This window comes from Callithrix jacchus, chromosome 1 (assembly GCF_049354715.1).
Source record: "Callithrix jacchus isolate 240 chromosome 1, calJac240_pri, whole genome shotgun sequence".
Lineage (NCBI taxonomy): Eukaryota > Metazoa > Chordata > Mammalia > Primates > Cebidae > Callithrix > Callithrix jacchus.
The window spans coordinates 145,408,463-145,896,431 of NC_133502.1; the positions used below are offsets into that span (position 1 = coordinate 145,408,463).

The window sequence follows — 487,969 nt, forward strand, 5'->3', positions numbered from 1 at the left end:
GGTGGAAAGCTAGCGGGTCCTCCCACATGGTTGAAATTTAGTTCTGAGCTTGTCTCCAGCCTCTTCTCCCTGCAAACAGCTGCCTTGTTTCCAAGATAATCTGGAAGCCAGTGGTCCTAGTTTATTGCCTGTAATAATTTTTACAGCTAACCAAAGGGGCCATGGCTGCTGGGCAAAGCTCTGACAGTTCAGGGGAATGGTGTCCACAGCAGGGGCTTGAAAGGGCCAGCAAGAGCCCAGGAGAAAGGAAACAGGAGCATGACTCCTGAATTTGCAGCACGAGAAGGGGAGGAAGAGCTGAGCGGTCAGCAGTGTTCTGGAATGAGGAAGTGGGCTGTCTGCTTGCTTTCATTTCTTAGGTAAATATTTGTGGGAAGTTTGCCTATTCTCTGAGTTTTTCAGTGCTGTGACAAGAACTGGGCAGAGCATCAGCTCATCAGAAGCAGTGGCGTCCAAGAGCCCGAAGGAACCCAGAGAACAATTGCGAGAAGCCTCCTCTGCCAGCGGGTTGCCCACCGCGGCTGCACGAGGTACCTCCCCTCCAAGATGCTTCCCAAAACCACCAGGTGAGCTTTAAGGGGCAGATCTGAGGCAAGCCATGCTGGATAGCTGTGTGTTCCCAGCAACTGTCTTCTTTGATGCTGGTGATTAATGAAAACTGGGAGAAAGGCACGTTTTAGCTAATTCGCGGACAGCCTGGCACCGAGGAAATAACATAGATCGGTTACTTAGTCAGTGAATAGATTTTTGTTCATCTTCAGTTCAGAGACAGAGTGGAGTGGGCAGAGCCCAGGTGTGTTGTTAGGGGGCCTGGGTTCAAATCGTGATTTCCTCATTTCTGAATCAGGTGTGATACCTTCGCCTTCCCTAAACCACAGCTTTGTGAAGATCCTGGGAGAACAAGAATGTGAAAGGATTAGAGATTTGTAAAGTCCTGGCCCTGAAGGCAGGAATTAAGAATTCTTATTCTAACCTTCAGACGTTTTAGATCCAAGAACTGAAAGCCTACTCCAAAATATAACACAAAATCAACCATCAGCTTCTGGTTTCACAGTATCTGTTTAGAACTGTGGAGGACCAAAGAGGGAAATGAGCCATGAAAACACCAACGGGAATAACAGGAGTTACTTGGAAAAGGAGACACCTGGAATCCCACCCACGGGAAGAGGGAGGGAGCCTGAGCGCAGTGGATGGAAAAGACCAGAAACAGGGAATAAACCAGAGGGATGCCTTGTAGGACCAGTGGACAGGGAGCACTGGGGGCAGCCGGAGGTGGGCAAGGCCTGGAACTGGAAGGTCTGAGAGCATTATTCCTTTCCCCTTTCTCCAGCTGGCCCCTTGGGCTGGGAGAAGAGAAGGGCCAGGAGGAGGATTTTTAGGAAGATCCCTCTGGTAACAGGGTAGAAAATGGGTGAGAGGGAAGAGCCCGGGCAGGAGGCTACTGAGAGAGTCCAGATAAAGAGGACAGTGGCCTCGACAGAGGTGGTGGCTGTGGGGGTGGAGAGACATGTCTCAATTTGGCGGGGATTGGAAAGGAAGGAGTGGAGGATGACTCTGGGTCCCTGACTTGTATGAATGGGTTGGGGGTGGTGCCACTCCTGAGATGAGGATGCCAGGGGAGGAACAGGAAGGTGGGATGTTCAGATGGGACATGTGAGACTGGGGTAACCATGGGACCTCCAGAGATGGATAACCAGGAGGCTGACAATTGGCCCTGTGGTCTGGAATTAGACGGACAGTCCAGCATGGACTCAGAGAACTTGGCGTACCCTTTGGTGCCAGCTGTGTCCCATGGATCCTTGACTTTCTTTTGAAGTCAGCACCATGCCCTTGAGAGCCTCTATCCATCCCTCCCAGGGCCTTCTCTCCATTATGGTCCTCTTCCTGGGTATGGTTTAGCTGGTCAGGGTCCTTCTCACAGGGCAGGGTTCAGTCTAAGCATGTAGTTCAGATTTGTTTACCAGTGAGGGGTTGGGGAGGGGTGTCACTGTCCCCTCCAAGGACCCCAGACGTGAACCCTTTATCAATGTCTTAATGTCATTGTAGTGGCTGAATATGTTTCTCATTTGGAAAATATAAGAAGGGTTCAAACTCCAGCTCTGCTACCCTCTAGCTAAGTCACTTTGGGTTTTTACTTAACCTCTCGAAAGCCTCTGTTTTCTCATTCATGAAATGGGAATACTAGTATATGTTACACAGGACATTAAGGGTTAAGTGAGACAATAACTATAAGAACCATAGCCAAATGCCCAGCACATGGCACACATTCAATAAGCAATGACCATTATTATTGTTGTTATTTTTATTAAGTGAAAAGAAATGAAAATGAGTGTGGCTTCATTGGACAGTTAAAAGAGGAAGGGGGTAGAAAAGAAAAGATTTTGTCTTCTTCAACTAACTTTTTTTCATGGGAGTTCATTTTTGAAAAGAATTCTGCTTTCTCCATGGAATTCTTAAAGTGTACAAGTGATCTGGCACAGAAGTTGGTTCTCAAAGCTTCACTCGCCTCTGCTATTCTCTCGTCTTGATTCTGAGAGAGCCCAGACTGCCCTGACCCTAGGAGCTGAAAATTACATTGAAATCAGAATTTGGCAGGCAGAGAGTTCTTTTACGATCATCCAGATTGTTAGAGTTCAATGTCTGGCTCACCCACTTGCTAGCTGTGTAAATTTGGACAACATTCTGGATCTTTTGCTGTCTCAATTTTCTCAGCTGTGAAATGGAGTGATAATATGCCTTTCCCATAAGGCTATTGTGAGGATGAACTGAAGTAGTAAATATACTAAATGTTTAAAACATAGCCTGGCACATAGTAGACCCTTGAGGGATGTTAAACTTTCCATCTACCCATTTAGGAAACATCAGTGAGTGCCAACTGTTGGGCAGAGGTATGGGCAGGAGCTGGTACAAGGAGTTGAATGAGAAGGGCCTCTGCCCTCGAGGAGCTGCCCATCCAGTGGCAGAGACAGACCTATGAAAAATTAGTTCCAAACAGTGGACTGGTGGCTGTGACACTGGGCCATGTTCCAAGCAGTCCATCCTGTCAATTCAGAAGTGAGCAAACTGAGACCCATGGGTCCCCTGAGCCTAAGGAGCCACAGTGCTTAGCAGCAGAGCTGGGATGGACTCAAAGCAGATTTTCCTGGCTGGGCCTCTTCACATGAGGGCTTCAAAGGAGGCCGGTGGCTCAGGAGGGCACCTGGGCCATGCTGGGCAAAGGTGCTGGCCTCTGGGTTAATCTTCCTGCAGTAGGGAAGGGTAAGACTGGTCATGGGGCCAGGCGTGGGCAGCTGCTCTGGCTACTGGTTAACCAGGTGGCAGATACTCTGGGGACAGAGGAGAAGACAGGTTCCAGGCTCTGAAGAGGTAGAAATGCAACCAGTGACAACCCCTTTCAGTTCTGCAAAAGGGAAAATACCTTTCTTTTGTCAGAGCTGTCCAAAAGCAGGGAAAAAATTGAGAAAAGAAGCACTACTCTTTGGGCATGAGGCTGGGCCGGGCACTCGACTCTCATTGTATCCCATCCACACTGTCCCCTGGAAGGCAGACGTTGGATCCATTTTCAGGACAGGAAGAGTAAGACCCAGAGAGGGGTGCAGCTTGCCCACAGTCACACAGCCTGAGCATGGTGGAGCTGGGGCTCACTCTCATGGTCTTCCTGGCTCCAAAGCCCACGCATTTTCACAGAGCCTGGCTGACTCAGCAGGATAGCAGAGTCAGCCTGGGAGGTACAGTGTTCCCACCCTTGAAAGTGCCCAAATGGAGCTTCAGGGCTGCCCTGTGGTGACAACAAGGTTAAATATTATCTTGTGGGAGAGTGGCGGAGAGTTCAGACGCATTCACACTTTGCATGGGTGAATTCCAGTCTGTGATTCCATGGATGAGGGGCCAGGAAATAGCTTAGCCACATGCAGGCCAAGTACATACAGTGCAGTGTGTGTGTCTCCCTGGCTCCCTCCCTCCCTCACTTCCTCTTTCCTTCCTTCCTTCCTTCCTTCCTTCCTTCCTTCCTTCCTTCCTTCCTGGGCTCTCTATTCTGTGCCATTGTTCTGTGAGTCTGTTTTTATGCCAACACCAGGCTGTTTTGGTTACTATAGCTTTGTATTAATAGCATATTTGAAAGTCAAATAGTGTGATGCCTCCAGGTTTACTCAAGATAGCTTTGGCTATTGGGAAATTTCTGTGATCCCATATACATTTTAGAACTGTTTTTTATATTTTGGTGAAGAATATTATTGGTGTTTTGATAGGGATTGCGTTAAATCTGTAGATTGCCTTGGGTATTTTATGAATATTTTAACAATACTAATTCTTCCAATCTCTGAACATGGAACATTTTTGTATTTATTTGTGTCCTCTTTAATTTCTTTTATCAATGTTTTATAGTTTCCAGTGTAGAGATCTTATACCTCCTTGGTTTGGTTTATTCCAATGTTTGTTTGTTCGTTTTTCTCTCTCTGTCTCTTTTTTTCATTTTCCCTCCCCTCCCCTCCCTTTCCCTCCCTTCCCTTCCTTTCTTGTATAGCAATGATATTTATTTTTGTATTTGGATTTTTCATCCTGCTACTTTATTGAATTCATTTATTGGTTCTAATAGTTTTTTTTGTGAGGTCCTTGAGATTTTCTAGATATAAGATTATGTCATCTGCAAATAGGAGCAGTTTGACTTCCTCCTTTCCAATATGAATGCCTTTTATTTTTCCTCTTGCTTAATTGTCTGGTCAGGACTTCCAGTACTGTGTTGAATAGAAGTGGTGAAAGTGGGCACCCTTGTCTTATTCCTGATCTTAGAGGAAAAGCTTTCAGCTTTTCCCCATTCAGCAGGTTAGCTCTGGGCTTGTCATACATGGCCTTTGTTGAATTGAGGTACATATATTCTATGCCTAATTTGTTGAGAGTTTCTATTTTGAAGGGATATTGAATTTTGTCAAATGCTTTTTCAGCATTTAATTAAGTGATCGTATGGTTTTTGTCTTTCTTTCTGTTAATGTGATGTTTCACATGTATTGAAATGCATTTGTTGAACCATCTTTGCATGCCTGGGATAAATCTCACTTGATCATAATGAATGATATTTTTAATGTGCTGTTGTATTTGGTTTTCTAGTACCTTGTTAAGAATTTTTACATCTATGTTGGGATATTGGCCGATAGTTTTGTCTTTTTGTGTGCCCTGGAATCACTATAATGCTGGCCTTGTAAAATACATTTAGAACTATTCCCCTTCCCTCAATTTTCTGGAATAATTTGGGAAGAATTGATATTAGCTTTTCTTTAAATATCTGATAGAATTTAACAGTGAAGCCATTGGGTCAAGGGCCTTTCTGTGATACAAGACTTTTTATTACTGATTCAATTTTCTCACTTGCTTTTCCTCTGTTCAGGTTTTCTGTTTCTTCATAATTTAACCTTGGGGTGTTATATGTGTCCATTTATCCTTTTCTTTCATGTTTTCAAATTTGTTGGCGTATAGCTGTTATTCATGAGGCTGTTACGATCCTTTGTGTTTCTGTAGTATCAGTTGTAATATCCCCCTTTTCATCTCTGACTTTATTTGCATCTTCTCTCTTTATTGTTAGTCTAGCTAAAGATATGTTTATTTTATCTTTTCAGAAAAAAAGATTTTTGCTAATTTTTAAAATTTGCTTTTGTTTTTGTTTTTGTTTTTTGGCTGGGCTCACACCTGCAATATCATCACTTTGGGAAGCTGAGGAGGGTGGGTCACCAGATCAGGAGTTCGAGACCAGCCTGGGCAACATGGTGAAACTCCATCTCTACCAAAAATATGAAATTTAGCTGGGCATGGTGGTGGAAACCTGTAATTCCAGCTACTGGGGAGGCTGAGGCATGAGGATTGCTTGAACCCAGGAGATGGAGGTTGCAGTGAGCTGAGATCATGTCACTGCACTCCAGCCTGGGTGACAGAGCAAGACTCCATCTCAAATAAAAGATTTTTAAAAATTAAAAATTGCTTTACTTGGCCTTGTTTCATTTATTTCTGCCCTCAACTTTATTCCTTATTTCCACCAATTTGGGATTTGGTTTGTCAATGCTTTTCTAGTTTTTTGAAGTATGTCATTAGGTTATTAGAAATCTTTCTTCCTTTTGGATGTAGGTATTTACAGCTGTCCACTTCCCCTTAGAGCTGCTTTTGCTGTGTCCCATTGGCTTTGGTACAGTGTGTTTCCACTCTTATTTTTCCTTAGTAAATTAAAAAATTGCCTCTTTAATTTCTTCACTGACCTAGTAGTTATTTGGGAACATGGTGTTTAATTTCCATAAATTTGTACTTCTGTTACAGTGTTCCTTCTGTTATTGATTTCTAGTTTTTATATCATTGTGGTCAAGAAAAAAATACTTGAAATGATTTCAATCATCTTTCATTTGTTAAGACTTTTTTTGTGGCCTAATACATGATCTATCCTGGAGAATGTTCCATGTGCAGTTTAGAAGAATGTGTATTCTGAAGTGTTGCATGGAATGTTCTGTACATGTCTGTTAAGTCCATTTGGTCTATGTGCAGTTTAAGCCTGATGTTTCTTGTTTCTTGTTTTTTTCTTTGTTTGTTGTTGTTTTTTGTTTGTTTCTTTGTTTTATAGAGACAGGTCTCTCTCTGTTGTCCAGGCTGAAGTATAATGATATGATCATAGGTCACTGTAACCCGAAGCTCCTGGGCACAAGTGATCTTCCTGCCTCAGCTTCCTGAGTAGCTGAAACTGTAAGCATGTGCCACCAAGTTCAGCTAATAATTTTTGTAGAGAAGGTGTCTTTCAGTGCTTCCCAGATTTATCTTGAACTCCTGGCCTCAAATGATCCTCCTGCCTGGGACTACCAAAGCACTGGGATTACAGGCATAAGTCTCCATGCCTGGCCTAAGTCTAATATTTCTTTCTTGATTTTCTGTCTAGATGTCTGTCTTTTGTTGAAAGGGGGATGCTGAAGTACCCTACTGTTACTGTATTACAATCTGTCTCTCCTTTTAGATCTAACAATATTCATTTATATTATATTAGGGTGATTCATGATATATAATTCATAATATAATATAATCATCATATATTAGGATGCTTCAGTGTTGAGTGTATATTTACAGTTGTTAGTCTACTTGTTGGACTGATTTCTTTATTGTTAGGTAATGATCTCCTTTGTTACTTTTTGTAGTTTTTAACTTAAAGTCTATTTATCTGATAAAATAGATAAAATATGTATCTCCTTTATCCTTTATCAGGAGTATGAGTACTCCTGCTCACTTTCGGTATCTGTTTGCATGAAATATCTTTTTCCATTCCTTTACTTTCAGTCTGTGCTTGTCTATCAGTGAGGCTAGTCTCTTGTAGGCAGCATCTAGTGGGTCTTGTTTTTAAATACATTCAGGAGCTTACTTTAAATTGGATAATTTAATCCATTTATATTCACAATTATTATTGATAAGTGAGGATGTACTCCTGCCATTTGGTTGTTTTCTGGCTGTTTTGTAGATTCTTTTTTCCTCTCTTACTGTTTACCTTTGGTTCAGTGGTTTTCTGTGGTATTATGCTCTATTTATTCTCTTTTTCTTGTTGGTGTCTCTGTTGTAATTTCTTTTTCTCCCCATAGTTACTGTGGGCTAACACAGAGTCTTGCAGTTATAACAGACTGTTTTAAGCAGATAATAATTTAAAGTTTGGTTGCATAAAAATGCACCATACTATTTCTCTCCCTCCGCAATTTATATTTTCATTGCTTTAATTTACATCTTTATCTATTGCATGTTCCTTAGCCACTAATTGTAGCTCTTATTGACCGTTTTGACTTTTACTTTTCATACTAAAGAAATGAAAGATTTACATAGCACCATTACAACACTGGGGTAGTATCAGTTTGATTACGAATATACCTCTACTGGTTATTTATTTTTTAGCTTCCAGTTGTAGCAATCCTTTAAGAATTTCTTGTAAGACTGGTCTAGTGGTAATAGATTCTCCCAGTTTTTGCTTATCTGGAAAGGTCTTTATTTCTCTTTCATTTCTGAAGAATGATATTCTTGCTAGATATAGTAATCTTGGGTAACAGGGTTTTTGTTTTTGTTTTCAGCAATTTGACTATGTCATTCTCTTCTCTCCTTGCTTGCAGGGTTTCTGTTGAGAAATCTGCAGAGACTCTAATGGAGATTCCCTTTCATGTGACTTGATGCTTTTGTCTTATAGCTTTTTTCTCTCTTCGTCTTTGATTTTTGACCATTTCATTACAATGTATCCCAGAGAGAATGTTTTTGGGTTGAATCTAATTGGGGATCTTTGTGCTTCCTGTATCTAGATGTCTGTCTCTCCCAAAACTTGTAAACTTTTCAGCTATTAATTTGTCAAATAGGTTTTCTGTGCCTTTGTTTATCTCTGATCCCTCTGGCATTTCTATAGTACATATATTTGATTGTTTAATGATGTCCCTTAAGTCTCATAGACTTTCTTCATTCCTTTTTTTGAGGTTCATAAATTTATACATTTTTTACTTACAAATGTTCATCTGACCAAAATTCGGCATAACCTTTATGGAACACTTAATGATTGTTTTGTATTTAAAATAACATTTCATTCAAACTGTATATAATTCAGTAAAATTTGTATGCAGCAAGCAATGCTTAAAACCTGGAAAATCTGTAGAAAAGAGATTTAGACACAAAATAAGAAAAGAAAAGTCTGAGATATCTCTCACACACACGTACATGTACACACACACACACACACACACACACCCCTCTATGTGTTCACACAGACATACTCATTTTCACACACAAAGTGGCTACAGCATAGACAAAAGATTGTAGGTCCAAAGGAAAATGATTGATTGTTCTAATAAAGAGTCCATGTAGCTCAAAAAGTAATCTTCTGAGGAAATTACTGCCTCAAAAAATGTTCTTATGGTAAATTTGAGATCTAAGCCTACAAAATTACTTTTGCAAAATAGCTCCTGCAGTCCAACATGACTTGTGCAAATAGAAGGGATCAGATAAAGCTACTTTCTGTACTTTCTTAAACAAGGATGCAGGATACTTGCTAGTGCCTAAGGGCACTCCCATCATGGCAGGTACTGCTGCAGTGCCATCTTTGCCTTGTCACAAAGGTTTGAATCTCGTGGCTAACTCAGTTTGTGTAGAGTATCTATGATGCCTATGTCTCATAATTTATCCTGACATTCTTGTGAACATTCTTCTTCATTCCATATGAGGTTTGATATACAAAACATAGCTGGAAGCTTCAGTTTGATATGTGACTGGTCCATGTAATATTTGATTTTTTGAAGGATATCATCATTGGTCATAATCAGTTCTTTTGCTGTTGTCTCATCTGCTGTGTTGACTAAGATGCACAGTATCTACTCTTTGACCTTAAAGTTATGTTCCCCTTCCAGAACAAGGTGACAGCTTGCCTAGTTTACTTTCCATGAGTACTCATTACTTTATCTGGATGAGGCCAGGTCAAGAGGAGATTTTTAGGAAGTCCCAGTGTCTTCATCAGCACATTCAATTCTGAATCTGATAACATCCAGAATATCTGTTCAGTATTCAAGCTTTGTAAAATGTTTGCTTTTACTTTTTGTTCAACATGAAATGCCATATTCATTAAAGTCCAAATTCAATTCACTTGTAAAGCAGGACTTTTACTCTGGGTTAATCCACAAAGTAGCTCTACAACTCCTGATTTTAAAATTGGCTCTTCTTGGAGAAAATTCAAGAAGATTACATATTGTGGACAATGCTACCACTAAGATTTCATCTGGTGCATTTTGTAAAACCTTCATTAAATGTTTTCAGACAATGTGATCCTAGAAACTGTTTTGAACCTGCTGCACAGATCTCGATAAAGGGTGCAAACATCTGTCAGCAGCTAACCGCACCTTGACACTAGACTCAGACAAGCCAGCCACAATTCAGCCCATCATATTTTTCAGTCTCAATGCTCTTCTTCTGAATGTCTTCATCATTTGCTCCAAGAGAGTCATAGAGCTTGAATGCAGCCTGGTAGATTCCATGCTCATGTTTTAAATCATGATCAAGCCTTTTAATATCAGTGATGGCACTCAGTGTGTTGGGATACTGGAAATAGTCAGCAAACATGGCAATGAGGTGAGCAGTTATGCTGACAATTCTCTGTAGTTCAATATCTGGTTCAGTCAGAAAGGCAAGTGTCTCAGCTTCTTTAGCTCTCTCCTCTAGTAATCTCTTCTTACTGCACAAACAAGGCAATGTCTTTAATACAGTTGTTATCTGTCTGAATTGTTCCAGCTGTATGCATGTAAGTTAAACATTTTGCTGATGTAAGCTGTATCTCAATATACTTAGCCCTCTGTAACATCTTAACAAAAATCTGTGATAACAATTCTGCATCAACCAAAACATTTACCAGGATGTAGGATGCTGCTGGTAAAACTGAGAAACAGTTCAGTGCTTGCATTTGAACTTTGTAGAACAGTGAGGTTAGTAGCTGAGCAGTGTTCTGAACTACGCCATGGCTAAATAAAATCGTTTGATGATCTGGCCCTTTACAGAAGTGTGAGACAATCCAACAGATGTACTCCTGGGTATAGTGGAACCTGCTAAGCAGTGCCATGAGGTGCAGTGTCACTGTGGCATCTGTATACAGTAGCTCCTTTGGAGTGACAAGTCTGGAGAAAATGGTATGCAGGCATTGGAGATAAGCTTCAGTGAACTTCAGGTCTGGGGACAGTAGTTCTTGCAGTAAGGCTGGGATTATACGAGTCACTAGAGACTTGACATTGTTTTCAGTACCCAGAGCAAGACTTCCCAGCACCACTGCACATTCAGTTTTCAGCTCTGCGCTTGAGGTTTCTTGCTGAAGTAAATACAACAATCTTGGAACAGCTCTGAAAACAGTGAGACTGTTTTCTGCTTGCTTCAAATTACAGAATTTTTTATGTCTCATTTTAGAGTCAGGCACCTCAAATTTATTGCAAAACCCATCAAAGTTATCTTCCAGAAACTTTCATTCATGGTCCAAAAGGAAGCTAATACGGATTGGGGTCTCCAACAAGCACACAATCTCGAGCCTTCCCACCTGGCTGCTCTCATTCTTTTTTATTCTCATTTTCTTTTCTGCCTAGGTTATTTCAAAAGATCTGTCTTAAAGTTCCAGAATTCTTTTTCATCCTTCCTCTTATTCTTATTCTTCTTCTCTTCCTCTTCCTCCTTCTCTTTCAACTTCTTCTTCTTGACAAGGTCTCACTCTGTCACCAAGGCTGGAGTGCAGTGGTATAATCATAACTTACTGCAGTTTGAACTCCTGGGCTCAAACAATCCTCCTGCCTCAGCTTGTAAATAGCTAGAACTACAGGCATAAGCCACCATGCCTGGTGAGACAATGTCTTAAGCACTATGGATAGATAAGCAGCTGTTAAGCAGTACATCTTTATATAAAGAAAAAGAAAATAGAATGCCTCTAATTCTACCACCCAGAGATGACCACTTTTAACAACTCAGGATTATGTTGATTCATAGTCTCAGTGTAGAAACTGGCTGATCAGTGAGGGTGGGAGGACACTTGAACAGGGACGTCCTGCTTTATTGCCCTCTCTATGACACCACAATTCATCACCCTGTGGTCCACTGCCAGCCTATTCTGTTTCCATTTCTTGTACTGTGGGTATTGAGCACATCCTGAGTGCTTCTACAGCCTGTGGCCATGTTGGCTGTTGCCTTTACTCTGATTTAGTCCCAGTTGCTCTCCATCTTTCGAGGTCTTCTCGTAGTTTCCATGTCCCTGATATAGCCCCTTCTTGTTTTCTAGTATGGTTATTCATTTTTTTTCTCTCTCTCTTTCCTCCCTTCCTTCCTTCCATCCACCCATCCATCCATCCATCCACCAGTTTAAGGGTTTTCTATGGGTTGGGGAGACTGGTTTATATGCTCTGTTTACCTTCCTAAAAGTTTACAGTTATATCACATATCTGACAGCTTGAGTCTCACTCACCCCCACCCCATCACTTATCAGTGAGATAAGTGAGACTCGCTTATCAGATATTTCAGATCCATGGTTAGACATAACTGTGGAGCACTGGCATTTTAAAGACTTACTGGGTAATATGCCATGCTTATGGAATCCCCAGAGGAGTCCTCTTTTCTGAGATTTCTGAGAGAACAGTAGTGCTGGCTAGGGAAGGAAGGTCAGCAGATGGCTGGAGGATGCTGCTGGAGTTGGGAAGAGCATGACAAAAGATGTGGACATATATGATAGAATGTGCTGTGGTGGCCTTGTGGAAATCAGAGCAGAAAGAACAGAGTGTTGTGGGAGTCCCAGAAAGGAGGCATCTCTTTGAAGAGAAGCCATAACACTGCTGCCATGTGCTTTAGCCATGAGACAGTGCTAGTCCTGTCCCACAGATGGTGGGGGCTGGAGAGAACAGTGTCTGCAGCCTGTAGTCCAGGAGTCTCTCTCTTGCGCCAACAGCCCAGCATTGGCTCAGGAGTGAGCTGATGCTTCTTGACCTTGACAATGCTAATTTCTTGTGAAGTGAAGGATTAGTCTCAGGGTCCCCCACTCACACAGGACCCTTCCAAGGCTCTGGGAGAGTGGGAAGAACCCTGATAAAGTGTCTATATGGTTATATGTCTCCCTTAAATTATGAAAAAGTAAGATATTTTGTAGTATTACTTTAAAAGGATGTCCTAATTATATAAGCTTTGAGCCCCATAGAACTGGTTTCTGCCCCTAAATGAAGGACTTAATTCCAGTTAGCAGAGACATTGGATAAATAATCAAGCTGGAGAAAAAAATATGAAAGACTATTCCACTTAGGGAAGACACACTACAGGTAAGCATCCTTGGCTCTGAGAAAGTGAAGTTTAGAAAGATCAGATGATCTTAGTGGGCTACAAGACAAACGTCTTGACACTGATGTTCAAGGCTAAAGGGTGAGTGATGACAGCAATGCCTGATGATATGAATGTGATTTTTTTTTTTTGGCCATTTTGCAGGACCGGGCAGTTAAATGGCACCTGCACCAGCTCAGTGGACATGGAGCTCTTCCTCCATTACTCCCTCATCCCATCAGTAAGTAAAGGCAGGGGAAGGGTGAGGAGGGCAGGAAAGGGCAGCTGGGCCACTACCAAACACAGACTCCCAAACAGACCTGAAAAGGTCAGGGGAGAGAGATCAGCTGAGTTTCCTTCCAAAATTTCTTACATTATATACCAAAAATATGGCAGTAGAAGGCTTTTAAGGGCCCAAGAATCAAGCATATGGGCTTTTAGGGAAGTCAAACAGGCTTTTCTAATGAAGTAATGACAGTGCTAAGGTCAGTTGGAAGATGTAGTTAAGTATATTGCAGATAGGGGAGAGCTCATGCAAAGGCTCTGTGGAGGGAGGGAGAAGACAGAGTGGGAAGAGCTGAGAAGTTTAGCCATGGCCGGACTGGAGAATTGAAGTGGAGAGGTCTGGGGAGGTGGGCAGGGCAGGGCAGGTAGAGCCCTATGGGGCTCTGTGTTAAGTTTTGCCTTCATTCTAAGTACAACGGGAAGTAATGGAAGTGTTTCCATGAAGATGATATGATCAGATTTATGCTTTTAAACGATCTCTCTGGTTACAATGTGGTGATTGAGTTGGAAGTGGGCAAGACGAGGCAGGAAGACCAATTGAGAGACTGTTGCAGGGATCCAGATGAGACATGGTTTTATCTCATCCTAGAACATGATGTCAACTCCAGAAGTTCAGGAGATAAGAACAACAGGACTTGCAATGGACTGGGTAGGAAGGTTAGGGAGAGGAGGAGGTTGAAGATGACTTGGGTTTCTAACTTATACAACTGAAAAGATGATGGCAGCTGCCATTCACTCATTAAGGAAAAATTAGAAGAGATCTAGGTTTGAAGTATATATAAGACAGCTCATGCCTGTAATCCTAGCACTTTGGGAGGTCAAAGCAGGCAGATCACTTGTATCCAGGAGTTTGAGAACAGGATGGGGAACATGACAAAACCTCATCTCTACCAAAAATACAAAAATTATCTGGGGGCGGTGGCCCAGCCACTCAGGAGGCTGAGGTAGGAGGATCAGCTGAGCATGGGAGTTTGAGGCTGCAGTCAGCCATAATTGTGGTATTGCACTCTAGCCTGGGTGACAGAGTGAGACACTGTCTCAAAACAAGAGACATATTGAAGTTTTTGATAAAAGCTTTGAGCTTTCAATACATTAAAAAGAAGTATCAACTGTGTAGTTGGTTATGTAGTTTTGGAGTTCATGTACAAGGTCAGGGCTGGAGATTCATATTTAAGTCTTCTGTGTATTGATGGTCATTAAAACATGGAGGTGAGGCTAGGCACAATGGCTCACACCTCTAATCCTAGTGCTTTGGGAGGCCAGGGTGGGAGGATCACTTGAGGCCAGGACTTTTGAGACCAGCCTGGGCAACATAAATGAGATCATTAAGGAAGAGAAGATCAGGTAAGAAGATGAGTAGCCCTTGGACTGAGCTATAAGGAACTCTGCATCTAGGGCTGGGGTAAAGAACTATCCAGCAGAGGATACTGAGGAATAATGGGGAAAAATCAGGAAAGCATGTTTGATGAAGGCCTAGGGAAGAGAGTACTCAAAGAGGAGGGAATGGTCAACACTCTAGAATGCTGCTGAGAGATCATGCTAGATTTGGCCTTCAAGTATACATGGGACCAAGCCACAAAACAATCAAGTGACTTTAGCCATAGCTTTCTCAGCAGAGTGATGGGGGTAGAAGCCAGGTCAGGGGATTCAGGAGCCAGTGAGAGGTAAAGGAATGGAGACACAAATGTAGAAAATTCTCAAGAAATTTCTGATAAAGGCAGGAGAGAGAGAGAGCATCAAGTTTGTGAGACATGACTGAATCCATAGGAAAGCGGCAGAGAAGGCTTTGCAACCTGGCAGTTAGTACTGCCTTTTGACAGATGAGGAAACCGAGGTACAGGAAAGTTAAATCTCCCTCTCAACCAGGATGTGAAAGAGACCAGATTTGAACCTACACCTTTTCAGGGCAAGAGAAGGGAACGCTTAGTACAGAACATTCTGATAGCTCAAGGGTGCATGCAGTCAGCCCTCTGACTCTGGAGTTTGAGGTGTCACTAACGTTCTGTGCACTCTGCTGACCGACACATTTGCTTTCAGGGAGGGCTTAGAGGCCACACTGAGGATGAACATGCCCACTAACTCTCTCATCTTCTCTTCTTACAGCTCTTCATCATTTTGATCTTGTCCTTCCTCCAAAGACGAGAGCATCGTAGACAGAGAGATGATACCTCTTACCTTCTGGGGAACCGCTTTGGAATCATCATGTGAGTTGAGTCAACCCCTGCAGCTTGGGGTACCTTGTGGTGGAGCCAATACCAATTATGAGGTCAGGTAGCTCTTAGGACTCTTCCTCCACCTCTACTTCCCTCTGCACAGCGCTGCCCCTCCGTGCCCCAACCCAACCAAAGCTCTTACAGTTTAGAATTGGTTTCCAAGCCATTGTGGCTCTCAGTACCCAGGGCTGCTCAAATATGCTTAAAATGTCTCACGGAGACCCAGCTCACTATAGAAAAGATCTTCCCACACTTGAGACTACAGCTGCCTCAGGAGGCAGGAGGGAGAGAGCTCCGTGACTGGAGACAGCAAAGCTTCCTGTTAGGATGGCACCATGGGTCATCCACGAGAGCTTTTAGAGCTTTTCTAGCTCTGCCACTTTGAGTCTCTGCAGCTTGTGTCACATTTTTGCTTGAGTTCTGATTGCTCCTATCTCTGTTTCATCACTTCTTACCATCTTCATCATCATGCAGTTAACATTATTGCATACTATCTGTAACCCAAGCACTGAACCATTTGCTTTGCCTACGTTATTTTGACGAATCCTCTTGACAATCTAGCATGGTAGAAGTTGTTATCCTTGTGCAATGGATGAGAAAACTCATGCTCAGAGAGGTTAAATGACCAGTCCACAGCAACATAGCTAACAAGTAACAAGAGCTTTAGCCCAGATCAGCTTTATATTCTCTCGAATCCCCCAGTGTTATAACCTCAACAGGCTCAAGCTATGGACCTGCTGAGGTCTCAGCCAAGGACTCTAGAGAAGAGAGAGAAACACAGATGTCAGAACTGAGGCAAGGGGGGACCTAAGCTGCAGGTGAGAGACGCATTCTGGATACCACTCACTGGGCCAGTCCGTACTTTTCAAGCTGCCAGGCCTGAGACCCATTGATTGAGTCACAGAAAAAAAACTGAAGCTGGTGGATAAAGACGTTCAGTTCTGTCCTGGGCGTTTAGCATGTAGGGGCTGGCACAGGACTTTATAAGAAGTAGGAGGTCCGTAGCAATTACATTCAACTGCTTTGAATTACATTGATAATGACACAATTGACTTGCTCCCTGGCTACTTTCCCACCTAAACCGCTGCTTATCTGATAATTTTGGCCCACCATCTTTTCCAAGCAATGACCCCTCACACGTGTGGCACTCTGCAGCTGATAAAGCAGTTCATCATTTGCTGTCCACAATGACTGTGATACGGATAGAGTAGGGGATTCTATCTCAGTTTTAAAGATGAGGAAACTGTCTCACACAGCTCTTAAGTACTACAGATGGAATCTTGATAAGAATTCAATTCAATTCAATAAAATGTATGTCCACAAACCTGCACTAAGTACCTACTCTTTCCAAGGTCCTGTGCTCGGTCCCCACCCAGAGGAGTTTATAGTTTACTAAACAAGCGGAGAGCTAAGGTTATAGGGAAGCAGAGATTCTAAGTCAGAGAGGAAATGATATGACAGAGCTAGACCCTATCTCAAAAGGGTCTCATGTGGTGGCGCCTACCTGTAGTTCCAGGTACTCAAGAGACTAAGGTGGGAGGATCACTTGAGCTCAGGAGGTTGAGGGTGCAGTGAGCCAAAATTACACCATTATACTCCAGCCTGGGTGACAGAGGTGTGCTGAACAGGGACATGAACTTAATGTTGAGGGGACACAGACAGGGCAGCCTCACTGGAGGTGGGTGATCAGGGAGGCTTCCTAGAAGGCGTGCTCCTGCTGAGCCTTAAAGGTGAAGATGAGTGAACCAATGAGACTTCTGCCTGCCATCCCTGGCTCTCCCTTCCCTCCTGAGTTTTCATTAAGACCCACTTTAAATGGCCCTTTTCATTCAAAGAGCCTTTTTTCTTCTCCCAAATGCAACTGCTTCCTCTGACCTATACAAGCTGTCTTGGTTAGAAGAAACAGGTATTCACACAAGCTTGTTTACATTAAAGGAAGAAAAAAAATTTTTTTTGAGAGAGTCTGGCACTGTCACCCAGTCTGGAGCATAATGATACAGTTTTGGCTCACTGCAGCCTCAACCTTCTGGGCTCAAGTGATCCTCCCAGCTTAGCCTCCCAAGTATCTGGGACTACAGGTGGGTGCCACCACACCTGGCTAATTTTTGTGTGTTTGTAGAAACATGGTTTCATCAAGTTGCCCAGGCTGGTCTCCAGCTCCTGGGTTCAAGCTGTTCACTTGCCTTGGCTTCCCAAAGTGCTAGCCACTGCATCTGGCAAGAAAGGATTTTTTTTTTTTTAAACAAATTTAGAGGTCTCACATAAACCTACAGAACAGGCCTCATGGAAACTGGATCTCTTGAGATGGGAATCTGTGGGAGATTGATTGTCTTCTCTCTCTCTCTGCTCCTCTGTGTCACTGGTGCCTCCTCAGCACCGTTCTGCCATTTTCCTCGCTGACTTAGAATCTCTGCTTCCCTATAGCCTTGGCTCTCCTCTGGCGTTGACTCTGATGCCAACTTCTTAGGACTTTCCAGACAAGGACTTTAACAGCTAACTCATTCCTGTCCTTAGGGTCACAGATTCAAAAGGTAACACCAGACATCTGATCAGCCCATCCAAAGACAGGCCCATAGTCCAGCCAGCCGCGGCTAGGAAGGCATGATTATTTAGGGGAGGCAAAAGTTTATCTCTACCTTCTTAGTTTTTTCAGCTGGGCCTGAGAATTGTAATGTAAGTTTTATGTGATCCAGGAGCCCTTATAAGGAAATGAAGACCCAAATACACAGTTAGAGTTGAATATGTACACATGGAATTGGACAAAGAATAGTTAAGTTGTAAAAAAGTAACTAAATTGTGCAGGGAGACTAGAAGACAAGAGTTATTTAAATAAGGTCTGTGCCAAATTCTCTTGGTCTCAACTTCCTGTCCCTGATGATAAGAATGTTATTTTCCTTCTGTAAAGGGAGAGCATTTTTTTACATAGAAATTTCATCTCCTGTTTTTAAGAAATAGCATGAAGGTCGGAGTGATCTTCTTGTACCTGCTGTTTTTTAAGTGTGTTTAACTGAGAACAGTCGATATGCCAGAGTGGCATATTTTAGGGTGGCCTATTACTTCTTCAAGCATAGACATAGCAAATGACACCTGTACCTAGACCCTCATCAGGGATATTGAAAGGACGAATTCTCATAGAATATGGCTGGAAGAGGGCAGGCTTCCCCTAATCTGTCTCGGACACATACTCCTTGTTTTGGTCCTTGAGTCATTCTGTCTGTGTCTCTTATAGATGAAACTTGTCCCATTTTGCCTTCATGGCTTCTGGTGTCCTTGCTTGTATCCCCTGCTAGTCCTGGAGCTCCTCCAGAGCAAGAGTTTTGTCCTCCTCACTTCAGTACCCTGAATCCATGCTTAGCCCTAGGTCTGGCACAGAGGGCCCTGTGAAATGTCAGTTGCAATGAGCAGCTATTCAATAATCCCTCCTCAGGGTGGGATCTATTCAATAATCCCTCCTCAGGGTGGGATCGCTACTTTGGTGATGATTTGTGGGAATGTTCTCAGAGCCACCTTCTGGCCTCACACACTGTTTCTGTTGTTTGCAGGCCTCTGGACTTTGTGGGCACTTTCAGTAACCGATGGTCCTATGGAATCGCCTTTGGGGCCACAGCTAATAAGGTCATGTTTTTGTTCTCAGAAGGCTACCAGCCCCTGCAGATCCCACAGTGGGCCCAAGGTACTAGAACTGCCTCATACCTGCTAGAAACTGCATCATGGGAATTCTTGCTCTCAGAGACCACGTGGCCTGTGCTCTCTGGGATCAGGGCATAAACTCATAAACGATCATGTTCTTGCCAGCCTGTCACTTGCCCAAGGTCAATGCCTAGCCCACAAATCTTCAAAGCTTCTTTGTGGGGATCTGCCCAGTTAGATTCAGAGGTCCTTTAGACATGATGTACCAAGTCTCACGAAGCAGGTTCTTCCTCACCTACTTGCCAAAAGCTCTCCTGTGTCATAGCCATGGCAGCCTACTTGATATTGATTAGCCCTATTCCTCCTCAAAGATCAATGCTTATGTTTTTGGCCATTAGTCTGAGGCCTCATCCTTTCCTGTGCCTCATGCTTCATCTGAAGGAGTAACTCTAAGCTATACGTTCACTTTTCCCTTATACAATCATTCTAAAACCTCTCTGATCAATATAGTTCCCTCTCATGGGCTCCAAGCCTAAATCAAATGCCTACTAACAGGTCATTAGTCTTTAAGAAGATGCAAATTAAAACCAAAATGATGTATCATTACACACCTCTTAGAAGTACACAATTTGAGAAGTTTTGCAAATGTTTACATTAATGAAACCATTACCATCAGGTTAAGGAATCCCAGAGATTTCCTTGTTCCCCTTTGTAATCTCCTCTTTCCTCCCCTCTTCTGTCACTGCCCTCATTTACAAGCAACAAGTAATCTACTAAGTTTGCATTTTCCAGAATTTTATATAAATGGAATCATGCAGAATGTACTTTTTTTGGAGTCTAGCTTCTTTCAGTCAGCATAGCTATTTTGAGATTCATACATATGTAACATGTGTTACTAGCTTATCCTTTTCCTTGCTGAGTAGTATTCCACTATATAGATCAACTACAGTTTGTTTATCCCTTCACCTCTTGAGTAATATCTGATTTATTTCTACTTTTGGCCATTGTAAATAAAACTGCTGTGAACGTTTGTGTACAAGTCTTTTCATGTACCCACGCTTCAATTTTCCTTGGGTAAATACCTATGAGTAGAATGGCTGGATTACACAGATCAGATAGTAGATCATACTTTTAAAGACACCGTCAAACTGCTTTTTAAAGTGATTGTACCACTTTAGATTATCCCCATCAGTATGAGAGTTCCAGTTTCTCCAACACTGGTACAGTCCATTTTTTAAATTTTGGTGGTTCTAAGAAGTGTGTTGTGGTTTCTTATGGTGGTTTTAATTTGGATTTTTATAATGACTAATGCTGTTGAGCATATTTTCATGTGCATATTTGCTATTCCTGTACCTGCTTTGATGAAACATCTATTCAAATCATTTGTCTATTGTCAAAAATTGGGATTTTTTGCTTGCTTTTTAGTGAGTTTTCAGAGTTTTAAAAATATATTTTGGTTTTAAGACCATTACTGTACACATGTATGAATTGCAAATATTTTCTCCTAATCTGTAGCTCAAATTTTCATCCTCCTAGCAAACTGTTTTGAGGAGCTGACATTAATTTTGATGAAATCCAATTGACTCTTCTTTTTTCTTTTATGGATCATGCTTATGGTGTCATATAAGAATCTTTTCCTAAAATAAGGTCATGTAGATTTTTCTCCTCTGTTTTTTTCCCCCAGAGTTTTATAGCCTCAAATTTTGCTTTGAGGCCTGCAATATATTTTGAGCTTTTTTTTTTTTTTTTTTTTTTGCATATAGTATATAGTAGGAGGTGTGGATTCTTTTATGCCTTTGGACTGCTGAATAAAAAGTATTCTAGCACTGTTTGCTGTAAAATCCCATCCTTTGTCCATTGACATGCCTTTGTACCTTTGTTGAAAAGCAATTGACCACATATGTGTGGGTCTATTCTAAGACCCTCTATTTTCTCCTATTTATCTATTTGTCTATCTTTGCACCAATTTCATACTGTCTTGATTATTTTAGATTTATGATAAATATTGAAATCAGGTGGTATTAGTCCTTCAGATTTGTTTTTTTCAAAGTTGTTTTTGCTATTCTAGGTTCTTTGCATTTCTACATGAATTTTAGAATAAATTTGTCAATATATACAAATAATGCTGAAATTGAGATCATCTCATTTGTACATTTTTAGATCCATTTTAGGAAAATGGTCATTTTAATGATAGTCTTCTGACCCATAAACACAATATATCTCTCCTTTTATTTAGAGTTTATTAATTTCTTTCAGCAATGTTTTGTGTTTTCAGTGAATAGACCTTTTGTCAGATTTATGTTTTATATTTTTTATTGTTTCTTACTAATAAATAGAAATACCATTGATTTTTGTATGTTGATTTTATATCCTGCAGACTTGCTAAACTCACTTATTAGTTCCAGTAGCTTTTTCTATAGATTGTATAGTATTTTCTACATACTACATCATATCATCTATGAATAAAGGCAGTAGTTTTATTTTTTCTTTTCCAATCTAGAGGTCTCTTATTTTATTGTTATTGTTTTTCCTAATTGCAGAGGGTAAAACTTCCAAATAATGCCCAGTACAAGTAATCAGACCAAGCATCCTTCTCTTGCTCTTCATATTAGGGGAAAATCTTGTTTTTTTAAAGCACTGATTTTGAAGAATTATATTATGATGTGTCTAATTTTCTTGATGTTTCTCATGCTTGGGGTTTGTTGATCTCTGCATTAAGATTTTCCTCAAATTTAGAAAAGTTTTGGGCATGGTGAGGTGGCTCACGCCTATAATCCCAGCACTTTGGGAGGCTGAGGCAGGAGGATTCTTGGGCCCAGGAGTTTAAGACCAGCCTGGGCAACATAGTAAGACCCCACCTCTACAAAAATAAAAATAAAATTAGCTGGGCATGGTGTCATAGGCCTGTATTCCCAGCTACTTGGAAAGCTAAGGCAGGAGGATCACCTGAGCCTGGGTGGTTGAAGCTACAGTGAACCATGACTGTGCCACGCATTCCAGCCTGGGCCACATAGCAAGACCCTGTCTGTCACAAAAAAAAAAAGGAAGGAAGAAAGGCCAGGCACAGTGGCTCAAGCTTGTAATCCCAGCACTTTGGGAGGCTGAGGTAGGTGGATCACTTGGGGTCAGGAGTTTGAGACCAGCCTGGCCAACATGGTGAAATGCCATCTCTACCAAAAATAGAAAAAATTAGCAAGCTGTGGTGGCATGTACCTGTAGTTCTAGCTTCTCGGAAGGCTGAAGAGGAGAATCACTTGAACCCAGTTGCAGTCAGCCCAGCCCATGCTACTGGTGACAAAGCAAGACTCTGTCTCAAAAAAAAAAAAAAAAAAATAAGGAAGGGAGGAAGGGAGGCTGGGACGGAGGGAGGGAGAGACGGAAAAAAGAGTAATTTTGGCCATTAATTCTTTTTTTTCTCTTTTTTTTATTGTCCTTTAAGTTCTGGGGTACATGTGCAGATCTTGCAGAATTGTTAAATATAGGTATACACGTGCCATGGTCATTTGCTGCCTCCATCCCTCTGTTACCTACGCTAGGTATTTCTCCTAATGTTATCCTTCCCCAACCTCCCCACCCCTTGTTATCCCTCCGCTAGTCTCCCATCCCCCAATAGACCCCAGTGTGTGATGTTCCCCTCCCTATGTCCATGTGTGCTCATTGTTCAACACTCACTTAAGAGTGAGAATATGTGGTGTTTGGTTTTCTGTTCTTGTGTCAGTTTGCTGAGAATGATGGTTTCTAGATTCATCCAGGTCCCTGCAAAGGACATGAACTCATCCTTTTTTATGGCTGCATAGTATTTCATGGTGTATATGTGCCACATTTTCTTTATCCAGTCTATCATTGATGGGCATTTCGGTTGGTTCAAAGTATTTGGTATTGTAAACAGTGCCACAATGAACATGCATGTGCATGTGTCTTTATAATAGAATGATTTATAATCCTTTGGGTATATACCCAGTAATGGGATTGCTGGGTCAAATGGTATTTCTGTTTCTAGATACTTGAGGAATCACCATACTGTCTTCCACAATGGTTGAACTAATTTACACTCCCACCAACAGTGTAAAAGTGTTCATATTTCTCCACATCCTCTCCAGCATTGGTTGTCTCCAGATTTTTTAATGATCGCCATTCCAACTGGCATGAGATGGTATCTCAATGTGGTTTGGATTTGCACTTCTCTAATGACCAGTGATGATGAATACTTTTTTCTATGTTTGTTGGCCACATAAATGTCTTCTTTTGAAAAGTGCCTGTTCATATCCTTCACCCACTTTTTGATGGGGTTTGTTTTTTTATTGTAAATTTGTTTTAGTTCTTTGTAGATTCTGGATATTAGCCCTTTGTCAGATGGGTAGCTTGCAAAAATTTTTTCCCATTCTGTTGGTTGCCGGTTCACTCTAATGATTGTTTCTTTGCTGTACAGAAACTCCTAAGTTTAATTAGATCCCATTTGTCTATTTTGGCTTTTCTTGCCATTGCTTTTGGTGTTTTAGTCATGAAGTCCTTGCCTATGCCTGTGTCCTGAATGGTATTGCCTAAGTTTTCTTCTAGGGTTTTTATGGTGTTAGGTCTTGTGTTTAAATTTTTAATCCATCTGGAGTTAATTTTGATATAAGGTATAAAGAATGGGTCCAGTTTCAGCTTTCTGCACATGGTCAGCCAGTCTTCCTAACACCATTTATTAAACAGGGAATCCTTTCATTGCTTGTTTTTGTCAGGTTTGTCAAAGACGAGATGGTTGTAGGTGTGTGGCATTACTTCCGAGGCCTCTGTTCTGTTCCATTGGTCTATATCTCTGTTTTGGTACCAGTATCATGCTGTTTTGATTACTGTAGACTTATAGTATAGTTTGAAGTCAGGTAATGTGATGCCTCCAGCTTTGTTCTTTTTGCTTAGGATTGTCGTGGCTATGCAGTCTCTTTTTTCGTTCCATATGAAGTTTAAGGTGGTTTTTTTCCAGTTCTGTGAAGAAAGTCAGTGGTAGCTTGATAGGTATAGCATTGAATCTATAAATTACTTTGGGCAGTATGGCCATTTTCACAATATTGATTCTCCCTAACCATGAGCATGGAATGGTTTCCATCTGTTAGTGTCCTCTTGCTTGAGCAGTGGTTTGTAGTTCTCCTTGAAGAGGTCCTTCATGTCCTTTGTTAGTTGTATTCCTAGTTATTTATTCTCTTTGTAGCAATTGTGAATGGGAGTTCACTCATGATTTGGCTCTCTGTTTTTCTGTTATTGGTGTATAGGAATGCTTGTGATTTTTGCACATTGATTTTATATCCTGAGACTTTACTGAAGTTGCTTATCATCTTAAGGAGATTTTGGGCTGAGACGATGGGGTCTTCTAAATATACAATCATGTCATCTGCAAATAGAGACAATTTGACTTCTTTTCCTAATTGAATATGCTTTATTTCTTTTTTCTTGCCTGACTGCTCTGGCTAGAACTTCCAATACTATGTTGAATAGGAGTGGTGAGAGAGGGCACCCTTGTCTAGTGCCAGATTTCAAAGGGAATGCTTCCAGTTTTTGCCCATTCAGTATGATTTGACTGTGGGTTTGTCATAGATAGCTTTTATTCTTTTGAGATATGTTCCATCAATACCTAGTTTATTGAGAGTTTTTAGCATAAATGGCTGTTGAATTTTATCAAAGGCCTTCTCTGCATCTATTGCGATAGTCATGTGGCTTTTGTCTTTGGTTCTGTTTATGTGATGGATTACGTTTATAGATTTGTGTATGTTGAACCAGTCTTGCATCCCTGGGATGAAGCCTACTTGATCGTGATGGATAATCTTTTTGATGTGCTGTTGCATTTGGTTTGCGAATATTTTATTCAAGATTTTTGCATCGATGTTCATCATGGATATTGGCCTGAATTTTTTTTTTTTTTTTTAGTTGTGTCTCTGCCAGGTTTTGGTGTCAGGATGATATTGGTCTCATAAAATGAATTAGGGAGTATTCCTTCTTTTTGAATTGTTTGGAATAGTTTCAAAAGGAGTGGTACCAGCTCCTCTTTGTACAGCTGGTAGAATTCGGCTATGAACCATCTAGACCTGGGCTTCTTGTGGTTGGTAGGCTATTAATTGCTGCCTCAACTTCAGACCTTGTTATTAGTCTATTCAGAGATTCAACTTCTTCCTGGTTTAGTCTTGGGAGGGTGCATGTGTCCAGGGATTTATCTATTTCTTCTAAATTTACTGGTTTATATGCATGGAGTTGTTTGTAGTAATCGCTGATGGTAGTTTGTATTTCTGTGGAATCAGTGGTGATATCCCCTTTATCATTTTTTATTGCATCTATTTGATTCTTCTCTCTTTTCTTTTTTATTAGTCTGGCTATTTTTATTGGTCTATCTATTTTGTTGATCTTTTCAAAACACCAGCTCCTTGATTTACTGATATTTGAAGGGCTTTTTGTGTCTCTGTCTCCTTCAGTTCTACTCTGATCTTAGTTATTTCTTGTCTTCTGCTAGCTTTTGAATTTGTTTGGTCTTACTCCTCTAGTTCTTTTAATTTTGATGATAGGGTGTTGATTTTCAATCTTTCCTCACTTCTCATGTGGGCATTTATTGCTGTAAATTTCCCTCTAGACACTGCTTTAAATGTGTCCCAGAGATTCTGGTATGTTGTGTCTTCATTCTCATTGGTTTTGAAGAACATTCTCTCTCTCTCTCTCTCTCTCTCTCTCTCTCTCTCTCTCTATCTCTCTCTCTCTCTCTCTCTCTCTCTGTGTGTGTGTGTGTGTGTTGATTATAACCATCCTAATAGGTGTGTAGTAGTATCTCATTGTTGTCTTGACTTGCATTTCCCTAATGACTAGTGATGTTGAGCATCTTTTTATGTGCTTATTGGTCATTTGTATATCTTGTTTGGGGACTTGTCTATTCAAGTCCCGGCCATCTTTTTACTGAGTTGTTTGTCTTTTTGATGTTGAGTTGTAGGACTTCTTTATATATTCTGTATATTACATCCTTATCTGATATATGATTTGCAAATGCTTTCTCTTATTCTGTAGGTTTTCTTTTCACTTTCTTAATAATGTCCTTTCATACATTAAAGTTTTAAATTTCGAGGAAGTCCAAATTTGCTTGTGCTTTTGATGTCATGAAGTTTTTCAGTCTGGCTGGTGAGAATAGGCACTATCCTGGACCTATGTGAGTTGTAGTCATGGTTACCTTTGGTCTTTTCAAGTGGTTCTGTCATACACAACTGTGCTGGTCAGCACTCAGCTGAAGAGTCAGAGGAACCCTTCGCAGATCTCTGTTTCCCAGAACTCTCTCTTTGTGCAGCTCCCTCCTCTCCAGTACTATCTCCTGTAAATTCTAGCTGTCTGTCTTCCCAGAGTCTCAGCTCTATCTCCTCAACTCAGGGAACCTGCAGGGCTCTGCCTGGGTTTCCCCTGCCTATACTGCTTTCTACATTAAGGTAGGGAAATTGTGAGGCTCACCTTGTTTGTTTACTGTCCTTCAGTGATTATTGTCCCCTACTGCCTGAAGCCGAGTGTCTTGAAACCAGTTGTTTTACACATTTTGTCTGATTTTCATTTGTTTCAGGGAGAAGTGTAAATATAGTGTGTTCTTTATTTTCAGATGCTCTTTGTATATTTAGGATATCAGTTTTCTGTTTGTTTTACTTTGGTCTTCATTTCTGAAATGATTTTTTCTTGTATTCCTAATTTTTTCCTGAGTTATCTAACATGTCATCAAATCTTTCTTTTTTTTATAACTTCATTTTTTAGTTTTTCAAATTCTGATTTATAGATTCTTTGTTCATAGATGCTATCATTTTCTTAATTTCTTTTAGCTTATATTGAAATATTAGATTTTTGTTTCCATCTGTCTTACAGGCCTCTTTCTGGAGTGATTTTGTGATCTGTAGTGATATTTTTCTGCTCCTTATTCTTTTTTTTTCTTATAACTTAAAATTTTTTTTTCTTGAGATGGAGTCTCACTCTGTTGTCCAGGCTGGAGTGCAGTGGCATGATCTCGGCTCACGCAACCTCTGCCTCCCAAGTTCAAGTGATTTTTCTGCCTCAGCCCCCAAGTAGCTGGGACTACAGACTCACATCTGTGGCTCATTTTTAAGTGAAATAAGTTTTCTTATAAATTCAAGTAGGAAGGATGGGTCAGATATTATTTTTTGCTTTATGGCTCTAGAGTTCCCTTTTTAGTTTTTACAGTGTGACTATATCTCTGTCTCATCTATCTATCTTTTATCAATCTATCTCATTATTATTATTTATCTATAATCTACCTAATATCTGTCTATCATCCATCCATCTACTATCATCTGTTCACTATCTGCCTACCTATCTATCTATCCATCTCTCCATCCATCCATCCATCTCCTCATACTTTCTGAGTCTGCCTCTCTTTTCCACCCTTGTCCTGACACATTATTTCCCAGCTACTCCTCATTTTGGATTCTACTGCCAGCAACTGATGCTCAGTAGGGGGCTTTGTCCTGGGAAGAACCTTAGATTATTAGTATAGTAACTTCCTGGGGCTTAGACAACTCCAGCATCTTCAGATCCTACTAAGGTCTGCTTATACTCAGCTTTGAATCATGGCCTTCAGCTGCATTTTCTAGTTAGTATCTGCTGGAAATTTTGAGTTCATCAGTTCTTGGGCCTTCAGACGCCCTCTCACCTTTCTTCTGCTTCCTCTTACTCAGACATTGACATCAAACAGGTCTTGTCACCTAGATTTGTGGCAGATGTTATCTGTGAGTCTTTAGTTGTCTTTCTAGCTGCTCTATTTCTATGGGAGGAATTCAGAGAGATTAGAATGTTTTACTGCTGCAGCTGCTATCCTCACTGCAATTATTGTTTTTGTATTGATCTTTCCCACCAGCCCTCCACCACTCACATTCACACGTATACTGACCAGCTAATTATCTCCCATCCTTTGGTGTTCTTCCTTCCCTACTTCTCTCCATCATACAATCTCCTGCTTATGTTGTATTGCCTCCAGGAAGCCTTCCCTGATACCCCAAGTGAGATCAGTAGCTTCATCTTTTGTGTCCTCACAGCAGGCTGAACGTCCCTGTCTTACAGGTCATTTCATGCCACTTACTTTCCCACCTGTCTTTCCTGTTGGATGGCCAGCATCTCAAAGCAAGAACCTTGTCCATTCCTCCTGTCCTGAGTGCCTGGCCCAGGACCCAGCTCAGAGTAGACACTTTGTTTTTGAGACAAAGTCTTGCACTGTCTCCCAGGCTGAAGTGCAGTGGCACGATCTCAGCTCACTGCAACCTCTGCCTCCCAGGTAGAGTAGACACTTTGAAAAGATCATCATGCATGATTAGATTATACTGGATGCTGTTAGTTCACCTCAGAGCTAGTTAGTGGCAGGATTAACATGGCTGTTCCCTTATGTGTAAAGTGCACTGTAGTTGACAAGCAGCTTTGCACATACTACAGCCCCTCTCTCTGAGTCTGGTGCACTTGCAATACTTGACCCTCAGTCACTATTTTTGCATGTTCATTTGTCTGTCTGTTTATCTAGTGTATCTCCATCCATCACACTGTGAGCTCACCAAGTACAAGAACCAAGTCTACTTCATGTCAATAGTAAGCCCAGTGCCTGGCACTGAATAGGGACCAGGAAGTGTCTATTGCATGAATGAATGAAAGGCATTCCTGAATTCCTGCTGGCCCTAGGCTGGGGCTGTTCCATTCTTTTCACTGGGTCCTGAGCTCCCTGACTAGAGGTCAGCATGAGGTGCCACAACTTCCCTGGGACTCCCCAAATCCAGTGGTAAGAGAAGCTCACAGCATCTCTGGCCCTGTCTCCCCAGCCTTTGAGCTTCTGATTGGAGGCCTTGAAGTTGGCCTGTCTCACTTCCCCTTCTTTGCGTGCCTCTCGTCGGAGTTCCAGCTGGTCAGCTCCACCCTGGGCTTCTGCTACTCTCTTATCTGGTAAGATGGTCTCTGCCTGCCCCCACTCCCTCGACTCCTTATGCATGACTGAACTCTGGGCGCAGGGCTGGAGGTGACCTGGGAGCTCTCCCTGGGGGACACCTTTGCCCAGAACTGAGGCCCAGGGAGGACAAGAGTGACTTATCCACGGTCCCATTGTGGGGACTGCATTGGAGGCTTCAGAAGGCCAGGCTGGCATTCTGTCTGCTTCACACAAGGCTGCTTGTGATTAGAATGTTCCCAGAAGTCAAGGATTGAGGAAAACTCATTTCTTTTTTTTTTTTCCAAATAAATTATAATCTTATTTTATTTATTTCTAGTTCAATAGCTTTTGATGTATAAGTGGTTTTGGATTATAAGGATGAATTGTATCGTGGTAAGTCTGAGATTTTCTCGCATCCGTCAGCCTAGTAGTGGACACTATGCCTGATCTGAAGCTTTTTCTCCTCCCTGCTCCCACCCTTCCCCCTTCTGAGTCTCCAGAGTCCATGATACCACTCTGTATGCTTTTGCACACCCACAGCTTAGCTCCTACTTAGAAGTAAGAATACAGTATTTGATTTTCCATTCCTGAGGAAAACTCATTTCTGTAAGCTGCTGAGGACCGCACTGGAAGACAAAGGAGCCCCTGGCTACTCATCAAAGCTGCCCTGGCTTTTCTCAGGAGCCTTGGAGAAAGTTCCCCTGCCTTAGCTGGGCATTCAGGGCCATCACAGTTTAGCCTCTCCCTCTCCCTCCTTCCCCCAACAGTGTCTAGCACATACCTCCAGACACACAAGACTCCTACATTCCTTCATCCATCTACTTATTCATTCAACAACCATTACATCCCTACTACAAGACAGGAAATAACCCTGGTGAACAAGACAGACTTGCGTGGACCAGGTGTTCTGGCCTCTGTCTGTTTTTCCCCATTCCCTCTGTGGGTCATGTCTAGGGATAAGTATACACTCCTGCTTCGAGGACAGTCACTTCCACCAGATGCAAGCTTCTCGACCTTCATGTTGAGCTCTGAGACCTCAGACTTGGCACAGAACTGGCACCAGACTTGGCATAGAACTGACACCAGAGAACAGTTGTTGACTGAAAACCCCTCCAATCATTCTACTCTCCAGCCTCTGAGACTCATTTCTTTGTTTCTAACTCCTTTGCTGGCTCTTTCCCCCATCCAGCATTTTCTATGGGGCTGGGATTCTCAGGCCCCACTTAGTCAGAGATGACGGGCAGAGGGCCCACAAGCAACTGACACACTAGTGGCTATAATTGTAAAGTTTGTGAGTGGCTTGCTTTTTAAAATTTTTAATGGAAGGTATCCAGGGTTAGATGTGGCATAGTATCATCTCATCAGCCTGTGACAGACATCTGCCCAGAAGATAACAGGGTGGTGGGAATTGCTCAGCACCTTGGGCACCATGGGAGTATGGCCCAAGCTGGAACAGGACCAGGAGTGCATGTTTGGGCGGGCGTGGGGTAAAGCATCGAGGCTCATCACTTCTGAGCAGACTTTACAAACAGGTTACATAGAGGCAAGAAGAGCCCAGGCTACAGAGTCAGGAGACCTGGGTCTTCCCATTCCCATGTGTGACTTGGATAAATCCCTTACCAACTCTGGACTTCCAGCTCCCATCTGAATGATGATGGGAGGGAGAATGAGCTCTCTAAGGGCCTCCTGCTCTGCCATCACGGATTCCGACACCGTGTCCTCCATGAGGGCAGGTGAATGAATGAATTTAGTGTGCGCCTACTTTGGCATGAGCAGGGTGGCTGATCAGGGAGAGATGTCCATGGGGGCCTGGGAATCAGCCTTCCTGAGGGGGACAGGTAGGTGTGGGTGGGTGCAATCTGAGCCATTTTTACAAGGGCTGCTCCTGGGGCTGTGCTGGGAGAAAACCCCAGGGCCCCAAACTCTGTTTCTGTTCCTGCAGGTTTGCTGTCACCATTCTTCAAGTTTCACAGTGTCCCCATAAGCAGGTGAGTTTCTGTTGGCCTTTTGGGGTTTTCAGTCCTATCACTGTGGTCAGCTTGCTGTGTGATCTTGAACAAGCCTCTGTCACTTCTGGGGCCCCACTTCCTCATGTGTGTGAAAAGGTCGTTGTTGTCATTCACAGTGCTTCCATTTGTATAGCACCCATGTTCATCAAGGTGTGCATTCACAGACAGGCTTTTTCTTATTTACTCCTCTCAGCAGCCCTGCAAGAGTGGGAAGTTCATCAAACCTAGTTCACATGTGAGGAACTAGTATAGTAAGTGAGGCTCAAGTACCTTAAGTAACTCATAGGAAGCAGCAGAATTGGGAATTCAGGCCAGCTCTGGCTGACTCCAGAGTCAATTTCTTTTCACTGTATGTAGCTCCAATCTCTTTTTCTATAAAATGGAAGACTTGGACCAGATGACCCCCTTCCAGTTTTGCCATGCATTGCCCTCAGAGTTGGTGGGAACTGGTTCATCTCTTTAGCCCTGGACCCCAGTAAAGAAGAATGTAACAGTGCACCTAGAAATGCTACCAGGCAGCTTGCAGGGAGCCCACAAAAGCCACCTGGGCCAGGAGTGCATATGTTCAGACCTTTATGTTTGGTACAACCTCAATTATAGAGCATTCAGATACAGAGATGAAAGCCACAGAAATGTTGGCAGTGGTTATATCTAGCCATAAGCATATGTTGGAGAGGAGGATCAGGGGAAGACATGAGCCCTGCATCTCAGCGTATCTCCATCCTGCACCTGAACGTCACAACGTCAAATCCCGATTTCCCATGGGAGGTAATGACTCTGGAAATGTAAAAAATGTGAAACCAACCAGTAAAGTGTAAAAGATAAGTCACACTATTATTTGCTTTGAGACAGTGAAAAACAATCATTTTCATCAAAATAAAACTAAAAGCACAGAAAATCTATGAGTACCTTCTTGAGAGAACTGTAACTCTTCCCTCAGCTTGTGTTGGTCCCAGACTTATGGCAATTATGGGTTTTTCCTTCCTCTGTACCTCCCTCCTTCTATTTCTCCCTCTCTCTTTGTTTCTCCTTCTCCCTCTCAGTCTCTCTCCCTCTTTACCTCCTCTTCCCATCTACCTACCCACCTCTGGCTCTCTTACTCATATATTTTCCCAAAGAAGCATTTATTAATAGCTCCTAATAAGGACAAAATACCTTGAAACTAGTTTTGTTTTGAGACAGGGTCTTGCTCTGTGACCCATACTAGAAAGCTAGCTTTATAAAATAAAATGGGGATGCCAAGACTTGAATCCAGGGTTGCTGTGCTCCAAGTTCACTGCCCATTCTGATGATGGGGGTTTGGGAAATGGGGGATTGGCCACTGACTGTCAAGCCTGAGAGAGGGGACCTTGCTTGAGCAAGCTGGGGCAGGCAGAGTCCTGCAGCTTCAGCAGGTGGCTCAGCCCCACCTGCCTGGAGCCATGTTGTGGTATGCTTCTGCTGCAGTTCGTGGGGAAGTACGAGACCCTTGTGTTCTACTGGCCCTCACTGCTGTGCCTCGCCTTCCTGCTGGGCCGCTTCCTGTATATGTTTGTCAAGGCTCTGAGGGTACACCTTGGCTGGGAGCTCCAGGTGGTGAGTACTAAGTATGAGCACTGCATGGATTGATGGGTTTCATCCCTACAACAGCCAGGGAGGTAAGTACTGTTACTACACCTCACATTCTGAATTCAGAAACTTGGATGCACAGAGGTGAGTTGAGTTGCCTGAGGTTTCTAGCTGGGAACCATGAAAATCTGAGACAGGTCTCAGTTAATTTAGAATGTTTATTTTGCCAAAGTTGAGGACACACACCCATGACACAGCTTCATGAGGTCCTGAGAGAATGTGTCCCATGTGGTCAGAACACAGTTAGGTTTTATACATTTTAGGGAGACATGAGACATCCATCAACAGTTGTAAGATGAACATTGGTTCTGTCTGAAAAGGTGGGACAACTAGAAGGGGCTTCAGGGCATAGGTAGATGAGACAAATGATTATATTCTTTTGAGTTTCTGATTAGCCTCTCTAAAGGAGGCAATCAGATATGCATTTATCTCAGTGAGTAGAGGGGTGACTTTGAATAGCATGGAAGACAGACTTGCCCTAAGCAGTTCCCAGCTTGACTTTTCCCTGTAGCATAGTGATTTGGGGGGCCCAAAATATTTTCCTTTCACATAGCTAACCTGTAGCATATCCAGGAATGGAACCCAGACAGTTCAGTTATGGAGCCTCTTCCTTAACCACTGACAAACATAGCCTCTTTGGCATGAGGCAAATTCAGCAGTGGGGTGTGGGGGAGAGGAAAAGACCTATCTTGACCACAGCATGGCTAAATCCAAAAGAGCAACTCCTACCCAAAATCCTGCCCTCTGTGGCCATTGCCCCACCTAATGAGATCAAAAGCCTAACAAGAATTTATGAGCCAAAGTGTAAGCTTGTCTGCTGTCTCATAGGAAGAAAAGCCTGTCCTGGAAGCGCACCAGGCAGAGCACGTCAAGCAGCTCCTGAGGACACCCCACTCACAGTAAGCCACAGTTCTGTTAATTCACCTGCAGGTTTGCATCCACTCTGATGAACTGTGATGATGTGACAGAGTCTGGGATGACCAGAAAGGCACCGTAGTGATCATGACCCTTGTTTGCTAAAAACAGAAACCCAACTCAAACTGGATTGAAGGAAGAAAGGAAACTTACGGGCTCCCATCACTAAAAAGTCTAGAGGTAGTCAGTTTCAGGCAAGCTGGATCCACAGGCTTAATTGTTATGATCAAAACCAGGTCTCTCTCCCCCCATCTCCCCTCAGCCCTGCTTTAATGTGTCGGCCTCCCATTTAAGTGGGATTCCTCCACATGGTGGCATCCAGACTCTCTATGTTTATACACTCCTGGTTTAAGTCCAGAAGACAGACGAATGCTGCTTTCCAGTTATTCAAACAAAAGTCCCATGAACATGTTTCACTGGATCAAATTGGATCACACACCTCCCTGGAACCAGTTACTGTGGCAGGGATTGGAGTGCACTGATTGGCTAAGCCTGAGTCACATGTCCCTCCATTTCCTCCAGAGCTAGGAAGTGGGATCAGCATCTCTTACCCAGGGACAGGGAGTGGTGGTTCCCCAAATAGAAACTAAGGTGTTAGGCTGGGTGTGGCGGCTCATGCCTGTAATCCCAGTATTTTTGGGAGGCTGAAGTGGGAGAATCGCTTGAGCTCAGGAGTTCAAGACCAGCCTGGGCAACAAGGTGAGACCCCCATCTCTACAAAAAATGAACTATTTAGCCAGGTGTGGTGCACGTCTGTGGTCCCAGCTACTTGGGAGACTGAAGTGAGAGGATCACTTGAGTCAGGAGGTCAAGGCTGCAGTAAGTGGTGACCACACTACTGCACTCAGCAGTGACCATATTACTCCAGCCTGGGCAACAGAGCAAGACCCTGTATCAAAAAAAAAACAAAACAAAACTGAGGTGCTCTTACCAGTAGAGGAGGATATTCATGTTGCCAGGCAAAAGCACCAGATCTCAGAATCATACAAGCCACCACCACATCTGCCCTTTTCACTATGCATGTGGGCATATGCCCCAGAGAAGGGATGTGTCTGGTCCATGGTCATACAGTGGTAAAGCTAGTACTTTGGTTAGGATTCCGTTTGGCTACATGTAGTAGAAAACCCAAAATAATAGTGGTACAACCGAGAGAGATTTATTACTTTCTCTTATAAAATAACTCTAAAGGTGAGCAATCTATCCTGTCCCTGTACTGCCTACCATGACAGTTCACCAATCACCTGTCTTTCTGCTCTAGCATCATGTATGTGCTTTCCATCCTCAATGCGTCTCATGGTCCAATGTGGCTGCTGGAGCTCTAGCTTGGACCACCCACCACATCTGCATTTCAGACAGCAGGCAAGGCAAGGCAAAGAAGCTTTCCCAGCTGTGTTAGTTCCATCTGTGGCCACATTTCGTTGGCCTGGATTTAGTCTGGTCACTCTGAGCTGCAAGACAGGTTGGGAACTTTAATCTTTTAGTTTGGTGAATTTCTACACAAAATAAAATCCAGTTTTTGTCCTTAAGAATAAGGGGGAAATGAAAACCATGGAAGCTAACAGTGATCTCTTTTTAAAATATACTCTAAGATAAAAAGAAGTTGGGGCTATTTTCAGATGAATCGGGCATTTGTTTTCCTACCAGCCTCTCATCTTTTGATATTTATTTCTCATCCACAGAGAAGAAAAAAAGTCTTGGTTCCAAACCAGGATATATGAGTGGGATCCCTGCTTTCAATTCCCAAGCAGAATGATTGGAACCATTGTATTGGCTTTCATCTGCCTGTACCTTGTAAGTAGCTCTAAGAAAAGCTTTTTATATTTTATGAATGGGGCAGGGTTGGGGCTAGGATTATGGAGTATTTGAGGCAAGCAGCATGTTCCTAAAGAGTTGGGTCAAAATTGAATCTTGGTAAATCAAAGAAGTACAACACTTCAATCCCACTATTTTGATTCCAAGGACACTTTTACCCACAGGGTGAATATGACCAGTAAAAATAATCCACAAAAAATAAAATTCATGATGGTTAAAGTGCCACATGGTAAAATTTGGTATCAACTAAAACCTGGTGAAAAAAATATATATTTAAGAACGTTTTGATATGCAAAATTTGACCCAGGAAAGTGTGCTTGGTAGAACTAATGATCCCTAAAGAAAACTCTGAATAGTAGAATCTGTGATTAATAAATTCTTCTGTGAGCAAAAATCAAATCACTTAAATGTAAAATAATTGATTCTGAGAAAAATAATTTCAGTTATTTTTCAATAATCAAATTTAAAATTATTGAATTTATTATAAATTAATAATTGAATTTATTTTCATTGAACTAAAAATAAAAGCAGATAACTAGAGTTGGTTTACCATACTGTATTTTTAAGCAGATTAAACATTCTTTTTTAAGTTTGCTTTCTCAACAAGAAATTTTAAGTACTGGCATAATTCTGACTTCAATGTTTTATTAAGCATAGAATCAAAACATTTTGTGTGGTCAAAGTTATCTGAGATAAAATGGCTGAGTTAAAAGTAGGGTCAAAATGGATGCATGAAAATGGCAAGGCTAAATTGTCTTCTGTTCCTTTTAAATGTACCAGAAAAATACCTGTTTAAGTAAATCCTGTGATTACGTTTTTAGGTGAGTGTATTTGTTAGGTTATGTGAAGTACCAGATAACCTCCTAAATTCCTGTAGCTTAACAGTATATATTTTTTATCTACACAACAGTGATTAGTTAGGTGTTTAGGTAGGGGAAGATGTACTCATTCAAGAACCCAGAATTCTTCCATCATGTGCCTTCACCATCCTGGAGAACCTCATCACCATCTGCACATAGTCAAGAAGGGGGCAAAGCAAGGAGAGATGTATGTGAAGGGTTTCCGTGGACTAGGTGTGGAAGTATCACATATTCCTTCCACTCTTCTTCCATTGGCAAGAACCTAGTCATGTGGCCATACCCAATATAAGGGAGACTGGGCAATGTAGTCTATCTCCATGCCCAAAGAAGGGAGAATGGATTTTAAGGGACAACAATAACTTTCAAGTTCTCTGCAACAATGAATAACACATTTAGAATGACATTGTTTCTTAAGTATTTATGGAATATCTACTCTGTGCCAGCACTATGCTAAGAGTTGGAAGAGGGCAAAGAGCTGATTCACCTCAGTCCTGGGCTAGGAGAACCTCATGGTCTATGAGAAGGAGATAAGACATGGTATGAGGTATCTGCTATCTTAAGAGAGAAAAAGGATGAGGTGAAATGCTCTAGAAGTTTAGCAAATCATTCAATATCTAGCAACTACTTGAACATGATAGTGTATGAGCTCCACTTTCAGAGATAAACACAATTGGGTTGTTGGAGTGAAATGACAGCAGGAACTATAGAAGCAGTGGCATAACAACAGGATGTTAAGATGTTGGGCAACCATGACATTTGTACAAGAAACAGTACTTTCTCCAATGTGCCAAGATCAGTGAAGGGAATCAGTGGGACATAGGGCTGGAATTGTCCCCCAGATCACCCCTTATTCAAAGTTAGTCATTCTTTTTTACTGGTTCTATGAATGTTTGTAGAGTTTCTTGAGCCCTTGTGGGCCCTTGTCTTGTTTGCTAGAGAGTAAAGAATAGATCATTAAGTGATTTCTATCTCCTAATAACTCAAAATCCCATTCATTTTAGAATAGCCAGGGTCTAGAATCATTTTCAGAACAGTTTTGAATCCCTGGAAGACCCTGGCCTCAACCTCAAAGAAAAATCCACTTGTTATTCCCATGATGAGATGGACTTAAGTAAGACCTGCAAACTTTGCTCTCTGTCCCCAGTTCATTGTCATCGAGTTCTGCATGTTTGTGTACGTGAGAGATGAGCTGGACATGTTTGAAAACAAGCTGGAGAGCTACATCACCTCCGTGAACCATTCAGGGATCCTGACCCCAGGTATCCTGCAGGTGAAAGAGCTGATCAGCGTTACCAAAGGTAAAATCATAAGCCACCTGTTTCCACACCTGTGTCAGAAACTGAGTGAGGGGTTTGTAACTGATGGCAGGTGCACATGTATAGTATTTGTGGCTGCTAGTATTGGTATACCTGGCTGAGATGACCACACTTGGAGAAAATGTGTTAGAGCTGATTTATCTCCCTGGGTTGACTAGAAAGACAAAGGGGTCAAGACACAGCCGTTTCTTTAATGAAACTAGAGCTGAAATGAACATGCCCTAAAAATTTTCGTATCTTAAATTGCCCATTTTGCCTCAATGCCAGTGGAAAATACTAAAATGATTCTATATTTTCTATTTTGAAAAAATGAAACACCAAGCCTTGATCTTTCTTTATGAAATGTTCATTTATGTCTTTCAAATTTTACTTGAAGTTCACTTAAAAATAGATCTCTTTAACTTAGTCTCTTGTCTAACTGAAATTTTGTATCCTTTGACCCATATCTTCCCAGTTAGACCCCTCACACTCCTGCTTGACCCTGGTAAACACCATTCTACTCTGCTTTCGTGAGTTCACCCCTTTTAGATTCCACATATAAGTGAGATCATGCAGTATTTGTCTTTCTGTGCCTAACTTATTTCACTTAATGTAATGTTCTCCAGGTTCATCCATGTTGTCACATATGGCAAGATTCCTTTTTAAAGGCTCAGTAGTATTCCATTGTATACAATGTATGACATATTTTCTCTATTCATTCATCTGTTGTTGGACACTTAGGTTGATTCCATATGTTGGCTATGGTGAACAGTGCTGCACTGAAAATAGGAGTGCAAATATCTCTTCAATATACTGATTTCATTTCCTTTAGATATGTACCGAGTAGTAAGATTGGTGGATCATATGGTAATTGCTTTTTTACTTTTTTGAGGAAAGATTGTACTAATTTACATTCACACTAACAGTATACTAGAATTCCTTTTTCTCCACATCCTTGCCAATACTTATCTCTTGTCCTCTTTATAATAACCATTCTCACAAGTGTAAGGTGATATTTCATTGTGGTTTTGATTTGTATTTCCCTGATAATTAGCGATGATGAACTTTTTTTTATATGCTGGTTGGCCATTGGTATGTCTTCTTTTGAGAAATGTCTATTCAGGTCCTTTGCCCTAGACAATAAGAAAGGAACTTTGTCTTAAAATGGAAATGACATGTTCCAGTGTTGTATCTATGGATATACAAGTTTTTGGTATATAATTTTATATATTTTCGGTATATATCTAGGAGTGGAATAGCTGATTAAACATATGACAACTCTATCTTTAATCTTTTGTTGAACTACTAGACTGTTTTCAAAAGTAGCTGCATCACTATTTATTCTAACCAGCATTGTGGGAATTCCAATTTCTCTGCATCGTCATCAGCACTTATTACTCTCCATCTTTTTATTTATAGCCATCTAGTGGAGATGCAGTGGAATCTCACTGTTGCTTTTATTTTCATTTCTTTAGTGGCAATAATGTTTAGTATCTTTACATGTACTTTTACATGTACTGGCTATTTGTATATATTATTTTGAGAAATGTCTATTCAGATTATTTGATCATTTAAAAATTATATTATTTGTCTGTTTATCTATTGAGCTATAAGTGTGCTTACATGGTTCGTATACAAATCCCTTATGAAATACATGATTTGAAAATATTTTCTCTACTTTTCAGGTTGCTTTTTCACTTTTTTTTGATGGTGTCGTTTGAAACACAAATGGTTCCAATTTTGATGAAGCCAGAAATATCTGTTTTTTCTTAAATCACTTGTACTTTTGGTGTCTTATCTAAGAATCCATTGCCTAACCCTATGTCACAAGGATTTTTCTCATATTTTCTTCTAAGACTTTTTAAGTTTTAGCTCTTATATTTAGACCCTTGATCCATTTTGAGCTCATTTTTATGCATGGTGTGAGGTAGGAATCCAACTTCATTGTTTTGCATGTGAATATCAAGTTGTTCCAGCACCATTTTTCAAAAAACACATTTTTGCTCCATTGAATTGTCTGTGTTGATAATAAATTGACCATAAGTATGAGGGTTTAATTTGGAGTCTCAATTTTATTCCATTGATCTATTTGTGTGTCCTTATGTCTGTATCACAGTGCCTTCATTGCTGTAGCTTTGTAGTAAGTTTGAAATTAGGAACAGTAAGTCCTGTAATTTTCTTTCTCTTTTTCAGGATTTTATTGCCTATTCTAGGTCCCTTCGTTTTTATATGAATATTAGCATTAGCTTGTCAATTAATACTAAGATGGAACTGGAATTCTGATAGGAATTGAGTTGAATCTATAGATCCATTTGGGTAGTATTGCTGTGTTAACAATGAATATCCTATATGTGAACATGGGAAGTCTTTCCTGTAATTTAGGTCTTTAATTTTTTTCAAAATCTTTTGTGATTTTCAGTGTACAAGTAGTACATTCCTTTGCTAAATTTATTATTTTGATACTATTGTAAATGTAATCATTTTCTTATTTCATTTTCAGATAGCTTGTTTATAGAAATACAATTGACTTTTATATATTTCTCTTATGTCCTGTAAACCTTTCTGTACTCATTTGTTAGTTCTAATAGTTTTGTGTGTATTTCCTGGTTTTTCTATATATGAGATCATAGAGAGTTTTATTTTTTCCTTTCCAATCTGGATGCATTTTATTTCTTTTTCTTGCCTAATTGCATTGGCCCAAACCTCTAGTACAATGTTGACTAGAATTGATGAGAGTAGATAAGGTGTTTTGAGGTTAGGGGGAAAGCATTCAGTCTTTTACCATTAAGTATGATGTTAGCTGTGGGTTTTTAGCAGATGCTCTTTATCAGGCTAAGGAAGTTATTTTGTATTCCTAATATGTTGAGTAGTGTTGTTTTGTTTTCTTTTTAATTGACACATAAACACTGTACATACTTATTAGATACAATGTGATGTTTAGATACATATATACATTGACTGATGATTAAAGTAGTAGACCCATCTGCTTAAACATTTATCATTTATTTGTGGTAAGAACATTCAAAATCCTGTCTTCTAGCTATTTTGAAATATACAACACATTATTGTTAACTATAGCTACTGTACTGTGCAACAGAACACCAGATGTTGGATGTTTTTAATTGTAAAGAGATTCTGGATTTTGTCAAATGCTTTTTCTGCACCTATTGATAATCAACTTCTACAGAAGTTTTTAAACCAACAAATTGTCTTCCTTCCCTGTTTCTACATCCCTCTCTCATGAACTCACACAATCTCTGTAAAAGTACATTAGATTCTCAATATCAAAACTTGCTGAAGGGTGAATGAGTAAATAGTCAAGACATCTTGATCCCAGTTACCTTTGTACCCAGTTGAGGTATAACCAACACTCCTCCCAAAAAGTGGCAATTAGAGGTCAAATATGTTTTTTATGGATAGAGGCTATGTATGATGTATGGAAAATACTCCATAACTTCTTTTCCTTTATTCACTTTAGAGTGAAAATGTTAGCACAAAATGAGAAGATTATGCAGGATATATACTAAGGGCATATGCAGCTAAAATAAAACAGAAAATGAGCAAAAGTTTACTTACACAAGAAATGTGTTAAAGTCTACTTCATTTGCTTAGTACTTTGTGGTGCAGTATTCTGCATTTTGAAAATTCTGTTTCATGTTAATTTGGGGGGCTTCTCATATCACTTTTCATATTTCAGGAGTCTGGGTGGCGACCATTTTACCTGCCTCACTCACGTGTGTGAGCTATCTGTTCCACATTTTGGTCTGTTACAGGTAAGATCACTTTCAGAATCATCTGTGCACCTTTGACCAGGAATATGTTTGACATCATAGAAAAATAAAAAAATATATAAATAAAAATAGGCCAGGTACAGTGGCCCACACCTGTAATTCTAGCACATTGGGAGGCCTAGGCAGGAGGATGGCTTGAGTCTAGGAATTTGAGACCAGCCTGGGCAATATAGTGAGACCCTGTTTCTACAAAAATAAAATAATTAGCTAGGCATGGTGGCATGCGCCTATAGTCCCAACTACTTGGGATGCTGAAGTGGGAGGATTGCCTGAACCCAGGAGGCAGAGGTTGCAGTGAGCTGAGATGGGAAGGAAAGAGAGAGAGAGAGAGAGAGAGAGAGAGAGAGAGAGAGAGAGAGAGAGAGAGAGAGAGGGAGAGAAAGGGAAGGGAGAAGGAAGGGAAGGGAAGGGAAGAAGAAAGGAGGGAGAGAGGGAGGGAGGGAAAGAAAGAAAGAGAGAGGGAGGGGCAGGAAGGAAGGGAAAGAGAAAGAAAGAAAGTCTCTGGGGTCAGAAAAACTTGATCATCTGCTAATTGCTTGGTCAAGTTATTTAATTTTGTTGATTTTCAGCTTTCTCAACTGTAGAAATAGGAAAGAAAGAAAGAAGGAAGGAAGGAAAGGAGGAAAAGAAAAGGAAAGAAAGAAAAAGAAAGGAAAAAAGGAAGGCAGGTAGGCCACACATAATCTCATCTATCAGATTCAGTCACTATTATGACTCAATAAATACATATTATTTTTACAAGATGTAATCTAGACTGAAGTTCGAGACTTTTAAGGCAACTTGGAGATCCTTGGTGAGCTGCAGTCGGCACAGGGAGGCTAGGCTGCCCACCATCAGCCCCGCAGGCCTTCCTGTGCTATCTTTGGGACTCTAATTACTCACAAAGAACTGTCAGTTATAGGCACTACTTGATGTCCCATGTCTTTTCCAGAAAGCACATAAAGAGGCTCTGGGCAGGAGATAAACACTTTCTGCCTTTGAGGTTCCATAACCCGGCCTCGTCGGAGAGCGTGGTGAGTCTGCCGAGGTCTCTCTCTGATCTATACTAAGCCCTATGCCAAAACCTGAGGGTGAGCACAACACCCGCCTCACTGGGTTTATGGGTGAACTTCCAATGAGAAAGGGATACTGGGCACATGTGGCAGAGGTAATAAAGTTTTCCTCCTGCTCTGAGACCGCTTTTTCCTTTTAAACCTCAGGTGGCCATTGCAAGGTACTCTGGCTGGCAAATAGCCTATATTCTATGGGGTAAGTGCCATTAGGTGACCCATTCAATTCATCACATCCCCTCATCACCTGGGGAGTCCTGGCTGTGAGTAGAGAGGAGAGAGGTGGTCAGAAGCAGCCCTAGCCTCTTCCCTTGAGGGACTTTCAGGACAGAAGGAGAAACATAGTCTCGAGGTCCTCCTCACCACCATCCTGAACCCAGGGAGTATGTATGCTAAGGGTGGTGGTGACCCAGAGGAGACTGTGACTGTTCAGCTCCAGGGCAGGTTTTAGATGCCTTCTAGGGGAGTTAACACTCAAACTGCACGTGACAGGTGGAGTAGGAAGTGAACGGGAAGGAAGGTGAGGCCTTACCAGGCAGAAGAAACAGAAACAGATAAGCAAGCGTGCCAGGGTGTCTGGCGGGAGGAGGCTAGAGGGTGGCCTGCAGGGAGGGGTATGGTGGTGGCTCACAAAGGACCTTGAGTTACCAGCAGCTCCCCTTCACTCCCAGGCTACCTCATCATTCACGTGGTGCAGAGCCTATGTGGCATGGCAATCATGTACGGTCTGGTGCTGCCCATCGTCCACAAACAGGGCCTAGAGATGCTGCGAGGGCTGGGCATCGGGATGTAAGTACTGGGCGGGTGTCCTGTCATTGCCATGTTCTGAGAGCTGGGGTGCAGTTCGAGCTGCTATGTGGACACATGTTCTTCGCCCTGACCTAAAGATGGGCTGTCATAGCAACTCACGGGGAGGGGAAACAGCGTTCACAAAAGGCCATGTCTCACCATTCTATTATGCCCTCACAACCATGTGTATGTGTGGGATACATGTATGTCCATTTTCCAGCTGGGAAAATTGAGGTTTAGGAAGGTAAAATGGGAGGCAAGGCAGTATGATGGAAGGAGGCAGGTTATCCTGGCAAAGCTTTTGGATCTGCTGTGTGACCTGGGGTAAGTTACTCCACTTCTCTGGGCCTCAGTTTACACATTTGGAAGACAAAGTGAATGTTGGCTTCATTGAGCATTTAGTATGCCCCTTTTCTCATAACAGCCTATGAATTTGGTACTTATGTTACCTTCCATTTTGCAGACCAGGGAACAGAGGCACAGAGAGACTAAGCATTTCCCCCAAGCAGGGGCAAGACTCAGGATTGGGAGCTGGGCAATCTGACACCAATGCCTCCTTTTAGCCACTATCTCTCATTGCCACTCAGGGCATGTCAACACGGCTCGCAGTGCTCTCTGGGGACCCTCCCTGTTCTAAGCTTCTTGATTCCATACTTGCCTCAAGCCACCTGTGAGTTGGGAACAGAGCCTGTCCTCTCCACTGTCTTGTGGTCTTCTCAGGAACTTCCGAAAACCCCATTCCATTCTTTAGTTCCCAACCTGTTAAACCACTCACCCAGTTGCCACCCCTGGAGAAAGGGACATCAGTGAAATCTTGGAGTAATGGTCTGTGATCTGGAGCCACAAGACCTGATGTGTGGTCTTGGGAAGGTCACCTCCCCTTTGTGAGCCTCGTTTATCTCCTCTGCACAGTGAGCATGGGAATCCTTTGTAAGCAAAAAGCATGGGGCTCACATTACCATTGTTCTGCTGGGTGATCAGCCTCTCTCCTCTCTCTCACTGGGCATTAGAGAAGGGCCTGGCAGAGGGGAAAAGGCCACTTCAAGATGGCCCCACCCTGTATTTCAGCCTCACCATATCCATTGTTGTGGGTCTCATGATCCTGCAGATGTGGATCGCCGCCAGCTTCTTCCTACAGCCAAAGCTGGGCACAGCTGACAAGCAGAAGCCCCTGGCTCTCAACAACAGGTGATGGTGAAGGAGAGAATGAGGGAATTGTGGGCCTTTGCCTTTGGCTGTCTCTAAGTCCCTTCCTGTCCCCCATGGCAGGTTCCTGGGCAGGCCCCACACTCTCTTCGAGGGCCAGGTACAGTAGGTCAGTGGTTGGCTCTGGAGCTAGACTGCTGGGGTCCAGAACCTGGCTCTACCCCTTAGGAGCCATGTGACATGTGGGAGCTTACTATGAACCTCAGTTTCCCCATTGACAAATAATTGTGTAGATCTCAAAGAGGCCTTGTGAGGATGAAATGTGTTAAAATACGAACTTAGAACAATAGTGCTCGGCACGTGGAAATCCTTTCTAATTCGTTCATTCAAAGCCATCCATTCATTGGGGGAACAACATGAGCATGAGGGTATAGATAATCCCAACACAATCTGCCTGTGAGAAGCTCGGTCCACTGGAACAGACAACAGGCACATAAACAACAAGGATAAGAGAATGCCAGGGAGTGCAAAAGGAATACAAGAGAAACCGGAGGAGGAGAGGCAGGGGTGGTTAACGTCACTGCAGATGGGACTCTGGAGATGAGGTCAGCAGGACGGTAGGATTTCTACAGGCAGAGAAGAGGAGAGCGTATGGCCAGCAGCCAACACCACAAGGACAAAGGCAGGAAACCACAAAAGGGCAGGATGTATTAGGAGAAGAGTGAGAATCCTAAATGGTTGCCATGCAATGGCCTTAATGAGTGACAGGAAGGGGACACAAAGAAACAAGACCAGAAAACCCCTGGGGGCAGTGAGGGGGCTGAAACTCAGGATGTAAAGTTTGAGCTTTATTCCAGAGGCAACAGGAAACCACATGATCAGGTGGTCATTTGGGAAATTTCCTTTGGAAGACGTTGGAACAGCTGCAGCTGGGAATAGGTCCCTGGTGCAACAGACATGGAGAAGCCCCACTTCTGCCATAATCACTGACCCAGCTGCAGCCCCGTGCAATTTCTTATCATGTAGAAAGCCTCAGACCCCAAGGATTGCATGAAACAATGGCTGTCCCCACTGACATTCGTTCTTCACTGAGCTTAGTGGCCCCCACACTACCAGAGCCATTCCTTACACCAGTGCTGTGAGGTGAGGGCAGTCAGCTCCCGTTGATGGCACGAGGTCACAAAGCTTTGAGCCTGGACCTGCAGGATCTGACCCTGGGTCTGGGGGACTCCAGAGTCCCTCAGCCCAGCAACCTTGCTCTGTTGAAAGGTGGTGCCTTAGGCCAGCTTCTGTTTTTAGGAAAGCATTCCACAACTTCAACTACTTCCTGTTCTTCTACAATGTGCTGCTGGGCCTGGGGGCCTGCCTCTCCAGGCTGTTCATCAGTTGCCTCCTGGGCACGTGGCTGATTGCCCGCATTGACAGGACCATCATGCAGAGTGGCTATGAGGGAGCAGACATGGGTAAGTGATCAGCACCCACCGGGCCACATCCTCTGGAGAGGGCTGGTCTTTCACCTTTGTGGCAATTGCCTGGGAAGACAAGTATCAGAAGCCCAGAGTTCATGCCTTTTATTTATGCTCAGAGTTTATTTTCCAGCAGAGGCTTTAAGGCTGAGTGATAAAGACACATGCAGCCTGCTGGTCAAAAGGGAGTTCAAGGCTATTAAATTCCTGTCCATTTGGCAGACCTTTGAGGTATAAAGGAAGAGGAGTCACATTCTGTCTGAACACTTAGAAACTAATTTATGAACGCACAGCTCTGAAAATTTTTAGAAAGAACATATCTCAGAATTATTAGTGTTGTAGTTGGAAACAGTGCAGAAGATGTTCTGTTCGGTTGAAATGCTCCAAATTCAAAGCCATTTCTGAGGAAGCAAAAGTAGTTTTTGTTCTATTCTGATCCCACAGTCATTCATTCACTCATCTATTTAATAAATGTACTGATGCATGCTTGGAATTAGCCTCAGCAGCTCCTAAACCTTTGAGCTTTGAGCTCCCCATAAAATGGGCAGATTAGAATATGATCTATAAGAGTACTGCAGATCTTTATACCTCATTTTCTAGATTCTCAGAAAAAACTCAGACACCATTGGAGAGCAAACTGGCTGTGCAGTTATATCATGAACAGCACAAATCGGCCATGTCAGGAGGTACTGCCTGGCCTGACCTGTCTCTGGATTTCAGGGTTCAGTGCATGGATCGGCATGCTCTACGTGGACCATTATCACACCAACCCTGTGCTCGTCAGCTTTTGCCACATTCTGATCACAGATCACAGGGAGAGGAAGCTACAGCAGACCACCAAATACTGGTGCCTAAATCAATTGGCAGGTAACAGCTCCTGTTTGGACCTACGCTGGATTCAGACAACAGGAAATAAATACCCTCAGACTCCCTGGGATCCCTGAGGTACCCCACAGTCTACTCTTCCTGCTCCTTTTCTCCATATTCCAGGCCCTGGATCTCTTTGAACTAGGAATCCCAGGAGGCTTAGCTCCCAGTCATCCTGACTATGGGACCCACTCAGGCCTTGTGTCCTTGTCCTGTTAACTGGCCTCCTGCCTTGTTCCTTTAAGTGAACTCTAGTTCTGCTAGTGGAGTGCCCCATTTGTTTGAGTCTCCAACCCATATCCCAGGCTACATGGCAGATGCCCTCCAAGATGAAGCTACATTTTGATGATTCTGTCCTGTTGCTTACCACAAGATCTCTGAGGCTCTCTGCCCCTCTAGGGCTCAGACTCTCTAGGGCTCAGATTAATAATGTTCATTGCTATTTCCAACACTGTAGATACTCAATTCTGAGGGACAATTTACATCCCTCCAACCTCCCTCATGTCCCCAGGAGTCCCAGTCTAGCTCCTTCTACCACATCTTACACATTCCAGGCAGCTCTTTCAAATGCTTTGGAGAAAGAGTTCCCCTCCCTGAGACCCCTCCTTTCTTCAGTCTGTCTGCTCTGATTCTATCCTAGGTCCCCGTGTCTCAGCTAGGTCCAGAACAAGGTGGCTCCTATTGCAGACCCTAATCAACAACCCAAGACTCGTCATGCTCAGAAAATCAAAATTAGGGCACAGTTCCCAGGAGTCCCAAATTCTGATGACATGCTCGGAGAGCTGATGCTGGCCCCCATCATCTGCTCCAAGGCCAGGCTAGGACATCTGCCACCAAGAGACGGCTCAGTCTAACCAGCAGCTGTCTCCTGCAACGAAATGAGATGGCACAGGCACCATCCATGCAGATGGTAGACAACATTGGCTACTCACGGGATGGCCACCTGGGCTGAGGGATGAAGCCTCAGGACTATTTCACTCCCTTGGCAAAAAAGATTAAAAAACTAAAGAAAAGTCTGTTGAACAAACTTTGCCCATTAATGATTTCCACTATCCATTGTGGGTGGGCAGCCTTGGAGAGTTACCTGGTAAAAAGCACTTAGTTTACCTACAGGGCAGAATTTTATGTCACTGGAGAAGGTAGTAAAATATGTATATCAGGAGAGTTTAACCATCAGTTCCCATTTTTCTCTGGAACAGAATGTGGATTTCAATCTGACAGCATCCCCATTGCCTCCGTCTTGCCAGGCTTTATCACAGATGGGAAAGAAGGAACTCCATGATCCTGGCCCCCAATTTTGTTGGACCTTTGCAGGCACACACCAGGCTTTCTCTCACATCACCAATGGTATGGGAGGGGAATGGATCAGAGCTAACCTGGGCCTTAGTCATATAGCAGATGCACAGATTGTCTCTGAGAAGGGTAAGATTACTTGGAAAAGCCACCCGTCTGAAGATACAAAGACAGGCTGGGCAGGTATTCTACTGGGGGATCACAAGAGTAAAGTTGTATGAGCTAGAAAGCCCCAAGCATGTTTGAGGAGGGTGAGCCATGTGACACGTCAGGTTACAGAGCTCTAGGGGCTGGCCAAGACCATCCCAAGAAGGGCCAAATGTCATGCCAGGAGGCTTGGACGTTTGTCCTGTGCAGAGCCCAGCACTTAACCACACTTCATGTTGAAGCACAAAAACCTGGCCCAGGACCTGTCCAAAATCTGTCCATTCAAAATTCCTTCTGAAGCTTCTGCAGTTATTATGAGGATCCCACCAACAGGGCAAAGGGGAATCCCCATTCCCCTCATGAGTCCCAGATCCATTGTAATTCAGTTGCCATTGTTAAGCACCTAATATAAACCTAGTCCTGTTGCTAGGTATTTGCCAGAGTTGTCTCTTTTAGTTTAATCTCTGTAACTAAGCTTTATCATCCTGCTTTTTAGAAACTGAGAAAAGAAAGACTCAAAGTGTTGGGATTCCCAGGCCATCACTTTGTAGGTATGTAACAGTAGCCCAATTATTTTGCCTTTCTCTATTCACTTTTCTTATCTATAAAAAGAGAGTAATATCCCCTAATAACCTAAAATTGTTTTGAGGAAAAAAATGAATAAATACTCTTAACATAGTGCCTCACACATCCTAAACCCTCAATAGATATTAGCTATTGTTAATTGTCATATAACATTTTGTGATGATCTGATTAATATCCACTCACCCCCTCACTAAGATATCAGCTCCATGAAGAAAGAGGCCTTCTCAGGTTTTGCTCGCTATCACCAAGCACACACTTATAACATAATAAGATCTTGGAATGAATAAAATAATGAGATCAAGATGAACAAATCTTTTTTGACTATGAATTCACTTACCAAAATCAATCCTGGCATCATGGTTTGAATGAATAGTGAGTGAATACCAATGGGGAGCCTTGTAGTGAATTGAGGAGGCTAATATGTAACAGCTGTCTGTGATCCAACCCACTACATTTAATAACATGGGCTTGTACAAAGTTCTGTGGAGACTTGGAAAAAAAACTACTAATTCTGCCTGAGTAAAGTTAGTGAAGACTTCCCAGAGGGAACAGCATGGGAACTGGAATATATCAGGTATGACATAGGGCATTTCTTATTTGTTTTGGGGAAAAGGCAAGGCACACTTTCCAGTTTTGAAGTTTCCTGGGAGTTTGGAGATCATGCTAGAGGAAGACACTCAACATGAAGAAACTTTATTTTGGGACTACTAGGCCTCACTGATTTCTAGGAATCAGATGAGGTAGACATAGAATGTATTAAGAGAAGCATAATATTTAAAAGAATGCAGTGTCAATCTTAGGTAGTAGAGCTTCAGGAATACCTGCTATACTGCATTCTATTCCCATGCCACTCTCAGGCAGGCTCAGACAGGACACCAAGGGGTGTCTGAAGACACTGGATAGCCTTCCAGGTCACAGGCATGAACACAATCTGAGGGACTTGTGGGACATATCAAAAGAACCAACATACACATTATAAGAGTTCCAGTAAAGGAAGAAAGAGAAAACTGAGAAGAAATATATTTGAAAAAATTGATGGCTGAAAACTTTCCAAATCAGACGAAAGACATGAATCTACACATCCAAGAAGCTTAATGAAGGTGGATAAACTCAGTGAGATATACACTGAAACACATTATAGATAAGTTGTTGAAAATTAAGATGCAAAAGAGAAAAGACTCATCACAAGTGATCCTCAATAAATCAACAGTGCATATCTTGTCAAAAACCATGAAGGGCAGAAGGCAGTGTGATGATATATTTTAACTGATGAAAGAAAAACTGTCAATCAAAAATTCTATATCTGGAAAATCTTTTCCTTTGGGAGAAGAAGAAACAGATATTTCCAAATAAACAAAAGTCAAGGTAGTTTTTCACTAATAGACCTGCCATAAAAATTCTTTTAAGTGAGTTCTTCATGCAGAAGTAAAAGTATATAGTACCTCAAAGCCATGTGAAGAAATAAAGATCGCTGATAAAGGCAACTTCATCAATAAATTGAAAACCCAGTATTATTGTAAATTTAGAGTACCTTTATTTCCTCTGTGATTAAAAAAGCAAAAGCATAAATCACTTATGATAAATCTATGTTATTGGGCCCACAACGTATAAAGACGCAATCTATAACAGTAACTATATAAAGGGGAAGGGATGAAGATGTATGGGAGCAGAGTTTGTTTATAACTGAAACTAAGTTGGTGTCAGTCAAACTAGGTTGTCATAAGTTTAAGATGTTAATTTTAATACCAAAGGCAATGACTAGGAAAATAACTAAAAACATGCAGAAATGGGAAATAAAGATAATCAAAACAGTACACTACAAAAAATCAACTAAACACCAAAATGCTAAAATAAATGAAGAATAACATATGAGACATACAAAAAACAAATAGATAAATAACAGAAGTGTATCCTTCCTTCTCAGTAATTACTTTAAATTTAAATATATTAGAATCCTCCAGTTATAAGGCAGGGGTTGGCAGAGAAGATAAATAACATGATCCATCTGTATGCTGTCTACCAGACTTATTCTAGATCTATAGACAAAAAAGAGCCAGAGTGACTATATATTATCAGAACAAAAAGATTTTAAGAAAAAATGGGTTAAGGAGCTAAAGAAGAGCATTATATATTGGTAAAGGGTTTAACCCACTGGGAATATATAATAATTATAAACATGCATATGTATTAGACTCCAAAACATATGAAGCAAAATTGACAAAATTGAAGGGAGAAATAGACAGTTTTACAATAATAGAGACTTCAGTACTTCATTTTATTTTATTTTATTTTATTTTTGAGACTGGATCGGACTTCATTGCCCAGGCTGGAGTACAGTGGCGTGATCTCAGCTCACTGCAACTTCCATCTCCTGGGCTCAAGCAATCTTCCTACCTCAGCCTCTTGAGTAGCTGGGACTACAGGCATATGCCACTGTGCCTGGCTAATTTTTTTTTTTTTTTTTTTGTATATTTGTAAAGACAAAGTTTCACCATGTTTCCAGACTGGTCTCAAACTCCTGGTCTCAAGTGATTGACCCACCTTGACCTCCCAAAGTGCTATGATTACAGGCATGAGTCACTGTGACCAGCCAATACCTTATTTTCAATGGCTATAACATAACAACCAGACAGAAGATCCATAAGGAAATGGAGGACTTGAACACCACCATAAATCAATTAGTTCTACCAATACATACAAAACACTCTATACAATAACAAAAGAACATGTATTTTTCTCAAGTTTATATGGAACCTTTTCCAGGTTAAACCATATGTTAGGCCCTGAAAAAGTCTAAGTAAATTTTAAGACTGAAATAATACAGTCATCAAGAAGTACAAGAGAACTGCTCTGAAACAAAGCTCATTGGTTGCAGGATTGGTGTTAGTTCACTGGGAGAAGACAGCTGTTGCTAGACAAATGTCCTGGCCCAAGTGTCTTACCTGAAATACTGCAGGTCAGAGAAAAATTCTGTGATAAGTTCTATTCTGGTATTCTGTTAACAAGGTATAAAGGAGATATGCAGGCGTTTCAGAATGCAAGCATGAGGGTTTCTTCTTTATGGCTCCACCCCGACACCATTTTGGTTAGGGTTTTGACATAAGTAACTCCACTTTGTATTGTTTACTTCCCATGAGGCCACAGGTACATGCTGGGAGAGAGAAGGCACTGTAACAAGAGTAGGAACCACAGGCATTTGGACCACTTCTTCTTGTGACTGACTTGAGTCTTCAGGTTCTGTTCAGGCTCAATCACTATATTGTAATGCCTCCAAAATCCAAATAGCCCCACCAGGCATTGTGCCTCTTTCTGGTTGTAGGAGGAGCTAGATGCAGCATCTTCCCCTTCACTTTAGAAGGGATAGGTTGACATGCCCCACACCACCCAAACCCTAAAAATTTTGCTGAGGTAGAAGTCTTATGAATTATAAATTTATTTCCCTTTCTGACACACAAATGTCTCACCAATAAGTCTAGGGTAGTTGCTAATTCTCATTCATTAGATCCAATCAGTCTAATGTCATTAATGTAATAGACTAGTGTGATATCTTATGGAAAGAAAGGGTGATCAAGATATCACAAAGATATTTTGGTACTTCCGGAATCAATGTCAGTTCAGAACCAGTGTCCAGTAGTTCATGAAAAGTCTGATTATTTCCTTTTCCTCAATGCACAGTTACCTTGGTAAAGAGCTGTCTGTCCCTTGTGGAAGGCTGAGAGAGAGATTAACAGTACTGTCTAAATTTTCATTGTGTCCTTCCTTGAGGGGGCCCAACTTCCCCTTCATTCAAAGAGTGTATAAACAGACTCAAAACTGAGAATTGATTGAGGAGCCATGATTATTTGTTTTTAGCTTCAAATTAGACTTTTGGTGACTTGACCTGGAATTTTTCTGCTTATATGGATCATATAAAAATTTAGTAGACTTACTATCTATTTCACTTCTAAGAACATTGTAATTAACTAGTATAACAAAATGCTTTGGTCAAGCAAAAGAACCCAGAAAGGTAGTGATATCATTCGATCTGAATCTGAAGACCTGAAAACCTGGGAAGCCGCTGGTGTGAATGAGTAGCCAACATAGGTCTGGGTGCAAGTCAGATAATTCTGATTGTTTCTTTGACCCAGCTATTTATTATGTGGTAATATAATATGGGCTGTTGGGCCTCCACTTGACCCCTGCCAGTTCAAAATTCAATTACTCCCATTTCATTTAGGTTTTCCAATTGAGTGACTGCTATTTCCACTGTAAGGTCTGGCCTATAGAGAAGAGAGATTGCAGAGCTCTTTAAGGATACTGGAACTCCTCTTACAAATTTATTTCTCAAAGTATTGGAGAAAAGCATGTCTTCTAGACCTTTCAGTGTGGGTGATTAGGTTTTAAATGACAAATTCAATTTAACATTCTACTATCCCTGAGCCTTTAAGTCCCTTCTTCTACTTTAAACCAAGAAAGAGCATTCATTTCCAATTTGCTCGTCTTTTGATCCGTGACTCAGCAAACTAACCAAACAAATTGTTAGAGCTCTTTCTAACTCCTCAAGCTGAAAATCTCTGCTTAGTGATCCCATTTAATAAATTCAGTCTGGTTCAGCTTTATGCTCCTTCATCATTATCCCACACCTTTAATATCCATTCTCACACATGTTCTCTGGATTCCTACCTATATAAATTAGTAAACTCAAACAGATCTTCTGGAGTGTAGTGTACCTCCTCATGGGTCACACTTTGTACCTAACCTTAGGTATCTGCTGGGACTTGAGTCTAGTTAGAGGTCTGGAGACGGGTGGTACAGGTAGATCTTGAGGAGAATCATCATTATCCTCTTTCATGGTAACTATCTCATATAAGGCCATTATTTCTTCAGGCAATGGAGGGTTGATGCCCTCAGATAGAGGGCATCTGTTGGGGGTGGGAAAGCCACTTTTTCTGGGAATGGGGATACCTCTTCCATTGGCAAAGAAGACATCAAAATTTAGCAGCTCAGTGTCTCCAGCTTCATCAACATTTTTCTCACACATCTCCATCCCAATCTTATTTCCTAATGAAGGCCTGAACTTAGTGGATGCCTGTGAGGCTTGGAGTTTGGCTTGCTTTGTAATTCATCCAATTACTGGGATAAGATCCTGTGTCTGATTTTCAGTAATTTCAATCCTCCATCTTCAGGAGATAAGGGCACACATAGCCTCTCTTAATTAAGTCATTTATGTGGCTCTTAAGCTTGGAATTCAAATATCTGACTCAAATAGCTTTTCTTTCACTGCTTTATCCAGTAGTGGAAGCAATCAACCAACATTATTATATTTCTTAGTTTTCAAAAAATGTTTGGAAGTATCATACACAGACTTACTTAGCTCTTTCCTTCTTATAAGTGGTTAATTGGAAATACCCAATTCAGATATTTTGCACATCTCTATAAATAGTTCACTACATGGACTGTCAGTGCTCTACTACTGGAAATAAAGTCATTAGCATCTTTATATCTAAACAGATTAGAGAGCCATTTTCAGAAACCCCAAAACCAGTTCAGAAAACTAATCCTTAAAATTCTTTTCCTCTATTCTTAGTGCCAAAATCTGTATTAATGTTCTCCAGAGAAACAGAACCAATAGGATAAGTAGAGAGATAGATATAGATATATAAATATAGATAGCCAAGAGAAGATGTATTATGGGAGTTGGCTAATGTGATTACAGAGGCTGTGAAGTCCTACAATATGTTAGAGTCAAGCAAAAGAATCAGGAAAGGTAGTGATGTAATTCAGTCTGAGTCTGAAGACCTGGGAACCTGGAGAGCTGCTGGTGTAAATTCCACAGTTAGAAGGCATGAAAACTAGGATCTCTAATGTCCAAAGGCAGGAGAAGAAGGATGTCCCAGTTCAGAGGGAGAAAGAGAGAGAGAGAAAATTCGCCCTTCTTTCACCTTTTTGTTATACTTGGGCCTTTAAAGGATTGAATGTTGCCCACTCATATTGGTAAGGTCATATATATATATGTATATATATATTTTTTACTCAGCCTACTGATTCACATGCTAATCTCTTCTGAAAGTAGCCTCACAGATACATCCAGAAATAATGTTTTCCTAGCTATCTGGTCATCCCTTAGCCTAGTAAAGTTTACAGAGAAAGACTTCTGGTCTTTCTGGTCACAGCAAAAAAAATGTCACCTCCATGAGAACCTGTCTGAACCCCCTACCAATGGCTTTCCAGTCCCACTCTCAGCACCCTACTATGAAGTGGAGGACTTACAGTACCAGATATTGAGACTCAGTTTAAAGTTACAGTAGTGAAGGCTGTGTGTTCTACTAGTGCAAGGATAGAAATTAAGAGAAATAGAATAGAAAGCCCAACTCAGACCCACACATTTAGACATTTTATATATGATGAAAGAGGTGTGCAGAGCAGTGGAGAGAAGATAGTCTTTTCAGTAAATGGCCCAGGTCAGCTGATTCTCCATATGGGAAAGAAATGAATCTTGACTCCTAACTCACTGTAAACAAAAACCCATTCCAGGTAGATTGTAAATTTAAATGTGAAAGTTTAAAATAATATTTACAGTAGATAATATCAGAGAATATTTTCGTGACCTTGAGGCAGGCAAAGATTTCTTAGGTAGGATACAAAGTGTACTGGCCATAAAGACAAAAATTGATAAATTGGGACCTACTAAAATTGTGAACATCATTTCATTGAAAGATACCTTTGAGAGAGTAAAAAGGCAAGAACAGAATGGGAATACATATTTGCCAGATATATGTGAAAAAGCCTCATATTTATGATATGGAATGGATTCCCATGAATTCATAAGAAAAAAGACATCCAAATGGCCAACGAGTATATGAAATGTGTCCACATTGTTACTAACCAGGAAAATGCAAATTAAAACCATAATGTGATACTACCATGTAGTGGCTAAAATAAAAACAGGAGACAATATCAAGTGTTGGTAAGGATGTAGAGCAACTGAACTCTTATACACTGCTGTGTGGTAAACTGATACAACCACTTTAAAAAATTCTTTGGTCTTATCTCTTAAAGATGAACATACACATACTCTATGACTCAGCAATTTTTCTCTTAAGTATACACCCAATAAAAACGCTTACAGATGTTCACCATGCAAAAGAATGGTCAGAGCAGCATTATTATCGGCAGTCTCCAAATTGAAAAAATCCAAATGTGTGTCAGTAGTAGAAAGGATAAATAAAATGGGGTATATATTTCTCAATAATGGGATATATACAGAAGTAAACTCTAGACACATTCAAAAATACGGATGAGTTTGGCCCGGTGGCTCATGTCTATAATCCCAGCACTTCAGGAGCTAGAAGCAGGAGGATTACTTGAACCTAGGAGTTCAAGGCTAGACTGGGCTACATAGTAAGACTCCGTCTCAACAAAAAATAAATAAAAATTAGCAATTATTTTATTTAATAAATAAATTTTATTTTTATAAATAAATTTATTTTATTTTTATAAATAAAAATTTATTTTCTTTATAAAATAATAAATAAATTTATATATAAAAATAAATTTTAAAATGCCTGTAGTTCTAGCTACTTAGGAGGCTGAAGTGGGAGGATTGCTTGAGCCCAAGAGTTTGAGGTTACAGTGTGAGCTATGACTGTGCCACTGCACTCAAGCTTGGGTAACAGAGTGAGACCCTGTCTCAAAAAAAAAGAGTATAAAACTTACAAACATAATGAAATAAGCCCAAAAGAGTCCATTCTGTATGGTTCCACTTAAATAAAAATTTTAAAGAAGCAAAATTAATTCAGAAGTTAGAATATTTGTTCTCCTGGGGGGAGAGAGGGCAATAATTTGGGACGGGCACACAAAAGGGGCTTCTAGAGAGTTAGTAATGCTCTATTTCTTATGGGTACTGGGCACGTTTCTTTCAGATAATCCATTGAGCTATATACATGATTTTCATACTTTTAGATATGTTTGCTATGCTTCAATATGCACATCCAATCAGTTGGTTAAATAACTTTTTTTCTGGTTAGTCACAGGTCAGATGGTTCAAGACTCGAATTACAGGGTCTAGATTCATATCCTAGGTCTTCCTAGGATCCTTGGAGATCTTGGCCAAGTTACTGACTCTGAACTTCAGTTTCTTAATCTGTAAAATGGGTAAATTAAGGTACCCCTCTTATGATTATTGCAGGTATTAAATCTTCTCTTTAAATATTTGCTCTTATGGTGGTCCTCGTTTTCTTTTTCCAGCTAACATGAATCCAATAATTGTTATAGTACTTCCCCTTGTTAATAAAACCAGGACCAAATAATGAGAATGAAAGGGTTTTATACTCACCATTTCTTAATTTCTGATTCTAGTCTGGACAGAACAATCACTGATTCTAGAAAATTGGCATAGGGAGCATTTGGTAGCAATTGTAACATATCACTGCCAAAGGGAGGGATTCTCTGAGAAGGCGCGGGTGTCTCATATATATGGGAAACCCTAAGCCATGTCTAGTGCCAACCACAAGCATTTTCATCTCTGGCCAGGCAAGCCTTGATCCCTGAATTCTGAGCTCTCAACCTCTTTTAAACTGAGAAAGAGATGGTCTCTTCCAGAGTCTTTCAGCTTCTTACTTACAGGCAAACACTACCGTATGCCGTCTCCCAGCAGAGATTGGTTTTAACCAAGGCAAATAAGATACGATGGACTTTGTGGACCATGATGGCTCAATGCTACATCTCATATATCCTACCACCTTTCAGAACATTTAATTGTGCCGCTCCTGGCAGCCCTGGAGTTGGAGTCCTTGTAGAGAGGAGAAACTGGCATTGAAGGAAGTAGTTGAGTTTCACTACTCTGTATGGGGCGCTCCCATTGCTAAGGGCAACCTCCCTTCCCTGGGAAGAAAAGCGTGGGCGGGGCCGGCGCAGTCCCTCCGCTCCGCGTTGCTTTGGAGACCATGGCGTCCAGCCGCAGTTGCTGGATCGGCCCTGACTGCCTTGAGAGGTGCTTTCTGCAGGTGAAGATGTGGCCAAGACAGGCGCAAGACCTCCCTCCAATCTGCCGGGCTCAGGGGAACGTCCAGGGGCTGCTTAGTCTACTTGAGGAGCTAAGGAGGAGGATGGGAGGGGCTGGCTGAGTCTTCTAAACATACAATAGGTGCCTAATTAGCATAAATCAGGCCACTCTCCCTCCACTTCGCCCTTCCAGTGTCCCATGGAGGGTGGGTTAGGGTCCCGGATGCAAGTTCAGCGCTGCCCTGGGGTTCCAGGCCTAACTGACACCTTGAGCGCTGTTGACTTTTCCCAGAAGAGCATGGCAGAGTGAGGCACAAACAATAATCCTGTATTATTCACGTTCCCAAAGTCCCTTCGGATTTGCGCCCTGCACAGCGGGGAGAACCGGACTCCTCCTCGAGTTCGGGGCTCATCTGAGGTTAGTTTCATTGTTTTGTTGAAAGTTAAAACCCTGAGTTGCCTGCCCCACGCCCTCAACCCCCAGCAGAGGGTCCCTCCCCGGGAGTCCTGCCCTGGGGTGCCCCCTCGAGGCCAGACGTTGTCCCGCCTGGACCTGAACCTGAGCTTGGGTCAGGCGGTTTCCCAACCTCAGAAGTTGGAGTTGAGACGCCAGACGCGTTTCCTGGACGACGGCTTCCCAGCAAGGACATCCAGCCAGCAGCCAAGATGTCATCAGTGGGGAAGGTGACCCAGGTTCCGAATGGGAAAGCCTACCAGCAGATCTTCCAGGCAGAGGTAGGGCCCGCCCTCTGTCCCCCTGTCTCCATCCCCCTTCCCTTGCTTTCTCCCAAACTTCCCTCCCTCCAAGGACTTCCCTACTAGAAATTGAATGAAGCAAGGGCTTTGAGATTACTCTGATTTTTAAAATAATTCTTACTGGTTCTTAAATTGTACCAATACAAAATTAGAATGTCATTTCTTGAAAATCAGAAAACCTTAATTACAATTTTAAATGTAAATTACTCAGAAATAGCCCGGATGGAACCACTGGGTGACCTCTGTCTTTTTCCCATGCATAAAAGCATGTCTAATTTTTGTATGTAAAAAATAGGTTTTATTCTGTATTAGTATTTTGAAATCTGCTTTTTCTCTGCAGCAGTATCTCACAGATCCTTTTCCACACCCGTGGGCACCCATGTATTTCACCGTGCTGAGTGGCTGCCTGCTCGTTGATCTAGGACTCCCATAAATGTATTAAAGTAAAGCCCTCTTGACAACAGTGCAGGTTGTTAAAACTGCTGTGTTCTTTCTAAAGCACTGTATAGGCAAAGCAAGATCTTAAAAGAAACACACAGACCTGAATCCTTCCTTTGAAGTCTGTACTGCTTATTTAAAAGGGATTTGCACTCCTAATTTGAGCCCTAATTATCTGTAGAACCTGCAAATTATAAAAATATAAAAAAAACAAAAAACAGTTACATCACTCACACGATCCTGCTGTCTCTAAGGCCATTCTTAACACTTGGCATACTTCATCCAGGGCCTTTTTCTATGCGTTTTAAATTTTGAGATCATACTGTATAATTTTGGTTATAATTTTTAATGTATGCTTTTAAGTGATATGTTTAACCATATATCATCTCCTAAGCATTTCCTCAGGTCATAAAAAAGTCTTCGTGTGTCTCATCTTTAATGAATGCCTAACGTTCCATCAAAGGGACATGTGTTTACTCGGCCAATCCCTACTATTAGTCAGTTCTGTTTTTCCAATTTCTTGTGATTATAAAAAAGGTTGAGATGTTCATCTCAGTCTTTGTTTAAGTTTCTTAAAAACAGGCCTTTGTTGAAGTGGCTGAGTAACTGTGACAGGGAGGAGCACTTTCCTGTAGGGAAGGGCCCTGGGGTTGAAGGCCTTCCTGAAGAGTGCCTTCCTGGGGAAGCCCTCCAGATGTCTTTCTAGACAGCCACCATCAGCCTGAGAGTGCTGGGAGTCAGCAGCTCTGACCACTTCCCCATCCCTGGTCTTCCCTGGATTCAGGTGCAGCTGGTCCACTCCCTGGCAGCCACTAGGAAGCGGGCTGCAGAGCATGCTGTGACCCTGAAGAGTGGCAGGACACCCATGATGAAGAAGGTGGAGGCTCCTGAAGGGGAGGTGATGTCTCCTCGACAGCAGAGGTGGATGCATGGCCTCCCCAATGACTGGATTATGGAAAACCCTGTTCTCTACAGGTAGGTTCTGCTGTCCATGCCTTGCTCTCATGCATTAGGGTACCCTGAGCCTTCAAAAACTCAGAAAGGGCTGCCACAAGATGAGTAGCCTGTAGAAAGAAAGTCTCTAGTACCACCCCTAAAGCAGGGAGGTTAATACCTACTTTGCAGGATGGTTTGCTTCTCTCACCCGTTCCCTCACTCCCACAATCATTATTGATTAAGTGCCTAGGGCCAGGCACTGGGTATGGGGATCCCGCCCCTAAGAAACTTGAGACCTCAAAAGTAAATAAATAAGCACATCCCCCCAATGGCAGAAAGGCTCTGACTAAGGAGACAGGGGCTATGGGACAGGGGTCAGGACTGTATGGGACTGTTCCCAACAGTATTCTCTGAGGAAGGGCCACAGCTGAAACCAGAGGGTGCAGTATGGGGACAAGGCTCTGAGAAAGGTGGTCTTGGTTCACTCCAGAAGGCTGAAGGTGAGGGACCTTGAGAGGGCAGATGAGGCTGGGAGCAGCCTTTCAGGCCGCGGTCAGTATTTTGAACTTTACTGCTGTGAGCAGCTGATTTGCATTTTTGAAGTCCGTCAGGCAGCTCTGTGCAGAATGTAGGGGGCTTCAGGAAGAGGCAAAAAGCCAGGGAACAAGACACTGCAGTTGTCCTTGTAACCTTGCAGGTGGCTGTGAGAGGGAAAGTAGGGGTAGGCCTTCGGTGTCTCTTGGAGGCAAAACTCATGAGACCTAGTGATGGATTGGAGAAGGATGAAAAGGGGAGGAGAGGGTTCCTGAGAGCCCTTGGTCTCTGCCCTGAGTGCTGGGCGAACAGTGGAAATGAAGTTCCCTGAGATGAGAGCAGGTAGGGTCAGGTTTGGAGATCAGGAGTTTCTGGTGAACTTCCAAGTTCAGAAGTTCCTAAGCATGCAATTTTAGTTTGCTGAGCTCTGACAAAAGGAAGAAACAGGTTCTTGAGAGAATGGAGCAGGAGCAGAACTTCCCTTAGGCACTTTGAGTTCTACACAAGCCATAAGCCCTTGCTGGGCCTGGGACTCTGAGACAGAAAACAGGCCTCCTCTGCCTGTCTTGGTTGTTCCTTTCACCCTCTTTGGAGCAGGGACAGACCCATTGCTGAGTACAGTTCTCTGCCCTGACCTGGCCTTGGAATTTTCCCAGGGAAGCCACCCCCAAAGCTTCTGACCCTCATGTCCTTAATTCCTGACAGATGGAAAAATCCACTGGCCACCCAAGCCCAGACTTGAGGTCAGCGTTCTGTAGCCCATCTCACCCTGCCTGATGTCCCCCAGATGGGGGTCCAGGGTTACAGGCAGCCTGATGCCCCAGGTGGGAATCTAGAGGAACTATCCATCAGGGCCAGCTCCCTCTAGACACTTTGCAGGGCTAAGCAGAGGCAAGACTGGGCTGAACACATGAGTAGCAGACCCAGGGCACCCTGTCTTCCTCAGGCATCAAAGCAAAAGGTGCAGGTACTTAAAGATTAAGTCAGCCAAAGCTAGTCTACCTATGTGCGCAGACCCCTGGGTGGGTGAAGACCAGCCCAGGCCAGGGAGTAAAACTACCGGTATAAACCAAGCCCCAAGTCCCTGGGGCAAGTGACCAAGAAGCCAGAGTTGACAGCAGGTGTCATCATCTCCATTCCTGTAGGGCTGCCTTGGTCCAGGGGCATTTAGAATGTCAAGGCCTGAAAGACCTGTCTCTAGAACATTGGCTTGGGCCCCATCAGCTGCAGCCCAGGCCCAGTAACCCTCCCTGCTAGGTCTGCACTGAAGACTAAATGAGAAGTTGGCTGGAAAGTATTGGACTTGTGGGGGGCCCAAGAAATAGCAGCAGTCACTGAGAACTGCGGGATTTCTGTGGTGCTTGCCCCATGGACAGGGCATTGACAGATGCCAATTCCAAAGGGGATGTCACATCCACTTGCCAGTCCTCCCTGTTGAAATAGTTCCTCCTGGGACCCTAGCTCTCTCCTCCCTCACCCAAATTCCATGGGCCTTGGTGTCACAAGGATTGATCTTGGAGTCTCTGCTCTGCTACACTCTGTGGTTCCTCTAAGCCCCTTCCCCCTTTCTAGAAAATGGGGTTACCCCAAGTCCCTCATAGGATGGGTTGCTGAAGGAGCAAATGAAGAGGGATGCCAAGAGCTAGCATGATCTGGCTTCACTGGGCTGCTCATACCCCTTCTGATCCTCAGTTTCCTCAGGTGGCAAGTGGCTTAGGCTCATCATCCACACTTGGCTTACCACCAGAGCTAGAGCAAGCTCCCTGAAGGCAGGGACCTGAGCTCTCACCTAGGCATCCATGGTGTGTGCTGGCAGGGGACCCCAGGTGGTGTTTGTTGGGAGCCTGGGTACTGCCTCAGGGCTCTCTGGAATTGGGGTGTGCCTAGTCCATTGCTGCTGCCCACAGTCCCTCTTGAGAACCACCTCCTGGTGCCCTCATGTGCCGGAGCTGCCATGAATGGCATCAGGAGTTGGCACTTCACTCATCTCTGCTTCTGTCTCAGGGAAAAGGAAAGAGCCAAGAGGGAAAAAGCCCAGGAGAATGAGAGCACCATCGCTGCCCAAGAAGTGCGGGGTCTCATGGATACTATAGGTGAGCCTCCATTCACCCTCGAGGCAAGCCCATCCTGGGCCAGGGAGAGCCCTGGGTGGGAGGTGGGGAGGTCTCCCGGCAACTCCTCTGAGGAGGGCACTGAGGCTCCCACTGTGTTCCTCAGCCCAGCCACCCAGAGTGCATTCTTCCTGAGCATCTCACCCGAGAGTCCACCCCTGTGCAGGGAGCTGGGGGAGGACAGGGGCTGCCTGCAGGAAGGGCAGTTACTGATGAAAAACGCGTGGCTAAAGGATGCCACTGGCTTTCTCACAGGTTCCCAACAGTATTTCTCATCTGCATTTTCTCCCTTCCTTCTGCATTGTCCTAGTTTGACTTTATCCTAATATAGAAGCCTTTTTTCTTTATGATTAAAAATGTAATACATGTTCTCTGTAGAAAAAGAAAGGAGAGAAAAAGTAAAACCTTCCCCTTCACCATGACACCTCTTCTCTCCAAAGAGAGTCACCAGCCCCTACCCAACCCACCCCCATTAACCCATGTGGCATCTGGCGTCCCACGTGGATAAAGGGGACAGAAGAGCATTCGGCAAGAGCATTGTCCTGGAAGCAAGTACCCAGATCCCTGCTCAGCTGCTGGCCAACTTGGTTCTTCAACCCCCATGACTGAGTCACTTGTAAAATGAGGCTGGGAATGGAAGCCGCCTCTTGGCCTCAGCATGAAGACTAGCTGAGTTTGAACAATACCTACTACACAGGAAGTGCTGTGGAAGTGCTGACAATTATCACTTCTATATGTATTTGCTTCCATAGAAAATTTTTAAAAGACGTTCTATGCACACTAATTTGGAGCTTTTTTCAGCTTTTAACTGTGTATGTGAGGCCTCAGTCCCTTTAGCACTCATGGCTCACCATCATCTTTTTTCTTTTTCCTTAGGCCTCTGCCACCCTGGCCTGGCTCTGGAGTCCCCCTTCTGAGCCAGGCCTTGGTGTGCAGGGCTGTCTGCCTGTGCTGCCTTTTCCTGAGAGCTCTAAGGGCAGCCTCATCACCTCTGTTGTTGCTCCACAGTTCCTGAGAAGATAAGCACCAGCACCCTTCAAGGGCGAGAAGAACGCAAGAGGAGGAGCTATGAAAGCGCTCTGGCCAGCTTTCAGGAGGAGATCGCGCAGGTCGGAAAGGTGAGAATCCTCCCTCTCCCTCCTTTTCCCTTCCTGTGCCATTCCGAAGGTGGGTGTGTCATTGCTCCCAGCCTCCCTTCCGCTTGCCAGCTGAGGGGACCTCAGTGGCTCACAGAGCCGTAGACAGCTGGAACCCTAGGGGCCATGCCTGAGTGGCTCATTATGAATGTGAGCACAGTTCTTGGAAAAAGTTCTTGGAAAAGCCCTACAAGTCATGTGCCATTATTACCATATTTTGCGGTGGGGCCCAGAGAGTCTCACCCAACATGGCACATAAAGGCCCGAGTCAGAACTGCCCTCCAGGTCCAGGTCTGATACCAAAGCCTAGCCTTTGGCCTCCCTGCTCAGTCTGGCTGATGAAGAGCAGAATGGCACATCCCTCGCGACTGCCCAGCACTGCCCCCCATTCAGCTCTCATTCCTCTCCAGAGACCTCATCTCTAGACACACTGGTGTCTGGAATGTTCCCTAAACAAGACCAGCCTTTGTCCTTCTGGATTGCCCCAAGCCCTGGATTTCCATTTGTCCCCTTCTCCCTGAGTCTTCTCTCACCTTTGTTGCCCCCACTCTGGATTCCCGGAGCTGGCTCTGTGCCCGAAGCATCAAGAACAGGCTCCCAGCCATGTTTCTTCATACATCCCAACTAGGTGCCAGGTCTGCTTTCACCCTTGAGCTCTGTGGCTTTGGTTAAGCCATCTACCTGAGCCCCAGTTTTTTCATCTGAAGTAAACTTGCCATTCTTTCATTTGGCCACTTCTTTAATGAATATTTATTGAGCACCAGCCGTAGGTTAGGCCCAATGTCAGCAGCCAATTCAAAGAGTGAGATGAGGATCAAATGAGCCAAGAAGAAAGGCTCAGTGCAGAGCATGTGGCGTGGTTGTAAGCTGACTAGTGAGCCTTAACTCCTTAGGTATAGGCAATGATCATGATTTTTGAGATGGGACCATTCGTGGCACTTCCCCCATGACAGGGAGGGGTCCCTCCTTCCCCGGGATGCTGATGTCGTGGCCATCATCCCCCTGGCCTGTTGCAGGAAATGGAACCTCTTATCGTGGACACTGGGGGACTTTTTTTGAAGAAGCTGACTGAATCTGATGAAGATATTAATCATCTCCTCCTAAAGGTGGAAAACGACACCAACCTTGAGGACTACACCATCCAAGTAGGGGTCCCTTTGTGGCTGGGCCTGCCCCACCCGGGTCCTGCTTCTTCCCTCCCTCCCACCGGCTCCTAGCCAGACCCCAACTTCTCTGCATAGGCCCTGCTGGAGCTGTGGGATAAGGTGGCCAGGATGTTCCTGCTCCAGAAGCAGGAGATTAAGGAGCTGGATGAGGCTCTGCACTCCCTGGAGTTCTCCCGAGCCAAGAAAGTGAGTTGGCTGCAGATGGGCTCCGTAGTGATTTTCACTTGCCGGGGTTATTAGGCATCCTTCTGTTTCCTTTTAATTCTCCAGGAAATGAGCCACTAAGTTTGATGCCTTGTCATTTCTAGCTAAAAAACGTGTTGAAGAAATATGTGGAAATCATAGAGAAAACTTCCTACCTCATGCGGCCTGATGTGTACAGGCTGATAAATAAAGAAGCCATGGTGAGTGGTTTTCCTGTGCAGGGATCAGCCCATGGGGGAAGGAGCAGGACCAGGAACCTGGGAAACCCGGGGCATCCCGAGCCTGATGTCTGGTGTCTCAGGAATGGTAGGTTTCTCATCTATTACATTTCTAAGGGCCTCAGGTGGGCCTCTTAGGTAGAGAAGCAGAGTCCGTGCTATTGTAAGCATCTTCAGCAGAGATCTTTCTACAGTGCATTTCATATTTCCTTGCCATCTTCAACCAGGCATACCTAATATAGTGCTATTATCTGGAGTGCTGGTAACATTACTGAGCACCTACTAGGCCATGTCTCAGCTGCTGTGTGCAGTGCAATAGGTGCCACACTATGGAGTCATCATCTTGGGGCTACCGTTGTCTCAGGGCAGTTTCCACATTCATGAGTGACCTGCTCTGCCTGCTATGCCTAGTTTTCTGCCTGTTCTTGCCTCTCTTCCTACCAGTGGTCGGTACCCATTGCTGAGCCTGCCTCTTGGCTCTCTCCCCACTGCTTTCCCCTGTACATGCCCCCAGCCTCCCCCTGCTTCTTTCCTTGGGGTGGAAAACACAAAATTCAAGGTTGTTTATGATGTCTCCAAAGTCAGAGCAAAACCCAACTCCTCTGCTGTGAGAGAGGACTCCTCTTTTGGCCAAAGGCACATTTTGCTTTTGTGCATTTCCTGGTCTTGTGCAATGAGCTAAGCTTGCTGGATAAGGGGCCTCCTGGCAGCACAGCAGGCTGAAAAGAGGACAGTGTTCAGAATCACAGATGGGTCTAGGCCACATCCACACCATGGTGACCCAGATAAAGCACAGGCAAGGAGTGAGCACGGACCTTCTCCACTGCCCAGATGTGGAAGCTTCCAAAGTGGCTCAGCCAGACCCTGGAGCTTACTGTGTCCATAAAATGAAGATGATACAGATGTTCCTCCATTTATGATAGGGTCACTTCCCAATATGCTCATCATCAGTAGAAAATACTGTCAGTCAGAAATGCACTTAACACCTCCATAAACCCATGATGAAGTTGAAAAATCATGTCAAGTCATCGTTAGTTGAGGACTGCCTGTAATACCTGTCAGGACTTGTTGGGAGGATAATTAAACAGAGTTCAGCTGTGGTAGCTGTCTTCTGAGATCAGGGAGGGCTCCTAAGTTGAACATGTTTTATCCATTGGGGGAGTCACGGATTTCAGTGTCCCGGGTACATTTCATTGCTTCACTTCCCTATGCTTCTACTCATTATTACACCTTGCATTTGCTACCTGCTCTACCTGCATTTTTCTCATTTATTTTCACAAAATCCCTATGCTATAAATAGCATTAACCCCATCTTAGGGCTGTGGATCTGTAGGTTGAGGAAATACTTGCCAGTGCCCCCCAGCTAGGAAGTACGGCTAATATCAAGCCTCAGGCTCCACTGAAAAGCATTACTGGAATTCTAGCCTCTGAGCTTGGCAGGGTTCTCAGTCACTGCCCCAGCATACTGCCACCTCCCCAGAGGGCTTTGGGAAAGGCGAGGAGGCATTTGGAGCTGGGGAGGATGGGAAAGTTACTCTCATCTAAGCAGGGGCAAGGATGCTAAAGGGCAAAACAGTGCCATGCAGTGAAGGATCATCCCCACTCCCATGCCAAGGGTGCCCAGATGAGAACCCATGGGAGGACTGCTGACGAATATTCTAGCTCTGGCCTTATTTTCCCACTGGGTCTCGGTTCTCCTAACAACCTTATGTGGCTCATATCTGATGGCACACACACTCTGTTTTGGGAAGAAATTTATAAAAAAGAGTAAACACGTAGAGCTTACTGAGTGCCTAGCTCCTTTCACCTTCTTTAACAAACCATCCAAAGTGACCTTGGAGCTGGGCTGAAGCTCATGCAGTCAGAGTCTGTATATTGTCCATGGCTACTCAGCTCCAGGCAGCTTCTTCAAGTGCCCACTGACCTCTCAGTCCCCCTCAGGCCCTGCACCCACCCCACTCACAGCCCTCAGCCTACACACACCTCCTCCAGCCTCCCACTGCCCCTCTCTAACTTAACCTTGCCCTGACCTGAGAGAGACCCTACCCTGTCTAGAACCCTGTCCACCTGTGACCACAGGTCATGAACTATGCCCTGCTGGGCAACCGGAAGGCCATCACCCAGCTGTTTGTCAACCTGATGGAGTCCACCCTGCAACAGGAGCTGGACAGCCGCCACCGCTGGCAAGGCCTGGTGGACACCTGGAAGGCTCTCAAGAAGGAGGCTCTGTTGCAGAATTTCAGGTCAGTGTTGCCCACACCACACACAGCTCCTTCTCCAGCCCGTCGGGCTGGCAGAGGCCGGGGTGGCATTTTCCCTCCCTTTTCACATTACCTAAAGATGCCGCTGTTTCTCTGTGTTCTTTTTAAAGTTAGAAATAGATAAAGGTATAAAGAATAAATTAAAAATCACCACTAATCTCTTCTCACAGTGAGAAATGTAGCAAGTATTTTGGTATATTTTCTTCCAGGCTCTTCTGGATCCATACACTATATGCAGTTTCATATTTTTATTCATGGACCTTGTCTCATGACCATTCTCTGATGTCCCTACAAATAGCTGGAAAGCATTCATCCAATTATCTATATAATTTCCACTGTTTATTATCACTCATAACCCTGTGGACGCTGGGCCCAAACGAATGGACATCTTTCAGGCAAACACTTCCCGCCCTTGTGGAGAGTGTTTCCTCCCTCCCATGGGAGGGAGGGTGAAGACAGGTCCTTTCTCCATGCCTCTTCCACCAAGTGGCACTTTTGCTGTGGAGGAAGGAAAAATGTACCAGGGCCTAGCTCCACCTTGCCTTTCCATGTGACCTTGACCAAGCCCTTGAATATTCGAAGTCTATCTCTTCCTACACAAAGCAGGCATCCTAATGGACCTGTGACGGAACTTCAGTCATCCAGCGAGATACTGCATGGAAAGCGCGTGTCTGGACTTGGAACTGGGACGCTGTTATAAATGCCAAACATCGTCAACAGTGACAGCAACAGCTGCCGTTTACTGGGCATTTCCCACGAGCCAAGCACAGTGCTAGGAGCCTTGCTTCCATCATTTTACTGAGTGCTTGCAAGTGCCAATGAGAAAGGCATGATCATGCATTCCATTTTACAGAAGAAGAAACAGAGGCTCAGAGTAGGAGAAGGACTTGACCAAAGTTACAGAGCAGGCAGGCAGCAGTCAGGACCCCACCACGTCTGAGCCTGCTGGTCTCATGCTGTTGGTTCCAGAGCTCCACTGACCTGACGATCCCTCCAGTCTTTCCTCCACTTCTCCCTCCTCTGTTTCTCCCACTCTCCCTATCTATCTCCTTTCTTTAGGGTCCTGGAGGAGAAGCAGGGGCTGGGGTGGTGTTAGGGAAGGGGTGCTGGGGCTCTGAATGTTCTCACCATGGTTCTCTTCCCTGCTCTCACACCTGCCCTGCTCCTTCTCTCCCCTTTATGGTGTCAACGTGTCTGGCCACCCAGTGAATTCATGGCCAATGAGAGTATCCATACTCCCCCAGCTGTGAAGAAGGAGCTAGAGGTCATGCTGAAGACCCAGAACATCCTGCAGCAAAGGCGACTAAAGCACCTCTGCACCATCTGGTACGGGTGGGAGGGGTCACCCAGGAGGGGTGCTTTTGGGGGTCCAGTGTGGGAGGTGGGTGTGGCCTGCACCCTGTCCCTAAGCCATTCTTCAGACTAGGCAGGCCAACTCCCAGCTCTCTGGTCCTGGGCTGGCCACCTGGGTCCATGTTCTGGAGCATTCCAGCCCCACTCACAAGAAAGGGCATGGCCCATTTGCTGCAGAAAGAAGCTTCTTGTAACTGGCAAACAGCTTGAAAGAAGCAATGAACAGGAGTGAGGGAGGAGGAGGCACAGAGCAAAGCACACAGGGCCTGTGGCCAGGTGGAGGGGTTTGGAGGGCATTGAGGGGCAGAGTGGCTCCAAGAGCTTTGCAGTTTAGAGGTGTGGGTCAGAGGCATCTGACATTGGAGGCTGGGGGCACCTGTCAGAGGCTGTGGATGCTCTCCTCAGATGTGGGTCCACCCAGCTCTGATTTCATAAGAAAGCTCTTAAGTGGGGTACCCACTGATTGTTCTAGATCTTGGAATCCACTATCCAGGGAGTTTGTAGCCTTCATTTCTGAGCAGCAGGATGGAGCTTGCATGGTACTGCAAAGTGGAGGGTACTACTGTGTGTTGGGGAAATGCTCCCTGGAACCTTGGGACACAGATTCTTCTCATCTTCCCTCCCCTAGGTCCTAAGTTCTCCTAGGATATAAATAACTATTAAGGCTCCACATTGAGCTAGAGTGGCTGCCCCTAGGTAGGAACCTCCTATTTCCATGGGCAGTAACTTTTTTTTTTTTTTTTTTTGAGACAGGGTCTTGCTTTGTCACCTAGGCTGGAGTGCAGTGGTATGCTCTTGGCTCACTATAACCTCTGCCTTCCGGGCTCAAGTGATCCTCCCATCTCAGCCTCTGGAGTAGCTGGGACTATAGGCATGAGCCACCTTGCCTGGCTAATTTTCATATTTTTAGTAGACATGGGGTTTCTTCATGTTGGCCAGGGTGGCTTTGAACCCCTGAGCTTGAGCAATTCACCCAGTTCGGTCTCCCAAAGTGCTGGGATTACAGGCATGTGCTACCATGCCCAGCCAGTTTTCCTCCTTGCATTTGACGTTGTGGACATCTTGGATCGAGCTGTAAAATTAACAAGGTAGATACACATCTCAGGACAGGAAGAGTCCTTGTGTAGTTTTCTGTAATTCAATTTATTTCCAATGTTGAGCCCCTGTTCTTTAAGTTGGACAGAACTTGGTCTTTCTAGGGATCCTATCCCTCGAGGTGAAAGTTCTAGAATCTCATGCGATGCCAGGGCTGCTGTTGGGATGTCTGGTTCTCAGTGATAGTTCACCCTAATGCCAATGGGCTCCTGCTACCTCCAGACAAGTGGACATAGGAACCTCCTCAAGAGGCTGCTCTGAGCCCCTGAGTCTTCACACCTAGGTAGTGTCTCCCTCCAGGTCTGTGGGTCTTGCAGATACTTCCATAGTGCCACCAGGAAGCAGAATCCAGGCTGCCACACTCAGGCACCTGCCGGTCTTGCTCTGTTTGCATTTCTCCCCAACCGCTTTGTATAGGGTTGGGGAAATACCTGGTCTCCAGGGCTCTCAGCCTGGTACCACAAACACCTTCTCACCAATGCACTAGGCTCTCCCAAGAAGTTAGGCTCTTGAAAATGAAAGCCAGGACAAGATGTATAACCCAGTATGGTCTTGGGCAAACAGGGATTCAGGTAACCCTACTCATAACTGGACAGTGACTTCTCATAGTGACTTTTTTCACTGTCAAAAATGTCTTAGTTTAGACAATAAATCATATGATCCCTCTAGCAATATACCTCTTCCACACCATTCAACAGCACCCCAAATTTAGTGTCTTTAAACAACAGTCATATCTAGTCTCTCATAGTTCTGTAAGTCAGCTGGGTGGTTCCCCCAGTGTGGGCTGGCTTGGCAAGGGCTGGAAGGTCTAGGATGGCCTCACCCATGTGTCTGGAGTCTGTTGGGTCAGTTGGGTCCTCTCTCCATATACTTTCTTAGCTTCCAGGAGGCCAACCTGAAGGTCACTGAAGCAGGAGAGGGCAAACCCATGCACAGCCCTTCCCAAGCCTCTGCTAGCTGTGTTTGCTAATGTCCCATTGGCTAAGACCAGTGGGACTACATAGCCATGCCCAGATTCCAGGGGTGGAGAAATAGACTCCACTTCCCCCATGGGAGGGAGCTGACCATTTTTCAATCTACCACACTGTTTTTTTTAATTAGGTGTCTAATTGTATAAAGAAAATGTGGTACATATATACCATGAAATACAATGCAGCCATAAAAAAATGAGATCATGTCCCTTGCAGGGTCATGGTTGGAGCCAGAAGCCATTATCCTCAGCAAACTAATGCAGGAGCAGAAAACCAAACATTGCATGTCCTTACTCATAAGTGGGAGCTGAACGATGAGAACACATGGACACAGGGAAGGGAACAACACACACTGGGGCCTGTTGGGGCTGATATAGGGGGGAGGAGAGCATTAGGAAAAATAGCTAATGCATGCTGGGCTTAATATCTGGGTGATTGGTTAATAGGTGCAGCAAATCACCATAGCACATGTTTGCCTATGTAACAAACTGCATATCCTGCACAAGCACCCTGGAACTTAAGATAAAAATAAACATTTAAAAGAGAATTAGGTGTCCTTTTTTTAACTTTTATTTTTGATTCGGGGTATATGTGCAGATTTGCTATGCAGGTAAATCGCATGTTGTGGGGTTTTGGTGTACAGATTATTCTGTCACCCAGGTAATAAGCATAATACAAGGTAGGCAGTGTCTCCATCTTCTCCTTCCTTCCACCCTCCACCCTCAAGTAGGCGCCAGTGCTTGTATTCTTCTTTATGCCCATATGTATTCGAAGTTGAGCTCCCACTTACAAGTGAGAAGCTTCGGTATCTGGTTTTCTGTTCCTGTGTTAGTTAATGTAGGATAATGGCCTCTAGCTCCATCCATGCTACAAAGCCATGATCTCATTCTTTTTTGTGACACCATTTCTAATGACTTCAGGAGAGATTTCGCTGTACCTTATTTAGACAGTTTTCTATTGTTGATGTGAAGGTTTTTAAATCATCATGAGAGTTTATGAACAGGATTGTTAAGTGAACATCTTAATACATAAAGTTTCTGTGCATTTTATAATGCCATCTCAGATTAATTTCCAGAAGTAGCCTTCCTTGGTCAAGGAATATGAACAGTTTGTTTTTTCCACTGGAAAAATTCTGTTTTGTTTTCTAGTCTAAGTAACAAACTGATTACTTAGAAGTTGTTAATTAAAAGACCTTTCAGCCAGGTCGTGTTTTGGCACCAGGAAATCCCCAGCAGTTCCCTTTGTTCTTCAGTATTTATATCTGTGATTTTCTGGAGCCGTGTTCCTTGAAGATGCTATCTATTTTGGTGAGTAAATGTTTTGTTCCTGTGTGGCTGACTTGCCATATCTTCCTTCCTCAGTGACCTCCTGCCCCCCAATTACAACAAAACTCAGCTGACTGAGTGGCATTCTTCTCTCAATGCCCTGAACAAGGAACTAGGTGAGTGACGTTTGCTGGACTCCACCTGCGTCTCTCCAGAACTCTATTCAAGCAGATGCTTTGTCGAAGCTCAGCCAAGTTGGTGGGGCAGCAATCACGATGGGGGTGTGGAGGGAAGAGTGAGTTCTGAGGGCTCAAAAGGCCCCTCCTCCCTTACCAGGGCCTCCTCTCCTCACTGCCCAGCCTGCAGCTACACAAGGCACACCCTCTGACCCCTGACCCCTGACGCAAGCATGGAGACAGAGAGATGGCGCTGATGCTCTCTTTGAGGAAGGCTCAGGGGCATATCCTGAGAGTGTGAGGTGGAGCACATGGTCTTGACGCCCAACTCTGCTCCTCCCAGAGGAGTGTGTGACCTTGGAAAAATCAAGGCCTTTGGTGGCCTCAGTGTCCTCCTCTGTAAAATAGTGATGGCAAAAGGAGTAATAGTCCCTGCTTGTGGGGTGGATGCCCAGTGGTAGTCCAGTGCCTTGCTTACACAGAGTCCTCAATCATAAATGGCGATATTTCAGAATGCTCTATAATGAGGGCAGTCAGGCTACAGCCCATGCTGGCTGCTGGTTTCGTCAGTAAGTGTTGTTAGACTCTAGCTGCCTCATCTGCTGACATATTGCTCTGGCTGCTTTTTTTTTTAAATTGCATTTTAGGTTTTGGGGTACATGTGTAGAACATGCAATACAGTTGCATAGGTACACCCATGACAGTATGTTTTGCTGCCTTCCTCCCCTTCACCCACATTTGGCATTTCTCCCCAGGCTATCCCTCCCCAGCTCCCCCACAACCGCTGTCCCTCCCCTATTCCTCCCAATAGACCCCAGTGTTTAGTACTCCCTTCCCTGTGTCCATGTGTTCTCATTTTTCATCACCTGCCTATGAGTGAGAATATGCGGTATTTCATTTTCTGTTCTTGTGTCAGTTTGCTGAGAATGATGTTCTCCAGATTCATCCATGTCCCTACAAATGACACGAACTCATCATTTTTGATTGCTGCATAATATTCCATGGTGTATATGTGCCACATTTTCCCAATCCAGTCTATCATCGATGGGCATTTGGGTTGGTTCCAGGTCTTTGCTATTGTAAACAGTGCTGCAGTGAACATTCATGTGCATGTGTCCTTATAGTAGAACGATTTATAGTCCTTTGGATATATACCCAGTAATGGGATTGCTGGGTCAAATGGAATTTCTATTTCTAAGGCCTTGAGGAATCGCCACACTGTCTTCCACAATGGTTGAACTAATTTACACTCCCACCAACAGTGTAAAAGTGTTCCTGTTTCTCCACATCTTCTCCAGAATCTGTTGTCTCCTGATTTTTTAATGATCGCCATTCTAACTGGCATGAGATGATATCTCAATGTGGTTTTGATTTGCATCTCTCTGATGACCAGTGATGATGAGCATTTTTTCATATGTTTGTTGGCCTCATGTATGTCTTCTTTTGTAAAGTGTCTGTCATATCCTTTGCCCATTTTTGAATGGGCTTGTTTGTTTTTCTCCTGTAGATCTGTTTGAGTTCTTTGTAAATTCTGGATATCAACCCTTTGTCAGATGGGCAAACTGCAAAAATTTTTGCCCATTCTGTTGGTTGCCAATTCACTCTAGTGACTGTTTCTTTTGCCATGCAGAAGCTGTGGAGTTTGATTAGGTCCCATTTGTCTATTTTGGCTTTTGTTGCCAATGCTTTTGGCATTTTGGTCATGAAGTCCTTGCCTACTCCTATGTCCTGAATGGTTTAGCCTAGATTTTCTTCTAGGGTTTTTATGGTGCCAGGTCTTATGTTTAAGTCTTTAATCCATCTGGAGTTAATTTTAGTGTAAGGTGTCAGGAAGGGGTCCAGTTTCTGCTTTCTGCACATGGCTAGTCAGTTTTCCCAACACCATTTATTAAACAGGGAATCCTTTCCCCATTGCTTGTTTTTGTCAGGTTTATCAAAGATTGTATGGTTGTAGATATGTTGTGTTGCCTCCGATGCCTCTGTTTTGTTCCATTGGTCTATATCTCTGTTTTGGTACCAGTACCATGCTGTTTTGATTACTGTAGCCTTGTAGTATAGTTTGAAATCCGGTAGTGTGATGCCCCCCACTGTGTTCTTTTTGCTTAGAATTGACTTGGCTATGCGGGCTCTCTTTTGGTTCCATATGAAGTTCATGGTGGTTTTTCCAGTTCTTTGAAGAAAGTCAATGGTAGCTTGATAGGGATAGCATTGATTCTGTAAATTACTTTGGGCAGTATAGCCATTTTCACGATATTAATTATTCCTAACTATGAGCATAGAATGTTTCTCCATCTGTTTGTGTCCTCTCGTATTTCCCTGAGCAGTGGTTTGTAGTTCTCCTTGAAGAGGTTCTTTACATCCTTTGTTAGTTGTATTTCTAGGTATTTTATTCTCTTCGTAGCAATTGTGAATGGCAGTTTGTTCTTGATTTGGCTCTCTTTAAGTCTGTTATTGGTGTATAGAAATGCTTGTGATTTTTGCACATTGATTTTATATCCTGAGACTTTGCTGAAGTTGCTTATCAGTTTCAGGAGTTTTTGGGCTGAGGCAATGGGGTCTTCTAGGTATACTATCATGTTGTCTGCAAATAGAGACAATTTGGCTTCCACCTTTCCTATTTGAATACCCTTTATTTCTTTTTCTTGCCTGATTGCTGTGGCTAGAACTCCCAGTACTATATTGAATAGGAGTGGTGAAAGAGGGCCTCCTTGTCTAGTGCCGGATTTCAAAGGGAATGCTTCCAGTTTTTGCCCATTCAGTATGATATTGGCTGTTGGTTTGTTGTAAATTGCTTTTATTTGAGATAAATTCCATCGATACCGAGTTTATTGAGGGTTTTTAGCATAAAGGGCTGTTGAATTTTGTTGAATGCCTTCTCTGTGTCAATTGAGATAATCATGTGGTTTTTGTTTTTGGTTCTGTTTATGTGGTGAATTACGTTTATAGACTTGCATATGTTGAACCAGCCTTGCATCCCCGGGATGAATCCTACTTGATCATGATGGATAAGTTTTTTGATTTGCTATTGCAGTTGGCTTGCCAGTATGTTATTGAAGATTTTTGCATCTATGTTCATCATGGATATTGGCCTGAAGTTTTCTTTTCTTGTTGGGTCTCTGCTGGGTTTTGGTAACAGGATGATGTTGGTCTCATAAAATGATTTGGGAAGGATTCCCTCTTTTTGGATTCTTTGGAATAGTTTCAGAAGGAATGGTACCAGCTCCTCTTTGTGTGTCTGGTAGAATTCGGCTGTGAACCCATCTGGACCTGGGCTTTTTTTGTGTGGTAGGCTCTTAATTGCTGCCTCACTTCAGACCTTGTTATTGGTCTATTCATAGTTTCGGCTTCCTCCTGGTTTAGGCTTGGGAGGACACAGGTGTCCAGGAATGTATCCATTTCTTCCAGGTTTACTAGTTTATGTGCATAGAGTTGTTTGTAATATTCTCTGATGATGGTTTGAATTTCTGTGGAATCTGTGGTGATTTCCCCTTTATCGTTTTTTATTGCATCTATTTGGTTGTTCTCTCTTTTCTTTTTTATCAGTCTGGCTAGTGGTCTGTCTATTTTGTTGATCTTTTCAAAAAACCAGCTCTTGGATTTATTGATTTTTTGAAGGGTTTTTCGTGTCTCTATCTCCTTCAGTTCAGCTCTGATCTTAGTTATTTCTTGTCTTCTGCTAGATTTTGAGTTTTTTTGATCTTGCTCCTCTAGCTCTTTCAATTTTGATGATAGGGTATCCATTTTGGATCTCTCCATTCTCCTCATATGGGCACTTACTGCTATATATTTTCCTCTAGAGACTGCTTTACATGTGTCCCAGAGATTCTGGCATGTTGTGTCTTCGTTCTCGTTGGTTTCGAAGAACTTCTTTATTTCTGCCTTCATTTCATTGTTTATCCAGTCAACATTCAAGAGCCAGTTGTTCAGTTTCCATGAAGCTGTGCGGTTCTGGGTTAGTTTCTGAATTCTGAGCTCTAACTTGATTGCACTATGGTCTGAGAGACTGTTTGTTATGATTTCAGTAGTTTTGCATTTGCTGAGGAGTGCTTTACTTCCAATTATGTGGTCAATTTTAGAGTAGGTGTGATGTGGTGCTGAGAAGAATGTATATTCTGTGGATTTGGGATGGAGAGTTCTGTAAATGTCTATCAGGTTTGCTTGTTCCAGGTCTGAGTTCAAGCCCTGGATATCCTTGTTAATTTTCTGTCTGGTTGATCTGTCTAATATTGACAGTGGAGTGTTAAAGTCTCCCACTATTATTGTGTGGGAGTCTAAGTCTCTTTGTAAGTCATTAAGAACTTGCCTTATGTATCTGGGTGCTCCTGTATTGGGTCCACATATATTTAGGATCGTTAGCTCTTCTTATTGTATCGATCCTTTTACCATTATATAATGACCTTCTTTGTCTCTTTTGATCTTTTTTGCTTTAAAGTCTATTTTATCAGAGATGAGAATTGCAACTCCAGCTTTTTTTTTTTTTTGCTCTCCATTTGCTTGGTAAATCTTCCTCCATCCCTTTATTTTGAGCCTTTGTGTATCCTTGCATGTGAGATGGGTTTCCTGGATACAGCACACTGATGGGTTTTGGTTTTTTATCCAATTTGCCAGTCTGTGTCTTTTGATTGGTGCATTTAGCCCATTTACATTTAGGGTTAATACTGTTATATGTGAATTTGATACTGCCATTTTGATGCTAGCTGGCTGTTTTGCCTGTTAGTTGTTGTAGATTCTTCATTATGTTGATGCTCTTTAGCATTTAGTGTGATTTTGGAATGGCTGGTACTGGTTGTTCCTTTCTATGTGTAGTGCCTCTTTCAGGAGCTCTTGTAAAGCAGGCCTGGTGGTGACAAAATCTCTGAGTACTGGCTTGTTCACAAAGGATTTTATTTTTCCTTCACTTATGAAGCTCAGTTTGGCTGGATATGAAATTCTGGGTTGAAAGTTCTTTTCTTTAAGGATGTTGAACATTGGCCCCCACTCTCTTCTGGCTTGTAGAGTTTCTGCCGAGAGATCTGCTGTGAGTCTGATGGGCTTCCCTTTGTGGGTGACCCGACCTTTCTCTCTGGCGGCCCTTAGTATTTTCTCCTTCATTTCAACCCTGGTGAAACTGATGATTATGTGCCTTGGGGTTGCTCTTCTTTCAGAATATCTTTGTGGTGTTCTCTGTATTTCCTGGATTTGAGTGTTGGCCTGCCTTGCTAGGTGGGGGAAATTTTCCTGGATAATATCCTGAAGAGTATTTTCCAGCTTGGATTCGTTCTCTTCGTCACATTCTGGTACACCTATCAAACGTAGGTTAGGTCTCTTCACATAGTCCCACATTTCTTGGAGACTTTGTTCATTCCTTTTTGCATTTTTTTCTCTAATCTTGGTTTCTCGTTTTATTTCATTGAGTTGATCTTCAACTCCTGATATCCTTTCTTCTGCTTGGTCAATTCGGCGGTTGAAACTTGTGCATGCTTCACGAAGTTCTCGTGTTGTGTTTTTCAGCTCCTTCAATTTATTCATATTCCTCTGTAAGTTATCCATTCTTGTTGTCATTTCCTCGAATCTTTTTTCAAGGTTTTTAGTTTCTTTGCATTGATTTAAAACATGTTCTTTTAGCTCACAGAAGTTTCTCATTACGCACCTTCTGAAGTCTAATTCTGTCATTTTGTCACAGTCATTCTCCGTCCAGCTTTGTTCCCTTGCTGGTGAGGAGTTTTGGTCCTTTGTAGGAGGCAAGGTGTTCTGGTTTTGGGTGTTTTCCTCCTTTTTGCACTGTTTTCTTCCCATCTTTGTGGATTTATCCACCTGTCGTCTGAGTAGTTGCTGACTTTTCGATTGGGTCTCTGAGTGGACACCCAGATTGTTGATGATGAAGTATTTCTGTTACTTGGTTTTCCTTCTACCAGTCTAGCCCCTCGACTGTATGACTGCTGAAGTCCACTCCAGGCCCTGCTTGTCTGGGGTGCACTTATAGCAGCTGTGGAACAGTGAGGGATGCTACCAGTTTCTTCTTCTGCTATCTTTGTCCCAGAATGATGCCCGCCAAATGTCAGTCTGATCACTCCTTTTCGTGGTGACTGTTTGGATATACAGGGGTCAGGGAGCTGCTTGAGGAGACGGTCTGTACTTTATAGGAGCTCAAGTGCTGAGCTGTGAGCTCCGTTGTTCATTCAGGGCTGTTAGGCTGTTTGTTATGTTTAAGTCTGCTGCAGCAGAACTCATAAAACCCCTTTTTTTCCTGAGATGCTCTGTCTCGGGGAAGTTGGGGCTTTCTTTGTGAGTGTCCATTGCACTGTCCTGCCCAGCTAGGAGGCAGTCTAGTCACTATTTGCCTGCCAAGGCTCCGCCCTGCTGGCATGGGGTCCACCCTGTTGCTGCGGGCTCTGCCCTGCTGACGCGGTCTCTGCCCTGCTGCCACGGGCTCCGCCATGCGGTGGAGTCTCTCTGTTATGGAGGGTTGCCTTGGCCATGGCAGGCTGTGTCAGCAATGGGAGTGTACCTCAGTAGGGGCGGATTGCCTCGGTAATGGCGGACGCCCCTCCCCCACCGAGCAGCACCGTCCTGGGTTCAGCTGTGCCTGCAGTGAAACTCTCCACCTGGAGTGTTTCGAATCGCCGTTTGGTTTGTCCCTGTGGGGGTGAAACCCACCAAGCCTGCTCACCTGACTCCCTGCCTCAGAGAGCCTTTTTTTTTCTTTCAAGTTGAATGGTTGACTCTCTCCCAGGTGTTTCAGTCGCCTGCTGTTAGGGCACCGGGATCTGTGTGATTTCCCGTGCAGCGACCCACTGCACTGGCTCAAACGCTGCTTCCCAGGAATCTCCTGGTCTGGCTCACTGTCCAAGTCCCGTTTAATCAGATGGATATGCTAATCTGCCCTCCCAAGTCTCAGATTGCTGGTTTAACAGGGCACCCAGACCAGTGAGTTTTGTGCAGAGTGTTGCGGAGTGCTGCTGCACTGCAGCACCAGCCAAAGCAGCTGCACCAGCCAAAACAGCTACGCTGGCATCCCATGTCTCTCCTACACCTGGGAATTTCCCTGTTCTGTGGGCAACAAAGATCTGTCTGGAAATGCGGCTTTGGCTCACCCTCTGTGCGTTCACTGAGAGCTGCAATCCTGGGTTGTTCTTACCATGCCATCTTCTTTTTCCTTCAGGCTGCTTTTGCTCTAAATGGCAGAGGTAAATGCAGATGGCTCCTAACTTACAATTGGTCAACTTAGGACTTTGTGACTTTACAGTAGTGTGAAAGTGATACACATTCAGCAAAAACTATACTTCAGATTTTGAATTTTGCTCTTTTCCTGGGCTATGGTGCCTGGATCCGTGGCGTGATACTCCCTGGCAATGCTGGGCAATGGTGACAAGCTGCAGCTCCCAGTCAGCCCCGTGGTCGTGAGGGTAAACAGGTGGACTCTGTTGCCCGATGATTTCACCAAACTGTAGACGAATGTATGTTTTCTGAGCACATTTAAGGTAGACTAGGCTAAGCTATGATGTTCGGGAGGTTAGGCATATTAAAGGCATTTTCAACTGAAGATATTTTCAACTGAAGATATTTTCAACTTATGGTGAGTTTATTGGGACATAACCCCATTGTAAATCAGGGAACATCTCTAGTTACAACAGAGACTATATGGCCACAAAGCAAAAACAATTTACTCTCTAGCCTTGTATAGAAAAGGTTTGCCACGACTTGCTCTAGAAGATATGGAATAAGTTTTTTGTCTCCTTAGAGGATCACAGCAACCTAGTGAGGTCAGTGGTATCATTGTCCTCTTGTAGCAAGAGAAGGGTTTAGTGGGACAGAGAGGTAAAGTATCCTGCCCAAGGTCACACAGCCAATGAAGTGTCACAGCTGGACTTAGCTTGAGTACTTCGGCTAGTAGTACCCGCCACTGTTTCTAGGGCCCTCAGGTTTATAATACTAACAGTGTTTCTGTATGAGCCCTGAGACCCTAAATTAATACCAATGGCTGCCATTCATTTAGTGCCTCCTAGGGACAGGCATTGTGCTGGGCCTTGGCATTCAGTAGCTGGCTCTGCCTTCGGGCACTTCCAGTCCAGAGCAGAAGTCAGAGCAAGCAGGGAATGGACAGGTCCTCAGCCCTGGGAGCCATCATCAGGGACACAGCTGGTTGAGAACTGGAAGGGAGGTAAGAGTCAGCCAGGCCAAGAGGGAGGAGGCATTCCAAGCAAGGATATAGTGCAGGGGGCCCCCAAGCCAAGACAAGGCGGGGGCCTTTGGAAGCAGGGAGGGGAGGCTAGAAGATACAAAGCAGCTGGACTCTGCTGGCGACATGGGCTGCATGGGAAAGTCTGGGCTTTGTCCTGATGGCAGTGGTAACCCAGGGGAAGGTTATGAGCTGAAGGTGATGACATCAGAGGGTGCAAATGGCCCATAGGGGTGCAGGAGTGGAAGCAAGGGGACCTGGGAGAGCCCCTCACAGTAGCCTCACAGAAGGATATGGACACCTTGGCCTGGGAACTAGCTCTGGGGACAGGAGGGAGCAGATTGACAGCTTCTTCTCATCAGTTCTGGCATCTGTCAACCCTCCCAGGTATCCTAAATCTACAGCCAGCTGCCATCACCCTGCCCTCCTCCGTAGCCCTGGACAAAGAATAGCCAGGTCTTTCAGTTTCTAGAAATTGCCAGCAGCACTAACCCAGAGTTGCTTATCTTAAACATCAGAGTCACACTGAATTTATTATAAGCTGGGAAACTGAAGGGAGTAGAAATAGAGAAAATAAATAAATAAGCAAGCTTCTGGGCATTCTGCTAGTACATTCACTCTTTCAGGGATGAACCACAGATGGGATTAGTAGATGCTCATTGATCTCCACTCTCACTACTGGTTTACAACTTGGTGCAGGTGCCCAAAAGGAATTTCACCAGCCCTGAAACTGAGTCAAGAGTCAGGGCCAGAATGGATTCAGAACAGATAAAGACAAGCTCTTCATTTGAGATCCTTATCTTGGGGTGTCAGGAACTTGTAAGGGGACGCCAGCCCCTGGTCTGAATCAGGATCACTGATCTTCACCTAAATAAGTATTGCTATGGACAACCTTTGCTCCTTTGCAAAGGGGACACTCCACTTTCTCATCCCTTCTTCCTTCTGGACTGATATGCTTTGTTTTCCGCCCTTGGAGACACCTACCACCTGGACTGTGTGATGCGGATCCGACTGCTGTATGAGAAGACGTGGCAGGAGTGCCTGATGCATCTGCAGAATTGTAAGGTGGGCACCCTTCCTGGGGGCCCAATAAGAGGAGCGCCTGGCCAGGACCTGCAGTGCCCTCCCCGGCCCCATCCCCAATGCCTTCCCCTCCGCAGCTATGTCCCCACCTCATTCTCACACACCCTTTAGCCTCCATCCAGGCTTTTCTTCCTCATGGGCTCTGGGCATTCTGAAGCTGTTCCTTCTACCCACATCCCCTCCCAGCTATCCCTGCCATCTCTCCTGTTTTAGCCCATCGCTCCCCCAGGAAGCCCATGTCAGATGGTGTGTACACTCTCGGATCACTGCAGACTTCACCCTTGACTCTGTGTCATACACAGCATTGTTTATGAATGGAGGTCACGTCCTGAGGTTATTGTGATGCACCCCCTTCGTAGATAGGCCTGGCCCCACTTTCCTCTCCACCCTGCCCACTGCGTAACAGAGTGAGACAGTAAACTTGCTCCCAAACCCCAGCACAGCTGTGACCAGTTCTCTGGGGTAGGAGAACTATTGAGTCAGAATATCCCCTTCTGCTTCCTTGGTAAGACTGTAAGTGACCCCCACTCCTCTCCACAAAGCTTAACCCGTTTTGAAGCATGTTTGAGCTGAGGGCCCCACTTGGGGAGCCCCCAGGGAGCTCCTGCATGCCTCTCCAGCCAGCTTGTGCCCGGCCTCCCAGACCCTAAGGGGAACAGAATTGATAGGGTGCAGGGCCCTTCACCTGGAGCCCAGGCCTGACTTGAGCAATGCTGAGGCTCACAGGATGTGGTTAATACCTGTGGGGACCGCAGCCCTAATCCAGGCTCTGCGTTGTCCCACACACCCCAGAAGCAGCTGCTGGACTGGGAAGCCTTCACTGAAGAGGAGACAGAGACCCTGGTGAACCAGTTCTTATTCCAGATGGTGGGAGCGCTCCAGGGCAAGGTGGAGGAGGACCTGGAGCTCTTGGATGTGCGTGCTGGGGACTGTTCTGCTGGGGAGCTGAGGTGGGGTTGTGGGTTCCCGGGGGTCTTGGGTTGTAAGGAGAGTCCAGGAGCTCCAACTGGCATGTTCCTAGTGTGTCCACTCGCCCTTGTCAGCCCCTCTCAGAGCAGCTCCCTTATGCTGGCCACTCCAGGCTCACCCAGCTGACTCCTCCCAGCCACCCACTGACATGGGTGCTGCGCAGAACTCCAGGCCATGAACACTCCCAGCCATTGTTGACCCTGGGCACTGAAGGGCTGCATAAGCACAATAAGCCCCCAGCCCAAGATGTGTGTTGTCTTGAGCCGGAGTTGGCTCATGTTTTCTGCTAAGGGCCAGATCGTGACTATTTTAGGGTCTGTGGGCCATCACGTCTCTGACTCACCTTGTCAGCTCTACGAGCGCCATACAAAAGCAGCCCTAGGCAATGCAGAAACAAATGGCATGGCTGTTTTAAATACTGTTCCAATAGCTTTGTTGATGGACACTGAAATTTGAATTTTATATAATATTTATCTCATTAAATATCTTCTTTTGATTATTTTCCAGCCATTTTAAAACTGGAATATCTGTGTGTAGCTCTCAGGACCAAACAAAAACAGGTGGAGGGTCAAATTTAGTCTACAGGTGGCAGCTTGCCTACCTCTGGCCCAGATGAGGGCATAGGATATGTATTTTTTTTTTTTTATGAGATAGAGTTTTGCTCTTGTTGCCCAGGCTAGAGTGCAATGGTATGATCTTGGCTCACCACAACTTCCACTGTTCAGGTTCAAGTGATTCTCCTCCCTCAGTCTTCCAAATAGCTTGGATTACAGGCATGCACCACCATGCCCAGCTAATTTTGTATTTTTAGTAGAGATGGGGTTTCTCCATATTGGTCAGGCTTGTCTCAAACTCCCAACTTCAGGTGATCCACCTGCCTCAGCCTCCCAAAGTGCTGAGATTATAGGTATGAGTCACCACGCCCGGCCAACATGTATATTTTTTTCAAAGGTGCGTGGTGTGTGAGGATTTCACAGCAGGTGTGGTGTTTGGCCCTGATACCATGAGTGAGGGAACTCCAGAGAAGGAAAGAGACCCAGGCCAGCATTGCTGTGGCCTCCTGAGTGCCCAGCCTGGTTTTTAGGAATGGACCTTCTTTCTTCTAGGCCCAGACTCCATCTTCTGGTCAGAGACTTTTGTGGGGTATAGGTCATGTCTAGAGATGGGACTTGAGGATCAGCAAGACCAAGGGCATGGCCTTGGGCAGACCTGAAATGCTGCCCCAGGGAGGGAGGACCAGGAGCCCAGGTGTGGCCTGGACATTGACCTTGAGGGTTGGTGTCTGGACAATGCTGTTCGGTCGTTAGAGATGGGGGTCCCACAGGTGGGCCCTCTTCCTGGCCCTGGGACCGTCAACTCTCAAGGTCCCTTCTCTGGGCTCTGCCACTGTAGAAATCCTTCGAAACCCTGGCAGACCAGACAGAGTGGCAGAGTTTGAACCTCTTCAAGTACTTCCAGGAGGTGGTGCAACTGTGGGAGGTACACCAGAGTGAGCTGTTGGTGCAGGAGCTGGAGCTGGAGAAGAGGATGGAGCAGCACCGGCACAAGCACAGCCTGGAGAGCCAGGTATGCCCCCACCCAGGGCTCCATGTTTCACATGACAAACACCAGTGAACTCAAACAGATCCTTGACCCAAATGGAAAACCTTAAGCTGTGAAATTAGTGCAGATGGGGACACTGAGGCTCACGTTGGTCATAGGATCAGATGGAGATAGTGGAAATCTCCTGGAACCAAAGGTGTCTATAAGAACGTGCATGAAAGACAGACAGATGGTTCAAATAAGGAGACGATTAAAGGATAGGATCACGAATAACAATTCTCTTTGCCATTCAAAGAGAATTTTTCTGTAGGTTCACAATGCTTAAAGAGGGGGAAAATAATATGAACAAACCTCAAAGGGATTGGTCCACAGGGCATAGACAAGGTACTTCAAGCCTGTTGTGAGTTGCAAAGCTATTAAAGTCTAGTTGCTCAATTAGGATGGAAGCAGGCTTCCTTAGGAAGTAAAGTCTAATAAAAGCTCCAGGTATGGTTTCTTTCCACATGTGGTTTCTCAGGAGAAACTGGCTTGCAAGTCAACACAGTGGACATCAGTGATGGCACATAGGTCCCTGGAAGCCAGAGGGTAGTACTGGTGCTGGTGGCTTGGCTTCATAGCCTCAATCCTGTCACAGCCTGAGCTCTCTCTCATTCAAAGGAGCCACTCAGAGTGAAACGTGCCTCAGCCTAAGCTCTCAAAGTGTCAAACTCTTGAGTTTTTTGAGGTCCAGTAGTTAAGGTCAGTAACTCACATATGGGGGGCTGATAAGGGTGACATAACATTTCCAAGGTGAGGGGGAATAGCTCCAAGTTCTCATATATGGGGTCTGATAAGACATCACATTCTGAAAGAAAAGGGGGAAGACACTCCAAGTTCTTACGGTCAAACGTGTCATTCATATAGCAAACTGTGCACGTGTTGGGAATCATTTCAAAACTCCACAACTGGGGCCATCTCCTGCCTGCACAGGAGGTCAGCTGGCCCCCGCCCTGCCTGCTCTCACACAGTTCAGGAGGTGGGGGGAACAAACTCAGCATCTGATTTCAAGCACAACTGGTGAGGAGAGCAAGAAGCAGGGGTAGTGCAGCCCTGACCAGGCGGGTGGGAGGGCCATGTCCCCAAGGGGTCCCATCTTACCTGGTTCCCTGGGGGTATTATGTGGGCAGAGAAGAACATTGCAGGCAGAGAAGTGTCTGGGGGCTTTCAGTGGAGAGAGAGGGTGGTGGCAGGTTAGGTGCCCCATTTGTAGAAAGGAAGTCCTAGATCTGCCGCGCACCTGGGCCTCAGTTCCAGTGGTAGGGTCCATGCAGGTCACTCACTCTGTGATCACTGCAGGTCATGTCTGCTCTTGTTTTGGGGGTGGCTGCAGGCCCAGGAAGCCCACCTCGACAGGCTCTTGGACCAACTGAGGCAGCAGAGCCGCAAAGAAACACTGGCATTTCACCTGGAAAAGGTCAAAGATTATCTGAAGAACATGAAATACAGGTAGGCCAAACAGTCCCTAAAAGGCAGGAGGGGATGGTCAGGAATTCATCTTCAAGGTCGAGGGCAGCCTGCACAAGAGTCCTTAAAACGAAAATTGTGCCTCTCACTTTAGAAAGCACTGTGGCCCTCTGCAGCCCTGCTCTCAGCCAACAAAGAAGCTTCTAGGGAGAATGTTGAAAAGTTTGTGGAGGAAGGTTTCAAAGAAATGTGGCTCAAGTTCAAGAACATGAGGCCTCCTTTTCAAAATTTAAAGATATGGGTGGATCACCTGAGAACAGGAGTTCAAGACCAGCCCGGCCAACATGGTGAAACCCCATCTCTACTAAAAATACAAAAATTAGCCAGGCATGGTGGTAGACACCTATAATCCCAGCTACTTGAGAGGCTGAGGCAGGAGAATCACTTTAACCCTGGAGACAGAGGTTGTATTAAGCCAAGATCATGCCATTGCACCTCAGCCTGAGGGACAGAGCAAGACTCTGTCTCAAAAAAAAAAAAAAAAATTAAACATGTGCATTATTTGTCAAAGCAGGAAAAATAAGTTAACCACTGCAAACATACACATATATAGTGTTTTTAAAATAAAGATTGTATGGGCCGGGCACGGTGGCTCACACCTATAATCCCAGCACTTTGGGAGGCCAAGGCAGGCAGATCACAAAGTCAGGAGTTCGAGACCAGCCTGGCCAAAGTAGTGAAACCCCATCTCTACTAAAAATACAAAAAATTAGCCAGGCGTTGGTGGTGGTTGCCTGTAATCCCAGCTGCTTAGGAGGCTGAGGCAGGAGAATTGCTTGAATCCAGGAGGCAGAGGTTGCAGTGAGCCAAGATTGCCCCATTGCATTCTAGCCCAGCAACAGTGTGAGACTCCATCTCAAAAAAGGTTGGATTATACTATGCAAATTATTCCATAACTGCAGCTATATTTCCATTTTTAAATACCATATAGCATTATGAAGTAAATATAGATACTTTATAATGGTTTAGCAATCCCCCAATTGATTAGCTGATTCTATTTGTTCTAACTCCTCAGTATGACAAAATTCTCTGTGAATTTTCTTTGATCTTTGTGACTTTGTACAACTGATTCCATAAGGACTGTTCACAGAAATGGAATTACACTGCCAATTGATTGCAATTCTGATTACTTTAGGCAAGGAAGTAACCCCATGAGCCTTGGTCTCCTTATCTGAGAAACAGAAGTCTGGACCTTGGGGGATTTGGGGGATTGATGGAATAATGTAGGTACCGTAAAGTTCAAGGACAGCATTAAGACCAAGGGCAGGGTTAGGACCCTGGACAGGGAAAGGAAGCTAATGTTACAAGCAGAAAACTCTCTGGGTGTGTTTTCCAAACTTTCTACAAAAAGTATGTATTTCTCATATGATCAGAAAAATAGCAAAACAAACAAAGGACTGCTGCAATAAAAGCAGCCACACAGCAGCTCTACACAGAGCTAAGTGCTAGATTTCAGCCCATCTCCTTGGGGTCAGGGGTGTGGTTCCTGGCTGGGGTCCCCTGTCTCACCTACCTACCTCCCAGGTATGAATCCTTTCACACCCTCATGACAAAGGAAGTGATGGAGTACCCAGCGTTCGTACTGAAAGAACTCAACTCCTACAGCTCCACCCTCAGCCAATACTTCTTTGTGCGTGAAATCTTTGAACAGGTATGGAGAGGGAAATGATACACCCAGCTCCTCATAAAGAAGCTAAGAGAGAGGCTGACGTCTTGTTATGATCTGTCTAGACTTTGAAAGCCATTCCTAACCCTGCAGAGTTCAAATCAATGTAAAGAGAAAGAAGCTGAAAGTGTCTCTAAAGAGACCACCTCTTTCTCAGTTTAAAAGAGACTGAGGGGCTCAGAATTCAGGGCTCAAGCCTGAATGGACTTATAATGAAAAGGTTAATTTATAGGGCTCTTGAAATTCCATTTATCATACCTACCATTGCCACATAATTCTCCTAAAATATAGCTTTCACCCACCTACTCTCCTGCTGAAAAATCCCTCATCAACTCTGCAGCCCCCACCAAATCCAACTTACAGTCCCTAGATAAACATAAAGGTCCCACACTCTCTGCTTCCTGCCTTGACTCTTCCCCATCCAGGAGACTCATCCCTCTTCCTGTATGTGTCCCCTGCCTGATGCCCTTCCTCATCCTGCTCCTTCTGCTGGGGCCACTCTGTCTCTACACATCCCAAACCCACCCATACCCCCAGTTCACTACCAAGGGAAAGGCTCCCACTCATTCAGCCTGACCCCTCACCTTGCTCAGCCCCTGTCACCTCTCTGGGCTCTGAACATTTTGTGCTTGGTTGCTGTCAAATACAGGAGTCTGGAGCACCCAACTATAATGTATTTCTTAAAGGGCATGTATGCCTTATTAATTTTTATTCAACTTTGATTGCTGTTAGCACAGGGTCTTACACATAATTCAGACATGATAAATGTTCTCTGGGTAAATGCATGGAAACCTGGGATTCCCTGGTTTGAATCCCCCAGAGTTTGGCTCTTTTCCCACACACTAGCCAGAGTCCTGCCTGGCCAGAATGGAAATGCTTGTGGTTGGCACCAAACTTGGCCAAAGGTTTCCCACATATACAGGACACCTGGCTCCTTCCCCGAGAATCTCTCCTCCCAGAAGAGAATTCTGTTTAGATTGCTAATAGATGCTCCCTGTGCCACCTAGATTGAGGGTGAGCTCATTGCCTGCCCTTTGAGATGATTCGGGTCATCTGGGTTAAAGGTATAGGCACTATTAAAAAATCTTCATTTCATGGAGGATAACACTAAGCCCCATAGGGTTTAAAGGACTTGCCCAAGATTACTTAACTTATAAGGATCTGGGAGTCAAATCCAGACCTGTACACTCTATAGTTTGCACTGTTATTCATAACACAGTGTATCCAAAACTTCAACCAGAGCCTGTGAAACAGGTTTACAGGGTTTACAAGGGGGCTCACAGGATCATGTAAATCACGTCCATTCTGTCTGTTCCATCTAGCACAGAATGCAGCGGATTTCTGCCCCTTTGTTTGCATCCCTCAGTTTATACTTTTCTTGCCCTTTGCTCCAGATCACTGCCAAAAAATATGTCATAAGGAGCTTTTAGTCTGTAACTACCTATTGTGTGCTATAAGGGTTTACTAGCCTTCTTGGAATTGGTTCCAAGAAAAATTGGTTCCCCAGATTGGGAACACCCCAATTACCACAATTGAACTGAGTTGGTCAAAGCCTGCATCAGATATTAAAGGGGAGGGTTGGGTCCTTCTACTTAAAAGAGATGCACTTAGAAGTGGCACTCTGAAGAAATGTCCTTTAGTGACTCGTGGTTTTTCCTTGTAGAACTTGGCTGGAGAAGTCATTTTCAAATTCAGGAAACCAGGTAACACTTTTTCAATTCAAGTCTGATTCTCCCAGACTTCACTCATGCATTTGTGGGTTGGGAGGCCCAATCCAGGCAGCATCAGTAAATTGTCTGTCATCAACAGAAGCACGTGAAAAACGCTTCCAGAAGAGAATGAGAAAACTGAGGAAGAAGCAAGGATCTAAAGAGGACATGAGCAGAGGTGAGGAAAGCATAAGTAGTGGGACAAGTGCTGCCAGGTCAGTAGAAGAGACGGAAGAAGAAAACACTCAAGAAATGGAGTCCTTCATAACTGAAGAGGAGCTGGACCAGCGGAAAAAATCTCCTCTGCATGCTGAGATGGATGAGTCCAAAGAAGGCTCTATTCAGGAATTGGAAGAAATGCAGGTTGAAAGAGAGAGTTCCTTAAACCCATCCCTGAACCAGGAAAATGTGACGGGTCAAGGAGAAAAGGAGGAGTCAGACCATGAGAAGGAGGAAGAGGAGGAGGAGGAGCTGGAGGAAGAGAAAGACGAGAAGGAGGCACAGGAAGAGCAAGAGAGTTTATCTGTGGGTGAGGTAGGCCAGCAATGGATTCATTCTTGGGCATTGAGAAAGTTTGCTATGCTCATTCTGTGTGTATCCCTAGTGTAAGCTGGGGTCCTCAGTGGCCCAGTATTCATAGAGGTGTAGAAAGAGAATTACAAAAATATTCATACTTAAAAAAATGTTAACTAGGTTCAGGGGTACATATGCAGGTTTGTTATTGTTCAGGGGTACATGTGCAGGTAAATTGCTTGTCATGGGCATTTGATATCCAGATAATTTTGTCAGCAGGGTAATAAGCATAGTACCCGATGGGATTTGGTTTTTCTTTTTCTAATCCTCTCCCCCCTCCCACCCTTCACCCTCGAATAGGCCCCAGTGTCTGTTGTTTCCCTCCTAGTATCCATATGTTCTTTGTTTAACTCCCACTTAAAAGTGAGAGCATACAGTATTTAATTTTTTCTGTTCCTTTGTTAGTTTGCTTAGGAAAATGGCCTCCAGTTCCATCCATGTTGCGGCAAAGGACATAGTCTCATTCTTTTGGTGGTTGCATAGTATCCTTTGGTTTATATGTACCACATTTTATTTATCCAGTCTACTGTCAATGGGCTTTAGGTTGACTCCATGTCTTTGCTATTGTGAATAATACTGCAATGAATATATGGGCATGCATGTGTCTTTATGGTAGAATGTTTTACATTCCTTTGGGTATATACCTAATAATGGGACTGTGGAGTCAAAAGGTAGTTAGTTCCATTTTAAGTTCTTTGAGAAATTGCCACACTGGAATACACTCCCATTAGCAGTAAATAAACATACCCTTTTCTCTCCAATCTTGTCAGCATCTGTTGTTTTTTGACTTTTAAATATTCATTCTGGCTGTTATGAGATGGCATCTCATTGTGGTTTTGATTTGTATTTCTCTAATGATAAGTGATGTAGAGCATCTTTTCATATACTAGTTGGCCACATATATGTCTACTTTTGAAAAGTGTCTGTTTTTGTCCTTTGCCCACTTTTGAATGGGGTTGTTTTTTGCTTGTTAATTTAAATTTCTTATACATTCTGGATATTACACCTTTGTCAGAAGCATAGTTTGCAATTATTTTCTTTCACTCTTTAGGTTCTCTGTTTGTTGATAGTTTTTGTTTGTTTTGCTATATAGAAGCTCTTTAATTAGGTCCATTTGCCAATTTTTGGTTTTGTTACAATTACTTTTGGTGTCTTCATCATGAAATCGTTGCCAAGTCCCCAGAATGTTTTTTTTTATTTTATCTTCCAGGATTTTTATATTTTAGGCCTTACATTTAAATCTTTAATCTATCTTGAGTTGATTTTTGCACGTGGTATAACGTAGGGGTCCAGTTTCAATCTTCTGCTTATGGCTACCCAGTTATCCCAGCACCATTTATTGAATGAGTAGTCCTCTCCTCATTCCTTGTTTTTGTCAGCTTTGTTGAAGATCAGATGTTTAGGTGTGAGGCATTTTATTCCATTGGTTTGTGTGTCTGTTCTTGTACCTTTAACATGCTGTTTTCATTTCTGTAGACCTGTCAGGTAACATGATACCTCCAGCTGTGCTCTTTTTACCTAGGATTGCCTTCGGTATTCAGGCTTTTTTTTTTGTTGTGTATAAATTTTAAAATATGTTTTCTGATCCTCTAAGAATGTAGTTCTTCATTGGTAGTTTGATAGGAATAGCATTGAATCTGTAAATTGCTTTGAGCAAAATGGCCATTTTAAAGATATTGATTCTTCCTATCCATGAACATGGGATGTTTATGCTTTTCTATTTGTTTTGTCATCTCTGATTTTTTTGAGCAGTGGTTTGTAATTCTCATTGTAGAGACTTTTCACCTTCCTGATTAGCTGTATTACTAGATATTTTATTCTTTTTGTGGTGATTGTGAGTGGGATTGCATTCCTGTTTGGCTCTTGGCTTAGATGTTGTTGGTATGTAGGAATGCTACTGATTTTTGTATGTTGCTTTTGTACTCTGAAACTTTGTTGATGTTGTGTATCAGATCAAGGAGCTTTTGGGCAGAGACTATGGGGTTTTCTAGATATAGAATCATGTCATCGGCAAACAGGATAGTTTGACTTTCTCTCTTCCTATTTCTTTCTCCTGCCTGATTGCTGTAGCCAGGGCTTCTAATACTAGTTGAATAGGAATGGTGCAAGGTGGCCTCCTTGTCTTGTGCTGATTTTCAAGAGGAAGGCTTCCAGCTTTTGCCTAGTCAGTATGATGTTTATTATAGATGGCTCTTACTATTTTGAAGTATTTTCCTTCATTGCCTAGTTTGTTGAGGGTTTTTAACTTGAAGGGGTGTTAAATTTTATCAAAAGCCTCTTCTGCATCTATTGAGATAATCATGTGGTTTTTATTTTTAGTTCTGTTTATGTGATAAATCACATTATTTGACTTCTATATGTTGAACTAACGTTGCATCCCAGGGATAAAGCCTACAGGATCATGGTGAATGCTTTTTGATGTACTGTTGGATTCAATTTGCTAGTATTTTGTTGAGAATTTTTTGCATTAATGTTAATTGAGGATATCGGCCTTATGTTTTCTTTGTTTGTTGTGTTTCTGCCAGGTTTTGGCATCAGGATGATTCTGGCTCCGTAGAATGAGTTGGGGAGGAGCCTGTACTCTTCAATTTTTTTGTAATAGTTTCACCATTTCTGGTGAAACCAGAAATGGTGCCAGCTATTTGTACATGTGGTAGAATTTGTCTGTGAATCAATTCGTTCCTGAGTTTGGGGTTTTGTTTTTTGGTCTTGGCTTTGGTTTTGGTTGGTAGGCTATCAATTATTGATTCAATTTTGGAGCTCATTATTAATCTGCTCAGGGATTCAGTTTCTTCCTGTTTCAGTCTTGGAAGGGTGTATGTGTTCATGAATTTATCCATTTCTTCTATATTTTCTAGTTTGTGTGCAAGGAGATGTTCATAGTATTCTGATGGATGTTGGAAGTTTTTAAATATTTCTGTGGGGTCAGTGATAATGTATTAATACTTTGTTTTTGCCAACATTGATCTAACTCTTTAAGGAATGTTTTTTATTTTTAAAACATTTTTTATTTTTTTGTTGTTGTTGTTGAGATGGAGTCTCACTCTGTCAGGCAGGCTAGAGTGCAGTGGTGTGATCTCGGCTCCTACCACCTCCCAGGTTCAAGCTATTCTCCTGCCTCAGCCTCCCAAGTAGCTGGGATTACAGGTGCCTGCCACCACACCCAGCTAATTTTTGTATTTTTAGTAGAGACAGGGTTTCACCTGTTGAACTCATGATCTCAAATGATCCACTTCCTTAGCCTCCCAAAGTGCTGGGATTACTGGTGCAAGCCACTGCACCCAGCCACAGCAGTGCTTTCTAAAATTCACTTTCCTCTCCTCATGTCCCTGCAACCTACTCTAAAGTTACTCTTCATGACTTCGTATGGCTTTCCTTAACCCTCCCTGGTTCTTTCTCCTTCTGAATTCCTCTTTATTGAATAGATCAACTTAGATTCTCTTGCTTCACCTTGGCCTATTTATTTCTTCTCTCTTTCTGTTTTCAAAAGCTCCATATCCAAGCTGGCAGACAGAGCTCTCCTTTGAGTGCAGGGAAGTAACTCTCATAAAATAAATCTTGTCCTCAAAACACATTCAAAATCACAGAACAATAACTTGAATTTTGTAATCATAGAATTGCAGAAGAATAATTTCCTGTATTTCAAGTTAACTTTAGTCTTGTTGCCTGCTTAGGATGAATACAAGGAAGAAAGTCTGGAGGAGATATACTATGAGGACATGGAGTCCTTCACAACCTCCAGTGGAAACACTTATTTTGTCTTCATACCCCTGGAAGAAGAAGAGCATTGCAGGAAGTCTCATTCCACCTTCTCAGCCATGTTCATCGGTGATACTTCCAGTGCCAAGTTCATAGAACAAGTGACAATTCCATCAAGACTAATTTTAGAAATTAAGAAACAGTGAGTAGAAAACTTTTATTCTCATCCTGTTGTTCTGAGTTTTGTTAGCAAGGTGAAATATTGTGAAAAAAAAGTCCCAGTTGGATAAAGAAAAAATTGTAGGTAACTGAAGGAAGGTAGGGGTGAGAAACACAATAAAAAATAGCAAAATCCAGGAATTATTTTCAGTTCCAGATATCTTCTGAAAGAGTGATCCCCTGCACCCACCTCAGGAGGCTCTCTGCTGGCTTGGGCCTTGGACATGAGATACAGTATTTTCTCTGCCACATACTTCTGGGTTCTAGTTCCTGGAACATCTCTAATCTTAAGGTTTCTTTTCTTTTTTTATTTTAACTCTATAGCTATACACCATACATATAAATATATCACATATTGCATTTTGTACTCAATACGTGCAAAACATAAGAATGGCACTCTTCACTCATTGAGTGTGTTCATGTCCATCGCTAGATACTACCAAAGAGTTTCATTGCAGAAAATACAAGAATAATGAAAAATAGAGAAATGACCCATAATCCTACCACGGATAATTTACTTCTCCTAACTCCCAAGTTTTTGGGCCTTTGTGTTTGAGTTTGGATCAAATGTGTATATCTGTGTTTGCCTTTTAAATGACATTCTCCTTGTCCTCCTGCCTCTACAGTGTCATAGGAGGACTCATCAGCTAGAGACCTCCTGGTTCATTTACCTCCCATATGTATACATGGGCAGGAGGGCAGAGATAAGGAATGAAAGGAGTGCAGTCAGGCCTCTGGGCTTTTTCTCCTACACCTCAGCAGCATCTCACCTTGGAAATGTCTCTTGACTCAAATGTCATCCCTCTCCTTCCTCTACCACATGGAGAGGCCATCATCTGCCTTCTTCATAGCAGATAGGACAAAGATCAGCAAAGACTACCACAGGAGCTATTATTTACTGAATGTATTTAAATCCCCTTAATAACTGTGAGAGAGGTGCCATAACTAACTCCATTTACAGATGAGGAAACTGAGGCTCAGAGAGTTAGTCATTTGGCCTAGATCTCCAGGACAGAAAGCAGTTTGATCCAAGATATGAGTCCAGACAGACCCTGTAACTCCAGAATCTTGCACCAGCCACTATGCCATCTGGGCTTATGACTAACCAGAAAACAATTTATCTGTCCAACTAATTAGGTTTGCATACTGAGGAATAATATGCATTCATAAAAGTATGAAAGTCACAAGTGTATAGCCCAATGAATTGCCCAAATAGGACACAGTAGATACCCTAAGCCCACAAGAAATAGAACCATTACCAACCCTCCAGGAACCCACTTAGTGTACCCATCCCAAGTCACCACTATCTCTTCCCCAAAGATAACAAATATTATAACTTCTGAGTTCATTTTGCTTATTTTTGAATTTTACCTATGTTAAGTCATACAGAACTCACTCTTTATTATGTTTATGAGATATATATATTCTTGAATGTAGCTAGAGATCAGTTTTTATTTCTGTATGGTATCTCATTATAAAAAAAAATATAATCTATTTTATTTATCCACTTTACCGATACACATTTGGTCTTTCCAATTTGGCGATATACCAATAATGTTGCTCCGAACATTCTTGTACAAGTCTTCTGGTGACTATATGTATACATTTCTGTGACATATGCAACTAAGAGTGGAACTGTTGACTTATAGGATGTGTGTCCATATCCATCTTTAGGTGATATGGCCAAAAGATACTACCGAGGAGTTTTCAAAAGTGGTTTTAACAGTTTTAGAGTTTACAACAGCATATGAGAACTTCAGTTGCTCCACAACCTCAGTGGTATTATCAGTGGTTTTTATTTTAGCTGTTCTGGTGTAATTATAGTGGTGTTTCATTGGGGTTTTAATATGTATTCTCCTGATGAGTAATGTGATTAGATACCTTTTAAAATACGCATTGGGCCATTTGGTTATCTTTTTGTGAAATGCCTAGCAAAATCTTTTGCCTATTATTTTTCTGGTCAATTGTCTGCCCTTTTTCTTATTAATTTATGGGAATTAATTCTATAGCCAGGCGTGGTGCATGCCTGTAATCCCAGCTATTCAGGAGGCTAAGGCAGGAGAATTGCCTGAACCCAGGAGGCAGAGGTTACAGTGAACCAAGATAGTGCTGCTGCACTGCAGACTGGGAGACAGAGTGAGACTTCATCTCAAACAAACAAAAATTGAGTTATATATTCTGTATGAGGCTTTGTCAGGTAAATAAATGGTAAATATTCATCTTCTCTCTGTGCTTACCTTTTTTACTCTCTTTCAAGATATATCTTTTGATGAACATAAGTTCTTATTTCTAATAAGGTCCAATTCATCAATTTTTCTATTAGGGTTAATTTGCTTTGTGCCTTATCTAAGAAATTTTTGCCTGACCACAAGGACATGGAGATGTTCTCCAATGTTATATATTTAAAATGTTATTGTTTTCAACTTCCATAGTGACATCTACAATCCACCTGGTATTGATTTTTGTTTATCACGTGAAATAGGGGTCAAGATCCATTTCTTTCCCATATAGATAACCAGTTGATCCTGGGTCACTTAATGAGGAGTCTCTCCTCTCCCCCACTTCTCTGCCATATGTCTTTTCCAGTTTTCTATGTGTCTATCCAATGACCTCACGCTGCTTGATCACTACAGCTTTACACTAAGTCTTAATATCTGATAGTGTAAGTCCCCAGCTTTAGTCTTCTCCCTCCATTATTCTTGGCATAAAATGTATTTCTACATACATTTTAAAATTAGCTCAAGTTTCCATAAGAGGATGTCTGCTGCTATGTTGTTTCTTGTTATTACATTGAATCTATAGATCAGTTTTTGGAAACTGACATCCTTAACAATACATGGCCAAAAAAGCACCACAAATTTTTAAAAAGAAGAGGGAATAATTTCTTTCTTCCAAATAATTTCTGCTGAGGAACAATATTTGCAACTTACATCAAAGTCAATGAGCATCATGTCCCCAGTATATGAAGAGCTCCTAGAAACTGATTTGTAAAAAAAAAAACAGCTATTCACAACAGAGAAATGGGCAAGACATTCAGGGACAGTACACAGAAAGAGAAATTAAATACTCTTGGTTTTTGTTTTGAGGCAGGGCCTCACTCTGTTACCTAGGCTGGAGTTCAGTGGTGTGACTCACTGCAGCCTTGACCTTCTGAGTAGATGGGACCTTGGGTACATGTCACCATGCCCAGCTAATTTTTTAAGTATTTTGTAGAGATGGGTTCTCACCATGTTGTCCAGGCTGGTCTCGAACTCCTAGGTTCAAGCAATCCTCCTGCTTCAGTCTCCCAAAGTGCTGGGATTGTAGGCATGAGCCACAGCACCCAGACTGAATAATCTTAAACACATGAAAATATGCTCAGTCTTAATCATAATATGACAAAATTGTCAAATTTGGAAGTCTGACAATACACTCTGAGACTGTGGAGAAACAGGAACTATTATTCATTGCTGATGGGAATACAACTTGCTTTCCAGTGGAAACAGTTTGGCCATATCTGCCAAAACCACAAATGTATTTTAATCTTTGATTCAGCAATTCCAGTTCAAGGTCATTTATCCAAAGAAACACTTCTACATTTGGCATACATAATGTTCTCCAGCAGTAGTATGGTTAAACGAGCAATGGTCCATTTACATGATGAAATGCAATGTAGTCGGGAAATGAAATGAGGAAGGAGCAAAAGGGGGAAGCACTTTGGGTCTCCACATGTAAAGACCTCTCATGGGTCATGACTGCTGGTAGGGCTGACCCTGGCTGGTCTCTCCCTCAGACTTCGAGCTGGCTTCTTCGAGCACCTTGAGAAGTGGTTTGACCAGTGTTCCCTCAACACCCGGGTCATCGTGGCCACCAAGATTGATGAGCTGGATTCAGAACTGGAACTGTGTCTACACCTGCACCAGCCAAGAGCCCAGCAGATTGAAGAGGATATCCACAATGTCAGGGCAGGTACAGATGCTGCCTGGGAAGGTCTGCCCTGCCCCCAGCCCCTCCTTCAGTGCCTGCTCCACCGAGGCTCCGTGTTCATTAGTTGCCCCAGTTTGTACCATGCAATGTTTAGCATATTCTCATCACACCATGGAACGTGTGCATGAGAGTTCTCACCTCCTGGGCTTACAGAGAAAGGTAGTACTCAGAATCCTCCTGTGAGATATTTTTTTTTCATTTCCATTTTTTTTTCAAGAGAGTGTTAGAGTTGGAAATGAAGAGTGTTGTACTGTTTTAGCTCTAGGACCTCAGATATGCTCATACACCTGTCAGATATACACCTGCATGGTGGATGTTCTAGAGGCAAGCTCATAGCTCACAGATTAGAGCTCTCAGTCTCATCTCCTGTGACTGTGTGACCCTGTACAGGTTACCTGACCTCTCTGACCCCTCTCTCTCCTGCAGAAGGGGTTGATGGAGGTGTTAAGGAGGTGGTAATAACCCCTCTTTAAATGGTATAGTAAGGAATCATGAGCACCTGGTACAAGATACAGCCTCCAAAAGTGGTAGCCATTACTTCTACTTTATCATTTATCATACTTAAAAAGGCATGCATTGCACACCTACATGGTGAGCTCTGTTAATGGAGGGGGGCATGTTTTCAATAGGATCCTTCAATGACTTCTGTTGGTTTTTCACCCAAATTATACTCCAACTCCTTCAAAGCCCTTTATCAGAGAGCCCTGTCATGAACCCGTGCAGACTTCTATTCCTGGAGCAGGGAAAGAGTTGTGCAAGTTGACAGCTGGCCTTGAATCCCAGTGCTTGTGGGCTCAGGCAACTCGTGTGGCATTTGGAACCTCATCGTTCTCATCTGGAAAATGTGTGTGCTAAATGTACTGAGGAATAAAGACGATTCTACATGCACTGAGTAGAAGCTCCCTGAAGTCTGGCTCCCTTTCCTTCCCAGGCCCCCGGCCCCATATACAGCGAGGAAAACAAGGCCAGAGAAGTGAAGTCCCAGCTTCACACCATTCATTTTTGGCAGCCCTGGGACCACAGCACTTCTCCCACTTCAGATGATAGTGGGGTCAGATGGGGGACAGGGTGGGGTCTAGGGACTCTCTGCTCATCTAAAGGCCTGTGTTGGAGCCCTGGAAGCCCAGTCCTTGTTCTTTCCAGTCCACCTTGGAAGACAGTTGGAATTCAGGCTCACTGGACATTAGTATCCACTGATATAATGAAGCAAACCCAGACCGCTCAGTACTGTACTTGCTGTTATCCTCCCCGCTCCCAGACCCTCTCATGTAGATCTCAGCCCTCCCCAGTACCCCCTGTGCAAGCTGCCTGCTGCTCAGCTACTCCCCAGACTCTCCATCTCCCTGGCTTTGTTCCCTCTGCTCTGGGCAGGGTGTCTCCACCAACAGGAGCTCCCTGCTCATGGCCAGGTCTCCTCTATAGCCCAAGCCCTGACGAGGGCAACAGGGGCAGGACAAGGGGCCTTGACCTAAATCATTCCTGTTCTTCAGCTGGCCTGGGAGAGGCAGCAGGCGGGCCTTGTTCCAGAAAGAAATGTGTTGAGGTGAGTCGGGTCCCAGGGGCCCCAGCTCTCCTAATCCTTTTTCAGCCGAGCTCTTGCTTCATCAAGAGCGGTTGGACAGCCACTGTGCTGGGGTGACCGAGACGCTGAAGAAGGAGTGGCTGATGTTCTGCCAGTTCCAAGAAGAGCAAAACATGAGGAGCAAAAACTTCTGCCTCAGGATTTATGACATGGAGCACATCTTCTTGAATGCTACCAGGAGCCAAAAGTAAGGGGTCCTGGGAGTCTCCATCCCAGCTATGTGGCTCTGGAATCCCAGCTAGGCTGATGTTTTCAAAGGAGCCACCCTCCCTGCAGACACAGGAGCATAAGGCACCTCCAGAGCCTTCTTTGAGTTAAACTCTTAAGAGAGTCAAGTCAAACTCTATATGGAATATTGCTTGGGAAGACAGGGAATGAGCAGCCAGAGAGCAAAGAATACATGCAGTCACCATGCAAGGGTGCAAACCATGTGCTATGAAATATCAGTGACGGGGAAGATCATGTCCCCTCAGGGAAAATCAGGGAGGGCTTCCTGAAGGAGACAGCATTGAAGGTGAATTCAGAGGAGCCCTGAATGGAGAAAGATGGGAGAAGGTTGAGTTCCGCAATCAGGGAAAGAGCACTGGACCAGCTCAGTGCAGGAGTGTGCTCAGGCCAGAGCACACTCAGCAAGGAGCTCTAGAGAGGCCATTTGGGATATAAGATGGAAGCCTCAGGCAGGTCACAGGGAGGAGGCTGGCAAGTGTCTACACAGCCATCAGGTACATGAGGAACAGCTGGTTCTGGTGGACTTGGATATAAAAAGGACACACACATGGCAATCTTTTGGGGGAGCCACCTTGCTGGGGGTCAGACACAGCCCACTGGAGCAGGGTTCTGGAATTCTTTCACTAATTTGATGGCAAGGGTCAGAGAGAGAAGGATCCTCTCTGATCCAGCACACCCAGAGTGTGTCCTGCAGACACTGGAATTCTGAACTTCCTTCTACTGCCCCCTTTGCTACCCAGAGGAGCTGGGCAGCTGGGTACAGCTTATGGAGCCCAAATAGACTCCCAGGATGTCCTCTTTCCAGGCCCAGGTCACTACCCTGCCCTCTCATGCCCCCCAGGAAGGTCACCTATCACCACCTGCCCCTCCCATGTCCCCAGGCTGGTCACCATCCCCACCTGTCCCTCCTGTGTCCCCAGGCTCATTATTATCATGACCTGCCCCTCCCTTGTCACCCAAGGTGGTCACCATCACCACCTGTCCCTCCTGTGTCCCCCAGGCTGGTCACCATCCTCACCTGCCCCTCCCACATCCCCCAGGCTGGTCACCATCCTCACTTGCCCCTCCCACATCCCCCAGGCTGGTCACCATCCTCACCTGCCCCTCCCACATCCCCCAGGCTGGTCACCATCACCACCTGCTCCTCCCACATCCCCCAGGCTGGTCACCATCCTCACCTGCCCCTCCTACATCCCCCAGGCTGGTCACCATCCCACCTACCCCTCCCCCATCCCCCAGGTTTGTCCCCCATCACTGTCCTCTTCCTCCTTTGTCTCCCACAGGCTGGTCATTCTCAGCAACACACTGCACCGGGAGTTGCTTAGCTATGTCGATGTTACCCAGGTGTCCTTGCGTAGCTTCCGGCAGTACTTGGAGGAGAGTCTGGGCAAACTCCGCACCTCAAATACTGAGTTCATCAAACACTGCAGGTGGGAGCCATTGTCCAGGACCTCCTCAGGCCACCTGAGTTTCTCCGTTGGGATGTGGGCTTGTTTCTCCCTTAATTTTTAATTTTGACAAAACATACATAACCTCAAACTTACTGTCTTAACCATTTTTAGGTGCACGAATCAGTGGCATTAAGGATATCCTGGTTGTTGTGCTACCGTCACCACCATTGGTCACCAGAACTTTTTCATCTTCCCAAACTGAATCTCTGTATTAAATAAGAACTCCTCATTCCTCCCTCTCCACAGTCCCTGGCAACCACCATCCTGCTCTGTGTTTCTGTGAATTTGAAACCTCTAGGTACCTCATATAAGTGGAATCATATATTTGTCCTTTTCTTGTCTGGCTTATTTCATTTATCATAGTGTCTTCAAGGTTCATCTGTGTTGTATCATGTATCACAAAATTATACCTTTCTAAGGCTGAATAATGTTCCATTGTATGCATATATCACATTTTGTTTACCCATTCATCCATTGATGGGCATTTGGGTTGTTTCCACCTTTTGACTATTGTGAATAATGGTGATAGGAACATTGGTGTACAAATACCTGTTCAAGGTCCTGGTTTTAGTTATTTTGGGTATTGCTGAATTAAATGGTACTTCTACGTTTAGTTTTTAGAGAAACCATGGTACTGTTTCTACAGCAGCTGCACCAGATTGATTCTCACCAGCAGTGCACAAGGGTTTCAGTTTTCCTACATTATCACCAATGCTGTTACTTTCTGGCATTTTTTGTTTTTTATGATAGACCTCTTAATGGGCGTGAAGTGGTACTATGTTGTGGTTTTGATTTGCATTTCCTTGATGATTAATGATGTTAACCTTTATGTATGTTTATTGGCCACTCTTTCCCCTTATTTTTACTCCTGCAACCTTTATCCTGGATGACAGTAATCCTGGATTTAGTCTTTGACATTTATGAAGGCTATATTTATTTTTTAAGGCTTATGCTATTTTAAAATCACAAATCTTCTAATCACTGTAGCATAATCAAACACAGTTTTTATATAAAGTACAAAGTGGAAGCCCTCCAAAAATGTATTTTCTTTGTGCCCGTACTCATGTATACATGAGCAAAAAATTGATAGTATTGTACAGAAATGGAACCCTAGTACACATGCTGAACCACAGTCCCCACTACCACCATCACCAAACCAAGGTGATTTAGGGACTAAAGGAATTTCCTTTCCATCCCTGAAGTTTCAATAATTTGAGCCAATAAAACAAGGTCAGATGTGGTGGCTTATGCCTGTAATCCCAGCACTTTGGGAGTCCGAGGCCAGCAGATCACCTGAGATCAGGAGTTAGACCAGCCTGGCCAACATGGAGAAACCCCATCTCTACTAAAAATACAAAAATTAGCTCAGAGTGGTGGCGGGAACCTGTAATCCCAGCTACTTGGGAGGTTGAGGTAGGAGAATCACTTGAACCTGGGAGGTAGAGGTTTCCATGAGCTGAGATCACACCACTGCACTCCAGCCTGGGAGACAGAGCAAGACTCCATCTCTTCCAAAAAAAAATAAATAAATAAAGGCAATAAACAGATTAATGGGAAAAAGGCACACCAATTTATTAACATGCAAGTGTTTAGGAGTCACACAAAGTTTGAAACTCAAACAAAGGCCAGATGGTAGAAGCTTAAATATCCTCTTCAGAAGGGAGTGAGGAATGGGAGATACAGAAAATTTTAGAGGAAGAGAAAATGATGTTTAGGGGAGATTAATGGACCCAAAGAACAGACAATAGCCTGGGACCAATTCTGTCCGGGCTCTGGGCACGGTATCAACTCCAGTCTTCCTTCCTGCAACTATGCATCAGTTTCTCCGGTGGATAAGCTCTCTGGGGAAGGGGTTCACAACAGTTGAGTATCTTCTGGAGGATCCAGCCTTAGGTTGATAGGCAAACTTTAGAGAAATCTCTTCCCTGCATTTGCTGCTCCCCAGGCACTCTCTGTTTGAAGTTTAAAGCAGCACATTTTTGTGTATCATTTTCTGAGCCCTAACCGTGGGCACCTTCCATGTCAGTATCTGCAAAGCTTACATTTGTTTTAAATATTATTAAGATTTTTCTGATTATATAGATTTTTTAAAGAAAATTTGGAAAGTAGCAGAAACTAGAACTATAATTTGACATGTTAATCATCTCTATCTTGCCTGTCTCTACATCAGCCTTGCATATTTTAGCTTCATTCTAGCTAATTTCTTTATAATCTTCTTGCTAGTCACTGATTCACTCTATAACTGTGTTGAACCCCCTGCAAATCTATTCACTGAGTTTTCAATTTTAATGATTATAGTTTCCATTTGTATATACACACATGTATATATGTGTATATACATACAAAAATACATATACATATAAAAAATTTTTTGAGACATTCTTGCTCTCTCAACCAGGCTGGAGTGCAGTGGCGTGATCTCGGCTCACTGTAACCTCCATCTCCTGGGCTCAAGCTATTCTCCTGCCTCAGCATCCCGAGTAGTTGGGACTACAGGCATGCGCCACTATGCCCAGGTAATTTTTGTATTTTTAGTAGAGACAGGGCTTCACCATATTGGCCAAGCTGGTCTTGAACTCCTGACTTCAAGTCATCCACCTGTCTCGGCCTCCCAAAGTGCTGGGATTATAGGTGTGAGCTACCACCCTCGGTCCATTTGTAGTTATATTTGATACTTTTTCAAAACTGCCTGTTCCTTCCTCATATTTCGAAGCTTTTTATTTCTCTAAACATCTTAAGCCTAGTTATTTTGTAGTTTATATCTGATATTTCTAATCTGAGGGTTTTGTGGGAGATCCGTCTCTGTTCTCTATTGTTTTACTCGTTCTCATGTATGGTATCTTGTATCTTGTTTCCTTATCAATTTTTCAAACTACGAGTCACTCATTTTCTTTGGGACTTCATCTGTGGCATTCTTTGAGGCCTGGACTGGACATTGCATTCCTTCAGAGAGAATCCCTATTTGTTTCTGCTGGGTAGCCAAGGGGGCACTACCTATCCAGGACCAATTAGAATTCTCTGAGTTTTTTTGGGTTACTCCAGAGAATATGAATTCAGTTTGTAAATGTATGTGAAGTCTAGTTTGTGTGATGAATTTTCAGGGAAGAGATATCTTTTCTTTCCTCCTTGCCCTCGGATCTAGACAGGAGAGAGTCCTGGAATCTGGTGAGGCTCGTTTCTTCCTCTGTCTCATAATGCAATGGTTGTCCTCTGCATCCAGCTCCAGGCTATCCCTTCACCTGTGCAGTCATCAAGACTGAACTCCAAGTCTCTGGTGCAAAGTTTTGGCTTCTGGTGCCACCCACATTCCAAGGTCCCTTCTAGTTTCACTTCATCTGGAATTCTTTTTTTTTTTTTTTAAGAGTCTTCCTCTGTCACCCAGGGTAGAGTGCAGTGGTGCAGTCTCAGCTCACTACAACCACTGCCTCCTGGGCTCCAGAAGTCCTCCCATCTTCACCAAGTAGCTGGGATCACAGGTGCACACCACCACACCTGGCTAATTTTTTTACTTTTTATAGAGACAGGGTTATGCTATGTTGCCCAGGCTAATCTTGAACTCCTGGCCTCAAGTGATTCGCCTGCCTCAGCCTCCCAAACTGCTGGGATTACAGGCATGAGCCACTGCGCCCAGCCAGTTCATGAAGAATTCTTACCTTTACATAGCTTCAAAAAAACTATTTTTATTTTGAATTTTGTTTCAGTTGGGTCTATTAAGGCCTCCAACCTGACAAACTGACAAAAACAGAGATTCTGCACTGTTGATGAATCCTACTCCTGTCCTTAAGCCATCTGCACTCATTTTCCCATCATCTCAGACTCTAACCTGAAGCCTAGATTAAAAGTATATGTTAGCCATAGTATTTGGGAGAGATGGGAACTCTCAGGTCTGATCTGTGGCTTTTATTTCTCACTGATTATTTTCAGATTGTTTTCAGAGGGAGGCAACTTTTCTCCTAAAGAAATCAATTCACTGTGTCGTCGACTGGAGAAGGAAACCACCCGGATAGAGTTAGTTGAAAGTATAATCATGGTCAACATGGAGAAGATGGAGAATGAGTACCTGGACCAGGTGAGGCCCCCAGCCAGGCCCCAGGCCAACCCCTTCTGCAGTATCCCTTGCTCAGCTCCCTCTAAAGGGAGGGCCAAGCAGTCATCCAACCATTCACTGGGCCTGTCCCCTTCCTCTTTCAGAGTCCAAAAGGTCCAGATTAAGCCCCTGTCCTTTACCCTTTATCTCTCTGTACAGGCCAATGATGTCATCAACAAGTTCGAAAGCAAATTCCATAACCTGTCCGTGGACCTTATTTTCATAGAGAAAATCCAGCGGTTGCTGACGAATCTGCAAGTGAACATCAAGTGCCAGGTAGGATAGATTCATTCTTCATCAAGGATCTTTATCACACACACCTGCACACTAGGCACTGTCCCAAGTTCTGGGAGGCCATGTGGTCTCTGTCATGTGTGTGGGACTTGCTCTCAAGCCAGGAAGACAGACACAATTTTTTTTTGAGACAGGGTCTCACTCTGACCCAGGCTGGAGTGCAGTGGTGTGAACACAGCTCACTGCAGCCTCTACTCCCAGGGTTCAAGCGATCCTCCAACCTCAGCCCCACAAGTAGCTGGTAGTTCCAGCCAGCAGTCACATACCACCACGCCCAGCTAATTTTTTCTATTTTTTGTAGAGATGGGGTCTCCCTATGTTGCCCAGGCTGGTCTTGGATACCTGAGCTCAAGCGATCCTCCCACCTCAACTTCCCAAAGTGCTGGGAATACAGACGTGAGCCACTGCGCCTGGTCAAAAATGAAATCTTAATAACTGCAAATATTTACTAGTTATTGAGCACCATGCATCCTGCTACCCAACTTATTTCTATTAGCTGTCTTAGTCCTCATAAGAACTATGGGAGGCAAGTACTGTTTTTATCCCCATTTTAGAGATAAACTGAGGAGCATTTTAGTGACTTAGGTAGGAATACAGAGCTCTTCTTGAAGGGTAAAGTCAAAACAAGAACCCAGGTCTGACCGACACCAGAGCTTATGGCCATAACCACAAACAGACCATCTGTGCAACAGAAGGAGAAGGTGGCTCCGTGAGGATGAAGGGGCTCGGAGGCAAAGACTTAAACCACGGACTAAGGTCCCAGCCTCCTGCCCCCTTTTGCCCCAGGAAGTGTTTAATTCATCCATCTGTGAAATGGGACTCATAAAAGCAATTCCTAATATCATGACACCAATAAATGAGCTGATACGTGCCAAACTCATAACATAGTCCCTGGAGCATAGTGAATCCTCAGTGAAGGCAGGCTCTGGTAGAGGCCTCAGAAGAACCTCTCAGTCATTCCAGAAGTAGCAGGAGGCAGCAGCAAGGAGCAGAGCCCACAGCTCCAGGGCATGTAACTGCACTCTTGTTTGAGGAGCATATTCCTAATGAGCCTCCAGCTGGTGCTGGCACTGATTCTTTTTTCTGAGCTGCTATTTGGGAACTGTTCACAGGGTACAGGGTTTGCATTTCAAAATATCTAACACCCATGATAAACAAAATACATTTCCATCATGGACAATATTGGAAATATATACCAAATACATAACAGAGAGTAATCTATAATTCTACCACATAGCATAACCCCTGTTTAAGATTATGATTTATTTGTTAAGCTTCTTTTCTATACATGAAAAGATGGTGATATACTAAAATTGGCTGCTTGCTATTTATACCAGTTTTATAAGCTGTATAATCTTTAAATATTCTGCAAAGACACTATTTTGATGGCTTCTCTGTCATGGATGTGTTGACATTTTTACTTAAGCATTCCTTTCTGGAGGAAAACTTGGTGAATTTTGCTTCTTGTTATGAAAGGTGGTACTGTGAGAAGTGCCCTTGCCAGGACAATCTGACCACATCCTTAGGACGCCTCCTGGAAGCCACAGTCCTGGGTCGGAGCATGACTTTCCACAGTTCTCTAAGCCCTCCAGGGAGTTTTTACAGCCTTGGCCCTGCACTGCTGGAGCAGAGCATGGTCTCCCAACTCTCTCAGCACACTCTGGGGTGCCAATTTTGCTTGAACCTTACTTATTTGAGAGGGGGGAAAATTGTTTCAATGCAATAAAACCGCATATCTTCCCCTGATTTCATTTTTCTCAGGGTTTAATCAGTTTCTCAGATGGTATGTTTCACTGAACATTTCCCAGATCACAATATGTATTCTAGAAACAAAATCTCGGAACCTCTGGTTTTCTAGGTGGCAAAATCCAATTCGCAAACAAATGGATTAAATTTTTCTCTGCAACAGCTTCAGAGCAAGATAAAAACGTGTCAAGAGTCCAGGGGAGAGAAAACCGTAAGTGTTCAATAGATCCTGCATGTGAATAATAAAGATATATCATGCTAGAATCATAAACTTGAAATAAACTTACCTGTATGTACAGGATTTCTCCAGCACAATGTTGGTGGGGTGGGGCAGGGACATCTCCGAGCCTTCCTACTTAACCCCTGTTTCATGGAATGAAGAAAGGAACAGAAGAGAAAGCAGTCACTGTTTTCCACCCCCAGCCCCTCCCAGGTAGGCATGGAGCAGCAGCATCTCCCCAGTGATGGGGAGGCCTGAGTCTGGCTTCCTCTGACCTCACTCCATTGGGATGTCACTAGGTATCCCTTGCTATAAGGAGAACTCAGTTCTGGATGCATGACAGAAGCAGGGCCCTGCCCCATGAACAACTGCTTTTTGTCTGACTTTACACTTGCTATTTTTTTTTTTTTGAGACTGAGTTTCGCTCTGTTATCCAGGCTGGAGTGCAGTGTGCAGTGGCACAATCTCAGCTCACTGCAACCTCCAGCTCCAGGATTCAAGTGATTCTACTCAGCCTCCTGAGTAGCTGGGGCTACAGGCACCTGCCACCACGCTGGCTAATTTTTGTATTTTTAGTAGAGACAGGATTTCACCACGTTGGTCATGCTGGTCTCAAACTCCTGACTTCAAGTGATCTGCCCGAGCTGGCCTTCCAAAGTGCTAGGATTACAGGTGTGAGCCACCACACTCGGCCCTACTTGCTTCCTTTGGTCATAGCACAGAAACTGGTTTTCTCTGTTTAAAGTGTGGAAAGTCAGAATTGGAGCAGAGTTTTCAGGGAGCATGATTCCAAGTGTCTACCAGGCCCTGATCCTCAGAGCAGGGTTCTGGGTGTCTAGTGCTTATTTTTCTGCCATGAGTGCACGACTCTATCCCCCAGTCTGCACAGTGAAGGACAGCACACCCTTCACTGATGGGAACCTCAGGAGTTCTCTTCCTGGATCTATAGCTTCAACTCTGGGCAAATGACTTAAACTTGCTCCATTCGGTCTTCCCTGGCCTGTCACCCAGACCACTCCAGGGAACCTTTCCTCAGCAGCCCAGCCAGGTGCCCCCCCGAACCAGACACCCCAGCCTGAAGGTTCAGGAGTGGGAAGCTTCCTCCTCACCATTCCCTGTCTTTTCTCTACCATTTCAGTGACTCTGAGTTGCAGTTCTATTGTTAGCACTGAGAGCACATCTATTTTTCTGTCTTTATTGCTTTTTCTTACATAGTATATTGCATGACTCTTGAAAAAAGTGTAAACACTCACAAAGCATAGTTTGCAGAATAAATGTCCCTCTCACTATTCTCATTTTCCACAGAGACCCTCTAAACCTGCTTATGTATATGCATGCACATGTTTCTACACATCCACTCAGATTACTTGCCCTGCAGTGCAGATGTGCAGAGGAAAGGTAGTCCCTATATTTTGTCCGTGACTTACCTGGTCTCCCTTGTGAGCCTCCTAAATGGGGAGCAGGGGGAAAATGCGTTTAATCAGCTGTGACTTTTCAACAGGCTCTTTAAGGCAGAAGCGTCCAGTCTCTCACATCCCCGCCTCCCAACCCCTGCTCTGTCCTCTCCTGTTAGGGGGTTGGGTGGGTGCCAGGGGCCACCCAACCTCCCAGCCAAGTGAGGAGCATGTGAGTATGGGTGTGCAGGCATTCCTATGTTGATGGAGGAGGCTGACTGGACAGTCTGCAAAGCAGTGATCAGGGGACAAGAGTGATGCCTGGAATATGTGGCGAGAGGGAAGATCCTTGTAGTCGCATTCCTACACACCTGTGGGGTGCTGCTCTGAGGGGGTGCGTGTTAGATGTTGCCATGGAGATGGCTAGATCACTCTACTACACACTCCCGCACACCCTTGCCACCTGGGTCAAATGTTTCCTTCTTTTTTTTTTTTTTTTAATGAATTGGAGGTTTCAGTGGGACAGGAGAATCACAAGGAATCAGGTGTTCAGAGGAATGTATTGAGTAGAGGTGAGGAACTAGGATGTTGAAAAGTAAAAAAAGGAGAGAAGGAGAGGAAGAAAGAGGAAGAAAAAGAGGGAGAGAGAACAGGAATATTGCTTCATTCTAAAAATGGGTATTAATAATGGCCGATCAATATTTTGTGTATTTAAAATTGAGAACTCTATAAATATTTATTGAGTTTACTTGTTCCAATATTCAACATACTTAAAGAACAGAACTTTCAGCCTAGAATCTCATATCCCGCCAAACTAAGCTTCACAATTGAAGGAAAAATAAAATCTTTTATGAACAAGCAAGTACTCAGAGATTTTATTACCACCAAGCCTGCTTTACAAGAACTTCTGAAAGAAGCATTATACATAGAAAGGAACAACCAGTATGAGCCTTTCTAAAAATATACCAAAAAGTAAAGAGCATCAACATAAAGAAGAATTTACATCAATGAATGGATAAAATAGCCAGTTAACATCAAATGGCAATAACCCTAAATTTAAATCTACTAAATCCCCCAATCAAGAGATACAGCCAAAACCTAACGGTATATCCAAAGATACACAAAGACTCAAAACAAAGGGTTGGAGAAAAATTTACCAACCAAATGGAGAGCAAAAATAAATAAATAAACAAAAAGCAGGAGTTGCAATTCTCACATTTGATAAAATAGATTTCAAAGCAACAAAGATATAGCGGTAAAAGGATCAATGAAACAATAAGAGATCTTAATACCCAGATACATAAGACCCATAATGAGATTTAGACTCAACGAGACAGAAAATTAATAAGGATATCCAGGACTTCAACTCAGATCCAGAACAAGTGTTTCCTTCTAAACATAGAATGTTAGAGCCAGAGAAGATCCTAAGGAATATTTTGTGTCAGCATCTTACAGATGGGGAGACCAAGTTGAGCAAGTGTAAGTCATCTGCCCAGCATTGAACCCGTAGATCTAGGAAGAGAACAACCGATGTCCCCATCAGTGAAGGATGCACTGTCCTTCACTGTGAAGTAAAGACCACCAGCAGAGCCAGCCCAGCCTTCCCCACTCCCCAGGGCCCTCCCTGCACATGAGGAGCCTCCATCAAACCAACAGGCATCCTCACCAGCCCAGCCCCTGTTCCTGCAGTTCCCACAGAATCTGCCCATCCTCCTGCAGACTGCTTCCCTGGGGCTTTCTTCCTCCCTGTTCTCACTAGATGGTGACCACAGAAGAACTCCTCGGCTTCATCCAAACTTGGAAAGAAAGACTCAGCCAGAGGATTCAGTACCTCAACTGCAGCCTGGACAGGTTGTCCATGACTGAACTGGTCTTCACTGTAAGGAACGGGATGGGATGGCAGGAAAGGGTGGGTGAGCTGTTGTCCAGGCTCCCAGGAGACCCGCAGGGCTCAGCAGAGCCAAAGGGAAGAGGGGACTTCCAGGCTTCTGCTGGACATCAGGTCTACTGAGATGCCATGGAAAGATCACAAGCTGTGAAATCAGAGCTGGATTCTAATCCCCAGTGGGCCACTTCCCTTGCATTCGTCTCAGAGGAGACCCCTCAGCTCCTGGCACTACCTCCCCTGCTCCATCAGGACCCTCACCCACCATATCCACAGGCTCTCAGGCCAGCCCCACCTCTCAGCCTCTTCCTTCCCACCTGCACCCAGGAGCAGCCCGGGCTTCTCCCCATGCCATCCCCAACACCTCATCCAGACCCCCTGCCTCTTGCCTGCCTAGTGCCCACATCCTCTCACGTCTCCCATGGTACATTCCCCGAACATGGTTGGAAGAGGCTGGTCTGACCATGTCACTCTCCTACCCTTGGGGAAAAGTCCACACCCCTTCACTGGACACACAGCAGCCTCCATGGTTTGTCCTCCATGCCTCTTCATCCCTCTCACTCTGCCTGTGATGTCACTCCCCACTTAGACTCCTCTCACCCGTTGGACTAGTTTGGGGTCTCCTGACCTGTAGTCCAGCCTCACTTCCCTGTCAGCCTACAGACCACATGGTGGGGGTCTCCATTTTGTAGGCTGTCTGCCCTGAGACCGCAAGCCTCTATGGGCAGAGCCTGCATCACCTCCACACCTGCACACTCCTCACACTGGGCTGAGATGCTCAGTGAACTTCTGGAAGGCCCCAGGAGCTGATGGCTGCGGAGTAGAGCACTGCTAGGCCCTGCTCTCACCACCAAGCCTTGACTGGCCTGCCTTCTGTGAGGAGGCCCTTCCCACCATGCAGCCAGCATGAGGCATCCATCTACCTCTGGTGGGGTGTCCAGCAGCATGGGGCTCCAAGGGTCCAGCCTAGGACCTTCGCTCAAGGGATTGACAGGCCATCACTAAGATGAGACTCAGAATGAAACAGGGAACAGCCTAGGCACTGTGGGCACCAATTCCACCCTTTCTCTAAGAGCCTGCTCAAGGGGAGTTGGCCACTCACTCAGCCCAGCATTCATTCCCCTGATCCTTTGGTCAAAAACACTGACCAGGCACATCTGCAGGTCTCATTTCAATCTCATAGAAGATGCTGGAACTTTTCTTTCACAGTACTGGTTCCAGTTTTAGAGAAGCATTTATTGGTATGAGTGCAAGTTAAATGTCTTTCTCTTCTGACTAAACCACAAGCTCTGAGAGGGCAGGGGTCATATATGGCCTCTTGGCCCCTGTGTTCCTAGAACATGGGCAGAGACTTGTGAAGAGCAGGCTCAGGGAAACATTTCTAAAGTCCTAAATAATCGGATGAATGAATGAATGAATGGCTCTGTAAGAGAGATCACTTTACAGAGGAGAAAACAGTAGCTCAATGAGGTCAACCAGCTTTCCTGCAGCCATTCCACTGAGGCTGGGTGAGAAAGAATGTGAATTCGGCTTTTTGCCTTGCTGGCACCTGGGCCGGTCCTCACATACTCAGGCCCTTCTCTCTGGTCTGCAGAACACCATCCTGAAGGACCCGGAGGAGAAGAGTGATATCCTGACATCTTCAGAAGCCCTCGAAGAGGAGGCCAGGCTGGACCTGGTCACCTCGGAGTCCTTCGCCCAGCTGACCCGCATGGGGAAGCCCCTGATTGAGGACCCAGCTGTTGATGTGATCAGGAAGATCCTGCAGTGAGTGGCCCCCTGGGGTGCACCTGAGGCCCTGCTGGCCCGGGCCCTGGCCCTGGCCCTGGCCCTTCAGGGACCAGCTTTGGGGCCCCACACACTGGGGTTCCATGTGGTTCACCCCTGAGAGCCTGCAACCTCAGGCAACGGGCTTCCCACCAAGAGCCCCAGTTCCTCATCTGAAACGGGGCTCATGACAGGACTGACTGACATGGTGTTGAGGACTAACTGGGATGTTGCTCAGATCCCGGCCTGAGCTGTCCTCATAGTCATCATGGAAGAGCTCACACCCTTTCCTTTGGTTTCAGACTTCCCAACACAAAATGGCCAACCCACCGTTGTGACAAAGATCGGTCCCAGACAGGTAGAGGCACACAGACTTGTGGGTCTCGGGGCAGCAGTCGGGGTGAGGCTGGTGGTGCCATGTGGCCCATCCTCACCTCCTGTCCTCTGCTCTTGTCCCGGGGCCTCGTCACCCAAAGCCTTCAAGCGACATCAGTGTCGGCCAGAAAACTCTGGGAAGAAGCTCCTGTCCAGTGCCAGTGCCACCTCTGCAGGCAGGTAGGACACATGGTGGCCAGAATTGCTCCTTCCCAGTCTGTCTCTCCACACAAAGGCAGGAGATGACCCATGGCTTTCCCAGGCTTTTCCTCAGAAGGCACCACAGAGCTCATGGCTCTGGGACTTGATGGGGCACAGTGAGGAGTTAGCTCTGACGCCGGCTTTAGTCAGGCACCATCCTTGGTTCACTGGTTGTCCATGGTGCTGGTGGATCTCAGCCCTGCCACCTCCCACACACGGTCATGGTTAGAAAGACAGGGCCGATCGCTTTCCTGGAGGGACATCACAGAGCTGCACAAGAGTTCTGGGCCTTGGCACCCCGCCCACCAAGCCTCAGCAAGGTCATTAAACTCGAAGCTTACCTCACATGCAGATTTTATGGAAGGGGCATATCAGAAGTCCCATGGCTGAGCACACTTGCTAGCTCTTTGTGTCAACCTGGTTGACACGGGTTCATTCCTGGTTTTGCGAAGGTGAAGGGAATCCCTGTTTTGCCTTTCCCTCCAGAAGGTCTCGTTGAGCATGTGTGCTGCATGCAATGTGGAAGGAAACAAAGACCAGCCAGCAGGAGAAGAGCAAAGGCTGTTGACTCAGGGCTGACCGCAGCAGGGAATCAGCCACCATCCAGGGCGTGTCTGCAGAGCTCCCAGGGCAGGAGAGGAGTGGGAAGTGTTGCCCTCCTCTCCAGCTGTGCCCTAGTTGGGGGTTGTGGCATGGGGAAGCTGGAGGCTGCCCACTGAAAGCAGGGCATCCCAGGTGATTGGTGAGGGGACATGTTTGACTTTCTCTGGTTGGTCTGAAGTTAGAAATGAGGACGAAAACTAGGAAAGCTGTCATTTACTAATCAAGCCCTGCCTGTGGGGCCCATTGTCATCGCCTATAACAGTAGGCCCCAAACAGGCAGGGCTTGATTAATGATGATACAGACTGTCCCCAGAGATAGTCTGACTTCCTGCAAGTGTGACTTAGGGCAGGCTGACTTCCTGGGTGGCTTCTTGTAGATAAGGGAGTGATCTCCTGGGTAGGTTGCTGTACATCGTGGGTCGGACCTCTATTTTTGTATGATCCAGCCATGAGCAGTTTCCATGTTCAGACTCCAAGGTTACAAAAGGAAGTCCATGTCACTAGGGCTGCCAGATAAAAGAGAGGGCACCCATCTACACTGGAATTTCAGATCAACACCACCTAATTTTTTTTTAGCATAAATATATCCTAAATACTGCACGTGATATACTAATGCTGAAAATCACTCTGTTAATAGGAAATGCAGGTTTAAATGGGTACACTGTATTGTTATGGCCAAATCTGGCAACCCTGCCTGTGGCTCAATGTTTTCTTCTTTGGGTCCTCATCACGGGGAGGCAAGAATGCAAATTTCTGGACCAGAGCACCTCTGCCCCTCGTCCTTTCCCAGCAGCCATGGTTGGGTTTTAGCAGTTAAGGTGATTAAGGTTTCATCCCGCGATGAGGTAGAGACTCACAGCTGTTGAGAAGGGACAGGTCTCAAAGGGCTGGACCCTGGAAATGGGAGTTGGGTTGCCCACGGGCAGGTCCCACAACTCCAGCAACTTAGGCAGGGATCCTGCAGGCTCAGACCTGCGTTGTGTCTGTCCACAGCCTCCAGACCACCCACCCCCCTTTGTCCCACAGTCTCACGCGGCACTCCAAGCCCAACAAAACGGAGAGAAAGTACCAAGTGCTCGGGGACAAGCCTCCTCCTCCTGCCGAGTGAGTGACAATGCCTTTCCTTTTGACTGTATTCAGCGTGTTTTGGGTTGGGGAGCAGCAAATGTGACTCAGCTGAGGGGAAAAATCAGAAAAGGGAAAGGGAAGTTCAAGCAGGGGACAGGCGAGAAGGGACAGTAAAGGTCAAAGTCAGTTTGTTTTGGCCCATTTCACCTAAATTTGTTGAGAAACATTTTCATCAAAATTTCACATTCTCCAGGCTAACAAGCATTTCCAGGTGGTAGGGCAGCAGATCCCCTTTCAGATCTGAGCTTTTTTTTTGTAATGTTTTTCAGTGCTTTCCCCCATTTCTCTTTTCCTTTATTGTAACTCTAGTGATTAAAACAAAAGCTGTTAAACTTAGTATAGCTTCATTGCAAGCAAACAAGCGAAATTCCAAGTTCAGAAAATGAAAAGCCTTCAAAGAAAGTGAAGCTCCACAAAGGAGCTCCCCCTCCCCCTATATCAGAGATCACCCCCATATAGTGGCCTCTCTCATCAGCCCTTTCACCCTGGGGACCTCATCTCTGGGGGTCATGAACTTTGCAAAGAAGTGTGGCTGTGACATCAGGCAGCCCAGGTGTAGCCTCCAGCTGGCAGGTAGACAGTTTCCTCGTCCCACACCCAGGGACACTCCTGCACCATGAATACTTTGGCTTTCTGTTCTTTATAGCTTGATGCAGGAGGATGTTTGGTCCTACATGAAATCCTGTTCATTTGAACTATTTATGAGTAATCATTCTTTCAGCTAATCAAGGCATTGCCAGCTGCAGGCACTGCAGTGGGGCTGGGGATTCCATGGTGAACAAGTACAGACAGGGCCATGTCCTGTGTCAATAGATAAAGTCAGGCACATTAAGATGTTGGTGAGTTTATTTGAGCAATCAGCTATTCATGCATTGGGCATTGCCAGACCCCAAGCGGTGCAGGGATCCACCAAGGGGACACCAGGGGAAACCTTTTATAAGGTGTTCACAGAAGCAAGGCAAAGAAAATATTTGCTTAAAGTGAGACGCTTCTAGCTGATGATTTCTGATTAAGCTTACATTTCATTTTCCTAGACTTTGACCGTTCATTCTGAGTTGGATTTGTTTTCTAGGTAGGAACTCCAGGCACTGGAGTCATTTCAGCTTGATAGCCTCCCATTTATGATCTTAAACCCTGGTTGCCTTCACGGAGCAGACTGCTGGGAGAGATGGTGGTTAATCAGTTAGCCCAAATCCACCTGATTAGCATGTCATAGGGCTGAGGGGGCATTCATCAAAGAGCATTAAAACCAGGTGGTCGGAAATTGCTGCTGTCATGGAGAGGAATCAGTGTGTGCAGAGGTCCCGGGGCAGCAGTGAGTAATTTCAAGAAGTGACCTTGAAACAGAGCACTTGGAGAGTTCTGCTCATTTGGTTTTGTCCATGTTGATTTGTCTAGACCAGGCCCCTCAGAGATCTGTCTTGTGTGTGTTGCAGGGATTTCAAGGGGATCATCTTGACCCTCCTCTGGGAGAGCAATGAGATCCTGCTAACGGTCGCAGAGGTGAGGACCACCACCCATGACCTGTGCCTGGCCTGGAAGCCACCCGTTACTTCTGCAGTCTACTGATCAGGCCACTTGGGGGAAAATGAGGAAGAGAGGATTCTACCCCCACCATGACCACAGCATCCCAGCTTCTGTTACCTCCTATGACTTTTTTTCTTCTAGAAACTAAACCTCATTCATTCATCTAATTGATCACCAAACATTACTTAGACACCACTCACATGTCAGGTACTGTGTGTGCCAAGAGGAACAAGCCCAGCCTCTGTCCCCAAGGCACCCAGGCCCAGTGGGAAGCTGACAGACATGGCAGGGGCACAGAAAGAGGTGGGGCAGTGGGAGCAGGCACCAGGCAAGCTGCCCAGTGCCCTGTTCCCACACACCCTGCACTCACACATCCTGCACCATGGTGTGGGTGCATTCTCCTGTCTGCCTCCCATCGGGCTTCTGCCTCCTTCAGGGTAGGGTCCCTGGCTCGTCCATCTTTGTGGCCTGCAGCCTATACCCAGCTTGGTACTTCCTTGTAAGCTCCTAACCTGGTCACCAATCTGAGATTCCATTTATTTGGGTCTTGAAGAATAAATAGGATTCTCGCCAGTCACTCACTCAACAAATAACAAGGGCTGGCCACGGCCCCAGTCACTCTAGGTGGGCCCTTGAGAAATAATGAGGGCTGGCCACGGCCCCAGTCACTCTAGGTGGGCCCAGGGAGGTGACATGGGCAGACAGGGAAGGAGGAGTGTCTGCCTGTGTCACTTCCACAAGGGAAGGCATGAGCAAAGGCTGGGGAGTGTGGAGGCGTGGGCAGGCTGGTGGATCCCAGGAGCAAGGGCCAGAGTCCCATGGCATCCTCACCCACACATGGTCAACCCTCTCCGGCAGGAGTTCTACCATAAAGAAAAACGCCCAGTCACCAGGCCTGACTGCATGTATGACACCTTCGACCAGTGCGCTGAGAACATTGGCAAAAAGATCCTGGAGTACCAGAGCCAGGCAGATGAGTACCACAACTCCTGCCTCATAGGTGGGTATGGGTAGCAGGTTGGCACAGGGAGTGGGGCATGGTGAGAAGCCAGTGGTGGAGCTCAGCCTTGGCCTCATGGCCTGGATCCTCTCATCTGGGGGAGGCAGGGGAGCTTCCCTGTGAAAAGCTGACCTCTTACAATTAGGTAAAAACAACTATCAGATTTTACTGGGGAAAAGCGACAACACAAAAAAAAAGTTCACTTTTCTTGAGAAATACAGTGATTTGTACCTCTAAAAATATTTTGCTTCTTCCACAGGTATTTTTGACAGCTTTATTGAGATACTTGCGTACCATAAAATTTACCCATGAAGTGTACTCTGCAGTTTTTAGCTTATTTACAGAGTTATGCAATCACCACCACAGTCAATTTTAGAGACCCCATCCACCAACCCTCCCCAGCATACAGCAACCACCAATCTACTTTCTGTCTGTATACACTTCCTTATTCTTTACTTTCACGAGAATAGAATCGTATCGTATATAGTCTTTGGTGACTGTCTTATTTCATTTTGCATAAATTTTCAAGGTTTATGGATGTTGTAGATGGTAATAATACTTCATTCCTTTTTATCAATGAATACTACTCTATTGTAAGAACCTGCCACACTTTGCTGTGGTCTACTGTGCTGTGTCAGAGGCCTCCTAGGTAGAAGGAGGAGAGTTTAGGGTATAGCCAGACCTGGGCCAGGACCCAGCACTGCCACTTTCCAGCTATATGAACTTGGCCAAATGATTTCATCTCTCTGATTTTTTTTTTTTTTTTCGAGATGAGGTCTCACTCTGTTGCCCAGGCTAGAGTGCAGTGACACAATCCGCAATCTCGGCTCACTGCAATCTCCATCTCCTGGGTTTAAGAGACTCTCCTGCCCCCAGCCTCCTGAGTAGCTGGGACTACAGGCACATGCCACCATGCCCAGCAAATTTTTGTATTTTTAGTAGAGACAGAGTTTCACCATATTGGCTAGGCTGATTTCAAACTCCTGACCTCTGATGGTCTGCCCACCTTGGCCTCTCAAAGTGCTAGGATTACAGACATGAGCCACTGCGCCCAGCCAGTGCCTCGGTTTTCTTGTCTGTGGACTGCAGATATTACTAACACCTACTACAGAAGGCCTTCTTGAGGTTTAAGTCCTTCCCTCACACAGACGTGGCCTGTACAGGGAATTAAGCAGCTACAGTACTCATAGCTGTGTCTGTTGAATGACCGGACTTGAAACTACAGGCATTGTTTTGTTTCTCTAGCTCAGAATTTCCCCCATGTAAACTCTGTGGGATCCCATCCTACATGATTGTCCTCAAAACAAAGGTTCCATGGTCAAATGCACTTGGAAAATGCTGCCAGACTGCATCCCTCTCTGGGAAACTCACAACTCACATTAAGTGAAGACTTCTATTTCCTGCAGCTTGGCAGGCTAATGGAGGATCCACTCTCCCACTAAAAACATGTAAAATGCTACATAAAATATTTTCATAATAAAATCTTTTACATGCGTTAGAGACCTATTTGTAAACTGAAAAACACACAAAAGCAAAAAATTAAGTAAAAATGAAACTCTGAGGATAAATTGAGTAGGAGCCCTGGTTATTACCCTAGGGGCATTTGCTGACTCCCAGGTAAACTTGAGCCTCTATTTTCATGGCCTCCAGAGTATTAAAAACAAGAGACAAATCCACAGACCTCCAAGGTGGAAAGTCTAAAAGGAGCAAGCTACTTAAAGGTGGAACCCAACAGGGCTTCCAGAGTAAGGCAAATGAGACAGAAACCAAGCTCTTCCCTTTCTCCTTCCAGCAACGAGAAGGAAACTGTCTTATCAAAAACCGTGGTACTGGGTGAAGAAAAAAAACTCCAAAAAGAAATCCAGAACTATATGCCAGCCCTTGTGTGGTTTCTAAATTTATGTTGAGAAAATTTACACTTATCTAAACATGAATTCAGTTTTGCTTTTGTGGATCATCCAAAAGACCTCAAGCTAATACCTGAGCTTAAAATGATCTTGAGTTGGTGGTGTTCAGAAACTTGCTTATTAGCAATATAACAAATTCTCTCTAGGAAAACCTACCTTCAGTTCAGGCTTAAAGGATTCCCACAGATAAAATGCCCAGGATAATAACTCGCGGTAATAAACAGAGAGCAACAAAATTCCCATAAACACAAGGAAACAAATTGCCTTGAGCAAAAGGCAGCAGAAGGAGACCAGCAAAGATTTCAGATGTTAAAGTATTGGACACAGAATATAAAATAATAAACTTCCAGTTAAATAAAAGAGGGAGTTGGAAACATGAATAAGAAGGAAGAGACTTATGAAAATGACCAAGTAGCTATTAAAGAGAATAAATTAGAACTTCTATGAAGGAAAAATTAAGAATTGAAAATTTAAAACTATGCATGACTTTATTATCAGATTACATACAGCTGAAAATAGAATTGGTGAACTAGAAGGCAAATCCAAAGAAAATAATCAGAATATAACACAGAAAGATAAAGAGATGAAAATATGGGAGAGAGATAAAGAGATATGAATGAAAGAGCAGGTCTAACATATGGCAATTTGGAGATACAGAGAAAGAGGGAGACCTAGAATCAAAGCAATAGTTGAAATAGTAGATGAGAACTTGCCAAAAATGCTGAGACATACAATGCATTTTAAATGAGATGAGAAGTCTGAAGAGTATATAGGACCCTTTGAATTTATTTAAGCCACTATTTTATTTTATTTTAGAGACAGGGTTTCACTCTGTGGCCCAGGCTAGAGTGCCGTGCAATTATAGTTTACCACAGCCTGAAACTCCTGGGCTCAAACAATCCTCCTACTTCAGCCTCCTGAGTAGCTGGCATGTACCACTATGCCTGGCTAATGTTTAAATTTTTTTTTTTAATTTTTTATTGCATTTTAGGTTTTGGGGCACATGAGCAGAACATGCAAGACAGTTGCGTAGGTACACACATGGCAGTGTGTTTTGCTTCCTTTCTCCCCTTCACCCACATTTAAATATTTTTTTAGAGACAGGGTCTTGCTATGTTGCCAAATTGGTCTTGAACTCCTGGCCTCAAGTAATACTCCCTCCCAAAGTACTGGGCTTACAGGTGTAAGCCACTGTACCTGGCTATCATATTTTCTGTACTAGTTTGACCTCAGGACCCTTTTTTGATGGACTAGCTGTTACCACATTGAAACCAAGATTTTCTCTTTGGGAAGCTGCTTTGGGCCTTTGTTGAAGAGATGGCCTCCATAACTTGATTCTACTCTGTTCCCTCCCTTGACCTCCTACCTGCAATTCTGGCAGAATTACGAATCCAGATGAGAAGATTTGAGGAGCTGCTGCCCCAAGTGTGTTGGTTAGTGATGGAAAATTTGAAGGAGCACCACTGGAACAAGTTTTGCATCTCCATGAAGGAGATCCGAGAGCAATTGGAGGAACGCCACAAGCAGCTAGAGAAAAGAAAGGTGAGGGCCCCTGAACCAGCCCTTCCACTCCAGGACCAGGGGAACTGGGAGTTCAGAAATGGTGGCAGGTGGTGGGCAGGGCCACGTCCAAGGGAAGAAGGTAAGCTGGGCTTGGGATTTTTGGATGGGGGATGAGGGACAGGAGCCACTGGAAAAATAAGACCTGAGCCAACAGCTTTGATATAGAAGGTGTTCAATAAACTTCTTGTTGGCTATAATGGGTGTGCTGGGTTCCATGGGACTGTAGTCATTGAGATAACAATAATTGTCCAAGGTGGTCCTTGGAGCTGTGGAATATAGGTGCTGCTGATTTCACTGGACTAAAGCTCTGATTGTGCTGGGCAGATGTTCAGCCTTTTCTCTTCCAAACCCCCTGAGTCAGCTCCAACCATGCCCCCCTCTTAACCCCTCTGCCACTATTCTGCCCACCCATTGCCCCCACACATCCAGGTCAGAGGACACACGAGTCTGGCCATAATCATAATTGACAGAAGACACAGGCCAGTGACTTTTGGTGGGTCAACATCACTGCTGAATTCTGGATTGTTTGATTAAAGGACAAAAATGCCCAGAAGCTCCATCTAAATCTTGGACACCCCATACATTTCCAAGAAAAGGAGTCTCTACAGTTAAATGAAGACAAAAGGCAGGAGGAGCTGGACAACATGATTAGGATGAACAGGGAGAAGCTGCAGGTCAGTGATACCATTGATTCCCCAGTCCAGGCACGCTCCAAAAATGGCCCAATGGACAGCCACTGATGGCGCTGGGGGCAGCCCTTTTTGGTGTCTTCGCCAAAGAAGGCATGAGAGTAGGTGGTTTTTGTAGGTAAAAATGGCCATTTTGGCTGTTGTAACTTGTATCGTTTTTGACTTCTAAATTAATCAATTACAAAATTACTGATGATAAGTTTTGTTTCATGATCCATGTCTAGTTTTATTGCCTCTTCTGTGAATTGTCTGTGTGTGTCCCTTGGCCATTTCTGAATCATTTCTTCTCTTTAAACCAGACCATGTCTTGGGAGAGGCCTCCTGGCTGAGGGCCAGATGCTGGTTACTTGGACACAGCGGATATAATGGCTTGGGTCCCCAGATCTCCCTGCAGAGTCCACCCAGTCCCTCTTCAGCTGGCCTCCTCTCCCAGCAGCACTGTGCTCACCATGTTTTTTCCAGGAATGTACCAGAAAGAATGGCCAGGTTTTCATAACCAACTTGGCCGCCTTCACCGAGAAGCTCCTACTGCAGCTGGATGAGGTGGTCACCATTGACGATGTCCAAGTTGCAAGTAAGAGAGACCGTCAGCCTTGTGCGATGGCCCGGGGCATGGTGAGGGCTAGGTCACGCAGGGCTCTGCTTTCCCCTGCTCCATCACAGTGAAAACAGGTTATCCATTGAGGGAACTGATTAATTTTTGTTTTCATTAAAAATAATTTTTTGATTAAAAAGCAAATGCCAGATGGCTAGACATTTATCTATTAAAAAATGAAACCCTATTAAGTAAACATTTCCATACTTTCGGGGTTAGGGACACCTTTTCTAGGTCTGACAGGAGAGCCAGGAGCTGTAGAGGGAGCGGCTGACCCTTCTCTGTAGCCAAAACAAAAACGGAAAATTGTCAAAAGATGGAAAGACAAACCACAAACTGGAAAAGTATTCCTCTCAACCTATAGATCAGAGAAAGGGTTAATATCTCTGTGGTACAAAGAACTCTCACAGGTCAGATTTTTAAAGAGTCGAAGGACAAACACATGCACTTCAAAAGAGCTGCAGTTCCTATGGCTAGTCACTGTAAAACAAGCGAAATTTCACTGATGATGAAAAATGAAAATGTAAGCGTGATTCAGATATCATTTCTCACCAATAGCCTGGCAAAGTTTTGACAGTTGGTAACATTGTAAAAGAATGTCAAGAAACAGAGACTCCATAGAGACTCTTGGTAGGAGTGCACGTGGATACCACGGTGGTGGAGAACAATGTGTTAGTCCCTTTCAAAATTCTGAGTGTGTAGACATTTGGCCTAAGAGTTCTAATTCTAGGAATTTACTTGAGAGTAATATTGGACACTTTTTCAAAGGTGTATGCTCAAAAATATTCATCACATCACTGTTTGAAATAGCAAAGAATTGGAAACAACACTAACATCAATATACAGAAAATTCGATGGGCGAGGCATGGTGGCTCACACCTGCAATTCCAGCACTTGGAAGGCTGAGGTGGGTGGATCTCTTGAGCCCAGGAATTTGAGACCAGCCTGGACAAAATGGCAAAATCCCATCTCTACTAAAAATTTAAAAATTAGCTCGGTGAGGTGGTGTGCACATGTAGTTCCAGATCCAGCTCCTGGAGATGGCAGTGGGGTTGGGAGAGTGCTGAGGTGGGAGGATTGCTTAAGTCTAGGAAGCCGAGGCTGCTATAAGCCTTGATCACACCACTGCACTCTAGCCTGGTGAAAGAAAAAAAAAAGAAAAGAAAACAGATAATTGGATGATGTGTCATTGAGGTGCCAGATGTGCGGGTAGATACCAAGCAGCTGTTAAAGTAGGTCTGCATGTGCTGATGTGGAAAGACGTGAAGGAGGACTGTTGTGTGAAAAAACAAATTGACAAACAGAACATGCCTATGATCCCATCTTTTAAAACACACGTGTGATATCAACATGCATACTCACATCTGTTTAAATGAATCTGTGTGAGAGACAGAGACAAAGAGACAGATACCAAACTGCTGATGATCACCTCTGCTGGGTGAGATGGAGAGAAATCTCCCTAAAACCTTTTTTTTTCATTATGAAGTGATATTTACATTTTTAATAATGTACGTATTTTATAACTATAAAATTAAAATCATACATTAAATATCCATTTATCACTGATCTATAAAGTAATTAAAATGTATCCTTTTTATTTTTAAAGGGTTTTATTACAAAAACAATGAATGTTCATTCCAGTAAAACAAGGAATTTAATCTAAAACCAAGCAGCAAGTGAAGAACACAGTCCTTCCGCCCTGAATGCAGTGCTCCTTGCACTTGCTCTTTATCCTTCCAGACCTTTCCCTTTGGGCACAGGCTTGTGTGTCAGGGTGTCTGGGGAAGGTTGTAGGGCCTGGACACTTTTGTGACCTGATTTCCCTGCAGGTGCCTGGATGCTTTTGTGAGCTGATTTCCCAGCAGGTGAACCTTGGCTGGGCTGGCCAGTCAACACTCCTCTTCTTCAGCATTTTCAGTTGCTGCACACCATAATTTAATAAGCATTGTAACTTACTAATTTGTCCCTTTGCTATTGAACTTTGGATCATTTCCAGTTTCCCACTCCTGTCATTGTGCTGAAGAGACTGTCTGCATCCATGCATCTCTAGGGCAACAGACTCCTAGACGTGCAGTGTCTGGGTCAAAGTGTATACACATTTTTGAAGTGCTGGCCACTTTTCTGTATCAGAGGTCTCTGTCAAGGGTGAGCCTCGCTTGGGAAAGCAGGGCCTTGCAGAGATGCTAGGGTCGAGACCCTAGGAAGAACAGACAGGCAAACTGGCAGTGGAGCAGGTCACAGTCCCTTGCAAGGAACCCCTGAGCCAGGAGGACTCCCTGCACCAGGCCCTAGGAGGCCTCTGCCTGCTCTGTAACTTGACTTCTGAGCCAGGCCACAGGGCCCTGCCATGCATGGCAGAGGAGTGTACAGGTTGCCTGCTGGCTCTCTGCACGCAGAGGCCCCCAACCCCTCACCCCCTGATTTAGAAAGAACATCAGAGCATCAAAGATTGGATTATTGAGCTAGATAGTCAAGGGACAACCCTGAACATGTTTGTTCCAGGGGAGATTCTTAGTTCAGCACCCATATGAGCTAGTCTAAGCCGGAGAAGGCTCTATGAAGCATATCCTGGGACTTACGGAAACTGCTGGAATCTCAGAGCATCAGGCTTGGATTTGGAGCTGGGAACAGCACCCACACCACTGCTCAGATTCCTTCAGCTGTGACCTCCTGCCCCCACCACCACCCCGAGCTGCATGGCTGCTGCAGTCAGCTTCTCCATGGAGAGGGCTCTGCCTGCCGTAACTCCAAGTGGGGAGGAGAGGCACCATCCTGCCTCCTTTAAATGTAATGCCAGGGGTATTCCCTTGATCTCAGGCTGTTGGTGAGGCTGCAGTCAGTAGCCTTTCTCTCGCCTCTAGGAATGGAGCCCCCCAAACAGAAAATATCAATACTCATACGAAGAAAACTTGCTGGGCTCTCCCTGAAGGATGAGAGTGAGCAACCCCTGATTGAACGTGGAAGCAGGTAAGAGCCAAAAGCAGCAAGGACTACTGTAAACAGCTGTATCTGCTGGGGGTTGTACACTGTAATGGTTAGGGGCTTGGGCTCTGAACTGAGACAGACCTGGGAAAGGCACTGTGTTCTGAGCCTTAGTTTCCTCAGCTATGAAATGGGCATGGCAGTCTGCCTTGATATTATCCCGAGAAAGTTAAATGAGGTAGTACACAGAGTGCTGCAGCACATATGAACAGCTCAACAGCTACATGAGAAGGACCCATCAAAGGGTCCCATGATGGAGGGAGGCCTGGCTCAGTGGGAGACGCTTCTTGGGTCATTGCTGCCATTGTGAGCCACTCCAGCTGTCTGTCATGTGCGAAGAGAGTTGGCAATGTGCCTGTCCCCTCTGCCCCAAGAGTGTGACTCTGTAAGAAGAAGCAGAGCAGCTGTGTTCTCAGAAGTGGTCTTTAGAGCATAGTAAGAAAAGCAGATCAATGAGTTAACTGAGGCCCAGAGAGGGGAAGCAGTTTGAGCTGTGGCACTTCCCTGCCCCCACCAGAACCCAAGGCTGTGCACAGCGATTAGACTAGTGTGGGCTAATACGAAACAGAGCTTGAAGAAGCGCAGCATTAATGCTCAGTATGTTTTTTTCTTTTCATTAAGATATTTAAAGCATTACAATTTTTTCAAAGAAATGCTAAGCTTTTCCAACAGGGTTGGTAGGTAGATTGTGAATGGTGAAAACAAGCCTGTGAGATTTTCACATACATTTGTTTGTAGGAAGTGGCCAGGAATCAAACCCACTGAAGTCACCATCCAAAACAAGATTCTTCTCCGGCCAACATCATCGATATCCACCACCAAAACCACCCTGGGCCACCTGGCAGCCGTGGAAGCCCGAGATGCTGTGTACCTGGTGAGACGGGGTGGAATGAGCGTGTCCCAGGGAGCACAGCTCAGGCCAGCTGCCTTGGGAAGGGGGAGTGTCCCATCACCCGGCACCCTAACATTTGGCTGATATAGCAGGCAACACATCAGTGCACCCCAGAGCTGCAGGTCTCAACACTCAGGACAGTTGCTGTGCACAGGCATGAGGATGCAGCTGTGGGCCATCTCTTGTCCCAGTGCTAGTGTGGGTCTGAGATGTGATCCCAATGCTGCAGGAGCCCAGCTGAGGGACACCCCACCCAGACTGGGGATGAAGAAAGGCTTTCCAAAGGCACAGTAGGGTCAGAGCTAGGGAACGTTATCACCAGGCATGGAAGTGATGGCAGCAGTGGACTCAGGTGGGGACACAGCAGCAGGAGCAGTCACAGCTCCTGAGAACTTACTGGGAAGTACTTACTGGGAGCTTCTGCTCTTGACATGAGGCATCTCACTGAATCCTCCTAACAACTCCACAAGGGAAGTAAAATTATTTTACTAATTTTAGTAAAATTATTCGATGAGGACACTGAGGCTTAAAGAAACTTGTCCCCTCTATACCACTACAGAGTGGCAGAGCCAGAATTTGATCCCAGTGCCTGTCAGACCTGCTGGGGACAGCCTGATGAGGAGGCTACACCCAGATGCCACCTGAGGGACCTCTTGGCTCTGAAGATCTGTGGACCTTGGTCCTGATGCCCAGAGAGAAACCTTGTCCTGCCCAGAGACCAGCTGGCCCCCCTATTGGGAGAGCCTGAAGTACCCAGGGTCAGCCTTCCCTAGCTTCCCCTGCCTGCTGAGTTCAGTGCAGCTCTGCCTGCTGAGTTCAGTGAGGGTGGGAGGCCTGGAAGACCCAGCCTACCAAAAAACCAGGACCCCTTAGCTCCCAGGAGGCTGCAGTGTGGGACAGAGCTTAGGAAGGAGTGCTGAGCCTAGAATCAGATAGAGACAGGTCCTAGTCCCTGCTCAGCCTCCTTCTAGCTGGGTGACCCCAGGCCAGGCTCTGAACCTCAGTTTCCCTGCCTTGTAAAATGGGGGAAACAACTAGGCCTACCTGGTTTCTACCTGAGAAGTGACTTGTGGAACTCTTGCCAGTGCCTGGAATGGGTTAACAGCCACCTGCCAGCAAGTTACAGCATTGCCCTAAGGGAGAGGGTCCAGAAGCCTCTCCTCATGTGGATCCCTACTGCTACCTTCCTTCTAGAAGTATTTAGCATCATTTGAGGAGGAGCTGAAGAGGATCCACGATGACTGCGTATCTCAGATGAAGGAGGCTCAGCGCTGGAAGGACAGCTGGAAGCAGTCCATGCACACCATCCAGGCCCTGTATGTGTGACCCTCCACCCCACCACGAATAAATGCTTTCTTATGCAGACTCCCTCCCTGTCTGTCTACCTGCCTACCTACTTTTGGTCCATCCCTCCCTCCCTTCGTCCATCCCCCAGTTCTGTGCTGGGCACAGAGTAGCTTTACCAGTGAACAGGACACAGCACAGTCCTTGCCCACGTGGAGCCCACTTCCCATGAGAAAGGTAAGCATGAAAGGGGAGGTCCATGTGGTTAGGAGAGAGGGTGAGTACCAGGAATTATCAGTCACTTAAAATAGACACCAGAACTTCAAAGGACATCACCTCCAAACAGCAGGCTTGGCACTTCATCTTGAAAAATGAAATAATTAAAAGTCATGGGAAAAGGATATTTTAATTTAATAAGTATGGGTTATAATTGCAACTCTGCACTGGTTCCTAGACCCAAAAAAGAACCATCCAATGTTGATTGGTATTTGTGCCACAGTTTGTCTGAGCAAATTGCAGTATTTTGACAAAAAAAATCTTCTGGGCCTGTAATCCCAGCACTTTGGGAGGCCAAGGTGAGCAGATCACCTGAGCTCAGGGGTTCAAGACCAGCTGGGGAAACATGGTGAAACCCCATCTCTTCTAAAAATACAAAAAATGAGCCAGGCATGGTGGCACACACCTGTCATCCCAGCTACTGGGAAGGCTGAGGCATGAGAATCACTTGAACCCAGGAGATGGAGGTTGCAGTGAGCCAAGATCACGCTACTTCTCTCCAGCCTAGGCAACAGATTGAGACTCTATCTCAAATAAACAAATAAATCAATAATAAAATCCTGGAATCTAGAGACAGCCACTGTCCGTAGCATCTTTCCACATATGTGAGTTATTTTTACAAAATGGAATCGTAACATGCATTAAGTTGCATAAACCGCTTGGTGAATTTTAACTGGATAAACCCTATGCCATATCCTTAAGTATTCATTTACACCATCGGTTTTCACACTTTTCTGACTCTGACCCACTGTATAGAATAAACATGTTCTAAACACAGGATCCCCGCACACATATACACAACTTGGGGCCAACAGGTCACAGGACAGCACTTAAGCTTACTAGGAAGGCTGCTTTCTAGTATTTTCTCCCTGCTTTTTAAATCCTAGCCCAGTCCACTTAGTTCATGAAGGGGTCTTGACTGCAGTGTGGGACACTGTCATTTAAACAGCTGCAGAGGAGCCTTAGCAGCCTGAGGGCACCTCGGCCCAGAAGCTAAGCAGAGTTGTACTTGACTAAACAGCTGCACAGTGCTCCCACTGCCTGGGGAACCAGCTCACCTCCGTCAGGCAAGGGCAGCTCATGTCCCAGTCATGGGAGTGATCATTTAGCATCAGCCCATTTCACAGAGGAGGAAAGCAAGTCCCTGAAAGGTGAGGTGACCTGCCCCAGTCACAGGGCTATTCACTGATGGAGCTGGGATCCCAGTGCCAGCTGTCTGACACTCCGAGCCCACACTTAGCCCAAAGCTGCACTGAGCCCTGGGACAGTCTGCCCAGTGCATCTGGTCACTCACTGGCACCTGAGCTTGACTGTGGCCTTTTCTCCTTGGCTCTGAGGCCGTTGCTGGTTGACCCAGGCAGTGGTTCTGACTGGCAGGACTGATTGTAGCCACGGGGCAAAGTGGCAGCTCTGGGAGTACCTGGAGCCACACCTCAACTCTCCCTCTTAGTGCCTGCCCAGCTCCTGGAGTCTGGATGGCCCACCTATCACCACATACTAGGGGAGGATTCTGAACAGGAGCCACAGCTGCAGGCTTCCTGCTGCTGGCCACCAGGAAGAGTCCACCCCTGCTCTTACCCAAGTCCTGCCCCAGCCTTATCTCTCATCCTCACTGAGCTGCTCCTTGGCCTGGAACCAGGTTCCAAAGTCCTCGACTGGAAATTATCGCAGCCACCTGGGGCAGCTGCAGCTCCCTAATTACTGTGCATTCCTGGTGCCAGAGGGAAGAACAGCAGGGTGACAAGGCCAGGTGGGGCATGCTGGCAGAGCCCTGGTGCGGGTGGGGTGTGGGGCCAAGGGACAGTCTCTAGTTCTTTCTTTAAAAGGGCTCCCGCCTCCCCTCCAATCCCATCCAGTCCCTACCTGTTCGCAGAGATGGGTTCAAACAGTCCCGCCTCCAGGAAGTTGTCCTTGATTCCAGCACCTCCCTTCACCCTCCAATGGGATGGTTCCTCCTCAGCTCTGTATCAAGCCCTTCCTGAGTCTTAAGATGTAGAGGATGGGTCCAGGAAATGTCTGGTAAGTGGAGAGTCTCCGACTTCCACACCCCCAGCCTCCCGCAGTGAATGCCACAGCTGCTTACCTAACTCTTTTCCTGGAAGTTGATCAGATTCTCCTGGAAGGCAGATAGCCAAAACCCCTCAAAAAGGTCCCTGCCCCCTGACCACGTCCCGACCACATGCCTCTCACATTGTAGTACCACCGGGTTCCACCAGGGGGCAGGGCGTGCACACAAAACGGTACTTGGACTTGGGTCAGACTAAGCTCCAGAGGAGGCGGTCACGGGAGCTGAGGCTCAGGGACGTACTGGCCCAGCCCTCTCAGATGACAGAAGATGACAGACAGGGAAACTGAGGCCTTGAGCTGGAAGGGATTGTTCACCTACTCCGGTGCACCCTGACGTCACTCTCTTGCCACCGTGGACAGCGCCTGGGGAGCGTCTGACTCCAGAGCAGCCACAATCTCCAGCAGCTGGGCAGCGAAGCAGCTGGGCCGCTTCATCACGTGGGGAACGGGGGCTGGTGGCTCCGTGGAGCCTCCGTTCCTTCATTAGTACGGTGGGCGCGACGCCCGGCTCACAGGGGGCAGTGTGAGGACCGCCCGAGAGGAAGTGTGCCGAGAGCTCAGGGCTCGGTGACGGGCTCCCTTCTCCCAAGCTCAGAACTCTGGGCCCGCCCTGCCCCTCCCCAGGCTCACTTACATCCGGATAATTCATCATCAAGTGCCAAGCATCACCAGGTCAGGTGGAACGGGTCAGGGAGGGGGGCTCTGTGCCCACGGGGTGGGGGCGTTGAGCACTGGCTCTCGGGTATTCCCCTTAGGTTGATCGGATCAAACTATCTCAGCCACCTGGGGCAGCCGCAGTTCCCTAATTACCTAAGCAAAGTCCTCACACTCAGCTCGCCGACCCACCCAGGCCTCCTACTTGGAGCAGCCAAGATTTGCCTTCCCCACAGCCCCTCCCCACACCAGCCCTCTGCTTAGCAAACTTGCCAGAGTCAGCTTTGGCAATCACAAAGGAGGGGCCAGCCCTGCTCCTCCTTGCTCCTCTCCCACTCCCTGCACCAGCCCAGCTCTCCTTGGCCCTTGCTCTGGCCACTTCTGTTGGAGGCGTTTCAGGCACTGCTGGAGGACTAAGCCCCCCTCTCTCTTGATGTGAGGCCTCCACCGGGAGGGAGGGAGGAGCCCTGTCCTCTGATTCCCTGAGGCTCTCCCACCCCACCTGCATGTGGCCACTTCCTCTTCTGGGCTCTCTGGGGCTCCATCTCCAGGGTGGCCACCATGAAGGTCCCCTCCTGCCAGGGTCAAGGGCAAGGTCAGTGAGGACATTCTCCTCACCCCTTTATTCTCCTAGCCCCCTGACCCTGGGGCCCTGGACACACTCTAGTCTCTGTATTACGTGGCGATGATGCAGTTTTCCCCACATTTGAACTGGGTGATGGAGGTGCAGACAGTGGGTGACAGGGCTCCTTGGCTTTCTTGTTCTATTGTACCAGAGGGAGCCCTGGCAGTGATGGGGCAGCCCTTTCTTGAACAGCTTTTGGAGACAGGGGGACCGTCACCAGGCATAACCCACCTCAATTCAGAGTCCCAGTCCCCCACAGCCCAGGCAGGCGCCACTGGTCTGAGCTGGAGCTCAGGAAGCTGAGGATGTGGCTTGAGCCTTGTGGGAGTCCCTGAGCTTTGGTGTCTGTTCACTGAGGGCATCAGCACGTGATGACCCAGGACCCAATACTGGCAGGTGAGGGAGACTGGATTTTCACTTGGCCCTTTCTCACTAACTCCAAGCACCAGAAGGTGGCTCATGCCTGTCCCTCCTCAGGTGACATCTGCCTCCTCCTTGATCAGCCATCTAGTCTGTCTCCCCATTCGGGTGCACATCTTCTTCCCCTCACACCCCCAGGGGCAGCTTTGTTTGGGTGTCTGTCTTAGAATCCACATGAGGTGCCTAATAAGTGCTGAGGTGGGTGAGGTTTTTTGAGCACATGGGTGGGCAACCCATGCGCCTGGCTGCTGCTCAGTGAGCACCCTCCACCCACAAAGGGGTCTGGCCCTGTCCTGCCTTCCTTCACTCCTCCCATTCTGCACAGCCACTGTGTGAGGCAGGTGTTGTTATGTCCCATCTCTGCCCTCCACCTGTAGACAGTGAAGGCCTGGAGGTTAAGAATCTCATCCAGGCCACACGGTTGGTAAGAGGTGGTGCTGGGATTGGCCCATATCATCTGACTGAGGTCCCAGAGGGAAGGCTGCCCCCACCCTGCCTCAAGAGCCCAGCACTCATCGCATCCATCAGAGTCAATTGCTCTGCCACCAGCATGGAGGGAACCCACCAAGAGGTTGGGCACTTCCTCACCAGGCCAGTTCTGTGTGGTCCCAGGCTAGGAGCAGGAGGGCCCTGGGACTGACTAGCTTGGGCTGTCACTGCAGCAGACTCCTTCCATGGAGTGCCCTCAAGGTACTCTTCTGGCCAGGTGCCCAAGATGGAAGAGAACGTGTTTGAGGGTAGTGGGGGGTGGGGGCAGCAGAGTCAGAGCCTAGCCTTTCCTTCCACATTACTCTCCCGGTGCACCCTTGTTTGGATGCGGGCCCCTGTGCCTGTCCTGCCTGTCCAGAGATGGCTCCACCCACTGTGGCTGTGCTGGCAGAGACAGACCTGGTCTTCAGGCAGGGCAGGCACAGAATCTGCATGGGCCGGGTCTTGCCAATGACTCTTGCTCTGACGGGCTACCTGCCCGGGATGCTCAGGGTTGAGGGTTGAGGTAGAAGTGTGCGTGGGTTGCTCACTGCAGGTCCTCTTCTGGGTCCCCTGGAGGTTGGGTCTGGAGGGGTGGATGTGGAAGGAGGTGGGCAGGGCTGGGATGGGACTGTGGTGGGGATGGCTCTGAGCCCCAGCCTCCCCTCCGCTTCCCAGGGGACTTGGATCCCATCCGTAACTCTCACTGACTGATTTCCTCCTGCAGAGGAAGCCCCCAGACCTCAGCCCTCTCATGAGAACCCTAAGACGTATGAGACTCAGGGTTCTGCCAGCCTTTCCAGCCACAGACTCCCTTATGCCCCCAACTGTTCTGGGGAAGCAGGAGCCCCTCCTTCTGGAGCTGAAGTCCACTTAGGTTCACCATCCCTGTGAGAACATAGCAGAATGCATGTGTATCCAGAGGAGGCGAGGAGGACATCATAGTGTCAACATACTGTGGACATGGCCTGCTCATGATATCTAGTGTACCAGCGACTCCCCAGCCAGAATTCAGACAATCCCCAGGGAGTGCTTTCTGCAGGCAGAAAAGTATCTGGACACAGTAGGTGCTCAATGTACATTTGTTGAAAGAATGAACCACAACCAGAATCTTCCCAGATATCTAAATTAGCGTAGGGCCCCTCCACCAGCCCCCAGGGATCCCTGTTTTGGATGTCCCAAGTACAGAGACCAGCTATGCGGAAACTCAAACCCTCTTCACAAATGGGAAAACAAGTTTGCTTTCCATATGCTTTCCCAAATGTAGGAATGCCACGAGTGAGGCAGAGAGCTACTTCATGTTCAAAAAATAAATAACCACAGTTCATCTGGCAGCCCCTCCCACAGAGCCAGGCACCAGGTCCGCACCTGCCATGGCTCACCCCATTTAGTCCCTACAAGAACCCTGTGAGGTTCACCCTCTTACCACCTTTCTTCTCAGAGGAGCAAACTGAGGCTCAGAGAGGTGCAGCAATATTTCCAAAACACACAGCTAGCTGGTACAGAGTCCCTACTGTGCCGTGGAAGGGATGGGCTCCCACCTATTGAACACCTGGTCCAGGAACTGTGGGATGGAGGCAAACACTCAGTAGGTACACAGGAAGGTGGTGCTGGGGGGAGGTGTCTGCCCTGGAAGCCTGGTACAGGGATGCTACCATATGCTCCTGAATGCCTACTTGGAGATCTTGCCCAGGTACAGGGTTAACTTATTTTCATACTGAGTGGGACGAGGAGGGACACAGAGTCAGAGGCAACACCAAAAACCACCAGGAGAATCGTGGGCTAGAGCTCAGACCAGGAAGCCCCAACTCCTCAGGGATTTGTACATGAAGAGGGCCATGAATGCCCACAGCAAGAGAGGTTAGCACTCCCCTATTAAGAGCCTGTTTGCTCTAGTGAGTCCTCAAAAAGCATCCCCATTGTTGAGATCAGAAAATACAGGCTTAGAGATGTCAAATGGCTGTTCAAGGTCACACAGAGCAGAACTAAGAATTGCCCAAAGCTAGGGCTGCATCACCTTCCCCCTAAGCTACCTGAAGCTTGGTCTGCTTCTGACATGGAGGGAGAGGATCTGGGGGAACCTCATTTCCCACCTCACTGCCCCCACCAAGTTGAGAGACAGTTTACAGTGGGGACCCGCTGCTGTGGGGTGTATGTTTGTCCTCTCTAAAACTCATGTTGAAAAGTAGTTGCCATTGTGACCATATTGGGAGATGGGACCTTTAAGAGGTGTTGAGGTCATGAGGGCTCTGCCATCACGGGTGGATAAATGTCAGTATCGTGGAGGTGGGTCTGCCCCCTCTTGCTCTGTCTCACCCTCTCTTTGCCCTTCTGCCATAGGATGATGCAGCAAGAAGGCCCTCGCCAGATGCCAGCACCTTGGCTGCGGACTTCCCAGCTTCCAGAACTGTGAGAAATACATTTCTGTTCATTATAAATTACCCAGTCAATGGTGTTTTGTTGCAGCAGCACAAAATGGACTACAACACCCACCCTAGGAGAGTCCTTTAGACTTCAAAGCAAGGCACTTAATTTTCTTTCTTTTACAATAAAGTCAGTTTTGAGAAACTGAGCTATGAGGATCTCAGATCCAACAGAGGGGCAAAGGCCTGGAGGTTCCAGGGTGGGAGAAGGGCTGTCACAGCACGAAGGATATAAGCAGACAACTCAGGAAAGAGAAAACCAAATGGTTGTTAAACGACTGACAGGTAGCTCAAGCCGGTAAGTGGGAAATTAAAAAGCAGAGGAAGCATACAATGGCATTTGCCACATGGACACCGGAATTAGCAGAAAGGTGAAGGAATGACATCCCCCAGTGTTAGGGTGGATGCAGGGAAGCAGCCACCATTGGAGACTTCCGTGGCAACACAACTGCCACTGCCTCTTTGGAAAGTAATTTGGCTGAAGCTATGAAGATTTTGCACATGCACATCCTTCTACCAAGCACTCCCATGCTGGGAGGGAATAAGTACGTGGTGTAAGCCAGATTATGTCTCCCAAAGTTCATATGTTAAGGTGCTAACCCCCAGGACCTCAGAATGTGAGTGTATTTGCAGACAGTCTTCATTAAGGAGGTCATTAAGCTTGAGTTCATTGAGGTGGACTCTAATCCAGTCTGACTGATGTCCTCAGAAGAAAAGGGGATTAGGACACAAAGAGGCACAGAGGAGGGAGGCGGAGGTTGCAATGAGCCAAACAAAGACAATGTCCACACAGAGACAGATGGCGGCCATCTACAAGCCACGGAGAGAGGCCTCAGAAGAAACCACCACAACCTGCACCTTGATCTCTGAATTCTAGCCTCCAGCATTGTGAGAAAACCAATTTCTATTGTTTAAGCCACACAATCTGGGAACTGTTATGGCAGCCCTAGCAAACCAGTGCTCTCTAATAGGACACACATAAGGTGTTCCCTGAAGCTCTGCTGAAATGGCAGCAGAATGCAGTCACATCCAGGTTCACCAGCAGTGGAAGGCTGAATTGCTGTGGCAAAAGAGTCCCCCTTATCGAATATGATGAAGGCAGGTGAGGCCAAGGCTCTGGGCCTGGTGGGCTAAGAGGCTAAGATGATGTGTTCTAGGCCATGACAAATTGCAGAGACACGTAGAGAACAGCTGACCCAACCCTTCTCCACTCCCCATTTTTGTGTATAAACCACCCTATTAAGCCTGATGATTTCTAAGGCTTGGAGCTTGTCTGGAAGGACGGAGGAGCTGATTCTTACATGAGATATCTGGGGCAGGTGGTTAAAAAAAACAAAAACAGTAGCAACATGCAAAAATACTCACAGCCTAGTCTGATATGAAAACAATGGAAAAGTGTTTTCTCTGATACTCCTACAAGTATGCGAAGTATCTTTCCACCTTCCCAACTTGCAGGTGAGGGAGGAGTGAGAGCCCAGATTTCTGAGGGGTAGAACTGTGGGCCAATCCAGTGGGAAGGCCCTGCTAGAGAGACCCCAGGAGTCCTTGTATACAAAACCAGGTTTTGGACCCGTGCTGGTCATCTCGTGGTACTGGCAGTGGAGACACCCCCCATCCCACCCCCATGCCCACTCTCACCCCAGACCAGTGCTGGCCATTGTTGATGGCATGGTGCACTTACCCCTGGTCCAGGAAGACAGAGGAGTTGAACCCATCAACCAGCTGCTCATTAATCTCCCACATGGAGCTCTGCAAAGATGGTGCCTGGCAGCCAGCATCAGACATCAGGACCCTACCTGGCCATCACTGCAGTGGGACACCCACATTAGAAATTCCACTCCCCAGATAAGGCACAGGAGAGCAACTGCATAGACTTTCAGCCAGAGAGGAAATGAGCTGAAGTCTCAGGGGCACAGGATAACATCTGGGGAAACGTGCTTCACCAAGCACTCACCTTCCATCTTGCCAGACCCACCGGGGTTTCAACACCCAACAACCTACTCCAGCCCGGGAAGGGTCCACCACTCATCCCTTGCCTTCCCGCCACTGTCTCGCTCCACAAACACAGTGATGGGGAAAGGTGGGGGGCTGCCCAGGTGGGATCACAGTTGTGGCCTGGCCTGGATGGGCCTGCCCTGGACTTCTCCGTGTTATCTTTGGGTACTTCCTGCCAAATGGCCGGAGGTGCCAGAGGTAAGGGCTGAACCAAAAAGTCTGCAGCAATGGAAAAGGCTCTCGTGCCGGGCTTTCCTGGGGTCAGAGCCTCAGAAAGTTGGGATATAACAGGAGAACATCTTATTCTCTTTAGTGGCTCCCATGGAGTGAGCCGGACGGGGGGAGCTCCCTCTAGAATGTGGGAGCTAGTTATCAAAGTGTTGAGTTCTGTTGGGGCCTACCACCAAGGAGGTTAGGTCACTTCTTCAAGGTTCCATTACCTTGACCCCTTCCTTCAAAGACTTCCCCAAAGGTCTCTCTGAGCTACTGACTGCTCACCCTCCTCCCCATGTCATCTCCTTACCTGTTCATTTTGCCAGCACCATTGCTCTGGGAAAACCCAAATGCAGCTAGGGCCCTAGTTTTGAGGAGACACAGCTGGGTTCCAACTCTTCTTTTTCTGACCAGTTCTGTGCCCTGGAAAACTCACTGTATGTCTCAGAGCCTCTCCAGTCTCCCAACCTGCACAGGGCGAATCATCCCAGCATCTGGTTCCCAGAGGCATCATCAGGCATATATGAGATAATTCTCATAACACTCACAGTTTGGTGTCACAAGTAACAAATGCACAAACTTAAGAGAAGGAAGAATTATAAGGATGGATGGGAGGCCGGGTACGGTGGCTCATGACTGTAATCCTAGTACTTTGGGAGGCCAAGGTGGGCGGATCACCTGAGCTCAGGAGTTCAAGACCAGCCTGGCCATCATGGTGAAACTCCATCTTAAAAAAAAAAAAAGGATGGATGGGATGCAGTATGAACTCACAACCAAAGACATGCCCGGTTCCACCAGTGTAATATTGGAAAAGTTACTTCCACTCTGGGCCTCATTTCTCATTCTGCACCATGAGGGGGTTAATATAAAATGAAGCTCATATATGGTCATCCTGTGGCATAAAACCTTCCAATGGCTTCCCATTACATTTACAATCAGAGCCGGGTGTCTCATCCCAGCCCATGTGGTAGGCTGCATGCATGCACAGCAGCTTGCAATGAACCTCACTGCTGGGATTCATTCCCTTGTGTAACCGTGAAGTGGTTAGTGACTCCCTTCGGACTCAGAGAATACAGCAAAGTGATGGGCTGCCTTTCCTGTTTGAGTCAGCTAGGGCTGATGTAAGAAAGTGCCACAAACAGAGTGGCTCACCAATAACAGAAATGTATTCCTTACAGTCCTGGAGTCTGGAAGTGTGAAGTAAGGGTATCGGCATGGTTCAGTTTTGCCGAGGTCCCTCTCCAGGGCAGCAGACTGCCAGCTTCCTGTCGTGTCCTCAGATGCTTGAAAAAAGGTGAGGGGTCCCTTTGAAAAGGGCACTAATCCCATTCATGAGGGCTCCACCCTTAGGAGCTAATTATCTCACAAAGGCTCCACCTTCTAATATTATCACATTGGGAGTCTGGCTATCAACACATGACTTTTGGGAGACATAAACATTCAATCCATTGCAACTTCCAATACTGAATTACGAAAAAATGCCAGTTCCCTCATATTTGCTGTCTCCTGTGTTTCTCCCTCCCTTTCCCTCTCCTCTGTCCCTTCTCCTCTCACTGCCTCTGTCACAGCCCTCCAACTGAGAAAGCAAGCTTTCATGTTAGGAGCTACCCAACATAGAGACCCACATGGCAAAGAGCTGGGAAACACCCAGGCTGACAGACAGAAAGGAACGCCGGCTCAGTCCAGACTGGTTCTGCCAATACCCACGTGAGTGAGCTTGGGGGCAGCTCCTCCCACAGTCCAGCCTCTGTGAGAGACCTGAGAGACCTCCAGGCAGAGGCACCCAGGTAAGCTGTGCTCAGGTTCCTAATCCACAGATTGTGAGAGATTAAATATTTGTACTTCCACATTGCTAATGTTGTGAGAAGATTGGGTAACTCACCTAGTCTACCAGGCCCCAGGATCTAGCCCTGCCATCATTCCCCTCCTCTCCCATTCTCTCCTTAGGGGCTCCCCCAAGCCACAGTGGCTTTTTTTTTTTTTTTTTTTGAGATGGAGTCTCACTCTGTCACCCAGGCTGGAGTACAGTGGCGCAATCTCAGCTCACTGCAACCTCCGCCTCCCAAGTTTAAGCAGTTCTTCTGCCTCAGCCTCCCAAGTAGCTGGGATTACAGGTGTGCACCACTACGTCTGGCTAATTTTTGTATTTTTAGTAGAGATGGGGTTTCACATGTTGGCTAGGTTGGTCTCAGACTCCTGACCTCAGGTGATCCGCCTGCCTTGGCCTCTCAAAGTGCTGGGATTACAGGTGTAGCTACCCCTCCTGGCCCACACACTGATTCTTTCTAATCTCCTCTGCCAAACTCACCACTGCCTGGGAATCTCTGCTTTGGTGGTGCCTTCTCCCTGACACATTGTTCCCAGACGTGTGCAGGGCTGGCTTCCTCTGGTTCTTCTGGTCACAGCATAAATGTAAGCCCCCTCTGCCCCGACCCAGTGACTTCCCAGCCCCACCCCTCAGTGCCCTACTTCATTTTCTCTACAGCACTTGCTCTTTTCTTTCACATGCCTCCCCTCCAGACTGTGAGCTCCTGGAGGGCAGGGACCACTCGGCTGATCTCAGCAAAGCACGTTGGGCCCACCAGGGCACCTGCACAGGGTGAATGCTCAGGCATGGTTGTTGAATGAATAAATGGGAGGATCGCAGACCTTCCACCTCCCCACCTTCTGACCAGCTAAGACCGTGGAGATGATCAATAAAAATAAGAGGTGCGAGTTAGGCCTGAGGCAGGAGGCTGGACAGCATGACCTCCGCGTGACTCATCCCTGGTTCCAGTTGCTGGCAAAGCAAGGTGGGTACCACCGTGGACACAGGAGGCTAACAGCCCCCTGGTGGCCAGCCCTAGCACTGCAGCCCCAGGCTGGAGCACCTTGACTTGTCACACACTCTGGCTGGGTGACCTCAAGGCAGTGGTTGTTCAGGGTTCTCCAAGGGGCAAAGGGGCAAAGGAGCAGGTCCGCAGGCTCCAAGGACAGTGTGAGAAACCTCAGAAGCTTCCCTTGAACCCTCTTTGCCTCCACTTCTTTTGGTGTCAGGCATCCTTACTTTGGCCAGGGCAATGCTTCCCTCTACTTTCAAATGCAGACTCTAGAATCCAGCAAGGACCAGCCTCACCCCTGGACCAAAGACTAAGTGTCCAGTGCTCTGGCACCCTCTGCCTATAGCAAGCCCTCATCACCCAAGCCCCAAACCTCTCCTCTCTGTCCAATGAGTGGAGAGCATTTTCCCAGGGTCTCAGAGCACAGTGGGCACTGATGGATAACCCACATCAACAGACACTTTCTGAATATGTAGAACCCTTGGGGTCATCTGCCCAAGTACCCTAATTAATACAAGAGGAAACAGAGGCTTTCTCTCCCATAGCCTCTGTGTGCATTAGCAGAGAGGGCTCATCCTGCTTCCGGGTGCTCAGTACAGTGGCCTGAGAAGCCTGGCACTGTCCTCTCAAGGCTGTTCTGGGCCATTAGGGAGCCCTATGTCTGCCCTGCTCATGCCTTGGGTTCCTGGGCATGTTGCTAGGAGGCTGATGCCACTGACCCATAACAGAGCTGCCTCCAACCTCTTTCTGCCTTCCTTCTGGGAGAAGGGTGAGCACTGGCCTAGGAAGCTGGAGCCCTCCCTTACCCTCTAGCCTCTGCATCTTCTGTGGCCTAAGCCAGGCCCTGTCTCTTTCTGGGAGAAAGCTGAGCACTGGCCTAGGAAGCTGGAGCCCTCCCTTACCCTCTAGCCTCTGCATCTTCTGTGGCCTAAGCCAGGCCCTGTCTCTTTCTGGGATTCACTTTCCCAAATGCACAATGAGGGGTTGGCTGTGAAACTGCCAAAGTGTGCTTAACAAGGATGCAGTGTCAAGTTCCATCAACAGGATGGGATGTCAGGGTGGCTCAGGTGCATATGGTGCAGAAGCCTCACTAACTCAGGCAGATGCTGGGGGACACCATATATAACAGCCAGACCTAGTGTCCATGGCCAGGCATGCTCAAGGGGCCCTGTGTCTGGACAAAGAAGAGAACATGCTGGTGAGTTCTTGCTATACTGTGTCCACAAGTGCAGTACACAAGAAATCCCCAGGCAATACAAGTGTAGCCTCCTACACTTGCAGAGGCCTGGGTCACATCTTCACCACTGGAGCCAGGAAGTGGTGTCAGTCTCACTTAAGCGCTAAGAGTGAGGGCAGAGAGGGGTAGTTCCTCAAGAAAAAAAGGAGGTGCTGTCTCTAATAGAAGAGGAGTTGGATGTCAGACAGATAAAAGCACTCGAGCTCAGAATCATACATGTAGACCCCATATCTACCTCTGCCACTAGGCTCATGGGGATATATATGTCTCAGAGAAGGGAGGTGTCTTGTCCAAGGTCACACAGTGAGCAATGGCAAAACACTCATACTTTGGTTAACAGTCGATATGGCTACATATACTAGAATCAGCAAAATAATCGTGACATGTATTAGTCAGGGTTCTCTACAGGGACAGAACCAGTTATTAAGCACTAACTTACATGATCACAAGGTCCCACAATAGGCTGTCTGCAAACTGAGAAGCAAGGAGAAGTCAGTCTGAATTCTAAAACTGAAGAACTAGGAGTCTGATGTTTGAGGGCAGGAAGCATCCAGCACAGGAGAAAGATGCAGGCTGGAAGGCTAGGCCAGTCTCTCTTTCCACATTTTTCTGCCTGCTTTATATTCTAGCTGTGCTGGCAGCTGATTAGATGGTGCCCACCCAGATTGAAGGTGAGCCTGCCTTTCCCAGCCCACTGACTCAAATGTTAATCTCCTTTAGCAACACCCTCACAGACACACCTAGGATCAATACTTGACATCCTTCAATCCAATCAAGTTGACACTCAGTATTAACCATCATGTGACACAAGCAAGAGACATATTTATTTCTTTCTCATGTAAAATAACTCGGAGGCAGGTTGTCCATACTGACCTTGGACTGACCACCATGGTTCATGAATCACCTGTCTTTCTGTTCTAGCATCTTGTATGTGCTTTCCATCCTCAATGTGGTCTCATGGTCCAATGTGGCTGCTGGAGCTCCAGCCTCGACTGGCCACCATGTTTGCATTTCAGACAGCAGGTAAGGCAGGGCAACCTCCCCAACCCCCCGCCCTGCTGCAAGCTATGTCAGTTCCATCTGAGTAGTCTCCCCAAAGTCCCATACCACACTGTGGTCACATCTCATGGGCCTGAACTTAGTCTGGTCATTCTTAGGGGCAAGAGAGGTTGGCAACTTTAGTCTTTTAGTGTAGTGAATTGCTGCCCTAAATAAAACTGCGTATCTGTACATAAGAATAAGGGGAGAATGAAAACCGTGGAAACTAACAGTGCTCTCTCTCTCTACAGTAAGTGCCAAGATAGAGAGGAAGGGATGGGGTTGTTTTCAGATGAATCGGGCATTTGTTTACCTATCACAGCCGCTCTTTTCTCACTGTTTATTCATTCACAGAGAGAGAAAAAGCTTGGTTCCAAACCAGGATATATGAATGGGACCCCTGCTTTTAATTCCCAAGCAGAATGACTGGAGACACTGTGTTGGCTTTCATCTGCCTGTACCTTGTAAGTAAATCTGAGAACATCCTTTCCTATTTCATAAATGGGGCAGGGAGGGGCTGAGAGCTGTGAAACCTTTAAGGCAAGCAGCATGTCCCTACAAAGCTGGGTTAAAATTGAAAGTCTGTAAATGTAAAAAGTACAATGCATTCACCCCAAGGACACTTTGACCCTCATAGTAAATATTACCAGTAAAATGAATCCACCCAAAATAAAACTTAGTGCATTCAGCCTGCTCTAACAAAATACCATAAACTAGATGGCATGTAAATGACTGAAATTTATTTCTCACAGCTCTGGGAGCTGGGATGTCCTAGCTCAAAGTCCCAGATTTGGTATCTGGTGAGGGCCAACTCCCTGGTTCACAGACAGCTGTCTTCTTGCTGTGTCCTCAGATGGCAAGGCAGAGAGGGAGCTCTCTGTGGCTTGTTTTGTAAGGGCACTCATGCCATTCATGAGGGCTCCACCCTTACAACCTTATCACCTCCCAAAGGTCCACCCTCCAAATACCATCATACTGGGGGACAGGTTTCAAAACAGGAATTTGGGGGGACACAAACATTCAGTCTACAGCAAAAACGGATCATGGTTAAAACTTCACATGGTAAAATTTATCATTCACTGAAAATTAATGTACCAAAAGTATATTTAACATTTTGATATACCAATTTGACTTGGTAGGAATAATACCTAAAGAAAGCTGACAATAGCAGAATCTACAGTCAGTAAATTATTATGTGGACCCCCCCAGAAATCAAGTCATTTACATAAAAAATTGATCTTAATAAAAATAACTTCAAGCCAGGCCTGGTGGCACTCATCTGTAATCCCAACACTTTAGGAGGCCGAGGTGAGAGGATTGCTTGATGTCGGGAGTTTAAGACCAGCCTGAGCATATAATGAGACCTTGTCTCTACAAAAAAAAAAAAAAAAATCCACTGCAGCATCCTAAATTTCTAACAGCCTAGTTTGAATTCATACCAACTTAGCTTCAAAAGCATACAAAAATTCTGCTCCTATACAGTTCATTCCCTCCTACTTTTATGTTGTTGGCAATCCTCCCACCTCAGCCTCCTGAGTAGCTGGGAATACAGGCCTGTGTCACTCTGCCTAGTTATTTTTTTAAATTAATTAATTAATTAATTAATTTTACATGTTGGGTCTCTCTGCGTTGCACAGGCTGGTCTTTTTTTTTTTTTCAGATGGAGTTTCGCTCTTGTTACCCAGGCTGGAGTGCAATGGTGCGATCTCAGCTCACCGCAACCTCCACCTCCTGGGTTCAGGCAATTCTCCTGCCTCAGCCTCCTGAGTAGCTGGGATTACAGGCACATGCCACCATGCCCAGCTAATTTTTTGTATTCTTAGTAGAGATGGGGTTTCACCATGTTGACCAGGATGGTCTCGATCTCTTGACCTCATGATCCACCTGCCTCGGCCTCCCAAAGTGCTGGGATTACAGGCTTGAGCCACTGCGCCCGGCCCAGGCTGGTCTTGAATTCTTGGCTTCAAGTAGTTGCTCAACCTTGGCTTCCCAAAGTGCTGGGATTACAGGCATGAGCCACTGTCCCTGGCCATAAATTACACATTTTAATATATGCCCATTAAAAGATCTATAATTACTTTTCATGCATTTGTCTTTTGAGCCACATAAGAAATGAAGAGTTACAAGCCAAAAATGCAGTAATACTGCTTTTACATTAATCTATGCAGTTATCTTTACTAGAGATCTTTATTTTTTTCTATGGCTTCAATTTGCTCTCTAGTGTCCTCTCATTTCAACCCCCCAAGGACTCCCTTTAGCATTTCTTGTGAGGTCAGGTCTACTGGTAATGAACTTCCTCAGATTTTATCTGTGAATGTCTTAATTTATCCTTCATTTTTGAAAGGATCTTTCTAGTTTTGCCAGAGAGAGAATTCTTCCTTGAGTTTTTTCTTTCAGCACTTTTTTATTCCACTGCCTGCTGGTCTCCACAGCTTCTGATGAGAAAGCAGTTCTTAATCTTATCGATAAGTCCTTATGTGTGATTAATAATTTCTCTTTTCAAGATTCTGTCTTTGTCTTTGACTTTTGACACTTCAATTATAATATGTCTTGGGGTGAAGCTCTTTGAGTTTATCCTAGGAGTTTGTTGAGTTTATCCTTAGCAGGGGGGAGGTTGTTCAGTTTCTTGGATCTGTAGATTCATTTCTTTCATCAAATTTGGGACATTTTTAGTCATTATTTCTTCAAATGTTCTTTCTTTCCCCACTCTCTCTACTCTTTCTGAAACTCTCATATTGTAAATTTGATTCACTTGATTGTGTTCCACAGGGCCCTTAGCCTCTGTTCACTTTTACTTATTCTTTCATCTTTCTGTTCCCCAGACTGGATAATTTCACTTCCCTGTCTTCAAGTTCATAGACACTTTCTCCACTTGCTCAAATCTGCTGTTGAATGCCTCTAGTAAATTTTTCATTTCGTTATTATAGTTTTCACCTCCAGAATTTCAGTTCGGTTCTTTTTAATTTCTATTTATTTATTAATATTCTTTCTTTATTCATATATAAGTCTACTGATTCCTTTTAGTTTTTTGTTTATGGTTTTCTTTATCTCATTAAACATATTTAAGGCAGTTGACTTAATCCCATTGACTAATAATTCCAATGTCTAGTCTTCCTTAGAAATGATTTCTGTAAACTTTTTTTTCTGTGAATGGGCCATGTTTTTCTCTTTCTTTAGAAGTTTTGTAATTGTTTGTTGAGAGCTAGAGATTTTAAATACCATGTTGCAGTAACTGGAAATCTAATTCTTCACTGCCTCAGAGATTTCTGAAAATTTATGAGGGCTGGGCCACCTATTTATGACTTTTTAAAACTATTTTTACAAGATATATATTGTTGTGTGTGGTCATTAAAGTTTCTGTTCCATCATTTCTGTAATCAACCAGTGACCTGACAAAGATTTCCTTAAATGTCTGGCTCCCAAAAGAGGCAGGGGTGGGAATATGAGTATTGTCTCTTTAAATCCCCTGGAAGCTGCTTCAGCCCATGGAGGTTAAAACAATGGCTGTCAGCCTCTGTGCTGGCCCCTCAACAATCAAAAGCAGAAATAACACTCAGAACACAAAACCTAATATTTGAAGGACAAAGTTCTTGTTGCTTACCCTTGCTCCAGCAAGTAACACCAGGAATGTGGGCTGCCACTCCTAAGGCTGCACATGCACACACACACACACGCACACACCATATGCACACACACACACACACACACACACATACAAACAAATTTCTTGTAAAGAAATCCCCCAAAATTACAGTGATATTTAGAAGTGAGTTTATAGTTCAACCTGCAGTGTACAAAGGGAGGGAAATGCCACATTAGTGCTGACACACTATCCCTCTCAGATTAAGAACCACATTCTTAGAGGAAACCTCCTGTACTGTCTCACTCCAGTCAACAGCTTGCTAGCTCTCCTTAGCAAACTGCTAGCTCCCAGGTGCCATATTTTTCTATTTATAAATATAAAACATCCTGTTTTAAGAAAGTTTCTGCTGAGAGAAATGATTCCAATTTTAAATAAAAAAGACTGATTGTGAGAGGATGAGGGAGAATTAGGAAGAAGAGGAAGAAGATTACCTCTTGTACTTATGGTAGGGGAAATATAATGTGGGGGCTAATTGAACTCTAGAAAGACCCCCAAAAAGAATGATTCTAACTTCCCCAACTGGTGTGAGCATTAGGGCAGGTAAGGTGATCTTGTAGGTGATACGGAATTCTAATAAAGATAAATTTGTGTACGCCTGTGTCTATTGGTATAAACAAGAGTATCCTGATTAGCTTCTCTCTGGGTGAGGTTGGCTGTTGGGGGATTTTAAGTAGCAGTATAATATGACCCAGCACCCCTGTTTTATGACAAATATTTTGTAATCCCTTTATTTACTTTCCTAAAGTGAAATTCACAGATAAAAATAGCATTGGAAATTCATTGTATAGTGAAACTGTGGGGAAAATTATTTGTGTTTATATATAAGGCAGAGGTCTGTCATCTACACAGATAACCAGCACAACATTCACAAGGGAAACTTCCCCCTCCATGGGGGAAGTACCACAAGCATCCCAGCCCCATCAACTCAATGCCAGGAGGTGCACCTGATCTTTTGACAACCGAAATAACCTCCTGAAAGTAAAAAACAAAGTGCCCCAGGCTCAGGGGCGGGGGAGGGGGTGGCAGGCCACTGTCTCAAGAGTGGTTGAGTGTCTATGGGGAGTGGTTATTTCCCATAGATAACCACTGATGAATAGAAATTCACCAAACAGCCCCAGGAGAAGGCTATTTTGCTACTTTCATCTTCATTTTGCCACATAAGGGAATCTGAGGCTAGAATCAGAACCAAAGGGCTCTGGAATTCTATGCCACCTTCCAATTTAACAAAAGGTCAAGTCCACAGTGATTTATCCCAGGGCAAGCACCTAAGGGGCAGTGATTCTTCCTGTATAGCATACGTCTTTCAAAGCCCATGCTTCTCCAATACAGTCTGCTTCTTTGATTTCAGTGTCAGCTCACCTATACCGAGCACCTCCTCTGCACCTATGTAGTTTCTTCACACTGCCTCCCCACTTTCTCACCCCTAGCAGCTATTGCAGTATAATTTGTGTGCCATCTGGTTTATTGACTATTACAGAATCAGTCATATTGTGGTTGATTGCCTTGCTTAAAGTATTAGTTACCTCACCTCCATGCCCCACCCCACAGCTGGGCCCCTAAGCCAGCTAACTCTTAATAATATCTACATCCTTGGAATCATTCTTATTTTGGGGTCCTAAGACTGAGCTATATGAATGAACTACAACTCAGGAGAGGGCAAATGTGACCTCTTAGCCAAGACCCTCCTCTGTTGGTTCTATGACCTTTCTATACACAATATCCCTTTAAGCTTTCATTATCCCCTGTTTTCCAGTGTGCTGTGGCTGTGTGGCCTCTAAAGCTTTGGTGATCAGTCCCTTCTGGGGATTAGCCCCTTTCAGCTGACTCACCTTGGAGGGCTTTGTGGGCAGATTAGGGGGTTTTGCTTTATCAGCACATCCTTAGCTTTACCAGGGCCTGGATTTTAGCAGGGCTCCGGCAAGCTCTCCCTTTTGTTTTTTATTTTGTTTTGTTTTGTCTTTTCTCCTTACTCAGTTGAAACAAATGCAGTTGTCTAGAAATTCCTCTGCATCTGTTCATGAGGCAATTAAAGCTGATGGGAGAGGCAGTGATTATGATGTTGATGATTAACCCAGAGTAGATCTGTTCAAAGATTCCTTTTGTTGTGGATCTATTTTTCCTGACCTTATGTAAGCAAAAAGCACTCATGTGGCTGGGTTCCATCTGTATACATAACTTTGAACATGCTGTTGCTCAGCTTCAAATAGTATTGCTAAAATTATTTGCAATCAAATAGTGAATAAAATGTAAACTCTTTTCAAGTTGTTCACAAGGGAGATGAGATATAAAATCACTTGTTATGTTCTCTCTGCTGTAAATATATTTGAAGAACAAAGCACTCTAGAAGCTCAGCTAAAAGAGCAATGATTGTGAGGTGGGGGATTCGAAAAAGGCTTCCTGAGAGAGGAACTACTCCAGGCATTGAATAAGGGCATTACCAAGTCCCTGTTGTCCGTTCAATGGGACATAAAGTGATAGAAATGAAAGTTTGTTTCTGGTTTTTGGTTTCTTTTTGGGGTCAATATAGAGAAGAAGGGAAGTGAGATGACAGCACCTAGAGGTCTATCAAGTTGTCATTCTAAATTCTGCAAGTGACAAAGCTGCCTATGGTGGCTATAAAGTCTGAGAGGCTCTTAGAGGAAAGATGAGGAACGTATTGTTCTGAGGCTGTATTGCAAAGACCAGAAGAACTTTTACTGATGCCCCCGCCAATCTACCTTTCCTACCCAAAAAGCCACCTTAAGCAGAGTACAAAGGACCTCTCTACAGCCCTTGAGGATGAGAAATTGTGCTTGCCTCTTTTAAAAGAGATCTAGATGCTCCTGGCCATGGCTCCTGTTGTCCAAAGACACGCTTGGGCTTTTGCAGAGGAAGAATGCCTTCTGCCTGAGTCCTGTTCATTTAGAAAACTCTGCTATTTGGCCCCAGAATATATGCTTTCCTCGAAGGAAATTTTTAACATGGGTTCACAGCAGAGCATTAAGGACTCCAAATCCTCTCTGAGATCATACATCAAAATTTGTTTTCATCTATTCTGACATCTCCATAAAAAGGTAAGAACCATTGTGCCTAAAGAGTAACCAGTCTGTGCCATCTCTGATATCTCTTAATTTTCCTGAAATACAATAATATCCAGGGTATGAGGGTGAATTCTTGAACTCCCTGGGCCTTGGACCACTTCACAAAGACAAAAAAAACCACAATGTCCTAACCTGCCCTTGCTGTGTCAGCTACCCAGGTGATTCTGAGAACCTCCTGATGTCTTGGACAAAAATCTACTTGCAGAACAGATACTTTACCCAAGAACGCATATGAAGGACCACTAAACACATGAAGAGATGCTCAACATTAATAGTCATGAGGAAATGCAAATTGAAACCTCTGTTTGCTGTCCCTATACATCCACTGGAATGGCTAAAATTAGAAAGACAGACAACACCAAGTATTGGAGTAGATTTAGAGCAACTGGAAGTCTTATACATTGCCAAGGAGGGAGTAAAAGTGGGAGTCCAAAATGGTGAAGATACATTAGAAAACAGTTTGACGGTTTCTTTCTTTTTTTTTTTTTTTTCTTGAGACAGAGTTTCGCTCTTGTTACCCAGGCTGGAGTGCAATGGTGCGATCTTGGCTTACCTCAACCTCTGCCTCCTGGGTTCAGGCAATTCTCCTGCCTCAGCCTTCCGAGTAGCTGGGATTACAGGCATGCGCCACCATGCCCTGCTAATTTTTTGTATTTTTAGTAGAGTCGAGGTTTCACCATGTTGACCAGGATGGTCTCGATCTCTTGACCTCGTGATCCACCCACCTTGGCCTCCCAAAGTGCTGGGATTGACGGTTTCTTAAAAAGTTAAGCATACACCTATCCCACAACCAGAAATTCTATTCCTAAGTCTTTATAACAAAAAACTATATCACCACACAAAGACCTTCATGTGGTTGTTATAACAGCTTTATTCGTAATAACCCAAACTGGAAACAACACAAATGTAAATGTGAATGAATAAACAAATTGGGATAGAGCCATACAATGGCTTACTATTCAGCACTAAAAAGGAACCAATGACTGGTATGTGCAACAACATGGATGACTTTCAGAAGTGTTACGCTAAGTGACAAAGCCAGACACAAAAGATTACATCCTGCATGATTCCATTTATGTGATCTTCTAGAAAAGGCAAACCTCTGATGACAAAAATTAGATCAGTAGCTGCTAGGGGATAAAGGTTGGGGAGAGAATTAACTGTAAAGGGGCACAGGAGAAGTTTTGGAATTATGAACTAATTTCGTATATTGATTGTGGTGGTAGATACACAATTAAAGACATTGGTCAAAACTCATTAAACTGTACATTTAAATATTTATTATATGTCAACTATCAATAAAGCTGGTTTAAAAAAACTAGCTGCAGAGCTTCCTTTTTCTTTATACATAGAACAGTCTAAACATGGAACATCTTTTCAAAAATAAAGGAGCTCCAACTTGGGGTCAACTCACATGATTTTATGATTTATTCTACATATGAAACTCTGGAATTGTATTTTTTTTTTAATTTCCTACTACTGCTAGCACCCTTTCCATTGGCAGCTGCTTTTTACATCTTTTCCATCTAAAATGTGGAGCCACAGGATGTTGTGAGCACTGCAGAGACCAAGTTGGCTGGCTTTTAGGTCTGTCTTGGCCCACTCCTGCTGCTATAACAAAATATCTTAGACCAGATAATGTATAAATAATAGAAATGTATTTCTTACAGTTCTGGAGGCTTGGAAGTCTAAGGTCAGGGTGCCAGCAGATTTGGCATCTTGTGAGGGCTTGCTCTCCACCTCAAAGATGGCACCCTCTTGCTAAATCCTCATACAGTGGAAGGGGCAGAGGCTCCTTTAAGCCCCTAAGGGCGCTAATCCTACTCATAAGGATGAAGCCACCATGACTTCTCAAAGGCCCCACCTGTCAACACCACAGCAATGGGGATTAGGTTTCAACATGAATTTTGTAGGGACACAAACATTCAGACCATAGCAAAGTCTATTAAAAGTCCACTGCATGTTTGGAGTAGACTGGAGGGGAGAGAAAGGAGAAAGGCGTCTGAAATAGACTGAAATAGAGAAAAGGACATGCAGAGAAATTCAGGAGAGAGACATTTAGGTAAACTTAGTCAGACACCAGATCTGGGATATGGAAGAGAACAGTGTTAAAGAAGAGCCCTGTAAAAATCTTGAACAATTCCCCACTGCCTGTGGGAAAACACCCAAATGTCTGAGCACTGTATATCAGGTTTTCCAGATCTACTTCCAATTTATCTGTTTATTGCCTACTGCATCTTTCAGCTGAATCAAAAGCACTATAGGCACAGGCTTATCTACACTCTATGAAAATTTGTTATTTAACAGCTGGTGTTCAATATAAGTTGATTTCCATTCACCTTCTGACAGATGCTTGTATTCTTTCCATTTGTGGCTATGATCAACAAAATTTCTATGAGCATTCTTGTACAGGTGTTTGTGTGGACATATGCTTTCATTTCTCCTAGGTAAATACCTGGGAAAGAATTGCTGGGCCATGTGGTAGGTTTGGTACATCCTACAGTACCACTCAGCAATAAAAAGACATGAGCTACTACTACATGTAACAACAGGGTTGAACATAATTTGCTGAATAAAAGAAGCCAGACAGCCCCCCAAAAGGGTAGTGCATACGATTCCATATATAAAAGTTTTAAATACAACCCTAGAAAAAGCAAACTATCGCAAGAGAAAGCAGGTGAACAGTTCAGGGAGCAAGGGACAAGGTGGGACAAAAGATAAAAATTATAAACAATAAATAATACAACTTTTTGGGGTGATGGATATATTACAGTAACGGTCTCACAGTGGTATATGAACGAAAAATTTATCAAGCTGTACATTTTAAACCTTTAGTTTATTGTATGTCTTATACATTTCAGTCAAGCTGTAATAAAACACTGGTTGAAGCAGCAGCAGGTTCTCAGTCAATGCATATCAGATGATGCGGAGAAGTGTTCAATGTTGGCTGAAGCAGGTGCCCAATACGTGTCGGTGGAATTAATGTGCAGAAGAAATACATATTCACTTATTAGGTGTTCAATAATTTTAGAATGAATGAATAAATCTGACGGATATTTATCGCTGATGTGTGTAAAGCACTATCCTAGGCTCTGGGAATAGGTTAAGGAACCAAACAAAAATCCTTTCCTCACAGAGCTTTAATTTTAGGATGATAGTGGACAATAAAAGTGTAAGTAAAAATACATATAGTGTTCTAGATAAGTGCCAAGGGGGAATACGGCTGAGAAGGGGGATAGGAAATGTCAAGGAAGGAGGTTGACATGTTAGAGACTGTGTCCACCGTCATTGAAAGGATGATGCTTGAGAAAGGCCTGAAGGATATGGGCGGACAAGGTGGGTGGGTGTCTAGGGCAATAAAAAGTAACGGCTCCAGATGTTGAAGAAAATAATGTGCAGGAGTTGAACTGTTTGGAAGGAGGGTGAGCTCCATAGCAGCAGCCGCCCACACCCCCTGCTAGGTCCCAGCTGGCCCGGCCCGCGCGTACCTGCGTAGTCCACCAGGAGGCGCTCCTGCCCCCGCCCGCAGGCGTCTTCCGCCGCCGGCTGGTGCGTGGGCACGCGCAGAAACCGCTAGGCGGTGTCGGTTTCCCTTCCCACGCGCGGACGCCAGCGTGGGCCGACGCGACCGGGGCGCCCGCGCGTGCGCAGAGCCGAGGCCGGGTTGCCCTCGAAGCGGGGCGGGGCGGGGTGGGACGAAGCGGGGCGGGGCCGAGCAGGGCGGGGCGGGGGCTTGAGGTGATTCCCGAGACGCGGGGCGGCTCCGGCGGTGCGGGGAAACCGAAAGTGGGCGGCGGCCGCGGCACGGGCAGTGGTGGCGACGGCGGCGGGAGCTGGGCCCTGAGGCGCGGGGACGGGCTGTGGGCCCCCGAAATGAGGTGAGCGCAGGTCCTGCGGGCTCCGGGCGCGACAGGTGCCGAGCGACGTCGGACGAGATTTCGGGCGGGCGCGGCGCACCTGGGTCACCGGCGGGACCGCAGCCGGGGCCGGGGCTCTAACAGGCTCGGGGCCTCTTCCCTGCAGCCTCAGGGGCTTGCCCCGGCCCCGACGCCTGGGAATCGGGCTGGGCGCCGGGGAAGTTGGAGTTCCAGAGCGTTGCGTTTTAAATCTCTAAAGGGACCCGGCTCCGGGCCGGGCAGGACACTCACCTTGGAGTCCGACGGACCCTCCTGCAGCTTCGGAAGCTCTGCGCGGTGGGGGAAATGCAGCAGCGGGGTTTGGACGCGGGCGGGCTATGCGGACAAGGAAGTGGTTCCCGCTACCAGCGCGACAGGCCGCAGCCGCCTCCCACAGCGAGGGTTGTCCGCGCTCCCCTATTTGAACCCATGTATTTTACACCACGAACTTCTCTTGAAGGTCTCTGTAATCTGGAGACGAGCCTAGGCAGGCCGCTCAAGTAATGCAGGACACATATCTCCGTTCCTCTCAAACCGGGAGCATCCAGTGGGTACTCTCGTCCAGCTGGGAGGGAAGCATGGATCCGTGAATAAGTTGTCTCTCAACTTTCAGCAGCATCCCCTCAGCAGAGTCAGACTCTCAGCCTCAGCTTGCTAGGAGGAAGCTTGGAGCCGGCACCTCTTTCTGCTCCCATTCACTTGAGAGGTATAATATATTTCCATTAGTAGCTAAAGGTACCATTCCCAAATAATTCGTAAGAGCAGGCAAGGGAAACAACCACATTAGAACAAGTCCTGGCCCAAAAGAATTCTGATAACCGCTCAGCCCAACCAAACCAAAAAAACATAGATCTAGTTCATCAACCCTCCTCCCAACACCTCTCTCTGCCCTCCAATTGTGCCGGTGGAAAAAAAAAATGCAGACAAATGTTCTCCCTGGAGAGATATGCAACAGCTTAGTGGCAGAAGTAAAACTTAGACCCAAATCCCTGTCTCTTCCTGGACTGCCTTGATGTATATGAATGTGTTGCATACCGCAAATAAGTGGACTTTGCAGACCTGGATTGAAATCTGGGCTTCTCATTTTACAAGTTGTGTGATCTTGAACAAATACATACGTTCTCGGAGTCTGGTTTTCTATGTGTCGGATAGGAATATTTGGCTTACTTTGCAAGGCTTTTTCAAGATAACAACTGTAAATCCTTAGCCTCGTAGTAATTGCCAAGCAGTAGTCACTATCTTCCTCCCAACAAACTGTCCATGTTTTACATAATTGGATTTTAGTTTTTTGAGAGCAGGGACACAAAGATCTTTATGTTTCCTATATAATGTAAATTGGCACATGGTGGATATTTTTGCATTTCCACTCAGTCGACATTCATTGAGCATCAGTTACATGCAAAGTACTGTTCTGGGAATAGGGAATTGCCCCTGGGGCCAGCTGGATTAGAACTCACGTCTCCTATGCCCCAATCCAGGGCCCTTTGGTGGCATACATTCTCCCTCTTTGGCAGTTACACAGTGAGGCTGTGATGCAGCAGTTGACAATGCCTTCGGATTTCAGTCCCTGTAGATTGAAAATGAAAGGTAATCACCCTGCTGATGCCCTTTAAGTGTACAGGTTGAACATGGCTGAATGAACTGTTGTATTTTGCATCAAGAGATTTCAACTCCTTGAAGAGAACCCCTCTTTTAAGTTCTCTGTGCAATATAATCTAGTTGAATACTTACTGTGAATATAAAGAAAAAGTACTTTATAGTCCAACTCTGAGTGCCTACTTTGTCAAGTGCTGTTTTCAAGAATTAAGATTTGACGTAGAATGCTTTGCATCTGGACACTTTCACAGAAGTTCCTTGGTGAAATTTTATATTTATGTGTGCTGCTGTTTCCTTGTGCCAAATCTGCTTTTTTCCTCCTTCCACTCCCACCTCTGTACTGTGAAAGCTTCATTTTTGTCACTATTTCCCTGTGAGCCAAGTATGTTTAGTTTTGTCTTACAAACGAAAAGTAATTAATTTTGCAATTTTAGTTGAAGAGATGTATATATGCCAATCAGAACTTGATCAGCACAAGCTGCCCAGTGTGACTTCAAAGTAAGCTTGACATTTTAGCCTGTGCAGCTTTGTCATGAGTAAGCAAACTCGGTTTTCATTAGATATTTGGACCTTATTTCAACCTTGAATGAATCCAAGGAAAGTTGAGAATCATGCCACTTGCCCACCTTTCTTATCTTCCCTGTGGAAAAAAAGACACCTGAAGTGACTTGCCACAGGTAATTAGTAGCAGAGCTAGGATTAAGACATAAACTCCTTACTAAGCCACTTTATTATCTCAGGGTTTGTTCCTCTAGTATGTATACTTACAGAAATCCCTTACTTACATACATTCATGGTATGCAGTTAAAATGCATGAATAATTTGGAACTTGAAATCATAGAATAAAATAGATAACTCCCTAAAAACCTCTTAAGGAAGTATACCATCACTTGAGGGCATTAATCATCATCTTTCCTTTAAAAACCAGTTGGTGAAGGAGTAATTGAGGTGGTAGCAAGCAGACTATCATTGGAAAGAAAAGAGCATTTTAAAGTATTGCAAAATGAGAAATCATTTATTGGGTAAAGATCTTAGGAAAAAAGTCTTCCCTCTGAGACTCAGTTTATTGATTTGTAAGATAAGGAGTTTGGGTTAGCTTAGATGATGCCTAAAATGTTTTGGCACAGACATTATGGGACTTTAAGGTCCCAGCTGTTGCTAAAATAGTGTCTTCAAGGAGAAGGGCAGCTAGTTATTAGAAGCATATGTCCTAAAGAGATATCCAAATACTACAAGATTGAATATGTAACTAAAAGAAGCTAAGAGATTAGTTGGTGTTTTCAGTTTACCCTAATAATTCTTCAGATTTGTTTTAAGATTTAGTGCCACTTGACAACTTAAATTCATGACATGAAAAATGAGGTAAGGAAGATGAACCAAATAATACAGTTGGAAATAGTTGAGCGAAGAGAAACTTAGAGAAGAGAAAGCATAGGATGGGAGTCAGACTAGCTCAGCTAAAGGCCTTTGACACAGTGGCTAGAGGAAACAGATAACGTGCAAATGACTGAGCCAGGGAGGATCAATCAATGGTAGAAGGCATTTATCTGGGATACACCAAAACCAGGTTCTTCAGAATAGGACTTTCTCGAGCCTTTTTCAGGTATAGTAAAGAGAAAAGCTGCAAATTGACACAATGTAGTTTTGAAGTAGAGTGAGAATTATTTTAGGCCACTTAAATTATTTAAATTTTGTTTCCCTAAAGATTGTCATCACTTTCCCCAACCCCCTGCCCCATTTCGTGTGCATTGTTAGCCTCTTGGATACTTACAATTAATTGCATGTAAGCAAAGAGAAAAAGAAAAGCACAAAAGCATAAAAAAGATGTCAGGTGCAACAGTTAGCAATTCTTCTGGATTTGAGTGCCACACCCTTAAATCAGAACGTGGCAGCTCCCTGTTTTATGCCACTTAAGGGCTAGTCATTAAGCATGCCCAAAGGTTGCTGTCAGTGTTTCCTGAGTCAAAATTTACCCCCAGTCTTATAGTCCAAGGGATTCCCCTTCCCTTCAAAAAGTTGTTTGCAAATAGAGAGTTATAGTCTTCCATCAAAGATAGCATACTTTAAAAAAGCAGGCAGGAGAGGGAACTTAATTTACGGATTGCAGCCATTTGGTCAAGCATCTCCTCAAGCATGAGGCCATTTTTTATAGCTTTAGAAAAAGTTTGTGAAACCTCATACACTCGTGGTTGTACTTGCAGTATCCATTGGTCTATTAAATATGTAACTACCAAAAGGTATTGTGAATTTATATCAGTTTGTGTTGTGGATCCCAGCAATATCTGCATACTCTTTCATGGTGAAACCCCGTCTCTACTAAAAATACAAAAAATTAGCTGGGCATGGTGGCGCATGCCTGTAATCCCAGCTACTCAGGAGGCTGAGGCAGGAGAATTGCCTGAACCCAGGAGGCGGAGGTTGCGGTGAGCCAAGATCGCACTCCAGCCTGGGTAACAAGAGCGAAACTCTGTCTCAAAAAAAGAAAAAGAAAAAGAGGACTGTAAGTACATGTGAAACATTTACCAATATTCAGGCCATGCCTGCTGCTCATCAGGATTTGTGGACTCCTTGCAATCATGTTGCAGCCTTGACAGGGCCTAATCTGGCACAGAGCGGACAGGCTCAGAAATAATCTACTTGATCCTCAATCCCAGTTTGGTGTTGCGATTGGCTATCTCATTCATTTTATAAGAATTGTTAAAATGTGCAGGGATAACTTTTTAGTAACTTATACTGGATGCAGAGTTATGCCTTTAATGGCTCTTTTATGTTGTATTTTAGTGAGTAGGAGGGAAAAGGAGTACTGTTAGGTGGATGGAGAATTTCTCATTCATTCAACAAATATTTCTTGAGCTCTTGTGGGCTAGGCATTAGGGATTTAGCAGTGAACAAAACAGACACAAATCCTTGCTTTCATGGAATTTGCATTCAAGTTGGGAAGAAAGACAGAAACATTAAATGAAGAAAATATTGGATGGTGATAAGTGCTAAGGAAAAAATCAGGGCAGCTGGCATCTCAGTTTTGACTTTGGACAGGGTGGCCAGAGAAGGCCTTACTGTGGAGGTGACATTTGAACAAATACTGTAGCTGAAGGAGGTGAGGCTGTGAGCCACATGTACCCCTGGAGTCAGGATGTCCCAGGTAGAGGAAATGGCAAGGGCAAAAGCCCTGTCGTGAGGCCGTCCCAGGCGCATGCAAAGAAAAGCACGGAGCCCAGAATGGGTGAGTGAAAATAAAGAGGAGAGAATTTAGATCAGAGAAGTGGGGGTTGCAGGTTATAAAGGGCCCTTTTTGGCTCTTTAGGACTTGGCTTTTTGTCTGAGTGACACAGAAAGCATTAGAGGGTTTTGAGTGACATGATATAATAGTATGTATTATATGAAAGGATCACTCAGGCTGATGTGTGAAGAATAGACTGTAGGAGGTGAAGTGGAAGCAGAGAGCCCAGCTAAGAGCCCAGCTGCTCTGCTCCAGGAAACAGATATTGCTGGCATGCATTAGGGCAACTGCCATGGAGGTGGTAAAGAGTGAAGGAGTTGTAGACATCCACCTACCATCTTTATGTATCACATTGCTTGAGGGAGGATTGAGAACTACTAATACTGATCCCCTTCATCTTACAGATAAGGAGACTGAGGCCCAGGAGAAGGGGCTTTTCCTGGGAAAATGAGTGAGCAGTGGCATTAAACTTGGGGAGGCTCAGGCACAATCTTCTGCAATCCCCTGCCCTTCCCCCAAAACCAGATCAAAATATGTCAACAGCCAGATGTTAGCAACTTTACTGTTGAAAGAAATATTTTAAAGTGGATTTTAAGTGTGATAATATGTGCATTAAAAAGGGAGTGAAAGTAGGAAGTATGTGTGTGGCATAAGTTTCTCTCATGTCAGATTGAGAAGCATAACTTAGAAAAATAGTCTGACAATGCCAAGAAACCAAGGTGGGTAAATGTGAGGTTGGATAGGGTGGGAAAAGTGAAAAATGAGGATGAGCACTTCTGTGCCATGCAGATTCACATTGCTGTTTTATTTAATTTTCTTATTAGTTTCTCCCTTTTTTTGTTTTTTGAGTTTTGCTCTTGTTGCCCAGGCTGGAGTGCAATGGTGCAATCTCAGCTCACCGCAACCTCTGCCTCCCAGGTTCAAGCAATTCTCCTGCCTTAGCCTCCCACGTAGCTGGGATAATAGGCATGTGCCACCACGCCCGGCTAATTTTTTGTATTTTTAGTAGAGACAGGGTTTCTCATGTTGGTCAGGCTGGTCTTGAACACCCGACCTCGGGTGATCCGCCTACCTTGGCCTCCCAAAGTGCCTTGTACTTGAAACATATCTGAGTGTCTTGGGGCAAAGGATAGAACAAATTAGGATAGAGATCACAAGACATCTACTATATAAAGGAGAAGACACATTTAAAGAGGGTGGGACTAGAGAAGCAAGCATTAGCCAAAGGTTCCTACCTCACTCTACTCTGTGGCCATTGAACAGGTCATGGGTAGTGGTGAGGGGAAGACTGCCCCAAATGCTGCACCTTAAAAAAGATTGTCAAGTGCCCTTTTTGGATGATCCCTGCTTGCAGCTGTTTCAGAGCAGATATAAGGAAGACAGAGAGGGCGTTTCAGGGACAGTGGTCTAAAATGGTTCTCGTGAGGGTGGAAGGAGTAGAAGGCTTTTGCAGAGGGCAGCCTGTAGCACAAGCCTCTGATTAGACTCTAAGACAGGGCTGGACCTGCCCTTTCAAATCTGCATCACAGTGTTCTGTTAGGTTTTAGTTAACAGGACACCCATTCATAAAATGCATTTATCAGACATTTTTCCCCATAAATTAATGATTGCTGTCCACTCCTAATGTAGCTGAGGAGAAGTAGACCACAGAGGGGAGGTGGCAGTGGAGCAGATCTCTTTCCAAAAAGAAGGGAAGGAGAAGACCATGGAAACTCTTCTCTTAAGGCAAAGAGTAAGGCCCTCTTACTGAAACTGTGGCAGGGGAATATAAAGTAGTCTGGCCAGGGAGGAGTCAGATATATTGAATAGCCTAATTTGATTCATTTACGCTGGTCACACCCAGGTGGATATTTTCCCTGGATGCATGCTAACCACCTGGCATTATATCTACATGCAATGTGTATGTAATTGATAGCCAAGGCCCACTTAGGCATACAGATACACAAAGATGCAAAACCCAGTTTCACTCAGAAGAGCTCTAGATGAACTGATGGGAGGGACTGGATTTTGAAGGGAAGAAGAGTACATAGATGGGGAAGGTGAGGTCAGAAATGAATACTCAGGGTGGGTTGGCACTGAAGAGTAAGCAAGTGATGCTTTAGTATGTCCTCTTGTAAATTAAAATTTGGCCAATCTTCACTGTGGTTTTCACTACTTGTGGAAATAACTGTATCAGTGATCTTTGACTGATGAGTCATGAACCATTGTTAAAGTATTTTCTGTGTCATCAGGAGTTTACTATTCAGGAGCCAAAATTCATACATTAGCATTAACATCTGGCAATCATGAAATATAGGTACCAAAGCCATCCTCTTTCCTGCTCCCTGGTACTCATTCAAGTGTAGACTTTAGAGGTAGTGGAGGTGCACAGACTCTGCAGTTGATCTCTGTCTCTGCCATGAATTTCTTTTTAGTTTTAGAGTATCTCCAGCTGTTCCATTGTCTTGGCATCCACACCATCCCTGTGACTAAGTCAAGTCTGCTGTGGATTTCACAACACTGTATTTTTTCTTTATACTCTGCTTACTCTTTCTTTCCTGTCTTGTCTCCTGTTCTTAATTCATCAGGGTTTTTGGGGTGTTGTTCCCAGTACCAGTAGACAGGGTGATATAATGGAAAAAATGTGGCCTTTGGCATCAAACAGATCTGGACTGAAATCCTAGCTTATCTACATCCTGTGATATCTTAATTATTTAACTTCTGAACTTTGGTTTCACATCTATAGATTGAGGCTAATAGACTCCCAGAATTCTTATGGATGTTAGATTTTTAGAAAAGCCATTTCTCAGAATTTGCATATGAGAAATAAAAACATATGCCTATCTAAAGACTTGTACATGAATGGTCAAGGCACCTTTATTTATAATGTCTCAAAATTGGATGCAGCCCAAATGTGTATCCGCATTTGAATGGATAAACAAATTGTAGTATATCCATACAGTGGAATGCTACTCACCAATAAAAAGAAATGAACTGGTGTTAAATGCAGCAAAATAGATGAAACACAAAGCACTAGGCAAAAATAATTCAGAGTGACAGAAAGCAGAGCGGTCATTGCCAGGAGCCAGGGCAGTATGTGTATCAACCAGAGAGGGTTGATTACAGAGAAGCACAACTTGAAGGAACTGTTTTATTGTTTTTGGTTTTGGTGTTTTTTTGGTGGGGGGTTTAAAGATATGTTCCATTTGCAATAAAAATCCCTCTTAATAGTCAATCCTCCCCTCACCCCCAGCCCTTGGCAACCACTGATTTAATTTAATTTCTGTGCCTATAGTTTTGCCTTTTCCTGAATGCTCACATAAATAGAATCATATAGTATGTAGCCTTTTGTGTCTGGCTTTTTCCTTTAGGATAATATGAGAGTCATGCATGTTTTATGTATCAACAGTTTGTTCCAGTTATTGAATAGTATTCCATTGTATGGCTCTATAGATTGGTTTATCCACTCACCTTTTGGTAGACATTTGGATTGTTTCCAGTTTGAGGGCAGTTATAAATAATGCTGTTATATACATGTACAAGTTTCTGTGTGGATGTATGTCATTTCTCTTGGGCAATTAGTAGGAGAGGATTGTAGGATTATGCTTTACTTCGTAAGAAATTGTCAGACTGACTGGACGTGGTGGCTAACATCTGCGGTCCCAGCACTTGGGGAGGCCAAGACAGGCAGACCACCTGAGGTCAGGAGTTTGAGACCAACCTGACCAATATAGTGAAACCCCGTCTCTACTAAAAATACAAAGAAATTAGCCGGGTGTGGTGGTGTGTGTGCCTGTAGTCCCAGCAACTCGGGAGGCTGAGACAGGAGAATTGCTTGAGTCTGGGAGGCAGAGGTTGTAGTGAGCCCAGATCGCACCACTGCACTCCAGTCTGGGCCACAGGGCCAGACTCTTTCTCAACAAAAAAAGAAAAGAAAAATTGTCAAACTATTTTCCAAGGTACTATTTTGCATGCCCACCAGAAATGTATGAGAGGTCTAAATGCTCTGCATTCTCATCAACACTTCAAATTGTCTTTTTTAAAAAGTTGAACTGTTCTAATAGATGTGTAGTGATACTTCATTGTGAATTTAATTTGCATTTCCCTAATGACTAATGCTGTTGAGCATCTTTACATGTGTTTTCTTGCCATCTTCGTTTTTACTTTAGTGACATGTGTTCAGGTGTTTTGCACATTTTGAATTGGTCTGTTTTATTATTGAGTTTTGAGTACTGTTTATATATGATGACTACCAACTTTACCAGGTGTGTTATGAAAATACCTTCTCACTCTCTGTGGCTTTTTAACAGCTTTTGGAAGAGCAAAAATTTTAAGTTTTGATGAGATCCAATTTGTCAATTTCTTCTTTTTTTCTTTTTGAGACAGGTTCTCACTCCATCACACCATCACAGCTCACTGCAGCCTCCCAAGTAGCTGGGACTACAGGCACATGCCACTATGCCTAGCACTATGCCACTACAACCTCCTAAGTAGCTGGGACAACAGGCACGTGCCACTGTGTCTGGTTTGTGTGTTTGTATGTTTGTGTGTATACGTGTGTGTGGAGACAGAACCTCACTATATTTTCCAGGCTGGCATCCACTATGTTGCCCAGGCTGTGACCTATCTGCCTTTGTCTCCCAAAGTGCTGGAATTACAGACATGAGCCACCATACCCAGCCAATTTTTTCTTCTATGGTTCTAAAAAGTCTTGGCTTAACCCAAGGCCACAAAGATTTACTCCTGTGTATTTTTTAGAAGTTTTACAGTATTAGCCTTTTCATTTAGGACCTTAATGATTTATTTTGAGTTAATTTTTTGTATATAGCATGAAGTTCGTTATTTGCATGTGGATAACCAGATTTGCTAGCACAATTTGTTGAACTTTCTTCATTGAATTTCCTTAGCATCTTTGTTGAAAATCAGTTTACTAGGCTAGGTGTGGTGGCTTACACCTGTAATGGTAGCACTTTGGAAAGCTAAGGTGGGTGGATCACTTGAGGCCAGGAGTTTGAGACCAGCCTGGCCAACGTGGCAAAACTCTGTATATATTAAAAATACAAAGAAATTATCCAGGCGTGGCAGCACATACCTGTAATCCCAGCTACTCGGGAGGCTGAGATGCAAGAATTGCTTGAACCCAGGAGGCAGAGGTTGCAGTGAACCAAGATTGTGCCACTGCACTCCAGCCTGGGCAACAGAGTAAGACTCTGTCTCAAAAAAAAAAAGGAAAAAATCAGTTTACCATATATAGGTTTATTTCTGGATTACATATTCTGTTCCATTGATCTATACGATTGTTCTTTTGATACTATTACACGATTTTGACTAATAGAGCTTAATAGTAAGTCTTGAAATCAGCCTTATTGCACTGGCTAGGACCTCCACTGATAAGGAATAGGAGTGCTGAGTATGGACATTCTTGCCTTCTTTCCAGTCTTAGGGAGACATCACTCTTTAGCTGTGAGTAATGATGTTACCTGTGGGTTTCTCACAGATGATCTTTGTCAGGCTAAGGACTTCCCATTTTATTATAATTTTCTGAGAGTTTCTATCATAAATGGATTTTTAAAATTTTGTTAACTGTCTTTTCTTCACCTATTGATATAATTATATGGTTTAGTCTCCTTTAGTCTGTTGATGTAGTAAATTACATTGATTGACTTAATGAATATTGAACATACTTGCATTCCGGGAATAAACTTTAACTGATTATTATGTCTTATTTTTTTCACTAATTGTTGGATTTTATTTGCTAATGTTTTGTTAAGAATTTTTGCATTTATGTTCATGAGGGATATGATTTATACTTCATGTAGTGTATTTGTTTAGTTTTGGTGTCAGCATATTGCTTGCCTCATAAAATTAGTTCAGAAATGTTCTCTTCCCTTTATTTTCTGGAAGAGTCTGTAAGAGTAGTATTGATTCTTTCATAAACGTTTGGTAGAATTTGCCAGTAAAGCAATCTGGGCTTCAAGTTTTCTTTGTGTGAAGATTTTAAACTGTAAATTCAATTTCTCTAATAGCGATAGGGATATCTGAGGGTTATTATTTCTTCTTGAGTAAACTTTGACATTTGTGTCTTTCAGTGAATTTATCAATTTCATCTAAGCTACATATTGACATATAGCTCTTTTATCATACTCTCTTTTTAGTGTCTGTTGGATCTGCATTGATGACCTCTCTTTCAATTACATTATGGTCATTTGCACCTTCTATTTTTTTCTATCTTTCTAGGAGTTTATCAATTTTATTGATGGCTTTAAAGAACTAGTTTTAGTTTCATGATTCTTTTCCCTTTTGTTTTTAAGCTTCATTATTGATCTGTCTCATCATGTCAGAATTGATTTCTGCTCTCATCTTTATTTCCTTTCTTCTGCTTACCTTTGATATAAATTTCTCTCTTTTTGTTCTCAAAGTAGGAGATTAAATCATTGATTTGCTAATTTTATTCTTTCTGGCATAACTGTATCCAGCAAATTTTTACATATTGTGTCTTCATTTATTTAAAAAGATTTTTCTAATTTTGGGGGTAGGCTTTCTCCTTGTCTCTTGATTAGAAGTATGTTGTTAAACTTGCAAATACATGGGGATTGTCCATGTATCTTTCTGTTACTGATACATAATTTAATTCTGTCCACAGAATGTACTTTTTATAATATGAGTTATTTAAAGTTGTTTGAATATCACTTTGAGTCCAAGAATATATTTTATTTTGGTGAATGTCTCATGTGCTCTTGAAAAGAATGTATATTCTTCTGTCTTTGGAGTGGAGTGTTCAGTCAATATCATTAGGTCACTTTTGTTGGTAGTGTTTAGCTCTTTTATAGTCGTTTTTTTTTTGTTTTTTTTTTTTTTAGATGAAGTCATTCGGTTGCCCAGGCTGGAGTGCAGTGGCATGATTTCGGCTCACCACAACCTCCGCCTAGGTGTGTCGTAGGCTATACTATCTAGGCTTGCAAGTCCACTTAATAATGTTTGCACAATAACTAAATTACCTAATGATGCATTTCTCAGAATGTATCCTCATTGTTAAGTGACACATGACTATACACACACACACATACACACACACATCTGTGTGTATACCTATCATCTATAAAAAGAATAAGAATACAGACCTAGTATAGGGCTTTTGTAGGTTATAGTATTAATTAAATGTTATTGGTCCTGGCGGTAATAAAGAGTTAATGTTTAGTAATGGAAAGTACATAAGGCACACAGTCATACATTGCCTAATGACAGGGTTATGTTCTGAGAAATGCATTGTTAGGCAATTTTATTGTTGTGCAAACATTATAGAGTGGACTTACAAACCTAGACAGTAGAGCCTCCTAACACACCTGGGCTATATGGTGTAGCCCATTGCTCCTAGGCTATAAACCTGCACCAGTGTTAAAATTGGTATATAAAGCAAAAAATGGCATACCTATATAGGTCACTTACTATGAATGGAGCTTGCAGAACTGGAAGTTGCTCTTGGCAAGTCAGTGAGTGAATGGTGAATGCATGTGAAGGCCTAGTACATTACTGTACACTACTGTAGACTTATAAACACTACACTTAGGCAACACTAAATTTATTAAAAGTGTGCATTTCTTTTACTTATTATTATTATTCTTATTTTGACACAAGTGTCATTTTGTCACCCAGGCTAGAGTGCAGTGGTGTGATCTTGGCTCATTGCATCCTTGACCTCCTGGGCTCAAGTGATTCTCCTACCTCAGCCTCCCGAGTAGCTGGGACTACAGACATACGCTGCCACACCTAGCTAATTTTTGTATTTTTTGTAGAGATAGGGTTTCACTGTGTTGCCCAGGCTGGTCTCGAACTTCTGGGCTCAAGTGATGCTGCCCATCTTGGCCTCCCAAAGCATTGAGCCCCACTGCATCTGTCCTCTTTTACTTTTTAAACTTTTAAAATTAAAAACCAAGATAAAATCTCACACATTAGCCTCGCCCTATACAAGGCAAGGATCTTCAAGATATTACTAGGCCACAGGATTTTTTTCATCTGCATTATGATCTTATAGAACCCCTTTTATATATGCAGTCCGTTGTTAACTAAAACACTGTTAAGTGTGCACATGACTATATAGATTTTCATTTGCTATTTAAACCTTGCTGTCACTTGACTATTATATTTATAATTAATAATGGGACAAACAGGGTGATATTTTGTTTTCTTTTTAAGGTAGACAAATGAGGGAATTGATATAATTGTATGTCATTCTTCATTTCTGTTTTCTAAGCTAGAGAAAGAAAATGGCTATTTGTCCAGAATTCTCTGCTGTCCAGTATGGTAGCCAATGGCCACAGTTAATTTAAGGTAAAATTTTAGTTCCTCCGTCATCTTGGTCATATTTTAAGGGCCCAGAGCCATAAGTGGACATTGTGGACATTGCAATAATATAAAACATTTCCATCATCACAGAAAGTTCTATTGAAGGAAAAGTAACAAATTGTTCGTGGTTTGCCTTCCTCTTTCCTTTAATAAAAGGGTAAACCATTTTTTCCAGGCTACTTATTCTCTAAATATATCTCTTAGTATGTATCTGTACAGTCTCTGAATGTATCTCCTGAATTTATCTATATTTTTTCTCTGCAAAACTACAACTAGATGTAATTAGTCTAAAGGAAATGATTCTTCCCTTCTTTTTTTTCATATGGCACTGTGACTGCTTCTTTTTCTTCCATCTCTCTGGCCCCTTTTTCTTAGCCTTTTACAGATTCTTCTTTCTCTCTCCATTTCTTGAATGATAGCCTTTTACAGAGGTCCATCTGTAACCTTGTTTTTTACTCCCTGGATGTCAAATACACTATATAAGTCAAAGACCAACAAATCTATGACCAGCTTAGACTTCTAACCTAATTTCCTAGTGAATATATCAACATGGCTATGGTCTAAGCATTTCAACCTCCCTGTGCCCAAAATGAATCCATCTCTTCCTCTCTTGCAAACCTGCCTTTATTTTACCTCAGTGTGGGTCATTACTCTCTATTATGCTTCTAAGCTAGAAACTTTGGAGCCCTCCTCCTCATCCAAACCGATTAACCAATTCCTGTTGATTCCACATCCTAATTACCTCTCAAATTGATTTTTTTCTTTATTCCTAAGACCCGTTTTTGTGGTCTTCCACATTTCCAGTATTCTGACAACTTGTTAATCTTCCTTCCCATTTACAGTGATCTTTCTAAAATACAGAGCTGATCATTTTGTTTCCCTATTTAAAATCCCTCTAAGGCCCAACATTACTTTTTGCAGAAATGCAAACATTAGCATAATATAGTAGTTTCAGGGTCTGCCCTCCCTGGCCCTCTCAGCCTTCAGCTTGGAGTCTTTGTTCAGTCATGTCCAGCCACCTAACTGCCTGGAATTTTTGGAACACACCATGTGCTTCTCTCACATCTGTGCACTCGTACATCCTGTTCCCTTTCTTGGGCTGATACCTCTCCCAGCCCCACAGCCCACCCTCTTCCTCCTTGTTGGGTGATTCCATGTTGCTCTTCAGGACTCTGTTCAGGCTTCCCCACATCTGGGAACATTCCCCGATATCTCCCCTCCCCAGGCTGGTCTTGTGCCTTTCTGACTTTCCTCTGCATTCTCATAGTATTTCAGCTTTTCTCTTCCATGTCAGTTGTTTCCCTATATTGTAATTGCACAGAAAGTATGCAGTAATAATTTATAAAGTAACAAGTTTCAGCTATGAAAATCTATTTGAATTCACAGACTAATGAGCTATATTATAGTAACCTTCTACTGTGTTCTTATAGGCAAAGATGCCGGAAGGAGATCTGGTTTCAAAGATGCTGCGAGCTGTTCTGCAGTCTCATAAGAATGGAGTAGCATTACCCCGGCTCCAAGGAGAGTACAGATCCTTGACTGGAGACTGGATCCCCTTCAAACAGCTAGGTTTCCCTACACTAGAAGCCTATCTGAGAAGTGTGCCAGCAGTGGTCAGGATAGAGACTAGTAGATCTGGAGAGGTAAGAATTAAACCAGTTCATAATTGCCTGTCTGGCACTTCCAATCTCCTATCTGTGATAGAAGTCTAAGCAAAAGTACTAGCTTAGTTGTTTGAGATTGGTAGTGACAGAGAAAACAGCATCTAAAGCATGGCCTAGAGTCTTAGGTCTTTTGTTTTCTTCCTCAGATTATTTTCATTGTAAAAATAAGATTTCAACCACACAAAATTAAAACTATTTGTTTACCCATTGTCAACATATAAACAAAATAGTTATACTGGAGGCCTTACGTGTGTAAACATCATACCTGCGCCTTACAAACCTGTTAGAAATGTTTTTGCCAGAGTTACTCATGACCTCTTGATCACCAGATCTAACAGGCAGTTTTAAATTCTCATCATGTCAATTCCTGCTATCTAGACCTGGTCAGTCCTGAGCTAATCCTTCATCACCATAACTATCGGGGCCTCCTTGCCATTCTCTCTTCTCTTCTGTTCTTTCCCTCTCCTTCACAGCAGTATGACTATATTATTATATCATTTTAAATCCTTCTGCCTCTCTGGAAGAAAACAGTTTATAGATAGTATGGGGCATTTGGTGGTAGCAGGTTGATCTGTCATTGCTCTTCCACTGTGACCTAGCAGCTTCACTTCTTGGTACCTACCACCGTACAGTATGATAGATATGGACAGACCACCACCCAAAAGAGAAACAAAAACACCCACACCCCCTCATACACTATAGTTTCCTGGGTGTATTTTTACATATGTAAATACGTAGAACAGGTCTGGAATGTTTCTCACCAACATGGTTTCTCTCTGGGTGGCAGGGGGATGAGGAGGCAGTGGTGGAGGAAGACAAGGGAACCAGGAGCAGGAAAGTGGTCAAAGAGGAAATTCACCTTAGGAAAATAATTTTCCTAAGGAAGACATAGACATTAATTAAATGTTATATGAATAATAAAACATGCTTTGGCATCCCTGATCCTTCCAGACGGACTTAAGTCCTCCTTTCTGTCTACTTGCACCTTGTAACACATCCATTATGACACTTGACACAATGTTTTCTGTTTAATTTCTTGCCTCTTTCTTTTTCCTTCATAAGTTCCTTAAGTATGAGGGGCTTAATAAATCTGTGTTGAATGCATGAATGAATGAATAGCTGAATGAATTAATAAATTAATAATGCATCATAGAGTTACTATACTGTAATTTACTCAACTCTTTGTTCCCCTGTTTTGGACATTTTAAATATTTTCAGATTTTAACTATTAAAATACCCCAATTGCACATACTGGGATAGGTAACATTTGTTCTTTTAAATTATACTCTTGTAATATAGTCTCAGAAATAGAAATACTGAGCCAAAGAGTAGGAAAATATTTTAGCTTGTGATATAAAGCCACATTGTTTCCCTGTCCTTCATTTCAAATTAGAGTCAAAGGCTTGAAAACCACACAGGTCTTTAGAGATCATCTTGTCCCAGTAGACTCTATACTTCAGATCTTTTTTCAATATCATATCATACCAGTATTTTTCTTAAAGAAACAGAGCTGAGCTGCAGTGTTTTGAGAGATGTAGAAGCTCCAGAGACCCTGCTTGCCCTGCCTTGCTCTCATGCCCCTACCAGTGGCAGCCCCTTGAGGCTTCTCCATGGAACTCTATGGCTCCCATGAACACAGTTTTGAAAAAACCAGGTCTAAACCACCCCTGTTTTACAGCTGAGAATAATTAGATTTGTTCAGAGTCACCCAGCAGATCCATCGCAGAAGCAAGAGAAGGATTTAGTAAGTCTTGTATTCAGTGTAGTAGTTATGAGTACACACTTGGGACTCAAAGAGACTTGTCACGTTACTTGGAAGGTTGCTTAACTTTCCTGAGCCTCTGCTTTCCCATGTGTAAAGTGTGAATGAAATGTACCTCACAGATTGTATGATATTATATGTCAGATCATAGGTTGCTTTGGTTCATTTGGTAATATCATAGCACCTAATACATTGTAGATGCTTAATACCTATTTAAAAAATAAATGAAATTTTCAGCTTGGGGAAAGATGATCCAGCGTACTAGACTATGCTCGATTCCTCTTGCAGAAAATATAATTTTCTTCTAGCTTTATCAAGGAGTGAGACACATGAATATTTGCATACAGCTTGACTTGGGATGTGTAGGCTCATTAAGATCCACTTTTAAGAATTGGCCTCTAGGCAACATGGAATCTGAGAAATGTTTCTCCTCTCACCCTGCCTTTCATGAATAGATTACCTGCTATGCCGTGGCCTGCACAGAAACTGCAAGAATCGCTCAGCTTGTGGCTCGTCAGAGGAGTTCTAAAAGGAAAACCGGGCGTCAAGTTAATTGTCAGATGAGAGTGAAGAAAACCATGCCATTTTTTCTAGAAGGTAGGAGCTTTTTATATGTTAAAAATTTTAGGCCTGTTTATGAATACATTGTCACAGGGAATTATGGAAATATTGTTTGGATTATGATAAATACTGATATCTGTTAACATTCATATGTCAGGAGAAAAATCCTGAAGCTAGCATTTCCATTTGAAATTCTTAAGTGAATGTGATGCACATGACTTGCTAAGTGAAGTAATTACACAGTGGGAGATAGAACAGATTTTAGTTGTGCTTGTTATGGTAATGTGTGGTTTATTTTTTATTTTTTTAGCTTACTTGAAGGAATGCCTTGTCCAGAATGTTGGCTGCACCAAGAACTTATGATTTAATGTCTCATTTGACAAATCATGTCTTTTGGTAGAAAAACTCTAGTTTCAGAAATACATGAATTATGTATTACACAAAAATGTTATAGACAACTCAGAACAGTTTACCAAACACTTATCTCAAGGAGCTTATAATCAGTTCTAAAACTGAATTCCCATGAAATGGTTCAATGATAATACAAAACAGTAGATGACTAAATGCCACAGTGAGCATTTAGGACGAGGGAGCAATAATTTTGAATGAAAATGGCAAAGGGGAGACTTGATCCCAGACCTCAAACAATGGGTAGAATTGGGATTTATGGGGAAGAGATGGGAGGACCAAGATATAGCTGAGTGTGCTATATTTGCAAGATCATGAGGTGGCTGCCACTGAAGGGTTCAGCTGGTGAGTAGCCGGAGTTCCTGGCCAGTCTGATGGATGAAGAGCCTTATCTGCTAAATACTCAACAATCTATTCTTTTCCTATTGACCAGCCCTCCAGTGGCAACCTCCTCGTTTTCTTAGAAACTGTTCTGAGAATAGATACCCACAGAAAACATCTGGTTAGGGGAGTGTCATAATGAAAATGGGGTTTGAAGATGCTAATTGATTTTATTATGTATGCCTAACTTCATAGGAAAACCGAAAGCAACCCTCAGACAACCAGGATTTGCTTCAAATTTTTCTATTGGCAAAAAACCTAATCCACCACTATTAAGAGACAAAGGAAACTCTGCTGGAGTTAAGTCTGATGCTGAAACGTCTCTTTATACATTACAAACAACTCTTGGAAATGAAGCGTTCAAAGACATTCCAATGCAAAGGCATGTGACCATGTCCACCAACAACAGGTATTTGGCTTTTGACTAACACAAAGTTGATGAATTTAGAGTAAAAGAGTGTTAAAAATGTACATTCAGGTTAAGAAAGAAGCACTTTCTATTTTATCTAATATAAGTTCCCATATAGTAGAGACATGCATCATTACCAGTTGAGTTCACTTTTCTTAGCTGCCTGAACATCATTCTCTAAATAAATCTCTAGAATATTTCTCTGCATTAATCTTTCCTTGTAAAGTTCATTTAAAAGCTCTCACAAATTGTTCTGAGATACTATTTCAGTGTAACTTAGAACTTTTTCAGAAAACCTTTTTTTAACAATTAATTTTGTAGGTTTCAGTAAAATCTGATGGAGTTTTACACACTCCACTCTTGCAAGTATCATGCCCATAATTATTTAGTAGCATCAGATATCCATGCATCAGAATACTGGACTCGCAGTAGTAGGACAACCTGTAAGTCTTAGTTTGGGTGCTGCCATTCACTAGTCAGGTAAAATAAATTATTTCACCTTTTGGACTGAAAGATGAAATAACTTATAAGGTGAAATAAGTTATCTTTTGGACCCAAAAGATGAAATAACTTATAAGGTGAAATAACTTACTTTACCTGACTAGTGAATGGCAGTACCCAAATTAAGACTTTTATTTGTCTAAAGAAAATGTTAAACTAGATGATCTCAAAGTTTCTTCCCGGCTCAAAACTATGGTTTTATAAGGTAGCTCAGAGGGCAGCAAACTACAACCCATGGGCCACATCAGGCCCACTGCCTGTTTTGGTAAACTAGGTTTTATTGGAACATGGCCATTTTGCTTTGTTTGTATGCCTCTGGGTGTTTTTGCAAAACAGTGGCAGAAGTGAGTAGTTGTACAGAGACTAGATGGCCTACAAAGCTGAAAATGAACTGATGGACCCTTTACAGAAAAAGGTTGCTGACCCTTGATGTAGATGCATCAAGATCACATTCTTCCATCCTAGTTGTGCCTTTTAAAAACAAATTTTGTTGTATTCTATTCCTTTTAATCAGTGTTCAAAAATTCTGTTTTGTGAAAGATAATTTTTCCCCTGGGAACTTTCCCCCAGATACCGAATATGTAGGATGAATTATTTTTTTAAAAAGGGTATAACTGATACAAATTTTTTATATTACAGAATTTTTAATAAAATAACCCTAAACTATTTTTATAATAGTATACATTTAATGCTATTTATGATTAGTTGTTGTAATTTTGATAAGGTCTAGAAAATACATAGTTAAAACACAGCTCTTGACCCAAAGCACTAGTTGAATCCAATGTATGACAGAAGTATCATTGTCTGCCTGTTTGTGTGCCTACATTTCAGCAATACATTTTGAATGACTTTTTTCGGATGTGACTCTAAAAGGACAGGCAACAAAAGCAAAAATAAACAATGGAATTACATCAAACTAAAAAGCTTCTAGACCACCAAGGAAACAGTCAACAGAGTGAAAAGACAAGCTAGCCGTGGAATGGGAGAAAATATTTGCAAACCATGTATCTAATAAGGGCTCAATATTCAAAATATAAGGAACTCAACTAAATAGCAAGAAAACAACCTAATTTTTAAAATGAGCAAAGGACCCGAACAGACATTTCTCAAAAGAAAACATATAAATTATCAACAGGTATATGCAAAAATGCTCAACATCACGACTCATCAGGGAAATGCAATTTAAAAGCACAATGAGATACCACCTCACACCCAGTAGGATGGCTACTATCAAAACACAGAAAATAACAAGTGCTTGTAAAGATGTGGAAAAAAGGGGAACCGCAATACACTGCTGAGGGAAATGTAAGTTAGTATAGCTATTATGGAAAACAATATGGAGATTCCTCAAAAAGTTAAAAAGAACTACCAGCAATTCCACTACTAGGTATATATTCAAAGTATATGAAATCAGTGTATCAGTTGAAGAGATATCTTCATGCCCATATTCACTGCTGCAGCATTCACAATAGCCAAGCCACGGAATCAACTGAAGTGTCCGTTAATGAATGAATAGATAAAGAATATGCAGTTTATCTACTGAATGGGAATACTTACTATTCAGCCTTTATAATGAAGGAAATCCTGCCATTTGCAACAACATAGATGAACCTGGAGGACATTATTTTAAGTGAAATAAGCCAGGCACAGAAAGAAAAACCACATGCTCTTATATGTGGAATCTAAAAAAGTCGAACTCATAGAAACGGTAAAATGGTGCTTACCAAAGGCAGGGGAGTGGGGTTAGGATTGGGGGTTGTGAGCATACACAATTTCAATTAGACAGGAGAAATAAGTTCAATATATCTTTTGTATTTCATGGTGACTGTAGTTAATGATATAGTGTATACTTGCAAATTGCTAAGATAGTAGATTTTAAGTGTCCTCACCACAAAAAATAAGCATGTAAAGTAATGCATGTGTTAAGCAGCTTGATTTAGCCATTCCACAGTGTACACATAGCAAGCCATCACATCATGTTGCATACCATAAATATATACAATTTTTACTTGGCAATTAAAAGCATGCAACTATAATACGGCCCAGCAGTTGTGCTCCTGGACATTTATCTCAGAGAAATGAAAACTTATGTTTGTACAAAAACCTGTCCACAGTGCTCACTGTAACTTTATTTGTATTAGCCAAAAAACAGAAACAACCCAGACATCCTTTGGTAAGTGAATGGTTAAACAAACTATCATACATTCATATTACAGAATATGTCTCCACAGTAAAAAGGAGTAATGAACTATCGGTACACACAGCAACTCTGGTGGATCTCAGGGGAATCATGCTGAGTGAAAGAAGGCAATCTCAGAAAGTGATATACTATGTGACTTTATTTATATAATATTCTGGAAATTATAAAAATTATAGATAGATAACAGATTATCTAACAGATTATGCCAGAGCTTAAGGATTTGGGTGATTTGGGGGTGGGTATACCTATAAAGGGAGAGCAAGAAGAACTCTTGTAGCCATGGGACAGTTCAGTCTGTTGATTGTACTGGTGGGTACATGAATCTGTACATGTGGCAAATTGCACAGAACTACAAATGCGAACACACATATACAACTGGAAATATGAGTAAGCTCTGAATTGTACCATTGCCAATATTCTGGTTTTGATATGTACTGTGCAAGGTTTTACTATTAGGGGAAACAGTGAAGGGTACGTGGGACCTCTGAGTACACTTTTTGAAATTTAACATGAATTTATAGGTATTTCAGAATAAAAAGTTTTCGAATTGACAGCAGGCTGGGCACAGTGGCTCGCGCCTATAATTCCAGCACTTTAGGAGGCTGAGACAGGAGAACTGCTTGAGCCCAGGAGCACAAGAATAACCTGGGCAACATGGTGAGATCTCATCTCTACTAAAAAAAGAAAAAAAAATTACCTGGACATAGTGGTATGCACCTGTAGTTGCAGCTGCTTGAGAGATTCAGATGGGAAGATCACCTGAGCCTAGGAGTTTGAGGGTACCGTGAGTTATAATCACACCACGGCACTCACGCCTGGGTGACAGAGTGAGACCCTGTCTCTTAAAAATAAAAAAAGCCACATATTTTAATTAAAGACTGCTTGAGATATTATAAAACATTTTAATCAAATCTTTTTTTAAGCATATAGTACAATTTGAAAGATACCTTTTCAGAGAAATCTAAATACCACCCAATGGCAGATGTTATGGGTAACATTTCTAGTTATAAAATCAAAATATCCAAATGGAACAATAGCAAAAACGTTTATATCTACTTATGAAATATTAATGTAGTAAAAAGCAGTTAAACCTGTTGTGAAGGACATTAAAGTTTTTGAGGTCACCAAACCTCCTGAGAAGTGGATGAAAGCTATAAATGATCTTCCCAGAAAAATTCACACATGTACATATACATATGCGTAAATAATCTCATATTAGTCAGTAGATTCATGAACCCCCAAAGCTTGTTCTCAAGAGTTTTGGTTAAGAACTCATGCTTGCCTGTTAACAAACTGAAAAATTCTAGAAAAATAACATGGCTAGTTCCTGTAGAATAAATTGGTCGAGATAAAATGTGTGGGTAAGAGGGTATGTATACTAAGACTCCTATTAAATTGTGCTCTAAACAGATTATAATAATTTGTATTCTTCTAGAATGAGAGTGATTATTTTCTTGTGTACCTGCCAACATTGGGCATCTGTTTTTTTCTTTGCTACTTTAAAGGTGAAAAAAATATTTATGCTTTAGTTTTTATTTCCTTGATTTTGAGTCTTAGGGAAGTTACATTTTTGTCATATATTTATTAGCCCATTTTAGGTCTTACATGAATTATATGTCTTTGTCCTTTGCATAATTTTTCTGTTGGCTCTTTTCTTCCTAACATTTAAAAGCGGTTCATACATTAAAGAAGTTGGACCTTTGTCTGTAATATCTTGACAGTGTTTCCTCAGTTTAATTATTGTATTTTTGTATACTAAAACTAAAATTTTACATGCTTACAGCTATCAATCTTTTACTGTGTGGCTTCTGCTTTTACGTGTTATGCTTAGAAAAGCATTTCCACCCAATGTTATGTAACATGTTTTCTGTTTTCTTTTGTAATTGTTGTGGCTTCATTTTTTACATTATAGTCTTTAATTCATCCAGAATTTATTTTATTGTATAGTGTGAGAATTGGAATCCTTCCAGTTACTACACAATCCTTTTTTTCCCTGCCGGTTTGATTCTATCTTTACCAGTACTAAAGCCTTATAAACATATGATTCAGTTCCTGGACTTTCTTTCAGAATCATCGATTACCTCTCTATTCTCTAGTACCAAGCTATTCAGATGATTATAACTTCATAGTGCTAATAACCTTTACTCTACTTCCTCCTCTCTCTGTCTCTTAATTTGATCTATTAGTTCCATTGTGTGCTTTTATTTTGCCTACTGCCCTTATCATAATGCTTAGTAGACTTTGTTCTTAGATTTTGTCAATGCATTAATTATCTGTTGCTGTCTAAACAGATTACCACAAAGTTATTAGCTTACAAGACACATTTTCTTACCTTATAGTTTTTTTTTTTTGTTTTTTTTTTTTTGAGACGGAGTTTTGCTCTTGTTACCCAGGCTGGAGTGCAATGGCATGATTTCAGCTCACTGCAACCTCCACCTCCTGGGTTCAGGCAATTCTCCTGCCTTAGCCTCCTGAGTGGCTGGGACTACAGGAACGTGCCACCATGCCCAGCTAATTTTTTGTATTTTTAGTAGAGACGGGGTTTCACCATGTTGACCAGGATGGTCTCGATCTCTTGACCTCGTGATCCACCCGCCTTGGCCTCCCAAAGTGCTGGGATTACAGGTGTGAGCCACCACGCCTGGCCTTCTTATAGTTTCTATGGGTTGGGAAGGAAGACAAGGTCAAGCTGGGTACTCTGCTTCAGAGTTTCTCATGAAGCTGCTGTCAAGGTGTCAGCCATGGCTGGGGTCTTACCCAAAGGCTCAGCTAAAGATGAATCTGCTTTCAATCCTACTCACATGGTTGTTGGCACAATGCACTTCCTTATGGGTTGTTCCTTAGTCCCTAGGTGGCTGTTGGCCAAAGACCATCTTCAGTTCCTTGCCACATGCTTCTTCCTAACATAGCCATTTGCTTTATCAAAGCAACAAAGGAGAGATTATGCTAGCAAAGTTGAAATTAGAATCTTTTGTAATCTAGTTATTTGTGATCTTTTCGACCTTGAAGTCTTCTATTGATTAAAAGCAGTTTGCTCAAGAAGAAGGGATTACACAAGACTGAATATCTGGAGGAAGAATCTTTGGGGGTATCTCAGTATCTGCTTACCATGGTCCATTTCTCAATTATACTGTATAGTCCCTGAGAATAGGACATGTTTATCTTGCTGATCCTTGACAATTACAATCTGACAGGATGTCTGGCACATAGTATGTTTTAAATATTTATAGGCTATAAATATGTCTCTTAATAAACAATATTTGTTTAGATTTGGAAGGTTTTTTTCTGGACCAGTCTAATTCTTTGTCTTTTTAAAAAACAATATATTTTATTCTTACTGTTAGAAAACCGCTTGGACCTCTGTCATCTTATTTTGTTATGTTTGTTTTGCATGCATCCCTGCAGTTTCCTTTGAAGGGCTTTCTTTTGCTGTATACACTTTTTCTTTTCTCTCCAGTAGACCAGTTGATTGAACCATAGCAGTCCCTTCCATAGTTTCTGTGCTCTCTCACCCTACTTATATCCCTCCACCTTCTACTGGAGCCTTTGATGCTCAGTTAAAGAAAGGGAAGTTTCCAGTTTACGTTTTTGGGGCTTGTACAGGGGAAGGAGCACTCCTTTCCTACCAGTTCTGCAAAAGTAGGAATTGGATATGTTTTTGGCATCTTCTGCTATTACACAGATACATTAATATAAAAATCTGATGGCATTATAATTGCATACACCAAGTAAGCTCTTATTGGTAGCCTAGAATCTAATTATTTCTTTTAGAATTGAAATATTATAAGAAAATGTGCTTCATTTCAAAGAATCGATCTAATTTTTAGACTATCTTATGCTATTCAAAAACTAGCAGATATGTGTACTGTGTCACTGTCACCTACTACAGTCCCATACCCTCTGCTGGGCAGGTTTTAGTCATTGATTCATTCAGTCATTCTTATAATATTCATTTTGCCTTGCATGTATCAAGCACTGCCCCAGGCACTTGGGAACAGAAACAATTAAGACATTTTGAGTCTAGTGTGGGACACAGACATGAATATAAGTGATCTGTGCATGGTTTATTTCTTTGTCTTCAAATTTGGAAAAATCGTTCTACCTATATCCAGCATAATTTACATAAGAATTATTTTGGTGAGGGTATAAGATAGGGATCTGTTTCTTTTTTTCAAATAGTTGCTTGACCAGTCCCTCACCTGTCTGTTTTGATATGCCACTTTCATTATGTACCAAGATATAATGCAAATTGCATGTTTCTAAGTTCTCTACCATTTTACTTATCTGTGCAACTATTTTAAATGTTGTAACTTCATAGTACATTTCAGTATCTGGTGATACAACTCCTTCATTTTTTGGTTATATTTCAAAATGTTTTGTTTTCAACTGTTTATTTTTGCATGGTTTTCTATATTTTGTTTTGCCAATTTCTTATAAGTGATTAATTGGAATTCTGACATCCAAGTTTTGAAAGAGGCCTTCAAAGACCTGTTTAAATTTAGTTTTTTAACATACTTTTCTCTGAGTGAATATGAAACATGAAAGATGATGCCAGGTTTTATTTTTATTTTTTCTGATTTTGAATTATTTTAATGATTTATTTTGCTGTTAAATGCCACCAAGACTTTAAGTGAAAATATAGTATTTAAAACTTGGTATAGACTTTGCTTATTTACATTTATTTTACCTTTTGTTTTTTAATACCTTAGGTTTAGCCCAAAGGCGTTTATTCAACCACCTTTGCAGATACATCTCTCGAGAACCTCTGCTAAGGAAATGAGTGGTATGTTTTCTAAACATTTTTGAGGTACATATTGGCTTCTGGAGCCCAGAAACTATCTAGGGATGGCTTTTGACGTTTGCTCTCACTTTCTCCTGCTTGGAATATATCTCTCCTCCCTTCTTTCCTAATTTCTTTACACTATGAATTGAAATGATCTTAAGAGAAAATAGTGCCTCCCAAGGATATCATTATCATACTAACTTGATGCCTTTCTCACCCCAGCCCTACTCTGTGTCACCTCCGTGTGTGGCCTGCAGAGATGCTTGAGTTCCTTACCCTCTCACCTCTTAGCGGGTATACCCCTGAGATTTTGGAGGCCTAGGCCTCACATAAAGGAAACATCTGCTCTAGTTTAAAAGTACATAAATATGGACCCTACATTTATAAAAGAGTTTCAGATACTCCACCGCTTAAAAGCTAGCACCCTAAACTGTGTGTAGTTACCACTAATCATCTAAATATGAATATAAATAATTCGTCGGGTTATAGAATCCAAGTAAGCTGTTAAGAAAACAATAGAAGACGTAGTATAAGTCAAAGAATCTGAAGGTTAGAAATGCAGTCACTTGTTACCTTTTCTTCTCCAATCAATGTGTAAATCTCTGCTCATAGACCCACCCAGGGAAGCAGTGTTTTCATATCAATGCTTATTGTATGTGAAATGTAAATGTGATTTTACATTATTTGTTGCTTTAAGTGTGAGTCTTACTGAGTTGAAATGCTTTTTTTTTTTTTTTTTTGTAAAAGCACATCTCCAGTAGTTCTCAATGGAAATTAAACAATATGATTTCTGTTTACATGAATTATTTTAACATAGGCGTTTTCTGAAACATTACTACTTGGTAAAGTTGAATATCCTTTTAGAAGCTTAAATTAGCATAAGCTATTTCTACAGAAACAAGAGGACTTATTTCAGGAGGATTGCAATTAACTTGGCAGAGCTGATATGTACACATATATACACAACCTCTCCTACCTGATGGACGCCTCCGTTACTTCTTTAATCTGTTTAACAAGAGGTGCAGGCACTTAGATGACCCCAGTGGCCCCACAGAGCAAGTGCATTTGCAGACACAACTGTGGGTCAGCTGCTGACACCTTTCATTATGGGAGGGTCTGGCCAGTTATGAGAAACTTAATCTTTTCCTTCTTCCCAGTCCTTTTATAATCATTATTTGGGAAGAACTTAAATAAATTAGCTATACCCTTAATAGGAAATATATATGGATATATTGGAGCCTTTTCTTCTCTGTGCCAATCTAAGACTTGGTAAGGCCAGATCTTGCCCTTTGGTGGAAAAGCAGAGTCAGTGTCCAAGTGTCCTCAAGGAATAGCTCACCCTGGGCTTCCTTACATTCTCAAAGCCAGCATTCCCAAATCAGAAGTCTGTCTCTACCTGCAAATTAAAATTAAAAATTACTGTATCCCAGCAGAGATATTATCTGATTTAAATGTGCATATATTTTGTGTACAGGTGGTAATGTTTAATATACTCAGATCTGTATCTCAGTGAAATTTCCTAAAAATTTAGAATAAGTTTCATAGTTCTTTAAATTCCAGGACTGTCAGCTATGGTAAACATTCAGATTTCTTTATTGTCTGAGGATATTAACTCTTGCACTCTAAGTTTTAAATAAAAACGAAATGTAAAAGAGCTGTGAAGCCAAAACTTTATAAATGTATACTTATGAAAAATAAATGATTAATGTTGGGGAAATAAATCAAAAGTTCCAAACCTTTTATTTATGTTTATAAACTGAGGCTAGGATGATGATTCTTGTAGATGGATCAATTTTTTTAACTTTTGTGTATTGCTAAATTATTTGTTTTCCATTAATAAAGGTGAAAATAGATCATAATATTCAAACTCAAGCAATTTTGAATCTTCTGTAAAACTTGTATAAGATCAAAAGTTACTTGATCTTACTATTAAGGCATTATTCCTATGTTTTGTGGAATATAGCTTTAAATTCAATATTGCCTATAAGCTAATATCCAAACTGTCATCTTCTTTAGCAAATAGATGGTTGGTCATATAACTTAATCATTCTTTATGTAGCAAGATCATCTTGATGTTTAAAGTAAACTATGAAGCATACTTGCAAAATAAAGGGGCCAGTTTCCCTCTTCAGGTGTTTCTTTTGACCCACAAGAAACACTGCTGGTTATTTCAGGGTTAGAACTTAGAATGAGGTTGTCATGGTGTTGCTCTGCCTAATCCTGCTCCCTTCTAAGTCCTTTGGTTGCCACAAGCCCACAGTATAGCAAAACCTGAAATGCAAATATTAGGTAATGGGGATAATCTAAAATGTTAAGCATTTTGGTTAATTCTATTATTTTCTTGATTTAAAGATAATTTAAATCAGACTGTTGAAAAACCCAATGTCACGCCTCCTGCCTCTTATAAAATGGATGAGGTTCAAAACCGTGTAAAGGAAATACTAAACAAGCATAACAATGGCATTTGGATATCTAAGCTTCCACATTTTTACAAAGAGTTATATAAAGAAGACCTTAATCAAGGAATTTTACAACAATTTGAACACTGGCCTCATATTTGCACGGTACGTTTTTCCTTATTCCTCACTTCTGATACTTCCTCCCTGCCCAACTTTGAGATCTTGAGTTATTAGGCATATCACCTTTTATCCCAGGAACACAAAGCACTTTACATATGTTACCTCATTAATCTTTATCTCTTAAGATTAACATATGTCAGTTCTTATTTATAGAAATATAAGGCTCTCCTATGCTGTAATTGCTATTTTTATATATGTTGTTTAATATCATTTTAAAAATGTATTTAATATGTGATAATATGTAAACCATTTTATAATGCTTGAACTGTTACCCGTAAACACTGATAGCTTTGCCATTTTAATAACCTGAACTTATTGGGAACAATTGCTGCATTAGCCTCAAATTTTATATGCTTAGTCTTGAGCATTTTTAAAGACTTTACCTAGGCAAATTGTAGTTATTTTGACTAATTATATATAGAGTTCTTAATTTTTATTTCAAAATTAATATAGCATTCATATTAAATATTTTACAAACCATCTTTAGAGAGAAAATTGAAAATTAGAAAAAAGAAAAAAATTAAAAATACTTATCAATTTCCATTTCTATTCCTACTTGAAAGTCTGATTATAAGATTATGGATCAGCACAGTTTCTTAAAAATCTTAGTTCAGCCAGAGATAGAGGCAGCTGAATTCCTACACCAAAGTAACTAACTTTTAGATGTTTCTTAATGTTTTTACTTACCTAAAATATATTTAAAATATAACTGTTTTAAATGGTAGCATTAACAGCTACACAATGCTTCTAGGCTTTTAGAATTAAGTATGCATGAGAATTATGTATGCTTTGGTAGAGGGCTTTCATTTCTTTCACATATATTTTGGCCCCCAAGCCTATTGGGCAGTGCAGGACGTTCCGTCTTTTATAAGCACCTGTGTTTTTTTGTTTTTGTTTCTTTGTTTTTTGAGACAGAGTTTCGCTCTTGTCACCCAGGCTGGAGTGCAGTGGAGTGATCTCAGCTCACTGCAGACTCTGCCTCCAGGGTTCAAGTGATTCTCTTGCCTCAGCCTCTCGAGTAAATGGGCAGGAGCCATACACCTGGCTAATTTTTGTATTTTTAGTAGAGACGGGGTTTCACCATGTTGGCCAGGCTGGTCTCAAACGCTTGACCTCACCTCAGCCTCCCAAAGTGCTGTGATTACAGGCATAAGCCACCATGGTCTCTTAGAGGCAAGTGTCATTAATTCATCCATCCATCCCATTTGCTCATATACCATTCACTGTGCACCTGCATGTGCCGATTTCTGCTTTAAGAGTTAAGAACAAAGGTAATGAAGACACTTAGAGTTTAGTGAGGGAAATAGGGAAAAAAAGGATTAGGACAGTGTGGCAAATGTTAGAATACACAGCGAGAATAAGATGGGAAAATAAGAAGGAATGTTAAACTCTGGAAATATGGCTCTGTTTCCCTATTAATACACTCAAGAACACTTAATGTTCCTAAGAATGTTACCTCTGATTTATGTGGAATGTAGGGTTTGTTCTCCTAATGGAAATTCTCGGCATTGCTTTTCAGTTCACTCCGTTTTTATTCTGTTCTGGGATGAATTTTCTTCACTTGATTTAGGTTTAGTGACATTGAGGTACCTTATTAGACTTCCCTGTACTGGAGGAGACTTTTGAGGAAGTCTCATTAGGCTGTTCAGTTTGAAGGTTCAGGACATGTAGCCCCTTCTTGAAATGCATATGGGTCCTTTTTGGTTTAAATCCATAGACCTTTATGAACTTTTTAATTTCAACTTTTATTTTAGATGTAGAGGATACATATGCAGGTTTGTTACATGGGTATTTGCACTCCATAGCAAGTTTTCTATAAAACTTAGAACTTTTTAAAATCATCAAAATACATATATAACTCATTATTAAGTTTTGATAAAGAAGTCTTCTTTAAAAATTTTTTAAATATACTTCACTGGTTCTTCTTAATGTAATGTGTTTCTGGTTATTTTGTATTCCATGATAATTACTAATATTTGTGTAGCTTTATTATGACCTTTTTGGGAAATTTTTATCTTTGCTACTCTACATGCCTTCACAGTTCTAGAATTTCTCTTGCTAGGACTGTAGGTAACAGAGTATATAGCTCTTTGAAGTTAAAAACTTTACCTAAAATGAATGATTTTCTACTAGATCTCTGGTACTAAAACAACTTTTTTTTGGTTGCTTTTTATAGCACTTTAATTCATCTTTTATTGCATGATTATATTCCTTCCAAGCAGTGAGGGTCAGAAGCAGAAACACAATATACCTTTTATATCTACTTATTTTGCCTATTACCTTTGTTCAGATGTAATCAATACCAATTAATAGGTTATGGTAATTTGCTTAGTGAAGTAGGATGCCAGAAAACACCAATCATATTGATATCTATTGGTATCTTTCAAAACTGTTTAACCTCTGAATATTTTTTAGCAGACTGTTGTTAAACAGTTTTAGTCAGTTAACCCATGGTTATTTTTAAACAGTTTTATACAATGGTTATTTTCCCCCTTATTGTAACTTCTTCTTTTCACTTTGGTGCAAAGCAGAAACACTGATACCATGCCTCGGGCAAATATTACTACAGCAAGATTAGACAGTCTCAAGGCAGTGCAGAAAGTTTATGATAAGAAAGAACTTGGTAATGTGTATCTCTCTATATATATGGTTTGTCATGTAACAGAAGAAGAAATCTAAGTGCAGTGTATTTCTTTTTTTAAAAAAAGAGTTTGGCCGGGCACAGTGGCTCAAGCCTGTAATCCCAGCACTTTGGGAGGCCAAGGCGGGTGGATCACGAGGTCAAGAGATCGAGACCATCCTGGTCAACATGGTGAAACCCTGTCTCTACTAAAAATACAAAAAAATTTTAGCTGGGCATGGTGGTGCATGCCTGTGATCCCAGCTACTCAGGAGGCTGAGGCAGGAGAATTGCCTGAACCCAGGAGGCAGAGGTTGTGGTGAGCCAAGATTGCGCCATTGCACTCCAGCCTGGGTAACAAGAATGAAACTCCGTCTCAAAAAAAAAGAGAGTTTTTTTCCTCCAATCATATAAAATATTTATGTTAAAAGATTGAGAAAAAAGTTATAAAAGAAATAAAAATCACTCATCATTATACCACCCAGAGATTACTACATACAGGAATTTTCATTTGAATATCAGAATGCATAGCATCAGCTTCAGGGACCAAATAGCAGTTTTGAAATTTTACCTTCGGGAAGGTTCTAATTAGTATACTGTAAGCCACTTCACATGGATATTGGAAGACATTTTGATGCAGGCAGAAGGATGCTTTAAATCTGTTGTCCTTAACCTTTTGGGTCTGTCCAATAGCAAATATGTACAGAGAGTTTTCAAAGCTAGGGAGAACACAGAGTTATTCACAATGATGAGCCAGCTCCAGGGTATTCCTAGACAACTTGTGAGAGAAATGGAAATTGTTCAGAAGCTGTCTTGAAAAGGCAAAGATGCCAAAACAGTAAGCCTACAGACCAAGGGCACTGCACTCTAAGAGCTCCTGTTGGGTCCTGGGAGGACAGCAACACCTCTTGGCTGTTCTAGAGCAGTGGTCGTGTTAATAGTGTTCTTGTTTAACTGTTGTATTTGACTGGTATTTGTAAAATGCTTCTATGTTCCACTGACCTGGGTGTTAGGGATAAAACAGTAAATAAGAAAGACATGGTCCTTGCCCTCATGGAACTTTCTGTCCAATGGGGAAAATAAACATTGAGCAAATAACGATAAGCCTGCAATGGTAATGAAGGAGAAGTACAGGATGCTGAGGGAATGTCTACACAGGAGACTCTATGTAGTCTGATGAGTTAAACAAAGCTTCCAGATGAGGTGGCTGGTAAACTAAAACCTGACAGATACGTTAGTGTGAGTTAGGTAAAGGGGGAGGAAAAAAGCACCTCAGACAAAAGAAAGATTGTGCCCACGCCCTGCGATAGAAAATCATAGTGTTTTCAGGAAGCTGAAGGAAATTCAGTAAGAAGAGAGTGGCTCATAACAAAGCTGAAGAGGCAAGCAGAGGCCAGGTCACTTCATTAGGGAGTTATCATTTGGTGGAAACGTAGCAGGTCTGAGCCTTGAGGTCACCCAGGATCCATGGTCTCTGGCTGACTATGATTTCTGGTAAAATTACAAATCTTGGTCAGGCACATTGGCTCATGCCTGTAATCCCAGCGCTTTGGGAGGTCAAGGCAGGAGAATTTGCTTGAGGTGAGGAGTTTGAGGCCAGCCTGGGCAACATATCAAGGCTCTGTCTCTACAAAAAAATAATTTAAAAAAAATTAGCTGGGCATGATGATGCATGCCTATAGTTCCATCTACTCAGGAGGCTGAGGTGGGAGGATTGCTTGGGCTCAGAAATTCAAGATTGCAGGGCTACGATGGCACCACTGCACTCCAGTCTGGGTGATAGCATAAGACCTGTCAAAAAAAACCCAAATTTTGCAGCAATGACTGCTGAACACCAGAGATTTTGTTGAAATTTTCTACTCTCTGAAATGGATAAAGAAACCTCTCTGTTCTTACTTTAGCCAGAATATCTGTCTCCCATGTCTTTCCTGAAGTTGTTAGAGAGCTGAAAGGTTCATTGGTATACAGAACTAGATGGACTTGGCTGAGGAGAGTTGCTGTCAGTAGCACCAAGACCTACTAGTAGGCAACTGACCAGTAGCTGGGAAACATTCTAAGCTGGGCTGGAGGCACACCAAGCCTTAATTATAAAACATTTTCTGAATAACACAATTATAGAACCTAAAATGTTGTGAATGAGGAAAAACTGCCTAATTACACTAATTATTCATAGCTTGTACAAGGATGTTTTACTGTTAATCTTTTTTTATTATATATCATTTTCCTATTCGTTAGAAATCACTGAGCTTTAAGTTGTTTCATGTCTAATGCTGCAGACTCAAAAATTCTTAAAATTCTGAGTTGCATCAATATAGCAATTTCTCTAATATCAAAGGAGGCAAAAGTTTCTGTTACTTACGTAGAGATATTTTTATATTTTGGAATGTTCAGGAATCTAACTTTAATTATGGTAATTAATTGTATGAAATAAAACACCTCTCTGCCCATATAAAATGAATTGCCTTTTTAAAAAGCCAGGAACTTCTGGGATAAAAACAAACCACTTGGATTTCTAAGGATGTGGAATATAAACAGCAGTGAATATCCTCAGGCTTAATGGTATTGAATATACTCTGTGTATTGAATATATTCTAAATAGCCGTGCCAGCAGAAGCAGAAGTAAAGAGGTAAACAGAAGACTTGGAAGTATAATCATAATATTTTTTCAATGGAATCTAACTTCTTTTCCATTTTATCACCAGTGAAAAATATAATGAACACATGATTGAAAGAATTTTTAAATTTAAATTCAGTGAACATCTGAGTAGAAGAAAGATTAAAAAGCATGCTTGTAAAATAAGAATAGTGAAATTGAGGAATAATGAGAAGTTGCTGTTCTGGAACTTGAAATAGAAAGTACCCATAAGGCCCCATAGTACACTAGAAGGAATTTGGGCTTTGAGATAGATTTTTACCTTGTCATTTCTTGGCTTTATACCTTTCAGCATACAGACCATCCTCTCAGCACCTCAGTCTGCTCTAAAATGTCACTAATTCTACCCATGTCATAGGGTGGTTGTGAGAATTAGATAAAATATATAAAGCAGTTACTCGTACAGCATCAGAAATATAATAGGTGTTTAGTAAAAGGCAGCTGTTAATTTTTGAGAGGCACCCCAGTTTAAAGCAGGCTAAAACCCACTGCTCAACCAGGGACATGCCCAGCAAGCTCTGTGAAGGAACTGAATACAAACAGAGGAAAAGCTAAAGAGGGAAACACAAAACTTTAACTTGAAATAAACAGCTGTGGATGAAATGAAGTCAAAATAAACTCCAAGTGGAAGAGAGTTCCTGACGTCTTAACAATCCATGAATAGATTCCAGACCTCCTACTCTTCCTGCACCTGCCCCAACTCCTGCCAGAGGTAATAAGAGCAAGGAACGTATCCAATGCACATTGAAAACCACAGCCACTGGCCAACAGCATTCCAAAAAGCTCTGCAAATGTTCGACTAGGAGAAGACTCCATTATCTTCCTGAAGGAACATGACCAAAAGGCCGAACCTCAGGCCATGCTAAAGGAAAATCACTTGAAGTTTATCCTAATATAATTTGTTGTAATGTGTATCTAAAGACAGTATCAGTGAAAGGTCTTTCCTAGTTAACTACAAGGATGTAGTTAAAGGGGTGGGAGTGAGCGAGAGTGTTGACCTTGAAGTACATAGAGTCTATAAAATGATTCATCTAAGACATGGAGAAGAGTTCCCTGAGTAGATGGTTTGTCAACAGTCAAGGGTTACCCTCTGCAAGGATCTTTTTACCTTTACCTTAGATTAAGTCTCTATGGAATATGTCACAAAACCTTTACTTTCTCAAAGAGAATTGACTGAAAAACTGTAACCTTCTCTGAGTATCTTGGGCTTATCATTACTAGCATCAGTATATTCTAGCAGAGATGGTTGTGGTTTCAGGTGATATGGAACAGTGGATTGATGGGTTTAGCTCCTGCATACAGGGTACACCACACCGGCTGCCCTTACATGCTTCATATCTGTCCTGGTCTGCACTGTGACTCAGTGATGCCATTGGGAACCATTACCCTGTCTCTCTCAGCTGTCTGACTTTTCCGGCACTTTTCAGCTTTGGCATGAAAAGCCTACCTCTTAAGGCTGGTCAACCTTTCTGTGAACTGGCTGGTCATTGGGTACAAGCTTCTGGTCAGTGACTTCGATGTTTTAGTTGTTGCTAGGCACTCAGGGATCTTTTGTACACTACCGAAATCAATTTTTAAAATTGGATTTTTTAAATTTAGTTTTTCTTTGTTGTTTTTGGTTTGTTTTGAGCTCTAATCATTATTAATGTTGGGAGTGCTAGGAAGCAGGTAGGTCTCTAGGTAAATGTAATTTTGCTGTACTATCCCAGGTTTGTATTGGGTGATGATCATATAAAATGAAATTTAGAACTTGATTTAAAGCTTCAACAAAAAGGACTACTACCCTGTGGAAACAAAACTGTGCCCATACAAATGCTTTTGAAAGCTTGATTTAATTGGACAATACCAATTCTGTTATAGAACCCTAAAGAATATTCTAACTCCAGAAGAAAGAATAAACTTACCCTAGAAGCACATGCTATAGAATTAGCAGGTGAGCCTTTGTAGACTCAAGTTTGGCTTCAAGACCTTTTAAGTTTACAACTCAGGTAAAACTAGAAAGAAAGAAGTAAAGACCTTTTAGAATTAAGGAGAAGCAAGTTTCTAGACAGGTAGAATGAAGACTTTTATTTGTCTGAACAAACAGACTCCTGAAGAAATTCATGTTTTAAATTTTTGGGCCTGTTTCAGAAAAACCCTCAAACCATGTTTTTCCTCTGCTCTCACACCGCAGCAATCAACACAGAAGGCCTCTGTGACCAAATGTGCGTGTTTCCCCACACACACCAAGCAGCAGATACTAGTTGAGTGTCCTCTAATTTAATACCAACACTATCCACCTGAAGATAGCATCAGATCCCACAGGGTGAAGGTTCAATCCCCAAAATTGCTGCTGCTTGACATATACACCAGTCGTGCAGATCTAGGCCTCCAGAACTTCTGACTGACCAGCTTCAAGTTGGGATTCCCAAAACTTCCTCTTTGGGTTTGATTAATTTGTTGGAGTGGCTTGCAGAACTCAGGCAAACAGTTACTTCTATTTACTGGTTTATTACAAAGGATATTACCGAGGATACAGATGAAGACATGCATAAATGGGGAAGCAGCATGGAGCTTCCATGCCCTCCCTGGGCCTGCCACCCTCCAGGCAGCTCTCCAAACCTGTCCTCTTGGGTTTTTATGGAGGCTTCATTACACAGGCATGATTGATTAAACCATTGGCCATTGATGATTAGCTTGACCTTCAGTGCTTCTTTCCTCCCTGAATGTTGAGTGGTGGGACCAGAAGTTTCAACCCTCTAATCCTGCCTTGGTCTTTCTGATAACCAGCCCCACCCTGAAGTTGTCAGTATTAGCATACAAAGAGACAAGCTCTTTAGAGATTCCAAGGATTTTTGGAATTGTATTTAGGAAACGGAGAAAGAAAGAAGACCAAATATATATTTTACAGTATCACAGCCTCACATCTGCCAAGCATAGTTTGTCTGCTCCAAACTTAAAGAAACCCGAGGGGTGTGAGAGAGGTGTCTCATTCAAATTGTGATTCCAAATGAGGCAGAAATCAAGCTCATTATAATGGACTTACAGGAATAGAAAGTTTAAGGTATATTAGATTCAGCATCTTCTGGTGATCTGCAGAGGAAGTGGCTTGACTCCATGGTATAGGGAGTTAATCTCCTATGTTACCTGTCTCTCCTGTTGGAGGTGGGAGTGGAAGTGTACACATTGTATGTGGAGTTACAGGTCATGCTAGTTCCCAGTCGTTGGACTGATGTGTTTTTTGGGTGGATATTCAGAGCCAAAGAAAAAATATAGAACCACAAAACAAAGAAAAGAAAACATAAAGAGGGTAGGAGTGTGGTCCTGAGTCTTCTCCCACAGTAGAGGAGGTCTTTGACTCCCTCCCCAGGTAGACTAAAGTGAACTAAAGGAACTAAAAGCCATAAAAGCTCCCTCTTGAGAGATCTACCTGAAGTGGTTAGCAATTGATTATCACACTAAGGAAATAATAAAAGCCATGTTTCAAGTAGATATTGGCTTGCCTTGGTCATTTGCAAAGACCAGAAGATGGCTATTCTGTCTTGGGGGATGAGGCAGGAGATGAACACATAAGTCTTGTCAGATGCACCAGAGCCCAGTAAAGAATGGACACTACACTGTAACTCATATTATAGCAATTCTTTATTTTTAGGAAGGTTCTTGTGGTATAGATATAGTAGTAGGTCTCTTTCCTAAACCCATTTGCCAGAAAATCAAAAAGAGATGTCACTTTTTGTAGATGACAGATGGTGATCACAGTAGAATGCCCAGGAAAAGTAAATTTCTATGCATATGAAAATTTAGAGAGTTTGAGCTGGGTGGTATTGTAAAATATATATTTTGCCTTCCCTGTTTTCTGGCATACAATTCCTAAAATTCAAAATTAGGACTCTCCAAAGTAATGTCGTTTTTTTTTTTTTTTCTTTTAAATGAGTGATGACTGGAAACCCTTAGTAGCTTAAGGATGGGGCTGGCACCAGAATGACCAAGACATGATTAGAGAGTTGGAACTTTCAGCCCCAACCAACCTCTGACGAGGGTAGAGAGCCTAAAGGTTAGGTTGATAACCAGTGGCCAATGATTTAATCAGTCATGCCTGTGGAATGATGCCTCCATAAAAACCCAAAGCAGGAGAAAAGCTTCCAGATAGCAGAACACATGGAGCTTCCTATAGAGTAGCAGAGAGGGCATGGAAGCTCCACACCCCTTCCGGCATACCTCACACTAAGCATCTCTTCATTAGTATTTTTTGTAATATCCTTTAATTTAGACATATATCTACACATACATACATGTATTTTTTGTTTTTTAGAGACAGGTTTTGCTCTGTCCCTTAGGCTGGAGTGCAGTGGTACCATCATAGCTCACTGCAGCTTGGAAATCCTGGGCTCAAGCAGTTCTCCCACCCCAGCCTTCCGAAGTGCTGGGATTATAGGTGTGCACCACCACTTCCAGCTGATTTTTAAAATGTTATTGTTGAGATTCTCACTAGGTTGCTCAGGCTGGTCTTCAACTATTAGCCTCAAGTGAGTGATCCTCCTGCCCCAGGCTCTCAAAGTGCTTGGATTATAGGTGTGAGCTGCTGCACCCAGCCATGATCTTTATCATAAGCCAGTATACATGTTTCCCTGATTTCTGTGAGCCACTCTAGCAAATTAAAACTTAAGAGAGGGTCTTGGGAACCCTAGCTTGATCCAGTTGGTCAGAAGTTCCAGAAGCCTAGGCTTATAACTGGTGTCTGAAGAGGAGACAGGTCTTATGGGACTGAATCCTCAACCTGTGGGATCTGACACTATCTCCATCTGACACTATCTCCTGGTAGATAGTGTCAAAATTGAATTGGCAGAATTCAGCTGATATCCAGTGCAGAATTGATTATTTGATTGGTGTGGGGGGACCCCCACTCATTTGTCACACGTCTTCTGTGTTGATGATTGTTGTTGAATGAGAAAATAGGAAAAACATGTTTGTGTTTTCCCATACTCATAACTGAAAAAGAATTACATTTGCTTTAAATTATATTTTTTAACTTTAAAAGGAGTTTTATGAATTGTTCCTTTGAATTGAGAAATCCCTCAGCTGGCCAGGCGTGATGGCTTGTGCCTATAATCCCAAATACTTAGAAAGGCAGGAGGATCGCTTGAGCCCAGAGGTGGAGGTTGCAGTGAGCTGAGATTGTACCACTGCACTCTAGCCTAGGCAACAGAACAAGACCCAGTCTTAAAAAAAAGAGAGAGAAAAAGAAAGAAAAGAAACCCCAAAGATTGGAATAAAGTATGTGAACCAGGCATATTTTCCATGTCACTAAATTTATTTGTGAATATTTGCCTAAAGTGTTGAAGGATATCTGAATCAACTCCAGGTAGAGTCAAGTTCAGTTCCTCGTTAGGCATATATTTAATCTTAGTAAATGCTTTTTGAATGTATAGAAGCCAAATCATTGGAGAACAAATGGAATTTAGGCACATAACCAAACATTTCAAGATAAAAGAAGAAGTCATTGAAGACTGGGAAGTGCTTACTTTTCAAGGGACTGTCATTAGGGTGGGATATAGTTACCTACTTTAAACAATAGAAATGTTATAAAACTGCTGAGAGAAAAAAATCCTGTCTTCCAATCAGATGATTATTTGGCTATGGTTGGTACTTTGTAAATTCAGGCCTATTGGTCAAAATTTCACTCTATAGGCTGACTGGCAAAATTTGACTTAAAGGCTGCAGACACAGCCCTGGAAGCTTTTTACCTCCAGATGATCTTTAAGTATTATTCTGGAATAAAGGCCAGAAAAATGGGAATTCTGCTCTTGCCCTGGACCAACTCAAATGTGGACCCTCAAGTGTGGACATAATGTCCATAACTTCTGTTAAGACAGTAATTCCTTTTTGGAAGAACTTGTGCCAGTCATGTCAGAGGTCATTGTTAGAGGTTTGATAAATATGTGATTAGGTAATTGGCGCTGATCACATCTAAGGCACATATGGAATGGCAGCTTTGGTACTGGGAGTGGGGAGACTAAACATTGAAGCCCAAGATTCTCAGTGCACTCCTTGGAAAGAAAAAGGTCATAAAGCTGAAGAACCCCCTTACCTTCTTTTGGGTTAGAAGAAACTATGTGGACAATGTGGGGATGGGGCTCAGGAAGTTATTTTAGATGAGATGGGTTATCATCCACTGAAATTAGCTTCTACCATCCACTTCAGAGAAAGTATTGAGATGGTTATGTGAAAACTGAAGAAAAGTTTTAAGGTGGTCTCTGCAGGCTCATTTGGCTTTGACTGCAGAGAACCACCACATCTAAATATAAAATTAGTCAAATGCTGCATAACAACATTTTGGTCAATGATGGACTGTATACACGATGGTGGTCCCAGAAGATTATAATGGAGCAGGGAGCAGGGGATGGGGCCAAGATGGCTGACAAGAAGCAGTAGCTTTTAGAGGCTCCCATCAATAAAAACATAGTAAGTATGTGAATCCTTCATGAGCAACCAAGGTATCCAGGTTTTCTCATCAAAGTTGACTAGAAGGCTGGCGTGACTTACAGAGAAAGGAAGAACAGTATGGGGCAGCAACTTACCTGAGAACCACATGGGGAAGGGGAATCCCCTCCCCCCAGCCAAGGGAGGTGGTGAGTGAGTTTACTACCCAGCTGGGGAAAATGTACTTTTTCCATAGAACTGTGCAACCCATGGATTGAAAGATCCCACTTGCAAATCCACACCACTGTGGCCTACTGTCCCAACCCTGGATCATGCAGAGTCTTACAGCCTCTCAGCTAGAATCTGCTTAAGCCTATCGAACTCCTGAGGGGAGGGGTGACCAGCACTGACTGCAGCTACCTGCTCTCTAAGCTGCTTGAGCTGCTTTGGGGAGGAGCAGCAGCCAGCACTGGGACTAGAAACTGCCTAACATGCTAAGCTCCCTGGGTAGGGGAAGGAGGGTACCCATTTCTATAACTCCAGGCTGTGCTTTTCCCCTGCTGGAGCCAGGGAGGCTCGATGGCTTGATCCCAAGACTTGTCCCCATAGCCCTGGGGACTATGGGGACTGGCTGTGGCAGTCTGTGGTCAGAGTGCCTCTTCAGGCCTTAACTAACCCATCCTTCTTTATTGGGTGGGACTTCCCTGTAGGATCTCTACTAACTCCAGCTGGAGGCTCAGGGACAGGATTGGGGTCTCCCTGAGCCTGAGCCAGTGGTAGGAGTGGCCACGGACCAGCAGACTTAGCCTCTCCTCCTGGTAGTTCTGAGGAATCCTGGCAGCTGAGATGAATGGGTTTCCCCTCAGTGAAGCACACCCCCTCCACCACATGCTTCATTAAATGGGTCCTGCTCCCTGTGCCACCCAACTGGATGAGACCCTCCAACAGGGGTTGTCAGACACCCTATACAGGGGCCATCCTACTGGTATCAGGTTGGTGCCCTTTGAGATCAGAGGTCCCAGAAGAAGGAACAAGCACCCCTCTTCACGGTTCTCCAGCCTCCTTGAGTGACATCTCCAGGCACAGGAACAAATCAGATGAATAGGGCCCAAAGTGAACCCCTAGCAAACTGCAGCAGCCCTACGAAAGAGGGACCTGACTATTGAAAGAAAAATCAGCAGTAAGTGACAACAACCACATCAACAACAACAACAAAATGCCCCACAAAAACCCCATCCAGGGGTCAGCAACCTCAAAGACCAAAACTAGGCAAACTCATGAAGATGAGAATCAATGAAAAAATGCTGAAAACCTAAAAGGCCAAAATGCTTCTTTTCCTCCAAATGATTGCAGTGGCTCTCCATCAAGGGTGCAGAACTGGATGGGGGATCAGAAATTGGCAGAAGTAGGCTTTAGGAGATGGTTAATAAAAAACTATGCTGAGCTAATGGAGCGTGTTCTAACCCAATGCAAGGAAGCTAAATACCTTGATAAAAGGTTAGAGAAATTGCTAACTGGAATAACTAGTTTAGAGAGGAACATAAATGACCTGATGGACCTGGAAAACACAGCACAAGAACTTTGTGAAACATACACAAGCATCAAAAGCTGAATCGACCAAGCAGAAGAAAGGATATCAGAGTTTGAAGACCATCTTACTGAAATAAGACATGCAGACAAGAATAGAGAAAAAAGAATGAAAAGAAATAAACAAAGCTTACAAGAAATATGGGACTTCTTAAAAAGACTGAACCAACAATTCATTGGAGTACCAGAAGGGGAGAATAGAAAAAAGCAGGAAAACACACTTCAGGATATTATCCAGGAGAAATTCCCTAACCTAGCAAGATAGGCCAACATGCAAATTCAAGAAATACAGAGAACACCATTAAGATACTCCACGAGAAGATCAACCCCAAGACACATAAGCATCAGATTATCCAAGGCTGAAATAAAGGAAAAGCTTTTAAGGTCAGCCAGAGAGAAAAGCCAGGTCTACCTACAAAGGGAAGCCCATCAGATTAACAATGCCACTCTCAGAAGAAACTCTACAAGCCAGAAGAGATTGGGGGCCAATATTCAACATTCTTAAAGTGAAGAATTTTCAACCCAGAATTTCACATCCAGCCAAACTAAGCTTCATAAGCAAAGGAGAAATAAAATTCCTTCCAGACAAGCAAATGCTGAGGGATTTCATTACCACCAGGGCAGGACCTGCAAGAGCTCCTGAAAGAAGCACTAAATATGGAGAGGAAAAACTGGTACCAGCCACTGGAAAAGCACACCAAAATATAAAGACCAATGACACGATAAAGAAACTGCATCAACTAATGTGCAAAGTAACCAAATAGCATCATGATGACAGGATCAAATTCACATATAACAATACTAACCTTAATGTAAATGGGCTAAATGCCCCAATTAAAAAACACAGACTGGCAGATTGGATAAGGAGTCAAGACCCATTGGTGTGCTATATTCAGGAGACCCATCTTACATGCAAAGGCACACATAGTCTCAAAATAAAGGGATAGAGGAAATTTTATCAATCAAGTGGAAAGCCAAAAAAAGAACCCAGGGATTGCAATCCTAGTTTCTGACAAAACAGACTTTAAACCAAAAAAAAAAAAAAAAAAAAAAAAAAGACAAGGGCATTACATAGTGATAACGGGAACAATTCAGTAAGAAGAGCTAACTATTCTAAATATATGTGCACCCAATACAGGAGCACCCAGATTCATAAAACAAGTTCTTAGAGACCTACAAAGAGACTTAGGCTCCCACGCAATAATAGTAGGAGACTTTAACACCCCACTGTCAGTATTAGACAAATCAACAAGACAGAAAATTAACAATGATATTCAGGACTTGAACTCAGCTCTGGATCAGGTGGACCTAATAGATATTTACAGAACTCTGTACCCCAGATCAACAAAATATACATTCTTCTCAGCATCACATGTCCCTGATTCTGAAATTGAACACGTAATTGAAAGTAAAATGCTCCTCAGCGAATGCAGAAGAACTGAAATTATAACAGTCTCTCAGACCACAGTACAATCAAATTAGAACCTCAGGATGAAGAAACTCACTCAAAACCACACAATTTCATGGAAATTGAACACCCTGCTCCTGAGTGATTCCTGGGTAAATAATGAAAATTTTCAAGGCAGAAACCAAGAAGTTCTTTGAAACCAATGAGAACAAAGAGACAATATACCAGAATCTCTGAGACACAGCTAAAGCATTGTTAAGAGGGAAATTTATAGCACTAAGTGCCCACATCAGAAAGCTAGAAAGAGCTCAAATTGACACCCTAACATCACAATTAAAAGAGCTAGAGAGGCAAGAGCAAACTAATCCAAAAGCTAGCAGAAGACAAGAAATAACTAAGATCAGAGAAGAATTGAAGGAGGTGGAGACATGAAAAACCCTCCAAAAAAATCAACAAATCCAGGAGCTGTTTCTTTTTGATTAACAAAATAGACCACTAGCTAGACTGATAAGACAGAGAAGTATCAAATTGACACAATAAAAAATGATTAAAATGTTATCACCACTGATCCTACAGAAATACAAAGTACCATCAGAGAATACTATAAACACCTCTATGCAAATAAACTAGAAAATCTGGAAGAAATGGATAAATTTCTGGGTCCATACAACCTACCAAGACTAAACCAAGAAGGAGTGAAATCCCTGAATAGACCAATAACAAGCTCTGAAAATGAGGCAGTAATTAATAGCCTACCAACCAAAAAAAAGCCCAGAACCAGATGGATTCACAGTTGAATTCTACCAGAAATACAAAGAAGAGCTGGTACCCTTCCTTCTGAAACTATTCCAAACAGTTGAAAAGGAGGGACTCCTCCCTAACTCATTTTATGAAGCCAGCATCATCTTGATACCAAAACTGGGAAGAGACACAACAAAGAAAACTTCAGGCCAATATCTCTGATGAACATCAATATGAAAATCCTCAATAAAATACTGGCAAACTGATTCCAGCAGCACATAAAAAGCTTGTCCACCGCGATCAAGTTGGCTTCATCGCTGGGATGCAAGGCTGGTTCAACTTATGCAAATCAGTAAACGTAATCCATCACATAAACAGAACCAAAGACAAAAACAAAATGATTATCTTAATAGATGCAGAAAAGACCTTTGATAAAATTCAACATTCTTCATGTTAAAAACTGAATAAACTATGTATTGATGGAACATATCTCAAAATAATAAGAGCTATTCATGACAGACCCACAGCCAATATCATAACCGAATGTGCAAAAGCTGGAAGCATTCCCTTTGAAAACTGGTACAAGACAAGGATGCCCTCTCTCACCACTCCTATTCAACATAGTATTGGAAGTTCTGACCAGAGCAATCAGGCAAGAGAAAGAAATAAAGGGTATTCAAATAGGAAGAGAGAAAGTTAAGTTATCTCTGTTTGTAGACGACATGATTTTATATTTAGAAAACCCCATCATCTCAGCCCAAAAACTTCATGAACTGATAAGCAACTTCAGCAAAGTCTTAGGATACAAAATTGATGTGCAAAAATCACAAGCATTTCTTTACACCAACAATAGGCAAGTGGAGAGCCAAATCATGAATGAACTCCCATTCACAATCACTACAAACAGAATAAAATACCTACGAAATACCACCAAAAAGGGGCATGGAGGATCTCTTCAAAGAAAACTACAAACCACTGCTCAAGAAAGTAAGAGAGGACACAAACAAATGGAAAAACATTACATCTTCATGGATAGGAAAAATCAATATTGTGAAAATGGCCATACTGCCCAAAGTAATTTATAGATTCAATGCTATTCTCATCAAACTACCATTGACATTCTTCACAGAATTAGAGAAAACTATTTTAAATTTCATATGACATCAAAGAAGACCCCATATATCCAAGACAATCCTAAAAAGAACAAAGATAGTGTAATGCCTCCAGTATATAGACTTCAGACTATACTACAAGGATATAGTAACAAAAACAACATGGTACTGGTACCAAAACAGACATATAGACCAAAGTAGCAGAACTGAGACGTCAGAAATAACACCACACATCTACAACCATCTGATCTTCGACAAACCTGACGAAAACAAGCAATGGGGAAAGGACCTCCTATTCAGTAAATGGTGCTGGGAAAACTGGCTAGCCATATGCAGAAAACTGAAACTGAACCCCTTCTTTATACCTTATACAAATAATAACTCAGGATGAATTAAAGACTTAAATACAAAACCCAACACCGTAAAAGCCCTAGAAGAAAACCTGGGCAACACCATTCAGGACTTAGGCATGGGCAAAGACTTCATGACAAAAAGACCAAAAGTAATTGCAACAAAAGCCACAATTGACAAATGGTGTTAAAGAGCTTACGCACAGCAAAAGCAACTATCATCAGAGTGAACAGGCAACCTATGGAATGGGAGAAAATTTTTGCAAGCTACCCATCTGACAAAGATCTAATACCCAGAATTTACAAGGAACTTTACATATGTACAAGAAAAAACCTCATCAAAACGGGGGCAAAGGATATAAACAAACACTTCTCAAAAGAAGACATTTACATGGCCAAGAAACGTGAAAAAAAGCTCAACATCACTAATCAAAATCACAATGAGATACCATCTCATGCCAGTCAGAATGGCGATTATTAAAAAGGAAACGATGCTGGCAAGGCTGTGGAGAAATAGGAATGCTTTTACACTGTTGGTGAATTGGTTCAACCATTGTGGAAGACAGTATGTTGATACCTCAAGGATCTAGAATGAGGAATACCATTTGATCCAGCAATCCCATTACTGGCTATATACCCAAAGGAATATGAATCATTCTACTATAAAGACACATTCACAAGTTTTTTTTTTTTTAAATAGAGTCTCACTCTGTCACCCTGGCTGGAGTGCAATGGTGCAATCTCGGCTAGCTGTAACCTCTGCCTCCCAGGTTCAAGTGATTCACCTGCCTCAGCTTCCCAAGTAGCTGGGATTACAGGTTCCCACCACCAGGCCTGGCTAATTTTTTGTATTATTAGTAGAGACAGGGTTTCACTATGTTGACCAGGCTGGTCTCAAACTCCTGACCTATTAGGGGGTGGGGCTTGAGGGGAGGGAACTTAAGAGGACAGGTCAATAGGTGCAGCAAACTACCTTGGCATACATCTACCTATGTAACAAACCTGCGCGTTCTGCACATGTATCTCATTTTTTTTAGAAGAAGAAAAGATTATAATGAAGGTATATCATGGAGTAGCTATATCATCTAGGTTTGTATAAGTACACACTATGATGGTTGCACAACAAACTGGCGACATGTTTCTTAGGATGTATTCCCATTGTTAAGTGATGCATGACTGACTACACTAATTGGGATTTTATGACAAGTTAAACACTCACTTATAATGCTGTTTTCTTTTTCCATTGGCTCCAGAAGTGTGTGTTTCAAACCTCTGGATACCAAAGTTGTATTCTTGTATCTTACTGAGTGTAATAAAGCACAGTGACAATTGCATTTTAAGACCTCAGATTTTAAAACATGGGTTTCTAGAGAAGTAGACTAACCTTCAAGAGAAAGATGAGGAAGGCTCCAACTATCTGTGTTCCTATGGCTTAAAATGAGGGACATAAACTGTGCCAATCATAAAACATGATTTATGGGATCCCATTTAGAGGCCTCACAGAGTGCCACAAGAGACCACCACGGATTACAGGAGGTGCCATTAGACCTCTACTTTCAGTGATGCTTTAGGCTTTCCAGGTGTGGAAGTTTTCCTCCATCCTCAGAACTTAAGCATACATTGGCAAAAGAATGAAGAGGAAAACCTAATGTTTTATATTAATATTGTTCACTTCCTATGTGTAATCTAGAATATGTAGTCAGACTAAAAGGAATTCATTTTATTACCAAATTGACTATGTCTTTTGACTTATCAAAGCTCTTCTCTGGTACCAAGACAGTGCCTTTTTTTTATATACATAAATGTTTATGTTCACTCTTCCTGAGCCTTGCATGAAGAGTGAAGTAAATGAGCCCAGTGTTTTTTGCTATAAGCAATCTACCCAGCATACTTTAATATTCTGTTCTTCTGGGTGAAGCATGGTTCTTGTAAGCTTGTATTCTTACCCTAAGGCTTTAATTTGCAGCGAAGGAGTAGGTAAATAGGATCCGACAACGTGGGAACATTTTGGAAGGCAGGGAATTTTAACTTCAGTCTAATGGTCTTGTACAGGGTTTAAGAAACTAGTTTTGTAAAGGTCCTTGGTAAATGTTTAGGCTCTGCAGACGACGAGCTGCACCCATCACATGCAGCCCATCACAGTTACTCAACTCTGCCACTGTGGTGCAAAAGCAGCCAGAGATAATGCATAAATAAAAGAGCATGACTGTGTTCCAATACAACTTTATGTACCTTGAGTTTCATATAATTTTTACAAGAATTATGAAATAATTCTTTTGATTTTTTTCTAGCATTTGAAAATATAAAAATCATTCTTTAGCTCATGAGCCATGAACTACCTTGGGCCATGCTCTAGTAGTAGAGCTGACCCCTGCTCTAGTAGTGAAAAGGCTTAAAACTCAGGGGAGGGGAGAAATTATGCCATACCTCAGTTTCTCTTCTCTTTCTTCTCTTATATAAAAATATGTCATTAAGCTGTGCCTCTCAGGAATGGCATGCAAATAAAATTTAAGACTGGATGACCTACAAGTGCCAGGTATTTTTAATACTTGTTTGTTGGAGTGACAACACTTGCAGCTAAACTTTCTGCTGTGGTTGTTTTAAAACTGTAACTCAACTCTGGAGCATCTTTTTCTATATAATGGAAAGCCAAGGGTTTTCTCAGGATATTGCAGGAAGAAGAGAGTATTTTCTAGTTTTCTTCACAGTGGTTTATTTCTGACAGTTTTAATACCTTTTTACAACTGACTTTCAGTCAGTTTTGTAAGCTATTGTTTTGGATTTGGCAGTGACAACTAAATGAGAGTAAGCTTTACAGGGCAGAGCACTCGTGATTTTCTAGGGCAGCTGGAGTCTCACTGTACAAGTGAATTTAATACTATTTTATTTTCCTGTTTATTTCTGAAATATGGCTCCTGTTATTTGCGGGTGAAGATAATGCATTAAAGTCCTAGGAATTGAAAAGAGTAAAATGTACACTTGATTTAATTTGAAAACAGCATGACTCTCAAATTTAAAATGCATTAATATGTTTGCAGATTGTTTAGAGTCACAGAAATATCTGTCATTTGCTTTATTTAAAAATTTCAGGTGGAGAAACCTTGCAGTGGTGGTCAAGATTTACTTCTTTATCCAGCTAAGAGAAAGCAGATTTTGAGAAGTGAACTGGACACTGAGAAAGTACCTCCATCCCCACTACCTGCTCCCAAACAAACACCACCGTTGAAAGGGGGTCTACCTGTTATGCCAGGAGACTTTAAAGAAAAAGTGGCAGAGCTGCTGGTGAAATACACAAGTGGCCTTTGGGCTAGTGCACTCCCAAAAGCATTTGAGGAAATGTACAAAGTGAAATTCCCTGAGGATGCCTTAAAAAATCTTGCCTCACTTTCTGATGTGTGCACCATAGACTACATTTCTGGAAATCCCCAGAAGGCCATTCTGTATGCTAAACTTCCATTGCCCACTGAAAAAATCCAAAAGGATGCAGGGCAAGCACATGGTGATCATGATATCAAGACTATGGTCGAACAAGAGTATTTGCAGATAAAAGAAACCATTGCTGAAAGCGCTAATACCTTTATGGAGGACATAACAGTTCCTCCTTTAATGATTCCAACTGAAGCATCACCATCTGTATTGGTGGTTGAACTGAGCAACACAAATGAAGTGGTTATCAGGCAAGTTTCGTTTTCTAATTCTTTAGAATCCTGATTTACTGTTGTCACTTGACTATTCTTCACATGGATGCTGAGGGTTAAAGGAAGAATAATACATTCTTAGTTCTACAGAGTTAGAGTGAGGCTTAATAATGTATTGATATTTGTTAAATGTTCAAAATATACAACTATCCTAAGATTACTAATAGCATTAAAAATTACAATGATAATATGAACTTGAAAAAAAGATGTCAAAAGGATGATGGTAACTATATTATGTCAAAAGCAATACCTAGTTCACAGAAAAAGCAAGTGCCCCACACACTACATAATACTATTTAATCTGGGACTATGTAGTATTTCCTGAAAGTGAAAATAGCTCAGAACTGCTTTCCTTGTATAATACATCAGATTAGGCCTTGGACCCAAGGTGTTCTGTTATTTGAGTCTTTCAGTATCATTTTCTGGGAGGAGCCATCATTGCCTAAGTAGCTAATGATAATTAGAATAACAAAAAACAGTCCAGCTCCTGGCACCTGTCTTGGTCTTTTGGAGAAAATGCAGAATACATGGGAACTATAGAAAGACTATAATCCGCAGTTTCCAGTTGGGAAAAAGTATGGGAACCTGCATAGCTGAACCCCTGGAGGCACCAGTCCGGGGTGTGGCCATGGCTAGGCAGATCAGAAAAATGCTGAAGTAAACAGAATCTGGGCTCCTTCATCCAAATGGTCCTTTGGTTTGGACTGTCACTCCTCTAGAGACCCATAATTGAAAGGCCCAATGAAGGACCACAAAAATAATCAGAATCATTGAAAGGAGAGCTCAGAAATTTAAAGCTCTGCCATCTGAACAAATGAAATCTGAGTAGATAATAGAGTAAACCTAGTATCTTCTGATGCTCAAACTAGAAGAACTTCCAGAAACTTTAGAGAGGATGAAGCTGTTATTCTAAGCTGTGGTGTGTGGCCTGAAGATATAAATAGGTTGCTGAGGGCTAGAGGTCCCGATATGTTTCACTAATGTATTGAAGTAAAGGAAAGATATTGAAGGCCACATTGCCAGCTTTTACCATTTGACATTATAAAGAAACCTCCATGGCAGGATCCTTTAGTATATGTTAACCAGTAATTGTTGGTGCCATAGTCAGAAACCAAGCACTAGCCTGGACCAATCACATGATTTCTGTTGTCACCAAGGTTTGTCAGGAGTCTGGTTAATTTTTAGGACTTTAGTAGGAGGGTTCTAATCTATTCCAGGATGATTAGGTCCAGGGTCTTCAGATTATTTAAATACTCTTTCCCAGTGGGAATTTAAATCCTGGAGTCAGCATTTTAGGTGTTCATCAGAGTGGCTGGCAGCCAGCAAGCATGATGGTTAATGTTTGCCATTAGACTAACCATAGGTCATTGGCTTCTGCCCTCCCCACAAGACTTTGCAAACCTCTACCAGAGTGGATCCTGTTCTGTACCTGCATCTTCACCCAGGCAGGCAGTAGACACTGGAAGCTAGGTCTCTAGCTCATTAATGCCTGGAGGTGCTATGACAGAACCTTCATGTCAAATATGAAAATCCCTTGTCTCTTGTCTCAAAAATTAACTTTGTAAAGCTTCATATTTATGACATCCTTAAGTTGGCCTATGCATCATTCTTTGCCCCTCTTGCTCAGGTAATTCAGGGACAATATATGACCTCATTCTTTTCATTACCCACTCTCATACCAACTGTAATGTCAGTCCTGCACTCTGCCCCATCCAACACCCTCTGTCTTCCTCCTGTTTGTGCAGCCCTCCTTCTCTCCTGGCTGCTTAAGAGAACAGAAGTTGCCTGCACATCCCAAGCCACTTCTCATCACCTTCTTCCCTTCTGGCAGGAGCCTGTGGTTGGCAGACCACCACATCAGGGCTGCAGCCCAGGCTTCTGCCAGTTGAGCACCCAGGGCTATGTAGCAGCACTAGGGGGCAGCCCAGTCTAGGTCCCGGGAAATGGGCACTTCTGGAGGACTTCAGAGTCAAGAGTGCAGCAGCATTCCAGGCAGTGCCTTAATATTTGCAAAGCTCAAGACATTTAAATGACAGTAGCTGGCTCAGTGGCACATACACATCCTCCCAACTATTCAGCAGGCTGAGGTGAGAGGATCGCTTGATCCCAGGAGTCTAGCCTAGGTAACATAGCAGTGAAGCCGTCTCCAAAAAAAAAAAATTAAATTTAAACGATAATAGTAGGGCAAAACTTCTGCAGCTATTTTTGAAGCCAATATGCACATAATATTTCATTTTAAAATAGCCATTGTACATTGTTTCCATTTGTGTAGGACTTTCTGCAGTGTTTTTTTCCCCCCTAGTAATGAATAGGTTGAATATGGCATCGTCTGCCTGGCTGATAATTACCAAAAATACATAGAAATAGTCCTAAAGGAGCCATTTCTTAGAGCTGTACAGACCACTTGGGGCCTGGGTAAAACCTGGAACAATAAAAAGAACAATGTTATTGTGGCATCTCCCCTGTCTCCCTGGCCAAATGATGCTGGTGCTGTTAGAGTATAGCCTTCCAGCTAAAAAGGCCTTAATCCTATAGCTGGGGCAGCTTCTGTTACGTGACCCAAACTTGATTTGCCAGGTTTTACACCCTGGAAGGAGACCCTTGATGAAGTCATCTCTGAGGACATAAGTACAAGAAAACAGTAACCTGTTTTGGTAACATGAACTGGCACAAGCCGACCACAGTTATCAACAGTAGAAAACTGTAAAAGAGAATAAGAACATAATCCTGAAAAATATATATATATTTATAAGCATACAGTTTTAGAGACATTTGGCTAGAATATGCTACTTTTAATCGTATCAGAAGGATTTGTTGTAATTTGTCAAATTGTTTAGTAAGTTTGGAAAGGGTGTCACATTGTTGTGTTTAGTGTACTTAAAGCTTTGTTTTTTCTCTAGGAAAATTTCATTGCTTTTCAAAGCTTGACCCAGCCTTAGTTAGGGCAAAACTAAGTGCTAGATTCTCTTCTTAGTAATCTGTAAAGATTTCCAGCAGCCTTAATCAAGATCCAGCGTCGACCCTTGCTTCTGGCCTCCAGGCCTCCCTTGGCATCTCCATTTTCCATGTTTCTTCCTCTCCTCTCTGCCTGACTCTTTTCTCAGCCTTGTCCTTCCTGAGGACACCATCACTGCTTCCTATTATGCCCTCATTCTCTGGATTGCTTCAGATTTCCTTTGTTGTGGGATATGTTGAACCAAACATTTGCTGTGTTGTTTGGTGTGTGTTTTGTGCAATCTCCATAATCCCTTCTTTTCCAAGAGGTAACTATTCACTGAATACATGTTCTTCTCCCTGTTGATGTAAGCAAGTCTGAGGCTGGAACCAAAGATGGCAGCAGAGAAAACAGAAGAACATAAATGAATTCCTATTGCTTTTCTTCTAGGTTGCTTGATTTGTGTTCTCTTCTTTTAACTGATTCAGATATGTGGGCAAAGACTATTCAGCTGCTCAGGAATTAATGGAAGATGAGATGAAGGAATATTACAGTAAGAATCCTAAGGTCACACCAGTCCAGGCTGTGCATGTTGGGCAGTTGCTGGCCATAAATGCTGAGGAGGATGCCTGGTTACGGGCACAGGTCATCTCAACAGAAGAGAACAAAATAAAGGCAAGCACTGTTTACTTTGTCATAGCATCATGGACACAAATACCTTATTCTTCAAATGTAAATGTTGTATCCTATAACTATATGTAGTTTTCAATGGAAGTTTAAAAGATAGTATCTGTAAAAGGTTATCCCTGCCAGCCTTTGAATTCATGGTAGTCATACTATCTCAAGTTTTAGTTAAAAAAAATAAATTCTCCATGGGAGTGTCCATAACCCATTATCCAAGCAGGGAGACACTTCCTATCCCAGGGGATGTACAATGACTACTGACCAAGCTCTGTGGGCCTCTTATCAAGGCCAGTACTTTGGAGTGAGGGAAACCATAAGACCACAGGAGACAATTCTTCCTCTCCTTCTTCTGTAGCCTAGACACAGGTCCTTCTCCATAGCTGCTCCTGGCATAGCCCTCTTTATCCTCTCAGAAAGGCCAGTGGGCCCTTTTGCCTCTCTCTTCCATCAACAGACTCTTAAGACTTCTGGGCTTGGCTACATTCATGGATATCAGCCCCTGCCCTTTGCCTCTTCATACCGTGAATCCAGAGACCAAGACACAGTTTCCCCAAGAGCGGCAGTATCTCAGGGCCTTGGAACTCCCGGATAAAATGCAGAGAAATTATGTATTAGCTCCATGTACTGTGTGGTCAGTTGTCCTAGTCTACTTTTAATGTGTTTCTTCTATCTTGGTGGAAGCTGTGTGTCTGTTTGGAATTTATCCTTTGAATATTGGGTGTGCTACTTTATACAGATTTTGGAGGGAGAGAAAGTCTTTTCCTTCTTGATTGTTAAGATGTCTCCCTTCCCTAAAGAGAAATGTGCTTTAAGACTTGGGTTCAATACTGTCTTTCACGATGGGAAGGACACTGTGTAGAAGGGTAATCCTAGTTCTCCACTTCTATAGTCCCTTGTATTTATATGGAGCAATCTTGGATCATGAGGGAAACATGTCTAAGATCTTTCAGTTTTCTCTAGATTTTGCAAGAAAGGGAATATGCTTCTATTTCTGCAGCCTCTGTTCCATAACACAAAACCTTATTCCATGGGTCACTGTCAGCTGCCAGCCAGTAATCCCATATGTGTCACTGAGTGCAAATGACCAGTCCCTGACCCAGGCTTAAGTCCATCAGTTATTGGCCACTGAACCCCCTGCCTCAGATGGGAGTTGGGAGGTCAGAAAGGGATACTGCTGTTTCTTAAGCAGGTTGCTCAACAGGAGAGGCCCCGACCCTCTCCAGAAGTAAGCTCACCCAACCACCAAGCCACCCTTTCCCATTTGCAGAGCCATTTAGGAAGTTTCCTAGCCAAATCTACAGAGGCACAAATGTTAAGTAATTTGGCTGAGTTTAAAAACCTGAAAATTGGAAAAATAGCTTGGCAGTTTCTTATAAACACTTAGCATATGATCCATAAGGCCCACAAGGTATCTTGTACATACATGTGTGTTGGGGCATTATTATTAATAGCCCCAAACTGGACACAGCCCAAATGTTCGCCAACAGGTGAATCATAGAAATGAGTTATAGTTTATTCATATAGTGGAACTCTGTTCAACAATAAAAAGGAATTAACTACTGATATGAACAGTTTCATGGACAAATCTCACAGACTTTGTGCTGAGCAAAGAAGCCAGGCACAAGAGAGTACTGTTGTATGATTTCATACAAATGATATATAGTAACAGGTAAAATTCATCTGCAGTGATAGAAATCAGATCACCGGTTGCCTGGGACAGGAGGAGGAGGGGGGCTAATTGCAAAGTTGCCGGCAAGAGGGAACTTTTTGGGGTGATGTAAATGGTCTATGTGTTGATTATGGTGATAATTATATGGATGTATACATTGGTCAAAGCCCATCAAAGTATATTGTAAACAGGTATCTTTTATTCAGTGTAAGTTATATTTGGATAAAGTTTGAAACAAATGTGGAAGAAGCTAAGGACCACGATGATCACTGGACCAGTGGAGAACACAGGGCTTAGACACTAGTCCAGAGTCTGCCTGTATTTGGGTGTGTGCCTTTGGTCAAGTCCCTTCACTCCTCTGGGTCTCTAGTTGATAATAGATAACTATCCCTAAACGTTCCTAGATGAACTTCTATTTCCTGGCCATTTCTCTCCCCTGGCCCTTAGGAAGTTCAACAAAAGCTAACCTATTTTAAGGCACAGGGATTTCTTATGAAGAGAAGAATCATACATAAATCCTAGTGACACATTAACAGTGTAACAATATTTACAATAAATAATGCAGGTATTCCACAAGGGTATCACCCAATCTGAAGGCTATAGGGCAGTCACTTCCTTTTCTCCCTTCCTCCTCCTACTTTGGGTCTTCAAGCTCTCGTGTTAGATAGAACTGAGTCTCAGCTCTGCCATTTTTAGCTGTGTGGCCTTAGGAAAGTTGTTTAACTTCCCTGATTGTTTATCTGTAAATTCAGATAGTCACACCATGTTGTAACTGCCTGATACACTTTTTCACTATTCTGGAGCCAGGAACAAAACAGACAAGTCCTTGTAGTCAAGAAGCTTACATTCTAGTGAGAAAAGACAGATGATAAGTGTACAATAAACATACAAAACAATTTTAGTACAATGAAGGAAATAACCAAGGTACTATGATAGAAAATAACTCTGAAGGAAGAGATAGGCAGAGTGATGTGATCTTATTTAGATGCTTCAGAAATCATTCTGAGACTGTTTTGGGGAGCAGATTGTATTATAGTAGGGCACAGAAGGAAAGTAATACTGGTTAGCTGGCTATCATAATAGCCAGCTACCTTGTCACCTGGATTAGTGAAGATGGAGGTAGTAGAAGAGATTCAGGATATATTTGGAGGTAGAACTGACAGGTCAATAACTTGTTAGAAGTGGGTGGTAAGCAAAAGAGAAGATTCAAGATAGCTACTGGGTTTGGGGCTTGAGCAATTGACTGGATATTGGTGCCATTGTTGAAATTGGGAAGTCAGAGAGAAAAACCATTATGAAGAACAATTCAGAATTTCGTAGGACCAGCTAGGTTTGAGAATGGCTATCAGATGTCACATGGATGAATTTGGAGCTCAGAAGCAGTTAGGACTGGAGATGTGTCAGGTTGGGAGGTATCAGCGTACAGGTGCTATGTGAAGTCACGGGATGAAATGGGATCACCTAGAAAGAGAATACACTTAGGAGGAGGGGCCTAGGGCTAAGTCCTAAAACCCTTCAGCATTTACATGGAGGCATAAGGGGAGCAGAGAAGCATGCAAAGATGGCCAAAGAAGAAAAACCAAGAGAGTGGTATCACAGAAGCCAGAAAAAGGAAGCGTCTCTCGTAGAAGGGAGCAACAATTATTGGCTTGTCGTGAAGTATAAAAAAGGTGGCTTGGTATCTTGTGCAGTAGCAAGCTCTTGTGACAGCAGTGATTGTAGCAATCTGGGCCTGAACTTGTTCCCCATATTCCCATGAAGCTGACAGAGACTATTTCTCCCTTTATTTGGAGAAACCCTAGCTACTTAGCACCAGTCTTGCTTCACTTGAATTGAATTTTGGCTGGTGGTGGATACCGATTCCCTCTTTGCCTTCCCTGTCAGATCCTTGGTGAGTAGGAGAAACCAGGATGATGTGATCACCCACTGAGGCTGGTGCCAGTTTGGCCTAATCGAGGCCCCACATCCCAGGGGTGTCTGTTGGATGATAGGTGATGCTGGGAGACCTTTGGCCACTTGATGGTGCCAGAGAACCAGGAGTAGACTGGGGCCTCATGCCAGGATTATGTGATTACTGGCCCTGATCCCAGGACATTAGAGAGAAAGAGAGATTACTGAGCACTCACAGAATGAAGGACACAGGGGAGGGTGTGGTGAGAGTCACACTGGACAATGCATGGACAGGTGTTTTATAAACTGCAGTTGCCATACAAATATGTGATATTATGACTAAAAACAAGGAAGAAAAGAAACAAGCTACAAACAGTTCAGAAACACTTTGAAGCTTTTGGAGCAGTTATTCTTTAATCTGTTCTTGCACTAAGAATACATTCTGAATTTCCCAGGAGTCATGATTTTGCATGCTATGTCCTATTGTCAGACCATGTTATCTCCATTTTGGGCCTGGGAAGAACAGAGTCTAAGTTGTAGATGGTGATAGCTATTAAAGGAAATGAGAGCTGCCTGACTCCTGAGGCCTATGAGAAGCAAAGACAGGTGCTAATTTAGGATTGGAGAAATAGACTTGTGCACTTAAACGGCCAGCTGCCTTATGTGCAGCTCTGCCAGCAATCTAGGCCTAAGTCAGTGTTGAGTCAGATATGGATTCTAAGAGATGATCTTTCTGATATGGTATAGACATCCCCACAGGCTCACTTATCACATGGCCAGGGAATGGAGTTAATGGTGTCTTCTGCTTTTTTCCCTTAGATTCTCTGCAGGGGAGGGCTTTTGTTTTGTGTGTCTAGTACTATAATCTAGATACTAAGAAGCTGGCCTATGGACTTTATTTTCAGGGAGGAAGTGAAAGAAACCTACTTCATGTTACTTGGTATTTCTTAGCCAAGACTTTGCCCTGGTTTTTGTTGTTCTTTTGTTTTTGTTTGCTTTTTAAAAAAATAACCAGCATTTGCTTTAATTAGAGATGTTGCATAGTAGGTTTTCAACATTTTCCCTTAGATTCTTAGTTACCATCCTAAACCATAGCTTAATGTTTCTAGATTTTTATTTTTCTCAAAAAAAGGCTTTGTGTTTAGATAATCCTTTTAAACTGAAGGTTCTATAAATACTCTTAAAAATAATATTCAGGCTCTTAATAATCTGTTCTAATGGTGAGAAAAAGTCAAGCAGGTTTCTGCAAACACAGACCTCTGTCCAGCAGACTTAGGGCCTTTTGCTGAGTTGGATGAAGGCCCAACCCAGCTTCACACCCTGGAAAAAAATAGGTACACCTATTTTTCAGTTTAGAATTCCATGTTGTTCAGCTGTGATACTATGGTTGTCATTGACGAAGCATCTCGGTCCCTGGAAGCACAGTAGCTGAGAGCAGCCATCACAAATGCTGCTTTGGGGATTTAGAATCTGATAAATACTGCAAGGATGATGCCTGCTATAGAAACAAATACTGCTGTCTAGGGAACGGGTGGAAGTGTGTAACTCAAAAAAGAATAAGCTGAAGCAGGCGTTATGATATTAATGAAAGTACCAAAGGGGAGGGGAGCAGAGCTGGCAGAACCAGGTAGATATGCTGCTGAGAGACTGCAAAAGCAAGGTGGCAGGGCTGAGCAGTCTTGTCCTCCCATTGAAGGGGTAGAGTGAGGTAGAGAACTGGGGCCTGGAACCAGTAGCCCTGGTTTCCTTGGTCTCAGCTTCAGCCTTTCTCTTCTGTGGTAAGTCAGAGGCACCTCCGCAGCTTTTTCCAGGTGCCACTGTACCACTCAGCTTGCTGATTATGGAATAAAATTGAGCCAATCAAGTGTATCAAATGAATTTTTTAAAGAGAGGATAAAGAACTAAATGGTTTTTTTTTAAATCATTAGGTATGCTATGTTGACTATGGTTTTAGTGAAAATGTTGAAAAGAGCAAAGCATACAAATTAAACCCGAAGTTTTGTTCACTCTCATTTCAAGCTACAAAATGTAAGCTTGCAGGTAAGAGGAACTTTTTTTATAACTCCTCCATTTCGATAGGTTATTACCACTATACTTTTGGATGGTTGAATATAAAATGGACTAAGTATCTTGTGTTATCATGTGTTATTTCTTGAAAGGTTTAAATAAATTCATGTCAAATGTGTTTTTATAAGATATCATTATAAAAATGTTCTGTTTTTATATTTTATGTTATATGTAAAATCTTACTATATTTTATTATAAAAATGTCTATTAGCCATCTTGAAAGGATTTTTCTTGTTCTAACTGCCCTAGTGACAATTGATAGAGGCCCTGTTTCATGACATTTGATCAGTTTCAGTACATTGTTCGGCGTGCTGCTAAGTGACTCTCAGCCCCTTTCCTGCTGAGATGGACTGTGGTGATGCTCAGGACTGACACACCCTCATGCACCCAAGCATGAGTTTGATTACAGGTCACGTGCAGTTTCTTGCATAGTAGATGTATCTTGTCCTTTTCCTTCCTCCTAGATTAGGAAACAGAGGAATCCACTTGAATGAAACTTAAAGGACAGAGGACACACTGGTCGTGTTCATGATAAAAAAAAAAAGGGGGGGCATTCAAATATGCACCATGCCAGGGGAGCTTGAGTCAAATGCAGAAAATAATCATAATTATTTCATGAAAATTAGTACTCTGAAGAAATTCCTCCTTCCCAGCGGGATGAATTCTTATGTCACAGGAGCCGGGTTTGACTCTTATCTGTGAGAAAAACCTGAAGAAATTTTTAAAACTTAGTAAAAACTTTTAGAAGTTGGTTTTGAAAAGAATGTACCAAGAGCATAGGACAGGATTTCGGGTGTTGAAATTAAATGTTTGAGAAAAATTCAAAGTTATATGTCTGGAGAACAGAACAAGACGAAGAAAAAACTTAGGAGGAGTCTGAATTTTAGCTTGTGGATTTAAAGTAGGAAAATATAGAAATAGGCAGCATAGTACCATTAGGGAAAATATGAACTAGTTTTTATTAGTTTAATACATTAACTTAGAATTGTCATATGTGTTATATGGAACTACAATTTTCCAAGAATTTAAAGAGTAGGTGGACTACAACAAAATTCACCTAATACCTGTGTTATGTTAAACACTGTTTAATCTCTCTTTAATAAATCAGAAGGTTCTTTGGCATCCTAAGAGTCATAATGGCATACTTTTTTAAAAAAAAGAAACAATGGTGATTGTCTCAATTTCCAATAAATATGTGTTCATTTTATAAGAAAAAAATTGTATATGTAGGAAGTGCATTACAAACATATGACTGGAAGACATGACTGATAGCTTCTCATATGTATTAGTCTTTTTGTTTTAAATATGTGTTCATGTATAAAGTCAAGACTGTTTCTCCCAAGATAGAAATTCTGATTATCCATTTTTCTGCTTGTTTTAAGAATGCCTGCCTTAGTGTATCGTTCAAAAGGGCATTCACATTATATTTTTTAAAACCCAAGAGGTAAGATAAAGATTATAAAACAAAGCTTTCATATAAAATTGAATAATTTTGCAGTAGGCTTATAATTTTGATACTGGTCAAAAAAGACACAATTCATGTATTCATCTTGAAATGATTTTGCTAATTAAGTAGAAATTAAAAGATTCAATATTTTTCAGGCTTGGAAGTCCTAAGCGATGACCCTGATCTAGTGAAGGTGGTTGAATCTTTAACTTGTGGAAAGATCTTTGCAGTGGAAATACTTGACAAAGCTGATATTCCACTTGTTGTTCTGTATGATACCTCAGGAGAAGATGATATCAATATCAATGCCTCCTGCTTGAAGGCTATATGTGACAAGTCACTAGAAGTTCACCTGCAGGTACCACTGTGATCACTGTTGCTTGTTACACATATTGTATGAGAGAAAATCACCAGAATATTATACATTTTAGACTAACAACTGATTGAGACAGATTACATCTACATTGAGGGGGGAAAATGTAGGCAGTGGGGCTGGAAAGGAAAAAAAAGTACCAAAACATTCAGAGTAATTGTTTCTTAGGAATCGGGTTTTTTATTTTCCAGTTCCTGCAGTGAGCATCTATTGATTTTATATGAGATTATTTTGTAAGATAATACGGAAAAATAACACAAAAGAAGGGTCAATGAAGATGTTTATGGACCCCCAAAAAATTGGGTCTATGAAGATGTTTATTACTTGCTTTAACATTTTATTAACTTTTTTTAAATGTGAAGAACATAAATGTCCCCAAAGAAGGAAGCCTTTAAATAAATTATAGAACATCTACTCAAGAGAATAGGATGAGATGTTAAAAATGGTCATTTTAAAGACTTCATAGAAACTGTGGGAAAACTTTTGTTTTAATAAGTAAAATGACTGTGAATGTCTTTATTCACATTTATTATGGTTTGGCTAAAAATCGGTAAAATTAAATATTTATTTTGATTATGATTTTTAAAAATTATTTAAATTCATGTGGCCTGTGGACATAGGTTAGAAAGTAGGCTGATGGATTTGATTTTGTGAGAATTTATTTTAACTTCTGTTAATATTGCAAAACATGGTTTATGTAATTCTTTTTCTAAATAAATGGGGATAAAATAAACCAATATTAAAGATATTTTTAGCCTTTCAGACAATGGAATGTGGGAATGTATGCACAATGTCTATTTTGTGCTTGACACAATGATATTAGTTATTTCTTTTAAAAAGAGAATAATTCAAATTAGTTTTGTACATTTAAGCTATAAATTGCATCTCATCTTACGTATACTCTAAGATTTTAAAATGCAAAGACTTATAATGGGATGTTTAGGTAGATACCCTTTAGGTAGGTAAGAGCTGCATTCTGTTCTAAAGCATTCATGAGATGTCCTTTGTCTGTTATAGGTTGACGCCATGTACACAAATGTCAAAGTGACTAATATTTGCTCTGATGGGACACTCTACTGCCAGGTGCCTTGTAAGGGTCTGAACAAGCTCAATGACCTTCTACATAAAATAGAAGACTACTTCCATTGCAAGGTATAGCAGAACCTCTTCTACCTCTAAAATTAGCCCTAAAATTACAAACAAGAGTAATTTACTAAATGGTGTAAATATGAAGAATTTTTTAGTAGTCTGAAATGGAATCTCTAGAATAATAGGTAAGAGCTCTGGATTTCAGAGCTTTAAAAGGAGAACACAACACTGGTTTCTGCATTGTAAAATGAAGATAGCAGTAGTGTTTATCCTAGGATTGTCCTGAGGACACTGTACCTGGCATATAGTAAGTGCTCAGCAATCAGTAAATGTGTTATTTATAAGATGCAGTTGATGATCCCCCAGTGCGGCTGCCTGTGACTGTCTTCTAGAGCCAGCTGACTCTTCTGCCTCAGGCAAGGAGAAACCTTAGAATTTAGAAGGAGAATAAAACTTTCTTCCTTAATTCTGCCTTCATCTTTCTCTGCAGACATCACTCCTTGAGCTCTTATGGACCCCGAGAACCTGCCACCTGATAAATGTGGTTCTGCGTTTCAAATTGTATTAATAAACTCCTTATCCTTTAATTCTAGTATTTCTGAATCAAGCTCTGTAGAGGTTTTATTGTGTTTTAAGTTTCTAAAAAGGTTTCCTTACCTCCATTAAGACATTATGGTTGTATTTCAGAATATGCTATGGTTTTCAAATCACTAAGCCCTACTGCCACTTCTGCCCTTACCCCCTCATCCCTGGAAGTGAACCCTTCCCTCTAACCCACAAAGCACATCAGGCACCTCAGGGCATTTATGTTCAGGTTTGTATTTTAGCTGTTTGGGTACTTACTTGCCTTTGTAGAATGTGTGGTTCTTGAGAGCATAGACTATGCCTTACCAATTTTCTGCATCCCTTACAGTACCTAATCTAGTGTGTTATGTAGAATATGTATGCCAAAATATGCCCTGAATTAGGTTAAATCTGCATTTAAAGTATAGTCTGGAATTGAGACATTCCTGTAGCTTTATCTTGTTCTGTGTTACAGAGGTTTAATTTTAAGTCTACCTTGGAAAAATCTGAAACCCCCTAGCTTGGCTGATCTGAAACCACCCAGCTTGGCTCATTCCAGAGACTGATTTGTATAGATGTTGTCCTTATAACCTATGGCGGTGAAAAGGACTCAATATTTCCTACTGCATTTGTAACCTAAGTGAGACGGTGCCTTTGGGGAGTGTAGAAACACACACCCTGAACAGAAAGAGACCATGGACAGGTATCCCCAACTTCAAACTATAGCTGAAGAGGAAGATGAGGGGACTTCATCTTTATAGCTGTGATTTGTTGATATTTAACTGGCACTGACATACATATTTATGTTGATAACATTTCTCTTGTTTTGGAATTAAAATGTTATCTTTGTATCTAAATGTGAAGAGATGAAAAGAATAGGCCTTTCAGATGACTAGCACAACCTCCTCACTTTTCATCCATGTTGCTCTCCTTTTTGTCAGGTTCAACACGTCTCATCTTGTGTAATTGATGGAGCCAGTGCCTAAACGAATCATAATGATCTCTATGCTAATGTTTTTAGACATTTTAACAATGCTGTTTTATGAGCCATGTGCATGTAGGGAGAGTAAACTACTGACATCAACTAATGTATGAGTAACAAGGCAAAAGTTTTATAACACTGTGTATTTACTGCATCCATTGCAGTGCGCTCCCTGTGGGCATGTGGGTTAAGTCTGCCAGTGCCATAGTGATCTGTTTTTCTAATGGTGTAGCAATGTGCTCTTTGCTAAGAGTAATAAGAGTATCATGCATTTCTGTTTTGTAGCACATGACCTCTGAGTGCTTTGTTTCATTACCCTTCTGTGGGAAAATCTGCCTCTTCCGTTGCAAAGGAAAATGGTTACGAGTGGAGGTAAAAATCAGTCACTTGGCTTTTTCATCTTAACTTATTGTGAAATATTTCAAATATACATGTAGGTTTTTAAAAAAAATTGGAATAAACAGTCACAGATTCATCATCAGTTTATGAAATAAAACATGACCAGTATGGTTGAAGTTTTCTGACTGAAGTTACGGTCAAAGTTTACATCTTGCTCCTGCCTCCACTCCCAGTTTTGTGTTGTTTTTTTCTCATTCTTACTTGTTTATATTATTACTGCATTTGTACCTATAGACACACACTTTTATTATATGTTTTTAATGTTTAGATAGTAGAAATATATTAATGAATATGTGTATAGAATATAAAAGTAAATGAATAAATATAACTAAATGAATAAATATTTTCATACTTGAAGTGGTAAGATATATTGGTCATGCTTTTTCATGATGTTTGTGAGATTCATTCATGTTGACATGTGCAGCTCTAGTTCATTTATTTTTACTGCTGTATGATTCAACAGTATAAATATGCAGCATTATCACTCCATCTTCTGGATGATGAATATTTAGATTGTTCCTAATTTTGTGAACCTTCCTTTCCGTGTCTTCCAGGGTACATACATAGGAATAGAGTTTCTAGGTATTGGGAATGTGTATCTTTAACTTTACTAGATCTTGCTTAATTGTTCTTCAAATTTGCTCTTCCATTGAGAGTATATCCCTTTAAGAACTGTGGCTTCATGGGGCAATCTCAGATCCTCCCTCCTTCCTGCCTGGATCTAAGGCCATGTATCCTTGCCCAGGACAATTTTGGCCTTAATGTTCACATACTCTTCTATTTCTAATCACTCACAATTGTCATATTTTCTTGCAAGCTCAGTTATTAACTTGAAAGGAGGTTTGTTATGGTGTATCTTGTGTTTCTATATGTTTTTTAAAAGGCAGGTTTTGGATTTTTGTGATTGATTTTCCTCCCTCCCTCCATCTAGTTTGAGGTGGATCACACCTTAAATCTCAGCACTTTGGGAGGCCAAGGCAGGAGTATCACTTGATATCAGGAGTTTGAGACCAGCCTTGGCAAACTAGTGAGATACTATCTCTACAAAACCAAAAAAATAAAAATAAATTAAAAATAAAACAAAAGCCTTAAAAAATTAAGAAAAAAACAATGGGCTTGTTTATTTTTTTCTTTTTTTTCCCTTTGATACAGAGGTTCTTAACCTAGGTGCAAGGACTTCTACTTTCAGGGGGTCCCTCAACTTTCCTGGAATTGTTGCAAATTGTGTGTGTGCTTGTGTTATATATTTTGGGGGAAATGTATGCATAATTTTTATAACATTCTTAACCCCCCGCAAGATAAGAATCATTGCTTTATTGAATTTTTAAATGCTACACAGCAACATTTTGATAACTTAATTGTATTGATTTTTTTATTATTTAAATAAAATGATTATGTCTACTTTAACAAAAGTAGCAGTTTTGAAGTAATTACTGCTATTAATGTGAATGTATATCAGAAGGCTGAAATCTTGGGTCATATGACCAAGGGTTATATGCCTAGGTATAAACTTCAAAAACATGACTCATTGAAAAGACATTGGCATTCTTCATATCCTAAAGCTCTGTGTTATTTAGTTTAAAATATATAAATGTATGAATACGAAATTTTTTAACTTTTTATTTTGAAATAATTTTACTGTTGCAAAAATAGGATAAAGAGGTCTCGTTGGCCTTTTGCCATCTGCAAATGTTAGCATCTATATAACCACTGCATAATTATCAAATTCAGGAAATTGACACAATACAAAACCATTAGTTAATCCACAGAACTTACATTTCCTGAATTGTCCCACAAAGTCCTTTTTCTGGTCCAGCATCCAATCCCAGATCCTACATTGCCTTTAGTTGGTGTGCCTTCTTAGTATCCTCCAGCCTGGCAGTTACTCAGTCTTTCTTTTGCTGTTCCTGACTTTTGAAGAATAGCACTGTTTTTTAAAGTATCTCACAGTTTGAGTATCCTCATGTTTCTCACAGTTTGAGTATCCTCATGTTTAAATTAGGTTATGCATTTTTGGCAAAAAGAAGCCTTCTCGGTGTATGTCCAAATACTTTAGATAAATTCCTAGTATTATTTTTATTATTATCAAATTATGTATTGTATGCCTTCAACATAGACAGAAGGTTTGAGTACGCATTCTCTTAGTGATGTATGGAAAGTCAGGGAAGAAAAAGTAATTAGTGAAAAGCAGATCCCGTATTTAATTTTGTATTTATTTCTGATAGTTATACAAATAAGTGCAAAGGTAATCACTGTTTTGACCCCAAAACAATAGTTTTTCCCTTATATTTTAATATTTTGGAGAACTGACTGTATCTTATCATCAGCAACATATAATATGTATCAAATAATTTTATAATAAATCATGTCCTAGAATTGGAGAAATAATAAATATATTTTACTGTTTATTATCAGCTTGCTGATTAGATTAACTCGATGTTGAAAGCGATTCTACTCTAAAAGAATATTTAGTAGGCCAGGTGTGGTGGCTTATGCCTATAACCCAGCACTTTGGGAGGCTGAGATGGGTGGATCATTTGAGGTCAGGAGTTTGAGACCAGTGTGGCCAACATGGTGAAACCCACCATGTCTCTACTAAAAATACAAAAAATCAGCTGGGTGTGGTGACAGAAACCTGTAATCCCAGCTACTTGGGAGGCTGAGGCAGGAGAATAGCTTGAACCCAGCAGGTGGAGGTTTCAGCAAGCTGAGATCGTTGCACTGCACTCCAGCCTGAGCAACAGAGTGACACTCCATCTCAAAAAAAAAAGAATAGTAAATAAATACATTTTAAATTAAGGGAAAATTTTAACACTGATAGTCTGTTGCTTTTAATATGCAGTTCAAGATTGTACAAAATGTAATTGCACAGAAGCATTTTGGTCTTTTGAATATGCTCATAAATTAGCCAACACTTATCTCATTTCAGATCACAAACGTTCACAGCAGTCGGGCTCTTGATGTTCAGTTCCTGGACTCTGGCACTGTGACATCTGTAAAAGTGTCAGAGCTCAGGGAAATTCCACCTCGGTTTCTACAAGAAATGATTGCAATACCACCTCAGGTACAATGTTGCCAGCCTGGGAGATTTGCTGGAACAGATTTGAATGTGTTCATCTTATTGTAAGATGCCTTCTCAGTTTTGATCTCATTAGTTAGTTTTTAAGAACATTGGAAGTTTTCCAAATGTGATTGTCTACTGGTTTTCAGAAGTAAAATGTGGCTGACTTAGACAAGACCAGTCATATTTACAGAGTCCTGCTTGAGAAAGGTTTGTTTTCAGGAACATCCAGTCAGTAAGCTGTGTTGTCCAGTTACAGGTTCCATTTTGAAATGACATGCCAGTACCAACTTCTACACAGTTCCAGGATATTGTGTATAAATGTTTATTTTTAAAGTTTATAGTTTAATTAGGTAACCATTTTCTTTGGAAATCTGTTTAGACACATTTTTTCAATGATTTTCCCCCCATACATTTTAATTAAAAGATTAACTTCAGCTGATTCTTTCCTTATTTGTGAATGTTCAGATCATAAGGATTTTGAATATTTTGAATTGTTTAGAACTACTCATTACCTTTAGGAGAAGTAGAGGATTTGTGCAGAAATTAATATCTTTAAAAAATAGAACTATTCAGCATTCTACAACTTCAAAATGCCCATTTACTAATATTTTCAAGAAGACATCTTTTGCCATCAAACTCAGTGAATAAAACATTGTTCATAATCAGCATGGCTTTTGACATGTCTCTCCCTCCCATCACCATTGCTTTTTCTAGCCATGACTATTACAGAGAAGCTTTTTTCAAAATCATTTTACTGTCTATTGCTCAGCCATAATTCTGGAAATTGATAGACCTTTAAGTGCTAGTCTGACTTAATACCACTTATTGGAACAACCATGCAGGGCCAGCCTTACCTAGAAAGGATACCCTGGGCTGGAGGGCAGTTGGGAATCTGTCCCACCACTCTGACGATCCGAAAGTCCGCAACAGTACCACTTATATGCTACAGCATTAACCATCACTGAACTTTTCTTTTCATAATCTTATCTAGGTTTATTATCTGACAGATGTGAAGACTGTTGGTTGAGAGAACTTTAAAAGCCAGCTAGTCCAAGCCTCTGGCTCACAGCATCTCCCCAAGATCATAGTACCAAACCAATGGATTGTCAGCCAAAGCCAACCCTTAAATAATGAGTTTTGGCTCTTGGCCCTTACAGTATTTTAAAAATGTGAATTGGTTGCCAGGATTTTAAAATTAGAAAATTTCACACAAAAAATTCCTACTTGTAGCTTCTCTCTTGACAAATTGGAAAATCTGACGCTGCTACGCACTCTTTTTTTGTGGGGCAGTGCTCCTTGGGAGTGTGGAGACTTCAGTGCTGGCCCCATCGGGCCTGCCCCACTCCCTCATTGCCTGCCCAGCAGATATTCAAGTGTGCTGCCTCTCTACCCAGAAAGGAATGAGAGGCTTAGATCCCCTAGGGAGAAAGGCAGGAAGGAGGGGAAGGGGCTCAGAGAAGAAAAGTAATCCTGGAACTGGGTTTCACCCCTTTCACAAAATTGCTTTTGTCTATTTGAGTTTGCTTGAAGCTGGAGGAAATTCCTAAGTTCACCTTTTAGCCTCTGCTGTAGCCGTTCTACAGATGCTTATATAGTGGTGGTAGGAGCTAAAAAGCACTGGGGAAAAGGAGGCTTTTAGGGACCTGTGGATTTCAGTTCTCTCACCCTCCTTAATTCTCATTACAACCTCCTTCAAAAGGCAAGCAAATGTGCCTGGTACCCACGAGGTACTCAGGAAATGCTGAATGAAGCAACAGGAGTCAGATTTCCTCCAAATGACAATTTTTTTTTAAGTTGGGCTACAGGGTAGACTTTGATAAAAGTCCCAACCCTGTCTTTGCAACTTTGGTATCTTATATAGTCTTTCTGAGTCCATTTCCCCATCTGTGAAATGGGGCTGCCACATGCGGAAATATTGTACAGTGTGAAGTATATGGAGTGCTGGGGGTTAGCCCTGGCTCATATAGGAGTAAAGACAATGGTGTTTATAGAAATAGAGTTGGAGCATAGCAGATCCTCAAACCAGGAACTGTGATTGTCATTATTAGCTGTTGTTGCTTGCTGTCTATCTCTGTAACATTTGATTTGTAGGAAAATATTAACATTACTCATAACTAGGTATTTTAACATGGTGTGTTCACTTTTTTATCATATTTTCTTTCCAGGCCATTAAGTGCTGTTTAGCAGATCTTCCACAATCTATTGGCATGTGGACACCAGATGCTGTGCTTTGGTTAAGAGATTCTGTTTTGAATTGCTGGGACTGTAGCATTAAGGTTAGTTATCTTATTAGCCTGATAGATTTAGAAAGGGAGCTGGCAGCCGTCAGGGCTCATTTAGTTTTTGTGAAGGAATTTTATCTCACTATAAAATGGATGCTTCCACATCTAACACATTTTTTATATTCAGTTCATTGGCTCCATGTGTAGCTGTAAGATATTTTATGGTTTAATTCTTTTTTTATTTAAGAAGTTATCCTATGTCTCCAGTATTATTTTTAAACCCTTCTTATACTTTTTTCCATTATTAATATACCAGAGCTGGTTCTCCACTTCTATTTTGCTTCATGATAAGGAATTAAGTCTTCAACAAAGAGACCAGATATCTCTTGATAAATGTTTCTGAAGATCGTTTAAATAAATCCTTTATTTCTTTTTTATTCATAAAATAGAATATAAACAAATCATTTGTTTATAATTGTGGTGTTTAGCCTTTTTCCTAAAGTTTATTTAATCTGCTGTACTTATTTCATTACCTCTTGTTTCTCTTTCTGTACTTTCGCATCTTTAAATCAGAAACATTGCTCATATTTCCAAGAATACAAACTTAAGAAGATAATTTTTTCTCTGTTAACTGATGAAAATTGCATTATTGTTTTATATAAACATTTAAAATGAAATGTCCTTGAAAATTATCTTCATGAAGACCTCCAAATTATTCTAGCTAGCACCAATTTTTCTGTCTTTATATTCCTCTGGGGTTTATTATGTACAGTTACATGTTTAATTATGTGCTATGTCATATTCTTCAGTTGTCACATAATACTGTTTTTTTCAGCTACTCTTTAAGCTCCTAAAGCCAGGATATTGGATGATTACTCAATACAAATACTTTTTGCTTATTTTTAAAACTGTACTTCTATATCATAAATATCAAAATGAATTTGCAGTCAGTATTTGATTAGTACTTCAGAGGAAGAATTTAATAGAGTCATCTTGTTGGAAAAAACATTTAAGTAAATTACTGTAGATGGATTGCCTTGCTGTTATCTCCCTCTCTCCAGGCCTATGTTCCTGCCTTTCATTTCTGTCCCTATTTGGTAAAACATAGACATATCTGATTTTTATCATTCCTAAGATAAACCAGAGTTGCCGATGAGAATAGCCCATAGTCACCTAGCCCCTTGGGACACACAGCAATACAGTCCCAATTATTAATGTATGGTATTTTCATACAAACACCCCTCAGGCAGAAAGAATTAAGGTGGTTAGGTAGTCAGAAGGTCTCCTGGGCAAAAAGTGTAAAACTAATTTTGACCCATTCGGTGAAGCTCGCTTCCTCTTATTTTCCCCAGGTCCCTCTCCTCCCATGTAATTGGAAATGGGGAAAGGGGAGAGGATATAAACTAGGATCAGAAAAAGAATTTGAAAGAGAGTTGTTTTCAGATATGGTGGATGTCAGAGCTTTTTTCTTCCCTTCCCAGTCTTGAGGATACACCAGCCTTAAGCAGAATGCTCATAAATCATTTTGCCATCATTGTGATTGTTTTTTATTGTTGCCGGGTGATGAGTACATGGAGGTTTCATCATACTTACAATTTCTACTTTAAGTGTTTTGAAATGTCATTGAACTATTTTAATCATGATATATAGAATCCCTTTCTCTCAATGATAATGACCTATAGCAAGTTATAGTTTTCTCAGTACATTTCTCTCTATTTTGACTTAGAGCCCATTCATTGCCAAGCTGTGATAATTTATCTTTCCTTAAATAAAATGGATTTTAGCAAGTTTTTTTGGCAAAATACTGTATTTTAATGATTAAGGTTACTATAACTGCCTCTAAAAATTTAATGTGAACCTGTATTTCTTATATTGTTTTTGTATTTTCCAAAGGTTACAAAAGTGGATGAAACCAGAGGGATTGCACATGTTTATTTATTTACCCCTGAGAACTTCCCTGATCCTCATCGCAGTATTAATCTCCAGATTACAAATGCAGACTTGTGGAAGCATCAGAAGGATGTGTTTTTGAGTGCCATATCCAGTGGAGCTGGCTCTCCCGACAGCAAAAATGGCAACATGCCTGTGTCAGGCAACACTGGAGAGAATATCAGAAAGAACCTCACAGATGTCATCAAAAAGTCTATGGTAGACCACACCGGCTCTTTCTCCACGGAGGAACTACCACCTCCTGTCCTCTTGTCAAAACCAGGGGAACACATGGATGTGTACATACCTGTGGCCTGTCACCCAGGCTACTTCGTCATCCAGCCTTGGCAGGAGATACATAAATTGGAAGTTCTGATGGAAGAGATGATTCTCTATTACAGCGTGTCTGAAGAGCGCCACATAGCAGTGGAAAAAGACCAAGTGTATGCTGCAAAAGTGGAAAATAAGTAGGTGCTTGAACAAAGCATTTTATTCTACTCCTAAGAAAAATGTGTAAAATGAGGCCAGTCTTAATCTCGTCAGGGGGACTTTGAACTGTACAAATGGGAATTTTAAATATGAAACAAACCCAGTAATTTTTGCAGTTTTCTAATATTTAAAACGATGCCATTTATCAAAAATATATTGGCCATATTCCTGTTAAAACCCAGTTATATAACTAAAATGAAAATTTATATATTTTTTTTCTATTTTTATATTAGGAAAATATTTTTATTTAGAAAATAATCAGGTTTTTTTTCATTTAATGACTTTTTATTTTAAAAATAAAATGTTTATTGTGGAAAATTTTAAAAATACAAAAAAGCATAAGAAATTAAAATCAACCACCCACACATAGTACTTGTTAAAGTACTTATGTATTTCCTCTACTTTTATATGTGCATATTTATATAGTCTATATACTTTGTACTTGCTTTTTCATCTAACATTATGCCGTGAACATTTTTCCATGTGATAAAATTTCTTCAGGAATCCTTATAATGGTTATTTTAATTATGACATACAGAATTTCTTTCTCCCAATGAAATCATAATTTACGTACCATTTTATTTTGTTATGTAAGGTTTTTTCTCCTGTATTTTTCACTATTATAAGAGTGAACATAAATCTTTGCATTTCTGATTATTTATTTGTGGGATAGATTCCTAGAAGGAAAATCACTTGTTGGAAGATGACAACACTCTTGCTTTATGTTGTCAGCTGCATCCTGGCATCTTTGCCATCTTTCATCATGAGCAACAATGCTTATTTCACTACACTTTGGCCTGGGGGTTGTGAGAACATACTTTCTTACAGTTCTTTAGCACATCAGTCTTTTTTCTAATATTTTCACTCTTGAATCCACAGCCCCCTTCCCAAAGCCCTACAGGATATGCTGGCTTCATCCAAGTGAAGCCCAGACACCCCACTCTCCACTCAGGCCATGAAGCCTTGGGAAATGACACAATGCCCTGTCCTGTTCCTTTGCCAGCTTGCTTAGGAGAAATGAACAAGCTTATTTGTTGATGCTGAACTCAAAGAACAGTCACCCCCCACAACACACACACCCCAAAACTCAGTTTAAAAGGTCAGACTGCTTATTTTTTATATGAAATGTTTTCTTTCTTAAGACAGCAAACATAGGCATATATAAAATTTTGTCATTTTCATGGGAGAAAAAGCCTAATTTTTAACTCTCAAAAGTGAAGAGTATAATAGCTCTCATTTTGAAAAAAACATACAGCTTGTATGTCATAAGCTTTTCATCTTTAAAAAAACATTTTTACTGTCATGTTATTTATGACTGCCAGCATAAATGAGTCTAATTCAGTTTGCATAGGTTGCCTCAATCAGAACTCTTTGTAAGATAATTAAATCACAATTAAAAACCAAACTAATGTCATCATTTTCTGGGGGGCAGATTAATGATGATTAAAGATGAGGAGATCTTCCTTGGAGCAAAGGGGCTGGGTAGGAAGGAAAACACATAAACTGGAGACCTACAGTATTAGCCCTCACGCTCCCCATTCTGCCCTCCATGGCTTTGAAGGCTTCTGCCTTGGGACTCCTGGATTTCAGTTAATTTGTCCTGGATAATCAAGGGATGTTTTGTATATAAAAACAGATAAAATGATGTTTTTTAATTTCATGAACTGAATCAATATAAAATGTTTAGAGCTTCTGTCTTTCTTAAGACTCTGGGCTATATACTAAACCTTCTTCCCAACTATGGTAAATTAAGACTTAGGAATTTTAGAAACATTTTTATTACAGTGGTTTCCAAATCTATCTCAGCATAGGAATAACTTGGAAAATGTATTAAAAATGCACATTCTTCTTCCTTACCCCAGGCATTCTGAATCACACTCTCTGCAGGTAGAGCTCCAGAATCTCAGTTTTTAACGACTTATAGGTGATGTCAATACTGAAATTTAGTTATCTAGTCAAAACTGAAGCTTTTACTTAAGGTACTAGTTTTGAAAGTTGAAAACTAAATAGAAATACAACACATCAGTTTTCGACTGTCTCTTCACTAGTCTGTACCACCTATTTATAGACTAAAAACACAGACCACCACCAATTTGCCCTGTACAATTTTAAGATGATGCTATTGGTGGAAACCAAGTGTATCTCCTTTTGTACTTACACAGATTAGCAACCTATACTGAAAATATTTCCACATGTGAAAATTTCTCTTCAGTTTGGTCTGAAGTTCTTATTATAGTAGCTTGTCTTCATTTCAATAATAGTGATGATAACTATCCTTTGCCGAGTGCCTATTATTAGCCAAGTAATGTCCTAGGCAATGTCCATATATTATTTCTGTAAGTGAATTTACATTAAATATTAAACAGGTGACACAACTGGAAAATGGCCCAGATGGGATTCCAGTTCAGCTCTATTTGGCCCCCAGCGCTTATGTACATACTATGTATCCTTTCTGTGTCCCAGTTGTCTGTGGGACTCATGGAGTATTGCTTGCTGCACTTTGAGCCTGTCTGAAGGTTCCTGGAGTTCCCTCAGAAGCCCCCAGTCACAGTGTTGAAAGCTGATCTTTTTGTTTTGGGGTTTCTCTGTAGTTCATCCTATAGCAGCTGCATAGGTTTCCTATACTAGGTGTTTATCGGTCCATTCCCGCCAGCGCCAGTCCAGCAGTGTGTTGCAGTACAGGGCCTGCTGTTCTGGTGGGCTTCTGGCTTCTGGCTGGTAAACCTGTTCCAGAGAATGACTGACCATGCCACCTGAACTACAGTCCAATTTACACCATTCAGCAGCAGAGACCACCTCCATAGACACTTTCTTTTAGCTGTTATGAACAATCTTCCTTTCCTTCATGTAGTAATACTTTTTAATCATGTATTTGAGACTATAGAACTTTAAAATGATCTTTCATATATTAACCGTGAAGTCCAGGCTTTTCTCATTTTAATGATGTTGATGTAGGTTCAGTGGGGATAAGTAGATTCATGTGGATTTGCTTCTGGTGCCTTGAGCTCCAGATCTGAAGCCATACTCCACTTCCCTCATATTCTTCTACGTTTTCCAGGTTCTTTATTTTAGGTGTTGGGTTGAATCTTGTGTTTTGTTCTTTTTTTAATGTCTTTGTCTTAATTAAAATTGCAAACTTTTTTGTCCAAAACTTATTTGATCTGCTCCCAGCCTGCCTTCCTAGTCTGACTTCTCTTCCATTTTTCCGTGCATTCTATACTGGAAGGTTTGCTCTGCTCCAAAACACCATGCCCTCTCCAGTCCTCTGTGCCTTTCTTCTCAAGCATTTCTTCAGCCCCAGCTGGTCCTGCTTGCCTCTCTCTTTCCATCTTTCAAACATGTACCATATCCAGACATGTGACCATCTTCTGTCAACCCTCCTTCAGTGAAGGGATCCCCTGGCTTTGTCCTGATCATCTTCCATGGTGTTTGTTTCATTCTACTTAATGATGGTTGGCAGTTTATGTGTCTGTTTCCTTCACTAACTCCATGAGGCCCATAAAAGTCTCTTGAATGAGCAAATTCTATTAAATAAGACAGTGGCAAAGCAGAGAAGAATAACCTTTGGAAAAAGAAGCAGGAAATGTGTTTAAAACCTTTTATGACAATATAGTTTTTTCATAACCATGATTTACATTAATTTTTCTTTTTATCATAAAATATTTCTTGCCCTTAAAGGAGATATTGATATGTTTTCTCTTCCTTTTTAATCTAATGTACATCTAGGTGGCACAGGGTGCTTTTAAAAGGAATCCTGACCAATGGACTGGTATCTGTGTATGAGCTGGATTATGGTAAACACGAATTAGTCAACATAAGAAAAGTACAGCCCCTAGTGGACATGTTCCGGAAGCTGCCCTTCCAAGCAGTCACAGCTCAACTTGCAGGTAATTTCTGTGGAATCTGAACTCATGCTGCAACAATGCAATATTGTCATTTTGTCCTGGGTACTTAGGAAGTACTGAATCATTGGCCTCTTGAGTTTGGGTATGTTAGATTTTTGCTTTTTTGCACTAAAAATATTGCAACTGCAATGGAAATAATTTTAATGATCTGTTAAAGTCATGCTCCACCACATCTGCTGTTTCTTTTTTCCTTACTCCTTCTGTCTCTGGTTTCAAGCATATTTCTAAAACTGTAATCTTAGTACAGGCATAATACTGCATTCTGCTTTTCTTCATCTAGTATTGTTTTCTAATGCTTTTCTGGGTGGTTTTATGGTTTTCCTACCTATTTTTTAATGGATGCAAAATATTCTGTTTAATCAGTACTTCCCTATTGTTGAACATTTTTATTGTAATATCAAGAAAAACCCTGTATCTTTATACTAGCTAAAACAAACAAAAAAATGGAAACAACCTATTATAATAACCAATAGGAAGATCATACTTTATTATTATTATTATTGCATAAATTATAATACATCTACATAATAGAGTATTACACAATCTTAAAACATTCCTGGGTCATGGAATATATGACCATCTTCATGACCAAGTGAGTTTCCAGTTTGCAACACAACTAACAGCATACAAGTGAGCAATTTCACCACATTTACATCAGCCTCTTATCATTAAAATGTAAGAAGCCAATTTAATGATACCTCTTTGTAATGTTGTCTAATGAGACTTCCCTTTTATCTTTTGTGAAAGCAGTACAACTGTTGATGGCTCCCCTGTGAACCCCTACCATTATGTAGCATTAGCAGAGGGTTTTGAGGACAAAAGAGCTGAAGCGTGATTCCCTGATCCCTTTGCCGCTGCCCACAGTCCTTAGCACCTTGCCCCATGTGTGGAACACAGTGACAGAAATTGACCAGCTTTTATTGGAAAGCTATATATTGTCTTATTTTGAAATATTTGCCAGCTTCTCTGTGTCTTCCTACTAGAATTCAAAGGAAATTCCCATGGTAATTGGATATAAAGCAAAATTAACACTTTTATGTAGCATGGCCACCAGTTAGTCTGCTTTAGACTCAACCCTTCTTCACATTTAATGTTTTGGTTTGTTGTTTTTTTTTCATTTTCACTTTCTAATGTTCAGGTTTTGCTAACAACACGTTTTGTTAAATGTGACAGTTATAGTCCCCAGAGAAGGCTTCTCTGTGAAGAATGAGTGCATGGTACCATCATCCCCATCACCAGCATTGTGGCTAAGAGTTATTTGTACTTGTGGTATGCTAGGCGCTCCACCAGTCACTTTAGATCTATCTTCCTGTTTAATATATGCATTCAGTGCTACAAATTTCTGTCTAAGTACAGCTTTTGCTGCATCCCACAAACTTTGATGTGCTATATTTTCATTTAGCTCAAAATACTTTTTCTCTTGAAAAGTATCCTTTGACCCATGTGTTATTTAGGATTATGCTTAATCTCTATGTATTTGGGGATTTTCCAGCTATCTTTCTGTTACTGGTTTCTGATTTAATTCCATTGTAGTCTGAGAGAAAACATTGTATTATTTTTAAGTTGTTAATGTGTGTTTTATTCCCAAAATGTGGCCTGTCTTGGTGAATGTTCCATGTGAGCTCGAGAAGAGTGTATAATCTGCTGTTTTTGGGAAGTAGTCTGTAGATGTCAATTACATCCAGTTGATTTATGGTGCTATTGAGTTCAACTATGTCCTTATTTTTATGCCTTCTGGATTTATCCATTTCTGATAAAGGGGTTTTAAAATCTCTACCTATGAGAGTGGATTCTTTCATTTCTCCTTGCAGATTTATGTTTTGCCTCATGTATTTTGATGGTCTTTGATGTTCTTTTGTTAGGTGCATGTACATTAGGATTGGTATGTCTTCTAGAAGAATTGACCCCTCTACCATTATGTAATGCCCCTCTCTATCCATGATGAACTTTCCTTGCACTGAAGTTGGCTCTGTCTGAAATGAATATACCTAACTCCTGCTCTCTTTCAATTAGTGTTAGCATGGTATATCTTTCTCTGTCCCTTTACTTTTACTTTCCATGTGTCTTTATATTTAAAGTGGTCTTGTAGATAATATAGAGTTGGGTCTTATTTTTTTATTTACTCTGACAATCTCTGCCTTTTAATTGGTATGTTTAGACTGTCAACATTTAAAGTGATTATTAATATAGTAGGATTAATATCTGCCATATTTGTTACTGTTTTCTATTTGTTTTCCCTGTTCTTTGCTCTGATTTTTGTCTTCCATACTTTTTTTGCTTTTTGTGATTTTAATTGAACATTTTAAACAATGCCACTTTCTCTCTTTTCTTAGGATATCAATTACACCTCTACTTTTTCCTTTTCTTAGTGGGTGCCCTAGAGTTTGCTACATACAGTTAGAACTAATCCAAGTCCACTTTCATGTGACATTACACTGTTTCACAGACAGTGCAAGTACAGTATAATAACAAAATAATCTTAATTCCTTCCTCCAGGATCCTGTTCATTGCAATCATTTACTTCACTCATATATAAGTGCACATGCGTGCACACGCACGCACACACACACACACACACACACAAGCATACAGAAATACATTGTTGCTATTATTTTTAACAAACCCTAATAGATTAAGAAAAAGAAATATAAAGGTTTTATTTTACCTTCACTTATTCATTCTCTGATTTTCTTTATGTTGATCTAAATTTCTAACCTATATTATTTTCATTCTCTGAAGAACTTGTTTAATATTTCTTCCAAGGTAGGTCTGCTGGCAGTATATTCCCCCAATTTTTGTTTGTCTGAGAGCCTGTATTTCTCGTTCACTTTTGAAGGATAACTTCATAAGGTACAGAACTCTAGCTGGTGGAGGTTTTTGGCAACACTCTCTTCTTGCTGCATGATTTCTGAGAAGTCAGAACAAAGATTCTTATCTTTGTTCTATGGATAAGGTGACTTTTTTCCTCTGGCCTCTTTTAAGATTTTTGTTTATATTTGATTTTCTAAAGTTTGACTATGATATGCCTAGATTTATTTTGGGGGGCCGTTTATCTTGTTTGGTGTTCTCTGAGCTTCCTGGATCTGTGGTTGGGTGTGTGACATTAATTTGGAGAAATTCTCAGTCATTATTGTTTCAAATATTCCTGTTCCTTTCTCTCCTACTGGAATTCTCACTATACATTTGTTACACCTTTTATAGTTGTCCCACAGATCTTGGATACTTTGTTCTGTTCTTTTTTTCAGTCTTTTTCTCTTTGCTTTTCAGTTTTGAAAGTTTGTGTTGTCATATCCTTGAGTTCAGAGATCTTCCCTCTGCCATTTCCAGTCAACTAATAAGCCCAAGACATTCTCATTTTCTTTTATAGTGTTTCTGACCTCTAGCATTTCTTTTTTATTGTTTCTTAGAATTTCTGTCTTTCTGCTTCCATTATCCATCTGCTCTTACATTTTGTCTGGTTTTCCATTAACACTGGTACCATATTAATCATAGTTGTTTTAAATTTCTGGTCTGATATTTCCAGTATTCCTGCCGATTCTGACCCTGATTCTGATGCTTGCTCAGTCTCTTCAAACTGTTTTTTCCATTCCTTATCCTTTGTAGTTCTTTGTTGAAAGGTGGGCATGATGCACTGGGTAGAAGAAACTCTGGGTAAATAAGGCTTTTGTAATGTAGCAGCAGCAGTGTGTCAAGGGTGTGGGGGGTGTTCTGTAGTCCTATGGATTAGATCTCAGTCTTTTTTTTTTTGCTGGGAATTGTGGAGGGATCAGTCTCAGTCTTTTGCTGAGCCCGTGTCCCTGGACTGGGAGCTTCACTAGTGCTCCTTAGGGGTTTTCCCCTCATCTAAGGTGGAGCAGGATGGCTACAGGGGACTGGAGTTGGGTATTTCCTTTCCCCCAGGAATGTTAAGCTCTATAAAATCCTAGCAGGTCAGGCTCTAGTAAAATAGTTTCTTCCAAGGACAGGGCTTGTTAAGAAGAACAGAAAGCTCTGGTGTATTTCAAGATGTTCCTTTTCTCCTCCCCCATCTGGAACCATGACGAGATTTTTCCCCAATATTTACTGTGAGTACCAGGTAGTGCTTCTGGAGGTAAAACTCTCAAAAGTATGGGAGGCAAGGCCCTATGACTGGGTTCCCCTGGAGTTTTTACTTTCAGACTCCCATGCACCCCCAGCAATTTGTCAATTACAGTTTAGGTTTCCCTCCTCCGGCTTCCAGGCCACTGCTCATTGGTTTCTGCTGCAGTACACTTTGACTCTCCATATCTACCTGTCTGTCTCTCTGGTTTTGGGGACAGTGAATTGCCCTGTGACCTCCCTTCTCTGATGGACCTACGAATAGCTGCTGATTTTCTGTTTGTTCAGCTTTTTGTTTCTTGTTAGGAGGCAGTAGCAACTTCTAAAGCTCTTTACTTGCAGATTGGTAGGCAGAAGTTCTACCAGATGCTTTATTTCATTGAATTCTCCCCATGCTAGGAGGTTTAGGTACTGTTACTGTAACTATTATACACATCAGGGAACAGCAGCATAGTGAAGTTAAATATCTGGTCCAAGATCCCACAGCCTTAAATTCAGCACTCTGCCTCTTCAGTGTGTGCCTTTCTTCACTGTATACTTCCTTCTCAATGAAAATTGTGGTTGTTTAAGTCAAAATGCTGAGATTCAAGTCATTTAACTTCTAAACCTACCCCATGATTATTTATAAAATTACCAATAAATCCCTGCCTGCTTATGTGACTGAACTAATACATGGATCAGATGAAAAAGTGAATATGAAATTGCCTCGTGAACTAAAACACATAGTGCAAATGCATGAAAGTTTCCTTGTATACTTACATCTGAAACAGCATTGCTGTTGGGTCCCATCATGTCCTCAGTTCCTCTTCTAGGCTCACCTCTGCCAAGCCTTCTTTCTTCCTACTGACTTGCTCCTAAGTCACAAAATCTTCCTGGGCATCACATTATCCACTTTGAAGGGAGGAACCCCATTTTGTAATTATTGAAGACATATGTACTGGAACTATTAAACTTTATGTGGTGGAGAGTACGTGTCTCTTGGGCCAACATAGGCATCCACTAGAGAGAAATGACATAGACAAGAACTTTCATGGAAGTCACTGGTTATGACATGGCCATTGGAGTCATCACTTTGGTAGACTTGGTTCACATCTAGCCCAGTCCTTTGAAATATTTAGGAATATCTCTAGATGCAAAGGAACTCTGTGGAATCGAAGAGAAACCCATGGAGATTCCCGAGTGTTTAAATCAGAATGCTTTAAGGATTCTCCAGGGACCGTACTGCTCACAGATGGGATCACTGGATGCTTACTCTCTCTAGGTTCCCATCGAGCTGTTGCTTCATTACATCTGGGCTTGACATGGGCATTCTTTGCATCAGTGTGCCATGGCTATGCATAAAATTTTCTGGATCCTAGAAGAAAGGGAGCCATACAATGGAATCATTTTTTACCTTACCAATGAAGCTTTCTAGAAGGCTTACCTTTTTTCTCCTTAAATAACGTGGCTCAAAGATTGTCAGGGCTATTGCAGATAAAATGAAATTTCTAGACTTCTCTTGTGGGAAATTAATAATCAAAGAATTTAGCCCATTTGCTAAGTAGATAGCAAATTTTCCAAAATTATGTCTGAAAATTCCAAACCTTCATTTCTTTGGGGCATAATTTATAGTTTATGCAATCCAGTATATGTGGACTTAATTTTAATAGTATTTCTTGAAAAATATATACTTTGTTTTGAGACAGGAAAAACTTTGTCACCCAGACTGGAGTGCAGTGACACAGTCATGGCTGACTGCAACCCTGACCTCCTAGGCTCAAGTGATCCTCCTCCCTTAGCCTCCTGAATACCTGGGACTATAGGCACATGCCATCATACCCGGCTAATTTTTGTATTTTTTTGTAGAGACAGGGCTGCACTATGTTGTCCAGGCTGGTCTCAAACTCCTGGGCTTAAGATATCTGCCTGCCTTGGCCTCCCAGAGTGCTGGGATTACAGGTGTGAGCCACTGTGCCCAGCCGATATATACTTTCTTGTCCCAATTTTGTTTTAAAATATAATTTAGAATTCTCTAACTTGATTTCTCATGATCTGATCCAACAAGTTTCTTTTATAACAGGTGAGGCCTGAGAGATCAGCTGATTCACCTAAGACCACACCACCCAATAGAGGAAGAGCTGGGAATAGTAACTGAGGCTCTTGACTTTCGATTCAGTGTTTTTTCCATGATGCTGTGTGTAATTTAAAAAAAAAAAAAAACTATACTGTAAATGGATCATACAATAATTATTTTTTCTTTTTTATGATAGTTGGCCCATCAGAAACAAAATTTTTAATGAGAGAAATGTCATTTAATATGATTGATTTTCCTTTTTCTTTTTTTGTGATACTTGGTCCATCAGAAAAAAATTTTAATGAGAAAAATGTCATTTAATATGATTGAAATGGATATTTTATTTCAACTACTGTTATTAGTTTAAATATGCATATACTTTATGTATGGGTATTGTATAGTGATCATTACCTCATTTTATAATACAATATTAAGTCAAATGAAACTTGTTTTTCAGGGAAAGGTTTATAGAAGTGACTCCATTCAGAGTAGAAAAACTATAAGCTGGAGTGTTTTAAGATTGTTCAGTAACTCTTTTCCAGTTGAGGCAAGTCTAATCTGGGATGCTTAAGCTACTTCAGAATTGGCTAAATAGTTCCATCATAATGGAACAAAGAAAAGCTCCTTTGACTCCTCACTGCTCCCTCTTCTTCCTGTCCTCCTCCTAGGAGTAAAGTGCAACCAGTGGTGTGAGGAGGCTTCAATGGTGTTTCGAAATCATGTGGAGAAGAAACCTCTGGTGGCACTGGTGCAGACAGTCATTGAAAATGCTAACCCTTGGGACCGGAAAGTGGTGATCTATTTAGTGGACACATCGTTGCCAGACACTGATATCTGGATTCACGATTTTATGTCAGAGTATCTGATAGAGCTTTCAAAAGTTAATTAATGACTGCTTCTGAAACCTTCACAACTAATTCAGATTTTTTAGCAATAACAAAGTGTAGTAGGCTTAAAAATAAGTCTTATCTCTGCTACATGGCTCTGACCACTGTGGGGGATTGAAAACAATATGCTTATGTTTGATGAAAGATATTTAACAAGTTTTTGTTTTAACAGAGTTGGCTTTTCAAAGAAAATTGTACTTGAATTATTACTATAATATTAGAATAAAAATGTTTATCAATATAAAAGCTGACTACCTTGTCATTTCTAGGCTTCATGATCTTAAGATGAAAGCTCCCATTTCATGTTGTCTTCCTTGCAGCGTTGAGTTCTTCTGCAGTTAAGCTGAGAATGTTATGACTTAACTCTACCCTGATGTAGTACTGTATCTCAAAGCAAGTGGACATCACAGCATGTGAGGACTTAGCCTGAGTCTTAACACATCAGCATTTCTGGAGGAGCAGTCCAGGCAAACCAATGTGGCCCTTAATCCAAATCTTGAGTGGCTTCTCTTCTCATTGCCCACAGAGTCCAGCTAAGACCCAGGCCTTCTACAGTCCTCCTACCCAACCTCCTTGTCTACCACTCCCTGCTACACTGGACCTTTATTTGGTCACTGAACCCCTGCTTATTCCATTCTCTCAACCTGCATCTCATTCTCCTCCCATCATTTTTGTTTGTCAGTGTCCTGCCTGACCTCCTGGGCCAACCATGAAGCTTTCTCTGGTGCCCCTTTCTACTCCATCATTATTTGATCATGCCTCTCTTGGTGCCCCTATGTCCCTGTACTTTATAGTATATGACTAGTCTGTGCACCCATCACCCCAGCTAGATCGTGGGACCCCTGAAAGAGGGATGGGTCTTAGTCATCTCTGGTGATATACTGGTAAATGTTTGACAGCTGTTTCTGTTGGGTGTGGAGCTGAGCCTTGATTTGTGGTGTCTGAAAATTATCATATTGTAAATAGTCCCACCATTCTTGATTTCCAGCTAATAATACGACATGACTGTGGAGTTAGGAAGAGACTCACCTAAGCAGCTCTTGAGACCTGTATGACAAACTTTCCAGCACACCACCGTCTGAGCATCCACAATGGTCAGAATGGCATCTTACGCACATTCGGCACTCCTTTTGGGCTTACTAACTGGTAGACAGATAGATTGGCAGACAGATAGGTTATAAGTTTTAGGAGTGGTCCAAAGATGGGGTAGGGAGGCCCTGGACTAAGAGTGGAGCAATGGTATTGAAGAAAAAGTGTTGAAGATTTGGTAAAGCTTTTCATTAAAATTATAAGCTTAGATACAGACAGGGAAGAGTGAAGCCAAGTTTTAAGGTATAAGAGCCTAGGACCTTACTCAGATGAAGTGGGAAGCTTAAAAATTTGATTTTGAACATAGTGAATTTGAGCTAATAGACTTCCACATGAAGATATGCAGAAGCTTGGAAATGTGGAATAAACTTCAGGGCAAAAACCAAGCTGGAAGTAAAAATTCTCAAAGTCATTTGTTTGTTTTTATTTGAGAAAAAAATGAGAAGAGAAAGAGGAAGGTAAAGACCAGATGTTTAAGTTTTTCATTTTAAACATGCCAGAATTATCTATAGCTTTTTAAAACTCAGTATTTACAACTAGTGATACAAAATTCAGGAATACTGAATGCCAGTGATTAATCATTTGTGGTGAAATAAAAATATCTCAACACAGAAATGTTTAAGTGAAATAAACTGATGAAAATGTTTTTAATTATGGTTTCATTCCCTAACAACAAAAAAATGCAAAAATCCTCAAATTGTCTACAAGTAAGGAAAAGGTAGTTTCTATTTCACTGACTTTAGAAATGTTTCCATTACTTTTTAAAATAAAGCAATAAATTGTTGATGTAACCACAAAATTAGTGCTAAGACAGTGTGACACAAACAAATGAAATGTGAATCCTACCTCATGCCATATTCAAAAGTCACTTCCAGGTGGATAGAAGCAGTTTACCCATCTGACAAAGGGCTGATATCCAGAATTTACAAAGAACTCAAACAGATTTACAGGAAAAAAACAAACAAGCCCATTCAAAAGTGGGCAAAGGATATGAACAGACACTTTACGAAAGAAGACATATATGAGGCCAACAATCATATGAAAAAATGCTCATCGTCACTGGTCATCAGAGAGATGCAAATCAAAACCACATTGAGATACCATCTCACGCCAGTTAGAATGGCAATCATTAAAAAATCTGGAGACAACAGATGCTGGAGAGGATGTGGAGAAAAAGGAACACTTTTACATTGTTGGTGGGAGTGTAAATTAGTTCAACCATTGTGGAAGACAGTGTGGCGATTCCTCAAGGCCTTAGAAATAGAAATTCCATTTGACCCAGCAATCCCATTACTGGGTATATATCCAAAAGACTATAAATTGTTCTACTATAAGGACACATGTACACGAATGTTCATTGCAGCACTGTTTACAATAGCAAAGACCTGGAATCAGCCCAAATGCCCATTGATAATAGACTGGATTGGAAAAATGTGGCACATATACACCATGGAATATTATGCAGCAATCAGAAATGATGAGTTTGTGTCGTTTGTAGGGACATGGATGAATCTGGAGAACATCATCCTCAGCAAACTGACACAAGAACAGAAAATGAAACACCACATGTTCTCACTCATAGGCGGGTGATGAAAAATGAGAACACAAGGACACAGGGAGGGGAGTACTAAACACTGGGGTCTATTGGGGGGAAAAGGGGAGGGCCAGTGGGAGGGGGAGCTGGGGAGGGATAACCTGGGGAGAAATGCCAAATGTGGGTGAAGGGGAGAAAGGAAGCAAAACACACTGCCATGTGTGTACCTATGCAACTGTCTTGCATGCTCTGCTCATGTACCCGAAAACCTAAAATGCAATAAAAAATTAAAAAAAAAAAAAAGAAAACCTAAACATTGGCCAGGCATGGTGGCTTATGCCTGTAACCTCAGGACTTTGAGGCGGGGTGGGGCAGGGGTGGAATCACTTGAGGCCAAGAGTTTGAGACCAGCCTGGGCAACATGGCAAAACCCTGTCTGTACCAAAAAAAGATTAGCTAGATGTGGTGGTGCACACCTGTAGTCCTAGGTATTCAGGAAGCTGAGGTGGGAGGATCACCTGAGCCTGGGAGGCAGAGGTTACAGTGAGCCAAGGTTGCCCACTACACTCCAGCCTAAATGATAGAGTCAGACACTGTCTCAGGAAAAAAAAAAAAAAGGAGAGGGAGAGAGGGAAAGTAAAGATGAGGCTGGACCCAGTGGCTCATGCCTGTAATACCAGCACTTTGGGAGGCTGAGGCAGGAGGATTGCTTGAGTACAGGAGTTTGAGACCAGCCTGGGTACCCTATCGCTACAAAAAATGCTTTTAAATAGCTGGGCATGGTGGCTCATGCCTGTAATGCCAGCACTTTGAGAGGTTGAGGCAGGGGTTAAGGGGATGGTTTGAGCCCAGGAGGTTGAGGCTGCAATGAGCTGTGATCACACCACTTTACTCCAGCAAACAAGAACCTAAACATGAAAGGCTAAGGTGCAAAGATAACATAGGAAGATAACTTTATAGCCCAGGAACAGGAAAGAGTTCTTAAACAGGACACAGATTACTGCAAATAAAGGGAAAGATTGATAGACTGCATTAAAACTAAGAACACCTGCTTACCAAAATAAGTTAATAAGGTGAAAAGGCAAGAGTGGAAGAATATAACCGAGGATACACACACACACCATATAATCTATTCAATACATGAGACTATCCAGAAGAAAATGGACAATAAATTCAAACAATTCACAAAACAAATCCAACTGGCCCATAAATCTGAAGTGATATTCAACCCATCAGGATATAGGGAAATGCAAGTTCCAACCGCAGTGAGATACCAGAATGTCTAAAGTGTTTCCATATTTGTTAATTCCAAGTGTTGCTGAAGATGTGAAACTACACCGTACAATGGTACTATGATTTTGGAAGAGTTCAGCCTTATTGCTGCTGAAGTTGAGATTATGCTTTCTCTATCACCCAGCACTTCCAACAGCAGGTGTGCACGTGGACAGGAGGATTCTGGGCAAGGAATTTTCACAGCAGCAGCACTCTTTGTAATAGCAAAAACCTGGAAACAACCTAAATGCTCATTAATAGTCAAATGGATTTTTAAAAAAAACTGTGAATTCATACAATGAAAAATTATAGCTGCATGAAACCACAGATTTGAACAAATGAAGACAAACTACAGAGGGAAGAAAACAAGGAGATCACCATAAGGGTCAAGAAAGTGATCATCTTTAGTGGGGAGTTGGGACCCAGGAGGGACAGGTAGGCTTCTGGGCTGTTGGCAAGGTTCTCTGAGTGATGTTTGCACAGGTGTTCACACTATAAATAAAGTCATGAACCTGCACATTAATTTTGTTTACATATACAACATAACTTATGTTGTATGTTCTTATATGTTTGATTCACAACAAAAATGTTTTAAAATAATCTGAAATATTAAATCATTGCTTATTTTAAAATGTATGGCATATACCCCTTCAAAAGAGGGTTCTCTTATAATTGTGAGGACTTTAGAGGAATACATTTTCTTGAGAAACAATTTGGGTAATGAGTGTTTCTCATTAATAACCTATACATTAGGATTAAGAGCTGATTTTATTAAGGTCTATCCGACCAAAACCTTTCCCATAATAATCCAAAATAAGACGTTTTCCTATTTCTATATAAATTCCTTTGCACGAGCCATTTATTTGTTTATTAAAACACTTAAATTGGGTTTGGGTTAAACCACTTAAAGTGGTTTGTTCGGGGGGCGGGGAAGCCCTTTAAGAACGTGGGTCTTTTTGTTATGGCCATTTAAAATCAGTGTTTTATACTCTCCACTCGCTCTCAGTGTAGAGAGAATGCAATCGATTGCGTATTGAAACCACGTGGGGACAAAACGATCGCGGTTAAAGCTGCGACTCAGAGCCCACCTGGCCGCGCTGCTGAGAGATAGACGGAGCGGCCCTTCAATCAGAGGGGAAGTTACAGCGGCCTCTTAGCTGGCTTTGTTTCCTCCATCACTTTTACGAACTTCGGATTCTCAAAATCTTAAATTCTAGACCCCACAGGAATGCAAATCTGCCCACCTTTTCCCACGTAACTCTACTGTCGCTCAAACTCTTCCTAGTACCAACCGGGAAGCGGAGACCCAAGCTGGGGCCGACAGCGCTCGCTCTGCAGCAGCCCGCCTTCCCAGCGCTACCGGCCCGGGGCCGCGTCCCCACGGGGAGGTGCGCTGCGCCCGGCGCCCCCGGGTGGAGGGGGAGGGAGAGAGGGAGCCCAGGGCGGGCGGGGCGGGGCGCGGTGACAGCGTGAGCCGGGCCCGCCCCTGGCTCCCACCCCCGGAGCCCACAGCGTCCGCCCGCCCGCCGACCGGGAGCTCGTCCAGCCCCGTGCTGCGCTTGCCCGCCCGCCGCTCGCCGCCCGCCGGAGCACCGCGGCTGCCGCCCGCGTCTATCTGCCCGCCGCCCGCGACCGTCCAGCCGCCCGCGCCGGCCCCGCCGCTCTGCCTCCGGGTAAGCCCCCACCCTGCCTGGGGTCCCCCTTGCGCTCGCGGGGCTCCCTGCCCCCGCGCCGGGGCCTCAGCCATATCTGGGCAAAATATTCAGCTGTCGCCGCCGCCGCCAAGAGGGACTGAGCGTGGCTCCCTCTATAAATAGCTGCCGCCTCTTGTTGCCTCCGGGACTGAGGAGCCTGGGTCTCGGGGTCCTGAGCCCGGCGCTCGAGTCTCCGCCTCCCCGCGCGCGCAGCCCTAGCCAGGGCGCCCTCCTCTCGGGACCTCCGCGTCGCGTCTGTGAACGCGAGAAGGAGTGGCGCCCGGGGCCGGGGTCCTGGTGGACGGGCGCCCCAGCCGCCCGCGGGACTCCAGCGCGGCCGGGCTCTGCGCCCGCGGGGCGCTCTGCTGGGTACAGGTGCCCGCCCGAGCTGGGCGCGGGGGCGCAGCCTCCTCTCTGCCTGCAAGAGTCTGGGGGTGGGAATAGGGGCCTAAGGGCTAGACTGGACGTGGAGCCCAGGTTCGCGCTGAGAGTGTTTAGGGCAGGAAAAGTTTCCCAAACTGCGAAAGACAAGGTTTAAAGCACCAGGACACGCGCTACGCGGCCAGGTGGAACTAGAAAGGGCTCGGAGGTGGGAGCCCCAGGTTGTCGCCAGCTCTCAGCATGGCCTTGGAAGCCCCCTCTTGTTTCTGGTTTTTGGTTTCCCATTTGTAGGGGTGAGGTTTGGTAGCCGCGATGGAGCTGGGAACCGGCTGTGAGAACTGCAGGGCACGCTCTTTAACGCCTGCGCTCCCCCCACCTGTTCACCCGCTCCGGGCTTGGGACTCTGGGGTCCCAGACGCTCACATCCGGAGAGGCTGCAAAAATCGGAGACTGGCTGCCCCCAGATCGATCGTATCCCGGGACCCACTAGGCCCTCGGATATTCTGAGCCGTACACTTCTAGGAAATGAACTTTCGGGGTGCCTATGGGCATCTCTCTGCTTCGTAGCCGACATTGCTTTAGCAAAGCAGGCTGTGATCCCCACAGCTTCAGATGCCATGCGCTAGGCAGGGGCAGGCGTTCCAATCCAGCCACAGTTTCTGCACTGTTGATGCGCCCTCCAACCTACGCAGCGCGGCCCCCTCCTACACCCCTCACCCACCGCAGCTATTACAGACCCTGCCTCAGGCCCTCGCCTTACACCCCCAGACTGTCTGAGACAACCTGGCTTAAGCTCCTCTGTGACTGAATCGCAGAACCAGACCCTGAACCCAGGTGCTGGGCCCTCGGCGGGAGCACCCCTACAGCCCCCACCCCATCTTTCCCCCGGAGGTGACTGCCATGCTGTGCTCCGTGCAGGGCCGCAGAGACCCCTGCTCAAGGTCACACGGGCCGGTCACGCCAAAAGGTCTGCAGTCTCCCAGCCTTTCCCATCTCTTTCTGGACCCTTCCCTCTGCTCAGGCAGGTCCGGGAGCTTTGAGAGCGCCTGATCAATGCCCCCTCTTCTTTAGTCTGCTGTTCAGGACTTTCTCTTGTCTGGACAACAGCGCCCTCATGCTGAAGTTTCATTTTTGTTTCTACTTTACTTTCCATTAGCTTTTTTTTTTTTTTTTTCCCTAAAGCCATCTCAAAGCCTTACAGATAAAAGAATTAACGGGAAATGGAGCCAAATAATAGTTTCCATCAATTAGAGTCACACAACCAACAGGCTGAGTGAAAACAAGAACGCTGTCACTTTGGTGTATTATCTTTAATGAGCTAGTCTTACAAACCCATGGTTTAGAAAGTCATTGGCCCTTGAGTTCCTCCCAGCCTAAGATGAAAGCCAGTGTAGTCTAAAAATAGCCTACGCCCCACCTTATCAGGGTCTCACACCTTCTCCTTCCTCCAGGGTAGGGCGTTTTCTAGCAGCTCAGCAAAAACAGAAAACACAGCGTAGGTCGTGGCAGTTCTGAGCAATGGGAGGTGGACTGGCCTGGAGGTTAGGATACCTGGCTCTGGCTCTGCCATCCACTCAAAGTAACCTCGAACGATGAGGGGGTGGACAAGATGGTCCCTAGTGAACCTGGAGTGGAGAGGGCTTGGGGTCTCCCTGGGAAGCCTTTCTAGCATGACCCATTGTGAAAGGAGGAGCTGGGGAAGGACTGAGAGAGAGTGGCTTTCCCCAGTGCCAAGGGAGGACAGAGGTGGGCAGTGTCACTTGCTGTGGAGAGACAGGAGTAGGGGGATGAGGACTGGAAAGGAGCCATCAGGATTGGCATGGATCATGAGGACTTTGACCAGGGCATTGCAGCAGGCTCAAAAAATGGGATCTGCCAGTGACCTATCCTGTCTAAGCCTCCGTTTCTTCCTCTATACAGTGGAGATAACAATAGCCCCATTTCATAGGGGCTGCTTGTAGGAATTAAGTGAGGTGATGCAAGGCAAGCCCTCAGCCCAGAGCCTGACACTGCAATGATAGTATTAGTTGTGGTGAGGGGCAGAGGCAGGAGCTAACAGGAGCTGAAGAAGTCGAGACGGAGCCTACAACTCTTTCTAAAAGCTTGCATGAGAAAGGAAGGGAGAGGAAAGGTAGCAGGAACTGAGGACAAGGAACAGGGGAGGCAGGCATTCTGGAATAAAGAGTATGGCAAGAAGTGAAAAGAACCCAGGAGAGGGGACAGACTTAAAGGAGAGTCTAAAGGATGTGCCCATAATGAGGACTGGGGACCTTCCTTAGTGACCTGCAGAATGTCATAGACTGCAGGTGGACTTCATCCCCTGGAATGAGCAAAAAGTAAAACGAAGCCCATCCTGGCTCAGACCCCTGTGTCCCTGGAGACCAGTGTCTGCGAGGGAGATGGTGATAGGCCATGAGGGGTATTGTGACCTGCTCAGGGGCCTCATGACCTTGGCTTACTTATTCTGAAATGACATCATCTATCGATGACTCCTGCTGAGTCCAGTCGTAATAGCCTTTTCCAGCCAATGTTTTGATTTTCCAGTCTCACTAATGGGCCAGCCAGGCTGCCAACATTTCTAAAGAGGCCAGTTCACTTTTCACTTAAGGCCAGAACACCAGATAGATCAATTATTGGGCTGCTAGGAGCCATTCTTAGTTTAAAACCACAGGCCTGTTTCTGGGGAGAAGCATGGACCAGACAGTACAATTCCGTACTGTTTCCTCTCCTTTGTTTTGCTTTGTAAAATCTTCCTTTGGCTAATCATGATAGGACCTGATTCTCTTTGCTCTTAATGAGAGAATGAGCTCATTGGAGTCTACTTAGGACACAGCCTGGGAGGTTTTCTTTTGTGTTAGGTGGTGGTGGGTCTTTGATCTGAAAAACTGAACTAACTCAAGCATGCCTTTCATTTCTCCTTCTCGAATGTCCCTTTGGTTTTCTCTCAGAGAAGAAATGATTTGTGAGGGTTGGAGATTATCACCTGTGAGGAGGAGAGAGGGAGGGAGAGGGAGACAAGGGCTTGCATCCATCCGCCCATGTCCATCTCTGTCTCAGTTCATCTTCTCCGGGGCCCCAGCCTCAGGCCCCACTCACTCTGGGGCTTCAAGGGTGGTGAGCCCAGGGCCATTCCTTGCAACGATTCTGGAGGGTGACAAGTTGTGACCACTACGGTGTTGCTCTCCATGCCCAAAGGAAGGAGGGAAAGCAGAACTGCCTCTTAGCATCCTTCAGCCTCCTTCACAGACTCATCGCTTTTGCCCATCCCTTAGCTGTTGGTGCCACTCCTACACCTATTCTTTCCACCCCACACTCTCACAGTCTCATTCACTCCTAAGGCTCCAGTCACCTCCCTAATTCTTGCATCACTCTGGACTGCTCTCCTCCTCTAGACACTGCCTCTTTCTTCCTTGCTCTTCACCACCCCATTCATTTGCCCACTGAGTCCTGTCAGCTGCTACCTTCCTTAATTTCCCTTACATTGTTTCTATCGCTGTATCCACTACCCCACTTGAGGACTTCTCCTTCTCTTCCCCCAAGCCTCTTAAAAGTATTTCTGAGTCATTCCTTTTTCCATGCTGTTCCTAAAAGATCTCCACTTGTGTCAATTCTCTCCCTTCAGGAACTCCCCATTTCCTAAGGGATAAAGACTAGATTCCTTAGCCTCTGAGATCAGGCCTCAAGCTAGGACTCCAAAATCATATCTAGATACTCCTCCAAATTCACTTTACCTTCTGGTCATGGTAAAAGCATGTGCCTTCATGCTTCCCTGCCTTTGTCCCTGCTGTTCTTTCTGCCTTCAGGGCTGTTCTCCCTCTTCTCAGCCCGTGCACTTGTCATCACCCTTAAAAGCAAAGTTCTTTATTGACTTACCTGTACCCTCATAGCCCCCTGTGCCAACTCAGAGCACCAGCCAGAGTAGTGTGTCCTAAACATGATCATCCAATGATACATCTTTGTCTCTGACTAGACTAAAAGCTCCCTTTTTCTGGCTCATTTATTTCTGCTTCCCCATGTGCAGCTCAGAGGCTAATGTCTGACATAGTACAGGCACTTCAGGTTTTAATAAATGGCTGACCATTGAATGAATGAATACATGAAAGAGTAAATGAATGAAGGCTCTGTGATAACCATGACAGTCACACAACACCAACCAGCATTTACAGCATGTTCTCCTACCCAACCAAATCACCAGCTCTATGAGGCAGAGACCACACCTGTTCTGCTTCCCACTGCCAGCTCCCCAGCTCCCGTCAGCCCCATCATAATAAATAGCTAGTGTGTGAATCCATGTGTTTATTTGAAACTCACAGTAACCCCAAGAGGGAGGAACAGCAAATATTATTACCTATCTTTTGTAATAGGACGGTAAGCCCCAGTAGGAATTGTCCCAGGTCATCCAACTCCAGAAAACCGAAGTGCTCTCCAGGGTTTGGCAAACTTGAGAAATGAGTCTTCTTGTTTTATATCCATGCTTCTCTAACTTTAATGTGCATTGAAATCTCTTGGGATCTTTTTAAAAATGCAGATTCTGGTTAAAGAGCCATGAGGTGGGGCTTGAGATTGAGTTTCTAAAAAGCTCCTTGTTTCTAATAAGCTCTAATGAGTTGATTAGAAAATAAGCTTAATAATTCCTAATAAGTTCTAATAAACATCTAACAAGGTGATGCTGACTTGTATGTGTAAGCCACCACGTTTTGAACACCAAGATGAGTCCTAGGCACCACCAAGCTTCCTCCTGGCCATTGCATTAAGATAGTGGCTTTTAAAACCTACAAATGAATTCATTTGTGCCCTGGATCAAAATCAAGGGCTCTTTCTGGTCGGCAAACTTCTTGCAAGTTTGGATCTATGAGCACAGGATGGGTGCCCAGCCGATGCTGGGGTGGGAACCTGAGATACCTGAGACCCTGAGACATCAAAACCCATCAGAAGTGTGCAGAGTGAAGGTAACACAGAGGGAGATGCGAGGACAGACTTCCTCCATGCAAACCAAGAGAGACTTAAAAATTCAGAATGGTTGGCAACATTGCATGCATTTGCTTATTGCGGTTTTACGTTGTATTCCACTTACAGCATTAAAAAGGCTTGAGATGGCTTAAACTACATGGCTAGTGCAGCTGGTAAGAACAGAAATTCTGAAAAGAGGGCAGACACCCTGAAAATTAAGATCACTAAACTCTTGGAGAATCTGATTAGAGCTTATGGACCCTTGCTCCACAAAAATGAACATATTCATATATACAGCCATTTGCATATCATTTCAGTGGGTGTGTGGATTCCCCTGAAGCCTATTCAAAAGCCCAGGTTAAAAACCCCAATACAGAGAATAAAGAGAAAATTATGCCAACGCCCTGGCTGAAGATGACAACTGTATTTGGACACTCAAATTGGTTCTGAGATGACTCATGGCAGCCAAGGGAAAAGTGGGGGCGAGAGGAAGGGGAGGACTGTTGGTGTCTGACAGGAGAAGGAAGAACACCCATCTTTCAGGAGAGGGAAATATTTTCTTAACCCCAATCCTCAGTATATTGTCAAGATAGGCCCCTAGACAGAAGGGAGTTTAGTATAGTGGTTAGGAACACAGCCTCCGGATCAGTCTGCACAAGCCCAAGGAGCCCAGGAGCAAAGAAGGGCACACTCAAATCCTTCATTAGTCCCTTTGGGGGGCCTTGGATAGCAACTGACACATAATGAGACACAATCTATCTTCCTGACACACACACACACACACACACACACACTCTCACACACTCACACTGGAGACCACCTCACTTGATTCAAATCTAAGGTCTGCCAGTTACTGGCTCTGTAATTTCAGGTAACCTTTAACATTTTTTTTCTGAGACAGTCTCACTCTGTCACCTAGGCTGGAGTGCAGTGGCACAGTCTTGGTTCACAGCAACCTCTGTCTCCGGGGTTCAAGCAATTCTCCTGTCTCAGCCTCCCGAGTAGCTAGGATTACAGGTACACGCCAGCACACCCAGCAAATTTTTATATTTTTTAGTAGAGAGAGGTTTTGCCATGTTGGTCAAGCTGGTCTCAAACTCCTGACTTCAGGTGATCCAACCACCTTGGGTTCCCACAGTACTGGAATTACAGTCACGAGCCACCGCGCCTGGCTAACTTAGAACATTTCTGTATCTAGTTTCCCCATCCATAAAGTGCAGTTGTGTGGGGATGAAATTAGTTCCTATATGTCAAATGCTTAGGACAGTGCCTGGGATATTATGTAAATGTGAGCTGTTATATTATGGGAAGGTGGCAGCATGGGGCACTGGTAATGAGTGCTGATTGCCTGCCTGGATTCAAATCCTGGTTCTACCACTTATTAGCTTTGTGACCTTGGTCAGTGTACTTACTGGGTTAAATAGTGTCCCCCCCCCCCCCCCACCTAGCACTGCAGAATGTGACCTTACCTGGAAGTACGATCTTTAAAAATGTAATGAAGTTAAAATGAGGTCGCACTGGATTAGCATAGGTCCTAACTACCCTATGACTGGTGTCTGTATAAGAAGAGTGGACACATGCCATTAAAAAGGCTTGAGACAGCTTAAACTAATCTATATAGGCAGCATAACTAGTAAGGAAAGATGATGATGAAGTCAGAGATTGGAGTGAGGTGGCTGCAAACCAAGGAATGTCAGGGATCGCCAGCAGACCCCAGAAGGTAGGAATGGGCGTGGGACAGATTCCCCCTCAGAGCCTTCAGGAGGGATCAACCCTGCTGACACCTTGGTCCTGGACTTCTGGTCCTCTGAACTGAGACAGCATAAATTTCTGTTTTAAGCCATCCAGTTTGTGGTCATTTATCATGGCAGCCCTATAAAACTAACATAGTCTGCACTTCAGTTTCTTCATCTGTGAAATGGGGATAATAAAGTTACCTGTTCCACAATGATTAAGTTTCCATGTTAAGAGCTTAGCATTGTGCTGGTATGCAGTAAGAGCAAAACAAAGCTTGCTATCATAAGGTACAATGTCACAGTGGCCAGCAGCAGCCTCAAGAATGATGTTAATGGTAGTCTGTTGTAGGTCTCTAATTTATTGACTCAGTTCTCTGTTGATGAATGTATATGCCTTTTCCAGGTTTTGGGTTTTTGTTGTTGTTGTTGTTGTTTTGAGATGAGATCTTGCTACGTCACCCAGGCTGGAGTGCAGTGGCTCGCTGCAACCTCTGCCTTCTGGGCTCAAGTGGTCCTCCCACCCTAGCCGCCCACTTCTTTCAACCCCAGAAGCTGGGACCACAAGTGTGTGCCACCTTGCCTGGCTCATTTTTTGTATTTTTAGGTGAGACGGGTTTCACCATGTTGCCCAGGCTGGTTGCGAACTGAAAAAGGGTACACCAATGTGACTTCTCTTCTTTGTAAGGGCACTGGTCTCACATCATGTCAACACTGGGAATTCTCAGACTTTTAAATCTCTGTCAATCTGCTAGAACACATATTTCATTCCACAGTTTGCTTTTTTGTGATTATAAGTGAGCTTTGTTATTATTTATATGTGTATTAGCCATCAGTATTTCCTTTTATGTGAATTGTCTATTCTTTCCTCTTCCCACATTTTCTGGCCTGTTCTTTTTTTTATTGGAGGAACTTTTTGTCTATTAAACAAATCAGCCTTTTGTTTAATATGAAGCAAATATATTTTCCCCAGTTTGCCATTTGCTTTTGGTATTGTTCATATTAATTTTCATATTGGTTTTTCCAAAAATATAAAAATGTGCTTCATAAAGCTCTACCTTACATTAACACCTGCTATGAGGCAGGGTGATGAAGTTCATGTTCGTAAAATGGAGAATGAGGATAGGAATGAATTCCACAAGCTTTTCTACAAGTTAGCTTTTCTTTTTTTTTTTTGAGATTGAATCTCACTCTGTCACCCAGGCTGGAGTTCAGTGACGTGATCTTGGCTCACAGCAACCTCCACCTCCCAGGTTCAAGTGATTCTTCCACTTCCACCTCTCGAGTAGCTGGGATTACGGGTGTCCATCACCACACCTGGGTAATTTTTGTATTTTTAGTAGAGACGAGGTTTCTCCATGTTGGCCAGGCTGATCTCGAATTCCTGACCTCAGGGGAGGTCCACCCATCTCAGCCTTCCAAAGTGCTGGGATTACAGATGTGCCACCGCACCCAGCCTACAGATTAGCTTTTATTCTACCAGTGCTTTTGACTTATAGCTGTCAAAGCCAGTGAATGCTGGGCATTCATTCATTCATTCATTCAACGAACATGTCTTCAGCACTGCACAGGTGAAGGGCTTTGTGAAGGACCATGGGAGACAGAGATGTTTGCCCTCAAGTAGCTTTTAGTCTTGTGGGAGTGGGGGATACCCAAAGATAATTCAATAGCTTCCAAAGAACTCTGATGGCCTTTCTTGTTTGTATTATGTTTGGCTTCTTAAAACACTCTTCTGCTGGTGTAGAGGAAAATGAAATGGAAGGGGCAGACCCTGGGGAGAGCTAAGTGTGGTCTCAACCAGGAAAGTTCCAGAGACCCAAAAGAAGGAGTGGAGTGCAGCATGGTTTGAGGGCAGGAGGTGCAGGCCAGCTGAGACAGGGAGGTATCTTCAGACTCTTTTCCTGGAACCCTGTTGCTTACATATAATTCCTATGGTGACTCAGACACCGTGATGACCCAAGAGATGCAAAATGAAAACATGCGCCTGCATGTACACACACACACATACACACACACACACACACACACACACACACACGCCTTTCCAATTTAAACCACTTGACAACTTGGACATTGAGCGCATTGAGCATGGCTCAGTGTGTTCTGGGATAAAGCTCATAGCAACTGCAGAAAGTGATGGAGTCAAACACTATGTTTAGTGTGTTTGTTTTTTTAGAAGGTACTTTCCCATATGACTAAGAGAATGAAATCAGTCAGGGAAAATAACTGCAAATGAGCCAGAAAACAAGTCTGTTAACAAGAGCTGGTCTCTAAGTCCCCATCCTCCTCCATTCAGAGGCTCCAAACACATCTGTCATAATAGAACAAGGCCTTAAAGGGCCTTAAGTTCTATATCGTCAACTCCCCAACAACCACCATCAATCAAGACATCAGTCCTCTCTGGAAGACCTCATCCAGGGCTCTGCCATTGCAGCTCACAGCCCTTAGAGACAGGTGCTCACTACTTCTTGCCTTAGCCCAGTGTACCCTTGGGTAGTTTTTGTTTGTTTGTTTGCTTGTTTTTTGAGACAGGGTCTCGCTCTGTCACCCAGGCTGGAGTGCAGTGCTGCAAATAGGACTCATTGCAGCCTCTTCCTCCTGGGCTCAAGCAATCCTCCCACTTCAGCCTTCTGAGTAGCTGGGCGTACAGGAGTGTGTCATCATACCTAGCTAATTTTTTAATTGTTTGTAGAGACAAGGTCTCACCATGTTCCCCAGGCTGGGCTCAAACTCTTGGGCTCAAGCGATCCATCTGCCTTAGCCTCTCAAAGTTCTGGGATTACTGGTGTGAGTCACCATACCCCACCCTTAGGCAGTTTTTATTGTTAGAAAGTTTCTTGTGCTGATCAGAACTCTACCTCCAGGTAATTTCAATACATCTATGTCTCCTGCCCTCTGGGGAGCCACAGGCTTCTTCTGTACCCTCTTCCCCAGGTGAGCCCAGTAGAGGTTTGGAGAGTATGACCATGTTCTTCCTGGTCCTTCAACTGTTCTTCATATGACACCTTGTTCACCTTCTCTGGACTCAGCACCACTCATGAGAGAAGGTCTAATTCACAACAGAGGTCATCCCCATGTCCAGAATGCATATCAAATGTGCTCAGTATCATTAGTCATCAGGGAAATACACAATGAGTTCCCACCACCTATCCACCAGAATGGCTAACACCAAGGTGCTGACAGTACCAAGTGTTGACAAGGTTGTGGAGCAACTGGAACTCTCATACATTGTTGGTAGAAATGTAAAATTATAAAATTACTTTGGAAAACTGACAGCATCTACTGAAACTAAACATATGCCTACTCTCTGACCCAGTGATTTCACTCCTGGGCACACACCCAAAAGAAGGAAGTGCTTATTTCTACCAAAAAACATATTCATAGCACTGTGTGTAATTACCAAATACTGGAAATAACCTAAATGACCATAAAAGGTAGAGTAAATTAATTATGGTATATTTCAGATAATGCAATACTGCACATCAATGAGAACAAACTGGTACTACACACAACAGCACAGGTGAATCTCACAGATAATATGTTGAAAGAAACATATAGTATATATACTATATATTATATAGTATAATATATAATATATATTTAATACATTATATTATATAATATATTTAATAATTTATATAACTATAAATATATATATTATATAAATAATTTAACTATAAATATATATTATAAATAGTTACTTTTGAGGGAGATTGGGAGGGAGTATAAGAAAGTTTTCTTGTGGGCTGGAAATGTTTAGTATCTTCGAGTGTCTACATAAGTATATAAGTATGGGGAAATTATATGCGTTGTATACTTAAAACTTATATGCTTGACTGCATATAGCCAGTGTCTTTTAAAAAAAAAAAAAAAAAAGAATTACCACCTGCCACCGACACAAAAGACTGTGGCACAGAGTTGAGCTCCAGCACGAAGCCAAGCAAGGCTGTCATTGCCCTTACTTTGGCACTACACTTTTATCATCACAGCTAAGCTCTCACCATGGCTTTGAGGACCAGCACCTCTCACTATTGATTTATGCTACAGTCGCTGGAAAGTCCCAAGTCTTTCTCAAGGCTGCTCAGCCATGTCTACCCATCCAGTGCTTGCAGGCTGCAGGCTGGACCTGAGGGAAGGGGAAGGAAAGCATGTCCCCTTTACAGTATCCCTTGACAGAACATTCAGTCCGTGTCCTGTTCTCACTTTACAGAAGAATCCCTAAATCTCAGAGGCGCTAAGTGGTACCCTGAGGCTGCCCAATCAGCTAGAGCCAGGGCAGGGATTTCAGCCCATATTTGCATGGCCCATAGTTCAAGCTCGTATCATTAACCAGGCTGACCTAAGACAAGGCCTCACCTATAAAGAGAACTAAGGGTCCAGGGCATCCGTTCTGCTCCAAGGGTGGTGGATGAAGAGATGATGGGTGCGACATTGCCCCAGGAATCTCTGTGTGAGTCTTGTCGCTCCACGTTAAGTATAAGCACCTGAGAGCCAGGACCGCTTATTAATTTCTGTCTCTTCCACAAAAGCCCAGCATACCCTCCCCATAGTGGGTGCCCAGTAAATACTCACCAGTGAATTAGGTTGTAGAAACTGAGATCCAGAGAAGTACAGCAATTTGCTCATGGTCATATGGCAGGTCCTCAAGTGAAGTCAGGACTCATAACCAGGCCCCCTGCCTTCTATGGCAGTGCTTCTGCTGCCATTGCACAGTGGTCCTAGTGTCCTCTAGAACCCAGGGCTGTAGATTTCAGTGGACTGGAAGACACTAGGGAGGAAAAGGACCATCACAGATTAGCGATGACTGAGCCTGGCCCTAGACCCTTCAAGGTGTGTGTCCTGGGGCAAAGGCTGGAAACAGGTTTTACACCTGTGCAAGTGCACAGAGCCCTGCTTTCGGAGGGACCCTGTGCTTGGTGGAACGTTCTGCAGCCACTGTCTTGAATTTTTTGTTTGTTTTTTTGAGACAGAGTCTTACTCTGTTGCCCAGGCTGGAGCAGGCACAGTGGCACAATCTCTGCTCACAGCAACCTCTGTCTCCCAGGTTCAGGCATTTCTCCCACCTCAGCCTCCTGGGTAACTTGGATTACAGGTGTATGCCACCACACCTGGCTAATGTTTTTGTTTTTTGGGTTTTTTTTTGTATTTTTAGTAGAGACAGGTTGGCCAGGCTAGTCTCAAACTCCCGACCTCAAGTGATTTGTCTGCCTCAGCCTCTTAAAGTGTTGTGATTACAGACATGACCCACTGCATCTGGCCAAAATTCTTCATAATTTTATTCTTGAATTTATATTTTTAAGTGAAGTTCCAATGGTGTAGGTACCAGGGCTCAGAACCTCAGCTTGCATGAGGTCCCACCTCTTGCTGCCTCACCGCTTCCTGGGCATGGATTCTTGGACTAGAGCTCCTTTGCCCCTAGCACCCTCTGGTTCCATTTAGCCTCCCCAGTTCCCACTCCTGCTGGGCTACCAGTGAGGGCCCCTGGCGTGTTCAGCTGGAAAATCTGCAGGGCAAGCCGTTCATCCACCACTCGTCCAGGTACCTAATGTCCCGGCACAGGGTTTCCAATATCCTTGGGAATCACCCATGATATTGCAGCCTCTGTGCCGAAACATTAGGTAATCCGAATTAGAAGTGGACAAAAGGATTGTGTTGAGTCAGTGGCCAGGACCAGGATACCCGCTACCTGGATCAGGGACAGACAAGAAGATTGTGTTGAGCCGGTGGCCCGTGGGAAGGGGAAATGCCTGGCACGACTTCCTGGCCCTCCTCTAGGGCAGGATGTATCAGTCCTGGGTGTGATGAAAGAGAGAAGTTGGCACCCAGTGGGCTTCTCATGCAGTACACGGATACCTATGTGGATCACAGTATTAAATAATAAATTTTTAAGACCCATGACAGTCTGGACATGGTGGCTCACACCTGTAATCCCAGCACTTTGGGAGGCTGACGCAAGAGGATTGCCTGAGCCCAGGATTTTGAAACCAGCCTGGTCAACATCACAAACACTGTCTCTACCAAAAGTTTATAAAATAAAACAGAAATGAAAAATCTTTAAAATCACCATGCCAGATCAAGAGAGAGACAGTGGGAAAAAGGAAAAGCTTTATATTTTGATACTTTTTTTTTTTTTTTTTTTGAGACAGGGTCTCACTCTGTTATCCAGGCTGGAGTGCAATGGCATGATTGTGGCCCACTGCAACCTCTGCCTCCCGGGCTCCAGCAATCCTCCCACCTCAGCCTCCCAAGTAGCTGGGACTACAGACACGCACCATGTCTGGATTTTTCTGTCTTTTGTAGAGATGAGGTTTTGCCATGTTGCCCAGACTGGTCTTGAACGTCTGAGCTCAAGCAATCAGCCCACCTCAGCCTTCCAAAGTGTTGGGATTACAGGCATGAGCCACCACGCACAGCCCATTTTGGTACCTTTAACAGCAACTTTTTCTTTCCTTTTGAGTAAAGAGTCCCACTTTTTTACTTTGCACTGGACCCAGCAAATTATATAGCCAGTCCTGCCTGGATCTTTCAGCAAGGCAGGTTGAGAAACTGAGGCTATTCTACACAGGGGCTCCTTAGGCGAAGCTCAGGCCTCTCAGTTCAGCTCTCTCCCTCTCCCTGTTGCTCCTCTGCTCTCTTCTGTCTGGAACCCATCACAGGTGACAACAAGCCCCCGGGACGTGAAACTGCAAGCACAAAATAGTTTTATTTTTATGAGCTGCAAAGGTCCCTGCACATTGGAGGAATGGTTATTGGCATAATTATTGCATCACATTTTATGACCCTGATATCAGCCTTAAAAACTAAGGAAGCTAAGCCCCCTCCAACTTCCATTACCATTTGTCTACTCCTTCCACACCTTCCCCTACCCCTGCCCCACCCAGTCGAGTCCTGGTTGACTTTCTTCCCCTGCCAGTCACTGGCCTGAGGTAGGATTCAGTTTTCTACCCTGCTCCCAGGTGTCGGAATCCCTGACTGACAATTCAATTCGATCTGCAGTAACTGCCTTCACTCTGAACAAGGCAGGGGCTGGGCGCTGAGATGTGCAGATGCCGGATGTGATCTTGGCCCTTGCCCGGCTCAGCCTGGGACACAGGGAGATGTGGGAAGTCCTAGTCTCCTCTGCTAGGCAGGGCAATGCTGCTTCCTTAGAGCTGCCCACAGAGATTGTGGGAAGAGAGGGGGGCAGTATCCCAGCCAGGGGTGCCAGGAGCCTGTGTGGAGGGGTGCGCTTTAAAGACATGCTCCTTCTCTGTCCTTGGGAAGCAGTTGGAGTTGGAGCTTGGGAAGCAGTTGGAGTTTTCAGCTTGGGAGCAGCATGAGGATTGATTTTCATCAAGATCATTTGGAGGCTGAGTTGAATAAGGACAGGAAGGAGGGAGGACTGAGGCAGGGGACTGGTTGGGAGACCGCTGCCCTCACCGAGATCATAAGAGGCAGTGCCTTGAGATGGAAGAGGAGGGACAGATCCAAGGATGTTAAAGAAACGGGATTCCAGTCACAGAGAGACAGCACAGCATCACTCTGGTCATAGGTGGCCCGCGAAGTAGTCCAGTTCACATAGAAAGGAGAATGCAGTTGCCAGGGGCTGGGAGAGGGGAGAGAGGGGAGTCAGTGTTTAATGGGGACAGAGTTTCCATTTGGGAAAATGAAAACGTAATGGAGATGGATAGTAATGAGGGCTGCATGACAACAGGAGTGTACTTGATGCCACAGAACTGTGCCATTAAAAATGGTTAAAATGGTCAATTTTATGTTATGTGTGTTTTACCACAATCTGAAAAGCAACTATAACAACAAAAAGATAGTGGGCCTGTGGGGTGGGGAGGAGAGGCCGGGCATGGTGGCTCACACCTGTAATCCTAGCACTTTGGGAGGCTGAGGTGGGAAGATTGCTTGAGGCCAGGAGTTCAAGGCCAGCCTGGGCAACATAGCAAGACCTCATCTCTACAAACTTGTTTTTAGTTTGCTGGGCATGGTGATGCACACCTGTAGTCTCAGCTACTCAGGAGGCTGAGGAGGGAGGATTGCCTTAGCCTGGGAGGTGGAGGCTGCAGTGAGCTTTCATCGTATCACCACACTCCAGCCTGGGTGACACAGCAAAAAACAAAGTTTAAAGAAAGAGAAAGAGCCTTGTCAGGTACAGGCTGGTCCTGAGCTGGGGAGCGGGGCTTGGGGAGAGTCTAAGCTCACTCCAAGGGTCTGGCCTGGGTGTCTGACAGGTAGCAGAAGAGCTGCAAACCAGGCCAGGAAATGGTAGTGGTGCTGAAGCCAGACACGCATGCAGGTTGGGTACCCAGTGGGGACCAGGGTCTCAGGAAGGGGCCTGGGCTGGACAGACACTGTCTGAGTGTCCTCGGCTTATCCCAGGTACCAGGCCCCATGTGGGAGGAGATGAGAACCAGCCAGGGAGAATGGGAGAAGAGAGAAGAGCCCAGAGGAACAGGTGGGCCAGGGAGGAGTCAGAAAGGAAGTGGGGAAACCAGGAGAGTTTGGCTGTAAGGAATGGGGGGCACATTAAGGTCCCTTAGGATAGTGACTGGGTGTGGCCAGAGGGGTGGGCCTGGACAGGCTCATGGGAGGACAGGGGTCTCGTGGGAAACCAGGCTGAGCCGTACCATCCAGGCCTGAGGGAGTGGGGCCTGGGTACTGGTGGGTCCTGTGTGCGCCATCTCTCGTGGGCTACACAAGCTCTCCCTCAGGACTCTGTTCCCTTGCTCAGTCTCATCCCCCGTGGCCTCAGCTTCCACGCACCTGCCATGGGCCCCCAAGCTTCTCTTCACCCCAGCTGCCCCAACACCGGCCCCATCTTCTCCTGTCCCAGTTCCATGCTATTATGGGCTGGATTGTGTCCCCCAAAAAGCTGTACCTGTGACTGTGACCTGTGAATGTGATAAGGTTTCCTTAGGGAAACCCTCATCTAATATGACTGCTGTCCTCATAAAAAGGGAAAATTTGGACCCAGACACAAACAGAGGGTAGACACTGCAAAGAAAAAACCAGGGAAAGGAGCCTCTGCAGGCCAGCGGAGCAGCTGGGAACAGATTCGCCCTCACAGCAAGCCAACCCGGCTGAGCCTTGATTTCTGACTTCCGCCTCCAGATGGAGAGCCAGCACACTTCTGTCGTGTAAGCCACTTGATTTGTGGGGCTTTGTTGGGGCATCCCCAGGAAATGAATACAAAAGCTAAGAAATGAGCAAGCTTATTTGCCTAACTCCTCTTTTCGGTTTTTGGTTTTTTCGTTGTCACCACATCAGGACCTTGTCACTGGCCTGCCAATCAATTGGCTCCTTGAGGCAGGCACCCCTCTGCCCAATCATCTGAGAGTGGAGGGTGTCCTGTGATACGAAGCATGGCTGCCCTGAGAGGAGCCCCTTAAAGGGGGCAGGGAGTAGTGGGGAGACAGCTCTCTCAGGAGGGACGGGGCACTGCAGGTCCTCTTGCCTCCCTGAAGCCAAGGGAAGAGAGATTCTGGAGAGGGAGGTAGATGGCATTGTCTTGGGCTACAGGATTTAGTGACGATGGAACATGGCATAAAATCCCTTTAGCCGAAATGTCTTCTGGGAGAGAGGGACAAATCCACAAATATTTGGGGTATAAAGAACAGACTTTCTTTTTTTTCTTTTTTTTTTTTTTTGAGATGGAGTCCTGTTCTGTCACCAGGCTGGAGTGCAGTGGTGCAATCTCAGCTCACTGCAACCTCCACCTCCTGGGCTCAAGTGATTCTCCTGCCTCAGCCTCCTGAGTAGCTAGGACTATAGGTGCGTGCCACCACACCCAGCTGTTTTGTGTTTTTAGTAGAGACGGGGTTTTGCCATCTTGACCAGAGTGGTCTTGATCTCTTGACCTCATGATCTGCCCGCCTCGGCCTCCTAAAGTGCTGGCGTGAGCCACCATGCCTGACCAGGATGAACTTTCTAAGTCAGCCTTGCGTTCTCATCCTCAAGATGTTCACTGTGGCTAAAATAATGAGTCAGTATAACTGGAAAATATTTATTTGAACTTGTGACTCAGCTCTTCCTGAGCTCAAGGAAGCGCAGTCCATAAATCAAGATGATGCTGCCTAAGTGCCTCCTCCAAAGTGTTCCCACGTGGGCGGGCAGTGCTGGAGAAGCCATTAGCAGAAGCAACTGGACCGGCTGCCCGTGAAAGATTTAAAAGGGCCTTGTGTACTCCAGGAGCTGCCCCTTCTCGGAGCTTTCATTTCTGAGGCTTTCGTGATAGATGGCCTCAGCCCTTGACCCCTTCATTTTTACAGTCCAACCTGCTACTTCCTGGCACAGCTTGTAAATTCTATTTTTTCATATTTAGTGGAGGCTTAAGGCTTCTGCCACGGAGAAGCAAGGTGGCCAGATACACTGTAAGGGTAAAATAGACACCAGATGTGGAAGACCTGAGTTTGCAAGGGTGTTTTAAGTGTATTTATCTGTCCTTTTATTGCTCTCACCAACTCTTGCTCAGGTCACAGAGAAGCTGCTGCAGGTGGGCCATGCTGGGAGCCCCAGAGGCGTCATCACCCGCTTTCTGCCCGTCCCTCCCCTCTCAGACTTTCAGTCCCCCCAGACCTGGTCCAATCTTTCCGAAATAAAGATGGGAAAACAGAGCATCTGAGAGGAGAAGGGACTTGCCAGCGTTCCAAGAACCCTAGACCAGAAGCCAGGGGTACTCATCCCCCACTCCTCAGGTGGCACCCTGGACCAGGCACAGGGCGGAGGCACTGGGGACATGAAGACATGGAACATAGGTCCTCTCCTGAGGTACTTAGGGTCTGATGACAGTGTGGTTGGGGGAAGGGAAGTAGAGACTCCAGCAGTGACAGCCTCATAGTAATGGCTAAGATCTGTGAAGCCCGTGACCGCACCAGCCCCAGGCTACAGCCTCATCTGCTTGCTGCCCCATGATCCTCAACACCCTCCGGGGGCGAGTACAGTTAGCCATGCAGACCACGAAACCCAGTCCAGGGATAGTCCACTTTTTATTTGAGCCACAGAATCCTTTCTTCAAGTAAAATTTTATATGGAACCTCAAATAAATACATGAGGTAAAATCAGGAGTGAGTCCCCTCACTTGTCCCTAACCCTCTGCAGGGCCCTGGAGGCACATTCTCAGAGCCTGAGATCTCCTGTTCGCATAGTTTAAAAACCAGCCGGGTCAGTCAGTGCTTTCATTTTCTGGAGGAGCAAACAGAGGCCCAGAGGAGGTAAGGAACTTAGCAAGGGCCACCCAGGGAGTCACTGTCACAATTAGCACTCCAAGCACAAGTCCTGTGAAGCCCAAGCCTGTGCTCCATCCCTGACACCTCTTAAGAAATGGAGGCCAGGCGCGGTGGCTCACGCCTGTAGTCCCAGCACTTTGGGAGGCCGAGGCGGATGGATCACAAGGTCAATAGATCGAGACCATCCTGGTCAGCGTGGTGAAACCTCGTCTCTACTAAAAATACAAAAAATTAGCTGGGCATAGTAGTGCGTGTCTGTAATCCCAGCTACTCAGGAGGCTGAGGCAGGAGAATTGCCTGAACTCAGGAGGCGGAGGTTGCGGTGAGCCGAGATCGCGCCATTGCACTCCAGCCTGGGTAACAAGAGCGAAACTCTGTCTCAAAAAGAAAAAAAAAAAAAGAAAGAAAGAAAGAAAGAAAGAAAGAAAGAAAGAAAGAAAGAAAGAAAGAAACAGAGGCCTTTTATTAGCAGCTATAAAATACAATCTCTTCCAAGCCGTATTTTAAGACTGAGCTTGCAGTGGGCTCTCTACACTGCTTTCGCCTTTCTCCCTCCCTCCCTGTCTCTTCCCTTCCTCTAGCTCTCCCACTTCCTCGACCACAGGAGGAGAATCCTGCTGCCTAGCAACCATCATTGTGAGCCAAGTGGACGAGTATGGCTTGAAACTGACACCTTCATAGTTTACCTTAGAGTTTTCGGTTCTTCTCAGTTTATTGAATGTCGTGCCTCATCACTCCATAATATTCACAGGACTCTTGACATTAGAAAGGACTTTTTAAATCCTGTGAAGTAGAATTTTAGAAATCAACAGCACCTTGAGGTATGTAAGTGGTGCATTAACTTTCCTGGGTCCAGTAGGAGGAGACTTCTTTAGGAAATTTCATGATTTGTACCCCTCGGGTGGCATCTCTGGGGGGCCCTAATGCCTCACCTCATATCCTTCCTTTAGCAGGCCTCATAGTTGTCACCTCCTTTCTTTTCTGGCTCTTTTCCCAGCCCCCTTTCCCCAAGCTGGCTTTGATAAAGGATTTCTTTCTTCCCTGCTCCCTCAGCCTGACTTGTCCATTCTGCAGAATCTGCCCATGGCTCTTTTTCTAAGGCTTTTACCATAAAGCATCTAGAAAATGAGGCAGCTGGAAGAGGTGACAAGCATGAGAAGCTCCCAGGGTTCCCAGCTTGTCTGACAGTCCCCAGAAGCATGTCTCAGCTGGTCCTGTCCCTGTGTCCCTTCTTGTGTGGTTCTGACATGACCAGAGGTGAGGCAAAGAGTATGTTTTCCAAACTTGGTTTTGTGAGATTCCAATTCTGGGTCCAGTCTCTCAGAGATGTGCCTTTATGATCAAAAAGACTGGGGAACTCTGCTTGCAACCTGATCCTCTTGGAGACTCCACTGCATAGCCACATACCAACATTTTTGAGAAGTCCTGAAGGCCAGAGTCCTAGGGAACTTCATATAACCTCAAACCCATTTGAACACCAAAAGCTTGTGTTTGCAGCCCCTCTAAGAGATGCTAGTTTGCAGACAGTTGTGGATGTCTCTGTGAGCTGGTTCTGGAAGACTCTGAGCCCTTCATTAGAGTCACTCTTTGCCCCAGCATGGAGATCATGGATTCTCTCCCTGTCCTGGCTTCACTTAGGAAAAGCCAAATTATGCTGTTCTTCAAGGGCCTTCAGGAAGGTTTTTCATGGACACCAGAGCACTGTCCACTAGTTGTGGCTTTCTTTGGAAGTAATACAAATGGATCAAGTGGCAGGGGCCATTTATGGTCTGAGAATTGCATTCTTGAGGTCTGGTCAAAGGAAGACGGCCTAACAGCTAAGCTGAGCCATTCTGAGAGAAAAGGATGGCACTGGGGTTTCTGTATTTGGGAAGCAAGTCCTTCTTATCAAGCCAGTTGTCATATACTTGGATTTCTCCAGCAAATAGGTCCACATATGCACAGGCTTACACTGATAAAATGTGTCCTCTGCTTTCTGAGGCAGTGACTTTTTCTGTTAGCTTAGTGAACTTTGGTTTTAGTTCATTTTAGATGACTTTAATTATTTTTAATTAACAACTAAAGCCAGCTTTTGGATCAGTTGGTTGATTGTCCTTTCCTAGTTTTCATTTTTCTCTACTCTAGAAAATTCCATTATTTCACAGATGAGCCTTGGGTGGATTGGTCGGTTGACTTGCATGGAGGTCTGCATACGTACATTGCTGTGAAGAAGGTCACATCTATTACAGAGGTTTGCCAGGGCTGCTGTCACACAGTTCCACACACTGCGTGGCTTAAATCACAGAAACTTACTGCCACACAGTTTGGGAGGCTGGAAGTCTGAGATCAAGGTGTGGGCAGGGTGAGTTCCCTCTGGGCTGGCTTCTCTGGCTTGCTGGCAATCTTTGGCATTCTTTGGCTTATAGTAGCATCACCCCAACCTCTGCCTTCATCGTCACATGGTGTTCTCCTAGTGTGCTGTGTCTGTGTCCAAGGATGCCATGTAGAATATATTGGAGTAGGGCCCCACCCTATCCCATATAACGTTGTCTAAGCTTAACTAGTTATATCTGCACTGACCCTATTTCACAGTAAGGTCACATTCTTACTTGCAATGTGATATTAGGTTACTGAGGTACTGGGGGTTAGAACTTCAATATATGAATTTTTATTTTTATTTATTTATTTACCTTTTTGGGACTGGATCTCTGTCACCCAGGCTGGAGTGCAGTGGTGGGAACACAGCTCACTGCATCCTTGGACCTCCTGAGCTCAGCGATCCTCCCAACCTCAGCCTTCTGAGTAGCTGGGACTACAGGTACACACGATCACACCTGGCTAATTTTTGTGTTTTTCAAATAATCCTCTCACCTTAGTCTCCCAAACTGCTAAGATTACAGGTGTGAGCCACCATATCCGGCCTTACATTTGAGTTTTTAGGAGACACAATATCACCCATCACACTGATTCTATTCGCAGTACTACATTTAGCCAAGCTGGAGGACAGAAGGGCTCGAGGTCCTGCTGTCCCTCCTAGCTCAGGGGAGGTGGCATGGTGGAACAGAGAGCACGCTCGGATGCAGGTCAGGGGTCCTAACGCCATCCCTCAGTTTTTTCTCTAATAAAAATGTTTTAATTAAAAAACCTATTAGTATCCAAGAGGCTCTTTAAGGTATAAAAAAGAAAAAAAAAGACCAACTTATAGGGTGTGTGGAGAGGCTCAGACAAGTTAACAGGTCTAAAAATGTCATGGTTATGGGAAGTAGCAGAGACAGGGTCCAAACACAGGTGTTGGGTGTCATCTGTGAAACGGGAAATGAACGGTAGGCTTCTCCAGCAGGAGAGAGCAGTCTGGGAAGCAGCAGAGGTGAGCCCTGGTTCCCCCAGGTCCTGCTGGCCAACCACTTCTTCCCTCTAAACCAGCTCCCTCTCGAGGGAAATGGGGCTCCAGACGAGGCAGTGTGCTGGCCATGCCATTGAGTGACTCTATAAGTGACCTCTCTGAGTCCTTGTCTATAAAATGGGGATAATAGTAAATGCCTAGCTCATAGGTTAAATGAGAAAGTCCTTGTGAAGTACTTAACACACAGCTTGGTATACAGTAGTAAAGTTAGCTATTTCTATTTCTGTGAGGATTGAATGAGATGGCATAGGTGAGGGGCCTGCATGCAGTAGGTGCTCAATTAACCATCGATACTCCCCTGCCCCTTTTCAACTCACTTTTGGCAGAGTTTCCAGCATTCATGATTCCCACTGGGGTGGAAGGTGGAGGGTAGAGAGTTATACAGAAAAGTATTTGAACTACTTGAAGAATAACATTGTTTTCAGGCACTCATAAGCCATTTATAATTACCCATTTACTTGTAATTAATGTCCATGCCAATTACAACCAATTATAATTCATTAACTTACACACCCTCAGGACCTTACCTTGCAAAGTTTTATTAGATAATTATCCAAACTTAGTGTAGTATTCACCATAGTAATGATTATCCTGGAGATTCATAAAATGTAGCTAGGCCATTGTGTGAATGATGAGCCTCCATTTGCTCTAAGAGAGCAGATCTGAGAAGGGTCTTTCTAAGATTCTTGTCTTTCTGGTAGGTATTGATCAGCACAGAAACTCGGGAGACGCAGACAAGTTCTTCCACGATGTCGTACAGACGAGAGCTAGAGAAATACCGTGACCTGGATGAAGATGAAATCCTTGGAGCCCTAACAGAGGAAGAGCTCAGAACCCTGGAAAATGAGCTGGATGAGCTGGACCCTGATGTGAGTAGGTGCTAAAGGGGAGCACATTGTCACCAGTGCAGGGGACCTGGGGAGGGACAGGTGGATGCTTCCAAAGCCACCACTTCCTTTTCCTTCCATGGCAATGACAATAGAATAACTTTGCCTTTGCAGAGTTTTCTTTTAATGCATTGTATCAGGGTTCTCCAGAGAAAGAACCAACAGGGGGAGGGTGTGTGTGTGTGTGTGTGTGTATGTGTGTGTGTGTGTGTAGAGAGAGAGAGGGAGAAAGACAGATTTGCTCTAAGGTGTTAGCTTGCAAGGAGACTGTGTGTACAGACCTATAGAGACTGGCAAGACCTGCAGTTGATAAGGTGGAGACCCAGGAGAGCCAATGGTGTAGTTCCAATACAAATACCAACAGGCCAAAGACCCAGGAAGAGTTAGGTCTGGGAAAAGGTGTTTCAGTTTGAGTCCAAAGGCAAAAAAAAAAGCCAATGTCCCAACTCAAGGCAGTCAGGCAGGAAGAAATTCCCTTCTACTTGTAGGAGGGTCAGCTTTTTTTTTTTCTATCTAGGTTTTCAACTGATTAGTTGCACCTCCACCCCACCCCCCGACCCGCCACCCACCACGTTATCAGGGAGAACAATCTGTGTTACTGAGTCTACTAATTCAAATATTAGTCTCATCCAGAAACACCCTCACAGACACACCCAGAATAATGTTTGACCAAACGTCTGATCATCCCATGGCCAAGTCAAGTTGACATACAAAATTAACCATCACAGTCTACCCCTTGTCAACTTAGCACACATGCACATCTCTTTAAACCATACTTAACTTCCAAATGAAGACAGTAATGATGTCATAATTCTGCGTAACATGATACAACTATCCTGGGTACAATGGAAAACATACTATCACCTATTCCAGAAGAGGAGGTAAAGTCCATGAGTGATGTTTATTCTTCTCCCTGCTATCCTGTAACTTAAATACTATGATGTAAAAGTAATGATACTTGAGTCCTATTAGACAAAGCCAATATAATCAATAACATTAAAGTTAATAACAAACAGTCTTGTGTTACATGACAAGGGAATAAGAGAGGGAAAAAGCAAAGATATTTGCTACACACACACACACACACACACACACACACACACAGTACAAGTGTTCATAAAATAAAGAGGAAGTACTCATGACAATTAGTCTTTCTGTAACTAGTCAGGTGGTTGTAGCTAATATATATAACTACTCTCTTTCATTACCCATTCTTTGCCTTTAGCAAACACCTCAGCCGGTTGTGGTTCTTTACCTGGAAGGTGTAGGCCGTTAGGAGTCCTGCCTGGGTTAGTTTGTTGTAGTTTTCCATTGACCCTAATCACGGAGTGTGGTAATACTAGAAACAACACCCTAAGGGCTCTTCTGTCTGCAGACATAGACTTTCTCACCTCCCTTGTGCAGCAGTTATCCAGTTTCTCCTTGGTAGTCAGGATCCGTCACTCCAGCCAACCCAGTAACTCCCTTCTTTGCTCGTTGATTCAGAGTCAGGAGGAGCCCAAAGTGGCCTGGTGGCAGTTTTAACTTCCAGTTTAATGGAATTGTTGTGTCTCTTAATGGAACTTTCCTCCTTTGAAATTAAGACTTCTAGGCCAGCAGACCGTAGGGTCACGGGAACAATAAGCAAAAGTTTTGCCAGTGGGTCACTAGGAGTAATGGTGAGTGGTTCCACCCCCATTTCCAACTTCAATTCCCTGACCTATGAATCCTAGCTATGGGAGAAATGGCATCAGCAATTACCTACTGGTTCAGAGCATAGACAGCTTTCTGGAGAATGTTGCCCAAGCCTGCCAGGTGTGGCTACATAGCTGGCACTGCAACTGAGTCTTCAAAAGGCCATTATCCCATTGTATCAAGCCAGCTGCTTCAGGCTGGTGAACATGTGTCATGGAATGAATGACTAAGAAGTAAAGGGCCAGAATAATTCTTCTCATTTAACGTTGGACGTTTTATCATTGTGTTTCATAGTTGGCACATTTAGAAATGTGTTTAATGCTCAGAATTCATCCCTGCAGTCAGGGTATACAGTGTTAAGAGTCAAAAGTCTCTTTGGTTGTGTATGTGGTTTAACAAGTCACACTAGAACTGTGAGCATGGGGCTGGGCGCAGTGGTTCATGCCTGTAATCCCAGTTCTTTGGAAGGCCAAGGCAGGTGGATCATGAGGTCAAGAGATCGAAACCATCCTGGCATATATGGTGAAACCCCAGCTCTACTAAAAATACAAAAATTAGCTGGATGTGGTGGCATGCACCTGTAGTCCCAGCTATTCAGGAGGCTGAGGCAGGAGAATCGCTTGAACCCAGGAGGTGGAGATTGCAGTGAGCTGATATCGCACCACTGTACTCCAGCCTAGCAACAGAGAGAGACTCCGTCTCAAACAAAAAACAAACAACAACAACAACAAAAAAACAAAACTGTGAGCATGACCAAGAGAGGGGTTCGTAGGTGGCCTACTAGACAGCGGTCTTCATCTTACACTATATGTCAGGCACCCAGGTCAATGCCCATCACGGAGAAGGTAGATAATGAAAGCTACTGACCTGAATAAATGTTCCATGTTATATCTTTTTAATTAAAAATTGAATGTTTCACACCCTTTTTTAAAACCAGTTTTAAAACAGTTTAATAGTGCTCAACTCCAGTTTAACAATGATCCATAAAGAAAACAACACTTCAGTCTCACTCACCCACAGATGGTCACTGCGAACATCCAGGGAGCACAGTTCAGATGGAAACACGCAGGCCTAGAAGTTAGGTGTTTTGCTTCCAATCCCACCCCTGTCTCTTTCACGCCATGTGACCTCGGACCAGCTGCCGTCCTTCCTAGACCTCAGTGGCCCCATCCATGGAATAACAGAGTTGGTTGGTCACTTTCAGGCTTAAGCTAACCTGACTTATAACCTGGTCTTATAACCAGGTGTGATTAAGTGGCTTCATTCTAGATAAGCCAGAATCCTTGCCTAGGGCTCCTGGGTCCCAGGCCCCATAGGATTACACATCCCTCCAGCAGAGTGTCCTCCTCTTCCTGATATTCACTACTTCCCCTGCCTGCCACGACAAGATGGTTTCCTGATGAGGCTGCTCAGGTTGATCAGAAGTCGGCACTGGTGGAAAGAGCTTTGCGTTCCTCCTTCCCCCGCATCATCTCTCCCCATCAGCCTGTGTTTCAGTGAAAACAAGCCATGTAGGCAAGGAAAAATCAAGCCGTAAAATTATTCTGTTCTAATTCTATCCTAGATCACTGTCACACACAATTCCAGGAACAAACAGTTTTATAAAGGAACAACAAAAGGGGCATATAGCCACTTCCAGTTAACTCAATGAATGTGACTCAGTTACCTGCCGAGCACCCCGCCAACAGAGGAGCCTGGCTGGGACTCTGCCTTCCAGGAGCACAGGCTGGTGGGGAAGCAGGCCTAATAAACTGCGTTCTACCCAGAGCAGGCAGGAGTCTCTGCAAAGAAATTAACTCTTACTGGTGCGAGGCGTCACTTACTGGAACTGGGCCCCGGATTTTTCTAATTCCAGGCCAAGTGAGGGCCTTGAGAAAGGCCACAAGGAAAGTGGTGTGTAGGGAAGGTAATTAGGGATGGGAGTCTTAGTGTGGTTTCTGTGGAGGCTCAGATGCCACTAGAAAGTCGCGGGGAGGAGATTGGGCTAGATAACACTGGGGCAGGGGAATTGGCAAGGCCGACTGAAGGGTTCAGATTTTGCTCAGTAGCTTCGACGAACCCTTGAGGGTCAGAGACTCAGAGAGCTTGGTGTTTTGGGGAGCTGATGCTGAGGACACATGGACTGGAGGGGTGTCAGGTAGGTGGGTGAGAGGTGGGAGGCACACCCGCTGGGGAATCTTTGCCATTCCCAGGGGGAAGTGCACCTGAGGGCCCCATGGGCCTTTTGGGCTGTTAGAGTTGCCCTGAGCTGCTACTTGGGGATGAGGTTAGATCAGGCTGTGGCTGCAAATAGGGCAGGTGATGATGATGACAAGGGTCAGAGCCAAGCATCAGGCCTGGGAGTGAAGGGAGACAGATGGAGGAGGCTGCTCAGAACCCAGAGTGCATCCACCAGGAACTGCATTCCCTTTCACTCCCAGACTGGTAAAGAGCTCCCACAGGTCTGCCACCTCACATGTCAGAGTATTCAGCCTCAGCAGCCAATACCCAGGGCCTCTGCCGCTCCCACACAGCCAGCTCTCCCACCTAGGTGATTAGCAGGGCAGGGACAGTCCGCTGGTACAACTGGAGGGGCAGGGCACCTAGGGCTCAGCTTGCCCAGGCTCACAGGATCCAGGCAGGTGCAGAGACTGGGATTTCAAAACAGGCTCCAGAGTGTGCGCACGTCCAGCTCTGGCAGGAGAAAAGTAATTGAGCCCAGGGATGTGGGCGCCGGCATGGGCCACCTGAGACCTGCGATTCTCACACCACTGAGGTCTCCCAGTTGGCATTTTCAAAGACCCCTTTCTCTCTCCATTCAAAGAAAAGAAGAGAAACCAGAGAGAGTATAGGAGATAATGGAGGCCAGTGGGTTTCTGTCTCAGCCACACAATCGGCCCCTTCACTGAGATCGGCTCTGTTACCTGATTTGCAAGACAGTTTGTGAGCTTTGAAAAGGCCTAGGGGGCCTCCCTTTTTTTTGGAAAGCACAAACATTCCAGTTCTACTTTCACCCTCGCTTGGCCCATGCTCTGAAATCACAGCACAGGGAGAGGCCAAAGATATGCAGACCACAGGAGACTCCTGGCAGGTGTCCGCCCCTCCTACCGCTTCTGAGCCCGAGCAGAGCCCAGGGAGGGGAAAGAACCTGCTCTAGGTCACACACAAGCAGAACCAGATCAGAACCCTGATCCCTTGGCACCTAGGCCACTGCCCTCGCTGTTATAGTCCACATTCCTCTGGTTTTGTTTTTTGTTTGTTTGTTTGTTTGCTTGCTTGTTTTGAGATGGAGTCTTGCTCTGTCACCCAGGCTGGAATGAGTGGCACAATCGTGGCTCACTGTAACTGCCACTTCCCGGGTTCAAGCGATTCTCCTGACTCAGCCTCCCAAATAGCTGGGACTACAGGCACGTGTCACCATGCCCAGCTAATTTTTGTATTTTTAGTAGAGACAGGTTTCACCATCTTGGCCAGGCTGGTCTTGAACTCCTGACCTTGTGATCCACCCACCTAGGCCTCCCAATCATGCCTAGGATTACAGGCATGAGCCACCATGCCTGGTCTTCATATTTCTTCAGTTTTTATTTTTGTTTAATTAGTGCTTATATGGCACTCACTGTGTGCAGTGCTGTTCTAAGGCCTTTGAAATTTTAACTCAATTGACCATCATCCAGATCCTAGGAGGCAGGCCCTGTTATCACCCTCATTTTACAGATGAGGAAGCTGAGAGATGAAGTAATTTGTCCGAAGTCCCACAGCTAGGCAATGGTGGTGCCACTGTGTGTGGGTCTGGAGTCCATAACTTAGCCATGTCACTCCAAGGCTTCATGGGAGTGTTCAGGGAGATAGTTTGGGCTGCAGATGTGCTCTGGTTTTGTGGGTGGGGGTGCTGTATGAAAATCATCCCCCTCCTTTTCTGGGAAAGAGCCTGAGGTGCAGAAGTCCAGGTTCCAGTCCTGGCTCTGCTCTGGACTTGGGCACATGAGTTTCCTTCTTTGTATCTCAATTTTCCCTCCTGTAAAATGGATGCAGTTGGCCTAGATGGCCTCGGAAGACCCCTTCAGCTCTAACCACAGATGATTTCTCTGAGCCATTCCTGGCTGTCTTAGTACCTGAGTTCAACAAACACTTCACAGGGTGGCGTTTCTGGTTATGCAATTGTTAAGCCCCAGTGTCATGTGACAGAATGGAGTACGAGGACTTGGAAAGCAGCTCTGTTTGCAGCAGAGGATTCCAAACTTGTGCACATTAAAAAAAAGTCCCCGAAACTTTCTATCTCTCACTCTGGAAAAACTCGAGCTTATCATGAGATTGTTGCACTTGGACTCCCTTGGGAAAGGAATGCTTCATGTGCTAAAAGTGTCTGCTGTTGACTGATTCCCCAGAGGATCTGCCCTTTCTCGTCTCTCTGGAGTTAAGTGGATGCTGCTCTGAAGCGGAGCCAACTCCTCAGTTCAGATTGCCTTTGTACCAGGCGGTGGGGGCAACACAGAGAGCAGTTTTGAGAATGACAAGTCACTGTGACTTCTGCAGGGAGCAGTGTACAGTTCTCACATGAGCAATAGACACTCAATACTTCCTGAGAGTGCCATGAGTGAAGCCCTACATGATTATCCCATTTAGTCCTCTGGGAAGGTTCAGTCATTAGCCCCATTTTAAAGATGAAGAAGCCAAGGCTTAGAGATATGAAGTAACCTCCCAGGATGCAATCTGAGTGGGGCTGGGATTCCAACCTCGACAGTCTTGGCCCGGTAACCTGTGCTGTTAACCACCATTCTCTGGGAGCACTTCTGGGACTAGCCCAGAGGGAAACTCAGAGAGCAGATTGGGGAATTATGAGCAAATTTTACTTCCAATTTGATTTCTACTGAAGTTGTTATGTTATTTTCATAATACATACTAATCTTAAAAGAATTGAGAATTCACCAACACAAGGAATTTAACTGTAAATATTGATTGTTCATGAGGCTTTGGGGAAAAGGCAGAAATTTTTTAAATTGTCTCAGTAAAAGGCTCAAAATATTCACAGGAGAGAAGATGGTAGAGATAATTCAACCTTATAAAGAAATTGGGACCTAAGAGTTGATTTTAAAGTTAGCTCTCAGGAATCTGAGATGCAATATAACCATAGAAACAATAATGGAAAGCAATAGACCTTCTGCAAGGCCTGAATAATAATAACCAATGATGAGTTTCTACTAAGGTGTTCTTTCCCTTTTTTTTTGAAATGGGATTTCACTCTTGTTGGTCAGGCTAGAGTGCAATGACGTGATCTCAGCTCACTGCAAATTCTGCCTCCTGTGTTCAAGTGATTCTCCTGCCTCAGCCTCCTGAGTAGCTGGAATTACAGACATGTGCCACCATGCCCAGCTAATTTTTGTATTTTTAGTAGGACAGAGTTTCACCGTGTTGACCAGGCTGGTCTCAAACTCCTGACCTCAGGTGATCCGCCGGCCTTGGCCTCCCAAAGTGCCGAGATTACAGGCGTGAACCACTGTGCCTGGGCTCTACTAAGGTGTTCATACATGCCAGGTGCTCTGCTAAGCATTTTATGGGCATCATTTCAAGAATATTTACAAGAATCTTATAAGATTGATCCTCATAGGATGAGGTTAATGTCATTCTGTAGCTAAAGAAATAGGTGCCCAGAATCACACAGCTATTAAGTGATAAAATTCAGACAGACTCTGCCTTCCTTAGTCCATAATGTGTCAAGAGTTCTGAGAATAGGCTGGGCGTGGGGCTCACGCCTATAATCTCAGTACTTTGGGGGCCCAAGGCAGGCGGATCACTTGAGGTCAGGAGTTTGAGACCAGCCTGGCCAACATGGAGAAATCCTGTCTCTACTTTAAACACAAAAATTAGCTGGGCATGATGGCACGTGCCTGTAATCCCGGCTACTTGGGAGGCTGAGACAGGAGAATTGCTTCAACCTGGGAGGCAGAGGTTGCTATGAACTGAGATCGCGCCACTGCATTCCAGTCTGGGTGACAGAGCAAGACTCCATCTCAAAAAAAAATAAAAGTCCTGAGAACAAAGGGTCATGAATTGCAGGATGAAATAATGGAAAACAGAATTGGAGAATCCCAGAGCTCCAAGGACACTTAGAAATCATCTAACAGTAGCCCACCCCCAGCATCTACATATGTGGTACTGGTAGAGAAAGCCTGAGTTTTGGAGTCTGTCCTGGACACATGTCATTCACTTGGTGTTTTATGCATTTCATCAAATCCTCATACCCATCCTGTGAGGTCTCATCATTGCCATTTCACTGATGAAACCCCGAAACATCAATAAAACCCTGAAGTGGAAAGCAAGGAAAGGACCTGTTCAAGGTCACACAGCAAGTCAGTGGCAGAGCCAAGACGCCCACCTGGGGCTTCCTGTCACTCCACATAGCTTCCCATCAGACAATCATAAAATCCTCCCTACTCGTGCCCCAAATCGTATCTTGTAAGGCAAGGGCACTCTTAGCCATCCGGGAAGCAGCCAAGTTTGGTCCACAGGGCCATGATTCTCCTTTGTAACACAAACCGGCAGAATCGCAAGCCCAGGACAGAAGTAAACAGTTGAAATGGAAAGAAATAAATCTTTCCTCTAAAAATAGGCACACATCCTTAGAAACACGGCCGGCTGTGCACAGAGCGGAGGACAGGCCCGGCGGGGTGAGGGCGAGTCAGGCCAGGCGTCACCATGTCCCCACCCTCGGTCCTCTGGACCCATGACCACTTCTCAGAACCCCCTTCTCTGGCTAGGGAACTTCCTGGACCTGGAGCCCTTCACTTCCTCCCATTTTTCAAGGCTTGATCTCTCCTCCCCTCCCTCAGGAAGTCTTTTTTAGACTCTTCCAGCCCACACCCCTAGCACAGCACCTGCTCCACCCCGACTACACTAAGCTCTTTCCTTTTTGATTTTGACATGTTCCATAGGAAACATCTGAAACGCACGGGAGAGTACAGTATATACTATACCTATGTTTCCATCATCTCAATTTAGCAAACATTCAAATTTTGCCTTATTTGGTTCTGATCACCCTTAAAAAAAAAACAAAACAGAAAATCACTACAGATAAAGTTTAAACCCTGCCTTTCTGTCCCCCTTTCTATTCGCCATCTCTGCCACTCTCCTGAGCACTTCCCATTGGGAGGCAGCAAACCAAGTACCCGCAGTGTCACGTGAAAGATGTACATGAAGGAAGGGGCAGTCTCCTTGAGCCATGCGGTCAGCCTGGCTTATCTATTCCTTTCTCTCTCTTGAAAGATAGGGAAAGATATGTGTATGTAAGACAATTTTCACTTACCATTTAAATTTCAGAAAGAAAATCAACAGCAAAACCAGTGATATGTAGTAACTGACCTTGGCCTCTGTGTCAGAGACAACAGGGAGTGGTGGGGACTGAGGTAAATGGGAGTTTGTCCAAAGAGCCCAGCATTTTCAGCTCCACTAATTGTTGCCAGTGTGAGAGTGCAGACCTGGCATTGCCAGGTCATCTAATGTTTCAAGGGATTCTGGAAATCTGGATTTTTAAAAAATGTGTAGGCTTCTTATTTTAAAATTTTGAGAGTTCATTTAAATGTGAGACCAAGCAAACCCAACCAAGTGTTGGCATTTGATTGACTTGTAGGCCTCTCAGTTTGCAACTGTGCTTCTACCTTCTATGGCAGATGTTTGTTTTAGCATAAAAAAGACATACGTGTGTACGTATCTATATACATGTATATATATGATTAGATGAAAAGCATCTAGCCCAGTGCCTGGTGCTTGGTGATCGTTAATAAATGTGAGCCTGAGTATATGATTTGTCCTCTAGAATCTAAGTTTTTTGAGACTGGGAACATATTGTATGGCCACAGACAGTGCAGCCAGGTACAGTTATGCAAGTTGCACACTGTACGCCAGGAGACACTGTTCACATAGACTGTAGACTGAATAATGCCCTTCCTTGGCTTAGTGCAGTGCACAACCTGCACAACCAGATCCAACTGCCCTGACAAAGCACCTCCATAATGCAGTGTCTGGCTGGTTGAATGAAAGTGACCCTCATACCCAATGATAGTAAAACTGACTAGCAAGAAGTTGCTTTCATATGGAGTTCAAACCTTTATTCTGAGGTTCCAAGATAAAAGGGCTCTTGACCCTCATTTTACAGATGGGGGATCCAAAACTAGAGAGCACCAGTGACCTGTCTGTGGCCTCACAGACCTGGGCTAAGGATCTGGGTTGTCAGGTAGGGTGCAGCTTGGCTACAAGTAACAGAGACTCAGAATAATGTAATCGGTGCAGTGTTTTATCCATCCCTCAAGTAAAAGTCCACTGGTAGGCAGTCTAGGGCTGAGATGGAGCTCAGCTCCTCAGAGTCCCAGACTCTGTCCAGCTCATCTTTCTGCCATTCCTAAGGTGTAGCCCTATAGCCATAATGGCCACATTCCAGGCATCCAAATAGAGAAAAAGGGGCAGGGGAGGGAAACAAGAAAGGAGAAAAGCCATGATTCAAGTGCCTTTTAAGGAAGGTTACCAGAAATTGCCACTAGACACTTCTCATATCATTGCCTAAACTAGGTTATATGGCTCAACCTAGCTGCAAGGGAGCCTGGGAAGTGTAGTCTTTAATCTGAGCAGCCAAGAGCTCAACTAAAAAGTGGAAGCTTTCTTTAATTGCTAAAGAAGGGGAAGCCTGATTCAGGGATGGTTTGGAGTCTGTCACTGTGGGTTTGCTAGCGTGATAGCCTGATGTTCAGCTCTGCTGAAAGCCCTGGGATGGATTGAGAGGAGTTGGCAGGAATTTAACCAAATCCAGGCCCTCAAAGAAAACATTATAAAGGTCTCACTCTCTAGCTTGGCATTTCCCAAAACCTACAACAGTGAACCTTGGTCTCATCCTAGACACTCCCCAACTCTGGTACCTTTCATAATATGTCCTTCTCCCCAAAACCCATTTGGGGACAGCAGTTGGGTGGAACAGCCAATGGCTTAGGACAGCAGGTGTAATGTGGGCCTGAGAGGAGCCCAGGTCATAACCACCCTGTTCCCAACTGGAGCCTCAGTGTTGTGTGACTGTGGACACCTCAGACCACATTCTCTTAGCACTCAGGACTTGGTGCTGGGATTCAGAGAAGACTAAGATGTATCCTAGCTGGCCCTTGAGGGGCGCCCAATATCTTTGGGGAGAGAGATTCAGTGTAGATGTGCTCCACAGAGTAGGATGAGCATTATACAAGAACTGGCAACGTGCTTAGGGGAGTTTGGAATAAGATTCATCAGCTCATTGTAGGGAACCCTGCAAAGGCTGAACAGGGTCCCCAAGGGAAGGGCTTTAAAAGATAAATGCAGAGGAGCTGGAGTGATGGAATTCCAGGCGGAAAGCACAGCCTGAGCAAAGGCATGGCAGAGGGAGAGTGCAGGGTGTGGCTGTGGAATGTGGAGTAGCCTGGAGTGGCTAGAACATGGGTTACTTGACGAAGGGAAGAGGCTTAGGAGGTTGGAGAGATGGGAGTAGGTTGGAGGCCAGTCATGGAAAGCTCTTCATGCCTGGCTGATGAATTTGGTCAAGTGTGTCTGAGTATGCTGGGGAGTGATGTGGTCAGATGCACATGTCAGTAGGGTCTAAGGAACAGAAGGGGAGAGGCCTGAAGCAGGGAATCAGCCAGGTGGCTACTCTGGTGGTGCCAGCAAGAGGCACAAGGGCTTGAATGAGGGTGGCGCCCTTGGGAGGAGACATTTCGGAACACTGCAGACCGCTATGCCTTCCCTAGCAGGCCATGCCACCCTCATCTGCTGGACTTCTGCTGCCCTGTGCTTTCTCTCTCCCTGTGATGCTTCTCCCTCCCTCTTTTCACCTGGCTGGCTTCTGCCTGGCCCCTCGGACTCAGCTCAGGACCACCTCCTCCAGGAAGCCCAGGGTTGAGTAAGGTGAGCACACTGAGATGGGTATCTCCCCTCTGGCTGTGAGCCCCTCTGGGCCAGGATCACACTGTCATTGTCTCAGGATAGCCAGTCCCCAGCACAACAGGAACATGGAACATTTTCCCTGTGCATGAGGCAGGCAGGGAGGATTAGGAGAGAGCCAGGGAGCGAAGGTTTGTCCCCATCTTGTACTGTGAATACCAGAGAGATACTGCTGCTATGACCAGTAGGTACTACCACAAGCAATTACTGGGCTTGGACTACTAGGGCACCTTTGGACGTCAGCATTAAGGCCCTGTCAAGTTGACTGGGGAAATGGCAGCTATTGAGTTTCATCAGCCCTGCAGCAAGGTCAGTGCAGCTGAGCCAAAGGCCTAGCTCTTTGTGGAGAGAAAGCAAAGATGGGGCAGAAGAGGCCCAGAGTGTGTGTGTTGGGTGAGGGCTGTGCCTGGAGAGAGGGGGCTCTTAGAGGTTTGGATCCTGCTGGTCCCTTTGTGACGTGAAGATGCTGTGACTGGTGCAAGAGTAGGCTCATCCCACTGTCCCTGCCATGCTCTCAGGCTAAAGTATGTGAGAAGAGCACTCCACTGAGTGGTTTCCAGTGGAATCTGGAAGCTGCTGGCCAGTATGTAGGCAGAGCTCTGTACGCAGGGACAGGACCCTAAGCGCCTATGTTTTACATAAGGAGAAACAGACCTGGCAGATAACTGGAAAATGGAAGTCCTCAAGGCCAGTTAAACACTTCGGTTTTTTAGTCAAATCCCTTCTAAAAGGCAATGGGTGGGCGGGGGGAGGCGGGAGTTGCTGCCCTGTGAAAGGTTTGGCCTGGCCTGATGTGGAGTCGGGGAGAGAGCAGAGGTGGGCGTCTAGGGCATGCTCAGGTTAAATTGTTTGAAACGCTGGAAGTTTGAAAAGTGAGGCTGCTTTGGTTTCACTCCTACCCCAGGACAGTTACTCCATGGCCCTGGTCCTCTGTTTCTCCATGTGTAAACTGAGACCCATTTGATAAGGAGGGGACTGGAGAGCTGGCTTTCTAACACTTGGGGAGGAGACCTGACTCTCACGTGAGGCCACAGCTGGTTTCTAGGATCTGTTCCCGGAGGATGGCAGTCAGGTGGGATGGAAAGTTTTCTGTGGGATGGAAGTCAAGAGTCCTGGGCTCTCGGTCCAGCATGTAACCTCAGGCGAGGCCCCTCCCTTCCCTGGCCCACGGCTTCTTCCAATCCCGATAAAGAGGTTGTACCACCTGTCCTGTCCTGTCCTCTTCCAAGAAGCTGTGTATAATTCAGTCACAGAATAGGAACCTAGGCTGGGCACAGTGGCTCACGCCTGTAATCCCAGCACTTTGGGAGGCCGAGGTCAGGAAATTGAGAACATCCTGGCTAACACAGTGAAACCTTGTCTCTACTCAAAATACAAAAAATTAGCCAGGTGTGGTGGCACATGCCTGTAGTCCTGGCTACTCGGGAGGGAGGCTGAGGCAGAAGAATTGCTTGAACCCAGGAGACGGAGTTTGCAGTGAGCCGAGATCATGCCACTGTGCTCCAGCCTGGGTGACAGAGCGAGACTCCATCTCAAAAAAAAAAAAGAACCTAGGATGGTGGGAGCCCAGACCCAGGGGGCCACGTTTTGTATTCCCTTGTTCTTAGCTGATATATTTGGGAAAAGTGATAAAAATTCCTTGTTTTTTTGTCACTGTGAAGAACCAGGTTAAGGCTTTTGCAAGGTTTTATGCATGTTGAGCCACCAATCTGAAGATAGTTATATAGATCCTTGACCATGCTAATATATATACATGCTAATTATATATAGTGTCATTTTTATGTAAGCTCAGGCTTCCCGGCTGTGAGGCTAACAAGCTATGTGACTTTGGGCCAGCAACTTCAGTTTTCTATGCCTCAGTTTCCCCATTGGAAAATGAAAAAAATCATTGGTTTAGAGATTCTCTTAGGCTTTATATTTCTGAGCTGCCAGGAGTCTATGATCCTTTTAATGCATTTGTGTGTGTTCGTGCATGTGTGCATTCATACATGTGCATATGTATGCACATATGTGATCATGTGTGTATGGGTGCATGTGTACACTGTGTGTGTGTAGTGTCTATGCATGCTTGTTGCCCATGTATGCACATCTGAACAAGCCCACGAGGTTCTAGCCAGGACGGCTTCTCGCGTAGCCCTATCTGTAGCAACGATAACTGTGCAGATGCTTGATATTTAGCTTGACGGCACCTGTTTGCAGGGTGTTAGAACTCCTAACGGCACAGTAAGGATCTGTCCAAGTTTCCATTGTCCTTTGAACAACTGGACTCCAGAGTGTGGGTTTGAAAATTAGACTGTGACCTGAGCCTGTCAAGCTGCACATTTGAGTTTTAATTTTACGACATTTAAGGGGAAGTCACCATTTTAAAAATCACGAGTTGGGAAATGCATACGGGAAAGGTTGCCTAATTTCCACCTCTATAGTCATTTTCAAGAACAAATTAAACTTTGTATTTTTAAAATTTAAAAAACTCTAAAGTTAAAACCTGTGTATATACCTCTTGCTTTCTCTAGCCCAACACCTGATATGGGCAGGATACACAGTAAATATGTGTGAAATGAATGAATACTTTCGCTTTCTTACATGGAATTTTAGTTTGCTAGGAACCTTAGATCAGATGTGGCATAATGGCAGTTTATGGGCTGAGTCTGCCTTGCAGATATGTTTGATTTGGCCTGAACAGTGTTTTTAAAATGTTTGGACTATGTGTCAATATTTTAAAATCAAGAGATTTCACACAAAAATGAGCAGATCTCATTACAACATTCCTACACATTAACAGTTCTCTGGAGCTGGGTAGTGTGGAGGCACGGGAAGCTCCAGTGTGCCCCAGTCCCCACCACTCCCAGGCAACTCACAGCTATTCTAGAATTTTAGTCTAAGATGAGAGATCATCTAGAATTTCCTCCTCCTTAAAACCTGCACTAACTTTCCTGTCGGGTAATGATAAAGAGATCATCCTGGTATTAGTCACTCCCCTCCTCAGATGAGTAAATTTCCAGTTGTTAAGTAAGGACATGAAGATTTGCTCAGACTCCTATATACAAATCTCACAACCTGTCTTTGGGGTAAGGATGTTTGTGTGACAAGTGCATGTGACTTTCAATGCCCGTAATAAATTGATGACTGTTTTGGTGGAGTCAGATTGATGCTTCCCTTTGAACTAACTACAGAAAAAAAAAAAAAAGCACTTGCCCAGCAAATTTATCCTGTGCACACTCTAAGATTGAGATTTAAATTCCTTAAAGGTTAAATGAGTTCAATTTCTCACAGGCACCGTGAAAGTATACCTTTAAATGTAATGTATAGGCTAGATATAGATTCTTCTTTGCTATTCAGTAAAGTAGACCTTCCCTTCCCTTTAGGATCTTGATTACCAAGTGTGTAGTGAATAATTACGTGTAATTAAGACTTTTCTCTAGGCCAGGTGTGGTGGCTCATACCTGAAATTCTAGCACTTTGGGAGGCTGAGGTGTGGGTGGATCACAAGGTCAGGAGTTTGAGACCAGCCTGGCCAACATGATGAAACCCCATCTCTACTAAAAATAAAAAAATAAAAAACTAGCGGGGCATGGTGGCATGCACCTGTAATCCCAGCTACTGAGGAGGCTGAGGCAAGAGAAAGACTTGAACCTGGTAGAGTTTGCAGTGGTTGCAGTGAGTGGAGATCATGCAAGACTCCATCTCAAAAAAAAAAAAAAGACTTTTCTCTAATTTTACTGTACTTTCTCCATTCACCTCCCATCTCCCTGGTTACTCCAAATTCTTTAATTTCTCTTTGTGGGGTCATAGCCCTACCTCTTAACACACTGCCTGGACACGTAGCATTTATTTAGCAGATGTTTATTGAATGAACAAGAAATTAAGAAATGAGAGATGCATTTCTATGCATACACAATCACCAAATACTCTCCTGGTCAGAGCCAACAACAGAGTGGTTGTGAGAATTCTTTTCCTCCCCTATGCGGCAGCCTGGGTCTGAGAGTCAGTATTAGCTTCTAATAATCGTGAGAGACGTACGGCAGTATTTTCAGGTTCATTTAACTTCTCACAGCTAATTTGCATAGTAGGGCAGATCACATTGTACAACAGGCACCATTTGAAATGTGGCCATCTCTAGCCTGGCCAATCTCAGCATCACCATGACCCACTGGCACATGAAGAGCCTTCTGTCCTCAGCATTCCATCTGTGACCATTTGGTTCAGTGACTGCATTAGCAACTTCTGTCATTCTCCCAGAGATGACATATGCCATTTACAAAATAACAGCTTTTTTGAGATACAATTCACATAGTATACAATGATCCACTTAAAGTGCACAATTCAATGGTTTGTTCTTTTAGCATATTCACAGTCATATAACCATCATGATCAATCTCAGAACATTTTCATCACCTCACAGAGAAGCCTCATGCCCATGAGCTGTCACTCTCCATCTCCCTTCAATCTTCCCAGCTTTATTAGCCTATTCAGGTTGCTCTAACAAAATGCCACAGACTAGGTGTCTTTAACAACAGAAACTTATTTTTGCACAATTCTGGAGGCTTAGAAGTCCCAGAAGAGGGTCTCCAGGGGTCAGTTTCTGGTAAAGGCTTTCTTCCTGGCTTACAGACAGCAACCTTCTCTCGGTGTGTTCTCATGGTGACTGGTTGGAAGGAGGTGTTGCAGCAAGCCCTCTGGTACCTCCTCTTATAGAGACACCAATTCTGTCAGATCAGGGTTTCACCCTTATGACCTCATTTGACTTCAGTTATCTCCTTACAGGCCCTGTGTCCAAATATAGTCACTCTGGGGGTGAGAGCTTCAACCTATGAATTGGAGGCACACATTCCAGTCCATAACACCAGCCCTAGGCAACCGCTAATCTACCTTCTGTCTCTACAGATTTGACTGTTCTGTACATTTCATATAGATTGTATGGAATCGTATAATACATGGCCTTTTGTATCTGGCTTCTTACACTTAGCCTCATGTTTTCAAGGGCCAGTCATGTTGTACTACATTTCTTTTCATAGCTGAATAATATTCAGTTGTATGGCTATACCACATTTGGTTTATCCATTCATCAGCTTATGAGCAGTAGACTTGTTTGTACTTTTGTTATTATGAATAATGCTCTTGTGAACATTCATGTACAAGTGTTTGGGTGGACATACATCTTCAGTTCTTTTCCACCAAGGAGCGGAACTGTTGCATCATATGGTAACTTTAACTTTTTGAGAAATTGCACAATTTTCAAAAGGACTGTATCATTTTACATTCCTACCAGCAGTGTATGAGAATTCTAGTTTCTCTGCAGTCTCTTCAATACTTGTTATTATCTGTGTTTTTTTTTATTGCTGACTGTTAAATGGTATGTCATTCCAGATTTGATTTACATTTCTCTAATGCATAATAATATTGAGCATATTTGTCATGAGCTTATTGGCCATTTGTATATCATCTTTGGAGAAATGTCTATCCAGATCACTTGCCTGTTTTAAAAAATTTATTTATTTTTATTTTTAGTTTTGTCAGATGGGGCTCTGTCACCCAGGCTGGAGTGCATTGGCACAATCTCAGCTCACTGCTATCTCCACCTCCCAAGTTCAAATGATCCTCCCGCCTCAGCCTCACATGTAGCTGGGAGAACAGATGTGTGCCACCATGCCCGGCTAATTTTTGTATTTTTAATAGAGATGGGGTTTCACCATGTGGCCAGACTTGTCTCGAACTCCTGACCTCAGGTGATCTGCCCCCTTTGGCCTCCAAAACTGCTGAGATTACAGGCATGAGCCACTGTGCCCAGCCACTTGTCCATTTTTATTTTTATTTTTATATGTTTTTTGAGACAGAGTCTTGCTCTGTTGCTCAGGCTGGAGTGCAGTGGCTCAATCTTGACTCACTGCAATCTCTGCCTCATAGGTTCAATTTTTGTGCCTCAGACTCCTGAGTAGCTGGGATTACAGGCATGAGCCACCATGCCAGGCTGATTTTTGTATTTTTAGTAGGGATGAGGTTTCACCATGTTGGCCACGCTGGTCTTAAACTCCTGATCTCAGGTGATCTGCCTGCCTCAGCCTCCCAAAGTGCTGGGATTACAGGCGTGAGTCACCATGCCTGGCCCCATTTTTAAATTGGGTTATTTGTCAAATATTATTGAGTTATAAGAGATTTTTATGTATTCTAGGTCTGAGACTCTTATGAGATATACAATTTACAAATATTTCCCCCCAATCTGTGGATTTTCTTCTCACTAGTGTCCTTTGTAGCACAAATATTTTTAATTTTGATGAAGTCCAAGTTATCTACTTTTTAATTTTGTTGCTTATTGTTTTGATATCTTATCTGAGAAACAGGTTGCCTAATCCAGAGTCAGAAAGATTTATGCCTATGTTTTCTTCCAAATGTTTTATAGTTTAGTTCTTATACCTAGGTCTTTGACTCATTTTGAGTTAGTTTTTATATATAATTGGAGATCACATGATGTTTTTGAAAACGAATTAAAGTGATAAACAATCAGGAGCTTAAAAAGATGTAGCTATCTTTGGTTTTAACAGAAAATCATGTGATATTTTGTTAAACATACCATTTAATAGAAAGAAAACAAACTTTAACTCCTAATGAGGTTGATATTTTCAATATTTACTTAAAAAATGTGATAAGCTTAGTTACTAAAAAAGGCCTTTGACATTTTTGTTTTTTGTAAATCAACTGCTTTCAATAAAGACTTGAATAAATGAAGCCATATTTTTATGTTATATAAATAATATTTTTGAAACACATTAAAAACATCTTTATTACACAACATATTATCATTATATGGCCTTTTATTTAATGCAATGGTTCTCAATCGGGCAATTGTGCCCCTCAAAGGAAAAATGGTGGCTGGACACCGAGGCTCATGCCTGTAATCCTAGCACTTTGGGAGGCCGAGGTGGGTGGATCACCTGAGGTTAGGAGTTCAAGACCAGCCTAACCAATATGGTGAAACCCCATGTCTACTAAAAATACAAAAATTAGCCGGGCATGGTGGCATGCATTTGTAGTCCCAGCTACTCGGGAGACTGAGACAGAAGAATTGCTTAAACCAGGGAGGCAGAGGTTGCAGTGAGCCAAGATCGCACTCCAGCCAGGGCAGCAGAGTGAGACTCTGTCAAGAAAAAAAAAAGAAGAAGTTTGGCAATGTTTGGAGACATTTTTGTTTGTCACAACTTGGGGGACAGTACTTCTGGCATCTAGGAGCTAGAGAGCAGAAGGGCTGCTAAAGAATCTCCAGTAGGTAGAGCGGCCTCCACGACAAGGAATTATCTAGCCCAGAATGTCAGTTGTGCTGAGGTTGAGAAACTCTGCTTTTACTAAATTCGTGGCTGCTACCAGATAGACTGGAAAAGAGATGAGAGTTAGCAAACCCTTCTCCCCTCAGTTACGACCCCTGGATTTCTTCTATTGCAATACTTAGCCTTTCTGGGGCCAGAACGTGCCTCAGCATCTTACTGACATCAAAACCCTTTATGGTAATGAAAATCTGTAGGCCTTCCCTGTGGGGATCCCTAAGAAGCAGGAGCACTTGCTTTCAGTGCTTAATTCATTTTATATTTGTGTGTTTTAGTTTTTTGAATTTATACTTGGATAATGCATTCCCTGTTAAACATATATATTTGGGTAACCAATCTCCTATTAACATATATTTTACCTGATTATATAACAATGGAAGTGACCATAAGTACCCATTTTTGGCTGTTCACTATGTTAGGCACTGTGCTAAGCACACTTTCTGCATTATCTCATTTAATTTTCTCAACCACTCTATGAGAGAGCAACTCTCATTACTTACATTTTACAGCCATGGAAACTGAGGCACAATGAGATTTAGGGGACTTGCCCAAGATTGTGCAGTTGAATCATTATTACTCCAAGTCAGGTCTGAAGCCTGATGGGTCAACTATGAGGTGCAGGCATGCCACAATGAGTTCGGATTATCCATTATGGGTAGTCACACATTGACGTTTGCAGAGCAATGAGGTATTCTCTCACTCTCTTGCATCGCAGTAAGCTCCCTGCCATGGAAGAGAAGGAGTAGGCAGATACAGCTAGCTATAGGAAGTCCCATCTAACCTGGGATATGCCCACAGAAGCATGGCTCACCTGGGAGCATCACCTATCCTGACTATCATGGTGGACAATATCTGAGTGCTTAAGGAAAACTGGGATGTGTGTAGATCACTTATGTTCCGGAAACTTCCAACCCCAAGTCAGTCAGGCCTTGGTTTTCTACCGGCTGTCCTCTCATAAAAAGCTTCAACTCCTAGTGTCTGTTTTGATCTGTGGCCTAAAGCTATCTGTAAGCACACCAGCACCACTTGCCAGGCCTGTTATCTGTCCATCCAGGCTCTGTGCTAGGTGGGTCCTGCTCACTTACAGCCCTCTCAGAGGCAGGGTCACAGCCCAGTCTCCTGACCTTACAGCCACGACTCTTACTGAAACAGCATTGTGGTGTTAAAAGCATAAGCATCATGTGGTGGCTCATGCCTATAATACTAACACTTTGGGATGCTGAGTTGGGTGGATCACTTGAGGTTGGGAGTTCGAGACCAGCGTGACCAACATGGAGAAACCTGTCTCTACTAAAAATACAAAATTAGCCAGGTGTGGTGGCGCATGCCTGTAATACCAGCTAGTCGGGAGGCTGAGGCAGGAGAATCACTTGAACCTGGGAGGCAGAAGTTGTGGTGAACTGAGATCACACCACTGCACTCCAGCCTGGGCAACAAGAGTGAAACTCTGCCTCAAAAAAGAAAAAAAAAAAAAAAGATAGTACATCTTTTAAAACATGATGCATTAAACAGTAGTATTCCCTCCCAGGCTGTATCCCTCTATGTGCCAGGCATATGTTGATCTTCATATGCCTGATAACAGTCCCCTTACAGAGGGGGCTTTCAGAAAAGGATTTGGAGTTTGTAAGAGTGACTGAAGATATGCATTTTGATGGTACAAAGATTGGAGGTGGGGTCGGGCACAGTAATCCCAGCAGTTTGGGAGGCTGAGGTGGGCAGATCACCTGAGGTCAGAAGTTCAAGATCAGCCTGGGCAATATGGTAAAACCCTGACTCTACTAAAAATACAAAAAAATTATCTGGGTGTGGTGGCGGGCACCTGTAATCCCAGCTACTTGGGAGGTTGAGGCAGGAGAATCGCTTGAACCCAAGAGGCAGAAGCTGCAGTGAGCAGAGATCACACCACTGCACTCCAGCCTGGGTGCAACAGAGGGAGACGATCTTCAACTTAGCCAGTTTGAGGGTGCATATCTTTGGGGTGATGTCCTTTCCATACCAGCCTCCCATGTATCATCTGCTAGCTCTGCGAATGCAGAAAGAGACAGGGAGCATGCAGCAATTAGAAATGAAGATCTTCCTCCTCCCCTAAATCTGAAGAAGAACGCTGGTTTTTGTTCTAGACCTGTCCTGAAACTCCTCGGGCAAATCTTTCCTTGCTCCAGGCCTCAGTTTCCCCTGATGGAGAGTGTATGCACTAGATGATCTCTGAGCATCCTTGCAGCTATAGGGTGATAGCTTGTACCTTTGACTCCCTAAGGTACGGGGGGCTGAGTTAAAGTGAAGCCGGTGAGGGTAACTCCAATCCCCCCTAATTAGGAATCTGCTTTAGTAGTAAGCCCTCACCTAGAAGCCTGCTTATGTTTGAAGAAGAAAAGAGAACAGTTGGTTGATGTTATGTTTCTTGAGATACCCATCTCCAGGGGCGACATTCAAAATATTTAACCACCAGTGTGTCATGAGCACGAACCCATCAGGAGGTGAGAAGGCAGTGAGAGGTAGAGCCAGCAGGGGCTGTGCCCACAGAGCATGCCCCGCCCACCTCTTAGCTCTGCAGGGCTCTGCTCACCTCACTGCTTTCCTGGGCCTTTCTCCAGCTTTTTTTTTTTTTTTTTTTTTTTTTGTCTGCCTTTTCCTGCCTGATTCTCCATCCAGGGCCCCAAGTCAACCCCCTTTGGCTGCTTCTCTTTCCAACCACTTGATACTCAACTCCTGTAAATATCTTTATGCATCCAAACAACAACTCAGTCATATTCATCCCCCAACAGATGCTCTTTCAGTGTCCTCTGTGCTCAGGCTGGAGTTGGCTGCCTTGACCCCTCACCTCCTCGTCTTCAAAAATGTTAGAGGCAGGGACATGCTGGAGGATTGAGAAACCTGAGTCTTAGCCTCTCTCTGCTCCTCATCTGCCTTTGACCTTGGGCAAGCCCCTGCCCCTCCTGGGGTTTCAGATTCCTTACATGTAAAACGAGGGACACCATGGATTCCATGAGCTCTGAGGTCCCTGCTGTTTGATGATGAGTTTCTGGAGAAGTGCAAGTCTTCAGCAGCTGATCACTCTCTCTTTCTCTCTCTCTCTTTCTCTCTCTCCTGCCCCCCACAACCTCCACTGTAGAATGCATTGCTGCCTGCAGGCCTGAGGCAAAAGGATCAGACCACCAAGGCGCCCACGGGCCCCTTTAAAAGAGAGGAGCTCTTGGATCACTTGGAAAAGCAAGCAAAGGAGTTTAAGGACCGAGAAGATCTGGTCCCCTACACAGGGGAAAAACGAGGTACTGAACAATGTTGCTGTTATGAATATACCACTCGCCATGCATCATTGAGTGCCAACTGTATACCAGGCCCTGCCAGGCTCAGTACTGGGCCAAATGTGACTGGGCCTCCTTGTCCTCATCCCTGCCTGGCCAAAACACCCAAACTCAACTTCAAAAGCATCTGTGGATGATGTAGATTTCATGAAGTTTTGGGGTAGACTGAGAAAAGAGTCCTATTCACTCAAATCAGCAAAACTTTTCCCTAAACCCCCTTTCAACCAGGATGTTCTGATTATTTTTTATGTAAACCTAGAGAGTTTTGAGAGTAAAAGAAGGGACTGTTAATGATATCAGGATTTTGGGAGACCAAGGCAGATGGACCACCTGACGTCTGAGGAGTTTGAGACCAGCTTGACCAACATGGTGAAACCTCGTCTCTACTAAAAATGCAAAAATTAGCCAAATGTGGTGACACAAACCTATAGTCCCAGATCCTCAGGAGGCTGAGACAGAAGAATCACTTGAACCCAGGAGGCAGCCATTGCAGTGAGCAGAGATCGCGCCACTGCATTCCAGCCTGGGTGACAGAGTGAGACTCTGTCTCAAAAAAAAAAAAAAAAAAAAAGGCAACAGGGCATGAAGCCTAAGCAGGGACCAACCTGTGCAAACCAGGGATTAGAGATGAACTAATCATCTCCACCCGGATTCTCTCTGCCCTTTCTCCAAATTCCTCTCTCTGGCAACTGCAGCTTCCCTTCCTTTGTCTGTCCTTCTATACTCTGCTCCAGCCTGAGGCAAGCCATCTGGAAGGTCCCAGGGAATGGAGAGGGCCTCCCTGATCATCCATTCTTCTAGGACTTCGCATTGCTCTCCAAACCCTCTACTCCCCTCTTATATCCCCCTGATCCATTGTCCCACAGGCCTCCTTCTTTCTACCTCAGGACCTTTGCACATACTCCCTATATATGGTCCTGGTCCCCAGCTCCATGCTGTCTTCTTCATGGCTAACTCCTCCTGCCTGGTAAGATATAATGGTTAGAAATAGCCTGGAGCTAGATCTATTTCAGTTGCAATCCTGGCACTACACTTACTAGCTGTGTGAATAGATGTAAATGTTTTAACCTACTGTGCCTCCATTTCCTCCTCTGTAAAACAGGGACGATCAAAATACCAGCCTCATTAGGTTGTAATGAAGACTAAGTGAGTTCAGATTTCTGTCCATCGCTTAGAACAGCATCTGGCCCGAAGTGAAGGCTGCCTAAGTATTAATTGTTATTATCCTTTAGGTCTCAACTGTACTGTCTTCTCTTTCAGGGAAGCCATCCCTGTCTACTCTGTTCAGGACATGCAACCCTTCTCCAACTCCCCTGCTTGGTCATTTTCCAAATCAGGGGCCTGTGTGTGTCCTTCAGAGCAACTCACATCTTATTAGCATCACTTTATCTTTCATCTCTCTCTCTCACTAGCCTGTAAACTCCCTGAGGGCAACCACTTGGGCTATTTTTGCTTAAATGGTACCCCCAGCATGCAGCCAGCATGAGGCCTGCTGTATAGTAGGATTGAGTAGAGAATTGTTGGATGAATGGATGAGTTAAAATTAAATAAATGTTTAATGGATCTTGTGCACTACTTCCTTAGAATACCAGCTCCATGAGTGCAAAGACTGTATCTGTCTTGTTCATCATTTTGTTCCCAGCAGCTAATAAATCCCTAGCACATAGAAGGCACCCAATAAATATTCGTTGAATGAAAGCACTAATTCTAATTAATTAGTTGTGTAATTAATCGGTTCTTTTCAGTCTCTTCCATTCTCTCCACCCCCCAAGAATGCAAGCATTGTGAGCCCCGGGTCCATGTCTGCAGCTGGCACCCCTGTATCACTGTTGTATTCGCATAATGCCCAGCACTGAGTAGCTGCTTCATAAAATGAGGACGCACGCAGGGGTAGACATTGTGCAGAGGACTTCGAGCCATTCCAAACCCTGGAATTGGAGCTCAATCCAGATTTTGCTGAAAGCTGGAAGGCCAGGGAGGTGTAAGGGACATCTAGATTATAGAACTTCTGAATTGTGAAAGTATTGCATGGTCAGAGGGATCCTGGAGGGGGTGGCAGGAGAGAGGGTGAGGAGAAGGGCAGGGAGCAGGGATGGGCAGCAGACCCGGGTGGACACCAAGCAAGGTGAGCCAGTGCTGGTGTCCACTTCCTCATGTACCCAGGGGAGGACCTGGAGGATGGTGTCAGGGATGAAAAGGGAGTCTGAGTGGTACACAATCCTGCCACTCCTCCACGGAACACTGGACTGGGCAGAGCTGGGAAAAGCTCTCTAGCCTCCCAGAGCTGGACTACCTTCATGAAAAACCAGGCTGACAAGGAGAATAGTTAGCATTCATTCTACTTCCATGTAGCGACAAGCCTAAGGGTTCATCATTCTCATCATCATCATCGTCGTCATTATCATTATCATCATCATCATAGAGTATTTAAATGTTAGTTGTTGAAATTCTTATGGCTTGAATAAGTGGAGGTCTCAGAATCAGTGGGGCAGGAGACCCTCCAGCTCTGACTGGCAGGCGCAGGGCCATTTCAGTCCAGCCTCTACCAAGCGCTTCCCTCACACCAGGCCTACAGTCAGCTCAGCTGCCAGGAAACAGCACCCCACACTGCAAGACCTGATAGTATGTGGGAAGAGCCATAAACTGGCACAAAGCCCTGAGAAATCTGGAAAGCGGGGCCTTTTCATTCAAGTGGGGGAGACCAGAATACAGCTCCATGCAGGATGTTTTCATTAGAATTAGAGTTGGCTGCAAGTGCTGGGGGGAAAATATAAAAAGTAACAGAGACTTAATCAAGGAGTTTAATTTTCTTAGGCATTCCGGGGCTAGTAAGGCATATTGCTTAGCGTCACGGATCACAACCCTTTCCAGCTTTTCATTCTGCCATCCCTACAACCTGTCTTTGTCCTCATGGTCTATCTGGCTGCTGAAGTTCCAGCCATCACATTCACATGCCTCTAGTCAGATGAAGGGAAGAAGTCTAGGTCCCTCTTACAGTGGCTCAGAGTTGCCACCCTCACTGGAGGAACCTGCTATAGGGTATAATAAACCACAGGTCTTAAATATTTATTGAATATTCATCTCAGACATAGCATTAGTCATTTTAATACTTGAGTTCCTTTTCAGGGATCTTGTTTTCCTTGCATGTGTTCCTCTTTTCAGGATCCCTGGAATCTGATACTAACAGGTTATGATACATTTTTTCCCCAAATGATTATGTTGCATGTTTTGCTGATAGATAATTGTTTGTTGCTGTAAACAATTTACACAATAAAGCGAAGTAATTCAAAATCATTTCCTTCACTAAAAATAAGCACTGATCCCATTTTAGTGAAGATCTTTCTGGATATTTCTCTATGTGCTTCCCACTCATTCTCAGCCTTCATCATTACGACTGTGGTATTGCACCCACATCGACCTCCTAAGCATCTCCGCACCTCCACTCGCCCTCCCATCAGCTTATCCTCCATCAACAGCTACAGTGAGCTGTGTAGCTTTTCTAAATTGAGGTAAAACTTACATAACATAAAATTAACCATTTAAAAATGAACAATCCACAACACTGTGCCGCCACCACCACCTCTATGAAGGTGCAAAACACTTCCGTTGCTCCAAAGCAAAACCCTGTCCCCATTACACAGTTAAGTAGTCTATGGCTCCCTCTGCCCCAGCCCCTGGTGACCACCAGTCTGTTTCTATGGATTTACTTATTGTGTGTATTTCCTCTAAATGAAATCATACAATATGTGACTTTGTGTGTCTGGTTTCTTTCACTGAGCACAATGTTTTCTAGATTCATCCATGTTACAGCCCAAATCGCTACTTCATTCCTTTTTATACCTGAATGATATTTCATGATTGTTTATCCGTTCATCCACTGATGGACATGTCAGCTAGTTCTACTTCCTGGCTATTGGGATTAGTGCTGCTTTGAACATTCCTGTACCAGTATGTGTTTGAATACCTGTATTTAATTCTTTGCGAGTATATACCTAGGAATGGAACTGATGAATCATATAGTTTAGTATAGCCTATGTTTAATTTTTTGAGGAACTGCCAAACTTCTTTTCCATAGCAACCACACCATTTTACATTCCTATCAGCAATGTACAAGGCCCGCACTTTTCCACATCCTTTCCAACACGAATTTTTTGTTTTTTAAAATTGTAGCCATCCTCATGGGTGTGAAGTGGCATCTCATTGTAGTTTTGATTTGCATTCCCTAACAAGCCCTGGTGCTGAGTATCTTTTCATGTGCCTGTTGGCCATATGTATATCCTCTTTGGAGAAATGTTAATTCAAATCTTTTACCCATTTTAAAATTGGGTTGTTTTTCCTTTTGTTGTTGAGTTGTAAAAGTTCTTTCTGTATTCTAGATACTAGACCTTATCATAGATGTGATTTGTGAATGTTTTCCCCTCTGTATATCGTCATTTCACTTTCTTGATAGTAGCCTTAGATGCACAAAACTTTTAAATTCTGATGAAGTCCAGTTGATCTAGTTTTTCTTTTGTTGCTAATGTTTTCATCATTTCTAGGACTCCATTGCTAATTCTAAGGTCATAGAAACATATCCTTATGTTTTCTTCTAATAATTATATATATATATATATATATATATATATATATATATATATATATATTTTTTTTTTTTTTTAGGTGGAGTCTCACTCTGTCTCCCAAGCTGGAGTACTGTGGCACAATCTCTGCTCACTGCAACCTCTGTCTCCCAGGTTCAAGCAATTCTATCTCAGCCTCCTGAGTAGCTGGTATTACAAGCGCCACCACACCCAGCTAATTTTTGTATTTTTAGTAGAGACGGGGTTTTGCCATGTTGGCCAGGCTGGTCTCGAACTCCTGACCTCAGGTAATCTGCCCACCTCAGCCTCCCAAAGTGCTGGGATTACAGCCATGCACCACTGCGTCCAGCCTGAATATTATAGTTTTAACTCTTATATTTAAGTCATTCCATTTTGAGTTCAACTTTATGTATGGTGTGAAATAGCGGTCCAACTTCATTCTCTTGCATGTGGACATTCAGTTGTCCCAATACCATTTGTTGAAGAGATTATTCTTTCCCCATTGAAGGAACTCTGTACCCTTGTTAAAAATCAGTTTGCTATAGATGTTTTCGTTTCTTTCTGGACTGTCAATTCTATTTCATGGTCTATCTGTCTATCCTTATGTCAGCACTACACAGTTTAGTTTTTTAGTAAGTTTTGAAATCAGTAAGTATGAGTGCTCTGATTTTTCTTTTTCAAGATTGTTTTGGCATTTGTGACCCGTAATTTCAGACGAATTTAAGGATCGCCTTTTTTATGTCTGGAAAAAGGACTATTGGAACTTTGATAAGGATTACACTGTATCTGTGGGTTGCTTTGGGTAGCACTGCCATCTTAATAATACTAAGTGTTCCAATCCATTAACTTAAAATATTTTTCCACTAATTTAGGTCTTCAATTTCCCTCAGTAATGTTTTACAGTTTTCATTTCACGTGTCTTTTATCTCTTTGGTTGAATTTATTCCCAAGTTTTATTCTTTTGGATGTATTATAAATGAAATTGCTTTTAAAATTTCCTTTTCTAATCTTTCATTGCTGATGTACAGCAATGCCACTTAGTTTTGTATGTTGATCTCGTACCCTGAAATATTGCTTACTTTTGTTCTAATAGTTTTTTGTGTAGAAATTCAGGGTTTTCTACATATAAGATTATATCATCTACAAACAAACAATTTTAGTTTTTCCTTCTAGTTTAGATTCCATTGACTTCTTTTTCCTGTCTATTTATTCTGACAGAAACTTCCCATATAATGTTGAATAGCAGCAGTAAAAGTGGGCACCCTTCTCTTGTTTCTGATCTTAGGGGCTCATTTCCTCATTTCTGTCAGGTCCCAGATTACAGGCTGTCATCTCAGTGAGGCATTCTCTGACTACCCTTTCCAAAACAGCAGTGCCCCCCAACCCACTCCCCAAGTGGGCATCTTCTAGGCCCTTACCCTGCTTTGTCTCCTTCTGTAATGCTTGATACCATTCCATATCTTCATATGTTTATTATCTGTCTCCTTTTTCTACGTTGGAAGCTCTTGAGGATTTTACTCACTACTCTCTCCTACCCCTAGAAAGGTGCCTTGCACATAAGAAACACTAAGTAAATGTTGTTGCATAAATAAATATACATATGCAATTTCTCATCAGTGGAATTAAGTTGTTCGTGCTACTTTGTAAACTTGCACTTTCACACAACGTTTGTCCTAGACATTCTCCTTAGTAAGTAGCAGTCTCCATCGTCCTTATGCTAACTGCTGGACGTCCACTGTATGGATGCACCATAACTTCTTCACCGGTTCCTATGAGTGGGCATGACAGTGACCGTCCTCATACGTACCTCTTTACTCCCTTCATTCTATTATGAATCTCACACTTAAAAAGTATGGTAATGAGGCAAGGATGCATTTTTTGCTCCCTTTTCATATTTTATTTGTTTGTTTAGAAATGTTCATACATTTTTCTCTCATTTCTCAAGGTCTTAGCACCTTTGGTTAGGGTGTCCCAGATCCTGACATTCTATTATATTTTTCTTTTGTATTTTTTTCCTACTTACAGATTGTTTGGTTATGACCAATGTTTTTGATAGAGGGTAGTTGGCTTGGACCAAGTTATAAAATCATTCTTTTCAAGTGTGAGGGGTGCTGTGTTGGGGATCCCTGATTCCTGTTCTTTGGGGAAGTTGGCCCCTAGAGGGAGAAACCTGAAAGGACTCTCAGCATGGAGGGACCCACAGGGCTCTACAGTGGTCCATGCAGGGCCATCTCCAGAGGCTGCCCTATTGCCACCACTCCATTAACAGGTCCCCTCTGTGTTTGCAGGAAAGGTCTGGGTTCCTAAGCAGAAGCCAATGGATCCCGTGCTGGATAGTGTGACGCTGGAACCGGAGCTGGAGGAAGCCTTGGCAAATGCTTCCGATGCAGAACTCTGCGACATTGCAGGTAAGAGGCGTTCCAGGAGCTTTCCACATCCTCCAGAAGGAGTTGACCCACATCTGCAGGAAACCTGTAGGGCTCATTTCAGCATGAACACCTCCTCTATTTCTAACAAGAACTAAAGGAGACCAAGAGTGTGTTAAAATAAAAATCCATTCTCAAAAACCAAAACAAGGAAAACATAGATAAAACCACCCAAACCCATCACACCACGGAACCATCTGTGGTTGCTATGGGACCCCATCCCAGAGGGACGTGGCTCTATCTCAGGGAGAGCCCACAGATGCCCTTTCCCAGCCATTTGCACTGAATCCTGCCCAAGCCGCTTGGGAAGAGAGGATAGAGGGAAAACAGATAGAGGGCCTCTGGTGTCTTTGGCTTGGGAAGCTTACTAAGGGCTCAATTTTTACAACTTTGCACTTTGCCAGCAGTCAGCTCAGTGAGCCCGGCTTTGAGGGGTCACCCTGGTATATCGCATATTTGCCCTATGCCCTCCATCTTCATGTGTGTTTCCGTACCATCTTCACAAACTACCCCAAAACTTCAGGAGGTGGCCTGATATTCAGAGCCCTTCCCCGCCCCCCTACTTTGCTGCTGCTCCTGTCTAGTCCCTGTCCCATTGCTGTGTGTTCTATCCCCAGGAGGGTCAGGCTCTGGCCACATCCAGCACCCTGTACAGTCCCCACCTACTGTGCTCCCTGACCCAGGGAGTGGGTGGGTTTTTATTCTGCAGGCTTGGAGACTGCTAATCATAGCCCAGGGTGGTTGGGGTGAGGAGAGGCTCGAGGCAGGTGGGCAGGGGAGAGGGTAAAAGGGGATGCCTGTGACTGATTGGCTATGAGAGCGAGGTAGAAGAGTCAAGCAGGGTAACCTCAGACACTGAGTGGTGTTGGTGCCATTAGTGACAGATGGCAACAAAGGAGCAGGAAGAGGGAAGATACTGAGTTCAGTTTGCAACCTGTGGCATTTGAGGCACCTGTGGGCCACCCAAGTGGGGTCAGTTGTATAGGAAGGTCTGGAGTGCTACAGGGGTTTCTGTTCAGGATAGAGATTTGGGCATCATTGGTGTTGTCAAGCTCCAGGCAGAACGTGTGACCCTTGTAGAAGCCTTTGGCAGCGGGAAGTGGGGGTGTCAAATCGTGGAAATGGGGCAAAGCTAGAATAGGGATCAGTTAGCCACAAATAGTCTGGGAACCAAAGGCCAAATCAAGATGAGCAGAATCAGGTGCAGGAGCCACGGAGACAGAGTGAGGCTTCAGGGCTGGCTGGGAGGTTCAGAGGCAGGTGAGGCCGGAGGCCACGGTAGGGAGGGGAGGCCAAGAACACTCGGGACTTGGCCGGCCACAGCTGCCTTCTGTCTTGTGGGTTGTATTGTGCATGACATCGATGACTTTCGTGCAGGGGTCGGGGAGCTGCTGGGATGTGCAGGGGCAGTGAGAAGACTCACCTCTACCCAAAGGGCACTCTGGATGGTGACAGGCGCAGCCAGGTTTGGGGGACCTGAGGAGTGAATGCAGAGAGCAATGTGTAGACCCCAAGTCTGGACAGCCCTTTCCTTGAGAGATAGGAAATTTGAAGAGGGACGAAGGGTAGTGACTTGAAGGCTATCAGGACTGGGAGAGAATGGTTTTCCTGCTCACTGTGAAGTATAGAAGCATTGAGTGCTTCACCTAGGTGGGAAGAGAGCACTTAACTCTGGAACCTAGTTTGCTAGAGTAGGGATTTATCCTATCAGAAACCACACAAGTCACAGTAGATCCCCCATTGTGCCCATATATTATATGTCACACTTCAACTAAACCATCTCCCTGATGGGGGTCCCTTGACTTCAGGTTAGTCTGCGAGGCAGGGAGGCGGCTGATGGCTTGGTGCGCCATCTCCACATTCACCGACCTGGGGCTGTTTCTACCCTGGACTTTCTCCTCCAATCACCCTCCATGACGTCACTCCCCTCATTAGGCAGTTCCAAGGGATTATCAAATGACTGCTGTCACAACCTCCGGCTCCTGTAGTTCCTGTGCCAAAACAGAGCTGCAACCGTGTGCTAGGTTTCTGTGTTGCTTTCTTGAAACTATTTCTCTTAATTGTTTTTGGCGTGGCTATTTATCATTATCTGTTAACGATACAATCCCCTGCCGATGTCTGGGAAGGAGAAGGGAGCTGTAACTCTACACCAGTGGAAACTGGCTAACCTTGGATGCCTGTCATTTGATGTTGGACATTTGAAAGGGGGCAGTGTCCCTGTGGAAGGAGGGACGGAACATTGTTGACCACCTACCATGTCCCAGGTGCTATGTGAGTTGCTCTCAAGACCTTGTTGCATTTACTGACCAAAACAATCCAATGAAGTCACTTCTATTACTGTTCCCATTTTACAGATGGAGAAAGTAGGCAAGGTGTGGTTAAATGCCTTGCCCAAAGGGTTTAAACCCAGGCAGCCTCATTCTAGGACCTATGGGCAGTGTCACCACCCAAGTAACCTGACTGAAGCCCTCCAGGGTAGGGGAGGACACAGAGCACAGAGGGTGATGGGCAAGGCTGGAGAAGCTGGCTGAGGACACGGCAGTCATTAGGAAAGGCTCCAGATGCCACACCAGACATGAAACCTGGGACTAGGGGCATGCGGGAGAGCTAGATGGCAGCAGGGGTTTGAGTGGAGAGGAAGCACTGTTCTTCAGGATGGGAGAGGGGAGGAGGCAGCCCCTGGATGAGGCCGAGACATGGGCAGAGCTGTGGGATTGCATCTGAGATGCAGCTTCACCAACAACCAGCAGTTCCTAGTGCCAGCTCAGAGGCCAAGCAGCTGAGATGGTGCCAGGCTTTCTGGCCTGAGGCAGCAGAAAATAGGCTGGGTGGCTGATGAGGAGTGCTCTGCCTAGAGCTGACTTCAGAAACTCCATGTGATGTGCAGGCTGGACTTCGAACATGGTGTTGGGGGTGCCGGGTGGAGCAGGCCCGTGAGAGTGATGGGTAGTTAGGGCCTTTTTTCATGGAGCGGGTGGCTTGAGCCAAGAGTGTGGGTGACTCACTGAAGGAAGAAGGGTAGGGAGAGAAGGACATGGGGCATCCAGGTCCCCTGTAGTTGGTACGGCCTGTATCCAGGTGGAACATTTCCATCAGCTCAGCCCTTGCTTGCTCACTCACATACAGTCAGCGCCATCCATTTAGTCTCTGGACTAGCCCCTGGCAAAAGAATGGTAAGAAAACAGCCCAATTTCCACCCTCTGAGAGCCCACGTTAAACAAACACCAGGCACGTGTAAAGTGAAAAACGAGATTGAGTCTCTGAACAGAATCAGGACAGTGTGTAAGGAGGGCACTTGGTTCAGTGGGTGGGGCTATGGAGACCAGGGAGAGCTATGGAGAAGAGCCTAGGAGCAGAAGAGTAGCACTGAGAATGCGCATGAAGAAGGCCCAGGACTCAGGAGCGGCAGGAGAAGCCAGTCTGGGCTGGGAAAGGCAGGCCCCTCTGAGCTGTGTGCTCTGCAGGGGTGGGGTGGCAGGCTTGCTATCTGCTGATGGTGGAAGCCTGGGGGGCACCCTCCGGTGTGCCCTCCTAACTCAGGTGTGACGCAGGTGAGGTGCATCACTCATGCATTCACCTGTCTGCTGATTGAGCCAGTGTACATTATCAACCTCCTGGATACTAGGATGAACCAGAGCCAGTCCTTGACTTTGGGAGGCCCAAGAGCTGCTGAGGAGGACAGACCAGAAACACGTATTTTTAAAAAAAACCATAAAGTCTTTTATCCCTTAAACATGTAGATTTCAGCATTAAAAGTTTCCCTGCTGGTTGACAAGCAGAGTGCACAAGTTCCTGGCGGGACTAAGTTCTTGGCACGTAGCCTTGGGTTGTAGGTCAGAAGCTGCTGGGAGTCAGGAAGCCCTTGCAATTCCCAGTGCCTCCCCTGCCCACTCAGGAAGGTGATGCTGGATGGCCTTTAGGGACCTTTCAGGTGGGGCAGGACCCAGGAAGGAAGTGGGGTAGGGAGACTTATCATTTAGATGGGACAGCCTCTGGCCACTCACCCCCAAGGGCAGTTGGCAACCTGGGAGTCTTGCAGTTATCAGAGGCAGGCTTAGCCAGACCACCTCCTGGATTCTGGCTACTTCCATGTGCTTAGGCACCTGTCCAGCTACCCTACCAGTGGCAGGGTGTATCTTATCCAGGAGCAGTTCAACTGCATCCAAGTCCTGGACCAGAGCCAGTTCTCCCACCTGTCCCTGAGATGCAGGAGAACATCTTCCAGCCATCTGCTTAGAGCCAGCCTGAGCAGCTGGCAGCTGGAGGAGCTAGGGATGTGTGCTGTTATCTCCCTGCATCCTGAGTGGAATTACCAAATGAGTGAACTCTGCCAAGGCAGGGAGAGGAAACAGAACTCAATGTTCTTTTTCAGAGTTCAAAAATAGTCCTTTTTGAGTTTTGAGGAAGATCTAGACTTAAAAAAAAAAAAAATCCAGTTCCCCAGTGCTAAATTCAGCCTTGCCAATATCTACAAAGAATGAAGCAACAGGCAATGTTGATGTGCTGTTTTCTCCCGTCAGTCACTCCTGGCGACATGGTGTGACACAAAACCAAGTGAGACAGAAAGTCGCGATTTTGTGTCTCGGTCTGGCGGTCTGGTGGAAGGTACTACTAGCCCCAGGCATTCTGCCCATCAGTGGAAATTTAGCTAGGCCCTTCCCTTCCTTCTTTCTTTCCTTCCTCTTTCCGTCATCCCTTCTTTTCATCCTTCCTTTTTGGAATTCTAATTTCCTCTGAGCCGCAAAATGGTTTTATTTCTTCTTATTCCTGCTATTAACATGTAATGTCCTAGAATATATGTTATCTGTCCTTAGAACACCAAAGTCAAGAGGAAGTTTTAGAAGTTCGGAACTGCTGGTGATCTAGTGAATGAGAATACCAGCTTAAAAGCCACAAGGGTCCTTGTTATATGGTTTTGGCGAACCATTTCCCTCTTGAGCTTGCTGAAAAAGTTAGGGGTGGGGAGTCTACCACAGATGCCCTGGATGCTTTTTGCTTGTTTGTTCATTTGTTTTTAGACAGTCTCACTCTGTTGCCCAGCCTGGAGTACAGTGGCACAGTCTTGGCTCACTGCAACCTCCGTCTCCCAGGTTCAAGCTATTTATTCTCCTGTCTGTCTCCCAAGTAGCTGGGATTGCAGGCACACGCCACCACGCCTGGCTAATTTTTGTATTTTTAGCAGAGACAGGGTTTCACCATGTTGGCCAGGCTGGTCTCAAACTCCTGGCCTCAAGAGAGCCACCCACCTCTGCTTCCCAAAGTGCTAGGATTACAGACATGAGCCACCATGCCCAGCCCCTGGATACTTACTGTGAAAGTCAAACAGGATAAAAACATGAGAAATTGTTGTGTGGCTAAGTCCTATGGGTGGGTAAGAGATTCGTTCAAACACTCTATTTTACAAGTGAGAAAACTGAGCCCCCCGCCACTAAAAGGGAAGTGACTATACAGGGTTACCCAGAAAATTCATACCAAGGCTCAGACTGAAACACAGGTCTCCTTTCTCTTGGTCTCCTGTCTCTTGTCACTTTACCGCCTCCATCCTTCTTTCTAGACTATCACAGGAAGCTGGCATCTGTGTGCCAAATGCACTTTCTATTTTCCACCTCTCTACACTCTAAGCCACACCAGCCAGCCCTAGGAGGCTACATCTTTCATATGATCCCCAACAACCTTTACGAACTGTGTTTCCAAGCCTGAAACCCCAGCACATCCCAGAACCTCCCCGCCCCCGCCTCCCCAGCTGCTGTGTGGGAACTGCGAGAGCCTGCCCTGGGATGGGACTCATTTGTGGTGATCTGATTCACCTGCTGCTGACTCAGGCCTCAGCTCCTGTTGCCCACGTAGATGCAGCCTAAATTAAAACCCCGAGAGCTCGACAAAATGCAGATGCCTCTCTCCTCACCAGTTCGCTTAGTGATGAACAAGCAAGTCTAATTTTAGCAGAGAAGAATCTTAGAATGTGAGAAACAGAAGGGAATTTGAGATCATCTTGTCTTGTGGTTTTCGACTCGCACTGAGCAACAAAATCACCTGAGGAGATTAAAAAAAAGAATCTCCAGAGAGTCTGATTGGTTGGTCCAGGATGGAGAGAGGCACTGAAATGGTCTTAAAGCTCCCCGGGGGATCCGTGTGTGCAGCCTTGACCTAGAGCCACTGGTCTCGTCTCCATGCCTCATTGGAAAGAGGAGGCTGAAGCCTGGGCGGAGCAGTCTGCCCAAGGTCACACTGACATCAGGGGCATGGTCAGGGCTGGAATTTGGGTTTCCTGACTCTTCATTAAGGGTTCCCATGTTGTCTCTCTAACAGGAAACCAAATCTAATGAAATGACTTGGGTATTTTTTAAAAATTATCACCAAATATTTACCAAATACCATATTCAGGGAGAGGTAGAAGAGAGAATATCCTTCCCTGACCTCCAGAAGCCTACAGTCTAGTAGGAGAAGCACATGTGTATCTAGATATGTCTAACACCAAATAGATTCTGAGGCATACACCAGGCGCTGTGGGAGAACTAGAGAGGGAGAGGAGGAGTCCAGGAGGACTCCCTGGAGGAGGAAGGGTTACTCCCAGTCTTGAAGGAGAGGGAGGGAGAGTTGTTAGATAAAATACAGGATGTTCAATTGAATTCAGATTTCAGAGAACAACAAATATGTCCCAATGTTGATGTACTTATGCTAAAAAAAATTTGTTGTTTATCTAAAATTCCAAGTGAAGTGGGTGCAGAGAATCACCCGCAGAAAGGAGAGCACTAGCAAAAGCAGGAGCAGCTACAAGCAGGGACTGTTTGTGTGGCTGGAGCAGAGATTGTTGGGACGGGGAGTGCAATAACACTGTTGAGGTGGGGCCGCCCCAGTGGAGGGGGGCCTGTGGGTTTGGACTTGGCTGTACAAGCCACCATCCTCCCATCTGGACAGCTGCAACAGCCTCATGGCTCTGCAGCCATGTCCATCTCTCCCCTCTGTAGTGAGTTCTCAACACAGTAGTCACAATTCAGGTCAGACTATCTTACTTCTTGCTCACGCCTTCAATGACTTCTCAGGCTGTTCCTAGGAAAAGACACCTAAACTCCTTACTCCACCTGAAGACCCTGTAGAATCTGACCTCGCCTAGGTGAATCAAATCTACTCCAGAGGGTTATTGGACAGATCAAGAGGGTAGTGTCAGGCAATGGTTCTCAACCTTGGCTGCTCATTGAAACTGCCCAGGGAGCTTTAAAAATGTAGGTGCCTGCCTACCCCCAGAGATTTTGGGCTCATTGTTTGGGGGTGGGACTGGGCATCAGGAATTTCAACAGATCCCCAAGTGATTCCAATGTACAACCAAGTCGGGAATGATGGTTACAAAGGGTCTGCTGGCCCAGAGCAAGTGCTCAGTGAGAGGTGGGCATTGTCATGCTTCTGATTATTACCACCACATATCCAGCTTCAATCCTGTTTTCCCCAGTGGTGATTGTCACAGCTGTGTCATCACTGGTGTCCTGTCATCACTTGGCCTCTTCCTACTGTCTACCTTCCAACATGCAGCACAGAGCAGCTGGAAAAGTTTCTGGAAATGTGAACCTGACCTTCCTCCCTCCCTGGCCTGCGACTCTGAACCTCGAGGCCTTCCTACCTGCATTCCTCTGCCTGGAATGTTCTATTGCCCTTCTCTTGGCTTGGCCAACACTTACTCCTCCTTCCCATCCCAAGTCCCTCTTTTATGCTCTCTCAGGACTGAACTTTTCATCTACCACACTCACCACACCCTGCACTGCTTTTTCATTGCATGGGAACTTGCTTGGGTCCTCTCTCCCCCAGCACACTTTCAGTCCCAGGAACAGAGACTCAGCCTTTCTTATTCTCCACTGTCCCCACCAGAGCCTGGCACACAGTGCTGGGGTGGGCTTCAGTACATGTTGAATGAATGAATGGCTGAGCATGGGAGTGATGAGGTCAGATTGGCATTTCTGGTTGCTCTGTGCTGCGTGCTGGGAGGAAGAGGCCAAGACCAGGACACCAGTGATGACACAGCTGTGGCGATACAGCCCAGGAATGATCAGGCCTCCACAAGGAAGGAGGTGATGGGATGGAAGGGGGATGGATCTGAGAGGCACTAGAGCGGTCGAATGGGCTTGAGGGGAGAAGGTTCCACATGCTCTGGGGTTTTACCCTGAGGGACAGGCAGGATGATGAGATGGAAGGAGACCCTTCTAAAGAAAGAGGTTGGCACTGGAAAGAGCCATTCTGGTTTGGCCACATTGAGCTGGATGTGCCACCAGGACATCAGGGACTCAGAGGCCAGGGGCACAGCAGCCTGGGCTGGGGCTGGGGATTTCAGAGTCACATCAACAGAGGTGAGAGTAAAAGTAAAATAAAATTCTGGAGTCTTCATGTAAGTGTTTCTTGCCATTTCTGTGAGCCAGAGTTCCCAGGGTTTGGAGTGTAGGTCCCTAGGAGGCTCTTCAGACTGTAGAGGCGCATCACGGGCCCTTTCCTTGTCCCCACAGCGATCCTGGGCATGCACACACTCATGAGCAACCAGCAGTACTACCAGGCCCTGAGCAGCAGCTCCATCATGAACAAGGAGGGGCTCAACAGTGAGTACGCACCATCCCCGAGAGACCTCACGTGTCTTGCTTCCTTCACTCACTGATATTCTCTGGCTGGTTGCAGAAGTTTTAACATGTTATGTAGCCAGATAGAAAGAAAAAAAAAAAACCATGTTATGTAGCCAAATCTGTTCATCCTTTCCTTCGAGTCCCCTGGGAGTTATGTCTTGTTTACAAAGGCCTTCTGTATCCCAATATTATAAAAATGTTCTCCTATATTTTCTTCTAAAAGTTTTAGAGATTTACTTTTTATATTCAACTTTTTCTTTTTTTAGACAGAGTCTCACTCTGTCGGCCAGACTGGAGTGCAGTGGCACAATCTTGTCTCACAGCAGCCTGGATCTCCTGGGCTCAAGGGATCTTCCCACTTCTGCCTCCTGAGTAGCTGAGACTACAGGTGTATGAAGTCATACCTGGCTAGTTTTGTTTATTTTTTATGGAGATGAAGTCACACTGTTGCCCAGGCTGGTCTTGAACTCCTGGATTCAAATGATTCTCCTGTCTCAGCCTCCCAAAGTGCTGGGATTACAGGCATGAGCCACCACACTTGGCCTTATATTCAACTTCTTCTCTTTTTTTTTTTTGAGATGGAGTCTTGTTCTGTTGCCCAGATTGGAGTGCAGTGGCATGGTCTTAGCTCACTGCAACCTCCGCCTCCTGGGTTCAAGCTATTCTCCTGCCTTAGCCTCCTGAGTAGCTGGGATTATAGGTGGGTACCACCCTGCCTGTCTAATTTTTGTATTTTTAGTAGAGATGGGGTTTCACCATGTTGGTCAGGCTGGTCTCAAACTCCTGAACCCATGATCCGCCTGCCTCAGCTTCCCAAAGTGCTGGGATTACAGGCATGAGCCACCGTATCCAGCCATATTCAACTTCTTTTTTTTTTTTTGAGACGGAGTTTCGCTGTTGTTACCCAGGCTGGAGTGCAATGACACAATCTCCGCTCACTGCAACCTCCGCCTCCTGGGTTCAAGCAATTCTACTGCCTCAGGCTCCCGAGTAGCTGGGACTATGGGCACGCACCACCATGCCCAGATAATTTTTGTATTTTTAGTAGAGATGGGGTTTCACCTTGTTGACCAAGATGGTCTTAATCTCTTGACCTCATGATCCACCTGCTTCAGCCTCCCAAAGTGCTGGGATTATACTTAATCTACCTGGAGTTCATGTTTGTGTGTGCTGTGGAATGAGATCAAACTTTCATTTTCTTTGAATTGACATCTGATGGTCCCAACACCATTCCTTGCAAGATTGATCCTTTCACCACTGGTTTGGGCCTCCGCCTTTATCATTCCATGTGGGTCTGTTTCTAGGTGCCTCCTCTGTTCCATGAGCCCTTTTGTCCTTTCCTGTGCCAATATTGTGTTGGCTTAATTATTCCACTGCATTGTTCCAAAGCTGGCATTTTGGCCCCAAATAAAAATGAGGCTGCCAAAAAAAAAATAATTATTTCTCCCTCTGGAAGACTGGTGCATTTCTTTCCCATCCAGGCTTCATCTTGGTCTCCCAAGAGCCCACTGAGGTAATGAGAACCGGTAAACTGACTCTCCCTGCTTCACAGGTGAAGACCCAAGGTTCAGAGAATTTAAGTAACTCACTCAGTTCTTGCAGCACCTCAAAGGCAGAGTCCAAATAGAACCCCAGCCTCCTGGCTCCCTTGCAGGGCTGCTTCTGAATGGTGCTGCCTACCCGCCCCCACCAGCCCCTGCGATGTACAGCCTTCACGTGCCCGAACTCTGCACATGCTCCCTTCCAGAGCATCCTTGTGTTGGCAGAAAGTGAGCCCCTTGTTTCTGTGAGCCACTTCCCTTTTGTCGGTCATTCTAGGTGTGATTAAACCCACACAGTACAAGCCTGTGCCTGATGAAGAACCAAACTCAACAGACGTAGAAGAAACGCTGGAACGGATAAAGAACAATGACCCAAAACTTGAAGAGGTTAACCTCAATAATATCCGGGTAAAGTTCATTTATTTCACTTTACCTGTTTGTGGGTAGGGGAGGGGAACTGTGTCACCCAAACGCAAATGGTCCAGGCTTGGCTGTGCAGAGTAAACAGGATCCAGTTTGGGCTCTGGGTGTTTCTGCATCAGGAATAGGGACAAAACACTTGCAAATGGGAGCCTTTAAGGAGGGTAGCAGTGTAAACAAGTGCATCCCGCAGTCCTGGTTTCTTTCTGAGGATGATTTCGGGGCCAGATGTTTAGCATGGACCAGTCCTGCTTCGATCTGGAAACCTGCCACGTTATTCAAAACACAGAGAGATTCCCTGAGATAAAATCATGAGTCAGACACACGCTGCTGCACGGGATCTCAAGGCTGGAAAAGTCCAGTGCCCACTAAGCTCGTGGGTAACACAGGCCCTGGGCAGGTCCCTCCCCTGTACCATTGCTGCTGCTATATCACTTTCATCTTCAGCCTCATTTTACAGCCACAGAAGGGAGCTGTTGGCCAAAATGTCCAAAGCAATATCCCAAACTGTCTGCCCTTTTCTCTGTGGACATTTTCTTATGTGATCCCCAGGGCAGGGAGGGACAGGTGGGCAGGCAGTCACACCCCAAACAGGCCACTGCAGAAAGAATTCAGAAGCAGACTCAGCTGCCTACCCACTTGCTCAGCCCAGAGACCAGTGGATTAGTTCTGGGAGGGGGTGGGGGTAAGACTAGAAGCCAGCCCCCCATGCCCCTGCTCCACTTTCTTTCCTTCTCCACTTTCTTTTAAGCAGCTGCCAGCCCCATGGCACCATCAGATTGGAAACCTGCACCCTAGTGTTTGCCTCCACCTGGCCTCCCCGTGCTCTGCTCCCACGGGAGCTTAAGTGACGCTCTGAAATGAGAGATTGGTAAAAACACAGCCATGTTTGATTTCCTGTGCCCAGTGGGAGACACTGGCACAATTCAGAATGCTGCACTCTGGCAGTCAATGCTACCTCAAGGCTGCATAAGGGATGGAATCTCCCTGTGAGGCCTGCCTCCTCTGGCCTCAGTTTCCCCTCTGCACCATGAGCCTGTTGGTCCATATCTCATTGGTTTTCACCTGAGAAGATCATCACCATTTTGTAAAAGTTCCGCAGGAGTCTCTGATGTGCAGCTGGAGCAGAGACCCCCTGGGGAAGATGTTACATTGTATGTAACGCCCTCTCCTGTTTTCCAGAAACAGAGCCAGAGAGGGGAAGAGGCTTCCACAGAGATTCACAGCGAGTCAGAAACACTGCCAATCACTGGGGCCAAAGCCAGGTCCAGCCCCTCCCCAAACCCCGAGTCCTAGCTCTTTGCAACGCTCCACACCTTAATTTTTGCCTCTTCTCTGGCCCCCAAGTGCACAAAGAAGTTACAGGCCTTATCTGAAATTTTCAGGGAGGATTTTTCTAAATCTGTTTACCAGAAAGTTCTCCCCAAATCTTAGTCATCTGGGACAAAGCCCGAACCTTTTGCCCATTCAGCTTTTTGGCCAGAGACTTGCCAGAAATCAGTGAGGAGCCAGGCTAATCTGCCTGCCTCAGCCTGTCCCAGGGGAGGCTTCTGGTCACTCTCTCTGTTGCCTTTCTTTATGCAGAATATCCCCATCCCCACCCTCAAGGCGTATGCAGAAGCCCTGAAAGAAAACTCATATGTGAAGAAGTTCAGCATCGTGGGGACACGGAGTAATGACCCTGTGGCGTATGTACGTACCTTTCTATTCTGTTGCATTGTGGATAGGGGGCTTTGAAACAGAAGGGTTGAAATATGTGGCCTCAGGACCGGTTGTATCCCACTAATAAAGAGCTCTATGTGGTAGTGGAAAGCACTGGACCAGGAGCCATATGACCAGGAGCTCTATGTAGTAGTGGAAAGCACTGGACCAGTCAGGTCTAGAGGGATCAGCCATTACCCGACACCACCCACATACCATCCCAGCCAGTCCTCACAATTACCGCCAGTCTCAGATGTGCAGGTCTCCCCACTTTGCACTTAAAGAACCTAGGGTTCAGAGAGGTCAGGCAACTTGTTTTGTCCAGTCACACAGCAAGTGAGAGGTCAGATCTGCAATTCCAGTGCAGTCATGTGACCCTAAATCTGGCTCTCTCTTCACTCAGCACATCATATTAGAACGAGAGCCTGCCCCTCCCTGTTCCTCAGTTTCTCCTTCTCTAAAATCAGTGGTTTCAGCCGGGCACAGTGGCTCATGCCTCTAATCCCAGCACTTTGGGAGGCCACGATGGGTGGATCACTTGGGGTTAGAAGTTCAAGACCAGCCTGGCCAACATGGTAAAACCACGTCTCTACTAAAAGTACAAAAATTAGCTGGGCATGGTGGGGCATGCCTGTAATCCCAGCTACTTGGGAGGCTGAAGCAAGAGAAGTGCTTGAGCCCAGGAAGCAGAGGATACAGTGAGCTGAGATCACACCACTGCACTCCAGCTTGGGCAACAGAACAAGGCTCCATCTCAATCAATCAATCAATCAATCAATTAACTAAAATAAAATAAAATCAATGGTTTCATCAGCAGGTCCCAATGGCCAATTTTATTTTACCAAATCTCACAAGATATTTTCGATCAAATTAAATTGTACTTACTCTGAAGTGGCCATCAACTCTTCTTTTTAAACAGCTAGCCCATATGTATTAAGAGTCTCCTGTGCCCAACACTGACTTAGGTTCTGGGACTACAACTGTGACCACACAGTGTCAGCTCCCACTTTCATAAACATTCTGGTCCATTTGGCCAAGCAGACAACTAAAGGATCACAGTACAGTGCAGTTACTGCAAAGCTATGTTCCTGCAAGAAGGGCAGAAACTGTCCAGGCTAGTAATTGACCATTTAGTAGAAATCAGTTTTTTTCTGATTTTTAAAATAGGTATGACAGTGTTCTTTCATATTTTTGAAATAATCGAAATAGCTCACAGTCTCCCATTGCTGCCTGTGGGGAATCTCTGGATCAATGACCTTGGACCTCGGATCTCCATGGATCCTGAGTTTGCCTATAAAAACACAGCTGGCAAAGCCACATGCCCTGTATGCTGCTATGTCATGGATCAGAAAGCAAGCATGTCCATGCTGGCCCTCAGCTGAGGTCCACAAATACTTTTTGGACATGGACTCTGCGAGACCAACAGCTGATATCAGTCCATGCATACCAGTATGTCCATGTCAAACACTGAGATGCTTCTGCGCCAGTTGGTAAAGCAGGATGCCAGAGCTCTGTCAGTGCCCCCACTGCCCAGCCTAGTTTTTCTCCTGGACCCCGGTTCCTCCACTGGGACCCAGCATACAAGGAGTTAACACCTGGCAAGACAGTGCCTCCAGGACCTGCTCAGCCACCAGCATGTCCAGTTGGATCAGCCTGGTAAATTGTCTGCTGGTTGTTATTTTGATTATTTTTTTAAAATGAGATTTGATTAAGCCAGGCCAGGCCTTTCCTAGGAGCAGGGAGGTTCTGGTGGAGGGTACAGAGAGGACTCTGGCTGGGTCTGTTCCCTCAGGAGGGCCAGCCAAGTCAGAGACAGACACCATTGTAGAGAAAGCTGACATGCCATCCTGGCGGCACACTGAAGTGAGGGGCACTGAGGAGGGGTGATGATTTCAAAACAGAGGGCTTCCTGGGAGCTGAGCCTCTCTGCAGGTCTCAGCAAGGCAGGGGCGATGGGGCAAATATTCCTGGCTTGGAGCGTCATTTCAGGCAGCACAGCCCACCGATCAGTATGTCCTATCAGCTGCTGGTGTCTTCTTTCCTCCATGACACATCGTTTCCACCATCTGCTAATTACCTCATTTCCTTCAGAGGCTCTGATTGTCATCTATACCCCCTGGCTGAGTTCCTCTGAAACGTGCTAGGGGCCACCTAAGCTCCTCTTCTCCAGTTTGCCCTGGTTACTTGCCCAATGGGTGGTTTCCCAGGCTTTCCTCTTCTGCTCTGTAGTGATCAGATGAAGAAAACCATGTCTTCATGGAATTTCCACAGGGCAATAGCAGAGACAAGTGGGGAGTATGTATGGGAGGCTGAAACTCCACCAGTTACTGAATGAACATTTCCTGAGGACCTACTATGTGCTGGGTACTGTGGGCAACATGGGATGGATAGGATGCATTTTCAGCCCACCAGGAGTATATAGTCTAATGGCAGAGACAACACCAGTATCAAAACAACTCCGAACAGAGGAATACAAGGTCCATAATGAGGGGAGTATGGCTCTATTCTAAGAGGATTCAAGTGGGTAGGCTACAGTCAGCTAGGGAATGTCAGCAAGAGCTCTTGGGAAAAGGGGCATTGAGAATGGCCTTGAAAGATGGGCAGAGCTTGGACAGGGAAGCAGAAAGGGAAGGGAGTCCCAGTTTGGAGGGATAAAAAGAGCAAAGACAAAGTGGGAAAACACTGAGCTGAGCAGGCATGGGGAGCTGTGAGTAGCCCCACTAAAGAGGAGTCGTGAGAGCTGATTCTGGACAGAGGAGACCCAAGTCACAGAAGCTTTGGAAGTAGGCTAAGCAGCATGGAATTCTCCTGTGGGGGATTGGGAGCCAGAGCAGGTTGCAGGAGAGGAGAGACACAGTCAGAGTTATGCTTGGTGAAGGACCTGGTGGAGATCATCCTCCTGTGCCTTGGGTGTCTTAGGATCTACCCAGAGGGGCCTCCAGCCTTGCTCAGGGTGACTTATGGGCATCCTTACATTTCTCCTGTGCTTCAAGGCCCTTGCTGAGATGCTCAAGGTGAATAAGGTGTTGAAGACACTGAATGTGGAATCCAACTTCATTTCTGGAGCTGGAATCCTGCGCCTGGTGGAAGCCCTCCCGCACAACACTTCTCTGGTGGAACTGAAAATTGACAACCAGGTGAGAGGGTCAAAGGTCTCCTCAGGTCTGTAACTACGTGTAGCTCACTGGCCTGCACTTTTTCCCATGCTGCTGGATGGAGCTGAGAATGCTGATGATAGAAACTCAGAGCCCAGCTTTGAGGGACCTCCAAAGTCCCCAAAGTTCATACCCTCTACCATGTTCATCTTCCTTCTTCATCACTCCCACTATGTGCTCTTCCAGTTCTGCTTCAGTCCCTCTTGTGATGGGGGACACTCTCCTTACCAATAACACCCCTTCCATTCTTAGGCAATTAGAGCATTCTTCCATATAGCTGGTAAAAGTCAGCTCCCTGTGAGTCCTGTTTGTTGGGCTTAGCTCCATTCCCTGCTTCTATCCATTCTCTGCTTCTAGGACATCTGATGCACAGACTTTATGAACTACTAAACTCTCCTTCCCCTGGTTAAAATCCCCCATTTTCTTCATTCTCCTCCATTTAACAGGACTTTTGAGTTTCCTCACCATTCAGGTTACTCTCTGGGCAAATACTAGTTTGTCTTTATTCTTACAGAGTTACTGTTTCTCTGTAACTTCTGTGGGCCAGTCATTTATCTTTAGGGTAACTTTCAGCTCCAACTTTCTGAGAGGCTGCTAATAACAACATCTTATATGTTATATGTGTTGAGGGTCAACTGTGGGCCAGGCTCTGAGCTACATATCTTACATTCATCATCTTTGATCTTCACAACAACCCTGCAGAATGTGGGTATCATTGTCAGTGTTACTACCTGCAGGGGTCTGTCTTGCAAACTTTGACTAAGCAACAGATGAATCAAGTACACTGACACACAGATACTATGTTTTGCTAGTTCAGCTGAGGGACTGGGTGGCTTACAGACTCCTTGAAGAGTGCTGTAAACAGTTGCAATGGCCATCCTTTACTAGTTAGAGACTTGCATTTATTTAGTAAAGTTCAACTCACAAAAGCTTAAGTTAACACCACCGAGTGAAGATTAAAGCATAGGTTCTGATGCTTAAAGCAAACACCATTAGCAGATAATATCCTTGGTCAACCTCCTCCTGAGAGAACCATCCGGCTCAAAGATTAGTTTTAAGACCATGTGAGTAAACAAGTTAGTTAGGTAAACTCTTTTGCATACCTTAGGTATTTACTTTACTTATTAACTAAATGTAAGGGGGATTCAGGCTGCCTTTGGCTGAAACTGCTACTAAAACTATGAAAAAACTTTCAGGCCTTCTGAAAGGGTTTGAAACTATATTCTATAACTTTCTCTACTATTTTTCTTTTAATACTTTTGCCACCACCTTGAGTGAATTCCTACATCTTCAATCTCAGTTTTCAGAAAGCAGTCCAGATAGGCCAAGATAAGCCCCTTTTTCAGGGTCACAAGGTCAGCATTTAGGAAGCAGGATTTGAATCCAGGTCTCCTTGACTCCAAAACTCACACCTCTTCCACTGTAATATGTTGCTTTTGATGTTAAAATGCTTTCTTTTTTATGAATGGGGGACTTAGTTATTTTTTTCCCCTACATGGAAAATTTTTGTTAAATGGTTATATAAATGTATGCATGGAAAAAAGACTGGAATGAAATATTACAAATTCTAAACAGTTATTATACCTGAGTGAGATTATCACTAGTTTTTAAGTTTTTTATTGTAAAATATGTCAAACATACAGAAAAGTACATAAAACTTAAATACATAGCTTAAGGATTATAACAGGCATGTAACCCGTCCAGGTCAAGAAACTAAAACATTACCAACCTCCAGAAGATTTTGACTCCCTTCCCAACCATAACCCTTTCAAAACCATTCACAGCTTGCTCCCCACTCACTTTCATGCCTCCTTGCCTTTCCCGCCTCCTGGAATGTCTTCACCTACCTCTACCCTCTTCTCTGCCTTCTGGGTTTAGTTGAAGCTTCTCTTTATCTAAGTGGTATTCTAGAGACAGCTTGAACCAGCTTGCAAGAACTGATTGTGCATATCTTTTCCCAAGACCAGTGATGGCATATTGGTACCTTGAATTGCTCATGGTAGGAGGGAGTATTCACACTGTGAAAATTGGCAAATTGGGACACCATGCATCGGGGTGTTTTTGTTTTTTTTCTTTGAGAGCCAGGTTATCACCAGCTTCTCCCACTAGCTTGCCACAGCTCCTCCAGACCTCTGCCCAAAGACAGTTAAACGCCTCTTCCTTTGGGCTCCCTAGCCCTTGGCTTCCCTTGAGCTTCCCAGAAGCTGGTGCTATGTCTGAGGCATCTCCATATCTCAGGACCTGGCCCGTCTCATCCCCAGCTCAGGACCTGGCCCTTCAGGGATGCCTGCTAAGGAAGTTGCCCTGGATGGTCGTGCATATTGTTCATGACACAAGGAGGTAGCAGAGAGCAAAATTCAACCCAGAATCCACACTCCAAGCTGGGTCCCTCAGTATATGGCTTTGTTCACCCAGAGAGGGCACTTTTTCCTCATTCATATAAAGTGGTCACGTGAGCCATGAGCAGCCGTGTCACATGCATTAACTGCAGTGGACTCCTTGCATCTCTCACATGCTGGTGGTCTTGCTGCCACCTCACTCATTCTCAGGCCCTCCCCTCCCTCACCCCTTTGGCACCCTCCCTTGGCCATTGCTGATTCTGCTCCATTGGAGGCAAGAGGGGCAGAGGAGATGGAACAAAGGCATGCAGGCTTGGCAGCAGCCCTGGGCCAGGCCCTGGGATTGGCTACTCATGTGAATCCCAGCCTGGCCTGGCAGGAAGTCAGGGTCTACCCAGCGTCAGCTGAAACTTAACTCCTCAGGCAGAATGTCAGCCAAAGAGGACTGGAAGCACTGGCTTCCAGTGTCACTGTGGTGGCAGCTGCCAGGGAGTTGCCCCCTCCCTCCACACAGTGTCCCCCCAGAGTCCAAGATGGTGCCAATGCTAACCATTGCCCTTACGCTAGCTGAACACCCTGGTTCAAACACATTCACTTTCCTGAGCCTGTTTCCTTGCTTGTAAAATGGGGATGGTAAGAATCTGCTTCTAAGGAGATAACAGATGTCAATTCTGAAGTTGTTAACTTTTAGAATTACTAGGAAGGTGGTCTAGGGAATCCACACATTATTCTAAGAGCGAATTTCCTGAGCAGGTATCATGCACCAAGAATCATACTGGGTGCTTTGCATCTGTTATCTAATTTAATGTTCATAAAGACTCTGAAAGTGGATGTTACAACCCACCCCCATATCACAGATGAAGAAACTGAGTGCCAGGCAGGCTGTGCAACCTGCCAGAGGCCACACAAAAGCAAGAGGAGCAAGTTTCAAACCCAGGTCTGTGTGACTCCAGAGTCCATGTATAATGCTTTTCCTGTTTGGGTTCTCAAAGCAGCTGTAGTTTCATGTGATGTTAGCCGGGCTTTTCTCATCTGTCCTCTGGCCTGGGCCCTGAGCACTGCTCAGCACACCTCTCATCCAGTGAGTCTCTTTTTAGGTTCATCTCAATATTTTGATGGACGCTGGCTGCTTGCTAGGACTCTGCTGGGCTGCGTGTGGGACTGAGGCTCCAGATCTGCCCTCCAGAAATTTCCTCTCTGGATGGAGGAAAGACGGTTGCAGAAAGCACCATCATACCAGGTGCTCCAGCAGCCAGAGAGTGAGCTGTAAGGTTCATGGGAGGGAGCAGCCTTAGTCAGGAACAGGGATCAGGGAGGGCTGCTTGGAGGAGGCAGATTTTGAGATAAACCTATAGATGCTGCATAGACCCTGACTTCCCACCCATAGGGTGGAAAGTTTCCCAGGTGAAGTGGAGGCCGTGGCATCCCAGGTGCAGAGAGGAGTGGAGAAAGCCATGGAACCCATCCACACAGGCTTATGGTACCCCCAGAGGAAAGCCAGAAAGAGGGTTAGGAATTAGAGAGCTTTGAATGGGTGGGTTGAGGGAAAGTAGGCTGTGGCTGTGCTCCGGGAAGATGGTTCTGGCTGGATGGGAGGAGACTGGGGGGCAAGGAGAGGGTATCAGGGCCCAGGACCAGGGGGCTATGGGGAGATGCTCCTGCCTAACTGGAGTTGGGCCTCATGGAGGGGGCTTGCTGACCCAGGCTCAGGAGGAGGCCACCTGTGCCTCCTCTTCAGGTGCCCCAGCCCCAGGCTCAGGGGAGGCAGGGCAGTGTGACCCAGAGGAGGTGTCGAGTGGCATTTGATTTATTCCTCATTCCTGGTTAGTCAGCGAGGTCCTTGGAGACGGCTTTTTCCTCAGTCCTGTGCTTATAACCTGTAGCAGCGAGTCTCTGTCCTTCTTTCTCCTTATACGGCCAGGGAAAGGGACTTGGGGAGTTCTGCCCAGGGTGACACGGAGCTGGCTCAGGACATAGTTTGGGAACCAGGACTTTGAAGCTGTTTGTTTACTCAAATAGTCTCTCTTTATTTCCAAGCAATGTTCTGTTGCCGCCTGTGGTTGTGCCGAGGCCACGGTGAGTGGGAAAGGGCAGAGCAGGCCCCAGAGCTGGAAGGCACTAACACAACATCTAGCCCAGGCCCCCTTTCACAGGTGGGGAAACTGAGGATGAAAGAAGGAATGAGACTAGCCCAAGGCCATAGGCCAGGTTAGTGGCAGAGCTGGACTGGAGCTGCAGTATCCTGGCTGCACTGATGGTTGGATGGAGAGGCCCTGTGGATCCCGAGGGAGCTGCCAATTCAGCCCAAGCCAAGCAGCCATCTCCGCATACAGCTTCTCTGCTGCTCTCACCTCACCCTCCAAACTCCTCACAGAGCTGCCCTTCCCCAGGACCCACAGGGTGCAGAGGAGCCCTGCCCCCCAGGACAGACAAGGCATTTGTGGAGCCCCACAAATGAGAATATGTACAGTGTCTGGGGGTACTGCCCAGATTCCCCACTTTTTATTCCAATATTTGACAATGAGGATGTGCTTAATATTTTGAAGAGAAGTAGAAGGAGGTAGACTGTGCTGTCTCGTTTTCCCAGACTGGATGATTTGTGTCTGGCTTTTTTTACTCAACATCATGAGTGTATCAGTTATCTGTAGCTATGTAACAAATTATCCCCAAATATAGCAACTTAAACAGCCTCAGAGTCCTGACATAAAACAACAATAAACATGTATTAGCTCACCATTTCTGAGGGCCAGGAGTCCAGGAGCAGCGTGGCTGGCTGACTTCACCCAGAGGGCATGATCTGAGGTGGAGGAACTGCTTTCATGAAGGCTCTGTCACAGTGTGGGCAGGAAACCTCAGCCCCTTGCCATGTGAACCCAGCCTAGGGCTGTTGGTGTGTCAGCTAATGTCTCCCAGAGTGAGCAAGTCAAGGCAGAGAAAAAAACAAGCCTCGAATGCCTTTTTTTTTTTTTTTTTTTTTTTGAGATGGAGTCTCATGCTGTTGCCCAGGCTGGAGTGCAATGGCATGATCTCCACTCACCACAACCTCCACCTCCTGGGTTCAAGTGATTCTCCGCCTCAGCCTCCAGAGTAGCTGGAATTACAGGCATGGGCCACCACGCCTGGCTAATTTTTTGTCTTTTCAGTAGAGATGGGGTTTCACCGTGTTGGTGAAGCTAGTCTTGAACTCTGACCTTGTGATCGCCCACCTTGACCTCCCAAAGTGCTGGGATTATAGGCATGAACCACTGCGCCCAGCCTGCCTCAAATGCCTTTTATGACCCCACCTTGAAAGTTACACAAAGTCATTTCCACCATATTCTGTTTATTAAAAGTGAGTCGGCCGGGCGCGGTGGCTCAAGCCTATAATCCCAGCACTTTGGGAGTCCGAGGCGGGTGGATCACGAGGTCAAGAGATCGAGACCATCCTGATCAACAAGGTGAAACCCCGTCTCTACTGAAAATACAAAAAATTAGCTGGGCATGGTGGCGCATGCCTGTAATCCCAGCTACTCGGGAGGCTGAGGCAGAATAGCCTGAACCCACGGGGCTGAGGTTGCGGTGAGCTGAGATCACGCCATTGCACTCCAGCCTGGGTAACAAGAGCGAAACTCCATCTCAAAAAAAAAAAGTGAGTCACAAAGCACAACCCATACTTGAGGGAAATCAGCACCACCTTTTGGAGGGAGGAGGATCAAAGAATTTTGCAGATATTAGGTCATCAGTAAGAATTACCTATATTATTTTGCATCATAGAAGTTGTCCAGAAAGACCTCTGTAACTAGCAAAGCTACCCAAGGATGGAACAGGTACCTCAAGGTTCCTTGAGGAGCTCCCATCCTGGGGGTGTGTACACAGCTGGAGATGGAGAGAATTTTCATGTCAGTTAGGGTTTGGGATTCTAGAGTTGGACAACAGAATTCCCAGGGCTCCTTTCTGTTGTGTTTTAAAGTATTCCCAGTTGTCCATATCATCTGGGAATGGCCAGAATTGGCCCCATCAAATATCCAATGTGAGCTTCTTGATATTCCTGGTGCTTCTGGCCAGAATGGAGGCCTTAGAGCCACCAGCTCCAGGATACAGCTTGTAACACCTAAGGTGTTGGTGGTTTTGTTCAAAAGCAAATCTGATCTCTTTCTCACCAGATGGGTAATGCTCTGTGGTGGTAAAGGTATGAGGACAGCATCACACATGGCTGAAGGATTTTTGAATCCTTTTGGCAGAGCAGACTCAATTGTAATTCGGAAGCACCTATCTTTCACCCAGCAGTTCTGCGTCTCCCTAGGGAGCCTAAAGTATACCCACTCCCTCCCCTACTACTGCCATCTTGTTTGTAACAGGAAAAAAACAGAAGTAACCTAAATATCCATCTATCCATTGGCATCCTGTGAAGCCAATAGAAGGAATAAGGTCATTCTCTATGTACTGACTTGGAAAAAGCTCTGCAAAAAATTAAATGAAAAAGGCAGGCTGGACATGACAGCTCATGCCTGTAATCCCAGCACTTTGGGAGGCCAAAGAGGGAGATCACTAGAGACCAGGAGTTCAAGACCAGTCTGGTCAACATAGCAAGACCCCATCTCTATTAAAAAGCAAGAAAGAAATTAGCCAGGCATGGTGGCACATGCTTGTAGTCCTAGCTATTTGGGAGGCTGAAACAAGAGGATCACTGGAGCCCAGGAGTTGAAGGGTGTAGTGAGCTATATGATTGCCCTGCTTTGCACTACTGTCCTCTAGCCTGGGCAACAGAGTGAGACCCTGTCTCTAAAATAAATAAATTTTTTAAAAATAAAATGAAAAGGCCAAGTTGCAATACAATGAGTATAGTATGAATTCATTTAAGGAAGAAACAAATACCACAAAACAAAATAAACCTCTGCACATTTCTGTCATATGCTTCATGCATAGAAACACAACTCACTGGCCATGGTAGTTACTTCTACAGAGCAGGGTAGGAGGGGGAATAAATGGGGTGAAGGGAGACTTTTTCATTTTACTCAATCTGCGTTAGTATCATTTGAATTTTTAATAATGAGGTTATATTTATTCACAAGTAGTTTATTTACTTCTCAAGCAAATCTGAAGGGAGACAAGAGTTCTTCCCCGACCACCCTGTCCCTGACTTTGCTGCCCAGAGACTTGCCAGTCCTGGCATGACCAACCCCTTGATCTCTTCCCCTTTTACACACTTCCAGGCACAGGTGGCTCACTGCCTTACCAGGTAGTTCCTCAGCATATGGACACTTCTAATTGTCAGAGCCAATCCTGCATACTGAGCCAAGTACCATCTGCCTGCAGTTCCTCTTGTCAGTCCTGCTTCTGCCTTCTGATCATTCTCAGAGGCATTTAAGTGAGGTGGAAACCAGACAGATTCTGGAGCTAACTGCCTGTGTTCAAATCCTGGTTCTGTAACTGACCCATTCTGGGATTTGGGAAAATTTTCTTAATACCTCTCTGCTTCATTTTTCTTGCCTATAAAATGAAAATAATAAGGACAGGCATAGTGGCTCATGCCTGCAATCCCAGCACTTTAGGAGGCCAAGGCAGCAAATCACTTGAGTTCAGGAGTTCAAGACCAGCCTGGCCAACATGGTGAAACCCCATCTCTACTAAAAATACAAGAATTAGCTGGGTGTGTTGGTGCATGCCTGTAATCCCAGATACTTGGGAGGCTGAGGCAGGAGCATCACTTGAACCCAGAAGGCAGAGGTTGCAGCGAGCTGAGGTCGCGCCACTGCACTCCAGCCTGGGTAACAGAGCAAGACTCCATCTCAAAAAATAAAATGAAAATAATGATAGTAGTATATATCCCTTAGATTGATAGGAGAAAATAAATTAGCTTTTGTAAAATGTTTGTGACATTGTTTGACACGCAGTAATCACTAAATAAGTTACTTGAAAAATAAGTAAGAGAACTGGTTGTTAGTCCTGGCTTCCTAGCCACTGCTTCTCTCATCTGTAAAATGAATGAGTCCTTTTAGTCTCAGGGTCCCCAGAGTCAGAGAAGGATGCAAGTATAAAGCTTCTTTGACATCTTAAGGCTTCTTGTAAGATGTATGCATATGTTCTATTTTACTCCTTAATGTAAAAATAATGGGTTTGGTCTGAGATGAACACTCCTGGAAGATCATGATTATATAACGGGATCCTGTACCCTGTCCCACACACCCAGACACATCTGTGTGTATCCCAGGATATTGGACACTAATGTGAGAACTGAGCCTAGAGGAACCTCTCCAGTCCTTCCCATGCCAGGTCAAGGTCAAGCCTTGGGTCTGTCATGAATAAGCCGAGGGAGCATGGTCCAGCTTCCGTCTATACCTGGGTTCAGTTTACTCATCTATAAGATGGAGATGCTGGCTCCTGCCTGCCCTGATCACCTCCCAGGGATGCAGACAGGTTGAATGGGAGCAATGCATGTCAAGGGGCTTTGTACTCTATACAAAGCATCAGCTTCACAGAGGCAGCCCTTGAAATCTCTGGTAGCCCCTTCACTCAGGGGAGACCAGTACTTTCTGAGATGAACCCATCCTGAGTTTTAGCAGGGCATTTCCAGCAAGTGACCTCAAGGAGAGGCCAGGCTTCCTGCTAACTGGGGAAGGTGGGCGAGGGAGTTGCCAGTTCCTTCTTGGGGACTCAGATGGTTGCTGTACCAGCTCCAGGCCCAAATGGCCAGATTCCAGGGCTGTGCTGAGTCCTCCAAGGGCAGATCTGACCTCTTCCCAGCATTCTTAGAAGGCTTGCCAGAGGGGCTGGTGGAATTTCATCAGTGTCCCTCTGCCTGCCATGGCCAGCTTTCTGAGCCCAGCCTGAACCCAGATGAGCTCTAGTAAACTCAGAATACCTGGGGGGAGTTCTCCATCAAGAGTCTCAGCTACAATTCATGCTTCTTCATTGGGATGCTGGGCTGATATCCACTCTATCCCTCCCAAGCACATTTGTATTTCCTCCATTCTATTCAGTTCTACATACCTCGACCTAGAGAAACTGGGTAGTATGTCCTCCCCAGGAGCTCATGTTCTACAGCAGCGCTGTTCAATGGAACTTTCTGTGATGATGATGATGCTCCATATCTGCACTGACCAACATGGTAGTCTCTAGCCAGTGGCTATTTGTTTTTGTTTTTGTTTTTGTAGTGACGAATTTTCTCTATGTTGCCCACCCAGGTTGGTCTCAAGCTCCTGGTCTCAAGTGATCCTCCTGCCTCAGCTTCCCAAAGTGCTGGGATTATAGGTGTGAGCCACTGCACCCAGCCACCAGTGGCTATCAAGCACTAGAAATGTGGCTAATAGGACTGAGGAAGTGAACTATACATCGTTTCATTTTCATTATTTAGTTGTATAGAGCCACATTGTGGTTAGTGGCTACTGTCTTGGACGATACAGTTCTAATTGGCAAGACAGATTAGAGCCAAGTGACCCAAGCAAGGCAGATGGACTATGTTAGGTGTAGGGAGAGACATCCAAAGTGCACTTGAGTGTGGTATGGGGAGAGATCATTTCCTGGGGTCAGGATCAGGAAAAGCCTCGGGGAGGGGGAATTTGCAGTGCATGTTAAAGCACTAGGGATATGCAAACAGGTGCATACAGGAAGGCTAAGAGCATTCCACATGGAGGCACATGAGCTTTTAGGAGTAGACCTCTGTCTGTACCAGGTACTATTTATCAGACTGCCAGAGATGAACAGGCTTTGTAAGGAACAAGAGAGAGAAGGAAAGCAAGGAGTCATCTGTGAGGCCCTGGAGTGCCTGGCTGAGGAGGTGGGGCTCTGTCCTGTTGGCTTAGTTAGGGAATGAACTGAGATCATGCAAGTGGGGCATAAGGCAGGGCCTGGAGAGCACAGTAAACAGCAGCAGTTCTTGGCAGTGGGGAGCCTTTAGAGGTGGTTGTGTATTTCTGTTTGGTTTCTATTTCTGTTTTTTTTTTTTTAATTAAACTTTTTAAATTTGGGGATAATTGCAGACTAGTATGCGGTTGTAAGAAATAAAACAGGGGGGCCAGGTGTGGTGGCTCACACCTGTAATTGGAGCACTTTGGGAAGCAGAGATGGGTGGATCACTTGAGGCCAGGAGTTTGAGACTAGCCTGGCCAACGTGGCAAAATCCCACCTCTACTAAAAATACAAAAAATTAGTTGCATGTGGTAGCATGTGCTTGTAGTCCCAGCTACTCAGGGAGCTGAGGCAGGAGAATTGCTTGAACCTGGGAGGCAGAGGCTGCACTGAGCTGAGATTGTACCACTGCACTCCAGCCTGGGCAACAGAGTGAGACTCTGTCTCAGAAAAACAAAAGAAAGGAAAGGGAAAGGGAAAGAAAGGGCTTTGTACTCTGCATGAAGCATCAGCTTTGCAGAGGCAGCCCTTGAAATCTCTGGTAGCCCCTTCACTCAGGGGAGACCAGTACTTTCTGAGACTAGCCCATCCAGAGTTTTAGCAGGGCATTTCCAGCAAGTGACCTCAAGGAGAGGCCTTGAGATCTTTCTTTCTCAAGAAAGAAAGAAAGAAAGAAAGAGAGAGGGAGAGGGAGAGAGGCAAGGAAGGAAGGAAGGAGAAATAATACAGGGAGATCCCTTGTACTCAATGCAGTTTTGGTGGGAACTGTAGTTTTGTATCACAGCAAGTATAGTAACATTGATACAGTCAAGATACATCACAAGAGATCCATCACAGGATCTCTCATGTTCCTTTTCCAAACTCACTTGTCTCTTCCTCCTGCCTCCTTAACCCCAGGCAACCACTAACCTGTTTTCCATTTTAATATTTTGTCACTTCAAGAATTATATATGTATAATGTTATATAAGTGAAATCATATACTATGTAACCATTTTGGGCTGGCTTTTTTTCCACTTGGCATAATTCTATGGAGATTCATCCAAATTGTTGCATGTACCAATAGTTTGCCCTTTTTCACTGGTGAGTAGTAGTCCATGGTGTGGAGGGACCATGGTTTGTTTGACCATTCATCTGTTGAAGGATGTCTGGGTTGTTTCCAGGCTCGTCTGTTACCTATAAAGCTGCTATAAACATTCATGTGCAGATTTTATGTAAACATATGTTTCTATTTCTCTGGGATAAATACCCAGGAGTCCAAACTGCATTTTAAGAAACTGCTCAACTCTTGTGCACAGTGATTGTGCCATTTTCTAGACCCACCAGTAATTTATAAGTGAACCAGTTTCTCTACATCCTCACCCATGTTTGCTGTTGTTGCTAATTTTTATTTTAGAGATTTTGATAGGTATATAGTGATATCTCATTGTGATTTTGATTTGCATTTCTGTGATAGGTAATGATGTTGAACATCTTGTCATGTGAATATTTCCAATATGTATGTCTTCTTCAGTGAATGTCTCTTCATATATTGTCCCCATTTTCTAATTGGATTTTTTTTTTACTGTGGAGTATTTTCTAATTGACATCTACTTCACATACCACACAATTCATCCTTTTAAAAGGTACAATTCAGTGGGTTTTGATGTATTCACAAGGTTCTGTAACCATCACCGCTATCTAATTCTAGAAAATGTTTATCACTCAAAAAAGAAACTCCATACGCATTAGCTCTCATTCTGCTTGTATCCCCTTTCACTAACCTTCTTTCCATCAGTACAAATTTGCCTAATCTAGACATTTCATATCAGTGGAATCATACAATATATGGCCTTTGTGTCTGGCTTCTTTCATTTAGCATAATGTTTTCCAGGGTCACTGGTGTTGCATAACAGCACATATCAGAACTTTATTCCCTCTTTAGCTGAATAATCACTCCATTGTTAAGGATCTACCACATTGTGTGTATCCATTCATCAGCTGATGGACATTTGGGATGTTTCTGCTTTTGGCTATTCTGAATAATGCTGTTATGAGCATTCATTAACAAATTTTTGGTGGACTTACATTTTTATTTATTTTCCACCTAGGAGCAGAATTGCTGGGTATATGGTAGCTCTATGTTTAACTTTCTGAGGAACTGCCAAACTGTGTTTCAAAGCAGCAGTACCATTTTATATTCCCACCAGCAATGTGTGAGGGTGCCACTTTCTCCACATTCTTGTCAACACTTATTATTGTCTGTCTTTTCTATTATAGTCATCTTAGCATGTGTGAAGTGGAATATCGTGGTTTGATTTGCATTTTCTGAATTGATGAGCACCTTTTTGTATATTCATTTGACATTTTCTATCTTCTTTACAGAAAATGTCTATTCAAATCCTTTGGTCATTTATAAATTGCTATTTGTGCTTTTACTTTTTCTAATAGTCTTCAATATTCATAATTCTCTATCCACCAGATATTTTTAAAATATCAATACAAAATATTTTCCCATTATTTGTGTTGTCTTTTCACTTTCTCGATAGTGTCTTTTGAAGCACAAAAGTTTTAAATTTTCATGAAGTGTAACATCTGTTTTTTCTTTTGTTGTTTGTGCTTTAGGTGTCACATCTAAAAAACTATTGCCAAGGTCACAAAAACTTACACCTATGTTTTCATCATATTTTCATAGTTTTAGCACTCACATTTATGCCTTTCATCCATTTTGAGTTTTTACATATTGTGTTTAGTGTCTAAATTCATTCTTTTGCATGTGGATATCTAGTTGTCTCATCACCATTTCTTGAGAAGACAATTTTTTTCCCATTGGATTGTCTTGATGTCCTTTTTGAAAAGCAATTGTCTATAGATGTATGGATTTATTTCTGGACTCTCAATTCTATTTATCCATATAGCGGCCTTATGCCAGTACCACAAAGTCTTAATTACTGTAGCTTTGTAGTAATTTTGAAATCAGGAAATGTGAATTCTCCAACTTTGTCCCTCTTTTTCAAGATTGTTTTGGCTATTCTGGGTTCCTTTCATTTTCATGTGAATTTCAGGATCAGCTTGTTTACTTCTGGAAAAAAAAAAAAGAAGGAAGCTGGAGTTTTGATAAGGATGGCATTGACTCTTTTGATCATTTTGGTAATATTACAATATTAAGTCTTTTCATCCATGAAGACAATATCCATGGGATCTTTTTATATTTATTTAGGTCTTCTTAATGTATTTCAGTATCGTTTTGTAGTTTTCAATATATAAGTCTTTACTACTTTTGTTAGAAATGAATCTAACAAAAAAAGTTAGAATTAGCATTTTCTTCTTTTTGGCCAAGTGCAGTGGCTTGCACCTGTAATCCCAGAACTTTGGCCAAGGCAGGCGGGTCACCTGAGGTCAGAAGTTTGAGACCAGCCTGGCCAACATAGCAAAACCCTGTTTCTACTAAAAATACAAAAATTTAGCCAGGCATGGTGGCACAACTTGTAATCCCAGCCACTCGGGAGGCTGAGGCAGGAAAATCACTTGAACCCAGGAGGCAGAGGTTGCAGTGAGCCAAGATCGCATCACTGCACTCCAGCCTGAGCAACAAGAATAAGACTGTCTAAAAAGAATAAGTATTTTGTAAGACTCTGTCTGAAAAAAAAGAATTGATATTTTTTATGTTACTACAAATCGAATTATTCTCTCAGGTTCATTTTCAGATTGCTTACTGCTAGTGTATAGAAATACAACTGATTTTTGCATATTGATCTCATATCCTGTAATTTTGCAGCACTTGCTAATTTTATGTAGAAAGGAGTATTCCTTAGAATTTTCTAGATATTACATTATATCATCTGCAAATACAGGTAGTTTTACTTTGTCCTTTTATGTCTGGATGCATTTTATTTATTTTTCTTGCTGAATTATCTTGTCCGGACCCCCCCACCCAAGTAAAATGTTGGCAAAAGCAAACATCCTTATCTTGTTCCTAATCTTGCGGGGGCGGGGGGAGCTTTCAGTCTTTAACCATTAAGTATGATGTTAGCTTTCTGTCTTTTACAACCTGTTTAAGATTATATTTATGTTTTATTATTTTATTATATATGGTAACAGAAAATTCAAACAATACAATAAGATATAAAGGACAAAACAAAAACTTTTCCCCCAAATCCCAGCATTATCAATATACTTCAAAGTTTTTTCTCTGCATTATGTATGGAAATGGAAAATATAGATAACTTTACATACAAATAGTCTATTTTGTGACCAGGGTTTTTTTTTTCTCCATTCAATATTGGTTCATGGCTATCTTTCCATGCTTATGACCAAAGATTTGCACCATCATTTTAGAGCTGGCCACATTCTATTTAGCAAGGATGAACTATCATTTATCTGAGCAACTCTCTCTCCATTAATTTTTTTTTAATTTTTATTTTTTATTTTTTGGAGACAGAGTCTTGCTCTGTTGCCCAGGCTGGAGGGCAGTGGAGCAATCTCGGCTCACTGCAAACTCCGCCTCCCAGGTTCAAGCGATTCTGCCTCAGCCTCCTGAGATAGCTGGGATGGCAGGCACCGGCTACCACACCCAGCTAATTTTTTTGTATTTTTAATAGAGACGGGGTTTTACCACATTGCCCAGGCAGTCTCAAACTCCTCAGCTCAGGCAATCTGCCTGCCTTGGCCTCCCAAAGTGCTAGGATAACACGCATGAGCTGCCGTGCCTGGCCTCTTAATGAATTCTTATTTCCCTTTTCCTCCCACTATTATAACTGAGACTGTGATGAACATCCTCATCATATCCTTCCCAACATTTTCGGGTCTTTCTGATTCTTTTTATACCTTTGTCAGATGATCACGATATATTTGGGGACAGGGAACTATTAATAATATGATCAGAATTGGGCTTCAGAAAGCTAACTTTGGCATTCTCAAGTTACCATGTGATCTCGGGAAAACCCTTGTTCCTTCTCTGGGCCTCAATTTTTTCATTTATAATTTGAAGAGACTAAATTACTGGTTATCAAACTTGGCTGCATATTGAAATCTCCTGGGAAGATTTTAAAAACAGCCATCAGAGTCCCACTCCCCAGAGAGTCTGATTCAGATAGTATGGGGTGTAGCCTGAACAGCAGGATTTTTAAAGTCTCCTTAGGACTAGATGAGATTGAAGGTCCTGCAAATATTCTTCTGTTGTGGAGCTCTTGCTTGGGTACCTGCTCAGAGAAAGGTTTTTGTAAAGCAGTGAAAAGACCAATTCTTGGCATCCAGCAGACCTGAGTTTGAATTCCAGGGCATTTGCTTCTGGCTGGGTGACCTTTCAACTTCTCTAAACTTCCACTGTCTAAAATACCCTCCCACTAGTCAAGAGTTTCTGCAGGTAGAGGGCGTTTAGGCACTGTACACATGGAATGAGTGTTGATTATTGTTTTTTGTGTTGTTTTTTTCTTTTACCAAAGAGCCAGCCCCTGGGCAACAAAGTGGAAATGGAGATCGTGAGCATGTTGGAAAAAAATGCAACACTTCTTAAATTTGGCTACCACTTTACCCAGCAGGGGCCCCGGCTTCGGGCATCCAACGCAATGATGAACAACAATGACCTTGGTGAGTAGAAACATGCTCCCTGCCCTACCCGAATGCCTGTTACTCCCTCCACCCGTGCTGGGGATGTCAGGGAACATTCTGTAGATACCCCTCCAAATCTTCTTTAACCTTGATTTTCACATTGATTGCGTCTTCCTTGTTTTCTGTGTTTGTGCCTCATCTCTGCCCTGAACTATGAGCTCCTTGATTTCAGGAGCTAAGACTGGGTCCTTTCCTCCTCAAAGCACAGCTCAACACAGGCTGGGCCCAGAGCACACATAAGTGTGTTAGCAGAAGGAAATGAAAGTTGGGAGGGCATACGGCTCCTAGGAGTATTTTCCTCTTCTGAATAACCTTCTCTGAACTCATAGCATCCTCTCCAGGTCATACGGTTCAGATTTAGCCCCAAATCCCAAAGCTACCTTCCAATATGACTACCAAAATCCTGAGCCTAGGAGACTTCACATTGATTTTAAGGTAAAAGTTGAAAATGTCAACTTCATAGTAAAGTAAAAATAGGGTATATTAATTTAATCTCAATTAAAGGCATAGTTTTTTTCTGAAAGGAAAAATGATTATGAAGGAAACATTTCCAGGAAATTTTTAAAAAGAAAGAAAATTTAAGAAAAAGAAAATATCACAACATTGTTTGATGATGAACACTTACCACATACCTATATGAACAAATAGGTATATAAGTCAACTGAATGAAAAGTTTGAGCAGTCACGATCTTACTTGCAGATGCCAGTTGTTCACAAGCTCTGTGTAGTTATTGCTTATGTATATTCCTGCTGGCTGCCAAAAAAGCATTTGATATAGCATTCAACAAAGGGAGCATGACTGACAGGGCTATAGGAAAACAAGAGGGAAAAAAATAAGAAAAGCAGTAGGTCTATATCATTAACATGAATGATGATTATATTTAGACCTGAGTTTCCTAGAACCAAGGCAGGAGGAAGCCAAACCAAGTTACAGTATTCTTATCACAGAAGAGAAGGAAGCATAATGAGTTTGAAAATTTAAAAAAACTTCTTTTTGGGATTAAATTATGAAATAAGTATGTGTTTTAAAGGACAATGTCTTCAGTGAGCTTCTCATCAGATTCAAACCTGCTCTACACAATAGTTTCCAGCCCTCAGTAAAATGCAAAGAGCCTAATATGAATGCTCCACTCAAAGTATGTCACTTCCTGGTGATTTATGTGAGGCCAGTTCACTACCTGGAAGCCCTTGAAGAATGGAGATGAGTGTGTAGGGGGGTATGCTCAAGGCAGATGTGCACAGACCCCACATGCATAGATAACCACAGAACTGACACGCTCACACGCTTTAGATCGAATTATTCAATTCCACAGACATGCACCAAAGTTCTGTAGGTTCCCGCTTGTAAGGATGTCACAGCCCAGGGACTATTCATTCATTGCTTACTTCAAATGCCACTACTTTCTAGAGCCTCAGGTTTGGAAAAGCCCATTTTTTTAAATGTGCACAAAGTCTTGGTTTGTCAGAAGTATCCTTACTTGAAATAAAATGAGAACAAACACACATAACTAAGAATCATAATTATTGTATCATCTCACAGATGTCACAGCTAAACTGAATTGTCAGAGACGGCCAGCAGTGAAAGCTCTGTTGGCTCAGCTGTGACCTGGCTGCAGTACCAGCAGGGAGAAGCCTTGAGTTTCTATTCTTTATGCAATAATCTCACATTTTTTCCCTCACAGTTAGGTTTCTTATGTGCCCTTGGTGCCTGTCTCTGGGCTAATCCAGTTTCTGTCCTCTGCCATGACAGTCTGGAGGTCTTGTTTCTGGGGTTAGAGGCTCTAGATTAGCAGAGGTCACAGGTGCTTCAGGGGGATACCAGAATCATCTAGGAGTTGGACAAAAATGGCCTTTGAAAACTCTCCCAGTCCTGTGAATCTGAGAGTCCAAAATTCAAGCATGGCTCCCATTGCCAAGAACTTTCAGAGGCCATTGTAAGAATGTAAAATGCTAGAGCCAGAAGGACTTAGAGCTTATCCCTCCAACTCCCTTAGAAAGAAACTGGAGCCGGGGGTAGGGGTAGGGAGTCTACGTGGCCAATCAGTCAGGTCACACCAGTTGTTAGAGACAGCAAGCATTTTCTGGGCAACTTTCGTGTGCCTAGGACTGTGCTAGGTGATATCAGAGGTAGCAGACAGGCTACCTCTGACTCAAGAAGTTTTACAACATTTTAGGGGAAAAAAAAGACTCAAAGGCATAGCTAAAAATTCAAGAATGCCTACAAATTCTATCTAAACAAAGTGAGGAAATGATTTATAGAGACAAAGGCCAGTTAGGCAAAGCATCCTGGTTGGGGAGGGGCTTTAGCTAGCCTTGAAAGGAAGAGATAGGTTGATGGAGGAGGTCAGGAGGCATTCCTCTGGGGGTTCTAGAAGTATTAGGAAGGGATGCTGGGGGTACAAAGGAGAGACAGAAGGATTTAAAAGGATTGGAGGAACTGTTATAAGGAAATAGACCTCAAAGGAAAAATAGGAGTTCAAAAAGAAGGAAGGAAAAGACATTCCAAGCACAGGAAACAGCATGAGCAAAGGCAGGACAGTTGAAAGCATATGGGATGTTCACAAGGAATGGGGCTGGGGAGGTGTTTGGGCAGCTGCAGCCCAAGGCCTTTAATGTCAAGCTCAGGAGCCTGGCAATGGAAGCAGGTGGGAAACAGGAACTGTGACAGTTTCCTGGACAGTGATGCCAGGTGATAAAAATGGGCCTCTGGGCTACCCCAGGGAACTGTGGCCAGCTGCTCCCTTGGGGTTTCCTACAGAAGGAATTAGAGATGAATCATATCAGTGATTATAGGGAACAGAGTTCTACTTGGTGATGTAGGATCTCTGGCTTTAAAATGAAATTTGCGGCCATCTGCTAATTTTTGTAAGAGAAATGTTTGTTTATGGCAGTGCATCAGGTTCCTCCTAACTTTCCAACAGATTATTGCATCCTACATTAATGCCACAATGAAGCAGACAGGCTTCATGTTTTCCAACTGAATATTTGTATCACAAAAGCCTACTGCTAGCTCCTCCTCAGGACTGAGGCTGTTAGCAGGCCTGGCAGCAGGAGCACAGATTGGGAAGGGAGCAGGCCTCTCAGGCCTCCTGCTCACTTTGACCTGCCTCTGCTGGCCGTTGGCCCATGGCTGGGGCCTCTGCAGTACTTGGGCTCCTCCTTGGGTGACGTTCAGTCCCCAAGGCTATGGTGACAGCAACTGGCTCTGCAGACAGGCGGTATGCCTGGGGTGCACCCTGACCACTTCTGGATATTTACCCAAAATATTTAAAATCATTGTGCGTTTTTGATCCTCCCCACCCTGTGCACCAAGCTCTAAAGAGTGTTCTGTGAATGTGAGGTGCCAGGCAGGAGCCACGCTGTGGATCCCATCTGCGTTTTCCCACAGCAATACCTCAGATGACTGTCATCTCCACACTATTTATAGCAAAGAGCCAGGCCAAGTATGGCACTCAGGTCCTCCAAATCTGCCACTGCAGCTCTCTCCACTTAGCAAAATCTGAATTGCAGCCTCTGAGGTAAGACAGTTGTATGGGTTGGGGTATCATGTGAAGGGGAAATAACATGTTTAAAAGCAGAAAACTTCTCTTCCTGGGAAAGTCACCATTTTACAGTATTCTCAGGGAAGACCTTTGCAGCAAGCAACCCAGACACAGCACATGGCAAAGCAATTTCTAAAAAACTGTATTGCCAATTGACAATTTGTAATTGTATATATTTACCTGATACAAAGTGCTGTTATGATTTATGAATACAATGTGGAAAAATTAAGTGAATTAGCATATCATCACCTCAAATATTTTTTTGTGGTTAGAACGTTTATTTTTTGCAATTTTGAAATGTATAATATACTATTATTAACTATATTCACCATGCTGTGTAATAGATCTTTAAAAAAACAACTTTTTTGTCTTGTCCAACTGAGATTTTTGTATCCCGTGGCCATTATCTCCCCATTCCTCCACCTCCAGCTTCTGTAATGATGATTTTACTCCCTGCTCCTGTGAGTTTGATTGTTTTAGATTCCACATATAATTTATCTTTCTGTGCCTGGCTTATTTCACTTAATGTTCTCCAATTCCATTCATGTGGTTGCAAATGAACAAATTTCATTTTTTTAAATGAAGACTGAATAGTATTCCATTGTGCATATACCCCACAGTTTCTTTATCCATTCTTGGTGATAGACACTTAGGTTGATTTCATATTTTGGCTATTGTGAATGATGCTGCAATGAACATGAAGTGAAACATCTTTTCAACCGATTTTAAATATTTTGGGTAATATCCAGAATTGGGATTGCTGGATCCCAAATCAGTTTCATCATAGTCCCCCAAACCTATCTCAGAAAAGGAAGGCAGACACAGTGGCTCACTCCTGTAATCCTAGCACTTTGGGAGGCTGAGGTGGGTAGATCACCTGAGGTCAGGAGTTCGAGATCAGCTTGGCCAACATAGTGATACCCCATCTCTACTAAAAATACAAAAAAAATTAGCCGGGTGTGGTGGCGAGTGCCTGTAATCCCAGCTCTTCAGGAGGCTGAGGTAGGATAATTGCTTGAACCTGGGAGGCGGAGGTTGCAGTGAGCCAAGACCACTCCACTGCACTTCAGCCTGGGAGACAAGAACAAAACTGTCTAAAAAAAGTAAAGAAAAGGCTATTCCTTTTCTCACAGCCACCCAAGCCAGAAATCTGAGCCTGTTCCTAGACGCTGCCCCCACCCCAGCCAGTCAGTCACCTCCTTGCCAATCCTAGTGTCCTGCTGCATGTTGAGCCCTTGTCACTCTCGTCTCCTCCAACGTCCTCAGGCCCCCAGCTCCTTCAGGGCAGGCACCCCAGCACTCATCCCAAGTCTCCTTCCAAAGCTTGCCTCATCACTCCTCCACTTAGAACCCTGACCAGGCTCCCGTTGCTCTTAGTTAGGCCCCTTGACGTGACTACCAAGTCTCTTAAAAATATCTGACTCTTACATGGCACTTACTGTGTGTCAGAGACTGTTCTGAACACTTTGTCTCACGAGCTCATGTAGTTGTCCCCACAACCAGGTGAGACAGGTGCTATTATTATCCACACTTTACAGAAGGAAACAGAGGTCTGGAGAAGTAGGTAACTAATGTTACCCACAATCCATGGGTGGGACCGGGATTTGAACTGGCAATCTGGCCCCAGTGCCTACGCACTCTACATTGGGAGATGGTCCCATCAGGAGATCATCTCTTGACATCCCCAACAAGCCATCCTTTTGCCATGTTAGTACCATTTCAGGTAACTTGAGTGCCCCCAAGTGACCAAGGAAAAAGTTTACCCTTAGAGGGTCGTTACTCCCAGTACCCCCAACCTTCCCATTCTCTACCTTTTCGTTTAAAATCCCATCCTCTTCCTTTTTCTTGTTTAAGACTTGTTACCTGCCATCCCGGGAAGATCGACCACTTCATTCCTTATGCCTCTTATACCTCAGAGATCTGCCAGGCATCTCTAATATTTCATACTTATTCAACAGTAGTTCTCACACATTGCATATCTTGGTCCCTGTTATGCTGTGTCTTTAGTTCTGATTCTTGTGCTTGGCACACAGCACTCAGTACATGCTGCTGAATATTTAAATGAATAGAAAGTGCTTTCCAAAAACATGATGGAAATGTTCAAATTTGGCAAGAAGTGGCAGAGGAGTTCAAGCAGCAGATGGAGGTTGGTCCGGACGACTGGAGAGCCCTTCTGGCTTTCACAATAAAAGGAGTCTCTGGCTCTTGTGATAAGCAGTGAGGAGTTTTTTAAAGAAAGTAAAGAGCAGACAGAATTGAAGGAGGATATTGGGAGACCCAGCTTTTACTCCCAGTTTTGTGACTTATTCATAACTTGGCAAGTTATGGAAGTAATGGAAAAAGGCAAGGACGACATTCTGAGATGATCAATCAGAATGTTCAACTTCTTGGGGGTAGAGGTGGGGGGCGGTGAAACCAAAACCCAAAGAGGACAAGAGGTTTGCCCAACGTGCCCACAGAGTTTAATGAACCAGACTTTTCAGCATCTCCACGGTAGCTGTGCAGGCATGCCCAGCAGGGCCATCCTCATTGCCTCATTGGAACCCCTCCGAAGCTTGCCTCGTCACTCCTCCAGTTAGAACCAACTGGGCTCCTGTTGCTCTCAGCCCCTTGATGTGACTCCTAAGTCTCTTAATAATAGCTGACTCCTACATGGCACTTACTGTGTCAAAGACTGTTCTGAACGCTTCCCATCTCACTAGCTCATGCAGTCCTTCTTCTCTAGACCTTCCTGTAAAATATGGATGATATTAGCAACCAGGCATCTTAACCTGGTTTGGGGAGGACTACAAGAGCTAGTGAGATGGGAAGTGTTCAGAACAGTCTCTGACACACAGTAAGTGCCATGTAAGAGTCAGCTATTATTAAGAGACTCGGGAGTCACGTCAAGGGGCTGAGAGCAATAGGAGCCCAGTTGGTTCTAACTGGAGGAGTGACAACGCAAGCTTCAGGAGGACTTGGCAAGTAATGCAAAAAGAACCACGCCCCCAGGCCCCCCCCACCCCGCCGGCTTCAAGTCATGGGGTCCTTTTTGTTTCCTCAACCATGGGCCAGGAACTTGGATTTCAGTCCTGGCTCTATTGCCAGCCCTCAGGGACCAGGGCTCCTTTCTTCTGCAGGAAGGAGCTAATCCTCCCTATGAGAATCAGCTGAGATATGTATGGATATGGAAACCCTACCCAGACAAAGCTCAATTCTATTGAGGGAGGCACTGAACTGAGGCTCAAGATGAGTCAAAAGCTTTGGTTCTAGCCGGGCATGGTGGCTCATACTTGTAACCCCAGCACTTTGGGAGGCTGAGGCAGGGGGATCCCTTAGGTCAGGAGTTCGAGACCAGCCTCACCAACATGGTGAAACTCCTGTCTCTACTAAAAACACAAAAATTAGCAGGGTGTGGTGGCGGGTGCCTGTAATCCCAGCTACTCAGGAGGCTGAGGCAGGAGAACTCCTTGAACCTGGGAGGCAAGGTTGCAATGAGCCCAATCTGGGCGACAGACTAAAACTCAATCTAAAAAATAAAAGCCTTGGTTCTGTCTGGTACTAGCTTTATTGCTTTAAGCAAGAAATATACCATCTCTGCCATACTTTCCTCATCCATAAAATGGGAATGGCAACACAAACATTCCAGCAGCGTTGAAGGGCTCCAGTGAGGCAATGAGGATGGCCCTGCTGGGCATACCTGCACAGCTCCCATGGAGATGCTGAAAAGTCTGGTTCATTAAACTCTGTGGGCACGTTGGGCAAACCTTTTGCGCTCTTTGGGTTTGAGTTTTGTCCCTCCACATCTACCCCAATAAGTTGGACAATCTAATCATCTCAGGAACTGGGCTGGCCTCACTTCCCTTATGGGTCTGCTGTCTATGCCCAGTGTCATGCACTAGCTGATTCGGTTTCTGTTGCAGCTCGTATTCATCGAACTGGTGGCTGCAGGTCTACTGCCTCAGCTCGGGAACCTGAAGACATCTAAGTATAGACAGATTTTTTTTTCCCCTCTGCAATAGCTTCCTCTGTCTGCCACACCAGCAGGCCTCTCGACTGCCACCTACTGGCTCTAGACTTCTTTGACCTTTTTCTTGTGGCTGATGAACTTGCTGCTTGGTCTTCATCTGCAGACACTATAATTAATTTCAAATCACACTCCCTTGTCACAACAAAAAGACGCCCTCCTGCCCCTCCCTGCAACCTCATCCTCCTCTAAGCTAACATCTCCAGCCTGCAACCTCCTGGCTAGTGCTTTCCTCTTTATGGCATTTAACTGCTTTTCACTTGAAAGTGTTAGCCGGGCGCAGTGGCTCACGCCTGTAATCCCAGCACTTTGGGAGGCCGAGGCGGGTGGATCACGAGGTCAAGAGATCGAGACCATCCTGGTCAACAAGGTGAAACCCCGTCTCTACTAAAAATACAAAAAATTAGCTGGGCATAGTGGCGCGTGCCTGTAGTCCCAGCTACTCAGGAGGCTGAGGCAGGAGAATTGCTTGAACCCAGGAGGCGGAGGTTGCGGTGAGCCGAGATCGCACCATTGCACTCCAGCCTCAGTAAACAAGAGCAAAACTCCATCTCAAAAAAAAAAAAAAAAAAAGAAAGTGTTGAGCTTAACTGTCTTGTCCCCAGGGAAAATGGCCAGGTTAAACATAAGGGGATACAGATACTGTTGGGTAATCTTGCTGGTGGAAACTCTAGTTTACATAGGCAGGAGGTAGACCAGGAGCTCCCAGACACGGCTGGGGGAAATGTTTCCACCTAGTTAAGACCCTAATCTCATTAAGATGACTGACTAAACCTTTAACTCTTATCTGAACTGGAGTAAAAAGGTCTTCAGCTGAGGCTTCTGTAGGCAAAGAAAATAGCCGAGCTATAAAGTGGGACTGTGTGATCAGCCATTTAGCAGGAATCTATGGATGAATCTCCACTACCACAGACCCTCATCAATAAACACTGACAAGCTGGAGGGCTGTTGTACAACTCACACATACTGTCCATTCAAAACAACAGACTTCAGACTCTGCTAACAACCCAATTAGGGCCAAGCTTCACTGTGCTTTCTCAGAGTAACAGCGTCCCTGGTCTACAGAGACAAGTGCCTTATATCTCATCTCCATTCCTTTCCAGTGAGGAAGAGGAGGCTTGCAGACCTGACTGGGCCCATCATTCCCAAGTGCCGGAGTGGTGTCTAGCGTGCGGCGGTGGAGACCATGCCTTTGAACTGGACATGTTCTACTGATGACCTGTGCTCTGCAGGGGAAACCGGAAGGCAAAACGCCGGCAGCACGAAACCCTTTTGTGGTTCAGTTCTTTATGCACTAAGGTTTTAGGATGACTAGTGGTTGTAGTTGAAAATTTTATAAAATATCGTTAATGTGAAGTTTTTCTTTAGTCACAGAAGTTCAGTCTGGTTATTATTTAAAGACTAGAAGCCCCCAAACCAGCAGATCTTACTGATTACAGTAGCAGCGACTTAGCCCCAGGAGCCCAATTTCAGTGGCCTTGCTGTGTGATGTTTCAAGTACATTTAAAATGTGTAACACGTAAATGGCATACTCTTCAATATGCTTTAGAAGTATTATGAAACACTTTATTACAAATTTGTCCTAGCTATTAGCAAACAAAACGGATTATCATTCTTTATTAACCCTCCTTGGAATCATAAAAACCTCAAGATTAATGTTACCAAATTAATTAGTAGATCAAGACACAATTTTCCCCTCAGGACAGATAGACAGACTGAAGCCACAGAACTCTGCCAGGAATCAAAGAACATGAGATTCCTTTTGCTGGATATGAGGAAATAATAGGAAAAAAACCAATGGCAAAATTTCAAGTTTCAAAAACAAACCTTTCATTACCAAGCTCAGGCAGCAAACATGTCCCTGAGTGTTCTTTAGGAACATTTGGGATTTATGTACAATTTAATACTGGAGTTAGAAGTTTTTCCTTATTGAATGCCAACCTTATGATGGATGTGAAAATCTATGGCCAAATACTTGAAAACACCTTTCTATATTGCACAGTGGGCAAATGGCTTATGTGAGGTAAGACACTAGAAGGATAAATTTCCAGTCCAACATGGCCATGGTATTTAGTAATGGTCCAGCTTAGCGACTTTGGCTTCCGATCTCATCACTTATTAGACAAATCACTGCTGATCTTATGCCTGTATATTAAGCCTCTGCAGGACAATAGTGAAGAAAACCTAGATATCAAAGAATTAGGAAATCCTGGCCAAACCACCCCAAGATGATTATACTGAAATGTATTAGTATTCTGCCAGATCCCTTTGTAACATCATGTGCATCTCTTGGGATCCAGCAAAAGTGTTAAGCCACAATGCCCTTGTGCCTTTTAATATACCACAGTGCCAGTTAAACTAGTATTTTTGTTGGCTGCTTTTGGGAGTTATTTTCATTAGTGATTTCAGCAAGTCTCAAGATAAAGGACAAGGCCAGGAACTGCAGAGCACTGAGCAGAGAGGCTGGTGATGAAAAGGCAAAGGCCTGCACACTGAACCACACGGCTGTGGGCAGTACAGGGTAACTGGAGGCGGGGCCAGGGCCTCAGCACTGTGGAAGTGTCCACTGAGGCTGCACATGGCCCAGGAGTGGGTTGCAGGGACAACCATCCCCACTTGGCTTCTCCTTAAAACACAAATGCAGCTGCATTATGCATCGCTGAAAACTGCAATATAATATTAAATCTGTTGGTCTATGTATGGCTGTGTATGTGTTTCTTGGGCCCTGTGTGACAGGAACGTGTACCTAGCACAATGGCCAGAAGACTGGGCAGCCACCATGGCAGTGCTGGATGACCTCACTAAGAATGTGTCATGTATTCCAGGTGCTGATCTATAAACTGTGGCTCAAATGTCATCGAGCTTACATGAAGCTCCCAAAGAGAACATTTAAAAGCTAACAGAGTGAGTGCTAGGGAAAGCAGAGCTATTAGAGGAAATCTCATAGAAACCAAACTAACAAAAAATGAAGAAGGCAACATCTTTAAGGCCACCTCTACCTCTATCAGATAAACTGTTGGTCTACACCAGGGGCTGGCAAACTTTTCTGTAAAAGGCCAGACAGTAAATATTTCAGATTTCACAGGCCACATAGTCTCTGTTGCAACTATTCAATTCTGCTGTAGATCATACGTAAAGGAATGGGTGTGGCTGTGCCAATAAACTGTACAGTTGACCCTCGAACAATACGGGTTTGAACTGCATGGCTGAACTTATATATGGATTTTTGTCAACCATGCACGTTGAAAATACAGTACTGACAGGATGTGAAACCTGCGTACATGGAGGGCTGATTTATCAGATTCACGGGTTCTGCAGGACCCACTGTGGAACTTGAGTATACAAGAGTTTTGGCATACTCGGGCATTCTTATAACATCCTCCATGTATACAAAAGAATGGGTATATCTACAAAAGCAGGAGGTGAGCACAATGCCACAGCTTGCAGATGTCCTCAGGCTGTCAGAGGAGAAAGAGATTAAGGGAAGATGGCAGATTACCTAAGTGGCTTGTTTTAGGAGGCCACTCCCAGGGCCACAGCTTTCACGTTTGCCACCGGGGTAGAAGGTCTGCTGCCGAGGGCAATGACTAAGAGCTCCGCTGCATGGCAGAGAAAGGGCATGCTGTGGCCGCCAGACACAGGCTCTATCCCTCAGCAGCTTTGGGATCCCACGCAGCTCACCTTTTTTCTGTGCTCTAGCATCATCCATATCAGAATGTCTCAGGTAAGTGGTAGAAAACGTGACTCCTTTTCCCCTCCCACTGTGAAGTGTAGACAGCTGCCAGCACTGAAGTTCCTGATTTCTGTTTCTGCAGCCTTGCCATTCTTTCTGTATATGGTCACCCCAAACCTACATTTATCAAGGACCTGGGAAAATGCCAAAGGTGCTGCTCACACAAGCTGTGGCCCATCCTCAGCAGTATCAGGCTCTGGCTCTGGGCTCACAGGCTGTCGCACAGGCTGTGAGAGTTCCAGAGGTATACGTGGCCGTCGGGCTGTGCACTCGCATGCCTCCTTAAAGCTGTCTTGCATAGGGCCTGAAACCTTCCTGCTCCCTTTGTCTTGACATGTGACACAACAGGCTGTGAATCCTTGTCCTTGACAGGCAGGGCAGGTCAAAATGAGCTGTCGGCACTGGGGAGTAGAGCAGAGTTTATACTGGTCCCACCGGGCTCCACAGTACGAACATTCTGGGGAAGAAGGAAAGCCCTCATTATAAACACATACATTCACTCACATGTAGACAGGCATTCCTCCCCTTAGCTGACCAGAATCTAATATATCCGGGGAAGGATTCCAAATAGTAAGTCTTCTGTCTTCTAGCAACAACCACCAACCACCACCCAAATCACCCGGCTTATTCTTCGGGAGATTACTTCAGGGAACTGTCTGCTTCCATTATTTCCTTTTTTTTCTTTTTCCCATCTAGAGAACAGGTGGTGACTAGATGGTAATGAAAGTTTCTCTCTCTCACCAGCTACTCCAAAGCTGGCCAACCACCTCCCAAACCCCCTTGTTAAGTGATCTTTTCCCCTTTGATCGTTCTGTTTTCCCATGGGGACAACACACCTAAATTCAGGCGATAACCCACCTATAATGAACATCTTCAGTCCACACCCCTCTCCCCCAGGACTGCATCTCTCCTGCAGTTGCTAGGACACTTGACCATCTGCTTCCTAAAATTCACACCATCATCTTCTCCACCTGTTTTTCCCTGATGACCTCCTGTTACCACTGATAACATCAATCTTCCTCATCTTTCCTTATCTTGCTTATCTAAGCTACCCTTGAGCCTTCTCTTTCTCCTTCACACTCACATGCAGGTACCCACCGAGTCCAGCCAATATAACCCCTATAAAATCAAATCTACTCTATTTGTTTAGAATTTATACCCCATCTAGCTCCAAAACAGATCTGAAGTAGTGATCAGTAAGACTACAAAACCACTAAAGTGAAAATAAATGCTTAGCTAATTTAAAAATTTTTTTGTAGACATGGGGTCTCATTATGCTGCCCAGGCTGGTCTCAAACTCCAGCGCTCAAATGATCCTCCCACCTTAGCCTCCCAAAGTGCTGTGATTACAGTCATGAGCCTCTCTGCCTGACCTAGAAAAATATTTTTAAATGCATAAAATATGTAAGTTTCCAAAGGAAACCAACTATATACAAATACAAAATATCAAAGTATTTTTCAAAATCTATGATATATAGTATATATATAGTAAGATATGTCATTTATTAACACATTATCAACTCTTAGTGGTGAGTCTAATAAACTATTTCCATTTTGAAGCAGTGATATAAATACTATTTTGAGATATCTGAGGCAACTGTAACATACGAAAGTACTGTGAATCCTACTGAAGACAAAGTCACAAGTACGTTAATACAACTGGTTTTGTTGCCTACATTCATAACTGAAGGAAATGCTTCATTTTAGCAAGGAGTTATTGAAAACAAAGATAGAATTATTTTCCCATCCAAATTCGCAGAACTCTTAAAATCTATGTACCAATTCCAGGTTAAGAGCCCTGAATTAGCCCAGCTCTTGGCAGGTAGACAGGCAGGCAGGCAGGCAGGCAGGGCAGGTGAGATGATCCCCATGTTAAAGGGCTTGTCCAGCTAGCAATGGTTAAGCCAGGATCCCAACACAGGCCTCCTGACTCCTGGGCTAGGGTTCTCTCTGCTCCACTGCTGGGAAAATGGTGGCACGATGTACTTATTTTCCCAGCTTATTCAGTGCTCTGTAATGAGCACTGGCCTGTTTTCCCTGTGTCATTTTTCTAGAATGGTGAACTGGTAATATGCTTCATTTCAGTTTGGGCTCTGAGCTTGTGCTGACCTACCTGACACCACATCACTGTTGTAGGACAGAGCATAGCGTTCATCAAAAACAAACAACTTCCCTTTGTAAAAGCCATCTGGAAACTCTTCCAGGTATTTGTGGATGCCACCCTTGAGTTGGAACACCTCCTTGCACACTCCCTAGGTGTGGAAAAACAACAGGAAATCTGAAGAGCCAAGAAGAGACCTGTTAAGATGCTCCACGGAGGAGCGGCGCATGGCGAGGAGTACTGACGTGGAGGACTCATGGCCGCTGCTATCAGTCAGGGGCTACTGGCTCACCCTGCGGGACAAGGGGTTAAGTAAGGCACCAACTGGACAGATCTTGCCTCCGAGGGGGATGGGTAATGACAGCAGGCAGGGCCTTCACCCTTTAGATCCTGGGAAGCCCAACTATTTCTGCTGCCCCCTAAATATAGGAAGACACCTGTTGGGACATGTAATGTTACTGAATTTGCTCTTCTCAGGATCAAGCAAAAGGATTAGGAAATGGGAGATGTTAACTAATCTCTCTCTTTTACATTTGATGAGTCTCTAAGACTGTTAAGTGTTTTTCACGTCTTGAGATTAAAAACCCTCAGATTTTGTACTTATGAAATCCATGCTGGAGCCACAGAACAGGTGAATGCATGCTTTGGCTGCCTGGGGTGGGGAGGTACTGGGGGCAGTGGACAGCTCCACACAGGCTGATGATGGAGCCGCCTCCTTCACCGCCATGCCCACAGTGGCCTGGGGTGGTTGCTCACCTTGGCTTTGAGGTAGGCTGAACCCCGCTCACAGCGGATGCCCCCGGTGCAGTACATCAGCACCTTCTTCTCTTTGAAAAGTTCTAGATTTTTGTCAACGTAGCTAGGGAAGTAACTGAATTTCCTGATGTCTGGTGCTAAGCAGCCTTGAAATCGTCCCTGTAACACAGGAGCAGCAAAAGGAAAATTATCAGAAAAACATACTTGGTAGGAACAAGGTTCTTTTTGGACCCAACAAACCCCACTTTGGCAAAGAAGCCCCTGCTAGTTCCTAATCTCATCCCCACTCTTGACCTTTCAACTTCAAGATCTGAATTTCAAACCAAGGCTGGTGGGCTGTAGGTCACCTTCCCAGGGTCCTCAGGGGAACTGGAGCGGCTGCCCAGAGGCAACTTTGCAAGATCCTTGATCCATGTCAAAGGCAGGCTCATGGGAGTAAAAAAGTATGTTATGTGCCAAGATGTCTTTAATTCATATTTTCTTAGACTCTCTCATGAGATTCTGAGTTTAAGGGCTTGCATTTCTCTGAAGCTGCTAGTACTGGGAGGAGATCCATGTGGCCACAGGTAGGCACATACAAGGTCCCCTTGGGAAATATACAACACTGTGAGAATGGTGAGATGTACCAATTCAGAGAACTTAATTCTGGTTCTTACTTACTATTTTGCTTTCATAGAAGTTTCTGCAATCAAGAAGGATAGTATCACTTTGTTCTTGATTTGCTTGAGATAAAAACTTTGCTACTTCTTTATGAAATTCACCTGGGGATAAATGGACTCCTAAAACCAAACCAAAAAATTATGTTAAAACAAAGACCAAAAAAAAAAAAGAAAACCCCAAACCCAATCACAACTGGCCCAGCCTCACTTACATGCTGCTGAGTTTCTTTCCACCCAAACCTCTTCATGATTACAGCTGTCTGAAAAGAACACTATTTGATGATCACGATGAAATAATTTAGTAATTCCAGGTATCCTCAATCGCCATCCTCCTAAAATGAGGGCTATGGAGACCTGGTAGTTTAGAAATGACTAGGCAAAGAATTGTGGATCATCATACTTGGCCTAACCCTAGTGATAAAAACCAGGTAACTGAGATCTAAATTGCCATGTAAATTTGCTGGTCCACTGTATGGTCACTAGTAGGTCAGGAAACGGCTGCTGTTCTATTGTCACTGTACATGGAGGAGCTGGGCATGTATGTGGCTGACTATAGGCTTTGTAAACTGTTCTATGTCAAAGTCAAACCCATGTTGAAGGCTAAGAACCCTGACACAGGCAGGTGTGAGCATAAAGTTATGGAAAAAATGATGGAATATATATATTTTTAATGCAAAAGGGCAAGAAGAATGTGTCTAGGTGTATGTGCATGAGAAAAAGAGAAAAGGGCAAGAGGAGACACAGAAATGACACGAGAAAGAAAGTAAAGGAGAGAAAAAGACAGGAAGGCCTGGGGGGTAGGGAGCTAGGGGAGGAATAGCAGGGGGTGGGGGGATTGGGGAGGGATAGCATTAGGGGAAATACCTAATGTAGATGATGGGGTGATGGATGCAGCAAACCACCACCATGGCTTGTGTATACCTATGTAGCAAACCTACACGATCTGCACATGTACCCCAGAACTTAAAGTATAATAAATGATTTTTTTAAAAAATACAAGGAGAAGGCTGGGCAACATAGCGAGACTATGTCTCTAAAAAAAAAAAATTAAGAATTAGCTGGCCATGGTAGTGTGTGCCTACAATCTCAGCTACTTTGGAGGCTGAGGCAAGAGGATTCCTTGAGCCCAGGAGATCAAGGCTACAGTGAGCTATAATCACATCACTGTACTCCAGCCTGGGCAAAAGAGCAAGACCCTGTCTCAAAAATACATATACAAAGGGACTAAAAAAAGAGAACCTCAGTCTCCTGGGGCTCTTTGCCTTGTAACTCTCCAGGATAGAAGTATTCCCCTATCTTTGGAAGTCCAGACATCCCAGTAGATTGCGAGGAACTTTTGGTGAATCTGCATTGAAAGGTAGCCATGCCTCATTATGGCCAGGGGCTCTGGTGACTCAGTTACCCACCACTCATGATAAAGCTTTACAGCACCAAAGGAGCCTCATTCCTCTTAGAGAGGAACCCCAACAACCAATGAAACTGCTCCGCACCAAGGAGAGATGAGAGCCCAGAGCCAGGCCAAGGAATCTGGATTAGTACCTGACTTATGGTTGTAGACTAACTAGATATTTGACAGTATATTAAGGAATTAGTTAAAATGTTTTAAGATGTGGTATAGTTTAACATCTTTTTGAACAAATTTTTATCTTTTAGCGGTATCTACTAAAAATATTTACAAATGAAATGGACTGACATTGGGATTCCCTTCAAGAAATAATCCAACATGGGAGAAAGATGAGGTATGGGTGAGAGCTGGTCATGAATCAGTTAACTGCTTAAGCTGCATGATAGGTACACAGAACTTCACTATACTATTTTCTCTACTTTTTTTAATGTTTAAAACTTTTCATAGTAAAAACTACAATAAAACCCCCTAAAAACGTGCCCAACAAATGTCTTTCAACCATTTACCATGGAGAAGATGGGGAAAGAACATTCTAGAGCACAGTGAAAACTGCTTTAGTGTTGAAAGCAACTTGCTTCCTGTAGCAAAAGGCCTACGCGCTCTATTCTGCTGATGAACTGTTTACAAGTAATAATTACACTCTTCCCAAACTGCTGTCTTTGGAAAGAGAAAACAACTACTTGCTAAACCATCACCAAGAATAATAATAAGATATGTCACTGTAAGAGGTGAGTCTTCAATTACCACAGCACCACAGAGAAACAGTCTAAGCACTGGATGCACCCAAGCGTTAGCCACCCCACAGCTGCTTTAGAGAGAACTCATGACTCCTGCTGATTACAGTGCCAAGCTTTCTTATTTGTCTCTCTATTAAGCTTTGTCCCTGTGAATTAAAGCATCATCTTCTAAAAGCAAGCATACCAGGCTTCTTGTAGGAGATCTTATTGGGGCTGATGCCCATGGGCACGATTTCTTCAAATACACCAACACGCAATTCTGGAAAACAGTGAGCTCCTCCTTTGCTGGTCTAGCCAATGAAAAACAAAACAGAATACAGTCTTCCTGTCCCATCTCCAGGTATAAGACAAGTGCCAATATAGGAATAATGGTCTGTTTTGAAATAACGATAGTTGAAGCCTTAAACTTCCAGTTAGGGCCCAGAATGTTCTAGATAATTCAATATTAATAAATACTTATTGCATACCTGCCATGTGAAGGAATGTTAAGGTGAAAAGGTGTTTCTTTAGGTATAATCATTTAATTATACAACGGAAACACCGCCAAGCAATTCTAACGTGTGATTATGCCCAGCTTTTGTTCTTTTTCCATCACTGCCAGTCTGAACACTAGCAAGGCACTTCCCATCACCTTATCACTTATTATGACTAAGTATAAAGTCACTCAAATAATGTAGCCCACCTGGAAGAGCAACAGCTTTATTTCCCCATGTGGTGTGAAGTGTTAATCATACTATTCCAGATTTACTAAAAACACTGATGTGCTGACCAGCCTGGTGGTCTCTCAAGTGAGCTAATCTGTCCAAGGCTATTAGAGTCCCAGATTGCATGAGCTATAACAACCTTCTTGTAAAAGAAGGATACTGAGGTCTAGAGAGGGAATTAGCTGGTTCAAGATCACATGGTGACTCAATGGAATAATGGGGACAAGCATGCTCCTTCTATTGCACTGTCTCGTAACCTAAAGGGAAAAGCATATTTAAAGGGGAAAGGGGACCAGTAATCTCCTATCTGTAATCTCAGCACTATGGGAGATTGAGACAGGAGAACTGCTTGAACCCAAGAGTTCAAGACCAGCCTGGACAACATAGTGAGACCCTATTTCTACAAAAAATTTAAAAATTAGCCAGACATGGTGGTGTGCACCTATGGTCCTAGCTACATGGGAGGATCACCTGAGTCCAGGGACGTCAAGGCTGCAGTGAGCTGTGATCACGCCACTGCACTCCAGCCTGGGTGACACAGCAAGACTCTGTCAAAAAACTTAACAAAACAACTCCCCCCACCCAAATCCCAAAAAACACAGAAAAAATAAAGGGGAAAGGGTATTTACTTGGCACTGCTTATTTCTCTACTTTGAACTCCTCTTCAATAACATGCATTGAGGCAGAAGCTGATGGCTCTAGATCCATTTTATTTTCATTTTCTCTCACCTTAAAATCATCTTTACACAGATCATCCTTAAACAATGGGAAGGAAAGCATGACTTCCACATAGAGTCTGGTAGCCAGTTTGCTTCCACCAACTGTTCCATTGATTCCTTCTGTAGCAATTCGAATCTGAGACAAGATGGTAAGAAAGAGAACACAGACGGTTCTTAGCTTAGTTACCTTTCTAAGGAAGAACGAGAGGCTCATGTGTGTCAGTGAGTTTAACAGGAAAAGCAGAGATGCTGCTGAGGACACCAAAGTGCTGTTGGACAAAGATATCTGTGTTTTTTTATTTTAAACTTTTAAGTTCAGGGGTACAAGTGCAGATTTTCTCTGTAGGTAAAATTGTGTCATGGGGGTTTGTTGTGAAGATTTATTTTCCTCCCCGGGCATTAAGCTTAGTACCCCTTAGTTATGTTTCCCGATCCTCTCTCTCCTCCCATCCTCTACCTTCCAAAAGGCCCCAGTGTTTGTTGTTCCCCTCTATGTGCCCATGTGTTCTCATTATTTAGCTCCCACGTATAAGTGAAAATATGCAATATTTGGTTTTCTGCTCCTGCGTTAATTTGCTAAGGGTAATGGCCTCCAGCTCCATCCATGTCTCCACAAAGGACATGATTTTGTTCTTTTTTATAGCTGTATAGTATTCCCACATTTTCTTTATCCAGTACCACATTTTCTTTATCCAGTTTATCACTGATGGACATTTAGGTTGATTTCATGTCTTTGCTACTGCAAACAGTGCTGCAATGAACATATGCGTGCATATGTCTTTGTAATAGAACGATTTATATTCTTTTGGTTACATACCCAGTAATGGGATTACTGGGTTGAATGCTATTTCTATCTTTAGGTCTTTGAGGAACCACCACATTGTCTTCCACAATGGTTGAGCTAATTTATACTCCTACCTACAGTATATAAGCATTTTGTTTTCTCCATAACCTCACCAGCATCTGTTATTGTTTGACTTTTTAATAATACCATTCTGACTGGTGTGAGATGGATACCTGCTTCTTTTTTAAGACAGAGTCTTGTTTTGTTGCCCAGGCTGGAGTACAGTGGCACAGCTCACTAAAACCTCCACCTCCTGGGTTCAAGCGATTCTCCTAGCTCAGACTCCCAAGTAGCTGGGATTACAGGCATGCACCACCAAGCCCAGCTAATCTTTGTATTTTCAATAGAGACAGAGTTTCACCATGTTGGCCAGGCTGGTCTTGAACTCCTGGCCTCAAGTGATCTACCCACCTTGGTCTCCCAAAGTTCTGGGATTACAGGAATGAACCATTGTGTCCAGCTGGATATCTGTATTTTTCTAAATGGCATAGCCTACAGTTCAGATGAACTATTTTGTTTCATGTGTGCTGAACAAGAGAATGTGAATAAAACTCCTGGAAAGCCCCATTTCCTATGGAGCCACAATGGTCCAACAGCCAAAGAAGTGAATTCTGAGCTTAATCTAAATCCAGGTAGCATAACAGAGTCCTCTACAGAGGTCAGCAGATCTAGGATTAAGATTAAGCTCTGCCACTAACTTGCATGTAGCTGTGAGAAAGTTAATTGACTTCTCTGAACCCTTATTTCTTTATGTGAATAAATAGGGAAAAGAGCACCAGAAATGAAAAGAACTGCTGAGGACATACTATCGAAATCCTAAAGCACAGAGCAATCTGAGAGCAGAGAGTATATGTGAGCATGTATCTCTGCACGGTGTTTGGAGGACACCACTGCAAACCTATCCACTAGAATACAAGTTCTGCATGGGTATGTGTCTGTTTTGCTCACTGGTATATCCCCCAGAACAGTGCCTGCCACATAGTAGGCCCTCAATACATGTTTGCTGAGTAAATGAATGTGCATCCATATTTGGGGCTCTTTGGTACCTCAAACCCTGATTCTCTCTGAAATGCTCCCCTGGTTAGCGGACATTGGAGCCTGGGGTAAGGCCCTGCCTTAAGGGACAATGCTCTGGGTGCCCTGCAGAGTTGGTTGTTTTGGTACTACAAAATCCTGTGGATGAGTTTAAAGATGGCTCTCTAAAGAAAAGTGCTAGCAAGCGCAGCACATGTGGCATCATAGCACTTTCTGGAAAAGCAGATGATTTAATCCAAGGTCCTATATTGTTCTAGTCATATAACACCGTTATCTACCAGTACTTTATAATTCAAAAATGTTTAATGGCTGCCCTTTTTGGGGTCCAGAGAAGACACTTGGGTTGATTCCTCACTTGATCAATTCTTTAGGGTATGGATATAAAACAAGATTCATGGCACAAGCCAATGACAACTCATTGGTAGTGGTATATAATTTAAAACTTTGAAAGTTAACATAACAGACACAGACATATGGATGTGTGAAATGTAATCAGAGAATATTTTAGAAAAATAAAACCAAAAAAAATAAAAACCATCAATAACCCTACATGCCTAGACAATTTTACTAACATTTTGGTATACATAACCTTCCATCTTTATACACAAACTTCTGGTTTTGGCATGAACATGAATTAATTCCTTCATTCTACATTCTCTAAATATCTTCTGAGGATCTGCTATATGCTAAGCTCTGTTCTAGTACTGAGAATATATCAATTAATTAAGACCAAAGTTCCTGTCCTCATGAAGGTTATAAATGAAGATTACACTTTCAGGTAGTAATAAATTCTTTGAAAAGCAGAAAGGGATAGAACGTGATGAGATCTGAAGAGGACTACCTCAGACTAGAGCTCTAAGGAGACAATATGTGAGCAGAGATCTGAAGTGGGGCATGTGCCATGTGAAAGTGCAGGGGATGAGCACTCTAGAGAGGAAGGAAACAGCAAATGTCAATACCCTGAGCTGGTAAATGACCCTGGCACGTTCTAGGAAAATTAAGAAGCAACTTGGAATCATACCTCTATGTGCTATAAAATGTTTTTCCAGTTAATATATCATGAATATTTCCCTATACCAGGAAACAGCAAATTATCCTTGTTTTCCATATACTTTTAGTCAACCAGAGCCATACAATTCTTTCACATATTATCTATAGTTACACACATGGTATAATAATATTGTATAATTTTTTGTGCAAAGCCTAAAATATCTACTATCTGGTTCTTCAAGAAAAAGTTTGCTGACTCCTGGTTTATACCAGTAAATATGCTTAAAAAAATACCATGTTAATAGCTAATATTCTACTTAAATTCCCAAAAGAATTTCCCTAATTTCTAAAAACTTAACAGTGAATCTTTTTTATAACGAGCACAGCATTTGCAATCCAAGGTTGGCAGGCAAGATGAATCCAGTTGAGGAGGGAGTATAGGAGTAGGTGTTACCTTGCCTGTGAGGTGCAGGTGCTGACACAGAGCTGTCTGCCAGGCACAGATCCAATGGGGATCCTGCAGGTCATGGTAGCAGTAATAAAGGAGCACTTCCCCTTCTTCACTGCCCTGGCCACTATAAAATGAAAATCCGAGGCAAAGACCATTTGAGTCACTGGCATAAAGAAGTCACAATTCATAAAGCACACTCAGGCAGTCTGAGGGAAGGCTAAGATGAAGACACTCATGCCTGCCTTTGCTCTGATTATCGTTCTCCTCCTGAAATGAAAAGCAATTTCCTTTTATATTTGCTGTACAGAAGACAGTATCTGTACCAAACTTACTTTACAAAAGTGAGTTTACTTTGGTCCCTCATTTAATGGTCATATCCAAGAGACAGGTATTAGTAACTCCAATTCATAGACAAGTTAGAAATTTGGTTCCATTCTGGCTTATCCTCTCATATAAGGAAGGATCTGTATGAATCATCATACAAAAAAGTTTCACTTCTATTTTTTCTTATATTTATTTAATTTTTAAATTTAAAAAAAAATTTTTTCCCCTATGGTATTTCAGGATCACTTACGTTTTTTCTTATAACCCTTTCTATGATACAGGTTATTATTATCCCCATTTTATAGCTGAATAAACTGAGGCCAATTCCTCACAAATGAGATAGCCAGAAAGTGATAGCAAGGACCTGAATGCCAGTCTTCTGACATCAGAATCTATGCTCTTTCTCTACTGCACTGTGCTGTCTTAAACCAACTAGCTGTGAAACCTGGGCAGGTCTTTTCATCACTTCTGGGCCTTAGTTTCCTCATCTGTAAAATGAGAATGCAAATAAATTATATTTTCCAAAGTGTGTTATGAAGCTGCTCTATAAAGTCACGTTTGGAAACCCTGTAGACAGCATCTCCCTCCTTAAGAATCACAGCAAAAGCCTCTTAATCTATTAAAGGCTCTGAGAAGTCTTGCAGTAACAACAGTTTGATTGAGTGCTTCCCAAATTTGTCTTTCATAACCATTTTTTCAATATCTTGTTAGCAGCCTCTAAAACTAGTGTTCCACAGAACATATTTTAGGGAATGCTACTGTACAGGACAATTAAAGTCCTCTCCAGCTCTGGAGTCTGAGTCTCTCATCAACAGCCTCATCATATTGCAGGGCCTAGTCTCCTCCATGAAACCTTCTTGCCTATTTCAGATCCTATTTTCCTTTCTCTAAGCTCCTTTAACAAATTAGTCTCTGTACCATACAATTCAACTGGTAATTATATAACCTGTTTTGTATCATCTGCTAATCTGTCTCATGTGTCTTTTTCTTTGTTACTCTAACCAGTAAGTAAATTCCCTGAAGAGTGGGGCCATAATGAAATGGAATGGCCATATCTGTGTAGCACACTGTAGTTCACAAGAGCTCATTCTATCACCATCCTATATAATCCATTCTGCAGTACTGGGAGGAAGGCAAGGCAGGGATTGTTACTCCAATTTTAGAGGTGAGGAAATGAAGGTACGGAAAATTTTAGTGAATAGCTCAAGTGTGACTCCTACTTCAATTTGCTTTCTAACTTTCTGCTTTCCAATAAGCAAAGGGAATGTGGCACTGAGTAGTAATGACAAAAATTTATCATATTTGGACTACAGTTGACCCATGAGCAACATGGGTTTGAACTGTGCAAGTCCACTTATTTGCAGATCTTTTTTTGCCTCTAGCACTCATGAGGCAATAAGACCAAAATCTCTTCCTCCTCAGCCTACTCAATGTAAGGGTCACAAGGGTGAAGATCTTTATGATGAGCCACTTCCACTGAAAGAATAGTAAATATATATTACAATTTTCTTTTTCTTACCCCAGCCCCGGGGCTGGAGTGCAGTGGTGTGATCTTGGCTCACTGCAACTTCTGCCTCCCAGGTTCAAATGATTCTCCTGCCTCAGCCTCCCGAGTAGCTGGGATTACAGGCACCTGCCACTACACCCAGCTAATTTTTTGTATTTTTTTGTAGAGACGGGGTTTTACCATGTTGGCCAGGCTGGTCTCAAACTCCTGACCTCGTGATTTGCCTGCCTTGGCCTCCCAAAGTGTTGGGATTACAGGCATGAGCCACCACACATGGCCCAGGTCTGGCTATTTTCACTCAGCATAAGGATTTTCTCATTTACCCATATATGTTCTTGCATATTAGCAGTTTATAGCATTTCATTGTCATGCAGTATTCTTATGGGACTATACCAGTTTATTCATTCTCTTGTTGATGGATAATTATAGTTGTTTCCAGTTTTTTGTTACTATGAATACAACTGCTATGAGCATTCTTGTACAAGGCCTTCTGTGGACATGTTTTTATTGCTGTTGGCATTATACCCAGGCGTGGGCCACAGGGACAATGCATGTTTAAGAAACTGCCAAACACTTTTCTAAAGTGGTTGTGCCATATTACATTCCCTCCAGCAGTGACCGGGTGTTCCAGTTGTTCCACATCCTCATTCACATTTGGCAGAGTTAGTCTTTCTCACTTTGGCCATTTTAATGGGTGAACTGTAGTATCTCATTGTGGTTGGAAAAATACTTTAAATCAAACCAAAATACAGAATGAAAATCTTACCTTATCAGCTCATCAGGGTTAAAGCAGCTTATATCAGGGAGCCAAGCAGACACTTCATGGCTATGTGGAAGGCACTCTTTTAGAGAGTTCTTTTCATCTGAAGATGAAAGACTCTTTGAGGTGCTCAATGTCACAGCCAGTTGCTTTAAAATAGAAGCTGTCTGGTGATAAACTTCATCAGCATGTTGTGTTGCCACATGTCTATGGATGCTGGTTCTGTCTGTGAATAGTTGCTGACAGCATTTCCACAATTCTTCTTTACATTCAAAACTCCTTTTTGTTGGAACTTCTTTGGTTTTGACAAAAAGAGCAAAGGCCTGCAATTAGATTACAAACACAAACACTGTTAAATAACCTTAAGTTTACGGCCAATAGAAGTCTCAGTGAGATTCCTTATATTATCTTTCCACAGGGGTTTCCAGTTTTATGTCCCATTATGCTATACAATTCTCTGAAGAGTAACACTTCTCTTATTAGTAAGCTTTAGAAGGGACTATTAGAGAAATTAAGACTAGGCTTTATATTAAGGAGGTTAAATAACTCTCAGCATCATAATTTTATTCTCAGGAATCAGTTACAGTGGAATATACATAATACAGTTTGGCCTAAAATATTACAAATAACACTATCAGTTATTTTCAAAAGGAAAATGGAAAGTAAATTATGGAGTATGCTTACCATGGAATATTAAGCAGCCAGTTTTAAGTTATATGGAAAAAGATTTATGATATAATAATGTTAAGTGAAAAAAACTGGATAAAATTTGCTTATGCAATATAATCTCAACCACATTAAAAAAGTACATTGAAAAAGACTGGGAAGAAATGTACCAAAATGTTTTCTTTCTTGGAAAATAATATTACTGTTTTTATAAAAATTACTTATGCTTATTGTAAAACAAACAAAATTCTCTTAACCAGTTGCCACCTGATGAACATTTATTATAAGCAATGCTGAATGAGCTTCCATGCATCCTCTTTCTATATCTTTAACCATCTATATAGGATATCTAAAATAAAAATTGAGGGGTCAAAAAGCATGAAATTTTAATCTGTAATAGTGACTTCCCAGAAAAATGTGCCAATTTATACTCTAACCAGAAAAGCATGTGGGTGCCATCTTATCCACAGCCTTACTAAGTACTTTTTATCATCAATATTTTGATAATACTTTTTATCATCAATATTTTTAATGTTGGTCCAAATAAAAGGCAAAAGAAATGCTATTTTTTTAAATGTCTTTGATTAGTAGTAATGTTGAATACTTTTTCCTATTTATTCTATTTTTTTTTCTGGCTTGCCCGTTCACATCTGTTGACTATTTTTCCATTACGGCATTCATCTTTTTACTGATGTGTAAGTGTTTTTAGTGATCTTTGTTGATCATAGTTACCAACTTTTTCTTCACTTGTCATTTGGTTTTCAACTTTGTTTATAGTGTTTTTTGACCTGGGAGTGGGGAATAAAATCTAACCCATCTGTCTAGGATCCACCCTCGTCAAGTACTCCACCATGACTATTCCAGGGCCACACCTTGCCTATGATTCCCTTTTGCCTGAGATGGAAATAACATCACTGGTTAATGTCCTTGACTAGACCTTACCTTGAGCTGGAAAGAAACCTTGGTAAGCTACTTCCAGATGTATCTGCATTAACCATACATACATGATCATGAAACATTCATAGGAATTCTACCTTTTTCTTTGCAAACGAGTATTTTTTCTTCATACTGCCATCTAACTCTGCTTTGAGGCTACTGCTGGGATTAATAAGACTTGTATCTTTTAAATCCAAGTCAGAAAATCTTAAATTGCAGGTCTCCAGGTCATCTTCTTGGTCTGGTGAAGTGGAAGAAGGCATCTGGTTTGGTTCCAACAGTGAGGCAGAGATTCCTTTCAGTTAAATACCTCCTAGAATATAAATAAGAAAGAAACAGCCATGTTAGTCTTTGATTACTTCTTGAATATGAAGCTAATCAATCATGCAAATCAGCATGGGCAAAGTAGCCCAAGCTATCCATTCATTCACTTACTAAATTGATAGTATTTACTTAACAACGACTCTTAAGTCAAGCACTATTCTACGCACTGGTCATATAGCAGTAAACAAAAGAGAAAAAGTTTCTGCCTGCGTAGAGTTTACATTCTAGTGGGGTGAAGTAGACAAGTGGATAAACTGATTTTTTATTTTTAAAATCAGATGGTGAAAAGGTTGTAAAGAATAATCAGCAGGGTAGGGAGGCAGTGATGGAGGGGCCCTTTGAACACAGAGAGTAGGAAAAGCCTTTCTGCAGTAATAGCATTCAGGCAGAAACCTGAATTAGGGAGTAAGCCAGGCAGACAATAGGGTAAATAATACCAGAAAAGCATCTAGTACAACCCAAATCAATCAAGCTGTGTGCCAGTACTTTCAGTTATAAACACTTTCTTCTTTTTGCCCTCTAATTTCAGAGCTGTGCAAATTTCCTTCTTTAGATAAGAGCCCCACTGTAATGAGCCCGAAGAAAGGTCAAAATCACTACTGTGGCTAAATCTCGTCAAAATGGACACACTACAACCATCATACTGCACTGGTTCTTTCGTAAAGCAAAGGTTACAGGTGACAAGCACTAAGAGGCACACTGAGAAAAAGCATGGGCTTTGGTTTGTGGTGCAGCAGTTTGTCAAGCATGTGAACGTGGGCAAGCTACTTAAGGTTTCTGAGTTCTAAATCTCTCATGTGGAAATTGGGCATGGCAGTATCTACCCTGCAGCACTGTACTGTGGACTGGAAAGAAATAATATATAGTGTCTGGCACATACTAGGGTTCAATGAATGGTAATATTTTAGTTTAATGCTGTACTTCAAATTTAACATTAAAAATTTCTTTAAAATTTAGCTGTGACAGACTATATTTTCCAAAAATGGCTCCAGCAGTATTTCTGATCCATTTCCCTAAGCCTAGGCAGGTTTGTTAACTGCTCCCAAAAATAAAGTGTGATGGAAGCAATGCTGTATGACTGAGGTTGGGTCACTATGCTGTGAGTAAGCCAATCCAACACATGCAAAGACCACACCCAAAAAACCAGGTGGAGGGGAACAGAGGCCTTTAGTTGACAGCCAGCATCAACCACGAGACCCTTCAGATTTCAGACTGGCCTCTGAGCTGAGAGCAGAGACAAGGTATCCCTGTTGTGCTCTATCCAAATTCCTGCCCCAAAGCATAACAAATGGTTATTTCAGGTTACTAGTGAACTGGCAAAGTTAGTATCTTGAGGATAATGTTGAAGGAGGCAATACTGAGGCGGACACTCTTGGTTCTGAAAACAGTAACATGCAGAGAGGTCCTAAGCTCCACAAGAGGGAGCAGAAAAAGTGTGCCAGTAAGAATGAGAAAAAGGAAGGTGTGAGACAATGGTGAAGAACTTTGCCAATTCACAACACTGCCTATGGGGTACCTCAACCAGGTGAAGGCAAACGAGGAGCAGTTTATGAGTTAGGGAACACTCGCTGCTTAAAAATGCTGGATGGGACTGATGGAGACTAAACACACACAGACACACAAACACGCACCACCAACTTTCCTATTAAGGACCTTTGTTTCTCGGATTCATAAACTAAGATGTCACTTGCACCACATAAAATGCTTTTGAATCAGCTAAGTGGTGCTTTAATAGAACTCAAAATGAGCTTTGTTATAGGGGTAAGGCAAGGTGATACAGATTTATTAAAACCAAATTCTACTTGTATTTGAAAGTGAAAGAGACTTGGTAAAGAAATACTACCTTCTTTAGCGTCTCTTTCCTTTCTCATGAAAATGTCTTTCATATAAAGTTCTACTGAAAAGAGTACATTTCTGTCTCTACACAAATCTATAGGCCTTCCAGGCAGAAGAAAAATAAGTAGAAGAATCTCATTCAACACACTTCCTCCATGCTCAAAGCTGTTTTATTGTAAAGATAGAGAAAGTGTGTATATCATTTCCAAATTAGAATTCATTCAGCAAATATTTATGGAGGGTCTTCTAGGTTCGGGCATTGTTCTAGAAACAGACAACTTATTTACCTATAAAGGCAGTGCATTTGAGAGGTAACATGGTCGAAAGGAATTACTATCCAATCTGATCCCATCTCCTGCATCTTTCCCAATCTCCCTCTATATGACCTGATGGTTAAAGAGGTCTGTCCCAATATTTATGTTTTCAGCCTCTTTTGTTTCCCTTGCTTTTCCATCTCTCCTCTTTCCCTCCCCATATGCTTACTATGTATATCAAGACTGAGCTCAAGGGTCACCTTTCACTTACGTCTTGTCTGCTACCCTCATGCCACTGCTTCCTTTGAAGACCTGAAAAACTTAGTTTCCCTATACTCTAGGCCCATCTCTGACTATGCTCCCCATTCCCCATCACATTTCCTACTCTGGCCACACTGGACCATGCCCAGTTCCACAAATGAGCCATGTTCTTTCCTGACTCAAGGTCTCCACACCTGAGTGTGGGATACCTTTTCCACCACCCCAAAATGATCTCCCCATACTCGACATCTTTTTTTAGTCTCACCGTATTTTGATTTATGTAAACTGAACTGTTATTTGCAGCACCTCTGCTATGTGCCGGGCATGTGGAATAGTCCTGGGAATGCGGCTATAAATGAAACAGTTGACGTCCCTGCACTCTCGGAGTTTGTATTCTGGTAAAGAGAGACATTAAGTAAGTAAATAAGAAAAAAACAGGAAAATACAAGCTAGGGATAAGGGCCCCTGCTTCTCAGTTTCCTTTGCTGGATATTCCTTATCACCCCAACCTCTAAATGGAGCATGATTTTTTTTTTTTTTTTTTTGAGACAGGATCTCACTCTATTGCCTAGGCTGGAGTGCAGAGGCACAGTCTTGGCTCACTGTAACTAACCTCTACCTCCTGGGTTCAGGCAATTCTTGTGCCTCAGCCACCCAAGAAGCTGGAATTACACAACTGCAACACCAAACCAGGCTAATTTGTATATTTTTAGTAGAGACGGGGTTTCACCATGTTGGCCACACTGGTCTCAAACTCCTGGCCTCAAGTGACCCGCTCCCTTCAGCCTCCCAAAGTACTGGGATTATAGGCATGAGCCACTGTGCCGGCTCTATACTTACCCCATAGGTGATCTCATCTAATTCCAAGGACTTAAAACTGTATTTGCCTCAAAATAATTAGGAGAAAGAAGGTAATATCAGTGAAACCAGACTACCCATGAGTTAAGAATTACTGAAGTTGATGATGAGTACATGGGGATTCATCATACAATTTTCCCTACTTCTATAAATATTTGCCTACTCCTTATTTTCTCACACTATCAATTACTTGTTCAGGAAATTCTATCAGCTTTGCTTTTTTTTTTTTCTTTGAGAAGGAGTCTCATTCTGTCCCCAGGCTGGAGTGCAGGGGCGTGATCTCGGCTCACTGCAACCTCCACCTCCCAGGTTCAAGCGATTTCTCTGCCTGCCTCAGCTCCCGAGTAGCTGGGACTACAGGTGCATGCCACCATGCCCAGCTAATTTTTGTATTTTTTTAAGTAGAGAGGGGTTTCACTATGTTGGCCAGGATGGCCTCAATCTTGTGACCTCGTGATCCACCTACCTCAGCCTCTTGAAGTACTGGGATTGCAGGCGTGAGCCACCATACCAGGCCAGCTTTACTTCTGAAGTACAATCCAATCAGATCACTTTGCACCACCATCTTTACTAACACCTTAGTTCAAGCTACCATAATTTGTAGCTTGAATCACTGCAACAGCCAAACTATCTTCCTCCTATGGAAGCCAGAGAAGTAACTATTAAAAAATAAGTCAGATTGGCTCTGCACAGTGGCTCATGCCTGTAATCCCAGCATTTTGGGAGGCTGGGGGGTGGGGGGGGTCACTTGAGGCCAGGAGTTCGAGATCAGCCTGGCCAACATGGTGAAACCCCATTTCTACTAAATATACACAAATTAGCCTGGTGTGGTGGTGAATGTCTGTAATTCCAGCTACTTGGGTGCCTGAGGCATGAGAATTGTTTGAACCCAGGAGGCAGAGGTTACAATGAGCCAAGACTGTGCCACTGCACACTCCAGCCTGGGCAACAGGGTGAGACCCTGTCTCCACAAAAAAAAAAAAAAAAAAAAAAAAAAAATCATACTCCAATGACTTCTCAATTTACTCGGATAATGTCCAAAGTCCTTACAGAGCAACTTCCCCCTACCTCTTTAATCTTATCTACTACTCTCTGTGGCTCATTACCTATGATGGCACTGTTTGTGGCTATTCTTGAATGGGTCATTAGAATATCAGCGCCAAGAGAGCAGGGGTTTTCCTTTGTTCATCTCTACATCCTCAGCATTCAGAACTCTGCCTGGCACCTAGGAGGTGCTAAATGCTAAGAAATACAATATTCGTTGAATGAAATAAAACAGCGATTGGGTAACCAAAGAAGGCCTCACTAAGGACCTGATAATTGAGCTGAGACCTAAGTGACCAAGAGCCAGTCACGCAGATTTAGAACCAGAGACCTTCAGGTAAAAGAAATAGTATAAGTTCCTAAAAGCTTGACATACTAGAAGAACAGAAAGAGTGGTTGGAGCATGGTGAGGAGAGCTAGAACCCCATAGGCCATGGTATGGAGTTTGCAATGGAAAGTCGTAAAACACTTTTTTTTTTTTTTAAAAAAAACAGGGTCTCACTTTGCCACCCAGGCTTGAGTGCAGTGGTGCAATCACGACTTACTTCATTCTCGATCTCTTGGGTTCAAGGGATCCTCCCACTTCGGCCGTCTACTCTCCCCCTGAGTAACTGGGACTACAGACGCTAAACACTAGGGCCGGCTATTTTTTTCTTTTTTGTAAAGACGGGGTTCGCCTCGTTGCCCAGGTGGGTCTTGAACTCCTGGGCTCAAGAGATCCGCCCGCCTCAGCCTCCCAAAGTGTTGGGATTACAGGCGTTAGCTACCGCGCCCGGCCCTCACAGGAGTCTTTTAAACAAAGCAGTAACACGATCTGATTCTGGATTTGTGTTGAAAGCAGAGCACGCAGGGTTTACAAATAATTGTTATGTAAAAAGTGAGGGAAAAGAACTAAGACTCCCTAAACTTTTGGATTAAGCAGCCGATCGATGACGTAATTTACTGAAATAAGACTGAAAGAGAATTAGTCCGAGAGAGTGAAATTTCAGATGGCCATGGACAAAGTAGTTAGGTAAGCCAGTATGGTGCTCAGAAAGACATCAGAGGAGGGAATATTCACACACAGGCATATAGGCACCCAATAATCCTTGAAGACAGATGACCAAAAATCATTTGTTCCTTCTTAAGCAAACACTTAGGTAAAATGACGGCAAGCCGGCAAGCCAGGAGCAGCAGGTAGCAGCAAGATCGCGTCAGGACCGGCCTTTCCATCCCAGGGGGCGGCACGTGCGGCACCGCCTCCCGCCCAGGCCCCACCCCGCGTGCACAGCTTGGCCCAACCTCTCCGCCCACTTTTCCCAAGGCGGCAAAAGCCGGAAAGTGGGAGTAGATGAGCACATACCCGCCAGTCCTGATCCTTTCTTAGGTCTCTCTTCCCTGCACCATCTCCACTTAGCAATTGTCACTGCTTACTGCCCTCGAGTCTGGCCCCCGCCGCATGTTTGGGTAGAAAAGCTCGCTCGTGACGTCACCAAGCTCCGGAAGTCTCCTGGACGTCGGCGCAAGGGCCGCCGGGAAAACCATTGAGACGCCCCGAACGACCGGCCTGAACGGAGGCGGGGACTAGAGCGGCCGCCGGCACCACTTGCCTTCAGACGTACGACGACCTTGGCCCGGGGGCTCTGACTGGTCGAAGCGGCGGCACTTTCTGCGTGGCCCCGGAAGGACATAGAGCGGAAGGCGGGAGAAAGAAGCAGCCGGCAGGCGGAGGCAGCCCGAAGGGGGCGGTTGCGTGCGGGCCCGACGCCCGTAGCCCTCTGAGCTTCTGCACGCCGGCTCTTTCGGCTCTGAGCTCACCCAGCGGCCTCTTCTGCGCTTCCGGGAGCCGTGGCGAGCGACTGCGCCTGCGTGCCGGCGCATCCGCGCGCTTCGCAGCTGCCCTCGCGCCGGCCAACGGCCGGGCAGTTCCTGCAGGGCTTACCGCCTGGCCTCTCGGCTCCGCGGCGCACCGTAGGGCGGCATGTCGCGGCGGCGGCACAGCGACGAGAACGACGGTGAGTGCCCGCGGCCCTGCCGCGGAGGCCGCTCCCGGTTGGGAGCCGAGGTTCGGAATCTTTGGGTGTCCAGGGAAGAGAAGGGAACCGCTTTTTCCCGGGAGCGTGCGGGGAGCCGCGGAGGGAAAGAGTGGAATACAGTACCGGTGTGGCCGGAAGGCTTCTGGAAAGCGACTTCTCCCCCGCCCCAGTTCCTTGAGTCATGGGCCGATCCTGGGAAAGGAGGCCTGGTGAACCCCACGGATAGACCCTTGGTCTCTAAGGACGCTTCAGAGCTTGGTCCTTAGCACCACGGAGCAGGGAAGCACACCTGTGTCTGTACTGGTGCCTCTTAGGGACCCACTGACCCCAGTGTCTCGTTTTAACCTTCAAAGCTGCACCTGAAAAGGGCTCGAAAAAATTCACTGAAGGAAAGGACTGAGATCTCATGAATTGCAGTCTGAACTCTGTTCCGGTACTGGTCATCTGTTGATTATCCTTCTTTCAAACTGCGAAGAAGGAATATTGTCTTATTACGCCCAAGAGGTCCCTAATAGACACAGGTTACGGCAGATTTTGAACTGGCCGCACGCACATTTCCCTCGTGTGAGAAAGAGTGCTAGAAAACTAACTCAGGCCTCTGAGAGAGTTAGGGGTTTCTATCTCCATTTGGATGATTGTGCTCGTGGAGGTCAAGGTGTTGCCTTCATAAAAACGGACTAATTCTAGTTTAAACAAAAGATGCTTACATTACACATAAGCCTTACAATCGGTCATAAATACAAATCCACACACACAAAAAGTGAAACTTAGAGTAATTATGTTATTAACATTTTTGTGTGTTAATCTTTGAAGAGAGTGTATAGTAACGTTTAAGAGGTGAGACTTTGGAACCAGAGGGTTTAGGTTCAAAGCCAGACGTTACCGTTTGCTTTGTGATCTTGTCCAGGTTATGTAATCTCCTTAAACTTTAGTAATATAGAAGCAATGATACTTACATTTTCTGGGGTTTGTGAAGGTTAAATGAGACGTCAGCAGTGGCCCACGATGATGATTTATCATTTGCCAATGCTTAAGAGGTGGTAAACATTAGCATATGCTGTCATTGTAGGGGGAAAAAGCGTAACAGACATTTTAAATTTTCTCTACTCTCTGCTTGGGTGTTGCGGCAGTTGAGGTGGAAGCAGAATCTCATGCATTTAGTTTTAATAGGGAAGCACCAGATTTCTATAAAGGCATGGCTTGAAGGGTTATTCTAGTCCAGCCTTATCATCGGACGCCTAAGGATATAGAGACTGAGTATAACTAACACGGAGAGACAGCTGTCAGTTCCAAGACACCAGGAAGAGCAAGTCCATTCCAGGGCTCTCTTCGCTACACAGGTATAAATTAGGCTGCGTGCTTTGATTTCCACCACAAGAGGCTTCTTGTGTAACCTCTGTACAAGGCACAGAAAATACATTTCCCCTTTATTTGTGTGTGTGAGACAGAGTGTCACTGTCAGGCCGGATTGCAGTGGCTCAATCTCGGCTCACTGTAACCTCTGCCTCTCAGGCCTAAGTATCCTCCCACCTCAGCCTCCTGAGTAGCTGGGACCTCAGGTGCAGGCCATCATGCCCGGCCGGTTTTTGTTTTTTTTTTACTTTTGTATTTTTCGTAGAGATGGGGTGTTGCCACGTTGCCCAGGCTGGTCTTCAACTCCTGAGCTCAGGACGATCCACCCACCTTGGCTTCCCAAAGTGCTGGGATTACAGATGTGAGCTACTGCGCCCGACAAAAATACAGTTTTCATTTGCTTTGTTATTAATCAAAAGCGAATATATTTCCCGAGTCATTACTTGGGGGTTGGATAACTTGAATCTTTTGTCCTTTCCATTTTCTTTATTGTTCTTATGCTTTTTCTCCCTTATCGGGAATCCCTAAGGAGAGAGAAAATGTCACTTTCGGGCATCCTAGAGAATTGGAATGCAAATATGTAGAAAAATAACTTTTGCTTTGGTTATTGGGAGACTGACATAACTTTCTTGGAGTTGGCTTTAACACCAGCTGGCAGCCAAGTCACTGTCCATTTGTGTCTTGCTGGACAACCTCAGAGTAAGTAAGACAAAGAAGCAAAAGAAGGCATTCATTAAGCAAAGGTTAATATGGTGGGTATTTTAGTATGGGAGAGGCAGATACAGTTCATACTTCATAATACGGCAAATCTGAAATTTCTGTAAATCGCCACAATTTGGGTAACAGTCAGCTGGAGTTGACCCTACACAGTGATCTGAATCAGATAATTTGGATGCTTTCCTTTTAGCTTCCAAATAATCCAACTAATGAAAATAGTTAAACATCTATTTTCTAAAAAATAAGACATCTTAGAAGCTTAAGTATTATAGAAGGCTATTTTATAATAGGCTAGGAATTATAGTCAGAATTAAATAGATGCATCTGAGCATTTCTGGATAATTGTCAGCTCCTGTCTATCACTGCCCTGACTTTCCATATGCTTGACTCTATATATAGAAAGAGTATATATGTAATATATTATAATAGAATATGTAATATATTTATATTTATATATTACATATAAATTTATATACAATGTATACTTTATATAACATACTTTAGAGAGTCAAGCATACAGAAAGTTGTGTGTATATATATATGTGTGTGTGTGTGTGTGTGTGTATAATATATGTATATGTATATGTATATGTATAAAATCATTTATTCAACAAATGCTTAACTGCCAAGCCCTGTCCTAATTACTTGCAATACAGCAATGGACAATATAAAGATAGAGCCTCCCCTCTAGAGTAGAGAGAAGACAGTCAAGTACAGTGTATAGTGACAGATGCTATGGAGAAAAGTAATATAAGGTAAAGGGAGTAGAGATTTCTGTGAGGGAGAAGTTATTGCTTTATGTAGGTTGGGTAGAGAAGGCCTCAATGTGAATGGCATTTGGTCAAAGACTTGCAGAAGGTAAGGTAGCAGCCATATATAGCTGTATGGGCAAGAGCAGTGATCCAAACAAAGGGAACCATTGGTGCAAAAGCCTTAAAGCTATAGCGTTCTTGTCATGTTCACAGAACAGCAAGGAGACCAGTGATGCTGGAGCATAGTGAATGAAGGGTAAGTTGTAGGAGATAAGGTTAGAGAGATAGCCAAGGGTCACATCTTATAGAGATATTATAAAAAAGTCTCAACATCTACAGTGTACCCTTATAAAATTAGGATTGCCTTATATAGGGGAAATTTATTTGGTTTATTAAGATCCTTTCAGATGGATTTTATATGTGCTTCTCTATACTAGCCAAATCTTCCAGAGTGAAATGGTAATGTATATCTTTAATTTACATTTTAAAACTTTTACATAGTTAAATTTTAATAAAAAGTCTGTTCTTGCTTTGGGAACTACCATAGATATGTTTTCTTCAGGGTACATGAAAACATTGAGCTAATTCCCAAAATTGTATTCATATTGTTTTATTTCATTTCCTTGTTCCCTTACCCAGGTTCTCTTCTGAGTTCAATATCATGTTTCTGTTCCTAAGCTCAGATTGTGTCTTCAGTTTTCCCCCCTTTATATTCTCTAAACTATCAGGTGAGAGTGGAACATGTCTTACCTCTTAATACTTGCTGCCTCCTTCCATTCTCCAGAGAAATCTTGTCCTTTAATATAGCCAAAATTAAGAGAGGTTTGCAGTTCAGAGATGTGACTGTGTACATGTATTTTCTAGTTTTTTTCTCAGAAATCATACCTTCTCTTCACGCAGCATTATTTTCCCCTTTTCCAGCTTTTAAGAAGGCCTAGGAGGGTTGCTTTAAAGGCTGTGGTATGATTCTAAACTAGAACAAGCCAGCTGGAAAGTTAACTTAGGAGGACTGTAGAGGTGGAATAAAGGGTTGACAAAATAGATGAGCTGGAAAGAAGGGAACAGTGTGTTTAAGGTTGAAAAAACAACAACAAAAAAAGTCACTTTTCATTCAGCTAGTTTTTTAGCATCTGTGTTCTCCCAACCTCACTGAAATTTGGTTCTTAAGAACTCTGCTTTCTGGAATGTGGTTTCTCAACATCAACACTGTTGACATTCTTGGCTAGATTATTTGTTTTGGGAGATGCCCTATGCAACATGGGATATTTAGCAGCATCCCTGGCCCCTACCCACTAGATGCCAGCTGCTTCCCCTAGTTGTAACTACCAAAAATGTCTCCAAGGATTGCCAGATGACCACTAAGGGCAAAATCTACACCCTGTTGAGAGCTACTGCTCTAGAAGAAGGCAATTTTAATGTCCTGGCTGGCAACTTGTATAAATATTATGTCAATTATGCATTGGGTTTTCGATAAATGAATCCTGGAAATAAAAGACCTTTTTGTGAAAGTTGGCACTTTGGGTGATCGAACCTTGATGGGTCCTATGACTTAAATTTGATGTATACTTAAGAATCAAGGTCCCTGAACCTCTGTGCCACACATGTCTACAACTTTACACAGGCAGATATCTCCAGAAATAAATATATCTCAGCTCTCACGCTGCATGCGTATCATACTTTTTATGGCATTATTCCTTCAAAATTATAGTCAGTGGTCATTCAGTCAGGTTATAATGGTAATTAATGGGTTGGGAAGTTGAAGCACAGAGTGCCTTACCCTGTAATCTTTATAACAACCCCCTCAGAGTCTATGTGGATAGTAATAGATTTGTTTTATTCAGCTTCAGTTCATGTGGTATCTGAAGATCATTTCAGTCATTGGATAGATTAACATTCCAAGCTTAGAACAGCTAGGTGCTGTGTTTTATGAGAAGCACCATACATTTCAAGCCACGTGTTCTAGAGGCAAGTAAGTGATTATGAACTTTGTAAAAATAATTTAATTCCTTTGGCTGTTCAGTTCTGAAGAAGATTGAAGTTACATAACTTGCTACTGTGTAACCCTATATCCAACTGCAGATTTTCATTACTGATACAGATTCCCAGCACAGTTACAGACTCTGGCTTTTTTGCCTCTATGCCGACCAAATAATTGAATCAATGGAAGTTGAAAGTTGAATTAGACTACTCAAAATTGTTTAGCAGCAGCATCAGGTTTCACATTTAACACTATCATTTAAATTTTTTAAGCCTTAACGTTATTCCACAAAAGGACTTAGGTGAGCGTGTTAAGGATTTAAACAAAATGATAAGAGATAGAGCAAGGGTCTTAACAATAGGTGTTTGAGGTTAATTTTTAGCACAGCTTCATTCAACTTGAATTGTTTAGCAATCAAAAGTACAGATGCTTGGTAATTTTAGAATGGTAGATTTTTTTTTTTTTTTTTTTCTTCGAGATGGAGTTTCGCTCTTGTTACCCAGGCTGGAGTGCAATGGCGCGATCTCGGCTCACCGCAACCTCCGCCTCCTGGGTTCAGGCAATTCTCCTGCCTCAGCCTCCTGAGTACCTGGGATTACAGGCACATGCCACCATGCCCAGCTAATTTTTTGTATTTTTAGTAGAGACGGGGTTTCACCATGTTGACCAGGATGGTCTTGATCTCTTGACCTCGTGATCCACCCGCCTCAGCCTCCCAAAGTGCTGGGATTACAGGCTTGAGCCACTGTGCCCAGCAGAATGGTAGGTTTTTTAAAATGTGTATTAATATTATTTGAATGATACGATTTTTAAACAAATCAGTATCAGTAATTCAGTTAATAAATGCTAGATAAGCAGGAATTGTCAAACATGTACTTTTTTCTACCAATTATTTGATAAAGCGCCCAGGTTTCTTTGAATTTATGTATACCGTCATTCCCATTATTTAGGATAAACTATACCCTCATGCTGCATGGAACATAAAACAAACTTTATTGAAGAACATAAAGCAAACATGCATAAAACAAACTTAATTGAAGACTTGATATAAGAGCTTAGAAACATGTGAAGCAAGTGAGAAATTCTAATGTTTTATGCTCCTTTTTCCCATTTTTTGAAGCTTTCTTCTTTATAGCTGCTATAACAGCTTTTTTTTTTTGCTTGATCAAGTCTTTCCAAAGCATTCAACTTGGTTTTGCACCCTTATTTTGTCATTTACATAATAATTACATTATTATATTAATGAATACTACTGGTACTAGCAGGTTCTGGAACAAGCAACTGAGGATCAGTAAACAACTCAAGTTAGAATGGGAGTAGCAGTACATGAGTGTTGTACTAACTCCTAGTGTTTAACATGTTGGCAGCTTCCCAGCCTGTCCACAGAAATGCACGGGGCTGCTTACTGCATAGCTCCATGGGCACCATTCACACAAAATTTTACGTAAATAATCCCTCCTGGAGTTATTGTATGTAGTGGCTCTGGGAATGGAGGCTGTTGGTTAATCTAGCTTAGTCTGAGAAATGGAGGGTCTGTAAAGAGCTTCTACTCTGTAAAAAAAAATAAGGCCTGGTAGAAAAGAGATTAGAACCTTAAAAGGTTAAATAAAATTTGCGATAGCAGATTTATCATGTAATGTTAATTTTTTATGTTGCTGAAATAGGTGGGCAGCCTCACAAAAGGAGAAAGACCTCTGATGCAAATGAAACTGAAGATCATTTGGAATCTTTAATATGCAAAGTAGGAGAAAAGGTACGTCACACAATAGGCATAGGCTGTGATGGAGTTAAGAATGCGGTTGACAAAAAAAAAATCAAATGAGTAAGTAGAAGACAAAAACAAACAAAAAAAGAATGTGGTTGACTGTGCTTTAATTTTTGATGCTGAAAACTTGAAGTACATTTTGGCAAAGCTGTTATTACCATGCATCTATAGCCCAAAGTGAATGAATATTGAAGCCCCTGGGATGCAGATAATTGATCATTTTTAGTAATTTAGTAATTAATAATTTTCATAGAAGATGAGCGTTAGAAGGGACCTAGGATATAGACCGCTTAATTTATACATGAACTAAATGAGCCCTTGAATACTTGAGGTAATTTGCCCAGAGTAAGAGAGTAAATTAGTAAAAGAGGTAAAATGGAGCCCATGGCGTCCTCCCAGTTCTAATACTTATTCTGTCATAGACTGCTTTGTTTTTAAATTTCACTCATCAACTTTTCATGAATTTCTAAAGAGCAATAAGTATTTTAATTGATTTATACTAAACCCGTTATAGCTCTGTATGCTTTTTTAATGATCATATAGAAAATTTTATTTTAGTTCACTAAAATAGCAATTAAAAGGACAGATTGGTAATTATTTTGCAATGATAGATTTTAAAAATATATATATTTGCATTTAAATACGGTTTCAAAAATAAATGTATATTGCTGAGTACTTGACAGATATTTAATGTGATGTCGTCTACAGAGTGCCTGCTCTTTGGAGAGCAACCTAGAAGGCTTGGCTGGGGTTTTGGAAGCTGATCTTCCTAACTACAAGAGCAAGATCTTAAGGCTTCTTTGTACAGTGTATGTATGCAAAAGATTTATGAATCCAGGTGATAATGTATTATCTACTCTTAAATGCTTTGGGAAATGTTCAAAATATATGTTTATGTTCTGTATGTCCTTGGCTTTCCTTCTATGGGGAAATTTATACAAATGAGCCAACCTTTGGCCCTATAGTGAACTCTTTTTCTTAGGGATAAAACTAAAATTGAGTGTTTTCCTTATGTATTGTTTCTTAGAACCTTAGAATCACTTTAGTTGACTTTTTTTTTGTGGGGGGAGACAGAGCGTCTGTCACCAGGCTGGAGTGCAGTGGTGCAGTCTCAGCTCACTGCAACCTCCACCTCCCGGATTCAAGCGATTGTCCTGCCTCAGCCTCCTGAGTAGCTGGGATTGCAGGCACGTGCCACCACGCCTGGCTAATTTTTGTATTTTTAGTAGAGACAGAGTTTCACCATATTGGCCAAGCTGGTCTCAAACTCCTGACCTCATGATCCACCTGCCTCAGCCCCCCGGAGTGCTGGGATTACAGGCGTGAGCCACCGCAACAGCCTTAGTTGACTTTACAGAGAGAATAGATACTCTCTCATTCAGATACATACATTTTGTAAGCATGTACATTTAAATGTATAAAATAGAGTTTTACTTAGGTTTTAAAATTCATAGTACCAGATTTGGGAATTGGTAACTCAAGTAGTAGCCCTTCTTGGAAAACTGAAGATGGTTTTGAAGCCACTGTTAATAGGCATATCCTCTGGATAAATGGGAGTCTTTGTAGTTTCATGAAATTGTATGAGGTGTTTTTAAATGATGAAAGTGATGTTTATCACTTCTTAGTCTTTTAGTTTAGATCAAGTGAAGGTAACCTTAAGAAACTACTAAGGAAATCTTCTGAAATCCTTTTTTAAAATGGAGTTGTATTTATGCTTAAACTCTGTTGGAAGCCTTGTTTAAGGCTGAACTTGTATTGCTTCATAGTGTTCTTTTTTAATTTTTGGTTTTGAGAGAGTTTCAGGAAGCACAGTTACCATCATCACAGGTATTGTTTTGAAGACCTAAATTGTCCCTCATGTTCTACTAGGTACTTGAGGAAAACAAGAAGCCAGAGAATCGCTTCCCCACTGAATGATCATGATTCCTTACTTGCTTTTTTTTTAGAGCTAATTCTAAAGCCTGCCTAAACTAGAAAAAACTGCTTTTTTTGAAGGGTTGTTATTGTAATCCTTTCCCATACTTTTCAAACAACTTTAATGAAATCAACACACTTGGAGTAAGCAACTGAGATGTAGACAAATCTTAACTATTTCAGAGTACGTTTTTAAAAATTCAGTCATTAAACTGGTAGGAACTTAGTTGAAACTGGTTTTAATTGTGCATCTTTTGTAAGCAACTGGAATAGTGTTTCTCAAAGTAGAATTCTGGTTCCATGACATTTGGTTAGCTAAGTTTAGAAACTGGATGCTGTACCTCCCTCCCCACACCCCCGTTAATGATTCTGCATTAAAGAGGCTTGTTTCACCCAGGATTTCTGAGAGATTTTACCATGGAAACCATATTCTGTGGAAATCCTCTTCGGTTCCACTAAACACACTTGAAGAAAAACTAGTGTAGCATTAGTTTTATTTATTTCAGTATGATAACTTCACAATTAAATTATTTACTTTCTTAACTCTTTAGATTAATGAATTAAAATGTAATTTTTCATTTTAATTCATTAGTTACAGAATTGCTACAGAAATGCTACATCTGTAACATTTCTGAATGACATGCTTTTTCTGAAGCAGTTTTAAAGACATAGCTAAAAGTAATCCTGTTCCAAGTTAGTGGAATGATAAAAAGATTCACGTAAAATTCAGCAACTTAACATAACGCCCTTGTTTTGGGGTTTTTTTTGTTATACTGGGTTCTCAAATCAGTGCACGTCTGTTACCTGAGAAGTTGACAATTTATACAACATTAGTTGGACTACTGAATGCCAGGAATTACAACTTTGGTGGAGAATTTGTAGAAGCCATGATTCGTCAACTTAAAGAATCATTGAAAGCAAACAATTATAATGAAGCCGTATATTTGGTAAGTTAATTTGTTGGTATGTTATGACTTACTCTTGGGATGGAGGGAAAAGGTGAGCAACAACCAAATAATTTAAAACGCTCTCCTGAAGCATTTGATACCCCCAAATCTGTAACAGTACCCCCACCTTCAACCTTTCTCCTGAGCTCCAGTCCAGTATTCCAGATGCTAACTGCATAGCCTTCAGATACCTTACCAGGAAGTGCCTAAATTAATGCATCATTCATACTTCCTTTTTTCTGTCCTCTCCCCAGCTCATACAGTGGCGACTGCGTACTGAATAACCTATCTAGAAAGCTGAGCGTTAATTTTTGTCTTCCCTTTGCCCTCTTGTACCCAGTCCCCATCAATTCTGTCTCCCGAATTTCTCTCAAGTCTGTCCTTTCTTGGTCTCCAGAGCCTCTAGCTTAGTTTGTGCCTTGGTCCATATGTTCTTAATAGCCTCTTAACTGATCTTTTTGCATCTAGATTCTCTGCTTTTCACTTTGTGTTCTACAGTGGCACCAGACTGGTCGTTCTATAACTAGGCTCTGCACATGTTGGTTAGTGGTTTAAAAAACCTTAGTTTTTTTTCATTGTCTACAATGAGTGGTCTTAAAAGCCTGGTACACAAGATGATTCCTTGGGTTTCAGGAAGTAAATACTAAGAACTCTTATTTATCCTTAGTGGAAATGGAATTAAGCCTTACTAATACTTAAGACATAGATTAATGGTGATCCAGTGTATATCATAAATAAATATGTGTTGAAGATAAGTGATCACATTCTTTTTTTACTGACAAAGTTTGGATACCCATCAGGCTATAGGATTAAAGTCCAGACTCTTTAGCCTGATCGTTTAGGGTTTCCCCAGTCTGTTTCTCTATTCTTGTCTTCTGTACACTCTCCAGCAATATCAAAGTAACTTGCATACACATTGCCATGTGTATGCACCTTGTTTTTGAACCTCTATGCCTACACTGCCCTCCTTGCTCACTGCTTGAGACCTTTGGTGGTCCTGTATGACCTAGCCTAATTGTTACCTCCTTTATGATGTTTTCTCCAACTCCCTTTGTCATTGGTCCTAGAAAAGTTTTAATTTGCCTTTTAGTGCAGGAGTCATCCCTTTGTATTGAGATTTTGCTTATTCCACTAGAATGGGTCCTGACAGTGACTTTTAGTAGTGTTTAACAATAGCACACTAAGCATACCCAATGTATATCTCTTCTGTAATTTCCATGTCTGTAATTCACAGCCAAACAGAAAAGGAGATTATAGGTTGAAATAGCTAGAATATTTTACTGTAAAATATTGTACATTAGAATTTTTTTTATCCTTAGTGGAAAGTACATTATTCTACATTAAGAATCTAGAATAGCATAGAAACCTATGAACTCACAGATTGCTGTCCTTTAATACAGTCTTTGTTACAACCTCTAAATTCTGCCATGGTAGCACAAAAGCAACCAGAGACAATATGTAAGTGAATGAGCATGGCTGTTCCAATAAAAGTTTACTTCTGGACACTTGAATTTCATGTAATTTGTATGTGTTATATTCTTGATTTTTTTTTTTTTCAAGCATTTAAGAATGCAGAAACCATTCTTAGTTCCCACGTATGCAAAAAACAGGTAGTAGGCTAGATCCAGCCCTTGGGCTGTAGTTTTTCAGACCAATAGTTGAATTTAATAGCAGAAATTGTTTACCCCAACAGGTTCGTTTTTTATCTGATCTTGTGAATTGTCACGTCATTGCTGCCCCATCAATGGTTGCTATGTTTGAAAATTTTGTAAGCGTAACTCAGGAAGAGGATGTGCCTCAGGTAAGAGAACCCCTCATGCTGAATCTTGAGGGGTTGCTGAATCCTGGTACTTCATACAGTACCAGGAATTTTTCGCTGATAACCCATTAGCAATAAAGAAAAGGTAACAGCAGACTATCGCACTTTTAAGTTCTTAATATCTAAAAATTAAGTCCACTGGCACACCAGTGGGTTCTCATGATTTCTGTATGTTAATTTAAATGATGCTATCTAGTAAGATTAGAACTAATATATCTAGAAATGCTCTGTATAAAACAGATGTCTTACTTAAGTCCTGTCAGTTTCCATAGGATTTCTTTCAAGAATAAATAAAATATGAATGAATATAATTAAAGCATATTTTAAACTTAACTTTTTAAAAATCCTTTAGGTGCGGCGAGATTGGTATGTGTATGCATTTCTGTCATCTTTGCCCTGGGTTGGAAAGGAGTTGTACGAAAAGAAAGATGCAGAGATGGACCGCATCTTTGCCAACACTGAAAGCTATCTTAAGTAAGGGCACAGCTCATAGTACTCTTTGTTGCTTAGGTGAAGGATATCTAATTAAGTTTTATATTTTATTTATCAGTGATGTTATTTGAGTTTCTTAAAAATAAGCTGTAGAGTTCCTGAAGGTATTTTCTAGGCAATCCTGTTATCCTACTGTTTTAGCTCACTGAGACCTCAAAGTAGTCAAATATATTTGCTTAGTTTTGCCGGTGCAAAGGACAGTTGGTAATGTAGCTTCTTTTAAGCTACTTTATGTTTATAAAAAAACACCCTAGTACAATAGTTCCTCAGATATTAATGTGGATATGAACTACCTGTGGTACTTAAAGTTCTCAGACTCCAACCCCCAGACCTAATAAATTACACAGTTTGAGGGAGAGGTTTGGACATCTGTATTATTAATACATTTCACAAGTAGAGAACCACTGTCCTAGCACATACAATATATTTCATGTAAATTAATGATAAACCAAACTCTTAAGACAATGGTCCTTAATCCAGACAGTACTTCTTAAGTAATATGGCACATTTCAATTCAAATAGTCACTTGTCTTCTCATTACCCATCTCTCCCAAGCGAATGTAAAAGCTTGGTTTATATTGTTGGGTACAGTAATAATAATAGGCCTTTTTAGTAAATTTATGCTTAATTATCCAGCAACATGGTAATGGTCTTGTGGCCCTTAAGTTTTTACAGATGGATTTTGTTGTTAAGTTTTATTTTCTCTTTTTTTTTTTCTTGAAATGGAGTCTTGCTCTGTCATCAGGCTGGAATGCAGTGGCATGATCTTGGCTCACTGCAACCTCCACCTCCCAGGTTCAAGCAATTCTCCTGTCTCAGCCTCCCGAGTAGCTGGGACTACAGGCATGCGCCACCATACCCAGCTTATTTTTGTATATTTAGTAGAAACAGGGTTTCACCATGTTGGCCAGGATGGTCTCGATCTTTTGACTTCATGATCTGCCCACCTTGGCCTCCTAAAGTGCTGGGATTACAGGCATGAGCCACCATACCCAGCCTTCATTTTCTCTTTTTTGAGTACCTTTTTGGATAACTGTTAATAGCTACTTAGTTGGTTATAAGTAAAGTTAAAAGAAGTTTAAAAATAAGAATCTTTTGTGTGTGTATACATATCCTTCTTTTGTACAATGGGTAGTCCAGTATATATACGGTTCTTCACTTGCTTTTTCTTTCTTACTATAACTTGGATTTGTTGCATAAAAATACAGAGCTCTACTTCATTCTTTTTTAACAGTTGCAGGGTATTTCACTTTTTAATGTACCATTATTATTATTATAATTATTATTATTTTTTTTTTTTGAGATGGAGTTTCACTCTTGTTACCCAGGCTGGAGTGCAATGGTGTGATCCTGACTTACTGCAATCTCTACCTCCCAGGTTCAAGAGATTCTTCTGCCTCAGCCTCTCAAGTAGCTGGGATTACAGGCATGCACCACCACACCCAGCTAATCTTTTTCATATTTTTAGTAGAGACAAGATTTCTCCATGTTGGTCACACTGGTCTGGAACTTCCAACCTCAGCTGATCCTCCCGCCTCCGCCTCCCAAAGTACTGGGATTACAGATATGAACCACCACACTTGGCTAATGTACCATGATTTCTTTACTCTCCTGTTGGTGGACATTTAGGTTATTTTCAATCTTTTTCTACCATAAACAATGTTTCAGTGAATATCTTTGTGTATATGTCTTTGTGTACATGTGCAAATACATTTATAGGGGATATAAATTTTTAGAGATGGCATTGCTGGATTGAAGGTTCTAAACAATTTTAATTTTGATAGATTTAGTCAAATTACCTTCCAAAGAGATTGTACTCTCTCAAAGAGATTATACCAATTAACCTCTTTGTCAACAATGTTTGAGACTGAATCTTTACCTGCATCTTGATGACACACAGTACCTTATCAAAACAGTTGACATCTGCCACTACAGTAGGCAAAATGTTATTTTATTGCTTTAATTTTCATTTTAATAACTATGAAGGTGACTGAGCATCTCATATTTTTAAAAGCCTAAATATAGATTTTTACTTTTATCTTTAGAAGACGCCAAAAGACTCATGTACCCATGTTACAGGTATGGACTGCTGATAAACCACATCCACAAGAAGAGGTAAATTAATTTCAGTTTCTTGTGATACAAACACAACTCTTGAATAGAGTCCACCTCTGTAAGATACTCAGACCATTCCATTTTACCCCTTGGCTGTGTTCCCACATTTCATGTCAGTTCCTTCTCATAGCTCTAGGTATAGAGTAGATTTTTAATAAATGATAGAATGTAATTGAAATATTCCCTTGTTCTGTGGGATTCCAGCTACTACAGAGTTTAGATATATTTATTTAAATGCTCAATTTGAAAAATATGAAAACAGACAATTCTAAACAGACTATAAAATAAGTAATTAAAATAAAAACAAACACTTAGCACCTTTTTTGGTACCATTTTACAAGTTAGTCTACTTTTGTAGCCTGTATTTTAAAGGGTAGTGATTTTTTTTATTTTGTCTAGTCAAAATATTAATTATATTAATGATTAAAAATTAATCTGTCTTTAGTATTTAGATTGCCTGTGGGCCCAGATTCAGAAATTGAAAAAGGATCGCTGGCAGGAACGGCACATCCTAAGACCTTATCTTGCCTTTGACAGCATCCTGTGTGAAGCACTGCAGCATAATCTGCCTCCTTTTACACCACCTCCTCACACTGAAGATTCAGTGTATCCAATGCCAAGGGTCATCTTCAGAATGTTTGATTACACAGATGATCCTGAGGTGGGTGACCAACTAAAAGTCCTAGATACGACCTGTGTTGCATTGTGCTTGTGGTTTAATCCTGCTCAAATTATGCCTGTGGTGTGTTTTAATTTTGAGTTGTTTTTTTATCTAAGAAAGTCAATAGCAATGAAGCTAACTTTTTAATTCAGTGAATGATATCACCTCATTATACAAGAAATTATATTTGGCATGTGTAAATAGATTAGAGAGATAAGCACAGTTTGCAGGCTAAGAATGTAGGTTTTGAGAGCTACATTGTTTGTGTTTTGAACTTGGTTTAGCCAAATACTAGCTGTGTGAATTTGGTAATGGTTTGCCTCTCTGTGCTTTTGTTTCTTGAAGGTAATAATAATAGTATATATCTCATAATAGTAGTATATATCTCATGTTATGAGAATTAAATTATTAACATATATAAAATGCATAGAACAAAAACAGTGTCTGACACATGATGAATGATCAGTCATTCTATTAATTTTTCTTTCTTTTTTTTTTGAAATGGAGTCTCATTCTGTCACCTAGGCTGAAAGGCAGAAGTGAGATCTAAGCTCACTGCAACTTCCACCTTCTGTGCCCAAGTGATCCTCCCACTTCAGCCTCCTGAGTAGCCAGGACCACAGGCATACATCACCTCACCTGGCTAATTTTTTGTAGAGTTGGAGTTTCGCCATGTTGCCCTCGAACTCTTGGGCTCAAGCAACCTGCCCGCCAAGTTTTCCCAAAGTGCTGGGATTACAGGCATGAGCCACCGCACCTGGCCATAATTATCCTTAATAAGGTTATTTCTCAAGAAAAGTACCTAGTTTTAGATATTCTCCATCTCTCTCTAGGCAACACAGCTTGTCTTGTGATTATTCATGTTGTATGGTTATTTACAAACAAATGTTAAAAGTGTTTTTAACTAAAAAATTCCAAAGATTGGCCGGGCGCGGTGGCTCAAGCCTGTAATTCGAGCACTTTGGGAGGCCGAGGCGGGTGGATCATGAGGTCAAGAGATCAAGACTGTCCTGGTCAACATGGTGAAACCCCGTCTTTACCAAAAATACAAAAAATTAGCTGGGCATGGTGGCGCGTGCCTGTAATCCCAGCTACTCAGGAGGCTGAGGCAGGAGAATTGCCTGAACCCAGGAGGCAGAGGTTGCGGTGAGCTGAGATCGCGCCATTGCACTCCAGCCTGGGTAACAAGAGCGAAACTCCGTCTCAAAAAAAAAAAAAAAAATTCCAAAGATTAGTCTAAGCTGACCTTATCATTTTTAATATGCATGTTATTTCAAAGTCAAGTTGCTGACAGTCATTATACTGTTACAAATGTATATTGTACAATAAAGAAAATTTATAATTTTCATTTTGGGTACTATTTTGTGTATGGTAAGATGCTCAGCAGTGTACCTGACCTCTACCCTCTAGGTGCCAGTAGCACTCTCCCTGCCTCAGATGTGACAACCAAAAATATTTCCAGAGAGTGTAAAATGTCCCCATGGGTCACAATTGCCCCCAGTTGAAAACCATTGCCATAAAAATGAATATAACCACCTAAAGTCAAATTTGAGTTTCTCCTATCTCCTCTTTTCTGTCCTGTGGTAAAGTGCATATGACCAGTAGGAATTTAGTATATAGGTAATCTATTTCAGAATAAAAATTTGTCAGATAATCAGTTACATATACAAAATTAGCAGCTTGCTGGCCCTCTTTGCTATGTTCCATATGTAACCAATTACTTAAGTCAAAATTATGTAATGATCTAGTTAGGTATATCTAACTGAAAATATGGTTTACATTTATGACTGCTAATGTTTGTGATTATTTTTTTCATGCAAGGGAAACTAGAATGGGACCTCAAAATTTGTTTCTCCTGTATCTATATTTAATTGGTATCACCTCTATAAGGTGCATATCCATCCCTTGCTGGAAGAGTGTAAATATATAAAATACTTATTACTCTCAAAACAAAGAGGATTTGGTGGTTCTGGCCTTTTAAAAGTTGTTTATTAAAAAAAAAATAGAAATTGTAAAGAAGATTAAAATCATCTGAAAGTCACCATTAAAGGTCTGTTTTTTGTTCTTTGAACCTGTTTGCTATGAATATACTTAAGAATAAAATAATGCCATGTAGATAATATGTTTTAAACTTAGTATATTGTGGGCATCTTTCCATTCATGTGTGACTTTTTAATGGCTACATGGTGTTTGAATAGGATTTTCTCTCTCTCCATATTAATGGAAATAATCTACTTGGTTTAAAAAAACTGTAAGGCTTGTAATACCCAAAATTATTTAGTTTGTTTCATATAAGAATTGGTGTGTAAAGTGGGCAATGGTTGTATGGTAGGTATCAGATGTAGTAGAAGAAACACTACAGCTGATACTCTGGGGTATAAGTAAACATGACAGTGGAATTCACTAAAATATAGAGCTTTAATCCTCACCACCCAGTATAGTGCCTGGAATAAAATAGTCTCTCAAATATTTGTTGAATAAATGAAAGAAATCTGTTTCCTAGCCCTGTGTGTGTACACGTTTGGTTATTTTCCAGGGTCCTGTTATGCCAGGGAGTCATTCAGTGGAAAGATTTGTAATAGAAGAGAATCTTCACTGCATCATTAAGTCCCACTGGAAGGAAAGGAAGACTTGGTAAGATTCTTTTCATGGTGCTTTTAGAATGGAGAAAAAGCAGCAATTTTGGTGATTCAGTAAGAGCAAAGCGTATGTTCAGAGTGTTAGAAAATCTTATTCTCCTAACTCCCTGTCTTGCTAAGACCAATTTCTAAAAACACTTGATTTACTTTGAGGCTCTTCACCTTCATGTAGTACTTTTTAAGGTGCTTTATAGTAATAAGCATATAATGTCAGTTTTTTGCTGTGGATATTTATATGCTATGGAGAGCTTGAATGGCAAGTTATTTGCGGTTTGGATACCAATGGTTTTGCTCTGTTTTCTAGCATTTAGACATCCAAGCTTTGGAGTGTTTTTTTAAATAAAATTTTCTTAAACTTTGGAAAGTTTGGTTTAGATTTTAAGGTAGAAAAATTACAGTATTTTGACAGTGATCTACCCTATTAAAACTTCTTTTTTTCCGTGAAATGGAGTTTTACTCTTGTTGCCCAGGTTGGAGTGCAGTGGCGCAATCTTGGCTCACTGCAACCTCCACCTTCCAGGTTTAAGTGATTCTTCTGCCTCAGTCTCCCGAGTAGCTGGGATTACAGGCATATGCCACCATGCCTGGCTAATTTTGTATTTTTAGTAGAGACGGGGTTTCTCCATGTTGGTCAGGCTGATCTCGAACTCTGTACCTCAGATGATTCCCCCTGCCTCGGCCTACCAAAGTGCTGGGATTACAAGCGTGAGCCACTGCACCTGGCCTAAAACTTGTTTAAGTTAGTACATTTGAATGTGCTTCCATAGATCTTTCAAGAAATTTTGGATGCATTAAATATTTTTCTGTGATAGATAAAATAATTTATGCCATAGTTAAATGAAGTAACTGAAATCTAGGACATTTCAAAAAAGATTTTTCTTTGCTTATATCTAAACACATTGCTTTTGAAACTGCTTATTTGACTTTTCATGTGCCTTTGTATACTTATTAAACTTAAATTACACTTTTTATAGTGCTGCACAGTTAGTGAGCTATCCAGGGAAGAACAAGATCCCCTTGAACTACCACATAGTTGAGGTATGCATTCCATGTGGAGCTTGTTTCTCAGTTTTGGAATCTCTCTGTTGACTTTAAAGTATAATCTACTCTTGGCTTATTTATTTTTTGCTACTTGTCAGACATTGAAAATTAACAGAGGAGTGAGGAAATTGCTGTCAGTTTTGGTGCTGTTTAGCCATGTTAGTAAAGAGAAAAAAGGTTGAAACCAATAGCCAAATGGAATTTTGAGTTGCATATAAATTATTATATAGTATGTCCTCATTCATAGATAGTTGTTGTGGATACTGTAAGTTACCTCTAGCTCTGTCAATACGTTGTCCACTTAACAGACATATAAGTGGCTTAAATACTTTATCATTTTAGACACATATCTTTAATTGTGTTTGGCCTCTTATTACTAGCATGCAGTTGGTTAGTATATTATTTCCTGTAACACAAAGTAGAGATGAATCATTATTTATTCTTAGAAATCTAAAGAGCCAAGCAGTTTAGAAATAGAGTAGCAACACTTTTGACTTCATATTAACGCATACAAAAGTTGATGTTAATATACAGTTGAATACTTTATAGAGATGTATATTTAAAAAAGAAAGTGTTCACTTGACATGAGTCAAACTGTTAACTGCATTATTTCTTTTTTTGGTTTTTGGTTGATTTATTTATTTATTTTTTGAGACGAAGTCTTGCTCTGTTGCCCAGGCTAGAGTACAGTGGCATGGTCTCAGCTCACTGCAACCTCCGCCTCCTAGGTTCAAGCAATTCTTCTGCCTGAGCTTCCCAAGCAGCTGGGGCTACAGGTGTGTATCACCACGCCTGGCTAAGTTTTGTATTTTTAGTAGAGACAGGGTTTCACCATATTGGCCAGGCTGGTCTCTTGACCTCGTGATCCGCCCGCCCCGGCCTCCCAAAGTGCTGGTATTACAGGTGTGAGCCACAACGCCCGGCCCACTGCATTTTTAAAATATATATATATTAAAGTATTCATGGGCCAGGCACGGTGGCTCATGCCTATAATCCTAGCAATTTGGGAAGCTGAAGCGGGCTGATAATTTGAGCTCAAGAGTTCAAGACCAGCCTGGGCAACATGACGAGACCCTGTCTCCACTAAAAATACAAAAAAAAAAAAAAAAAAAAGGCCAGGCGTGGTAGTGTGCATTTGTAGTCCCAGCAACTTGGGAGGTTGAGGTGGGAGGATCACTTGAGCCCAGGAGGTCAAGGCTGCAGTGAGCTGAAATCGTATCTCTGTACTCCATCTTGGGTGACAGAGTGAGACTCCGTCTCAAAATAAATAAATTAGCATTCATGAAAGAGAGAGCATAGATAGGATGTATTAAGAGTCTCATCCTCTACTGACTGAGCTAACTGGGCCTGATAGGATATATTAAGATACATATTTTATTAATAATGCACTTTTGTGCTTTTTTAAAAAAGTACTGTGTATTTCCCTTCTTTACAAAACTTGTGTATACTTAATGCTATGAACTTGGCTCATTTCAGTGACATGCCTGAAATGCAAAATGTCATTTTTAAATCTGCAAAATTTATAGACATTCATTAGACCCAAGTGTAGAAGTGTGAGAGATGGGTAAGAGTAAAGGATGCAGACTAGGACTTTAGAATTCTAGGCAGATGGTCCACCAATTATACAGAGAGGGTGGGAAGGAAGCTTCTGAATAAGAGGCATAGCAAGGAAGTCTTGGATTGCCAGAAAGATCTGAGGATCTATTTCAAATAACAGTGTGGAATGACTTGATTATCTTGTTTCCTGTCCCCAGAATCTAACAGGATTTTTTTTTTTTTTTTTTGAGATAGGGTCTCGCTCTGTCACCCAGGCTGAAGTGCAGTAGCACGATCTCAGCTTATTGCAACCTCTGCCTCCTGGGTTCAAGCAATTCTCCTGCCTCAGCCTCCCAAGTTGCAGGAACTATAGGAGCCCACCACCACACATGGCTAATTTTTGTATTTTTTGTAGAGACAGGGTTTCATCATGCTTTCCAACTTGTCTTGAACTCCTGACCTTAAGTAATCTGCCTGCCTTGGCCTCCCAAAGTGCTGGGATTACAGGCGTGAGCCACTACACCTGGCTGAAGAGTTCTTATTACTTACAGGAACGAAACTGTCATGGAACTTTTGAGCCCCTCAAAAAGCTGTATTTCCTTGTCTCAACTGTGATAACTTTCAGAGTTGGAATTTAATTGCATAGTTTTCTGGGAGGAGTATAGATCAAATAAACATTAGTGTCATATGTTTTTATTTGATCAAATTGTAGAGAGTAGAAGTTTTCATTACAGTTTCCGTTTTAGATTTTTGTGTTTGAAAGAGCATAATTTTAAATATTAAAAAGTAATTCCATTTTCATTAAAAATGTCATGGAGTTAGAGCTCAGATTTAGAATGTTAAAGTCTTTCTAATAGAAGTGCAGAGGTAACAGTTGAATTGAATTATGACTCATGATTATTTTGTAGGTGATATTTGCAGAGCTCTTTCAACTTCCAGCACCCCCTCACATTGATGTGATGTACACAACACTTCTCATTGAACTGTGCAAGCTTCAGCCTGGCTCTCTACCCCAAGTTGTATCCTTCCCTTTGTTTTTAAACTTAATCTCTTTGGCCTGGTCTTGAAAGATTATTAAATATTTCTGCTTATGGGTTTAAATTTTGCAGGTAAAAAAAAGTAGCTTTTGAAGTGTGTTGTGTGTATTACATGTATGTACTTGTATGTCTGTAAATACATATGTATCTATAGATACATACTTCACTATTTGGGTCAGGAAGTTCAAAAATCGCAATGAAATTTGCTGCATAGATTGACTTTTCCTTTCACAAAAGATTTCTCTGAAGCATGTATTGCTGTTTGAGACAGCATTTTACCCACACTCTAACTTGGAAGGAATTAATCTTCTCAAACCCTGCCACTGCTTTATTAGCTAAGTTTCTATGATAGTCTAAATCTTTTGTTGTCATTCAGCAATGTTCACAAGGAGTTGATTCATCTCAAGAAACTACTTTCTTTGCTCATCCATAGAAAGCAGCTTCTTATTTTTTAAAGTTTTATTATGAGATTGCAGCAATTAACAATGGAAAAGCTTGCATCATTGTAAGAATTACCAGTATGTGACACAGAGACATGCAGTGAGCATATGCCATTGGGATAATGGTGCCAGTAGACTTGCTTGTGCAGGGTTACCACAGACTTTCAGTTTGTTTAAAAAAAAAAAAAAATGCAATTTCTGCTAAGCACAATAAAACAGTGTATGCCTGTGCATTTGGAGGAGCATGGGGAAATTTGGGAGGTGATGAAAATATTATCTTGATTTCACTAGTGTATGCAGGTCAAATTCATTATACATCACTGATATTTCAAAGCTGTAAAAAAACAAGATCAATTGTGAAAAGATGTTTAACATTAATCATTATAAAGACTTAAAGGAAATGTTTTGTTTCTATTTTTGTCTGTTACAACTTATTTGGGATAGAGGTAGAGAACAGTTTTCCTTATCCTAAATTCACAGCTTGCACAGGCAACGGAAATGTTATACATGCGTTTGGACACAATGAATACCACCTGTGTAGACAGGTACAGTAATCACTTTATCTGCAGTTTTTTTGGTTTTTTTGTTTGTTTGTTTGCTTTGTTTTTGAGACAGGGTCTTGCTCTGTCACCCAGGCTGTAATGCAAGTGGCATGAGCATAGCTCATTATAACCTTGAACTTGTGGGCTCAAGCAGTCTTCCTGCCTCAGCCTCCTTTCTAAGTAGCTGGGTTTGCAGGCATGAGCCACTGCACCTGGCCACCATTTCTTAAATCTTTTTTTTTTCCCTTCAGTTTCATCATCATTTATATGGGGAAAATAATATGTATCTTGGAAGTTGTGAGATTTAAATAATACACATATTAGGTGCCCACACAAAACATGTACTAGAAGTGTATATGTCATTGACCTAAAAAGGATAAAAGGGTTGGTAGGAGATAAGGCTGTATGTAGGGGAATATGCTTTTCATTAATTCTGTAAAATTGAGATTTATCTGTTTGAAGGCTTATATAAATTTATGTTCTAAATCACAGCCATTCTTTTTTCTCTCCCCACCTCCCCCTCCTCTACATAGGTTTATTAATTGGTTTTCTCATCATCTAAGTAACTTCCAGTTCCGTTGGAGCTGGGAAGATTGGTAAGTGGTGGTGTGTTTTATCCTTCCTTTCTGTAGTCAGAAAACTACTAGTATTTAAAACTGTAACATTAAAGTGTCTGAAATATTTAATTTCTTGGAAGGAAATTATTTGTATAGTTAAGTACAAATAGTTATAAGTGCAATTATAACTTAACATAACTTGTAAGTTGTTATGTTAACAGATAATTATAGTATAAATGGGTGTAAGTGCAGATGGTGTGTAAGAATTGATAAAACTACATTTTCTCATTAGGTCAGATTGTCTTAGTCAAGATCTCGAAAGTCCCAAACCAAAGTTTGTAAGAGAAGTTCTAGAAAAATGTATGAGGTAAGTTTTTTGTATTTTCTCTCTTGTTTAGGTCTTTTAACTTCTTTGGGAGGATTTGTTTCTCTTCTCTGCATTTGTGATGTGTGTTCAGAATACTGGATTCAAAATCTACTTACTCATCTTCCATCACACTTTTAATCAAGATTTAGGCTAAAAAAATTAGGCAACCATGCCATATAGATGCCATGTGAATTAAGCCAGTACTTTTAAAGATGTTATAGGCTGGGCGCAGTGGCTCACTTTGGGAGGCCACGACGGGTGGATCACATGAGGTCAGGAGTTCAGACCAGCCTGGCCAACATGGTGAAACCCCATCTCTCCTAAAAATAGAAAAATTAGCCAGGTGTTGTAGCACAGGCCTGTAATCTCAGCTACTCAGGAGGCTGAGGCAGCAGAGTCACTTGCACGTAGGAGGTGGAGGTTGCAGTGAGCCAAGATTGTGCCACTGCACTCCAGCCTCGGCAACATAGTGATACTCTATCTCAAAAAAAAAAAAAAAAAAAAGATGTTATATATGAAATGAATTCAGATGTATAGAAAAATTGCCACAACAGTACAAAGAATGCTATATCCTGTTCAGGTACATTCCATAGCTGTTAACTTCATATCTTCCAAAACAGAGCCATCTCCTACCTAGCTGGCATACAGCCTTTTAGATCAGGAAATTAGCTCTGGTACAATCCTACTACATAATCCACAGGTGCTGCTGAAATTTTGCCAGCCATCCCAACATCTGTATTTCCTGTCTGGTCTGGAATCTTATCCAGGAACATGTGTAATGTTGAGTTGTCATTCTCTTCAGATTCCTTCAGTCTTGAATACTTACTCTTTTTCTATCTTTGTGTTCTTACCGGTTTTAAAGAGTTTAGACTTTACTTAGATTGCTCTGAAATTTCCTCATGAGCAGCCTGAGGTCTTAAATTGTTAATGTTCTTGGTGCCTCACATCTAGAGGCACATGATTCCCACCACTGGTAATGTTAATCTTGATCACCTGGTCATGTCAATATCTACCAGCTTTCCTTACCTTTCTCCACCAGCTTTTTCTACCTCTCCATTTTTCCCTTTAGTAGAATTCATTAGTATTTTGTGGGAGATAGTCTGAAGTTTTAATCTGTTCTTCAGATCTCCATCCTGCTTTTAGCAGCTACCACTAAGATGGTTGCCAAGTGATGATTTTCTCACTCCGTTATTTTTTCTACAGTTATCAATGGGCCTTCTACTGTAAGAAAGGGCTGTCCTTTCTCCCTATTTATTCCTTTATTTATATATCATTAGGGACTAATTAATTTATATTATATTCAATGGGTTATAAACTGTGAAGGTCATTTATTTTGATGCCCAGCTTGTCTGTGTTATGTACATGAGGAGCCCTGGTAAGTTCTATATGTCCTTTTTTTTCCCTTTTTTAAATGTACCCCACCATTCGCTGAGCATTTCTTTATTTTCTAGAACAACATATTTAGAATCATCTTGCATTTTCTTGTCCCATCACTGGGATCATCTATTTATTCATAGAGCCCTAGTTTCTAGTAATAGAGAGGTGGAATATGATGTTTAGGAGCCAAGATCTGGGCACTTGCTATGCTCATTGCCACTGGGATGTCATTGGTTCTAAGCCTCTTGGTGGGCACACATCCATCCATCCATAACTATTTTTATGTCCACCTGTGTGTGTATATATATCCCTCCAATTCCAACTTAATACCTTATTATTTGTATACTTCTCTAACATGATTTGTAAATACCTTCTCAGGCAGTAAGAAACTTGGCTCTCATTATCTTCAATACTTATTTGTTACATCCAAAGCATGGAAACTGTCACCTCCACCACACCCATCATCATCCCACATCCTTGGCTACCAGCCTCATGAGCTCACTCACCCGCACCTCAATGCAAGCCAGTAAGTTTTGCAGTATGCCTGAGATTTGGTGTGCTGGCTTAGATAAAAGCCCAGAGGATTTTTTTTCCCCTTTCACTTCTTGGTTGTCAGCTGAGTTCCAAGTTGTTAGAGATTGTGACTTTCCAGGTAAGTTGGGTGTTACCAAAGAATGGGACTGATAAAAGATATTTTCTAAGGCTGTTATTTGTATTGTAGGTTGTCTTACCATCAGCGTATATTAGATATTGTTCCTCCTACCTTCTCAGCTCTATGTCCTGCAAACCCAACCTGCATTTATAAGTATGGAGATGAAAGCAGCAGTAAGTAATGAAGTAAATCCCTCTGTCTTTAAAAGGTACCAGTTCAAGTATATCTGAAGTCAGTTGTTTAAGATGGAGAAATTGCACTTTTTCTTTTCTTGGGGTTTATATTTCCTGCATTTGAATGGTGGTCTATCATTAGCCACTGTTTTATTTGCCCTGTCATTGTTTTTGAGGATTTGGTTGTGATAAAATTAGTTACTAATTTTTTAGAGACTAATTTTTATTAGGTTAACTAATTGGTTTTTCTCTTTTGAATGTGTTAAGTATAGGGAGACGAATTTATAGTTAGAACTTACTAAACTGAGAATGTGTATTGTCATGGTGATGGAGATTACTTGAATTCATTCTTATTCAGGTGTGGCATTGGGAACATAGATGTACATATTCTGTGGCAGTATGCCTTTAAAAGTAAATTCTTAGTTATGATTTTCTTACCTTTTAGTCACATAATCTCTGAAATTGCACCATAAATTAGGGACTATAATTTGATGTACCAATTTGCACTTTGCACAGTATTTACACTTAATGAGGGTAAAGTATTATACATTGTTGATCCCTGGTAGAGTTAGATATGGAGTTTTTCCAACTTGTTTTTTTGCTAATTACACTTAACACAGCCTCTCCATGATCCTTCCGTTTCATGTTGTGTAAAGATTCTTTGCATTTCGAAACTCTGCTGTTCCTTTTCATACTGTATGCCTGTTTCTCCACCTCTGTCCCTGACTTTACTTGTTTTCCATGAAATAAACTGTGTTGATCCTGGTACATTTCCTATTTTCTTATGTCAACTCTGAAAAATAGATATGATTATCAAAACTACAGTGAGGAAATGGCTTCCAAGAGGTCAAGCTAGAATGAGATTGCTTCTGAGTGGTGGAGCCCAAATTCAGGTATAGGTGCACTAACTGAGTGGACATGCTCTTAGCTACTGTGCTTTTTGGCAAATCCAAGATTCATACAGTGCTTAGAAGTGCCAGGTTTTAAGTTTTGTTTTGTACTGGTTCGGAGAATAATAAGGTACAGTCTTTGCTATCAGAAAGCTCAGACTTTTGTTGAAGAATGAGCTTTCTTTTTTCCCCATAGGAATAACTCAGCCTAACATTCAAGGCCTTCATAACCCTTGTTCCTACTTCATTATTTTTCATTTCTCCCCAGATGGACCTCTACTTTTGCCAGGCCCACGTCCTTTTTTATTTTTCCCCATAGTCCTTGTTTTTGGCTTTGCCATTACCCCAGTCTGGAAAGCCCTTTCTGACTTCACTTCCTTTCTTCTTTCTAGGGTCTAGCCGAAGCTCAATTGCTATATATATTTTTTAACCTTTAGCACACCAGTTTTATATTGCTTTCTGGCTGTATCTAATGTGAATATGTTCTCCAGCTAGAATGTAGACCCCTTGGTGACAGGGGATTCTGTTTTTCTTTGCTTTTTCTTTTAGAGAAAAAGCTAACAGCAGGTGTAACATGACTGTTGTAATTTACTTTATTCGTTCCAGTAACTCATACTCTATGACAGGATTGCCTTTTTTGTTACCTCTTTGTCTACCTTACATTAAAAGCAGATTTCTTGTTGCTCTGGTAATGCCTTGCAGTATGTACTAGCACAAATTTTTATAATACGGACTCAACTGATGTTAACCAATAGTAAACACAGGGAGTCCCATCACATGAGCATCTGACTTACATAGATTCAAACTTGTGGACTCAGCAAAAAAGAAAAGTACAAAAACACCTCTCTATAGTTGGCAACTGTTACCTTGTTGAGACCCAGACTTCATTTCCACTGTCCCAAGGAAAGAAGGAGGAAGCGGCTATTGGCAAAATCAAAAAGTATGTTGTTTCTGGGCTTTTGAGCCCAGGAAACTTGAGGGCATTAACAGTTGAACTGTGTCCAGTCTTCTCCTTACCACTCATCTGGAGGAAGATCAGCACCCCTTATATCTGAATTTTACTTAGTTAAGTGTCCTTAAGGAATTGTTGAAATGAGAATTGTCACTTTTTAGGTGAAAAATAAGAATCTTAGGGATTTTTCTGGGCAAGCATGGGTAAAAGAAACTTTCACATATGGTATCCTTATACAGATTAAATATTATCCTTGGGATAAAGAGCATCCTATTTTGAAAGGAAGAATTTTAAGGAATTTTTCTCATTTATTCATAAGAATAGTCTTTAATCCTGATCTGTCATTCTGCTTACCCCCCATTCTCTGTTTAGATTCTCTTCCTGGACATTCTGTTGCCCTCTGTTTAGCTGTTGCCTTTAAAAGTAAGGCAACCAATGATGAAATCTTCAGCATTCTGAAAGATGTACCAAACCCTAACCAGGATGATGATGACGGTAAGGGAATTTCAGTATTTCTTGAGTGGAACTATGTATAGGCCAAGTTAAAGCATAAACATAATTCTGGCAACATGATGCTCATAAAGCAATGTATGACTTGTTCAGATTGTTAGTTGTTCTTAGCATCCCAGGCATTTTCCCCTATATAAAAAGAGATCCTAACATTTCTGTGAAATAGCTTATTTAAGAATATAAACTTCATTGTAAATACAAAATGAAATATGTTACCATTCAAGGATTTTTAAACAACCCCTGCTTTCACCATAGAGAGGTTCCTGAATAGAAAGACGTGGTACATTGTGAAGTTGGATATTGTCTCCAAGTTAAGCTATTAGGGTAATAATGCTTAACATTGACTGAGTTATGTACCGTGTAATTTCAACCAGAATCTTAGGGGTTTTTCTGGGCAAGGGTGGGAAAATTGAGAAAATAATTTGTATAGTTGCCTGAATCAATACATGGATATGCACATAGAAAAACTACTTAATCAAAATATGTTATTAGCGGCCTTTGGTTATTTATTACTGGGATTTTGTTTGTATATCTCTAAGAAACTTGTATTATATTAGAGAAAATGTGTTTAGAAAGCATATACCAAAATGATGGCATTAAATTTAGACGTTGTTGGACATCTTAAGACATAAGGGTTTACTGGGTTTTTTTGGGTATTATATTATCTTGCCATATTATGGAGAATATGCATAAGGAAACCCATGTGATTTTTTTTCAAGGAATGGATTATAGAGTTAAAACAGTCACATAAAACTAAGAATTAAGATTACATGTGATTTCATATTTTCAGTGTTTGAAATCAGTGACAGTCTTTTATTGTTAGTATTAAAAATTACACAAATGTCTGTGTATAAATGTGAGCATACCATCTATTTAGCATTTAAGGTAAGGCACCAAGGAATTGCTCTACTTACATTTTTCTGTTTTACTGTAAAATATTTTTCAGATGAAGGATTCAGTTTTAACCCATTGAAAATAGAGGTCTTTGTACAGACTCTGCTACACTTGGCAGCCAAATCATTCAGCCACTCCTTTAGTGCTCTTGCAAAGTACGTACAAGAGTACACAGCCTTTCTTGAGGGTTTGGAACTTTGCTTGGAGGGTTTGGAACTTTTGAACACCAGTGGTATAGTAATTTTTACTAAGATTGTTGAATATGAAGATCTTTCATAATGTAAAATTGGATAGAGTGGGTTTGTGGTAGCTAAAATCTATATCCTAAAGCTTCTATCTGTTTGTACAGTTTGCATATGTACATGGTAAGTGCTTTTTTTCATATAGACATTTAAAGAAACTAGGGAAAACCTAGATCTTCAGGACAGTCATATATGCAGTTGGAAGTTTCTACCCTAAGTATCTTCCCAAAGGAAGGTAAGAAGAAATTAGAATCAGCTACATTGTTGGGAGCCACCCAAAGGTTGGCATCTTAAGATGGATATAGTTTTAACTTGTCAGACAGTCTAAAGGAAGAAAGAGCACATAGATTTTCCTCCAGCTGAGCAGAGAAACTGGACATCTCACCCCATCTCAACTTCCAAGGCTTTGTAGTACTTGCAGGGTTCCCACAGAAGATGCAGTTTGAATATTTCACCATGTTTGAAGACAGTTGCTTAGTCTTTACCTATTCTTGTAAACTGTAGTCCTGGGCTAATGGTAGTGTATTATAAATGTCTTAAGATTTTATGACAGCTTCCTTACAAGCTGTAAATCTCTAATCATGCTTTTTGCGTCCTTAATGGTTAATAGTCATTTTGCATTTACATATTGCATTATAAATTCAGTAACATTGAAAGGCTTTGAAAACACTAAAATGTTTAATGAATAAGTGTATATGGTACTTTTTTCCCCACAATTATCAAAAGGTTTCATGAAGTCTTCAAAACCCTAGCTGAGAGTGATGAAGGAAAGTTACATGTGCTAAGAATAAATTCAGTAACATTGAAAGGCTTTGAAAACACTAAAATGTTTAATGAATAAGTGTATATGGTACTTTTTTCCCCACAATTATCAAAAGGTTTCATGAAGTCTTCAAAACCCTAGCTGAGAGTGATGAAGGAAAGTTACATGTGCTAAGAATAAATTCAGTAACATTGAAAGGCTTTGAAAACACTAAAATGTTTAATGAATAAGTGTATATGGTACTTTTTTCCCCACAATTATCAAAAGGTTTCATGAAGTCTTCAAAACCCTAGCTGAGAGTGATGAAGGAAAGTTACATGTGCTAAGAGTTATGTTTGAGGTCTGGAGGAACCATCCACAGGTAAAAATTACTTAAATACACATGTTGAGACTCTGATTGTATAGGTATAAAAATAAGGCCATTTGTTAATTGCTGTTGTTTGTAAAACATGAAATTTGACTTTGCCTAGATAATGGTTTTTAAATAAAATTTTTTCAGTGCTGTGGGAGTAATGACATTTAATTCATTCTTTAAAGAGCAAGCATTATTATGATTTGGTTTTGAACTATAATATCTCAACATATTTTAGATGTTCAGCAAAAGATTTGTTATCTGGTCTATCCAGTTCCTAAATACAAGCTCCAGATTTCTCAAACCTTGAGAAACCTTGATGTACATTGTGTATCATAAAGAAACATTGAAATAAATTTCAGAAAACAGTTGAGTTTTTAATGATAAAACATTGTTTTACATTTAACTTCTGGGGTTCGTTGAAACTATATTTTTTTGAATAGGTATTAGTATCTGAAATTTTTAAAAAAATTTTTTTCTTTTTGAAGACAGAGTCTCAGTCGCCCAGGCTGGAGTACAGTGGCATGATCTCAGCTCACTGCAACCTCTGCCTCTCAGGTTCAAGTGATTCTCCTGACTCAGCCTCCCACATAGCTGAGATTACAGGTGTCCACCACCACACCCAGCTAATTTTTGTATTTTTAATAGAGACAGGGTTTCACCATATTGGCCAGGCTGGACTTGAACTCCTGACCTCAGGTGATCCACCTGCCTCGGCCTGCCAAAGTGCTGGGCTTACAGGTATGAGCCTGGCCAGTTTTTTCATTTTAACTGTTACCATTCAGAGTTTTTGTTTAGTCAACCTGTTTCTTGTAGTGCTAGAGCAAAGCAAAGGGCAGAATAAATCTTAAGACCTAATGGTCTGGCCAGGTGCGGTGGCTCTCACTTGTAATCCTAGCACTTTGGGAGGCCGAGGTGGGCAGTCCAGGAGTTTGAGACCAGCCTGGGCAGTGTGGTGAGACCCCATCTCTACTAAAATTACAAAAATTAGCTGGGCATGGTGGTGTATACCTGTAATCTTAGCTACTCAGGAGGTTGAGGCAGGAGAATTGCTTGAACCCAGGAGGTTGACGTTGCAGTGAGCCGACACTGTGCCACTCCACTCCAGCCTGGGCAACAGAGCAAGACTCCCCCCAATGGTCAAATTGATCAATCAATTCCATAGCCACCAAAACTGAATTTTATAGCCCTTCTATTTACTTTTATAGCAGCAGTCTTGCCATGTATGTGTGTGTTACTTGTATAATTCTTCTCTCTTTGTAGATGATTGCTGTGCTAGTGGATAAGATGATTCGTACACAAATAGTTGATTGTGCTGCAGTAGCAAATTGGATCTTCTCTTCAGAACTATCTCGTGACTTTACCAGGTAATATGAATTACTTTATGAAACTTGTGTTCTCTAAGAATTAATATACGTGTGGTCTCTCATACATTAGCTTCAAATTCTGGTTCAAACTAGTTTGATATTAATATACTAATGGTCCAGTCTTGTAGGACTGGACATGGCAAAAATTCCTAGGCAGTAGAAACATACACAGCCTGTTGGGTTGCAGCATCTCTTAGAGGACACAATCGTAAGTTGAATCAAGACTAAGCCAGTGAAGGAGAAATGCTGTTGAAGGATCCAGACTGTTGGGAGAGAAAACTAGCAAGAGCCAACTATGTGCAAAGTCTCAGTCCAGATGGGACTTGGGAAGGGTTCCAGCTTCAGTGGCGATGGCATCTAGAATGCACACCAGGAACTAGGAGAAACCAAAGTGAAAGTAGGTTAAATACAAATCATGGAGGGATCCAGGAAAGCTTGGCGAGTACCAAGATGCCTGAAGGATGGGGAAAAGGGGTTCTCACCACAGTCATAATCTTAGGTTCAATGCAGAAGATTCATTCTGCACTCATTCCCCCTAAGGAAAGAAAGTTTTTGCTATTTGATTCTTATTTGTGAAGTTCCACGGACTTTCCAGTTGATAGGACCAGGACAGCAGGAGTTCACACAAAGCAGGAAAGAAAAGCAAATTAGTTCTGAAAACAAAAATCAATCACAGCCTTTAACTTTTCCACTGTATCTATTACTGCCAGAGGACACTGGTCTGAAATATACTGAATTGCTAGGGTGATTGGGTGTGATCTAAGGTTGTCATACCAGCCATGTTGGCTTTCACAAATGACAACAGAAGGACCTTTTCATATTTGTAAATTCTCACTAAACTAACCACCTAGTATGTTTTAACCATTGTCCTGAGTGATTTACAGTTTCAGTTTATTTTAACCTTACCACATCACCATAGAGGAGGTTCCATTATTGTCCACATTTTACAGAATAGGGAAGTGTCACAGAGTGCTTTAGCCTGCCTGAAGTCACACAGCTAAGTGCAGAGCCAGCATTCAAACCCAGGCATTCTGGAATCTGTATAATGCTCAACAGCTCCATCTGTTCTTTAACACCTAGCTCAAATATTTGTAACCCTACAAACCTTTCCCTGACTACTCTCCACGCCCTCAGAGTTAACACGCTGTGTTCTTTTGTCCTATTTCCTAACATTCTAGACTTGGAGTTTTATGAACAGATTGCTTTATTATTTTCCACTTAAACTATTATTTGGGTCAAAATTTGTAGAAGTAAGTACAGTTGACTCTTGAACAATATCAGGAGTTAGAGACACCAACTTGACCCCCAGCCACCCCACTCCCACACAGTCAAAAATCTGCATGGAACTTTTGACTACACAGAAAATTTAACTAATAGCATACTATTGACCAGAAGCCTTACTGATAACATAGTTGATTAACACATATTTTGTGTTGTGTGTTATATACTATATTCTTACAGTAAAATAAGCTAGAGAAAAGAAAATTACTAAGCAAATCATAAGAGGAAACATTTATTATTCATGAAGTGAGAGTGGATCATCAGAAAGATCTTATTCTTCATTATCTTCACATTGAATAGGCTGAGGGAGAGGAGGAGCTGGTCTTGTTGTTTTAGGTAGAAGAAAACCCATGTGAAAATGGACCTGCACAGTTCAAACCTGTGTTGTTCAAGGGCCAACTGTACTATTCTGTGCTGAGTTAGGAGACCTATTGATAGATACAAAAGTAGCTAAGAAGCTACTTAAAAAATAAAAATAAAAGGAAAACAGAAGAAACGCTTATACAACAAACATTTGAAAGCACCTACAAAGTGATCTTAGTATGTATTTGCTAGTTAGAAAGCTGACATTTGATGATCTCATTCTTAGAGCCCATCAGTTGATATCTGTTATCAACTAATGAGTTTTAAATGTTCCAAGAGAATAATTGGCTGAGTGTATGCTAGTTAAATAGTATAAAGCATGTGAAATGAGTCTCACCTTAGGTCACCATTTTGAGAAAATTTCTATACTTATTGTTTACATTTAGAAGAGGAAAAATTATTTCCATTTTTAATGTTAGTGTTCATTATAGTTTGCCATTTCAATTCAGTGAGTATATACCTCTTGTAAGGGATGGACATAAGAAAAATGACTACACAATACTGCCCTCGGGGGACTCACCTGAATCTAACGTGTGTGACGATAGATACTTGCACAATTTGCAATAAAAGACAATTCATAAGTATTGCTGGAGAAATAGGACTAATTCAGCCCAAAGGACAGAAGGCTGTATCAGCTGTTAAGAATGAATAGATTATAAAAGTTGAAAGGTTTTATTTTCGTAATGATAGCTTGACATACAATCATCAAATGTCATATTTCTTTAAGATTATTTGTTTGGGAAATCTTGCACTCTACAATTCGTAAGATGAACAAACATGTCTTGAAGATCCAGAAAGAGCTAGAAGAAGCTAAAGAGAAACTTGCAAGGCAACACAAACGGGTAAGTTTGTGTCAACTCGTAAATAGTTAAAGAAAATATACCAGAAACTCTGGAGAGGATTCAGAGTTCATTATCTTGATGGTATTTCATTTTTTCTGAGCCCAAATTATGCAGAGCTGTTTGCAGAAGCAGAGGAGGAGGAGGGAGCAGGTAGTGTCTTGTGTGCTTTTACCCTGCATAATGACCAGTTCAGGAAGCCACAAACTACTTTCCTTCATTCGCCATCTCTGGGTCAGCCTTGTGTTTGTACAAGGGAAGTAGCAGAAGGGAAGAGAATGCTTGTATTTTTGTAGAAGTCTCTGGGGGAAGAGGGAGAAGACTATAGATACTTATACTTTCCCCATACTATGAGGAGGAATGGGATGGTCAATCCCAAGTTAACAGAATGCTTCTCATAGTATTAAGTTTAGTATTTTAGCCATCTTGGAGGGAAGCGGTGAGCTGGCTGCGTTCTGTGACTTAAGATGTTACTACTGTTCTTTATGACAGTATTTTCTATTGTTATGCATATTTATCAAAGTAGAAGGTGAAAAAATAAAAGCTGGGTTTGATGCCTCACAGAAACCTTTAGCAAGTTTGAGTACTAGTCTCCACATAGACACACATGTATACATATATGGATATAAACACTCACAGACCTAAAATACTGTAAGTTAAATGATGTCATCCCATTTTGTAGATGTATAAAGTGAGACACAGGGAAGTTGAGTAACATAGCTAGTAGGTTGCATAGCTAATGACTGAGCTAGGTTCTGACCCAGGTCTGTCAGACTCCAGAGACTTTCTCTCATGCCACACTGTTTCAGAAATGTGCTGTCCAACCCAGTAGCCACTAGCTGCATGTGACCGTTTTAGTTTAATTAAAATTAAATAGTTTAAAATTCAGTTTTTTGGTCACACAACCACATTTCAGGTGCTACGTAGTAACATGCGGTGGCTCTTGTAAGAGGCTGTACATATTTATAAAACGTTTGCCCTGTTGAAGAAAGGTCTGTTAGGTAGTAGTACTCTAGAACCTTACCTCAGAGTGGTCTTAGGAAAAGACAGTCATGTACCCAAGTGTCTAGAACGTAAAGCAGACCTCATAAGCAGGGGCTGAGTTTATAGAGAGAAAAGCAAGATTCTATGACATCTGAGAGTGGGGTTCTGATCATTTTGCTTAAAGCATAGAGGAGACCAGTAGGTGGGCCCGTAACGGTATCACCTCAAAGAATTTCCCGGCTTTCTAGATTCAGTGATGCCACCTTCTTGTTGAAAGTAACTTGGTATGTAACACCGAGAGCCCTGTTCTGGCTCTGCCACTTTCAGGCTGGGTGATACTGGGAAAGTCATCTAACCTCTCAGCCTGTTCCCTTCTCTGTAAAATGGAAGTAAACCATGGCTTGTTTTTCTTTTCCTTTAAAAAAAAAAAAAATCAAAATGCTGTAAAGTCTTCAGAGTGAGCTAGGAGAGAATTATTAAAGCTTTACAGGAGTATATTGAACCCATGATTGCCAGCAGAAAGTCTTAAACAGCCACTTTGAATTATTGTATGTCATTTCTAAACTATGTAGCTATTTCTAAATTATGACCAGAATGAGCAGCCTTGGTGCATAGGACTGGCCCAGTTTTTTTATATGGCCCATTAGGAGATGAATGATAAGCAAGCTGCCTCTTTGTTGTTACTACTCAAACGGCCAAATAGTGATAAATTAGAGCCAAGTCCCCCACATTGTTACCAAGAAAAGTGCCACAAAATTTCCCTGGCCTAGATAAGAACCCATGGAATTTGAGTGAGAAGATAGTATCTCTGAACCACAACAGGACTTTGAGGTATATATGTGTGGGTGGTGGAGTGGGGGATACTTTTACTACAGAAAAGCCTTTAACATTTGGCCAGCCACAATAAAATCCTTCCCCTGGAGGGGATTTCATACACTGGAATTCTAAATGGTATTTTCCTTTTGTTCCCTTGCCTTCTGTAGCGAAGTGATGATGATGACAGAAGCAGTGATAGGAAAGATGGGGCTCTTGAGGAACAAATAGAAAGACTTCAGGAAAAAGTGGAATCTGCTCAGAGTGAACAAAAGAATCTCTTCCTTGTCATATTTCAGGTATCTTGGCTTGGGACATTTATACATAAAAAGAAACAATGCATTTTTTTAGTTTTTAAAAATACTATTTTTAATTATAAAAGGAATACACACTCATTTATAGAAGAGATTAAAAATATAAAAATTTGGAAGTAAATAAAAGTTCACTACTCAGGCAACTATGTATGTCTCTGAGTTTCTCAGCTGTTTACATTCTTGCATGAGCATTTCTTCATGCTTTAAAACAAAATTGTGGGTTGCTGTTGTTAAATACATCTCATTTAATTATTCTCTTTGCTGATCATTTTTTTTCCATGAACATTTTGATACATAGATTCCTGTTAACATTTCTGATTATTTTGTTAGAATAGATGTCAGGAAGTAATATTACTAGGATAAGTAATTTAAGACATTAAAGGTCTTTATGTATTGCTAGGAACTATGTACCAACTCATGTTATTACCAGTCTGCCTTAGGTTGACTTAATGAATAATGAAAGTTAGGAGCACACACCACAAAGACAGGGTGGAACAAGCAGTAGTTTGGAGTTTCTTTGTCATGAATTTTTTTCCAAAGATTCTATCTCTAGTACTACCTTAACTTCCTTCTCCCTTTCCAGCGGTTTATCATGATCTTGACTGAGCACTTAGTACGATGCGAAACTGATGGGACCAGTGTATTAACACCATGGTATAAGAACTGTATAGAGAGGCTGCAGCAGATCTTCCTACAGGTACATGGAGAACTTCAATTAGATAATAAACAGCACTATTCACAGCCACAAAGATTTTTGATTTAAAACCAATCCTTGTCAAATTTGTGAGGAGGTTTCATAGTACCTACCTGTTAGACCCTTTAGTTCATGTCCATTTGCTGCTACCATTGCTCATCAGAATATTTAGGCTTAAACTGATTCTATACCACTTAGATTCCTAATGCCCCTCCCCCACTCGCTTTTTTTTTTTAAGATTGAGTCTCTGTTGCCCAGACTAGAGTGCAGTGACACAATCTCAGGTCACTGCAACCTCCACCTCCCTGGTTTAAGCAGTTCTCCTGATTCAGCTTCCCATATTGTTGGGATTACAGGCACCTATCACTACTCCTAATTTTTGTATTTTTAGTAGGAACAGAGTTTCACCATGTTGGCCAGGCTGGTCTTAAACTCCTGACCTCAGGTGATCTGCCTCGGCCTCCCAAAGTGCTGCTGGGATTATAGGCATGAGCCACAGCGCCCAGTCTCCTACTTGCCATTTTCTATTCTAGGGATTCTAGCTATAATATAAAATGTAGAGGACAAAAATGTCAAGAGGACAGTCATTGGATTTATAAGTCCCTAAAAATCCAGTGTTCAGATGATAAACAGTGTCCACAGAATCAAGGTAAGCTCCCTAGGGTCTCTCTGCAGAAGCAACCTATTCTCACCCAGATTTAAGTTAAAGATATATAGGAAAGTGGAACTAATTGTGTCTTCAGACACTACTCCCTTACGTCTTCATTTGTTCATTCTAGGAGAATGATTAATGTAGAATTCATTTTTTAAATTTATTTTTTATTATACTTTAAGTTCTGGGGTACACGTGCAGAATGTGCAGGTTTATTACATAGGTATACATGTGCCATGGTGGTTTGCTGCATCTGTCACCCTGTCATCTACATTAGGTATTTGTCCTAATACTATCCCTTCCCCCCTTTTTTTTAAGTTCAATTCTTTGAGCTTCCAAATAGGAATTCCCTATTTTTTATTTATTTATTTAGGAATTCCTGATTTTATATTACTGCCAATTTTGGGGGTTTTTGTTTGAGATAGATTTTTTCTCTTGTTGCCCAGGCTGTAGTGCAATGGTGCAGTCTTGGCTCACTGCAACCTCCACCTCATGGGTTCAAGTGATTCTCCTGCCTCAGCCTCCCAAGTAGCTGGGATAACAGTTATTACAGGCCTGCACCACCACACCCAACTAATTTTGTATTTTTAGTAGAGACGGGGTTTCTCCATGTTGGTCAGGCTGGTCTCGAACTCCTGACCTCAGGTGATCCACCTGCCTCGGTCTCCCAAAGTGCTGGGATTATAGGCGTGAGCCACTGCACCTGGCCAGTTACTGCCAGTTTTAAAAGCTTTCCCAGTGTCTAGTCCTGTAAGAATTTGAGTATATTAATGGCTTATAGAGGAACACACAGAGTATTTCAGGCCGGATACTTTTGCTCACGCCTATAACCTCAGCACTGACCAACATGGTGAAACCTTGTCTGTACAAAAAATACAAAAATTAGCCAGGCATGGTGGTGGGCACCTGTAATCCCAATTACTCGGGAGGCTGAGGCAGGAGAATCACTTGAACTCAGGAGGTGGAGGTTGTGGTTAGCAGAGATTGTGTCACAGCACTCCAGCCTGGGCAACAGAGCAAGACTGAGCAAGACTGTTTCAAAAAAAAAATTAAATAAATGAATAAAGAGTATTTCATTTTCTGGCTCTTTTTATCTTCCTGTCAGTCGCTGTCTGGCTGCTTTTTAAAAAGTCATAATGTATTATGTCCTGATTGGAGGGAGAGCCAGCTGAGCCTAGTCTGCAATAGTACTAGCAGCAAGCAGGCATTCGCTACCACTGTTACATGGCAGACTAGGCTCAGCTGGCTCTCTCCCCAATCAGGACATTCATTGAATCATGAATTCTGTTTACATAGAAGTTGGTAACAATTGGATTTTTTTTTTTTGAGACAGAGTCTCATACTGTTGCCTGGGCTGGAATGCAGTGGTGCGATCTCTACTCAGCGATTTTCCTGCCTCAGCCTCCTGAGTAGCTGAGAACTGGATTTTAAAAAATCTATTGAGCATCTATTTTTTTGCATTTCCTTTTTTTTTTTTTTTTTTTTAAATAACATAAAATAAAAAGGGAAATGCAAACAATTGGGGATTTTCAGGAGTCCATTATTCCTGTCAGCACTTTTTTTTCCCCCCTGTCTCTTCTCATCATGCTGCAGCATGGGTTGGCTGCTGAAAGAAGTGTTCAACTAGATAGCTTACATGCTTTTTCCTGACCTAACTGACCCCCTTTTCTGTGTCCACAGCATCACCAGATAATCCAGCAGTACATGGTGACCCTGGAGAACCTTCTCTTCACTGCTGAATTAGACCCTCATATCTTGGCTGTGTTCCAGCAGTTCTGTGCCCTGCAGGCCTAAGGGTCATTTTTCCCCTCGTTCAAGATTTTTTTTTTTAATATCTCAAAATAATTTCTTATTTTTTGATGGTTTGAATGCTTGCTTTCTTGTAGTATCCTTTCACTTCTTAAAGGAAACAAAGGAAAAGAGGGCAGTGAATAACATGGCATTACTTTTAATTGCCCTGAAAAGCAAATACTTCCTATGACAGTAATGTGATGATGACCATGATGTATTCTATATGTGACAGATATGACTTTTCTGTGATCGGTTTGGTATTTTTTTCTTAAGGCACAAAATAACTGGTGTGAGGTATGTGAAACAGTAGAGGTCAACCTTACATAGTATATAGAACTGATGAGTTTACCCAGTAGTATAACTTTTCACAGCTCGGGGATAACATGGCTGAAATAAAACTAAAAGTATGGTTTTTAAACTTTGGCACTTCATGATTTATAATCTCTAAAACTGGTGGGGGATTTTTTTCTTTTTCTTTTTTTTTTTGTCTTAAGCTGGAGGTTTCTTACTGAAGGTGTTCTCCATTTAAAATTTTCTTTACAAAATCTCTTCAAAATATTTTTAAGTAGTATCTTAAGACACGACTTGTGTGTTCGTTTCGGCAGCACATATGCTAAAATTGGAACGATACAGAGATTAGCATGGCCCCTGCGCAAGGATGACATGCAAATTTGTGAAGCGTTCCATATTTAAAAAAAAAAAAAAAAAGACACGGCTTGTTAGTATATGAGTGTTACTAGTTGGAGCAGTAGTTCTCAGATTTGTCTGAATGTAAATCAGCTGGGAATCTTTCAAGTTATTTTGAAATTAAACCACAATCTGAGGGTGGAACACAGACATCCTTAGTAATCCTTAAAGTTCCTCCAGGTGATTCCAGGTTTGGTCACCATTATCTTAGAGCATCTACTGACTTCCTCTAGCCTCTGGGTTTGTCCAAGGTCTTGTAGTGAGTTACTGAATACTAAAGTGGATATAGAAGTGGTCAGATTGACTGAAACTGTATCTGGAATTGAAGGTGAGTTCAGATTTTGTTTCTATGGAAGCTGGTCCAAAAAACTACGAAGACCTTAGCTTGTTTTCCTGTAGTGTTGATGCTGAAATAAGATGAGAGTGGTTTGTAAAATAATATGCAAGTATAAGGAATTATCTAACATTGCAAATTTCTAGTATTATTAGACTTTTTTCATTAAACCTTAGAAAAAAATTACCAGTACAACTACTGGTAGTGTATTTGTGCATTTGCACAAAAGATATAATTTTTTTCTTACTACATCTCAAGTTTATGATGCATTAAGCATTTTCCATATTTTGATATATTTTTGCTTTGGTTTACCATCCATTTTAGTGGCTACAGAATGTAGTCCACTTTAATAAATGGGAATTCCTAGGGTTTTTAAATACTATACTATTTAAGACAAAATACAAAGCAATTATTCAGAAAAATCCAGGTTGCGTGGCAGGTTACTAGAGGACTGAAACTTAGGTTCTTGGCTAAGTATTCTCGTTTATACTGTTTCTCCTTCCCATTGTTTAAGCACAGCACAAACTATGTAATTATATGTAATTACAGTTGACCCTTGAACAACATGGGTTTGAACTGTGTGGGTCCACTTACACATGGGTTTTCTTCCACCCCTGAGATGGCAAGACCAACTCATTGTCTTCCTCAGCCTACTCAACATGAAGATGACGAGGATGAAGACCTTTATGATGATCCACTAATTAAATAGTAAATATATTTTTCTTATTTTCTTTTCTCCAGCTTATTTTATTTATAAGAATATAGCATATAACACACAAAATGAGCTGTTTGTTACTGGTATGTCTCCGGTCAGCAGTAGGTTATTGGTAATTAAGTTTTGGGGGAGTCGAAAGTTATATGCAGATTTTTGACTGGGGGGTGTCGGCATCCCTAACCCCATGTTGTTCAAGGGTCAACTCTAATTTGAAATGACTCCTATCCTCAAAAAACCAAAGGGTAACCTTTAAGGCATTGGTAATTTGAGTATAAACTGCTTTGTAATCTTTTTTCACAATGTACTGAAAAGTGTGGCTAGTTATGTTTGATCCACATTCTAGAGAAATTTGTAGGTTTTAATTTTTTTTCTTGGTCCTCTCTTCATGTATAATGGTTGCTTTTAACAACTATTCGCTGATGTGATCCTGCTCTGTCCCAGCCTAGCAGCTTAAGTGTATAGAAAAACTGAACTAGGAATTGAGTTTTGAAGAAATAAAAGTGTAAGAGCAAACATTCAGCAGTTGCTATCCCCACTAATGTTCACACAGACGAAAGACGGCAGGCATGTCACTGTGTGTCATACCTTGCAATAAGTATTTTGTTAAATTGTACTGATGCAGTTTAACATGCTTTTGTCAAAGTAAACATAACTGTTTTCTTAATTTATAATTATACTTGAAAATGAAAGATGAGGAAGGGGCCTTACCAACCTAGGTAGAGCAGATTTAGCTGTTAGCGATGTATGGATACTAGGATTATCTTAAACTGATAAGGGTAGAGAGTCAATAGAAGCATCCCTTAACTAGACAAATCTATTTTCTGTAATATAGTGGCCTCAATAATATATGCTCATTAACTAGTGGTTACATGATCAAACTCCAAATCAGTGTTTATTTCTGCTATTATTTATCAGGGCTTTTCCCAGCAATTGTTCCCCACTGTTTCTACCATCGTGGAGACAGAAATCATCCTAAAAAACATGACCAGAACCTGGGTACAGTGGTACACCACCATTTCTATTTGTTTCTTGGTTAAAAGAATCCAGTTCAGCTGGCTATGGCCTTTTTTGAAAGTTTTCCTTGTACCTCAATCTATGGTTTCTTTGTTTGTTTTTGCACTGAGCACCCGGATGGGAGGCTCTTAGGAGAAAACAGAAGGAGGAGGAACCGCGGGATTTATTTTTATTTTTATTAAAGAACGGAAAAAAAGAGAAAGAAAAATGAATGAGGGAGAGAGAACGGGAGTGTTGCTTTATTCTAAAAATGGATATTGAAAACATTTTTTATGCCAATAATTGTGCTCAATAATGGCCAAACAATATTTCATTTAAACCTGTGAGTAGGTGTGATGTGGTACTGATAAGAGTGTATATTCTGTGTATTTAAAGTGGAAAGTTCTATAAATGTTTATTAAGTTTACTTGTTCCGGATCTGAGTTCAAGTCCTGGATATCCTTATTAATTTTCTGTCTCGTTGATCTATCTCGTTGATGTTGGAGTCTCCCACTATTATTGTGTGGGAGTCTAAGTCTCTTTATAGGTCTTATGTATCGGGGTGTTCCTGTATTGGGTGCGTATATATTTAGGATCGTTAGCTCTTCTTGTTGCATTGATCCTTTTACCATTATATCTTTGTTGCTTTAAAATCTATTTTATCAGAGGCAAGAATTGCAACTCCTGCTTTTTATTTATTTATTTTTGCTCTCCATTTGGTCGGTAAATCTTTCTCCATCCCTTAATTGAGTCTTTGTGTATCCTTGCATGTGAGATGGGTCTGGATGCTGCATACCGTTGGGTTTTGGCTGTATCTTTTCATTGGGGGATTTAGTCGATTTAAATTTAGGATTACTACCATGATGTTAACTGGCTGTTTTGCCCATTAGTTGATGTAAATTCTTCATTATGTCGATGCTCTTTACTTTTTGGTATATTTTTGGAAAGGCTAATACTGGTTGCTCCTTTATACGTGTGATGCTTCTTTCAGAAGCTCTTGTAAAGCAGGCCTGGTGGTAATGAAATCTCTTGAGTACTTGCTTGTTTGTAAAAGATTTTATTTTTCCTTTGCTTGTGAAGCTTAGTTTGGCTGGATATGAAATTCTGGGTTAAAAGTTCTTTAAAGGATGTTGAATATTAGCCCCCACTCTCTTCTGGCTTGTAGGGTTTCTGCTGAGAGATCTGCTGTAAGTGTGAGAGGCTTCCCTTTGTGGGTAACCTGACCTTTGTCTCTGGCTGCCCTTAGTATTTTCTCCTTCATTTCAACCCTGGTGAATCAGACGATTATGTGCCTTGGGGTTGCTCTTCTTGAGGAATATCTTTGTGGTGGTCTCTGTATTACCTGGAGTTGAATGAATATTGTCCTCCCTTGCTAGGTTGGGAAAGTTTTCCTGAATGATATCCTGAAGAGCATTTTCCAGCTTGGATTCATTCTCTTTGTCGTATTCAGGTACACCTATCAAACGTAAATTAGGTCTTTTCACATAGTCCCATATTTCTTGGAGACTTTGCTCATTCCTTTCTATCCTTTTTTCTCTATGCTTGTCTTCTCGTTTTATTTTGGTTTTATACGCTTTGTTTTGGTATCTTGTCCTCAAATTTGTAGCTGATGTATCACTTTTGCACCTACTCTAGCACTCAGCTTCCATCCCTGGTTGTAAGAAAACAATCACAGACATGACACTCTGCACACAACCAGGCCAGGTGGACCTTCACTGAAACTTGCTTTTAAGCAGTAACATACATAATTATTACTGAAGCATTACTTATACAAGGGTTTCATTCATCTATGAAGACATTGCATTTTCTTGAATTTTGAACAGAACCAATCTTAATTTTATTTAAATGTATAATTAATTCTATAAAACAGGTCACTGAACTAAAAATCACATTTTTTCATATGTCAGTTCATGGCCACACATAGTACAGGTCTTCCGGTACATGTCGTCTTCTAGGTTTTCCTCTGGTCCATACTCATGTTGATGAACAGTCGTCTCTCTTTTCCACACACTGCTTCTTACTGCTCGCCGCAATTCTAAGAAAAAAAAAATTTAAAAGTCATCTTTTCAGTGGTGCTATTCAGCTGAATCCAAAAATCCATCAAGCTTTCAGCCATGTACGTGTGTGTGTCTACGTGTATTTAAACCATGTGTAGTTTACCTTCATTTTATAACAAATCACAATTGATTATATAAACTTGGCAAGTTTACTTTCTTACCTCACTAGCTTGGTCTATGAATTAAGTTGTCCTTGGAGCAGTGTGAAACGAGATTCAGAATGGTTATGTGGGTTGGAGGTAGGCAAAATAAAACCAAATTCAGAAGTGAGTTGAGTAACAGAATAGGACACATTCAGGTACATTTGACTTCACATAACAGAATGCCACAGTAGAAGAAGGAGTTGAAATAATTTTAAAAAGGAGTATTATTAAGTTCCTGTCAGGAGCTATGTCTATAACCATCAAGTCAAGCTTTGCCTGCAAGAAAACTAGAAAGTAGAGAACTAATCACTATGCTGATGTGTTTTCATCTGAGAAAAGGTGCTTGTGTAACAGACCTCAAATCTATTGAAGTTTTTATAAAATGACAGTATTATTTTAGGAGAGGGCTAAAAATAACAATCACAGGATATTAAGAGTTGGAAAGAACCACAGAGTTTTAATTTTAGTTCAACTGTGAAGCCAGAACACTGGTCATATTCTAATGTTTGGAGCTTTTTCTGCTACTTCGTGTCAAAATCATTTTACAAAGAAAATTATATTGGGTTCTTTGAAAGCAATCAAGTAAATCATATTTTAAAAGTTTACACTGCCAATCCCAGCACTTAGGGAGGCCGAGGCAGGTGGATTGCGAGGTCAAGACCATCCTGGCCAACATGGTGAAACCCTGTCTCTACTAAAATTACAAAAATTAATCGGGGGTTTGGCATGCGCCTGTAGTCCCAGCTACTTGGGAGGCTGAGGTAGAAGAATCGCTTGAACCCAGGAGGCGGAGGTTGCAGTGAGCCGAGACTGCGCCACTGTGCTCCAGCCTGGTGACAGAGCAAGACTCCATCTCAAAAAAAAAAAAAAAACAAAAGTTTACACTGCCTATTACCTTAAAAAAACCAAACACTTGGTGCTAATTGAAAATTAACAAGCTAGTAACTTCTTAGTTTCTAGATTAATGAATAAAAAGCAACACTTTACATTTCTGATCTTTTACCAGTGATCCACCCAGTTCATGATCTTTGACAATGGCATTACCTAAGGGAGAGTATGATAGCTATCTTTTATAATCTCAGCCATAAAAATCAACATATGCCAAATAATCATATTTTCCCTAATCCATTTTAGATCTGTAAGTAGCATCAGAATACTACTTGAATCTTTGTATTTTCAGCTGTTACTAGATCATGAGGATGAAAACAAACACAGGGCTAAGTATAAGGCACTGTTCTTACCACTTTAAATGCATTTAATCCTCACAAACCTTTAAGATAAGTAGAATTATTCCAATTTTACAGATGAGAAAACCAAAGCACAGAGAAGTTATAAGTTGCCCAAGGTTGTTATATGTTGACAGATACCTCTAGCATGATAAGTACTTTGAATTTATTTCAGTGCACATACCTCTAGATAGTTTTTGACCTGGAAGAAAAACAACCAAACTCTTTCATTTCTGTCAGTATCCTCATATTCTGAAGACCTTGGTTTTTCTATATATAGATCTGGAATGCCCTCCTTCCTTTAAATTTTACCTTAGGATATTTTCTAAATAATGATATGCTAACCAGAACTCCACAGATGCCTCCTGGTTTCAGATAATGTAAGGAAGATGTTGCCTGCTTGAATTCTAATACCTGCTTTTCAACTTTGTTCTCATGCAAGACATCTTGGCATGATTATCCCACTGAAAATCCTACAAAATTTCACTGCAGCACTATCATGCTAAACTAACTTTTCTGCCTAATTTGAATATATTATGTGTACTTAAAAAGAGGTACCAAAGAAAACTTTTCTGAATACTAAAAAAAATACCTGTAGTCAAAATCAGTCTTTCTAACCGTGATTGAACCCAAGGTTTTACATTGACTTTTACTTTTTCTCCCCATTCTTCAGCTATTGTGTCAGGCTATACTAAGAATAAAGCCATATATTTAATATTTACTAGACATTCCTGGAAAAACTTGTGCCAGAAAGGAAGTATTTGGGGCCAGGTGCAGTGGGTCATGCCTGTAATCCCAGCACTTTGGAGGATCACCTGAGCCCAGAAGTTCAAGACCAGCCAGGGCAACATAGTGAAACCCCATCTCTACAAAAAAAAATTTTTTTTTTTTTTTTTTTGAGACAGAGTTTCGCTCTTGTTACCCAGGCTGGAGTACAATGGCGCAACCTCGGCTCACCGCAACCTTCGCCTCCTGAGTTCAGGCAATTCTCCTGCCTCAGCCTCCTGAGTAGCTGGGATTACAGGCACGTGCCACCATGCCCAGCTAATTTTTTTTGCATTTTTAGTAGAGACGGGGTTTCACCATGTTGACCAGGATGGTCAATCTCGTGACCTCGTGATCCACCCGCCTCGGCCTCCCAAAGTGCTGGGATTACAGGCTTAAAAATTTTTTTAATTAGCCAGCCATAGTGGTATGTGCCTGTAGTCACAGTTACTCAGGAGACTGAAGTAAGAGGATCACTTAAGCCATGGAGGTTGAGACTGCCATTAGCTATGACTGCACCAAGGCACTCCAGCCTAGGTGAAAACTATCTCAAAGGGGGGCGCGGGAACCAGAACAAAAGTATTTAGAAATAGATAGGTTTGGGGTTTTTTCATCCTTCTTTCCCTTTCTGAACAATTTGGTCCTAAAGCCATTAACTGGAGCAAGTAAGCATCCACAGCAGAGTGAGAGAGCCCAAGAAAAAGGGCTCCCTCCAGAAAAGGAAGCAGCAACAGTAATGGGAATCAGTCACAGGGCTTTGATCAAGTCACTATAGTAAGGATCACAGGACCCAGGTTTCTCGTCATCCATAAAACCATGAAATTTCAGATTAGAACTGGATGTATCAGTGTAAACTCAAAGTTTACATATATGTATAGACAGACACAGAAATACAGATACACATGTGTTGTGCTAGAAAGCAGAAAGGAGTGCTGAAGAAATGACCTAAGTCCAGGCATGGTGCCTCACGCCTGTAATCCTAAAACTTTAGGAGGGTGAGGCGGGTACATCACTTCAGGCCAGGAGTTTGAGACCACCAACCTGGCCAATATGGTGAAATCCCATCTCTTGAAAATACAAAAATTAGCTGGGCATGGTGGCATGCACCTATAATCTCAGCTACTTGGTAAACTGAGACAGGAGAATTGCTTGAACCTGGGAGGTGGTGATTGCAGTGAGCTAATTGTGCCACTACACTCTAGCCTGGGTGACAGAGCTTGACTCAGTCTCAAAAGTAAATAAAAAATTTTAATGACATGTCCAAAGATACAAAAGCTAGTTACTAGGCCAAATCAGACCATTTGAGCACCAAAATAAAGACAGAAATGAACCAAAGCCACTGGAGAAAAACAAATTAATAAATCCATATCAATAATAAGTAAATAGGGAAAAGGATGCTATAGAATGCTGACTGCCAGTTGCTTAAATGCAGAAGGAATGCTGGAATTAGAAGACAGTTCTTCTAACCATCATACTAAAGATGTTCTAGCAAGAACCATCAATGGATACGAAATCTAGGAGGATACAATTTCTTTTTGCTTACCAAATCAAAAATCAAGAGTTACCACTGAGGGCTGATAGACATTAATGCCTCCAGATACGAGGCCATGAGAAAAGCACATCACTTATGTACTATCCCTGGCCTGATACGCATACCCTGCATCTAATCAGCAGGACACACCAGACACTGCCCCAAGTGACAAGCATGTTTTAAAAGGCAGGGCAGTGGAACCAGACTTTTCAAAAATGTCAATGTCATAAAAAGAAATAAGGGCTATGTAAATATCCTGGAATAAAAGTTTAGAAAGACTTGGTACCTAAAGCCAATACACCCAATCCTATACTGAATTCTGTTCTAGAAAGGAATCACTAAAAAGAACATTAGGTCAACTAACAAAACTAGAATATGGAGGACAGATTAGACATAAACACTAAATGTTAAATTTACTCAAGTTAACAATATACTTTGGTTATGTAACAGAACATATCCCTATGAGGAAATATATACTAATATTTATGGGTAAAGGGTAGTGATATAAACAACTTAGTCTTAAATGGTCAGAAAAAAATAAATACTGTGTATGTATAGAAAGAGCATCCAAATGATGCAAATAGCATCAAGTGTTAACAGTAGGTAATCTGGATAAAGGATATATAAGTGGCCCTTTATATTATTATCCTTGCAATTTTTTATAAGTTTGAAATTATTTCCAAACAAAATAGTTTAAAAAGATAGGCGCTAGCTTGAAGGGGAGTCTACTGGCCACATTTTGGACAATTTGAACACCAAAATGAGTAATGACCAGAATGAACTGTAATACACTGACTTCAGAATAAGAAACCATGAGTCCAGCTGATGCTTAAAAAAATAAAAATCTGTTTTTAAAAGGAGAAGAAAAACTTCTTTCCAAAAGCCAAATAACAATTGTAGAAAGTGACAGAAATAGAAAATCACCATTTATATCCACCAGAATAATAACCAACTCAAGTAAGACTGAGCCCTGTGTACTAAAACCACTGAGTGAAACGTAAGGAACGAGATATTCACATAGTATTAGATTTCTCACTAATTACAAAGGATAAAGAGTACCTCTACAGTGGAAAACCTGGCAGACACCACCTTACCTAAGCAAACTACCACTCCCTTCAAAGAGCTGGTACATGTGTCTTGATAAGTGCTCAAACACATCACCTTTAAAGTATTCCCACCAAAAACATTCAACATGAGCCTAACCATGAAGATACAAGCAGCTAACAAATCTAAATGGAAGGACACACTGAACAGCAGCTGGCCTGGGCACTGCAAAATGTCATGAAAGACAAAATGAGGGACTAGTTTCAAAGCAACTATCAATATGCATCATCCATGGATAGTACCTAGAGCCAAGAGCTGGAAAGGACACCAAAACAACTGGGAAATATTAAATTATACACAAGACAGGAGCATTACATTAACGCTTAATTTCTTGACTATTATCATTGATCTTTAGTTCTGTAGAAGAATGCCATTTTGTTTTTTTAAAGACACGAGTCATTGCACCCAGGCTGGAGTGCAATGGTGCAATCTCAGCTCACTGCAACCTCTGCTTCCCGCGTTCAAGCATTTCTCCTGCCTCAGCCTCCTGAGTAGCTGGGATTACAGGCGCACATCACCATGCCCAGCTAATTTCTAATTTTTGTATTTGTAGTGGAAACAAGGTTTCACCATATTGGCCAAGCTGGTCTTGAACTCCTGGCCTTAGACTGCCCGCCTCGGCCTCCCAGTGTGCTGGGATTACAGGCATGAGCCACTGCGCCCAGCCAAATGCCACTGTTTTGAGGAGAAACATGCTGAAATATTTATAAGACCCATAGGCTGGGCGCGGTGGCTCACTCCTGTAATCCCAGTCCTTTGGGAGGCCAAGGTGGGCAGATCACCAGGTCAGGAGATCGAGACCATCCTGGCCAACATGGCAAAACCCCATCTCTACTAAAAATACAAAAATTAGCAGGGTATGGTGGCACATGCCTGTAGTCCCAGCTACTCAGGAGGCTGAGGCAGGAGAATCACTTGAACCCGGGAGGCGGAGGTTGCAGCGAGCCAAGATCCTGACACTGCACTCCAGCCTAGCAACAGAGCGAGACTCCATCTCAAAAACAAACAAAAAAACTCACAATGTCTGCAAGTAACTTGCATGGCTTGGCAAAATATGTGTGTGTGAAAGAAAAAAATTTGGCAAATGTTAACATCAGGTAAAATGTAACATTAATAATTTTTTCACATTAATTCATTTAACAAAACTTTGGAAAGCAGATATCAACTACCTACTGCTAAGAATGAGCAGGAGGTAGTTTCAAAAGAAAAGTAAGACTTTAGAAGAGTGGGAAAAGGTCTGTAGATCTGAAATGATTTTAGGGGAGCTGAGGAAACCTGGGTGGGTGCAGGTCCTACGCAGCGCTGAAAGCCTAACTGAAGTTGGAGACAAAATAGTGGTTCACCACATTTACAGCCTCCTAGCCACTGGCCTAGAATTTCACAATGCTGGAAGCTATTAACTAAGGACTGCCTTTCATGGAAATTTATAAAAATTTTCATGGTAACCAGTCTTCTTACTGAATATATTCAGACACAGCTTATACTTTTTATACAAAATAATTTTCTCCTAAAACCTTTTTTAATGAAAATTTTATACCAACCTAAAACTTGTATTCAGTTTTTAACATCTTGATTTTGCAAAAGAGGTGGTCTGTATTCAAAGAAACCCAATGCTGCTTCTGAGGTAAACTTGTAAGACAAGTAGCTGAGAGAGACCAGATACTTTTAAATACTTTATGGTAGGGCAGGAAGTATTGACTCATGATGCCCCTTGTTAACGGGAGAAAAAGAATTACAAGGAAAGGATATAACAAAATGATTCTTTGGTCTTATTTTTTCTTCCATAAACTAATGCAGAGAAACAGAATTGAGTCTCCCAAACTCTTGAGAGATGACCCCAAAGGGTCATAAATATAACCACAGGCCCAAAATGTACAATACCTACAAACTTGGGGTCCCCCAATTTCTTACCTCTTTTGGGAGGAAAGTACATAGTAATAAATAATGAAAATCAGTTTTCCTTTTTTAGAAGGGTAACCTCTACCAGTACTAAATAAGAGAAAGCTAGTATAACAAAAGAAAAGCTTTAACTCTACCTTATTTATAGAGTAGGCAAGCAAACCCAAAACGTTCTGTACATTTGAACCAGCTGAATGTTCCCATCTAATATCAAGGCCAGTGCATACTGAAGATTTGAAATGAAAACTGATTTCTATAATCTATAACTCATTTCTGTAATGTATAACTGTCCTCTCTTTCACATTCCTTAAGATGCCTGTTCACTACTTCTTTCAAGACTCCTTGCTACTGGAAGAGAAGAACTGGTGTAAGGCATTGAAAAGATTAAAGAAAAGGGCCAAATTCAAAAGAACTCTTTCCAAATTTCAATCGGTCCTTTGAATATTTTGATACAGAGTTTTGATAGCAGTTAAAAGACTGGACAGCAGTTCTGCCTTCTTATATCTAAAATCTACAACAATTTGAATTCACTAACAAGAAAACTCTTTCTTGTCTTTCACCTTATTTTTATGTATCTAGATACAGATATATAAATACAGATCTATATCTATATATACTATTTCAACTGTAAAATTCTTTTTGTAGTAAGATAAATTCTCAAACTGCTAAAGTAGAAGATCATATTCTAAAAGCAGGTAAATATAATCTCTTACCTTCCCAGAAAGAAGTAAACTCTGTCAGCTTCTTTGTGGATCAAAATCAGAAGACCAAGAGGAACCAGGTTCCAATTTCTTTTCAACTAAAATACTTTTAGACTTGCTTTTATTCCTCTCTGTTCTGAGCCTTGTGAGAAAACTGCACAGTAAGCTTCTTGTGTCTAATCTCTACAGTGTCTACTCCAATCTCAGCCCTTTGTGGCCTATTCAGGAAGGCAGGAACAACCTCTAAAGTAAATCAACAAGAAGCCATAATTAAAGAAGGCATCACACTGACCTCTCTGCACATTAAACACCAGAAGACCATGGAGTAATGTTACTGAACTGAGAAACAACTTAGAAAAACATTTCTATTTACAGAGACTTGGAAAATATATCACTCATGTTACCACTTGGGAAAATATTCTCAAAAGACATGCTTCATTCAAATAAAAAGCGAATTGAAATAAAGAAACCAGACCCAAGAGGTCTAATTCTATGAAAAGTCTGAGCTTCAGGGCAAGCTCAAACTCTTCAAAAATGAGGACAATTGACAGTAGCTTATCTGGTGATTAATAGCAGCAATTTAATGTAATGAGAAAAGCCAATTATTATAAAGTTCATATCTTTCTTCATAAAGTAATACCAATAAAAACAATTTTTTTAAGAGTTCTGTTCATACTAATAACATATATGCCACATAGAATTTTTATAGATAAAAGGCATGTGATGAAATGGATGCCATCTTCTTTCAATCTGCTAGTCAAATTACAGGAATTTAGTTACCATTAGATGACACTGTAACCAAACTACAAAATTAGTATCTAAGAAAAAGTACAGACAGCCCTCCTTTTAAAAAATACCTCACCACTTTTCAGGTACAGGTTTTTAATTAATACTTACTATTTTACCCATATATTATTATGTGCACCAAAATACCACCTGGAAATAGTTAAGGAGGCAGCAGAGAAGCAAGAGTTGAGGTAATTTCAGGTAGCTGGAATTAACAAAAAAACCTAGGCTAGTATATTACTAACCTATAACTCTGTCCTCCATTTCACACCTTGTAAAATGCCTTTTCACTACTTTATCTTTCAAGGTTCTCCTTGCTACTAGAAGAGAGGAAGGACTGGTGTGGGGCATTGAAAAGATTAAAGGGACAAATTCAAAAGAACTCTTTTCAAATCCTCTCAATACAGCAGTGGTTACTTTTGGGAAGGTTCTTTAATGAAAATGCTCTTACATGGCATAGCTGGCTACAGGAAACCTCTACAAAGCCATGAAAGTGTGCCTTACCTTGTGATTTAGGGATTGCTAAGTAACTATATAAAAAGATGTATATAACGATGTTGATCACGGAGTTGCTTGCTAAACTTTGTCAAATAGTGCTTCCATTTTTATTTTAAAAAATTTTAAGGGTCTTACCACAGAAAAGAACAGGAAGAGTAAAAAACGTGTTGCTGATGACTGTCTCTGAGCAGGAAAATCAGAGTTCTTTCTTTGTAAATCTCTAACTTTTCTGCACTAATTGAATTACAATTGTAATGACAAAGGAAAAACAAATCCTCACAGTGACAAGGATTACAACAACTTGTGTTCCTCACAACAAGGAAGGCTTACATTCAATTTTTGGTTTTGCTTTTTTGTGTTTAAGATATCTGAGTTATCTTATTCACCCTCCAAAACCACTTCTGAATCCTAAAAACAAAAGCAAAATTATATGGTAGGACTTTTTTTTTTAGATGGAGTCTCACTCTGTCACCCAGGCTGGAGTGCAGTGGCAGGGTCTTGGCTCACTGCAACCTCCGCCTCCTGGGTTCAAGTGATTCTCCTGCCTCAGCTTCCTGAGTAGCTGGGACTACAGGCACGTACCACCACGCCCAACTAATTCTGTATTTTTTAATAGAGATGGGGTTTCACCACGTTGGTCAGGATGGTCTCGATCTCTTGACCTCATGATCTGCCTGCCTTGGCTCCCAAAGTGCTGGGATTACAGGTGTGCACCACCACACCCGGCCGCAGGACATTCATTTTAAGTGAATTAATTTAGTATATATAAAAAACCCAATATATACACAAAATGTGTTATCTCTACACACTGTACACTACAGTGGGACTCCGCATAATTACTGCATGAAGAACATTTATGTTTACTTTTTTGAGACTTTTAGCGGTTCTGAGATAGAGCAGAAAGTGACCTCTGTGATCCTAGAGCACTGCATGTTCATCACTCTCACAGTACCTAGCACATTTGGACAATTTTAAGTTTCTCTCCTGACAAACACTGACTCCAGCATTTATGTTAACACAGTGCCTGGCACACTGTTGACACTTTGGATGCATTGACGGATGAAAAGATAGAATTAACAGACGTACATACATGGCTGGATAACAGGGACAAATTAATGCAGAGAGAGATGGACAAGGGAAAGCATACAGAGACAGACACATGGATAGAGAAATGACTACTTCATGAAGACTTTCAGTCAAAAAAGCCCGGTTCCAGTCCCAACTTTGCCAATAACTATGTAACAAGTCACCCCATCTTTCTGGGTCTTTTGGTCATATGTAAAATAAAAGTGTCTTCTAGCTGCTGAATTAGAGGACCAAGACTTAGGGCATGGCTTTTCATTTTAAGCTCGTAGTTTGTTGGTGGGTGTTTTTTATAATACTGTTGATCATACTTAAGATTTAATTGATGCCAAATCCTTGACAGTGATACCGCTTCTGATACTCATATTGTTCCTAATAAAAACACGATTCACTTTAAGATGATGACATACATCTTTTCAGAAATGTAGTACTGTGAGGTTTGAACTGAGTGCCTTAAAGACCAACATACTGAGGGCAAACTTAAGTCATTATCATCCTCTAAAAATCACATTCCAATCTATTGGTGACATTAAACAGGAAGAATCTAGCTAAAGGCTTTTTGAGAAATGGTCAAACACAATCCTTCATGATATAAAATGTGGCCATTTACCTTTTACTTTTTTATCAAATTTCTTCTGTTTCATTTTTTCTCGGTTTTCCTGTCGGACTTCTTTTGCTTCTTCTAATGCTTCTTGACTACCCCAAACTTCAAGAGACCTCTTCACAATCTACAACACAAAATCCATATTTAAATGAGTTGGGATTCAGACTTGCAAAATATTATAAAGTTATAATCATTGAATCCACAGGTACCAAAGAATTATCTAAGTATAAATTAATAACTATTTACTAGAAATTTAAAGATTTAAAATAGTAATGATCAGAAACAGGTCTAATAAAACATCTATCTAAACCTATAAAACTCTCAGTAAACGTATGCTGAATTACATTATAAATAGAAAAGTTGTCCTCTGACTGTATTGTCACAGGAATCAAAAGTACTTGTGGTCAGTGAGTTTCACCAACCGTGGCAGGCTCACCAAAGAAACAGTTTGTTGACAGATTAGCCACATCAGACCTAAATATGAGGTAATCTCCAACCACAGGAAATTACCAATTACTCCTCATCTCCTTCAAGATCAATAATTGTTTCTATCAACTTATGATCTGCAGGATAGCTATTTTAATTTTGGTACCAAAATGATGTAAAAAGTCTTCATTCTACTTTTAAAACTTTACATTATATACCTTTACTCTTTATAATATTTACTTACATTTTAAGAGAATAATTTACACACTAAGAATTATGCCCAGGGTACCTCTCACAATGTTAAAAGGACCATAATATTAATCAATTAATAATTAATTAATCAAATTTCTTAACATCAAGTGCTATACTTGTATTTCACAGATTCTGGGACATCACGTTTTCCATAATTTAACATCCCTGAAAATGTTGCATCACCAAAGTACTTAAAAATTCTGAGTCCAAAAGTGGTGCAGAAAAGTTGGACTCAATGTAAAGAAGTTTAGGAATACCTTAAGTCTTTTGCACTTGCATTTTCCCTTTTACGTATGCAAAGTTGTGATATATGACAAAAAACTCTAATATAAAGTAATGGCACGATTTCACTAAGTATAAAATAAAAGCATCAAGTGATAGATAAGAAGGCATATGTTGATTTAATTAGTAGCATTTAAAAATAATGGTACATAAAACAATAGTGAATTTTCTAATCAACAGAATCATTAATATTTAATGAAATTCAGTATATGTTTTGTTTTATAATATAGCTTCTTAATTTTATTTGGAGATATGGGATTTTCTAGTATGGCATGTATTCAAACTGTGCTCTAAAGCAATGCCTCCCAATGTTTCAAGCTAACAGCATAAACAGAATATTACAATATTTGTATTACTCTGGGGTCGATACAAGAAGCTGCTTGTGACCCAGGGAAACTGGCCTGGGCATTAGCAGCCCTAGCCACTTAAGTTATCACCATGTTGGCCTACCTGTAACCCATCTGCAGCAAGCAGAGTTGAGAAGATCTGCTCTGAGACTACAGAGTTACATGGTCACTCGCTAGCATTCCAGAAGGGCATTTCCTGAATTAGAATTAGATTTTAGGTATTTGTGAAATGCCTGAAATTTTTTTTTAATATTTCTTTTTTGGTGGGCAATGGAGGTGAAAGGGGGTAAGGAAACAAGGCATGACTCCCATTCCAACCTTTTTTAGTTTCCAAATTGTACTCTTAACATCACCCAATAGCAACATGTTTATTTCAAAGTGCCATATAAGAAGCAAAATGAGGCCGGGCATGGCACATCACTGACGCCTGTAATCCCAGCACTTTGGAAGGCCAAGGCAGGAGGATCACTTGAGCCCTGGAGTTTGAGACCAGCCTGGGCAATATGGCAAAACCCCATCTCTACAATAAATACCAAAAACTAGCCAGGTATGGTGCCGTGTGCCTGTAATCCAAGCTACTCAGGAGGCTGAGCCAGGAGGATTACCTGAGCCTGAGAGGTCAAGGCTGCAGTGAGCTATGATCTCACTCCAGCCTGAGTGACAGAGTAAGACCTTTGACAAAAAAAAAAAAAAAAATATATATATATATATATATATATATATATATATATATATATATTATATATAGCATACCTGTGACAGTCATGCATAATGACATTTAGTACCATGTTTTCTCATTCACTTTTCAAATAAAATTTGAAATAAAATTTTTGCAAAAGCAAAATGAGAAAACATGTTAGTAAATGTCATTATGCATGACTGTCACACACATGCAAAACTAGGGAGTTTTTTCATATTCTGTAAGCAAAAACCAAACTAATTATAACTAGTTTGTTAAAACTTTACCAGAGTTAAAATTAATAAATACAACTTATTAGAGACCTGTAACTTTAAGTAGAGTTTCATATCACCCCATTGTGAATGATGAGGATTCTTCTTCACAATAAATTTAAGAGCTGGCTCTCTTTTTTCTAAATCACAGTCTTTCAGAAGATATTCTTGTTTTGCCTCTGTTTTGGTGATAAGCTTGTGTTTATCATCAGCATCTCTGAAAACAGATTAAGTTCATTATATAAGTTAGTTATTTTAAATAAATTGCAAATTGCCCAGCAACTTAGGGGCACTCACAGCAAAAAAGCACATAAATAATACATTTTCCTGCAACTCTCATGGTTAAATTAGCAACACAGGAATTCTAACAGAAAAAATACTTTATCTTTTACTTATTCTAATAAATTATATTATCTAGAGAAGAAACATTCCTAGCAAAGGCTGTAGGACAGGGGTGTACTTTGCAAATGGAGTGCACAGCAAGGGACCAGTGTAACTAGAAGACCTGAAGTGATGGTGAGGAGTGGTGGGAGATACAGTCAAGAGACAGTCGGCCTTGCAAGCAATGGTGAAGAAAATTTTATTCTAAATGGGATTAGAAACCAAGTTTTGAACAAAATACTGTATGAAGAGGAGACCCTAGGGGTACAAAAGGGATAGTTAGGGAGAGACCAGTTACAACACTACTGCAGTGGTCCAAGCAAGAGCTGACGGTGGCCTAGGCTAAGGCAGCAGTGGGAGAGGAGGAAATGTAGATGGATTCAGCATATGGTTTGAGCATAGAGCCAAACAGGTTTGGAATTAATACACACAAGAGAGTGGAGACATAGCCAGTGAATGAAGCTGCCTTTACTGAAATGGTAAACACTAAAGAGCAGGTACAGGTCAGGGAGGGGAGAAATCAAAGGTTCTATCAGAGGATTCTGTCACAAAACCATAAAAGTTAAAACTAGGAATAGCTGTATGAAAGCTAACTAATGGGAGACATGCAGGCTGTACTGTACTATAACTATAATCTTTGATGATGTAGAAAAAGAATGGAGGACTATGTTCCTGATAATAATTAAACATAAAAGTGTAATGTTTCCAGACTTTTCAAGGTGTTGGCAGAGACTGCGTTCCTTTCTGGAGGCACTAGGTAAGAATCCATCTCCTTGCCTCTTCTAGCTTCTAGAGGCCACCTGCATTCCTTAACTTATGACGCCCTCCTTCCACTTTCACAGCCAGTGATGGTGCCTTCTCATATTGCATCACTCACTTCTTCCATAACTGAATGTCCCTCAGACCCTCAGCTCTCCTCTTCCACTTTTAAGAAAGCTCATGTGCTTGTATTGGGTCTACCTGGATAACCCAGGATAATCTCCCCATCTTGAGGTCTTTAACATTAATCATATCTGCAAAGTCCATTTTGCTATGGCAAGGTAATATATTCACAACTTTCTTTAAACTGGTACAACGGCTGCTTCCATTTTATCTTGGAAATAAATTATATGGAGTGTTTCAGTTCCCAAAAGCCATACTGGCTTTAAGGAGAATGATGACAAGACTATGGACCTTAACCACTGTGTCAGTGGGAAATGAGTTTGTCATCTATAGTTCGAGCTGCGGTGCCAGAACATTCCCAGCCATATATTTGATCATGAGGCCAGGGACCACAACTCCCTCTCTATCTACTCAAGATTCCACTCCGCAACAAGCCAATCATGATGGCTCCCAATGTCTGCAGAAGGGACTTTGAAAGGGTAGGTCCTTCAGGCAGGTGAGGAGTTGAAGGCTGTAGGGACAAAGGAAGAACAGGGAACAAGTAAGAGTGCCAACTAAGATTCCAAGGTAGGGCCTTCAGTGTGCAAGACATCCACAGCATTTGGCTGAGTAACGAGTAGCGATAGGAGAACCGTGTGAACTGAGAAAGGTTATTGCGGATGATATAAAAAGAGGATACAAGTCTAAAAGAAAAAAAGAAGGGAAGAATATTATTTTTCCTCATCTATTTATGAGGGTAGCAAAAGACAAATGAGAAAAGGTATGAGCTACTGTCCTCTCACTGAAGGCCCCAGTCCTCTCACCCAGGTGTAAACACACCCTGGAATAAAGAAATAGAGGGATCATTAGGGCTGGGAGAAGAGAAGCATTAGGAGTCTGCCACTGAGAGATGTTTAAAAACAAAAACAAAAAAACTCAGGCCACCAGAAAGGAAAAGGAAATTTATATGGCAGAACCACTGGCATCCTTCCTATTTTATGGGGTATATCATAAGCTTTAATAAGCACAGATGTGTATTTTGCAAAATAGAAACCAAAGAAATTTTAGGAAACGCCCAAAATAAAAATCGTAATTATTAAGAAAATATCATATCCAGAGATAAAACTTGTTTTGTCCTAAACCTACATATAAACATTGGCAATTAACACCATCTAAAATAAGTACCTGCAGTTATCACAAGTTGGCAAATCGAAGTGGTTCATAAGATAAGAATCCATAAATTCTTTCCCACATTCTTCACATATTACATAATCAAATTCCATCACAGGTCCTAAGAAAAGGAAAATGAACTCTTTAAGTTTCCTTTTTTATGACTAGAACAATATATTCTCCTCTATCTTATTAGCTTATCAGCATGTATGTTATGCCTAACATAAATATATTGAAGTAAAAGACCAAATAAGACCTTGATTATGTTTATCTATAAAAGTAATTTAAGAGGAAAAAGAAAAGGAAGTAACATAAAAAAACCTAGCAATTCAACAAATATTTCTGAATCCCAGCCATGTGCAACGTACTTGTATTAGTGTTAACACTGCAGCTATAAGAAACTACCATTGACTGAGTGGCTTAAAAACACGCATTTATTATCACACAGATCTCTAGATTATTCTGACATGGGTCTCAGTGGGCTAAAATCAAGGTGTTGGCAGAGCTGCATTCCTTTCTGGAAGATCTAGGCAAGAATCCATCTGCTTGCCTTTTCCAGCTTGTAGAGGCTGCCTGCATTCCTTGACTCATGACCCCTTCCTCCATCTTCACAGCCAGCAGTGATGGCTTCTCGCATTGCAGAACTCACTTCTTCCATAATACATGTCCCTCTGACCCTCAGCTTTCCTCTACTGCTTTTTTTTTTTTTTTTTTTTTTTTTTGAGATGGAGTCTTGCTCTGTTACACAGGCTGGAATGCAGTGATGTGATCTCGGCTCACTGCAACCTCTGCCTCCCCCACCTCCTGGATTCAAGTGATTCTCCTGCCTCAGCCTCCCAAGTAGCTGAGATTACAGGTGTGCACCACCATGCCTAATTTTGGGGTTGGGGGGTGGGGTTTGGCTTGCTCTCTCACCCAGGCTGGAGTGCAGTGGTGCGATCTTGGCTCACTGCAACCTCCACCTCCCAGGTTCAAGTGATTCTCCTGCCTTTGCCTCCTGAGTAGCTGGGATTACCAGCACACACCACCACACCAGGCTAATTTTTGTGTTTTTAGTAGAGATGGGGTTTCGCCATGTTGGCCAGGTTGGTCTTGAACTCCTGACCTCATGTGGTCCACCCGCCTTGGTCTACTGAAGTGCTGGGATTACAGGCATGAGCTACCTCGCCTGGCCCCTCTTCCACTTCTAAGGAAACTTCTGTGTACATTGGGTCTACCTGGATAACCCAGGATAATCTCCCCATCTCAAGGTCTTTAACCTTAATCATATCTGCAAAGTCCTTTTTGCTATGATCAGGATAATATATTTATAGGTTCCAGGGTAATTAAGGCATTGACATCCCTGGGGGCCATTATTCTGCCTACCACAGCACTGTTGAAAGTACAAAAGAGATTAGTCCCAGAGTGGTAGGGTGAAAAGGGATCTGCTTTCAGAGAGGGCACCAACATCACATGGGAAAGAGCAATAATGAGCATGGTAATAGTCAACAGAATTCACTTCCAAATGGAAAAATTTTTTTCTCCTTCATTCTACCCCCTACCAACAAAGCAAACAGCTTTTCTTTATCTGTCTTACCTACTGGACTATAAACTCCTTGAAGGGAGAGACTGTATTCAGCCATGTATCCTCAACTCCCAGCACAGAAAAACCACTCTAGGTAAGGTAAAGCTAGGTTATTTAAGGACTTCAAATGCCTAGCTTAAGGAACTTAATCCTTTAAGAATTGTTTCTCCTAGTACTTTTATAAATTTTACTAGTAAGGCTGGGCACAGTGACTCACTCCTCTAATCCCAGCACTTTGGGAGGCCAAGGTGGGTGGATCACTTGAGTCCAGGAGTTCAAGACCAGCCTGGCCATCATGGCAAAACCCTGTCTCTACAAAAAATACAAAAATTAGCCAGGCATCAATTAGCTGAGCATGGTGGTGGGCGCCTATAATCCCAGCTAGTCAGGAGGCTGAAGTAGGAGAATCATTTGTAGCTGGGAGGCAGAGGTTGCAGCGAGCCAAGATTGTGCCACTGTACTACAGCCTGGGCAACATGAGCAAAACTCCATCTCAAAAAAAAAAAAAAAAAGCAAGAAAAAGAAAAGGGAAGTTGTCATTTATTAACTGTTTATCTCAAAATATTCCTATCACTGCCTTCCCTTACCTCCTTCTAACACACTAATCTCCAAACTTTTAAAAAAAATTTTTTTTTGTAGAATATTAGAGGAGCATAGCTATAGACAAAAGGAAAAACTAAAAATTTTGGAACAGGCCTAGTGATAGTCAAAGTGGTATCTTTGAAAAAATTACCAGGATGCGTTAGAATGAAGAGAAACTGTGGTAGAAATACCAGTTAGGAAGCCACTACATCATTAATCAAAACATACAATGTACAGTTTTCTAATTTAAAACATTCTTTATAATGGGAATTCCTAAATAAACACAATGATGATTTTCAAACTCTGTCATTCCCTTTTACATTTACCACTGAGAAACTGGCAATCTATCATAAGCAAGAGTTGCGTAATTATTTCATTATATATTACAGTGTAATAATAATGGAAATAAAGTACACAATAAAACGTAATGTGCTTGAATCATCCTGAAACCATACCTGCCACCCCTCCACCCCACCCCAGGTTTTGTCTTCCATGAAACCAGTCCCTGGTGCAAATAAAAACAAACATTTTAATCCTTCAAGTCTCAGCTTCTGCACACACAGATTAGAGCAGGGCAACTACCTACATGGATGCACAACACTTTCGTAGCTGCGACTAAAGACTAGAATAGGGTTTTGTGGTTTTTTTAAGCTGTTATATTGCACTGTTGGCTGCCAAACTTATGAACAAATAAAGCATTTCTGTTTTCTTCCCAAAGAGTATGAAAGTATCCTCACTGTGAAGGTATGTATACATATAAGTGACTTACCAAAGCACTAACCTTAGATCATAGTTATAGCTTTCTTTTTATGCTGGTCTATCTTATACTTTGTAATCTGCTTTCTTTCTCCACAGATAAATAAAAGAATGTCCTAAACGTTATCTCTTAATTCTGGTGCCTCATTTCGTCCTATCAGATGAGTATTTATATATACTCAAAAAAATAATTGAGTATTTATTCTATCAATCAATATACTGGCTAACCCTGCCTGTTATAAAACAACAGAGAGCATCAACCCCTAAGTACCTCAGCCGCAAGTTAAATAATCATTTCCACATGCATGGCTGTTTCTTTGATTTTTTTTTTAACTCTACCAGCAAAACTGCCAAACTTTATCCCTTTTATAATGTACTCCAATTAACGTACGGCATTTATTTAGCATCAGTTTGCATAGAATTATGCATGTTACTCAAAATAACCAATCTAGATGCTTATTTTTGAAAAACTCACTTTACCTGGCTGATGAACAACTTTTCCAATTTTTTGTTCTTCTTCTTCCTCTTCTAAAATGAAGCCTCCTCCTGTGTCAATTATCTTTGGGGCAGCTTTTACATTAGCCATCCCTAGGAAAGTAAGCGAAAGTAGTCAACAATTAAAGTAGTAGGTAAGTCCATATGTTCCCTTGTGCATAAACGGCAAATTCCTTTAAATTCAATGTATCTCAAACATAAAGATGTCCACAATAATTACTTCTACTCAACATTATACTGAAGGTCCCAGCTAGTGCAACAAAGCTAGAAAACCAAAAAGGCACAAAGGATGAAAAGAAAAAAGTAAAACAGGATCCATTCACAGCTGATGTGATTATGTATGTAAAATAGCCACAGGAATCTACAATTAGAATTAAGAAATAAAAACCTAGGAAAAGATGTGTAAAATCTCTGCACTGAAAACTACAAAACACTAAGAGAAATCAAAGAGGACTTAAATAACTGGAGAAATAGGCCAGGCACGGTGGCTCACGCCTGTACTGCCAGCACTTTAGGAGGCCAAGATGGGTAGATCACCTGAGGAGGTCAGGAGTTCAAGACCAGCCTGGTCAACATGGTGAAACGACATCACTACTAAAATATAAAAAAATTAGCCAGGCGTGGTGGCGGAGGCCTGTAATCTCAACTACTTGGGAGGCTGAGGCAGGAGAATTGCTTGAACCCAGGAAAAGGAGCCAAGATCACACCACTGTGCTCCAGCCTGGGCAACAGAGCAAAACGCCGTCTCAAAATAAATAAAGGGAGAAATAGACTATGTATGGATTTTAAACCTCAATATTATAATGTCAGTTCTTCACAAATTTATCTAAAGATTCAAGGTTATCTCAGCCAGAACCCCAGCAGTGGGGTGTGTTATGTTGTGTTATGTGTGTGTGCACACGCACACACCTGGAAATTTCCATTTCATATTTTGGGCATGGTAGATGGTGGGTAACTAAAGCCACAGAAAGTGAAACCGTGGATAAGGGAGGACTAAAGTGTGCATGTCTGACAAAGGACTCACATTCAGAATACATAATCAAATCCTCTAAATCAGTAAAAGACAAATAACCCAACTTTCCTAAAAATAGGCAAAGGATCTGAATAGGCACTTCACAAATGAGGATATCCAAATGGCCAAAAGCACAAAAAAGGGTTCTCATTATCTCTAATCATTGGGAAAATACAAATTAAAATCATAATGAAGTATCATTAGACTCTCACCAGAATGTCCGAGATGAAAAAGACTGACAATACCGAGCGAGAGGATGTGGAGCAACCAGAACTGCCATGCACTGCTGGTGAGATTGGAAACTGATAGAACCAGTTTGGCAATATCTATTAAAGCTTAACGTAACTACACCTCTCCTATGACCCAGCAAGTCCATCTCCAGGCATATACACAATAGAAGTGAGTGTGAATGTCCACTAAAAGACATAAACAAGAGGCCAACAAACATGAAGAAATGCTCATCATCACTGGTCATTAGAAAAATGCAAATCAAAACTACATTGAGATACCACCTCACACCAGTTAGAATGGTGATCATTAAAAAATCTGGAGACAACAGATGCTGGAGAGGATGTGGAGAAGTAGGAACAGTTTTACACTGTTGGTGGGAGTGTAAATTAGTTCAACCATTGTGGAAGACAGTGTGGCGATTCCTCAAGGACCTAAACATAGAAATTCCATTTGACCCAGCAATACCATTACTGGTATATATCCCAAGGATTATAAATCGTTCTACTATGAGGACACATGCACACGATGTTCACTGCAGCAATGTTTACAATAGCAAAGACCTGGAACCAACCCAAATGCCCATCGATGATAGACTGGACAGGGAAAATGTGACACATATACACCATGAAATACTATGCAGCCATAAAAAACAATGAGTTCGTGTCCTTTGTAGGGACATGGATGAACCTGGAAACCATCATTCTCAGCAAACTAACACAAGAACAGAAAATCAAACACCGCATGTTCTCACTCATAGGCAGGTGTTGAACAATGAGAACACATGGACACAGGGAGGGGGGCATCACACACTGAAGTCTGTCGGGGGAAATAGGGGAGGGACAGCAGGGGGTGGGGAATGGGGGACAGATAGCATGGGGAGAAATGCCAGATATAGGTGATGGGGAGGAAGGCTCATCACACTGCCATGCGTGTACCTAGGCAACAATCTTGCATGTTCTTCACATATACCCCAAAACCTAAAATGCAACTTAAAAAAAAGTAGAAAAAACAAACAAAAACAAAGACATAAACAAGAATGTTTACAGAGGTTTTATTCATAACACCCCCAAAGTGGAAACTACCCAAATATCCACCAAAAGGAAAATGGAAAAATTGTGGCATAATACAAAAGAAACTATACAACATATAAATGCACACACTACCAATGCAACAAAATGTGTGAATCTCTCAGTTACTACGTTGCACAAAAAGTCAGACACTATATGACTCAATGTACATGAACTTCGGAAATAGGTAATACCAATCAAATGGTCACAAGAGTATTACTTCGAGAATGGAGAGTGGACACTGACTAGGAAGGAGCCACAGGAAAACTTTTAAGGTTCTGCAAGTGTACCTATCTTGATCACTATGGTGTTTACACAACCATTTACATAGGTAAAATTCAGATGAGTACATTTTACAGTATGTTACGCCTCCATTTTTTTATTACTACCTTTTTTTTTTTTTTATCTCAAGACAGTCTTGCTCTGTTGCCCAGGCTAGAGTGCTGTGGCTTTCGGCTCACTGCAACCTCTGCCTCCCAGGTTCAAGCGATTCTCCTGCCTCAGACTTCCAAGTAGCTGGGATTATAGGTGCCCACCACTGTGCCTGGCTAATTTTTGTATTTTTAGTAGAGACAGGGTATAACCATCTTGGCCAGGCTGATCTCGAACTCCTGATCTCATGATCCACCCGCCTCGGTCTCCCAAAGTGCTGGGATTACAGGCATGAGCCACCGTGCCCGGCCCACTTTTTTAAAAAAGACAAACAATACGTTTTATTCTGCTAAAGTCACTCTCCTTCTCTGGCCTCAATTTCTCCCCCTATTAAATGAAAGGATTAGATTATAAGCCTGTTTCCACTGTTAATAGCAATTCTCACACTATAACACCTGTTTGTATCTCTGAATCCCTTCATTAGACCGAGTGCCTTTACCTGTGTAATTCTGAGTAAACATTCCATGCGTACCGACTGGATGGATAGAAATGAATGAACATACCAGAATATGTAATATAAAAAGCAAAGCAAATGAATGGAATGCCAGTAAGCACAATGAAAATTAGGAACAGGGAAAGCTGGAGTTGTCAAGGCCATGACTTGAGCAGGATCCTAAACAATGCTAACTCACGCCCAAAACAAAGCCCAATTTCTCTCTGCTGCTATGCCTTGCTGTTTCCCCAGGACGTTACCACCATTCTTTATTCTAAGCAAGTTTTTTTCAGTCTCTTTCATGGCATATGTCATGGCACACAAAGAAAAAGAAAATCGTATACTACCACGAAATAAAAGTACCACAAAGATAAAAATCCTGGTAGCTAACATAACTCTTGAACCACAGTGGGTTGTACCCAATGCTACAATACAATTCAGTTCTTGGGGAACTGCCTAAGAAATCTTACAGAACGTTCATTCTAGCTTGCTTTCCATGTTCAAAAGTTTAATTTAATGTCAGTTTTTGCTATTTTGTACCTTCTGTTCCACAGCCATGAAGTATAGATCTGGAAACCTTTATGGAATCATGAATATGAATTAATCAGGGCAAATAGACTTTTTGTCAGACTCTAGCGTGCCTCAAGCTGAGAAAAGAATAAAAGAAAACCACTACGAAGCACAAAGGATGAGACCAGGACCATCAAAAGTAGCCAGAATTTGCAATTTCGGTGTTAGTATGAACATCAAGACATGCCGCCAGCCTCAGACTCTTCTCACTCTCACTACTTCGGCTGCTAAAAAAGTCATAGCTCTAAACTGTGCTCGAAATAGTATAGTACAGAGCTTTCGCAACACATGTACTTCATGTTACAGAGGTAATCCTGAAGAACTGCCTGTCAACCAAACCATATTTCAAGTACCCTGAAAAAATTTAGTTGACCCAGTGACAAATTCTATAAAAGAATAATTCGAAGTGAGAAATCAGTCCTTAATTTACTTCAATAAACACGTTTTGAGCATCTACTTTTTGCCAAGGTCACACGTCCAAGAAAGACTCATGGAATCCATGGATTCGAATCTTAAAGGTTTACTACCCAGTCCCTTCTTCTGATAGCTGAAATCTCCTCTCCGCCATATAAGTAAGGGTTCTGCCAGTTTCTATTTGAGCGCTTCTAGTAATGGGACGCTCACGAGAAGCAATCCATTGCACTTTTGGCAACTCCAAATGTTGAAAGTTCTCCCTAACGAACACCACGATTTGCGTCTTCCATCAACTAGTTCTAGGTATGTGGCTCAGAATCAAGAACTAGTCTAACTCCTCTTTCTGGGACAGCTGAGGCCCTGACACCTGGCACTGGCTAGCATCTCCCGGCGGGGGCCGCTGCATCCCTAAACGAAAAGCCGAGTCCGAGCAGCAGAGGTGTAGCGAGGAAGGTCCGGGACTGGGGCTCAGGAGGCCCAAATGCGACCGCGGAACGCTCTGTGGTTGCGGATAGACGCTTTGACAAGGCGGCTGGGCGGATTCCCTCCCCGACTAGGGGAGACTCTGAGCCCAGACGCCAGCGGAGTTGACGCGACCCCCCGGACCCCGGCACTCGGCTCGCGGGAGCTAGTCTGGGGACCAGGGAGGCGGGGAGAGGGAAGGGGGAAGCGCCGCCGCGGCCCAAACCTCCAGTAGCCGCAGCCGCAGTCGCCGGGTAGGGCCGAGCAGCCAGCCGGGCCTGGCGCAGCATCAGCGCCCGCTGCCGCTTCCGCTCGATACTCGCCCGCACCGAGGCAGGCAGCTCCCCGGGTTGCTCTGAAGCCGCCGCCTCCGACGAAGCCCCGTCGACCGCCGCCATCTCCGACCCCCTCCGAGGATGTAGCTCGCAGCCCCACGCACAAGCACTGCGCGTCTAGGCGAGTCCACCGCCGTGCACCGCCTCGGCGCTCACCCAGCGGCCTTTCGGAGTGAGAGCGCCTGCGCAGTTAAGGGGACCGAGGTGGCCGGCAGGGTCGCTGGGCGGAGTCTGGGCATGCGCACAGCCAGGAGTACCCACCTACCTACCTGCTCACTTGTCAGCTGGGAGAAGGGTCTGTGCTGATGAGATCATGTCTCAGGACCGGGTCACCTTTAAAGTCTTGCTTGGTGATTCAGAGTATGGGCTTTCGAGTCTGACCTGAGTTAAGTCTGAGCTCTTGACAGTAAAACTCTGTGTGACCTTGGGCAAGTTATTTAACCCGAGTTCAGTTTGTTCGGTGATAAAATGAGGATAATTATGGAACCATTTACTGAGTCGTTGGGAAGATGAGATTGCCAGGACAATACCTGGCATGTAGAAGACCTCAAAAAATGATAACAGTGAGTTGCAGTAGTGCCAGTCATAGAGCCTTGATTTTATGTTGGATACAAGGCCTAGAGACACAGCTTTAGATTTAAAATGAGAAGACCTGGGTTGAAACTTCCACTTAGCTTGCTGGGTGACCTCAGGCAAATGCAGCATTTGGTCCAGGGCTGAAATGCATGAGGTTGGCTATCTTTTCCATGGAACATTCCTTCAGTGAGGATGAGCTGCTGCCAGGTAGACAGTGGGTTTGGATCTAGGGCAAATATCCTGACTTCCCAAAGGTGTGGCCAGTGGAACAAAAGAAAATAGCAGGCTTTCCCAAAAATGTATGCTTTCTCTTCGTTATAAATAATACTTAATTGAAACCAGAAAACATTAACTTCTAATTACTACCTATACCATTTAGGACTGGATTTTAGAAAGACAATCTGACACACTGATGTTTCCCACTCATATTTGATGATTAAAGTTTCAGAAACACAATTCAGTAGTTCTAATCTATCGGCCATATATACATAAAGCTGCAAAACCTTGTGTAAAACAGTTACATGCTGAAATTTTAACCTTGTATAAAGCAGTTACATGCTGAAATCTTCTGATTGAACTGGAGATAGAAATCTCAAGCCATCCCCATCTCCCTTCCCCTCAGATCCTTCTTTCTCCCTATCCATTGATCTTGTCCAAGTGAAAATATTTAAAATTCCATAACACAAAAAGCACAAGCAACAAAAGAAAAAAACACTGCATTTCATTAAAATTAAGAACTAGGCTGAGCACAGTGGCTCATACCTGTAATCTCAACACTAGGAGCCCAAGGCAGGAGAATCACTTGAGGTCAGGAGTTCAAGACAAGCTGAGGCAACATAGTGAGAACCCATCACTATTAAAAAAAAAAAAAAAATTGGCAAGTTGCAGTGGCTAACATCTGTACTCCCAGTACTTTGGGAGGTCAACACAGGAGGATTGCTTGAACCCAGGAGTTCAAGACCAACTTAGGCAATGTAACAAGAACCCATCTTGGGAGGTCAAGGCTGCACTGAGCTGTGATGGCACTACTACACTCCAGCCTGGGCAACACAGTAACATCCTGTCTCAAAAAAAAAATCAAAAACTTTTCTGCATCAAAGAACACCATGAAGAAAATTGGGGGGTGGGGAATCCACACAATGGGAGAAAATATTTGCAAATCAAATATCTAATGAAGGTCTAGTATCCAGAAATTTATAACAAACACTTTCAGCTCAACAACAAAAAGACAAGCAACCCAATTTAAAAATGAGCACGGGACTTAAATGGACATTTTTCCAAAGAGGATATACAGATGGCCAACAAACACATGAAAAGATATTCATTATTAGTAATTAGGAAATGCAAATTAAGGTACAGTCAGATACCACCTCACATCTCCAGACAAGCCTTCCTCCACTGATTTCAGCCCCACCAACAAACCCCCTCTCTCAGTCCCCCTCCCACCGCCATCGCTTTTCCTTCTACTTTAGCTCTGCTCCCCCACCCTCTTATCCTCCATCCCCCCCCCCCGACTCAGTCTCCAATGCATACTGGGTCTTGCTCCCAACCCCCTTCTGCCAAAGGCCACTCCCATACCCAAAGGTCTTCAAAAATCCTTTCCTTGCTAAAGGTGGCAGGGCCGAAGGCATAGTCCAAGTTCATGTTCCCTTCTCCCTAGCCAACCTCTCCCAGCTTAAAAAGAGACTCGGCTCCTTTTCCACAGACTCCACCTCCTTCTGAAAGGAATTTCTGTGTGCCACTCAATCTTATGACCTTGCCTGGCATGACATTTATGTCATCCTCTCCTCCTCCCTCACCCCAGAGGACAGGGAACCTAACCAGACAGCCACTCAGACCCATGCAAACACCTTCCACCAATAAGATGCTGCCCATAACCCAATAGAGACTCTAGCTCTCCCCAGAACTGACCCCAACTGGGATTATCAGGCAACTTGCTTCCTAGCTGGCATGGATAAAGCTGCCCTAAAGGCTGTTAACTGGTGAGGGCAGAATCTACCTACTCATTTATACTTCATTTTCCAGTCAGCCCCCACTATCTGACAGGAACTTAAAAAACTAGAAAATGGCTCTCAAACCACCCAAAGAGACTTAATCAAAGTGGCCTTTAAGGTCTTTAACACCCACTATGATGGCTAGAATAAAAAAGAAAGGAAGGAAGAAAGGACGGAAGGAAGGACGGAAGGAAGGACGGAAGGAAGGAAGGAAGGACGGAAGGAAGGAAGGAAGGAAGGAAGGAAGGAAGGAAGGAAGGAAGGAAGGAAGAAGGAAAAAGGAAAGAAAGAGAGAGAGAGAGAGAAGTATTGGCAAAGATGTAAAAAAAATAATTGGAACCCTCATATATTATTAGTGGGAATGTAAACTAGTGCAGCTGCCGTGGAAATGGTTTGACTATTCCTCAAAATATGAAATAAGATTACCATATGAGTCAGTAATTCCACTCATGGGTATATTCCCAAAAGAACTAAAAACAGGTGTGCAAACAAAAACTTGCATGCAAAACGTTCAGGTAGCACTATTCACAATAACCAGAAGCTGGAAACTACCCAACTGCCCATCAACTGATGAATGGATAAATAAAATAGAATATATTCATATAAAAAAATATTACTCAGCCATAAAAAAGAATGAAGTGCTGTTACATGCTACAACATGGACAGACTTTGAAAATCTTACATTAAGTGAAAGAAGCCAGACATGAAAGGCCACAGAGAATATGATTCCATTTACATAAAACTTTCAGAATAAGCAAACCCACAGTGACAGAAAGCAGATTAGTAGTTTTCCTGGGCTGAAAGGAAGAGAAAGGGAGGAGTGAGTGCCTAATAGATATGGAGTTTCCTTTTGAGGTGATAAAAATATTCTGGAACTAGATGGTGGCTATGGTTGCATGACACTGTGAATGTACCACGTCACTAATGGTCAATTTTATTTTATGTATATTTTACCACAATTAAAAAAAAAACAACTCAATATCTGTCTAGGCCCAGGTAGGTAATAGAAGTTAATGAACCTAGTTAGTCATGAATCTGAGGCAAACTGGAAAGTGGAGATCCCTCTTAAAGAGGATAGCAACTATGCAAATCCAGCTGGTAGTTTTGAAGAAAGAATTTGGGCCCCTTGTTGCCAGATGTTTCAATCTTCCAAGAAAAGCAAGAATCAGATTTGAATGCATATATAAGTCTCTTGGTAATCTTGTTAAAATGCATATTCTGACTCAGTAGGTCTATGGTAGGACCCAAGAATATGCATTTCTTTTTTTTTTTTAACTTTTATCTTTAGAGTACTATTAAGTTCACAGTAAAACTGAGAGGAAGGTACAAAGATATTCCATATACTCCCTGCTCCCATGCATATATATCCTCCCCTATTATTCACATCCCAATCAGAGTGGTGCATCTGCTACATACAACTGATGAAGCTAAATTGACACATCATCATCCCCCAAAGTCCACAATTTACATTAGGGCTGCTCTTGGAGTTGTACATTCTGAGTTTGAACAAATGTATAATGTCATGTGTCTACCATTACAGTAAAGAATGTGCATTTAAAAAAAAATTTTAGGAGAGCAATTCTCACCTTTTTCAAATATGAAGCATTTTTAACCAATCCATTTATTTAATTCTTAAATTTTTGACATTACAGAACTGAACCGAAATTTATTAACGTTCCACTCTTACATTTCTTATCGACGAACAGAAATAAAATTCATAAGCCAAAAAACTCAAAACAAAACTAAAAACAGGGAAAAGCTTATAAAACTAAATATGGATCCCAGCATTAACAGCTGAACAGATAATGCAACTTTTAAATTTTAGTGGATGATAAAGTTGTGTAGAAACTGAATACTTAGAAACTATCTTGAAATGCCATTATGTCTGGTGGTGCTGCGGCACCACAGATCATACCTAGAATGGTAAGGGTCTAGATTGCAGGTTCCCAAACTTGACTGTACCAGAAAGCACCCGGAGTATTTAATAAACACCAATGCTTAGGCCTCACTCCCAGGGATTCTGATGTCCTAGGGTCAGAGTGAGCTCTGAGCCTCAGGATTTTGTAAAGCCCCACAGCCCAACCCCTAGGTCATTCTAATGGGCAGCAAAGTTTGAGAGCCCGCACACTAGATGACCCCTGTGGACTCCACAGCTATAATAATTTCTAAGGCCGTGAAATATTTCCAGAGGACAAGGTAACAGTTTTCCCCAAGGTAACCTTTTGGAAATAATTTGTCCGGAGAATCTCCTCCCCAACAAAGCATTCCAAGCCTCGATGCTGGAGAATGTGACCTACAGCTCAGATGCTGTACAGGCCCTAGATTCTGTAACTCTTGGCAGCTTTTGTAACTATGGTCTTCCTTTGCCCATAACTCTCTCTTCTTCGGCATACTGCCCTTTGTTAGCAAGTTTTGTGTAGTTGGGTCCGCATTGTTAGCTGACACCTTGACCAAGCTAAAACGACTCCTTTGGAGAAAAGAAAAATGCATGCCCTAGGTATAGCCCACAGGGTGGCAGAGGCTGGAGGGCTTGCCCCAAGCAAGGCAGCATGAGTCATTTTTGTCAGGGCACACAAGGAAAACAGGCAAGGAAAACAAGTGGATGTGTTCTTGCCTCTCCCCATTCAGTCTCAGGGAAGCCCGTGACTGCATTTATCTTCCTGCTTTCTACCTCCCTCACCTCCCAACCCAACTGTGGTCCTGGCTCAAAGAAGGATACTTTACAAAGCACAGAAAGAATTGAGAGCCTCAAAAAGAGCAGGAAGATAAGAATGGAAGCCAGAAAGGAGAGTAAAAAACTTGGCAGGGTTTCCTGACAGGGCCTACTCTCTAAGTGCGTTACCCGGGTGACTCATGCCTGAAATGACAGGGTGTGAACGCATTTGTCTTTATTATCTAGTAAATAGTACCTGTGTGTGGCTTTCCTTTTTGTTTTTATTTCTCCCCTGGTTCCCTGGGGCTTTACTTCTTAATGTGGTCACTTTGAACATCCTCGGCATCAATTCACAACAGGGAAACATCTGTGAGAAGAAACACAGCAAGGGGGGACTCTTTCTGGGTGGAGGACACAGCAGCACAGAAGTTAGCCCGATCCTGTTGCCTTAAGCTGTAAACGTTTAGTAATCCAGGAAGCAGTCTCTTTTTTCTCTGATGGGCCAGACAAACCCTCCTTCTGAAGAAACTTAGATTTCAGCCTCCCTGAACCAAAAGAAATGTAAAAACCGGGCAAAAACATCATAGTGGAGCTTCTGTCAACAAATTGTGTGTGCGGAGAGATTTTGAAAACATCTTGAAGACTCACAAGAGTTGTCTTTCCAAAAGCAGCAAGGAGTGGGAGTGTTCGACTGATTCAACTAAGGACAGGGCCATCAGTTCTGGATGCCAAAATCATCACTCACAGACCAGCAAGGGCAGGTCTTCCCACTCTGCATCCCTACATCCTGAATATGCCCCAGAGGTCCCTGGCTTCCCATTGCAGCTTTTTGGAAGCCCAACTCCCTCATCTGGCTCTCTCCAAGCCTCCTCTGTGCTGGTGCTGCGGCACTTAGCACACCAGAAGCAATACCTCCCTGCCATCCTCACTAGCCTTTCAGGTCCTTGAGAGCTAAGGGTGTCTGATTCATCCCAATATCTCCAGGGCTTAGCATGGTATCCAGCACAGAGTAGCTGCTCTGCAAACATTTGTGGAATTAAATAAATTGAATGAATAAGACTGCTTGCATATCTCTTTAGCACTGACAACTCACAGTCCAAAGCTGAACCCTACAACCACCTCGTCTCTGCTCACGTGCCTTTGGTAATGCGGAACATTCCACTTGAGAACAACCCATTCCATTATTGTCTAGCATTGCCCATTATTTATTGTAATAATAACAATAATAATAGCAAACACTTATATGGTGCTTACTGTAATACTAGGCAGTTTTTAAGCATATTCCCTAGTCTCAGTTTAGAGATGAGACAACTAAAGCACAAAGATGCTAAGCAACTTGTTCAAGATCATACAGCTAATAAGTGACAGAGCTGGGTTCACACGGGCGCAGCCCAACCCCAGCATTAATAGTCTCAACCACCAAATTATAAGTCTCTAAATTAGAACAAGTCTCCCTCTTACTTCCTCAACTAGAGATTGTCCTGCATGGGTTAGCACAGAGCTGGGATCAGACCAGGTTCTTGCCAATAACCTATGTGGCTAACCAGGTGGCTTGAAACAGAGAGGGCATCTCTCCCTCAAGCTTAGTCTTCAAGTTATCATTGCCCATCATGGGTAGGACCAAGAGAGGATGAATATGGTCCAGGGTTCACCCATTTTGTGATGAACTCTGATCATAATGGGGTTATGGTCTTGTGGTTTCCTCCTCTCTTATTACCCCCATGGGGGTTTTCCTTTCAATTGCTTTTATAACAAGTGTGGTTGCAGCGTCAAACCACAAACCACTATTCTTATTGGCAAGTGCATCCTCTAACAGGTATAGTTCTGTTAAATAGTGAAATATTTATCAGCAGATGCACTTGTTTTTGTAGTTTTTATAATGCTTGGAAAGGAGCTGAGTGTCTCTGGCCTTAAGTGTCTTTGGCTCCGCTGCCACTGTCCTGGTTTAGCCCCCACCAATTTTTACCTTAACAGCCACTGAACTCTAATCCATCTTCTGCATAGGCTTACAGCTCCATCTTTCTAAAGTACAGCTTTGGTCATGCCATTCCTCTGCTCAAAAATCATTTATTGACTCCCAGTTTTAGATAATTCTAAGTTCCCATTGCCTGGTTCCTGCAGCCCTTTAGCAACTTTTCTTCCATAAACCTTTATCATGAACCGTATGTGTTAGCCAAACTGGACAAGTTTGTATTTTCTATACCTGTCCTGTACCCATCTGTTTCCATGATTTGCTCATGCTGTTTTCCTACCCTATAAATCTTTTGTTTATACCTTCACTCATTCTTTCATTTGTACATTCATTAAGCAAATTTTACTATGCACGTTCTTCAAGCCAGGTCCTATGCTGAGGACCAGCAATGAAGTAGTCACGGTCCTCCTCTCAAGGAGCTCCAAGTCTAATTTAGACTCCTTCTGGTCACATCCATGATCACCTGCCACAATCTTATCTGAAAGGATACGATTTCCCTCTTCCTGAAGCCTTTTTCCCGATGTTTCAGCTGGGAGTAATCTTTTCCCTCCTCTGAGGCTTATCCCTAGCCCCTCACCCCCATCTTCTAAGGACCCCCATTTTCCAACCTGGCATCTTGTATTATAATGATGCTGTTGCTTATTTCCCCTAGATGATACAAGATGCACTTGGTTTCCTGAGGCAGAATTCCTTTGCATCCAGGGACCAGCAGAGGAGCTGGCCCACAGTGGACTCATATCCAGCCAATGCTGCTGACTGACACTGCATCCACCACTGGTGAGAACACAACTAGAGAGATTACACAAGGCACTCATAAAAGGTAGGGTCTCCCAGCTTTGCTGAGATATAAGTCACATGCCATACAAATTACCCATTTAAAGTGCACGATTCAATTATTTTCAGGATATTCACAGAGTTGCGCAACCATCACCACAATCAATTTTAGAACATGTTCATCACCCCAGAGACAAACCTCATACCCATTAGCAGTCAATCCCCCGTTTCCCCTCAAGCCATCTCAGCCCAAGGCAACCATTCATCTGCTTTCTGTCTCTACAGACAGACATTTGACTATTCTGGACTTTTCACATAAATGGAATCACACAATACATGGCCTTTTGTGTCTGGCTTCTTTCACTTAGCATAATGTTTTCAGGATTCAAATGCATTATACGATATTTTGATTTTTTATTGACAAGCAACATTCCATTGCATGGATGTACCACATTTTATTTATCCATTCCTCCACTGATGGACACCGAGTTGTTTTAACTTTTTGGTTATTCTGAATAACGCTGCTGTTAACATCTAAGTTCTATGTGGATGTAAATTATCATCTTAGATGTGGACGTCTAAGTTTTTATGTGGATGTCTATTATCATTTTAATTGGATATAGAACTTAAAGTGGAATTGCTAGGGAATACTTAACATTCTGAGGAATTGTCAGACTATTTTCCAAGGTATCTGCACTATTTTAAATTCCCAACTGCAGTATATGAGGGTTCCAATTTCTCCACATTTTTGCCAACACTTACCTTTTTTATTATAGCCATTCCAGTGGGTAAGAAGTAGTATCTCATGGTGGTTTGTTTGCATTTCCCTAACAATTAATGATGTTGAGCATCCTTTGGGGTGTGTATTGACCATCGGTATTTCTTATTTAGAGAAATGTATGTTCAAATCCTTTGTTCACTTTTAAATTAATTTATTTGCCTTTTGATTATTGAATTGTAAGTGTTCTTTACATAGTCTATGTATCCCAGAGTTTTAAATTGTTTTCTTTATGCTTTCTCTATTTTCTAAATTTTCTACAATGACTATGAGGTATCTTGATAGCAGAATGCATAACTAATATATACCAACATATATAAAAATGTATAAATTGTCTTAATCAAATTTATGAATGATATAGAACTGGAAAAGATGACTAATGTGTCTTGACAAAATCAAGATCCATTCTTGGAGGAATGGGGCAATAAGTGAAATATAAATTCCTCACTTCAGTTTAACAATTCTGTAAGGGTGTGATATGGTTTGGCTGTCCCCATCCAAATCTCATCTTGAACTGTAGCTCCCATAATCCCCACCTGTCATGGAAGAAACCTGGTGGGAGGTAATTGAATCTTAGGGACAGGTTTTATCCAGCTGTTCTCATGATAGTGAATAAGTCTCATGAGATATGATGGTTTTATGAAGGTCAGTTCCCCTGCACACACTCTCTTGGCTGCTGCCATGTAAGAGTGCCAATGCTCCTCCTTTGCTTTCTGTCATGATTGTGAGGCCTCCCCAGCCATGTGAAACTGTGAGTCCATTAAACATCTTTTATCTTTATAAATTACCCAGTCTCAGGTATTTCTTTATAGCAGTGTGAGAATGGAGTAATACAGGGCATTTGAGAAAAGGGTGTTTTTCTGCATGTGTGGGAAATGGCCTTAGATGACCTCCAGGACAATATTCAACCTTCAATGTCTATTATTTTCATGTTAGGTAGGTATAGATCACTCTTGAGAAGGGCTCATAAAATGATCCAACAGACCTTGGTCCTACAAACTAAGTAGGAACCAACAGTGTGACATGGCTTCTAAAAAAAGATGGTGTGACTGGAGAGGACAAGAACAAAAGTAGTGCCTGAAGTGAGGGAGGTGTTTGTCCCACCGTTTGGGGATGCTCAAACCATATCTGGAGTTTGTGTTCAGTTCTAGACATCATCAGGCAATCAGAGAGTTGTCTATATGGCCAGGATGCAGAAGGAAGAGCTAAGAAACCCTATCACAGGAAGAAAGTGCAGATTCATGACCAGGCACCAGATCTCCAAAGGGTTCCCCTGGAACAGAGGGCATAGATGTGGTCTGCCAGGCATTTATGCTCTCACTTACCTGGACATTCACAGCGGTCTGCCTGGGCAGGCTTTCTTCTCTTCTCAGACCACTAGACCCAGGACTGCTCCATGGCCCCCCATCACTCAGAAGCTAAAGACAGCAGCAACAGGGTGAGAATCTGACTTAAGGTTCACACTGCAGAGACAAGAAGGTGTCAAAGACTCTACTGGCTAGCAAACTCAGCGTGCTGTGGTGTTCAGCTGTTAATAAAAGCAAGTTGCCTGTTTATCTTTAAAATGGAAAGAAATTTCTTTATTTCTGCAGAGAAATACATTATATTCTATTTTTCTTTTTCCTCCTGTTAAAATTTCTCTTTTCACTTGAAAAATCTTCAGGCCAGGCATGGTGGCTTATGTCTATAATTCCAGCACTTTGGGAGTCTGAGGTGGGAGGATCCCTTGAGCCCAGGAGTTCAAGATCAGCCTGGGCAACATAGGGAGACCCTGTCTCTAGAAAAAAATATTTTAAATTTTAAAAATTAGCCAGATGTGGTGGCATGTGCCTGTAGTCCCAGCAACTTTATTTGTTTTTACAATAAGAAAAACAACAGGAGAGGCAGCAGTGACAGGCTGCAGCAGGCCCAGTGAGGCCAAGTCTCCCACTCAGTTAAAGAGGAGTTCGAAATCTGGATTTTAAAGTGAAATCTTCCAATTTCTGAATGTTTAGGGCGATGTTTAAAAACACACACAGGCTCAAAATCCCTCTCAACAACTCTGTTGAGATCTTCTGAACTTGCTTACACATCCCTGGGATGGGGAGCTCACCCCCATGGGAGCAGCCTTCTCTAACTGTGGACTGCTCTGACCCATAGAAATGGATTCCTCAAATTAAGTTGGAATCAATCTCTTTATAGTACAACTGCAAAACCACCCCTGACCTGCACAGCCTCTGCCATTAGTCCTCACCCTAGTGTCTAGGCCACTCCATTCATTCGCTCACACATTCATTCCTGGGGCTCAGTTGCATAGCATCATTGAATCAAGTGAATCAAATGTGTATTCTTCATCTCTGAGTCCCTTGGAGCCTCTTTCCCACATACACCTGAAAACAGAGAGAAGCCCAGAGACACCCTAGGTCCCCTCTCAGTTCCCCTTCTGGAGAAAGGCTGCAGCGGGGAAGAAGTTTCCTTAGGCACTTTGTATGCCGCTTTCCTTCTGGGCAGCAGCCTGACACAGTGATCAGCAAGCATGGGTTTTACGGGACTTGTGGCCCTGAGCAAGCCACTGATGTCCTAGCCTAGGCCTGCCCATGTGTTCAGGAGGAGTGCTGACACAGAGGGGCGGCAGAAACATGGCTGAGTTTGCATCCAAGCTCAGTCAACTTGAGAAGATTATTTAATATCTATGAGCCTCAATTTCATCCTCTATAAAACTGAGAGAAAACTGCGACTCCCCAGGCCTGTTCTCTGGATTCAAAATTAGAAATAAAGGTGCACAGGTGCATGTTGAATGTCCTACTCAGTAGATGCCCAGGAAGAGGGGCAGTGAGTGTCATTGTTACTGATAGCCAGTAGAGGGCACTAAACTATTCTGTAATGAAAGCGGCTTCAGGTGTCCTGGCCACAAATGTAATAAAGCCTTTATAACCCAGGCTGCAGAAAGTTCCCCAAGTATGCAGGTTTCACACACACACACACACACACACACACACACACTCCTTTTTTATTGGACAGTTAGAAATGACACTACATTGCACCTTGGGGGTGAAGATGACATTAGCAAAAGCAGCTTGGAGTAGTGGAAAGGATTCTCCAAAGTGGAAGGCTTGCAGGATGTGGGTTCTTGCCCTTGCCCTAGTCCTTGTGCTGTGTGAGCTTGGGCAAGTCACGGCCTGTGTCTGGACCCCATCTTGTAGCCTGAGAGGGTTGGACCAGGAGATCTCTAAGGGACCCTCCAGCTGTCTATGATTAAGATTCTGGGACAAATAAATGCCATGAGGCAGCAGTTCGGGGGACTGGATAGGGGGACTTGGACTAAATGACCTCTGGATGCCCTCACTGGGGCTGGGGCTTGATGATTTGTACACAGTCAAGGGAAGCCACATACAGGCTAATCTTGGCCTCACAAAGGAGTGCGGTTAGAGTTGTTGGGTGGTGGCAATGTTTTCCTGAAGCGTACATGATGTTTATCATCTTTGTACAGGCTGATGCTGAAGCCACGAAGACCACCCAGCCTGACAAAGAAAGGAATTCTTGTCTGCGTTGACAGGCCTCAGGTTGATGGCTTTCCATTTGCCCCTGAGGCTGTCACTCGCAAAACAATGGCAACAAGCAGGGTGGCTCTCACCTGAGACTGCTGCCGCCAGAGGAGGGGGCAGGCCAGAATGGAAGGCGGGGGTGTTGTCTCTCCTCCCAGGATAGGAAGGTTGTAGGATCACCCCTTCCTACAGCAGACATGCTGGGAGAGTCTGTGGAAGATTATTTTCGTGTGGATGGTGTCTCATTCTGTATATCAGAAAGCAAGTAGTTAAGATGTCACTCTTCATTAAAAAATTACAATAAACTATGGATACACATGAAAACACAAATAAATCTCAAAAGCATTATATTGAGCAAAAGAAGCCATACAGAAAAAGAATACAGACTATATAATTTCTATTTCTTCAAAGCAGGCGAAACTAAGCTACAGTGATAGAAATTAGGTCAATGGTTGCCTCCTTAGGCAAGGGGAGGGTTGACTACAAAGGCAGAGAAGGAACTTTCTAGGGGACGAAAACATTCTGGGTCTTGACGGAGTGATGACATGGTATATATACCTTTGTAACTCATTGAATCATGCACTTAAAATCAGTGTATTTTACTGCTTGCAAATTATACCTCGATAACATTGATAAAAACTGCATTACAAAAAAGTTATAATTACTTTTCTCATTCTCAAAAGAAATACATCTTCATACTAGAAGACTGAGAAAATCAGATTTTAAAAAAACTACCCAGGCACGATGCCTCATACTGGTAACCCCAGCACTAGAGGTGGGAGGATTGCTTGAGCCTGGGAGTTCGAGACCAGGCTGGGCAACACGGCAAGACCCCCAACCCATCTCTACAAAAAAAAATTAAAAATCAGTTGGGTGCAATGGTGTGCACCTCTAGTCTCAGCTACTCAGGAGGTTGAGGTGGGAGAATTCTTTGAGCTCAGGAGTTCCAGGCTGCAGTGAGCTGTGATGATGCCACTGCATTCCAGCCTGGGTGACAAAGCTAGACCCTGTCTCAAAAATAAGCAAGTAAATTAAAATAAAATAATTCATAATCTTATTACCCAGAAGTAAACATCGTTGTCATTTTATATTGATAGTGCCAGTCCTTTATTTTCACAAAATGAGTTTATACAGTTTTATAATCTGATTTATTTATGCATTGAATTGGCAATACATATACACAGTTAAAACTTCAAAAGGCACAAAACAGCATAAAGCAAGCTTGTCCATCCCATGGCCCACAGCCTGGGATAGTTTTAAATGCAGCGCAGCACAAATTCATAAACTTTCTTTAAACATTATGAATGTTTTTTGTAATTTTTTTTAGCTCACCAGCTATTGTTAGTATTACTGTATTTTATGTGTGGCCCAAGACAATTATTCTTCCAATGTGGCCCAGGGAAGCCAAAAGATTGGACACCCTTGGCATAAAGTAAAAAATAAACATCTCTCCCACTCTCACTCTCCAGAAGTAACAACTTCCATCAACTGCTTGTATATCCTTCTAAAAATATGGCATGTACTGAAAAGCACATATGAATGATGATCTTGAAGGGGAGTAGGTGGAAGCATGCTATACACAAATCTGTATTTTAATATAACACGACAACATGAATCTCTTTCAATGCCATTAAAATGTTTCTATGTCATTTTTAAGCAGACTTTTGATTAAAGTAGAACATGAAAGCAGAAGCATGCAAAAAATTGTAAGTGTAAATCTCACAATGCCTTCACATGTTGACTCTGCTTTTATATTCACCACCTAGATAAAATACGAAAACATTACCAGCATCCCCCAAAATCTTTTGGATCCTCTCCAAGTTACTGTCACCTCTCACCCCAAAAATAACATAATTCTGACTTCTGATTTCTAAAAGTTGTCTTGTCTGGTTTTTGAACTATATGGTAGAATTATTATATAGTATTTATTTTTGTCTATATTTTTTCACTCAACAGTGTATGAATGAGATTCATTCATCTTGTTGCACATAGCTATAGTTCATTCACTCATTGACATATGTAGTATTCTTTTGTATAAATATATCACAATTTACTTATTCATTCACTGTTGATGGACATGTGGGCTGTTTCCAGGTTTCAGCTATTTCATCTGCTATGAACATTCTTTAGATGTCTTTTGGTGAACATAGGTGTACACTGATGTTACCTACCTGCTCAGGAGTGCAATTTCCAGATCATAATGTTCAGTTTTAGTGGAAAATGCTGATAGTCTCCAAAGTGGTTGCACCAATTTACATTCTCACCAGCAGTGTATGAAAGTTCCAATTGCTCTACATCTTTAACTGACGCATCAATTTTGATATCTACACAGCATTCCACTATATGGATACACCATACTTCCTTTGATCAGATTCCTATGGAAGGAATTCTTTGCCACAGCCCTCTGGCACTCTGATGAAACCTGAGGACTCTGTCTCAAAACGCAATATAGTAAAATGTGGGCTTTATCATTAACACACTAAACAACACCATCTAGTAGCCGGTCTAAAAACCAAACAATTCCAAAATTTCAAAATGAGCATCAACATAAAAATATGTTTATTGGCCTTTTGTGCTGCTCCTCCTACACAAAATCATTTTTTGTCTATACACTTTATTGGCAAAAGTCAATGCATATTCTTAACTTTGGCCAATTTTTAATGACTCGTATATATTTAAATTTGTATATAAGCACTCCTTATATGTTATGGATATGAACCATCGCTATGAAATGTTACAACTGTTTTCATTTGTCAGCTGCTTTGCCATTTTGTGGTCTTTAGAATGAATGGAAGTCCTATGTTTAGTGTGATGAGAAGATTGGCTAAATAAGTGATAAAGGAAATAGTGGAGGCTGTTTTATCCTGACAGCAGTCCTGGAGGTTAGACAGGTCCTAGGGCTCATTATCTCCATTTTACAGAGAAAAAACAGAGCCCCAAGAGAGTAAATGCTGAAATCATAAGGCTAGGACGTGTTAGAGTTGCATCTCAACAGTCCTTAACTCCTGACTCAAAGCCTTGAAAACCCCTGTTCACCAGGGAAAGGAAGTCAAAGGTCCAGGGTGTGTACACAGACAGCCCTTGAAAGGAATGTGGGGTTTTGTGGTTTGGGTTTTTCCTCCCCTTTCTAAGCACGCTTCGCATGCCAGCAAAGGGTGTGCATTTGTGTGTTGGGGGGTAGGAGGAGGTGCAGGGTTGCATGTCATTCCTCAGTCTTTTCATAAAGGAGGTCAAAGCATGGAACTTGTGATGAAGCTCAAAAGTCTCTGCAGGTTTTCTGGTGGTGTGCACCTGCAGCACTCCTGCAAGGGAGTGACTTGAATGAGACTCACCCCAACAATGAGAACTAGGCTTTAGTTCCATGTCATATGAATCACTAAATGGTTTATTGCAACCCATACATAAGCTTCAAATTTATAAATACCCCCTTTGTTTTTTATTTTTATTTATTTATTTACTTATTTATTTTTGAGAGGGAGGGTCGCTCTTTTTGCCCAGGATGAAGTGTAATGGTGTGATCTCAGCTCACTGCAACCTCTGCCTCCCAGGTTCAAGCGATTCTCCTGCCTTGGCTTCCCGAGTAGCTGGGATTACAGGCGCCTGGCTATATTTTTGTATTTTTAGTAGAGACAGGGTTTCACCATGTTGGCCAAGCTGATCTTAAACTCCTCACCTCAGGTAATCCACCGGCCTCGGCCTCCCAAAGTGCTGAAATTACAGTCGTGAGCCACTGCACCCAGCAAAATATCTCCTTTGTGACCACAAAGATAGACAAACTCTGCTTCATGGCCTCAAAACTAAAACTGAAGAGATTTTAAATTTTTTTTACATGCCTATGACACTGCATATCCCAATGAGAAGTCTTCTTTGTGGAAGATCTCTATTTCATTTCATTTCATTTTTGTTTCTTTCTTTTTTTTTTTTTAATTTCATTTTTGAGGCAAGGTCTTGGTCTAACATGCAGGCTGGAGTCCAGAGGGTTGGTTGATTTCAGCTCACTGCATCCTCAAACTCCTGGGCTCAAGTGACCCTCCCACCTCAGCTTCCCAAGTAGCTGGGACTACAGGATTGCATGTGCCACCACACCCAGCTAATTTTTTTTTTTGAGACGAAGTTTCGCTCTTGTTACCCAGGCTGGAGTGCAATGGTGTGATCTTGGCTCACCGCAACCTCCGCCCCCTGGGTTCAGGCAATTCTCCTGCCTCAGCCTCCTGAGTAGCTGGGATTACCAGGCACGCGCCACCGTGCCCAGCTAATTTTTTGTAATTTTTAGTAGAGATGGGGTTTCACCATGTTGACCAGGATGGTCTCGATCTGTTGACCTCGTGATTCACCTGCCTTGGCCTCCCAAAGTGCTGGGATTACAGGCTTGAGCCACCGCGCCCGGCCTAATTTTTTTTTTTTTTTTTTTTTTGTAGAGACAGGGTGTCGCTATGTTTCCCAGGCTGGTCTCAAACTCCTGTGTTCAAGCAATCCTCCCACTTTGGCCTCACAAATTGTTTGGAATATGAGCCACCATGGCCAGCCTAAGATTTTTTAAAATGACTTTCTGGACAAATGCTATGGGCACATGCTATATATTACACACCCCTTTTGGAGATTCACAATGAAAATTAATATATTTGAGGCTCCAAAAAGCCATGCAAAGATGAGCCTGTTAAATACCCAGATATAGCATTTACCTGGCATCTCTGACCACTGACCCTCTTCTCAGGTAACATCTAAGACCTCTTACTAAATAATGGTCCCATGGAATTTAATTTTGTACCACTGCTCTACAACATACATTTTTTTTTTTTTAGACGGAGTCTCAATCTGTCTCCCAGGCTAGAGTACAGTGGCACAATCTCGGTTCACTGCAACCTCCACTTCCTGGGTTCAAGCAATTCTCCTGTCTCAGCCTCCTGACTAGCTGAGCTTACAGGCATGTGCCACCACACCCAGCTAATTTTTGTATTTTTAGTAGAGATGGGGTCTCACCATTTTGGCCAGGCTGGTCTCGAACTCCTGACCTCAGATGATCCACCCACCTCAGCCTCCCAAAGTGTTGGGATTATAGGTGTGAGCCACTGTGCCCGGCCAGAACATACATCTCTATTATGTATGTTTACTAGTAACAACTGCAATATTTTAAAACATTAACACGTCCCTTCATTAATTCCAATTTATGACTTTTGAGCAATGTTGACAGTGGTTTTGAGCCCAAATAGATACAGGTTAAATTCTGAGGCTGAGCACAGTGGCTCATGCCTGTAATCCCAGCACTTTGGGAGACCAAGACAGGAGGATTGCTTGAGCCCAGGAGTTTGAGACCATCATAGCAAGACCCCATCTCTACAAAAAAAAAAAAAAAAATTAGCCTGTGGTTCCAGCTATTTGGGAGGCTGAACCAGGAGAATCATTTGAGCCCATGAGGTGGAGGCTGCAGTGAGTCAGCTTAGTGACACTGCTCTCCAACCTGAGCAACAGAGAAAGACCTTGTCTCAAAAAACAAAAAACCAAGAAGAAACATTCTAGTACAACAAACCCCAAGAGGTTGCCTACATTCTTTTACATGTGTGCTGTGCTTTTAAATGTATCATATATTCCTTACTATAGGTGTACTATTTTCAGAAGTGGATTTTTAAACCATACAGATATTTTTAATGTGTAAGAAATTTATTATAATATACTTACACTGTGCTGCACCTTTTGAGTGACTCAGACTTGACATCTTTGTTAATATTCATAAAACATCTTTCAAATTTTTTAGTATTAATAGTATCATTAATTTTTATTGAAGTTGTATACATAATTCTCATAAAAATATATAAATGAATTGTCCCTTTGGGGCCTTAAAATATTTCTGAATAGAATATTTTTTTTATAGAAGAGCAATTGATGAACACTTAGGTTATTTAGAAAATATAGAAAAGCAGAAAAAGTTGATTATTCTCTCAAATACAATCACAATTAACATTTTCATCAAGTCTTTTCTTCTATGTGTATACAGATTTTACATAGTTGAAATCTGGGCCCTCCATTTAACAAGAGGATTAGCATTTGTTTTCATATTCAATAAGTGTATAAATGAAGAAAGAAAACACTTTAAGGTAAGACTTTCTGCCTTCCGAGAGATGGTGGTGGTTTCAAATATGTGAGACCCAGAGGAAGAATGAAGATGTTTCTTCTAGAAGACAGAGGATGGGCTGTCCTGAATGATGGCCCCGAGCATCAGCTAATCCCCCCCACCCGATTACAGCTAGGTCCATCTGGGTCCCCCTGCAAACTCTTCCCATCCCAGGTACTGGGACCACCTCTTCACTCAGTCAGACAAAAATCTAAGGACCAACATTAGGAGGGATGGGTGATTTTGACCTTCCTATAACAGAGAAAATCCAAATAAACAGTCTTCTCTGAACCACCAAGTTTTGCTTTTCTTTTTCTCTCAAGTTGGTAATAACATGAACAATTACACCTTACCTTAGAGCTTAAACTGATGGTTGAATAGATGGTGGGCCTGATGAGAAGCTTTTATAGATGAGGTAGTTGAGACTCAGGGGGCTTCTGTAACTTGGCCAAGATTCCCTTTTAGCTGGTAAGTGACAGCTCAGAATCCAAGCTGTGGTCTTTGGAGTCCAAATCTCTGGCCTTCCCCCATTCTGTGAAGATCTGCACCCTGTCTTTCAGGCAGGCATAAGACACTGTAAAATGTCAAACAAAAGTTCAGCTATCTTTGGTTGTGTGGAGATGGAAAATATTTCAATCCAACAGAATTAATAGGCTTTTTTGAAATCCTTCTAATTCCTCAGTCAACTCATCTGAGCCCTAGCTCTGGGCCCTTGATTGCTGGGGTTTCAGCTGTGGCTGACAGGTGCATACTTTCTGAGCAGAAAACACGTAGGGCTGGGAAGTGGCATGGGTTTCATAATGGCCACAGGTGTTCCAGTCTGCCTTTCTGCTTCACCTTTTTTACACTTTACCAGACAGCAAGGACAGGTTGATGAAGACTGGTTTGCCCTTCTGAGGTTTTACATGACTGGAAGGATTTGTTAGGCAGCTGGCATTTTCCTGCCGTGTTTCTCCTGGGAAAACAGGACTCTCAAACACAGTGCCAAAACTTTGAATCTGGACATTCTGGCCTAACACTGAGTAAGGAAAGGCTAAAAAACAACAACAAAATTAGGGTGAAATACAAAGTGCATGACAACCAAGCCAAGTGTGAGATTAGGACTGCAATTTGCTGGTAACAGCTGGAGCACACATAAGAGAAAAACCAAATTGTTTCCCTCCCTCTCTCCCTCCCTTCTTTCTTTCCTTCCTTCCTTCCTTCCTTCTTTCTCTCTTTTTTACAGGGTCTTGCTCTGTCACCCAGGTTGGAGTGCAGTGGTGTGATTTTGGCTCACTGCAACCTCTGCCTCTTGGGTTCATGCGATTCTCGTCTTGAAGCTGGGACTACAGGTGCCCACCACCATGTTCAGCTAACTTTTTGTATTTTTAGTAGAGATGGGGTTCACCATGTCGGCCAGGTTGGTCTTGAACTCCTGACCTCAAGTGATCTGGCCTTTTTGGACTCCTAAACAAAATTCACCATGAAATGCATGCCCTTTGCCGTTTGGCATCATTACAAATAAACAGATTCCCAAGTCAGAGGCTAATAGGGCCCCAAATTGAACCTCTCAACCTTCTCTTCTAATTCCTCAAATTGTCTTGAAACACTGGGCTGGAAGACATGTCCTTTCCCAGTCTGGGTCTCAATTTCTTTGTCTATAAAATGAGAGTTTGAACACATGACCACTACGGATACTTCCAGTATAGTTTCTATTCCTTTTATGTCAATTCAGCTTAAGAATCAGTACTGGGCTGGGCACTGTGGCTCATGACTGTAATCCCAGTATTTTAGGACACTGAGGGAAGAGGATCACTTGAAGCCAAGGGTTCAAGACCAGCCTGGGCAACAAAGCAGGACCCTGTCTCAAAAGAAAAGAAAGAAAGGAAAGGAAGGAAGAACTGAACACTGAGCATGTATCCTCTTGCAGATCTCGTTCCTGGCTCTGACAGTGCATAAGATGAACGTTTCCTGCCTGCAAGAGCCCTCTGGTCACCAGGGGAGGAGGTGGCCAGTGAGAAGCTGGCACTACAGAGCCAACCTGGCAGATTGTGAAGGAGATATGTGGTGCTGAGGGAGTTAGGGAAGTAGAGATTCTGCCTGGAAAAAAGATGAGGAAAGGCATCATGGAAGAAGTGTCATTGAGCTGGGCCTTAAGGATGAGAAAGATGTAAACACGTGTTGATGAGGAGGAAAGGGATTCTAGCCAGAGGAAGAGCGTGAGCAAGGTAGGGAAGCAGAAAAGAGAAAGCAAGTCCATGTTATCATGAGAGGAACACACCAGAAACTTAAGGCCTGAGCAGGGGATCATGAAAGATTAGAAGTCTTTGAATGCCAAAGCAAGTGGGGTGTAAAGCATTTTGTTGGTACCAAAAGCCCCTGAAGGCCTAAAAAAACAGGATGTAATGCCATCAGAACTGTGCTTTAGGGGTATTAATCTGGTGAAATGGACAAATTGGTTTTCCTAAAGGCCCCCCAGGGGGAAAACAAAGGAACTGAGATTAGAAAACACCTCTGGTTGACTCCCAAGCTTAAGCACATAACCCTTCAAGAAGGCCACAGAGGCCAGACACGGTGGCTCACGCCTGTAATCCCAGCACTTTGGGAGGTCAACACAGGCGGATCACCTGAGGTCAGGAGTTTGAGACCAGCCTGGCCAACATGGTGAAACCCCATCTCAACTAAAAATGCAAAAAATGAGCCGGGCGTGGTGGCATGTGCCTGTAATCCCAGCTACTCGGGAGGCTGAGGCAGAAGAATTGCTTGAATCCAGGAGGCAGAGTCTGCAGTGAGCCAAGACCGCACCACTGCACTCTAGCCTGGGCAACAGAGCAAGACTCCATCTCAAAATAAATAAATAAATAAAAATAAAAGAAGGCCAGAGAAACACTCTAGATGAGATTCAAAATGACAATTGCTGTTTTTAGACACAAGTGTCCTATCCAAAGGAATACGGTGAGGGAGACAAACAACATTGAGCAGGGAAGGGGTAGAGATTCACCTGCTAATTTCTAGTGTAGTGGGTTGGATGCTAGCCTCAAAAGCTGCATCCACATCCTAATTTCTCCTACCTGTGACTATTATCTTATATAGCAAAAGAGTAGTTATTCCCTTATAAGACAAAAATGTGGTTAAGGATCTTGAGAGGCAGCGCTTATTCTGGATTCTGTGGGTGGTCTTATAAGCAATCACATGTGACTCTATAAGACAGACTCACAGAGAACAGGAAGAAGAAGCAATGTGATCACAGAGGTTGGAGTGATGTGGCCACAAACCAAGGAATGCCTGAAGCCATCAGAAGCTGGAAGAGGCAAGGGACAGACTCTCCCCTGGAGCCTCAGGAAGGAGTAGGGCCCTCTTAACACCTTGATTTCAGACTTCTGGCCTCTAGAACTGTGAGAGAATAAATTCCTGTAGTTTGAAGCTACCCAGACAGTGGCAATTGGTTATAGTTAACACCAGAAACTAATATACTAGATTATCTTTTGTTAAATTTAATTAATTCCAACCTGGGCAACATGGCAAAACCTCATTTCTACAAACAATACAAAAAATTAGCCAGGCATGGTGGCGTGCCCCTGTAGTTCCAGCTGCCTGGGATGCTGAGGTGGGAAGATCTCCTGAACCCAGGAGATCAAGGCTGCAGTGAGCTGTGATCACTGCACGGGTGACAGAGTGAGATCCTGTTTCAAAAAACAAATCAAATAAAAATTAATTCATTCGTTTGAATAGGTAATACATGCCTATGGCTCAAAATTTTACCAGTGTAAAGGATTTATGCTGAAGAAGAGAGCTCCCTCCTTTCCATGTCCAGGAGCAATCTAGGTTTCCACCCCGGAGGTATCCAACATCACTTGTTCAAATGTCTATTTAATCTTTTGCGTGTGACTACCAAATTTTGCAAAGTATCCCAAAATAATCTGGAAGGCAGCATGTGGTCATGGGGTAATGGAAAGAGACCTTGTCCTTGCAGACAGTCAGACCTGGGTTCAAATTCCATCCCAGTTCCAACACACAGAGACTCTGGGCAAGCTCCCCAAGCTCAGAGGACCTTGCTTCCTCCACTGTAAAATGGGGATGATGAGGTTTGCCACCTCTAGGGCTGCTGTGAGGAGTACATGAGATGACTTGGGTGCCGCTCACAACGGGTGACCAGTGTGCAGCGGTGCAGGGAGTTCCCAACTTTTGAACTCACGTCTCTGCTGCCCATGTGGTCTGTGGGGGGTGCTTCTCAGCTCAGGCATTTCTCTGCTTGGACTCAGTCAGCTTGCCCTTTGCTGACCTGCCTAAGAGACACAGCTGCATTCTTGCCATTCCCGGGTTATTTCTGACTGGCTGTCTGTGGTATCTTTTTTAGGTGTTGATGGAAATCAAGGTTACATAACATCAATAAGCCAACTTTGAAACCCCTAAAGAGAGAGGAGTGAGCATCCCGAGGGAAGCAGATGAGCCTGGGCTGCAGAGATGGAACTCTGGGCCTTTGTCCGTGCTGTTCTTCACCCACAATGCCTTCTGTCCCCAGCACAAAAATTCCCACAGCAGCCATGCAATGGCGTCTTCAATGTAATAGGAAAAATACAGGAGTTAGAGGATTCGAATCCACTTATCACACTGCCACCTTGGCCAGGATTCTTTTCCTCAATGAGCTTCAGTTTTCTTTATCTGTAAAATGAAGACAGTGTTCTTTTCCCTACCTATCTCAGAGTTGTCATGTGCGTTACAAGGGAAGAATCAGGAACCAATTTAGACATGACCTACTTTACTCCTTATTTTACAGACAAGGAACCTGAAAACCCAGAGAAAGTAAGTTACCTGCCCGAGATTACCCAGCAAATCAGTAGCTGAGCTGTGGCTGGAACTCAGCCTTCGGGAGAGACCCCTTTTATCAGGCTGGTGAGATGTATACAATAAACCATAAAATACTATGTCAATGTCATCTGAGATTACCTGTCTTAAAGATGCCTAGACTTCAATCTATTTGACTGTTTCCTTTCATAAAGTTTGTTCAAGGTGAATGAAGCCCCAAGCCTATGCTTTTCAGCCTTCGAAGGAAGCCTATAGTGTATTTGAATTATCTTTGCAACTGTGGGCCTCTGGTCCTCATTCCCTCATGGCCACTGGCTGCTCAAGACAGTAGTGACTCTGCCTGCCCCTCGATCAGGAATGCAGGGAATTAGCCTCATGCATAAGGCCACTTGACCTTCTGCAGGGTGACATGGTGATGAGGACAGGCGGGGGGACCTTTTAGTGGCAAATGGTTCTTCCCTGAATTGGGTAAACATTCTTGAAATGTACACATCACTCTCAAATATTTGTCTCCCTGACTTGTACTTTTTTCTTTCTAAGTTGTAAGGAACTAGAAAACAACCTGGGAGGTTTCCAATCAATGTATACCACAATCAGAAATAAAATGTCTTCTTTCTCCTTTCCTATCATTAAAAATAAAACCACGGAGTATATCACCTTAAGGAACAAGGCCATTGTCATTGTGTGGAGAAAAGTGGTGTTTGAAATAGCAGCTACAGGCAGAGAGGAGGTTCGGTAACCTTACTCTAAACAGCTAGACACCCAAATCTCTATTTCTGTTCTCTCATACCTAGAGACACCCCAAAAAATGATAAAAAATAATAAAACTTAGTAGAATGTAAAGGAATCAATCAGTTTTCACTTACAGCAGATTAAATGGTCTGGAATGAAATGAGGGGCATGAAGAGGTCTCCTGGCTTTTCAGAGGGGCTCTCCAATTGTGGAGGCCAGGTCTTAGCACCACTCCACAGTGCTTCCCATACAGATGGCAGAGTGCAGAAGCGTATTGCAACCCAAATCAGCATCTTCCCTTCAGTACACTGTTTAAAAAGATCGGCCTGGTGCAGATGCGCACGCTTATAATCCCAATGCTTTTCTTTTCTTTTCTTTCTTTCTTTTTCTTTTTTTTGAGACAGTCTCACTCTGTCACTCAGCCTGGGGTGCAGTGGTGCCATCTTGCTTCACTGCAGCCTCCGCCTCCTGGGCTCAAGCAATTCTCCTGTCTCAGCCTCCCAAGTAGCTGGGATTACATGCAAGCGTCACTACGCTTGGCTAATTTTTGTATTTGTAGTAGAGATGGGTTTTTACCATGTTGGCCAGGCTGGTATTGAACTCCTGTCCTCAAATGATTCACCCGTCTCGGCCTCCCAAAGTGCTGGGATTACAGGCATGAGCCACAGCACCTGGCCTGTAATCCCAACATTTTGAGAAGTGGAAGCAGCAGGATCGCTTGAGGCCAGGAGTTCAAGACCAGCCAGGGCAACATGGCAACATAATGAGACCCCCATGTCTACAAAAAAAAAAAATCTTAAAAATTAGCTGGGCTTGCACTTGTAGTCTGTGCTACTTGAGAGGCTAGGGCAGGAGGATTGCTTGAGCCCATGAGTTTGAAGTTAGTGAGCTATGATCATGCCATTGCACTCTAGCCTGGATAACAAAGTAAGGCCCTGTCTCTAGAAAAACATAGGAAAAAGTTTAAAAAAAAATACAAGACAGCCTTGTTAAAGCAGAAGTCACTGGCTGCTTTTCCATTTTTTATACCAGAAGCTTAAATAGATGTAAGTGACTGCGGTTATTGGAAAACATGAAGTCTTTAGTTAAGATTTTTGATCGATGAGGAAACTTCTTCCATTTCCGTTTGAATTCTTTCAGCAGTAGTCACTGAGAACCTACCCATAGAGTAGGTACATTCTGCATTCCGCCAGGTGGAAGGATTAGCTTTCATTATTTCCCTTCTGTAAGAGGAGAAGACAGACATATCACCGCTTACTTCAAAAACAAGGTGCAAGGAGGTAGTGCTAAGTAGTGGTTCATGTACCATTGTCAAGATAATGTAAAACAGAAACAGAGAAAAATTCTGATAGGAGGGAAATAATGAAGAAAGCTTCAAGGCGGACACAGGAGTTGGGGCAAGAAGTATTCTGGGCTGGTGTGGTGGCTCATGCCTGGGGTCCCAACATGAGAAGCCGAGGTGGGAGGGTAGTTTGAAGCCAGGAATTCGAGAGCAGCCTACTGAATATAGTGAGCCCCTGTTTCTACAAAAAATTAAAAAATTATCGAGACATGGCGGAGTCCCAGCTTCTTGGGAGGCTAATGTGGGAGGATCACTTGAACACAGGAATTTGAGGCTACAGTGAGCCGTGATTGTGCCACTGCACTCCCGCCTGGGTAACAGAGAGAGATCCTGTCTCAAAAACAAAAACATGTTAACATTAGGGAATATGTCGTGATGGCATATGGGAATTTTCTGCATTACCTTTGTAACTTTTCCATAAATAAAAAATTTCCCCCTAAGGTGTCACACCCTTTGAAGATTCTTATTCAAATCAATTTTTACCATGATAGTTACAAAATGATGATCTTCCAACTCTAGCACTTTCTCCACATTTAATGGTTGGCTTTTTACTGTAAGCAAGAGCCCTCTCCTTTCTCCTATTTCTTATCTACTTATTATTGATCTATTTATTATTGCACAGACTCATAGATTCCTATTTTTCAATGGTTTATTTTCTTAATTATGTTGATATTCAAATTGCCCTAGATTTGGCCAGCAGAAGCCTCTTCAAGCCGATTTCCTTATCTTTTTGACAGGTCCCCATCATTTTTTTGAGCACTGCCTTACTTTCCAGCACAAGATATATAAAGCTCATTTTGTAAAGGAAAAGTGCGAGATTAGAACAAAGAAAGGGGCCCTCACAGATCTACAAAGATGATCATGCATTGGCAATTGTAGGTATAATTAAGTGTAAATTATTTTCAGCCTGTAACACAGAAAGAAACGAACTCTGCACAGAAAAAAACAAAGGACCAGCATAAAAGACTAAAAGACTAAAAGAAACCTTGGAATTATAAAAAGTTGTAATGAGAATATATTACTTTTATAATGAGAAAAATTACACAAACTTTTTTCCTTTTTAAGCATAATGGAGTGACCGGGTGTGGTGGCTCACATCTATAATCCCAGCACTTTGGGAGGCCAAGGCAGGTGAATCACAAGGTCAGGGGTTCAAGACCAGCCTGGCCAACATGGTGAAACCTCGTTTCTACTAAAAATACAAAATTAGCTGAACGTGGTGGCATGTGCCTGTAATCCCAACTACTCAGAAGGCTGAGGCAGGAGAATCACCGGAACCCAGGAGGCAGAGGTTGCAGTGAGTGGAAATTGTGCCATTGCACTCTAGCCTGGGTGACAGAGTAAGACTCCGCCTCCAAAAAAAAAAAATGCCTGAAAACGCCTCATCAGTCACACTATTAAGAACTCAGTCCTACAGCTGAACCCGGGTTGGAAATGTGGGTCTCTGCACCTGCCTCTGCGATGTTCCTCTTGGGGTACTTTGGTCTAATCACTTCATCAGTTTGGGCCTTAATTTTCTCACCTGCAAAAGAGGATAATAACTTTTTGCCATTCAGCAATGTCATAAGACTCAAATGAAACTGTGTATATGAAACTCCCTTAAAATGCTACAAAGGTAAACGGTTTTATAAAAGAGCTTTTTAAAAAATGGCTGCTTCACTGGAACTTTTAACAGTTTCTTAAAAAAAAAAAAAAAGCAGCCAATTTGGAGGACATATGAGTTTAGACTGAGAAGCCCTTCGGGAGTCTGAGTAAGCCCACTTGGGTTCTGTCTTACAGCATGGGCAGCTGCCTCTCCATGGCTGCATCTTAACTGGGGTCCCCAGAAGCAACCCTAGAGTGATGTGAAAGTGATATATTAGGAAGTGCTCCCAGAAGAACAGGTAAGGCAGTGAAGCACTGTGTCACACAGGCACTCAGAGGAGAACTTTGGCTCAATCCCACCAGGGAGCTCTGGTGAGGGTCATACCCCCAAGTCATCCTGGTCAGGGGCAGGGGGATGGAGTACTTATGCCTCAGCACCCAACAGTTACTAGAAAAAGGGTGGGTGGGGGTGGGCAATCTCCCAGGTACTTCCAGCTCTCCTGTGTGCAGGCAAAGCAGTGGCCAGACACTGGTCTCTGTCCTCTGAAAAAGAGATGCAGATGCTTTGTAACTTTTCTATAAATAAAAAATTTCAATCCCCACAGGTAGGGCCCCAATGGTAAAGGAATCTAAATGGATATGCACTGACAACATCACCTCAAAGAAACACTAATTCCTTTCAGGCTGGACATTTGGAACACAAGAAATGAGAACAAGAGACACATAGACAGGCCTTTCGGAGGCACCATGGTTTGGTCCATGGAGATGGCCCAGAGGTTGAGTGACCTACCAGGTGTCACCCAGGTGGCAGAGTCAGGATTCCAGCCCTGGTGTATCTGACTCCAAAACCCATGTGCCCTTTTCTATGCCCTACTGTCTCACTACATGGGATAATGCCTTATCTATGGAGGACCACCCATAGGAAATCCTTCATATACCACAAAATCCTACACACCCCATCTGTCCTCAGAAATCCAGAGCCCTCATGGGTGTCCCCAGGATGGCCTTAATGTCCCCTTCCCTATAATCACCGCTGTCTTCTTGAATTTGTCCAACATAAAGGATCAAGATGAATTAAATTATGACCTTATAAACTCCACAGTGAGATGCCTATGTCTCAGGTACAGGGTGGCCCATTTCCTGGCTGCAACAGCACTATTAGCAATTTGGGGAGAGTCAGTTAGATAAACAGGTACCATCCCAAACAAAAAACCTTGTGAGATCATCAGCTTGTTTTCCTTTTATTGTATTTAAAGGCAATTTCCCCACATCCTGCATCTTGAACATGAGCAAACATGTGAAGGAGCCAGACACACAGAAGCTGAAGTCATGCAGACCTCACATGTAGCCGGGGAGCACTGGTCTTGAGTCCCAGTTTGATGGCTGGTCCTGCCACAGACTAGCTCAGGGAATTTGTGTAAGACACACAATCTCCGGCCGGGCGCGGTGGCTCAAGCCTGTAATCCTAGCACTTTGGGAGGCCGAGGCGGGTGGATCACGAGGTCAAGAGATCCAGACCATCCTGGTCAACATGGTGAAACCCCGTCTCTACTCAAAATACAAAAAATTAGCTGGGCATGGTGGCGCGTGCCTGTAATCCCAGCTACTCAGGAGACTGAGGCAGGAGAATTGCCTGAATCCAGCAGGCGGAGGTTGCGGTGAGCCGAGATCGCGCCATTGCACTCCAGCCTGGGTAACAACAGTGAAACTCTGTCTCAAAAAAAAAAGACACACAATCTCTTCAGGTCTAATCACCCTCATCCATAAAATAGGAAGGCTGTCCTTACTCCATAATGTTATGGCAAGGATCAATGACATAGCTAAAGGGCTTCATAAAATGTCAAGCTCAATGCACATGTGAACGAATGCTATCCACACTCGTTCTACCAGCGTGATTTAAATAAAACCAAATGTGGTCACTCCTCTCTTTTCTGGTAATAGATCCAACACCTCAGACACTCAGACCCCAGCCAAGAGTTAGGATAGAAACCTGCAAGCCCTCTGGGCAACTGTACAAGAAAACATGAACCCATGCAGCTTCTTTTCCTTTTTTTTTTTTTTTTTTTTTGAGATGGACCCCTGTTGCCCAGTCTAGGGTGCAGTGGGGTGATCTTGGCTCACCACAACCTCAGCCTCGCGGGTTCATGCCATTCTCCTGTCTCAGTCTCCCAAGAAACTAGGACTACAGGCACCTGCCACCACACCTGGCTAATTTATTTATTTTATTTATTTTTTGTATTTTTAGTAGAGACGTGGTTTCACCGTGTTAGCCAGGATGGTCTTGATCTCCTGACCTCATGATCTGTCACCTTGGCCTACCAAAGTGCTGGGATTACAGGCATGAACCACTGCACCTGGCCGCACCTTCCTTTTAATGAAGCAACCAGGCCTGACACTCAATGAGTGTGTTTTCTTCTAAGCAATTTAACAAGCTTAGTTATTGTGTCTGGTTTTTCAGAGTAGAAGTAAACAAAGACTCAAGAAATTGGCCCACTGACCCCTGCAAAAAGCAATATTTAACAGCCTGACAGGATGCCCAAAAGACTATAAATAGCAGCTGTATACATTCAAAAGCACAGTCTGGGGTCAAAATCCTACACATTCCAGGAGCTCCTGTTATTGGTAATGACTGCAGATGCTGAGAATCAGGCTTTGCGAGCTGTGCTGTCGATCTAAGACGGCAGGGATGCTAGCAGAAAAATGTCCAATAGCACTAGTAGTTACAACAAAAAGCACTAAAACAACAATAAAGTCTATGATTGGCATATACTTTCTGAAATGAAAAACTCTATGCTGCTGCAGATGACATAAAACTGAAAACTACACAATTGTTTCGAGAGAGAGGCAAAGCAAATTTTGATTACATAAAATATAACATCTGCTTCTGATAGTGGAAAGTTTGGAAACTATACATGAACATGGAAACTTGCTTATGATGTGTTCTGCTAGAAGCCACATGACACTAAATTGCATGTACAGGCCAAATACAACTGCCCACAGCCATATGCCTAAGAAAAAAGATACTAGAAAGGATATCAGGGTGTTTTCCTTCTTTCATCCCCTCCATCCTTAGCATTTACCGATGAGGAAACTGAGACCAATGGGCTGTTCCTGCTGTTGAGAACCTGTCTTTACAGTTTCCATGTGGCACGCAGAGGCAGAGTGGAGGAGCTGGTGACCATGCAACAGGAGGATCAAGTCATGAAAGACACCTGGAGCTGGAGTGGAGGCAGCTGGTTCAACATGTAGCTTCAGCACACATCTGCTGAGCAATGGAACCTACTCAACGCCAGGCCCTGAGGGAGAGAGGCGGGCCCGACCTACTGCTCACTCTCATGGAGCACATGGGAGGAAGAGACGATTTTTGCCTGAGGTGATCAGGGAGGGCATCAAGCAGGAGTGGCATTTGGATCTCAAAGCAGGGTGAGGGCATGTGACACACCGGAGCCAGTTTGTACCAGCTTTTGGAAGCTAACTGCTTTTAGGAGTCTCACATGCCAGTGCTTAGACACAGTCATTATTAAAAATAAATTCGACAAATTTACAATTTGATAAATAATATTTGAAACGAAGGTAATACCCAACAATTGTCACATCTGAATTATTTCACTACATTCTACTATTACCTATGCTCTTGAGATTGTTTGCATCTATTGCGCTTGTGTGGTGAGAGTACTACAAAGCCATGTGCTACTATACATCTCTTTCCAACTGTGTGTTCAGTGACATGATGTTGGTGGCTGAAACTGGCAATGGTGGGAGTATTTACACTATGGAAAAGGGCAAATGCTACACATCAGGACTCCATTTAATGTTCTGTTGATTGTCTAAAGTCTAGACTCTAAATTTAAGAAAGGGATGAAGACAATGCAAATAATGCAGATTAAATTTCAAAGTCTGTCATGTCTACAGCTATTATATATTATGAATAGCACCCAAAAATGACAAAATAGTCTATTTGAAACTAACATCTGATTGAATTCTGATTCAATGAAAGTAGTATCTGTGTCACTGATGAATGAATAAAGTTCCATTATATGTCTTCATTGTATCATTTTTTCTTACTTGTTAGCATAAAATATCAATTAACATTTGAGAAAGAACTATGCTCCATGACATGACTTCGTTGCTGAATCCTATAGTAAACAACCATTTGTTCATGGTTTGATTTTATAACATGATTTTTGGTGATAGAATTACAAAAACTACTAGTGGATTTTACAACAAATGGCAGCACTGAAGTTAAAGGTGTATGGAATTTACTGTATAATATTGCAATGTTATTATTTTTAAATTGCAGGCTACACATTCTTTACATTAGAAAAATTTATAATTAACTTATGTACATATATATGCATACATTTTTGGTGGGAGAGTCCACAGTAAGAGCTCAGGTAGGAGAAGACAGGGCAGCCAAATGGGTTCATCTATAGCAGAGTGACATCATGTGAGATGAGGTGGCTGCTATCTCCTGGGGGCCAGCATCCTCTCTGCCCTAGATTCCTCTGGCTCTGGTCCTTGGCCCAAACAGCTTTCAGGAGAAAGGAGGAGGCCCTGGGTGGGGCCCCACTCAACCTCCCACTGAGTGAGCCTGGCTACAGGCTGTGCTGAGCTGGACCACCCCAGGAGGAAATGCTTTGGGGCCACTGGAGAGAAGGGAACGTGTATTTTCAAAGCATCCCTGAGCTGGAGACAGAGCTAGGAGGCCCAAAGATCCCCTCATGCAGTGCCAGCCCTCTATAGGTCAAAACCCAAGTAGAAGAAGATGAGGCAGAGAGGGAAGGTCTGGGCATGCTGAGCTGATTCCAGGATTCCTGCACACCCACTGGGGAACCTGAGCTTCTGCCCTTCAAGAACACACCCTGCAGCCCAATCATGTTGTTTCTCTGCCTGGTCCTGCCATTACATTGAATCCTAGTGAGACAGAAAATCTAAGAAGCTCTCTGCCCTTTACTGTACATGCCTGTCCTTCTTTTCTTTTTACTGTGGTTTCCTCATCTCCTTATATGTTTTTAAATCTCCTCAGTGTCTATAGTCAGGTTTCTCCTTCAACCCCTAATTATAACTTTATAATTGATATTACTTGTCTCATATATTTTTAATTTAATTTTTCCTGAGAGCAGTCTATATTATCCGCTTGTCAAAGAACTGGCTTTTTGTTTTGTTGATCATCATCTGTACCTGTTTTTTTGTAGTTGATGTTGTTTTTAACCTGAGTGAGTTGTTTCTATTTTGATATTTTTACTTTTAAGTAGGTTTCTTTCTTCTACTTCCTCTGAGTTTATTTTTTCTTTTTTAGCATCTTAAACTTTTAGTTGGTTCTACTCCTTATTTTTTAATTTTTCTCTTTTAATAGTGAGGACATTTAAAGCTATGAATTTCCCTCTGAGTACTGCTTTGGTGATACTTCATAGATTGGATATTCATTCATTCAACAAATATTTTTCCAGCTTTACTGAGGTATGATTGAGAAATAAAAATTATACATATTTTGGGTATATAACATGTTTTGATATATATATAGATTGGCAAATGATTACTATGATAATGCTAATAACATATTCATCACCTTACATAATCACCGTGTGTGTGTGTGTGTGTGTGTGTGTGTGTTGTGTGCATGTGAGATTAAAGCACATGAGGTCTACTCAGGAAATTTCAGGCATACTGTATATTAATCTTAACTAGAGTCATGATGCTTACATTAGGTCTCCAGTACTTATTCTTCTTATAACAGATTTGTAAAGTTTGACCAATGTCTCCTCTCACTCTCCAGGCCCTGGTAACCACTGTTCTATCCTCTTGTACTATGAGTTTACCTTTTTCTTTTTTTTTTTTGAGATTGGGTCCCACTCTGTTGCCCAGGTTGGAGTGCAGTGGTGCAATCTTGACTCACTGCAACCACCATTTCCCAGGTTCAAGCAATCCACCCACCTCAGCCTCCCAAGTAGCTAGGACCACAGTCGTGTACCACCACACCTGGCTAATTTTTTTGTATTTTTAGTAGAGACAGAGTTTCACCATGTTGCCCAGGCTGTTCTCAAACTCCTGAGCTCAGGCAATCCACCTGCATAGGCCTCCCAAAGTGCTGGTTACAGGCGTGAGCCACCATGTCCAGCTGAGTTCAACTTTTAAAAGATTCCACCTGTGAGATCATGTAGTTCAGCAAATATTTATTAAGTACCTACTGTGTACCAGTAACTAAGAAATGGGGTTCTCATTATCATTTACTTCCAAAATTTGCACTTTCCATTTGGGTTTCTCTTTAACTTAAGAGTCATTTTCAAGTGTATTTTTGTTTCTAGATGTATGGATTTGCAAAGGGAAACTGTCTTTCAATAATTTAGTTCTAATTGCTTTCTATTCTTATCAGTGAATATGATTTGTTAGATGGTATTGTTTTGGAATTCATTGAGATTTACACAACTTACTATTTTTTCTTAACATATTTTTAATTTGAGATATAATATACATTCTGGAGAGTGCACTTATATTAAGTGTAGAGCTTGATGAATTTTCACAAAATATGTATCTATGTCCCCACCATGTGGGTCAATGTATAGAACATTCTCAGTGGCACAGACGACTTCTTGCCTCCTCCCAGTCAATACCCTTGAAGTAACATCATGATTCATGCTTCTATTTGTAAGTTTTTGAAATTCTTATAAATGGAATCATACAATATTTATTCTTTTGTGTCTCAGTGCTTTCACTCTACATTATGTCTGTAAGATTCATCCACACTTTTGCAGGTAGCAATGATCGATTTCATTTTCACTGAGGGATAGTAGCCCACTGCACAATTACAATTTATCAATTCTATTGTTAAAAGATACTTAGGTTGTTACCAATTTATGGCTATTAAAAACAGTGCTGCAATGAACATTTTTTTTTTTTTTTTTTTTTTAGATGGAGTTGTGCTCTTCTTGCCCAGGCTGGAGTGCAATGGCATGATCTCGGCTCACCACAACCTCCACCTCCCAGGTTCAAGTAATTCTCCTGCCTCAGCCTCCCAAGTGGCTGGTATTACAGGCCTGCACCACCACACCCAGCTAATTTTGTATTTTTAGTAGAGACGGGATTTCTCCATGTTGGTCAGGCTGGTCTCAAACTCCCAACCTCGGGTGATCCACCCGCCTTGGCCTCCCAAAGTGCTGGGATTACAGGCGTGAGCTACCACACCCGGCCAATGAACATTCTTGTGTCTTAATACACGGATGCATTCTCTTAGGTATATATCTCGGAGTCCTAATTAACTTTTAATTTGGGGATTCTGAGTGTAATTTTTTCCCTAGACCACTTTAAATCTTACTTGGATAAAGGTAGGACATAAAACATCTTAACGTGTGTGACTATGACTATATCAAATGAATCAGGGACTTTAACTCACAGCAGCATTTCCTCCACTTTAGTTTGCCTGACCCTTTAGTGTTTGGGCTTAGAAGAATCTTGGGTCCCAGATCTCTCAAACAGTGGCACCCAAACTTCTGTCTCAGAATCATCTGGAGGGCTTGTTAAAAATGCACTATCCTGGCCAGGTGCAGTGGCTCATTCCTTTCATCCCAGCACTTTGGGAGGCCGAGGCAGGTAGATCACAAGGTCAAGAGATTGAGACCATCCTGGCCAACCTGGTGAAACCCCGCCTCTACTAAAAATAAAAAAGTTATCTGGGAGTGGTGGCGTGCGCCTGTAGTTCCAGCTACTCGGGAGGCTGAGGCAGGAGAATTGCTTGAATCTGGGATGTGGAAGTATCTAGCCCGGGAACAGGGCAAGACTCTGTCTTAAAATAAATGCACCATCCTGTCCCTGCCCAAACCTATGGCCTTGGTTTTTCCAGGAGTAGGACCCAGGAATCTGCCTTTTAGAAAGTATCCCTAGGTGATTCTGCTACTCAGCCAGATTTAGCAACTTTCCTGATTTCTGTGTGTCCATGGACTATGGACCAACAAGGCAAATTATCACCATCTCAGAAAGCCCAATTCCCCACGACGCCCCCGCCCCACTCTCCTTCTGAGGACAGTAGTTACAACTGGTTCTTCCCCTGACACCCCCACCCCCACACCACCCATGTTTTCATCCATGTCTTTGCTCCTAAAAGCCAAAGTAAAAAAAATGTGAATGGTTGATTGGAACCACCAATAAGTTTGGGTGCACCTGGTTTCTTTCCTCGTTGCACTTGTGGGGAAATTGAGGCAGGGTAAGGAAGAAATGCCCACAAGGAGTCAGGGGCAGGGAAAAGTCCCATCCTCACTACTTCTACCCTTTACACTAAAAAAAAAAAAACATCCAGCAGAGGGAAATGCCTTAGCCTCAAGCCTGCAGAGACTATCAGTGTTCTGAACAAGGCTGCATGTTATTATAGATAGAATGAGGGCTTGGAATTGAACACAGCTGAGGTCAAATCCTAGCTCCTCTCCTTCTAAAGACATAACTCAAGGTCTCTGAATCTCAGGTCCCACATCTTGAAAACGGGATTAGGACTGGTGCTAGGATTACAGCTAATACACATGAAGTGTGGGGCGCATGGGATATGCTGAGTTAATGACTGTGCTTATTATGAGGAAAATCTGGGTCACCCACAAAGTCCTGTTGCATTACCTGGAACATTACATAGGCTGGTCGCAGAGGCAGAGGGAGGAGGGAATGATGACTTTCCCAATGTTTTGTCTGCTGTCTTTAAGTTCCTCCTTCCTCTGTGATGTGTGAGCCTTAACTCCAAGTTCATCTGGGATCATCCCACTGGACACACATAGTTGAATAGCTCCTCGGGGTTGGGTCCTGTGAGAGACACTGGGGTTTCATTCCTACCATTGAGGGGCACCCAACCTGACAGGTAGACAGCTACCTGTGTGGAGAGCCACACTGTAATGGTAAACTGAGAGCTGGGGTGAGGAAGTAGTGTTTACAGCAGGCCCCAAGAACCAAGGAGAACGTCAGTGGGCAAACTCAGGCCGGGAAAGCACACCAGATGCACGCACGCCTATCAGTTTACAGATGGGCAGGGATTTGAGAAAGCTCTCACAGGGGCCTTGAACCCTGGTTCTCCTGCCACCTAGGGCTCCATCTCTCCATCTATTTTGGAGCATATCTCTTAGGGAAAGTTGGATTGATATACTGTCAATAAAGAGGCCAGCGGATATGCAAGAGCTTAGTATGAACTTGTAGGCATAAAGCAAATCAAATATGTTAAGCAAACTGAGAGTCATCGAGTTCTTTGTATGCCTATCTGAGCTAATATTTCACAAAGAAGAAAGACTCAACTCCCTCCACGGCAGAGTACATGTGAACTTGTGTTAATAAATGTTATTTACAGAGTACCTTGGTTTCAAAATGGCATCTGCGTGGAAGTTGAAGGGCAAGAGCAAGAACTCACCTTTGACAGCACCTTGGTCTTTTTGGAGCCAGGCCTTGAGCTTGGAGTGTGGGTCCTGGAAATCTGTGTTCTAGGCAATCTGTGCTTGACTTGCTCTGTGATCTGGGCAATTCCCTGTATCTCCCTGGGCCTCAGCATCCCTGTCTGTAAAACGAAAGCTTTAGGCTAATTGTCTCCTAGGGCTCTTTAAGACCCAGCGCTCTCAAATGCTGCCATCTTTGTTCTTTGTATACTTGCAATGGCCTGGGAGGTAGACATCATCCTTCCCATTTTACAGGTGGAAAGTCAGGACTCCGAGGAAGGAAGAATCAGAAGTTACCCAAGAGTCAAAGACTGAGAACCCAGAGCCCACACCTTTTTAGTGTCCCTTCTAGAAAGTCATGCATGTGTATATGTGTGTGTACATATGTGCGTGTGTATAAGGTACATGTTTCCACGTGTGCCCCAGAGCTGCCCTGTACTTATTCCCTGGATGCTGCATGTGCAGACTTGTTATCTGGGCTGAGTTTATTCCAGGCAGTTCCACCATGTGAGAGGGGAGAGAAGAGGGGCAAGGTGGAAGGCAGGAGGGACCTACACCTACATTTTTGTGCTGCCCACTGATTTCAGCTGCTGAAATGCAGGCTCCTGGCTGCTGTGTACTTAGCTAAGTCTGAGTGACTCCATACATAGGCAGTGGGCTGGAACGCTGCCCGCCAAGCATCAGAACTGACAACTTCTCTCACAACCGGATCCAGGTCTGCAGGAGCATTCAGGGCCCTTCTTGCACACAGAAACACACATACACAGGCACGTGTGCATGCATGCATGATGCACAGAGCAAGTGCCTTTCCCTCTCTGGCCTCAGTTTCCTAATTAGTAAAATGTGAGATTATCTTTGCTTGCCAGAGAATCCTTAGAGTTCAGACACATTAAAGTTTGCTTTGCAAACTATGAAGTACTGAGAAAACCCTGCTGAGATAAAGCTCACTCAATCTGCCCGTGTAAATAGCAGAGAATGGAACTTTTCCCCATTTCTTTAAATTATAAAAGTAGCCCTGTGGGATCCCTCCAAATAGATATTAGATGAACTTACTCTAATGCATCGATAATACCCTATTCTATTGATACAAAGTTGGTGATACAAAGGATGCTATCTGATGCACCCTTTTCCTCATCAAATCTAGAATGGTTTGATTGCCAGAGAATACCCTGATTCATGATTCAAAAGTAAGATGATGTAGCAAGATGGCTAATAGAATGGACTCTGGAGCTAGAATGCCTGGTTCAAATCCCAATTCTGCCACTGGCAGTTATGTTGCAATGCCTAGGACCTTAGGTTCATCATCTGTCACGTGGCGTGACTATAGTACCTCCTCCACTGGGCAGTTGGGAATGTCCGTACATATAAGACTGTTTGATAAAAGTAGTCGTTATTATTTTTTTTTCAGAAGAGTAGGTAGTAGTGATGATGATGGTGATGTACATATTCGATGTGAATCAGTGATTGCCAGTGCCAGGGCTAGACCTGAGCTCACCCACGGCCCCCTTCAGCCTACACTGATTTTGGGGGGAACCCCCTGTTGTTGGGAGGAAGGGCAGGTACTCTACCCCAACTTCCTGACCACAGCCTTTTCCACAAGGGTTCCCACAAGAGGTCTTAATGAGGGAAGCACAAGCTCTCACCAGTTCAAAGCAAAATGGTGGGGCTCTCCGCACTTCTCTTTACTAGCGTCACCACCACCGTTATCTGTGCCTGGATGCAGAGTCTCGTGACGGAAGGTTTGGAATGCTGAGGGCTAGAAGGACTCAGAAATTTGTAAGAACTAGACAAAATGAATAATTGGGTTCCAATTTCTGTTCAGCCACTGGCAAGCTGAGTGTCCTAGCAAGTCACTTCACCTTTCTGAGCCTTTGAAGATTACAATATTGGTTGCATTCTTAAGGCCAGGATTTGATCAGATCAGAAAAGTCTCACTTTCCAAAGGGGATGTCAATAAAAAGTATTTACTTAGTGTGGTGAAGGTGTGAGGAGAGATCAAGCAGGGAGACTTTGAGTCTAACCTGCTAAGAACCATTATAAGATCTTGTATTGAAAAATTATTTATGGGAGTAATTTTATTTGCAGTTCTTCTGCAGTACAAGAAGCCAGTACACAAAAGGTCAAGTCATAAAAGCTGAGTCTGTTCTGAAACTGCCCATCCCAGAGAGTGAGAATTGGAGAAGCTTCAGAGCATGGTGTGAATAGCACTGTGGCAAGAGCTAGGGGCACGGGTTTGGTGTTAGGCAGACCTGGGTTTGAATCCCTGTTTGGCCACTTACTAATAGCTGGGTGGCCAAAGGTACATCCCTCAGCCCTCTGTGTCTCAGCTTCCTTGTCTATAAAATGGCCATATGGTTCATGCGGCTGTGTGCAAGATCATATAAAGTGATACAGTGAAAAGCTCCCAGCATATGGTGAGCTCAATAAATGGAAGATGCTGGTCTTATTTAGGACTCTTGGTTTGAGTGACGGAAATCAAACTCACACTAGATTAAGTAAAGGAATTTCAAATAACCAAGAAGGGCAGGGGTGGAGTTGGCCTTAGGGCAGTTTGGGACCAGGGACTTACTATCAGCAAGACTCTTCTTCTCAGCATCTAATCTCTAACTGTTGGCTTCCTTCTGCTCTGCCACAGAGGTTTCCCATGGGGTGAGGACACGACTTCAAAAAGCTCTCAGTTCACTATTCCATGACCCATCAGGACAGGATTCTTCCCCACCAGCTAAAAAATCCCGGGAAAGAACTCTAATTTGCCTGGCTTTTGTCACATGACCACCCCTGGACCAATCACAGGAGCCAGGAGGATGGAGTCCTCTGATTGGCTTGAGTCCTGTGCCTCTCCCTGGGCCAATATATCCCTTCCAGGGATGTATTTCTGGAAGGAACAGAGGACATGCTGCGGGATTTTCTCTTCAGAGAGTCTGTATGTGGATGCATTAGAACAGTTCTCTGCACTAGGTGCTGGGGGTGGCATGAAGCCTCTTCTTAGGAGTGCTATGTCGTCTTAGTGTGGCTTTGGTACCGTGTTTATCCTAAAATGTAGTCTTTGTAGAAAAAGCTCGACTTAATACAGCTTAATGCTGATCAAATCCACCATCCTCAGCTGCTGTTTGCAGAGCTTAGGCAATGTTCCCAACAGAGGAAGTTCAGGTGCTGTGGCAGTCTCACTGGAGCACTCCACGTGGAGCTTTCCCTTCCCCGACCCACAGTCCCTAGCCTCAGCAAGACCCTGGCCTCATTTCCTCTTTCAACCCCTGCAAATCTCAAGGAGCCTGGGAGAACAGTAATTAACAACAACAACAACAAAAGTCATAGTGTTAGAAGGGACCTCAGGAACCACCTGGCCCATTTCACAGATGGAAAAATTGCCTGCCTACGCAAGGACACATTGCTCCTTTGGGACGATGTCTTCATCAAGAGCCGTCTGATGAAATAATCTGTCAACAAACCTCCATGACAAGAGTTTACCTATAGAGCAAACCTGCACATATACCCCTGAACCTAAAATAAATGTTGTCTTAAAAAGCACCCTCAGCTCCTGTCATATGGTAGGTCCTCAATAAATATTGGGTGAGTCAGGCGTGGTGGCTTGTGCCTGTAATCCCAGCTAATCGGGACGCTGAGGCAGGAGGATCACTTGAGGCCAGGAGTTCAAGACCAGCCTGGGCAACTGGGCAACATAGTGAAACTCTTTACAAAATAAAAAAATATTAACTATGTGTGGTGGCATGTGACTGTAGTTCTAGCTACTCAGGAGGCTGAGGTGAGAGGATGACTTGAGCCCAAGAGTTTGAGGCTGCAGTGAGCTATGATCACACCACTGCTCTCCAGCCTGGACAACAGAGTGAGATCCTGTCTTAAATAAATAAATAAAATGATTGTTTGGTGAATGAATGAATGAACTGAGATTTAAATCCAGGCCCATATTATTTCTGCTATATCATTCTACTTCCCCTTGAACCTAAAAATCTTCCTTTCTAAATCTAAAGTCCTTTCTCACACTAAGGGAGATGGCTCCTTGACCAGGATGCACAGAAGAGTGTGTAGACGACCTCAGTGCCCACAGTCCTAGCTGAAGTGAATAAGAACTGGTATGTGGTGTTAGGTCAGGCAGATGGGAGGAATGGATTAGAGAGGGGTAAGTACATACTCATCATTGCCTTTTAATAACTCATGATTTGGTCCTGTGTGTAATAGGAGAGCGTTCCACTTCCATTCAACAGATGAAAAATTTCCATCAAAGTTCCTCTGAAGCTTAAAGATGCCAAGCACTTAGTAAGCCTTGCTTGCCTAGTAATTTTTGGAGTTTAGACGTCTTCCCAGCTGTTTCAGCTTCTGGCTCCCTAAACCTCTGAGGCAGCCACTTTATTGCCTCATCCACATGCCCTCAGCACCTGCCATGCCGCCTGGGGTATCTCCCGCCAGTCACTTCTGGCACAGGCCAGATGTGCTGGGGAATTAACAGCCCCTCCTTGGGAGTAGTCCTCAGCCAGTGGCTGACGGCAGTTGGCGGAAACATCTTCCAGCCACCTTGCCCCTTGACGGGAACTCAGAGGCTTGCCCATGAATAAAAGAAAATAAAATAAATTTTCTTTTATTTCCAGTTCACCACTTGTGCCTCATTAACAGACTGTAGGGAAAGAGGAGCAGGGAGCATGGCAGAAGAACAAGGGCACTGGATTTCAGACTTGGCTTGAAACTCAGTTTTGCTGACTGTCAGCTGTGTGACTTTAAGAAAGTTACTCAGTTTCATGTCCTCATTTTCCACGATTGTAAAGTTGAGGTTCTATTATCATCCAACAAGGTTGTTAGGAGACTTAGCAGTGATAATTGAGATGGAATACACCTGGTAGTAACAGATGCTCAATAAACACCAGGTGACTCTGAATCTATAAAGGGATCCCTCTTATTTTACAGCCCTCCACTTGGGTGACACTCAAAGTTTAAACGAAATATCCTCATCGTCTTCAGAATCGCTTCTGGAAAGTTTACAGCAGGGTCTAGTGCAGAATTTCCAGATAGTGTGCTTCAGAGTTCTGCTTCTATGTGAGAAAAGGTGCCATGTGAAAAAAGAAGGGTGTTACCAAGCAAGTTTGGAAAGGGCTGCATTAATATCATCCACGTTAACACACTGCAGGACTTCTCAGGGTCTCTGCTTAACTTTTCTTGTCAGGAGCACTAAATATCTCCTAGTCTTGGGGGACGCTGCAGGGAGCAGCTTTGGGAGACAGCTGGTCCAGTGGAAAGGCCACCCGACTGAAGGCAGAGCCTTGGCTCTGTCTTTTATGTCTCTCATTTTCTCATCGTGTGCAGTTCCTGAACCATTAGAGCCTCAGTTTCCCCACTGGTAAAATGAGAAGGGGGATGAAATCTCTAAGTAAGGGCGCTTCTGGTTCTGATGTGCTGGATCTTGAAGCTCTTCTCCACCACTAGCGGCCTGCTTGTAACCTCGGCACACTCAGCTCTGGACAGGAGTAGTCCTGGGAGAAGGGCGGAGGGTCCCTTGCCGGTCTCACCCGGGAAAGGTAGGCGGAACTGGGAGAGGCGGGCCCCACTGGCTGCAGCCTAGAGGAGACGCGAGGGCTGCGAGCCTCCCCGCCCTCCTCCGCCCCTGCCGGGACAGTCAGCCGCTGGGGGATTAGGAGTGGGCCCAGCGCCCATTCAAGCCATTCAGCGAGGCAGGAAGCCCAGCGCGCTCCTGCCCGCCCGCCTCTGCCCGGCAGGTCTGCAGTATGACGCGCTTTGTGCTGGGGACTCGCACAAAGGGGAGGCCCAGCCCGTGGGGAAAGGCCGCGTCCCCTGGGAATCCGCCGCCAGGTGGCGGGGCGGCCTGCAAGGCTGCAGGGTGAATTCCTGACTCCTAGCCGGGGCTGAGCCCTTTCGGGGTCGCCTCTGAGCTGCTGCACGGTGCTGCCGGTTATCTGCCCACAGCAGGTGGCTCCGGGCCTTCAGGGGCGCGGTGGGCGCCATCCTTTCCAGTGCCTCACGTGACAAGCCGCCCCCCGAACCCGCCCCCGACTCGGGTCAACGGCACATGGAGTTTCGGCCTGAGTGCAGGAGTCTTTCTTCTTCAGGACAATGCAGAGATCTGCACAAAAGGCAGGCAGGCGGGTGAGAACGAGTTAACCTCTGTGAGCCTAGAGGCTCTTGAAGGCCTTGGAGGAATGGGCATGGTCATTTTCTCTGCCTAACTGGAGCTCCGGCATCGAATCCTTAACCCAGACAAGCTGGATCTGGCTTTGAAGGTTACTCCAAGACAAGGATTCCTTGTCCCAAAGGCCTGTAGGAGGAGGCTCACTTGAGCCCAGGAGTTCAAGATCAGCCTGGACAACATGGCGAAATCCTGTCTCTACTGAAAAAAGAAAAAAAAGAAAAGCCCACTGTAGTGGTCCTTTAGTCCCAGTTATTAGGGAGACTGAGGCCAGAGGATCACCTGAGTCTGGAAGTTCGAGGCTGTAGTGAGCTGTGATTGCACCACTGCACTCCAGCTTGGGCCACAGAGTGAGAGACGGAAGGAAGGAAGGAAGGAAGGAAGGAAGGAAGGAAGGAAGGAAGGAAGGGAGGGAGGGAGGGAGGGAGGGAGGGAGGGAGGGAGGGAGGGAAGGAGGGAAGGAGGGAGGGAGGGAAGGGAGGGAGGGAGGGGAGGGAGAGAGGGAAGAGAGGGAGAAAAGAAATGGAAAAGAGAGATGGGCTTTCACTCTCTGGCATCCTGCTGGATTTGCACTTTGGCTACTGCAGAGTGTTAGAACTTCACTCATTCCTAATTTGGCCGTGTCTGTGTACCACCTGTGTAGGACACTTCTCCAGGTAGCCTAGGACTCATCCAGTTCTACCCCTTTCTCCCTTGTGGTTCTCAAGAATAATTGTAGAATATGCTGGAAGGGCATCCTGAGACAGGGAGGGCTGGCTGGAACAGTCTGGCTCTGTCCCAGTCCTCCCCAGCACAGAATGTCCTTCAACGCTTTAGTCCAGCGTCTTGTCTTCCGGGATATAAAATCCAGGACAGGCTGCTTTCCCGGGTCCTCCACTGCAGTGCAAGTGGGACACACAGTCAAGATTCCATTCCCCTGGGCAGCTTTCCAGAGCCTTGGGGAACAGGCTTTAAACGCATCCTAGGCTTCTGCAATCCCTTGCTGTCTCTCTGTAAGCAGTGAACCCGCTTCATATAACTTCACGTTGTGTGTGGGCGTGCTGTCTCACCCCACTCAGACAAGTTGGTAACCAGTACACAGTGAACCTGATTCACAACCTGCAGTATTACTGATTCAATGTTTTTCTTTATATCAAATTGTTTATTCAATTTTGATAAGGGGATGTAGTAGGATCTACTAGCACATAAATCTCCTTATTTCACAGATAAGCTGTATCTGAAATAATGAGATTTATGTGCTAGTAGATCCTACTACAATAAAATAATTTTCCAACCTTAAAAAATGATTTGTCCCTATATGACTTAAAATCAGATTGAGAATCATAAGTGGTAAGTAGAGATATGGGGTTATATAGTCTCTAAGCACCCTTCAAAGCTTGAGAGCTGCTATATTTTGTATTTTTACAGAGTATTTTGTTTAATCCTTATTTCAACCCTACAAGGTAAGTACTATCCTTGGGTTTTCAAATTAAAAAAAAAAATAACCCTGAGATGCTACGAGATTGAGTAATTTTCCCAAAGTCCCACAGCAAATGACAGAGCTAGGATGGGAACCCAGGAGTCAGACATCAGAACTTGCACTCTTAATCACTTAAGCTATATCACTAATGAGAAAGGACGGATTAGTCTATGAGTCTAGGGCTCTCAGATGATGTGGCGGGATGAATGGTGCCCCCCTAAGAAATGTCCATGTCTTAATTCCTGGAACCTGTGAACATCACTTTATGTGGTGAACAATGTGATTGACTTAAACATCTCAAGAGAAGGAACTTATCCTGTATTACCTGAGTAGGACCAGCATCAATCGTGTGTATTTTTTAAAAGAGGGAGTTTTGACACACAGAAGAGAAGGTGATATGAAGACAGAGGCAGAGATTAGAGTGATGCAGCCGCAAGCAATAGAATGCTGGCAGCAACCAGAATCTGGAAGAGGCAAGGAGTAGATTCTCCTGACAGAGCCTCTGGAGAAAGTACAGAGCTGCTGGCACCTTGATTTGGGACTTCTGTCCTCCAGAAAGGAAAGAATACATTTCTGTAGTTTCAAGCCACCAATTTGTGACAATTTTTTTATAGCATCCACAGGAAAGTAATACCAGTGGTAAAGTGTTTTTTGTTTTTTGTTTTTTGGTTTTTTTTTTTGAGATGGAGTCTCTCTCTGTCGCCCAGGCTGAAGTGCAGTGGCATGATCTTGGCTCACTGCAACCTCTGCCTCCTGGGTTCAAGGGATTCTCCTGCCTCAGCCTCCCGAGTAGCTGGGATTACAGGAACATTCCACCATCCCAGCTAATTTTTTTGTATTTTTAGTAGAGAAGGGGTTTCACTGTGTTAGCCAGGATAGTCTCGATCTCCTGACCTCATGATCCGCCTGCCTCAGCCTCCCAAAGTGCTGGGATTACAGGCGTGAGCCACTGCACCTGGCCGGTAAAGTGTATTTTACCTTCCCATTTGTCATAGTTGCTCTTGACGGCTGGAATGATCTGTTTGGGGCTTTGATATGGTTTGGCCCTGTGTCCTCATCCAAATCTCATCTCAAATTGTAATCCCCATGTGTCAAGAGAAGGACCTGATGGGAGGCAATTGGATTATGGCAGTAGATTTCCCCCTTGCAAGTCTTGTGACAGTGAGTGAGATCTCACGTGATCTGGTTGTTTCATAAGTGTCTGGCACTTTCCTCTGCACTGTCTCTCTCTCTCTCTCTCTCTCTCTCCTGCCGCCATGTAAAGAAGGTCCTTGCTTCCCCTTCGACTGTTGCTATGACTGTAAGTTTTTTGAGGCCTCCCCAGTCATGTAGAACTGTGAGTCAATTAAACCTCTTTTGTTTATAAATTAGCCAGTCTCAGGTAGTATCTTTATTAGCAGTGTGAAAACAGACTGATACAAGCTTGTTAGCATGGTTCTTGCCTTTGAATCAGCTTGGCAACAACTGACTGAAACGTCGGTTGAAAAATAAATATCGGTAGAAAAAAATAAAACCAGGTAAAAAGGAGAGGAAGAAAATTATACAATGAGCAAATTATACGATAAGCACCTATATTGTTATTGTTGCACTTATTTTTACTTTGAGCCTCCAGACAGCAGAGGCAAAACGCAAATAAGGGTGGATGATATAATTTTCATTTTCTGATAAAAAGGTATCAGTTCTGCTCTTCAAGAAACACACATCTTTTGTTATATTCTAAAAATAACTGAGCAAATATGTCTTCACACAATGGACACTGAACAAGGCAAGAGATAAAATGCTCAACAGTGACTCTGACAAGATCTAGGGCTATCCTCATGTGGAGGGTGTCCCTGCATAAACACTACAGCCCAATAAAAAAACACAGTTCAACATCCTGACCATCCAGGCTGGCACCAAGAAATGAGCCCTCACACGGACACAGTGCACCAGAGTTCACAAACTGCTTTCACATCCGTCATCCTACACATGTTCAAACAGCCAGGTGGGGCAGACAGTGTAATCTGCATTTTACAGATGCCAAAACTGAGGCTTATATTCTGGAGATTGTCCCAAGTTCACACAGCTGGTTAGTGGCAGGACTGAGGTTCCCTGAGGAACCCTGCTCCAAGAACAGGTCTCCCACGCTGGCTGGGAGTGAAATCCGAATGCCTCATATGTTTCTACAGGAATTTCATACACATCTATCTTACCTCTCCAAGCACACTGAGCAGGCAGGGTCCTTTCTCCCATATTTTAGGAAGCCTTGGGCCTTGGGTACCTGCCGAGGGCCAGTAGGTGAAAGATATCCTGCCATGTGTCAGGCCCTGCCCAGGAGAGACACCCCATGCTTCACCTGAAGTCCCAAGCTATCTGAGAAGAGTGGCCTGAAGGACAGTTGAGGAAGGAGGCTGGAGGCAGACCCAGCACTGTCCATTAAGATCCAAGGAGAGAGGGCAAAGCCCCTACCAGCTAAGGGCGTGACCAGGGTGCTGTCCGACCCACAGTGCTGACTTGTCTCTCATTGCTGGGAAAAGAGAGACCTCCAGGGAGGCAGATTTGTCTTTCCTGTATCCCACCCTTCCTAATCAGTGATTGAAGGGGTTGGAGGCACTTTCTCAACTGAGGGACTGGAGGAGAAGGAGAAGCAGGGACTGATGTTTCTGCTTCCCCTGCTTTCTTCCTATTCCTACCCCTTGGTGTCCTTCTCCCTAATTCATCCTGTTCCTCTTCTCTCATCCCTTTCCAACCTCCCCTCCATTCCTCTGGAGGTACTCGTTTTCCACCTCCCTCTGTCCCTATCCCCTCTCCTTATTTCTTTCTCCCGCTTTCCTCTTCACCCATTAGCTGCGCAACCACTTGCAAGTTTCTTAACCTCTCTGAGTGAAAGCCCTGACCTCACAAGGTGGTTGTAAAGCTCAGTGGTCAGCACAGAGACAATGCCCAGTCCAAGCGTGTTCTACTCACTCATTCCCATTCCCATTTCTTTCAGATGGGAAGGAGAACAGATGGGGGCACCACATTAACTCCATTCCTCACCACCGCAGAGCTCCAGCATACCAATTGTGCCCCAACCAGTGAAGAAAGCCTAGGCTCACAATCGACCAGGATATCAAACTACATCCAGCAGGGCTGTCAGATGACAGATGATGATGGATGATCATCTCTAAGAGGGAGAGGGAATCATGGTTTACCAAACACCTGCTGTGTGTCAGCCATGGGCTGAGCATTCTACATGCATTATCATGCATGGTCTTTATGAGAGCCCTATGAAGCAGTGCTATTTTAGTAACCCTGTTTAACAGATGAGTAAAGAGGTTTAAAGAGATGAAAGTCAGAAATTGACCTTCCCTCGGTCACATACCTGTTAGGTGGTGAAGGCAGGTCAGTCTCTAAATGACATGCTCTTTGATTTTTTTGAGACAGTCTTGCTCTGTCCCCCAGGCTGGAGTGCAGTGGCATAATCTCTGCTGACTGCAGCCTCTGCCTCCTGGGTTCAGATGATTCTCCCGTCTCAGCCTCCCAAGTAGCTGGGACTACAAGTGTGTGCCACCATGCCCAGCTAATTTTTGTATTTTTAGTGGAGATGGGGTTTTGCCATGTTAGCCAGGATGGTCTCAAACTCCTGACCTCAGGTGATCTGCCTGCCTCAGCCTCCCAAAGTGCTGGGATTACAGGCATGAGCCACCAAACCCAGCTGATTTAACTTTTATTTATTTTTTATTTTTTTTATTTTTTGAGACGGAGTTTTGCTCTTGTTACCCAGGCTGGAGTGCAATGGCGCAATCTTGGCTCACCACAACCTCCGCCTCCTGGGTTCAGGCAATTCTCCTGCCTCTGCCTCCTGAGTAGCTGGGATTACAGGCACACGCCACCGTGCCCAGCTAATTTTTTGTATTTTTTTTTTTAGTAGAGATGGGGTTTCACCATGTTGACCAGGATGGTCTCGAACTCTTGACCTCGTGATCCACCCGCCTCGGCCTCCCAAAGTGCTGGGATTACAGGCTTGAGCCACCGCGCCCGGCCGATTTAACTTTTTATTATGGGAAAATTTAAGCATATAGAAGGCAGAATAGTGTAGTGAACCCTTACTCACCTGTCACCCAGCTTCATTGATCAACTTTTGGCCAATCTTGTTCCATCCTAATCCATATCCATTTCACCCTTTCCTTATTTTGAGGCATATCTCAGACATCACATACTTTTGCCATAAATACTTCAGTATGTGCCTTTATAAGACAGCCAATTTTAAAAACATGACCAAAATATCATTGCTATGCCTTAAAACTTCATAATACTTTCTTAAGATCACCAAATAACAAGGCAGCACATTTAATTCACCCTTCCAATCATTGTTCCTCTCCCTGCTGCCTCTTTTAATAAAGATAATAATACCTCTTCCACTCCAAAGCCCTTCTACACACTTTATCTTACCTAATGCTCATATCTGCCCTCGGCCCTACACAGGGTTGGACTTTCTTCATTCTGGAAATGTGAGAAAGTCTTTCTGGAAAGGCTCAGAGAAGTGAATGGACTCACCCATAGTTACACAGGTTGGGGCAGAATTCTTAACCTCCTGTCTCCCAGCCCTTGCCTCTCTCCACCTTACGGACCTCATAATGGGAGGTTCCGACTGTCAAGCACAGAGGCCAAGGCAGTGATGGGGGGTGTCCTGGAGAACCAGGATGAGAGACTCTCCCCGCAGTGGTGGCAGGCTGGATAGTGCACATTCTCAGCTGGAGAGCTATAGCCAAGCGGCTTTCTCTTGATAACAACAGTACTTCCCGGGCACAGCCTTGTTTGTGTGCAGTAGCTTAGGCAGTGGCTGGGGCTTATCATCTGGCCTCCTGAGTGGCATGCCTTAAGCCCCCTGCACTAGGGCAGATTGGATACTGAAGCCCAAAAGGAAGGCACAATAACCAGATCACTCAGTCAGCCCTATTCTAATTCTGCTTTTCACCCAAGTACAGAAGGAGGGCAAAGGTTGCTCTGTTTTCCTTCTGGGAACCGCCTTACCTAGCCAGCCCCGCACAAGCAGAGAATGCCAAGGATTCCATTCTAAATCCCCTGGCTTTTATGGCTAATTCTTCCATTAGTCTGCAAGCTATAGAGCAAGCCCTTCGGCCTGGCCTTCAAGGCCTGTAGTCTGCCAACACCATCGATGTAACCTATCACAGATAGCAAAGAGACCATCGTGCAATTTCAGGGAAAACAAAAAAGCTTTATACAAGTTAATTCCTAGAGTTTTTCAGTTAGAGCTCCACTTCCTTGGCATTTGGCTGTGTTGTCTATCTAAAAGCAAGCATTGTTGCCATCAACAGTGTCCACAAAGTCTCCTTCCATACCTCAAATGTAATGTCCTATTAATTCTACTTGCTACTCAATTGCACAGATGGACCATGGCATTTCATTGCTTTATGACTTTGCTTATGCTGTTTCCTCTGCCTGGAAACTTACTTCTTCCTTCTTCATCCACTAACGACCAGGGGTATCTCAGAACTCAATGGAGACATCACTCCTCCAGGGAAAACTCCTGAATGTCTCCTTCCCCCCATCAGCCTTTCCACTTCCCATATTGGGTGAATGGCTATTTCATGGGCTTATCTTTATCTTAGCACTAAGTTTGTATCAAACTCGGCAGCCTGTGAGCCTTCAAGGGCAGGGATCGTGTGTTATTCATCTCAGTCTCCCCCAGGCCTATACACAAGGCCTGGGACATAGTAGGATCTCAACTTAATGTGCTCAGTGAAATTCTTTATCTCCCTGAACTCTCATGCAGCCCTGTGGGTCAGGCTGCCCAGGAGTCATGATGCCTATAATTTTATGGATGTGGAGGCTAAGACAAAGAGAGGTGAGTGACATGTCCCAGGCCCCATGCAGAGAGGGAAGCCAGCCTCTCACTCATGCCTCCTGGTCTAGCTGCTGCTCACCTGGATCAGCCCTGGATACTCAGGTCAGAAGATCTGTGACAAAGTGAAGCAGAAGGCAGGGCCTCCAGGCACCTCCAGCACAATCCCTGTTGCCCCAGGGTAAAGCCCAAATTCCTCCTCCTGGCATAACAGTCACCCTAGGGCTGTCTCTCCAGCCTCATCCTCTAAACTCTTTCTCAGCTGCCCCTGTTGAGCTATACCTGCTTATCTACCTGAGCTTTAAGGATCTGGCTCACCTGAGTTTTAAGAACCCTGTACTTGGTGCCCAGACTCTGTCCCCCTTGTGTCCTGGGACTTCACAATCAAGACAACTGGATGAAGAGGCGGAACAGATGTTCACCGACATTTTGCAACATCAGAGTGAAAAAACAGCAAAGTGCTCAGAATACCACAGATGGCTCAGCCCTTCCCAAACTGTGTTTGTGGAATACTACAATCCTGAGAGATGCCTATAGCTATTCCTCCCACAAAAAAACCCCATGGGTAATACATAATTACATGCCCATCATGTATCAAGGCCCTGCCCAGATCACCTTACATGCAATGTTGTCTCTCATCCTGACAATAGCCCTAAAATTCAGGTTCCATAATTTTCTCTGAACTGTGAGGAAACCGCAGCTCACAGAGCTAATAAACTTCCCCATGGTTGCACAGCTAGGCAGTAGTGTAACCAGGATTCCAAACCCATCTTGTGCTTTTTGCCACTTTCCAAGTCTACCTTTCTGTCTACTGCATTGTCCCCTGAGGATATTCAAGATGTCATTAGCATGCTGAACATCCTTAGGATTCTTGTTTAAATTTAACTAAGCATTGGCCAGCCCGGTGGCTCATGACTCTAATCCCAGCACTTTGGGAGGCTGAAGCAGGTGGATCACAAGGTCAGGAGTTCAAGACCAGCTTGGCCAGTATGGTGAAACCCCGTCTCTACTGAAAATATGAAAATTAGCTGGGCATGGTGGTGTGCGCCTGTAGCCCCAGCTGCTTGGGAGGTTGAGGCAGGAGAATCACTTGAACCCAGGAGGCAGAGGTTGCAGTGAGCTGAGATTGTGCCACCACACTCCAGCCTTGGTGACAGAGCAAGATTTGGTCTCAAAAAAAAAAAAAAATTAACTAAGCATCTTCCACACTTAGTTGAGGCTGCTACAACTCCCTCCCCATTACTACTTTTTGTTTGCTGAATCCTATTCCTGTCCCAAAGAATACAAATGTTTCACTGAACACAGTTTGTGAAATGCTGCCCTGAAAATTATCAGCTCTTGTCCTGACAACCTGAAAGCACAGGATGGAAGCCGTGAAGAAAGCCTGGAGACCTCTGTGCAGAGCCTCTTTGTTGTGCATATGAAGTTCTGAGACCCACAAAGTAGCAGGTATTCTCAGGTTGCACAGCCAATGAGGGGAGGAACCAGGGCCAAGAAAGGCCTTTTTACTCCAGGCAGGCTAGTGGGACTGGCATTTCAGAAAGGTCTCAGCAGGTGGAATTCACACACCTTCCTGTAGAGGCCGCACAGGCTTCAAGAGATGGAAACTGCTGGAAGGAGCACCATCTTACTGAAAATAATCTTAAGATTCCAAAACCACAAAGTCAGATGTTTCACATCAAGACTGATTCCCCCAACACACAGGCCCAGAGAAGAAAAGGACTTGTTCAAGGCCCCAAAGCAAGTTCAAAGCACAGCTGGAACTAGAATCCAAGCCTCCTGCCTCCTGCCTCCTGCCTCCAGCTCCAAGGCTCTGTTTGGCTTTTCCTGCAACTGTTGATATGTGTGTCTGTATCCTCAGCCTGGCCAGAGGCCTTTTGAGGGCAAGGTTCATGCCTGACTTCCCAGTTCCTTGCATTTAGGGCTAAAGAAACATTGATTAAGTGTAGGAAGGCAGGCCCTGGTAGGTCACACCTATAATCCCAGCACTTTGGGAGAATGAGGCTGGAGAATCACTTAAGGTCAGTAGTTCTAGACAGCCTGAGCAACATAGTGAGATCCAATCTCTAAAAAAAAAGGTTTTACTTAACTGGACGTGGTGGTGCGCACCTGCAGTTCCAGCTACTTGGGAGGCTGAGGCAGGAGGATCACGTGAGCCCAGGAGTTTGAGGTTACAGTGAGCTGATCACATCACTGTATTCGAACCTAGGCAACAGAGCAAGAGTCTGTCTCAAAAAAAAAAAAAAAAGAATACATAAAATACTTGATTTTTACCAAAAACCCAATTTCTCAGCTTGATCATTTATAGGGTTGGGATTAACTTTTGGCTTCTTACAAAAATGACTGCACCCTCAGAGGATAAACATTTGCTACCAAAAAATAACAGGAACATTTATATTGTGCTTAAGATATATGTGCGTGTACATACACACACATACATGCCAGCCAGCCCCTGGTGTGAGGGATATGGCAGTAAACATGACAGATACTGTCCCTATTATCCATGCCTTCATAAAGCTTACATTCTGGGTAAGACAGATCATCATCAAACAATTCATTTCACAATTAATTAGCCAATTAAAATGGTGGTAATTGCTACAATAGAGCGGTAGAGTGAACTGCACTGCTACGAGCTTGATCACAGTCAAAAGTGATCAAGACACAATCTGCCGAATGTCTTAGAAGCTGTCATTAAGTAACATAGACAGGACAATGGATGCAGCAACCACCACCATGGCACATGTATACCTATATAACAAACCTGCTTGATCTGCACATGTACCCCAGAACTTCAAGTATAATAAATAAATTTTTTAAAAATCTGTCATCAAAAGAAACTTTTCCATAACTCCATGCAGCAGTTGTAAAAAGAAAGCAGAGAGAAAGAAGTTCTTATTTATCTGGGGGAAACAAAAAGAAATTCTTAATCAACACATATTCCTGCAAAACAAGACTCCTTACAAGCAAATTAGAGAGAAGATATTCTAGAGATACTCAGCAAGAATATCTTCTGAGCACCCACTGTGTGATAGAATTTGATGGCAGCTATTCCCAAAATACCATTAAGTAGGAGTTATTATCTCCACTTAAAGAGGAGGAACCAAGGGGTCAGAGAGGCTAACCAATTCTTCAAAGTTTAGCCATGCAGCTACCAAGTAGAACCAGGGTTTAAGCCCAGGTTGATGTACAGCATTGCCCAGAATCTTTTCCTACACCATGTTGTGTTTTCTAATCTTAAAAGTTGATCGGCCAAGAGTTGAAACTTTGGACTCTGACATCATAGGTATGCAAAGTCTTCTTGTCAATACCATCTCTCTTCCACAGGGCCCTGGAGAAAGAACACTGCATTTTCTGGGAACTAAGAGAATCAAAATGAGAAGATCATATATGATGCAAACCACACTTCTTGGGGGAATTGTTAATTACTGGAATGATTGCATTCCTTTCCTGTGAGATATAGGTTTCCTGAACAAAAAGCTTTAATATTTTATTTATGCAAATGGAGAAACTATTCTATATCCCTCAAATAAGATGCCCAAGTGGGATCTTTTCTCTGCATTTTCCTTCTCTAAGGCAATTCTACTTCTTGACACAGCCAAACCTTGCCTAGAATTCCTGGCCCCAATTTCATGAGCAAAACTATACCCTACTAATCCGGTTTTCTCATAGTTTGAAAGGTACAATGGAGCTGCACTTTTCTTTGGAAGGGAAAAGGGCTCATCTTTTTCTGGATTCATCCACTGGCCTGGGAACAATCTTTATCTGATCACCACACGGACCTGACTCCACAAATGCCTTTTCTCATCAACAGGAGTCCTTTGGAGCATTTTCTAACATCCAGAAGGAATCCAACTTTGGAATAGGAAAGTATAGACTGTGCCTTGGTTAGTGTGCCTTCCTGGAAGCTGGGTCTTGGATTCCCACTGCTCCCACCACCCCTAGCCTATTCCATCATGGGAAGTCTGGGAACCTGAATGTCCACCACACTGCTGCTCCTAAAACAGACATTCTGCCTTCTTGAGAGTGAGCAGGGAAGAGGGCACCTGGACAGGCATGTATGAACAGCCCTCCCTCCTGAGGAGCTTGCCTTTCAGGTTTCCTAAGAGCCGATGTGCCTGCAGATTCTATAGTAAGAAGGGATTTGTTTGTTGAAGGATCTTTTCAGCTTTATTGCTTAACTTAAAGGTGAGAAGGGGGTGGGGGCAAGATGAGAACTACTCTCCTTTGCCTTCCTGCATAGTTCAGATTTAAGCTTTGTCTGTAGCTTTTGAAACAGCAGCCAAGATAGTTTTAAGGATGGGGACCCAGTAGTTCTAGTCCTGGGTTGGCCCCTTTATCTGCTACATAACCAAGGGCAAGCCTTCCCTCTCTCTGGGCCTAAGTCCCTCCATCTGTACAATGAGATGGTGGAGTACTATGATCTGTGCCTCAGCTCCCTCATCTGTGCAATGGGCATTGGAGTAAATACCCTACTCCACCCTCCTGGTTGTTAGATCAACATGGAGGAATGTCAACTAGATCTGAGAACTGAAGGCCTCCTTTTGACAGTTTGATGTATTAGAACTATAAAGCAGGGGCAAATTCTCATTGGCTTTGATATTTCTTTGGTAGTGGCTAACAACCTGTCTGTGCAGCAAGTGTAATTTATTTTGTTTTCATTTCAAAAACCTCTTCAATTTGCAGAATTGCAAAAGATAGAACAGAGAATTCTCATATATTCTTTACCCAGCTTTCCCTGAGGTAAACATTTTATATAACCACAGAACAATTTTCAAAACTAAGAAATGAAGATTAGTACAATACTAGTAATAAAACTACAGACTTTACTCAGATTTCACTACTTTTTCTACTAATGTCCTTTTTGTCCCAAAATTCAATACAGGGTACCACATTGCATTTAACTGTCATGTCATTTTTCTGCAATCTGTGACAGTTTCTCAGTCTTCCCTTTTTTTATGACCTTGACATTTTTGAAAAATACTGCTCAGGGAGTTTGCAGAATGTCCTCGGTTTGGGTTTGCCCAGTGTTTCCTCATGACTTGACAGAGCTAGCGAATTCTGGGAAAGACTATCACAGAGATGGAGTCCCATTCTTATTGCCTGATAGCAGTGGTATAATATTAATACTGTTATCGCTGGTGATGTTAAATTTGACCACCTGGTTAAGGCAGTGTCTTTGAGGTGTCTCCACAGTAAAGTACTGTTTTTTTCCTTTCCCCATACTCTATGCAGAAAAGAGAATCACTGAGTTCAGCCTATACTACACACAGTTCAAGAAGTAAGGAGTTAAGCTTCACCTCCTGGAGGGAGGAATATCAGGGTTTGTGGACCTATGTTAAAACTATCACAGTTAACGTAGGATAGGCAAGCCCTGAAGTAAGGCTTAGTCCAAGAGGGTTCTTGGCTTCATCCAGGAAAGAATTCAAGGACAAGTTGGTGATAGAGTAGAGGAAAACAGCTTTACTGAAGCAGCAGTGTTACAGCTCCAGCGGTGTTACAGCTCCAGTGGTGTTACAGCTTCATGACTGCTCCTGCTTGTGCAGAGTAGCTTTACCCCATAGGCAGTGTGCTGAGAGGAGCAGCTCAGGGCAGTTTTGCAGTCATATTTATAGCCTACTTTTATTTACATATAGATTAAGGAGCAGCTTACGCAGAAATTTCTAGGAAAAGTGTGCTAACTTTTCGGTCGTCAGGTCATTGCCATAGAAAAGGGCTGTAACTCCTGGGTGTTGCCATGGCAATGGTAAACTGACATGGCATACTGGTGGACATGTCTTATGGAAAGCTGCTTTTGCCCCATCCCTGTTTTAGCTAGTCCCCAATTTGGTCCAGTGTCCACGCCCTACTTCAAGTTTAGTCCCATCTCCTCTCTCACAGTGATTAATGAATATTTAGGAGGAAGTCCTCTGAGGCTATATAAATATCCAGTTTCTCCTTAAAATTTTGTCTACCAATTTCATCTTAGTCAGTGGATCTTGCAATTATTCTTATAGTGTTCTAATGGTGATCTTCTGTTTTCTGAGTTTCTTCTGTATTTACTATTTGGAATTCTTTTATAAGGAAGATTTATCTCTTCTTCCCCATTTGTTTATTTATTCAATCCATTTTTATTTGTATCTCATGGACTCATGGATGTTTATTTTATTCTTTGGGTTATAATGTGGTACCACATTTACTGACCTTGTTGCTCAACTTTAGCCACTGGTGACTCTTTGAGGCTGACTCTTGTGACCTTTTGATATGCCTTATCTTTACTTTTTAAATATACTTTCTTACTTGCTGGCACTCCTTTAGGATTTAGGACCATCTTGTATTTATTTTCCTTGACTCAGTTTTAGGACTACCTATTTTTCCAAGGAGCCCTGGTTCCTTTTATTGGAGAGTAACATTCAGGAATCAAGATCTGAGGGCTGAGAGTACCCATTGTTACTGGGGTATCACTGTTTCTAGGCCTTCTCAGCAGACAGAGCAAGCAATTATAAATATAAATAAATATTTATACTAACCTATGAATATACATGTAACTATACTTATTTCTGAATCTATTTTGTATATATATTAAAATAAACATGAATTCATACTGATACTAGCCCTGTAGGGTTCATACTGGTCTTTCCCCTGTTATGAATTGTGACTTTTTTCTTTGACAATAAGAAACCTGCCTCCCATTATCTATCATTTATTTACTTATTTGTTGCACCCTTACATACATATAAAGTAGCTTCAGAATGCTAACCTGTCTACCAACTGCAGCGCAGTGTTTCTAAACAGTTTGTTTTTTCTTTTACTACACATAATTATTAATATTTAAAACAAAGCTTGGATTGAAAACCCAGCTCTGCTACTCACTGACTGTGTAGATATAAGGCACACACTTAACTTCTCTTTTATTTCAGTTTACTCACCTATAAAACGAGGATAGCAAACTCTGCTCTACCTGATTCCTAGCCCTGATGGTAGGAGATTAATTATAGGAGATATAAAGGGGCGTGGAAGAATTGCCTAGCACCCCTCAAATGCCCAATATCATCACTGTCACTGAGCTCCAGGTGTGGGCCTTGCACATAGCAGTTTCTGTTCTCTGAGTCTTGTCCTGCTCTAAGGCACATACAAGGGATGCAAGCGTCCACTCCTTTCTGGATCCAACTCAGTGAGTCTGATCCAAGCTGGGAGGGAGGCTGGTCTCTGGCTAAATAAACACACACTAAGAGCATCTGGGCTCTTGGAGGTTCTCACTACTCACTGGAGCATTTCAGCCAGACTAGCCTGGCTAAAGCTGGCCTTTGCCCTCAGCTGCCTCTTCTTCCACAAGTAGTAGTCTTCCTGGGAGCCTTCCCCTTCATTTGGAAGACTCCTGCACCCTGAGATGGGAAGCTTCACTCTCTCTCTCTCTCTCTGTGCTGAAGACCAGCAGCGTCCATTCCTTTTCTGGTCCCTAGCTTTCCTATCTGTAAAATGAGGGAGTTGGATTAGATGATGAGTCACAAAGTGGTAGCTAGATCCAGCAGGCATGTGTTCCATTCAGCCCACAGAGCATTTTCAGTATGTCTTTTTAAAAAATTAAACACTTTCTGTTTTAGAGCAGTTTTAGGATTACAAAACAAATAGGCAAAAAGTATTAAGAGGTTCCACATAGTTCCTCTCCCTACTCCCACCTTAATACTTTCCTTAGTTATTAATGCCTTGCATTAATATGGTACAAGTGTTATAACTGATGACCCAACATCAATACATTATTATTAACTAAAGCCCATAATTCATACTAGGGTCGTTCTTTGTGCTGTACAGATCTACAGGTACTGGCTGGATGCATGAGGTCATGTATTCACTGTCACAGTAGCATGCAGAATAATTCCACTGCCCTAAAAATTGCTGTGCTTCTCCTATTCACACCTCCCCCTTCCTCCCAAACCTTTCATAACCACTGATCTTCTTTACTGTCTCCATAGTTTTGCCATTTCCAGAATGTCAAAAATGATATGCAATCATACAGTATGTGGCTGCTTTCACTTACTAATATGCATTTAAGATTCCCCCATATATTTTTGTGGCTTGATAGTTCACTTCTTTTTTTGTGCTGAATAATATTCCACGATATAGATGTACCTCAGTCTATTTACCCATTTACCAGTATGATTTTTAAACTGGAATTATTGCCAATATTCAGGAATAAGAGGCATTGCATTGAAATCCAGATTTTCAGATTCTCTTGAAAAAATGTGAAAATTTGGTGACACTGAGGCTATCTTCCCAGATGGCAATAATTGGTGGGAATTGCAGTAGCTCTGTTTGGATGGGGCATGGGGGACTGAGGCACATGTACTGCAATCCCCTCCTGTCCTTACGTGACTTGCCAAGTCCTGGGAAGAACTTAGACCACATTTGCATCTTATTAGCCGAGTGTCTCCAGGCAAATGTGCTGATTGTTTTTCATTTGCACCACTTCCTAGCCCCCAATCTTACCTCCACCCTTTCTGTCTTGCTCTGTGTCCTGAGAGGCTAAGAAAGGATGAGGACTGTTAGGGAGTGTTGCCCAGCAGAAGCCATGGTTTGGCGACCTGCAGCTCCTTCCAGAAAGTAGGTACTCACATGTGGAGGAGTCCAGTGGCAGGATCTTGAGAAGTGTGAAGTGATTATTGAAGGTGGGGTGGAAGTCTGCCCTTGACCACCCCTTTTCCTTGCCAGGCTCCAGCAAACAAGCATCCACTCTCACTTCCTGTTATCAACCAGTCACCGAGTCTACGCCCAGTTCGATCTCCTTTGATGTGTCTCCTTGTGAGAGGGGAAAGACCGAGTCAGTGGGAAGAGCCCAGTGAGGAGGAAACAAAAAATGAGGCTCAGGCAGAGAAACCAAATCCCTCCACCTGGATGTGAGTGTGACAAATATGTGTGCAATAAAGGAAGGGAGGGATAAATGAGTCAATGAATCCATCAAGGCATCAGAGCTGGGGATCAGATTACAGGGTCTGAACCCATCTCCCTTGTATCACCTTGCTGAGCCTCAATTTCCTCATCTGTGGAATGGGCTGCTGCTGCTTGTCATTTGGGAACTGCCTTGGATGTTGAAGGAGATCACATGTACCCAGCACCTGGTACACAGTAGGACCTCAGGGATGGCTGATCTCTGCCCTCTTCCTTGTTTCACATTCTCCTGACATATTCCTTGACTTATCTGAGCCCCCTGGAAATGTGTTCCAGCTTGAGGCCTCCTAGGTTGTTATAGCAATGACATCTAAGAATCACTGTAGTTGAGATTTGTAGAAAGAAAAATGCCCGGCAACCTTAAGTTCTGTCTCCTTGGACATATATTGGCATGTCTCAGCATTCAGTGAAGTGCTGTGAATATGGCAGGTGCTTAAGAAATATTAGTTGACTTCATGATTTTCAATGACTTCATGATTTTCAAGCTGAGGTTTGGATCATTGTCCCCTACTCACACTCTTAGTAAGCACTCTTACTAGGCACTTGGATATTTATGAAATCCCCAGACCCCACAGCAGCCTGAGAGGTGGTTAGGAAAATATATATTATTGTCATTTTATGGATGGGAAAACTGAATCTGTAAGATTAGGCAACTGTCAAAGGTCACAGAAGTCTCCCAATTCAGAATCCAATGGTCTTTACATTCTAATGAGCTGTCTGTTTATCTTTGATTGGAAAAAAAGTTGGTATCATTAAGCTTGCTTCTGAATAATATTTCTCTCAGCCTCAGAAGAGGAGAAGCACTTGCCAGGGGCAAAGCACAATAGGAACTGAGTTGGGAGAAAAAATCCCAGTTCTCTCACTCTTTCCATTGAGATTTTCTCAATGTGTCTTCGATTCAGAAGGAATAGATGTAAGGCAAGAAGTACTTAGAACTAACAAAATAAGAAATACTTCCAGTCCTCAGAGCCCTGGTACATTAAATTCCCCTAGAGAGTGACTAGGAGAAGAGTTTCCAAGCCCAGTATTCTGCCTGCCTGGGGGAGCCGAAGCTGGAATGTCTCCCAAGAGTCTAGGCCTGGCTGCCCAGCTGCTGTCTGAGAGGCTTAGAGATGGCATTCAAGCCTCAGATCTCCTGGCTGGAGCCAAGCATGGGGATCCCAGAGTGCTTGGATCCACACAGTGCCCTCTCCAGCACTGCTCCTGACCCAGCTGTCACAGGTGAGTGGACACCCAAGCAGGGGCTGGGAAACAGAGATGGCTGGGGCTGCTACGAAGAGCCAGATGGCTGGAGCTGCTAAGAGGGGCCAGGGCTCCAGGGAACACTTAACTTGTCTCAGTGGAGCCAGGGACATGCTCCAATGACACCCATGGCTGCTTCCTCATAGGGTACCCTCTGCCTCTCCGGAGCCTGCCTCTGGACCTACCAAAAGGGGCCAGTGGGAAATAGTCACGGGGTTCTACTGTGATCTGAGCAGCGAGAGGGAGTTGTGTGAGCTGAGAGCTGTGAGTAAACCCCTGTATTTTGTACTTATTTACTCAACTTGACGAACATTCGCCACGGACTTGCCCTCTGTCAGACTCTGCACTGGGAACTGGGGATTCTGTAGTGAATCAGGCACTATGTTTGCCCTTCAGAGTCTAGTAAGATTTGGGCTACAAGGGTCGCAGTGGCTCCGGCCAGTGGCTCCTGGCGCTTGAGGAGGTAAGGCTATGGGTTCAAGGCCAATCTGAGCAACATAACAAGCTCTCATTGATTAACAAACAAACAAACAAAAAGATTTGGGCTCACATAGCCAAAATGCAAAGCAGAGCATGGCAGGACCCTGAAAGAGGAACTCCACATTCCTGCCTGGTCCAGAATCAGCTGAGCCCAGCAATGCTGGGTGACTTTGGTCAAGTTGCTTAATCTCTCTACTCTCAGTTTCCACGCCTATCCTTCTTTCTTAAAGAGCTACTCTAAGAAGAAAATAAAGACAGTGGGCCTGGACATACTTTGCAGTCAAAGCTGAATAGGGAGAGATGATTACTAATGTTTCATCATGTCATCAGTGTGGGAATAAAATAGAGAGGGAAGAGAGGAAGTCACTGCAGTTTCCTGGATTTTAAAAGTAGTGATGCCATTGTTTCATTTTTCTAAAAAAGAATATACACTGAGGAGTAGCTAGAGCTAAGTCTATGAAGGCCAATTAGGATTTGTTCCTTAAAAAGAGCCCTGAATACTAGGTTAAGGCAGGGGAATTAAGAAGCAGTCCCTTCTCCTTGCACCCAGAAAGTTTCCAAGCTGGTGGCTTCAGTGGAGAGAGGAAAACAGAATCCAACAACACGGAAGAAAATGGCTTCTCCTATCACAGCTAACCAAGCAATTTTAGCAGGCTTTTGGAGGAAAGAAAAAAGCAACAACAAAACCTGCCAGGCTTTTCTTGATGATGTCTACAAGGGAATTTTGGAAACAGACAGGCTTGTGGATCAAAATATAAAGCTCACCACTTAAATAGCTTTATTTCTCAACAGCTGCACTAAGTCCCTAAGCCTACCAACACACTGGAGAAGGTAATAGGCATCGCTCCTTTTTGCAGAGGATAGACACCCAATCTGCAGGCATCTCAGGCTTCAGATCAGACCTCACAGAGGAAGTGGGACCCCATCCCCAGGGGGTGGCTTAGGAAGGACCCAAATGGGCAGGGGAGCCACTGAGTGGGGAGTGTATCTTCTTAGATCTTGGGCTACTCACATCAAGTTCCACCCTAACCTGACATTGGGGTCCAAAAAGGAAATATTTGGTAACCTATTCAAGGCTGAGGAATGGATCTCAAAGGGTCTCAATTGCCCACCACTCCCAGCTTCATGTTGGGCTTCCAATTGTTTTGCTCTGGTTGGTCATCAGCTGTATGATGTAGCCAGCACTGCAGGGCCTCACCATGAAGGAGCTGTTGAAAAGCCCAGCTTCTGCCCCTGCCCATGCTGAACACCCCACAACCCACCCATATAGGTCTATCAGCCTCATCCAAAGATCAGAGAACATCAGAAAATTGCAGCCATAAAACTGGATTCCAAATACAACTCTTCCAAGGGACAAAAACAAAGAAATATAAACCCTCCATGAGTGGTTTTCTCGTGTTTCTTGTCTTGAAGACCACTTTCCTTTTCCTTCTCTGTGAGAAAAATCCCTTTGCCAGTCCTTCACCAGGTGAGCCCTCACAGGAACAAGACTAACTCAATGTCAGAGAAATCCATCACACACAATACACCCAGCAGGAATTTCCCAGAGGCCAAGTCTAGAATAGTCACACAGGGCCTCAGCAGAACATTAGGTCAGCTTGGGCACTGAGAAGACAGTCCTCTTCTATGTGTCTTCACCAAAATGAAATGAAAATGCTCACTGGTTCTTCCCAACACCTCCCAAATGGTAATATTTGGAACACACACACACTTTCAAAGCTAAACAATAATTCTCAAAGCCAGTGTAGACTCTAGACTACTAGAAGAAAGATATTTTTACAAATGCATATAATCTGCACAGATTCTCCTGCCCACATGGATATCCCTCTTATATGTGCCCTTTTTGCTCATGCTAGTTAGAATTGTGTTTCTCTCACTTAAAATAGAAAGAGTCCCCACCAATGCACCTCATCTCCCTGTAGTGGTTAATGGTTAAGAAGCATTCAGCCTCAAACAACAGAAATGTATTATGTCACAAAACGGAAGTGTGGAGTTAGTGTGGGCTTCAAGATAGGTTGATTCAGGGATTCAGTGGTATCTTCAGGTTCTTCCAAGCTCCTTACTCTGCCTAGAAACAAGGACACATAACATTCATATAGAATCTTCCACATGATGTCAATCTGAGGAAGTAGGGAAACTGTTTCTTACTACATCTGTCTCTCAGGGGTAAGGCGAGGATATCCTCCCTGAAGTCCTCAGCAGGTATCTCCTGTGTTTCACTGGCCAAAATCAGATCTCATGGCTTTCCTCAATCAATGAGTTGAGATAGAGACAGTAGCAAGCGAAATGGAATTTTCCTTAGACCAATCAAGCACTACCCTGAAGTCAGAGGTGGGGTCAGAGACCCCCAGGTGCAGTCTGTAAGTGTATGATGGGGTTATCTCAATCACACTAGAGTTCTGTTAGGAGGGAACAAAAGGAAAAGGGCACTGGCAGGTAGCCCACGATGTGCACTGCACTACATCCAATGGTTACCCTGGCCAAAGCTTTCCTTACACTTGGGCCACATCAAATTTTCAGGCAGGAAGTTTTCTTCCCCTAGTCTCTGCAAGAGAATGGTGATCATAAGACATCCACACACCATGTCCAGAAGCAAACTTCAGGTGTCAACATTTGTCCTAGCCACTTTGAGAAAGGTTCTCTGGACTGCTGTGGGGGTGGACTAAAGTGATGTGGGGCTGAATGCAGGAACATAGGAAGTCAGTCCAGCTGTAGGCCCAACACTGGTGAAACCAAGAGACAGCCCAGCCCAGGAACGCTAAGGCATGAGTCAGGACTAAGTTTTTGGTCAGAAGGCTGAAGACAAGAAGGGTGTGTTCTCAGAGGAAGAACTCGGGGATTTTGCCAAAGGAGGATCTTGGGGCCCTGAGCCCTTCTGTGCAGGAAAGGCAGGGAGACAAGACTCTGTGAGTTGGGGATGGAGGAAGGGGGGCCCCAATGCCATCTCCTTCACAAGTCCTGAATGGTGCGAGGCAGGTTGGGTGAACAGAACCCTCACTAGGATTGCCACTGAAGCTCATCGCTCTTCAGCTCACCAGCCATGCCTTGGTGATGGAGACAGGAGCATGGGATTTGATTTCCCCAGCCTCACCTCAGCCTGCATTCTCCAAACACTCTATGTTCTTCCTTGCCTTCAAGTCTTTGACTCTGCTGTTCCCTCATCAAAAATGCTTTCTCCCACCCAGGCCTCCTAACTCACCCTTCACAGTACAGCCTTTGTGGCCCCAACTGAGTAAATAGTTTCCTCCTTCTGCTCCCACACAGCTGGAGGGCTGCATGCCTCCCCTTGAGTTTCTATTCACATGCTGGTCTGTCCATCTCACAGAATGAGCTGGGGGCTCTCAGAAGCTGGAACCATATCTTGTTCATTGTGGTGGCCTCTACAGTACCCAGTACAGTGTAAGTCAACAACACCTGCCGAGAAAGGAGGATGGGAAAGGTGGAAAGAAGGGAGGGTCCTGTCACTTCCTCTAGAGCTGAGTTGTCCAGTATGGTAGCCACCAGCCACATGTGACTATTTAAATTTAAACTAATTGGGCTGGGTGCAGTGGCTCACATCTGTAATCCCAGGGCTTTGGGAGGCCAAGGTGGGTGGCTCACCTGAGGTCGGGAGTTCAAGACCAGCCTGGCCAACCAACATGGCAAAACCCTGTCACTACTAAAAATACAAAAATTAGCTAGGTGTGATGGCTTGTGACTATAATCCCAGCTACTCAGGAGGCTGAGACAGGAGAATTGCTTAAACTTGGGAGGTGGAGGTTGCAGTGAGCATAGATTGCACCACTGCACTCCAGTCTAAGAGACAGAGCAAGACTCTGTCTAAAAAGAAAAATTAAACGAATTAAATAAAAGTTAAAATTTAGTTCTTTAGTCACACTAGCCAGGAAGGCCTCAATAGCCCCAGGAAGGCCTCTACAACACAAATATAGGACATTTCCATCACTGTGGAAAGTTCTCTTCTAGAAACTCAAACTATGACTGCAGAGCAAAGACGGGCAGACCATCTGCTACAAACTCCTTTCTTCTCCAACCCAGCACCTAGCACTAGGCCAGACACATCCTCCTTCCTCCTCTCTCACCTTCCTTTCCACCCATCTTTCTCCACACCCCTTTCCGGGAGCTGATCATAATCCCGGAAGAGACACCTTAAACACCATAATCCCAAATATTGAAGGATCAAAATCCAAAAGCATAATTCTGGGAAAAATAATTTTAAAATTCTTGAAAATATATTTATTTACATCTTTAAAAGAGGATTTATCTGAGAAACATAAAAACATATAGGCTACTTTACATAATAAAATAGGCAATAATATCATACATATTTTGCAAGCATAAATACTCAGGTATACTAACAACAGTTATGCAAGTACAACAGTTACGAGCAGACTAACTGTACTCATAAAGAAACAGTTTTAAACTGGAAATGTATAAATGTATCTAACTATAGTTAGAGTTGTAGGAACCCAGATTTATAATGGCAGTCATCTGAAATATCATAATGAGCATCCTAAGTCTTTTAATGAGGATCAATAAAAAACCATGGTGGGTCACCACTGAATATGCAGTCACCCAAAGAGCCAAGATCTCAAGAAATGTTATATTCACAAGTGCAGATGTACAAAAAAGAACATATTTTCCTTTATTGAAGGAGTTTCAATGTTTCTACATATGTGCACAATGCTTTCACACAAGCAAACACTGTGATACTGTATTTTCTTTTTCTTTTTTCTTTTTTTTTTTGAGACAGTCTTGCTCTGTCGCAAGGCGCCAGGCTGGAGTGCAGTGGTGTGATCTCAGCTCACTGCAACCTCTGCCTCCTGAGTTCAAGCAATTCTCCTGCCTCAGCCTCCTGAGTAGCTGGGATTACAGGTGTGCGCCACCATGCCCAGCTAATTTTTGTATTTTTAGTAGAGACGGGGTTTCACCATGTTGACCAGGATGGTCTCAGTCTCCTGACCTTGTGATCCGCCCGCCTCAGCCTCCCAAAGTGCTGGGATTACAGGCGTGAGCCACCACGCCCGGCCCGATACTGTATTTTCATGGAGTCAAATTTGTAAAAACTGCACAAAACAAATTAGAACTCTGAAAATCTACATACAATTTATACTTCCAATATTGGAAATGATCAAAAGATGAGTTATGAAGGGTAGTGAATTGTAAAATGCTGACAATTTTAAATAGTGGGGGGGGAAATCCCCAAAAATTTAAAAACTAAAAAGAAAATTTGATATATTGAAAAGTGTATTATAGGGATAGTATATGGGTGACTGCACAGAGATAGTCTGTAAGAGCTGGCTGAACTTCTTGAACATTAACTGTATTTTGAAGTCTTGCATCATAAATAATTGCTTATTTATTTGTTTATCTGGACATGGCTATCCTTGGAAAATACATTCACATGCATTTTCTACATGGCACTGCTCTTTTTGAAATCCTTCTATGGTGCAGTATACACTGACATTAGCATTTCCTACTAAATTTTCTAATCTTTTGAGCCCAACTGCCATGTTGTTTTGGATACTCCAAAATCCATTCCACAAATGTGCGTATACAGACCACAAATTTGGTGGAAACAATAGTACTGGTGATCAGTGACACCATTGGCTGTCTTCTTTTTTTTTTTTTTTTTTTTCGTTTTTAAAGCTTTTAATGTGCATTGGCAAATTGCTTTCCAGAACTGAATTAATTTTATGTTAATTACCAGTATTGAGAGTGACCATTTTCTCACACATAACAATATTGATTAGTATTATTGCTGGAAACAAAACCCAAGTAAAAACAAACAAAAATGCAATTATTTTGATAATATTTACATTTGTTAGTCACTAGTCATCTGACCATTTTTTCTCCTTGGGATTATTGGCCATTCATATTTCTTTTGTAAGCTGTGTTTATAATCTTTGCCTATTTTTATAGAAATGGTATTTGTCTTCATCTTACTGATTTGTGAGTTTATCATATGGCATTGTTTGTTGCAGGTAATTTTCTGTCAGTTTTAGTTTACCCTTTTATTTTGTTTTTTTATGTTCTTTTTTTTTTTTAATTTTTTATTGAATTTTAGGTTTTGGGGTACATGAGCAGAGCATGTAAGACAGTTGCGTAGGAACACACATGGCAGTGTGCTTTTCTTTCCTTCTCCCCTTCACCCACATTTGGCATTTCTCCCCAGGCTATCCCTCCCCACCTCCCCCTCCCACTGGCCCTCCCCTTTTCCCCCCAATAGACCCCAGTGTTTAGTACTCCCCTTTCTGTGTCCATGTGTTCTCATTTTTCATCACCCACCTATGAGTGAGAATATGCGGTGTTTCATTTTCTGTTCTTGTGTCAGTTTGCTGAGGATGACGTTCTCCAGATTCATCCATGTCCCTACAAACGACACAAATTCATCATTTCTGATTGCTGCATAATATTCCATGGTGTATATGTGCCACATTTTTCCAATCCAGTCTATTATCAATGGGCATTTTGGTTGATTCCAGGTCTTTGCTATTGTAAACAGTGCTGCAATGAACATTCGTGTACATGTGTCCTTATAGTAGAACGATTTATAGTCTTTTGGATATATACCCAGTAATGGGATTGCCGGGTCAAATGGAATTTCTATTTCTAAGGCCTTGAGGAATCGCCACACTGTCTTCCACAATGGTTGAACTAATTTACACTCCCACCAACAGTGTAAAAGTGTTCCTTTTTCTCCACATCCTCTCCAGCATCTGTTGTCTCCAGATTTTTTAATGATCGCCATTCTAACTGGCGTGAGATGGTATCTCAATGTGGTTTTGATTTGCATCTCTCATATCCTTTGCCCACTTTTGAATGGGCTTGTTTGTTTTTTTCCTGTAAATCCGTTTGA

General features: G+C 42.8%; 7 protein-coding genes, 5 long non-coding RNA genes, 1 other non-coding gene and 1 pseudogene across 56 annotated transcripts; 8 read left to right on the forward strand and 6 right to left on the reverse strand.

Annotated features, from left to right (window-relative positions):
* Positions 1 to 391: 391 nt before the first annotated feature.
* On the forward strand, positions 392 to 49,463 carry LOC108587689 (stimulated by retinoic acid gene 6 protein-like). 3 transcript variants are annotated; one of them, XM_035252671.3, is made up of 18 exons: positions 392 to 566; positions 12,967 to 13,042; positions 15,190 to 15,290; positions 18,842 to 18,972; positions 28,736 to 28,856; positions 30,782 to 30,827; positions 32,295 to 32,423; positions 33,285 to 33,355; positions 35,051 to 35,162; positions 37,188 to 37,341; positions 41,036 to 41,111; positions 42,061 to 42,142; positions 42,329 to 42,377; positions 42,850 to 42,967; positions 44,036 to 44,155; positions 45,413 to 45,576; positions 46,300 to 46,446; positions 47,087 to 47,473. In XM_035252671.3, the coding sequence occupies exons 1-18, from the start codon at positions 547 to 549 to the stop codon at positions 47,230 to 47,232; spliced, it is 1,863 nt and encodes a 620-aa protein (XP_035108562.2). In that variant the 5' UTR covers positions 392 to 546; the 3' UTR covers positions 47,233 to 47,473. The 3 variants fall into 3 exon arrangements, with proteins under 3 accessions (XP_035108562.2, XP_035108546.2, XP_035108549.2); XM_035252655.3 differs by lacking the exons at positions 392 to 566; positions 12,967 to 13,042; positions 15,190 to 15,290; ... (2 more) ...; positions 30,782 to 30,827; positions 47,087 to 47,473 and adding an exon at positions 48,383 to 49,463 and having other exon boundaries at positions 32,167 to 32,423; positions 46,180 to 46,446; XM_035252658.3 differs by lacking the exons at positions 392 to 566; positions 12,967 to 13,042; positions 15,190 to 15,290; ... (1 more) ...; positions 28,736 to 28,856; positions 30,782 to 30,827 and having other exon boundaries at positions 32,176 to 32,423; positions 46,180 to 46,446.
* Positions 9,851 to 10,918, reverse strand: LOC108592644 (armadillo repeat-containing protein 8 pseudogene; annotated as a pseudogene).
* A 7,947-nt stretch (positions 49,464 to 57,410) lies between the features above and the next one.
* Positions 57,411 to 126,641, forward strand: CCDC180 (coiled-coil domain containing 180). Of its 25 annotated transcripts, XM_035252553.3 has the most exons (39): positions 57,411 to 57,455; positions 57,803 to 57,871; positions 58,046 to 58,188; positions 59,432 to 59,622; positions 62,122 to 62,210; positions 63,237 to 63,346; positions 64,381 to 64,509; positions 64,606 to 64,716; positions 64,839 to 64,934; positions 67,032 to 67,195; positions 68,420 to 68,539; positions 71,994 to 72,073; positions 81,208 to 81,296; positions 82,107 to 82,229; positions 83,676 to 83,849; positions 85,195 to 85,310; positions 86,853 to 86,979; positions 88,658 to 88,697; positions 88,804 to 89,237; positions 92,951 to 93,177; positions 96,967 to 97,142; positions 98,749 to 98,929; positions 100,254 to 100,400; positions 104,346 to 104,490; positions 104,668 to 104,784; positions 106,661 to 106,759; positions 109,922 to 110,041; positions 111,642 to 111,814; positions 112,117 to 112,172; positions 112,291 to 112,369; positions 113,987 to 114,097; positions 115,558 to 115,624; positions 116,507 to 116,648; positions 119,937 to 120,097; positions 120,655 to 120,792; positions 121,270 to 121,381; positions 124,264 to 124,369; positions 125,123 to 125,258; positions 126,471 to 126,641. In XM_035252553.3, exons 3-39 carry the CDS (start codon positions 58,120 to 58,122, stop codon positions 126,600 to 126,602), a joined length of 4,887 nt encoding a protein of 1,628 aa, XP_035108444.3. In that variant the 5' UTR covers positions 57,411 to 57,455; positions 57,803 to 57,871; positions 58,046 to 58,119; the 3' UTR covers positions 126,603 to 126,641. The 25 variants fall into 25 exon arrangements, 13 of the variants coding, with proteins under 13 accessions (XP_035108444.3, XP_035108459.3, XP_035108464.3 ...); XR_013535544.1 differs by lacking the exons at positions 57,411 to 57,455; positions 57,803 to 57,871 and having other exon boundaries at positions 58,082 to 58,188; positions 120,548 to 120,792; XR_013535542.1 differs by lacking the exons at positions 57,411 to 57,455; positions 57,803 to 57,871 and having other exon boundaries at positions 58,082 to 58,188; positions 121,107 to 121,381.
* On the reverse strand, positions 119,505 to 129,504 carry LOC118143140 (uncharacterized). Its single transcript, XR_004727313.3, has 3 exons — positions 128,920 to 129,504; positions 128,700 to 128,820; positions 119,505 to 122,539 (listed from the first exon to the last, which is right to left on the reverse strand). It is a non-coding gene; the product is annotated as an uncharacterized LOC118143140 (long non-coding RNA).
* Positions 129,099 to 144,119, forward strand: LOC144582569 (uncharacterized). Its single transcript, XR_013535559.1, has 5 exons — positions 129,099 to 129,575; positions 133,411 to 133,479; positions 137,270 to 137,488; positions 138,222 to 138,493; positions 141,150 to 144,119. It is a non-coding gene; the product is annotated as an uncharacterized LOC144582569 (long non-coding RNA).
* A 7,099-nt stretch (positions 144,120 to 151,218) lies between these two features.
* TDRD7 (tudor domain containing 7) lies at positions 151,219 to 233,339 on the forward strand. 7 transcript variants are annotated; one of them, XM_078372896.1, is made up of 19 exons: positions 151,219 to 151,396; positions 152,028 to 152,120; positions 164,461 to 164,537; positions 165,983 to 166,195; positions 168,434 to 168,575; positions 169,524 to 169,737; positions 177,148 to 177,221; positions 179,574 to 179,785; positions 199,761 to 200,347; positions 203,792 to 203,978; positions 209,475 to 209,586; positions 211,216 to 211,418; positions 212,451 to 212,585; positions 214,354 to 214,440; positions 217,397 to 217,531; positions 219,697 to 219,807; positions 221,647 to 222,149; positions 225,898 to 226,058; positions 232,875 to 233,339. In XM_078372896.1, exons 4-19 carry the CDS (start codon positions 165,989 to 165,991, stop codon positions 233,093 to 233,095), a joined length of 3,291 nt encoding a protein of 1,096 aa, XP_078229022.1. In that variant the 5' UTR covers positions 151,219 to 151,396; positions 152,028 to 152,120; positions 164,461 to 164,537; positions 165,983 to 165,988; the 3' UTR covers positions 233,096 to 233,339. The 7 variants fall into 7 exon arrangements, with proteins under 7 accessions (XP_078229022.1, XP_078229028.1, XP_078229034.1 ...); XM_078372902.1 differs by having other exon boundaries at positions 164,465 to 164,537; XM_078372908.1 differs by lacking the exon at positions 164,461 to 164,537.
* Positions 152,087 to 152,984, reverse strand: LOC144582570 (uncharacterized). The gene is made up of 2 exons (XR_013535560.1): positions 152,872 to 152,984; positions 152,087 to 152,112 (listed from the first exon to the last, which is right to left on the reverse strand). It is a non-coding gene; the product is annotated as an uncharacterized LOC144582570 (long non-coding RNA).
* Positions 233,340 to 238,516: 5,177 nt separating the features above from the next.
* Positions 238,517 to 331,871, forward strand: TMOD1 (tropomodulin 1). Of its 2 annotated transcripts, none has more exons than XM_035252780.3 (10): positions 238,517 to 238,661; positions 261,043 to 261,210; positions 283,255 to 283,411; positions 290,316 to 290,435; positions 298,943 to 299,032; positions 300,872 to 301,002; positions 302,599 to 302,706; positions 305,709 to 305,852; positions 321,458 to 321,602; positions 330,275 to 331,871. In XM_035252780.3, exons 2-10 carry the CDS (start codon positions 261,091 to 261,093, stop codon positions 330,337 to 330,339), a joined length of 1,080 nt encoding a protein of 359 aa, XP_035108671.1. In that variant the 5' UTR covers positions 238,517 to 238,661; positions 261,043 to 261,090; the 3' UTR covers positions 330,340 to 331,871. The 2 variants fall into 2 exon arrangements, with proteins under 2 accessions (XP_035108671.1, XP_035108677.1); XM_035252786.3 differs by lacking the exon at positions 238,517 to 238,661 and adding an exon at positions 257,637 to 257,780.
* On the reverse strand, positions 330,713 to 353,533 carry TSTD2 (thiosulfate sulfurtransferase like domain containing 2). Of its 7 annotated transcripts, none has more exons than XM_035252728.3 (12): positions 353,418 to 353,533; positions 351,498 to 351,669; positions 350,480 to 350,568; positions 347,597 to 347,811; positions 345,903 to 346,219; positions 343,309 to 343,429; positions 339,996 to 340,121; positions 338,747 to 338,852; positions 336,422 to 336,540; positions 335,762 to 335,920; positions 335,018 to 335,156; positions 330,713 to 333,361 (listed from the first exon to the last, which is right to left on the reverse strand). In XM_035252728.3, exons 4-12 carry the CDS (start codon positions 347,759 to 347,761, stop codon positions 333,063 to 333,065), a joined length of 1,551 nt encoding a protein of 516 aa, XP_035108619.1. In that variant the 5' UTR covers positions 347,762 to 347,811; positions 350,480 to 350,568; positions 351,498 to 351,669; positions 353,418 to 353,533; the 3' UTR covers positions 330,713 to 333,062. The 7 variants fall into 7 exon arrangements, with proteins under 7 accessions (XP_035108619.1, XP_035108600.1, XP_017830393.2 ...); XM_035252709.3 differs by having other exon boundaries at positions 350,439 to 350,568; XM_017974904.4 differs by lacking the exon at positions 351,498 to 351,669.
* A 224-nt stretch (positions 353,534 to 353,757) lies between these two features.
* Positions 353,758 to 393,083, forward strand: NCBP1 (nuclear cap binding protein subunit 1). Of its 4 annotated transcripts, none has more exons than XM_035252691.3 (23): positions 353,758 to 354,069; positions 360,555 to 360,643; positions 361,364 to 361,493; positions 363,360 to 363,516; positions 365,210 to 365,317; positions 365,688 to 365,809; positions 367,873 to 367,942; positions 368,388 to 368,603; positions 371,140 to 371,237; positions 372,217 to 372,280; positions 374,728 to 374,838; positions 375,777 to 375,841; positions 376,372 to 376,434; positions 376,688 to 376,762; positions 378,861 to 378,964; positions 381,179 to 381,301; positions 382,263 to 382,365; positions 383,483 to 383,576; positions 384,831 to 384,934; positions 387,306 to 387,420; positions 389,385 to 389,513; positions 390,112 to 390,225; positions 392,555 to 393,083. In XM_035252691.3, exons 3-23 carry the CDS (start codon positions 361,471 to 361,473, stop codon positions 392,666 to 392,668), a joined length of 2,172 nt encoding a protein of 723 aa, XP_035108582.1. In that variant the 5' UTR covers positions 353,758 to 354,069; positions 360,555 to 360,643; positions 361,364 to 361,470; the 3' UTR covers positions 392,669 to 393,083. The 4 variants fall into 4 exon arrangements, with proteins under 4 accessions (XP_035108582.1, XP_002743159.1, XP_078229101.1 ...); XM_002743113.6 differs by having other exon boundaries at positions 361,364 to 361,464; XM_078372975.1 differs by lacking the exon at positions 368,388 to 368,603.
* Positions 393,084 to 393,254: 171 nt separating this feature from the next.
* On the forward strand, positions 393,255 to 393,358 carry LOC118148081 (U6 spliceosomal RNA). The gene has a single exon (XR_004734875.1). It is a non-coding gene; the product is annotated as a U6 spliceosomal RNA (small nuclear RNA).
* A 2,219-nt stretch (positions 393,359 to 395,577) lies between these two features.
* XPA (XPA, DNA damage recognition and repair factor) lies at positions 395,578 to 420,988 on the reverse strand. Of its 2 annotated transcripts, XR_013535571.1 has the most exons (7): positions 420,706 to 420,988; positions 415,844 to 415,951; positions 412,477 to 412,582; positions 410,101 to 410,266; positions 407,798 to 407,915; positions 404,833 to 405,063; positions 395,578 to 397,429 (listed from the first exon to the last, which is right to left on the reverse strand). XR_013535571.1 is itself a non-coding variant. In XM_002743114.7 (6 exons), the coding sequence occupies exons 1-6, from the start codon at positions 420,875 to 420,877 to the stop codon at positions 397,281 to 397,283; spliced, it is 819 nt and encodes a 272-aa protein (XP_002743160.1). In that variant the 5' UTR covers positions 420,878 to 420,988; the 3' UTR covers positions 395,578 to 397,280. The 2 variants fall into 2 exon arrangements, 1 of the variants encoding a protein (XP_002743160.1); XM_002743114.7 differs by lacking the exon at positions 404,833 to 405,063.
* LOC144582574 (uncharacterized) lies at positions 404,432 to 405,499 on the forward strand. The gene is made up of 2 exons (XR_013535572.1): positions 404,432 to 404,900; positions 405,010 to 405,499. It is a non-coding gene; the product is annotated as an uncharacterized LOC144582574 (long non-coding RNA).
* An 11,591-nt stretch (positions 420,989 to 432,579) lies between the features above and the next one.
* LOC118143160 (uncharacterized) lies at positions 432,580 to 445,727 on the reverse strand. The gene is made up of 3 exons (XR_004727348.3): positions 444,846 to 445,727; positions 439,548 to 439,768; positions 432,580 to 433,332 (listed from the first exon to the last, which is right to left on the reverse strand). It is a non-coding gene; the product is annotated as an uncharacterized LOC118143160 (long non-coding RNA).
* Between the last annotated feature and the right edge of the window lie 42,242 nt (positions 445,728 to 487,969).

Coding starts and splice junctions, on each gene's coding strand:
- LOC108587689 (XM_035252671.3), top strand. CDS start 547: ATGCTTCCCAAAACCACCAG. Junction 41,112..42,060: donor CACATTTTGGTCTGTTACAG/GTAAGATCACTT, acceptor TGTCTTTTCCAG/AAAGCACATAAAGAGGCTCT. Junction 45,577..46,299: donor CTATGAGGGAGCAGACATGG/GTAAGTGATCAG, acceptor TCTGGATTTCAG/GGTTCAGTGCATGGATCGGC.
- CCDC180 (XM_035252553.3), top strand. CDS start 58,120: ATGTCATCAGTGGGGAAGGTGACCCAGGTTCCGAATGGGAAAGCCTAC. Junction 100,401..104,345: donor GAGTTCATCAAACACTGCAG/GTGGGAGCCATT, acceptor GATTATTTTCAG/ATTGTTTTCAGAGGGAGGCA. Junction 111,815..112,116: donor GTGATCAGGAAGATCCTGCA/GTGAGTGGCCCC, acceptor CTTTGGTTTCAG/ACTTCCCAACACAAAATGGC.
- TDRD7 (XM_078372896.1), top strand. CDS start 165,989: ATGCCGGAAGGAGATCTGGTTTCAAAGATGCTGCGAGCTGTTCTGCAG. Junction 200,348..203,791: donor ACAAATGAAGTGGTTATCAG/GCAAGTTTCGTT, acceptor TAACTGATTCAG/ATATGTGGGCAAAGACTATT. Junction 209,587..211,215: donor TACAAAATGTAAGCTTGCAG/GTAAGAGGAACT, acceptor AATATTTTTCAG/GCTTGGAAGTCCTAAGCGAT.
- TMOD1 (XM_035252780.3), top strand. CDS start 261,091: ATGTCGTACAGACGAGAGCTAGAGAAATACCGTGACCTGGATGAAGAT. Junction 301,003..302,598: donor TTAACCTCAATAATATCCGG/GTAAAGTTCATT, acceptor TTCTTTATGCAG/AATATCCCCATCCCCACCCT. Junction 302,707..305,708: donor GTAATGACCCTGTGGCGTAT/GTACGTACCTTT, acceptor CTGTGCTTCAAG/GCCCTTGCTGAGATGCTCAA.
- TSTD2 (XM_002743112.6), bottom strand. CDS start 347,761: ATGCCTTCTTCCACTTCACCAGACCAAGAAGATGACCTGGAGACCTGC. Junction 340,122..343,308: donor ACCTGCACCTCACAGGCAAG/GTAACACCTACT, acceptor ATCTTGTCTCAG/ATTCGAATTGCTACAGAAGG. Junction 335,157..335,761: donor CAGCCTACCTCAAAGCCAAG/GTGAGCAACCAC, acceptor TTCCACACCTAG/GGAGTGTGCAAGGAGGTGTT.
- NCBP1 (XM_002743113.6), top strand. CDS start 354,036: ATGTCGCGGCGGCGGCACAGCGACGAGAACGACG. Junction 375,842..376,371: donor AATACCACCTGTGTAGACAG/GTACAGTAATCA, acceptor TCCTCTACATAG/GTTTATTAATTGGTTTTCTC. Junction 382,366..383,482: donor TCCTTTAGTGCTCTTGCAAA/GTACGTACAAGA, acceptor AATTATCAAAAG/GTTTCATGAAGTCTTCAAAA.
- XPA (XM_002743114.7), bottom strand. CDS start 420,877: ATGGCGGCGGTCGACGGGGCTTCGTCGGAGGCGGCGGCTTCAGAGCAA. Junction 412,583..415,843: donor AAAAGTTGTTCATCAGCCAG/GTAAAGTGAGTT, acceptor TCCTTTTCTTAG/GACCTGTGATGGAATTTGAT. Junction 397,430..407,797: donor ATTTGATAAAAAAGTAAAAG/GTAAATGGCCAC, acceptor TTTTTTTCTTAG/AATTGCGGCGAGCAGTAAGA.